This window comes from Paralichthys olivaceus, chromosome 16 (assembly GCF_024713975.1).
Source record: "Paralichthys olivaceus isolate ysfri-2021 chromosome 16, ASM2471397v2, whole genome shotgun sequence".
NCBI classification, from domain to species: domain Eukaryota; kingdom Metazoa; phylum Chordata; class Actinopteri; order Pleuronectiformes; family Paralichthyidae; genus Paralichthys; species Paralichthys olivaceus.
In genome coordinates, this window is record NC_091108.1 from 20,233,403 (window position 1) to 20,705,408 (window position 472,006).

At 40.0% G+C, this 472,006-nt stretch overlaps 19 protein-coding genes, 4 long non-coding RNA genes and 1 other non-coding gene across 45 annotated transcripts; 10 read left to right on the plus strand and 14 right to left on the minus strand.

The window, feature by feature from the left end:
* Positions 1–5,929: 5,929 nt before the first annotated feature.
* On the minus strand, positions 5,930–12,946 carry LOC138405166 (uncharacterized). Of its 4 annotated transcripts, none has more exons than XR_011238847.1 (13): positions 12,339–12,946; positions 11,764–11,835; positions 11,516–11,634; positions 11,308–11,368; positions 11,107–11,201; positions 10,302–10,914; positions 10,123–10,194; positions 9,875–9,993; positions 9,661–9,721; positions 9,460–9,554; positions 8,823–9,291; positions 6,823–8,700; positions 5,930–6,734 (listed from the first exon to the last, which is right to left on the minus strand). XR_011238847.1 is itself a non-coding variant. In XM_069511768.1 (12 exons), exons 1-11 carry the CDS (start codon positions 12,393–12,395, stop codon positions 8,826–8,828), a joined length of 1,830 nt encoding a protein of 609 aa, XP_069367869.1. In that variant the 5' UTR covers positions 12,396–12,946; the 3' UTR covers positions 5,930–8,700; positions 8,823–8,825. The 4 variants fall into 4 exon arrangements, 1 of the variants encoding a protein (XP_069367869.1); XR_011238846.1 differs by having other exon boundaries at positions 5,930–6,691; positions 6,735–8,700; XR_011238848.1 differs by having other exon boundaries at positions 5,930–6,291; positions 6,464–8,700.
* A 43,160-nt stretch (positions 12,947–56,106) lies between these two features.
* On the minus strand, positions 56,107–71,386 carry klhl20 (kelch-like family member 20). 2 transcript variants are annotated; one of them, XM_020109677.2, is made up of 14 exons: positions 71,249–71,386; positions 69,383–69,446; positions 67,801–68,058; positions 67,579–67,687; positions 65,054–65,260; positions 63,640–63,798; positions 63,397–63,491; positions 63,176–63,291; positions 62,864–63,047; positions 62,604–62,747; positions 62,258–62,391; positions 61,429–61,637; positions 61,100–61,206; positions 56,107–60,173 (listed from the first exon to the last, which is right to left on the minus strand). In XM_020109677.2, the coding sequence occupies exons 2-14, from the start codon at positions 69,403–69,405 to the stop codon at positions 60,089–60,091; spliced, it is 1,830 nt and encodes a 609-aa protein (XP_019965236.1). In that variant the 5' UTR covers positions 69,406–69,446; positions 71,249–71,386; the 3' UTR covers positions 56,107–60,088. The 2 variants fall into 2 exon arrangements, with proteins under 2 accessions (XP_019965236.1, XP_069367288.1); XM_069511187.1 differs by lacking the exon at positions 71,249–71,386 and having other exon boundaries at positions 67,801–67,962; positions 68,012–68,058.
* A 2,239-nt stretch (positions 71,387–73,625) lies between these two features.
* Positions 73,626–80,471, minus strand: LOC109641157 (LIM/homeobox protein Lhx8-like). 2 transcript variants are annotated; one of them, XM_069511847.1, is made up of 8 exons: positions 80,196–80,471; positions 78,533–78,691; positions 77,579–77,700; positions 76,920–77,140; positions 76,286–76,389; positions 75,139–75,234; positions 74,449–74,629; positions 73,626–74,229 (listed from the first exon to the last, which is right to left on the minus strand). In XM_069511847.1, the coding sequence occupies exons 1-8, from the start codon at positions 80,223–80,225 to the stop codon at positions 74,153–74,155; spliced, it is 990 nt and encodes a 329-aa protein (XP_069367948.1). In that variant the 5' UTR covers positions 80,226–80,471; the 3' UTR covers positions 73,626–74,152. The 2 variants fall into 2 exon arrangements, with proteins under 2 accessions (XP_069367948.1, XP_019961069.1); XM_020105510.2 differs by lacking the exon at positions 80,196–80,471 and adding an exon at positions 79,021–79,222.
* Positions 80,472–99,726: 19,255 nt separating this feature from the next.
* Positions 99,727–188,742, plus strand: map4l (microtubule associated protein 4 like). 6 transcript variants are annotated; one of them, XM_020105176.2, is made up of 16 exons: positions 99,728–100,081; positions 116,936–117,135; positions 132,446–132,532; positions 135,577–135,816; positions 140,490–141,698; positions 168,807–169,174; positions 170,358–170,537; positions 172,580–172,694; positions 173,884–173,943; positions 174,228–174,475; positions 178,213–178,272; positions 180,677–180,769; positions 183,029–183,110; positions 183,204–183,313; positions 183,503–183,695; positions 184,561–185,857. In XM_020105176.2, exons 1-16 carry the CDS (start codon positions 99,795–99,797, stop codon positions 184,563–184,565), a joined length of 3,537 nt encoding a protein of 1,178 aa, XP_019960735.2. In that variant the 5' UTR covers positions 99,728–99,794; the 3' UTR covers positions 184,566–185,857. The 6 variants fall into 6 exon arrangements, with proteins under 6 accessions (XP_019960744.2, XP_019960735.2, XP_019960753.2 ...); XM_020105185.2 differs by lacking the exon at positions 180,677–180,769 and having other exon boundaries at positions 99,727–100,081; XM_020105194.2 differs by lacking the exon at positions 170,358–170,537.
* Positions 114,778–116,622, minus strand: LOC138405194 (uncharacterized). Its single transcript, XR_011238877.1, has 3 exons — positions 116,455–116,622; positions 115,542–115,701; positions 114,778–115,431 (listed from the first exon to the last, which is right to left on the minus strand). It is a non-coding gene; the product is annotated as an uncharacterized lncRNA (long non-coding RNA).
* A 6,576-nt stretch (positions 188,743–195,318) lies between the features above and the next one.
* LOC109640957 (uncharacterized) lies at positions 195,319–224,961 on the plus strand. 3 transcript variants are annotated; one of them, XR_011238718.1, is made up of 7 exons: positions 195,319–195,454; positions 204,468–204,610; positions 218,451–218,568; positions 221,306–221,488; positions 221,756–221,851; positions 222,149–222,296; positions 224,090–224,961. It is a non-coding gene; the product is annotated as an uncharacterized lncRNA (long non-coding RNA). The 3 variants fall into 3 exon arrangements; XR_011238717.1 differs by having other exon boundaries at positions 218,451–221,488; XR_011238716.1 differs by lacking the exon at positions 221,306–221,488.
* LOC109638373 (myosin-7) lies at positions 197,192–210,385 on the minus strand. Its single transcript, XM_069510956.1, has 39 exons — positions 210,286–210,385; positions 209,982–210,016; positions 208,888–209,096; positions 208,659–208,802; positions 208,188–208,344; positions 208,065–208,092; positions 207,876–207,984; positions 207,689–207,781; positions 207,533–207,596; positions 207,052–207,150; positions 206,854–206,957; positions 206,613–206,751; positions 206,016–206,134; positions 205,773–205,922; positions 205,508–205,678; positions 205,111–205,420; positions 204,894–204,961; positions 204,447–204,652; positions 204,205–204,328; positions 203,862–203,998; positions 203,236–203,491; positions 202,893–203,135; positions 202,626–202,802; positions 202,407–202,552; positions 202,238–202,328; positions 201,721–202,110; positions 201,185–201,311; positions 200,993–201,111; positions 200,715–200,911; positions 200,449–200,632; positions 200,207–200,372; positions 200,005–200,129; positions 199,601–199,909; positions 199,302–199,505; positions 198,915–199,211; positions 198,637–198,741; positions 198,452–198,547; positions 197,792–197,926; positions 197,192–197,303 (listed from the first exon to the last, which is right to left on the minus strand). The coding sequence occupies exons 3-39, from the start codon at positions 209,086–209,088 to the stop codon at positions 197,283–197,285; spliced, it is 5,811 nt and encodes a 1,936-aa protein (XP_069367057.1). The 5' UTR covers positions 209,089–209,096; positions 209,982–210,016; positions 210,286–210,385; the 3' UTR covers positions 197,192–197,282.
* LOC138405059 (uncharacterized) lies at positions 214,473–218,526 on the minus strand. The gene is made up of 3 exons (XR_011238719.1): positions 218,419–218,526; positions 216,410–216,505; positions 214,473–215,681 (listed from the first exon to the last, which is right to left on the minus strand). It is a non-coding gene; the product is annotated as an uncharacterized lncRNA (long non-coding RNA).
* On the minus strand, positions 224,062–239,198 carry LOC109640947 (myosin-6). The gene is made up of 38 exons (XM_020105215.2): positions 239,160–239,198; positions 238,761–238,973; positions 238,449–238,592; positions 238,176–238,332; positions 238,050–238,077; positions 237,653–237,758; positions 236,538–236,630; positions 236,390–236,453; positions 236,194–236,292; positions 235,994–236,097; positions 235,445–235,583; positions 235,241–235,359; positions 234,979–235,128; positions 234,677–234,847; positions 234,282–234,591; positions 234,054–234,130; positions 233,757–233,962; positions 233,555–233,678; positions 233,108–233,244; positions 232,735–232,990; positions 232,371–232,613; positions 232,105–232,281; positions 231,848–231,993; positions 231,649–231,739; positions 231,175–231,564; positions 230,954–231,080; positions 230,696–230,814; positions 230,402–230,598; positions 229,984–230,167; positions 228,962–229,127; positions 228,189–228,313; positions 227,794–228,102; positions 227,499–227,702; positions 227,074–227,370; positions 225,872–225,976; positions 225,565–225,660; positions 225,113–225,247; positions 224,062–224,178 (listed from the first exon to the last, which is right to left on the minus strand). The coding sequence occupies exons 2-38, from the start codon at positions 238,959–238,961 to the stop codon at positions 224,158–224,160; spliced, it is 5,817 nt and encodes a 1,938-aa protein (XP_019960774.2). The 5' UTR covers positions 238,962–238,973; positions 239,160–239,198; the 3' UTR covers positions 224,062–224,157.
* A 4,682-nt stretch (positions 239,199–243,880) lies between these two features.
* LOC109638363 (myosin-7-like) lies at positions 243,881–255,210 on the minus strand. Its single transcript, XM_069510955.1, has 38 exons — positions 255,150–255,210; positions 254,674–254,881; positions 254,086–254,229; positions 253,246–253,402; positions 253,114–253,141; positions 252,899–253,001; positions 252,611–252,703; positions 252,424–252,487; positions 252,207–252,305; positions 251,967–252,070; positions 251,715–251,853; positions 251,520–251,638; positions 251,287–251,436; positions 251,042–251,212; positions 250,642–250,951; positions 250,485–250,564; positions 250,195–250,400; positions 249,984–250,107; positions 249,775–249,911; positions 249,424–249,679; positions 249,104–249,346; positions 248,837–249,013; positions 248,605–248,750; positions 248,440–248,530; positions 247,970–248,359; positions 247,553–247,679; positions 247,368–247,486; positions 247,079–247,275; positions 246,813–246,996; positions 246,459–246,624; positions 246,242–246,366; positions 245,509–245,817; positions 245,222–245,425; positions 244,836–245,132; positions 244,638–244,742; positions 244,439–244,534; positions 244,217–244,351; positions 243,881–244,014 (listed from the first exon to the last, which is right to left on the minus strand). Exons 2-38 carry the CDS (start codon positions 254,872–254,874, stop codon positions 243,994–243,996), a joined length of 5,817 nt encoding a protein of 1,938 aa, XP_069367056.1. The 5' UTR covers positions 254,875–254,881; positions 255,150–255,210; the 3' UTR covers positions 243,881–243,993.
* A 10,857-nt stretch (positions 255,211–266,067) lies between these two features.
* Positions 266,068–270,358, plus strand: fitm1l (fat storage inducing transmembrane protein 1, like). Its single transcript, XM_020109560.2, has 2 exons — positions 266,068–267,388; positions 268,467–270,358. The coding sequence occupies exons 1-2, from the start codon at positions 267,186–267,188 to the stop codon at positions 269,143–269,145; spliced, it is 882 nt and encodes a 293-aa protein (XP_019965119.2). The 5' UTR covers positions 266,068–267,185; the 3' UTR covers positions 269,146–270,358.
* A 56-nt stretch (positions 270,359–270,414) lies between these two features.
* On the minus strand, positions 270,415–276,759 carry trnau1apb (tRNA selenocysteine 1 associated protein 1b). The gene is made up of 9 exons (XM_020109549.2): positions 276,584–276,759; positions 275,542–275,639; positions 274,803–274,902; positions 273,953–274,005; positions 273,711–273,839; positions 273,130–273,246; positions 272,552–272,840; positions 272,185–272,227; positions 270,415–271,893 (listed from the first exon to the last, which is right to left on the minus strand). Exons 1-9 carry the CDS (start codon positions 276,617–276,619, stop codon positions 271,757–271,759), a joined length of 1,002 nt encoding a protein of 333 aa, XP_019965108.1. The 5' UTR covers positions 276,620–276,759; the 3' UTR covers positions 270,415–271,756.
* A 424-nt stretch (positions 276,760–277,183) lies between these two features.
* Positions 277,184–315,076, minus strand: LOC109638359 (voltage-gated inwardly rectifying potassium channel KCNH6-like). Of its 2 annotated transcripts, none has more exons than XM_069510949.1 (21): positions 314,805–315,076; positions 311,662–311,892; positions 303,498–303,662; positions 301,919–302,381; positions 299,997–300,160; positions 298,980–299,059; positions 298,078–298,176; positions 288,428–288,600; positions 286,489–286,627; positions 285,558–285,695; positions 285,222–285,376; positions 284,707–284,948; positions 283,485–283,684; positions 282,639–282,726; positions 281,757–281,921; positions 281,497–281,618; positions 281,334–281,405; positions 280,693–280,774; positions 279,976–280,075; positions 279,520–279,888; positions 277,184–279,293 (listed from the first exon to the last, which is right to left on the minus strand). In XM_069510949.1, the coding sequence occupies exons 1-21, from the start codon at positions 314,878–314,880 to the stop codon at positions 278,963–278,965; spliced, it is 3,654 nt and encodes a 1,217-aa protein (XP_069367050.1). In that variant the 5' UTR covers positions 314,881–315,076; the 3' UTR covers positions 277,184–278,962. The 2 variants fall into 2 exon arrangements, with proteins under 2 accessions (XP_069367050.1, XP_019956870.2); XM_020101311.2 differs by having other exon boundaries at positions 298,078–298,179.
* On the minus strand, positions 301,354–301,425 carry trnaa-cgc (transfer RNA alanine (anticodon CGC)). The gene has a single exon. It is a non-coding gene; the product is annotated as a tRNA-Ala (tRNA).
* A 1,180-nt stretch (positions 315,077–316,256) lies between the features above and the next one.
* Positions 316,257–320,962, plus strand: pdca (phosducin a). 2 transcript variants are annotated; one of them, XM_069511056.1, is made up of 7 exons: positions 316,257–316,432; positions 318,092–318,149; positions 318,424–318,560; positions 318,773–318,992; positions 319,505–319,617; positions 320,426–320,612; positions 320,647–320,962. In XM_069511056.1, coding segments are annotated over exons 2-7 (708 nt in total). In that variant the 5' UTR covers positions 316,257–316,432; positions 318,092–318,100; the 3' UTR covers positions 320,649–320,962. The 2 variants fall into 2 exon arrangements, with proteins under 2 accessions (XP_069367157.1, XP_019962372.1); XM_020106813.2 differs by having other exon boundaries at positions 316,258–316,432; positions 320,426–320,962.
* A 1,813-nt stretch (positions 320,963–322,775) lies between these two features.
* On the plus strand, positions 322,776–336,133 carry kifap3a (kinesin-associated protein 3a). Its single transcript, XM_069510757.1, has 20 exons — positions 322,776–322,935; positions 325,114–325,245; positions 325,446–325,603; positions 325,969–326,030; positions 326,802–326,943; positions 327,234–327,333; positions 327,894–328,018; positions 328,136–328,234; positions 328,712–328,890; positions 329,451–329,613; positions 329,760–329,860; positions 329,956–330,064; positions 330,551–330,663; positions 330,775–330,940; positions 331,307–331,432; positions 331,952–332,050; positions 332,188–332,273; positions 332,421–332,577; positions 333,560–333,644; positions 334,083–336,133. The coding sequence occupies exons 1-20, from the start codon at positions 322,907–322,909 to the stop codon at positions 334,183–334,185; spliced, it is 2,334 nt and encodes a 777-aa protein (XP_069366858.1). The 5' UTR covers positions 322,776–322,906; the 3' UTR covers positions 334,186–336,133.
* LOC109647507 (protein Niban 1-like) lies at positions 336,131–352,201 on the minus strand. The gene is made up of 14 exons (XM_020113321.2): positions 352,062–352,201; positions 349,389–349,519; positions 349,095–349,232; positions 348,727–348,844; positions 347,465–347,626; positions 342,627–342,742; positions 342,441–342,545; positions 341,749–341,911; positions 341,443–341,624; positions 341,163–341,309; positions 340,894–341,004; positions 340,221–340,328; positions 339,978–340,089; positions 336,131–338,578 (listed from the first exon to the last, which is right to left on the minus strand). The coding sequence occupies exons 1-14, from the start codon at positions 352,114–352,116 to the stop codon at positions 337,464–337,466; spliced, it is 2,763 nt and encodes a 920-aa protein (XP_019968880.2). The 5' UTR covers positions 352,117–352,201; the 3' UTR covers positions 336,131–337,463.
* Positions 352,202–352,296: 95 nt separating this feature from the next.
* On the plus strand, positions 352,297–362,432 carry olfml2bb (olfactomedin-like 2Bb). The gene is made up of 9 exons (XM_020100462.2): positions 352,297–353,983; positions 355,076–355,348; positions 355,500–355,607; positions 357,133–357,297; positions 357,636–357,825; positions 357,949–358,443; positions 358,534–358,710; positions 359,220–359,416; positions 360,802–362,432. Exons 1-9 carry the CDS (start codon positions 353,690–353,692, stop codon positions 361,189–361,191), a joined length of 2,289 nt encoding a protein of 762 aa, XP_019956021.2. The 5' UTR covers positions 352,297–353,689; the 3' UTR covers positions 361,192–362,432.
* Positions 362,433–374,844: 12,412 nt separating this feature from the next.
* LOC138405146 (uncharacterized) lies at positions 374,845–376,960 on the plus strand. Its single transcript, XR_011238830.1, has 3 exons — positions 374,845–375,599; positions 375,817–376,300; positions 376,435–376,960. It is a non-coding gene; the product is annotated as an uncharacterized lncRNA (long non-coding RNA).
* A 567-nt stretch (positions 376,961–377,527) lies between these two features.
* Positions 377,528–383,244, minus strand: dusp12 (dual specificity phosphatase 12). Of its 2 annotated transcripts, none has more exons than XM_020105531.2 (8): positions 383,072–383,244; positions 381,883–382,147; positions 380,647–380,760; positions 379,940–380,058; positions 379,751–379,838; positions 379,152–379,243; positions 378,184–378,260; positions 377,528–377,959 (listed from the first exon to the last, which is right to left on the minus strand). In XM_020105531.2, the coding sequence occupies exons 2-8, from the start codon at positions 382,143–382,145 to the stop codon at positions 377,816–377,818; spliced, it is 897 nt and encodes a 298-aa protein (XP_019961090.2). In that variant the 5' UTR covers positions 382,146–382,147; positions 383,072–383,244; the 3' UTR covers positions 377,528–377,815. The 2 variants fall into 2 exon arrangements, with proteins under 2 accessions (XP_019961090.2, XP_019961082.2); XM_020105523.2 differs by having other exon boundaries at positions 378,184–378,263.
* Positions 383,245–384,490: 1,246 nt separating this feature from the next.
* On the minus strand, positions 384,491–412,206 carry LOC109643617 (nucleoprotein TPR-like). 3 transcript variants are annotated; one of them, XM_020108786.2, is made up of 55 exons: positions 411,917–412,206; positions 410,989–411,093; positions 410,701–410,765; positions 409,560–409,650; positions 409,334–409,437; positions 409,026–409,190; positions 408,055–408,147; positions 407,882–407,962; positions 407,673–407,760; positions 407,428–407,565; positions 406,940–407,034; positions 406,012–406,209; positions 405,771–405,878; positions 405,378–405,601; positions 404,098–404,261; positions 403,867–403,991; positions 403,582–403,730; positions 403,241–403,403; positions 402,724–402,858; positions 401,542–401,682; positions 401,212–401,416; positions 400,533–400,732; positions 399,988–400,128; positions 399,083–399,199; positions 398,673–398,876; positions 398,258–398,433; positions 397,917–398,064; positions 397,477–397,614; positions 396,865–396,996; positions 396,643–396,773; positions 396,190–396,400; positions 395,945–396,094; positions 395,271–395,384; positions 394,949–395,053; positions 394,610–394,801; positions 393,932–393,970; positions 393,468–393,644; positions 392,324–392,435; positions 392,011–392,204; positions 391,539–391,609; positions 391,251–391,450; positions 390,890–391,084; positions 390,524–390,654; positions 389,478–389,552; positions 389,074–389,301; positions 388,787–388,985; positions 388,508–388,701; positions 387,847–387,918; positions 387,638–387,729; positions 386,945–387,057; positions 386,621–386,719; positions 386,393–386,534; positions 386,018–386,115; positions 385,340–385,456; positions 384,491–385,171 (listed from the first exon to the last, which is right to left on the minus strand). In XM_020108786.2, exons 1-55 carry the CDS (start codon positions 412,065–412,067, stop codon positions 385,116–385,118), a joined length of 7,551 nt encoding a protein of 2,516 aa, XP_019964345.2. In that variant the 5' UTR covers positions 412,068–412,206; the 3' UTR covers positions 384,491–385,115. The 3 variants fall into 3 exon arrangements, with proteins under 3 accessions (XP_019964345.2, XP_019964359.2, XP_019964353.2); XM_020108800.2 differs by having other exon boundaries at positions 407,440–407,565; positions 411,917–412,205; XM_020108794.2 differs by having other exon boundaries at positions 390,524–390,651; positions 411,917–412,205.
* A 715-nt stretch (positions 412,207–412,921) lies between these two features.
* Positions 412,922–424,819, plus strand: odr4 (odr-4 GPCR localization factor homolog). Of its 5 annotated transcripts, none has more exons than XM_069511629.1 (14): positions 412,922–413,059; positions 413,345–413,448; positions 414,223–414,339; positions 414,690–414,782; positions 415,570–415,676; positions 415,758–415,794; positions 416,210–416,353; positions 416,447–416,542; positions 417,523–417,570; positions 417,897–418,016; positions 418,098–418,209; positions 419,629–419,832; positions 422,240–422,302; positions 424,683–424,819. In XM_069511629.1, exons 2-14 carry the CDS (start codon positions 413,350–413,352, stop codon positions 424,754–424,756), a joined length of 1,314 nt encoding a protein of 437 aa, XP_069367730.1. In that variant the 5' UTR covers positions 412,922–413,059; positions 413,345–413,349; the 3' UTR covers positions 424,757–424,819. The 5 variants fall into 5 exon arrangements, with proteins under 5 accessions (XP_069367730.1, XP_069367731.1, XP_069367728.1 ...); XM_069511630.1 differs by lacking the exon at positions 424,683–424,819 and adding an exon at positions 423,435–423,547; XM_069511631.1 differs by lacking the exon at positions 424,683–424,819 and adding an exon at positions 423,435–423,547 and having other exon boundaries at positions 413,005–413,122.
* Positions 424,683–438,200, plus strand: dpydb (dihydropyrimidine dehydrogenase b). Its single transcript, XM_020111116.2, has 25 exons — positions 424,683–424,933; positions 426,516–426,626; positions 426,734–426,816; positions 427,491–427,578; positions 427,684–427,845; positions 428,222–428,418; positions 428,778–428,859; positions 429,222–429,309; positions 429,600–429,707; positions 429,811–429,980; positions 430,067–430,277; positions 430,446–430,630; positions 431,847–432,062; positions 432,325–432,489; positions 432,570–432,638; positions 432,816–432,899; positions 432,989–433,109; positions 433,262–433,381; positions 434,294–434,436; positions 434,669–434,723; positions 435,126–435,247; positions 435,450–435,599; positions 435,913–435,975; positions 437,391–437,468; positions 437,564–438,200. Exons 1-25 carry the CDS (start codon positions 424,904–424,906, stop codon positions 437,723–437,725), a joined length of 3,063 nt encoding a protein of 1,020 aa, XP_019966675.2. The 5' UTR covers positions 424,683–424,903; the 3' UTR covers positions 437,726–438,200.
* Positions 438,201–439,765: 1,565 nt separating this feature from the next.
* On the plus strand, positions 439,766–458,622 carry LOC109644224 (polypyrimidine tract-binding protein 2-like). Its single transcript, XM_020109572.2, has 17 exons — positions 439,766–439,866; positions 443,470–443,491; positions 443,776–443,827; positions 444,757–444,920; positions 445,989–446,060; positions 446,148–446,219; positions 446,337–446,495; positions 446,875–446,985; positions 447,286–447,454; positions 448,576–448,653; positions 449,464–449,576; positions 452,552–452,585; positions 454,992–455,084; positions 455,428–455,544; positions 456,072–456,171; positions 456,293–456,370; positions 456,629–458,622. Exons 1-17 carry the CDS (start codon positions 439,859–439,861, stop codon positions 456,756–456,758), a joined length of 1,572 nt encoding a protein of 523 aa, XP_019965131.1. The 5' UTR covers positions 439,766–439,858; the 3' UTR covers positions 456,759–458,622.
* Positions 458,623–472,006: the final 13,384 nt, after the last annotated feature.

Genomic DNA, 472,006 nt, shown 5'->3' on the forward strand with positions numbered 1-472,006 from the left:
TTCAAAGGGAAATATTGTACTTTATACTCCCCTATATTGATTTTACAGTTATAGTTGTTACTTACTATTAAGGTGATGAACTTCCCCAATCAATATTATAACAAGCCTCTGCTATAGAACAAACAGCAATGTGTAGTTAGGGTCACATTTCAGATGTTGACAAGTTGTTAATAGCTCCACCGAATATTGATTTCTTTTCCCTCTAAGCTTCGTACATGACTTCGTTACAAGAAATGTTCAAATGATCCAACATCTCATCAAAGACTCAAGAATGAGTCCAAAAGCTGCAAAGCAGAACTTTGTATTTCTTCTTTCCTCTGCCATTAATCATCTCACAAGCCTTCAGATTTATCTGGTGTCCATGTTGATTAAACTTCAACTTTAAACTAGCTGCACCTGCAGCAACTAACACTGTAGCATGCTGCTCACACACTAATGCTTTAGTCAATCAGCTAATGGCGTCATTAGTCAAAGGCACAAAACCAGTACTTTTACTTCTAATACCTAAACTACATTTAACTGGTAATACTTACAGTATACACTATTACTGAAGGAGGGTTTACCATAGTGGATCTTTACTTGTAATTAAGTATTTTTGTACAATTGCTATAGGAACTTTTTGATGAACTTACAGATCTGAATACGTCTTTCACCAGTGCTGAATAGATTTATTAATTACAGTACAATACAGTTTTTCTCCTCTTAATAACAGAAAACCTAACCCAACGAGGATTATGGTCCCCCCCAAAACACATTTTCTGTTGCAAATTAGTTACATAAATCTAATTTGTAGAACATAAGGTTGATTTTGAAGAAAAGAAAAACGAGAGCACACTGCAGAGAGACTTCAATATAAACCTTGTAGTTAAAGAACTAAGTTCACATTCCAGATAAGGTGAGTGTTTTGACAGCCTGTGGGGGTCAACAATGGGTTTGAATAATGCAAGATAAAAAACCTTAACAGCAAATTGTTATTGATTCATCTCCTGTAATTCAACCTCACTGCAACCCACCTCTTGCGCTAACCTGCTCCAAGTTGTTGTTTAACAAACTTTCGTCATTCATTTGTTCTTGTCCCAGTTGGAGAGATATCTGTATCTATCCAAGTGTTTGTTATCAAATGCAGAACGCATGTTGAGTTCACACCGCTGCTCAATGAATTATATACAGTGCAGTCTTCAGGTTCAGGTGTTATTGCTGGCATCACTTTTGTTCTTTGTTTACAACCTGGTCACATCTCTGAAATACCAAAAAGCATAGTCTGCTAATGAAATTTCCCTGTTGTCCACCACTGGATGTGTAATTACTTACTTTCCTATAAGCCAACAAAGTGGCTGTTCAGGCCCCTGAAGTCACCAGAAGGCCCCATTAACCCCTGCATTGTCCAGTGAATTGAATGTCTGACCTGGCAACCTGACGAGTTGCACTCGTTGCTAATGTAGCACTTGCTAATGTTGGCAGGGCAACAAGCAAGGGTCATTGCATTTGTTTAATTCAAAACTAACAACAATGATGTATGTGGCAGCCTGTTGCTGGTACTGGGGCCTTTCCCTCAATGAGGTGAATGATGAAAATGTAATATGAGTATTTGTAATATTAACCACATGATGAATGTTAAGTGCTAAAACACTTGACAGGTGTGGATACTAGCTTGCTTGCCAGCTCCTGACAGTCAGCTTTGCTTTGAGTATTTGAGTGAGAATATTTAATTAGCAATGAAATAACTGTGGGCCATCATATTGATCGAGGTATCATTAACATGCATTACAATTGCATATGGTAGCTCTGAATACTTCACCATCTATCCACTGCCCATGCAGATGACAGGAATGCTGCTTGTTGGTCCAGCTAGATATATTTCAGTTTTCAGTTTCATTCTCACCAAGATATGCTCAGTTTGATCAAATTCAGATGTCAAAATCCTTATACATGCTTGTATAACATCCAGTATCTGCCAATGACTGCAACAAGAGGTCTTCATTTGGTCCAAAACTGTTTTGGCATCAAAGCAAATGTCCTAATATATTCTTGACATATTGTCTCCTCTTCTTATATCATCATTCATGTTTGAGATTGTGCCTGCGTGTGTGTTTTGTACGCATGAGGTCTTGTAGTTTTGTGTTTGCTGGGGTGATTCTGGGAGATGTGCACTTTGACTAAAGTGAAACTGAAGCTAGGTCGACTTGTTGCAGTTTATGAACTCTGGAGACAGACAAGCTGAATGTTGCCCACATAAGTAGAGTGAGCAGGATAGAATGACCCCTGTATGAACCCTCCACACAAACCCAAATCAATAGGCATCTTGCAAATATTTGAATACTTAGATGCATATAAAATGTATAAAATATAAACATGTGTTTCTCACTGGAAGAGAAATCAACCAAATATCCACTGAGGGTAAATCCGCTCTTACAAATTAGTGGAGTAAATATTACACGGTTTGCTTCCTGTCTATACATTTGTCTTTAACCCTTTTAAGAATATATTTTCCCTGTAATCCATCATGATTAGGCTGCTCATTACCTCGCTAGGCTCCCGAGAGTTGTGTACAAGCTTCTACAAAGCTGTTTAAACGGGGGCAGTTGATGTCCCTCATGCATTTAAGAAAAAATGTTTAGTGTCAGAGTCAACTGTAGAAATTAATCTGCAGTGTTTGTTCGGGTAGTCGCCAATGAACAGTACATAACCAATTTAGTGGAAAGTAATAATAATCTGATACGCTTAATTCTGCACTGTATGAAATCTCCCTAACCCTGATCACACCAGAAACCTCACAAAGGTTGTAATTATATTGCAAGTTAGTGTAAAAAACTTCAGGTGCAGGAAAATATTCTCCATCTCTCTAACACACACACATTTAAGCCCATTTTCAACTTCACTTCTCAGCTGTAGCTCGGCTGAACCTGGTCTTCAACCTACCAAAGTTCACTCACACTACTCCCTTCACTGGTTACCAGTGGCTGCACGTATAGGTTTGAAAACATTAGTACTTAAGTACCGTGCTGTGAACAGATTGGGTCTAGTCTAGCGACATGGTCAAACCTTACACCCCAGCCTGTCCGCTCTGTTTCAGCCAATCGGTTGCTGCTCCCTCACTGCGAAGGACACCTTGCCACTCCACAAAAGTCTGAAAACAGTAGAAAGTCGACACATCTCTCTTCACCTTGGATATAAACATTTTTTTAAATTCAGTTTAGTTGCACTTATATGGCACTTACATGGAGCAATTTGTAGATTGGTTTTTTTGAAGCCTAATGTACTTACATGATTCTTGTTGTTCTGGGTTTGTTCCCTCATGGTTGATGCACTTATTGTAGTCGCTTTGGATAAAAGCATCAGCTAAATGCAATTAAATGAATGTAAGCTGTGTCATTTAGTTGCCTTATTGTGAAAGGTTGGTCAGTGAATTTGTGTTTCCTGTCATCATAAGCATATCTGTATTTTAATTGTGGGGGTTAGGGTTAAAAACAGCCAGTGTGACCCGGTGTAATAAACTGTGTTATTGATGGATGGACTCACCTTTCTGTGGAAATAAACCTGCCAAGAGCTATCTGCCCTGTTTGCCTACTTTTTCCTTTATTTCTTTTCTTTTCTGATTCACAGACTTTACGTTTGCTTTCCTGACATATTGAACACCTCTTCTAAACCATTGCTTTTAGGACTAAACCATTTGTTTGTAGGGGTGAGACGGCTGACCTCAGGAAGCTGTCTCACAAGTTTTGGATACAAATTTTATTCAATAAATTGATTATTCAATAGCAAGAAAACATGTCAAAAGGTCAACTTTTTAGCTTTTAAGCTCGACATTTGGAGTGGAAATGTTTGAATTTTCTGTTTTCAGAGAGGGAGGACACCCACTCACCTCTGAAGGCCTCTGTAGTCAGTTAAGAAGCATGAGAATAAACCTTTTCCCTTTAGAGCTTAATATTTGGAGAGGGCTGGAGTTTAAAAGTCATTTTAGTTTCTGTAGCGAGCCTCTGCAAGCTTCATCAGCCTGCCAGGCAACAAGAAGCGGGCAGTGCAGCAGCAGCAGGGGACTGTGCTGGCTGAAACAGCACAGTAAACACTGGGTAAAATACAGCACTGGTATACAGAGACTCCTGTGGAACGATTTGATGTTGATTAAAAAGGACTGATGGACAGAACAAGCACAAGTGGAGCAGCACTGTCAGGAGTTTTCAACAGTCCTTTTTGGAAGTTGTACCTTAGAGGAAGAAGAGATTGTGGAGAACAGAGCGTAAAACTTGTAAACTGGTAGGGTTCTTGATTTTTGTGCACACATGAGTTTTTTTTAAATCCTTCACAAATCTGTTTCTCCTTAAACTTCAGTTTTATTTGTACAGCGCCAAATCATTAAATACATTATCTCAAGGCACTTCACATAGAAGGTCAAGTTTAAAATAATATATAATATAGAGAAACCCAACAGTTCCCACAAAATTAGCAGCATTTTGGCGACTGTGTAAAAAACTAAATCGTTAACAGGAAGATAGATAGATAGATAGACAGAGTACTTTATTCATCCCCGGAGGGAAATTAAGTCGTCATAGCAGCTTGTGTATCGGAACACAACAAAACACAATGCAATAGAACAAAACAAAACATTGAGGTAAAAAGAACAAAAACAGAAACACAAGATGAATAGGCAGACAAGTAGTGCAGTGGCAATATGATGATAATAGTAATGATGATATGATGGTAATGTTATTGTTAGACAGTATACAAGAATAGTAGTACAGTATATATTTATATATATATATAGTATACAATATAACATAATATATATTTATATAGACAGTAATTATACCAATATAATAGCAGTATATAGTAATAATGGCAGCAATAGTATATATAATAATAATAGTAGTAGTAGTAGTGATAATAATAATAATATAATATGTGTGTAAATATGTGTATATAGACTTGTAAATCCGAAGAATATACAGAGAATATACAGAGTATGATATAATATGATATGATATATAATATATAGTAGAATATAAATATAAGTACTTGACTATACAATATACTGGCAGTGTAAGAATACGTGGACTGGATGTGCAAAAGACAATATTATTCTATAAAATGGTCTGTAATATTAAAGTGGTTTAAATTAACACACGTAGTGTAGTGCAGGGTACATGGTGCAAAGGTGACAGGTATGTTAGTGCAGTTCAGTGATGGTGGCTCTGACAGAGGTAGATGAGTTATAGAGTCTTATTGCGGTTGGGAGGAACGATTTCCTGTATCGCTCCTTAGAGCAGCGGGGTTGGATGAGCCTGTGGCTGAAGCTGCTCTTTAGCTTGTCCAGTGTTTTGTGGAGGGGTCGAGAGGGATTGTCCATGATTGCCAGCAGTTTTGCCAGCATCCTGTTCTCCACCACCTCCTCCATGGTGACAAGCTTAGAGCCAACGACCTCACGTTTCCAGTGATGACTGCAGGGATGAAGGGCTTAAACTTTTTTGCACTAGTACTGACATTTGTACTTATTGTTTCATTTGCACTAGTGTATATTATTGTATTTTTAGTTACTCTTATCTTATTTTATGACACTTGCATGTCGAGTTGCTTGAGGTGCCTGAGATTTAAGATTTTCATTGCAAACATGTACGCTGTATCTGTTGTGCAGATGACAATAAACCTTTGAACTTGAACTGTTAGACCCTTTGTCCTGGTTTGGTTTATAGAGTCCCCAGTTGAAATGAAATCTTTCTGCCCTAGCACAGAATGGTACTTCACACAACAGTATATTTACAACTTTGTGATTTACAACTTTACACTTTCCAATTTTAATTGTGAAGAGATAAAAGAAGTTTGGGCTGTCATTACCTGACAATGAATGTGTTGACCAGTAAACTGTAGTAACCAGTTCTAACGACCTCAGACACGAATGCTGGTGGACTCAAATGCACGACTCAAATGCAGGTAGTGAATATAACAAAGGTTTATTTCTAGTCAAAAAGGTGCACGAACAAAAAGCGCTCTCTTGGAGGATCAAAAAGAAACAGAACAAAACGCTTGCAAAACTGCAAATCAAACAAAAGATCATAAACTTGAAAAAGGACACAAACTTATCACAATACACACACACAAATACATATAACCTACATATCACAATACACACACACAATTACATAGAGCCTACATATCAAAATACACACACACAAATACATAGAGCCTACATATCACAATACACACACACAAATACATAGAGCCTACATATCACAATACACACACACAATTACATAGAGCCTACATATCACAATACACACACACACAAATACATAGAACCTACATATCACAATACACACACAGACAAATACATAGAACCTACTTATCACAATACACACACACACACACTCACACAAATACGTAGAACCTACGTATCACAATACACACACACACACACAAATACATAGAACATACATATCACAATACACACACACACACAAATACATAGAACATACATATCACAATACACACACACACACACACACAAATACATAGAACATACATATCACAATACACACACACACTAATACATAGAACATACATATCACAATACACACAAATACATAGAACATACATATCACAATACACACACACACACACAAATACATAGAACGTACATATCACAATACACACACACACACACAGAACCTACATATCACAATACACACACACACAGAACCTATGTATCACAATACACACACACACACACAAATACATAGAACCTACGTATCACAATACACACACACACACACACACACAAATACATAGAACCTACGTATCACAATACACACACACAAAAATACATAGAACCTACATATCACAATACACACACACAAAAATACAAAGAACCTACACATAACAATACACATACACACAAATACGTATAACATACATATCACAATACACACACACACACACACACACACACACACACAAACAAATACATAGAACCTACATATCACAATACACACACACAAATACATAGAACCTACTTATCACAATACACACACACACACATGCCTCCTACATTCAGACATGTGTAGAAAATGTGCTTCCATTCACATGTTGGGTTCAAACCAGTGGTAGGCAGTGTTGTTAGTGATAAGACCACACATTTATAAATACTTAGGTGTGCACCTTGACAACAAACTATGGTCTGGTAATGCAGATGCCCTCTACCGAAGATAACAGAGCAGGCTGAGGTCATCTGATGTCTGTACTGAGATGCTGACACCACTCAGTGGTGGGAAGTTAGAACTTTTTTGCTCTGTTAACTGCAATTATTTTACAAATTTCAATTTCAATTTGTGGATATGGGCAACAATACATTTATGATTTGTAATATGAAATGACAAGAAACTCAATATAATATACAACAAAATTAAAAGGATTTCTTAATCGCACATGAAATAAGTGAAGAAAATAATACAATATAAATACATGCAATAGCACACAACAAACAGTTGTCTCAGGGTGCTGCACAAAAGTCCAAGATCTTAAAAAAGACAAAATCCAACTTGTTCCACACCGAGCAAGCATGAGCAACAGCGGGGAGGAAAAACTCCCAGGTGGAAGAAACCTCCGGCAGAACCGGGCTCGGTGTGGACGGCCTCTGCCAGGACCGGTTGGAGTGAGTGGAGAAAAAACAAATAGGGGAACAAAAGGAAATAAAGGGGGGGGTTGGAGTCACAGTCTCAGGTCATGGGCTTGAAACCAGCCGTGGAATCTCCACGTGGACGTTGGCATGGTCTTCCAAGGGCGCGTTGGTCCCCCCGGGCACTCCTGCCTCCCTCATGGTCTCCCACCCATGGCTCCAGATGGTCCTCAGGTAAGAGTGCTGGAGGTTGCGTGACCCTCCATGTCAGCCCTGCGACAGACCGGCGACCTCCACTAGGTCCATCCCTCATCAGGACCCGAGCCAGGACGGGCTCCGGAGAGCCGCACAACATCGACCAAGGAGGGGAGGAGAAGACCCAAGGAATTAGAGACATGTAATAAGATACAACAAAATAAACAAGGCAGAGAGAGAAGAAGAGAAAAGGTGCTGGTTTCTGGTGCCTGATGGGTGATCCCCCAGCAGTCTAAGCCTATAGCAGCATAACTATGGATGACTATGGCTCAGGGTTGAGCTAAAAGCTTTATCAAAAAGGAAGGTTGTAAGTCTTGCCTTAAATGTAGAGACCATGTCTGCCTCCCTCACTGAGAGTGGGAGCTGGTTCCACAGGAGAGGAGCTTGATAACTAAAAGTTCTACGACCCATTCTACTCTTAGTAACTCTAGGCACTACAAGGAGTCCAGAGTTTAGGGAACGAAGTGGTCTGTGGGGCAGTAAGGGGATATGACTGCGGCTGAGGGGTAGAGTGGTCGTTCTCCAACCAGAAAATCGGAAGCTCAATCCCCAGTCCTCCCATCTGAACCCCAAATTGTCCCATAGAACAACAAAAAGTGTGACTAATAGATGCACTGTATGTATGAATGTGTGTGAATGGGTGAATGGCAAAACTGTAGTGTAAAGCACTTTGAGTGGTCATCAAGACTAGAAAAGCTCTATATAAATACAACCATTTACCATTGATGAGGTCTTTAATGTAGGATGGGGCCTGATTGTTGAGGGCCTTGTAGGTCGGTAGGAAGATTTTGAAATGTATCCTCTGTTGAACAGAGAGCCAGTGAAGGGAAGCTAAGACACTGATGAAAATAATACAATATAAATAAATAAAATAATGTGAAGGATGTCTTATTCGCACAAGTCATATGAACTGGAGGAGTGAAGGAGTGAATGCTGACTCCTGATGAGGCTCCTGCTTTACCTCTTAAGCAAAAGAGATTGGCTCCTTTGTAGAAACCTGTGGCTGAAACAGCTCACAGATGTCCTCTGTTGCGATGGTGGTGATGGACTTTATCAGATCTGATGCAAAGCAGCTGATCTTCTTCATCAGGACGGGGCGACTGAAGCTCTGTGTAACACTGTCCTGGATCGACTGGACCAGTTTGTCCCTGGTGGAGCGGGTGAAGCTGACTTCACGGAGCAGTGAGGGCAGAAGTTTGGAGACCTTGTCCTCAACTGCTCTGGTCAGGCTGACAGCAAGAACACTGAGGTGCTCGGACGGCATGTTCAGGCAGGTGTCTTCAGGAGGCAGCCAGAAGCCCTGAAGTACCTTAGGCACCACCTCCAGCACCACCTCTCGTGGGCCCAGGTGTTTGGCGCTGAGGGGCTGCCGCTGCAGCTCCTTCAGTAAACTGGAGAAGTTCTGAGCCAAACTGATGATGCTGGGATTTCTGTAGGTTACATTCAGTATAAGTTTGTGTTAAAATCACTTCACAACAGCACAGACAAAAAACAACCACTGCAGAGCAACCAGATGAAAAGTATTGGAGGAGCAATGTACACACACACACACACACACACACACAGGTGATAAATGTGTGAAATGTGACTCAACTCACCTGAACTCAGGAGGTATGGTCTTTGGGGACTTGAGGAACTGTCGTGCCTCAAACTCAATGTCCCTCCTCTTCAAACTGTTGCTCACCTCCCAGACCTGAAACAAGGAATGAAGATGTGAGGAGAAGATTGGACCAATTTACAGAAGAAATCAAGAGTTTAGACAAAACCCCTGAGACGTCTTCTCAGGACTGTGTACTCACCAGATTGAGCAGTGGGAGGAACTCAGGGTCTTTGTAGTCCTCCAGCTGAAACTGCCAGAGCCTTCACACAGAGAGAAAACACAGGCTTTATGTTTACTGCTCCTCTTCCTCACACACACACTGGTGTGACATGAGCAGAGTTGAGGTCAAGTGTAGTACTGGACTATGTGTGTGTGTGTGTGTGTGTGTGTGTGTGTGTGTGTTAATAACTTACTGCACTCTCTGCGACGCATTGCTCTCCTCCTCGATCAGGTTCATCATGTCTTCACCAGACACTGATGATGGGAGCTGATTGGTCTCCTGCAGTCTCAGCAGCTCAGTCATAACTGCAGTCTACACAACAGACAATAGGACAAACGTCTTTATATATAAATCTTTGTTTTTATCTATAAATAATGGACACAGTTTATCTTAGTGACTTCATTTTGATGTAGACTGGAAACTCCAGCGGGTCTAACTCACCTGTCCAATGTATGAGATGTTGTGCCAGCAGCACTGCTGGGACATCTCATAAACAGGCATTTGAAATAATTCCTGTAATGAAATAAGAGAATGTCATTCTACAGTTTGTTATTCAGAGTTTACACTACATCTTTAATTGTTTACAGTCCAACTCCAGCGGAAAAAGTGTTCACACAAACCTTGATGGGCTTGTAGATGCCTTTGGTGGCGTCAGATTTCTCTGTTGTTGCACCCTCCAGGACCACAGCAGGCTCAGCAGGAGGAGTCACAGGAGCTGGTGGAGGAGGAGTGAATGCTGACTCCTGATGAGGCTCCTGCTTTACCTCTTCAGCAACACAGTTTGGCTCCTTTGTAGAAATCTGTGGCTGAAACAGCTCACAGATGTTCTTTGTTGCGATGGTGGTGATGGACTTTATCAGATCTGATGCAAAGCAGCTGATCTTCTTCATCAGGACGGGGCGACTGAAGCTCTGTGTAACGCTGTCCTGGATCGACTGGACCAGTTTGTCCCTGATGGAGCGGGTGAAGCTGACTTCACGGAGCAGTGAGGGCAGAAGTTTGGAGACCTTGTCCTCAACTGCTTTGGTCAGGCTGACAGCAAGAACACTGAGGTGCTCGGACGGCATGTTCAGGCAGGTGTCTTCAGGAGGCAGCCAGAAGCCCTGAAGCACCTTAGGCACCACCTCCAGCACCACCTCTCGTGGGCCCAGGTGTTTGGCGGTGAGGGGCTGCCGCTGCAGCTCCTTCAGTAAACTGGAGAATTTCTGAGCCAAACTGATGATGCTGGGATTTCTGTAGGTTACATTCAGTATAAGTTTGTGTTAAAACCACTTCACAACAGCACAGACAAAAAACAACCACTGCAGAGCAACCAGATGAAAAGTATTGGAGGAGCGATGTGTACACACACACACACACACACACACACACACACACACACACACACACACAGCTGATAAATGTGTGAAATGTGACTCAACTCACCTGAACTCAGGAGGTATGGTCTTTGGGGACTTGAGGAACTGTCGTGCCTCAAACTCAATGTCCCTCTTCTTCAGGCTGTTGCTCACCTCCCAGACCTGAAACAAGGAATGAGGATGTGAGGAGAAGATTGGACCAATTTACAGAAGAAATCAAGAGTTTAGGCCAAACTCCTGAGACGTCTTCTCAGGACTGTGTACTCACCAGATTGAGCAGTGGGAGGAACTCAGGGTCTTTGTAGTCCTCCAGCTGAAACTGCCAGAGCCTTCACACAGAGAGAAAACACAAGCTTCATCTTTACTGCTCCTCTTCCTCACACACACAGTGGTGTGACATGAGCAGAGTTGAGGTCAAGTGTAGTACTGGACTGTGTATGTGTGTGTGTGTGTGTGTGTGTGTGTCAGTAACCTACCGCACTCTCAGTGAGGCTTTGCTCTCCTCCTCGATCAGGTTCATCATGTCTTCACCAGACACTGATGATGGGAGCTGATTGGTCTCCTGCAGTCTCAGCAGCTCAGTCATAACTGCAGTCTACACAACAGACAATAGGACAAACGTCTTTATATATAAATCTTTGTTTTTATCTATAAATAATGGACACAGTTTATCTTAGTGACTTCATTCTGATGCAGACTGGTTGCTGCAGTGGGTCTTACTCACCTGGACCTTGTAGGAGATGTTGTGCCAGCAGCACTGCTGGGACATCTCATAAACAGGCATTTGAAATAATTCCTGTAATGAAATAAGAGAATGTCATTCTACAGTTTGTTGTCCTGTTTCACATCTTCTCCCTGCCCCTTGTTTTCGAGGGTTATCTTTCTCCTTCAAACAGAGTTCAGTTCAGTTCAGTAACATTGCTGCTATACGTTGGTTCAATCAAGTGCATAGTGTTGTCAAGGGGGGGGGGGGGGCGACATGAAACTGTGCATGCTAGTATTTATTACGATAATATTCCTAATATCTTAGTTTAATATCGTTTCAATGTATTATGGTCTTTTCTTTCACAACAACCTTAAGAAAATCGCTAGCATGCTAACGCTAGCTACAATCGCTAGCGTTAGCATGCTAGCTAAAATCGCTAGCTAGACCCTCTAAAAAATCGCTAGCATGCGATATTTTAACGGTTGTTGTGAAAAAAGGAGACGAAGGACTGAGAGGTGAAACTGGATGTAGACTTGAAACTACATTTACATGTTTTCAGTCCAACTCCAGCAGAAAACAACGTCCACACAAACCTTGATGGGCTTGTAGATGCCTCGGGTGGCGTCGGAGTTCTCCGATGTTGTCCTCATGTTGTACGTGACGATCCAGAAGCAGCAGACAACGCAGAGTGTCCGACAAAGCGGTGAATCCTGTGACAGAAACAGTCTCAGTGCAGAGACAATCCAGACACAAGGGTTCGTTGCAATCTCAGGACGAGAAGTGACAGAAGCCAGAGTTCTGTACTCACTGACCTCTGCAGATCAAAGGCACTGACGCACTGTTTCCATGAGAACACCCAAACCTTTATGTTTGAATTTTAAAAACAATAACTGTTTCTGTGTGTTCATCAATTAATCAATCAGTTCATTAATTATGCATTTTGTGTTGTGGACTCAATGATATTGTAACAGACTGGTAGTTAATGTTGACTGTTATAATGTGTTGATGGTTTAGTGACAGAGTTTAGTTTAGTTAGAAGGATTATAGTTTAAATAAGTGAGTTTTACAGAATGTCATTGAACATGTCAGTGTTTTTCGCACGTGTCACTGTTGTCAGTTCCAGCAACCAATGGCTGTGGGTTGGGTGAGAGTGAGAGCTTCTCATTGGCTGGGAGACAGGGGTTCGTCCTCAGGTCAATATACATATACACACATATAAACATGTGATATATACATATACATATACATATATACACATATATATAAACATGTAATATATACATATACACACATATATATATATATATACATATACACACATATATAAACATATAATATATACATATACACATATATACACATATATATATACATATATACACATATATAAACATGTAATATATACATATACACACATATATATGTGTGTGTGTATATATATATATATATATATATATATATATATATATATATATATATATATATATATACACACACACACATATGTACATATATTCTATATATAATATATATGTATATATATATGTTTTGTCTTTTCCATCAATATAACAATTCAAACCCAGATAGATTGAAACACTTCAATGTTGTTGGGAAGAAGTGTTCACCCCACATTGCCAAACATAAAACCCAGAAGTACTTATTCTGTTTTACATACACCACACATGTGAAATTGTTGATTCATACATTTTGTATTGTTTTATGAACATTTCAAGAAAACGTTCAGAATGATTACCACTTTTCTGCAGCATAGTGGTTGTTGAGCTAAATCATATTGCTGTATTCATTTGAATAAAATTTTTTTGTTTCATCCAGTCACCTCTCTTTGCAGCAAAACAATATGCATCATTAAATGATCAGGAATGACCTTCAATGGAATCAGAGTTGGTACAATGTTAAGTTTGACTTCAAATGGTGATCATTTACATCTCTAAGCCCAACTGTTTCATCTCTTATTTGTTGCTAATTGCTGCAGATTTAACAGTTGATATAAACAGTTGTATTATAATAGTTTTAAGTTTTTTAGGAAACAACATTTTACAGTGAATCAGTGAATATTGGCTGTTCTCTCAATTTACAGCAGGTGGTGATAGAGTGCATGTGTTGCTCTCACATGTTCCATTTGCAGTGAGGATCCTGTGGACCGTCTTCTTCTCTGACTAATGATTAAAAGCTAAAAAAAGCAACACACTGTGTTAGATTCACATGCCAGTATACCTTACATTTTATTTCTGGGACCCTTGAACACCTGTTCTGTTTTACATATGTTTCTAATGCTGCTTTTCCCCCTCATTTTATAACAATATATATATATATATATATATATATATATATATATATATATATACACTGTATACACTGTTGGACTGGAGAGCTGTAAATATGTAGCAAAATAAATGAACTTCTGCTGCAGGGTAGTCTCAAGTAGAATAGTTTGTATTAGAAATCTACTGTGCATGGAAATGTGTTTGCACGTGTGCACACTCAACCCACCAAGATGAAGCCACATGTTCTGTTAAGAGCAGTCATAACAAAAAACCCAACTATTTATGTCAGTAAGTTGACAAGCATATGCAATTCTGTTATTTAAATTGATGTTTTACTCTTTGTATTGCATATTCACACATTGTGGAGTGTTACACCCCATGATTATGTGGCCCTATGAGGCAAACATGTAAAATGACTGACCACCACTGAAACGAATCAAGATCAGCAGAACCATGGGATTTATTATCCTGAAACGACCCAACGTTAACATCCCATGCTGAGGCCCAGCAGTCCCCACACTGGAGCCCTCCCTTCTGATCCTGACACAGGCCAGGTGCACCTCACTGATGACGGATGGGTTTAATCAGGGTGGAGCTAGAGGAGAGACAAGAGAAAAACAGGGACACAGTACAGGAAACACATACAGCCGTAACATGGAGACTTTATTATCTTCTAATAATCTTCTAATAATCTTCTCCACTATGTGAACCTGGTGTTTCACGTGTGGCACTTGCAGCATTGTCACAGTGCCAAACACCAATAAGTTGATTAGCTGCAGCCTCACAGTCCACGTGCACATCTTCCAGTATTTGTGAGAGGTAAAGGTGACATTTCCTTCACCATTGAATCGTTTCTTCACCCATTTTTGTGGACTGCCCACTCACCAATTAATACAATACACTAGTACTGTCTAATAAACTATGTGCCAGGGATGCAAAGAGGCACATGGAAGTGTTGCTTGGAAGCTACGTTAAGCAATTTAGCCATGATAAAATAGGATAACACTTCACTGTGTGGTGTGTGTGTGTGTATCTTTTAATAAAATGACAGTGAAGAGTTTAGGCCTCCTCTACCTAAAATATTAGTTGAGAACAAAGAACAAAGAAAACAAAAAAAGTATGTGGGCCAAATTGTTGTACTGCACAAATCTTATCTCAGTGGAATATTAGGGTTTTTTTGTATGAAAAGATGAGAAAAGACACCAGTTTGCCAACTTTTTAATAATCTCTCATTCTGTGTCCTTGCTCAACATGGAGTTGCTACGGATACATAATAGCTTTCTCACCAAATGTCAGTTCTGTGTCTGACACTAAAGTTTGTGTTGGTACATCTAAAGAGGAAGCAGATCTGTTCTTGTCTGTGGAGGAACAGAACAGAGACAAGGATTTGTGCTTAATAACGGAAAATGTTCCCATGAAGTTTACAAGTTTTGTGACCAAATTGCAGAAGAGTCTCCAACATGTTTCCTACACCCTCTTAACTATAACTTCCCACGGGCACTTGCTGCTCAGTCGACTGAAGCTTCCAAAGTTGAGCTGGTGTCCTTCAGGCCCACTAAATCCATCTCTACCAAAAATAGGTTTTAAGCTCTTTCTTCACACCTGTCCACATGAAGAACAGCCTTATGGGAGCAAAGTCACTTCTTGTGGGAGCCCCGTGAGGTAAGGCTGCAGCGAGCTCTCCACATCATGGTTTCCTGCTGGATAACCATGATGGGGAATGGATCTGTTAAGTGATATCTAACACGCTATAGTCAGACTTTGAACAAGTTGCTGGAAGGTGAGGCTGAGACACACTTAGCAGTGGAAGGTCTAATGCCCGGTCCTCACTGCCTGCATAAGCAATATGAAGTTTCTGATATGATCACTGTAATTCCGCGAATAAAAGTACAGTTATAAAAATCTAAATGTCAGGACACTACAGTATGAAACTGTGCATCTTCCAGTCCTGCAATAATAATCAAACCCTTGTTAAATTAGAATGGATGATGTTCTGACATATTCAACAGACAGGTATTGGAACTGCGATGAAAGATCATTTTCAATGTCTATTCTGCTGTAAAACACGGGCAGAACACGGAGAAAATAGACGAGACCTTGATTCTCTAGAACAGCCGGCAGTGGGTCATGCTAACCTCACCAGTGGATGGCTTTGAAAATAAGAAAATGTGAGAGTACAACAAGTATCTCTGTATTTCATCAAGAATCTTCATATAATGTAGTTTAAAGCTCAAGAAAACATGTATGCAAAATTAATTAAATTAGGTTTGATCAGGTTTTCTCACACATTTTATAAACATACATTTACAGTTGTAGAACAATTTAAACTTTCTTTTTATATTATTTATCAGATTATTACAAAATCTGATTCCTGAAGGGCCTTTGTCCTTTATTTGTAACAGAGGAAAGAGGTGCACTATGGAAAAAGCTTTGTCATGTCAACAGAAACTATTATTAAACACTAACTTCTTCTTCTCCAAAAAGGAATATGTGTCTGTGTTTTTTTAGGTTGCATTCATTCATCACTTTGTCTTCACTCATTTTCTCCCTGGTAGCCTGAGAGGTAAAGGTGCTGGTGTGTGAGTGTAGGAGATGTAAGTCAGATTGCTTTATCTTTTGAGCTGGTCTCAGTTTTTCAAATTGTTTTTTTTTCAGTTTTACGTCCTCTAGCGGCAAATAAAACCTACCAGGCTGAAACTGTGTCACAGTTTTTTAACAAAAGCAAAGTCAAAGGTCAAAGTCGCAAAACTGCAAATGACTTTGAGATGTAGGACAAGGGCATTCAGTTGTGCTTCCATCCAAACTCCTTCCTCCAGTGTGTGTGTGTGTGTGTGTGTGTGTGTGTGTGTGTTTGTTATCTGGCACTAATGCAGAAAAACAAACTAAGTTCATGACACTCAAAGAGCAGGCTGCAGGCATTAGAATCACTGTTCTGCTTCCTGGAACATGCTGGAATACATCCACCAGTAAACATTCAGTAGCAAACTAACTGTCCTTTCCGACTCACTTGTGATGGACACTGTGCAGCGTCTCTGGCTCAGGCCTCAGTCCAGTGGCTCTGAACGGTGTCCGCCGAGACTCTGATAATAAGGCGAGCAGTTAAATGAATGCAGGGGCCCCTTCCTTCCATGTGGGTTTCCCTGAACTCCCTCTGCCTCCTAATCAACGACAAATTCAACCACACACAACAAATAACGTAGCAAATATTGCCTGTGGCTAATAATTAAAGTTCTGCGAAGGAGTTCCCATGAGCAACCACAAAAAAATGTGTTTCAGATATCACGCTCAAATAGTACTGCAGTGTAGCTAAGGACCAAATCTGTTGCTATAGAGAATGTGGAGAGTGGTGTAACTTCATGTGGTTTTAGCTGCAGGAGGCTCCAGGCATGGAAGTGTCGGTTCACTGGTCCAGATCCGACTTTTGGTACATGTGTGTTGTTACTTATTAAGATTATGGTGAAATGACTAAAATCAATAATCAAAAATTATTATACTAATTCAAGTGAAGTCTTCTTTAGCAAAATATTCAAGTCTGTCACCACACTTCAACACATAAACATAAAATAACACAAAGTAGTTATCGATCCAGATATTTGATTCCATATTAACCACAGATTTCAGATCAGTGCATCCCTGTTCATTGTCAGTCAGTCCACCATTTCCAAACAGAAATATCTCATCAAGTACTGGATGCATGGCCATGACACTTGATGTACCCTTAGTCGATTCCAATTTTAAATGTACAGCCCATATTCACAAATCTCATAGGACTGAAAAGGTGTGACATCCTTTGTCCTTAAAGAGATAGTTCACCCAAAAATTAAATTGCACACTACTACACCAATAGAGGGGTTGGTGAACTGTTTGTCCACAAAACACTTTTGGAGTTTCAGGTCAGTGCCAAACATCGTCATTTGCACCATGTTTATGGTCTAAATGTCCGCTGATATCCTCCTCCTAGTACTGCTAGAGTCATTAGATGATACCACAGGTCTGTTGTTTTTTAGGTTTGAAGACGTGGTTGCCAAATACACCATTTATCTAGTTAAATACACTCAGTTTATTAGGTACACCTCGGAAAAGATGGTCTAATTTAACAGTCCTGCAGTAACTTCCCCTTCATGAAGGTTAAGTTCTTATTGAAAGTATTTCAGAGACATGCTGATTCACCTGTATGATAATTTTGGAGGATGTATTTGGTGATGCTGTTGAATTATACAGTGTTTCTGTTATTTAGCCTAACTTCATTGATATAAAATCAGGTGGACACAATTATACACCTTTCTGTATAACACAATACTAGTCAACAGCATCCATCACAAACTGCAGTCACTGGCAACAACGTTGAATCAACACATCTTTAAAGTGTTTTAATAAAAAACTGAACATTACAGCCACCATGAAGGTAGATTTTATCACAAGGCTGTTTAACCTGCATTAGTTTTAGCTAGAAGTGCATAAGAAAAACTGCCACTGAGAGTATTTCTGCTAAATCACTGGTCACAAGTATTTTCCTAACAAAAATCACTTCTCATTTACGAACATATTAGACCCTGATATCTTTAATACACCAACACAAGACAACAATAAAATGAGAAAGATGTTGCAGCATGTGATAAAAGAGGCTAATCTAAGCCAATGATACTTTTTTCTGGGTTGAGACACTCCCACTGTGCCACACTGCAATATGTTTAATGTGTTTGTGCTTGGGTGGTTTAAAATGCCTATTGGATTTGTGCTTGTTTGAAGGTACTGAAGTAAAATCCCTGACTTTTTCCTTTAACGACACCATTTGGTTGATGTTTTTGGTTCAGTGTAATGTGCACAACTATTTTAATATTTTGTCAAATTTAGTATAGACACTGCATGAGCTCTTCTAAGTAATAGTGGAATTCTCTGTCTGACATTTCCTTCACTGCCATCATCATCCAATACTTTGGTTTATGACCAAATACCTGCAGAACTAATGACATTCACATCAGCCTCTGCTGTTTTTGTATGTTCATCTTCCCTGCTGGGACTGTCCACTTCTAAATCTGTACTCAGCTGCTGCCATCGACACTGCCCTTCAAGAAAGCCATAGAGAACGACTGGGAGCTTCAGGGCTCGCCACGTTCCTTCACGTACCACAGTCAGACAGCCGACTTGCTGCCTGCTGATTAGTTGTTTTTCAATTTAACTGAATTATCTCCAGGTTGTTTTTTTTATTCCTTCTACTACTGTATGATACATGTAGCATGAAAACAATTATCCCAGTACATTAAGTAAAAACACACGTTCCATTTACAGCTTCATAATTTGAGAGATAAATAAATCTTATTGATGAAAATGTGGCCTGCACTCTGATCACCTGGAATGTGTGCAGCCCTCAATACTCAAAATAAGGGGTTAATATATAGATATATAGATACATAGGGTTAGCCTAACCCTAACCCCATATATATAGGGGTCTGCACCTAGCACACATAGAGGGGGGAAATTTTGGCTATTGATCAAACCTTTTTAAACAGGCAAAATGTAAATCATGCCATAAGAACAAGAAGAAACCAAAACTAACTTGATCAAAAGTAAATAAGACATGAACCTTGATTCAGATCGTGGTTCGGACTTTCAGGTGTGAGAACGCCCTTAATGGTGCGTTACTAAGACCTACATAGGTAGGTACATAACGTTTGTACACTATTTCTTCTACCTGACGAATCCACCAAGGTACAGATGCACCTGGCTTTTAAAATAGAGATGGGAGCTGGCAGTTTGATTGGTCAATTGCTTTCTAGGCCAAAAACATGCCTTTACCCACTGTTTTGAACTATGCTTCTGGTGCAGCTGCCTTTTTGTCCAACATTAAATGAGCAAAAGGGAATTTGAACTTGTCCTAAATAGAAAAATGCTCCAGATGTTATCCAGGAGGAAACTACATGAGTGGGTTATTTCTGTCATATCTGACAACATCAGTTGATTGGCTGAGGTCATAGCCAGGTCAGTACCTGTCGAAGCTGGTCAGTCCCCTCGGTCAGAATCACGTTCATCATGATGTGAATGGATGTTGATTATCCTGGTAAAGGTTGTCAGGCCAGCACTGCAAGTGTCAGATAAGTGGTGTCGTAGACCTGCCCCTCTGTTGACAGATGTACACATGTACACACTCGTCTCCTGTATTGACCTAGAGTATTGGGGACTTGGTCCTCCTGTGCTGGGTCATGTACTTCTTACAGTTGTTAGCTTAATCTTTAGGATCGGCAAGCCTCTGTTTCTGTCTCTGTGTCTCTGGGCTTGAAAAACACAGGAATGTGGTATTTGTCGATGATCCAGGGATTCTCAGACACTTCAGCCACGTATGGAATGACAATATTGTTTGTTTTTCCCCTTTTCTTTCTCTGCCCGTCATTGTGTTGTTTTGACAAAAGTCTGGTTTTGAGAGCCTCAAGCTTTTCAGGGGTCCTTGAGGTTTTTGTGGTCCTAACCCCCTGCTTGTGTTCAGAAGGTGGTGAGAGTCATTAGCCAATATTCATCATTGTTTGTTTCCTGTATCTCAATAGGTAATTTGAAGCAGGCTGAGGGGAAGTGCCATTATGCTTGTTGACAAAAAGACCAATATGCATCCCTGTTGTTAAACTGCCAACCCTGCTCCTATAGCATACTGTCGGCATGTGAAAACACTGTCTGGATGAAATAAATCTATGTATTTGCTCATTTATTTACTTCAAAGCAATAAAATGACAATTCCATCAAGGAGAGAAGGAAGGTGACGATAAAACAGAGTTGTAGAATAAGAAATGTCACAGTTATCGTGTCTTGCAACAGTGAAATGTATGCATGGAAGTGTGTGTTTATTATTAAAGTTGAAGCTATGGCTAAACTACAGCATGTTAACACAGTATCAGGGGCATGTTGCCAGGCGAATATTAGCATCTCTCAAAGCACCGGTGTGCTTACAAGTGTTGATCAGGAGGCATCGGTCCAAGTGAGAAGTGATCCCACTGACGACGTGACATCCATCATTTCACAAACACATCGACATTTTTGCACACTGCCTTGGTTCATCATCACTGTCTGTCTTTTATATTGAACTCAAATACTTCACCATCACTTAAAGTGAACTGGAGAAGCTGGAGGACGAGGCATTTTGGAGAAAAAGAGATGAGCAATGAGTTTTGTGCATTTATAGCCCATAACAATATGGCAGTTGACTCTGAGAGAAGGGTGATGGTAAATGCAGTGAGTTTTATTTCTTAACCAATCATTTCAAATGGACAGCAACTGAAGGAGAAGAGCAATAACCCTGGAGTGCAGACCTATTTAACTGTTGGAGATAAAGGTGATAAGGAATGTAAAGAGGAGTATCTCGGTGTAGATTAAATATTAATGACAGAATCTATCAATGTGCCCGAGCAGCATTTGGTACCGATCAAAGCTTCCACAGTGCTGCTGCCTCCTAACAAATGCAGATGCAGAGATAACAATCACCACGCGTGCATTAGCATTCCTTCCTCCACAGTACAAAGAGAAGAATATTATTGTAATGTAGGTTATGATAAAAGATCAACACACTCCTGAAAATACAATGTACATTTAGATGATGCCACGTCTTTTTGTTTTTATATGAAGAGTGGATGAGTGATGAAAAAGGTGTTTCTTGTAGTGATGATCCCTCACAGAATCATCACCCAACTCCACTGTCCACTTGCTGTTTATTGCTGTGGTTCATTCTCACCACGGACTCCAACCTGTTTCCAGCCACAGCAGGCTGTGTCTTTTTGCTTTGATATATACTCGACCCTCCTATAGCACCGAAATGGGAGGCAGATACTGTGGTAGTAAAAAGGAATTGGCAGAGATAAAAAAAAAAAAGAAAGCAAAAACATGTATGCAGGCCTATAATGGACAGGTTTCTTGTTTTTCAGATTTCCATGATCTCCACAAAGCTACTGAGGTGATACCAAAAACAACATAAGACATTTAAATTTTTCATCCATACTATATCTTGAACACAGACTTGACATCGTAGGCTCTAACATCCACTTGGCTGGTCTAACTGGGGGAAGCCTGTCCCTACACCAAGATTCCTCCAGCTCATCCTCTTTTCATCCAATCACTGCCTGACACGCTAACCTTGAGCCAATCAACCTTTTAGTCGATAGAGTTTAAAATGTTCTCTCTCTCTCCGCTGTCATTCAGCTGTCAGCTCAGCACAGCGAGTGAGCCACCTGCACCACCTCAATTCTGGATTCCCGGCCATCTGCTCAAACCATCATCCAGAAGTTCCTCAAAGACTTTCCAAGTCCGTGCTTCGTCCCATTGTCTGGGATCAAGGGGAAGTCTCCTTCAGGTCACAACGTCCTAATGTGTTTAACTTCCTTTCAAGCACCAAAAGACTCTTTCTGTGTTCACGATAAATTATTTTTCACTGTAATTGACTCTTTCTCATTAGTTTTTCTGTAAGCCTCTCCTAATTGAAATAACAGCTGAGATGAGCGGACCTGACGTAGCACCATTCATTCTTGCTTAATTTAACCATTTAAAATGCAAAGCTGAAAGTTTCCTTGAAGAAATTATTTTCATTAATAGAGTGGAAAACAATACAACACTTACTATGAACTTTCAGTGACTGCATATTCATTATTACTGACCATTGTATTTACTGTCATTCAACAGCCCCAGTGGACAAGAAAGCCGCATTTAATTTTAGCACGGTTGACTTGTGGAGGACAGACTGCCATCTTACATTACAAGACACAGGCAGCGTTGGTCCCAGTGGGGGCTGATAAAGTCAGGGTCTCTAGCAACAGAAGGCAGATATGCAAGACACATTTATTTCTTACTTCTTAACTTTGTCAGTTTGATGAAAATGGTGAAATGACCACCGATACAGGCTGATGAAATATAATCCCCTGAATAAAGTGATATTATAATGATCTCTATTCCTCAGGCATCTATTGAGACACTCATGAAGCTCAGAAATCACTGGGCTTTCACATCTTTGCCACAGACTTTACCTTTTTTTTTTTTTCTACCAGCTGCCATGGTGAGGAAAACTCTATTGAAGGGGACCCTTTTCATTCACTGTGCATGAGCGTCAGTCAGAGTAAACATACTCAGAGTCAATTGAACTGAAATAGACGTCACACCTGTTGACCTGCAGGTGCAACTTAAATCACCATGATGAGCCCCTGGCTGCAAATTGCCCTGGGGGGCTTGCACCCACTGATATATGCCTGTACATCTAGTAATTATTCTGTCTTACTTGTTTTTCTCTGCCAAAAAAATGTCCATTCAACAAAATCATAACTCATCAGATGAGTTGCAAATTCCACCCACTTCTCAGATACTATAAAAGGCATTTATGACCCCAAGGTGTGACTGGGGAACCTTTTTTGGGGGGAGTTGGAATGGAGGATGGGTTTCGGACGAGTAGCTGGACACAGAAACAGACAAACACACAAACTGCCTTCCAATTATAGCAGTAGGGTGTGATGCTCTTTAGAAAACTAGCTGGCTAGATGCAGTTTTTTTTCTCTGTGTGGCATTGTTCAGTCCTTAGACACTACACTCCCCTGGTGGTTCTGTTTACAGGGGGGTTTGAAGTTGATGAAGCCAGACAGAGAAGGAGGAGTTACACCATGCATAATCTTATACACTAGGAAGGCATTTGAAAATTTGATGAGGCTTTTTCTTAAATATTATAATTCTTTATAATATGCCTGGATAAAAACTAGGGCCAGCAGTATTTCCAGATGTCTATTTTAAGTGGATAGCAGGCAAATCCTTAGCAGAGTTTAATGTGTTTTCAAACAAAAGCATAGTAGTATGGATGAGGCCTGAGAGGAAGGATTTATAAAGGAATGTGGAAAAACTGAAAATGAGTTGTTAGGCCAGTAGGTCCTAAAGAAGATTACAATCCAAATTGCATTGGGTGTAGTGGGAAGAAGATATTGTTAAAGTGATGAGGGATTTGTTTGTCACCCAGTTATTTAAGTTAGATACCAAAGGAAAACGTATTGAATGATTTGAGGTCAGGTCACCGCCTTCAAGAGAGCATCCTTCACCCCTGAGAAAATGTTGCTTGTTCTTATGTTTCTTCTGAAGAATGTCTTGAAAACATTTTAAGATTTTTCTGTTTCTCTGTAAGCTTTCACAACTCATTTCTAATTTATTTTCGAGGCGTATATAGATCGTCCCAGTTTGTGTTTTTTATGGCTGCTTTAAAACCCTTCTGACATTTTTTTTTTATGGAATACATGTCATTAATCTGTTTTCCTTGAATTTCACAGTTTCACAATGGATTTAGTGGCTGTGTTTTAAGGTAACATGGTCCCTTTTAAACTCTCACAGTGAAAAGCCTAGAAGTAGCTTCAGGCTGAAAACTTCCAACTGATCCCTTGTTAATCCAATATTAATTGCCCTCTGAAATATGCAGCCAAAGTCGCGCTCTGGATTGATGCAAAGTGTGTGCACGGCAGGATGCAGCCAATACATCATGTCAGAAATAAATGTGCTTTATTTTGTAGAAAACAAAGGAGCCGGAGAAAAATACCTGGAGTGGAAAGACAATTCTTTTCAGGCTTCAAGTATGCAGCGTTCCCAAACATTTCCACCCAAACAATTCCATCCACTTCAAACTGTGATGCACTTCATGCACACAAGAGTGAGGGATTTTCACTGCATCTGACATGTTCTTTTAATGACTTTGTCTGGCGCTTTCTTTGAAGTTCAGTGAGTTGGACCACCTTAACCTTGTTACTGAGCATGAGCAGAGAAAAGATTTAAAACGCCAGCCTTTTCAGATGCTGGTGTCCGAAACCAAAAAAACACGAACAACATGACAGGAAGTCAAACACACTCTGACAATTAATTGCAATCTGAAGTGTGGAAATAAATAAAGACAGACAGCATGTGGTATTTTATTCAAATAGAAGAAAGAGAGTGTTTTGTTAAGTAAAGACTATATGTAATGACCTCAGACACGAATGCTGGTGGATTCACACGCACGACTCGGTGACAGTAGTGAATTTAACATTTCTCGATAAAAGGTGCACAAATAAAAGGAACAAAGTAACAAAATAAACAAAACTGTGGATCGATCATAAAGTTGATGAAGAACATAAACTTGGCTTGACAGCAATACTCTCATAAACACTCATGGACAGAACAAGACAAAGTGGCACAGGACAAAGGGAGACGAGGACTATTTATACCTGAGGAAGGGGGAAACAGGTGAAACCAATCAGGGGCGGGGACGTCAATCACCAAGGTGGGAAAAATCACACAAAGGGAGGAAGTCAGGGTCTGAAACGAGAGAAAAGCTGAGTACAAAATAAAACAGGAAGTGCACGATGAGACTAGACATGAGTGAAGTTTAACTTAACAGAGTGATCAGAACACACAAGACTAAACATGAACTAAACACAGGGATGACATAACTTTAAACATGAACATGAATAAACTCTACAATATTGACGAGACATAACACTATAGAGTGTTTGTGGATGTAACCAAATATAATCTCATAAGAACAACAGGGTGAATTCAGGTTATCTTTTTTTTTTTTGCAATTTTGACTCCTGAGACTTATGATATTTGTTTTAAAATTAAGATCATTATATTATACCATTCTGTAATCTTTAAGATGTTTACTGAGCACACCAGAGGAAAGAACAGATATATACATACTCAGAGGAGACATGACACAGCTTTCAGGGTTCTTTGTGCCAAAAAATTTTTAATTGTGCCTGAATTCATGAATTTGATCATCAGGGACAGGTCACTTTCAAATCTGGAATGCTCTCACCTTGCTTTATGCATGCTGAGCTCAATGTTGCCAATTTTTTAAAAATAATTTAAAATAATTAAAGGTCCAGTGTGTAAGATTTAGGTGAAAGGGAACTATTGGCAGAAATCTAATGTAGAATAATCCTCATGATGTTTTCACTAGTTCGTTTCATCTAAATTGTATGAATTGTAGTTTTCTTTACCCCAGAAAAGGCTCTTTATATTTAAATATTTTATATTTACATCGAGGGGGGCGCTCTCTATGGACGCCGCCCTGTTTTTTACATTTGTCCAAACACCTTTTGAGTTTTTATGACAGTTAAAGGCTACCACAGGTTCTTTTTCATGTTTGGAAGGAGAGGGTGAGGTGAGGGGTGTTCAGCTGCAACATGTAATTTCAACACTAGATAACACAATATTCTACACACTGTACCTTTAACTGAGACAATTAATAAGAAAATGTATGTTATTAACATAAATGTCATTGTTTTAACATGTAAAGGCATTTTTTTTATAAAGAACCCTTAAAAGAATCTTAAATAAAGAAACTACAATATTAATTAAAAACAGTCTATTAAAAGTGTGTCACAATTTTTAAAAAATCAATAAAAATTCAATCAACAGCAAGAAACAATAACAATTACAGATTATTAATTTGGTAATTCACCTTCTACTGGGGCGACTCAGGGAACAAACAGCAGATGAAAGATCATCATCATCGATCGGCCCATTGTCTCCTCCACCAGCGGCTGCAGACCACAGGACAGACTCTTTGTGCATCATCTCTGTAGAGAGCTCACTGATTATGTGCTAGTGTGCTAACCAGAGAATCAGTTTAAACAGACAGGGACAGACTGTATTTACCATTAACTCCTCTCTGACGACTGCAGACCATATGCTACAATACATCACAAACACCATTTGATAACAATCAGGAGCATTTTCTTCTTAATGACAGATTTATATTCTTAACATTAATCTTGTGTTTTCTGATAGACACTTGCCCCTCCCCTTTCTGTGACATCACCCCCCATGAAGTCACATGATTTCAGTCATATGATGTCCATGCTAAAAAAGTCCTGTTGACTAGATTTAGTGAGAACAGGAAATAAACTGACTAGAGCTTCACATTACCCAATGTCCCAGATTACCCAAATTTACTCTATGTTACTAAAATGTATGTGAGCCATCATTACTGCAACAGTTCATAGTGTTTATGATTTAATATGCAGACACACATTCATGTTGAACTACAACATGTCTAGTTGGTGGTCACTCACTTTGGGCTTTTGTGTGGAGGAACACAATAAGGAAGGACGTTGAATGGAGGTAAGTGCAGTGTTGAAAGCGCTGGTTGTCAGTTATTGATTACAATAAAATTCACCGCAAACATTAAATCAAGCTGCTCAAGATATAATGGATGGACAAAGGTTTTAAGATCTGGTATTTCACACACTTAATCTTAATCTTAGACATTTACTGAAAGTTCAAACACACACACACACACAGCATGGCTTCAAACACACATTAAACTTGATTCTCTGAATGGCATTATTGGTCAATATTTCATTAATCACCACTCTTGTTAAAAACCTGAATTTCCAACAAATATTTTTGACTATGAGTAGCTAGGGCCCCAGGCTGAGTTGGCAATTTCCAAAATGCTCCTTTTGTGTTTTTATCAGCACAGAGACAGACGTTATATGTGAGTAACTGCTATCTCCTAAACCAGGGGTGGGATGTAACAAAGTACATTTACTTTGTTTCTGTATATTTTATTATTATCGGGCAAAAAGTTTGCTTTGTGGTTGGTATGAAGAAAAGGTGCCATAGGGGCAGCTGTGGCTCAGGACGTAGAGAAGGTCGTCTGTCTCTAGTCCACATTTCGAAGTGTCCTTGGGCAAGATACTGAATCCCCAATTGCCCCTGATGGCTGTTCCGACACTGTGTAAGTGTTGTGTGGTAGAATTAATGCAGTATGTGTGTATGGAAAGGTCAATGGGAATGAACTTTAAAGCGGTTTGAAGGTTCAGTGTGTAGAATTTAGTGAGATCTAGTAGTGAAGTTGCATGTTGCAGCTGAATCTCACCCTCCCATTCCAAACACGAAAGACAACCCACGGAAACCATCACTTGTCAAAAAAAGTGTTTAGTTTGTCCAATTTAGAATAATGTGAAAAACATGGTGGCCTCCATAGAGAGGACTCACTCCAGATGTAAATATAAAGTATTTAAATATAAAGGGGCCAGTCAATGTACGAGTTCTCCATCAACTTTGTTCAAGTTTTTGCAGGAGTAAACAATCCTCATTAAAAATAGCAGCCTTGACATGATTAGCAGTCATGTTGAGGTTGTGTTGACAATGCTTTGTTCAGTTTTGAAAAATCGACCAACCTTGGTCTCACAGCTTTTGCTTCCATTATGTGATTAGAGCTCTTTTTAAACTAAAAGACAAACTGTGTTGACTCTGTTTTTTATCTGAGGCTCTGCTCTTCTTCATCCCTCATGTATCTTCTCTCCATCACACTCATCTCTTCTGCTCTTTCCTCCTGTCCTGCTCATAGGAGGGAATCACTCTGCACATGCCAACAACATGGAAACACACTAACCAGCATCAAAGTATATATGAGCAAATAAACAATGCACTCTTCCATCCCAGAGGGGCTAATTAACCATCAATGCACATTATTCCATATGGACTGACAGTAACACAACACAGCGACACTATTGGATGCCAGCTACGGGCCAATATTCAATGCAGCACCAGCCATCAATCAGTATTATTGCTATTTACTTCTGTATTATGCCTTGCAGTGTAATCAGTGGATTGTGTGCTCAGATAACATCTATCTTCCATAACATCATCCAGCCTCATCCCTTCTACTAATGTGCTCCTGTTGCTCTTTATTTCTCTATTGTGCCCATTTACATTGTCAATCTGTCTTATTTATGATGATTAACATAGAGAAGCTATAACCATGTGTAGAGGTGCAACTTTTGACAATAACATTTGAGAACCACTGAACCTGAAGACTAGCGAGCTAAAGATCCCTCTTTGTCTCCAGCCTGAGCTCTCTCTCTCTCTCACTCTCTCTCTCTCACACACACACACAAAATCTGCACATGCCACATTTTCTGCTACTTGAAAGACATATGGCGGATCAAAAAATCTACTCATGTTTTTGAGCTGCAATGTATTATTTTCAAGGGCTTTACTGTTGCCAGGCAGTCAGACAGACAGAAAGACAGACAGACAGACAGACAGACAGGCAGAGAGACAGACAGTCAGGTACTTGGGAAACACGTGCAGCCATCTCTACATTTCATGCAGGATGATGCCATTTATCTGGAGTGGTGTTTAGCTCAACACAGCAAGCTTACAGTCACTGATCAGTCCCATTACAAGCAAACACTTGCAGGAGCGGCAGGGTTTAAAGCCTCGCTGCAGGTCAACAACTGGCTGATACACCAAACTCTCAGGGAAGTAATGTAGCTGAAAAAGAAACTCTCATCTCACAGCAACATGACGACCCTCTGCAGTCACCACCCACCTGATTTTACTGAATATTTTCCAAAGCACAGAATCAGGTTTCAGCTCCTCTGTGCTGATTAAGATCTACTGTATTTGTCCCCATGGGGAAATTAGTTTTGGACTCAGTGATGCAATTCCACAACAAACTGACAAATGAACAGCTTGGAGGAGCAACCCTCTTGAGTGCAGTAACTGAGCACACACACACACACACACACACACACACACACACACACACACACACACACAACCACACACACACACACACACAGAGTAGCAAGGAAAACTTGCACAGCTCATTACACCTTTGTCACTCTTCTCACTCTGTTGTTAATTTTACATTGTCTATTCATTGTTATTTCAACTGTTTGTTTTCCATCAATCCCTACCTCATCCACTCCCTCCCACAGCCCTCCCTCATTCCTCCTCATTCCTCCACCCTCCTTTCCTCATTCATACTCTCATGCCTTCATCATCTTTCCCTCATTCCTACCCTAATCCCTTCATCCTCTTCTTCCTCACCGCTACTCTCATCCCTTCATCCTCCTTCCGCCATTCCTGCCCTCATCCCTACATCCTGCACACAGTTTAAGTGCCTGATGATTGGACATTTTAAATTATGTTCAGCTAAAAAAGGTTTTAATGTCCTACTATAATAAAGTTATTATGACTATGTACTGTGCACCATAAAGCACTTATAATGCAGCAAATCTTTGATGTGCAAAATATTTTTAAAGGCAAACACTTTGTATTATTGGGGCTTGCACTTTGTAGAATGTCCTTATACTACTAATTGCAGCATTCAGAAAAGCCATAATTTACAAATCAATCATGGTGGACTACCGAAAGTAGTATTCATAGGTGGGAGAGAGTATAGGCCACGTTGTTAGTGTATGTGTTAGGACTAAATGTGAGACACAAGGTAGCTGCATGATCTGAAGTTTAGGTTATGGTCGTACTAAATATTTACAGCCCACTAGACGAGTAGAGATGGATTAAAAATAGTAATGGTGGTTAATATTTGGAGTTTGAGATGCACACTGTGTTTCAGTGTATCGGTAGGATTGACAACAGAGGCAAACAAGCTCAGACAGCAGTCGATCCAAAGCCAAGGATGAGACAGATCGATGAGCAGCGAGGTATGATTCTATAAAGTGAACCACATGTGTGGGTGTTAAAAATGACTGAATCATCAGCGTGTCTCCTTGTAAATACTCAGGTCTGTACAAATGCGCAAGCCCTAATCAGGGATGGTACATGTTCTTTACGAACAGGTAATCTGTTCATTTCCAATATAGGATTATGAAAGTGTGATCAACACAGAAATGAGGAACAGAACTGTGAAAAATGTAGTAGTAACATTGTAGTGTTAAAGAAAATTGCACCACACAGCTTCCCCTCTTCTCTCTTTCCTAAATAGAGTTGTTACTAAAAGAAATGAAGAACAGAAAGTGAAAGTAGAGTGAGAGAGAGTTGTGACACTCTGACAAGTTTGGCTGAGGCTTAATTTGGTCGACTTGAAGTGTGAGAGTTCATATAAGTTGTTGTGTTTGCAAGTTGCTCTTGTCTCCTGTTGGAGGCTGTTGCTGTTTTTCTCTCCCAGCATGAATAATGTAACATCTTCAGGATTGATCAGAACTTGCAGAGAAGAGACAAGAGGGAAGAGTAGGGAGCAAAACCACCCAGCAAGATGTCCAGCAAAGGGCTGTCACTTTTTATTTGAAATTCAAATATTCTTTTCTACATAGAGAAAAGTTCATATTTGAAAATATTCAGTCAGACCTTTTGAAGTAGTCAGCTGTGTGATACAAAAGAGGGCACTCAATTTAATATCTGCCATTCAAAAATAAATAGGCTTAATATGAAAAGATCATACTAAAGACTATCCATAATTTGTTCCTGACAAATTTAAACAGCTGTAATTTCATGACAAACCCCTCTGTAAACCCTCTGGAGACACAGCTCCAGGACTGCAAATGAATGCTCCTTGTGGTGAGATTATTAACTTTCATTACAGAGGTCAAGAACGACCTTTCAGTATAATTGCTCTTTGCAATTGGTAAAAAAATAATCCTGTGACCTAATCATTCTTCATAGGATGATTTTATATTTATAAGGCAGTTTCCTTTATTTTACTGTGTAAACACAACTCCTCACTTAATTGAATTTAGAAAAAGTAATTTCATTTCACCTGTTATTTTTATATTGAAACAACTTGACATTTAAGTAAATAAAACAGTTTTAAGTGAAAGTAACTTGTAGATAATGAGCAGGGGCGATTGGATCAGACTTTAAGGGGTGCTCAGCCCCAGTGAGAATGTGACATGCATACAGTAGCATGAATGTTATGTTTTGTGGGGAGCGGGTAATGGAGTGGGTGGACCCAAAGGTTTCAAATGAAAGTGTCCTTTTATTCTCGAGGCAGGGTATAAATCCAAACAAAATCAACAGTAAACTCAAAATGCTCTTAGGCAAAAACGGGGGAGACACAAGGAAATACTACAGACTTACTGGAAACAACGACAAGTGGTGAAACGACACAGGGACATGGACACAACAACGAACTGACAAAGACAGAGGGAAGCACAAAGACTTAAATACACACTGAACTAATGAGAAACTAGAGACATGTGGCACAGGACAGACAGGTGAACCTGATGAGGGCAGGAAGTCCAGGGGCAAAACACACAAGGAGCAGAGACTACAAAATAAAACAGGAAACAGATGAACACAGAGAAACACTGAGAGGGACACTGAGAGGGACACAGAGTGAAGCACAGAGATTGAGACAGAGTGGGACACAGGAGAGCAAAACTTAAAACACAGTCCATAATAGAAACTCTCTTTTATAAAAGAGGACCGAAGACATGACAATGAACACATAAAGGCCTGTCCACCAAACAGGCTGGGGAAAACAAGAGGGTGATAACTTCCAGATGGACTGTTAGGTCATGTGAAAATCAAGTTTTTAACCTTGTTAACAACTTCCTATGTTGTTTTTATATCATACAAGACATATGATGAGTGAAATGAGCAGTAAAATACCATGGCAAACAAACAGCCCAAATAAATAAACAATGTTTTTTTTGGATGGGTATTTTTTGGATACCAAACAGATTGTGTGGGTACTTCGACAGCTTCAACTGTTTTGGACCTGTGTCCTTATCCCCTAAATCAAAAAAGCCATCTCGAGCCCTCTCTACTTCAGCTTGGTGGCTGGTATGCAGCTCTCTTTCTGTCTCTCCAGTTATCTCTCTGGTCTGCCCTCTCACTCTCTCATCTTTCAGAGATTCCCCGTTGTCTTCTCCTTCTCCGTGAATTTTGAAAATATACAAATAACATATGTTGTTTAAGGGATAGTTCAACCGAAAATAGAAATTCACTTAATACTCACCACTATACCGATAGAGGAATGGGTGAAGTGTTTAAAGCAACAACGTTATCCTCCTCCTAGTTACTGCTGCAGTGACAACATCATTTGAATCTAAAAACATGATGTAAATGTCGGCACTTACAGACACTTGGATGACACCACAGTAGGAATAACACACAAACATATTGTATGGAAATAGAAAGAAATATATACTGGTAGTCTGGAGAAGCCACATTTGATAACAGTATAAAGTGTTAACTAACAAAATTGAGTCCACTGTAATGACTGTGTGGAAAACAATGGCTACAAGATGGATTTTATAACTGTGGTCTTGATTACCTGTCTACTTTCTCACCTGGCTCTTGCTCTACTTGCTCTATTGCTGCTGTGAGTCTCTTTCAAGTCCATCGGGCAGCAGCAAACAGGAATAATATCTACAGGCTAACAAGCACTGAGTCGACTGTCTGACTGAGGTATGTGAAGGAATGTTGCGAGCCCTGAAGCTACCACTCTGTGTCTTTCGCTTTTTTCCAAGGGCAGTGTCGATGGCAGCAGCTGAGTTGAGTACACAGGTTTTTTTAGAGCTGGTTTGTAGAAGTGGACGATCTCAGCAGGGAGCACATGCAGCCAGCAGGTGATCTGTAAGTCTTTATCAGAGGAAATAGCCCAAAGGGAACCCACACAGGGGGAGGAGAGGGGGAGGGAGAAGGGCTTCCTTGTGTCTTTTTCCTTTTTGGAAACCTATTTTTTTTACTTCTTAAACTGATTTCTAGGGACTTTTGTTAAACTCTGGTTAATAATTGTTTCAATACATTGTCCAGTAAACACTTAATTTGTCACACAAAGATTTGTTTTATGTGAAAAATTAAGAAATGGGAACTACAAACCCTTGAATAAATAAATAAAGGTAAAGCTTTGCTTCAAGCTGTGTAATTCCTGATCAGGCCTTGTCATGATGCTGTTATGCAGGCTACATCAAAAAGATATTGCGCTAATGGTATAAGATTCAGTATTAGCACAAACAGTTAAAGGTCCAGTGTGTAAGATTCAGGTGAAAGGGATCTATTGGCTGAGGTTTAATGTAGAATAATCCTCATGATGTTTTCACTAGTTCATTTCATCTAAATTGTATGAATTGTAGTTTTCTTTACCTCAGAAAAGGTCCTTTATATTTAAATACTTTATATTTACATCGAGGGGACCCTCTCTACGGAGGCCACCATGTTTTTTACATTAGTCCAGACTGGACAAACTAAACACCTTTTGAGTTTTTATGACAATTAAAGGCTTCCACAGTTTCTTTTTCATGTTTGGAAGGAGAGGGTGAGGTGAGGGGTGTTCAGCTGCAACATGCAACTTCAACACTAGATAACACAAAATTCTACACACTGTACCTTTAAGAGAATATTATACATCCCAGAAGAAATTGTCAGACAGAGAAAAAGGCGCAATGAGAAATGTGCTTGCGACTTCAGCACCATGGACAGCGTCATGGATTTATCACTACACAGCCCAGTTAGGCTGCTGATGTTTCACAGCCATAGATTCTAACTTGAAGAAACCTCAGCGAGATACAGGATCAATGAGTCAGGCAGACGAGACTTAAATATTCAACTGAACATCCCCTCTGCTCCTGCACTCTCTCTGCTACCATGGTCTGTGTGTCACATTTGTTCAGGTGTGATTCTTAAAATACCTTCATCGTCTCTGCTGCTGCTTTAAACGTGCTGATAACTTGACAAGATCTGCACCCAATGCTACATGAACCAAAGTGAAACCAAACTAGGACCAAAGGTTTGATTTGATCTAATGAGTGTCTACAAACATCCAAACTCGAAAAAAAGAAGCTGCTGGAGAGAAAATCAGAAGAAATGCCCACACTCCAGTTGATGCTCCCACAAACATGATTTCTGGCCATTTCTTATCTTTTGATTGGATTTACAAGACAAATACCTATCTCTGATCACTCTGACCATCTTCCATCACAGAGATCTTCAATCATCGATCTGCACAATCCTACAGGTATTATTTTGTAGTTTATTGTAGTATTTTGAGTGTATTGTGGCAGCCCATCAAAAAAAGCCACTTGAGGGAATTGGAATTTATTTAAAAGGTGCGGTTGTGCAAAAGAGAGAAAATCTTCTTTTTGTGTTTCAGTACTTTATTTAGAAACCTACAAAAATGTTGTCCTGTAGACAAAACGTATATCAACAACCAAGCAGCATCTCCTCAGCTCTAACTTTGTCTGTGTCTGTGTGTGTGTGACTTTGTGTTATCCCTGTTTCTCGTATCGTTATTCAACAACATTTTCAGAATGTTTTCTTCATTCCACACTCAGATTTTTGCAGCATGTTCCCTCAAATCCCTGCCTCTCCCTCTCTCTCAAATAGCCTCCCGCTCGTATGGAAATGAGCTCTGCTCCTGCTCAGAACTGTTTGTCTGCACTCAGATACGCTGTTGCTGCACAAATGTCCCGAGCTTCAGTTGGAGTCGGTCCTCTCAGGCTGGTCCTGTGCGCTCGCACACAAAACTTATTTTTGGGCAGCAACAGTGAGTCTGAGAGCAGACAAACAGCTCTGGGATGGAGCAGAACTAATTTGCACACAAGAGTAAATTGCAACGTGAATTGAATAAATAATGCTCTGAGAATGAAAGACCACGCTCTTTAGATAGGAGGTAGAGTCCATTGTTTGCAAATTCACAGGCATGTTGTCTCAGGTGTGATTCTTATACGTACAGAGATAATTAGTGGGAAGTAATAGCATTAAGTGTATAGATACAGATTAATGGCCTTCATTAAACATTATATTACAGCCTAATGAGACTTAAAACAAAAACACAACACAAACACACACTACACCTTAAGAGTTGAATCCACATCTAGGATGCTTTACAAAAAGTAGCTCAGGGTCAGTTCTAAACCTGCCTGTTAATGGGCTTGTCCTGTGTTGGTCCTCCAGAGATACATTGATCCTAACAGTTCTACAATATAATGTCACTTTTTGTTGTTTGTGTGCTAGACGTTCTTTGCAGAGCTTTTTATAAACAGTCTCTGGTGCAGAGTGAAGTTAGAGAACTTTGTGTTCATCCCACCTGGTTTATTTGCAGTAAAGATTTTATCGTCAATGTTTTTTAATAAAATGAAACTGAATTTGCTTTGCTACTGTTCACGTGTGTGGTTTGTAGAGTTACAGTTACAATGATTTACTGAGCTGCTGAGCAGCATAAGCTATTCCTCAGCTGGTTTGTCCAGGCACATATGACTCTGAGTCTGAGGGGAGGGTGGCGAGCAAGTGGTACCCAGGATGTGAGGGGTTCTTGCCAATGTTGACGGCCCATCTGTGTAGCCAGCACAAGTGGATGTCTCCCAAATCTGCACTTCACCTCAATACACATGCCAAGTGTGAAGCGGATCAGATGAACCGTTTGTGAGATATGCATTCCACATTTGGACAGAAAGACAGACGGATGATGTGGAATTTGATAGTACTGATAGATTGTCTTTAGGATGGAATGGCTTTGATCACACAGGTCCTGAGGACCCTCCTTGTTGTTGATTTCTTCCATTACAGACTGCAAGCTTTCTGAACTCCCTCTGCCTCAGCCCTGGCTCAGCCCAGGCCAGCGCCTTTGTCTTCTCCGTCGCCTTTTCATGCTTTCAGTGAAATTAACTGAGAAAGAATCCAGCCTCTGCTGGCACCTGACTTTGATATTTAAAATAATAACCACTGACCTTGGGACACAGGACCAAAGAGGGGGTCGCTATTGAGATGTGCAGATGAAAGGAACCATGCAGGATTCATATTTATATTACAAACACACACACATATACTGCCTCCCCCTCAGAGCCGAGACAGAAAGGCAGAGCATGGCCTTATTCTCATGCTCTCATCACAGGCATGTGTGGGCTGTCTCCCATTCTATCCAGCTTATCTTGTCTCTGTCCGCTATCTCTAGTCACCATTATTCCTCTTCTAATTTCACATCCTCTCCCGCAGCAGTTCTTTTCACCTCTTCTTTAGTTTTTAGCCATTTAGTGTGTGAATGACAGTGTTTCTGTCATTCAGTTTTTCTTTTCTCAAGGTGAATCGAAATAACAAATTGAGGCTGCAACAAATTATCTCAATTAAATGGCAAATATTCACATCTCTACAGCCTAAGAGTTCTCCAACACTTGACATCCCTCTGCAAGTCAGTGCAGAGACAGGTGGACACAAATACACAGTTATTCAGCCCAGTTTGAGCAAATTGAGTAAAACATTGCTCAAGTTAAGAATCTTTCAACTTTAGTGAAAGGTTTGTTCCAATAATGAGGTTTCATTAACCTGATAGCCTAGACCGCCAGTTAATGTAATAACTTTCATTTAGCCTGGAACTGTGCCATTAGCCATTAGCTGGATCCTGATTGGAAGGCTACTTCAGTTTACTCCCTCAACTACTGTGCGTGAGTGAGTTACATCACAAACCATCATGACGCTCTCGGTTTCATTCAACAATTCTTGGTTTGACGATTCCTTGCGCGACTACACACACCCAAGAGCACGACAACAGACAGGCTTAGAGCAGTCAATGTGGTTTATTTACCGAGAAGCAGAAAAAGAACAGGCGGGGGGGGGTCAAAACCAGGATAACAGTCGGTATAGCAAACAAATCCGAAGGGGCAGGCAAGATGGGAATCCAAAATCCAAAAAGGGTCGTAATCAGGTCGGGAACAGGCAGGCAAGAATTCAGAATATAAACGCGGGATAGCTAGGCAGGAACACACTAGACAATCTGGCAGAGAGTGAATGAAACCGACCGGTAGAAATACACAGATGAACTGATGAGGGAATGAGGAGCAGGGGAGTGTGTGTGGGGAGACTCAGGTGAAGGGAATGAGGTGATTAGTGGCTTGTGACGGTGACTGGATCTGAAATGACAGAGAGACATGATTAGAAACAAGGCATTGGTGGATAGTTGTGACAGTTATTTCCTGCTTTGTCTTTAAATAAATACTACACATTATTTCTGATGTTTTTTGCTCAGTACACCCCATCTAAGGCTCCGTTCATACCTCAGGTGATCCAGTCTTCACACCTGGTATTACAGTGTGGCTCCACATGTCTCCTGTGACCACTTATCAGATCTCGCTTCCTGCTCTGTATGGAAATGCTTGTTTGCAAAAATCAGACAGTTTCTGTTAGACAGAAGAGTCTGTGTGTGTGTGTGTGTGTGTGTGTGTGTGTGTGTGTGTGTGTGTGTGTGTGTGTGTGTGTGAAACACTTAGAAGAGTAAAAATTATGTTGAGTTTGTTATGAAACTGTTGCGGGTCAGAAGACATCAAGCTGAGTAGGCCAGCCATCGTACTGTATGTGGCCCAGGAGGCCTTTTTCTTCAAGCAGACAAAATGTAGTGCTGTCCATGAGAAATAACACCACCACGCCATGCTAAAGATCCAACCTCCACCTACGTGAGTCATGTAGCCACAGAAGACTAAATAAATCCATCACTTTTCCTCACAGACAAAAGGAAACAGAAGAATTTAGAGTGCACAGGCTCATGTGGTAAATACTGCTCTTTCTGTAGGTCTAATTCAGCATCTGGGCTCATGTCAAGTTCAAATATAGCGGGCAGCTAGCAGCTGGCAGACCCCTCAGAAGAGTCAGGGAGAAGGTTGTAAGAGCCTCTGGTGTAAAAGTAGTCAGCAGAGATGAGAGAATAAGGAAAGCAGACAGAAATAACTTTGTAAATGTTAACAGACTATCACGCTGTTCCTTCAATGTACAGTGACAAAGTTAAAGCTTGAGAAAAATCAAAAGAGCAGTAAATTGACTGACAAAATGTCAACTCAGCCTCATAATGGTTTGAATCAACATTTAGTGGGGATCTATTTGTAGGAAGAATCATTATCTGTACCTTAGCTGCTTATCTTTATCGTAAACAAGCAAAGACTTGTGGGTAATTCTTTCATTTGTACTTTTAAAACGTAAAAGAGTCCTCCATCTCTGGCTGTAAGTGAATCACTGAGTGACGACTGGGAGGATGTGATATTGGGTCGGCATGAAAAATGACTGGACCCCATCGTGTAATTTTGGGCATCGGTGCCGAGTTCTCCCCTGTTTCTACTTGACTGCAGATTTTCTTCTAACAAGATCTTTGTCACTTCAGCTCGATCTCTGCTCTCCCCCCCGTTACAACAATCAAAAGTTCAGCATCGAATCTCGACTCGCTCTGGGTGAGGTAAGGTTAGTGCGTGTATCTTGCACCTGCCTGACACCCGCGGTTTAGAGCAGAAGAAAGGTTGTCTGCTCCTGCTGTCAGGCTGCTTTTTTTCCTGTTTCTTAATGAGAACATCTGAGAGAGAGGCACGCACACACACACACACACACACACACACACACACACACACACACACACACTAAGAGAAAGACAGAGGGAAGTGAGAGAGCAAGCATCAATGCATACTCGTAGGCCCAACAGCTGGTATTGTAAAGTATTGCTGCTCAGTTGTCCCGGCAGCCTTGATGCTACCTCAGTAACAAGTCTAGAATAACGAGGTTCTCCACCCCCTAGGCCCAGCTCTCACAAAGTGTGAAAGTTAAAACTTTTTCAAGCCACAGCGAAAGGCTGCATCCATCCATATTTCATTTGAAAATGCAAACCATCTTTGTCCACACAAGCGTCTTGACTACGTAAAAAATTGCAATCCATACTAACATGCCCGGATATGTGTATGAAGTCCCCTCACGTACACTGGGCATGCATGTGCTGGTGTAAACAGGAAGACGTGTGCATGCCACACAGTACTTGTTTGAATAATAGTAGTTATGACAACTGTAATAACGCAGAGAATAACTGCACAACAGCTGTTAACAGCGCTTGTAATTGATCGTTTTCAAACATCTCTGATTCTATATGTTCTGACTATAATGCAGAACTGAAGTTTTTTAACTAAAATGGGGCCAGCAGCGTTTCCAAATTTGTCTGTGTCAGCTGCTCTAAAACAGCAGCAGAGTAGCAGACATGCGTGTTAAAACAAAAACCTAGTGGTGTGGATGTAAAAAAAAAAGCCAAAAGGTCTAGCCGCGGTAAATATGTGTTCTTTACTTACTTTCAGTTGCTCTCTTCTGTCACTGTGGGTTTATTAATTTAATCTACCTCTTCATATTCGTATTTATGAGTTTGACATTCAAAGTAATATGGCCTTTTTGTTTGACAGTTTAATCTCTGGCGAGTGTCGGCTACAGTACGTCTGGCTGATCGGACACAACAAAGCAAAACTGTCGGGAGGGTAATGGGATCACTGTCAGTGCACTGTGGTTAGTTTGGGGAGACTTTGTGCAGGTCTTATGTTCATATTAGTTGTTTGCAGTTTTTTTAGTATACACAATATACACTATATGTGTTACCATCGTGTTAACTAACTCTACTAATATAGCACCTTTCCAAACATGGTTACAAAGAGCTTAACAAGATACAATTTAGGAACCGAAGGCTAACACAAAGGCTAACAAAAGCTTTGTTTTAGTCACCAAACAAAAGACATCAGGAGCTCACCAGACTGTTGCAAACTGTGGGAGCCCTGACAGAAAAGATCAGACCCTGGTCTTGGAATAGTCCGAATGGCTTCATTTGAGGATCTATAGGTCTTGAGCACATGGTGTTGTGGAGCATTGGAATGATTATTAATAAAATAATCTTCTCTGTCTCACTTTTACCCTTTGACACTAAGATTAGAAGATATATGTGTTTTTCTACACGTGGTAATCCAAACCCAGAAAAAGACTGACTCCTCTTCCATTGCCAGAATAGGAGCCTTTTGTTTTTTTCCCTGGTGCGTTCGCTCCTCGCTGTCTTGCCAGGTTTATGCATTCACCCCAGTGTCACATTCCTATTTCCTCCATTCAGAGCCTATAACAACCTGTGCAGTCATGGTCCATTCCCATCGCAAACAAAAGCCAGATGTTACTTTGTTTTTTGACAAGTAGAAAAGGTTTTTTTTTTATGTCATTTTAATGTTATTGTATTCTCGAAAGATTTTTCACACACAATCACTGGAAAAGAAATGTCTGCAAAACAAGTGTCACAGATACAAAGTGTTGAGCTGTCAATTTTTCTCACTTGTCTTCTACCTGTTATTATATCTTAACAACACTATAGAAAAATGTGTATTGATGGATGGTAGAAAACAACTTTATCACATTACAAGGGCCATTACAGTACTCCATCTTCTTTTATAAACTTGACCTTTCTGAGCCTCAATGCATTTCAGGCACTTTATTTGCCCGATTCAGTTCTGTTAACATACTTTTGTTCCAAAGTTTCAGCTAATGGGATTTGTAAAAAAAAGTATTTTAGTGCTTCACCCTAAAATCTTATGGCGTTAGGCCTATTTTTGGATTGTTGGAAATATCATATTGGACGAGCTCTTTAAAGGCGTTGAATAAATCCTCCCCAATTACTTAAACTTCAGACAAGAGCAAAAAATGGTTGCTAATTTGTGAGCCATATTATCTCCAACACTTCTCCAAGGTAGTGGGGCCCCTCTTTGTAATTGCTTGCGAGTATATTGTCATTAATGTGTCGGCCAACATATCTCTCCCCAGGTATGTGATGACATTTCTGTGCTCGTTGGAACTTCCGATCACTCGTGTATTTGTTAAATGTTGTTTTGGCTCATGGACAGGAACATTAAAGAAACACATTAGAAATGAAGTTGAAGATTTTTATTCCTGTACAAAATAGGATTTTTTTAAATGTCCCTCTTGTGTTGTAACAGTGTCTTTATTGTATGTTTCTCAAAATGTCAGTCCTTATAAGAGTTCATTATTGCACACTAAATTTTGTGCATATTATCTTTGGTTGGTGAATCTTAAATAAGGCTGTTTGGGAGCATAGTATATTATTTTGTCAATGTTCTTGTTCTAACCATTCAATATTTGTATTGTTGTCCAGCCTTCCTTCTCCCCTCCTCCCTCTCGTTTTGGCGCTTGTAAATGAAATGATACAACCTTTTATTTTTGCACAGCACCATACTTCACATTGTTAGTAAAAGCAGTGTGTTGGTCTATTTGGTCGAGTGTGTGTGGGGGAAGATCAAAAACTCTGTTATACAGTCAAATTCATTAAATGTTTTCTTGAGGATAACAGCAAAAAAACATTTTCTTCCTCATGTTACTCTCAATGCTGCTCCCTCTCGCTCATTGTTGTTTGAATATATCATGATATTATTCCAGAGTTACTCATTATTCCCAGTTCGGCAAATGAAGCTACACACAAGTTGGAGTAGTCACAGGGTCGATGTTTGACAAACTGCAGGGGCTGGCTCTGCAGTTCATGAACCATCAGAAAGCCACGGGGGAACAATCATACTGGGACAAAATTAACTTCCTAACACCATCAATCAAAATGTAGCCAAAGCTCCTGAGTTCCTGCACAAACTCCTTGGAGCCACAAAAGTGCCTGTAGCTCACTTTTTTAAAATCTATATTCAGTGAGGTGCAGTTTGCTGTTTGACTGTTTAATGAGCCGCAGAGAGTCTGGTGCAGTAGAGTCATTAACCCAATGGCAAAAAATTGACGTGCTCAAAGAGCCATTAGACAGACACATCTGTCCCAAGCCATAACTTGGCTATATGAGTCGAGGCAGCACAGCGGAACCTCTCTCTCCTGGAAGGAGGATTGTGTGAGCTACCTGCATATTGGTGTTGTGCTGGAAAGTTGAGTTAGGTCTATGGCTGACTTTTTAGTTTGGTCCATCCACTAACATGGAGGGGTCAGGGTTCATGAGCAACCAGCCTCCATAGGGCATGGAAGACCCTTGGCTTAACTTTTGGCGAGCCATCATATCATTCATCTTAATATACAAGGTCCCAATTCAGGGGCTGCATTTGAAGACTGATTGCTTCACAGCGGCGAGTCTGCAATGTCCAGTTTCAAAAGCTCCTTCGAAGGTGGCTGCCACATGAGTCCTTTCATCCCAGAAATGAAGGCTCCAACAGGGGAATCCTTCCCGGCCTAACATATCCCAGGATTCCTTGCGCATTGGTGACCATTTTTCAAAGAGGTCATAGCGCCAGCAAGTGATGAGACATCCAACTCTTGGGTATAGCGCTTCAATGTTGCATGTTAAAAAACCAAGGGGCATTAAAACATTTTCATGGTGTCCATCAGCAGCTCTGTCTCTAGGTGAAAGAAAAAAAGCTGACGCCAATCCTGAAATTCCTCTGTAGACCCGACCATCTCATTTCAGTTCGGCCATCGTGGTCTACACTGCGCACAAAGACCCCTGAATTGGGACACAGCTACAGTCTATGGGATGAACTGAAGTAGTAAACATTGCACATGTACTAGATGTCAGGTACAAAGTCTGACCTTACGTCAAAACAGGATCAGCAGCGAGAAGACAAGTCAACAGAGAATAAACCTAAGGACAGAGAGCAAAAAGAAGATACACATAAAAGCAGTGAAAGTCCATGAATACATATCAGTGATAAGTGATACATGACTGCAGCTTTGGTTGAAAGTTTTTTGTTTTGTTTTCAAAGTCTGTTTTTTTATTTATGAATTTAATTTTGACATGTTTGCATGATGAGCTTGATTTAACGCTGTAAGCACAAAGGACAAGAAATCTCTATGAATACTACTGGTTTCAAACCACATTTCTTGATGCATATGTGATTAAAACAATGTAATTTATTTCCGTACGTTTTTACAGAAATAACATGAATGCATCTCTTTTATTGAACATTAAACTGAATTAAGTGGGAGGAAGCACTTGGGATTGAATAAAGGATCACAATGCACAGCCACTTTCAAACAGCATAGAGTCTTCTGATTAATTTTAGATGAATTAAAATTAATGAATTAATTTGAAAATAGGCTTGGGGGTTTGATATCATTTATCCAATCTGAATCTAATATCAAGTTGAATTGAGCTGCTGTTTTTATTCTCTAACCAACAGTAGCCTCTGTAGCCACAAGTGTTTTATGATTAATCCTGTGGAGCTCAGAGACAGAGAAGTGGTTTTCATGTACAGAAAACAAAGCTCATTGGTCTCCTGATTGGAGCGCGGACTGCGTAGTCCTACTCACTGAACTGAAACAAACGGTTTACAGTCCTCATGATCCCCGGCTGCCCAAAGCTGAATAACAAACCACCATACTCTGTTTGGAATTCTTGATATCATTAAAGTTTCCTTGGTGAATAACAATTAAATGTTGGTTTTTATTGACTACAGCTCAACATCAGCCTTGAATGTCCTGCACCTGATTCTGGTAGTTTAAGCCACTGTTCATTACACAGTCATCACTCAGTCACTTCCTGTGGGAGAAACTTGCCACTCACCAAAGTTACAGAGCAGGTGACTTTACAAGTCAGTGTATCATCAAAATGATCTAGAGGAACATTTCTTTCACAGTTGACCTTAGCTGTCCAGTGCATTATTGATACTCTTGTTGACATCCCTAGTAACTTGCACCAATACGTCCAAATGATTTTTCCCATTCACAAACTTTGAGTGAAATGCTCTCACTGTACATAGATGTGACATCTGTTGTCCTAAAATGGCAGCTTCTACATCATTCTGATGGTCCACTGTCCGGCTGTAAACACAACTCCTCACCCCTTTTGCTCTATAACCTCGGCAAGTGAGGACATCCCATGATAAGTGTGTAACTGACTGATAGAGAAGCAGCAAGTTCAAGGATAATGCTGTACTGTAGATCAGTAAAAAAGACTTAGAAGTCATTAAAACTCAGCATTTATCTTTAATATTCAGCCAGGAAACTTTTGAAATATGAAGAATTTTAAACAGAGTCTGGTGTATGTTTTTCAGCGGAAGCACTGGTTCATCTGGGGATCAGTTCAGTGAGTGTGAATACGCGGTTAGAGCTCCACTCAACAAATTGTTAGGTTTTTTTCTCTACATGAAAACCACTTCATGTATCAGACATGGAGCTGAACAGAATTAATGACCACGTGTGGCAGCAGATGCCTCCCGAATAATGCAGGATTTGAAAATCCTAGAACATGATGTGACAGGGAAATACAGTTTATATAGCAAATGTATCCTGTACCATTTTACATTATAATAGACTGTTATAAAAAGACTTAATTAAAAGTTGTACTGCAGTTTTGCTTGTAAACACAAACCCCCGTTTGACCTGGCGTCAGTGCAACAATGTAAAACCTTTGAAAATCAAGGCCTTCGACATAATTGAAAAAACAACACATTCTCAGTTTTGTCTGTCATGTGTAATATTCCAAACAAACCTTTGGACTGTGTGAGATTAAACACATGGGAGCTATCCTCCCGGCGTCAGTGTTTCGTGCTCACAGATGAAAAGTGACTGACCCAAGTCTGCCTCCAATTTGGAGGCAGGCTCGTTCGTATGAACTGCAGATCTGTAGAAAGGGACGTGCTGTGTTGTGTCTCACTTTTAATTAACAGCGTTGTGATGAGGAGGTTTCGTTACACTGTGGTGAACATGGAAGGTTGTTGATGCAGTGGTGCACCGGAGTGTTACAAGTACTGTGAGAAATGAAGTAGTAAAAAGTATGCTGAGAAATTAACAACCCCCTCCTAGTACTTATTGCAAGTATTTAACCTTTAACTACCTCCCTTAATGTCACCCTGTCCCAGATAAGGGTCGCAGCAAATCAAACAGAAGCTGTAACGTATTGTGGAGCAATGCTGCCACCATTTGGTGGTGTAGAGAACAACATTAGAAGAAGTGAAAATACTATAAGTGGAAATCTTCCAGAGGAATGTGCCCCTTCAAAGTTATAAATTGTTAATGCGCCAAGGCAGTAGTGTCCTCTTTGGAGTCAGATCCCTCCCCCAATGGATCCCAAGTTAAACCTGGAGGACGAACGGACATTGTCTCCGTAGCACCTAACTTATTTCCCTTTGATCAACTATTTTTGTCACATGAGAAAAGGTAAGGATCTTATAAAAACGTTTGTTTAACTGGCCTGAAAATAAGAAACACAAGAACAGTGAGATATTAAATCATGTAATCTGAAATAACAGCCTGACAAACTGGGCGAGATCGGGGGTGTGGTTTTGTACCCCAGGGGAGGTCTGATTGCGCACAGGTACTCTTTGTTGGTAAATCGCTGTCTCTCCTTTAACAGCAGTGGGGCCATGTTTCGCTCCCGCACTGTCGCTGATGAAGACAGAAAGGAGCTGTGCTTTAAAAGTATTCAACAACAAAACGTTTGTGTGGAAACTAACGAGTCCCAGTGTGTCATGACGGAACCAACCAGTAGCAGCCTCACCTGTTACAACCGTGCATATTTATCACCTGTTGTTCTTTATGCGTAAATAGAAATGCAATTTTTGGGGGGAAGCCATTTGTGACTCATTTTGTCTCTTTTGTATAAACATTTTTTAAATACTGTGGCAACATTGGAAGAAAAGTGGATAGAGACAAAGAATTTGATCTTGGCTCACTACCTGTATACAAGTAGAAATGATAACATAATAAACCAATACTATGCAAGGCAGAGGGGAACTTTACATAAACAGTGACTGGACGCTATCAAAGTAACCGTGCCCAAGAGTCGAGGGGCTGTATCATTAGTAAACATAAAACTTGACTTGAAACTATCCATAAAAACCACAGTGACCAGGTCAGAACACGATTACAACATTGCGAAAATAATGAAAACACAGCTACGATAGATGTGTTTTCATTAGACCTGGTTTATGCAGTCGATGTTGGTTTAATTTCCTTCATCTGCCGCAGACACCGGAAATTAGCCCATCAACAGAGCTCCGACAAATAAGTTCTTTGGTTAATTAAAGATGTTTTATAATATGTGTTACCTGTTTAGTTGAGTACTTCAATTTTTAATCAAATTCTTTTGATGTTCATGCCTTGCACTTTCCATCAGTATATCTTTATAAAAAGTTGGTCACAGAAGTGTGATAAGCTTATGTTGGGCAGAGAAGGCTCCATGGAGGTGGAGCCTCCATCTCTCGTGGGTGGAAGGTCACATTTGTCGGCCGCATTTCGGAGGAGCCTTCGAATTGGAACAGTCTAGTTGTGCCATTGTGGCCAACAGGTTCTTGAACCAGTTATTTTACTATGCAGAATATATCTGCGTTGTGTTGAAAGTGGGATCAGAAGCTATCATCGTGTTTGGTGACACCCCCTCTGGAAAGGATGACGACAGACTGCACCCACCCACGGCCTGTGTGGGCTGAACCATAAATGCTCTGTGTGAATTATGTGGAAAATAAATCTTGATTTTTATATGAGTGTGTACTTTACAGCTGTCAGTCAATCCATCCTGTCACTTCAGCTGCTTTCTATTGAATTACTCCTGACACTACATGTAGCAATGGCATCCAGCCAGTCACATCTAACTTACGACAGGGTGTGTGTGTGTGTGTGTCTGTGTGTGTGTGTGCTCTTTGTCCTTGAGCCTCTCACGGTGATATTGCTCACATACAGTTTATTTCACATACAGTTTATTTCACACACAGTGTAACGTCACGAAGCACACGTTAATGACATGGCTATGGGGCCAACAGGGGTTTCTGCTCCAGAGAAAAAGTCTGTAGCAGCCTTCAGTAGAAGCTATGTTCCATACAAGTGACAGGGATTCCAGACTGGATGCAAACTGAGCTTTGGAACACCAGGCAAAGCATCAGAGGGATAATTTATTCAGAAAAACCAAACTCTTTTTATTTTATTCATTTGTTTTTGTATTCACGTAAATGAATCCATCACACTGAAAATATGTGAGCTACTGAGGATTACTCTCAAACTGTTTATTTGCTTTCCTTCATTCATTCAGTCATAACCACCATTGTGCCTCTTTTATTTAGAAGAAAAAGGTTATTCATTCAATTCTGTCTTGCAAAGTGGATTGCTGGTAAACAGCGCTTGTAAAAATGTTGATGAGGGAATTTTTTGAAATCCACTTTTCCTGCTCTGTTTACAGAAGAGTACGTTCCTCACGCCTTTCTTCCTCCTGTTTATTCCGTTCAAGTTATAAATGACTGACTGGTGTTAATTATCTTATCTTATTTATCCAGCAGCCAATTCCCCAGTTGTAGTTTTGTAATATTGAATCATATCATTGGAAATTGTGTTTCCTTGTTTTGAGGAAAATGTGATCAGTGTGTATGTCCTACTACAAGATACATTTATCAAAAAACAAAAAACTTTACATTAACGAAGATTAATAACAGAGACGATAAAAACCTGTGGGGCTGCAGATGTTTCCTGTCCCAAACCACAGGGGAAGTGAAAAATGTGCAACCAGAAATGATGATTATGATGATTTTTTGTTGGGCATTAGATGGTCAGATTGATATTATACTCATATCTGTACACTGTTAAAGTATTACTCTATTTGCAGTACTACCGCAAATGACTATGTTATCGCTACACGTAAACTGTGTTTGGAAAGAAATAAGAAGAATAATAAACTCAAAATGAATCACCTTCTTACACATAATAATATAAAAGAAACTTGATCATATAACATATCCAAATGGCCGGTAACATTAACAGAGTGATTGCATTTCTTATTTGACTATCCTCATGTGGTGTTGCTGGCCTCTAATGGGCTTAACATGCCACACCAAAATATTTTGTCCTGTTTCTGTTTCTATAAGTTTTATAAAGTTTTGGCTGAGCTGAATTCCCAGCTGATAGTCATGATTCACCACAGTAGTGCGACTACATGTCAATGTGCTACCAGTACTGTTTATGTTAATATAATGATATATAATATGAAGCCACAACACCCAGATTATCTTTGCACCAGGTAAGCAGAAAGATTGCACAGGGTTTCCAAACTTTTGCATGTGGATGGAAATTCTTAAAATAAAGCTAACGCACGATTATATGATGCAAACTATCAGAACATTGTGAATCAAGCTGCGGTGTAATATCAGCTGCACAAACTGTTTTGTATCGCAACGACTCAACTCAAGAATGAACGGTTACTGCTCATGAAAAGTAAAGTTCACCGATTTCATTTCACCCCTCGTATCTGCGGTGCATGGTGAGTGCAGACGTGATGCCACCAACCGTCCTCCCCATCTCCTGACTTTCAAAGAAAATCTCTTGTGGCAGGGCTAAAGTAAGCAGCATCACAGAGTGTGTTCCAGACCACACGACACAGGAAGTGCTGAAACATTTAAAAACCAGCGAGTAATGTTCTACTGGATCTGACACGTGTGACAAAGGAAATGAAAATGTGGTCCACCTACCTTTGCGTTTCAGCAGCCGAGAGAATTAAATAGGCTTGTTGCACATTTATGAAGATGACAGCCAGACAAGCGAGCTACTGCAAGTAACATCAGTGGAATTTCCAATGACAATGATTTATAAATAGACCGCGTTTCTGTTTGTTTGCCTGACAATGTGTCTGTAATCCTTGGCTAACACAAGTGGGAGCGGCTGATTCAATGTGGCTGTAAATGTCATGTAATCCCTCATGTAAAGTGACAGGGTGCCCTAAAGAATTCTGTCCTTTATTTTCATATCTCTGACTCAAAGGTCCAGTGTGTAAGATTTAGGTGAAAGGGAACTGTTGGCAGAAATTGAATGTAGAATAATCCTCATGATGTTTTCACTAGTTTGTTTCATCTAAATTGTTTGAATTGTAGTTTTTTTTACCCCAGAAAAGGCCCTTTATATTTAAATACTTTATATTTAAATACTTTATATTTACATTGAGGGGACCCTCTCTACAGATCGCCATGTTTATGACAACCGAAGCTACCACAGGTTCTTTTTCATGTTTGGAATGACTGCATCTTGATGACTTGGTAGCTGAATGTGGAATTCTCTGTAGAAACAAGAAATAAACTACTTCATTGTCAAATTTGAATTTTTACTGACCCATGCATGCATCAGCCTGACCTGAGCCTTTGCTCCTGTCACATACACTAAGGCTATTAGAGGGACTTTTCATTGAAACATAAAAATAGATCACTTTGAACCACTCACTCAATATCTGAATCTGCTCATGGTCCGACCATGTTTGCCTTATCACCAGGATCAACAGAGGTGCTGGTACTGCCTTTACCTTGTTAGTTTTGTAACTTTGTATGTTAAGCTGTTTTTGGACAATGACGTGTGGACTTTCCCTTTCACATGTGAACAATGCAGCAGGAGATTCTCCGCTCAGAGACGTTCACAACAACACAGAAATCACCGGAGCATTGGCGTTGGCTCTCACCAAAAGCTCTCTTGACTTCTTTGTCAGTGTCTTCTACATGCATGGCTCCTCTTTTTCACCATGACATATTTCTATTCATTTAGTTTTTAGGTTTTTTTTTCAGTTTTGCATCTGTTGTGCATTAAAAACCAGGAGACATGTAATCTATAAGCGTCCTCAAGCTGTTGTTGAAAGATGGACCATGATGTGAATGATGGTGTTTCACTGCCGTGCAAATTTGAGCCTGTGTCATGATTTTTATTGCAGCCATCTTTGGCACAATGAAGCATCTAAACAGGCAAGTGCTATAAATGTATGTGTTGACGACTCCCCCACAGTTTATAATGCAGCAGTGTGTATTCGGTACAGAGACACATTCTGTGATAACTGCTATGTAGAAGCAATGTCGCTCTCCTCTCTGGTCATGGTTCTATTGAACTGAAGTGCAGTGCTGTGACACATACTCCATAAACATGTCTGTGTTACACATGTGCTCTGGCATTTACAGTCCTGTCTGTCAGTATTGGTGGCAGCTCAAAGAGCTGGAGTGCTGATCCCCCCCCCCCCCCCCCCAGTATTTACACATCAAGTCTCCTCATTCCTCTGTGTGTTACAATGACAGAAATGTGGGAGTAGTATCTGTGAAGCAAGAAATGGATGCAGCCTGTTTTGGATCCACGGCACAAAACTATTGAAAGAAACTAAAATCACATCTCAGCTTGTCCAAAAATATTATATGTGCGCCTACAAAAAAACCTTGATTTAAATAATCACATATATAACCAATAAATTAATGTAATATTGATGTATAAAAAAAGGGAAACTTCTACTAATCTCTTTGGATCAGGACTATATGGAACATTTATTTTGTAAGTATAGGGTTTCAAAATGCTGTCTCTGTATCCCTCTCGTGTTCATATATGGAGTGTCTTATGTCTGAAATTTATGAAAATGTGTAAGTTCTAATTTTAGGCTCATCCAAATTCACTTCAATGCACAGATGAGCTTATTAGGATAAACAGTAGCTTATTATACTTTCAAGTAGGGTTTGTCTTTGCTCTTTAAACAGTCTCAATTCTTGATACATTGCTTGCTTTGTGATTTGACAAAGCCATGTGCTAGAAGTTGCTTTCAGAAGATGTTGTGGCCATTAGACGTTTCTGTTCACCACAGTTGTGAAGAGTGGTTATCTGAGTTACTGTTGCCTTTCTGTCCGCTCCAACCAGTCCAGCCAACGTCCTCTGACATGTCCCATCAATAAGGCGTTCCTGTCGACATTTGTTGGTTCGATTCTGAATAAATCTGTGAAAATCCCAGGAGATCAGCAGTTTTATAAAAAGTCAAACCAACCTTTCTGACACAATCACGTTGTGTCAGTCGTGTAATGTCAAAGTCACAGAGATCACGATTCCTCCCCATTTGGATGTTTGATTAAGTGAAGCTTGTAACCTGTACCTGCATAAAGTTATGCATTAGACTGCCGCCTCACTACAGCCAGCGTCTGCATCGGTTTCCTTCGGGTAATGAGTTAGTTGGAGACTCAATCGACCGTAGGTGTGATGGTTGTTTGTGTCAGTATGTTGGCCCTGTGATACGCTGCTGACCAGTCCAGGGTGTAACCCCACCTCCTTCCCAATATCATCCGGGATTGACTTCAGCCCCTCCTGCTACACTTAAAGGAGGAGATGGATGGATGGATGGATGGATGGATGGATGGATGGGTGGATGGATGGGTGGATGGATGGGTGGATGGATGGGTGGACTGTTTCCCCATTGGCTGATTGAGAATTATAATACTAGAAACATTGCTTGCAAGCGTATGTTTACCAAAGTATGTGTCAATGTAAACAACTTATTACTGGCTCCATTAAAGCAGAATGTGAATTTTTATATGTATAAACAGTGCTTTCAGCTTTTTGTCCTTGCTTTAAGAACCCACATATACATCTGAAAATCTGAAATGTGCCTGTGTTGATGCCTTCTTAAGAGTGCTTGACAAAAACATACAGGCCTTGCAGCTTTAAGATCATGTGCTACAACAGGATGATGGCCGTAACTATGGAAACTCGGAATGAGAATATAATCAAGAATTGTATATTATAGCCAGTGAGGCAACATGAAACGTCTTCTTGTTGTAAGAGGACGCTTTACTCTTCTGACACACATCAGCAGGTGCGTAGCCACAAATCACACAGGCTTTCCTCTGAGCTGTGACAGCATGTGCTTTTAAGTTCTAATGCAGAAGGATTTAAGTGAAAAAATCTGGGAGTCATCTCCTTATTCCCATCTTCCCCTGACATCAAAGTGCTCTGAAGGGAATACTGAGGAGTGATCCACTGCTGTAGAAGGAAAAAACATTGGCAGGCCTATAAAAAATTGATCAGGCTCAGGTGTTTTCCATGATCGTTGTAAATTATATCAATATAGTGAATTAAAAATACAACAAAAGCAATTTAAATATTTCCTCTTTCAAGAATACAAAATAGTATACTTTAAATAATTATGCACTTGGCAGTCAAAACTGAGATAAGTCTTAAGAATAAATGTACAGACATAAATAATCCTATCTCAGGTCCTCATACAAGCAAGAAACGATGAAGTACAAAAAACAAAGAAAACACAGTAAACAGTTTTCATAAAGACAACACAACACTCTTAAGACTCCAGAATATGTACATTATTAAAAACCATAATATTTACTGTGATCCTGACAGCTCACATGGCATAACGTTCAGGCAGATATGATTTGGAGTTGAATATGCAGATGACTTCACTGCTGAACAGAGATGCGTTTTTTAATCTGCTATGTTGTGAGTTCTTTATAACTTCATTTAAGATATAATATATATAATTGTGGCTGTAGACCACTGCACGGGGTTCCCACCACAGCAGCCAGAGACAAACCATTCAGGTTTAAGCATCTTGTATTAAACTTCTAAACAAAACTCTCCAAAATACAAACTTAACGTGTGCAGCTGTTCCATCTACGTGACTCTTGACGCAGCTCCGCCGCTGCCTTTTAAACCTGAGGATCAATCAGCTAACAGCTCTCACCTGGGCTGATTGATCCTCTGTGGTGCAGACCTCCACAATAATAGATCTACTTTTTTCACCTCTATCATTGTTATATGATTTACACACCACACCCTATAATAGTTTTCAACTAGATTCTCATCTCCAGCAGCTTTATTACTGTAAAAACAAAGCAGGAGTCCTGCTGAGAATCATGTTTAATACATTCACTGTGTGTGTGTGTGTGTGTGTGTGTGTGTGTGTGTGTGTGTGTGTGTGTGTGTGGGCATCTCAGTGATTGAGGATCTTTATCATTTGTTTACCAGGGCCAAGGTCTATAATTGCATTACTAATAAAGAATATGCTCCCATATCCTCAGCCATAATGGAAAATAAGTGGTGGAGAGAGCAGAGTAAAGTCTTTTAAAAAGAAATGATTAAACTGGGTTCTGGAGATCAGAATGCATCGAGACGCCTCTGTATGCACAGCACAGGCAAAACATTTCTCGGCACACCGAAAATCCAGCTGGAGTCGCGTTTTGTTTACTTTGCTCAGGTATTTCGAGAGTGCCTCTTCAGAGTAAGACGTCTCCTGACTAGGAAATTATGGTCTATGACAGAAGTTAAGGCTGGTTCCAAACAGAGTCATGTCAGAAATGTCATCTGCTACTCACAGCGCTCTCACTTGAAAAATTCAATCAAAAGTTTGTGTTGATCAAGCTCAGAAGTTTCAGCGAAAACAAAGTCAGAGGGAAGCAATCCCACATTCTGAAGAGACAAAAAGTCATCAGCCAAGGTAATGATTTCTGGGTGTGCAGTATGTGGTGCCATTAGTGTTTATACACCGGAGGTCTGCTCCTTCACTCACCCTACTCAATAAGACGGAGCAGTCATACCACCATTATGGAGGCTTTAACGGAAACGCTGCTCATTCACTCTGAATTGAGTGACCTTATGCATTGATGAACTGCATTGTGGTTCCTTCTGCCTCACTTTGCTTGTGTTGTGTCAATTTTTCAAGCAAGCGAACCAATCAAATTGTGTTCATGCCAATACAGGTCCTGTCTGATATGAGACGTGTCTAGTCTGGAGACAGGAGGCAGTGTTCATCTGGTCGGGTTGATTTTTATTTTTCTTGTTTCCATTAAGCATTGCATGGACCGCTGTCGCAGCATGTAAACCATTTGTGTGTCCAAAGCAAGGGTATTGATTTTGTGGTGTGCCATTTTGTGATGCCATTAGTGCTTATTTATTGATGGTCTGTTCCCTCGCTGCACTTGCAATGGTTATGATGCACATTGAACTTTGGCAAGTAACCAGCCATTAATGCTTTTTTAAATCTCGGGAACTGTGTGCAACAGTATTCTTCTTCTTTTCGCAACGTGCAAAATGCCACACTGGAAAGACAGCGAGGTGAGAGGGCTTCTCAGTATCCGGCACATTGATGATGTCGAACAACAGGGTCAAAATTCTAACTTTGGTGTAAAAGAGTGGAAGTGCCCTGTGTCGCAAAGCAGAGGAACAGCTGGAGTTGGAGCTGAATTTCTGGGTGGCCTAAACTATTGTTTAGGTTTTGGATGTTACTACAGGAAAAAAAGGCTTACTGGACATGCCCCAGATGTAGACTTTATCAACACCTACTGGCCCAGGATTCTTGTGATATCTGCTGCTGCTTGTCCTATCATGGCCACATGGGTGTATGGAAGAGCTGGGATGACAACAGCAGGAGGTGCAACTGCGACAGCCCGCTGTATGACCCGACTAGGTCTGATTAGAACATGAAAGAATGAAAAATAAACCAAGAATTTGATTTGATTTATAACCTTGGATCAAGTGCTACAGAGGTTCTAACACTCCGTCTGAGCTCGGGTCATTGTTGTTAAACTGTTATGGGAGGTTTTTATCTGAACTTTTGCCAGCCGGTCCCTCTGTACTTCCTGCTTTATAGATAAACTAAGTGGAAATGGGGACCAGCCCTGAAAAAAGCTTCTCCTGTCAACTCAGCTGCTTGTTAATTTTGATCCAGACAGGGAGATTATGCTGGTCTCCTATGACACCGCTGCAGTCCTCTCATATGGGAGGATGGTGATGGAAAATCCCCATTTCCTTTACCTCACAGTCTCTGACAGTGGCTGAGAGGGGTTATTCTCAGTGATCTTAGGAAGGTCTGGCTGTTGTGTTCGCTGTCAGACGTTTTCATCAGTATCTCTATGGGCATCTGTTTACCATCTGCACACACCACAAACTTCTGATAAGTTCGCTGTTGCACCCACAGCCTCAGGTGGGAGATGGGCTCTCCTGCTGTCAGCCTAACGGCATATCCGTTTCAGAGCCGGTGAAGACCATGCAAGGATATATCCTGAGCCCATCCCACTGCTAGACATGCCGGCTGCAATTTGTGCCAGGTAAAGGGTTTCCTCTCTTCAGACACTGAGGAACTGAAGCTAAACACATCAAAGTTGGATGTGCCCTGCAGGGTGTGCTCTGCCACCCTGTCATTGTCGTCCCTATTCTGCCGCATGATTCTCATTCCCTTATGTACCACACAGCTCCAAATCATGTGTGGGGTCCTGAGGTTGGAAAATAAAGTGACATCCAGTTTACATGGCCAGACTGACCACAGACCAGATGCAGTTCAGCTGGCAGAGGTGCATCCAGGAGCAGATCCAGTGGTGCACTGGCCCCAGATTAAATCTGATTGGCCTCTGAAGTGCCTCTGTCCTGTCAGTAGTCACATAATAAACAAGCCACTTACTAACAATATAACTGATGATACTTATTTTTTCAAATTGTAGTTCAAGCTTTCTGATGCAAACGGTGTTGGAACCATTTTCAAAATATTTTTAATGACGTGTGGCTTTGCTCAAAGCTACAAAGAAAGGAATGACTTCAATGTGCACCTCACTGAATTGAGGACTGTGCATAGATGGTGGCCATATAATTGACCTCTGTGTAAATGATGGCTCCTTTTGCGTTACATGCCTTATCATTTGACATTGCATGTAAAGCAAAGGGCTGTCAGCTTTGAAATATGCTGTACATGGTTATTGTCTTGCTAAGCCTAGAAAAGAATAGAAGTAGTCAACAAAATGTTTTATGCAATTTTGTTATTAACTACAATAAAACTACATTTATAGAAGTGACAGCATGTCCTTGTCTTATATTTGTCTGTATAATTCTGCAGTACTACAGTAACTCTCTAAGAAGAAGAAAGAACTACACAGTGTTTTGCAGGGAAAAAGTTTTATTCTTGTCATAGTGAACATGATCCAGCTGAGAGATGGCTGCTTTGCTTCATTAGAACTATCACAACCATGTCACGTGTTGGACTCACTGCACAGAGGCTAATCAAAACACGAGATTTAAATATTATAGGCTACTGAGTTTCCATCCATCGCAGACACGTTGCAGCATTAGTGGCTCATGTGAACAGAGAGAAAATCAGACACATTTTGGGCCAAATACAGCCGTGCTGCTTTGTTCTGCAGCGGCTGAATCAATATTTATCAACTGAAAAATGCATCACCACAGATGTAAGAAAATTCTGACCAGAGTTGAAGATGTTACAGGATAAGAAATTAAGTGAATAACTGCCCCCTAACCAGGATGGCTGGGAACAAACTAATGACACGTGAAGCAATAACACTGAGTGTGATTTCCTTGTGATTCTGTGGCAGTGAAGAGGAGAGCAATATACTCGGGAGAGTTTTCAAGAATAAGCATCCACAGTTGGTCAGACTGCATCAAATTCTGTTCAACAACGGATGATTATCTCCGATCTGATGGTCGTTGCACATTCATCACAATCAAATTCCTCATTTTGTCAAGTGAACGTCGACGTATGTGACTGCAAATCATCCCGAAGCATAAATGAGTTAAACGTGTAGGTTTGCATACAACAAATGCATCAGCAGCTGAACAGTGATCCTATGATTAAACCCAACAGAATCTATTTGCCACGTTGCTTAACATTAACACCAGAATGAACCAGTTAACTGTGACTTATTAATGCATAACAACAGCCTGCATCAATGCATTTGTTCCACACACACTTTAAAGTGCAGAGCTATGATGTAGGGTTGCATCAATGAAATAAATTCACTTCACATCAGCACCAGGCCTGAAATGTCAAATCAAAAAGTTATTCTGTCGCTTTAGACTTTTCTCCCTCCCCTCCCGTCTGAAAAGTTGAACACCCTTATAAAACACAACTAAGAAAAAAAAGGTAAAAACTAAAATACATTTCCAATCACAGTGCAATAAATTATGAGATTAACCAAATCCAATCGACCATCTACCCAAACTGTGTGTTTCACATTGATCTGGCCTCTGTCATACAACCAGGGACCACTAAGCTCTCCATCGGTCATATTAGTGCTGCACTTTATCTGTCCTCCAGCAGGTGGCGTCAATGCATCGTGCTGCTTGTGAGGACATTAGAAAAGTTAAATGTGAGACTGTGATTGCAAAACAAAAACGACTTGTCTCCAAACCCCAGGGTTGAATCAGAAATAATATCACAAACTGTAAGTGGCTGTTTTTTTACTGATGCATAAACACAACAGGGATGAATGTCATCTGCTACATTGATCATCGGCTGATATTTTTCTCTCTCGAGTCTCTTTTGAGTGTGTTGCAGGACAGTAGTCGGATTTTGATATTACACGTGTGAAGTATGTAACATTAAACTAATCACACAAACTGGATTTAATTGAACTGTCTGATTCCAACACGTCTCTTTTCTTTGTTACCAAGGCCACTATGGAACTTCATAAGAAAACTCAACTCCTCACATTTCATGTCTTATAAAACTACTCAATTATGAAACACTGCTAGACTATATAATGCTGCCCTATCCAATGTATCAACAGATAACTGAGTCTGACTGTTTCTAGTAACATTTCTGAGCATCAGAAGGTCATTCTATCACAGTTTATCATCAGCATCTTCAGTGGCTGAAAAACTGCTTCACTTGTGACATAAAATATTTACAGGTTCATAACATTTTTCCACGATTTCCACTTTCATTCTTGCATCGTGGACTTCAGCAGCTCCTCCCCTTGTTTTACACATAGACACCATCCTCATCTCAGTAGATCACTGACTCCAGATATAAACGCATCAACAGCTCTAAGTGATTTGATCACCTATGATTACTTTTGTATGGAAAGTTACCTTGTATTTTAAAACAGTGTGTTTCTGTTATATTCATTTTCCAATCCCCAGATCTGATCACTGGCATCAGGGAATCATTTTAAATTAAAAGGATACATCTGGTTATTTTGTGTATTTTTCTTTTCGACAACTTCCACAGAAATTCTGACACCGACAGTTTCTGTATCCCACCAAGAAGGAGAGAGAGAGTGCGTGTGTGTGAGAGCCACGCTGTTGCACTAGTTAGCATATTCATCATGACCATGGAAACACAAGCTGCAGGTTGTTTTAACTCAATCCTGTTCATACAGTCCTGCTGCTGGAAATACCCACTACAGCATAAAATGTAGCTGCTGAAAATTGTCCCAATGCATAATTTCCTCCTGTTGAATGTTTGCTGTAAAATCGTAAGTTTACATATATTTAAAGATCATTTAAGGTTTATTCAAATGAAAGTATATTTGTGACCCGTTTTTTAAAATAATATTGTCAACAGAAATGAATGAACTTGGGATTAGAGCCACAGATAGATTAAAGAATGAAAAGTGTCTTCTCATGGGACTTCTCGATAACAAAACTATATAATATCAGAGGCGTTGGCCTTTTGAGCTTCTAAAACTTCCCAGTTTTTCCACCTCTGAGGTTACCCTGACAACATGATATCAAACACACTGTGACACTGCTAGAACCTCAGTTTGCTTCAAAAAAAGTGATTGTCAGATCGTCCAACATGGTCTACCACCACTTTTACGGTGGCGCAACCCAGGGGACGGCTTTTGTAATTTTCCCAAGTGGACAATCTGAAAAGCACGTCCACTTTAAACTGTGACTGACCAAGTTTGTGTACTTGTCTGTGTGAAAGTGGGCAGGGTTTAAACCTTGAAGCAGAAATGAAATTTAAAGTTAATATGAAAAATATACTTCGTGAAACTTATTTGCACTTTTACTTCACCCTGTCGAGACTGTAAAGCCACACAAAAACTGCATGATGCTGTTATGACCACAGTTGCCATTTAAAAAGGTATAAACCGTTTTCCCTTGGACACAGTGAGACGACCTGGTTCGTTTAAAGTACTGAGGGTTTCAGGATTCTCAGCACTGGAGCCAACAATAAACCGTGAGACATGACTGGATGATAGTGTCTAAGTTCTTTCCACTGAACTGTTTGACGAACAGGCCACATGTTCCTGTAACTACACTCTGACCTACTCAACTGAAATATTTAAATATCAAAAAGGTAACAAACAGCTACAGTAGCCTCCTGTAAAGTGCAGTAGTCCCATTCAGTAACAGTAGCTTTAGGAGAAAATGTTTGAGTAGCAGCGACTTCCTCATACAGATCCTTCCCCTGCAAATAATCTCCCCTGGTGGTGAAGGCAGATGAAATCATTTGATGACAGCTTAAATGCAGAGTGGAACTACCTGACCGTTTCTGTTATTCAATGCTACAGATGAGGCCCAGAGACATCACAGCCACAGTTGAGATGTACGCTTCAAAGCCAAGTAGAGACAGAAGAGAGCAGTGTTGTTTGCAACGTTGTTTCCAGGGAATCATTCAACCTCACAAAGTACAGTCGTCACAAGAATTGGGGGGAGGACACGTGATGGAGGCTCTCGCAGTCTCTCAGTGACCCGATGCTTTTGAACTTCTCAAACATCGGAAACATTAAATATCCTCCCACCAGCAGCGAAGTCAATCAAGTTGAGTTCTTTTCCATTCAAATGTTCCAGGCGAGAGAGGCCTGGAGGATGAAAACCTGGGGAGGTCACAGGAGAAAGAGCATCCTCTCCTTACAGGAAGCTTAACGGTACTTTCAGGTGCCAGTGCACTTCATGGTGACTGAAGACAACCACAGTTTAGGGGGGGTGGGCACTGAACAAGAGTTCAAAAGTCTGTCCCTCTTCCTTCCCCCATGATTTCCTCTCATCCTTGCGTGACTTAAAAAGCGTCTCTTTTGGAGGCACGAGAGTTGGTGAAAAAGAGGCGTCCGCTGCAACATGATGAGAAGTGAGCATGTGAGTGAGGGGGGGGTGGAGGTGGTTTGGTAGTGGTGTTACCATATGTGGGATTCACAATGAGTCATTTTAATGACACCCACTCCTCCACCTAGCCGGCGGTAGTTCATTCCTCCGTACAACCTGGAGAGAGACAAGCAGGAGTGAGGCGGAGAAAACTCATTGATTTTTACTAAATTGGCAGAATGACGAGAAAACAATGTGCTGACAGTTTTCTGCTGCCCTGCAGATAAAGAAATAATATTCGGTCTGATATGAGATTATTTATTTACACTTAAGTTAAGTGGTGGTTGTCTTATTGTTAAGGACAAATGATTTGTTTCATAACAACAGATATTCTTTCTGAATGGGGAGAGAACCAGTGTAACTATCTACGATACGTTGCATTATTGGTTGTTTGTAGCCTCATTGTTGCTAGGCTACCAAGTGTTTTCAGTCTGTCTATAGCGTATCAGCTTTATACATGTTTTGGTATTTCAGTTTAATTTCTCAATGCTACTCTAAAATCTCTGATATGGAGCTAAAACATTTCTCTGGATTGTTTTAGTTTTAAAATTACGTTTTAAAACCAGCACATTTGAGTGCAGATGTATCCTTAGCTTCTAGCACACGCAGAAACCTCGCAAGTGCACCCTGAATGACAAGAATTAAAATGAAACTTGGTAAGACTTAGTTGAAATGGCCAGAATGACTATGACCCAGGGAGAAAATCACACAGCAGGATCACAGCTGTAAAAGATGAACGCTGAAAAGGTCAAGCTGCAGTGAAATCAAGGCCAGTGACAGAGCGATGGTCCTAACTGGAGTTCATCACAGTCACATTTCAATAAGAGCATCAAACTACAGGTTTGCAATTCTTTTGTTTGCTTTTTTTTGCTTTTGATATGACATGGGAAAAATACAAATCGACACAAATTGCCAGCATTTTAGCCTTTTGCAATAAATAAAATTACTTAAATGTGTCATAACTAAACTATATTGATATGTACATTTACAGCTAACAGCTATGATTGCTGCATTGATTCATTTGATTTTATAGTGCCACATACCTCCATGTGTTGGCATCAGGGTCGTAGACTTCTATAGTTTTGAGATACGTCGTCCCATCAAAACCTCCTACTGCCATCAGCTGACCATTGACCACAGCCAAGCCCACCTGCAGGTACAATTACACTTCAGCATCACATTCACATCGAAGCCTTTTTAACTAATCAAATCAGTACTTTAATACACACAATGACTCAACAGATTCAATGTCATTAAACCATCTGTAAGAATAACTGCAGTTTACACTACATTAGTTGATGAAACAAACAAAACTACAGACAACATGTTTCAACTACACAAAATCTCAACACATACACACAGTCTCCCTTACCCCGCTCCGTCTAGAGGTCATGGCCACCACAGGAGACCACTGGTTAGTTCTGGGGTTGTATCGCTCTGCACTGCTCAGCTCCGTGGTATCGTCCCTCCCTCCAACAGAGTAAATCATGTCCTGGTAGACCGCACAGCCTAGGTGCTTCCTCCTGGTCCCCATTGGGGACACGGTGTGCCAGCGGTTCTCTTGAGGGTTGTAACGCTCCACTAAGAGACAAGACAAACACGGAATAATGAGAATCAAAACAAGAGAGTAAGTGTAGAAAGGAAATGAATAGACTGTGAGAGTAAACTGACAGACAGCTGAGTGGGAAACAACAGTGCACAGCAATGCGTTTCAATCACAACAACTTTACACTTTTCTATATCAGCTGTGTTCACTGGTCATTTTATCATTATGAAAAACTACCAAGTGGCAGTAACACACCAATATGTGCAGCCATGTGCCACCAAAGGCAAGGAAGACGATGAATTCAGCTAACATGTATGTATTCAGTGTTAGAACTTAGAATTTTTTTATTGGGAAGGAAATGACCATGACAGGTTTGCTGGACCTCAAGGATACAAAACATGCATTTTGATAAAAAGCAAAAATGCTACATGATAGTAGGATATGCAGCTGATAAAGGCTGAATTAGCAGCGAAACCTCAAAGCAGACACCACTGTCACTCTCAGGATGATGGTCCCATTAGTTCTGTGAGACATCTTTGGTGCATAACTAACATGAACATCACCTCATTAACACCTGTCTTCTAATCTCTTGCCATTAGAGCTGTGACAGTTGAGTGTTTGTAATAGTTAAACTTCTCATAAATAAGTGCAATACCTGTATTTAATGGTGACGTTCCATCCGACCCTCCCACAGCATAAAGAAATCCCCCCAGCACAGCCACAGCTACACCCAGTCGCCTGGTGCTCATGGAAGCCACACGAGTCCATTTGTTTTCCTTAGGATCATATCTGCAGGACAGACACAGATACATCTGTATGTGAAGTGGGTGCTTGTCAAGACTGGTAAGTTGCAGCAGTAACAAATAACCGAATGATGAAGCTTAACGTGCAGAGTGTCAACAAGGCAAAAAGGATGATGGGAAAATTTGGTCTCGTATTTCAACACGGAAACTAATGAAATAATTGAATCCAAGCAAAAACACAAGATTTTTGGATGATACCTTTCCACAATGTTGAGACAGGAAACACCATCCTGCCCACCTACAGCGTACAGATAACCACCGAGGACAGCTACGCCCACACTGGTACGACAAGTACTTGTAGGTGCCACGTCACTGCTCCATTGGTTTGTTTTAGGATCATATCTGGACGACAGGGGTGGAACAGAAAAATAATTTTACTTTATAAAAGTAAGAAATAAAGATCAGAGATAATGAAGACAGAACAGAGGAGAGTGAAAGCTTAAGCGCTCATGCCACACCTCTCCACAGAGTTGAGATACGACGAGCCGTCGTGACCCCCCACCGCATAGAGCAAGTCATCCAGAACACTAACGCCGACTCCGCATCTCCGCTTACTCATCGATGCTACCATTCGCCACTCGTTGGTTTGAGGATCGTAGCGCTCCACGCTGGAAATGGCGTCCCCGCTGCACCAGCCACCAACTACAAGACACGAAGAAAGAGAGTCTATTTCCAGTCTTCCACAGCAGCAGGAGAGTCTACATAATACTATCAATCGACTGAAAAGATTAATATTTCTGTTTTCAATTACTGTGCCTGAAGGAACTGACCTGCAAAAAGGACCTCGCCACAGCGGATGGGTTTCCTTGGTCGTGTTCTGGGCCCCTGCATCAGTGGTCTCTCCTGTGGCAGCAGCAGGTAATTTTTGGCTTCATCAACCAGGTCTCTGAAACAACAGAATCACAAGTATATGATGCACGTGATGTGAGTCAGAAACCACTGTGGCATATTGTCACTGTATTTCATTCCAGGGTCTACAGACAGAACCCACCTGCACTCCTCATCACTCTTAATGAGGGGATCTGAACCCACGGTGCCCACCAGAAACTTGGGACTGAGCAGCGGCAGACGGACATGTTGCAGGACCTGTAAAACACGCGAAATCGCAATCTCTCAAGTTGTTGTAATATTAATAAAATAATAAAATGTAGAGAATGAATGTGTGGCTTGCGCACTAATGACCACACTGGCTGCAGTAGCTGGGGTGGTTTTGTTAGCACTTTGAGAAACAAACCTGGGGCAGCTGCGGTCTGCGTTCCTGGATGCTGTATTTCACCCAGGCCATCACGGCATTGAAAACCTGCTCCTCGCTCCGCACGTTGAGCTCATCGCTGGAAATGATGTCAATCAGCTGGTTTGCTGGCAGAAGCATGAACTCTTCACTTTCCATGACCTACCAAAGAGCAGAGTAAAATACTCAGCCAGCAGCTTTACCACAAGTAGAGGACAGTGAATTTAAACTCTCTACAAATCAAATCAGTAAATTGTATTAAATATATATATGTGATCACATAGTGCCGTAATCATTACACTGCCAATCATATATATCAGTAATACAACTTACTGATGATTTACAATAGACTTCCTCACAAGTCAAATGTGGAATAACACAGTTGTAGCTAATAACATTAATAATGATTGTGACCTATTTAGTTTTGCCAGTGTGCTGGTATTTTGCATGACGGCTCAAAGGGACTCTATTGGCAGTCATTTAATGTAGAATAATCCTCATGATTTGTTTGTTTCATCTAAATTGTATGAACTGTAGTTTCCTTTACCCCAGAAAAAAACCTTTATATTTAAATACTTTATATTTACATCAAGGGGACCCTCTCTACGGAGGCCGCCATGTTTTTTACATTAGTCCAGACTGAACAAACTAAACACCTTTTGAGTTTTTATGACAATTAAAGGCTACCACAGGTTCTTTTTCATGTTTGGAAGGAGAGGGTGAGGTGAGGGGTGTTCAGCTGCAACATGCAAATTCAACACTAGATATCACAAAATTCTACACACTGAACCTTTAAGTACCATTAAAATGTATGTGTGCAGAAAATGCAATGACTCAAAGTGTCCACCAGATGTAGCTGGTGAAATTAGCTGAGCAAATGAGAAAACTGGTTTTCTGTGATTTTTCCCTGCATCTGGCCTGGTTTCTTTCTATTGACTGACAAGTTAGTCTTTTTTTTAAGTTGTTGTGTGATGGATGTCTAGAGCGGAAAATGTAAGATCAAAAATATCAAGGGCTACATGAGGCAAAATGTATAAAAATACAAAGCAGTGCTGAAATGGAGAAATGTCTCCAACTGACAGAACACAGTCACAACAGCAAATGTCTTTGCAAACGTGCACACATTCTGACGCTTGTGATGTGACGATAAAACATAGCTGTACACATGCTATAAGAAACCAGTTGTTCACACGCACAGGATCCATGTAATTGCTATTGTTTCCAGTGGTAACTTAGTTTTTAAGGTATATACCCATGTGCACAAAAAGCTCAGACTCTAATATGTGAAAAAAATCAGAGCATTTCCTTTTACTACACTGTCTAAATGTACCTACATAATCTTTATAGCACAGTGCAACATGTTGTGAATTTTATGGGACTTTGGAGAGTTGTTCTCATACATTTTCAACATTCTTACCTCTTGAAAATTGTGCTGGGTGAACTTGTCTGCAATGCGGAGCAGCTCACGGCAGGAGTGTGTGTCGGCGAAGGCCCTGATGCCCAGACAATTAGAAGGATCTAGCTGCCTCTTTAGGAACTCGCAGCAGGCCTCCTGGATCTCAGCCAGCTGTAGGAGGCAGGCAGCGGGGAGCAGTGTCTGCACGTTCCCCTCCTCTACAGTCACCTAAAGAGCAAGGAGGGCAGGACATCACAGATTCGTTATTTAGATTATCATAGAGCTACAAGTAGGAGGGCGACAGTTGACATGCACACAGCCACCATCTCAGTCACAGAACTCTGCAGCACCTTCTCACTGTCCCCCGAAAGCCTCCTGAAGGCCTCCTCACAGACTTCCTGTTGTATCCTCCACCTGATTGAGGCTTTTAAATTACCTTGTTGTTGGTTTACCTCTAACATCTTATTTAAGATACTCAAAAGTTACTTGTTAGTTGATCCTACTTCCTAAAGATCACATGTCAAGTTATAAATAAAACAGTTCCAACTAAAACAACTGGCTGTATCAGTGGGGATTTCTTGGGCATCATACTTCATTTTTTAATAGGGATTATGCACAGCACATGTGATGTACCAGACATAGATAAAAGCAAATTTGGCATCTGGTCAGAGAGGAAACCGGTGATGCTCAGGTTGCAAACAATAAAAGTCAGTTGCGGTGAATCAGAACCTTTTAAAACTTTTAAAACTAAATTCAGGAAGCAAAACATAGATAAACAATCCCGAAGCAGACATTAAAAAAATAACAAAAATTTCCGACAGGGAAGTAAGCTCAGCATCATTAATATCCCCATTGTTGTGCACAAGACTATAAATAATGTACTAACGTAGTCATAGCCCTGGTCAACTCTGTAAATTAATTCTATATTCAACAGCCGGAAAGAACCTGAACCAAAGTTAAAAGAGGCACAAATGTAGTAGAAACCCTTCTGCAGTAGGGCTACCCGAGCCAAAGACATTACAAAAATCTTTAGAAGACCAGTTCAACCCACCAGATGGCCTGGTTGAATGAATTTAAACATTTGAGCTTTCTGTTACTATTGCAGATTGGAAAAACTCCCTCTCTTTGTTCAAATGCAATCAGCTTCTGAGCGAGTGAAGCTGATCCATATTGAACAAGAGTCTCCAGAAGACATACCCCAGCCACCAACCCACAGCCCAGCAAACCCAAAATATCAAGAGGCCTGATTAATGACATTTGTAAAGTTTAATTAAAAAATATATATTTACTTTCCTGCTTCTGGAAATTAAACCATTGACAATCAAACACACTAGTCACTGCTTGTGGAATAAAAATAAAATGTTGAGTGAGATCTGCAGGCAGCAGCACTTATTTTCACAAACCTTCTTTTTAGCTAGTTTTAGTTTCTGCATGCTTATAAAGCAAATGTTTATGTAATCTAGTGTTGTCACAATACAAAATTTTGGTTTCAATGCCAAGTCATGAATTTCAACACCAATACTTGTTCTATACTTTTCTTAAAAACAAAAAGAGTCCCTCTATCTGAGCCAGTAGCACCAGACACCTGTAGTAAAAGATGGGTTAGATAAATGTATCAGTGCAGAGGGTTTTAATTATTTTGTGAGGCTACCAGTAGTGTGCAGGCTAATCCATGAGCTTCATCATCATGAAATTCCAGACTTAAAATGTAATTTATGCTCATTATTTCCATGCTCAATAAAATTGTAGTTTATCTCTGTTAAGTGTTTCGTTGTTTGTTTGTATTCACACATGTAGGCTATATATAATTTGGATTATTGTGATGATCAAGATATATCATAGCTTGTTAATTTATATAACATAACATTATTATAGATGTACGTGTGACAGCTGCTGCAGTGATAGACTAAAAAACCTGCACGTCTACAGGGAGGCACTGCAGGTTCACCTGCATCGAATGAAAGCAAAGAGCAGCACAGATATACAGCTCTTATTTGATCTCTCACTCCCGGGGCACACCGCCTGGGGAACAGCCGCTGTTCAGCTGTAGACTGTTAGGACACCCTTTTCAAATTAAAAGAACACCAGCGTTCTGTTGACTGAATCCATTCATTTGTTTTTAAAAGAGTTTTATTGTGAAATATTTGCAAGAGCTGAAAATGCACGGCTTCATACTGTGAAGTACTGGTATTTATTTGAGTACACAGGACTACTTTTATACATGAAATACTGTAGTTGTACAAGAAACCTAAGCAAGGCTGTAGTTACATTAAAAGTTATCATTAAGAACTTCAGGTGATGATCTCACACATTTATGGTCATGCCCCGGGCGTCATTCAAGTATCGATACTAATAAATTTGGGTATCGTAACATTTTTAATAGCTGAGTATGGTGATACCTTTCTACTACTGGTATACCGTGCAACACTAATGCAATCCAATCAATATTGTCTTATGGCATTTTGTGAGCATTCATATTCATGCGAGCAAGACAGCATCAATCCCCGATGCCAAACCTTAACAAAACATAATGGAAGTGTTGTTACCTGCGAGGTGTAGGCAAAGTCAATGAGCAGCTCCATGGCCCTTTCATCGATGTCACGGATAACCACCTCAGTCTGCCTGCTCTCTGCCAGCTCTCCAGTAAACATTGCCCTGTGAAGAACATTGAAATAAATCCTGAGATGTAGCTCTCAAATGTACCCCACCTGCAGTGCAATGCTAATTCATTGAGAAATTGATCAATGTCCAGATAGAACTCTGGGTACCTGAAGTAGGGGCTGCATGCAGAGAGGATAACACGATGGGCATAAATCTTCTTGGCCCCCACCACCAGTACTACGTCACAGAGCTCACGGTGTTTCCTCAGCAAGTTGATCACCTCCAGGGTCTGCCGCGGGTGTTTGTCTGAGACGTAGGGCATGCGTGCAGGCTGGGGGACCCCTTCAGGCAGTTTGTTGGGGTCCCCCAGGGTACAGCGGCTGGTGATGTCCATTCCAGTGGCGTCTTGGCGTGCGCTGGTGGCCCTTGACATTAACCAGATGAGCAATTAATCATTGAGTTATATTAAATATATACTCAGGTTTCACTTCCAATCTTGTTGAACCGATCAGGTGAGTTGGTTCTGTCAATTTAACGGTGCAGGGTTCGGAAACATCCTTGATGTTGTGTGGATTACAAACTGCTCTAAATGCAGCAGAGAAAATCATGTGAGGAAAGAATTATAAATTTTTTGTGATGAGATAAAGGAAGAACGGAATGCATTATGTTTTCTCTTGTTGTGACCTGTAGCCAAGCAAAAAAAAAGTGGGTTCTCCTGCAAATGGAAAATGCAAACAGTTTATCTGTCAGCCATATTTAATTTTATTATTGATTAAATCATAATCTAGCACCATATAAAATGTAGGACGTTAAAAGAAGGAAGGTTTTACCTTGCTAAATAAACTTTTTGTTTTATGATGAATGGTTTAAATACAACCTGAGTAAATCAAATGTGCATATAAAAACAACAGCACCATTATGAAAAAAGTATGTGTAAGAACAACACCCATGTAAACACAGTAACATTAACAAATTGAAATAGTACAAGAAACCATCAGGAACTTTACCACAATATACCATGAAACCAGGAATTGTTCATCCCTTATCATGAGCTGAATCATTTTAAACATTTTCTTTAACAAATTCCAATGCCCATATCTCTTTGCCATAATAGTTTACACATTAGATTAGATTCAACTTTATTGTCATTGCACATGTCACAAGTACAAAGCAACAAAATGCATTCCCTGTAGTAGTACCTCTAGTAATACATTTGGTGGAGTTTTTATTTTTTGGTTGTGTACCTGGATTTGGAGTCGAGTTATTTTCTCCTACACAAGTGTTTCTCAGACTATAAATAGAACACTATTTTCTGCTTAACATCATTCCTTCACATAACTGGCCATCAAGCCATTAACCTGTCAGAGGACAGACACTGACCACAGGCTTAAATTAAAAGCGGAGCTGTGGTCAGACCCACCCAGTCCCCTGGGGGTAGGTGGAGGGGGGTCCTTTGTGGAAATGACTAGTCTTCAAGGGGAAACTGTATTGGTCTGTCTTGTACACAAGCTTAAGTGGCACCAACAGGATGGGTGTCAAAGATTCATGTGGGTGTTTAAAATCTTTTATAATTCTGAATACATTTCATGAGTGGGTATTTCTGTTTGGTGTGGTGAGAATGAAGTCTTAAGTTTTGATAAAAAGGATTTCATGTTTAATGGTGGAGAAAGAGTCAGAAACACAGATGTCTCATTCTGTAAAGAATCACACATACACACACATTCCTTCAAACGTCAACACCACACCTACCTGCGCATTGGTTTTGCTTCCATGCACTGAAGAACAATGTTTGGTCTCACACCTTGAAGTTAACCTACAAAAGCCAACAAAACAAATCAGACTTTCTTTGTAGTAGAAATACGTCATCAGAAAAAAGAAGTGGATGTCATTATAATAACATTGTTGACATCTTAAATAAACCAATGCTATTCCTTGCAGTAACTAAAGTGACAAACCTATAATATCCTCAAAGCTTGGATGCTCTGCAATATTTCATGTATCAAACAAAAGCACACCGCTTCTGTTTTGTGGGTCTCTCTCCCATCTTGCCGATGATTCGCAAGGCATCCTGGGAAATTCTCATAGCCCTCGGTTTGAAGTGTATGTCTGAAAAATCTCAGTTTCAAGGGCTGTACAGCAACAATTGGCCCTCCCCCTCTATCCCAACAAGCATCGGGACACACTAACCCTACGTGTGAACGTGCAAAACAGAGGGGAAGGGCTAAGGGGTGACATGAGATTGGGCCTAAATTGCTTGTTTTATTCATGTAGTTTCAGCCAAACCTCTGTCATGCTACCTGATGAAGATGCCCAGTAGCATTTTTTCCTCAAAGAGAACCGCTTCATTCATTTGCCTCCAGTGAGTCATAATTATTTTAAGACACGCCTGTACAATCTATTGTGATCACACACAGTCACTCTGCCTTTGGAAAGTTCATGATTAATGGGTTTTCTGACACTATGTCAAACAGGTGTTTGATCAACTCTTCTGTTTGTTGTGAGAACGTTTCTGTATTTCTGAAACACCTTTCAACACAGTGCACTCTGAAAACAATGACCACAGACCTGGATCTTCATGTTTCCTACACAGACACAAAAACACAATACCCACAACAGGCAAGGTAGCATTGATATATCTTACATGTCATGGAGAGTATGATTTACTACATTCATAGACCCCTGAGAAACAGCTAAAAACAAGTCATACCTCCAAAGATAACAATATATAAATAACAATAGTTATAGATCTGCAGTAAAATGGTCTTTTAAGGATCTTTGGTAAAGCTTCAGAGAAAAAAAAACATGTGAAAAGCCATCCCATAATTAGTTTGTCCAGCCTTACCTGATGTAAACATCAAGTATTTACATATGAAGGGCTAATTCTAGGGGAGAATAAAACAACAATTTCTCCCAATAGAACCCTTTTACCTAAATATTACACACTGAGCCTTTAGTGTTGACATCAGCCTTGTGTCAAAATGTCTCATGATGGCTCCTATCACAGCACATGACCTTAACACACGGCGACTCCTTGTGTTTTATTTGTTTCTATCCAGCTACATTATCCCCATGACTAACAAGTGGCTCTAGATAGACTTGGCATTTGTTGTTAGCAATTCAGCAGATAGACAGATCCCGGGTGCTCACTCTGCCAACCAGTTAGCTTCTTACAATTTCCAATGGCTTGCTACGAATTAGGTTTCACTGAGATTGAACGATCGTTGCAGCAGAAGCTAACTGGTTAAATAAAAGGGACGGAGTGTCAAATGCGCAGACTTAGCAAAAACAGTGAGCTAGCAAAACTAGCTGAGGATTTCGGGGGAATGCTATGTGTAGCTAGCCCCGAGGCACTGGATCCACAGGCGGGTCTATCTCAAACACAACAACAGCCTCATATGGAGTGTACACAAGAGTGTAACACAACGTGAAGCACAGCTTCAGAGGGGCATTTGTTAGCAGAAATGTGCGGGGTGGCCGCTTCAGTCTCAGCCATCAGGTCGCATATAAAAACAGGAATGCTAAGTTAATGTTAACGCTTCACAGAGGTCGGTTGCTAACACAGTTAGCAGAGAGAGCTAGCCGACAGGAAGAAGACACGGTACAGATTGTGTTTACCTTATACTTCCATCCTATCGACACGTTGAAGCCGCTCGGCTAATGTTTACTGTTCTAATGTCGGTTCAACACTGGGGCTCTTCTTCCTCGGTGCTTTGCGCATGCCAAATGCCAAACGCCACTTCCGGACTACGCGTTTTCAAAATAAAGGTGTGGCATGACGTCATTGCACGGTATACCTGCAGACTGTGGATCAGAATTCTTTTATTGTCCCAAAATTGGGAAATTAACAGAGTTGCAGCAGCAAGACAATCAACAAGCATGAAACATGAAGAATATAAAGTTAAGATAAGTTAAAACAAGATACATTACTATATACAAATTGCACTTAGACTTATGCATTGGTGGTACATGATGAGGTTCTGTGTGTGTGTGAGTGAGAGAGAGAGAGAGAGAGGGAGGGAGAGAGTGTGTATGGTGGTCTACTGGGTGCAGTAGAGATGAAAAGACATGAAATATCAGAATTGTGTTGCGTTTGTCTTCACCTGATATATAGATGAACAATTATGCGCAATTAATGCGGAAAACCAGATCATTTACAGGGTTTGTTTCATTTATAGTAAAATACCAAAACAAAGTTGGTTCTAATTGTACTACACACTGAGTCATTCTGTTGGTTGGCTTAGGTACTTCAAGTTGATGCTACTCAAAATAATAGTACATGTACTAACACATTTACACAACTGCTGTACTGTTGTCAGTCTTGTTTTTGTTTACAAAGCTATGCTTAATAAACTACCATTTTATTTATCATCCCTTTTCAAAAGTTAGAAATATGGATCACCACACTTGTTCTCACTTGTTTATGTAAATGCAGGGCACCATTGTAAAAGAGAGCTCTGCTCTCAATTGGTTTATACCCTGTCTAAATAAGGTTATCTATCTATGCCAGGACTAAAATCCCTTCAGGGCTCGGAGTAAAGACTGAGCTGCTGGGGCCCTTACACCAGATTTGCAGGCCCAGTTACTGGATTGTTCTTCAGACTGTGGTCTAGCTTTGCACAAAAATTCAACAAACAACTTCTGCCACAGTTTAACTTATATTGTGCTAAACTATAAAGAGGCCAAAGGATTGACAGCATAACCTACTTTGAGGAGGTAGTCCTGAACAAGAACAATCCCAAAGGTGACCAACAGATCTGTTTGGATCATGAAGCTGCTGCTTGTCTCATTCAAATACACTGCGATGGCTCGTGATCAACAACCTGGAACGACTACCCCATTAAGACTGTCATGTTTTACTCAACTAAGTTCAACCAATTGTTCAAATGTGGGTAAAAGTGAATAAATAAACTGTAATGACCTCTTCACATTCAAAATATATAGACGGTTGAAGACAGTTTACCTTGTGATCCAGCAGAGGGCGCTCATAAACTTCACTATCAGCTTCATCTATAGTGGTATCTTCAGAACCATATCACTTTTTGCACACTTTATTGTCTATCTATCTATATATCTAAATATCTATATTTAGCTGTCAAATGATACTGAACATTTTCAAATAACAAAAAGTGAAAACACATGTTTCTATGGTTTTGCAAAAGACTTTCTTGAATCCAGTAATTTATAAAAGCGGTTCAAAAACCAATTAAAGCTACAAGCTCTGCACAACTGGATTAAGGTTGTTTACCTCATTGATCCTATTCAGTCACATGGGAGTTGTAATAGGCCATGATCTGTCAAGTTGTATTGCCCCTGCCATGTTTTTCATTCAGTTGAATCTAGTTTACTGTGGTGCTCATTTTTTATTCCTAATATATTTGTTTTCATTACCACTACATTGAATTAATGATTTTAAGTTATATTATATGGGGTTAAGTTTAGTTTACTATTGATTAGTTTTGCTAAACTTGGGGATACATTTCTGCATCTCTCAAACCATCTGTTCATTCTCAACCACATTAACACCCAAGTTGTCTGCCTTGCTCCTTCTCTTCTCCCCATCCCCTCTTCACTCAGTCTCTCGGTGCTGGACCATCAATTGTCTTGGGGCCATAGCTTCCATGGCTGTCAGTGCCTCACTACAGACGCCATGGATCTAGATCTTCTAGCTGTGTGAATGATGTGTTGGTTTGGCCTCTTCTGTATTTGTGTAGCCTGACCTCTTTGCAGATTTTCATGGTGGAGAGGTGGTTGTGAGGCTCAGGTCTGGTCTGTTATCTTGTGTATATTAACATAATGTAATCTTGTCCCCATTCTGCTACAAGTTTTTTTAATTCTTCCATGGCATCCTATTTTTTGATATTGGGTGATATTTAAAATGTACCTTGAAAGAAAAGTTGTACATGTGGTGACGTGTGGTCTTTATGTTAAATGCCTGTACGTGTGTTTATCTTGTCAATCAGACAAAGGAATAAGGAAAATGTTTCAGTCAATGTACCTTCTCCAGTGGTTTTAATACACAGTATAACCAAATGCTGTATTTCTAGTAGTCTTTACACAGAGAAACCATCTGATTCACTATTGTAAATGTCACAACTGATATTTTCTCAGTTACATTGAAAAGAAAAGTTATACAGAAAACCAAAGACATTTAATATTTTTTTAAACAAAGTGCCTCATCTCATATTTTTCAAATAAATTAAATTTATAACATATACATCTTAGCTTAAGTTTTACATAAAGTTCCATCCCACAAAACATTTTACTTGGCATGTTCAACTTATTCTCACCTGTGAATCCCTGCGTGAATTAATGCAATTAATCCAGTGACTTAAAAGTCACACATTTGGTTTTTTCAACTGTCAGATTGGACAGTGAAAATAGAACTGTTTCAGAGCTGTTCATTTGCTGGACAGTTAATGAATCAATCCCATCCAATCTTGAGCTTTTTGGTTTAAAAGAAAAATCGAGAATAATGAGTTGCTTCTTCTTCCCATCAGGTCATCATCAGTTTTCAGGAACTCAGGCATGGCTGACTGGTATCTGTAGCAGGGAGTGGGACATGATTGGCTGAAGCAACAACGGATCTGGAGTTTGGACTGGGGAAAAAAAATAAAAATAAAAAACATTTAAAATCACGATTTAACAGCTATTTCCTAAATGCAACAACTACTGAAACAAATGTAACATGCTTTCCCACAAACCGAGTTTAAATTGCCAGCATTAGTTTTACATGGCAACCAGACAAAGGCTTTAGTCTGGGTGCATCTTTTGTGTGACAACTCTTCTTAATAGTTATGTGTGAATGTGTTTCTTACCATCCATGTAAGTCAGTGTAGTGAGGAGCGGCGTGTCTGGGGAAATAAATGTTGTATATTGCAGATCCTCCATCAAAGGTGGTGTCAGTTGACCAGGGGCAAGTGATGTCATCATCGATGAGCAAGCAGGATTTGGGCTGATGTGTTTCTTTTGACGAGCTCGGCAGTTCTGAAACCAAACCTGAAGGATGTTGAATGATTGATAACTGGTCATTAGTTGGTTAAACAATACACCACTTCCCCTCTTTCCACACAAACACATATTACTAAACAATATATGTGTGCATGAGACACCTAAGATTTCCCACTGCTGACAGCTAACAAGTGAAAATCTGATTTCTCCATGGTCATTATGAAGCTTCTCAACACTTTAAATACACATACATAAAAATAAAACCTGGTGGCATTACAATATACAAATTATGAACATTTCTGAAGAATTATTACAAATGTGTAAGTAACTGCAAATAATCCAGCTTTATATAATAATCCTCAAATCGTATTCATTACATAATAAAGGTGTCAGCCCTGTCAGGCACATTGATCGACATTGATTGTAAGGACTTATCCAGTTTGAAAAACTTCACCAGACAAAGCCATTATTCCCCCAACTGCTGAGGTCAGTCAGCCTGTTGAAATAAGTAGATCCCATTAGAGCATCTCTCCTGGAGTTACGAACAGTTGTTTCACCTGAATAACTCTGCGGCTGAGACTCGTCCTCTCGGCCAATTTCTGGAGAGTCTGGGCGTCTGGGTTGTTGTCTTTAGCAAACTGAGTTTGCATTATCTACAGATAGAGATGACAGAGGGGGGTGTGTTTATATGATTCACAATACAGTCACATTTGAGGAGTATTTCAGTTTAGAAGAAAACAGTGCACCAGAGTGCTCAGTCTGCTTTGAAATACATTAGCTGCTAGTAGAGGACAGAAAAATACAGTTAGCTGAATAAGCCTTAACTAGCGCATACATTTGATATAATGGCTAACACTGGTTATTTATACATTAAGTGACCACAGTGTAACAAATATTAATTTAGAGTCATCTAAACTTGACAAATCTAAGTCAGACAATCACTCTCAGTACACACATCTGTGTGCCGGGGTATCCGGGATTAGGTTATTTGTGTCTCCTGTCGGTGTGCGTGCGTACAAACTAACAATGCATTAGTGGTGGTAGTAGTGGGAATATTACTGCGATAGGTGTCTCCAGGTAATACCTTTTGGAGCTAATCGATTAAAAGTCAAGGTCACCAACAATATTATCTGACAAACACATTTTCCAAGTTATCTCAGCAAACAACAGAACTAAAAAGACAATCTAAAGTTTATATTGATAATACAATTGTTCCAAATTATATGATGCTGTATATAAACTTATTTTGATCAACTAATCATTTGTCATCATTTTATAAATTATGCTATGGTGACATCATTATAAAAAGACATAGGTGAAATATAACACAGTTGGCATTGCCTGATTGGAGAATGCACAACATCTGTGTAGAATATACATTGTCCCTCTGATGCTTTTAATTTCCACTCAGTTTCTGACTCTATCACTTCTCGATTTTACTGGACGCTTAAGTTTATATTTGTAATATTAACATATATAATAAAATGATGATTTAATTAGAAAACCACAATTGCCAAACAGTAGAGTGTACAGTAGCATTTGCTCAGGGAAAGGGTTCGTGTAAAGCAAACGTATCATATCATATTATTTATCTCATATTTTGGACACAGGTATTATTCTTGAAAGTCAATTTAAAATATTCAGAAGGAAAAAAGGACTTGGCTGTGCTCCCACACAGACACACACATCCCTATTTGGCAATACCTGCAACTGGTCAACAGTGAAGCTGGTCCTGGCCCTCTTAGCAGGTCTTGGCATGTTACTGGAGTCATCTTTGTCTGCCAACTCATCCTCTGTATTGGGTTGCTCTTTAAGACAAGACACACAACATGTTACCTGGATTGTGACATTTTGTGGGTCTCACTTAAGAGTCCTGTTCCATATCACTTCCTCCTGTTGGCATCTTTCAAGTCTGTAGGTCTACTATAGTGACATCGAAGACATATAGATCCATTGACTTTATATGGTACTATGGAGTCTTCAAATCTCTATTCACGTTCATAGTAGAGAAGATTAGAGAAGACTGCACATGTCTCATATTAGCTGAACACTGAAGAGCAATAAAAGGACACAGAATTACTGGAAATGTCATCATTTTATCTGTGGGGGTTTTGAGATATCCTCACATGAAATTCTGTATTTCATGCATGTTCACACTTTTAACATGAACACCATCTCTATAAGTGACTGGTTAAACTCAGGAGCTCTTATGAGTGGACACTACAGTCATCAGTCGGATAAGAATATTAACAATATGCATGATCTGACAATTTATACTCAGACTTTTTTGAGGGCAATTTAGTGTAATATTTCATGATTTTTTTTTAAGCACCCTTACCATTGTCCTTAGCACGTTTGATATTCTCCATCATAATATCATAGTGTGGCCTGCAGAAGACCCTGTTCTCAAGAAGCCCACATTCCTCTCCAGTGGACAGCTGGCGCTTACAAGAGGTGCAGGAGAAACAGGCCAGGTGGAAGGTGCTGCCCCGGGCCCGACGCACCCAGTCAGTAGAATGGATGTTACGGCCACAACGAGCACAGCGAGTCCCATACTTCCTGAAGAAAAATTAAAGAAGAAAAGAACAGGAATGGTTGGAGTGTGAGGGTGAACAGTCTCATTCATACATTAAAAACCAAGAGAAGCATTAAATGAAATGATGCTTGTATCCTGGGATGCAGTGACCCAATATATTAAAAATCAGACCAGCAGAAGGACACAGTCCTCAGATTCCCCTTTCAGCAGACCTTGTCATACAAAAAATGATTTTCCGTTCTTCTGCTGTATTTTGTCTTTTTGTATTTTGCTGCAGACAACCAATTTTTCTAATATATATGATTGTCTTCTTCTTAATCACAGACCATCTGAAATACATATTTTAACGTGCACTATTTGCACTATTATTCTCCTTGATTATATGATCAGGTATTATAACATTTATTTAATTAGACTTCAAATATTCGCTGGAGATAAAGTATGCTATAGCTGTGACTAACCTGAAGTAGTCGAGTTTGCAGAAGACCTGTTTATCTTTGATGTAGCAGCTCACATGTCGCCCAAGTGATGTTTTACACACACTGCATGAGAGGCAGCGCACATGCCAGCACAAGTTGTTCACCTGAGGGGGGAAAAAAACAAGATTTAAATAATAAAAATGGTTTACAACTGTCATACAATAGTGTTGTCTTGCCCTTTATCTGTATAAAAGAAAATACCACATGTATGCCTCTGTGAAATTTGCTAAATTATGTATATATATCATCTTTCACACACACATGGCATTTTACATTCATTTTGAATACCAAACCTGCTTACATACTCATAACAGCTTGTTTATGCATATATAGGGCTAAGTCTATTTCAATATCTCCTTATGCACAAATACAGTATACATCCTTGTGCAACCTGAGCCACTGCACTGCAAATAACAGGTTAAGATTCCTCTTTATGGTCCCACACACAGCATGCAACATGCAAACATGGGGAAATTTGACCTCTGTATTTAACCCATCCGTGTGAACGGAGCACACACGGAACACACTCCACACAGTGACCACACACGGAACAGGTTAAAGAGAGGTGTTTTGTTGCAAGTTTAACACACACACACACACACACACACGCACGCACGCACACACGCACACACACACACACACACACACAGAGACACACACACACACACTTTTTTCTCTTATTTACCTCATCCTGATTGTCTGGGACTGAAACAACTTGATTATCCCAGCGTGGGATCAACAAAGTTTTCTTATTTTATTAAGAGTTTAGAAAACAACATTTTGTGGCTTGTGTTAATCTCCATGTAGATTAATCAGAACAACTAAAGTAAAGTGGAATAGCAGTAAAGTATAGACAACATGCTTATTTCAGGGCCTCAGCTTTCTCACAGTTAGCTACAATCACAGAGGAGTTACTTGACATGATGTCGGGCTGACCTTGAGCAGGTACCGGTCCACTATCTCCTGGCCGCAGGAGGTGCACAGGGTTTTCCCCTGCAGGGAGGACACGGCGTGGACGGAGGAGGAGGAGGACGAGGAGAGGGAGGACGGAGAGTAGGAGTCCTCCTCGAAGATATCCTCAGGCCCGGAGGAGCCCTGGTTCAAGAGAGGGACCACAATGCGACCACAACCTTCAGACACACTTTTCACACCTGACATCAAATGCAGAGCTTCGTGTCGGTCATGTACCCCGTCAGTAAAAAGCAGACTTTCAACGACATGTACTTTCAAAATGTCTGTAGCTCGTTTAGTGTCGCTTCAACACAGTTACACGCTACACACAGTTCCCTCTGTGGTTACTTGGCGGCACTTTGAAGTGCGCTAAAGCTGACGGAGGCTAAAAGTCTCCACGCTCGGTGTTTTCACTGAACCTCCACAGAACCCACGCGACGGCTCCACGTGGAAACAGAGACAGAAACACGTACTGTGTCGACACAGCCATGTCCGCACAGCAGCTGAGTGAGCGCGGCCTCGGGCCTCCCGTCGTCCCCCGACATGCTGTCACACACTGTCACGCGCAAACTGAACGATGAGCAGGGACGCTGACGTCGCGGTCGTCTCCATGACAACCATGGAAAACAGGGAACTGCTGGGAAACTTCAAAATCATCCAAACTGTTTGAACCCCCCCCCCGCGTCATAGATCCGCGTGAACACAGCCGTGCACTGCTCCGGTTCACTTCTTTCTGATGATGTGTGTGTGTGTGTGTGGGCAGGTAAACGTGCGCGGGCATCGGGGGCGCGGCGGCCTGAACGCGCTCACAGCTGCACCTCATGACGACAGATTGCGTTCACAGCAGCGCACGTGCACATGATGACGAGGACGGGACGGGTGCAGTGAGGCTCGTGCAGGTGTGTGTGTGTGTGTGTGTGTGTGTGTGTGTGTGTGTGTCCATGCTAACAGCAGCTAACCCGACATTTAACAAGCGAACTATAATGTAAATAATAGAAAGCACACATTTAAACAGGATTCACATTTTGAATTTGATTCCCCTGACGCCATTTGCATTATGTTTAGCCAGAGAGGGTCAGCATTAGTTTGCTATGAGCCTGTAATCCACAATAATAGTGATTACTAGCCTGTTCCCTTGTTACTATCACTTTTAAGGCTCAGGCCTATGGTCTCCATCCTGCAGGCCCAACTTCACTAAGACTCTGTGCCTCCTCTCCTCAGCAGGAAATGATATATGCTATGAAATTGCATAAAACTGGTGCTTTTAGAACGGATAGTGTTCTTAAATAAATTGGAAAAAAATAGTTTTCGTGCTTGAATGAAACTAAAAATGTAGCACAGTGCAACTAAACGAAAATAATGAGGAATTCTGTCGTGCAGTTAAATATCAGTGACACGAGGAAATGTATTTTCAAAAGTGCTGTAAAATTAAACAACTCAAGTACGTGCTTTTAAAATGTAAATTAATTAAAAAAGTTCTCCAATCAGAAAGTCTTTGTGTAAAATGTAGGAATTGTGTAAGTGTTTAGAGAATATTACGCGTTCATTCAATGTTGCATGTGAAAATACACACAAAGAAACTAAAGGACATATATTCTAGTAAATAAAATGTTGAAGTTGTTTTCGTCCACATATGCAGCACACTCACCACGCTGTTGGAGATACTGGAGTGAAACATTTTCCCGCAGCCTCCGCTGGCTGCTGCTGCGCATCCCTCTGCAGCCAGATGTTGGAGCGGCACAACAGCCAGATGTGTCTTTGTTAGTCCACCGTGGAGCAGCTCGTCCCACACCTCAGGCTCGCTTCTTGTTCTGAAGAGAGCACCGACCTTTCCATTTTAAGCAGCCCCTGTGCGCCTCCCACCCCGCCGGCCATGGACCCGCCCGCCCCAGGGACAAGTCTGGGTATATATTGTGAGGGGATAATGTGTGGGCCTAATAATGACGAGAGCTAATATGAATATTTAATAACAACAAAAATTATGTATAGTCTTTTCATTACTGCATCGAATAAAAAACATTTCTGGTTCACAAATGAGATATCTGTCCACAAATGTAAACTATAGGCCTATGCGTTTATTGTTATATTCTCCATAGCTTAATAAAACAGAAGCACTTAAAGAAAATCTTTAAAAAGTAATTTTCCTGTGAGGGGCACAAACTCCTGCTTCTCGGTGTTTCTCGTGTTATTTTCCTTTCTTGCCATCAGGGACATTATGAACACAGAACAGGTCATGCTTGGGGAATGATTTGTATTTGTTTAGTCATCCACTCTGTGTGTGCAGCACAGCTAAACCTGTTCATTCTTTGTGTACATACATATTCCAACAACATAGTTTCATGAGCAAATTGGCTGAGGTTTGGTAAAATTCTATTTTTTGGAATGCAAAAAAATGATACACTCCTGCACACTGTCAACATTAAAAACACATTTTCAACATTTTTTGTTTCACCTCCTTGCTTCTTCACCTGTTGGTTAGTAAATGCTGCTATTTTTTGCCATGAAACCTTGAATAATGCTCAATAATCAGCTCTTTCATATTCTCTGAATACATAAGCTATAGGCAAATCCTTGAACTATCCCAGCACCCATGATTTAAGTCTATAAGGACGTGTTCTGGGTGAGTGCTATGTCAGACTGTTAAGTGAAAATGATGGCAAGCCAAAGACCGGGGGTCAAAAAGGCATGAATGAAAACATTCTCAGAGGCCATTTTGTGAATGACAAGTTAAGAGACTGGGTCAGAAATCTCTTGGGTCTTATGTCTGTAATCCAATAGGTCAGTCCCCCCGCCTGTATTTATAAGAAAAGGATTTTTCTGAAATTGTGGCACAGAGTGTGTTTAGGCTCAGAGAGAAAATATAACAGGGTTTCAAATCTTAAACTGAAAGAATTAACAGCATAAATATGTTGTTTTGTATTTAGCTCCAGAACAAAAGACAACAAAAAGAGGATGATGAGCTTCGCTCAAACTGTCGAGCTGCAACATTCTGTTTGAGCGGGGAGGCAGTGATCCCTGTCTTCCCTAACTTTTGAGCAGCGCTTTTAGGATTTTCAGTACTAACCATGTTTTTAAAATGTATTCTGCAAAAACCTACAGCTGCAAATGTAAAACTTTTGCTGATGTGGAGCAAAGCCAAAAGATTTTATGAATCTGTCCAGTGAATTGTAACTGAAACTAAAAATCTTGTTTTTCATTTACATGGAAATGTCAGACTTTTATCAGTCTAGCAGTAAAATACATAATGAATAAATAATACTATACAATAAATAATACAATATTATGCTGAATATTAAAAATAAATTGGATACATAATTTTATATATATATATATATATATATTCTAATAATCAAACCAAAGGGTTAAATTTAAGAATACGCTTTCATCTAACAATATAATCCTACCTGCAGTTAAATTTGTGTAATAGTCACAGTTTGGTTTAGTTTAGGCACAAAAAATATTTAGTTTGTTTTAAGTAACTACTTTCTTGAAGTTACACGACCTTCGTCATCAGGGTTACAATAATAAACTCAGAGTTCTGGTGATGGATACAATAACGGGAAATAAACCTCAGTTTCTGTCTCATGTGACAGTCTTTCTAAATTTGTTGTATCATTGGCCCCACATAATTACAAAAATATTGTCTTGAAACATATTCGATTGAAATTTTAAAAGAACCCCATAACAGTTTTTCAAAGTGCAAGCAAGTATTAAAACTGAAGACTTTATAATTTATATACTTATACTTAATACTTAAATATACTTATACTCAAATTATATATATATATATATTTATATATATATATAATTTTATAGACTTTATAATCTTTATAACAAATATTAAGTGATAATTAAAACTGCTACAAACTGCAATTTCTTCAATTTGATAATCAATTAACGGACTATTTATTGAACCAGAGCACTTTCTATGCTGCTGTGTGTAGTTGCAGCCAATGGGGGCCCAACAAGTTTTGCCCATAGGCCCCCCAGCAGGTTAATGAAGCCATGCTTGTGGCAGACAACTCCACTCCACTTCCTCCTAATCCAGGCTCTTCCCAGAGTTTGAGGGTTTAGGACAACACTCCTCTCAGACAGCATCTGCCCATCCATTCAGATCAACATAGGCAGCTGCCACATCAGCTGATTAACATCATGGCAACAAGAAGTAAAGCTAAATGTGCATTTTGGTTTTTGTTTAAAGCAGTTATATTTTCCTTTAGAAAATAAATGATGGTTAATTGATGGTGCGGCTGGGCAAATAAAAAAAACCCTGACTTCTATTATGGTCTTAAAGTGTTATAGCTTATGGCATAATTGCTGGAGACAGGGGAAATTGTCTGGCTGCCCCATTAATTTAAAACGTCTACAGGTTAAGGAGGTCTTAGAGCTTTGAATATCGTTCATACACTACTCACACCTGCTCCTTTCAGAGAATAGTGGGTCATTTAACTGTCAGCCTGTTAGTGTGCATGAACACTGGTCAAACAATCAGTCACAAGACATCAGACAGGATTAGATTATGTTTGCACCGATCAGATGAAGCAAGAATATACTGTGCACAGCCTGTAAACCTGAAACATTCACTTAGCCGTTCTTTAAAACACTGCTGTGACTCTTGGTGTGAATATTATCTAATAACAGAAATGCAGTGGAGTCTCCCATCTTCTGAACACGTTGGCGAGTTTATCAGCCTGACGTCAGCGTTCGTGAGCAGTGGCAGTGTTTATCCATGGGCTTGGTTTCCCTCTTCAGCCAGAAACAATCCCAGCATACAAACACACTGTTGTTTGTTGCGTAAAACCACACAACAATTTGCTTTTAGTGTGACCACGATATTCTTTGGCTTATCTCATTGCTTGTAATACACAGTACGTGTGTGTGTGTGTGTGTGTGTGTGTTTGTGTGTGTGTGTGTGTGTGTGTGTACGTGTGTAAGTGCATCTAAAACAAATGTCAGGGAGAGTTGCTGGTGAAAGATTGAATGTGTGTTTGTGTGCGTGCAGTTTTTGAATTAAGGAAGAGAATGGGAGACCTTCCATTGCTTGTGTGTGTGTCTGTGTCTTGACAAATATATTGATTGCAAATAATTATCAGGCACTGACATCATATACATTATAGTATGAGGTTAAGTAGATAATGATACCAAGAATTAACCTAAAAAACTAGATTGTACATACAGTATGATAATGTCTATTCTGAAGTCCACTGTAATGTTTCTTCCTTCCATACTAAATAATTCATAATTAAATTCTAAATTTCTGGAAAAAGATTCTGGGACTTCCAGTTAACGGTTATCAAATTGAACTGAGAACAACTGGACCTGATTGTCCATACTTCAGTCATTCAGTTCAGTACTGAATGAGACCTGGAGTTGTCTGCTGGTATTAAATCAAGCTGCACCCTGCGGCAAACAATGGATCCGAATCAACCACTTGTAACTATTTAAAAGCTTTATGAGTCACGTGACCTACTTTGTTTTAAATGGTTCTGCTCTGACCCTTGAAAGGCAAATAGGTACTTTTCACTTTACACTACCTTTAAAAATTACAATTTAAAATTCAAAAAGTAGATTATTTGATGAAAAATGTGTTATATTTAAATAGCTGGTATTTGATAAGATGTTAAGGCACCCAATGTTTCACAAAAACAACAAACAATATTTGTAAAATTGTCCTATACCCCCATTACCTCATCCCCCACCAGATTTATGACCCTTCAGCCAGTGTTTTAATTGTAAAAGAAATCTGTTTAATGCATAAGTATATTGGCCCTGTATGCCTGAATTATGCAAAACACTAATTGTTTCAAGTAAAACTCCACACACCAGAGATGAACTCACAGCTTCAATGCTGTGTCCTTGTAGCTTTACACTTTATTTGATGGCCACTGGTAGCAATCTGAGGTTTGGCTTTAGTCCTTTACATTTTTCAACATTTTTGGTTTGTGAAGCCATGTCTGTTTGTAATAGCTGGTCTCAGGTTGAATACTGTATGTTTAGGACTTTAAAGACCTCTTTGTACAAACATTAATTATTCAATCATAAAAAAAACTAGGATCTGAAAGAAAAGATTGGGAAAAAAACATTACCATATTCTGAATGTAGTTATAAATGTTAAATGTTACTTTGTACATTCCACAACATCATTTTGTCCCAATTGTTAAAATGAAAATATTTGAATAGTGCAACTTTTATTATCTCTTGATCCTTCAACAGTATCCTGTGACCCTCAGGGATGTCCTGACTTCTTGGTTGGAAACCACAGTTCTCCTTTTAATTTTAAATTTTTAAGATGAGTAAATGGCTTTAGAATGTAGAAATCAAAATGTCTGGCTTTTCAACTTATCTCGAAGCGCACATTGTCAATTTACACAACACTAAATAACATTAACGTCTTATTTTGATCTTCTGGAATTCTCTACATGGTAAATCTATTAATGTTATATGTTTATTAACGCCCAATACATTTTCAATAATGAGATAAATCCAATGCTTTTTAGTTTGTCTTCAGCTCTGGATGCTATAAGAATCAAAAGCACAGATCAAAGTCATGTCTGTCAATCTGCTGACAAACTGTTAAAAACCAGAAACTTTGAGTCACGCTTGTTATCAGAGAAATTTCCTCACTCCATCTGCCGCGACACGCACAGCGAGCCGCCACTGTTTTATCAAGTTATATCATAATCACAACAAACCACTTTATGTCTAAAAGTAGACTTCAAAGCTAAAAGAGGGGATAATTTTTGTCTTCATTCCTTCTTTCTTTATTTCTCTCTGTAATCCACCATCTGTACTTTCTTCCTTCTTGCTTTAGCCTTTCAGTTTCCTTCCTCTTCTTTTATATTCTCCCCCTTTTTTTGTCAGTCTCATTCACCCTCTCCACTTACATTTCGCTTTACTTAATTCTCTCCCCCTCTCAGCCCTCGTCCCTATATCTCTCCATCCATCTCTGTCTCCTGCTCTCGCTGACATGTCTCTGTGTTTCCTGTCTTTTGTGAAACCCTCCTCTCTGTCACATCTTGTTTTCCTCATCCTATCCTGTTTTAATCCAGCTCCCACCCCCCACCCCCTTGCACAGCAGAGTCACGCTATTGGAGGAAACGGATGAATAGTAGCTGCTGAGTGACAGGTTATTCTGGGCCGACTGTGGAGGTAAACATGGCGAGGTAATGGAGGTAAACGTCTGGTCTTTTGATTGGGTGGTACACAAACAATGGCATTACGTTTTTTAGTGGGGCAGAAATAGAGTCTTGGGTCTTTCTGCATCAGAGAACTCACCAAAATGATAAGAAGTTTGTCTCTAAACTGCTCTCAAAAATGTGAACGATCTCTTAGCTCATGCTCCAACCTGACTCTGGGTCAGTCGACTGTAACAACATGAATCCACATGGACCAATCTGCTACCTTCAGGTGTGTTTCAGTGGACCTGGCACATCATTCCAATCTTCAAACGACTGAATTTTAAACAAGGGGCACACTGTCCTTACACATAACTAATTCTAAAAGTAAAATGTTTAAGTGCAAACCCCATCACCATCATGCACAAGCATTTAGGCTAAATCCTCACTAGTGCATTTTCGTTTGCATTCAAATGAGAACTCTATGCATTCAAGCAGTTGTATCATTGTAAAATGCAGAATTTAACTGCAAAACAGATGTTAGCAAAGACAACAGGATCCGCATCACTTGTAATTGATTATCCGTGTTGCATTCTACACTGGTAGCAGAGGCTGATGCCCAGGAAGGGGGTCATGTGATGGGAGAATGACAGATCAGTGAGGCGTCGCGACCGAAAATATCTGATCAGCAAGAGGTTGTGAGTGTCTACGTCTTCCAAACCTCTTATTTTCTGCCCAACCTAGACTTTAATGAGGCCCCTGAGTCTTCAAAATAAAGAGTAGTGTGGACATCCGGGATTTAATCCTAGAATTAAAGGGGGCTGTCACAAAATTGTGTTACTGTCTCAGGGGCCCCTTTCTCAGTTCATAGGCCTCAGGCTGGAAATTCATTTTTGAGTAACATAATGAGAATATGCAATGAATAGCATATCTGGCTATTCTTGTTATATCTGTTGTTTAGCCAGAGAGAAAAAAATGGGGGGAAAGGGGGGTCTGCCTCGACCGGTTGGGTTGAGAGGAGAGAAATGGGGAAGAGAGAAGAGATGAGGGGAGAGAGAAGTAGGAACAGTTGTGGAACAGTGACAGTTCTTTGAGACAAACTGACACTTGGGAACTATTTTACTTTGTCATTGTCTATTCGCTCCACAACAAGCATCTGTCACATTTCTCCCTCTGAAAGAAATTTCAGCTTCTTAGATATTGTCTCCCCCTCCCCACAAAACTTGCTTGTGTTACATTGTCTCAGCCACAATGTGAGAGCTGCTTGTTGGGCACCCAAACTCTTCTGTAATTAATTACTGTCTGCAGTTTATCCACGATCCCAGAGGGAATCTTCACATTATTCACATTGGTTTAATTGAGAAGCCAAAGATTATTTAATACATTCTCATTATAAACAGTCACAAGACTTAGTAAGAAATAAAAATAGAGTTCAGAAATTGATCATGTCAGCTTATATCATTGAGAATGAAACTGACATCAATATCCTGCCTCTGTCAGAAGGTGTTAGGCCAAATGGGACAGGCACCCACACAGAGGAAGTGTGTGAGGCCCTGTCAGTCTGGCAGAGTGGAAGACAAGAGAGGAGGGAATGGGACCACTCTGTAATTTATTCACACTGCTGGCCAATATAAACCTAATCCTTAAAGTAGTACTATCTGATCCAGACATGCAACAAGTCTGTTTTCCACACACATATGCATACACACACACACACACATGTTCATTAAACCAGTTTAAGACTCTGTGACATGGAGCATCACCACCCTGCCAGTTATCTGCAGCCTCAGCAGAAATGCAGTTTCATCAGACCAGGCTACACAAGCTCTCGCCCAAGGGCACGGTAGTATCATTAATTCTGGTTGTGGACTTTTACACTTAAAATGATACCATTTTGAGACGAATATGAATGCTGGGGCTTGGATGACACCACACGAGCAGTATGGTAAATAGTAAAATATTATAGTTAAAAATCAATCAAAAGTACTTCAATTGGATTTGGCTGCAACGCTGTTTACCCCTGAGACTACAGAAGTGTTTTGTGGACTCAAACACTTCACCCACCCCTCAATCGACATAGTGCTGAGTAGATAATGAGTTTTTTTTGGTGAACTATCCCTTAAAGGTAAAGGAGCAAAGGTGCCAGACAGAAATGATGCTTGTCACATCTGAAATTCAAACAACCCCAAATCCCTGGGTTCATAGGTTAAAGGATATGAGGGTGAATGTTGGAGAGAGGGATCGAGAGCAGAGGGAGACGTTTATGGTTTCTTGGGGGAAGTAAGGGGAGACCTCTAGACCCTTTCTGAGTGTTTATATAGTGGTGGTAGGATATCCTGCTACATGATGAAATCATTACAGACCTCTGTAGTCTTGGTTACTCTGCTTCTCTCTCGCTCTGTGTGTGTGTGTCTGTGTTCCTGTACTTATATCTTTGTGAGAACCATTTTAAGCATAGACCCTACAGAGTGAGGACATTTTGACCAGTCCTCACTTTTTCAGTAGGCTGTTTGAGGGTGAATGCTTTGGATGGTTAAGGTTGGGTAAGGGGCTAGGGAATATATTATGTTAATAAGTGTCCTCACTAAGCTAGAAGTACAAATGTGTGTGTGTGTGCATGCACCTAGGGTCAGGAGGTCGAAACCCTTTATTGAAGCAAACTGTGAAGTCAGTGAGCCAAACTAGCAGCAGCCTGCAGATCTGAACACAGTTACAACATTTTCAATTCACTTCATTTGCCCAAGTTTGAATTTTGAAGTGTTATTTTTCTTTTGATAGTTTTCTTTTTTTGCTGTTGCCAGCAACCAACAACATGCATAGACCTATGTGTGCTGAGCTGTATAAATGAGGGATGAGGGGATAGATGAATGGATGAACGAATGAATGGATGAATGGATGGATGGATGAATGTACATACTGTATAGCAGCAGGTAGCTTTGCTCTGCCTAGTTCATCTCAAACCAGTTTTGACCCTCATATCATATGATGTAGGTCTTGTCTGTAGATCAAGATCCAAATGTTTGTTCCTTCATTATACTATATACTATTATATTATACTATAAGATATACACACACACACACACAAAATATATGATCTCAAATAGAAGACTTAGAGTATTGCGATGTTTACATTTTTTTAACAAATGGCATCAATAGGGATATAAAATATATTATATATCATATTTATTGAACTGATGTAGTGACTCTGACATTTTAAATGTAAGCTCACATGAAGACAACAGTTACTCTCATGAAGTTTGACCAGTTATTTTCTTGTCCCTGTGTTGTTTGACGAATACAGTTTTTACTTCAAGACACAGATACTCACACACACCACTACTTTGTGTAAGAGTCTGATGTGTTTTATCAAGTGTCACACACAAAAAAGGAAAAAATCATTTCCCGTGTTTGTGTTTTTCTTGCACTGATTCACTTAGATTCTTTGAAGTTACTGTTATAGTGTTCTCTCTTTCTCTCTCTAAAGTGCATGTGGGTGTACATACAATGGCAGACACATTCATACGTTTCCCTGTCCAGACAGAAGGAAATTTTACATTTGTCACGTCCGTCTGCGTGTATGTTTGAAGGAGGTCTCCTTCATTGGCAATTTGCTCTCTGCTCGCATAAAAGCTACGTGAAGAGTGCAGAGATGCTGAAAACGGAGAGCTACAACTTGTCCAACAATGAGCCCTGCATCACCCAGAGGCTTAGTCATACAAACATGGGGTGAAAGAGGAAACCAGAATGAATGGGATGATGAAAGAAAGCTAGACTAAGATGCTGTGAGGCCAGGAATGTCCTGTGTTTATTTTTGTAGAAAGTCTCTGAAAAATGATTTTTTAATACCCCTTATAGAGCCAGACTGATGTTTTGTACCTGATAAATGATTTAAAGTTACTATACAAACTTACTCAAGTACTGTATTGTATGGTTTACTGCGCTTTAGAACAATGTTAAGATCCTGGAACTTTGTTTTTTACCAATTTTTATAACCAGTTGTATTACATTTTTTACCCCACTATACACTTATATATAACAGCTGGAGTTAGTACTTCATTTGCAAATGAAGTATTCACCTAAAACAACAGGTTACGTATGAAAATACTGTGTTTTACAAATAACAGTAATTTAAAATAAATTCCATAAATCATCTCAGAACCTCTATTTTCAACCTGTGACTCTGGGCACTCAACCTCTTCATTGGGAGCCAGTGGACTTTATTGCATAAAATATAAGCACCTAAGTATTTCATCTCACCACTGTCCTGAGGCGACTGAGTACTGTGTTGTGCAAGTCGGGCACTTCATTAATCACATGAAAGAGGATTTTTTTTTTTTGCATATTAGGCCTATTAATGTCTAAATGTCCTCATTTCCTTCTGCAGCTTCAATTAGTAATGGCTGAATCTGTGTTATAACAAGTTGTTCCACTGACAGGGTCAAATACAACATACATCAATGTAGTTGAGATAGTTAGCTGGAAATTATTTATTGGGCATTGATAATTAAACATCAATGTTATGGATGAATACAATTCCTTCCAGTGAGTGTGCGGAAAGCTGCATGATCAAGTTCACCAACAATGTAATAAAGAAAATTTGTTTGCCGAGCAAGCTCATGAAGATGTCAGTTCATCACAGTGTTACTGCTCAATCTCAACACAGAGGCCAAAACTGTCAGAGACTAAGAAACTCAAACTTGTATTTACCTGCACTGATCTTGTTACTTCAAGAAATGTCTGTAAAAAACTTTTTCAAAGAAGTGTAATTGTTTGTGTGTGATCCATGTAATTGGTACTAACAGTTTGGTTTGTAAGTTACTTTGGAAAGTAACGAGGAAGTTGATGTGCTTTTTACTAAATGCAACAGTGATTTTATCACTATTTCAGCATGACATGCAAAACATTTGTAACAACTCCCCCTTTATTAGTAGTAAAACATGAACGAGTTTACATGACTTTGAGTGATTGTATTAAATAATATATGTATAAATAACTATAATAATCTATATGAATAAACATTAAAAATTATCCTACATTACAACATTATAGTGAAGAGTTTTGAAATATTTATTATATAGAGGGACTTAAAAGATCAAAACTGTGTGAAGGTTGCAATACAGAAAACTGTCCACTAGCTGGTGCTGTATATCCATACTATGACTGTGTGCTGTCTCACTGACAGATTGTGTTGTTCTGTTTTTACAGCAGCAACAGGAATGTGATGATTTGAACTCACAAGAAGAACTAGTGGGGCGCTAACGCAAAGCAACACACAACCTTTGCAGATGTTTACCTCAGAATACGTCTATACAAAAGTGTTACTTGGCCTAATGAAGCATAAAATGTGAATACAAATTAGTAATTTAAATTATTGTATAATGGAGATATTTATGGTGATCAATACATTTGTTGTTTTAATGTAGTTACTATAGTTAAATCTATTCAATAACATCTTTGTGACATAAAATAATTGCTTATGTAATACAACTAAACCATGTTTGTTGTTAAATACAATACAAATACAATATACCTGACAATAAAACACAATACGCTCCCTCGCCAACAGATGTCTCTGTAACACTGTGAAGTGTAGATACAGTGTGGAGTAATGGAGCACGAAGGAGAGAGTAACAGGTAGTGTGGTGGAGTGAATTCCTCGGATGATGTATGAGAGCTGTACACAGCGTCGCCTCCCGAGCTTGATGCCATTTCCACCAGAGGCCACTGGTATTACAGTGAACATGGATCACCACAGTGGAGCTACTGCTGACACGACTCCTCAAACCTGAATCAGGATACGTTATTAATCTATTATGGAGGCTTTACATTTATTATTAGAGCCTGGAAAATAAAGTTTCATTTTTCGGACCCCTCAGAACATCGGCACATCAAACTAAAGGAAGATTTCTGTCCGTCTGGGGTTTCTTCAATCAATTCTCGTCCAGTGAGTGGCCGCCATCTTTGAGTTCAACATCCAGCTCCTGTAAAACATTCATGCTGAGTGGTGTGTCCTATAACTAGTGGGTAATCAAATTGACTCAACTATTATGGAGTAAGGAGTTCACTCGTCTCCTGTGCTACAACTCACCAACATCACTAACTGATGATGAAGATCACCCTCTTCTCTTGCTTTCTCATGTTGGTCAGTTTGAACAGAGCCAGAAAACACTTGACAACCACATGCTAGTGATCTACACAAGAGGAGACATATGGTCAGATACAAGGCAACATGAATTTTTCAAGAAATTGCCTGGGCCTGCAGGGACAAGGGCTGTTCTACTCTTTTACGGAACAAGGTATGACATTTGTGAAGGTCATAGCTGCACTTGAAAAGCTCTTTGTTCCTGAAGTCAGTGTGGTAGCATGCTGAGCACATTCAGACAGCAGAGCGGATGAGACTGAGACCCAGTATGTGGCAGATTTGAGGGTCTTTAGACCAGTTTATACTGCAGAATCTACACTGTAGGTATGGTGGTGCCTTGCAAATGTTTTTATTACATGGAGCAAGTGCTAGAAAAATTATGAATCCACATAATCATCTTGAAGAAATCGAATCCTTTCGTCAACCCTTTTGGGGTATATGTCCCTACAAGTCTAACCACACTCAACTGGAATTAATCAGCTTGTTAATGATAATGATAAAGGTTGTAGTAGTTATAATAATAATGATAATTGATAAAAAAAAGCACAGTTTAAAAAACATTCAAGCAAAATAAAAGTGATTAAAAATAGTAGAAGTAAAACAAATAAAAAGAATAGACCTGTATAAAAAAGTAAATGGTGAAAAATAATATAAATAAAATAGAATAAAATTCAATGTCTTTGACGTTTCTCAGTCGTCCTGGTCATGGTGTAATGTGACAAATGTAAAAAACAGGACTTCAAATCCAGTTGACCTGTTTTTGTAGCACTTGGATTATAAAATACAATGATAGTATTTAAAGTAGGCTATGTAAAGACACTTGTGAATCAAAAGGTTTTCAAAACTGCAGTGGATGGAGAATTCCTGATTCCTGTTCAGGCACTTGATTCCAGTAAAATTCCCCAAGATACTCGTCCTCCTTCAGCCTCCTTTGGTTGTTGGTGGTTGTACGCCATCATCAACATGATCTGATTCATTTCAGGAACACTTTTTTTTATGTAATCTCTTAATTTAACAAAATATCTGCAATCTTTGATTCTATTATGATCTTGTACATTTGTGCTTATTGATATCAAGATTGTAAATAAATATTAGGAAAAAATGGATTCATAATTCACTCAGTGCTGTAAGAATGCCATTAACATACATGCTCTAAACATAGATACCACTGAAAGGTGACAGTGTTGTAAACCCACTGAGAGGTACATGGAGTTCTACTGAATCACATACAGAATAAATTGTATAAGCTGTGTATGAAATATCCTCCCTTGTCTTTATAGGGAAGAATCACAAACAACCATCAGGCTCCAGAACATCACAAACTCACATGACCTTTTGTATTTTTACAAGATAGACATGGACATGAGCATCACAGGGGGTGTGTTTTGCTTTTCATTTGTATATGCTGTATCAGTGAAGGCAGAAATGTCAGAAACCAGGGGATAAATGTCAATGGTCAGGAGCAGCACTACCTGCCTCACCCTTCCTTCCTCACCCGTGCCTGACTCTCCTCCGTTCCCCATACCCCCATCTCTCCATCTCTAACCCAGACACCCCCTGTGCAGCTTTGCCCCAAATCCTCCCAGAACCTTAAAACTCTTCTAAATCTGCTTTCTCCCAGCCTTCTCCCTCCCCACCCCCAATTCAGTTCTGCCAGTCATCCACTGCTAACTCTCAATCATTGAATTTCATATAAGCTGTTGGCACTTGCTCATAGAAACAGCACAAGTTCTTTCTCTCATGATTAGAATGAGTTAAATGGATAGAGACTGAGATGAGGAATAGTGTGTTTGCTGCTGCCTGCCTGACAGAGTGAAAGTGTTAAAGTTTGAGTTTTAGTGGTATAGCATGGCATATCCAGAGTATTAGTGTGTCAGTCCCTCGGCTAAGCCTCAGCTCTGCAGGGGTTCTCTCCTTATTTAGGTCATCAGATCTCTCCCAGCAAAAGTCAAAGAGGGGAGTGAGGGAGGAGCAACTTTAGAAGGTGTGTCCACCAGGCATCAATGGACATGTGGACTGATGTGTTCTCTATCGTATAGTTGGTGTAGCAATAGGGAAGATGGCAAGTGGGATTCAGCTGAACACAACTTTCCAATTCCAGTGGACAAAAACAAGATACATTTGACGAGAAAGAGATCCTTGTACAAAATATGTATTTTGTTGGAAAAGGCAGGATAAACCTTACATACCTCTCAACAAAGGTCTGTACCATTATGTGTGCAGAGGTGGTACTCATCTTAACCATCATAACCATAATCAAAATCAAAAATGATTCCGAAAACATATTTCTGAAAACAGAGCTGAATAAGTGAACACTAGATTCACCTTATATTTTGATGATATTGATAGTTATAGTAGTTTTATTTGTATTTATATTCACTCTTAGATGATTCAGAATATTCTCTTTCCCTCACTTGTTGTAGGTCTTGTTTCCCTCCACATATCTGTCAGAGAGAGAGAGAGAGAGAGAGAGAGAGAGAGAGAGAGAGAGATGTTGGATTGAACAGGCGAAGCAGGACAGTGCAAGGCGTCAACTGGGCAATGCCAAGAAATCATAGTGTTGAACACCATTAGAGTCCACAGTTGACATCCATACATCACCTCTCACAGTATGTAATCGCACAACAAATCTAATCTGAATGATGCAAACATGGCCCACTCTTGAACAAACCCACTGAATATTCATTTGAATTCATCACACAATCAAATATTTGGTACTAATACAACTTGTGACATCCGTAGTATTTACAATGATGGTATGAATGCAAGATACCATTATTGACAGTGAGTCTACTCCATCAGTCAATGTTAATTTGAATCAGACATAGATTCATTTTTTCAATGCATGATACATGAAGAGAATTTGTATTCATGTGTATGGTGGTGCTCAATGGCATGGTGCATTGAGCAAGTAAACTGTGATTCAAGGACAGTCATACTACACACATACTAGTACACTTAGAGAATGATATAAAAGAAACTTCTGATTATGTCACTTTCCTTATCTGCCGTCATTTTGTTCAATGGATTCCTTTACATGTCAAACCTGCGTCCTTTGATTGTGTAATCCATCTTGGTGTGTTATACTAATAGTGCCCTCGAGGAGCGAGCCACAGGGGTCTGGGAGGCTCATTACTTTCCAAATCCACATACCTCATCCATGAAAAAAGAGTTGTGTTCTATACTTTGATTGATAACTAAATATCTGCTAATGTAAACATATTCCTACCATCTTTACTCTGTTTTTACAGCTAATTAGCAAATGTCAGCATGCTAAAACTAAGTAAAAGTCATATTGTGAAGGTGGCTAACACGGCTTGTACAAACCCCCTGACAGTTGTCTTTGAGCAACTGGTCCTCTAAAGTCAGGTCTATGTTTGACAGAGTTTGAAACCTTTCCTTCAGGCAAGAGATATAGAGCAGCCTGTTATACATTAAGTTTAATAGAGGTAGAAACTCTGTTGTCCCCCATGCATGACCTGCTCAATTTGTATCTGAACAAATTAAGTTTGGTAACTTCACTAGACCAGATTGTTGTGTTGTGTATGTAATCAGGAACACCCAGAATGAATGTTTGTGCATCTTGCACTTGGACTTAAGGATGAACTGATTAGAATTTGGAGGTCGAAGATCACTCTCACAAAAACCCATGAAAATCGAATAATATTTTCAAATTTTGGCTCAAATTTATACTCAACTGATTAGATTTGTAAAAGTCAAAGGTCCTGGTGACTTCATATGAGTTTTTGAAAACAACTTATCTAGACTGAAACTGCACTGGCTGGCATGGACAACTGCAGTGCATGTTTTTTTGCATTGCACTGGTTTATTATTTGAATGTTGTGGAGCGGTTTTCCACCAGGAATAATAAATGAAGGAACTGATTAAGTTGATAACCCGGTAACTCTTCACCCACCTAACCTCAGCATGTTAGCATTGCATTTATGAGCATGTTAACATATGTCAATCTTAACATTTAGCTTAATGACCCACTGTGCCTTAGCAGTCTCACAGAGCTATGCACATAGCTGTTGACACTACCTTTTTGTGTATGTGTGTATATCTGGTATGTGTGTGGATTTTGTTGGTACTGTGCAAGCAAGTTTAATGACGAGTAAAGAATGAGGTATACATGTTAGAATGTATGCATTTGAATGACAGACTGTAATACTACAGTGTAATGATATCAGTGAGAGCCTTTTTTATGTAATTGTCAGCATCTGAAGTAGAGTGACTAATTAAATTTGAATTCTGTGCCATCTCTTTAGATGTTACTGAGGGGGCAGAGGGAGGACTTCTGGAGAGGGTATAATGACTGGAAGGATGGAAAAGAACGAGATGGAAGAATGATGCACTGAAAGAGAAGAGATGGACAGACTGAGTTTGAGTTAGACAGGAATGGAGATGTGATGATAGAGAGAGAGAGAGAGAGAGAGAGAGAGATGGTGGCGGCACAGTATTATGTAACACTGTGATGAGAATATGGGATGGAAGAAGAGGACAGGGGGGTGATGGGAAGATAAATGGAGGAGTGGACAGGCAGTGAAGCAGCGTGTAAATGAAAAGAAAGCAGCTCTGACTCCTCCTCTGCATGAACCTGATGACGGTAACGTACTTGCAGCCACGCCCTCTGAGTCATCAAGATCCGCTGCTGCAGAGAAACAACTCAGCTTATAGGACAGATGAGATGAACAGCTTACAACAGGTTTATGCTTATTTTCAATCGGGTCAAAGGGTTTGTTTGCATTGTGATTGAACTTTTATTTGATCTGAAAGTCTCCTTAGATTTGAATATGACTTCTTCAAAAGAGACCTGCGCAAGTGAAGAAGAGTTCTCAATCCTCAAATATTCAAATGAGAAAAAATGTAATATTACTAACAAAAAATATTCTTCAGTATTTTTGGTGAAAATAATTTAAAGTGAGCTGACCAAAACTCTATTCAAACAGATGCATTACAATATTAAAGGAGCATCAACCAGTATTTGTATATGAACAGTAGATAATGTAAATGTGTTGCTCGGACATAAATAGACACATAGAGAATGATCACTAAATCTGCAGTTACCCAAAACTCCAGTCTCTTCCAGCTCGTTATTTAGGGGGACACAACTCTGATAAACCCACTGTACTCTGTACCAAGTTAGTGACTATATAACTGGGCAAAGGGGGCTACGGTGTAATGCCATTCATTTTATTTGCACTGGAACTGGGTTGAAGCCCACAGTTGCGTCACAGAGTTGGCACCATCTTAAACATTTTTCATTTTATAAGGAAATATGTCCCATTATCTCAGACTGAGACAACAGAGGCCTAAGATATATCACCAAAGAACCGCCAAAAACAATTAACACACAAAAAACAACACAACACTAAAAATCATACTAAACCAAATCAGATGGTACATATTATAGATTATCAACAGGTCCGACATTGAATAAACAAAGAAAATAATAAATGAATAAATGGATAGTTAAATTGCTTTGTGTAATTCCCTTAGATTATTAGGAAGAAAGGAAAAAAGTGCACCTGGTACTGAACTGCAGCGAGCCATTGTGCTGCCAGTTATATCACAGAGCAGATGGTACAGTTTACAGCAGACTGTATAATTGTGAGTACTTGCGGGTAAAATACTCAAGTCGTCTCGCACAGCCACACCTGTCCCCGCAGCTCTGTGTCATCGCTGGAGAATGGGCTGTAATCCTTATCTCTCTGCTACTGGCATGAACCTATCACAGTCATCTAGGGGGGTGCTAAGCAATCACACTTTATGGTGGGCATCCCTGATGCTTGATCCTGGCACAATCGTCATAACAACGATCAGTTTCCTGCTAAGGACACACAACATAGCTTTCGTGCTATATGTGCCATGCTAGCTGTCCATGCAATACTAATCTACATGGGGAATACACTTCACAAAGAGATGAGCACACACCAGGTTCATGTGTGAGTGCTGTGAGTCCATGGCTACTTCCCTGCAAACAAAACAACAAAAACAGCAAAAACATGATGTTGACTGTGCGATTGTATTCATAATTCAAATCACACTTTGCTGCATTCAGTGTATAGATTGTAGCACAGAGGTTGCTCTTGTTTTTTCTCAAAGCGAAGGGGATTTTGAAAATGTAAGGGGAAGCAGAAGGGGAGGAGAATACTGCCAACCAATGGCAGCTTATACCCACAGTTGTACATATGGCAAATTAGACCAGCCATTGACCGAGACATGATGTGGGAGTAAAATGTCATGCCTTAGATAATTTACACACAAAAAAACAGTATAAACATGCTCAACAGATCAGTCACTGTAATTTACAAAAATAAGGGATGATGCCAGTGTCGATGCAGCAGAATTAATACGTTATGTCCGGCATCCACCTATAACAGCCCCCCACCTGAACTCTCTGACCCAGAGAATCTCCTGCTACGTTGTTCAAAAGTAGAAGGAAAAGTCCAGAGAAAGTCTGGTCCCAATTCATCCAGACATTTTCTGACTAATAGATTATCCTCAGTCAAAGAGCATCCAGCATCAAGTGGATCAGATGGGATGTGTCAAAATGCTGTTGCAAAATACCCTCACAAAAAGACATGCATTCTTATGTTGCGGTTGTATCATGGTTAGTTTGCTTGTTAGGACTGAACATCTGATAAAAAAAAAAAAAAAAACAGAAGCATGGAGAAGATTAATGTTTTAAATATATAAAAAGAGGACATCTGTCATTTCGGCATGTGTATTTGTTTACTGTGTTTTTGTGCTTGTGTGCACACAGTTTGTGATATTTGAGAGATTACAAAACCCCCCACCAAATCAAATGGGAGCCATAATCCCCTATAATCCTATAGAAACCTCTGCCTCTCCAGCAGCCAGTCAGTCATCTGGCTAGCTAGCTTCATCAGAGAGCATCTGAGACATCCGGTCCGACAGCCAGTCAGTCAGGTATCCAGGCCTGTCTTTCTTTTAAATGCTTCAATTCACCATAAAAAGAAATTGTCCAACCATGAATGCGATTGTCAAGAAAATGTACTCACACAAAGTCAAATATCAAGATTTGTTTATTAAGATATACCATCCTCAGCTCTGGGTGGTCCACATGAGATTATTATTCTAACAAATAAACACAAAGCGGGGAAGCAGAAACGTAATTTTATTGGAACAAAAAGTGAATCTGATTATTTATGGAACTTTGATTGTATATTTTTTTTGATTAGGATTATGTATTCTACATTGTCTATGATAAGGGAGGCATTTTAAGATTAGACTAGACAGTAATGATGTTTGTGTAACTGAAGTAACTGTTTGTGATCATGTATGGCTAATAACAATTGATAGTCACATGTGCTGGTCACATCCAGATGAAGATGAATTTAACAACATGGTCAAAAAGAGTCTTGCAATGTGAAGGAAAGTGATTTAAAAAAGATTCCTGCATCCACACTAAAGCACAGGGAGGATGTGGTTCAGGAGGTAGAGTGTGTCGTCCACCAACCAGAGGGTGGTTCCATTCCCAAGTGTCCATGGGCAAGATACTGAATCCCAAAATTGCCCCTAATGGCTTTGTGTGAGTGGATCAAAAACACTTTGAGTGATCAAGACTAGAAAAGTGCTATATACCTACAGAACATTTATCATTGACACAAATGTGTGACAACTATGACAACCTTGTAATGAGTTCCATCCTGGCTCGTGCCTCATTCCTCCTGTGTGAGGCAGATTGGTTCAGCAGATTTGTTTAATAATGACAAAACACAGATGCAAGTGAAAACCTCCTTGGAAGAGGGAACGTTGCTCAAAACAAGAGGTTTGAGTCAGGCGATGGCTTCCTATGGTGCCTGGTGGCAGGTTATGGATGATTGTTTAATAATGACATCAATGACTATGGGTATTCTTGTGTTTAATCATTGTGACGCCCAGTTTTGTGTCACCTGATGTAACTTCCTTGAGTCCATGTTGGAACGGTCCTGATTTGGGCTTGTCATCCCTTGGCTTTGCTAAAATGGATTCCACAAATCGAAAAAAAACAAATAAAGTGAAAACTCTCGTTTTTTTTGTGGTGGCCCGTGAAGGCATCACCAGCTGCCTGCTGCGGATTCCGATTTTTTTTCTTCCCTCGCTTCTGATTGGCTGCGGCGGTGGTCCAGGGGGGCGGGAGCTGTGCGAGTGTGGGCACCAGTCTGCCTGGTTCACAGAGAAAGGTGGAGACATTTCTCACCGTCACACACTCCTGACTGTCACACACACTCTGACACACGCTCAGCCACAGGATCGGGACGCAGCTGAACGGTGAGTACCATTGAAAACCACATCCGTCGTGTGTCATCGCGCGATCGTGGCTGTATCCTCGCGTTGCGCCATCCTGCGCCCCGTGCTTGTGAATGAATGATGAACATCCATGTGGTGTTTGATTGTGTTATCCGGACGGTGCTGCGGGAGAGTACGGGCCTGTGTGTCCACTGCGTGGCGGATGATGGTGCGCGGTGTTTCCCATCTTAATGATGGAGGGAAGTGGGCGTGTGAGGGGTGATGGGAGGAGGAGGAGGAGGAGGGGGAGGGCGGGGGTCTCATGCAGAGCTCCGTGGATCCTTGTCTCTTTGTTATGGTGGTGCCGCAGTCAGGATGGTACCCCCCCCCCCCCCCCCCCTGTACTATCCCTGGGATACAGTAGTTCAAAGATATCTCCATGGCAGCCCTGCATCAGCTCCATGTGCTCACCTCTGACCAGTGATGGCTGCAGTGTGGCCTCATGGCATCTCATGACATTTCACATTTTAATATTAATAATCCTGCATGAGTGACCTGCACTGACCCATGACAGTGACTGGGGCTGATCTACTTGTCTGTGTTTACAGTAGCAGTGCATTTTTGTCGAAGGCAGTCAGGTGCAGCTCCACAGCTACAAGGCCTTTGTTATATAAAGGCTCTTTTTTCTGAAGTTGCACGGCCTATACCCTCCACCAGTTTTGGGAAGATTGTGTTATGTTCTATATAGGGACTAAATCTGCCATTATACAATAATACCCCACCCCCCACTAGCCCACGCTACACACACATTCACACGAGTGCACACAGACACACACGTACAGTGCATCCTCTGTCTCAGTGTGGATTAGTACACATTGTTCCGCCAATGCTCGTCTCTTTCTCTCTGTGGCAGTGTCTGTCGCAAAATGGATCAGTCTTCAGTCTATTTCACAGCTGAAATTGCCTGTGCTGTGACTGAGGAGGACGAATGCACCGAAGATTCTGAAATGTAATATCGAGACATAGGTGTATGGGCATTTTCAATCATCCCCTTTAAATAAAAGCTGGTGCTGAAGTTTGTGTAAACATTGTAGTATCTATCCTATATCCACTTCCCCTGCTCTTCAATGATGATGCAACGCTGAGAAATGTTCAGCCAAGACACATGGCTGCACTGTTACATAAAACAGACACATTCTGTGCTTCAGCTAATACACATTTCCTTCACAGTCAACCTGACATGTTCCGTATATGTTCCGCATCTTGTGGAAGTTTGCAGGTGTAGAGAAGAAGTGTGAATTACATGATGTTTTGTGTTGGCAGGCTCTGTTGCATCCTGCAGAGTTGAAGAGGTCACAGTCATCTTCTCTGACACTCCATGCTTGTGTATCTCTTTTGTTGGTCTTCTGTCTCTCCAGCTCTGCCTACCTGTTGCCTTTTTACTGTCAGTCACATTGTATTTAATCAGGAGATCAAACCTCTCGAGTTTAAGTATTTATCTTTTGACATAACGGCGAGGCAGAATTAGATGTTCAGCGATTCGGTTGAAAATGAAATAAAATTCTGATAACACATGACATAACAGATGATACATACTCGAATATTATTTGTTGTTATTTATTTTTATATATTATTCAGAGTTGGTTTGAATTATTGGCTACTCTCATATGCATGTCAAAGTGGAGACTGAAGTAGTGCATTAATGTTTTTTTCTAACTAAAAGCCGAAGCGCATTAACTGACTGTAACTGAAAATGTTATATTTAGTTCGGACAAGTGTCTGCAACATATTAAGAGTAAAACAGAATAAAACTAATCAATAGGCCTAGATTATTTGATATTATTTACCTTGACTGTAGCAGCTACCACAGTCTAATTTGTCCCAATACAGTTTGACAATGTTTCAGAATTTTCTTACACCACTTTTGCTTCATTGTAGAATGTGTGAAATGCTCCTTGCTCTCTCTCTCTCTCTCTCTCTGTCTCTCTCTCTCTCTCCCCCCCCTGCCAGTGAGAGTGGACTCACTGTTGAAAATATCCATAATGTTTTCACTAACCTAGGCAGGCAGGCAGAACTGGGCATATAATCTGCATAAACTGTGCATCTTCTAATGACTGTCAAGCAGACATGTTGGTGCTAATGAGAGTTCATTAAGGAGCCATAGAAATCCTCCACCATAAACAGGCCATCCTCAACAGCGTGATTGTCTAGTGGTTTCAATTAGAAATGGCAACATGTCCACATGGAGTTTGGTGGAGTTAGTCTAGTGAATTTGATGAGAGACTCACTGCGGAGAAAACCTGCTCAGAGGGTAGTGACATCCCAGGATCTAAAAAAACTATTTGACTGAAGAAGAAAAATCCAGGAGCAACATCCAGTCACATTAGCACCAACCTCCGAAGAAAAAATATATGGGCTAGCTAGATCAAAAGATACAAACCACTCATTAACAGTAAGCATTAGAAGGCCAGATTAGAATTTGCAAAGAAGTACACAAAAGAGCTGCAAAAGCTTTGGAGCAACATTTTCTAGACTGATAAGCTCCTAATGAGCCATACCAAAGTGACAGACAGGACAAAGTGTGGAGAAAGAAATGAACTGCTCATGATCCAGAAGAAACAAGCTCATCTGTGAAGCTCAGTGGAGGTGGTGTCATGGCTGATGTGAAACGGGCTCACTAATCTTTATGGATGATGTAACTCATGATGGCTGCAGCAGAGAGAATCCCCAAGTCTACAGAAACTTTTTCTCTGCCAATTTACAGAGAATTGCCTCCAAACTTCTTCATGCAGCAGGACAATGACCCAAACACTCTGCCAACACAACAAAGGGCTTCATCAGAGGGAAAAAGGGGAATGAACAGAAAGAGGCTGCAGTACAAGGCTGGAAAAGAACTACAAACCAAACAATTATTCCCAGCAAGCTTTTTTCAACCAAGGACTTACTTTAAGACAGTCTCATACAAAAGGTGTTCAAAATAAAATATGAAATTCCGTTTCATATTTATCCTTTGCTCAGTGTACAACAAAAACCAAGGAGTTGGCCTTGATTTCTAAGTCAGTTTGGAAACTACAACCTACAACTGCTAACCACTATTGTTATTATCAATTCATCTTCAACTTGCTCACCAGCCAACAATCCATCATCCCCAACACATTTAATGGATCATAGGATCATATTTATTTTTGAAAGCTGAACTATGTTTAAATTGAACTTAACAAAATCAATCAATCAATCAATCAATAGTTCATTCATTTGGAGAAATCATTTTATTGCCTCACAGAGCGTAAAATGGGGATTTAGTTTCCCAGTAAAATGCGAACTGATTATCACAACATTGTTTTTCTGGGGATCAGCTAGTTGATAATTGAAAATATTCAAGTGCTCCACAGCAGAGATCCTCAGGCAGGCAGCCAGGTTCTCTCCTTGAAGCTGGTTTCAAAGGCCTTTTTAAATTTGAATTTTTTTTGTGCTTTCAAAAGTGGTGCTCTTAGTATTGTTCATCTGACTGAAAATGGGGATAATTATTCTAACGACCACAAGAAGGCTCCAGCTGGAGTTGAGGCTGGCACACTCATACTCTCTTGCCTGTAGACCCATGATCTATTCCTGGTTGTTGTTGTGTGTGTATGTGTGTTGTGAAACATACAGTAGTTAATTGGCCCACATTGAATGCCCCAGTAAAGTTACAGTGAGTGGAGTCCTTCCAGCTTCCTTGATGCTCCTCTGAGTCTGATTTGTGCCAGGAACCAAAGTTTAATAAAAACCCTGCTGTTTACTCACATGGAAACCACCCTCATTTCAGTGAATTATATAGAAAAATCTAATGAATAGATGTGCCCATTTGGCATTCCTCTGTAGAAAGGGGGCATTTGGGGCACACCTCCCGCAAATCTGTGTGTGCCTCTGGACATTTTCTCATCTTTGTCTCCTCTGTCAAGGCTCAACGGACTGCACTCAGATTCCTCTGTAGGGTCTTGATGGCCTTGTACTGAGACAGAGGTAGTGTTTGTCCTTCACTTCCTGGAAATGTTGTAATTTGTCTTGATGGTGGTCCCTGAAGGTGGCCATGTACCTTATATCATCTGGTGAGTCCTTCCAGGCAAAGGCCAGTCTGTTTGCAGCACAAGCCACAGCCCCCATCATTGCGAAGCTTTCTGTAAGCTGCTGCAAAACCCTTTTCACTTGCTCTGAATTTAAATAAAACAATTGAGTCACAAGCATAGGATTCAACAAACAAAAAAATCTCACATGGGCATAAAATAATTATCCATGATAATGGCTAGTTTCTCTAGTATCTCTTCAAGATTATGTTCTAAACAGCTGTCTCAACAGTATCTGCTCTGTCTAGGAAGTGATTGAACATGCCCCTCTTTATCACGGTATATGAGCGAAAGCATAGGCAAGTAGTAAGTTTGGATTTACTCAGTTAGGAAATTATGGGATTATGACATCAAACTAAATAAATCCTAGAAATGCAATGTAGCCTGGACATAGACTCTGGAAGTCAGTAAAAACACGTCTGTATTGTCGACCGTATGCTTGTTATGATTTGTTCAGATTCTCAGATTTCGTTCCGAGGTGACTTGAGCATGTCATCAATGATACCTGTTATCATTCATCTGGTCAATCTTAACATTGGAATCATTTTTTAATGACTTGATGTAAATGTTTAATTTATTTTTTATGGGCATTATCTCAGATATGCTTAAGGTGTTGCTGCATTTTCTACAGTGGAAGCAGTAAATGAGTCCATTAAACTGTTGCATAATTTATCCAAGCTGTTGGCAAATACATTTACTACATTACACACACTTGCCCGCCCGTCCAGACCACATGAATCTGTCCAACGTACATATGTTAGTTGTTAAAAAAAAAGAGAAGCAATAGAAGCAAGGTGCTAAAGCAAAGTGATACTGTAAGTGCTGAGTTTGGAAATGGTAGTCAGATGGAGGTGGTTGTGGTTCTGTAAAGACAAAGCACTGAATCCATTGTCTGACAGTTGTTTGTGTTTTGCAAGGAAGATGCTGAGCAAACAACAGTTATCTGCACAATACACAGCATGAAAGTAGCAGTACCACACATTTGTTTATCATTTGAAATGCTGCTCAACAAAAAAATGCCTAAAACTCCACATTTACGTCTCTTTTCAGACATGAACTCAGGAAATTGTGGGTAGAGCGTGCAGGAGGCAGGGCACATAAATTCAGTTGCAGACATCACATGTTTTTGTTTACAGCACATCAGCACCAGCATTGACCCACATCAGCAAAAGCTCTCGAATCTTGTTGTCTTTCCAATTTGGCATCTTCTCCGGTATCTTCAAAGTACCTCTTTTTCATCCCGAAACATTTGTATTCTTATAGGTTTTTTTTCAGTTTTGCATCTCCTGTATGGTAGAAACATCATCAACAGGCCCACTAGCTTGCTGTAAACAAAATCCTGGTGTATTCTCACATGGGCTCACTCAGACAATATCTTGTTATTATTAGAGTTTTTACTAAGGGGCTGTCAGGAAAACTCTGGACAATGCCTGGAGCAATTAACTGAGCCATTTGCATTTTCACATACTGCCCCTACAGATAATATCAGTCTGTCTGGAAGCAGTCTTTGTGATGCATACAGTCATACCAGCAACATGAATGTAGTAGTCCCTGCAACATATGTCTGAATTAAAAAAAATATATATTTTCAACGGTTCTTTCCATTAGAGAGCAATTGTAAATTTGCGCGATGAAAGAGAGCTATCCCAACCAAGTTAAATTTAACAGCAGTTAAATCTAAATAACTAATGACCTTATGCACTGTAAGTCTACATACCGTAGCCTTGTTCAGTTCGGATACTCAAAGCAAGAAAAAAACTGCATTCAACAAGGAACCACGAGAAAGACATTTAATAACTGTCATACTAAACTGGAATCAGTAGGTACACAAGTATTAACATGTTAAACTTAACAAACATTGTAATCATGCTAACTGTTAATTAAACGATAGCAAGCTACTGTATTCTACAGTGGAGGGTTGAAGCTATGTGCAGCTGAAACTGACTTCATACTTTGACTTCAGTTTGACAATGTAAACTAATTTTGAAAGGCTGATATTGTAGAGCTGTGCTTGGTGAATCAAGTTAGACCAAGGTGGTCAGTGTAATGGGTCGTGGGAGCAGCTACACTGGAATATGCACATCTATGAGGAGCCAAAGTTAGTGTGTTGAAATAGAGTAACGACAAACTGCTGATGCTAAAGACTACGAGCAATGAGCTTCATGGATTATCAGAGATGTTCTAATGCATGCTTGTTGTGATAATGATGATGCCATGATTTCTGATTTAGGGATTGGTGGGATTACATGCAATCCCTCCCAGATTACCAGCCAAGCACTGTAGGCAGGAAGTCAGGCTAGCAGTCATCCAACCAGATATGGTTAACGTTTTTTTCAGGCAGTGAGCCATTCAGAGGCGGTTATCCAACCAGTTATCCAATGAAACAGACACGATAGTCACCTCACTGGCCAACACTGACTGTATAAGTCATTTGTTAAGCACAACATTGATCAGCTATCTCTGCAGGAAATGTGTAGACTCATCCATGAAACCAGCATAAAGATGCTGTATGGAATGTGGAAGTTAAAGTCTTTAATGTTCACAAAACAGTTGTGATGCTGAGTGCTTGTTGCAGAGAGGATGTCCTGAGATAAGAGGATCTGCAGACGACAGATGCACAGCCGGGGAGCAGGATGACCAAAACATATGGATTTGCAAGCAGTAAGATAGACATGGGGGGGAAAGTGAGATTTGGATTTAAACATCGGCTGCTATAGCATTTAGGCAAAAGCATTTTATCTGACGGGATGCATGAGAAAAAAACATCCACACCTCTCACCAACATGAAGGATGGTGAATAACACTACTCTGTTTTCCCACCTGGCTATCATACCTACACTCTCACTTACTATATATTTAGAAAATCCTTAACAAAATGCTCACATACAACAAATACTATTTTCTAACACAATGATACAGTAATGAAACAAGATTCCGAATAAACAGGAGGAACACCGAACAAATAAAAATGATGTGCAACCGGGTATTAGGTACGTTCTCTCTGATTTGGTTATTGTGTCAGTGGTGTTACCCTCTCAGCCTCTATAGAGTGTAACCGTTACTGCACACTCACAACAGCTCTGAGGCTGAGCAGCTACGAGATTAATCATGACCACAAAGCATCTGATTCACAGCAAAACAAATCCATTGAGAACGATCCCTTTCTACCAACTTCCTGCGTGCTTCGTGAATTATGTCTTGTATGTTTTTATTAGTATAGTGTTTCATATACTGTTTAGTTAAGTCACTTGTAAAGTGTTGTGCAATCATAGAAAATAATGGTTGCTCTCTGGTAAATGTATTGTCGGTTTGTTGATTTTGGTGGTTATGGTCAAAATTCCTTAGTAAAAGTGAGCACCACCAATCAGAGATGTCACACTTACACCTGAGGATTCTAGGTAGTGGAGTACTTTCCATGACATTGAATAAAACATATTTTTCATAAAACACTATTGATACCATACAGTATTGTGGCTTCCACTGGAGCAAATAACATTGCTCCACAATCTCTTAACTTGTATACTTCTATATTCAGATAAGGAATGGGATTTTTACTTCCGGAACCATGATGTTGAGCTCTTTGTGCCTATAAATCTTGGACTACAGGGTATACATCTGTTTTAATTAATGTTTTGTCTGGATGTGCCCCTGGAGTCCTGTGAAATCACTCTCTTATGTACACTCCATGCCACCGCTAAGTAGAGCTCAAAGAGAGAGCGATTAGTTGCGGCTCCTAAAATAAAATGTCTCCTTCCTGTATTAGTCTGTGCAGCTGGATATGCTGTCTGTTTATTTACATGGGCACAGTCTTTTAGTGAGTTGGTGCATTTAGTAGATAACAGAGTTGGTGTTATTCACCTGCATTATTTATCTTTTTAAATGACTATTTAAAAAGGGCAGATGTGATGATGGGTGAAATGGGCTGGCCACTCAGAGGAAAGCGAAGCTAGACACTTGGATCCTGATGTTCTATCATATTCTATAATAAGATTTTTTTAATCAAAATTTAAATTATAGCAAATGACAAATTACAAATACTACTTATGTTTTTGATGTGGAAAATCAAACTGACTGATAGAACAGAAGCATCACACTGTCCATGGAATCCCTGGTTGTTGTTTTTCCATTGACAATTAGAACAAAATATTATTCAAACCCACAAATCACAAATGGCATTCAGTAGAGCACCAACCCCATCAGTCCCCTTGAATGAATTAAAGTTGCACCAAATTGTCTGGATTCATAGATATCAGGTAAATATCTGAAGTATGAAAGAAAGTTGTCCAATCATTTCACCAAGTTTTATGGAAATCTGTTGTGTAATTTTTGTGTTATCCTGGTAAACAAACAAAGACACAAAGGGAGAGGGTTGGAAATATAAACTCTTTGAACACAGGTCACTTTTGCAATTCTACTAGAAAAAGAAAAAGGAGAAGGAAAAACTTGGGTCCACAGATTCAGGTTTATATCACAGCACAGTCCAGGCTGCAACATGTAAATAATATTAACACAGGCCCTGTACAGTTTTGAACAGATCTTTTGACAGCTGCAACAAAGAAAATCCTGCTGCACACAGCACAGAAACATTTCTGACATGCCACCAGAGATCCATCGTCACACAGCCACATCGATCAGGCGCAATCAATCAGTGTGGCAATTAATGTAGCACCATGACCCCCCATAAACAAGTCAAATGAGAATTTATCTGGCAGATGTTCAGCCGCATTATAAAATGAGTTGGTGCAAACAGTGTGGTGGTGAACTAGGGTTAATGCTGTACAGTGTCTGTTGGGTGTGGGGAATTGCATCTGGAGAGACAAAATCAGATGCACTGCTGGTTTGATGCTGTGTGTACTGTATGTGCATGAAGTAGGTTGTGTGTAGTGTCAGCAGTAATCCAACCTGCTGCTCATCAGAAACACTGTGTGTGTGTGTGTGTGTGTGTGTGTGTGTGTGTGTGTGTGTGTGTGTGTGTGTGTGTGTGTGTGTGTGTGTGTGTGTGTGTGTGTGTCTGTGTGTGTGTGTGTCTGTGTGCATGTGTCTGAGGAACTGCTGAGTCACCATGACAACTGTCTGGGCAGCCATGACAGTACTTTGTTAGATGCAACAAATCTGAAGGATGCAAAACATAGTTTCAGCCTTAGTTGAGTTGTTTTACTTTTTATCTTCTCATCACACTGAATCCCTCCCCTCAGATTCCAACGTGTGTTGAGGAGGGTTTTTAATAAAACTTAAAAACAAACGTGCAAAGAAGGAAAGGGTAGATGACACTTTCTCCATGAGATCCATATAGGTTCAAACATTTCTCTGAAATCGCTAATGGACTCCCAGATACATTTCAGATGCCCAGGTTGACTAAATTAGGCTTCCCATTTCTCCTCTGCGTGTCTCTGCCTTCCACATCAACACATTCTCTCATTTTCAGTAGTACTTCTCGATGTAACCTCACAGATGAAATTAATATTTAATCTTCTTAAGATGAGGAATAAAACTTGGTGGAATGTCAGGGAAGAATACATAAAATGTAATATCTTGATTAGGGGGTAGATATAGTATTATTCTACCATTATTTTTAATGTTGTTTAACTGATATAATGGGGAGTAATTGATGGATCTTGATGAAAACAATCAGGCATAATTAGAAGACTGATATCTATGAGTGTGTATAATTTGGTGCAGTTGATTACATTTACTATTTGTGGAGGTATGCGCTCTACTGAGTACCACAAATAGTTACATTTCTAATAAAAACCTGCTGTAAAGAAAACGCTCACATTTTTTTTGAAGAATGAGGCTGGTACTACTTTTCTCTTCCTTTCAACATAACATTCAAGACTGTCAGACTTTTTGACTTTGGTCCATCTTGAATTTAAGGGGACTGTTTAGTAGATAAAAGAGTTCCAATTTAGTTCTGTTTACGCTGATCGTGATATACTGTTTTTTTTACTGCTTGTGTTCTGATTCCAAGTCACATTTGATAGACAATGTACATTTTTTGACCAGCTTCAGTTTTATTTCTGTTGCAATCTGCTCAGATTTTAATCTTATGTACAGTTAGTTGTGTGATGATGGAGAAATAATCAATGTTTATGAATGCTTGTGAAAATACAATTGATTTAGGGTCCAATTATTATCTCATGTTATCTCAGTAGTACTTGTTAGTCAAGTCAAATGTATTGTATCAGATTCACAGTGATCATCTCCCTTATCTTAAAGGTCCAGTGTGTAAGATTTAGGTGAAAGGGATCTATTGGTAGAAATTAAATATAAAATAATCCTAATGATGTTTTTACCAGTGTGTTTCATCCAAATTGTAAAAATTGTTGTTTTCTTTATCCTAGAATGGGCCTTTATATTTAAATACTTTATATTTACATCTGGAGTGGGTCCTCTCTATGGAGGCTGCCATGTTTTTTTACAGTAGCCCAGACTGGACAAACACCTTTTGAGTGACAGAATGTAACAACTGTAGGCTACCACAGGTTCTCTGTCATGTTTCGGAGGGGAGGGTGATGTGAGGGGTATTCAGCTGCCACATACAACTTCACCACTTGATGTCACTAAATTCTACACACTGAACCTTTAACTCCTTTTCTTGGCGACAGTTATTTTTGCAGCGTGCCCTGAAGTCTATGTATCTCTTGCACTACATGTGAACCTTCAGTGGGGCTGGAAATGATTACTGAAAGCTGCAGTGTCCTTCAGTCAGGTCAGAACTGTGAGGAAACTGATTTGCTCCTCTGTTCATCAGGCCACATGAATTTATTCTGTGCCACTTTACATAATACATTCCTCATAAAGTCCACCAGTAAAAATATGTCTTGTTGGTTGACACTAAAATATACGTATAGTGTCATAAAGCATGATATATTGTGGCTAGTTGGCAAAATAGCAGGTAATCCATTTCATGATGTGGCAACAAAAGAGATTTATGGTTTTGAAGAGAGTTGATGAAAGCAGGAGGAAGCAGGTTCCCAGGGTCACTAACCCCCCCCATTCACTGCTGTAGCATCATTAACACAACACTCTGCAGATAGATGTTTCTGTGACTCACCACTGAACCAGACTGACCTACGGTTGTAAAGATAACTCGCATCATAATGTGGAGCCACAACAGCTGTTTTCTGTTGAGTTGTGAAAGGATATTGACTTGTGATGTTTTTTTAACAAGATTGTTTTGTTTGTTTTTAATTTTCGTAAAACAGACTGAATCCTGGAAGGAGGATGATGAACGGCTTTTTTTCGTACTACTTTAACAACAGTGACTGTGTGACCAATGAGAATTTGGGCAGATGATAACTATTTGTAGTTTATTTAATATTTAGATTTAAAGGTTCAGTGTGTAAGATTTAGGTGAAAGGGATTTTTGGCAGAAATTGAATATAAAATAATCCTAGTGATGTTTTCACTGGTGTGTTTCATTTAAATTGTATGAATTGTTGTTTTGTTCATGATAGAAGGGGCTCTTTATATCTAAAAACGTTATATTTGCATGTGCCCATTGGTAGCAGGCACACTAGACCTTCATTGTCAAACAACTTGGGTTTAGTAAATAATCAGGGTTTGGGTAAAAATGAACTTTCCAACAATAGGGGCTCAGTATCTTGCCCAAGGGTTCTTCAAAATGCAGACTGAACTACCAACACTCAGGTTAATGGATGACCTGAACTTCACATGTTAATTCTTTCTTTTAGTTTCCATGATAGATCTGACATTTTTACCGGTCCTCATTCAAAAAGCTGTTCAAGGATTAAGACTTGGTTTTAGGGTTCGGGTTAGAATTAGGTTTAGGTTAGGATAAGGGTAGGTTTCTAGCTGGGATGGCTAAAGTTTGGATATCAGGGGCTCGGGATGCATTATGTCAATAAGAGTCCTCACACAGATAGAAGAACAATTTTGTGTGTGTGTGTGTGTGTGTTCTGCGTGATAACTGTCAGTGTTTTGGAGGATGAGATGATTACTCAGAGAGGGAGGGGTTGTGGATGTTGGAGCAGGGGATTGTGGGTACAGAGATAGTCTTTAATCCCTCGGAGTGCAACAGCTGTCCGACGATTCCTCCTCATCACCATCGTTCGCTCTCTCTTTCTGTCTCTCCTTCTCTCTCTCTGTCTCCCTCTTTCTGTCTATCATACACACACACATATACACACTTGGCTTTTTGCTGACCACCAGTTACGCAATGTTTGTGTGTGCCATTCATATTGTAGTTATCATTTCAAGCTCTGCTGATGTTGTGTTCTCTGTGAAAGTACTGCACTAGTTTTACTTTGCCTCTCTGAGCAAGTTCATGCTGACCTGAACTCAGTCAATGGTGCTGCAGTTAAGACATTAATAGTATCATAGTGAGTTGTTGTACTTAATGATTATTTTCATTTGACGCTTATTTTGTAGACATATCGACTAATCAACAAAAATGTCAGAAAAGCTGAAAACCAGTTGCCTCACAGTTTCTTCAAACCCAGGAAGACTCATTAACCTAAGCTTAAATATATTGAGCTTATTGCTGTATTGCTTAAAGAGTTATTTGATAATATTTTACCTTCAATTGACTTTATGAATTGATTAAGTAATAGACTTATTATTCCAACTCCAAACTAAATGCATCATCACTGTCACAATTTCAGTTTTCTATACATGGATGTATTCATATGAGTGTCATTTGAAGGTGTAATTCAGGGTATTTAGCTTAATTTCATAAAAGTCAATCTCATTGAATCTATTCAAATATAATAGTAGTTTAATACAGAGTTCAACAACCAGAGAGTAGAAACAAACACAAAGCACAAATAGTCAATTATTTGCTAGGTTGATGAAACGAGATACAAACTTGTAGTTATTTGTTGTCTGAATGTATGTGGTTTTGGTATTACTCATGTTGTGACGACTTGAATCTGTGTGCACATCAAGCAGACATGTCTTCCCTATGGGGACTAAACATCCACATTAGGTAAATCTTTACATTTGAAGGTGTTCGGAGGTTAGGTCCTAGGTAAGAGCTGGAGTAAGAGTAAGAAAATGAATGCATATCAATGTAGTGTCCTCTGAAGACCAGTTTCCTGAAGGAGGTAACTAATCAGCCCAGTCTGAAGTCTCCAATGCATCACAAAGCTCTTCCTGTTCCTGTATTCATTATCCAGTGTACTATGGGCTTTGCTGAGGTCCATTCTCCATGTGGTTGCTAAAGGACTAAAAGAATCAATAAAAACAAGGTCACAAGTTTCAGCAATATATTCTCCTGTCATCAAAAGTAAATTAAATGGAAAGTAAACCAAAAAATGTCATTGCGAGTAATTGCAGGCCTAATGGGTGAGAGAAAACATGGAGCAGCAGGTCCAGCCTTCTGAATATTGCAGCTTATGAAACCTCTCCAGTGGAGCGATAAATATTGCAGAATAATAGGCCAGGAGGGTAATGGAGGGTAGGAAGCTCCAATTTAGGATTGGTTCATTTTCTTATTGAAAAGATTAAATTATTGAGAGCATTGTGTGTGTGTGTGTGTGTGTGTGTGTGTGTGTGTGTGTGTGTGTGTGTGTGTGTGTGTGTGTGTTCGGTACAGTCACAAGACAATGACAGCTTGTTTGCTTGGAGGGTGGATGGAGGGATAGACACAAACCGCAGAGAGAAAGGAAAGTTTGTTCAGGGGTCATGCTGTCTATGAGATGGGACCAGTTTATGTTTTGTGCTTATGGCATTTGGCAGGAGTAATGGAGTGTAACTCAAACACAAACACTCATTGCAAGTCATTGACAAGTCATTAAGATTATGTCAAGATCAGACATATGAGCAGATTTACTTTTTCACTTTGGCCCAGCAGCTCTTTCAGAAATAACTCCATCACAGCTCCTGTGGCAGAAAGGCTGGGGTATTTGCGTCTGATAAATGTAAATATAGATTCATGTACATCAGTATACAACAGTGTGTGACACTAATTAGAACAATACTGTAGTGAAAGCAATAACTCTCCTTATATTTGATCTCAGAGCAGCATTTAACCCATTAAAGGACCCTCATGCGGCTACAGTATAAGTGTTCTTTTGACAAAGTCTGGAGCTTTGCATTTTCTGTAAATCTATGCATGCATATTTATCTACTATTTCCAGAAATGTCTGTCTGTCACTGTGTCTGTGTCTATATGTGGCCAAAGAATCTCGAGAACCGTTCATGTTATTGGCTTCATACTTCTTGGCCGTATTTTTTAAGGGCCCAAGGAAATGTTATGATGTGCAGATTTGAGAAGTTTGAGATGGTAAATTGAGGCAGTAAAGGGTCCTGGGTAATGTCAATGGAATCAGAAATATTTTAAAAAGACATTTGATGTGTTAACAATCAATTCAGTGGAAGGAGTGCAGAAATGTGAATATACATTTTACTATTACTAAATGAAAAGGTATGTTTCAGTCTGGTCCATAAAATGAAGTAAACAGCTGTACTGTACACTGAGATGTGGTGACAAAATAAATAACTTTGGTTTTGCTCCTCCCTCAGGGATTCTCTTTCTTAGGATTTATCCTAATTTTTTCATCTGGGAAGTTAAAGATAAATATGCAATAGTCAGCCTTCGACTGAAACTACATTAAATGGCATTCCCTCAATTTAAACACAAGGGCATACAGTATAAACCATACATCTAAAAATGTGGACAAGATTGTATTATTTTACAGTACAATTGGTTTTAGCGCATTGGATGCCCAGAGGTTTATTTTGTTTCCAGAACAGTGCTGAACACAGTTGTTTCAGGGGTTTTACCATCAGAGGATATTTCAATCAGATCCAAAAATAATACTTTAGGCTTGACCCTCACTTTTCTCAGAGTAAACCCTGTCAACCCGGTGCTTTCTTTATGGTAGTAAAACTAATCTAATCCCTGAAACGAGTCATAATATGAAATGAAAAATTCCAACCAACTCTTTTGGAACGGCATATTGACTCCTATTTTCAACTACAGTTCAATAGAACTGTATTGAGCTGTTTACATGTTTGCAATATGTAAAACGTACACAAGAAGAAACAGTTATAAGGGTTGGATTGTGGGAATGGATGTGAGGGAGGAGTGGGGAGTGAAGGTAGGAAAGGAAAAACATGGTTATTATTGGAGAAGTATTAGTATGTGTGCTGTTTTTGGCTTCTCCTCTTTTTTCTCATTCAATTCTTTACCCTCACTCATCTTTGTCTCCTCTTTGACCTTTATATTTTTTTGTCTTCTCCATCTACTCTTCCTTTCTGCTATTGTTCTGCTGTTATTTTTCTGTCTTGTTTTCCTCCTACTTGTTTTGTGTGTTTGACAAGCTTCTGAAAAGAGAAACAAATATTCTCGTTCGGCATTCAAACACAAATTCTCTGTCACTGAGCAACAAGCTAGCTGTTATTCTGCAGTGAGAGGATCAGCTGAAGCATTGCACCTGCAGCTGTTGGAGGTCAGGAGGCTGATCTGCTCGTCAGGCGGACTTTCTCTCTTCCTCTAGTCCTCCTCCTTTCTCAGCCATTTTTCATTCTGCTGGTTCCTCTCGTTTTCCACCCCCAGCTTTCATCTGTCTGGCAGCTCCTGTTGCAGACTCACCTCTAGTGCATCATAAAAAGGGTTTTTATCAAACGTATCAAAAGTCTGTTAGGTTATGGAATTATTCTTTTTCTCAGTTCTCAAGAACAGATATTTGTCCCAGCCTCTGCAGGTTATTGGTTAGGTCATATATACTGTACATATAGTACAAATTAGGTTGACTAAGTGTTTGCTGTTGCAGAGATAGTAAAAAGCCAGTTTCATTCTATACAAGTTGATTCAGTCTAGACACAGTCCCCCTCTGCTCCAAGTATTTGCTTTTTAGCTTGTTGTTGCTTCACTGAGATGTTGGACTGTCGCTGTGCAGGGAAACTCCTCTATGCTCACTTTAAATCTCTTTGTTTGTTTGAACCTTCCTTTCTCATCTCACTTCTCCTGCTTCTGAGCCTACATTCACAAATGCTCTTAACTACTATTGAATAAGGATTATTTTTGTAACTTGCATACTGAAAAGAAATGAATTTCACAGAAGAGCATTGTTTTACTGAAGTGAATTAACAGACGCAAGAGAGAGTGAAACACTGGAAACAGAAACTTTATGTATAGTACGGCTGCAGCCACTCTAATATGTTTTCATTTCAAAACACATCACTGTTGCTACGTTTTTGAGCTCCTAAAACCTTTAGTTTAAAACACAGGGTTGAGATTTTAGTTTGGAGGGGCAAAAAAACTGATGTTTGCTTCCTGATTGGGTTTTATCAGTGTCAACTCAACTCAACTACCTGCGGCAAATGCTAAGCATTGTCAATACTTACAGTAACAGTTTCACTTCCGTCATTGGTTCAGGAAAAGAAATCCCTGCCCTTGATTTTCACCATTGTTGCTTCTGATTCTCAGACAATCTTCTTCCTGTTTAACACCAACACACACACACAGTGTGCGTGAATGTAATGTGGTATGTGTTTTCACGTGTGTTACTCTGGACGGAGATTATTTCTGATACGGAACTAAAACGCTCATCTTGATGTTATAACGTATTAGTATGGATGTAGTCTATGATGTCTACTTTGTTCTTGGAGGATTGTTATTATCAGACTGCACCTGCCATCTCTCTGTAAATTGTGTGAAATAGTAATCTGAATTGGGTTTGAAGAAGGTGTGAAGTGGTCAGTCTCACACCAATGACACGTACGGTGAGCCTGTGAAGTGAAGTGGAGTGGGAAAAAAGATAAACCAATAGCAATAAGCCAAGAAGAATGAATGTAATCACACCTGTTTCTCCATTTTTTTCTGCAGTACCAGGACTATGGACCTGACCCTGCGAGATGCTCTAGGTGGGGGTGGAGGTGGGGTTCCAGGCGGGGCCCCTGCCGAGGCCCTGCTGAAGAGGGACTTCATGTCCTCGCTGGAGAAAGAGAGCTACGATGACAAAGTGGCAGAGACAGTCTCCAAGAGTGACTACCGACCCTTACTGGATGGAAAGGACACCAAGAGCGGTATGTCCCCATTAGTGTCTGTTGAAGATTTAAACAGGGAGTGAGGGCTTCTTTAAGATACATTTTTGTCTGTGGAGGAACTACCCTACATGTCCTGGTGCCCCAGTACATCTCTGAGCTCATTTGCCCTCTTTCCATCCCCAGATCTCTTATATCTCAGACCAACAGCTCCTGGCTGTACCTCGGTCGAGGCTAAGGTGTGATCATGCAATTGCCTTAGCCTCCCCAAAGCTATGGAACAGTTTATCTCTTTCAATTAAGTGTTCTCACTCTGCTGAGTCTTTAAAGGCTAGACTGCTTGTTATATATGCCAAAGGCTTTGATTTGTGAACTCATCTTTAGTTTATTGGGAAGCTCTTAGTATTCTTTGATTTTCCTCTTCTTCTTTCATTCGATTGTTGTTTTATTTGCTTTTACTATACTTATTATATTGTTTTTTATCTTATCTTATTTTATTGTGCAGCAATAAATATATAGATATCACTTATCTATATTTAGTAGCTTTCCAAGCAAAGGGCTTGAAGCTGGAGCTAAAACACCCTGTTCAATCGGTGCCTGCCTCTGCCGTCCCCGGAAGTGGCATTCATTCATTATATCTCTATTCCTTTTTCCCAAACTCGGGTTTTTGATTTCTCTTTCAATCACTCTCTGTGCCACTCCTTCCTCTGCTTTGTCAGCCTGCAGTGCTTTAGCATCCTCACCATCACACACATACACTTGTCTCTCGGCCAGTGGCCCAGTCCGGTCCAGTGGGCTAAATGTTGTCTTGCTGTCAGTGTTCGACATACAACAGCCCAGAGCTGTAGCAGCCCAGAGTTTTGCATCAGCTCTAAATGACACTGGTCAACATTTGATCAACATTGGCCATGTTGGTCAAATTCTAATTCGTTAGAAGTCTGACCACATAGATAAGTAATAATCACCTCCTGTGTTAGATGCTAACAGTATTGGTCATTGTGACAAAATAATACCAACGCTTCACTACCATTAATTTCGGAGGCGGGATATTAATCAAGACGGAGTCAAATGGGCGGAGCTCTAAGAATCAACATCAGCAGGGTTATTTTTTCACACTCGAGTAAACTCCCTGCAGTTTTATTTACAATGTATATTAAGAAACCATTACGCGCACTATGTATCACAGTACATAACAAAGGGGAGGAGATGGACATGGTGTGGATATAGATCTGCCCATTTATATGGAGTAAACTAGTTCAGTGTTGTTCATTAAAAACAAAACTGTGTCATTCCCGACACTAAGATCAATTTATTGAAATCACCTTGTATCTCATGTAGATGTCGTACAGCCTCATAACTTACTGCTCTCACATGGTATGAAGGTTAGTGAAGGAGAGCGGATAGCGTCATATAGCTGGATACGATGTTGGTAGATTTGACGTATGTGACACTAAACAAAGGTGACACATCAGACTCAGTTGCATGCAAACCACCAGCTTGTCATAACCTCTCACATAGCGGCTGACATGTCAATGCACAGCTGGTATGATGATGATCACCAATAGCAGGTCACATATACTGCGGCGGTGTGTGTGTGTGTGTGTGTGTGTGTGTGTGTGTGTGTGTGTCCCTTCCTCGGCCTGACTATTTAAAACCCTGGTGACTATTTGGGCCTGTAGGCTGTGTTCCTGTTGATACTGTGGAACAGGCTGTGAGCTGACAGCAGATCTTTTACCACAGGGTTTCTCAGAGGTTTTCATATCACTTCTCCTCAGTCCAGCACACAATACACCACTGACTCACATGAGATGAGATTTTAATCAAGGGGCTAAAGATTGAGCCCCTGGAGGATCCATTTGGAGTCCAGCACTTTCCTTCTTCAACAGTATAGAGGTAATTTGATACTGATGGGTGTCGAGGGGAGGCTGCTCTATGTTGCAATGTACCATCTCTATCATCCATCAGTGTCAATGTCTCCTACATTTGTTGTTATATAGTACCTGCTCAACACAGTGGTTTTTACAGCTCTTTACATTTAAGTGAGCTGATTGTCTTGTACAGGTTGTAAAAGTAGAACTGTGTTCATGTCGGTTTTCAGTTATACAGTGATGAATTAAACATTATGTATTTGTACTGTTTCCAGATCTGGAAACAATGGCTTGTTTCCAGATCCTCATATGATCAGAAAATGAAATAAAGGATGTTACTCTTGAGTTTTGGATTGTAGTTTGTACAAAAGACACTGACCATTGGAGGAGCGTTTTGGGTTTTGGGAGAACAGAGGATGGATAGTTGATTTAGGCTATGATGCTGTTTGTCTCTAAAATGCACAGAGCTGTCACCACTGCCTCACTCATTCCAACTTGACAGAATCCCACTCAGACAGTAAGTTGCTACTTGAGGATGCGCTATTCACAGCTTTTTGTCACACAACATCAATGATTAATATGTTGGAGCAAACACACATTTTGACATGTTGCTTCTGCAGCGCAACAGTAATGGCAACAGTAATATGATGTGACTGCAGGAACCAAGTCCGACAATATAACTCTCATGTCTCTTTACCCACGGATGTGACCTATAGGAGCGCACGTGTTGCACGTGTGCTGGACTTTTGTTGCCAAGGAAACAATTAGTTGGGTTTGTGGAATGGTAATGGTCTGATTTGGTTTAGGCAAGAAATCAATTTGGTTAGTTTCATGACAAGATTGGAGTTTGGGTTAAAATAAGCATTTCCCAAATTTATGTTCTCATGTCATAAGAAATTCACACTTAAGGTTGAAGAAAGATGGCAAATAATAGGAACAATGTTTTCACCTGTGGGAAAGTCACGTGTTTTGACTTACTCCTTTGCTTGTGCCATAAATACTACGACTGCTAGAGGTCTTCTAACATGTGGGTCATAATAAGTTGCTCACACTGGTAGCTTGGTTTTTACAGAACAGTCTCACCGCAGATGAAGCATATTCTATAGTTATCTGAAATTTTGACTCATAGATTGATGATCAGCGTACATCACTACCAGTCATGAGATCTCTAGTCTGAGATGAGTGTCTCCTCATCTCTCTCTGTTTTCTTTTAGTAGCTGTCTCTTTTACTTTCTTCATTCTCTGCCTCTTCCTCTTCTGCTTGTTTCCTCATATTACTTGATTTACTAATGTGTGTTTTCCCTTTCATCTCTGTTTTTGTTGATGTGAAAGCTGTATTGTAATTTGAAGCTGCAGCAGTGAGAAAGGGTTTAAATAAACCTGACTCAAGCTAAAACCTCATCTTTCCTAAACTGCTGCAGCTGCTTTACCACCACCTTGTGGACTGGAGTTGCTTAACCCAATTTACTACCCCAAGAAAAGTTAGGATGAATATAATCAGATTTGTCTTTTGTCCACATTTGTGTGTGGCTAAATGTAAATGAATGAGTAGGAGTAACATCTGGATTTTATCTGCACCTAGAATGATGCGCTCTCATTGCTGTGTGCTCATCCTCTTCTCTCAGTAACAGTCAGCAATGGCCTTACTTTAGTTTTGAGCCTTCACCTTTAATATTTCAGATTCATTTTCTCATAAAGTCTCCTCTATTTATTTATGTGCTTACTGAGCTGTAGCAAGTGCTCTACAGATGTTTTGCTTTGTTTGTTTCCATGCAATGTTGATGACGGGCCTTATACAGCCTGACAGAAACTCCTGCAGACACCACTCAGGCCAGTTGACGATCAGGATTCTATTGAAGAAACCAAAAGTTCCTTGTGATGATGTACTGAGAGTATTCAAAGGGTAAACCCTTATACAGTTGAAACGGTTTATAGTGATCACGTTTGTCCTGGGCCAAATTCATCACTAAGTGGTAGATAACTATAAACAAACTGCGTAGTCCCAGAAACTATGGTAAAGGTAAGGTTAGTTTTTAAGATAAGGACGATATCATTTTACTATTATTGATATCACTGACAGCCTGACTCTGCTGCTCACTTTTCTCTCTTTCTGCCTCTTTCCCTCTTGCTCTGACTTGCGAACACATACACAGGTTGACAACTCTGACCCGCTACAGTTTAAACTTTGATTTTTATGAAAAGATGCTACAATACTAACACTTATTACCACATAATGATCGATACTTTTCATAAATAAGTAAAAACTGTCTTCATAGCTGCGCATTCATTCATACTTCCGCTCGTCCTGACTTCGCCCTCAGACACACAAACAGTGTGATCAGACACGTGTGTAAACTCAGACTGGGTAATAACAACAGACTTTGTAAACTTGGACAAATTATATAGATCCAGAGGAGATGATGGGGCTTGACTTGGTTGGCAGTGAGCAGCGCAAATCATAGTGACACAGAGAGGAGCAGTAAAAAACTGACAGAGCCGGTAAAAAATATTTAACGGTCCAAACGTGTAAAAAGGACCCAAAATGAACACTTTAAGCACAGTACTTCATCACTATAATTATTTGGTTCATCATAGGCAAGGCTTAGTTTATTATGTTGATTTGATGTATATAAAAGGTAGAAATAAAAGGCTTTATGTAACTTCTGTAATGAATAGCATCTTTTATCATTTCTCTTGATTCTCCTGCAGCAGCCTGCTTTACTTCTCCTGTTTTAAGAGAGTAAAGAATTGATGTGAATATTTTCACTGCAGCGATCGTTAAATGTGTGAATGTCCCAGAATTTACTCATTCTAAATTGTCATTTTTGTGATTAAAATATGCAATTTATGTAAAATTTGACCATTTCACCATTCTAAACTTCCTTTGTTCAGGTTTTTTGGAGCCGGATTGAAATCTAACCCACTGTGAGTTCCTGTAGCAGCACAATAGAGGAGGAGTTGCACTGCAGTCTGCTGCTGTGTTTGCTGAGGCATGATAACACATCTCCGCAGTGTGTGCGCATACAGTACGTGTACGTGAGACACAGGGGAGAAATGTGGGCGTGTGTGTGTGCATGTGACCTCCACATAGAAATCTGCAGTAGCACTTGTATGTGTGTATCTGAGGCTCAGTTTGACTGACAGGAGTTATAGTTTATCACAGAGAGACACAGAGAGGCACTGAGGCAAAATTGTAAAGCACAGGTACATCCCTTCACCATGACACACACCAACTCCAACCAGCTATTAACTAGCTGCCTTTATCTACAGGCCATTAGCTGAAAGAGAAATCAGATATTGAGTAATTCATTTTACATAGCTCCACCACCCCACCTCCATGCATCACACTGATATAGATTTGTGTAAATTATTCAGTAGCACAGCTCAAAATAGTGACACAAAGAGGGAGTGTTCCTGCCTTGAGTAAACAGCAAACAGCCTTGATTTAGCCCCGGTTTAAGAGCTAAAAGCGTAAATGGCTTTTTTAGCTTTTAATGTGTGACTTGTAGCATTGTTGCACAATGTGATGGCTGGAGCTTAAGAAGGAAACAACTTATATTTGATGTTGTTCTCACCAACAGAAAAGCTTGGATGTGGGAACATTGAAGAATCATTACAACAATGAGAAGCTGGAGTAAAAACACAAGCAGCCAGACACTGAGACAGGATGCAAACCGATTTCAGTCACATTTGATCTGAAAGTGAATCTCATCCGATCCAAATCATTTTTAATCTCTTATTGAATCTTTTTAGGGTGTTGTGTGGGGAACTTAATACACAACAACAACAGCAACAACAACAATTAAAATTGCATTGAGAATTTGAATTCAATTGTTTTAAAAACACCTAACAATACAACACATATATTATATATATAATATTTAAATTGTAAAACCAAGGTTAAAATCAGGTTAAGATGCAAAGACACCTAACAATACAATACAATACAAACCAAAGATTCATATCTGATTAATTAAGGATAGATGTTATGGATGATGTGTTTTGAGTTGTCATTTGAACAGACCAATAACATACAGAATCTCCAGTTTCCATTTCACTTAGTACATGAACCACCTGGCAGACTGTTGGGCTTTCATCACTTATTCTGTCAAAGCTCTGAAAATTCGATCTGGGTTAGTTTTGTTCCACTGTTGCTGCAATGAAAACATTTGTCCTCCTGATGGGGTTGTGTAAAAACCCAACACAGTAAAATAATGTTCATTCTACTTTACTACTTTAGCCCATATCATCTGAAGAAGCTGCAGATTTTTATGTATGTACTTAAAGTTACCAGAGGGTGACATTTTCATTGCACTGCTACAGAATAGGATGTAACACAGGGCGAGGCGGCACACTCTTCCTTCTCCATTTATCAAAAATAACAAGTGCTTATTTGATTACCCCTTCGATGGAAGTACATTACATTTACTGTAGTGAAAAGTCCGCACTGTCTCTGGAACAGTGAGTCAGCGAATGCTGGAGTGCGTCACCATTATTTTTTAATGTGCAGACGCCTGTCGTGTCACAGGACAAAAAGAAAACCTATAAAGGAAGCAAAGCTGATATGACTGTTTTTAACCTGATAACATTTCTGTTGATCAGTGTTGGGCTGATGGACGATTCCATCGACACGTTGTTCAGCCAACATTGAATCGATCCAAACCGAGCGTGCTGCCATTGTCTAAGTTTACAAAGTTTCTTCCCAGTCTGAGTTTACACGTGTCCGCTGAGTGCGTGTGTCGGTGTGTGTGAGAGAGAGAGGAAGAGAGCGAGCAGAGTCAGGAAGGGTTGAATGAATGTGCAGATATGAAGAAAGATTTTACTCATTTAAGAAAAGTATGGATGGTGATCAGTGTTGATATTGTTGAGTCACGTTTAAACTGTAGTGGGTCAGAGACATCAGCTGGGTCTGTGTGTGTGTGTGAGTGTGTCTGCAAGTAAAATAGGAAACTTTGTTAAACCGACTCCCCCACGATGGCGTCTTCCATTGCGGTGTTAAGTTGATATTGCCCACCCTATTGGCCGTATTGTTCAACCTGAGTCAGACCTGTTGCTGATTCTCCTCTCAGCCCTCTTGACAATGTGGAACCACTTAGCTGAAGGACTCTTTAATACGCACTAGAGGTAAAAGTATAACCCTTAAGGGGCTTGTGTTGGTTAGCAGAGAAAAGCAGTTCTCCCAGAGGTAGCAGTACTTTCCAGTCTGCCAGTCACAGGATTTGCATCATGTTCTCAGCGGCCGTGGGACTGCAGCAGTATTACACAGCGTCTGCAGCTTATTGTGATGTAAAGGATTTTAAGTATTCACCATATGATAGCACACATCTTTTTCTCCCACTTTATTTCATTCATTTATGTTTTATTCCTCTCCTGTGTATATATCCCACCAAACATCACCTTAAAGGGACAGTTCACCCAAAACTAAATATTAACTCATTATCCACTCACCCCTATGTTGGTGGAGGGGTGAGTATGTGTCCACAAAACACTTCTGGAGTTTCAGGGGTAAACAGCATTGCAGCCAACAATTAATGTCAATGATGACCGATTTCTTCAAATGTAAAAAGAAATCAGAAAAAAATATAAAATGTCGCTGATCTTGTTTCGTGAGTATTGTGAGAATTCGTGATAACTGCTGTTACTGGATCACAGCAGACATTTAGGCTAAAAACATGGTGTAAATGAAGCTGTTTCGAGTCAAATGTTTTTTGGGTGAACTATCCCTTTAACAATGATAAATTCAGCTCATGTACACCACCCCCTTTGTCTCTCAGTCCCTGTTCTCCTGTCAAATATGATCGATAGAACACCAAAGTTGTATTAATTGGTCACTGAAAAAAGCATGAAATGTACTTCCTGTTTAGGTGTTGCTTTACAAACCACTGCTCTCTAAAAAAAAGATGAGAAAATAAACAGTAATTGTGATCATTCTTTCTAAAAACTTGGCAGGACCCAGTCTCCAAGTATGAGGCTGAGGTAGACACCGGGTAAGAAAATCTGAAAGTATGACAGACTTTTTTCTGGTTCTGCACGGGTCCACTTTTAAAAGTCTCACCTGTAAACCCCCCCGGACCGTTTAACACACGTCACCCATGATTAAACACACATGCTACATACACAGTCACTCACACAATCTGAGTTATGGCCTCATTGTCCTAACACTGGTGGTAGAGTTTTTAACTAGGTTTAGAATCAATGAATTGTCAATGTGCAGCTGTCGATGTCTTTGCTCCGTGACGACCTGCCTAGCTTGAGGCTATTAAAGGCTAATACTTTTTGGGACTTTGTACAAGCAGCAAAGTTGCTGATAACCACTGGTTATTTTTTCTTGATGTGATGCATTTTGATGTGGTGGCTAGTTGCTGGTTCGTTTTGGGAGTGACACTTATTTGAGCAGAAGTGAAAGAAGGTTTCAGAGGCTTTCACAATGAAATAAATCCTTGTGGCTGACAATAGGCTTCATATAAGCTGATTTAGATGTTAAAAATACTACACAATCTAAAAAACCTGCTTCACATCTTACCGCATTAAGTTTGTTTTTACCCGTACCCATGAGTTTTAGATTAATATATTTATACCCATTACACAACTTTTCTGCAGTGTAACCCAGTTACCTGCAGGAACCTGATCCAGTGCAGAACTCTGGGTCTAAATTTTGTTGACTGGAAGAAAAATTTAGAATATCGCAGCATTTTTTATTTTTTTAATAGAAACACAATCTATAGTTTTTTTTTTAGTACCAACAGTACCTCAGCTAATACACAACAACATTAAACGGTTCATATGTCAGTGAAGTGCAGTGTTCACATTCAACATTTGATTAAAAATAATTTGTATTAGGTTCTTTGTGACTACAGCTCAGAGCTTTCAGTACCTGTCTCTCATCGTGTGTTCCTCTCCTCTCTTCATTTTGTCCCTCTGCCTTTCTCATCCCTCTCTTACTTCTCTGCCCTCACCCCTCTGCTCTTTCTGCATTAAGGGCTTGTCTTTCTCGAGAGTAGGTGACAGCTGGGATGCTGCGGTTTGACACTAACCTCCACTGTCCTTGATATGAAGAGCGAGAGCAAGAAAGACTTGAGCGTTGTTGACAACGTGCAGTCGGCACGCAAATATCAGCTGCATGAATTTCAGGGCACAGAGCAGAAGAGGATGATGGAGTATATTTGTACTATATTTTTGTGGAATATATTCAGGATTTGGAGAGTCTTGCTTAACTCAGACAGGATTTATTTAACCAACCTCTCCAACGTTAACCTGTTAACAGTCACAGTACTCAGACAAATAGATCAACACTGTTCCCAAGTAAATAAATATAATACAAAAGAAGGTCAAAATGAGAAACACTTTCCTCTTCCTCACCCTTTGTCAATATGGTTAAAAATGACAAACAGATCAAATGCCTCGCTGTAAAATAAGGTTGTCTTTCACATCATGTTTTACTTTGTCAGTTAACACCAAACAAAAACTAGTGCAACGTTTCAAGTCAGCTTTTCATGTGGTGTCTCTTGAGGAGGCATAATTAGCCCTTAATTATTCTTAATGTATAAAAATGACGCGGAGGCAGTGTGTTTGTGTCCTTTATTTTGTTTGGGATGATTCGTCTCACTAACTGGTGAGTAGAAACACAATATCCTTAATGAGGAAACCACGAGAACATTAGCAACTTAAGTAGTTCAATGCCATTATGATTACATCTGCATAACCTACCGACTACACCGATATTTGTATTAAAATAGGTCAATTAGTAAGTAGTTTCACTTTGGGTTATGACAAATGGCAGTAACAAACATAGTGAGGATGGAAATAGAAATGATATAGATAGAATATATTGAATCTTAATGATAAAAGTAGAACATTTAGTTTGAAGTGAATAAAGCAGTTTGATACTGACCTTGTTGTCCAACTGTAAGTGGCCTATGAACATGTTTACATACAGTGGCAGCAGATGGACTGCAAACATCTGGAACTGCTGTGAGCCAAAGTGCAACTAGATTCAGTCCTGAATGGTTCACTCCACCATCACGCACTTCAGAAAGCCCCAGACCCCTCCAGAGGCTCCTCACAGCCGGCTGCCTGCCCTCTGACCTTTGTGGAGAAATTAGACCGTCCTCCTCTAAATAAACAAACCACAGACGTCATCTTTGGAAACAGCAGATTAAGACACGTAGTCAGGATTTAATGTCAGATGATTTCCTGTGGTGTTATAATGAAGCAAACAAGGATGTTTGCTGTTTGGATGGAGGTAATGGTGGCTGGATGGACTTTCACACAGGAAACTGTTGTTTGTTTTCATTGTAAAATCAATGTTTTTTTTTACTTTGCAATGCATTAACCACACTAATAAAAGCTATTAGATTTTCTTTTTTTTTCTCTTTGAGGTTACTACCATGATGACAAAGGTCCATCATGGCCTATTATTTAAGTTAGAGTTCTTGTTGGAAGAAATGTGTAAGACAGACTATATCAGCTCCTTTAAAGGTGCACTCCAATTACTAAAAAAAAATTCAATAATGCTCTTCCATACAGTTAGACAAAAAGTCATTTCATTAGAGCCACTCAACTTGGTAAATTCCCATTTTTTAAAACTCTGCGCCTCAATTTTGTAACACAGGCTTTCTGTTTGAAAATTATTGTTTTGATACCCAAGCTGGGAAACCTCCAGACTACCTTACCCTGTATTTGGCATTTTGCCCCAAGGTATTTTTTTTTTTGTTTAATCTTCATAAAAAGGGTTCCTGTACAATTTTTAAATCCTCAGTAATTTCCTAAAGGAGCTGGGCACCGCGATTTTTAGCGAGCTTTACTCAAACATTAGTGCATTTGTTGGGGACTGTAATTATCTGCAGATTAATACACATTAGATGCTCTAGTGCATTTTCACAGCAGCAGGAAGTTGTATGTGGGCTTGATTCTAATACAGTGCCCATGTTCTGTAACAGTGCAGTGCAACCAACTGACTGTTCAGTGAGTTCAGGTATGACATCTCCTGTCAGAGCACATGCTTTATTATCAATCATGGTGTCACAAGCAGAACAAGTACACTTGGTGATGCACTTACTTTTTATCTGTATATGGTAATATATATATATATATATATATATATATATATATATATATATATAACCCAATAACCCAGAATAAAAGAACTGCAGCAGATTCTTGAAGTCGTGCTGTTTTTAACTTGTTGGTTGTGTAGTTGGTCGTGTTTTGCTTCTTCAAATCTGGTTTTCGTTGTGTATTTGTCCGTAACTCAGGGTTTCTTAGAAGAGATTATCAATCTTAACCGGACCTTCCTGGTTATATAAAGATTTAATTAAAAATTATTAACCAAACTACATTCTGTGCTGAAAACCTTTTAAAATATTCTTGATTCATCCATCCGAACTGATCATCCTCTGGAAAGCACATATTTATAAATCCATTTCCTCTCCTATTTAGCTGAACATGATTTAAAAAGGAGGAGCTGAAAAGGGAAGGTCAGCTTTGCATCTTACCAAACAACGCACTGAAATATGCAGAGTAATGATGCACAAGTACAACCAGTCGGTATCTGGCTCAGGATGAGGCCATCACACTGTATTTCTTCAAACTGTGCAGTAGAAGATTCTTTTAAATGTATTTTGATTTTTTTTTTTACTTGTGCAAAGTCTTAAAGAGCCTCCAGCGCAGTCATGCAAAAATGTTATAAAAGTTTAAAAAAAAAATGTGTCTGACCTCGAGACTTGATACTGGCTGCTCTCCTCAGAGCACTGTCTAGGTTCTGACTGCAGGCATGCATACACTCACAGTGTGTGTGTGAGTGTGAGTGTGTGTGTGTGTGTGTGTGTGTGTGTGTGTGTGTGTGTGTGTGTGTGTGTGTGTGTGTGTGTGTGTGTGTGTGTGTGTGTGTGTGCGTGTCTGAGAGACAAAATAAGAGAAGAAAAAGGTAAAAGGATGAGAACAAACTTATTACATGGAATTCACCTCATGCTCCACATGTGTATTATATATTCATTCATTGTCATTGGGGTTCTACAGAGGGGTCCAAAATAAGGTGACTAAGATAATGTCTAGCACCTTCATGCATGGATGTATGTCTCACAACAAAGCTGTCTGTTCTATTCTGTTCTAGAAAAGACCAACTGTCTTTACGAGAGCTGTTTGCATACTGACCTGTTCTGTAATACACAGGCACCATCAGATTATTGGCTATGACTCATCGTTTAGCAAGAGCCTTGAGAGCCACACATTGTTTGAACAACACACATCAGACCAGTGTTGAATTCAATTTCATAATTCATATTTGTTTTTCAATGAAGGAGAGAACATATTTAACATCATGTAAGTCCTGAAAACATGTTTAATATAATAATGAATAATTATTTATATTGAAGTGAAAACTGGGACAATGTGGTAGTTACTGTTAAAAACAGATATTTGTTGGGATTCCAGACACCCAGCTTGAAACTAAGTCAATAATCTATGAAGTGTATGAAGGGCAACACAACACAGTCCCCAGACTGAAGGCACACTGCCCCCAACCCCCCCACAACTACTACAAAGCGCTGGTCCCCTATTCGTTAAATATTTATTAATATTGAATGTATTGCAGACAGACAGACAGACATATTTGGAATTAGTAGGTAGATGTCCTTCAGACAACAGTGTAAACATTCATTTGTGTATCATGTGTAACACAACACATTTACACAAATATGGTCCAACTGAAACTTTTTAAGCTTTTCAGATACTGAAACATGCTGAATGCAAACTTAAAAGCATCAAAACAAAGAATGCAAAGTAGTACTGTAAAGCAGTGGCAGCTGAAGCGTAATCAACGAGGAGGAAAGTACACAGAGAGAGAAAAGAACCCTGTGGCGTTTGGCTCAATATGACTCTGCAGTTAATGCATCTGCTCTTTGTTTGTGTGCACTTGTGTATTTGTTTGTGTGTTTTCAGTTGAACCTTTATAGACCCCAAAATGGACGCATCCATAAATAAACACTTGCCATCACAAACACACACAAACACTAGATCCAGCTTCACATTTAATGCACACGTTTTTAACATTTCATGATATCCACCATTACACTGATATTGTCCAAAAATAGGTTGTTTATATTTACACCGAATTGATAGAAAACAGTTTTTCAGCTGAAGTCAAGACTACTGTATCTCTTTAAAACATATTTTAAAAATAGAAAAGGAATTGTGTTGCATGTGTATATATTTCATTTAATAATATGAGATATACCTCTGTACAAATTCAACCACACTTTCATTGTGGGCCACACTGTCTCTCTCCCCCTGGAGTTTCAGCACCATGGACAGATCCATCACATTGCACTTTATCAAAGTGTTTTTCATAGATGTTATTTCCAATACTGTCTGGATCTGTGTCTGGCACAATGTCAATCCTGTAAATACTTTACTTTATATACAACTTGAGGTTTTTCTGTTTCTATTTTATGCTACTAAATATTTGAGTCTTACTACGTACATTTAAAGAAAATATAGTACTTACTGCTCCAATACATTTATTTCAAAGCTTTGATTGTTCGCTATATATGAAGATTTATAGTTAACATGCTTACATGTGTATTTAATGCACCGTAGAAAGACCCTTCATACATGATATGAAGCAGCTTCACCATAACCAACTGCAAAAACAATGCAGGAAATTATTTAATTTAAAAATCGTGACTTAAAGTCCAGTCACAGCCTATTTCCAGAACTTTCAATCACATCTCAAGCCTTCAACAGTGGGTAGATTTTGCTATTGACATGTAACTGCAATATTTCTATATTACTAAAGTGTCATTAAACACATTCTTGTATATAAGATAAAAAGAAATGTAATGATTAATCCAGTGACTAGACAGTTTAGCTGCGTATCGTTGACATATAGATGTTTGTTTGCCCTTCTATATTATTGATATCAAACTGTGAAGACAGCAACAGCTGAGCCTCAACGTAAGTCTTTGGAGCTAGGATTATTTATAACCATCATATCTTTTTAGTAAGAACCATGGAAATATCACGTTGAAATCCTCAAATGGTGGAAAGAGGAACCTGGGCCTACATAGAAGAATGAACTAGCCGTGGGGAAGCTTGTAGCCGAGGGGCTTCTCCAGGGGAAAGGACAAAAAGCTGAGGAGGAAATGCAAACAAAATATTGTGAGGGGGATGAGAGAGAGACGTGGGTGGGTGCTTTCTGCTATTCTAATTTATGCTTCGTTATATCCTCCCTCTTCTCTGACCTAGAAACCAGACCACATGTAACAACCCTTATATGTGTCTAGGTGTGACTAGAATGTGTTTATTGATAGGCCAGGTGATCCAAGAGGACAGTGAGAGGAGGGGTCAGGCTGTGGTAGATTTCATTTATGTAGCATTTTCACAACATGTAAACTCAATGTGCTAAACATAGATACATGAGCAAAAGATACATTGGCTATATAAATATATGAATATAAGCATGAGTCAAATGCAGAAACTGAATCAATGAAACACCAAGACAACATACATCGAACCACACAGCAGAATAAACACAAAACTACAACACAATCAGGAAGTTCTACCACACACACACACACACACACACACACACACAGTAGCTAATATCTGTGGACACAAAAAAAGGCGGTACAGCAGCAGCACCTCTAATTCATGTTTAATTAAAAAGTTTTAAAAAATAGCATCTGTAGAATCTGAGCCAGGACATCAGTCTTTTACATAATATCACCATTATTACAACTGTTTTCATTTTTCCTTCTCGACTGTTCTGTTTGTTATTTGTGTTAGTCTGATGCCGTGACACCACATATACATCAGTACGTTATCCACATGAAATGTTGGAGCAGCCTGATCAGCAGGCTAGGTTTCTTTTGCTACTGCATTTCTGCACATTTGACTGTTGTGTAATATTAAAGACATATTTTCTTATATTTTTTCTCATATTTATTGTTGATATATACGTGTAAATGCTGGTATGTATCATAAACCAACACTCACACATAAGATTTCTATAAGAAACGTCCACCAACAACAAGTGTGGGAAACTGCAGATGGTGGCATCCTCCTCCTGTGCAACCACAGTGATAGTCCCCTCAGTGACACACTGTGTCTGGTTGCGTCACCATCAAAAGACTTATACACACACACACTCACACTCTCACACTCTCTCACACACACTCTCACAGACACACAGACTGGGGTTGAGAAGCGGGTCCTGATGAAAAAGCAGTTCACAGAGCAGAGTGACACTCACAGATTTAGGTGCAGTTTTCTGTCTGTCTCAGTGTGGGGGGGGCAGAAGACAGGCTGCATCATGCTGCGTGTGTTTTAAACTTCATGAAACCTACGTCTCACATGAAGTTTTTTCAGATATGTTAAACCGTACAGTGTGTTTCATAAATAAACTGGGTAAATATAGAAAATGAAAAAGATAAACAGTTTCTGATGTTATTGGCGATATTGGTGCTAATGCTCTTTATCTCCTTCAGGTCCGGGGATGATGTCATCAATGATGTCATCAGGCGGACACCAAGACCCACCTGGGCAGCCTCCCTTCAGCACTGGCAGCCAGTCTGGTAAGAAGGGGGGGGTAGTTATTATTCACACAGTTTCCCCACTTTACAATAATGATGATCAAGACATATGTATTCATAATAATAATATACATTGTAAAAGTTCCACCTGTAGGTCAATCCTTCAAATGACGATCTTCAGTTGAGACACTTGGACACAGTGTTCAATGTTTTCTTGTACTGTCACATGTAAAAGTTTAAGATGGTCACAAGGACCTGGAACTTTACAGCATTATGCCACAGGTAACGTTTTCTTCTGTTAACTTTGGTTCCTATAACTATGAAACCATAGAGCCCACAACATAAACACAAACTGTACATATACTTTATATGATCAATATAAATGCTCAAACAAGCCAAGAAAATAGATCAGAATCCAACATCTGGCCCTTACTCGCTCATCTAAACAAAAACCAGAGGACCCACGGTGAGAAGAAAATGGCAACTCATCCCTACGGCTTCAGAAGTGTCCGCTATTTTACAAAGTGAATGAAATTCACACTTCTATAAGAGCATTAACACCAATTAATACACACAGCTTGCAAGCATAAGGAGAATGTCAGGACCGCTAACAACCCGATTCTCTGTGTCTCCCGCATGACGGATAAAAAGGCTCAACTGCCAGATCGGCCACATTGTCACCACTCAGCCAATCCAAGCTAGAGTCAGCCCCTATCTAAACAAAGATCCTCACAGGCAAAAAAAACAGGAGGTCTCCCTCTTAGCATACACAGTAAATGGCAACAATAAAGATAAGACTTGGTGGTCACTTTATTAAGATCCTGTTGGATGTTCCCATAGTCTGACGTTGTCTGACCATTTGTTTTTATCTTCTATCCCATAAACTCATTCTGCCTTTTCACTCCCATCATTTCACTTCACCCTTAAAGGCTGCAGATTTATCTACAGACACATGTAGATAAATCTGGACCCTCTGATTTGAGAAGGACTGTGCCAGAGCACAGCACCATTAAACATGGCTAACCACTGTTTACCTTTAATAAATTGCACGAGAATGGCTGCCACAAAGTAACCCTCAAACAACACTGCACACATCACACTGGTGTGTTATGACCCAGTATTCTATTGCACAGCTCATAAATCCTGTGTTATTGCTATGTGCCTCAGATTTGAGTCACAGTGCACTGAGGTTTTACCGCTCCGCACCATCTAGATTGTAGACGACAGCATTAGAGAAGCCATTTGTTGAGTGTGGTCGTTGTGCGTCACTGTGACGAAGTGACCGGGCTTTGAGTAAATTGATTAAATACCACAGTCTTTATTTATATCCCACCTCAGCCAGCCTTTCTGCACTTTGCACTGCTGCACCTACAAGAACTTAAATAGACACCCATGCAGACTGTTCGAACACCCATGTCACCGCTCTCACTTAGAACACCTCCCTCTGTGCCCTCAGAGATCAGCGGAGTCAGAACATGACAAAGAAAAGTAGCACGACTTCTTTTAAAATCCACTTTACCTTTTCACCTTTACTAAGAATGGTTGCATTTTCCCTCCTCTGTCTTTTTATCTAAAGTTACTGCATGCAATCGTTTGGTTTGAATCGGTTTTTAAAACTGGCATAATCTTAAATGTTTTTCCTTTTTTCTTTTTCTTCATTATTAGGGTTGTCTGTCCAACCCATATTTGAAAACAACATTATTAACTGATTAGAATTTGATGGTAAAAGGTCAATGACCTGATAAAACACTTTTTTGGCCAACCGAATAATTCAGCTCGTTATCACCACAAATAACACAAATGTCAGATATTATATTATAATGAAGTTTTGACATTTTATCTCCAATAGGTCAACTTGACTGTGATCGTAATGTAAAAATACTTTTTCATTATTATCATTAGTCAGCACCATAACTCAGGACCAGAAGTGAAGATTCACACCATCATTTCTGAAGCTTGCCTGGTTTGCAGAGTTTTGTTTTGTTGCCATGTGCTCATTAAATCAGTTCATTATACCGAGCTGTTAAATAACATTGAAATTCATTTGATTATGTGTGCGGTGATCACAAAGGAGGGAATCAATACAACCATAAACCTTGATGCAAGTATTTGCTTTGTAGTAACAGTAAACACCTTTTGGTTTTCTACTGTCGATAAACTGTATATGAAGATATGATTTAAAGTATGTGAGGAAAATCAAATACAAAAACCATGAAGTTTAACTTTACTGCAGTAGACTGTGTGATAAGTCTCAGTGGATAAATCTGACAAAACCTTTTACAAATGCAATCATTAACAATTAATTAAGTGTTTAATAATAATTTGAATGACTCTTGACAACAGGATTTGATCACACATTAACACAAAGTGACATCTCTGTCTGTCACTTATCTTCATTCATTTCTAGAATCGCAGTGATATTTTATTAATTATATATTTTTATAAGTAATCCCCCATTTAAATGTTAACACAGACACCACATTTACAGTTCTGACCACTTCTAATTTACACTGACATGTTTGTGAGCTATGTCAACAGTGAGAGACGAGCACCTGAGAGGGTAGACTGATTTGTTGGAAGTTGATAAAGTTGCAAGTTGCTTCAAAAAGTCAACAATTAACACATTCAATGTGTCATTGTGACCCTTTGTTGTGTACATGCCTGATTTTGTGCTACAAAGAGAAAATTGGTAACTCTGAACAGCAGCAATAAGTTTAAGTCAGTGCCGATGTATGTGATTGTAGAATGTTTAAAATGATTCTGACAGGATTTATTACAGTTGGTAGAAAATAGACGATACTACAACTGAGGGGGTGATTGTGAATTAAAAATCTACTGCACTGCCTTAAAACTGATTTATTTTAAGATTTCAAGGAGTACTACAACAAATATCATAATCATTTTTTAATATATATATATATATATATATATTTTTTTTTTTTATATACTTTAATAGAACCAGTCTTGTCATGGTTTTCTTCCATCACAACACATAATACACTAGTACACCAGTAATGGTGTGTACAGTTTCTATAGAGGCAGTTGGGTGTTGATGATGTAACTCTGTGTTTGTCTCCATTCATCAGGCTTCTCTCAGTCTGGGATTGGAGGGATGATGGGGTCCAGCCTGCCACCGTTCCAGACCAGCATGAGCTCCACTTATGGCCAGCCTGGGACCGGTTCAGCTATGGACACCCAGAAAAGTTCCGGCCTGTTCGGAGTTGAGAACAAAACCACCAGTAATACCAGTGGAAGCAGTCCATTTAAGAGCAGTGATCCATTTTCTTCCGGAGGTCCAGGAATCCACACTATGGATTTTTCTGCAGGTATCGAAAAGAGGGTTGATTGCATGCGCCAGGCTGCGTTCACACAGACATCTGACCTGCGTGTAAAAAACGCAGCACTTCTTATCCATTTGAAACGGGGGGAAGTGGGCTGACGCAGAGCAAGGGTCTCAGCAGACAGTTGAACCTGGTTCATTGTTTGCTGCGACACAATCTGCCGTCGTCTGGCACGGTACTGCGATGGCCAGTCACATAAACGTGTTCCTTCAGCCCCATTTTTTTAACACAGGCCAACCAAATGTCTGTCTGAATACGGCCGTGCATTGTGCTGAGCAGCAGAGGAGAGCAGAGTCAGGACAATAAACACCGCATATACTTTTCTCGACAAAAATCTTTAAGTGAAGGTCGGTTAGATTTGTCATTCAGTTACAGAGGAGGGTGGAGCTAAAGCTCTGGCACAAATTGATAAATATAAAATGTGTCAGTCTGGTCATATCTTATATATTTAACTCAATACAACCTAAAATGTTATGTCAATTATTTTAGCTGTGGAAATTAGGCTTGTGTGTGGACGATCAACAGGGGCAAGTGATGATAGTGGGAGTGTAAACGAATAGGAACAGCTTTTACCAGCAGGTGGCAGTCTTTTCTAACTTGTCTCACTTATTAAGATGGAACAGCTCCAGCTTATATGTTGCTGGTTGCCTCGTAGCATTGCTCTCTGTGCACTTTGTTATTCTCTTTATCTGCTGAAACACTGGATCCACAGACAGACAGGATTCAAGCAGCGATGCTTAGAAATGATGCAGTAGCTCCTCGTTCTGAAGAGGAAAACAGCCCGGGTGAAATTTCGAGGAGCCTTTTATCATGAATAGTTAATGTTTATAATATCATCAGCTGTTTGAGTATGCAATAGCTGAGCATCAGCTGGTCTCCATTCAGCAGAAACATACATCTTTAAATAAATCACTTTAACAACAAAGACACCATGTCTTTATCAGTCCTCCTGTGTAACTTGTGCCTGAACGCTGTGCTTCTCTAATAGAGGCTTAAATAGTAATATCAGTTAAATGTAATCAAAATATGACTTGTGTGTTAAGGTTCACATAAAAAAGTCATACAAAATGAATTTAATAACAGGACTCCAGAATCCTCAGCTGAACTTTTCAAAAGACTTTTAATATTTAAGTTTCTCCTCGGACTCATTAAACATTTAGCCAGAGCTTTACTTTATTTTTAGATCTTCTCCCCTCTGGTTTGTCGTCGCACTAAAGATACTCGTGCTTGCTCAAAGGTCGGGTTGTTACGTCACAGTTACGGTTTAAGTTCAGTCTCTGTCGGAGCAGATACGTGATACATCACTGATACGGATGACAATTAGCACAACAGATGTGTAGCCTCAGTAGTGGCTGCTGCAATGGCCGTAATACTCAGTTAGCACAACCTGGCTCTTTATAAATGCTGACACATTCACCGGGGGATGGCCTTGTTTTACGTACCCTGACCCCAACCATTGTATTATCCCTATTAGTGGTGTCACCATAGAAACAAAACAATAAATCCTATTGACTTTAATACACAATCCTTTACAAAAACATACAAAAAACCAACAGTGGCTGCAGACAGTAGTTGCTGCTGTAATGGCCGCCACACGTTTCACTCTTGTTAGAAGGAAACATGTAGATAGTTGGTATAGCTACAAAAATATAATTTACTGCCTCCAGTTAAATGTTCAGGTTATACTGTGAGACAGTGATATAACCCCATGCTGCTACTTTAAATGTTTCTATATTTATAAATCCTGTTAGTTGGATGACAGAGTGACAAGAGAGAGCAAATAATAAGCTTTAGAAAGAGAAAGTAACTCAAAACATATAATACTGTAAATAAGTGAGTGTTGTGGCCCTGGTGTATTTAAATAGATGTGTGAGACTTACAATGTAAAGCTACACTACTTCACACTTTCAGTATTTTTCCCAACCAGCCCTCTGCTCTGTCTGTGTTGCCCCCTCTGTCCTTATGTTTCTGTGTAAATCCCTCTATATTCACCTTCTCCCTCTGCGTGTGCAGGTCCCAGTGGGATTCGGTGAACTATAACCCATCTGCATAAAATGTCAACTTGCTGCTCTTTTTCATACGCGATGTGTGTGAGGCAGCCAGAGCTCCATCATTAATGTTTCTCTGGGCAGTTTTCCAGCCTCCAGATTACTGAGTACTCCCATTAAACACCTCATCACATTAAATATAAATGATAATGCTTTGGCCTTGTATCTCCATTGGGCTGTTTTTAGCTGGGCCGGCATCAACTGTGGGGAGAAAATAGCAACTTCTTTTGTAATGCAGGAAAAGGCGCCAGATTTAGAGGGGAATGCACCTTTTTCTAGATTCCCATTAATATTCAGTGATGACAGATGGACTGAAAGGCAGTCTGGAGATGGGACGATGAAAACTGAGATAGAGAGAAAGTAATTTGGAGAGGAAGAGGACATGATCAGTGGACTAAGATGGGTGTGTTAGGGCAGATCATTTTATTTTCCAGTCTTCCCCTCTACCTGTCTCTTTCTATCTGTCTGTCCATCCCTTGTCTCTCGTTCTCCTTTAGCTGATGAAATGCTTGTCAATAATTAGAATTGTAATAAATATGACTTCAGATCAGAAAGCAACATGAGGAGACAGACAAATGAAGGGATCGTATCAGCGCACGCTGAACATTTTTGTTCAAAAATTGCATGTTTGTCATTTTTGTGTGATTCTGTATTGCATTCGATACACTCAATCAATATGTAGTTTCTGCATGTTACAAAATGATCTGTGTTATTATGACGTTTCAGACCTGCATGCATTCATTGTTAATCATGCTTGCCAGACATTTGAAATACGCTTGATTTATTTACATTCTTAAGGTGCTTGACTATGTGTCTGTTTTGCTCAGTTGTGTGTGATTACTCTGCACCCTGGATGATGATGACGAGGATGATGATGATGATGATGATGATAGATAGATAGATAGATAGATAGATAGATACATGATAGATTTACACAGTGAGTTCTGTTTCTACAAATTTAATATGACCATTTGGCAAATCTGAATTCAGAATAGTTAGTAAATGTGAATTGTAAATTGTAGACCCTGACTCAGATGACCACATCTCAACTGTGGCAGAGCCGAGCAGATAATATAATCTGATACCCAGTGCTGAGCCAGTGTGCTTCTGTAAAGCGGCACCTGTATCTGTCTTCACTTAAACTGATGATGCACTTGTGTTTTTACTGAACCGTAGAACCATTGTCATAATCTGTGTATCACAGGTGAGTTAAACAAGTGACTGGTTAAATGTACAGAATTTATAAAAGCAGGCACCATCACACAGATCACATCTTTGACGATGTTCAAATGGTTGTGCCAAGAGGAACCTAAAAGCAAACAGACAATGGTTACTATGGGTGAACACACTCCATACTATTTGCATAAGCATTGTAGACAATGGTCATCACAAGGGTCATTGCCTATTTGCATGGCAAAATGTGTCATCTGAGTGCAGCACTAACTCATGTTGCAGTACCATACTTCAGACATAAAAGTTCTTGTTAAGTGTGTTGTAGAACAGCACTGCTATTATAGGGCAGCGTTACTAGCAACTACTTGCTGCTACCATAGCCAGTGACAATGTCAGTTGATACAGTGCAGAGGTTGAAAATAGTAATGGAAATACTTCTCGGACACTACTAGAGATCCTCCATCTGGATTTTGCAAGTGTTAATATCCACAACTACCTTGAAAATAATGCTACATCCACACAACTCCACTTAAAGGTACAATGTGTAGAATTTTGTGATATCTAGTGTTGAAGTTGCATGTTGCAGCTGAACACCCCTCACCTCACCCTCTCCTTCCAAACATTAAAAAGAACCTGTGGTAGCTTCAGTTGTCATAAAAACTCAAAAGGTGTTTAGTTTGTTCAGTCTGGACTAATGTAAAAAACATGGCGGCCTCCGTAGAGAGGGTCCCCTCGATGTAAATATAAAGTATTTAAATATAAAGTATTTAAATATAAAGGGGCTTTTCTGAGGTAAAGAAAACTACAATTCATACAATTTAGATGAAACGAACTTGTGAAAACATCATGAGAATTATTCTACATTAAATTCTACATTTTAATCTCTTTCACCTAAATTTTACACACTGGACCTTTAAGGTTTGAAATGCATCACTTCTGCTATGTTTTTGTCTGTCGTTCATAATACTCTGCACTGGCCCTCTAGCTGTAAAGACATTTTCGAGTCCTTGAAACAGAGAAACACTGCTTGCCCCATTTTAGTTTCTGAAAACTCAAAGAGAAACATTTAGAATCAATGACACAGTCACCCCTCCTCTTGAAAACACTTCCCGATTAGGTCCTTCTTGTGTGGGAGTTTAGCCTACTTTGCCTGCATCATGGTTGTCCATGAGATCAAGAAGTATTGTATTATCCCTATTTTATTCAACAAATCTAAAATCGTACAACATTATAAAAAGGGAAAAAAACCTTTACTGCAAACAAGCAATCCATCTGTAGTTAGTTGTAGCACCCACTTTTTGAAATAGCCAACGATTTAGACCAGAAATAAACATGAGCCGTCTATAGTAACCACAGTCTGGTGGCTTTTTGGCAGGTGATTCTCTTGACAGTGTGTGATCGGTTCCTCCTCTTATAAAACCCTCCCCCCCTCGGCAGCTCCTGTCCTCTCTCCCGGCGGCTCAGTAGATGACATCAGTGCCACGTCCTCCACCTCAGAGGAGAGCCCCGAGAGAGCAGGGCCGGGGGGCGAGGATGGCAAGCAGCAGCAGAGACGGCGCAAGAAGAGGAGGAAGGGCCGCGACGCGGTCTACGACTTCCTGGATAGCCAGGAGAAGAACAACGGCCAATCAGAAAAGCATGGGATTCAGGATAAGGACGAACATGAGGCAGAGGATAATGAAGACGAGGAGGAGAACTGGGAGTGGGAGATCAGAGAGAGTGGAGGAGGGGGCAGGGTGAAAGGCAAGAAGAATAAGAGTAGGGCAAGACTTCCAGAGGAGTGGGGAGCGCCACAGCAGCCTGTTTCCCCCCCACCTGCTGCGATCGCTCCCACCTGGGCTACAGCCGCTCACTCTGGTGCATCTGACTTCAAAACTCCAAACTCTAACCCCAGCCCTGTCTTGCCCTCTGCCTGTGTACAAATACCCACAAATTTCACAAACCATTCCCATGCTGGCCTTGTAACAGATTCATCACCACGCTCGTACGAGCCCATGTGTTTAGATGATTTCCCTATGTCTGCGAAAGACGCGCAAAAGGCAAACGAAGAGAAAGCTTCAGCTGGCAAACCTGAAGCTAATATTAGCACAGCAGCTAGTGCAATAACTGCCAAGAGCAGTTTGGCTGGGGACGCTAGCGGTAGTCTAGCGTTAATGACGGGGGACAATCTGAGCCCAGTTTCGCAGACCTTCTCTTTCCTTGATTCAGTCCTCCAGACCCCTCAAGCCTCAACCCCTGACTCGCAAACTACCACCCCCATCACCAACACCCCCACCCTTGCAACCTTGACAAAGTCCGCCCCAAAAGAAACTGCCGTCCCTTCCTCAGAAGCTTTCTCCATTTCCAACAGCTTCAAAGTCCTTACTCCAGCAGCCACCATCCCAGCTGCAGTGGCATCATCTCTCAACGTTGATGCCAAACCTTTCGTCCCTGCAGCTGTCTCCCTCACCTCAGCCACACCCCTTACTTCAGCCCTTCTCTCCTCAGCCCTTCCTACCTCATCATCAGACACTCTCCCCACAAGCTTAGCCACACGTCCTTACTCAGCCACGCTCCCTCCCTCCATCACCCCCGCAGCCCCTCCCTCTCTCCCTGCACACTCAGAGCACCAGGAGTCCTCAACGCCACAGCTCCCCCCACTGGAAGGTTGGTGAACTACAGGGAAGATTATGAATAACATGGGGCTTATTTGAACAAGGGATTGTGTGCTGGGCTAGCAGGAAGCAGCTATTGATATTCTACCTGTGTGCATGGCTCTTTGTCTGTGGATTGAGCATTAGGCCTGCTTGGTGCTTAATCTATTCCTATCTGTAACAACCAAGGTGTGAGAGATAAATGCTGAACAAAACAGCTTCTGATTTTATCACTTTTTGTGATAGTTATGTTTAAAACAGATCGAGACACAGATCTATACATTGTTGCATTAAAAAAAGAAACGTGGAATCTCTGAAAATACATCCAAGAGATTCATCTCAAACTTCTACCAGAGAAACATTGTGTCCAGGTATATCTCTCTTCCTAGCTGCTGGCATGAATATGGGATACAAGCGCTGTGCTGATTGGGCCATGTATTAACAAAACTGCGAGAGAACTGAATAGTCGCTCTCTCTGATTTCCCTCTGCCTGCCTCTGTGTATCTGTGCCCATGATCATAGCAATGTTTCTGCTACTTCACCTGCTGCTTCTTATAGCTCTACCGTCTCTGCTTGCCGCTCTGTCTTCTGTTTTATGTGACTGTCAGAGCCATGTCTAACGTCCCACTTCCTTTTCTCTGTCTATAGAAAAAAACACATAAGTTGGGTCCTCCAATGACAAAGCTAACTTGCTTGTTATGTTAATACACACAATAATAGTTAATAATACTAGTTAAAAGGTACGAGAGTATTTCTCATCAACTGCACAGAGCCAATATAGTGAATGAGGAAATGAAAAAATAAGTGGGTAATTGATTGAGCAATAATGTAAAATGTGTTTTAGGATTATAGGCACAAGTATCACATTTTAGTCTCAATGTCTCTTTGAGGTATTGAGTTTTTTTGTGTGTTTTGATCATTGTTTATATTGTATTCAACTCAAATACATTTTTCTCTGTAAAGAGAAAATAGAAATGTAGAACAATCAAATCAGTGTGCTAATCTGATTCTTTTAGTCTTTTAGTCTGAAAATAAAAATACATTTAGTCAAAAGGCACCAGTCAGCTGTCATGTGGATTGTTAAGCATACTGTCTTTACACCCATTTGGCAGAAGAGTTATAATTTGACCTTCCTTAATATATTCCACCCAATCTCTTAACCTTCATCTGTGAATCCCATCCATCAGTGAGGGACACCACCTGAGTGACCATATTTAGTGTTCATTTCCATGGTTTCCACTAATGAAGGCTGCAACAAGCTCAAGAAGAAATTAAATAATTAGCTGAGTTCGAACTCAGCTAATTATTTAATTTCTTCTAGAGGTTATTTTTAATTTTTTCTAGAGGTTATTTTCCAAAGGTCAAGAATGCATCATCAAGCTCAGAGTCACATTTTTAACCACTCGTGACTTGATTCTGATCTGGTGAAGTTTACAGGTGTAAAGAAAATTATGAATTTGTTCCTGTTTAAAGCACAGTGGAGGTTAGAAATGAAACATGAAATCAACTCCAGATGTGGTGGAGTTTAGAGACTGTGCTTATAATAGTTATGTCAAAAGCACAAATTTGACAGCTACAGCCGACTCTCATGTGTAACAGCCATGTAGTAGCCAACAGTCCGATGATTACTGCCGTAGCCAGCTGCCTGACCTCTGGTACACTGTGAGAAATCTGAGAGGAGCTCAGTCTACTGCCTTTTCCTCCTGGTGATACTGCTTCTGTCCTGAGGTCTCCAGCTACAGCTCACAGTTGTCTAAAAAGAAAAGCTTGATTTTCCAGTGTGATGGTTTGCCTCAGCCCTTTTCAAAGATACAGCCTGACCAGTACTTTGTTAGTGAAATGTGTGAAATAGTACAACTCCTTTAATCACTAAATAGAATCTAACCATGTAGCTGTAGATTTCATATATCTAACAACAAGTGCCTTTAGTCTGACAGCAGCAGTCACTAACAGCGTGCTGTGTTTTACACCGGCCCTTTAGCTGTAAACACAACAAATGTCTACAATATCCTGTAACTTCCAGAAATTCTAATTAGAGTTTGAAAGCAAGTTCATTGTTTAACAAAAGTTCTGACTGAGGCATTGTTAGGGTTCATGTATTTAATTCACTGAAGCTGATTCTAAAGTGACTGAGCACTGTCTTATGTCCTCTCTCCCTCTTTCCCCCTCTCTTCTCTTCCATAATGCCATGATGTCCCCCTGAACACCAGGTAAGACACATTTCTCTTTTTCCCATATTTTATTCTCTTGTGGTGCTTTGCAGTGCATACGCCTGAGACCAAAGCAGCATTACTGTGATTATGTGCTAATTGTTTTGTTTACTGACACATGACTGGGTGGTTTGAGGGCAGTGGATATGGTTTATAGTGTGTTGTTTCTTAATTTAGGTTTCATTGGCATTCAACAAATGATCATCATGTCATCTTCTTTGGGCACAAACTGAATCTCAGTCTCTAACCTGTCCCACATGACCTCTGTTTAAACTTCTGTCTTTGGTGTCTCTCCAAGTTTAGTATGACAATATCCTGGAGGACAGACTTGATCTGCTATACCTACAAAGATGGTGCTGTAGTGTATCACTTGTGGCAACCCTTTAGCTGGTATTAGAGAAGAGTTGGGAAGTTCACATTGAGAGAATACATTTCATCTTAAGAATCTCATTAAATACTTGATTCATATTCTTTGTTATGATGAGTAAAAAGCAGAGTTAGTCGAGTATATTTTTCGCCATATCCAAACATATGATAACACTGTTAACAGACGAGGTGGACGAGTATAAAAATACCAAAGTCAGTGATCCCACTTAAAAATGCAATATTTGCAGGAGAAAAAACAAGTTCTCAGTTTAAATATTTATCTTCTCTCCAACATGTTGAAGTAAGAACTTGAAACATTGAATTTTTTCTTTAAATACGATTCTATAAGGGTTTCACTTGATAAGCAGAGCTGGAACTAGACTTTGTCACACTTCTGCTGCTTTCCTTTGAAATACATTTCCCTATAAAAGACCTCAACTGTCCCAATTATCTGAAATAGTCAGTTCAGTGTAATATCCCCTGTTGGATTTTCAATAAACTAGTCATTGTACTGGAGAACATGCAGAGTTACAGATTGAAAGATTTTATGTCATTTGTCAACTGGTCCAATTTTGTGTGTTTTTCATATTTTCCAATCATAAATGGACCTCTACTATTGCATCTTTATATAAGCAACACATGTACACAAATAATAACATGTGATACATCACATCTGGCTGTATCACACTATATATGATGGGTATGGGTCAGTATCAGTTTAAGTCAGATACAATTACAGCATTTCTAATCTATCCCTATCTCCTTCCACTCAGTGAAGACTGAAATGAATGAAACTATAATTTATGAACTGTTTCATTGCCTTTATGTTATTGAGCTGTTTTATACTATTGTCAGTGGAGAGATGCAGTCTGTGAGTCATTGTATATTCAGTAAATTAGTTCTTAATGCACCATTTAACTGCCACATATACGATTGTGTCTCACTTATCAAACGAAGCAGAAAAAGCAGTGTGTGTTTAAAAAGACACTCTGTGGTCCTTCAGTCACCTCTTTGCTCGCAGTGTGTCTCTGCTGCAGAAGACAGCACCATCCAGCTCAGCCCCTCTGCACATTCACTTAGCACTAATTTCTCCCAGGGTGAGTACGTTGCTCCATAAATGGTCCTCTCTCTCCAAAGATGGAGATTCATTTTGTGTTGGTGTAAACAGAGCAGTCTTCTATTTCCAAGAACAAGTGCTGGTCTGGCAGAGAATCTATTTTTTCACCACCATCTTCAGTCCATAAAGTGGTTTTGTTCTTCTTATTCATAGTGACCTTTAAATGTCGATGCTCTTTGCTATAGCTTGTGTTAATGGCAGCTTCCCTGGGCTTTTAGTTCATCCTATTACACCACAAACCATTCACATTTTACTATTACGATTTAAATGCCTAGCAGAGGTGTGGCACCAACTTCTGAAACATTGGAACCTTTTCACTGATATTCTATAACATGTGCAGACTATCTCGCTAACTAAATGACCTTCATCAGGTATCTGTCAGGCACTGGTGTTTTAATGGTCCTTCAAATGAAAATGTGTGTGTTCTCCTGTTAACCAGTAGTTAATGCTGGTGAAGTTAATAGAGTCTATCACAGACTGGAGGTTGTACAGTTGGACAGTGGCCTCTTTATTAGGAACGTCCATACAATCTAATGCAGTTAAATGCAACATCTCAGTCATAACTTCTACCTTTAGTTAAAATGATCAGTTTTTGTTAACATTCTCTCGAATGTGTAAATTAAGTTTGGTGTTTATTAGTTGAGTCCTGAATAAAGATTTTTGTCCTTTCTATTTCCATGCATTAGAGGGACAGAATATTAGAAGCACTTCTCCATTTTATGTAATCTAGTTCAACATCATTATTAACTCTGAGCTCAGTGATAAACACATTGCTGTCAAAAAGCATATAACAGTCGTCATAAAGTGTTTATTGTACAGCTGGTGCAGCTAATAAAGGTTTCGCTGAGCATGTACTTCTCTGCTCATGAAAACAGTCACTCTGCAAACCTGTGTCACACTGTGTATTCTGGATTTATAAATGCATGGGTTCCACAAAACACATAATACTCAATACAACAATTTGTTGGCAAAAAAATGCCAAAACCTTTTAATCTGATTTGAAGTTTTCATATATTAGAATATAGAAATTTGACTCTCGATAAAAGGGTCTAACGCTAGGGTCTAGCTTTAGTTTTTAGTTGTGTCTGTTCCATGTTTATCTTGTCTGTCCATCTCCCTGTACAGCTCTGACATAAATACAATATTGATGGCTGCAGCTACTGAGTTGCACTCTCACATAATGCAAGTAAAACCTCAGTTTTACCATGTGCACGTGTATGTAGCCTGTAAAATGGAAAAATACGATAGCTGTTTCTATTGTATTCATTTCTAGGCAAAGCATTATCTCTTTTGATCATTGACTGAAATCGCTATCTTTCTTTCTCTTTCTTTTTTCCTATCTCTCACTCTCACACACACACACACACACACACACACACACACACACACACACACACACACTCACACACACACACTGACCTGCTTTTGTCCTTGAAAGCGAGTCAGTGAGATTGAATCAAAGTGATTCCTATAAATTGAGATCCTCACTGGGGACGCACAAGTGTTGTGATTGGCTGTCCAGTCTGGCGGATAGATTATCATGTCGCATTGAGTGTGTATGTCTGTGTCTCTTTTGTGAAGCACTGAAGAGGTTGTTGAGCCTTAGCCCTGCTCGTTGACTCCATCAGGTGTCTCTCTGGAGAATTGCAGCTGTGACCATAAACAACTGCAGAAATGAAAAATGGCTGCTAATGGTGTAGAGAAATAACTGAGCAGCATTCAACAGAGAATCTTCCAGATGAGAAGTGTTTCCAGCTCAGAATCCTGTGTAGTCATATCAAGGTTTTTTCATATAATTATGTTTTCAAGTTTGTTCCCTCTGAGAAAATTGTAGCTTGAAGCCCTTTTTCTGCGATTAAACATGTGTCACTGTTGAATGAGGCTCAAATGATTAGTCATTGTATTAAATTAATCAAAAGACATAGCAGCAACTCAAGTCATTCAAGTTATTTTTCACACAGAAATGCTAATGTCCTATGAAATGGGATCTATTCTCTTCTCGCTATGGTAAATGGTACTACATTTTTTTCCAGACTTTTATGTATTTTTCTTCTTTCTTCCAGTTCAACAGTTGTCTGTGATCATTTCCCATACACTCACATGGAGGAGGCAGGGCTTATGACCTTTACTGCAGCCAGCCACCAGGGGGCAATCAAAATAACTTGGCTTCAGTATGGGGAGCTGTGATGTCATGTTAAAAACAATTTACTGACTAACATGTTAATTTTCTTCTTCCAAATATCTATTTAATGTCAGTATCAGCCTCAACAACCGGTTGTTTGTCAAGCTACATTCAACTCATGATTGTTTTTCCCTCAAGGCAGGCACTGGTTTCCAATCATTTCAGTTTACTTGTTAGGTTTTGTGGAAATGCTTGAACAGAGCACAGAATCAGATTAGACTAGATAATGAATTGATCAGGTGCAGCAGTGTCTCTGTTTGAGGATTTACCGAGGTCCAGCTGGCATTGTTTACGGGTCAGTTTCCAGGCAGAGTCACAGGCAGAGAACCACAATGGAGCATGCAGTGAGCGATTCTGGCTGAGCGTGGCTGGATATTGACTGAGCAGGTAAGTGATGGAAGGGGCAAGTAGCGACAAAGGCCTGTTAGGTTCAGCCCGACAGGCAAGCTATAGCAACAAGAATCATGTAAGCACAGCTTTCAGCCGAAGCAATTCTCACCACAGGTGGAGAGAAGATGTGGTGGAGCCTAATTAGTTGGCTGGTCCTTCAGAAGGGCTGTGGCTTGTGGTCTTGATTGAAAAAAAAAACCAACCCAGTTGTGTTGGAGTGTATTTGGGGAGATCAGGAAACTGGAGCCAATGCTCAGCCGGGAATACACAGAGTCAAGAGCAGGACTGAAACTAGGACAGGCAATGGAGGGAAACTAGCAAGCTGTCCATAAACTTAGATGCACTCAAAATTTGTTTCCACTAAGTAATCTATAACAGTGAATACACTCCCTGAGCACATTTTTAGGAACACCATACTAATACAGGGTAGTCCCTCCACTTCAGGTCACTGAGGTTCAGTGTCATGTTCATGAAACAGACTTGAAACTTTTATTTGTGATATGGAGCATTATCCTGCAGGAAGTAGCCATTAGAAGATGGTAAACAGCCCCAAGTGTGTGAAGAAAACATTCTCTGCACCGTCACACCTCCAGCAGCCTGGACTGTTAACACAAGGCCGGTTGGCTCCAGTGATTCACGCTGTTGACTCCAGATTGTGACTCTCCCATCTGCAGCCTCAGCATAAATATATATTCATCAGACCAGGCTATGTTTTTCAGTCTGCAACTGACAGGAGTGGAACTTGACGTGGTCTCTGCTGCTGTAGGTCATCCACCCCAAGGTTGGATGTGTTGTTCACTACCTCTGCCAAGGAGGTCATGTTTTCATCTGTTTGTTTGTTAGCGTCTCATTAAATATGCCCCTTTCTTTAACATTGAGAGATGGGGCGTTGTTCAGAAGTTTTCTTGAATTCTCCGAGAAAAAAAAACATCAGGCATGTTTGGGGGACTGATGTTTATGATTGTGCGTCATTTGGTGCTGATCCAAAATAATAATCTGGATCTAGTGAATTTGAAAGTGGTTTCACAGTTGCAAAGAGATAATTGAGTCACTGAAGCCTTCGTCAGCTCCAGCTGGTCTGACCATTCTCCACTGACATGTCTCATCAACACAGAGCCGCTGCTCACTTGGTGTTTTCTGAGTAAAAACTGTTCAGACTGTTGTGTGAGAAAATCTCAGGAGATCAGCTTCAAAAATACAGTGGAAACCAGTTAAAGTGATCACGGCTATATTAATCAACCCTTTAGCTGGATCAAAAAGCTTTGGACACAGTCTTTCCTATTCAAATAGTGTTTAAGTAATTATGTTATAGGGATCAGGTAGTCTGCTTACAGTGTTCATTTTGTGTCTTTTTGTATATGTTTGGACGGTAAAAAAATGTTTTTTACAGTTTTATCGGCTCTGTGATCAGTGTGGATATTGGGACATCATTTCAAACAAACGGAGTCGGTTTGTGCGCTAAAGCCGTTAACTTTCCCTCGAGTTCGCCACACAATTGGTTTATAGTAATCAACCGCTTACAATGATTGTCACACTCAATGTCACATTGTTTCCCTGCTGTGATGATTGATGTGAACATTACTCCTCATGGGTATCTGCATGATTTTCCACTACAACATGATGACCGGCTAGATAATTGCACGAATCAGCAGGTGTTCAGATCTGGTCCGAGGGTGTATATCTTGTTTTATTCTGGTCAGATTACCTTATCGTTATGGTGTAATACTCTCTTGCAAAATGTATGTGTTGTGTTCATATGCAGTGAGAGTTTTCAGAAAATCAGAAATCTGAATGACAGCTGCTAAACAGCTTTGACACCACTCTCACCTGGTCTATAACATTTAGTTTATGATCAAAGCCTCAGCAGGATAATGGAAAAACCCATGAGTGGTTCACTTCAATCACTCATCACATTGTTCTCTCCTTACATATTAGAATGCTCTCTCATCATGAAGGCTCATATAATTTCCCTGCATGGGATGGATTTAGAAGGTAGCTTTTCCCTGCATGATGCAGATGCACGGTGGGCTAATGAAATCCTGTTTTACAGCCTCTTTTAAGGCTGAATTTTTCCTCATGAGTGGGCCCGAGATGAGCACGCCAAACTAGAATCTCATTCAAGACACCCTAATGACTGGGTTGAAGGTTGACATCTGTGTTTGCCATCTTTTGCACCATTCCTGTCAGTTCTTTCTATTGTCTCTACCTTATATTTATGGGGAGTCTGGGCCATTTGCTCCCTCTGATCTGTTGCAGCAGGGTTTCTTCCTTCTCCACATAACATCATTTGCAATGTTGAGGCCAAAAGTTATCTGTTGAGACTGATTATTTAGATCTTTAAGTTCATTTTCCTGATTTTAGCTGAATTAGCTCTGGTTCCTGTAATTCAACGCTGTATTCAGTCTTTCAAGCCAAATTCAGACCATGGACAGAGATAAAGAGCAGATTCAAGCCTCTTGAGCAAGAAGTGGGTTAGTGCACAGCTTTTGAAATCATTTTTTCCCACTTGTCCTCTTTTTCTCCTTCCTTTAACCCCAATTTCTTTTTTTAATCTCTGCTCCTACTTCTGTCTGGTTCTTGGTTCTAATTATTTCAGTTAAACTTCCTTTACCTTCTCTTACTTCCACTTTGACTTTTTCCTGCTTTGCTCCTCCTTCCCTCCTCCTTCTCTCCTTTCCTCCCTTCCTCCATCAATCTTCCCTTCATCTGTTGCCCTTCATCATCTCCCATTCTCTGTCTCCCTCATTCCCTTTGTCCAACGCTCCATCTTCTCCCTCCCCTCTCTCCCCTTTCTCCCTGCCCTTTCTCTTCTTATCTTTTTCTCTTTCTCCTTCGTCTAAATGCTTCCTGTTGCCACCATCCATGTCACGTCTTCCCCTCTCGTGCCCAGACTCCCTGTGTCACTGGCATCATAATAATCGCTGCGAGGGGTGGGGTGGTGGGGGGTAGCAACATGGTGATGTGGGTGTTCGTGGGGGAGACGTTGTCAGGGATACATGGGAGGCGGTTGCCGTGGAAACAAAGAGACTCTGCGAGGGAGGGATGGAGGGATAGAAGAGAGGTGGACTGGGTGTGACAGTCAGCGAGGTTGCAGTGTAAAAATAGAAACGCTCTGACAAGAGCCCCCTCCTTCCTCCTTCCTCCGATTGCCACACCTCCACCCCCAACCCATATCCTTCTCTCTCTCTCTCTCTCTCTCTCTCTCTCTCTGTTTGGTCCACTCTCTCTCAGTTTCCTCCATCTCAAGCTGATGTTCAACAATCTGTGACCTTCAAAAGGAGGGCATACAGTAACATCATCATTAATTTGAGCCTCTTAAAAGACTCAATGTGTTGTTCTCCTGCCTTTTAAAGGAACTTGTATTACTTCATTTGCTTCCAAATTGCCAAAGTTTTAGTTTTTACAGATGTTCCAGGGATCAAACCACCTCAAATTTATAATGATTCAATTTTCCAGACCAGATTGGCATTTGAGTATTTCAAGTTACAGGAAAACTCTTGTGTGCATGATGCAACAAAATTGCTCAAATATAAATACAACATTTAAGCTGTTTTCAGACATGAACTGAAGAAACTCCAGAGAATGTCCAGAGGCATTTCTATAATCAACAAAATATTAATTGTATTGGGGCACAAACAGAAACTAATTAAAGCCAGCTACAGAACTCATATGAGAGTGACATGTGAAAGCTACAGAGTCATAATGCTCTAAAGAAGAGGATGTAAATGTGTATCAAAGAATGATTATGTTCTATTAATATAATACATTCATATTTATGCATTTAACTCAGGTTTTTCTCTGCAATTGATGCAGCAGGAAATAGTTTAGTTTGAACTGTGAATAGAATGAGCATGAGAAGTCTGGTACAGGCCGACTGGATGGAGCCAACAAGGCAAACATACTCACTTTATTAGGTTCACCCAGCCAACAATCATACAACAATGCTGCTATAAATCCTCCCTCATTAAAGGGTCTACAGTTAATTTGGTGTTGAAACAAAGGTTGTTTCTTTTTTGTCATTTTGGAGGTTGCAGTGATGTTGAATTGTGAGGGGATCTGATGTATCTATTATTTTGTCCACCTTATTTATATCAATGAGGATAGAATAAATAACAGACATATATCTCTGTATATGGTCAAAAGCACCAGAAACTATCGAATTAGCATCAGTTCAATCAACACTTCTCTAAAACACGTGTAACCTTACTGAGGACTCCCTGAGGGAGGATTTGTCACACAACTACTTGATTACATCACATTCATAATAAATGTAGGTGCACTTAATAAATTACCAAATTGGTGTACATTAATACATTTTGAAAAATTAGGATTGTGATGTTTTTTTATCTTTTCTTATTGAAAATCTAATGAAAACACTCAAATCTACGTTAGTCTGTGGGTCTTCAAACCAACTTCCCTGCTCGGTCACTACTTCACGGCCAGAGGCCCATTCTGTAGTAAGTCCTTAACAAGTCTATATGCTAGCAGCTCCGTCAGGCTCTCCGTAATGTAGACATATGTTAAGTGTGTTCTCCATCTGCACTTTGTTTGATTCGACGAGGATGAAAATCACCATCATCAGGGCCATTGACGGGCCAATCACCCTACAAATATCTACTCGAATTAATGCTGCATGTTGTGATAGGCCTGATCAACAGGATACATGAAAGATTTGAGCTACTGGGATCACTAGGTGGAAATTTAGCGGGTTGCTAGATGTGTTAGGGTTGATTCCCTATAAGTACCATCGATATCCATATCAAATCTTACTGCTTACTGTCACAGTATCAGACTTTGTAAAATGTCCGGTTGTATGTTGACAGAGAATACAGATGTATCAGTCATTGTAAATTGATAATGAAATGAAACTAAATGATAGTTGAGCCGGATCTGGCTTCTGACTTTATTCACCTTCATTTTTAGGCTTCATTTCAGCAAACGCCACAACCTGAAGGACCCTGTGGAAAAAATAACAGAGTGCAGTTTGATCCCACATATTTACGTGTGTCTGGTAAAAGACGAATAGCAATGGGTGGCAGTGTGGAGATATTGAATGGTACTGTACGCCCGGGGAGATATAACTGATGAATCAGACAGCGTAGGTTGGTAACCAGCAGAATTTATAGTCATGGGGAGGTTAAAAATGAAAGATTCTATTATCATTGGAAAGAAAATGAGTAAACCCCCCTGAATGAAAGATGTGTCATCAAACAGTTTTGCATGAAGAGAAAAAAACATGGATTTGGATGTAAAATAATACATTAACAATTAACTCTGGGAAAATGTGCTTTTCATTTCATGGGGCTTCTAATAGGATTGGAGCCATTTACAATGATGAAATTCAACAATTCTGGGATATCATGTGGAAAATGAAGTGGAACATGTGGTAGATGAGCAAACATTTCCACAGGGGTGTGAATCGGACAGAAAATTGACATCTCCCCATGCGGCCGCAGTGAAACTGTCATCAGCGGGAGAATCAGATAAAGGTCACTGCCACAGGCTTTCAGACATAATAATTTAAAAATGAATGAACATACTATGTTGCTTCCCCAGCATATGGATTTTTTTATTGGATTTGATCCACATTTAAATGGTATTTGTATATCAATTTGTGATGGAGAAAAATTAAGTCAGAATTTTGCAAATTAAAGTCAACTGAAAGTTTCAGACTTGCTCTTATCTTGAGCTTCAGTAAAATGGCACAACCTGAGCTGTCATGCATACAGATGTCTCTGCTTTAACCTGAGAACCCATTTCAGTGTTAGCACAAGCAACCTCTGAGCCTGACCTGCCCTTCAACAGAGAGCATACCCGAGTCTTCTTGCATAACACCCATCCTTTCCCAGCCTATTTAATCTAAACAAGTGTTTAATATCTTTACTCCTCGACCCCCCTGGCTCCCTCTACTGCTTTGCAAAATGAGCATTATGCAATAATCCTCATTCATTTTCAGTCATGCTTGACAAGAGGTTTCTGACCGTTTGACACAGGCTGTGGACGTGTTGGGCTTGCAGAGGGGTTGGTCAGAGACGGTCATCTGACATGTGCAGTGGGAAAGAAATCAGTTGCCGTTATTTTTCATCAAGCATTTGTCTAAAATAGAGTTTCAAAGTAGAGGGTAGGACCTAAATCAGTCTGCCTGACATTTGATTCCGTGGTTTCCATGTAGGTTAGAGATCTTAACCACTGTCTACACATTTACTGGCCTTCACTGCTTTATGCACTTGTCAAGATTATTACTCTTTGGCTGGCAAATCTTTTGATGGCTTGCACATAAAAAGAAAAGACTTCTGCCCCATTAAAATTTGTTGTGTGATGCATGGACACGAGAGTAAATGGTCTGTATTTATACAGCACTTTTCTAGTCTTGATGACTACTCAAAGCGCTTTACATTAGAGTTTTTGCTGTTCACACACATTCATACAGTGCATGCATGTGCCACACTTTCTCAGTGGCCTTACTTAGAATTACTTCCTCATGCTTTTAGCAACCAGTAGAATCTTCTGGATTAAAGATGCTGTCAAGACAGAGCTATGAATTCCAGATGGTTGCACTCCTTGAAGTCAACTTGTGCTCTCTGCAGTGTGCATGCTGTTCACAATATGATGCACACAATGTCATGAGGTCACTCTGAAAAACATCATCAGCTGGAATGCTGAGAGTGTGACTGCAAGTTTCATCTTAAAGGTCAAGTGTGTAAGATTTAGATGAAAGGGATCTATTGGCACAAAAAAAGCTAGTGTTTTATCAGAATTGTATGAATTGTTGTTTTCTTTAACCTAGAATGAGCCCTTTATATTGAATTACTTTATATTTACATAGAGGGGGTCCTCTCCACAGAGGCCACCATGTTTTTTACATTAGTCCTGACTGGACAAACTAAACACCTTTTGAGTTTTTATGACAGCTTAAGATGACCACAGGTTCTCTTTCATGTTTGGAAGGGGAGGGTGAGGTGAGGGGCATTCAGCTGCAACATGCAGCTTCACCACTAGATGTCACTAAATTCTACACACTGTACCTTTAAGTTGCTTAATCATGCAGTTTTATAGAGATACAGTCTGAGGCAAAAACATGGAGATAGGAAGGGGCTTAGCCAGTACAGTTGTAATCATCCTAAATGCTACCAGGGGTGGGGCCAAATTAAATCTGGTGTTCCCTGAAGGTTCCCTGGCCTGTTAGTACTCTTAAATAAACGTGTCACTTATGATCAAAACTACCATTAAATATGAAAATTGCAATTTTTTTTATTATACGTTTTTTACTATTACACCATGTGCTTGAAGAAAGAACACAGATATATTCAATGATGTCTGACTTTGCTCAAAGCTATAGAGCTGACAGTAAACAAGGAATGACTTAAATGTGCACGTCACTGAATTAGGAATTGTGCATGGATGTTGGACATAACTGTCTCCTCTGTGCAAATTGTAGCCCCTTTATGGACTCCGATTTAGAAAAATCCTAGAGACCTTAGATAGAAATCCTAGAGACTCTTGCAATGTTCTACAGTATATATGAAATACGGTGTGTGTGGAATTATTACAAACAGAATTATCTTATGCCTTTACAAACAATCCTAATGCACATCAGAGACCATGTGCATCAGTTGGCAAGGCACAGTAAGACAAAGGCATGTGGTGGTGTAGGTATAGAAAAGACCATTGTCAGTTTGACTCAGACCATATTTCTTTATTTCACAACTGAAGTACCTAGTTAACTAGGTAATGTGTTCCTCTGCCCCAGCTTTTGACACAAATGCTTTACAAATGGCTGCCATGCCATAATAATCAGAGTCATAAAGCTTATAATTGACAGTTAGACGGAGCGACAGAGGAGCTTTTTTCAGTTCGGTGCTGTACGCCTGCGGAACTAAAGTGGACAGGCCTTCTGCCTTCTTTACAGCAGATATTTTGATGTGCCACAGCAGCACAGGTGAATAACTGATAACATTAGTGATGACCCAGTTCCATTCCGGTTAGTCATAGTCCTAGTAACCATGTCCATGAGCCAGCATCCACATCACCAGGGCACTTGAAATAGCTCATTTAACTGTAATACAGCCATGATTCATTTTTTATTGGCTACACCAATAACCAATGGTTTAGGCTTTAGTGCTAACTTGATGATAAGTTGTTCTTAGTTTGCGTGTTTGTTATTGGATCATCCCACGAAAGTGCTATTCATACCATACTGTTTGTAAAGATGGACAACACGACTACCCAAAAATTAAAAGCATCTTGATCAACCCCTGGTGGCTGGCAGCAGTATAGGTCATAAACCCTGCCTCCTCCATGTTAGCCTATGGTACATGGGCCAAACGAAAACGCAAAGTTCACGTTAAATATATTTTTTTCAAAGATGTTTTCTTGCATTTTGGGTACTTCCTATTACACTGATGTATGTGTAAGTGTTTATTCTTCCAATAAGTTTGGTTTTAGTTAGTTATTTGATGCTGTAAAACAGGGTGAAACTGTCTGGAAGCAATTTAAAATTGTATGTGTTTTAAAGATTTTGCTCCATGAGGCTTCTTTTAGTTTTGTGATGTTCCTGAACAACGCACCTTCAAAGAAGTAACTCATACAGTATGCAGCCTCTTTGACCCTCTGTTAGCTGCACCATGTTGCCTTTCGAAACCCATATATCAACCCGCTAATTGTATGGCTTTCTCTGTAGCTTCTGCTACTTGGCAATCAGGCCAACATGATTCACCTTTGTATGTCTGTAATGTTTCTATTGTGCCCTTTCTTTACTGTAATGTTGAACTCGTTTCCATGGCGTATATCCCATGATGGAAATTATAGTGCTCCAGTATTCCTACAATTTAAATTTGAGAACATTAAAGCTATTATTTCTTATTATTGTATTATTATTTCAGATTAATACCATCCACTGCTGGCCTTTCAGCAGGTTGAGCCTGCAGCCCACTCTCAGTTTATCTACCAAAAATGAATAAATGAAGTCAGCAGGGGGTTTGTAATCTCTGCTAAAAAAATCATAAAGCACTTGCTGCTTTTATTTGTGCAAAACATAGCGGAGAAATGTCTGTAGCTGCTTTTTTCCCAAAAAATATAGGGAATGCCAAACTTAAAGCAATTTTAAAACATTGGAAATATTTCACCTCTATGATTTGCTGCTTTATGTAATGTAATCCCTCAATGTAATCAGCTTTATAATTGTTTCAGTGAGTGGGTGAAATCAGGACACTGAAAATGTAAAACGCAGTAAAACAAAGATATAAATTAATAAGACACGGGCACAAGGTTCAGGGCACACAGTGTTATTCTATGTCAATGGGTCAATTATAGCCTAAAAATATATATCATTTTTTTCTGTGCTTTGGTATTGGCTGAAATAAGAAAAAGATAAAGTGAGGATGACTACAGTCTTCATGAGATGTCTCACTAATCTCTGCTTGTGTCTCTCACTCTATATCAACCAGTGAGCAGTGGCTGTCATATGGCGTCTGAGTAACTGTGACAGCATTGATCTGTTTTTTCTGTGTGTGTGTGTGTGTGTGTGTGTATGTGTGTGTGTTCATGCGGGTGGATGGGTGTGTGTGTGTGTTAGTTTATATATATGCCACAGAACGTGTTTGTGTGTTGGTGCTTGTGCACATTCGTCACTAGGGCTAGATGCTGAAATCTTGCTTCTGCGAATGAGGGAATATTCCGGGCTGTCATGTGACTATGTGATGTCAGAGAGAGAGAAAGAAAACAGAGAGAGAGAGAGGGAGGGAGAAAGAGAGGGGGGGGGGAGAGCAAGGTGCAATTTAGCCCCACAGCTGATCCATGCAGTGCTCAGAGAGAAGCCGAGACGAACAGACACACACATTCACTCTCACGCATTATTTTTTCTTCGCCTGTAAACACACACACACTTTATGCACATCTGCACAGTTACAAACTCTCAACTCTGAGTCATTACGCTAAGAAAGGAAAGGACTGATCGCTTCCTCTACTTTGCAAGCTCTTAACACTTTGGATACTGAAGACATTTTTGCCTCCTGGACAAGAATAAAAGGACAGTAACTGGAGACAGAAAAGAGCAAGAGACATGAAGAAAAACTGAAGACGGGAAGGAAGATCTAAAACTACAAAAAAGACAAATAAAGAAATAAACAAGAGAAAAAGGGAGAGAGAAACACAAAACCAGAAAGAGAGCAGTAAAAGAGGACCTGACAACATAGCAGGAGAATGTCCTTCCTGTCTGGCTCGCCGTGGCAGCAGCCTGGTGTCATTAACGGTAGCAGCGGGTATGGACAACCTTCCAGTGGGCATCAACGGCAGCTGCAGCATCAACAACAGCAGCAGCAACACAAACCTCCCAATGTCCTCTCTGGTGCCAACATCCCCGCAGTCCTGGCCTCCTCTCCGCTGTCACCTTCCAGCCCAGCTTCTGCCCAGCCCAGTGACTGGCTCTGCCAACCCCAGATGGCAATGGGGGGACAGATTGCTGTGGTCACCACCCAGATGGGGTCCAAACTAACTTCAACTGAAGATAAGGTGACATTAGGGAGATGTAGGACTGAGGGGACAATGGCAGAGGCACCAGCAACTCAGAGTGTCAACATGCCAGCTCTGAAGATAGACGATGAGGTGCCCAGAATGGGGAGACTGAGAGAGGATGGACACACATCAGGAGGAGCAGGGGTAGGAGACTTATTGGGCAGTGCAGGACAAAGCCCCAGCAGCCCCCTGTCTTCCTACTCATCCCCTCCGTCCTCATCACCCTCTCCTTCAATCTCACCTGGAAGGTCATTTCCAGGTTCTGCACTTGACCCTAAACCTATTATAACCCCTAACTATGGACAAAGCAATCTGCAACAAATTAATACAGGCAGCAAAGAGGGATTTTGCATCCAAGGATTTCAAGTAATTTCGCAAGACCAGAGTTTGCCTCCTCCTCCAAAACAAGCCCCGGGGCTTGGGGAGAGAAACACATTGAAGCCTTCCTTCACTGCAGTTACCACTTCAAGTCTAGATGATGACAAGGAATCTGGTAGTGTCTCCACATGTGGAGGCCTTCTTGGAAGTCTGAGTGGAGGTCAAACCATGAAGGCATCTTTAGGGAAGAAAAGTTTTGATACTGCTGGTAGTGCTAGTATAGCTGGTGCAACTGCAGGGCCCACAGCAGGCTTACATCTGGCCTCAGCTAACAGAGTTAATGTTGGTGCTGGGGTGGGTGTTGTAGGGGAGAGTGCTATGGAGAGACAAAACATTGCAATCGATGACCTGTCACAGAATTTAAACAGGGTTGAGGATGGTAGAGTGGGTTTGTGTGCTACATTAAATAAAGAAACAAAAACTAGCCAGGGCAGCGAATTGCCACAGCGGACTACAGTTAGACGCGCGATGTCTGACTGCACACATCTGTCTGTTCCCTTGGTAATGGCTGGAATGTACCCCACCAGTGTTAGAGGCTCACCAGCGATGATGCCTAACGTACCAAATTTTGCCCTGATCGGGTCAACATGCCCGCAGAGAGTGCCATACCCACATGTTGCTGTGCGACGCTCCTTCACTGTCATGGACGGTGCAGAGGCTGCTGCTGCAATGGCGACAATGATGTCATCCCAGCTAATGACATCACCTGTATTGCCGTCATCCCCACCCCCTAAGAGGCACCATGGGAGCTGCGAGACCAACTTTTTACTTGCAGTTCCACCCCCGGCGGGAACGTCTGTTAACAGCAACCAAGAAAGCAAACTTAAAACACTGGGTAAGAGTTTTCTCTTGTGTGCTAGACCTAGCCTAGACCTCGAAACTGCCAACCTGACCCTAAATTTGTTCAACACTTATTTAAGGTATAGTAGGCAAGATAAAAAATTGGGGATTATATCTCGCTACATTTAGGTACTAAGCTACCAAGCTGTATTCATGAAACTCTTTAAAAAAAAAAGAGAGATCAAAGTAGATGAATTAATGGTTGACTGACAAAAATATTCTCTCTTTGATCAACACCAAAAAACTTTGACTATATCACTACCTCACTGATTGGTTGGCGAAACAATACAGCAGTAACAACCTGCACCACACAACTTCCCTTGTCTTGCAAATGAATAGGACATGTTAACTGACAATTTGTTGTCCTTACCAAAGTTGTTTTAACAATCTTCACCAAAACTAACTCTCATAAAAAAAGAGCAGCTCAAGCTAACTGATCCAGGTTCTTCTGGTCTTTAAATGATGTAGCCACCATAGCCATGTGTGATTTTCCCTGGAGGTGCACAGTAGCTACAATGCAGCCATTTAAGCTGTGTGTTGCTGCTTCACCATAACCTCTTAATGTAAATCAAGCTGTAAATCAAGCTTCAAATTTCAACATTTGTTTCTGCTGGTACTTTTGAAATATTCAAGAAAATGAAGGAGGTTGCCACACTGTTATTTTAATGAAATAGGTAACAAGTTATTCTGATGAGACCGTGAGCATGAAAGGTTGAGACAGATGAGAGTGGAAGAGACAGAAGCCTCTCGTTACTGATTATAATGACCAGTGCAAGCAGCACCCAGGCCCTTTACTGACCTTGAAATTTGCTTTGCCCGACCATGTATTTTGGTGCCAAGCTGTGCATGCATTGTGCTCAACTGGGATGTGAGGAGCTAAGAAACAGGTGGCAGGTTTATCCAAAAACAAGCACTGCAAAGTCAGTTGTTGGCGTTGCTTTGCTGAGAAAAATGTGTCGGAAACAAGTCTGTTTCTGAAGCGACGTCACGTCACACCGCTGTTTAATTCAGGCAAACTGATAAAGCAGTCTGTGTGGATTTGTAAATTATTATGACTGATTCTGACAGTGTCTGTTATCCACAGCTGCTTTATAGCTCACGTCTTTATACCTGCATGAAATGCTTCTCCCTCAGTTCACTAAATCCCTGCAGCCATTTGAAGGCAGCAGGAGACTCTTGATAAATGTGCAGTTCCAATTTGAAAAGTGCCACACCACGGAGCACAGTGTCATTAGACACCATCATCCACCTTTATTAATTCTCCCGAAGATGACACTGGGCTTTGACAGAATAACACACACACTCACACACACACACGCTCACACACACACCTCTATGCACTTCAGACTGGTCGGGTGGAACTCAGCCTCAAGAGCTTATTAATCAAATGCGTCATGACCCTTCTGTCCGGCTTTGTTTTCTTTTGTCTTCAGTGGGTTATGTTTTATTCTTGAAATACTGTTTCTGCTTCATATTTACACAGAAAAAATGAGCAACATATTGTGGCGTTGTGTGTTCACATTGTGCTGCCCTTTTATCTCAGAGGCGGAGTCTTCATTTGTGGACCTGTCACACTTCACTTTGATTGGCTCAGCTGTTTGTTGTGAGAGCATTGGTGTGATTGGCTGACAGCATACAGCTGAAAACAAGCTGTGATGTAACATTTGTTGGTTTGAATGTTATCTGAAAATATTCAGGTTTTTTAAGTGCACTCTGAATTTTCGAAATGTTTGCAACATCATCCTGGTATTAAAGCTACAGTGTGTAGAATTTTGTGATATCTAGTGTTGGAATTGCATGTTGCAGCTGAACACCCCTCACCTCACCCTCCCCTTCCAAACATGAAAAAGAAACTGTGGAAGCCTTTAGTCATAAAAACTCAAAAGGTGTTTAGTTTGTTCAGTCTGGACTAATGTAAAAAACATGGCGGCCTCCGTAGAGAGGGTCCCTTCTATGTAAATATAAAGTATTTAAATATAAAGGACCTTTTCTGAGGTAAAGAAAACTACAATTCATACAATTTAGATGAAACAAACTTCATCATGAGGATTATTCTACATTAAATTTCTGCCAATAGATCCCTTTCACCTAAATCTTACACACTGGACCTTTAACTTGCTCAGTACAACTACAAAAATACCTAACCATTTTAAAGGGATAAATATTAAGTCATATTCTGAAATCAAATAAAGATGTTAAAGGTTACAAGTAAGTTTTGCAGCCTTGTATAATGTTTTGCTAGGCTGAAAAAAAAAAATCTCAGCAAACATTGGTTTTTGGATGTCTTCAGTTTGTTTTTCAGGTTTGAAACCTTGTAAATGGTCTGAATATCGCTGCTTGTATGTTGGAAACTTTAGATTTTAAAGGGCAAATCTTTATTTTGAAGTTGGCATATCAGAGTTGAGTATAAAATACTCATTTCAGAGATTTCCCGACACATTTTGTGCTTACAATATTATGTGACCTTTGGCAGCGTTGGCCCACCACCCCTGATATAAAACTCCACAAACTGAAGCACTGGGAGAACAGTGACAAATTTGAAACTCTAACATTTAGGAGAAAAACAAAATTGCATTATTATAAACTCCCAAAGTATCCCCCCCAAAAAATGTAGTTTTTGAATGTGGCATGACATTTATCCCATCATTTTTACCTCTTAATGTCAGTAATTGTAAGCTGTTCTCTAATGAGGCTTCAGCTGCCACCCCTTTAAAAACATGACCTTCTGTGGTTCCTTTTGATTATTGCACTGAGCTTTGCTGTGGCAGGAGTCATGTGAGTGTTGAAAAAGTTGAGATGGTGAAATCACACTGACTTCAGTGAGAAGAAAGATATGCTTGAGTGTTGTTTGACTGCTTTGTTTTTACAAAGTGTACTGACATCAGAAGAAGAAAGTCTTCACTTCCATTAGCTGAAAGGTTAAAGCCCTCTCCTCCTCCATCAAGAGGTTTAATACGGTGAATTGATATAGAGAAAATAGGTTTTGCCAGCTGGTTCAGATCATCACTGTATTTCACTTCATTTTTATAAATGTTGCCCAGATATTATTGCATCTTTGTATTTTATTGTATTCTTTGAAATGACAGTTTGATTTATTCTAGGAAAAAAAATGTTTTCACAAACTGAGGCTGAGAGAAGTAAGAGAGTAAGAAAAGAAAGATGGGGAAGTGAGTGAGGCGAAATGGCAGAGGATTATGGGAGGAGCATCCAAGGGGTTTAGAGCTTGATTGAATGAATGCTGATTTGCACGATAGACTGATTATATGTATCCCTATAACAAAATGAATGAATAATGAACCATCCATAGATGTATTCATTCAATTCCCCTCTCATTGTAATGTCTTCTGTTCATCTCTATTCAGCATATACTCTATGTTTATCTCTCTACGTAGTGATTCATCCACACACGTAAGTGCGGCCGGTTTTTCAGACTGCAGTCGACAGAGGAAAGCTGGGACATTGATTAGACATTGACGCTGTACTCATTCAAATATAGAGCAGCTATTTCTAGCAGCGCATGTGTGAGTGCACACGGGTATGTGTGTGTAGGTGAACAGCTCCGAGTGAATTTTACCGATTTTAAAGGCACACGCCCCCACAGACACAACGACAGCAGACAGCGTGACTGCAACTTAAGGTGTTTTTTTTCATTTAGCACAGAAATAGATCACAGCTGCACAATAACACACAGTCATGCACAAATAAGTACACACAGCTATAACAGGGGCCTCACACAGTGGTAATACACAAACAATTCATCAGGCTCAGCTACTGGCTGTCTTAATTCAACACAGAATCAGATCCCTGTCCTTTTTCTAATTCTGTTTTTATAGATTTGCAATGCAGCTATGAAAGGGATGGCATTTCATGAGAGACAAATTGAAAAATACAATTACAATTAAAATAAACAACTGATTACATTAACTTTTAGCTTGTGGCTCTTTGTGTGTTCGCATCCCTGTGTGGTTGCAGAGGAGTGATGGTGAACAGCTGCACCGTATGACAGTCAGGAGGTTCAAACAGCTGTGGGAGGGACTTTCAACAGTTTGTTTTCAGGCAAACACATTTAATGAAATGAAATTAAAATAATCAGGATTTAATGAGATGTATCAGCAGGAATAGAATACAAGAAATGCAATTGTTTTTATTGGTTTATAACCACCTAAAAATAAGAATTGTTGAGTTTCTGTAACACACTCTAGTATCGGTCCTTCACTGACTTTAACAACGGTGCCTGTGTGAACTAGTTGGCACCAAGGCATACATGAACACATCGAGCTACTTAATATACAACAGTTCCTTGAAAGGTTTGTTGAAGGAATTATTCTTCAGTGTAGAGTTGCTAATTCTCTGAATAATTACAGACACAATGGGATGAATCTCTCTTTACTTCATGCAGCATTTTGAAACTGCCCCTCTTTTTCCAACATTTTCATATTTTTATATACAGTCTATGATTCAGACCGATAATTTAGTGCTTTTTTTCGGCAGCAAGAGTGTTTCTAGTCTCATCTTCTAGCTTTGCTCGATTTGATTGGGTTATTCCCTTCCACTCTTTGGCTGAGCCACTCAAGAACCATAGGCTTATCCCAAAGCCACCCCAGGTTTGTCATGGCTGTTTGCTGCGGGTCAATGTCATGCTGAAAGGCTGAAATGTGCCCTTGTCTCAGGTTGCAGGAAATCTGGTGCACACTACTTCACTTCTCTGTATTTAACTGCATTCATCCTCCACTTAGTTCGGACCAGTCTCCCTGCCCCTGCTGCAGAGAGGCACCCACGCAGCCTGGTGCTGCCACCACCATGCTCCACCATAGGGATGTTAGCCAGGTGATGAGCTAACACATAGAGCTTGAAGTTTGATTCAATTCAACAATACAGAGCGGTCACTGTGCCATAATGGTCTAGGTGATGGAGTGCTGCTGATTGTCCGTCCACCTCTCTCCAATGTCTTGCCTGGTTAAACCAGTACGCCTGGAGGGCTAACTCTATAGGAGGTGGTTATATATGAAGATAGTTTTTCATTACACAGATGCAATTTTCATTTTAATTAAAAATGAGTGATGTCAGAGGTGGTGTTGGTGCCATTCCTGTGTCTGCATGTAGGCTTTTATAATTATTTAGTGATTAATACAACAGTTAAACTCTGCAGCAAAACAAACCTTGCACCAGCTATATGTCCATGTTGGTCATGCTCTGATTTACATGGCAGTCAACTCTTTTTTCTGTTTCTCTCTCTATCTCTCTCTCTCTCTCTCACACACACACACACACACTCTCTCTCTCTCTCTCTCTCTTTCATACCAGCAGCACACACAGCTGGCTGCCAGCAACATGTATTGCAGCGTGGTATTAAAAGGATCATCTGTGCTCTCAGCCAGCAGATTTATTTTGGATGAGTCATATTGGTGGTCTTGCAGGGCGGAGTGACACGGTGATGCAAACTAACTTGTGCAATAAACCTATCGATTTGGTTTAAAATGGTACAATCATATAATATTAAACAGTTTTATTTATAGTTACAGCATTTTTCAATTAAATCTGATGGTAACAGTTTTACTGCCTGCAGGAACATAAGATGACATATCCACGTTGTGCAGCCTCTGTTTTGCTTCCAGCTCACTCAATCCTGGCTCAAACATGCTCCCTTCACATTATCCATTACACAGGTTTTTTAAATACAGTTCCTTGAATCTGATGACACACAAAGGACCCCACCGATTTGGCAAACAAACGTCTGTTTACTGTTGTTGGAGAGTACGACTGTGTATGAGGAACAGGTTGTATAAAGCCCTTTGTGCTCCCACCAAGCTGTCAGCAGTTGAGTTGCATGGGGCTTTGACAAGGAAGAAGAGTGTATGGAATAAAAATGGATATTCTTCAGTTTCAACCATTGTCTGAAAACGCTTTCAATTCCAAAATGCTTAAGATGTTATAGATGTTATGTTTTTAAAATGCTTTGTGGAGGCAGGAGTAGGTTTATTGTACAACTTTTGATTACGTGACATTAGCAGGTGATGGTTGTAGGTCGAGTGATGTGCTGGAGTTTGGTTTCTAGGAGACAGACAGGCAGCTGAGCAAAGCCCCAGTGTTTCCAGTTTCAGAGCAGGTTGTTGTTAAGGGATGCAGGCTCAGCAAACAGGTATTTGTAAATGTGTGAGGAAAACAAATAGTGTGTTCTGAAACTAGAGCGGACAACGATTTAGCTGATTTTTACCAATTAAGGTGAATGAACAATCTGGCAAAGTGTCTCATTGAATGAGTCGAGTATAAATAGAGCAGGATAGTTATGGAGGTAGATGATTGGTTGATTCTATGGTGTCTAGGTGAGGTGGTGGAAGACTCGGATCGAAACCGCCGATCTTCTGGTTAGAGATCTGGTTAGAGACCACGAACTCAAAGGATTGATTTCTGTTTTTACATGCTAAGATGAGAGGATTCTCAAAATATAACAAATATAACATGACAGGCATTTTCTTTGTCATTTAAGGAATTACCGAGCAAGTTTGCTGATTTTTGTCCTTGTTTATTTGTCTGGAGTATAACGTTTTAGCGGTTCTTTTCCTGCTGTGCAAATTAAAATATATAATACTGATGCATATTTAATACGTCAGACAGAAAATCAGACAGAATCTCGGAATCAAGGACATTAAAATTCATGAAACAAGTATGTGCCACTGTGAAGCCCCGTGCAGCAGCTGCAGCAAATCAAGTCTGTTTTAAGGGGTTTATTTTTACTGTTTAGACAAGAGAAATATGCTCTCACAGCAGAGGGCAGAGCTGATGAGTGATGGAAGATTATTCCAATCATGGTCCGATGTCAGGGAGGAAAGTCTAGATTCTTTAGCAGCGTCAGTGAAATCAAGAGACCGACTACAGCATCGCTGTTAATGCTGCGTCATAGTCACAGACATAAAGAAACACTCATTACACGTGAGAACAGCTTTAAAACTACAACAGGAGAAGTATCTCTCACTAATATGGATGAAAAAATATATATAGTCTTACTAACATGTTTTCAGTTGGTGCTGGATCTGTAGTCTTCACCTTCAACCACTGCAATATTACAAAATCTGACATGTTATGTCTTGCCACCACCTGTGTCAAGGCTCATTCACCCGGTCTTTACAGCACAAATATGACGCTTGCTGTGTGAGGTCTGACATGGTGTCATGAGCCTGGGAGTTTGAGCCAAACATCAATCCCCGAGATAAGTTTAGAATTTTAGTTAAATGATGTGAAAATTGCTTGCTTTGCATCTCTAGCAAGATGCTTGCCAATTATTTTGCAGCACAAAGGATTTGTTCACTCACCATCGTACGACAGCAATCTGTTGCCGAGTTAAACAGAAAAATGTCAACATAATTATTATGTGTAATTTATGTATTTATTTATATTTCAGCAATGAAATATAGAATCCATCAGTGAAAAAATCTAATTTCATGGGACTCCTACAACAGGTCTGGACCAGTTGTAAGAAAACTCAAAATGCAGCAAGTTCTTAAAAAATCACTCATACACAAAACTTAAGAACAGACCTTTTAGTACCACTGATTGTTGCATGAGGCCCACTGAACTGATATTTATTGTTAACCCCTGACCTAACCTGTGTCAATGTCAGACATCACAGGAGATACTCATATAGCTGCTGTGGGATAGCTACTTGTATTTAATAAGCTCAGCGGAAATTACTTCATTACAGAGTCTTCATTGCATTAAAAGTTATTGTTTGTTGACATGCCCATTTAAAATGATGAAAAATAGACCAAAGTAAATGAGCACTGCTCTGCTAATGTAGATCTGCAGTGTGATTGCGTTCAATGACAGGAAACGGTCATCTGCACGGTAGCAACCAGTTCATATCAGACGTATGCAGCCAGCATCAGTGAGCTGCCTGACATGCATCATGGCAGCTCCATGGTCATTGTCCTGCTCTTTAATAAAAAGAGCTGAAACAAACTTAGGTTGAATGGTGTCAGGTGCTACCCTGGGGAGAAACAGGAGCTTGGCTGAGGTGTGACAGACTGGTCTTCTTGTTCCTTCGGTGTCTGCTTCAAGAATCTCATTGAGCTTGTCAATGATCTGTAAGAGCCAAAGAGGAGCCACTGTTTCCTGCATGTGAACAGAGAACACTAAAGGATCTTCTGTAATGTTCTGTTCGGGCCTTCATTAACTGGAGTCACAAGAACTGTCAATGTACAAACATTAATGCTTATGTTTTGAGGGGAAATCCTGATGTTCAGAATTTATCTTGTGTGCAGAGAAATTCTGCTTCAGCTGAAGGATATGTTTCATGAAGAAGTGGTTTTGTTGCGGTGCATGGAGAAGTTATACAATTATTTTATGATGAACTCCATGTGTCTAATTGATATCATTAATAAAAATAAAAATAAATAATTGTAATATAATAGAATTAAACCAACAGTGCAGGTAAGCAGCAGGTGATAGTCCTCCCTACTCTGCCTCTGATTGGTTTACCCTGATATTCTTACCTTCCCTGACCAATCATCAATTCTCGTGCCTAAACCTGACAAACACAATCAACCAAAAAGTATTCTTGCGAATCAGAAGCAGAGTAGAAAGGTCATCGTCAAAATGTCCCACGGCTCTCTTTAGAACCACTACAACATCGTCCATTGCATGATAATTTCCATTTTTATCAAATCAAATCTATAAATAAAAAAACTGCAGTTGAAATTTCCACTAACTGGAAAAAACATTTAGTACCTACAAAAGTGACAAAGTAAAAAGGGACCATGATCAATAAAGAGAGTGATAGAGTGAGTTTTTATAGATTTGAATTGCCCTATATCTTTTCCATTGTGGCTTTATCTGCTTGGAATAAATTACTTTGCATGTATTAAACCATTAAAAGACTTCCATTGATAGAAATGGTAAAGGTGTGCTCTATATATCTCTCATCAACTGTGTCAGTAACTAAAATATATGATTATCCTTATTGGTTTATCACATACACTCCAGTGACTCTCAGTTTTATATCAATCACAAATATTGATGTACAGTGACAGCTGTACAATGTGCTACAATCAAGTTACACTTTCTTCTTCTTTTACTACTTTTAATGGTGTTGAAAGAATAACAGTGACAATGACATTCTCTCCCTCACAGTGAAATCTGACAACAAGGACAAGCAGCCGAAGATGGACATCATGGCCACTAAGACAGAGAAGACCGAAGCTTTCGACAAGAAAGAGAAAGAGGAGCAGCAGAAGAAAGACAATGGGCCGGACAAGAACCAGAAGTCTGAGAAGATTCTAAAAGACGAGGAAAAGACAGAGAAGATGAATGTGGAGAAGAACAAGGCCAACGAGAAGGCAGAGAAGGTGGACAAGCCAGAGAAGACCAACAAAGACGAGAAGAAGGAAGAGGAGAAGAAGCTGGCTGAGAAGAAGGAGGAGAAGGGAGGGAAGGGCACAGTCAAGTCCCCAAATAGCAACGGCAGCAAGACCCTGCCAAGCTCAGACAGCAAGAGCAAGGTAGGGCACACACACACGTACTCGTGCAGATTACCCAAACACACTGCTGTCCAAATAAAATAGCTGCATACGGATACGGACACAGCCAGGGGGTCGGGTGGTCACAGAAACAGTCGTGTCACCCAGAGGTCACAGTGTTGAACTCTGCCACAGCCAGAGTGTAACTTATAAACTGTGTGTTCCATCTCTTATCTCTGTCTGAGTATAAGAGAAGAATGTTATTTACACAGTTATAAGGAATGATACGAATACATAACTGAGATTGTACTCACTTTTAGGGCTGGGAGAAATATCATAGGAGTATTTACAATAACAGTAATATTTAAGAAATAAAATATTGACATCATGTTAAATAATACTCATTGTCTGCAAAGCCAAACACACTCATACTCCACAAGTGGGTATTTTTTATAATATTCAGCCAAAAAGAGAAAGAAGACACAATGAAGTATATTGAAGATGTTATTGTAAAGTCCTTTTAAATATGATAATTGTGTCGTGAAAATCTTCACCGGACCCCATTTGAAATCCATTAAGCAATTTGACAAAGATAGTTTTGCAGGATTATTAATATTTCTAATATTCATCAGACTCTTCGATATTACACCCTCTAGAATTAAGTTTCAATTCTTTTTAGTCTTGTAGCATTTGAAAAATAATCCATTTAAAACTGTGATTTAAATCCCAGTTTTTTGCCCTTTTTTATTGAATAATAACATGCGGAGTAAATGCTGCAGGACACAACAGAACTAGCCCATTGAGAATTGCTTATATCACCAAACTTCTAGATCCACATCTATCTTTCAACTTTACTACTGAGTCATGTGGGATGTTTTTGCTGATTCGTGGTGTTTGTGTATGACTGCACAAGACCAGATTTCCACATCTCATTCTACTTTGAGACTGCTGGCCATGTTTTCACATTTCAAACATAAATGCTTCCTTTTACTGCTCATTAGCTTTTTTAAGTGCTCATAAATTGCATAATTTAATGGCTTGTTGTCAGATGGTTGCTGGCTGAGCTGCCATATCATGCTGTCATTGCAATCGGTGATTTCACTTCTGCTTTTTCTTTCTCTACGCACTGGATATCTCCTCTCTATTTTTCCAACTTTTCCTTTCGCTCCCTCCCTCCTCTTCTTTTATTGTTGTTGTGGCTTCCTTTCAATTGCATAATCACCAGCCTGACATGGGTGCAACCAAACCAAACTCCACCAAACCCCGTCCATCCACCCTCTCCACCAATGGCGAGGCCACCTTGACCAAACGCCCCTCCCCCACCCCAGCCTCTACTAATAAAAAAAGCCCTGTACCCAAGGCGACCACACCTAGTGCTGCCAAGCGGCCGCCTACATCTGCCAAGGTGAGTATACTCCATGTAGTATTATTATAAACAGATTGTACATTATGATATAGAGAGAGTAATCTCACTCCTCTGTTGGAGTGATGGGGTCTTCTACAAGAGGCCTGAATGTTTGGGGATTCTCGTACTATGACTGCAGTCCTCTGGACAGACTTCAGATGTTGTACCTGGAAGCTGCTGGAGCTCCTCTCCCAGTTTGGGGGCCACAGCTCCCAATTCCCCGAGTACTACATGGGACCACGTTGGATGTCTACACCTTTTCTAGTTGTTCTTTCTGCTTTCAACTGAATTTGTCACATCTATCAAAACTGCCCTCTTCTGCTCCTTGTCAACCACCACTGTGACTGGTTGGTTTGCTACAACTTTTGTCGGTGTGCTACAGATACACCTGGCGTCTACACTACTCTGGAGTTTTAGAGCCGCTAAAGCAATGCTGGTTCTGTTTGAGTTTGAAAACTTGGGGGCCACATTTTAGTGTGGATGGGCAGAACTGGAGATGTTTGACTACAATGACATAGATAGATAGATAGATAAAGACATAGATAGATACATAGAATACTGATAGGGTCTTTTTGATCACAAGTCACGACGTAGACTTTGCTGATTTGCCTGGCTCCTATCAGATGACCCCATTCCAGAAGAAAGCAATAGGCATTAGCCTCAGTTACCAGTGCAGAAAAAAACATGAATAATCAATTACAAGAATTGCTGATCCTGTTGTCTTTGCTAACAGCTGCTGCAAGTCCTCAGTTTACAATGACACAACGCATGCATTATTAGGTGTGCTAGTATGGACCGGGATTGAAACTGATACAGAGCCAAAATGCTTGTGTGGACAGTGATCGTTTTACAAACAGCGTTTTCATACCTAAGTGGATGGATGTAGCATAAGATGTTTCTGTACACTCTCCTCTCAGCAACTTGTTTATGCCTCTTGGTGTACACTGACCCAGTTTAAACCCTGCTACTGTTTTCTGGAGTGTCTCATGGGTGTCTTTGCAAAGCCGTCACCTTGGGCCCTGTCTGTTTTGCTATAGACCCCACCCCCTAAGGATCTGCTGCTTAGAGCCTTGTCTCTCTTAATGTCAGCCACTTCCTTTATCTGAAAATGATACATCCCTTAGAGTGGCTTAGTCTTCCATAATATTTTCGTTTCCTCCTCATCGCCGTCTGTCCTCCGCTGCCTGAGGCGCTCCCTCACCAGTTCATCCCAGGGGTCCAGCTTCCTCATATATTCATGGATGTGCCTTGTTTTATCCTGCATCTGCCCATCACTAATCCTCAACCTCCTTCTGTGAAACCAAACCCTCCATGCATTACGAGCACTTTGCTGTGCTTACTATTCCAGCTGGGTATCTGATGACTGGTAGAGTGAACATATTGACTGTGGACTTATCATAATGTTCATTGTTTATGTCTTACTCCTTCCATTGAATTGGCTTCTCAGCACTTGTCTCTGAAGGTATTAGGCTGTAGCTAACCTCCTTAAATCTAGGATACCCTAGATACTGTCCTGAATGGCTGCTATCCTACCTTCCAGTGACTCCACCATTCAGCACGGATCACCCTCCCTCTTTTTGCCACACACCAAGTTGAAATAAGATGGAACTTGAACTGTATCTGTTGACCTCAACTCGCATTTAACATAGGATACAGCTTCTTATTGTAAGGATGACCCTTACCCTTATTTTCAGTTATACTTTCAGTGACAATTATGTTCAGGATGCGAGTTGGAACCTGCTGTGCTATATATTGAGGAGGGCATAAAATGAATGTATTTTTATATAAATCTCTTTTGCATCCTATATTTACAAGATCCAATATTGTTTTTCCTCCAACAATATTAAGATCTTAGTCATTCCATCCTCCCTTGCTTTTGTGACGTGTTTGTCTTTGCTATTTTTCATTCTGAACTAATGTCACGGTTGCATGATTGGCCACACAAACCTCTAGTACATGCGGACATAAACATATAAAGACATGGCCATTGACTCTTGAAAATGCATACCTACAGCTAATTTCTGCTCTGTTCTGATTCTTAGACTCCGGACAATGGTACAGCTGATAATCGCCCACCTATTCCAAAGGCCACAACCACACCACGTGCAGCTGCCAATAAGAATGGCTCCTCTGCGACCCCTGCAAGCAAAGCTGCTGGTACGTGCTCACTCACACGCACCGACACAGCGTGTCACATCTCCTTTATTACACCTGCGACTGCCCACCCTCTGTGCCTGACTGCGTGACATGACCACTGTTGTCACAGACAGTATCTCCACTCCGCTTTGGCTGGATCATAGTGTTGCCAATGCAATGTGACCCAAACTCTCTACAGTAGCTGGAAAGATGCAGCCTGCTACCACTCCAGGCAACAAGCAAACTGAATTGCTGCCATATGTTACTCTTTATCAGATTCAAGAGCTGGCTTTTGAAGACAACAGACGGGTATTTTTATCATATCACAAACAGTATCTCACCTCCCTGCGTGAGGGAGCTATGACTCAGTCTGAAGTCTTAGTCAAACAGGCATTTAGCTTTTGTGCTCAACATCCTCAGAGAATATGATTCATTTGTCCAATTCACATTTGTGTTTTGAACTGCAAGGTGCATATATCCTTTTAGGTGCATGAGCAATCTCCATTATTTTTCCAACTGTTTGGACATGCTCTTCTCACACCTCCATAAACAGTCAAATTACTTACTTTTGCTCTGACAGCAAGTAACACATACTTCTTGCTGGAAGCCATTGAATCTCTTATACAATTGACCAATCAGGGAACATAGCGAACACAGAATATGAACTACAGGAATTTGTTAGCCAGGAAATCTTCACCCTCTACGGATTATCAGCCCCTACTGGCCACATTTCTGAAGCTTTTATATGAAGAATTATATAAATTCATTGTTGAGCCACAGGGGGGCACAAGAAGCCATGGCTAACACAGCAAAAGTTGTCTGATACCTGTATCAGACACAGATTGTAGCATTCACTTAGAGTTGTGTTCAGCCCCCAATGACCATAAGCCTATTTTTCAGTTTCATTTTAGAAAGATATCTGACTCTGTAGCTGATAAATGGTCAGTGCTTCTTGTGTTATCCTGCTAACTAAAAAACATACAGGTACACAAACAGAGGAAAACATAACTGCCTTGGTAAAAGTAATGAACATTTGGCAGCCAAGTGGACCAACACTATATCTCATTCTGCAACACATATTTCACAGCCTGAAGGTCAAACATGGTGCTTGTCCACGCACGAGAAACTGTAGCTCTGCCCCCTATGTTTTTGGAAGCATCAGCGTTTCAAGCGAGTGTCATTAAGGTTGTGTACTTTCTTTACTACACAGTCAACAAGAATGAGAAGCCTGAGAGCAAGACGGGAGAGGTCAAGAAACCCAAGACTACAGGTAACTAACAGAGATTGGACACAGAGTGGTAATAATACTACTGAGTAGTAAGACCTTTCCTTCCCTTTTAGTAGTCTGATTTACTCGACTTGTACTTACTTTTATTTACTTTATATGATGCAATTACATTGTCACTTTTAAACCCTTTGAACTCTACATACTAATACAAATTTTCCAAAAGGAATAGACGTTATTGTGACTGACTTTCACGGTTCAGCTTTCAGATTTAAAAAAAATATCACCTAACTTAATCCTGTAACGTTACTTGATAATTTTCTTTGTAGCCCGTCCTCGCCCAGCCTCCAACACCACTCCTGCTACTCCGGCTGCCTCCACCAATGGTGACAATGCCACTCACCGCCGTCGGGTCATCACCAAACCCCCTGTTCCCAAGCAGGTTCCAATGGAGAAGAAGCCGGCAGTGCCCCGTGCTAATCGAACCCCTCGGCCTCTCAATGCGCCGGACCTGAAGAATGTCCGCTCCAAGATTGGCTCCATTGACAACATCAAGTACCAGCCCGGTGGAGGAAAGGTAGGACAACCCAGACAGTGATTAATGATAAATTCAGAATTATGCATAATTCAGCATCATCATCTACAAGATCTGTGAAATTCTGCAGAATTGTTATTTTGTATCAGCAAATGATTTGGCACCAGCTGCTATGTGCTGTACATCATCAATACATCTTTAGGACTTTATAGCTATTAGCTCACTGGTTTACTAAGAATACCATTATTATAGATTTTTAACATTGTAAGTAAATCAAATTAGTGTTTCATGATCATTGTGCTATCGGAAAAATAATCCTGACTACACATTATAACAACACCAGCTGTCCGACAGGTTGTAACAACAGACAGTTTGGTGACAAACCCAATAAAGGAACATTATGAATCCATGGTGCCATGTAGCAATTGACATCCAATCATGCTCTGATTTTAAAATAAGATTGCAAGACTAAAGATCAAAGTGAAGAAGGTTCATTGTTGCAGCATGGATGTCAGGAGCTTTAGTGTGCGTGTAACAGGAACAATGAGAAAAGTCACATCTGCATTCAGATCAATGGGAAATGCTTTAGTGAACAGGGTTGAAGATTTTGGGCAATGTGACCATGATGCCAATCCATTACTGTAATAATATATACAAGGAAAATATATATATTTAACATGGAAGGGAGAACAACTCTTCCTCGGGTGACTGTGAATAATAATAATAATATGAATAATATAGGATATAATGAGACATTTTCTGTAACACCAGTTTGTTGACAGTTGCGTAGAGAGGGATATTATTGTTGGGATGATGTGTATAAATCCCTCATTACAAAGATAAATGCACATCTGAGAGTTTAGTGGTGTACACAGATGTGGAAATAAGTCATCCTTTGCCTTATTGTCGACAAGTGGGCTACACCGGCTGACCGGTTCGAGGTCTGAGTGTTTGGGAAAGACCCAGAACATGCTGTAGAAATTGTTAATTTCGTTTAGCTTTTAAACATCTCTGGATTCCCTAAGAGGTGCTGAAAATGTTGCTTAAGAGAGTGATGTCTGAACCGTAATCTTGAGTAAGAAGCTAAAAATGGATGGAGGTATGGATGAAGCATTTCTGTCCTGATGGGAGTGGTATTTCCATGTTTATAGGACAATTATTACAGTTTTTGACTTTAATGACTGAATAAATAGTTTATTTTCATTGACATACATTTTCAATGTGACAATAAAAACAAATCTCAACCTGAAAAAAAATTACGGGTTTATTACATGTCAGTTTTGTCCAATAGAGAGCAGCATAGACCAACCCATATTATAGTCAACTTGAGGACTTTTTTCAAAAGTTACTTTAAGATGGAGCCATACCTGTCAGTCATTTTATGTCATAGACATGAATAAACAACAAAAGACAAATAGAGACATATAGACAAGATTTGAGGACCAAAACGGCCACAGAATAAAAATGTGTCTACTCCATAGATTAGATTTTAGAACAGGGATAGATGGAGCACGTCTAGTTCCTAAGAGCAACTGGTCACCTTTTCAATTTAGTCGTGACCGTGGGACACACAAGAGAGATTTGTCAGATCCAAGAGTCCTGGGAGCTGAGTCCCAGTAAATAAGATCTTTGATATAAGATGGGGATGAACCATTTGGAGCTTTGAAAGCAATCAGCAGAGTCTTAAATTGAATTCTGGCTCCCGGACGCTGTTCAATGAAATGAACAAGGAGACAGTGAAGACAGGCCGGGAAAGGGTTGATCACTCACACATCTTTTGCAGCTGTGTTTTGGACCTTCTGTGAGCAAGTTAATGAAGCGTGCAGGGAAGGACTAAATATAGGAGATTGCAACAGTCCAGACGTGATGTGATTTTGGTGTGATTGTTTTTTCAGTATCATGGGAAGACAGAGTCTAGATCGAAATCATAATTGTTTTTTTTACAATAGAAATGGTTATCTCTGACATTAGTTTATCATCCTCTATTAAATCAATTTATAAGCTAAGATGCCAAGTATTTATGCTACCATCTGCAGGACAACACTGAATGCGATACATATCTCCAGTTTGCAATTATTGTGGCTCCCAAATAAGAAAAAAAATTATCCACTTTGTTATAAAACACAAAAAGATAATGGCTGTCGTTTAACATGTTTTCCATTTAATGTCAATACAAACAAATGTATATTTTATTTCATTTCAATTTATTTCTTTGTTTCATATTTTATGATAAAGCAATTTAAGATGATAATTTTCCAAAACCAAACACTAAAATTCAAGGTTTTATTTAAAGATTGATATGTGGGTGTGAAAAAGGCTAGAGGTGAATAGAGAGACAAGATCGGGAGACAAAGAGGCATTTTCACCATAACCTAGTAAGATGTCAATGTAGTTATGATCTTCATCAAGCAACCCTGCCGTTGGATTGTAGCAATCACAATTTTAATTTCATATGAAGGTTCTGGGTTCAAACCTGCTGTTTGCATCCCTTCTCCATAATTCCAGGCTCTTTTGTTCCCTCCCACAGTGCAAACACATGCAGGTTTGGTTAACTGGCAATTCCAAATTACCTGTAGGTGTGAATGATCTCAGCATGTCAGCTCTGCGATAGACTGTGTCCCACCTCTTGCCTCCTGACCCTTGTGTCCCCTCAGTGTTTGTGGCAGCCTCTTTGTGGGAAGGGTTTCTCACTTTAGATCACTAACATCACCTGTTCTCCTTTCTAATACAACACATGTCTATCTGTCATCTCCTGTGAGTGTTTAAATATGAAATATCTCATAACTGGAGTATTATGACTGATGCATAAATGCTGTGTGGTTGTTCAAGGTGGTGGTAATTTGAAGACTTTATGTATTTTCTGAATTCATATGTAACATTCAGACATGGAACTATGACAAGAAAAATTGGGTTTTAGAAATGGTCAAATCTTGGCACATCATGGTGGCCTGAATTTATTGTTTCAGCTACTATTTTTTTTTTCTTTAATGCGCTTTCCTTTGGGTTTTTATTCTTCTGTACATTCTGATGCATCTGTCCATGTGTCTGCATGATTTGCATACAAGCTCACTTTGTGTTCTCCTGCATGAGTCATAACTGCGTGTAAGTCTGGAACTGCTTCATCTTGGCTTCAATATGTCGATTTAACAGTTTCATAGAGGCGCAGGTTTAAAATCAAACCTTTAATTTTAATTTTAAGTGAATCCTCGTCTCCTGTGTGTCACATCGCTCCATGTTCCCTTAAACCTCTCCTGCCTGGTCTTACCGGTGGAGCAGGATAAACGTAAACACCCCCACCGCATTTGTGCTCATTCGTTTTCTGCTGATATTTGATTGGCTCTTGCCTCAGACACAGTGGATTTAAAAGGTCTGACTGTAGTTCTGCTCCAGTTTTCTGCCAATCGAACGGTGTCATCATCCATCTCATGCAGTATATTGGACGTGTGTAAAGGTATCTGTTAATCAATCCTGCCATTTGATCGGCCCATGATTAAATCTCACATGTAATTGGTGCTTCTACCATTTATTTAATGTTATTCATACACCCACACATTTGGCTAATGGACTTGGTTCATTTGGCTGCTTTTTGATAAAAATAATTCAATGCTGTCATACACTGAGCTTCCCCTTTTGATTGGCTGTAATAGACCCCACACACTCATCTCCCACCGTTTTACCAGCCCCATATCCCCACCACTCTACCTGCTGTTCCACCCCGTTGTGTTGTGGTATGTGGTTTGCAAGATGGTGTATTGACCAGGGGGTGGTTGTCTCCCCAGGTCTCCTCCACCCAGAACAACAAGACATCAGACCCCTGCACCCCTGCTGCCAAGGCCAGAGTAAGTCCCCACCATCGACACCCTCACAGCTCACACATAGCGTCCAACCTCCTCTCTGCATTCACCACCCACACAGCTCATTGCACATCCACACCCTTACTCTTCTCTGTTAGCAGCACATTTAAACACATGTAAATAGGACTGTCAGATCATACTGAAGTTTGGATTCTGTAAATTATTATTAACAAAAAGTTTTCTTAGACACAGACTGAAGCATTATTACCATAGTCACTATCTTCTGATAAATAATTTAATTATTTGAAAATGATGCATAAAGACTTTGCTCTAAACAAACTACAAATATACATTATACATTACAACTCTCTGCTCTGTAGCGCTACCTTGTACAAAACTCTACAATCTCTCAAAAATGTCATCTCATTTACATTTTCATTTTCGTACCATCTTAACGTTTACATGCACTGAGCATTATATATTGTAAACTACATTCAGACATCGGTTTTCACCAATATCATCAACTACTTTTCTGTATCCATCTTTCCACCTCAGTGGGCACTTATGACCCATTTTTAATCCTCGAACAAAATAGAATTGACTGAGGAGGCAGCCATTGACGTCATTGTATTACAGACGTATTGACTGTACATCCCATTTCCACCAGTCTATGTGTTTTTGCAAGTCACCACTGACACTACTGACCTCATGACTCCTTCCAAAGTGCAACAGTAACAAATGAAGCTGATATCATTTGAAGACAGGACGAAACAGCAAGCAAGTACAAGAGACCGAAAATACACACATCTAAATTCCAAGTGTTGACAAGGACAACAGGAGCTTTTGTGCATTTCCTGTGTGTTAGTTGTAGATGTGTATTCTGCAACTCAGAACCCTATATCACCACAATGACATTACCGCAGTATGTGCACATCCAGGTTTTTAACAGTGTGCACACTACAGTGAAAGAGAGTGTGCATGGACAAACACAGACAGCATCCAGAGAACCAACTAACCAGAGACACCGTGTGTGTCCGTGTCATCTGTTGTTGGAAACTTTCAGTCATTGAAAAGCAGTAAAGAAACCCTATCCTTGAGTCTCACTTAACCTTTGCTTACTTGTCTTGTTGTAATATCGGGAAAGCTACAATTATTATTCCTGGATAAAACTTTCCATCGCTAGTATTAAAAATAGATCTAATGGAAATTTAAGGCCATGAAAACCATTACCTTGCACCAAATGCAGGTTTTTAATTAAATTTGTATGTTTGTACTGTGCCATTAGAGAGGAAAAAATAAGAGAGGAAGAATTCAGCCCTATATACTGGTTACTGCATTTTGTGTGTGTGTGTGTGTGTGTCTGTGTGTGTGTGTGTATTGTGCACACTCACACATTAAGCATATTAGTGCTAACTGCTTTGTGAGTCATCCTTTGCTGGTGCTCCCTGCGTCATCATGCCACTTTCATCTAATAGACGGAGACTAATATAAAAGACAGAGAGGATGGAGGTGTTCAGGTCTGCTGCAGAGGCTTTGACTGCAGGGCTGGGTGGGAGTTAGGGGTTGTGGGAATATGGGACATAGAGTTGTGACAGAGTTCCACATCTTCTGATCCTTCCTAAACTCTGTGTGTTAGGTTTGACTATAGATTGTAAATAAAGATGTACAATGCGTCATTTGCAGCCAGTGTCTGCGAGTCTAGAGAGGTCTTGCCGATACATGACGAGACAGTCTCAGATGTCAATCATGACGTTTTGCCCCATCCATAATGCATTAAATGACTAATTCAAACCAAATTTAAAAATCATGTCTGATACTAACTGAAATGGTAGAAATGATCTTTGAGGAAAACATTTTTGATGTGTACTCAATGTACTCTATGTCCCTTTATTAGTCGCTTGCAGACGCTTCTGTTCACAACAGCATGTGTTAATGCAAAAATCACTTTCTGTCAAGTGTTCAATTATTTTGCATGCGTTGTGCTCTGTCTTGTTTCCAGTGTTTCAGTGTCCTGTGCTTTTTCAGTTTTAGTTGAACCTGTAAATGGAAGCGCTCTGTTGTTATTCAGTCAGCATCCTCTTCTTTTGGTAAACCAACACTGATTCCTTTATGATTCTGTCCCATCAGCTGTGCCTTCATTTTAAACCACAATGTTTTGTTTTATTATTTTTGAACTGGTGAAATTACAGACACTGCTTTCACTGAACTCATGAGCAGGAATTGCAATTTGATTTGAATCACAGAATTTCTTCCATACTTACAGTACAAGGCTGCTCTGTTTTCTGTTAACTTCAGCAGCCAGCTGATCTGCTCTTTCCTGCTGCTCATGACTTTCTTTCTTTCTCTCTCTCTCTCTTTCTTTCTCTCTCTCTTGCTTTCTTTCTATCTCTCTTGCTTTCTTCCTTTCCTTCTTTCTTTCTTGTCTGTGTGTCTGCCTGCTTGTCTTTAGGTTCAGATAGTGCACAAAAAGTTGGACTTCAGCCATGTCACGTCTCGCTGTGGCTCCAAGGACAATATCAAACATGTCCCTGGAGGTGGCAATGTAAGTACTGCTGCAGCTGGAGGCAGACCCTGGTTAGGATGGACACGTCGTATTTTATTCAAATTTATCCTTATTTTGAACGTTGTTGCTCAAAATTGCTTACACTCGATTGGGCTGTATTTACACAGGAACATAGTTCTTCAGCACATATTCACATTTTTTTACTTGACAAGTAGTAAAAGCTAAACAACCACTTTTTTAGACTTTATCCTTTTAGACTTTTAGACTCCTTATTTAAACAATAATGAGAAAATCTGATCATTTCTTATAAGAAATCTAATTTCACTGATTTAGAATCAAAATCCCTTAATCTGTTACCAGCACACAAATCCAGAAAATCTCATTTCAGAGACAATTGAAGTTCAACTTGAACAATGCACAAAGTCTCCTCTTCCCATATCAGACATTGATGTGAAAGGTTGTGATTTAAAAGTAACCAACAATCAGTGCACACTAATTAGCACATGATTGTCTCCCACTGTTTGCATATGGGATTGACTTCACTCAATGTCCCTCTGTCTACCCTTCCAGATGTTGTTCCTGTTTGCTCTATAAACACCTGCTGCACTATCACTGTGTCTTTGGCCTGCTCTCACATTCCCCACTTATTGAACAAAATGCAAAACGTGTATCCTCTGCAGTGACATGATTGACTGTGTTAGTGTGTAAATAGTTACCATGTATTTATGTTTGCTCATGCTACAATATAGAAAGTCATATTTGTGTTGATCCCAAAGAAGCTTTTAAATCCACAGCAGAAAGTGGAGTTATATACTCACAAATAACTAATATATACAGTATATATAAATATCATACTGTATATCTGCCACATACTGCATGTGGGGCAACTGTAATTGGTAAGGCAATACAACGCAAATACAAGGTATTAATTATAGAGAAAAATGGATACTACGAAAAATGTCATAGGAATATAGTAACATGTTCTAAAGTTGCGCCAATGCATTTTCTTTAGTTATTTAAGTCCCTTTTGTTGCATTTCCTTCCACAGAGTATTAGTTTGATAAGGAAATGTTTGGAAGCAGTTGACTTAAGGGATAATTTTAGTTAAATCAGTGTGATATTTAAAATGGTTGCTTATCAAGAGTTTTGATCCAGAAGGAGTGGAAGTTCTTAGTTTTTCTGTTTTTATTCTTGTGATATGGCTTGTTTCTCATTAAATTACAACTTTATTCTTGTAATATTATGAATAATCTTTAATAGTCTCATTCTTAAATGTGGCTCATACTCATAGCTACCTCAGTCTAAAATTTCCTGGTCATAAATTTGGTTCTTCAATGTTTTTTTAACTTGTCATTGAACCTCTAATGTTGCTGATTTCAATCAGGCAATCAGACTTAATGATGGTTTGTTTGCATATAAAAGTTTGCACCTCTGTGGGTCATGGTTGTTTTAAAGTCTTCCTGACTGTCATCAAAGAAATAAATCTGATTGCCAAATCACACACTGTCAGGACGGTCGGGGAGGACGTTCTTTCAGACTCCATTAGTGCCAGCAGCTGTCAGAACACTCAGGAGTTCTCCCCGTGATCCTGGGCACACGCTCTCGTGATGTGACAACGACCTAACAACTACCTGCTCCCTCCCTCCAACTGCTGTCTGTCCTGATTCTACAGCATAAATGGTGCATCATTAACCAGCTGAACAAAACAGAGAGTCACCTTCATTAAGAATAGAACAGGTCAGAGGAGGGAATCAAGCACGGAATGTCATCCTCTCTTTAAATGCCCCAGCTGCATGATCATGGATGACAGGGATCTTCTTAAGTATATACAGTATACATTGAAATATATACAGTATACAGCAGTAGTATGTGTACATTGAAATATATACAATATACAATAGGAGTATATACAGTGTACTTTAAAGTATATACAGTTTACATTGAAATATATACAGTATACACCAGTAATATGTATATGTTGAAGTGTATACTGAATACAATAGGAATATATACAGTATACATTAAATGACATAAAGTATACTGCAGTAGTATATATACATTTAAGTATTTACAGTGTGCAAGTCCTGTATAAATTAAAGCATATACTTTATGAAGAATTAGTATATACAATAAACAGTAGTAGTGTGTGTACATATGTACATAGGTTAAGATAGTATACAGTAGTAGTATTTACAATATACACTGTACATGTACAATTTATAGCAGTTGTATTGTACTATTCCATTGAAAGTGGTGTCTTTATAAAGAGGCTACATTTGAATCTGTTCATCTCTCCAGGTGCAGATCCTGAGTAAGAAGGTTGATGTGAGCAAGGTGACCTCCAAATGTGGCTCTAAGGACAACATCAAATACAAGCCAGGTTCGACTGAACCGTCTGTTCTCTCCTCCTCTGTTCCCCTCCATTTAAACTCTGTCCCATTCTATTCTATTCTGTTGTTCTTTTTTATCCTAGGTGGTGGTGATGTGAAGATTGAGTCCCATAAGCAAAACATTAAGGCTAAGTCTAAGATTGGCTCTCTGGATAATGTGGGCCCCGGCAACGGACAGACCAATGGACACAAGGTCAAACTTAAACTGAATATTATCAGTTAACAGGCCGTGAACGTCTCAGGTTCTGCTGAATCACTGTGCTTTTACTGACCTACGCCACTAGATGGTGTGGTTGCATGAGAGCAGTAAGCTGTAAAAAAAAAACATTGTTCCTTGTGTGCATCTGTGTCCCTGCCCCTGTGTGTCTATATTTTGCTACAGGAGGAGAAAGCAGAGGAGAAGACAACTTCACCCCCAAGTGGTGCTCCAGCAACAGGACCAGCAGGCGTTGCTAAGGCAACAGCACCCGGAGGTGTTGCTAAGGAGAATGGGGCGAAGGAGTCCGCACCTTCTCCTTTCGGGGGGGATGGACTGAGGGAGCCCCTTAGCATAGACAAGCGCATCACTGAGACAAGTAAGTGGAAACACACGTGTGCACACAGCGGCCAATCTGTGATGTCATGAAGTCACTACTGTAATACAAATTTATATAAGATTTAAGAAAAATAAAAGCAAATAAAAGTCTAAGTAAATGTAACTGAATCCCGTTGTTGCAATCATCACACCAATTTGAATGTATATGCACCTTCGAATTTTAGAATCTTGATTTGCAAACTGAAGCATCATGAACAGAGGATCCAGGCACTAGAATAACTATGTTGAGGGGAAACAAATGTAACTTAAAAAGACGATCCCCTGGATCAGTGACTGGTCATGAGGTACGCTCATTTACTGCTCATTCAGGTGTCTGGCTGACAATTGGTCAAGTGAACACATCGCTGCCCCCCAGCCCCCTTTGTTGAACAATGCCCGTCAAAAGAGCCACATGACCACAACGTAAATGAAAACTTATATGACAAGAAGAGGGAAAGGTGTTTGTGTATGCCTGATATCTGCTACATGTGTGAGGGCGTGAGGTGGTCAAAGTAACAGATGCTTTGCCAATAAATGAAATAATGAAGGGCCCTACAGAGTGAAGATCAGGATGTGTTAGGGGATACATTTATCTCTGGCACTACAGCTGGCCTCCAGACTCTCTGAGTTCAGAGAGACACCAGACTTCTGCCACCTGACGCAGTTGCCAAATTCTGCCCTAATTGATGGATGTGCTGTAGTGCTAACACAATCTAAAACATATTTCATGACGGCAATGACAGCCTGTTAAAGACCATCTGGCTGGTTAAATATAAAGCCTGGAAATTTCCCCCTGTCTCTGTATTGCTTTCTCTCCTTTTATCTCCTTCTTCTTTCTTCTTAATCCAGTTTGTTCCCTTCCTCAGATTGAGTCCCAGTGACTTGTAGAGTTTGGTGGGACACGCATGGCCCTTGCCGACCTGCCAATCAACAGGCCAACCTACCAACCACAGCGCAGTCACTTCCCTCTCGCCCCGCCCTTCATCTCGCCCACCGCAGCACCAAACTGAACGATCGCCTCTCAGTGTTTCTCTGGGGTCTGCTTGCCAGCCTCCCGCTACCAACCCTGACCTCTGACCTCTCGACATCCTCGGGTTGACCTTTGGCCTCACCTGTAACAGAGAACAGCACTTGCTGTTTGTCTGTGTTTCTCCTTGTGGGATACCACCAGCTTCTCGACTCATAAAACTCCCCTCTAAGCACTTAGATAACCTCAACACCTAAAAAACCCCTACGCAATAAAACCACCATCGTAGTCAATGCTGTATTAACTATATTGAGCAGGTTTTTCATAGAAGATTTCCATTTATGAATCTAATTCTTATTTAAACATGTGTACTTGTGGCCCAGACACCCTCACAACAGAGTTTTGAGGCTTAACTCTTTCACAATTCAAAACCACTTTTATCCTTCAATGCCAATGTCCCCAGTCCTTATTCATTTAGCTCACACTAACCAGCTGAGGGCTTGCTAGCAGCCAGCAGCACGACGAGACTGTCAAGTCGGCTTAAAATCAACACATTCCAGCCTCCCAGGCAGCCAGCAATTATTTCCAGATCTATATTATCTACAGCTCTGCACGATGTCTGATTATAGATCATTCAGATTTAATCCTACATTACTTCTCTTGGTATTATTGCACCGGTTTATCTCTAAGAGTATAGCATAAGAGTAGAGTAGATACAGAAATGTATATGAAGATGGTCAGTGCAGAAAGTTTTAGGACGTCAGATAATTCCTGTGTTATGTTTTAAAGTATTCATTGGCAGTACTTGTGAGGCACTTTAAAGATACAATAAAGTGAATGAGTTTGTGATAGTCATCAAGGTAGGTGGGCGTAAAGTTATAGGGGGTCATGTGCTTCTGGGTAGCCTTGGCTCAAAGAGGATTTGGCACTGAACACAGTTATTTGATACTGGAGCCAAATATTTTTCTAAGTTAAGATGTGTTTGACCTTGAAGGAGTGAACACTGATTCAAGCTGAAGGAGTGAAACTGAACAAGAGCAGCTAACACTTGATGGCTAGTGTTAGATCTTGCGAGCTGCTGCACCCTTAAGTCAAGTAATGTGATAGCATTGATGCACATGGTATTGTATGTAGCACTTTCCTTGTTGTAGACATTGTGAACCACCTCGCCACAAGCTGCAGTTTAAAGTCCAAAAGACACCACAACTTAAAGTGGTGAAATGTTTTGGCAAAATCACTGAACTTCAGCAGATAATCAGTGGTTTGTCTGTGGGCAAAGTAAAAGCATGCAAATGTTTTTATAATGACTTTTAATTTGACCTGTGAGTCCAAAAGTGGTTTTCATATTTTTTTTCAAAATCTGTTTTTATTTAAGAATCCCCTCCCAGAGTATATACTGACAGAGGAGGGTTAGGCTTTGCAGACACTTGAGATCAGAGGACAGAATAAACTCTTGTGTCTGACGTAGCTCTTGTAATTTCAATGCCTGCCAGGGTCTTAGAGGTTTGTTTGCCAGCTACAGTAGATGTAGCCCCTGTGAGTAGTCCCTGCAACTCCAAGCCTCTAGATCCAGGCTGTGGATGAGTTTTGTTTTGCCACTTTCTGGTGTGACAGGGCTTCAATTCACAGTAACACAATATCTTGAATATTTGTTCATGCAACAAGGCAAAACACTTGGGCTTAACAGAGATACTATTTGGTTATGTCAGCACTGCAGACCTCTTCAGTTTGGATTATTGAAAGTAAAAAAAGCACCTTATATTCAATATTAAATAAAAAAATACTCACTGTGTTACTTACAACCACCCAACTTTAAATAAGCTCATACACTCATATCCCACAAACCTAATGGGCACTGAAATGTTTAGTCTTTTCAGTATGTCCGTATCTGCCACAGTACATGTTACCCTCTGTTCTCCCGCACCATAATATTTTGGTTCCAACACTGTCTGATCTCTCTGACAGCGAGATAGTGATACCAAACCTCCCCCGTATCCTCAGTCCCACTCATAGACATGAACAGAAGTCCCCTATGGAGGGGGGGACCCCAGCAGTCACCCTGAGCTGCGTCTAGTACATATAGCCCTAATGTGGCTATTAGAGACGGACAGACAGACGGACCGCACCCATCCTCTTGCGCATGTGGCACGTCTTGGTCATTCGGTTCATCCCAGTGGGATCAGGTCCTCCCACCAGCCAGTGCGTCTTAGAAACCCACTCTGTGAAACCTGCTAACTTTCTTCACACAAACACACAAATAAGCACAGATTCATCCACAAAAGCACACACGCTTGTTAGTGTGCATACACACACACACAGAAATCAGCACATATACACATATACGGTATGATACACGAACACAAGGCAGCACCCTAAAATAAAAACGGTATGCTGCTCATAAAGACATTTCTCTGTTGTAGAATGAAACCAACTCTTTATTGTGTTTTGGTGGTCTATGCTGATATTGTTAAAACAATGATGAGCTGTGTCGGTGTGTCGTTCCTGCCATAGTCATTGTTGGACGTTTGCATCATAGGCTCACCTTGTGCTGTCTCATTTTTGTCTATTTCCTCCTCTGGTGTTCCACTCTGACATTGTTGACAGTAATACAGTGATCAGGAACACCTCCTGTTACCTGCTCATACATATGAGGGACAGACAGACAGAGAATGACCACAGAGTTTGACAGGTTAGAAGAGCAGCGAGTTTGCTTGCAGGAAGAGCCGTCCATTTAAGGGAATAATGTTACATTCATGGCAAGTCTGACAATTTCTTTTAAGTGATTTACTTATTTATTTATTAGATACTCTCTAGTTGAACTTACTAAAAGCTACTACCAAGCCAATTCATGTTACTACTGCACAGACGTTTCTAGGTATCTGTTTCTTTGGCATATATTTTACCGTAGTGTATATAGATGGACGCAAATTGCTCTTTCTAATGCTGTTTTTTTACACACTAGTTAAGCCTTGTTTGTAATGTATATGATAACACTGGATATACAAAAGACATATTAAAAAAGAGCTATTTACAATTGTTAAATTATTCAACTTCACTGGACGCAGCTCCAAAATGCCATGAATGCAGCAGTATTTCAACGAGGCAAAGAAGGGCCTGCAAATACAGCAGCTGGCACTATCCAGAGGTTTTTCAAGTTGTCTTTCTATTGAACAAGTCAGTCCTTGGCAAATAGAAATCCACAATTTAAATGATTGAACAATTTAAAATAGTCGTAGCACACAAAATCAAATCAATGATTAACGAGAAATAAGCTCCAAGTTTGAGGGAATTCTTTTTGTTGCTGTTTCCACAATCTTCAATGATCTACCATGGAGAAAAGGTGTGAAACACCCTTTTTTTTTTAAATTTTTTAATTAATCTAATAAATAGTTTTGGCATTTTAGATTCCATTAAAACAACACTGTGATGTGACTTTGATTTACAGAACACAAGCGTTGTGATGTGTTACACCATTAAAATTAATCGAAGCAGAAGCGTCTTTAAGGAGAGGGCCCTGTCTATTCACTGTAATTCTATGCATTATGCACTATAGGCCGGGATGGTCTCCACTGAAACTATGAAGGATTGGTGACATGTTTGTGGTGTTTTGCCGTACCTGTCAGATGTGTGAAGTGTTGCTACTGCATCCGTCCTGCAGAGAGTGTTGCTTAGCTTCTGGAACACTGATAGTCTGGCTCTGAGACCAAACAAAGGCTGGCTGAGAAACCTCACATCACCATTTATGGAACTACTGTAGAGTTACTTGCTGTTCTCATTTAAACTAGCTTTGATGGCCACACTTAGTTATTGTGTCTGGAATCGTACAGCTATCAAAACCATATGAGTAATGTACAGTTTCCCCTTAAAGCTCTAAAGTCCTGTGCACTTTGAACACACCCTTGATATACTGAGGCAATGTAAAAGTTGCTCATATTTAATATTGTACTGTTGCTCCAAATCATCGTCATGAGATGCCTAAAAGTAAAACACGTGGATCATATGTAAGAAAAAAAAGGGAAAAAAAGAAAAGAACATAGGGATGAATGCTCTTTGATAGGTGATAGACAGTGGTTTGTGTGTATAGAAGTAGGAAGAAGTTCTAGTCTTAGGGTGTGTTGGAAGCTCAGTGAAAAGTATCATATGATGGAATGAGTTCAAGTTGGATATCATGGGTGACACAATGGTGACCCTTTACTGTATCTTGGTCAGCTTCATGGGTTTTAGTGGTACTTTGGCTATTTGTGTTGTGCTGTTGGTATTGATAGTTCAACACTGAAATCTCCAGTCTGCCATCATGTTGTTCCTCTAACACTGACATAAAGTTAAAGTTTCCATGAAGTCCAGGGAGCTAGGCCACGAGAGGACTGGCATCAAGGTACAGCATCATGAGTGTCATGGTTGAATTCCAGTCCTCTAGCATATGGTATGTTAAGTAATGTTCAAAAGAGAAGATAGCAACTTGCAGCAACTTCATTTGGATGAGTTGCGTTTAAACCTATGAGGTCTCCTTCCTTGTGCCATTGTGTACACAGGAAGTGAGTGAAGCCAGATAGACAGAGGGTTTTGGGTGTTGGTGATGATAAAGAGTGGGATTCAGTTTGAAAATGTATGAATCTACAGTAAAATCAAGAAAAAATCAATATTGATACTAGCACCTCAAAAGTCTCATATATGGGTTGGGCAATACTTCGTAGTGTATGCTAAAGCAGCGGCACATGGATCTATCCAATAGAAGCAAATATCTGGTCCCGAAACATCACTTTTAGATAAGGAAAATGAAACACTAATTGCACTAATTATGTGAGGCGTAAAGTTAATGTTGCATCTTTGTAGCTTGGACAAAAAGGAAATAACCAGATTCACTCAGATATCCATCCACAACAGTTTGATTCTCCTGATGTACTGCACCTCCCACTAGTATGTCAAACTGTCCCTTTTGTGTACATTCAGATTCAGACCCCTTCGCTTTTTTTCACATTCTGTTGTTTTGCATCTTCATGCTAAAATAACTTTTAAATGTGTTTTTTTCCCCATCACTCGCTCAACACCAAATGACAAAGTGAAAACTGGATTTTAAATGTATTAATAATGGAAAATATAATTGGCACATTGACACAAATTTTCACACCCTTTGCTCAATAGCTAAGTCGGAATACCTATAGCATTATGGGGTATTGATTATAGATTGATGAGGTGAAAAATGAATTTTGATCATTTTAGCATAATGCCGTATTATATCAAAATGTGAAAAAAAGGGGGTCTGAATACTTTCTGAATGCACTGTAGTTACAACCATGTTTTTAATCATTCAAGGAGTAACTCAAATAAATGAAAATCTAACAAAAAAAAGAAACGTACTTACAGGGTGGATGTTGACAGATGAGCTTTAATGTCTCTAAAACTGCTTCTGTTAAGATTCATTATGGTATTATTATAAGATTGAAAGCATAAACAAGGAAAAGAGTACTTTTTCTTTTTGTCAGTTTGCCTTTTCCCCCGCCAAGAAAAGGGCTGCTGAAGTTTCAAGAATGTTTAAAAAAAAAAAAAATGTATTAAAAATGCAAGATTATGAATTCATGTATGAGGTATGTCTCTGTTCTGTTTTTGAAGATACAGTAAGTCACAAATAGAAACGCTATTTTCTGGACTCAAATTGGCAGAAAGGGAGCCTGTGTGTGTCATGTACGAAGAAACCCTCACAAGAATCACAGGTTTTAGAATTGGTTAGTGAAGTTCACTGAGACAGAAATCAACTTTACTTTGAAATGCTCTACATGTGACACTGGACACACACTGGTCAGCCCTCTCTTCTGCCCAGCCCCACCTCCAGTTAGACTAACAGTAAAGATACTTAGTCTTTTGGCATGTGGTAGAAAGTAATGTTCTGTATTAGATAGCTCCTGTAGACACCTTGACATACCTACCAACTAAGTGAATTAAGGCACGTTTTGAACCAAATTATCATTAGAAAAAATCTTTGACTATTTTCTTTCCTAAAAGTGTAGTATAAATGCTGAGCAAACATGATTTTAAACTTAAAAGACAGAGTTTATCACTAGACATGTAACTGTGACTTAATACAAGACTGCGTTGGTAGATATGTAACCCAACTGTGTCTCCCACCTACAGAGGCTTGTCAGCATCACAGCACTGAAAAGTAGCTTTCTCTATTTGCAACTTCCAGATATACCAGTCACACCAACATTCCAGCTTAGGAGCGGAAAAATGAATTCTTTGTGTTTACACTCTGCTTTGTAATGTCTAGATGTTGTATTTTGATTGCTTTTATTTGAGTTTTTCTGTACTTATTTCAGTCACATGTTCAAATCTGCCATTGAAAACTGAGGAAATAGGCAAAAACAATCTACTTTTCAGTCCTGTGGAGTGGATCCACTGTAGTGTGCTGTATTATACTGTAGGGCACAACACCATAACCAGAGCATGCAGACAACAACAAACTGCTGGTTGTCAGAGGGATTTGTCCTATTAGATAGAGCTCATCTCCCCCTGCAATTCTGAATATTTGGTATGAAAGAGGTGTTCCTTGTGATTAATTGTTAACCTGTGATGTGAATATTAATCATGAAATAAAAAGATGAGCAAAAGATCAGGTAGTGTCTGGTTGTGTTCATTTTTCCCCGCACATTTTGTTGACACGCTAACCTTTCATGTCGCAGATGACAAGTCTACAGTATATGTAGGACACTGTGGCTGCTCCTGACTGTCCCAATACTCCCTGCAATATCTCAACATTTAAATATGTTCAGTGGAAATGTGAGGGAAACAAGTATTCGAGCACACAGTCAGTTCAGGGGCGCTGGAAAAGTCGCCCATAAAGCAGAGACAAAAAAATTTAAATGAACACCCAAGGATTTTCCCGTCACTGGTACAGCAGAAAGGCATTGCTAGCAGGATGTATAAAGAATGAGTCATAAGATATCCGGTATCGGTATATGGCACCTCCTTTTATTTTGTCTTAATAGTATTTGTTAATAGTACTGTATATGTTTCAGGAATGTGTATTTCGTAATCACTAGTAAACCGACTCAATCTGTAGTCTGATGACGCATACTCTACTTACTATCTGAGCACAAGGGCAACATCTAATAATAATTTACATGATTTATCAATCGGCTGATAATTATTATTTTTGCATATATTATTTTGATTTAGTTTTCCAAGTTTAGTTTTTTAAGTTTGTTAGTGCAGTATGCAGTATAATGTTAGCGATCTGTTTTTGTGTAAAAATGACTGACAGGTTTATTATTGTTTATTGATTAAATAATTACCTACTATTTCACAAAGAACTGGTATCCTGCAGTTTGTGTTAAATCGTAGTGGGATGGTTACTGAAAACTGAGTTTGGCACGGCACAGCCCCACCAAGAATATTTTTCACCAGCCACCACTGGTAATTATAGCTATTGTAATACTTGGCAAAACAAGTTCTCTTTTTACCAGTAATACATCAAAACATAAAGCAGTGTCCCCATGCTCTGAGATTTGTATGCACCTCAACAATACATAGTAAGTTCATATTTTTGTCACATTATTGTTTATCTGTTAAAGCTACAGTGTGTAGAATTTAGTGATATCTAGTGTTGAAGTTGCATGTTGCAGCTGAACACCCCTCACCTCACCCTCTCCTTCCAAACATGAAAAAACCTGTGGTAGCTTCAGTTGTCATAAAAACTCAAAAGGTTTTTAGTTTGTCCAGTCTGGACTAAAGTAAAAAACATGGCGGCCTCTGTAGAGAGGGTCCCCTTGATGTAAATATAAAGTATTTAAATATAAAGGACCTTTTCTGAGGTAAAGAAAACTACAATTCATACAATTTAGATGAAACGAACTAGTGAAAACATCATGAGGATTATTTTACAATTTCTGCCAATAGATCCCTTTCACCTAAATCTTACACACTGGACCTTTATGTTGGACATGAAGCAGAGTGGAAGGTGACCCATGAGGCGCAATCCAGGGTGGGATGACGGCCTGGTTGACCTGCAGGGGGGTCACATAAAAGAAGTCTGTATGACAGCTTTCTTCCACCTGCCCAATATTAAGAAAATTAGAAACATCCTGTCTCAGAAGGATGCTGAGAAACTAGTCCACGCATTTGTTACCTCTTACTGTAATTCTTTATTATCAGGATGTCCCGGGAAATCTGTAAAAAGTCTCTAGTTGGTCCAAAATGCTGCAGCAGGAGTGCTGACAGGAACTAGAAGGAGAGATCATATTACTCCTGTCTTAGCTTCCTTACATTGGCTCCCTGTTAAATTCAGAATATAATTCAAAATCCTGCTCCTCACATATAAAGCCCTTAACAATCAAGCCCCTTCATATATCAAAGAGCTGATAACACCTTATTATCCAGATAGATCACTTCGTTCACAAAACATAGGCTCTCTAGTGGTTCCAAGAGTCTGTAAGAGTAGAGCAGGAGGTAGAGCATTCAGCTACCAGGCTCCTCTCCTGTGGAACCAGCTCCCACTCTGGGTTCAGGAGGCAGACACTGTCCCAGTATTTAAAGTTAAACTTAAAACGTTCCTTTTTGATGAAGCCTATAGTTAGTTCTGGATCAGGTGAGTCCTGAACCATCTTAGTTATTCTGCTATAGGTCTAGACTGCTGGGGGAACTCCCATCATGCACTGAGCACCTCTCCACTTCTCTCTGTCTCTCTGCCCCCACACACTCATTTATTTATTTTAATACATGTCAATGACTATTTCACTTTGTACTCCCATAGTCTCTCTCTCTCTTTTTCTCTCTCATTTCAAATATCTCTGACCCCAGAACCTCAGGACAACAACTTTTACCATTATTGCTATTATTAATTACAATATTTGAGTAATTAATTATTATATGAATTGTGTCTGTTATCAATAATAATGAATAGTCTTTACACTGTTACATTTTAACTAGTCAGATCTGATACCTGATGGTGCTCAAGTGTTCCCGGTCTCTCGCCTCCCCCTCCCCACTATCACTCTCTCTTCTCTCCCCTATTTTCCACCCATCTTTCCTCTCCTCCCTTTTTTTTGCTCACCCTAATCGGTCGAGGCAGATGACCGCCCACATTGAGTCTGGTTCTTGAGGTTTCTCCCTGTTAATGAGGGAGTTTTTCTCTCCACAGTCGCTGCTCATTGTGAGAACTGTTGGGTTTCTCCAAAATAATACGATTTTAAGGTCTTGACCTTCGATGTAAAGTGCCTTGAGATAATGTATATCATGATTTGGCGCTATACAAATAAAATTGAATTGAATCTAACAGTTCACTGGGGTTGCTCGTGTTGGTTCCAATTCCCCCTCCAAGATCTCTAACTAATCCCTTGTAAAAAAAAAAATGCCCAAAATAACTGTTACCTTGTTTTGTAGACATGCAAATGTAAATAGTAGTGAAACAGAATAAACTGACCTGCAGATGTTACACCAGGCCTTTTTATAGTTTGCGTGTTGGAAGTAGTGCACACACCTTTTTTTAACAGTCTATGATGCAGTGTCACATTTAAATTCATCCTACCTGGATTATCTGAATAAAGATTTTATATTCAATATTTACATGAGAATCAAAATTTGGTTATTTACTGTTCACGTGTGGGACTTTCAATAAGTTTGAATGATGTTTTTGTGTAGATAACATTGCAGCTATTTCTTCACTCTCATGCAACTCAGTGTAAAGCATTTCCTCATCAAAACGAACATTTAGCTTTGAGGTCAAATTCACAAAAAGGAACTTATTCTCTGCATATTGTGTTCACATTACTGAGATCAACCGGCCAATCTGTCGTGTCAGTTTGTCTCTGTCTGTCTCAGTCAAAAAAACGAATTCAAAAAAACAGTGAAGAAAAAATTGTTAACCGATTTTACGATTGTTCAAATTATAAATGTTCAATTGTTTAACTTTTTAAATTCAGTATTTTTTGATTTTTCAGTGAAAAAAAGCTTGAAAGAAAGTAGGTATCCTAAATGCATGTTCACTGTGTTAACATTTTATATAACATATCAAGTGATTTCACAAGAGTTGTTATAGGCAGACAAACTATACAACATTACTTTTTGTCATTTCTGCACAATCCTTAAAATCTAAAACTAAACATGTTACTTGAATATTATAATTGCAGATGGAATTTGCAGCAAGGATATAACTAATATGACCAGACATACCTGGTAAAACAGGCCTAATGCTGATTTGAAGAGGCATGGATTTCCATTTCAATTTCAATTTATTGTAGATCTGCCCTTATAACAAAATGCCACACACTAGACAGGCGGTGATACATCAGTCCTTGCTCAGCCTGGGCAACAGCAAGGAGTTCTTTGATTGTCCTCCATGCAGTGGACGTATGTACTGTTGACAGTGTGTTTGCATTTATATCAGGTTTCTGAGCTCCTCCACTCAGCCGTAATCTATTCCAGGCGCGAGTGGAGCAGTCAGCTCACCATCAGAGGTCCCATTCCCAGCTGTCCACAGACCTTGTACCTCTGACTTATGCAATCACGTATGCACACAAGAGAAGATGTGAGGACCCTTTTCCCTCTTAAGTCTGAAATCTGAGCCAACTCTGCTTTTAGATGAGGATGCTATTGTTAGAATACTTATTATTTACTGATGGTCACTTGAGGAGGTGCTAAGTTTTGGACCCTGCCTCCATATGTCCTTCTCTTGTCTTGCTATTTCTCCTGGCCTCCATTCAGACAATGAAGTAGGTAGTGGTTGGTGTGTTTGCTCTCAGATTTTGCAGGTTCCTACAGATTGAAAGGTTGTTCAGCTGATTGCGCAACAAGACACAAAGGTAGGGTTTGACTTACATGTTGTTCATTATGTGGAATCATTTTGCAACATATAATCTGCAATTTATGCACATAAAATATGAATTATTTACTGTTTTTTGTGAAATCTTGTAGCACTATGTGCAACATGAAACAGAGTGAAATACCTTTGGTCAGAGTTCCCTCAACATTTCATATTTGTCTTTTCTTTTCTAACAATCATTGGCAGAGAATTGTTGCTTCAAATTGAGAATAGTATTTATTGTGTGCTGTAACATGTTAATAGGTCAGTAATGAGATAATTATCTATGTATAAAGATGTCATGATTATATGGTAACGTTTGAATCACAATATGGATATATTCCATAATTACTCTGTTCGTGGACAGACAGAGCACACGGATCTTTATATTTAGCAGCCTACTCATTTGGCCAGCTCTGTGAACCATGTGATACATGTCACCTACGTCCTTGGGTAAACTATGGCGGTGGTTTACAGATCATTTTGAGTACATTTATTTCCCCACTTCTGACTGATACACAGACACAGATGGACTGAAGCACAATGGGCGCAGGTCTGTCATGTCCACAGCATTCACAGAATCCACCCCTCTTTGCCAATGTCTCTTCAAAGTAAAACCACAATATTCGTTTTGATGCTGAAATGCGTTATACTGATCAGCATTAGAGAACTTTTATTTTGAAAAGTTGTGAACTTGGGTCTGAAGATTGTGTCGTTTGCTTAACAGACCTCTTAAAAACCTGACATGCAAAATATTATTAGCAGTTAAGTAATTCATCATTACTTATATAGTATAAACCACACAAGTCAAAAGTAATAAGCAAATTATGTTCCATTTTAGGAAAAATATTGACTATAAAATCTTCATTGCAGATAAAACAGGCATGAGAAACTCAAAGTTATGAACTCTCTACTCTGCACCTTACACTGTTTATAAAATACTCTATGATAGTATATAATAGTAGGTTTGTTTGAGGGGGACTCACTAATGGCTAGGAATAATTCTGAAGTAACTCTGAAGCATCACCACAGGCAAAGCAAACAGGCAACTTTAGAACGGGCTCTGCACTAGTTACACTAAGAGAGCATCTTAATACTTTGCTGACCTCTAGTGTTTTAAAATAGAGGTCTCTATACATCAGTCCTGTGATAGACTGTAAACAGGCTCTTGGTAAACATCTATTGTTATAAGTCCATCTCCTACAACTGTCACAGGATAAGTGATAGCCTGTAATGGATATATCGAGGACATTTTATTTATTTACCATTTGCACAGACAAACAAGCTGTTTGTTTGATAAAAAATGCTACTTTCTTATATTTGTGTATAGATATGTGATATCCTGCTAGTTTAATTAGAAGGTGTATTTTACGTTCTTAATTTATTTCATGTACATGATTGCTAGATAGATGCTAAATTTAACTAAATGTCTGTCCGTAATCATATAGTGCTTTCTAGTCTTTATGATCACTCAAAGTGTTTTATAGTAGATGTGTCATTCACAAACATTCATACAGTGCATCTATGTTTCCCTATCACACATTTTTCATACAGTGCTGGCAATTGGGGTAAATTCAGGCTTCAGTATCTTGCCCAAGGACACTTCGGCAAGCGTAATGGAGATAGAAGTGCCGACCTTCTAGTTAAAGGACAAACTGCTCCACCTCCTGAGCCACAGCCACCCCAACTGTACTGTTAGTGATTTATGGCAAAGCTACTAAAAAAATACAAGACACAGTTTGAGATGCAGATTCATTTATTCTACTGAACAATCAACATGCTTAGGGAGACACCAGATGCCTCAGATACTAGGATCCAGTCCATGAGCTTTACTCCCCTTCATGTCCTTTCTAAATCAAGAGACAGAAAAAAACACAACAATTAGACAATCAAACAGATCTTCCTGTTGATTATGAGATTTGTCAAAAAAAGAAGAATAAGAGAAGCCATTATGCATGTTGATCTTCTACATTTGTATATACTGCACTATTTTGCTGGTGTTTTCTATAATTTTCCGACTGTCTCAAACAATTGACATGGTATTTTCCATGATCCCATTCTTCTGCTGGCAAGAAGACATTGTAAAAGACATACATGTTTGTAAAGGGATGGGACAAATGCATTGACAATGACAAAGAAATAAAAAAATGTATGTACGTATGTATGAATGTTCTGTATGTATCTATGTGTGTGTGTGTGTGTGTGTGTGTGTGTGTGTGTGTGTGTGTGTGTATGTGTGAGAGTGTAGATATATTATTACATATGTTTTTGATATTTTAATTATGATATGTCATAAGATAGATGGCAACAACGTTATTAGGAAAAAAATTGAACAGACCTTTGACCCCACATCGCGGCTCTTAGCACGCAGCTTGTTGACCTGAGATTCAGCGATGTCAGCTCTCTCTTCAGCTTCATCCAGCTCATGTTGAATCTTGCGGAACTTGGTTAGATGGTTGTTGGCCTGTTCCTCCTAAAAGAAAGACAGACAACATCCTCGTCAGTGACTGTATTTTTGTAATGATAATGTTGGCTCTGTAATGAAACCACCTAAGACCACTTGGAATATAACATATATATTTGTCTACAAATCTATATATGGATGACAAGAAAACTCCTTTTATGGAGTAATTACATCAAGGCTTAATGTTAAGGTCTACAAAATAGCCTTTACTTCTGGCAATTGTTGAGCTGTCATCCTCCAACCAGAAGGTTGGCGGTTTGATCCCAGTCTTCCCCATCTGCATGCCGAAGTGTCTTTAGGCAAGATACTGAACCCTGAATTGCCCCTCATATAAAAAAAGTGTGTGTGAATGTGGTAAATGGCAAAACTGTACTGTAAAGTGCTTTGAGTGGTCATCAAGACTTGAAAGCACTATATAAACACATAACATTTACTGTAATGAAGAGCAATGGTTTTGATGATACACACACATGCAGTGGACTTGGATAGGTGTCTTTACTTTATGACATTGTGTAAAATATGAAGATTACTTACAGCCTCTTCTGAAGCTCTCTTGTAGGATTTCACCTTCAGCTGAAGTTTATCCACCAGATCTTGCAGACGGGCAAGATTCTTGCGATCCTCTTCTGTCTGAAAACGATGAAGAGCAAAACCATTTATTCTTGGACAGAATTTCTATTCTCAGTGTTCCACAATTCTGTAAATGGACTGAAACTTACCTGATAGGTCAAGTCTTTGATTCGTCTTTCATATTTTCGTATCCCCTTGACAGAATCACTTGACTTTCTTTGTTCAGCCTCCAGTTCATTCTCTAGTTCTTTGATCTGACAACGGAAAGGACATGAAGATTTAGTTACCATATAAGGGTTGGATATATTTTTGAATAAACTTCTTTAAGATGAGGAAAAGATCTACTTCTAAGATAAGCAGTATTGGTTTTTAATTTTTAAAATTAGTGAATACATTTTTTGATTTCTTAGAAATGATTGACACTCACCCTGGCCTCGAGCTTCTGCACCTGCTTCTTGCCTCCCTTCAAGGCGATCTGTTCAGCTTCATCCAGACGGTGCTGCAGGTCTTTGATGGTTTGCTCCATGTTCTTCTTCATACGCTCCAGGTGAGCGCTGGTGTCCTGCTCTTTCTTCAGCTCCTCTGCCATCATGGCTGCATCAGTAATGGCCTTCTTAGCCTTCTCCTCTGCATTTCTGGACTCCTGCACTGCGTCTTCCACTTCAGTTTGAAGCTGGGAACTATCGGCCTCCAGCTTCTTCTTCTGGTTGAGCAGACTAGTGTTCTGGTTGAATATAAAATGTTATAATAGAAATCTTGAGTATGTTGACAGTAATAAAAAAGAACTGTGCCAGGTGCAACCTGTGTATTTTACCTGTGAGTGCAGGAGCTGCACCCTCTCACTAACATCCAGCAGCTCTTGCTCAGCAAGTTTGCGACCTCTTTCAGTTTGCTCCAGAGCAGCTCTCAGCTCTTCCACTTCAGCCTGAAGCAGGTTATTGCGTCTCTCTACAATCGCAATGTTTTCCTTCATATCTTCAGTGATTCTCAGAGAGTCATCAAGCTGGAGCTGAGCATCCTGGAATGCATAACATTTAAGTGTAAAGCAATTTAATTAAAGTGAAAATACAATCAAATGAATCAATAGTGTACTTTTTGTCTTCACATATTTACCTTAAGATGTGAATGCACAGCCTTGAGTTGCTTCTGGGCCTCAGCTGCCTGCCTGTTGGCCTGGCTGAGCTGGATCTCCATCTCATTAAGGTCTCCCTCCATCTTCTTCTTCAGACGCATGGCCTCATTCCTGCTGCGAGTCTCTGCCTCAAGAGAGCTCTGCAGGGTGTCCACAATTCTCTGTTGGTTTCTCTTTGCCTGCTCCAACTCTTCGTCTTTCTCCCCCAGCTTGCGCTCAATATCAGCTTTCACCTGATTGAACTCAAGCTGGGCTCTGAGTATCTTACCCTCCTCATGCTCCAATGTGGCCTAGAAAAACAAACAAGATGTTACAATTCATTTCGCAGATGTTACTTGTTGTGGACACATAAAGATCTTTAAGAGTCCAAAAAGGCTCAACATACCTCTGCTTCCTCCAGAGCTGTTTGTATCTCTGCCTTCTCTTGTTCCAACTGTTTGCGAATCTTCTCAAGCTCATGAATACTCTTTCCACCCTCACCAATTTGTTCAGTGAGGTCGGATATTTCCTCTACAAAACAAAACATAAGATTGTCAGTTGTTCAGTCAATAGAACAAATAGAAGTGTAAGATGGTGTTAAGTCTTACCCTGCAGATTCTTGTTCTCTCTCTTCATGGTCTCCAAATGTTCAAGAGATTCTTCATAGGAGTTCTTCAGTTTGAAGAGCTCAGTGCTCAGAGACCTGGCTTCCTTCTGAGAGCTCTCCAGCTCTGTTTGAGACTCCTCATACTTCTGCTTCCATTCTGCTAAGACCTAAAAATGTTTATGTGTCATTATTTTCAAATTCATCAACAGAAATTTAAATGACCGTGTGAATTTTGAATTCTACCTTGTCAAAGTTTCTTTGCTTCTTGTCCAGAACAGCAGCAGCAGCATTAGATCTCTCCACATCCACCATGAGATCTTCAATCTCATTCTGCAGTCTGTGCTTGGTCTTCTCCAGAGAGGAACATTTAGCATTGACTGCCTCAACAGCCTCCTCAGCATCCTGCAGACGCTGAGCCAGCTTTTTTCTGAAGGACAACAGAATTCATTCAGGCTTAGTTGCTTTTAAACTTTGCTGAACTGTTGGAAGTAGAAATATATTTGACTCACTTGGCCTCCTCCAGCTCCTCGGTCCTCTGGATGGCATCAGTTTCGTACTTAGTTCTCCACTGAGCCACCTCAGAGTTGGCCTTGGACATGCCGCGCTGCAGTTCAGCCTTGGCCTCCTGCTCCTCCTCATACTGCTCTCTGAGCAGGTCACAGTCGTGACGAGAGGACTGCACTGCGTGGGCTAATGCATTCTTGGCCTGAAATAAACCATAAATTAATTCTTCACATATACCAACACTCAGTCTGCACTCAGTGAGGTCTTAGATATCATTTCCAACCTTAATTTCTTCCTCCAGTTGTCTTTTAAGGTCTTCAACTTGCTGAGTGTAGGATTGTTTTCCTCTGGTGAGCTGAGACACCAGTGAATCTTTTTCCTCAAGCAGCCTTGTAAGTTCACCTAATTTTGATACAAGGATAAAATCAATACTTTATACCATCCTTCCAAAACATCGATTAAGTCAAATGTATACCATTCTCAGTTTGAAGCTTTGTTTTCTGCATGGTGAAGTCATTGATGGTGCGCTGTCCTTCTTCTGACTTTGTTCTGTATTCATTCATCTGGTCTTCCAGGGACCTGCACATTTTCTCCAAATTATTCTGAAAACAAAGAAGACAAATAATGCATGAGGGACAAACACTGTCTTTTATGGACACCATCCATCATTGCAAAATCTGCTCATCTTGTTAGGTTTGCAAGTGTCACTGGAGCTAATTTATTGTGACATTGAATTAAAGGCTGGGTATGTCCTCGACAGATCACCAGTGAATCACAGGGCTAACATACTAAGACAAACTTTATCCATGCACAAACTCACATCGAATGTCAATTTAAAGTCTCTAAATAACCCAATCTGCACGTCTATGAACTGTTGGCGAACACCAGAGTCCCTTTGGAAAAGCCACTGAGACATGGGGGGGCATAAGAACTCCACACAGATAGACTCCATTCAAACAAAGAACCTTCTTGCTATGATGTGACAGTGCTAAGCATTTAAAGGTACTCTACCTTAGCCTTCACAACATGTTCCATATTGGACACCACATCATCCAGCTCCAGTCTGAGCTCACTCTTCTCCTTCTCCAGTTTCTGCTTGACTCTCTGCAGGTTGTCTATCTGCTCTCCCAGGTCAGCAACACTGTCAGCTTGTTTCTTCCTGAGTGTGGCAGCGGTGGCTTCATGCTGCAGAGTGGCCTCTTCAAGGTCTCTGCGCAGTTTCTGGAACTCAGCCTCCCTCTTCTTGTTCATCTCAATCTGGGCAGATGTTGCTCCACCGGCCTCCTCCAGCCTCTCACTGATCTCCTCCAGCTCTCTGGCCAAGTCTGCTCTCTGCTTCTCCACCTTGGCTCGGGCAGCTCGCTCTGCCTCAAGCTCTTCCTCCAACTCTTCAATACGGGCCTAGTCAAATTACAATCAAATTGAACTCTTGCATGAATTTTTATTTGATATATATAAGTTTTGGTCTCAAAATGTCAAATTTATGCAGTAGTTTACTCAGCTTTCTTTATCCTGTCAAATATATTACCTGCAACTCCTTTAGTTTTTTGTGGAGCTGAGCACTCATCACCTGTTCGTCCTCTATTTTGCCATTGAGCACACTGATTTCAAAGTCTTTCCTGTAGAAAAAAAAATGTAACTGTATTAGCTGACAAATAGTTTGAAAAGTCTTTTAAAAGTTTCCCATTTTATATTACTTTTTCAGCCTCTCTTCAAGTTGCTGTTTGTCATTTTCCAGGTCCATGAGACTCTCTTGAGCTAACTTCAGGTCTCCTTCAAGCTTACGCTTTGCTCTCTCAAGATCCATCCGGACTTTCTTCTCTTGTTCTAGAGATCCTTCGAGCTGTAGGTGATAAAAATATCTTAATTTAAATATTCTTTATCATTAATTTAAGATCCACCAGATCAATTCTTACATCATCCACTTGCTGCTCCAGCTTGGCCTTGGCCTTGGTCAGAGTGTTGACTTTGTCCTCTTCACTCTGCAGGTCATCCAGTGTTTGCTGATGAGCCTCCTGTAGGGCTTTCTTTTCCTTGGTCAGCTTGGCAATGATCTCATCCAGAGCGGCCATTTCCTCAACCAGGTTCTTTACCTATAACCAGGAGACATTTTCTTCAAGGACTTCATCAAAGTTCAAATGTGGGACACAGAGTCATTTTGTTGTAATTAGTGTTTGTAGTACCTTGTTCTCGGTGGCATGCTTCTCTTTCTCCACTTTTGCCAGAGTTAACTCTAAGTCATCGATGTCCTTCTTTAACTCAGAGCACTCGTCCTCCAGCTTCCTCTTTTTGGCCGTCAGTTCAGCATTCATCTCCTCCTCATCCTCCAGCCTCTCTGTCAGCTCTTTGGCCTTTGCTTCCATTTGGATTTTGTTTTTGATCAGCCCCTCACATCTTTCTTCAGCATCGCACAGATTATCTTGCTCCTGTTATATTTAAAAAAGCAAAGCTTTACATCATACATCAGATTTACATAATCCCATTAATTTTAAATTGCTTCTTGATGCTCAAAGATTTTAAACATACAGACTGGACTTGGAGCTGCAGGTCATTCTTCTCTTGGAGAAGAGAGACCATCTTTTCCTCAAGTTCCTTCCTGCGGGCTTCAGATTTTGCATAAGCCTCTTTCAGTTTGGTGAACTCTTCCTTCATGTTGGCCATCTCCTTCTCATTCTCTGCGGACTTCAACAGAGGCTTGATTTTGAAGAACAACTTCATCCAGGGCCAATTCTTGACCCCCATGAAGGCACGGATGTTCCATTGGATCACGAGCAGCGCATCCCTGCCGATAATAAATAAGCATTGTTGTTATTGTTCTCCAAACGAGGAAAACCCAGTGCTAACCTGACAAAGTGTAGTCTCTACATCAATAAATCTGTGCCTTTGACAGTGCTGTCCTTTTTTGATGTCTATTGCAATGGTTTGAGTTTGTTCGATGGAAAAGATTTGTAAATGAAGATAATGTGTTTTGGTGGGGGATTTGGTTTCCCTTTTTTAAGGTTGCTAAGTGTTCTTGGTGGAGCTTTACCATATCAGAATTGTTGGGAAGGAAAGCAAGATATGCTGTGTAGATTGTATAATCTCAATCCGAGATAATGATTTGTGATCTTTAAACTTGACTGACCAAGTGTGGCCAATCTGTGAGCAGTTACCTGCGTTCAACAATCTTCTGGAATTCAATTCTTGCAAGAAGGCCTCTTGAGCGGGACTGAATACCAGTGATGATCAGTGATAGTCGGTCATCGCGCATCTCCTCCAGCTGACCCAGCAGTCCAGCTTTGAAGAACACCTTTTTCAGAGAGGAAGATTCAACATGAAAATATTTGAACTGATTACTGACAGTAAAAGCTTTGGCCAACACTTTATAGATATAAAAAATGTGGAAATGAAATTTTAATAAATACAGTATTATTGCTCTATCTAGATAGATATTGAGCAATAACATATCTGTTATGCAAAATGCATTTACTCTTAATCAGCATTGAACATACTGACCTTGGTGTGCCCCAGTCTGTACTGGCTGTGGTCAATAGTAAGAGAACCCAACAGTTTCTCTGCAGCCTTCTTGTTATCAATGAACTGTCCCTCAGGAATGGCATTAGGGTTCAAAATACGATATCTTTGAAACAAATAGAATTTATACAATTTTACTCATGTCAGTAATGAAATTTTGATTGCATAACAAGTCTCACAAGACTCTTTTCATTGGTATTTGTGTATGTTGCTAACATCCAAACCTCTGTTTGAAATCTCCGTAGAGGATTCTGTTGGGGAAACCCTTTCTGCAGATCCTGATGCCTTCCAGCACACCGTTACAGCGCAGCTGGTGCATCACCAGGGGATTCTCCATGGCCCCAGGAGTCTTGGTCTCATTGGGGATGATGCAGCGTACAAAGTGGGGGTGAGTAGACCTCAAGTTGGTCATCAGCTTGTTCAGGTTCTCCTGTAAGATTTTGTTGCAACAATTTCATTGAATAGGTGTCATAGCCATTCAAAAGTAAGTTTTACACAGTGCTATGTTAGGGATAGTCTAAAACTGTGTAACTGTAGACATCTCTTTCTTATATGCTATTTAACAATAGTCTTGCTCCTGCATATAGTACAATGTGTGCATAACCATGCTGTATCAAGATCAGAGCAGTAACAATTGTTTGAAGATGTGAAATGAAAGAAAAACAATTTACCCTGTGCAAAGCAGATACAGTCTGGAAGGATGAACCTTTCTTCTTGCTACCTTTGCCTTTTTCCGGAGCTAAATGAAATCACCCAGTAAATCGATTCATCAGTAAAATGTACAGTTATTGAATCCATATTATGATTTTAGCCTTTGTATTGTTTGTTTGATTACGTTAAGTTTTAATCAATTTAGATGAATATATATATATAAGTGTTTTAACGTACTTGAATCAGCTCCTGCATACCCAGCAAAAAGGATGGATAATAGTTTAAGGTTAGACTTCTGGTACAATCCAACAACAGTCTCATTCAGGGGATCCTTGTTCTTCACCAGCCAGTTATTGATGTTGTAATCAACAGTTCCAGCGTAGTGAACCAGGGAGAAATGGGCCTCTGGTTTTCCTTTGACGATTCTGGGCTTCTGGAAGTTGCTAGATTTCCCCAGATGGTTGTCATAGAGCTTAGCTTTAAAGGTGGCATCAGAAGCTTTAGGGAACATGCACTCCTCTTCAAGGATGGACATGATACCCATGGGCTGAGGAGACAAAATATGAGTTGTTTGAATAAATAAACCTTTTTTTTTATTATTCATGTCTTTACGTCTAATAGCCTGGTGTCTCACCTTCTCAATGAGGTCAATACAGGCCTGCAAGTCCATACCAAAATCAATGAAGGTCCATTCAATGCCCTCTTTCTTGTACTCTTCCTGCTCCAGCACGAACATGTGGTGGTTGAAAAACTGTTGCAGTTTTTCATTGGTGAAGTTGATGCACAGCTGCTCAAATGTGTTGTACTGTAACAACATTGATAGTTAGCATTACCTCAGGTGAGAGAACACAAAAACTGTTGGTATAGTTCATCAGCGTTGGTTTCCATTTCAAACTCACATCAAAGATTTCAAATCCAGCAATGTCTAACACACCAATGAAATACTGGCGGGGCTGTTTTGTTTCCAAGGATTGGTTGATCCTCACCACCATCCACAGAAACATCTTTTCATACACTGACTTGGACAGCGCACCAACGGCATAGGACACCTTGGGAAAATAAATTAAGAATTTCTTTAAAATTAAACTTATGATTACTACATGTATGAAACTATCCTCAAAAGGTCCCCTTCTACTCTTTACCTGGGCGACATTTTGTCCCTTGGTGACCCACTCATTTCCTACTTTAACCCTCGGATGGCAGAGACCTTTGATGAGGTCGGCAGAGTTCAGGCCCATAAGATATGCGACTTTGTCAGCAACTGAGAAAATGAAGACAGGTAATCAAGTCATACAGCTTTACCTCTTAAACCAGACATTGAACATGTGTTCTATGCAATCCTGTCTCCTTGAAATTAAAACCAACAGAAAATACACTTTTTAGCAAATGTAATTGTGACTGAATCCAGTTTTCTATGGAAATAATGAGGATTTGTTGTTGATTAATCATTAATGTATTTGGCATGCATTCATCATGAACATACCAGTTCAATGGTGGAATTTGTTTTCTGCCAAAAAAACCATCTTTCATGCAGCAGAAATAAACACCACTTGTTAGTTCAGCTTGCTTTCAACACAATGTTTACATTGTAAGCTTGATTAGTGCTTTAAACCAGCTTTTTTTGACACAAATGAAAAAATGGCAAATGTCAAAGCCATCAATGCCAAAGTATGATGATAATAATAATCGTTGTTGATTTCATACACATCTATGTATAACACTATGACAGATCCTCTTACCCTCAGTGCCATCAGCCTCAGCCTGCTCCTCTCGCTGCTTTTGCTTGAACTTCATGTTGCCATAGTGCATAATGGCACCAGTCAGCTTGTAAATACTGTTCTTCTCTTCTTGAGTGAAGCCCAGCACATCAAAAGCGTCCTAATTGAGATTTTTTAAATTTCATTCTGGTATCCCCTTATTGGTATTGTTTAAAATTGTTGTTGACAAATCACTGTTTACTGTTGTGAATCAAAAACTCACATCAGTGGCCATCAGTTCTTCAGAATCACTGATAGATGCTACTGTTGTCTCTCCTTGGGAGATGAAGGCGTAGTCATAGGGGTTGTTGGTGATGAGCAACATTTCTAAAAAGATGTTTGACAAGATAATAAATATTTATTTACGATAAAATGTGTGATGCAGTAACAACCATGTATCACTTTTGTGTGGAACACTTACCCAGAAGTTCAGGTTTTTGCTGTGACAAGATCTGATAGAAAATATGGTAGTCCCTCTCAGCTTTGAGCTGGAAGGTCACACGAGACTTTTCCAGAAGGTCTGTAAGTGTAAAATATGTTGTGTTGTGTTAGGTTTGTAGGGTTTTACACAAATTCTCTGAAACATACTGCTTAGAGAGGCAACAATTTGACTGGCTATGGTTTAATACATTTTTAGATCATCATTTAGTTTTACATGGACAGAACATTGGCTGTGTCGTTACCATGTAATAGGCTGAAATCTCATTTGAATCAGAGTGTACATTGTTTTTTCTTACAATGTGTAACATGTGTAACATACATGTTAGCCCTGTCATAGACTGGAATCCTGTCCGTGGTGTATTCTCTCCCCCACATGCAGTGATTGGCTTCAGCCCCACATTACAGTTATAAGGACAGGAGGTTTAAAAAATGGATGTATGGACACATTTACTTTTACTCACAAGTCTCAATGTCGGCAGAGGCAAGCTTTCCTCTGTTGTCAAAATGAATTCTGATGAATTTACCCTAAGAGGAAAAGTAGTGCTCATTAATATTTAAATGTTAATGTTCAATTGATTATAATACACTAAATTCACTGCAGTCAAATAGACACTCACAAATCTAGAGGAGTTGTCGTTCCTGATGGTCTTGGCATTACCAAAGGCCTCCAGAGCTGGATTAGCCTGGATGATTTGATCCTCCAAGGTACCCTGAATTTGTTCAACAGGGGCAAGACTTAAGGTTTACTGCCAACTGATCAATATTTTAGTAGTTTACTATTAAGATATAGTGATGAAGTACAACCTTCTTCTCAGCAGCTAGATCTTTCTTCCCACTTGGTGCAGCTGCGATGCTGGCAAAGTACTGAATGACACGTTTGGTGTTTACAGTCTTTCCAGCACCAGATTCTCCACTAATGAGAGGAGAAAGGTTTTGAACCAAGACCGATTTTTATCTTATTCATTGAGGAGATATTTGTTGGCTGATACTTACGTGATAAGGACTGACTGGTTTTCTCTGTCTGTCAGCAAAAGAAATGATCAAAATATCAGGTAAAGTACCACAATGTCAGAACTAAATATTTAAAGACGCTGATGGACAATTCAGATAACGTACCTGACAGCATGTACTGGTAGGCATTGTCAGAGATGGAGAAGATATGAGGAGGAGCTTCACTCCTCTTCTTTCCTCTGTAGGCATTAACTACTTCTTTGTTGTAGACTGGCAGCCACTTGTAGGGGTTGACAGTCACACAGAACAGCCCAGAGTAGGTCTATGAGAATAAGATAAAATAAGATAAGATAAGACAATTCTTCATTAGTCTTACATCGAGGACATTTGACATGTTACAGTAGCAAGGAACAAAGTCAATAATAGGCATCAGTAATGTGATAATAAGTAAACATGCAATACTTATTAAATGCAATAAAAAGTAACACATGCAAACAGTGTTTTTACAGTGTGAAAAATGTATACAATGAAATGGATTACACATAAGTCATCAAATTGTACAGACATCATGGTTGTAGTGTAGTGGTTTCAGATGATGCAATAACTTATATAGTTATAACAATGGTGCAGTCTTACATAGATCATCCATGCTGCGTAACGCTCTTTGAGGTTGAACAGCACAGCGGGCTCATGGAGGAAGGTGAACATCGCCATGTCTTCAATTTTATCGAACTTTGGCGGGTTCTGAGGGTGAACATCGCACTCCTTCACCGTGACAGTCTGCAGAAAGAGATAACACACTTTAAAACAAAGGTCCAGACTTGTATTAGTATGCATTTGAACTGAACTGATACGATGTAACTACCTTTCCATATTCAGTCTGAGCAGTGACTTTGTCACCATCACGACTGGTGATGGAAGCCTTGACGTACTCAACCTCAGGGTCAGGAACGAAGCACTCTTTCTTCATGTCAAATATTCGAGTCTGGGCCTCCAGCCGCTCCTTATCCGACTTTCTCAGAAAAGAAGAAGCAATCCCAAATTCTGCCATGAGAGCGTCCCCCATTTTTCACCCTATTGAAAATATCACTCAATCAATCAATGAAATTGTATTTGTATAGCCCATATTCACAAATTATAATTTGTCTCATAGGGCTAAACAAGGGGCGATATCCTCTGTCCTCAACAAGAGTAAGTATACTACCAAAAAAAAAAAAAAACTATCAACAGGGAAAAAACATAGAAAGAGAGCCACATGGGAGGGATCCCTCTCCCAGGAAGGACAGAGTGTAACAGAGAACATCAACAAAATTACAATATTTACAACATTGATTAGGATAAATAATTTGTAACATAGTGGAAAGTAAATGAATTGAAAAGTTATTGTAAGTAATGGAAGAGTATGTTGTGTGCTGTGAAAAATAATCCAAGATCAGATGCCACCACTATCAAGAGCCACCACCACCATCCAAGATTCACAAAACAATATAAAAAATGTAATAGTCAAGGCCTGTGATTTTCTTTGAACATCTATGTATGACCCAACGATAATTCATTAAAGACCCAAGAAAATCACAATGTTCAAGACCAATTTATACAAAACAGACATAATGGCACCATGAAAATATACAAACACACTGTCTTTATCACAATACAAGAAATAGTTATAGTCATATTCCTGTTATTGTAAGCAAGTAACCTTTTATATGTTCTCCTTTTGATATGAATATAGAATGAAGTAAGCTGAAATAGATGGGGGTTTATTTTTTATATGAGTTAAAACAGAATATCCCAGGTCTTCTGTTATGTCACACTATAATGGCAAACAAAATGTCTGAAAAAGGGATTAATCTGCATGTTTGCAACACAAAAGCAGGATGATTTTAAAATGATTGGATTAATTATTGTTGTATTGCATCATAAAGAAAAATGTGACATGAGTGTAGCTGTGGATCTTACCCGATGTGTTTCCAACCAGGAATTTAGGATCTGTGCTATTTGTTTAGCATAGACAGAAGCAGAACAAATGTCGTATTAAGTCATTATTTAATAAAGATGAATCAAGTATAACTTATGAAAAAAAATCAATCATAAAACTTCTCACCAAATGTATCATAAACCCCCTCCCCCAACTCAATTGGCACAACAAACTATCTAAATATAGTTGAGAGTAACTTGACCCAGACCGACACCTAAACAAACACTATACAAAATGTTCACTCACATCAAACAGCACTTCCTCACTCAAGTGGGTTTGTCTTACCTTTAACCGTCAACCTGTGTCAAGTGAAATGATGGATCCAGTAGCTGACACTGGGTGTCCTCTCCATTAATAAAGGTTGTAAGTGAACCAAATAAGGGGATGAATATCAAAGAAATGGCATCCAGGTTGCCTTTCACAAAAAGCATTCTCCAAATTGGGGAGAGCCCAGTGCTGCTATTTGTTGCTCTAACCTTGTGAACAAGGCCAGACTGGACAATGACAAAAAAGGGGGAGGCAGGAGGCGAGAGAGCTGGGAGGCTATGGTCAATCAATTCATTCTCTTCCGCCTAAGTAACATAAAGTAATTTTGGAATTACAATAAACCTAATGACAAATGGTATAGATTCAATTAATGAACGTAATTACAGTAAACAAGTTTGTAGGTTTGTTTATTGTATAACATAAAATAAGCAATAACACAATACAATAAACTGACTAGAAATTTCCTTGTCCACTATGGTTATTCTTAATCTGTGCAGGTTTTTCATTGACTATCTTTATAATGTAACTAAATAAAGTCGGCTACTGGACAAGGACGATTTATGGGGCATCAAACATCCCAACCTCTAAAGTTCAACAATCATCTGACCAGTGATAGGGTGTGAAATACATTTCAAGAGGGAGAATAAAGAGCTGCAGCTGTCTGTAAGGCAAGACAGGGCCAAGGTCACAGCTGTGAAATCTCTTTTGTCATCACTCATCACTGGTAACAATAAGGTCTATACCCTTAGTCTGACACTGGTCACATGGCAGAGTTTTCCTTGTCTTTGTATCAACACAGTCTTGCTCAGGTTCATACAGTTTTACATAAAAAATAAGTTACTTGACATAAAGGACTCAACACTTGTCAGTGACCTGCTGGAGCCAGGAAAAAACTTTTACACCTAAATAATAATTAAGTTCAACAATTCTCTCTGATTTTGAAGTCAAACAATAATTCATTCGACGGGTAGTAAGACAGTTCAATTAGATAAACTGCTAATGTGGTTTGAATGTCCGTAGCTCAGTCCATGAAAAGACATATACGTAGGTGGTTGGATGTGGAAGGGAGCAATCCTTTGTAGAGAGTAGCCAACAATTTGCTAAAGGTATGTACATGTATGGCTAATAGTACATAAAATGCCATAGTGGAAGTAAAGTTGAAAAATATTGGGTGAAACTAAAACTCTATCACAGAAAGGCAGCCATTAATGGGTACCATTGATTAGTAATAACAGAACCGTGAGTCCATTTATCCAATTAACATTTGAATTAGTTATTAGCATTGATTTATAATTGAGTATTTATTACAGCTGTGGGATAATACATGTATATCTTTTTTGGAACTGAGGTGCCATATGTGGTATTTATACTGTAACATGTGCTGTGTATTTGTGAAAGTCTATAAAGTTTAGATAATTTGTAAATATATCCTTGCAACACAGCATTATCATCATTGAGCTCGGTACACAATTCTTTTTATGTTGCAATTGTTTTGCTTTAACTCCTCTTGAAGTCAGTGTTAATGGCACAAGCAATTGCTATAATAGTGACACCATTGTCACTTAGATTGGTTTCCTTGCCTTGGTATCTTTCCCCTCGTAGTGGAGATAACTAGAGTAACTATGGAAACTTGGCAAAAGAAAAAAGCTGCTTTCACACATGCACTGAACTTGGCAGATCTCCTGTATTTTCCGCAGAGGACGTACATGTGTGAATGTAAATTTCTGAGTAAGAGGCTCCGCAATTTCTGTGGATTTTCTCCACCTGACCTCCTAGTATGAAGTCTGTAGAAATTCATAAGAATTCGATGTGAGGGGGTTGATGATGCTTCTAACACGCAACAAATGCAAAAAGGAAGAAGAACAGAAAGGAAGAAGAAAGACAGGTGTCTGTGTGTTTTAAAGAAAATGACGTGATCTCTGCAGTCGAGATTATACGTTACTTCCTGCTCCACCTCTCGCCTGAATAATGCAGCTCTATGCAGAGAACCTCCTGTTGGGTTGTATATGTGTTAAAAAGCAAATTGAGGGGAAAGTCCATAGTCAGTTCTTTGAATTTTACCTGCAGGTCTTGTCTGCTATAGATCAAGCTTGTCAAAGGAATAATAAAGGGGAAGCTGGACAGTGAAAGAGATTAACTTAGTGTTTAGCTTTGCCTTTTTCATAGAATTCATTGCAGTGACTGGTTTGTGTGAAGCAATAGACCTTAGAAAGCAATAGAGCAGCCATTTTGACATGAAATAGAAAGTACACGTGATTCAAATCAATTATGGCTCTGAACCTATTGAACATCACTGATACAGTAACACCTGTTTATCTACTGTTGCATGTCAAAAGTGCCACTGAGAAAAAATGATTCTCCTCAAACTACAGGATGTTATTATTCCACATATGTTTCAATTCAATTGTTGCGCAAACATATTTATTCTTTCGTCTTTAGAAAAAGGAAGGGATTTATTTCATGTCCTGTGTTATTGGTAGTTCCATATGCTTTGCTGTCCTGCACTGTGTGTCTTGTCTGCTGTTTGCAATCTGAGTACAGTACCTTACACCATCATTAAACAACCATCAAGTTAAGGATGACAAAAGCTAGATGTTCACATCCAAGGTTATGCAGATGATGCTTTCTATATATGCAGTATATGCAGCATCATAGTCACAAAAGTGAAGTAGTGGCTTTGCCTCCAAATATTTAAAATTGTTTTGCGGTGTACAATTACAAGTACCTGTATGTGTTGCTGTATTGTCTTTACTGGTTATAACCAAAACATTTCTACATTTGCTGCTAACTTTATTTGTTGTTAAAGAAATATAATCAAAAATACCAAAAAAAAATTACCAGTTCAACTACATTTCCATATAAATCGTGTTTTCAAAAGCAGGATATATATATATGTATATATGTAGACCTAGCCTATATGTATACAATTTTAGAAAAGTAAGAAACCACATCCAATCCATGTGTCACGTTGTGCATTGAAACAAATTCATATTGTTGTGACCTGTGCTATAGACTTCTACCCAGAAGATAGCTGATGCGACTGCTCCTGTTGACATGGCATTGTTTTCTTCTCTCTATCCTTGAGGACAAAGATAACTTGTGAAATTCCTGCTGGGTGCCTTTGGGGCTTGCTGGTACGAGAGCTAGGGGACAGCTTGTGACGTGGATGGTCAGGACAGGTTTTTATTTTTTCATTGACCAGCAGCGACAGGTGATAAGCACATAAGAAACCACTGCTGTATGTATATACTGTGCAATGTTGGATACTATATCATTTATAAATCAAAATAAGCAAATAACTGCACATAACTCAACTTTCATACTGTGAATGACAATGAGTTAGCTGCCAAGGATAACAGCATCCAGTAGCTTTCTGAAAGATGTAATATGATTCTCTTGGTCCGACAGAGAATTTATGCAAGTGTATTGGATCAATCTGCTACAAATTGCATCCCATAAACTGTGTTGGCCAGTTATAAAACTTTGACCCCAGCTGTCTTCTTCTGTCGATCACATCTCATCCCACAAGGGATGTTCCTGCTTGCATCCTTCCTAGAAGTCTCATCTTCTTTACTTATCCCTCAGACTATTCCAGGATCTAGCAGACCATCCATTAAAGGTCTCATTCCCAGCTGTCTACAGTCCTTGTGTCTTTGACTTTTACAGTCACATGAATGCACAAGGGAAAGTGTGAGGCACCTTGCCTCACTTAAGTTTGAAACTGGAGCCATCAAAGCTATTGTTAGCATTTGTTCCCTTGTTCTTGTGAAGGTCACTTCTAAGGGGGTGTTGAGTTTTGGCAGATGCTTACAGGAGTTGATGGGTCTCTTGCCTCGTCTTCTCTCCACTCATTCAGACTATGGACCTCTTTGTGGACTCATATCTCTTGTCTTCTGATGAGGCAATGATCAGGATATGGCAAAATAATAGAAAGGTACTGTTGACCATTTAAAGCTATTGTCTATTTTTTCTAATCCTTTGGAAAACATAGATTTTGAAAGGTTTAGATATTTATTTTTGCCATTAAATACTTTAACATCAATATCCTGTTTTGACTGTACTCTAAAATACACAGTGTCCAGATTATCTGCTGCAGGCATCTGTCTTAATTCTATGTTCCAAATGGCCCTCCCTCATCTGGCTTTATATGTCAATACTTACTACAGAAAAGTGACCTCCACAACTGATATGAAGGTTAGTGGCTTTAACATTCCTTCTATAGATCTTCAGACATTAGATATTTATGTAAAAGAAGTGGATGCCCTATGATGCCCATATTTCTGTTGAAATACAACTTGTTGAAGGGGTAGAAGGCTGTTTCAATTCTTGCTACCATACATGACAATAATACAATAGGGGATGCAAGATTGATAATTAGTGAGGTTCTTGTTTTATTATGTTGTAGATATCATGATAGGTGTTCAACACTTTAAGTGTTCAAACTTCTGTCAAAATATGAGTCACAATTTTTCAGGATGCTTTAATATTGTTTCCCAACTCTCTCTCCAATAATAATACACAAAAAAAATATTATTATGCTAAAGAACTGCAAATCAAATTGGAATGTGCTGCACTAGAGACTAGACATTAGTCTCATAAGTAATTTGTTAGGTGGCTTCTAAATTCTAAAAAACATCATTGCACTTTAATTCCCAAGAATGTATTATAGTAAGCATGATAGGGGTTAGGATAGGTTGTCAGTGTGTAACCAAACTGAAATGGGATGTGTGAGTGCCCTCTGCTGATCATGTAAATGAATGACATTTCAACATGAGGTGGAAAAACTTAAAAGACTAAAACTCTATCTATGGTTTATAACAAATAGAATAATTTATGTTTTCCCTTACAGAGAATTAGTTTGCAGCAAAAATATCATTGTGTAAAAAGTTTACAAAAGAACCCATATAATAAACTAGCCTGGGTGAACATGGTATTACACTGTCTTCAGTCAAGTAGACATTTTATTTCATATACATTTTATTTCAAGCAACGAGAGACAATACACCCATGTTTATTTGCATTATTTTTATTAATTTACTTTTTTGGCAGTAATAAGAATTCATATATGAATTATTGGGTCTTATTTTATTTAGTTGATGAGAAAATGATCAGTCAATATTGAAATTCAACTGAATTCTATAAAAGGACTAAAAGATGTCCTGAGACAAATTTAGTCTCTGACAAAATAGATTTGGAATGGAAATATGATCCATAAATACATATTATTGTTATTATTATTAGTGTATTTATACATTTATTTCCAATGGGAAAATATTTATTTCTTTAAGTCATCTCTCATTTTTAATTTAAGTCATTTTCAGTCAAGTTTTGCACATATGAAAACACAAAAACATGCCTAGGGAGACATCATTACACAAGCAACAAGTGCCTCAAGTCTTTTCCTCGAGTCCTTTCTGAAACAAAAGAAAGAAAATGTGAGGTTAACCAGTACCTCAATTAGGAACAGTTCATCACTAAGATTACTGTTATTATTGTTTCTTGATATGTTTACTGTACTACTGTTTTCAGGAAATACAATAATCATTTTCTTGTTAAAATCAATTAAGTCGATCCATCCATGCATCCATCCATCCATTGATAAACAGTAAAAGGGACAAGGCACTAAAACTGAAATGTCCCTGGTGATATGGTAGATTCTAAAGTCTAATACATGGTGTTACTCTATGAACAGTATCTGTATACTTCTGACTTCGCGGAATTACTCATTGTCAATAGTGAGTCCTCCTTATACAGTTCTACAATATACTGTTGCCCTGAAAAAAGCTCAGCAATGTCCGAGTCATTTCAATTTGTTGACAAATGATCTCAGTGATCTGGTGGAGATTTTGACCTGCAGTTTGACACAGTTTATCCGAGGACGTAGACATGTTCAACTAAGTCCACAGACTGAAGGCATGCTGCACCGCCACCACTGAATGACACGGAGCGCAGGTCACCAATGAATTCAAATTTTATTAATATTAAATTACCATGTTTAAATCGCACAAAAATAGACCCTGACCTTTCTCAGGCAATTTACAGCACACATGCCAAATGTGAGACCGATAGGTTGAATGGTTTGCGAGATATGTCTTCAACAGATAAACAGCTGTTTGTGGAATTAGAAGGTATATATACTTACAGCCTCTTCTGCTGCCTTTTTGTAGGATTTGACCTTTAGCTGCAGCTTGTCCACAAAATCTTGAAGACCTGTTCAATTTTTACGGTCTTCTTCAGTCTAAATTATACAAGATAAAATGAAAAAAAGTACATCTTTATATGTTTTTTTTACTGTGAGTATAATTCTAATTGCATAAACAGGCTTTCATATAGATTGATTATTACCTGATAACTAAGCTCCTTTATACGTCCTTATTTTTACTCTTACTCTCTTCACAGCATCACAGGACTTTTTCTTTTCAGTTTCCACCTCATTCTAACTTACAGGGGGTAGAATGTTATCAAAACAAAAGTCAGCCGATGCCCCCCTACATCACAGTGAGCACATAGTTATTTTATATATTATTCTAGCTGCCAAAAATCCAAATTATACTCACCCTGTTCTCGGGCTTCTGCACCTGCTACTTGCCTCCCTTCATTGCGAGCTGTTCAGCTATGACTATGATGGCACCTGATTGTGATGGTGGATCCTGATTGTGGGGGCAGCTGATAGTGGACTATGATTACACCAAGATATACATTATGTCTACTTGTCTACTCTATACTCTACCATTACTGACTAAAAATCCCCAATTTATTTACCTTCCATATTGATACAAACTGTTTATTCTAACCAATGCTGTAAATATATATTTTTCTGATGTTCTGCATTACAAGTGGCATCTATTGCACTTCTGTCTGTCCTGGGAGAGGGATCCCTCACATGTGGCTCCCTCTGAGGCTTCTGCTTTCTTTTTCCTCTGTTAAAAGGTTTTTTTCAGTGGATCAAAATACTTGGCATTTTTATATATAAAACACAATTTCAGTAGTTCAGGCAGTCAACTCGAGCTGCACTGCTCCAATCATGTGACATACATCATGTGACATACCTCACTCTCCACAATCATCTATAACACACACACACCTTATTAGGTGGTCTATTTAAGCAGAAGGAATTCCTATCACTCCCTTTGTCAGTATTCTGGAGTTTCTTCAGCCCCTCCACCACCCCAGCATCCACCTGTAGCCTCTGATGGTGGTTATAAGTATTTGCTCATCAGTGATCACTACCATCATATCTATGTCATCATATCTGGGGGAGTGATCAAGTTGGAACCTAGATGCCAAACTCTAACCTGTTCTACTGTTATAATAAACATTTGAATCTGACTAAAATGTATTACTGGCTGCCTAATCAAAAGAAACACCTGAACTGAAAAGTGGAAAAACACAACAAATACAGTGCATAATTGTTAGCATGTTTCTAGATCTCAAACCAGTTGAAGGAGACTTGTAAATGAGACTTGGATCTCTATTTTCCTTCAGACACAATGCCTGCAGTCACAGGGCCAAGGTAGCTTTTATGCAATTATGAATTTATTACTGTAACCTGGCTGCAGATTAGACATTACTTTTCATAAACTAATGTTTGAGTCATTATTTAGTGGCATTTTATCCTTCCATGTTGAATCCACTGCATAGGTAAGATGTGAGTCGGCCATATCTGCGGGCCCTTTATGTCATAGCATGCAACAGAGGTTGATGTACCTACAAATTACAGACCACAACTGTGTCCACTTGGTTGCATGTCTCATCACCCACACAAAACTCAGCCCCCTTTGCCTCTATCACTTCAGTGGTTACACACAGGTAAATGTTGTTCACCACTTATTTACTCCAACTTATCATGTTTAGCTCAGTTTTTGTCTCCATATTTTGATGTACACACACACCACCTCCAACTATGCATATTGGCGGTATAGAGTATAAATGCTCACAATGACACAGATACTGGTTTCTCTGTAGGACTGATGACGAGTCTACAGCAATTGAGTCTGTATTCCTACCACTTATAATGTTTCTTGCCTCATATGGTCACTTGAATAAAAAATAAATGTATTTCAGGCCCATTTGTATAACAGCACATTGCAGGCATGCAATGGCTCTTTCATTGTCTGCTTTTTGCTTCAAATTAGTCATCCATCTATATACCTGACAGACACCTCTGTTTGAAATCTCCGTAGAGGATCCTGTTGGTGAAACCCTTTCTGCAGATCCTGATGCCTTCCTCCTCACCAGGGGATTCTCCATGGCCCCAGGAGTCTTGGTCTCATTGGGGATGATGCAGCGTACAAAGTGGCGGTGAGTAGACCTCAAGTTGGTCATCAGCTTGTTCAGGTTCTCCTGTAAGTGCAGGAAATTACCATTACCATTTACAAAAATAAGCAGCATAATATTATGTATCATGTACGGTCCTAAACTGAAGATATTTTAATTTATCTAATCGATTTTTACCCCATCTAAGGCTGATACAGTCTGGAAAGATGAACCTGTCTTCTTGCTACCACCTTTACCCTTCCCACCAGATTCCTGAGCTAAATAAAACTTTCATCATTAGACTTTTAAATGAAGACATGTTTTAGATGCTGGGATGACAAACAGTAGTAACAGTAGTTGAAACAATTCAAGAGGGGTGTCATCTTCAAAGATTTTTCACACTGCACAATAACCATTAATAAAACTAAGTCAAGTTACTTAGTTGGTGAGTCATCAAACTACATTTGATATAGATGTATTGTTTTCAAGCTCTCATAAAAGATTTCAAATCCAGCAATGTCCACACCAGAAGTACGGACGAGGCTGTTTGGTGTCCAGGGAGTGGTTCATTCTTATTATCATCCACAGAAACATCTTCTCATACATTGCATTAGACAATGCCCCAACAGCACAATTCACCTAACAAGACACTGCTTTGAACCTTTCTGGACTTTTTCGAAATTAAACTAAAAATCATACTCTCTCACCTGGGCGACATTTTGTCCCTTTGGATCCTTTCAGGATCTATGGAAAGATTGCATTGATTCATCAAAGTCATCACCTTGCCTGTCACAAGTCACATGTCTCTTACCCTCAGTGCCATCAGCCTCGGCCTGCTCCTCTGGCTGCTTCTGCTTAAACTTCATGTTACCACGATGCATTATGGCTCCAGTCAGCTTGTACACACTGTTCTTTTCTTCTTGAGTGAATCACAGTACATAAATGCTTTCTGATTGAGATAATGCAAGATAAAAATCTCATTCCGGGCTTTGTAAACGCTGATTTATAAATTTAGATTTTACTAGGGCGGAAAGACACATCAGTGGCCATCAGCTCTTCAGAATCATTGATGGATGCTACTGTTGTCTCTACTTGGGAGATGAAGGCGTAGTCGTAGGGGTTATTGGTGATGAGCAACATGTCTAATAAGAATATATACAAATATCTGGATGACAGGTGAATCTACCTTAGGAAGGGTAGATTTTGAAAGAGATTTTACTCACAACTTTCAAAATCAGCAGAGGTACGCTTTCCACGATTGTCCAAATGAATTCTGATACATTTTACCAAAAAGGACAGAGAAATGTTTTTCAGTGAAATTGATTCAGTCACTTCACAGATCAATTTTTGCAGTCACACAGAAACTCACTAATCTAGAGGAGTTGTTGTTCCTGATGGTTTTATTTTTGCATAAGTGGTGTCAGAATGTGTTATCTGACATAAAGGTCTTTCCTCAAATAAATAAACTGAAATAATATTTGCAGTGGTTCATTATTCATATACTATAGTGAGGTCATTAAGTTAACTGAGACACAGATCAAACAAATGCTTTAACAAAAAATATTGTGAGCGAGAGATTATAAAAAAAAAAATCTGAAACCTGCACAAATTTCAGTCTGGACTGAAATTGCAGGACCATATTCATGATTAAAGATATTTCAAACAGAGTCAAAGTGGCATTTACCTTGTGTGGTTTGGACTGTAAAGGAGACCAGTATCACTCGGGGTCTCACTATTCAACCCATTATTCCACTGATGCTACCATCAAATCACCATGTATTTCCACAAACAAATTATATCACATAAAAACCTTCACCAAAACCAAATGACAAAAAGGCATATTTTTGAAAACCTATTAGGTTAAAAGTGCCACAGTTTGATCCCACACATCAATATTAATGTTTGCTTACCTTTGACTCTCAACCTATAATCAAGAGAAGTGATCAGCCCCGTCACTGACAGCCGCCCTCTCTCTGTTAATAAGGGTTGTTTATCCAACAAAAATGGGATGAAATCTGGGAGAAAGATTAAAAAGCCTTAGCCAAATTGGGCAGGATGCACTGTTGCTATTTGTTGCTCTCACCTTGTGATAAACACAGAGAGGACATTGCAAAGGGAGGAGAGGGCACGAGGTGGGGATCGGGGACAGGCTGATATCAAATGTCTCCAATTTTATTCATATAAATAATAACACGTCATTGTATGTATATTTTTTATTAGCTAAGGTCTTTATATAGTCATTATTTGACATGTCATAGTTTGGTTTCTATTTCTTAAAATTAAATTTGATTTGGTATTTCTCTCTTACTTTTAAAGGCCAACTCTAATAACTTTAAAACCACTGCCCTGGGGTATAAAATCCAGGTTTTTATGTTCTTAATGTTCTATATTGTGATTTAGGTAAGATGAAGATGAGCTGTGCTTAGTTACCTGGCTGGGTTAAAACTTTGATAGCCAAAAAAAGTTGAAATCATAAAAGCTGAGGGCAGGGCGTCAAAATGTTCCATTTGAATGTGATGTCAAAGAGTGATGATGCTTTCTCTCACGGTAACAGCACCAGTTGATTCCCTATGTTAAATCCCAAACAAAGGGTGAATGACTCAGTGAGTCTATTTCACTTTCAATACTTCACTTTTGAGAACAGTGCTGAAGAAAAAGATAAAGTTCACTTAAGGCTCCTCATGTCAAGTGGTGGTCAGGGGGTCATAAAGTGTCACAGCTGTTGCCAAGTGAGAGCTAAGTTCAAGGACTTTGAATTATCACTCACCACTGTTCTCTGTAGGTCTATCCCCTTTGTCTCATGCCGTCCTCGTGGCACTAGTCCCTTTCCTTTGGCCTTGAGAACAAAGATAACCCTGTGAAATTCTTGCCTGGATTTTTCCTCTCTGATGGACAAGGGCAGGCAGCGTTTGAGGGCGCTGCATTGGCTGAACAATGTGATATCGTGATGAAAGAAAGCTAACAGGTGCAGTATACATAGGAACCTGCCTTAATTTAAAGCCTCATCATTATTAAAGTTGTATTCCTTCTTCAAAAAATATTTCCCTTTGTTCCCTCCTAGTGGATTGAGTCCATGATGCACATTTACTGAGTCCCGGGTTTGATGAATAAATATAATAATCCTTTTTTGTTTCATTTTGTAAAATGAGAATGAAGTCTGGGCCTGAGCAATGTTCCATTGGACCTTACTCAGAATTTGCTTTGACATTGTTGGACTCATTCTCATTCTCAGCTGTCTTAATCCCTGTGGAAATCTCCATCTCTTTGTGTCGCCTTCCTGGCTGTCATGTCGTCCTGACACACTGACTCCCAGCCACACTCCTCTAAGGTGAGGCCAGTATTTGACAGCTAAGCTCTTGACTGGAACTGACAAATGGTGTCACCTTGATATGTTATTGTTGGGGGTGTGGTGCTGTCTGCTATTTCATCCTAAAGCATTTCCAAAACGTCAGGCACCTGAATGTTAAGCCGTTGACACAGAGCCTAATGCAAAAATATCAGATATTAAAGTGATGATCTCAAAAAGAAACAATGCTATGACTTTGATAGTTTTGTTTGTATTAGAAAGTGGAAGATGAAGAAATAGAGTACGCCATTTATTTATCATCTTATAATCTCCCTACAGATACCTTAAACCTCTGAAGGACAGCGGTGTGTGAGATCAAGGTCAGTGTTTGGGTGTTAGACAAAGTCGAGCTCCGATCCACCCTTCACTTTGTTCCTTCTGACGGTGTAAGACGATGTGAATCTGTCCGCCCCTGTGCTGCTGTGAGGTAAGCTCGTCACTGATTTCTTTAACATTAACCTGAGCAAACTGTTTAACTGAATGTCAGTACCGCAGGACAATATGGTTTAAATCACAATAGGAATATTAACATATTTTTTTACGATATTAATGAGTGAAAAATAGTGGCCAAGGACACATATTGTGTATTAATGAAAACTAACTTGATTTTTAAAACCAATACTTCAGTAAATAATAATGTTTATTTTAACTACACTTGCTATGAATCACTCCATTGGACAGGAGAGATTAACTAATGCAATGTCAGTGAATCAAAACCTCCCCCAAATTGAACCAAATATGATGAAACAGAGGAGGAGAATAGTGTTTCCTAAAGTTACTTGCTTAGTGAAAATCGAAAAATCTAAGTAAATGTTTAGAAGCTCAATTTACCCACAGATAGACATCACATTCTTGGCTTCCACAGCTCTGTATAGATTTACTGTTCCTCTACGACAGCTAGAGCAGATGAGTTGTTTCTTTTTGGAAACTCTTCTTTTTGACAATAGAGATTAGAAGACGTGGATTAAGATATGTAATGCATTGATGATAAAAGAGTGGATGAAATGATGTTTGCAGCTGGGTTTCCATTATATGGAATATTTTTAGAAACAAATGTCAGCATTAAAATATGGAAACACTTTTATCAAGAAAATTGCACTTCTGAGAGAATTCTGAAACAAGCTACTGTGTATTGGAAACTAGTCAAAAAGATGATTTACTGGGTGTTTAATCTTATATTGCAACATATAAGATGGATTTGTATACACTTTCAGCACAAGGGGGTAGGATTCTCCCACTTAACCCCAGCAGCCCTCTTCTTCAATACATGACTGTGACTCTCATTCAAAGTAAATAAGTTAGTTACATATAAGTTATATGCATGTGTGTGTGTGTGTGTGCATATATATATTTATATAAATATATATAAATTTGTATTCTCTTTTAATTTTTTACACTTGAAACAGCACAAACCAGGAACAACTGAACATCTGTCTACAGCTTGCAAGAGAGCCGGCAGCCATATTGATGGTTGTAGTCTTGGTTGTGCTAACAATTGGTTTAAATGAAAATCCCTAAACTCTACCAATTGTGGTGTTTTTATTTATTCTTTAAAGGTCCAGTGTGTAAGATTTAGGTGAAATGATCTCTTGGCAGAAATTTAATGTAGAATAATTCTCATGATGTTTTCAAAAGTTTGTTTCATCTAAATTGTGCAAATTATATTTTCCTTTACCCCAGAAAAGGCCTTTTATATTTAAATACTCTATATTTACAAGGGGGGGGGACCCTCTCTACATGTTTTTTACATTAGTCCAGACTGGACAAACTAAACACCTTTTGAGTTTTTATGACAACTCAAGGTACCACAGGTTCTTTTTCATGTTTGGAAGTGGAGGGGGAGGTGAGGGGTGTTCAGCTCACACACTACACACTGTACCTTTAAAGTACAAGTATATTTGCAATAAATCCATTCTTACTTATTTAATGGATATAAAGTAAAAATTTAAGAATTGCAATTGCAATTATGTTCAAAAAAGGTGAATATTCAGACAATGCAGAAAAAAGAACAAGACTTGATTGTCTTGATTGTTAAAATTTGAAAAACACGAAAACACGTCATACTGGCTTTGTGCCTGAAGGCAATTTGAGCACTTTCCCTATGCATTATAAGACAGGGTGTACCTTCTGTGTCTTGTACGATATGGAGCATTCATTATTTCTGTTTGGAACAAATGAGGACTCTGCAAAAATTGAAATACACTTTGCTTTATTCTACAGTTACTTTGGAGACAAAGGGGACTACAGCACAGCAGATCCCAAAGCTCTTAAGTGGCCATCAGTGAGTTTCACTCCTCATCCAGCCCTTTCTGTGATGAAGAATGAACAGAGAATAGACAAAGACATGGATTATATACAGAAGACCAACAAGTTTCAACAAGGGTAACATAAGAGAATACACCACGACTACATTTTTGATCTTGAAACATTGTAGCTTATTGTCTTAGACACAAAACATTTCTAACACTAATCTTGAATTTGTAGAATTGTAAAGAAGACAGTGTTTGACTAATATTATTATTATCATGTATTAAAAATCACATAAAAGCTGAAAAGCCAAGCTAATCTTCAGTAAGTGTCAAGCCATTTGTTTTTGTTTGTTTGTCTAATTTGTAACTGAAAGAGATGATTCCAAGTCTGCATTTTGTTTAATAAGAGATTCATCTTTTAAATAGAAGCTTAACAAAAATGCAGCTGTGTGTCCATGAAAGCTAATGCTAGCTAACAATAATTGTAGACTCAATGGGGGGCATATTGTATATTAGCAAAAACTAACCACAAGATCATCCATCATTCAAAGCTTTGTTTGGTATCTTTATTTGGACCTATTCATTTGTTAACATTGATTTGATTGGATTAATACGCTGTTACTGCTTTAACAATTAAATCTGTCTGATGATATTATAGTTAACATACAAATTTAAGTTGCTCTGCATTTATTTCTCTTTTGGATCTTGTCAGGTCACTAACAAAAAACTAACATTATCATGGTGCCTCTCCTGTGACAAAAAATAATAGCACTGCTAACCTATTAAAGTAGACTAATACAATCTACCAACAAAACATCCAAATAAAATCGATTTGTACGACGACTGGTTTGATTTATTTACTTGCAATAAAAAAGATCAATAGTTCTATCATTCATACATCATGAATAAAACATTTTTTTGTATCGGAGGCAGGATGTTTATGTTTATGTAGAGTGTTGTATAGAGGAGAATAGAGAATAGAGGAGCTTCTTACCTTTGAGCCCACGTCACGGCTCTTGGCACGCAGCTTGTTGACCTGCGACTCAGCGATGTCAGCTCGCTCTTCGGCCTCATCCAGCTCATGCTGCAGTTTACGGAACTTGGTCAGATGAGTATTGGCCTGCTCCTCCTACAAGATTCAAGAAAAATGAAGAGCACAACATCATACAACTACAAGAGGTGATGGACTTCTGTCATCAAGTCAAAGGGTAAACGGCTACATATAGAAATAACTACAGTCTCTTTTAACAGCATTGGTTTAACAAGTCACAGCGGAAGCTGAAATGTTTCCTGTCAGAAATTAATTGTGTATTCATTATCATTATAGCATCTACAAATAGATTTGATAAAATATATATAATATAAACAGGCATTGAACTGCAACTCAAGCTTATAGACCCTGAGCAAACAGTGTAAATGAGAGACAGCTTTTCAGTGCACACTCACAGCCTCCTCAGCAGATCTCTTGTAGGCTTTGACTTTCAGCTGCAGTTTGTCGACCAGATCCTGTAGACGCGCAACATTCTTGCGGTCTTCGTCAGTCTGGATAAATCAAGGGAATAGGAGAAAAACTCACAAATTCAGCAAGGAGCATCACAACCATTCTAATTTCACGCTGCTTTACGAGACATATCACTTTGCACACGTATATGAGCTGGTAAGAAGACAACCATAGAGTATGTGTGGGATGGCTGAAACTATGCAACCTGTTGCTGTGTGCATATAGGTTGTGACATGGGTAAACATTACTGACCTGGTATGTGAGCTCCTTGATACGTCTTTCATATTTACGGATTCCCTTTATAGCTTCGCTGCTCTTCTTCTGCTCTGACTCCACCTCAGTCTCCAGCTCCCTCACCTGAAAACATCAAAACATTCATTGAAACTTCTATTATATATATCCCGAGAGAATAGCCAGTGAACTCTTCAGAACTACAGAACTTTTCAGCCAATCTTGGCTTATTGTTTTGGGTTTTAAACCCAACCAGAGACTGACAGAGACACATTTGTACCCAGATATAAAAATGTAATAGCATTGTAATGTTGTTCGAAGTTTGCTGGATGAGCAGGTGCGCTGTTGTTACAGCTCAGTGCATAAATTCAAACATCAGACATCACATGATTGTTGGTCTCAAACAGGCTGGTTTGTGTCTGAAATTGCTAATCCCCTGAGACTGTCATAAACAACTGATTTTTTTTAAGGATGGAGTCAAAAACAAAAAAAATCAATTGAAACTTCTGTGAGTAAAATCTTGTTGATGAGACAGATTAGAGGAGAATGTTTTTTTAACCACGCCTGTGGTGAACAGAATATAATCTTCTAATTAATAAAATCCAACCTTGAAATGGATGGTCTACAACAGCAGCGTCAGATCCCACTCCTGTCAGCCAAAGTGTCCAGTGGACAAAAGCTCACCATAACTGGACACCAATGGTGTTCATCCATTTAACTATCTTCTTATAGTCACTTGCAGCAGGATAACGATCCATGTCGAGCTCAAAGTCTCAATCTAGTCTCATTAAAACGTTAGTGAGCTACGTGAACTTCAGTTACCTCCTTGTCTACCAGATGTGGGTCAACTTCTCTGCACCACCTTTTCATTTCATGGCACAACCAATGATAACCCCCCACCTGGACCAGCAACCACACAATGCTGCCGGTCTGTTTGTTCAAGGGATACACCAAAGTTTTTTCATCTCCATTTCATTATAATAGATGTTTGTCTGCCCAATTGTTGAGCTGCCCAGCAGTAAAACTACCAGTTCTCCCAATGGCCAGTCTGCCCTTAGATGTGATTCCAGTAGAACCTTTGGGATGCCTTTAACAATGATGCTGTTTTAAGAGCAAAAGTATTAGTTTGGTGCTCCGAACAAAGTCCTCAGGAAGTGTGTTAACCGTAACCCAACAGATGTAATTATGGAAATGTGTGGTATGTCCTTGAAAATTCCTCTTACCCTGGCCTCGAGCTTCTGCACCTGCTTCTTGCCTCCCTTCAAGGCGATCTGTTCAGCTTCATCCAGACGGTGCTGCAGGTCTTTGATGGTTTGCTCCATGTTCTTCTTCATACGCTCCAGGTGAGCGCTGGTGTCCTGCTCTTTCTTCAGCTCCTCTGCCATCATGGCTGCATCAGTAATGGCCTTCTTAGCCTTCTCCTCTGCGTTTCTACACTCCTGCACTGCTTCCTCCACTTCAGTTTGAAGCTGGGAGGCATCAATCTCAAGTTTCTTCTTCTGGTTTATCAGGCCAGTGTTCTATATATTTTTGAGATATGAGGAAAAGGTTGATAACAACACTTTAGAAACAGTTATACTTTAAAGTATATATACATTTAAAGAAATCGGTGATTCAATTGAAATAATTGCAATAAATGAAGTTTTACCTGTGAGTGCAGTAGCTGCACCCTCTCACTAACATCCAGCAGCTCTTGCTCAGCAAGTTTACGACTTCTCTCAGTTTGCTCCAGAGCAGCTCGCAGTTCCTCCAGTTCAGCCTGAAGCAGGTTGTTGCGTCTCTCAACAATGGCAATGTTCTCTTTGAGATCATCATTGGCCCGAACAGACTCGTTCAGCTGAATTTGGCAATCCTGAATTGGATGACATCAATCACATTCAGGTTATATCTAGTTTGAACTTAGAATATCTTGAGAAAAATGTTACCTTTTTTCCCTAGTTTACCTTCAAATGTGCATGAACAGATTTGAGTTGCTTCTGGGCCTCAGCTGCCTGCCTGTTGGCCTGGCTGAGCTGGATCTCCATCTCATTGAGGTCTCCCTCCATCTTCTTCTTCAGACGCATGGCCTCATTCCTGCTGCGACACTCAGCTTCAAGGGAGCTCTGCAGGGTGTCAATGGTCCTCTGCAGGTTCCTCTTGCTCTGTTCCATCTCCTCATCTTTCTCAACTAGTTTGCGTTCGATTTCGGCTTTAATTTGATTGAACTCTAACTGGGCTCTGAGAATCTTACCCTCTTCATGCTCAAGGGAGGCCTGGTGGACAGGAGGGTGTAGAGAGGTTTAAAATGCAGCAGACAGTTAAATTATAAAATCTATTACTCAATGAAGAAGTCCTGTACCTCAGCTTCCTCGAGAGCAGACTGGATCTCATTCTTCTCCTGTTCCAGTTGTTTCCGCAATTTCTCCAATTCGTGGATGTTCTTACCACCCTCACCAAGTTGCTCAGTGAGGTCAGATATCTCCTCTGTGGGATGTCAGATAGTTTGGATAAGATGGCCTCAAAAAAATAATAATTCTAAAAATGCCTTTCTGATTGTCTGTCTTCATGTGGAACATATTTCTTGTGAACTGTTCATCTAATCAACTTGACCTATCTGTTGTGAATTGCTGGAGTAAGTGCAGTGCTGACTTTGGTGCAATTTGGACACGTGCTACCTTCAGTGTTAAAATTTTAATTAACAGGCGACCAGAGCTCAGTAGCAGTAAGTTGGTGCGGGGCAGTTTGCTAACAGTCCACAAATCGAACATATGGCAGTCACAGGTGATGATTTCTGCCATGGCAGCAACATTAATAGAATCATTTCCTATTCGGCAATTTGTCATCAAAGTAAAAGCACAACATTTGCTTTGTTGTTGCAAAGCTTTATATCAAGCTGAAGCATGGAGCTTTTATTTTGAAAAGTTGTGAACTTAGGTCTGAAGATTTTGTTGGTTGCTCAATAGATCTCTGAAATAGCCGACATGCAATGTAATGTAAATGTGATGTATAACAAAATAACACTATTTAAGTAAATAATTCCAATTGACATATATGAACCACACATGTGAACAGTAATGAAGCTGATGTACTGCTTCCATAAACCTGGACAACAATCCTAGTAGTTGATCTTACCCTGCAGATTCTTGTTCTCTCTCTTCATGGTCTCCAGATGATCAATAGACTCCTCATAGGAGTTCTTCAGTTTGAAAAGCTCAGTGCTCAGAGACCTGGCTTCTTTCTGAGAGCTCTCCAGTTCACACTGAGACTCCTCATACTTCTGCTTCCATTCAGACAGGACCTAGAGTCAATAGAAACACTATCAGTAAATTCACACGTCCCAGATCAATGGAGGAAGGACTACATGCTTGGAAATGCAGCTTCTATGACAGACCTGGGCTTTGTACAGTACAGTTGTTTTGTCTGGCCCACAAGGTCAAAGAAAAATCACAACATACTGGTTTACTTATGAAAAATCAAATGAGTTACCTAAATTGTCTTTTATTTTAAAATGCTTGGGATTCTTCTTGTCACAGTTGAATGACCCAAGTGATGTTTGTCACAGCGTCATCTGCTGAGGCGTCTGAGGCTGGTGGTACAACTTTTTTTTCGTAATTTTGTCTGTTTAATGTAGTTGATGGAAATAAAAACTGGAATCACCTCCTACAAAGGAGCACTTTAATCTTGTAGTAAGAACGTAGATGCCTACCCCTGTTCTAAGAGAATATATAAAGTTCACAGTAAGCCTGAACAAATTTGCTCAGCAGGTTATATAGTTGTTCTACTGGATGGAGAGTAATTCTCTGTTCTTAAATTGGCTGTGCATGTTTTGCAGGTAGCATGAATTTATGTTTGTTTAAAATGTAGACAGGTATTGTTTGGCAATTTGTCTCAGCATATGCCTCCACTAGGGGCACATAAACTCTAAACAATGTGGCTTTAACAAGTCTTTTGGCAATGAACAGCTGCTTCAGTCAAGTTGTCTAATAACATTTTACTGGGCACCTCCTAAATATGTGTGTGTGAATGTAAAACAGAGCACTACCAAAAATTGGCAGGTAAAAAGGTCAAAATCAATCACTTTGCCAGTTCAACTGGTTTGGAGGCTACAACACCAATATTACTTTTGGGACTTACAAATAGCTATCGCACTTTACCTTGTCAAAGTTTCTTTGCTTCTTGTCCAGAGCAGCAGCAGCAGCATTAGATCTCTCCACATCCACCATGAGATCTTCAATCTCATTCTGCAGTCTGTGCTTGGTCTTCTCCAGAGAGGAACATTTAGCATTGACTGCCTCAACAGCCTCCTCAGCATCCTGCAGACGCTGAGCCAGCTTCTTCCTTCAGAAACCCATCATCCAAATCATTTAATGTACCTGCAGTTGTGACTGTTTGACAGCTAAATTGTTATAAATTCAACCACTATGACTGGCTGCTCAATCATCTAACAGACAAACTTTTTGTTCGTCTTATATTTTAGTAGGAAAATAACACAAACAAAAAGCTGACCTGCTAGACGAAGTAAAATGTGTCTTTAGGAATTACAGGTTAATTACTGAGTTTAAACTTTCTTACTTGGCCTCCTCCAGCTCCTCGGTCCTCTGGATGGCATCAGTTTCGTACTTAGTTCTCCACTGAGCCACCTCAGAGTTGGCCTTGGACATGCCGCGCTGCAGTTCAGCCTTGGCCTCCTGCTCCTCCTCATACTGCTCTCTGAGCAGGTCACAGTCGTGACGAGAGGACTGCACTGCGTGGGCCAGAGCGCTCTTTGCCTGTTGGAACGAAATCATATGAAAGAGTTACGCTGTGATATATATCAAATAGAAATGCCTGTTCACTGCTGCAGTGTGGAATAAAATTTCATTTCACCTTGGTCTCCTCTTCCAGTTGTCTCTTTAAGTCTTCAACCTGTTGAGTGTAGGACATTTTTCCTCTTGTCAGCTGAGACACCAGGGAATCCTTCTCCTCCAGTTGCCTTAAGAGTTCACCTAGTATTTTGGAAAATGCATAATGTTATTGTCCCAGGAACCCTTCTTGTAAGTTTTGATAAAGATTTATATCTGTTTTTAAAAGATTGAAAAATGTATACATTGAAATTGTAGTCAATCATATATATCAAATAAGTACCATTTTCTGTTTGGAGCTTAGCTTTTTGCAGATTGAAATCATTGATCCAGCGTTGAGCTTCTTCAAACTTGGCCTTGTATTCATTCATCTGATCCTCCATGGTCCTGCTGGTTTTCTCTAGGTTTGTCTAAAATTAAATAAATCACATCAAAAGAGGGGTGATCAAAATAAAAAAAAACACTGTACACTATATCTCTGAATTCTTTTTCAAGGTAGCTTACCTTTGTTTTCACAATATGTTCCATATTGGACACCACATCATCCAGCTCCAGTCTGAGCTCACTCTTCTCCTTCTCCAGTTTCTGCTTGACTCTCTGCAGGTTGTCTATCTGCTCTCCCAGGTCAGCAACACTGTCAGCTTGTTTCTTCCTGAGTGTGGCAGCGGTGGCTTCATGCTGCAGAGTGGCCTCTTCAAGGTCTCTGCGCAGTTTCTGCAACTCAGCCTCCCTCTTCTTGTTCATCTCAATCTGGGCAGATGTTGCTCCACCGGCCTCCTCCAGCCTCTCACTGATCTCCTCCAGCTCTCTGGCCAAGTCTGCTCTCTGCTTCTCCACCTTGGCTCGGGCAGCTCGCTCTGCCTCAAGCTCTTCCTCCAGCTCTTCAATACGGGCCTGTTGAGCCAGAATAATATCACTCTTTTAGTCACTCTTATTGCTGACTCTATCGTGGACAGTAACATGTAAGTTATACATTACCTGAAGCTCTTTCAGTTTCTTTTGAAGCTGAATAGCAATGGCCTGCTCATCCTCTATTTTATTACTCAGCTGACTGAGTTCAAAATCTTTCCTGTGGTTAAATTTGAAATAGTAAAAGTAAGAACAATTGTATATCCATATCAATATGACTGTATCCGTATTGCACATACAACCATACAGATATTAACAGAATAATTACTTTTTCATATGTTCTTCAAGTTGCTGCTTGTCATTCTCCAGGTCCATCAGGCTCTCCTGGGTCAACTTCAAGTCACCCTCCAGCTTACGCTTTGCTCTTTCAAGATCCATTCGTACTTTCTTCTCTTGTTCCAGGGAACCTTCAAGCTGGATTGTATCATTAGAGAAGATCACATTTGTCCTCAACATGCATTGGAGAGAGAATGATCTTTCTTAACATTCTAAAAGAAAAAGGACAACATGTGTTAAAATTCTTACATCATCCACTTGCTGCTCCAGCTTGGCCTTGGCCTTGGTCAGAGTGTTGACTTTGTCCTCTTCACTCTGCAGGTCATCTAGTGTTTGCTGATGAGCCTCCTGTAGGGCTTTCTTTTCCTTGGTCAGCTTGGCAATGATCTCATCCAGAGCGGCCATTTCCTCAACCAGGTTCTTTACCTATGGATTTTTAAAAAAAAGTTAAGACATGCCATGTCCTTATGCTGTTAATATTAAGTCAAATGGAAATGGCCAATTATTTGCCATACCTTGTTCTCGGTGGCATGCTTCTCTTTCTCCACTTTTGCCAGAGTTAACTCTAAGTCATCGATGTCCTTCTTTAACTCAGAGCACTCGTCCTCTAACTTCCGCTTCTTTGCTGTAAGTTCAGCGTTCATCTCCTCCTCATCCTCCAGCCTCTCTGTCAGCTCTTTGGCCTTTGCTTCCATTTGGATTTTGTGTTTGATCAGCCCCTCACACCTTTCTTCAGCATCTGCAAGATTATCTTGCTCCTGAAATTAAAGTGTTGTTAAACTGACAAATTCTAAACAAATGATGATTTGCAAGACAGATGATTGATGATACTGTGCAGTTTAATTATGACATTAAATCATCAGAAATCCTGTGACTTACAGCCTGGACTTGAAGCTGCAGGTCATTCTTCTCTTGGAGAAGTGAAACCATTTTTTCCTCTAGTTCCTTCCTACGAGCTTCAGACTTTGCATAAGCCTCTTTCAGCTTCAGGAATTCTTCCTTCATGTTGGCCATCTCCTTTTCTGCCTCAGCAGATCTCAACAGAGGTTTAATTTTGAAGAACAGCTTCATCCAAGGCCAATTCTTGACCCCCATGAAGGATCGGACATTCCACTGGATCACCAATAGAGCATCTCTGTCCAAGATCAAGCAAAGTCATTACTACCAATTAATATAAAGCACAATTATTCATCATGAATAAGCATTACAATTAGCTTGGTTTTAGTTATTTTAAAAGCCAGATTCCTCTAACCTCCTCTCAACAATCTTCTGGAATTCCAATCTTGCCAGCAGACCTCTTGATCTAGCTTGGATACCAGTGATAATGAGAGACAAACGGTCATCCCTCATTTCCTCCAGTGTCCCCAGAAGACCAGCCTTGAAGAACACCTTAAGGAAAAGTATGTATAAGCATGTAAATATTCAACAAATGTTGGTAAAGGCTTATTTTGTCTGGTGTGACCAGTAACTTGGAGTGGTTAATATTAACTCTAACATCTAAGAATGGTGAACACTGCGGTGTAAATGTTGATTTAGTGACTTAATGACTCTATTGTCATTATGTTACTGCAGTTGTCACTTGTTAACTGTTCAGCAAAAGTTATATCTTCTTGCTTTACAGTTGCCTCCCTGTAAGGTTGGCCTTTGGTTAGACCATATAACATAGAGTTCAAGCTTTGGTTTTTCCTTTTTTGATTACCTTTGTGTGTCCAAACTTGTATTGATTGTGATCTATATCGAGAGAACCAAGGAGTTTCTCAGCTCCCTTCCTGCTGTCAATGAACTGGCCGTCAGGGATGGCAGCAGGGTTCAGGATACGGTATCTTGACAATCACAAAATATTTTAATTTATATCTTGTTTTGTAATTACACAGTGAAAAGTAGGACAAATGAGGTAATACCTCTGTTTGAAATCTCCGTAGAGGATTCTGTTGGGGAAACCCTTTCTGCAGATCCTGATGCCTTCCAGCACACCGTTACAACGCAGCTGGTGCATCACCAGGGGATTCTCCATGGCCCCAGGAGTCTTGGTCTCATTGGGGATGATGCAGCGTACAAAGTGGGGGTGAGTAGACCTCAAGTTGGTCATCAGCTTGTTCAGGTTCTCCTGTGGAGGTAATACAATAATTTATGCAAAACAAAGCCTCTGTCACTGATTTCCACATGAAGTACCTATTATATGATTTGTCTTTACTAACCCTGTGCAATGCAGACACAGTTTGGAAGGATGAACCCTTCTTCTTGCTTCCTCCTTTGCCACTTTTTCCACCTTCACCTAATAAACCAATAGCATTCACAATTTCATTAGATTATATTAACTGACAGGCACAAATATTACAAGCTTGTTTTTCTCACAAATAATTTTTTTTTTTTAAATGCTGACATTTTCAGTGGAGGTTAATAAAGTAAATTTAGTTTCTTCCCACCTGTCTCAGTCCCAGCATAATTTACAAAGAGGAAAGAAAGCAGCTTGAGAGTGGACTTCTGGTACAATCCAACAACAGTCTCATTCAGAGGATCTTTGTTCTTCACCAGCCAGTTGTTGATATTGTAATCAACAGTTCCAGCGTAGTGCATCAGGGCAAAATGGGCCTCTGGTTTTCCTTTGACAACTCTTGGTTTTTGGAAGTTGCCAGATTTCCCCAGATGGTTGTCATAGAGCTTAGCTTTAAAGGTGGCATCAGAAGCTTTAGGGAACATGCACTCCTCTTCAAGGATGGACATGATACCCATGGGCTGAGGAGACAAAATATGAGTTGTTTGAATAAATAAACCTTTTTTTTTTATTCATGTCTTTCCATCTAATAGCCTGGTGTCTCACCTTCTCAATGAGGTCAATACAGGCCTGCAAGTCCATACCAAAATCAATGAAAGTCCATTCAATGCCCTCTTTCTTGTACTCTTCCTGCTCCAGCACGAACATGTGGTGGTTGAAAAACTGTTGCAGTTTTTCATTGGTGAAGTTGATGCACAGCTGCTCAAATGTGTTGTACTGTAATGAGGACAATATATGATTTAGTCATAGTCATTTTAATTCCATTGCTACTTACATTCAATTTTAAAAAATATGTTATATTGTGCCTTTATAAAATAGGTTGTTCACATATTACAGAATAAGCTTACATCGAAGATTTCAAATCCAGCAATGTCCAATACACCAATAAAGTACTGACGAGGCTGCTTGGTGTCCAAGGAATGGTTGATCCTCACCACCATCCACAGAAACATCTTTTCATACACTGACTTTGACAATGCACCGATAGCATAGTTCACCTAAAAAAGAGATTTACAACAGTTTAGAGTTAGTTTTGTACAATAATGATGTCTCCTTCCTCTTTCACAGTTCTTTGGATATCTTACTCTACATCCAGCTATTCATTCCTACCTGCTGGACATTTTGTCCCTTGGTGACCCATTCATTTCCGACTTTGACTCTGGGGTGACAGAGGCCTTTGATGAGGTCAGCAGAGTTCAGGCCCATCAGATATGCAACTTTGTCAGCATCTGAGGAAACAAGTTAACTATTAAATCCTGAAATGTTGCATAATCCCTTTTATCATCTTTCAGGGATGCAGAGAGCTTCACTAACCTTCTGTGCCATCAGCCTCTGCCTGCTCTTCACGCTGCTTGTTCTTGAACTTCATGTTACCATGGTGCATGATTGCCCCAATCATCTTATAAATACCATTCTTCTCTTCTTGAGTGAAGCCCAGCACATCAAACGCATCCTTAATCAAGAGCAGGGGGTATTATATTAATATCTCTTGAATGAACAATGAATATCTTTCATTTTTTCAGGGTATGTAGTGGACTGACAAGAGATATGTGGGGGATAAGATAGTATGTGCTCGCTGAGCCAACAGGATCGCACCCACATTAAATCATATTCTCATCAGAAATCTAATCCTGTCTATTAAAATCATCTTTGCTCTCATGTAGCGCTATAAGGACATTAGGTTTGATACTGTCATACCAAACAGATGCCCATGTGGAACACCAGGGCAATATCAATAGATCTTATCTAGCTTTTTTAACAACTGTCAATCATAAACCATTAGTTTTAAGCAAACTCTACTTAGCCACGATGAGTTACTTGGGAGTGGGTGTCCTGGACAAAGACTGGAGCATCCCTACTCACATCAGTGGCCATCAACTCTTCTGCATCGTTGATGGAGGCTACAGTCGTTTCTCCTTGGGAGATGAAGGCGTAGTCATAGGGGTTGTTGGTGATGAGCAACATCTCTGAAAGGCAAAACAGAACGCTGAGTCCAACCTTACAGAAACGTTGTCCCAGCATGTCAAATGGTACAGGTCCAAAAATCAGTTGTTTTTATTTACCCAGCAACTCGGGTTTCTTCTGAGACAGAATCTGATAGAAGATGTGATAGTCTCTCTCAGCCTTAAGCTGAAAGGTGACACGGGATTTTTCCAGCAGATCTGTTAAACATAATTTCATTATGGAGCTCAATGTCTAGGTGATCACTATCATTATGAGTCCAAATCAGAGGAAAGGATTAAAAAATGTAATACTCACATGTCTCAATATCAGCTGAGGCCAGCTTTCCACTGGCAGCAAAGTGAATTCGGATAAATTTGCCCTGGAATTTATGACCAGAAAATAAAGTTAGAATAGAAGAAGCACAAGGTTTTGCTATTTCATTACAATAAAGAAAGAAACTTACAAATCTGGAAGAGTTGTCATTTCTGATAGTCTTGGCATTACCAAAGGCCTCTAAAGCTGGATTAGCCTGGATGATTTGATCTTCCAGAGTACCCTAATAGGGTAGAGGTGGGGAATATTTGTTCAAATACATGAAACACGTAAGAAAATGATATAGTATACTATTCAAGGTGCTGTATGTACATTCTTTCTTACACCAAAAATGATTTCTTGCAAGTGATGGTTATGGTCGCTGAGTGGCCGTGATGGTTGCCAAAAGCTTCCATCCATTTTTACATTTACAATACAAGAGGTTGTGCACCTTTTGAGCAGCATTACTTCTGCTTGATGGTTAGCGTGCTAATGAAAGCAGAAGCAAACAAGGGATAGAACTAGAATCGAAAAAAATAACGTGTTGGTTCTCACGACTGAGAGAGACAGCTCTTGGTGAGTTAAACAATCAAGTTTGATGCTGAACTGGAAACATTTCTACTTGATTAGTGAGCTGTTAACTCAGCAGAGAAAGCAGCATGACAGAATCGTTTAGATCGCATTAAAAATTATCAATTGCAAACTCACCCCCATCTCTGGCATAGCCTATGCAAAACCTCAGCATAGAGGTCTAAAAATACTACAGGACTCTACGCACCCTGCCAACCCCCTCTTAATAAAGACTCTCAGGGAAAAGACTTCCTGTCTCAACAGAACTTACTGCAGAACCATCAAATGACTAAATGGTTCCTCAATACTGCATCAGCACTCTACTAAAGCAACCCATAACTTCCACTGAATTTTATTGTATTTTGTATTTTAGTGTATTTTCAAGCAAAAGACAACCTATTCTATTTTGCACTGGTTTTTACTGTATTTTAATTTATTCTGTATGTATTCTGCATTTTACATCCACGATGTGTGTTGGGCTTTTATGGGGTGGTATGTCTTTTCTTGTTATGTTGTATGCTGTGATTGTTGTCTTGTCGTGGGCACACTGAGGCAAATTCCAAACAAATGAGTTGTGCGGCAATAAAGATGTGAATCTTGAATCTTGTTAATGCAGACATTGGCTATGTGGTGAAAGCTCAAACATACATACAGCACCTTCAAATTTTCTATTTTCTGTAAATTCAGAATAAAAACCTTTTTCTCAGAGCCTGCGTCTTTCTTCCCACCTCCAGCTGCAATGCTGGCAAAGTACTGAATGACTCTCTTGGTGTTTACAGTCTTCCCAGCACCAGATTCTCCACTGTAGACACAAATGTAGTTGTTTAACTAATGTGAAGCAAAATTCATATGGGAACTATCAAGCTGAAGTTCAACAATCAACAAAAATGCAGATAAGTTACACTAAATACTGATACATTGCTTTCATCAGCATAAATGAACATTTCTTTGTTTTTCATAGCCGATCCAACTGTTATTATCCATTATCAAATGAATAACAAATAATATTACATGAAAGCTTCAGGATTTCATTTATCACAGTATGATATAATTCTCAATTGTGCTTTAACAAAGTCATGAAAACATAACTCACGTGATGAGAATTGACTGATTTTCTCTGTCTGAAAGGGAGAAGACAGAAAAATGTTGATTCTAGAATTTCTTCCACTTTTTCTTCCTCTTTTCTTTGCCTGACCGCGTGATAGCTGAAGGTACTTACCAGTGAGCATGTACTGGTAGGCGTTGTCAGAGATGGAGAAGATATGAGGAGGAGCTTCAGTCCTCTTCTTTCCTCTGTAGGCAACTACCACTTCCTGGTTGTAGACTGGCAGCCACTTGTAGGGGTTGACAGTCACACAGAACAGCCCAGAGTAGGTCTATAAGAATAAAAGAGAGAGAGAGTCATTGAATGATATACGACTGTAGTTGTGTACAATCGGTAAGGGATACACTCTATACCCATTAAATGTTGTTTTTAAAGCTTCCAACTCACATAGATCATCCATGCTGCGTAACGCTCTTTGAGGTTGAACAGCACAGCGGGCTCATGAAGGAAGGTGAACATCGCCATGTCTTCAATTTTATCGAACTTTGGCGGGTTCTGAGGGTGAACATCGCACTCCTTCACCGTGACAGTCTGAAAAGAGACACAATCAGTATTAAGGCACAGAGAAAATAAAGTGCCTCTTCTGTTGTTTCTCTGCCACATGAACAAAGGATGACTGGACCTCAGTCATCTCTTTCATTACATTGTGTCTCAACTAGAGAACCTGTTTCATCCAGGGCAGCTGATTAGTTTACTGACCTTCCCTCTCTCAGTCTGAGCAGTGACTTTGTCTCCCTCACGACTGGTGATGGAAGCCTTCACATACTCCTCATCAGTATCAGGGACAAAGCATTCTTTCTTCATGTCGAAGGGACGAGTCTGGGCCTCTAGACGCTCCCTATCTGACTTCCTTAGGTAAGAAGCTGCTGCCCCAAACTCTTTCATGGCAGCGTCCCCCATTTTTCACTTTGTCTGCAAGAAAATAATGACAATTGCAGCTTTAGCATAAAAGGAATTATTTGTATGATTTATATACCACTATAGAGCTTTTTATCCCTTCATTTATTGTATAACTTTGTTGTGTTTTATATATTTCTCTCCTTAATACAATTAACTGTATTTAAATCAAACACATTTTCATTTTTCAGATTCTCTTACCTTACAAATCCTGACTTAGAGGACTGATGTGTAATGGTCCTGAGGGAAAAAAAGGAAACCAATGAGACCAAAGGTTTAGCATTAGAGTATGATGGTTGATCGTGAGCCATTGTTCTCGCATCTTACCTTTAGATAGAATGGTGACCTATGGGGGTTTCACCAGGAGTTGTCTTTATAGACAAAGCCCCACTGCCAAATATGGAGGGGCGTTTCACGGCCCAGGAATGTTATTGTGTCTGAGTTTGGTTAGGGGTACAAGAAGGGAGGGGGTTAATGAGTGGCGGAGAGTAATATAGAAATCAGCGGGTTAATGTCTTATCAGTATCAGGGCTGGTCTCCTGGCGAGGCCATATTAGGAGTTCCATGCAGTGCTGTGATTAATCATAGGTATCCTTAAGCAGACAGAGGACCACAATGAAATCTTTAAATAGACCAAAGGAGGAACTCCTTTCTCCACATCCCTCAAGTGAACTCCTGATACCACATGTTGTTCAACAAAAGAGAAGCATCCTAACTTAAAGGACAGGCCACACTGATACTGACCAAAAAATGTTAATGATGGTGATGGTATGACTTAAATAGATGTTGTAAATATGATGCTCAGCATATAAATACTATTACTTTTACTTTACATTAAGCTCTAACTTTTCACTTCAAGGGTTTTTGTGTAATCATTATTTTATTCTTGTCCGGCAGGTCAGTCAAACGTGATTTACAATTGCTGATAATTGTAATAACCGATCTAAATGTGGAAAAAACTGCAACAAAATCATAGTTATAATAAACAGATATGGCTAAGAGCCAAAGATATGGCTATTAAAGCCATAGAGAAAATCTCTTAACTTGGTGTTTGTAAATCAGATTTGTTTTACATAATTGCTAAAATAATCTAAATCACCACAGTACATTATCATACAATATATTAATGTGCTTACAAAAGGGGATATGTTAAATTATGATGAGTTGTCAAAAAAATCAGAAGACATATCAATGCATCCTTGAGCAGTATTGAAAATCAAAACGATAATTTAACATTTTCTTACCTAGCATCACATAAATGTAAACTGCTTGTATTGTTATCTAAACACAAATGAAGGCAAGAAATGTCTGGGGAGATATTTTAGAGAGGCATGTGATTCATGTTTAGGTCAGAGGGCTCAGACACAGTGAGGTCTAGCAACATACTGCTTTTGGTTATCATAGGGTGGACTTTGCAGTAACATAAACAGCCATCAGATACCAAGAGGGGTGGTCTAAATAAAGAACATTAGTCTGTGAGATTAACCAGGCGACAAGTGCGAGGCAACACAGACCGAGGTCTGCCACAGGTGACATGCTTGAGATTTACTGAAAGGGAGTAATGATGACACACAATAGGCTGTACCACCATGATATAATCCAATGCGATGCCAAGGTCACTGTGGAAGCCTTCTCCCATTATCAGGCAGCGACTAGCAAAAGATGGCCCCTCAGTTACAATGCTGTTGACATGGCATTGTGTCTTTGAGGACAAAGATAACTGTGTGAAATTCCTGCTGAGAAGCCTGCACTGATTGAGGAGAACAGCCACAAGTGCCATTTTTTTCTGCATCAGGGTCAGCTGTTGCAGATGATTGCCGGCCTCACACTGCATTCTGTCTCATATAAAGTCACTCATAAGGATGGGTCTATTCCACTGTTCATCATAAATGTTCCATGATGAAAGTCCATAGTTATGTGATGTTTGTGGCTGCTCCGTCAACGGATGATGTCACATAACATTTAATAATCTATAATGTATAAAACTTAAACAACATGCTTTGTAATAGTATAGCAACTACAATACAACAGTGAGCATAGTTTCTTCAAAGGTTAAGAGATAGAAGGAGGGTCAACAGCTGCTGACAAGTGCTGAGATTATTTCCACTCTGATAACAGTTACTGACAGCCAGTGTCAAGGCACCAAAAGGAAGTGAGAGATTCCATGCACCCCTTAAAGAGTGAAGATAACACTGACCTTATAGGTCAAATGCCTTCTCAATAAAGGAAACATAAGTTAAATGCTTTGTTTATGTCGCAACAAACACTCACTGTTACCACATACTGTATATTTGATTTAAAGGTCCAGTGTGTATGTTTTTGGTGAAAGGGAGTTAGTGGCAGAAATATAATATAAAATAATCCTCTTGATGTTTTCACTAGTTCGTTTCATCTAATTTGTATGAATTGTAGTTTTCTTTACCCCAGAAAAGGCCCTTTATATTGAAATACTTTATATTCACATCAAGGGGACCCTCTCTACGGAGGCTGCCATGTTTTTTACATTAGTCCAGACTGAACAAACTAAACACCTTTTGAATTTTAATGACAATTAAAGGCTACCACAGCTTATTTTTCATGTTTGGAAGGAGAGGGTGAGGTGAGGGGTGTTCAGCTGCAACATGCAACTTCAACACTAGATATCACAAAATTCTACACACTGTACCTTTAATACATAGACAACTACTGTATATTGGATTCTTAGAGACTAGTACGTATGGTAACTTAAAAAGGTTTGACCTGTTTGTGTTAAGGTCATTGTTACTGTTATAGTCACTAACTTGTTGCTGACACAGTATATGCAGTTATGTTCTGTACATCATCACAGTGCAGCAGTACAAGGCTTAAAATAACTGCTAATGTAATCATCATTTCCAAGTGAGAGGGTCAAGGGGTTGGTTCAAATATGTTGTCAGCACTGGATAAGGATCCTCATAATGTCCCACACCTGCATACAGGAAGATCTTAACAAATTCCCATTTTGCAAGTTAAATTTGTAAACTGTACAAATATCTTTTTTAGCATTCAATGAAAAGTGGCCATTGCTGTGGTGCGTATGCATCAAATATGAGTTTGCATCATCTTCCCTGAATTTCAATTTTTACCTCCACCAAGTGGGTTATGTTTTCACTTCTGTCTACTTATTTTCTGGTTGGTTGGTTTATAAGCAAGATTACAAAAAAACTACTGGAAGGATTCACACTTAGACTTTAATGTCCTCTGGGGGAATTTAGTTTTCACTGTGCAATCAACACAAAAGGATACATTTCAGCTAAGGCAACCGGCCAACATCACATGCAACATAACTTTTTTACAAACAAGTTCCATTCACCGTGGCGGTTTATTTAGTCCTGCAATGGAAGAGGTTACAAAGCTTCTACTAAATCTGTCCCTTCTCCATTTAAGTGTGTTGTACCTCCATCAGGATGGCAGTAATGTGAAATTTCCACAAAAACTTGGATGCGGAAGGATGCAGTATGTGTCAGGGAGGAACCTGTTCCTTGATTAATTTTTTTAACATTGCACAGGAGGTTCTCCTGAGAATAATGAGAATAATAACGGATTGACAGATTGTGTGTGCTATTTGGTGCAGCTTGATTAAATTTAAGGCCCTTAGTGTCAACTATTTAGATAAAAAGTTGATACTATTATCAGTGGTGACCAACTAGCTATTAACTAAATCTCTACAAGTCTACAAGTTAACTCCTGAAATAAGACTATAAGCATCATACACCATGTGATCTAATTATAAAGATAGTGAGGTGCTCCATCTCTGGTCAGTCATTTTATTAATTCAAGCCTGAGCTCAGATGTCCTGTTAATCCTTCTGATAATCCTCAACACATTCTGTGCTCTACATGCTGCACCTCTTTATGGGCAGGTGTGAATGTATTTTCATTAGCTCACAGATACCTGCTTGTCTGCTCAGGGAGTTAAAGACATACCATGTAATAAGAGGAGATAATGATTTAAAGCCTTAAATCATTATCTTATAGTCTTCAGCAGCAGCAGCAATGACTGAAGCCTTACTATTCCTGCAAACTATTTATGATACCACAATGTTACTTTTTATTGCATTGCCTAAAATAATAAAACCAAAAATAAAGTAAGTAACTGTAAATTATGTATTACATTATGCACTTTGCAAACAATGTCATGCAAATTGCAGTAACTCACTGAAAATATGTTTTGTGGTATTAAACTGTAAAAACAGTGCATCTAAAAAAATGTTTAATTATATCTACACTGATCATCCATGATATTAAACAATAGTAAAACTAGTGTGTGAACATTTATCTTATGTTTGTTTGTTATTATATATAGCAGTATATTTGTTTCTGATTCTCAGAAAACATCCAGAGCCCTTTGGAGGAGCAGGTAGCCTTCAATGGGATTCACTGTTCAGCTGAGAGATTATGTGCAGTATTATGTTAGTCCTGAGTATAAGTACTGGTTTGTCTTTGACCTTGAGGCCCAGGGTCCTGGAACGTCTGAAACCCTATTTTAAGAACAAGAGATTTGTTTTTATCTCTCTCGGGTTCAGCCACAACCTCGACTTTTTAGTTTTTAGGTTCACTGACGCCACATGTAATGTGTCCCTGTGTTTTCCCGTCTGCAACATAAGTTAGCATAAACCTTTTGCTCAGTCTCATTCCACTTATGTCCTTATGGAAATTGAAAGTAATGGTTTCTCCAGTTTCAATGCTATATTTACTTAATTATATGTGTAACTACAAATTGTAATATTTGTAATCCAAATTTGGAAAAGATATCTTCTTTGTTGATACTGACAATAACATATCTGCCTATCCTTTAGGTGCAACAGGAGGTTGCCAGCACATCAGTATCACATATTACAATATTTCCTTTATAATGTCCCATGAAAGCATTCGTTCTCAAAAAAAGAAGAAGGATGAACAGAATGATTTGCAACAGCTTGAAGAAATTTTATTAAGCACTACAGTTGGTGAATAGTGGTAGTTGAGGGGATCTACAATACACAGCAGGACAAAGTATCTCTGAAGGCTCCAAAGGTTCACTCCTCATCGAAGCCTTTCTGTTGCAGCCATTTAAGTTGGAAGAGGGAGAAGAAGAGAAACAGCTGTTAGGTCTTTGGATTAGTGCTGCTTTAGTACCACAAAGCAATATATCTATTGTGCTGATAACTGAATAGCAGAGTAGCATACATGTAGCCAATAGAGGGCAGCGTGTGTCAGGGTCGGATAATGTGCACCTGCTACAAAATGCATGCTTCAAACCTTTGAGCCCACGTCACGGCTCTTGGCACGTAGCTTGTTGACCTGGGACTCAGCGATGTCAGCTCGCTCTTCCACCTCATCCAGGTCATGCTGCAATTTGCGGAACTTGCCAAGGTGGACATTTGCCTGTTCCTCCTGTTTTGTCAAATTAAACAAATTGCATTAGTTGAACTAATTGTAGAGTGGTATAAGGGTAAAGGCACCACATATTTCCACACTTACAGCCTCCTCTGCAGATCTCTTGTAAGCTTTGACTTTCAGCTGCAGCTTGTCCACTAGATCTTGGAGTCTGGCAATATTCTTGCGGTCCTCATCAGTCTATGCAAACAAGTTACAAATTTATTTCCTGAAAAAGATATTTCAACCACACAAACATATGTATGAAGGAAAGTGAAGGAACCCTAGTGTACATGCTACAAACCTGATAGGTAAGTTCCTTCATGCGGCGTTCATATTTACGGATACCCTTCACAGCTTCACTGCTTTTTTTCTGCTCCATTTCCACCTCATTTTCCAGCTCCTTCATCTGTCCAGGGATTAGAATTTTCAAGTAATATTCTCAGTAACTTCTTCATAATCATTGCCTACCAAAGCTAACAAATGTAACAAAAAGTCTCACCCTGGCCTCGAGCTTCTGCATCTGCTTCTTGCCTCCCTTCAAGGCGATCTGTTCAGCTTCATCCAGACGGTGCTGCAGGTCTTTGATGGTTTGCTCCATGTTCTTCTTCATACGCTCCAGGTGAGCGCTGGTGTCCTGCTCTTTCTTCAGCTCCTCTGCCATCATGGCTGCATCAGTAATGGCCTTCTTAGCCTTCTCCTCTGCATTTCTGGACTCCTGCACTGCGTCTTCCACTTCAGTTTGAAGCTGGGAACTATCGGCCTCCAGCTTCTTCTTCTGGTTGAGCAGACTAGTGTTCTGGTTGAATATAAAATGTTATAATAGAAATCTTGAGTAGGTTGACAGTAATAAGAAGGACTGTGCCAGGTACAACCTGTGTATTTTACCTGTGAGTGCAGGAGCTGCACCCTCTCACTAACATCCAGCAGCTCTTGCTCAGCAAGTTTGCGACCTCTTTCAGTTTGCTCCAGAGCAGCTCTCAGCTCTTCCACTTCAGCCTGAAGCAGGTTATTGCGTCTCTCTACAATGGCAATGTTTTCCTTCATATCTTCATTGAGTCTCAGAGAGTCATCAAGCTGGAGCTGAGCATCCTGTAAAGTTTTCAAAGCATCCAGTTACAAAATTACCGGATGACGACGGGAACAAAAATTAAAAGCTCAGTTTCCTTTTTTACCTTCAAATGTGCATGAACAGATTTGAGTTGCTTCTGGGCCTCAGATGCCTGCCTGTTGGCCTGGCTTAGCTGGATCTCCATCTCATTGAGGTCTCCCTCCATCTTCTTCTTCAGACGCATGGCCTCATTCCTGCTGCGAGTCTCTGCCTCCAGAGAACTCTGCAGGGTGTCAACGGCCCTCTGTAGGTTCCTCTTGCTCTGTTCCATCTCCTCATCTTTCTCAGTGAGTTTACGCTCCATGTCCGCCTTGATCTGGTTGAACTCAAGCTGGGCTCTCAGAATCTTGCCCTCCTCATGCTCAAGAGAACACTAAGACAGACATCAGGAGTAACTGCTGTAAAACTGACCCACAAATGAAATCCTAATTTTGCAACTGTGCATGTTCTGTACACTTGCAGAGCACTTTGTCAGGAACACTTGATTTTTCCTGCAATCATTCGACCCAACCTGCCTTATGTCAGCAATCCAGGCTGCTGGTCATGAAGTAGTGTTGGGTGGACTGTTTTCTTGAAACGTTTTGGCCCTCAATACTAATCAATCATGCTTTGAATTTCACAGTGTATCTGGGTATTGCTGTTGACCGTATTCATCCCTTTATGGCCACAGAAGTTTACCTTCTAATAGTTACTTCCTGGTGGTTATCCAGTATTAGAATGGTGTTCCTTATAATGTGCTCAGTGAGAGACCATATGTCGGTGAGAAACTATCTGTGGATTTGAGGTTCAAGTCTTACCTCCGCTTCTTCGAGGGCAGAGTGAATCTCACTCTTTTCTTGCTCTAGCTGCTTACGAACCTTCTCCAACTCATGAATAGTTTTTCCTCCCTCACCAAGTTGCTCAGTGAGGTCTGAAATTTCCTCTGTGTATGGAAAAAGTTGTGTTTTGTTGGTATTTTTTGACATCTGCAAATTATATGGATTGCCTGCTAAGACACATTGACTGATACGTTACCCTGCAGATTCTTGTTCTCTCTTTTCATGGTCTCCAGATGATCAATAGACTCCTCATAGGAGTTCTTCAGTTTGAAGAGCTCAGTGCTCAGAGACCTGGCTTCTTTCTGAGAGCTCTCCAGTTCACACTGAGACTCCTCATACTTCTGCTTCCACTCAGACAGGACCTAGACATTGAGATACAAGTTGTACAATTTTTGGTTTAAATCCCCAAACTGAGCTGCGTTTGAAAAAACAAGTACAATTACATGTACTATCAAAAGGCTGTGTATCCATTAGATATTTATGAGATTGTCCAACAATGTACAGCATTACCATTCCATTTTTTGGGGTGGTCATAAAAAAATACTGATACCTTGTCAAAGTTTCTTTGCTTCTTGTCCAGAACAGCAGCAGCAGCATTAGATCTCTCCACATCCACCATGAGATCTTCAATCTCATTCTGCAGTCTGTGCTTGGTCTTCTCCAGAGAGGAACATTTAGCATTGACTGCCTCAACAGCCTCCTCAGCATCCTGCAGACGCTGAGCCAGCTTTTTTCTGAAGGACAACAGAATTGATTCAGGCTTAGTTGCTTTTAAACTTTGCTGAACTGTTGGAAGTAGAAATATATTTGACTCACTTGGCCTCCTCCAGCTCCTCGGTCCTCTGGATGGCATCAGTTTCGTACTTAGTTCTCCACTGAGCCACCTCAGAGTTGGCCTTGGACATGCCGCGCTGCAGTTCAGCCTTGGCCTCCTGCTCCTCCTCATACTGCTCTCTGAGCAGGTCACAGTCGTGACGAGAGGACTGCACTGCGTGGGCTAATGCATTCTTGGCCTGGATTAATTAAGAAAATGTGGGTGTTCATTAAACTATTTTTGAATCTCAAAAATGAATTGACACATATTGTTAAATAGTAAATCCCAAACCTTTATTTCCTCCTCTAGTTGTCTTTTCAAATCTTCAAGTTGTTGATTATAGGAATTCTTTCCTCGTGTCAGCTGAGAAATAAGAGATACTCTCTCCTCCAGCTGTCTTGATAGCTCATCTAGAAAGGCAAACAATTCAGAGTAACATTTTTTTAACATTCAAATGAAAAGAGCATAATACAAACCAGTTTCAGCTTGAAGCTTCGCTCTGTGGGTGGTGGAGTCGTTGAGGGATCGCTGGTATTCATCACACTTGTTTCTGTATTCATTCATTTGATCCTCCATGGTTCTGCTGGTCTTCTCCAAGATAGTCTTTAAATAAATATACATTTTACATGACCAAATTAAGCATAGCAATGCAGAAGGAAGTTATGCATATATTAACCCATTTTAGTTATTTGCAAAGTGGAGCCGTAACTGAATACAGGAAACTTCCTCACGGATGCCACCCTCTATTCGTTTTATGGAGAGCAACAATTAAATTCAAATTTAATAAAGACTGATTGATATTGTCTCACATTGATTGAAAAATGTTCATCTAAAAAACACTAGTTTACCAGTTGGCTGTAGAAATTTGCATTGTGCACCTTAAGCATATGTACCTTAGACTTAACTACATGTTCCATACTGGACACCACATCATCCAGCTCCAGTCTGAGCTCACTCTTCTCCTTCTCCAGTTTCTGCTTGACTCTCTGCAGGTTGTCTATCTGCTCTCCCAGGTCAGCAACACTGTCAGCTTGTTTCTTCCTGAGTGAGGCAGCGGTGGCTTCATGCTGCAGAGTGGCCTCTTCAAGGTCTCTGCGCAGTTTCTGGAACTCAGCCTCCCTCTTCTTGTTCATCTCAATCTGGACAGATGTTGCTCCACCGGCCTCCTCCAGCCTCTCACTGATCTCCTCCAGCTCTCTGGCCAAGTCTGCTCTCTGCTTCTCCACCCTGGCTCGGGCAGCTCGCTCTGCCTCAAGCTCTTCCTCCAGCTCTTCAACACGAGCCTTAGTCACAACAACATGTTTAAGTGTAGCAACATTGTGAAAAATTGTACACACTTATTTAACACTGTTATACTTGTTACCTGCAGCTCTTTGAGCTTCTTCTGCAGTTGAAGGATTATGGCCAGGTCATCTTCTATTTTGCCATTCAGCTGAATGATTTCAAAGTCTTTCCTACAAAATTGTGTTTAGTTAGTGTTTGTTTCATAAAACAAGTGATAAAGAATAATCAGAGTGAAAACTTTTACTTTTTCAGTCGTTCCTCCAACTGCTGCTTGTCATTTTCTAGATCCATAACAGTCTCCAGAGTCAGCTTCAAGTCTCCCTCCAGCTTTCTCTTTGCTCTCTCAAGGTCCATTCGAATTTTCTTCTCTTGTTCAAGAGACCCTTCAAGCTTAATTTGACATCATTGCAACATTTGTGAGTTTAATTGTCAATACTTAATATATCATCTACATGGTATAAGATATTATTTCTTACATCATCCACTTGCTGCTCCAGCTTGGCCTTGGCCTTGGTCAGAGTGTTGACTTTGTCTTCTTCACTCTGCAGGTCATCCAGTGTTTGCTGATGAGCCTCCTGTAGGGCTTTCTTTTCCTTGGTCAGCTTGGCAATGATCTCATCCAGAGCAGCCATTTCCTCAACCAGGTTCTTTACCTATAACCAGGAGACATTTTCTTCAAGGACTTCATCACAGTTCAAATGTGGGACACAGACTAATTTTATTGTCATTAGTGTTTGTAGTACCTTGTTCTCGGTGGCATGCTTCTCTTTCTCCACTTTTGCCAGAGTTAACTCTAAGTCATCGATGTCCTTCTTTAACTCAGAGCACTCGTCCTCCAGCTTCCTCTTTTTGGCCGTCAGTTCAGCGTTCATCTCCTCCTCATCCTCCAGCCTCTCTGTCAGCTCTTTGGCCTTTGATTCCATTTGGATTTTGTTTTTGATCAGCCCCTCACATCTTTCTTCAGCATCGCACAGATTATCTTGCTCCTGTCAAACATTTAGTCTCATTAGCACATGCTTTAATGACAAGTTAAAGGAAAATGTCACTTAAGTGCTGTTGTTACCGCTTGAACTTGTAGCTGCAGGTCATTCTTCTCTTGGAGAAGTGAAACCATTTTTTCCTCTAGTTCCTTCCTACGAGCTTCAGACTTTGCATAAGCCTCTTTCAGCTTCAGGAATTCTTCCTTCATGTTGGCCATCTCCTTTTCTGCCTCAGCAGATCTCAACAGAGGTTTAATTTTGAAGAACAGCTTCATCCAAGGCCAATTCTTGACCCCCATGAAGGATCGGACATTCCACTGGATCACCAATAGAGCATCCCTGGAAGATTATTTTTTTCAATAAAATAGAAGCTTTATTTAAATCAATAGATCAAAAAGCAATAATTGTTGAATGAACCAATATGATCTTGATACCTGCGTTCCACTATCTTCTGAAACTCAATACGAGACAAAAGCCCACGGGATCTGGCTTGAATAGCAGTGATGATTTTGGAGAGACGCTCATCTCTCATTTCTTCAAGCAGACCCAGTAATCCAGCCTTAAAGAACACCTAAAGACGACAATATGTATTAGACTTTTTATAATTCTCTCAATCTACTAGACTGTGTATCTCAGATAATACCTTTGTGTGTCCAAACTTGTATTGATTGTGATCAATATCCAAGGATCCAAGGAGTTTCTCTGCTCCCTTCCTGCTGTCAATGAACTGACCCTCAGGGATGGCAACAGGATTCAGGATGCGGTATCTGGAAAATGTATAAGAAAAAATATCTTGGAGCATAATCTTTGTGGGTTTTTTCTTCATGCCATATGTGACTTTAATGAGGTAATACCTCTGTTTGAAATCTCCGTAGAGGATTCTGTTGGGGAAACCCTTTCTGCAGATCCTGATGCCTTCCAGCACACCGTTACAACGCAGCTGGTGCATCACCAGGGGATTCTCCATGGCCCCAGGAGTCTTGGTCTCATTGGGGATGATGCAGCGTACAAAGTGGGGGTGGGTAGACCTCAAGTTGGTCATCAGCTTGTTCAGGTTCTCCTGTAATATAGTAAAGCAATAGTTTACATATGCTGGTTCACTCTCATATACAAAATAGCATATCAATAGCATGTCATACAATACCCTATGAAGAGCAGACACAGTCTGAAATGATGATCCCTTCTTTTTCTTCTCTTTTTTACCTTCAGTACCTTCACCCGTAACTGTACAGAAAAAGTGTGACTTTAACTATTATAAAAAACTGTTGGACCATCAAAAGTTTAAATTCACACCATTGTACCTGAATCACTCCCAGCATAATTTGCAAAAAGGACAGGGAGCAGCTTGAGAGTGGACTTCTGGTACAATCCAACGACAGTCTCATTCAGAGGATCTTTGTTCTTCACCAGCCAGTTGTTGATATTATAATCAACAGTTCCAGCGTAGTGCATCAGGGCAAAATGGGCCTCTGGTTTTCCTTTGACAACTCTGGGCTTCTGGAAGTTTGCAGATTTCCCCAGATGGTTGTCATAGAGCTTAGCTTTAAAGGTGGCATCAGAAGCTTTAGGGAACATGCACTCCTCTTCAAGGATGGACATGATACCCATGGGCTGAGGAGACAAAATATGAGTTGTTTGAATAAATAAACCTTTTTTGTTTTATTTATTCATGTCTTTACGTCTAATAGCCTGGTGTCTCACCTTCTCAATGAGGTCAATACAGGCCTGCAAGTCCATACCAAAATCAATGAAAGTCCATTCAATGCCCTCTTTCTTGTACTCTTCCTGCTCCAGCACGAACATGTGGTGGTTGAAAAACTGTTGCAGTTTTTCATTGGTGAAGTTGATGCACAGCTGCTCAAACGTGTTGTACTGGGAAGGGGAAAAATAATTGTTATCATTCCATTCATAAAAAAACAGGGCTGGGTTGATTGTATATTACTCACATCAAAGATCTCAAATCCAGCAATGTCCAGCACACCAATGAAGTACTGGCGAGGCTGCTTGGTCTCCAGTGACTGGTTGATTCTAATTACCATCCACAGGAACATCCTTTCATAAACAGCTTTGGATAGAGCTCCAACAGCATAGTTGACCTGTAGAACAGGAAATGTATCTAACCCCATCCTACAAAATAAAGGGATAACAAGGTTTGAAGCCGGCTTCCATGAGTTCTTACCTGGGCGACATTTTGTCCCTTGGTGACCCACTCATTTCCTACTTTGACTCTGGGGTGACAGAGACCTTTGATGAGGTCGGCAGAGTTCAGACCCATCAGATAAGCTGATTTGTCAGCATCTGAGGAAAGACAGGGAAAGTTGTGAAAGTCTGTGAGTTGGTTCTGAGCCAACCTGGCAGACAGAGCCTTTCTTACCCTCAGTGCCATCAGCGTCGGCCTGCTCCTCTCTCTGCCTCTGCTTGAACTTCATGTTGCCGTAATGCATGATGGCACCAGTCAGTTTATAAACAGAGTTCTTTTCCTCTTGAGTGAAACCCAACACATCAAAAGCATTCTGTGGAGGAGCACACAATAATTCCTTAAATCATTTCTGTCTCAATAGGGTTTTTTATTGTGATTATATCACAATGACCAAATGTGCTGTATATGTATCACAATGAGCCTGACATCTGTTGCCATCAGTTCCTCCGCATCATCAATAGAGGCCACTTGGGTTTCCCCCTGAGAGATGAAGGCATAGTCGTAGGGATTGTTTGTGATCAGCAGCATCTCTGTATGACATAAAACAGAGGGTGAGCAAAGGTCAGACAAATGGAAACACAGCTAGAATATGAAGGCGATGGCATCCATAGGTATTACTTTTAATCTTATCGTTTTTTTCCCCCATGAGCATGGCTCTGTACTAACCCAAGAGTTCAGGCTTCTTGTTGGAGAGAATCTGGTAGAAAATGTGGTAATCTCTCTCAGCCCTGAGCTGGAAGGTCACACGAGACTTCTCCAGAAGGTCTGACAATAGACAAATATAAGAGAGATGCTTTGAGTTAAATTGACTGCATCAAAAAACACCAATAGTCTTTGTAGAAAAAATTGTACTTTGATAAGGATTTTTTTTTTTTGTTCTTACATGTTTCGATATCAGCGGAGGCTAACTTTCCCCTGGTGTCAAAATGAATTCTGATGAATTTACCCTGAAAGGATAAAGTGTGTATCAATAAATATATCTTGATATCTGCTTATGTTGCTGATTGTGTTTTTATGGGAACTGAATACATAATATTGACAATACAATCACAAAATGATCAGACACTCACAAATCTAGAGGAGTTGTCATTCCTGATGGTTTTTGCGTTACCAAAGGCCTCCAGAGCTGGATTAGCCTGGATGATTTGATCCTCCAGGGTACCCTGACACAGAGGGAAATTGTGTATGTTCAATCTGTCATTACTTACACATAGAGACTGTAGCTGCCTCTAATGTCACCGAGTGATATTTGTCTGGTTTGTGAAAGATTGAAGAGCCTCTGCAACTACAAATAGAGTAATTACAGTGTAAGTGGTAATAAAAACAGGAATGCACAACCATCAGAGGTAATTATTCACCTTGTCTTTGGCAATCTCCTTCTTACTGCCTCCAGCTGCAATGCTTGCAAAATACTGGATGACTCTCTTCGTGTTGACAGTCTTTCCTGCACCAGATTCTCCACTACAAATGCAAAGTGAATAACCAATACAGTGGCACAATGTAGAATTATTATTATTATGTAGAGTTATTTCAGAGCATATAGTGTTACAGTATAGAGTTTTTAAGTGCTTACGTAATCAGAATTGACTGGTTCTCACGATCTACAAACACAAGAGTACAACTTTGTCAGTGTCAGGTTTGATTATGTTTAAATGTAATGAATGTTACTCAAAAAAGCATATAACATAGTCTTATCAGTTTGTACCTGACAGCATGTACTGGTAGGCGTTGTCAGAGATGGAGAAGATATGAGGAGGAGCTTCACTCCTCTTCTTTCCTCTGTAGGCAATAACCACTTCCTGGTTGTAGACTGGCAGCCACTTGTAGGGGTTGACAGTCACACAGAACAGCCCAGAGTAGGTCTGACAAAAACAGTCATTTTAACATCATCACCATTTTGGCATCAGTTCTTTACCTTTTTTTGGACTAAACCTTTATACCTTTAAACCCTTTACCTCTAAACTTTAGAAAGCTTTGATTTTCCTCCGCTCTCCAACCCCCAAAGGAAGTTCTACTTTATGTCCTGTCCATTATTTTTATTTATAATATATAGTCAGTGAAACAATATTCATCTAAAACATGCTGTGGCAGCGGGGTGTGATTAGGGCGCCAACTTCTGGACGACAGGGAGGAGTGGCACGGCCGGTGATCGGACAGCTGTGCAGAATCAGGTAATCAGGCAATCAATAAGAGAATGCTGGTAACCTGGTTCTGGTCTCTTGCAGTAGGCTGGGGTTCTGAAGCCGGAGCAGACGCCCGTACGTGTGTGGATCCTGAGACCCAAGTGGATGTGAAAAGGCTCGATATAGGAAGTGGATGTGTTCGCCTGGGAAGGCTTGTCAAAAATAATAAAAGACTTTGTGAAAACACCATTCTCTCCTCCTGTATTTTCCCGGAGTGGGCCGAGTACTCCCACACATGCACAAATAAAAGTTTCTGTGAGTGTGAAATAAATGTTTTATCACATTTACACTTTAGTAGTTTGGGCACCAAGCTTAGAGTAGCACACAGTAGAGTTTAATGTTTACCGGCTTGTTCTACTCACATAGATCATCCATGCTGCATAACGCTCTTTGAGGTTAAACAGCACGGCTGGTTCGTGGAGGAAGGTCAGCATGGCCATGTCCTCGATCTTGTCAAACTTTGGAGGATTCTGTTGCAGAATCTGAGAGTCCTTGACAATCACAGTCTGAGGAGAAGATGCAGTTTTCTGATTAATATGTGACTGTCAAACAATTTTCACATAGAAATGCTGTTCTAATGAGTGAGACATTCAGGCAACATTATTACTGTCAGCATTGCGAGTGTAGCATTACAAATCATGCCATACATTGCGATACCTCGATTCATCACTCAGTTGCTCAGTGTAGAGACGAGAGACACTTTAATTGCAGCTTCACACAGGGTCTCACTTTAAATCCCATTCACACTCACTCTGTGATTGACAGTTGAAATCACATAGATTTACACCAAGATTCACACTTGCTCCCAGACATGGATTCATACTCAAACATCGATCTTACATAACCTTCATCTCTACAGATTCAAAAGCTTTGTCCATGGTTTCAAGTATGATAAAGCAAATGATGTGTTGTCAATATTAAAAACTGAATGCCAAAATATAACCACTGACCTTCCCATTCTGGGTCTCCACAGTGACCTTGTCTCCATCTCGGCTGGTGATGGTTGCCTTCACAAACTCTTCCACTTGATCTGGGACAAAGCATTCCTTCTTTATGTCGAAGATACGCGTGGAGGCCTCCATACGCTCCCTATCCGACTTCCTCAGGTACGAGGCTGCGGCCCCAAACACAGACATCTCTGCATCCCCCATGACTGCACTAAAGTACACACAGTCAGCAGAGAAGATGAGGGCTTCATCCTGTCTCTATCGGACACCATCAAATCTGTAATGTCATATTGTCCAACTACTGGTTTAAAGGATCTAATTATGTTCTCTTTTTTTCAATTCCTCGACATTTGAATTTTTACCTGAAGAATCTTTAAAGATCCAAAAGATCGTATGTGCATAAATTGAACTACCGAACAAAAAAATCATATTTCGTCAGTCTCTCGAATATGAAATCCTGAGGAGACAAAATGTTTTACCTATGGGTTCAACTCAGATGAGAGGTGAGCTCAGGCTTTAGAGAATCTACCAGTGTACCACCTGCACAGAGAAATATAAGTACGACATTAGTAGCTGACGCACATCAACATGAGTAGAAATAACAGATGTCATTTAAAAATTATTTGTCCAACTTAGTTAGGACAAATGTTTAAGTATAACTAGCAAAGGCATATTTTGTTAAATGTCAATTCTGCATTACTCATCACCTCTATTCCTTTAAATTAGATCATTCTGAAAAAAGTTTACCTTTAGTTCAGGCAATAGAAAGACAAATTGTGAAAAACAGCATCTGTGAATACAAATACAATTATTTATTTAGACTTACAGCAGTCAGGTGAGGAAGAAGAAGCAGCTACTGACCTGCAGGGCAGCACAGATCAAATATATAACCCTAGATAACCCTGCCTTACAAGGCCAAGGGCACCACCCTGACCTGATAACTAACACACACATACACAAACACACACATGAACAGGTACACGACTACCACACATGCCATTAAACCCTCACACACACACACACACTGGTAATCACCATCACTTTCATCTCTTGTGACAGGCCTCTCTGGCTCTCATGATGTCTGGCCGCCCTCTCTGCTTGTTTGTATCCAAATAATGTGACTTTTCGGGAGCAGAGCCAGGAACATTTCTCCAGCATAACTGGCCTGTGACTCACTCAAGCATAAACTCTCTATCTCTAATTCTACCAAACTTTTTTTTATCATCTCATGTGCTAAATTCTTTTACCAAGTGACGACTGATCGTGGACAGAAATCAGATTCCAGTTCTCGCCTGTGAGGAGGAGCAAACACGAGCATGTCATAATAAGAGAGGTATTTCGTTTTTTATTGGTACCAAGGCCAAAAATATGAATCCAAGTTTAATTTTTATCAAGTGCACATTCATTTTAAATGTAGGCGTTAATCTGGTGACTGCTCACTTATCACAACAGTACGTGTTGTCTGTGCAACTGTTGTTAGGGTAAGGAAAATATTTTGGAATGAAAAAAGAATCTCATGCAGCCTTAAACAGCAGGTTTGTTAATAGGAAACAATGGGAGAAACCACTGTCATCTTCTATTTCAGTATACAGTAAGTGGTCACAGAATGTTGAAAGAAAAAAAATCAATGTGACAAAATGTGTTGTTTCCAGATCCAATTTTTTTAATATCTCCATTTTCTTTGACATCAAACACAACTTGAGTCAACCTCTGAAGCTACGATGTATCATACATCCAACTGATGACAGGGATTCACGTTTAATGTCATTTTCTGCCCTTAGTCATCTTGTGGCTCAGGAGGGAGAGTGGGTTGTCCACTAGGTAGCGGTTCAATCCCAGTGTCCCCCATTCCATATGACTGTGGAAGTTAAGCCATTTGCTAACTGATGTTTTTGTTGTTTTATACTGTAGCTTGTTTTTTATGATTTTCTGTCCTTATGTTGTCACTTGTTTATTGATAATAATTGTCCACCAAAGTGAACAGTATAGTTCTATTCTATTAATTGTGCACTCAGCCCAGCTATGTTGAGCAGATGGGGGTTTCATAAAATCCCCAAGCACATTTCATCACGTGGAATGGGGGAGACTGGGAATGTACCGCAGGCCTGCTGGTCAGTGGATGACCCCACTACCTCCAGACCCACTGCCACTTTTATTTTAAACAATGGTCATTTGATGATAATGACATAAGTAATTCCTGATAAAAAGATAAATTCAGGTAGGATGCTCTTTTCTATGCTTGGTGGCAAACAGCTGCATCCATCCCATGTCACTGGTCTGATTTGCTATTCTATTTAAAGGCCCTCAGCTGCTTTAGTCATGCTCCTTCTGTAGGTCCCAAGAACGGTCTGGATTTCTCAGTAATCTCCCACAGCGGGGGTTATTTGAAATGTCCCTTAGATATCAAACTCTATTCCATAATACTATTATGCATTAGTGCAATGCTGCAGCAAAACCACATCTTCATGATAATATTTGGATTTATTTGCACCATCTATTCTGTCTGTAGTTGTGGCAGATCTTCCTGTCACCAGGTGCGAATTGGTTTCCAGATCACTCCTTCCTTATTGAGAGCAGGGATGAGTGGTTGAGTGTTAACCTGTGAATTAACACTTGTCTCCACCAGGCTTTAGATGTGCTGTACATACAGTGTGGGCTGTTCAAGCTGCATGTGTTTGACATCCTGTCAACGACCACTGCTAATAATTCAGTGACACCTCTGTCATGACCTCATGCATGAAGCCCTAGGGACCGATGAAATACAGCTGACGCACATGTACGGACATACTTCACAGAAATGAACACTGATGAAATGTTCAGTTGGTTGGCTTCACACAGCGACATTGTTGTTAGATACAGTAACACCGAAGTGACCACAACTTCAAGGTTAAATGACCTCAGACATCTTTGGTGAAAACTGTAGAAGTCTACTGTCTCTACAGGCTCATAATTTAGATTCATGAGGGTTTTTCTTCATTAAAACAATGATACTAATAGTATAATAGTGATAAAAGCAGAAACGATAAATGGTCTGTATTTATATATAAGTTATATAGTGCTTTATTGTCTTGATGACAACTCAACGTGCTTTACAGTACAGTTTTACATTCACCCATTGATGCACACATTCATACAGTGCATCAGCCATCAGAGGCAATTTGGGGTTCAGTGTTTTGCTCAAGGACACTTCAGCACACAGAATAAGAGGGAGTGTCTCAACCAGTTAGAAAGGAAGAATATTTGTGTGTTTATATTTGCCAAGTTAGTTTTTATTGTGCAGTAAACACAAGTCATGGGGTGACTTGATCTTGATGCTTGATCCAGTTTTCAATGGTTTTCATGTTGGATCAAGTGAAGAGCACAGGACTCTCTTAATCCTCCGGTTAGCTTCAAATTTACATCTTTCATCTTCAGGGTCAATTTGAGCAGAGCAAAAATACATTTGCATAGATAGCGCTATACATAATTTCAAATAAACAAAAAAACATCTGTACAGATTAGCCATTTTTCTTATCTCACTGAAATTGATTGCAGACTTTTTTTTTCATTGACAGGTCGACTGCTGCGTCCGACTGCAGGCTCCCTGCCCCCCATCCTGCAGCACCAGCAGAAGTCAAACTTAATTTTTCATTCTTTTTCTTTCATTTCAGTTTTGCATAGTTTACACAGACACATTTTCCTTGTGGGCTATTTTATACCCTTCCCTTTTATTTATTTCCTCACACAAAGTGAATATTTTTACTTCAAGGCCTTGACTCAGGACAGACAATTCTCCACAAGTCAAGTGATCAAGCTAACATGGGAAATCCTCCCATCTAAATGTCTTCAAAATAAATTATGTCTATCCCATAACTTAATTCTGGCCAATAGTGGATGTAGGGCCTATCACAGAACCTTAGCCCATACTTCCTTATGGTCTTACATTAGTGTGGACTAACTGCATTAATAAGCTGTTTTTAGAGTGTAGAGCCAGAACAGTTTCATCCGTCTTTATTCTCATTTCATGTCAGTAACTCATACTCACCCTCCTCTCATTACGGATGCAGCCACCTCCTCCTGCCCTGCTGTAACCCCAGTGTTATCTCCCCTCAACCTCATTCTCCCACAAGTCTGTTGTTTATTCACCAGCCACCTTCCCTCAGTTACTAACAAACTGTCTATTGTGCATTTACAATATCTTCCCTGACTTCCATTACCACCTGCTAGTGAATAAACATGACAGAGACAAGCCTAAAGCCATTTTCAATCATGTCATGTGGAGGATATTGGGTCCACACTTTCTCCACAGTTTTCCTTGTTTACAGCACATCAACACCAGCATCGTCTCTTATCACCACAAACTCTCTTGACTTCCTCATCAGTGTCTTCTACATGTATGGCTCCACTTAAGATATTTGTTTTCTTTTTGTCATTTAAATGTTTGCATCTGTCACGCCATCAATCCCATTCCCTCGCGGTGGATTCTGCGGGGGAACTTTTTGTGTTCTCACATCGGCTCCTCTGGACTTTCTGCAGTTCTTCTCCAAGGGAATCTCATTTGGACATTTGCGTTCACACGTACATCCTCCAGAGAGACTCAGGAGGATCTCCTGAGTTCAGTTCAGTTCTTCTGTTAAGTGGAATAGAATGAATTGTGTTAGTTTCACGTTGCTACTTTTTTGCAATGCTTTAAAGAGGTAAAATCCCAGTAGAATACTAATATATATTTCTCAGTTTATTCAGGCAGGTATACTGAAAACAACATGAGGAGGCACGTTTTCTTAACACTGACACTTTCTACTTTGTTATTAAAGTGCTCTAGTTAGGATTCTTTTGTGTAGCATGGTGTGTGTTTCTTGTCCCTGTTTAAGGTCACACATATTACACACCCACCCACTCACAACTACAGTATGAATGTTCACAACAGTGTTGGCCCTTTGCGGAGGCTAGCATGAATTGGCATTTATTCTTTAAAAATAGCAACTGTGAGTTTGTCAAGTGAGACACATCAGGTCCTCTTCAGGGTTGCTGTTCAGTATCTTGCCCATGGACACTTCAGCACATGGAGTGGGGGAAACTGTGATAGGCCTGCCAAAATTTCTGGTTGAGGGTCTGTTTGGTTTGTTCAAGTCTGTTCGTAGTTTAGAATGAGCCGCACAGTGATGAAAAAGGTCAATCATTCATACAGCTTGAAACATTCAGCTAAACTGGCTGAGATACTAAGACAAAAAGAGTTTGGGGTCCAGTTATCACAAGACCACATTCTGACAGAGACCAGTGAGCAAGCTCATCGCTAAGAAGCTAGAAGGAGAATTTGTGTAATATAATTCGAAATGATTCCAGTTTGTCTCAAACATCCATCAATTAGTATTACTGATAAGGGATGGTATGAGAAAAAAAGAAAAGAAAATACGAGACACAAAGAAATGAAACAACAGGCACCCCAAAGACAACCGAACTTGCCATTTGTGTGCATTAGATCACTGCTGAGTTTGATATGAAGGTTGAGCTGTTTTGGCTAGACCGAGCAATAACTATCATCACTACCACCTGACATCAGACGGCTTGCCGAAGAGAAGCAGTTCCATCCTTCAGAGAGGTCAGGGTGATACTGTATGGTTTCAATAATTTAGTGTGGCCCTCCAAAGAATGTTATAATGATTGTACTGAATAATATTTGAGCTCTGTGTTTTTGGCTGAGATGGCAAAGAGTCACAGAAAATTCAAAAGTGAAAATCCTTCAAGCCCCCCTGTGATGCACTGAAAGAGGAGGCAAAAATGAGTGTCTCCACCCAGATGTTGTGTCTCCGTCAATGCCGATCGGAGCTGGAGCCAATAAACACCCTTGACCGCTGAAGAGTCATTTGAGCTGGGGACTATTGCCAGTGATTCTTTCACACTGGAGACAAAAGCCAGATGTTAGTGGGTGTATGTGTTTTCTTTATCTAGTGTGAAAGACACATTAGAGTGTTCCAGTCCACTCCTCGACTGCTCTTTTCATTGAAAGCTGCACTCACCATGGTTCTCTCATCGTTTTGGTATTAGGCATGTATGCAGTTTATTAATACTTTGAGTGTGGTGGATAATAATAAACCTTTTGTTTAATACCTTCCCTGGACCCACTGATCCCCGCTGCACAAAGTCAGACCTTACAAACAGTGTTTGAGGTTGGTCACAACTACAATTTGAGCTGAGTCATGCGGCAACATTATCAAGGGAAAAACACAGACACAAAAGGTTTTACAATACAATTGATACTGAATACTTGTGTGGCATGTGACTAATATTACAGCTTTAGCCACAAAGGTGTTCCTATGAACCAGCATGTTTTAAGGGGGGTATGACTTTTAAATACCTGGGGCTATTGACTTTCAATTGTACGGGATAGAGCAGCCATTCCACCATAAAATCTGTAATGTGTGCTGTAATCCACATTAACCCACCCATTCTACAACTGACATGCAGCTTACCAGAGCCAAACATATCCACATCCTTTTTGGATCTGTTCATTGGAATGTTTTCAGCAGCAGGACGGGGCAGAGCAGATTGGACAGGCAGCTGTTTGTGTCATCTGTCAGTGTTTTAGGGCGGATTAGAGGTGAGATGCTACAGCTGACAGCTCCCCTGGCTGCCTGGACGCCACACAGATACCAGGCCCTTTAATGGATCTAAACCCCGTGCCAGCACATGGAGACGTGAGTATGTGGTACTATCTGCTTAATTCAATAATAAAATCACCTATTGAAATGGAGTTCATTTAAATTAGGGGGGAGAAAATAGAAAGAAGCACAGGACGTCCGAGAATTGGTGCTCCAGCTGCACAGTAGCACAAAAAACTGTATTTGAGTGTCGACAGGAGTCCTTCACAATAGAGCTGTGAGTGGAGAGTTCATTTGAACTTGAAGACACAATGCAACTTATTTTGACTAACAGCATCAAAATGTGTGGAGGTCAAGTCTCAGATTCCCTAAGGCAGAGCAAGTTCAAGAGTAATGTTGAATTGTGCATCAGAGACTTAGAAGTATTTTAAAAGTAGGAGTAGAAGTTTTAAAAGTTAAGATTGTTGTCATCTCTTTATGATTTGTTGTTCATAACGATGTGGTGTAAGTGTTTATGTCCAATACTCAACAAGGAACATTTTGAAATATGAAGAATTCTAAACAGCTCCGCTCAACATATGTATAGTCTTTTGTATTTTATCTACATGAAAAAGACTTGAAAACGACATTCTAACACAGAGCCCATCAGCATGAATCACCACATGTAGCTGCAGAGGGCGCTGTTGCTTAGTTATTGTTCATTGCTTACATGTCAGAGCAGTCACTGAGATCAGTCCTACCATTGAAATAATTTAATTTGATGTATCTGCTCATACAGTATGATTGATCAACAAAATAACAAGAGTAATGATTATGGTCCAAGTCAGCATGAAATGCACTGCATCAAATCAATTGTGCAGTTTTGTGCTCAGAACCAAACAGCTTCCACATGAAGTTATGGCCACATTGACATGTCTGACATATAGTTGCATTTAGTTAAGCCCAGTAGAAAAATGTCAACAAGATCTGTCTTTTACAAAACAGAACAGTTAGCAATAAACCGGAAACAGGCACAATAAAAGCAGGAATGCTTTTGTAAATTGATATAGACCAATTAGTCAGTCAACACTTGGAGCACATCACATTGATGTTGTCGTGAGCAGGACCTTTAAGAGTGTGTATATACAGTAAGTGTGTGTGTGCGTGCATGCAAATGTGTTTGTGTGTGTGTTCTGTGGGGTTAGATATTTCAGTGTTTTTCTCAGACACCCACACAAGATAGAGTTCAGCATATCTCTCGTTATGCTTTTCTATTACACTCTGACAGGTTGTGTTATGTGTGTATTACTGAAAAGCTCAGTCAGAGTACATTGTTGAATGTTGGGTGTGTAACTTAGCTGTACTCTGCTCTCAGGGAATCATATGGAACTTCTCTCTGATGCCTGCAGATGTCAGCAAAAGTATATCATACATAACACAGTACATAACAGTTTGTAATGGATAAGATGATGTTGCAGTTGCACCAAAGACTGATCAAGTAGAGCCATCTTATTTGGATGTAAAGATATATACTCAGGGTTCTTACATATAATACAAATTAATTTCAGGAAATTATCAAACTATAAGTTTTCCATGTTGTCCTATTTCCATAACATAGTCAGACCTATATTGCAACCATAGGTCACAATAATTAGCCTCTTACCAGTGCACTGAAAATGTATGTATGTGATAAAGTGACATTTCACATTTTGCATCTTCAGCTGACCTGCTGTGAACTGACTAATATAATCATGTTCACACGAGCAATTATCTGAAAATAAGCAATTAAAGAAACTACTTTCTAGAAATAGGAAAGTAACTAAGTTACCTGCAAGTCACCTTCCTGCTGACATTAGACAGTCTGACTTTACTGTTTATTATTTTATTTTTTTAGGCCATGTTTCAATTGCCTCAGTGGGTGGAATTCAACCCTGGGACTAATTTATTTGATTATATAATTATAAATAACTTAACTCTATGAGGTTTTTAACTCATGTTCAGTCAAAGCTCTTTGAGATTAGCTGATGTAGTCCTTTACCGGCACCATTTCATCATGTTCATTACAACAGATTTTAAACTGGTGATTTATCGAATGATCCCTTAATTTTTCATCTTTCCACACATTTATGAGGCCCTAAACATGCTCCAAAACTCCAACATCTTTGCACACTCGTCTGATCTGGCAATAAATTATTCAATTCTATGGGACCTGCACATGGTGAAATGGTTCAGTTGCATCATCTGTTTAAGAAAAAACAGACCCCCTGGGTTGTTGACTTGGCTATAGATGTGTCATATTTAGGAGAGACATCTATTAGGCAGAGACTTTAAAAAAGCTTCTCGGAGCCATAACCTAAACCCAACAGGAAGTCCTGCATTTTAAATGTTTTCTTGCAATTTTCTGAAAAATGTATCCAAAGGTATTAATCTGATCAATCTGTCTAATCTTAAAATGCTGATAATGTAAAAGTGTTGAAAGAAATGTTATTTTGATGAAACATTATGAAATTCAATAATATCAGCGAAGACTTAAAGAACGTCTCTGGGGTTCATGACTGAAATCCCACAGGAAGTCAACAATTTAGCATTTTGTGTAAAAAAATACCTTTATAAAATATAGGGTCATGTACTTCTGCCTTCCAGCAGAGAACAGTGTGTGTGTGTGTGTGTGTGTGTGTGTGTGTGTGTGTGTGTGTGTGTGTGTGTGTGTGTGTGTGTGCGCGCGACTATCTATAGTTATGAGTGCCAGATTTGGTTCTATACCGTCATTGTGAGGACATTTTGGCTGGTCCTCACAGATTAAATCGGCTTTTTGAGGGTTAAGACTTGGTTTTAGAATTAGGTTAGGGTAAGGGAGTTAGTTGTGATGGTTAAGGTTAGGGTGAGGGTGAGGGGCTAGGGAATGTATCTATTTGAAGCATCTTTTTCTCCAACTTTATGAGCACCATTTACATGCACATGATTCATTCACACAACAGTCAGCTCCTTTAAGTGCTGCTTGCTCAAATTATACAATTATTTAGTTAGTGACCTTATTATGACTTCATTCATATTTTATCTATTCATGTTAAGGATATTTAGGACGTGTGCAATAATACTAATACCTAGATTTGAATATTTAAACAATGTATCATATAGACATATTTATTCATGTGATGTAGTATCATCCGTTCATAAAAACATTTAATTCAATCATAAAATCTAAAAGTGAGTCAACCCTTTTTAAAGCAGAATTAATTTTCTTTAAATTCTGGAAAAAGAGACACAACATGGTGGACCATGCCTCAGCTGGTGGTTTGTCAGTACAGGCCACTTCCACAGAAACCCTGTGCATCTGAAAGAAAGAAAAGAAATGTGTTCAGTGCTGATTGAAGCAGGCTTAAATCATATTAACCCAACACATGTCATGGTTCAATCAAGTATTGAAAATGTACAACCCCAAATCAGACAAAGTTGGGACGGCATGTTACATTTAAAATCAATAGATGTCTCTGGAAAAGATGACATCTTGAAGGCAGCATGTGCTGCTCCAAAATCTCTCTGAACTTTTCAGCAGTAATGGGGCCATCACAGAAGTGTAAGTTACCTTTGCAAAGGGCACACCCCCATACCATGACAGACCCTGGAGTCTGGACTTGCTGCTGATGAACAGTCTGGATGGTCCTTTTCATTTTTAGTCCGGAGCACACAACGTCTATTTCTTTCAAAAATGACCTGAATTACTGACTCGTCTGATAATTCATCCCAGATGCCTTTGAGCCCAGAAGAGTCGATGGTGCTTCTGGACATGGTTAACATAAAGCTTCCTTTAGGCACAGTAAAGTTTTAATGCATGTGTTGATGTAACTACGTATTTTAGTGCTTGACAAATGTTTGCAGAGGGTAATCCTGATAGTTATATCGCTTATAGATGAATGACGGCTCTTGCTGCTGTGCCGTCTGAGGGCTCAGAGAGCACGGTTAGTCAGCTAAGGCTTGTGCTCTTGCCCTTCACGCACTGAAAATCCTCCAGATTCCTTGAATCTTTTAATAATGTTATGCACTGTAGAGGATGAAATATCCAAATCACCTCCTATCTTTCTTTGAGGAACTCTGTTTTTAAACATTTCAATAATTTTCTCACACATTTGTTGGCAAACTGGCGATCCTCGGCCCATCTTTGCTCCGAAAGGACTAGGCCTTTCCTGGATGCTGCTGTTGTACCAAATCATGATTACATTCATCTGTTGGCTTCACCTATTTCAAATCACTTCATTTTTTTAATCATTCTACCTCATTATCAGCCCTAAATTGCCCCCGTCCCAACTTCTTTTTGGAATGTGTTGAGGCCTGAAAGGCAGGAATGGATGTATATTTACATTTAAAATGTAGTTGACCAGACGTAACATAAAACATCTTTATGTTCACACTCAAATGAAATACAAGTCAAATTAAATGTAGAAATCACTGCTGTCTTTTTTTATTTGCATTTTCCATACTGTCCCAACTTTTTCTGAGTTGGGGTTGTAAATACATTACATATTACATGATGTGTGTGAGGGTGAGTTTGAATTGAAAGTTGAATTGAAAGAAATTAAAGGTTTTTTTTTTTCAGGAGGAACTTTGTGAGTTCAAGGTGATTGTGACTCGATATCAGTCGGTCAGAGAGAGAGAACATGACTGTGTGTGTATGTGTGTGTGTGTGTGTGTGTGTGTGTATGTGTTTGTGTCACCATTCACTGATTGACAGGGACAGACTGTGGCAGCAGCTGACTCTCAGCTTGGATACAGTACAAAGGTCACTGCTATTAATACACACGAACAAGGATACAAACACACACACACACACACACACACACACACAGTGACACGCTGCATTTAATAACTAATAATACATGAATGTTGACACTTTTAATGTACGACTTTCATGTCATCAGTGTCACTGCTGCTCAGCTCACTCTGCCTCCATCTCATGAATTAAGATTAAATGAAGCAGATGACCTGCGATACACGTATTAGCACCAAGGAATCAGTGTCACCGGAGTAATGTGACAACTTAAAGGTCCTGGAGACATAGAGAACAGAAAAAGTATTTTTATCTGTGTGTGTGTGTGTGAAAGAGAGAGAGGGAGGGCGTCAGTGATCTGGAGCAAAGACGCTACTGTTACTGTGTTGAACGGGGGGGATTTTTCTGAATCTACAAGTGCTGGACAAACTGTATTCCACACAATGATGGAAATGTCATGTCTGAAGAAATGACAGGCTGATAAGGATAGCTGCACAAGAGGAGAGCAGGAAGGAGACACAGGAGAACCTGGTGCACAAGGTCAGAAAAGACTGATGTTTGACTCGCCTCTCTGCAGCTCTACAGAAAGCGAAGGCGGGGGGGCAGTAATAAGGATTGGAGAGCAGCGGCGTGGTTGAAGACATCATGAGCGTGAAAACCGATAAACTGAGAGCTGCACACCACCAGTAGATTGTAGTGAGTGTAGTAAACACTGAGTCAGCAGAAGTGCCTTGAAGAGTTTCAAAGTTGGCATCCACAGTGTGTACTTACACATGTATTTCAGTCTGTGGAATGCTGCTGGACACCTGTCATTCGATTCACGTTGCTGAGCACAGCTCCACTCATGGCAGCTCGCTGTGTCACACCACGGGCTCGCTGCTGATTTCACTACAAAGCCAGCAGCTGAGAAATGCTCCGGGATCTGGATTCATCCTCCAAATCATAAGTAATGCATCAATGGACCTTATCAGCAATCTTTGAAAAACAGTCTGTTTGATCAATTCCAACCAGACTTCTGGGATTATTCCAATCTGCAGCAGTGATCAACATTCACAAGTGTGTTACATGCATTCTAGTCGGGATTACAGCCTTATCACATGACAGCGTGCATGCTGTTACTTCTGAGGTGGAGAATCCACACAAACACACTCCTGCGTTCAGAGGCCGGCGGCAGGTGATTTTCATGATTTAAGATGAGAGTTTGGTTGTGGGCAGAGATGTTTCTGAACACGGTGCTGGTGGTCCTGACGGACCTGACGGCCCGGCTCCTTGGTAACACAATGTTCCGGCAGCACTTCCACCTGCTGCTGTCTGCGGTGGTGATGTTCGGTCCTGCACTGAGCCTTTGGGTCTCCCAGCACAGCGTCTTTGCCAAGAGGAGCCACTTTCTGTACAGGTGAGAACGCTTCCTGTGCACTCTCTGCTCACATGTCCAGTCTGGACCAATGGCATCATTGTGTCACTGGATTTCATCCGCTTGCATGTTTGTGTCACTGTTCTCAGAAAACCTACTAAAAGAAAATGACCTTTGGTATTTGAAGACAGAGTTTTCACAGTCTAATCTGATGTATAGCTCCTGTTTAACTCATGACATTAGACAATAACAGACAATTTTCAGTCATTTTTTTTCTTTAGAATAATCTAAACCACATCGTTTCAATGATCCGGTCTCTACTGCGTGTTTGCTCCAACTCCTGACTCTCGTCAACTGCATCTCAATTCCATACTACGTCTTAAATCTGGATCTCTGTATAATAGCCGTTTCATTCCAGCATCTGTAGAATTTGGGAGAAATGCCATTAGTAGTTTTATGAATAGAACAAAATTGTTCATTTTATTTTAAAGCAAACCTGTAAATATAGTAAAACCAGAAAAAGTGATAATCTTGCTCCTCTTATTTTTTTCCCAGAAATGTATAACTTTATACTTATACTGTTTTTGCTGTTAGTTTCCTACAGTATTTCAGAAATTAATCTGCTTATATTACATGAGACAAACACTGATGGCCATCTTCAATAAGGCTGTTTTTTTTCAATGCAGTTTTTTTAACATTTATTTAAAAAATAGAGTTTTCTTTTGCCACTTGACTGCAGCAGAACAAGGTATCACAGTATCATCTGTATCACAATATCACAGTTGCAGAGTAGTCAAAGAGCAACATAGATTACATTATTATTATTATTACACACAAAACTTGGCTCTTCGGCTGCAAAATGCTCCACAACTGTACATTCACCAGCTGGTCTGCTCATGTAAATTCAAAATGTATGCTGACTTATTAAGGGGTAGATATGTGAAATGGCCCTGCCATCTTTTACATTTGTATTAAGGACACACATTTGGCAGTTGATTTGGCAGTGATGTTTAAGTGCTGTGACAAAATATAATTCATTCCTTCCATCACTTCCTCCATCTCCTTCTCTTTCAACTTTACTTCTAAAAACCCTCTCCGTCTTCCTCTCCCTTCTCTCCAGGGTGTTCCTGAGCTCCGGCTGGGGCTGGACCTGCATCTTTGTGGGTTCCTTCGTCTTCCTCCTCTCCTTCTCCATCCGTCGCTCCCTTGGCCTCTCCATCCGTCACCTCTCCAGGCTCGGGGTGGCTGGTGGCCTGTGGCTCATTTTTTGCAAACTCCTGAACCATCTGGAGAATGCCACAGGAAGCTGCTATGAACCTTTACTCAGTGGCCCAGAGGTGACAAGCGGCCAGCCTGTGTTGGTGTTAAGAGAGGGGGAGAGCAGGTTTGAGTGCCTCAGAGCTGGGCTGCTGTGGAGAGGATATGAGGTTTCAGAGGACGTCTTCCTCCTCTGTCTGTGCTGCCTGCTGCTGGCAGAGGAAACGGCCGTGTTCGGTCCTTATCTAAGTTTGGGAGGAATCTCAGATGCTCCTCTGAGGATCCTCTTCCTCTTCTGTGTTCTCTTGCTGGGGCTCTGGATCTTTCTGCTTCTCTGTCTCTTAGCTTACTTTCCCCAGTTCCCCACCCAGCTGCTGGGGGGCGCTCTAGGCTGTCTGAGCTGGAGGGGACTGTATCAGGGTTGGTATCGCCAGGGGCCCAGCTGGTACTGTCCCGGGAGGCCTGGACAGGGACTGCTCAACACCAAGACTGGAGGTACTGAGGATCAGGACGCACAACTGAGCCACGATCACTGTGATTAACTGTGAGAGAAGCGAAGATCTTGAAACAGACTCAAACATCTGCACAATGATGAATTTAACACGTGGATAAGGATGGTTGTCTGAAACCTGTATGTTTGTATCTGTTGCCCTCAAATAGGAATCACCAAATGGACTGAGTGGACTTTCAAAATTGTATGAGTTTCTTTTTCTTCTTTCTAATACATGTTTTGTCATCAGTCAGTCACAATAGACAGATTGAGCGAGCCTCAAAAAGACAACATACAGGTTGAAGATGTTAAAAACCAACAGATCTCTGCATCACAAATGAAAGGTTAATTTCATGAACAAGATATGACTGTTGGTTTGGTTGACAGATAATGTCAGACCTCCACATGGTTTTCTATTCATGTCTTATTTGATAAGACTCAGACTACCAGAACATGCAGACACTAAATGAACTCTCTGAGGAGAGAACTGCAGCAGAGTTCCTAAAAAAGGTGAAGAATGGATGTCAAGATCATAGCTAAAAAGTGGACTGATAATATAATTTACTCACTGTAGAACCCTTTACCAAGGTGCTAAAGCTGCAGCATGTCTCATGTTACATACCTAAATAAGGCTTTAATAATTCTTATATTCAGATAATACACAAATATCATTATTTCTGCAACAGATCCTCCTGATTCCTCTGCACCAGACATTAAACGACTAAGGACATTTTGATAGTGATGTAGGTGTGTATCACTGTCTTTGCATGTGTGGGAAACAGAGTAAATGTGGAGGTTTACAGACAGTTCCTTGGATTCTGAGAGCTGCCGCGTGAATTGTGGAACCTGTCTGCCTTTCTAATACCTCCAGTCACTTAGTTGGACTGACCACCAGACGTCAATATGCCACGGCAATGTGTCTAAATACTTTTGTAAATGGATAAATTGTCAGTTTGTAGTTTTTAATACATTAGCAAATAATTCCAAAAATAACTTTTGACTCTGGGTAGGTGAAACCAAATTGCATACACTCATAGATATCAGTCTGCTATATATTCCTGTGATTCCATCTACGATACATGCATTATTCCCTGGAAAATTGTCAAAACATCCAAAAAAAAAACAAGTGTAAAAGATGAATCTGCACCCTGATCAGCACCAAAATGTATTGGGTTCTTCCTTCCTTTCTCCGCTGTTTAGTAGATTGTGTAATGCTGCTAAATAAGAAACTCCTTGGCAGGGGTAATAAAATGTGTAAAATGTAATAGGCCTGCATACTCTGAAGTCTATGTACTGAATAAATACAGTTCACCTCAAGAGAAACACTTAAGTCTTTACTTCTCTAGAAAAGTAGACAGAAGACAATTTCCTCTTACATTTGTTTTTGTTTTTCTTTCATAGAATGTATTCACAGAAAAAACATACAAAACATCTGCTACATCAAATCAACTGTCTACCTCGCAAAATCATGACACAGAAGTTTTAGGAGGTTGTACCATTCATCTGTAAAGTCAGTTCCTTTTCTGGAAAACAGTCATAAATTATACTTCGGTTTGATATCTGTTGGGTAAACTGAATATAAACATGTGTCAATGTTTTCCGCAATACAACTCAGATAATGTTCATTAATTCAGAATTTTTTTAACAAACCCAGGACAGTTCCTTCATTAAAAACAAAGCATACTGACTCTTAAAATCTATTGTAGTTCATGGCAAATGACAAAGGTATAGTTTTCATTTCATTTCTTCAAAAGAAGATCTCTACCTAAAGAGCTTGGGCCATATTCACTGAGCTTAGTTAACATCTGCTGGTGAGACCATTTCCACATGGAGCCACAAACAATAGGTGACAAGTTGCATTTATTCCTCTGTGACATTAAATGGTGATATGATCTGCTTTTAAAAATGCACCAAACTCTGTATAATCTCCTGCATGTTTCAGTTGGGGCTGCATGTGGCCTCTGCACAATCTCTGGAGTTTTTCCTGCCAGGCCCCTAGTAAAACCTTGGAGTGAGTGGGTGCCTTGATGACACTTTCTAACACATAAAGGACGCAAAAAATTTAAAATAAAATTTAAATATCTCAGGAGGAAGAAGTGATTTCATACATGTAGAAGATACCAATTTGGAAAGATTGAGCTTTTCGGTATACAGGCCAACGCCAATGTTTAGGACCTGTAAACAAACCATGTTGGTTCTGAACACGTCTGGCCAGATAATCTCCGCTTCTGCATTCTGTTATGTGAAAAGCAAACTCCAGAGTATGTCCAGCTCCTATTGTCAAGACACGTTCCAGAGTTCATGTGTGAAAGCGGCTAGATTGACACACAGTGTTCAGTTTACCTTACTGCAGCTACTGTGGCAGTCCACAGCAGAGAGGGCAACGCCAGCACTTCATCCCTACACTAATAAATTCATACCAAATGGTGTGGACCACGCAGTAACCTCTCTGATTAGTGAGCCACCTTCTGTACATTACCAACATGGTAAACATTAAAATCCACTGAAGGTGTACGCACTTTAAGGATCTGAAGAGGAACAAGTAAATCTCAGTGAACTAAAGTGGCCTTTATAAGGCGTCAGTGTCGCTTTAGATATAGGGGAGTAGAAAAAGAAATGTATTCAAGGGTTTGGGAGAATCCAAATATAAAATAAAGACGTTATCAAGGAAGGGAGGTGACGGTGGACTCAACAGAGTCCAGAGTTTCCCAGTGACAGTTCATCATGGCGTCGTAGAGCTCCTCGCTGCGCTGCATGAAGTCTTTGTTCCACTGGTCCACGTCACAGGCAGAGGTGGGCTCTGTCAAACATCCACAGACAATAATTTGAACATATCCTCAGTGTTCAAAATCAAAGCAATGACAAATACTGTAAAACTGTAACTTAACAGCTGTCTCACATTGTCCTAAATCACAATATAAAATGAAATGATGAGATCATGTTATGTTTAATATGCAAATGTTTCACTTGTTCCAAATAAAACCTGGTTAGTAAAAATAGAAAATGTGCTATGATCAACTTATTAACATATTCCTGAGTTTTCTTTGGTGGCATTAGACCAGATCGGACTGGTGGGAGGAAATTGTCTCACCTTCTGCATTATCCTCCTCTAAATCCTCAGTCTCCTCGTGGGTCTGCAGGGGACACATGAAACACCGACAGTTATAATAAACATTAACATGCTGAAGAACGACCACTAAAGAACTGAGGGTTTTTGAAAGCAGGCAAACGTGCCTTCCTACGAGTAAATCAGCAAATCACCATGTATTTCAATCAGTTTTGCAAATAACAACATTGTGGAGACATGTCTGAAAACAGCTAAGCTAACATGCGACAGGATTTAAATAAGACCATTTGAAGCAGTTGCAAGGTTTCTTCCATTAGCAGAAGCTAGCAGTTTTAAAATGCTAAAAATGCTAATATTCCAACCTAGTGTGGGTGTGTATGAGTTCCCTCACCTCTACTGCTCCTGACGTGTCTGTGGACGTGGGTGGCATCCCAATAGGAGGCGGCGGCATCATTTGACCTGGTGGAGGGTATCCATAGGGCCCATAGTTGTAGTTGTAGCCACTGTTGTATCCGCTGTTATAGCCACTGTTGTTATAGCCACCGTACTGATCGTAGCCCCCCCACTGAGGGTAGTAACCCCCCTGACCGCTTTGGCTGCCGTAGTAATTGGACTGCGACTGGTTGTAGTTGCTGTGGTAATTCTGGCCCTGGCCCCCGTGGTAGCTGCTCATCTTCTGGCTGTAAAATAAGAAATTTGAAAAAGTGTTTTAACTCAATGTGCATTACTGAGTGAAAGAGAACATTTTACCCACTTGCAGCTAAATCTAAATCATTGTGTAAAAAGTAAAGTGTGTCAATACTTTCTGGAGCCTCTGCGTGTATGACTTTAGCATATTTTTTGTAAAGAATGTCTGGCTGTGATGGTACGAATGATCCCTCAAAAATGAAGGTGCAGCTTTTTCATGGAGAGGATGTTCAGTTGTATATATTTTGCTATATCCATTATGTTTCTTTGTCAGCAACTTACCTCTTTGCCACAGCAATACTGAGTCTGAGCGGCTTTCCACCGAGCATTGTTCCCTGGCACTCCTCAATCGCCTTCTTCTGCTCGCCCTCCTCCCCAAACTTGACGAAACCGTAACCTCTGCAAGTCAAACAACAATTACACCTCCATTCCACACCAACACGCATTACATGCTTGGCATCAAATAGCCACTTATAATGAGAAACAGAATATAATGGGTATTATTATGGTAGAACTGAAACTTGTTGTTTTACTTTTAACATGAGGTAGCATCACTTGAATTGTGAGTTGCTCTTGCTTAGCCTATATGGGGAAAACAATAGTTTTAGCATAAGACCGCAGGAAAACATATCTTCAGGCTGTTTTGAAATAGATGCAGATGTTGTAGTGGTCAAAGTCCACAGCACTGCCATCCAAATGACCACAACACTAATAAAACCAGGAAATACTTCATGATATTGCATATTTCTTACAAAAAATAATCAGAACACAATATCATATATGACATCGACTATAAAAATACCATCTAATCTCACACAGTACTCTTAACATTGCTACCAGTCCACCCCAGTGAGTCAACATACCTGGAGTATCCGTACTGGTCGGTGACGACTTTGGCTCCTTTGCAGGAAGGATACTTCTTAAAAACTTGGTGCAGCTGGAAGTCGTCCACTTCAGAGGCCAAGTCGCCTACAAACACTGAAAACTCTGGCCTGATAGGAAATAATTTTTTTTATACAACATATAACTTGACCTCAAATTTAGACTCAAATACTATTGTCTGTTTACAAAAGTGTGTATTGAAAGAATGTCAATCAGATCTTACCCTGCCTCTGGCCGTTTCCCGTAGGTGGCATAGTTTAGCTTAAACTTCCGGGGCTGCACATGGGGAGAGAAGACAAATGCACTGAGCAGAGCTCAAACTCCAAAGACGTGTACTATAGCACTGATATTGCTGGAAATAGAGAATGGAGTTATTATGGTTGTTGTTATTTGGGTTTACATACCTCCACCACCCAGACCAGCCTTTAGCCCATTCCTCAGTTAGTTCCTACCAGAGACTCTATTCACCAGCTTCAAACAAAGTACATTCATGTACAAGCAGCCTTTTAGCCACCTTCAGCAGCCGGTACAGGCTGGTGGACAGGGGAGTCCAGTAGCTTGGCCCAGCTCAGAGGGCCAACAGCATTTCAAATTCAGCAGCAAGCAACTAAAGCTCACAACGTTACACGTCACTTAAGAGTTACAAAGTGGTTTCTTTTGTTTTATATTACCAGACGCTGAAGGAGATTTTTGGTCACTGCAGCAAATCAATAGTACAAATTCACTCTAGTGTCTTTAACTGGTGCTGGTACAGCACAATAGTGAAAACAAAAGAAACACAGATGGCAAATGGAATAGATCTGGTTCATTTATAGTTGATATATTAAACATTTAATCCTGTCGAGTTTCTTACTTAAAAAAGTAGGACCAAGACTAGTTGAGCTCCACTATCCACAGTCACATCGACAATTAAAAATTGTTTTATAACATTAGTCTAATACTGGGAAAAAAGAAAGGTAATATTGAATCGTCAATAATATTTATATATTTGTGTAGAAACAATATTTATGTAATGCAGTAAAGATCCATTTAGATATGATTCATAATTTTTGCAATTACACCAGAGAACTTACCGGATTTGATCCTGGAACCAGTTTTCCATTAAGTCTTTGAACGCAGCGGTCAACACTTGCCTCATCTGCCAGCTCCACAAAGCAGTATCCTGCAGAACCACTGCACAGGAAGATAGAAATTTCAAAGGCCCCGTACACAACTGGTATTAACATGTGGTTTTTGTGATCCAATCACAGGAGGACAGCTTTAAATACAGGTGTGAACGCACCCAGAAAAGATCTGAATCCAATTAAGCCAGACCACATTCAGAGGTTGTCTGGCCCACATGTGCTGAAGTATTTTAGCAGTGTGTCCTTGGCCACATACGAAGGACTGTAAACTAACTCGAAACAAAATTGTACGTTCTTAACTAACACAAATGACGTTTGTGTATATTTGCATGTAGAGTGGGGGAAGGGAGATCAGATCACAAATGGTCACAGGCAACACATTTAGGACGCATTTTAGTGTTGGGTGTGGACACACGTACTTAACGCTGGCCACATGTGATTGGATCTCTCAGGATGGATGGATGTAAAGAAAACCTGAAATGTGACCTTTGTGCAGTGGACAGAACTATGTACCAGATATACAGCTTGGTCACTTAATGGTTTATGGTCAGTAGATTAGTCTTATGCCAACAGTTAGCTGCTTACAGTAGACCCACATACCAGCACATCTAATAACACAATCATTGTGTGTGTTGGTGTCTTTTAGATGGACAGTGATGTAAAGCATGAGGTGCTCTGTATAACCTACCCTGTTGTCCTGTGAGTGATGATCTTGACTCCAAATGGCGACTCTCCCATGGCACTAAAGGCCTGCTTGATGAAGTTCTCATCCATGTATGGGTCCAACTAAACACACATGCAAACACATTATACACATGTCACATTAACTCTAAACCAATATTGATAATAGTATATGACTGTGTACATGACTTTACAATAAAAAAATTAAATAACAAAAAAAAGGTTTTTGGTGACAGCAAAGGATCATCTTACTTGCACCGTTAGCTTTAATATTTCCTTACAGCAGATGTGTTCTGGTGTAGTCAACAACTGAGTGCATTGTCCAAACATACCTATTAACAGGGTCATGTATACAACATGTATATACACTATGTGTATACAACATTTGCTGCACAGAGATGTCTTGCTGTAATCCAGGTCCAATCTCATATTATGTTGTGTTACTTTTAGATCTTGTTGCTTAGTTTAATAGTTTTCTTTTACAGCATCATGAACACCAGGAAGAGGATCACGTTTAAAGGGCTCTAAAGCCATCACTGCCTGTTTGAGTCAGGGGCTCAACTGAGGATCTGCATGTCAGCTACTTTAGTTTGAGGAAAATATGTCTCGAGAGGAATCTCAGAATCAAAAATATGAAACTGGAAATAACCACAAGCTATTTTCTATCAGCTCAGACACAAACCGCCACCAGACTGGACCAGAGACATTTCTACAATAAAGGATTTCCAGAAAATGCTAACGAACTCGTTCTTCTGGTACACTGAGCTGCAACATCAACTTTGAATATTAGCTCAACTCAAGGTGTTTGGCTAAAGCTTCCTACGAGGTGGAGAGCTTCACGGGGAACAAATGCGTGTCTGGTGACTTATGTGACAAAATGTCACAACTGTGTGTTGGTAAAACATTTCAACACAGCGTAGTCTTAACCTATCCCGACTGGTGTCAAGTATCCAGGCTAACTTTATGTAACCGCGCTAGCATCCAGCGCGCGTGGCTAAGCTAAAGTAAGCTAACGTCCCCACACAGACAATAACAGAGCTCAAACTTACGTCCCCCATCCACAGGCTCGTCTGTCTGTTGAACATCGTCGCGTCTGGAGCGGTGGTGATCGATCGGTTGATTGGTTGATGTTTGAAGGAGGAAAACAAAGACGAGTGTTTACAGCTTTCTCTTCACGTTGAGCTAAACACAGGAGTTCACGGCTTCCGGTGCAAACTAACACTTCCGGTTGGGATCTGCAGGTTTTCGCACCATCTCAAATTGCCACAAAGTCCACAAAATCACTAGAGAGACATTGCACAAAAGTTGTTTTGTTGTTTCTCCGTTGTTGGATAAATATTAAGACATTACATTTCTGCCTCACCTATAAAATCAAAAAGATTCGTTCTGTGTTTGCTGCATTCAGAGCATGCATGTAGAACACATACAGGAGTTAATGAAAACTACCTGCAGACCCTCTACCATGGCACGTGGCTCTGAATACATCACAGTGATGGCACCACTAAATTACACAGGCTTTTCTGTTGTTAAATGACATCATGGCAGCTTTGTTTCATTGTCATTTTCCAGTCAATGCAAATAAGCAACACAAATAACAACTACTGCTAAAATACAGTGAACATATGGAGACATAATGATGGAGAGCTGTTACCTGGTCTACTTACTCTTTATTAGACAGTTTGTTGTCAATAAAACCACAATATTTACAGTCCAGAGAGCTAACCACCACTGCATAAACTGCTGACTCCACTTTTATTATTATAGTAATTAATAACTGGTGCTTCTACCATTAATAACATTACATATCATACCCATTAATATCTCACTTTCTATTTTCAAGCCCGACCCCCCTTCTCTCCCGTTTTCCACCTAACCCTCCTCTCTCCTCCACTTCTTTCCTCCATCTAAGCAGATGGCCGTCCACACTGAGTTAGATTCTGCTCAAGGTTTCTTCCAGTTAATGAGGGAGTTTGTTCTTTCCACAGTCATCAAGTGCTTCCTCCTTGTGGGAACTGTTTCTCTATAATTTTAACATCTTGACCCTACTGGGTGAATGCCTTGAGTTAATGTGTGTTGTAAACAAATAAAATTGAATTGTAGGATTTGACTTCCATTGCAGATATTTGCAGTAATAGGAGACAAGAGGAACAACATAATTTATTCCCCAATAAAATGGATTGTATCTATTTAGTGCTTGTCCAGTCTTCCAGTCTTTTCCACATGTTTTCCACTCATCAGATTATCACCTCCATTCTCAGGGGACTGGAGCTAGTATATATAGGTGTCTGAAAACCACATAAGGATTTTATTACAAAGACAGATTCAGCACACTCCATAGCCAGTATGATGAGCGATGAGCATATACTATTTCTATTGACTTTGCATGCATTCACGCTGCATCTAGATGTATTACATCTGAGTAGTAAAGTAATAAGAGTTCTTGTTGGAGTTGATTAACCTTGATGTCCCTATAGAATGTCAGAATGGAATTGTCTAATTTGCATAAACTTGATTGCTGAATTACATTGGTCTCATCTGATCATTTATTAACTACTTTCGTAAAACCCTGGGATATGCGCCAATTTTTATTCAAGCTGAATGTTGAAGTGAGGTCAACGTTCACAGTTGGTTGGCAGAGCACATGAAGGAGGACCCAGATGCGGACCCAGACCAGGCAGGCAGGATTGGCTCTGATGGTAGGGTGGCAAAACTGCTCTAGAGTGTGGCAGGGATGTTGCAGGCAGAGCTGTTCTGGAGGGCGGCAACAAAGACAGGACACTTCTGAAGAGCAAAGGATACTGGGAATCAGAGCAGGCTGCAGGACAGGCAGACGCTAGAGCAAGGATATGTGGCTAAGGAGGCCATATAGGGATCATGTGGGTCCCTGGCTGACCACTGCTCTTGGTCACATGGGCAGTGGAGAAGACTAAGGTCTTTGAGAGACACTCCTTATTCTTCTGGGAGCGCTGACACAAAAATTCACTCTAAAAATGGGTGAGTCAGGAAGATGACTGTTGGTCTTTAAGTGCAGGATCAGGCAAGAAGCTAGCGTTATCAGTATGGTGGCGACTAAGCTCAGGTACAGACTGGAAGCTTGCAGGCCCAATGTTACCCATGAAGAAGGTTTGGCTGAAGATACAGTCTGGGCTCCTGTTCAGATGCCAGCCCTTTATATAAGAGCAGGTGAATCTGTTGAACAACAGGCAGGTTTGGAGGTTGCAGGGTCTTATCTGTCTACAACCAAATTCTTCTGTAAGAGTTCAGACATTTGATTTGTGAGGTTTACAGCATCTGTGAGACAGAAGGGTGAGACGGGGGTAAGGATGACAGATGCACACTGACACACCTATCTGGGTAAGGACAAGGGAGGACGTTTTGAGGATTAGGTGGAGAGATGGATGTGTAAAACAGGGGAAGAAAAATGGTGACTAATATGAGGACGTGTGAAGGGGTGAGGTATGGATGTAAGGCGGTGACGATGTGAGAGGGAGCACAGTGGAACCACAATTGACGGAATCTGATTCTGTAAGTTCCGGCAGGACTCGATCTTGGTTTTCATTTGGCCTGTTTGGTGACTCGTCGTTGGGGAAGACAGGGATTGGGGCTCCAGATGGGGAGGTAACAGTGGGGGACAGGGTGGGGGAGGACGGCGGGTTCGGAGACTGCGTCAGGGTGCTGTAGGAAGGTGGGATTACTGGTGTCTGCCTCTGGAGCAGCTGCATAATGGTCCTGATGTCTGCTGACATACAAGACTCCAACCTGGAAAACACACATCCAAACAAACAGAAGCAGATGAGTTTATAAAGATATTATTTGTTAACCAGTCTGTTCTGCAGCTGAGTTACTTTAGATGTGAGTTATCCAAACCTTTGTACCAGCGTTGAAGCTGTTATAACTATAACTTGATAGTTCTGTACTAAGCTTGAAATCTGACATGCATGTAAAGTCACCACTGTTACTGATAAAGAGCACAGTTAAGACCCACCTGGTTATCTGTTGCTGCAGAGCATCTAACCTGTTGTCCAGCTCCACCCTCTGCCTCCCAGAGATGATGGCTGTGGGAGGAGGAGGAGAAGGAGGAGGAGGAGGGCTGGAGGGACAGTGGGAGGGGAAGGAGGGCAGGTAAGGGCGCTGTTGAGGGGGAGGCTGAGGAGGCGGTGAGGGGAGGCTGTGGGAGCAGGGCACTTCCTGGTACGTGTGTTCCTCTCGACTCTCCGAGCTCCAGAACGTAAAGATGCTGGACACTCCTGGAAACGCGTCAGTCTCTCTGCACCTGGTGGTGACGGACATCTGTGCAGGACTGGTCACATCTAACTCCTCCACTTCATCCTCACTGGAGAACACGGAGCCGTATCTACAGAAGCAGTCAGAAGTTGTTTTGTAAAACGGATTGGTACAAAACAAGAGCTGATAAGAAAGCTATGTTTCATATATATCTCACAGTGTATGTTTATGATCATGGCCGTCGCACTGCTCCAAGTTACTCAGTTTTCTTCTACATCCGAAGGCAGATTTCTGTGTCTTTGCTGAGATGGTGACACCTGACGGATACAAACACTCAGTGTGAGTTCACAACCCGAAGAAATCTGCAACATTTAGAGAAACTTAACTTTGTCAAGGACAAAATCTTCAGTCAGACACTGGGTGGTGGATGAGAGGTGGCACCTGCATGACCATCCTTTGCCTTTAGACCAGCACCAATTCTCTCGTGCAATCTTTTTTTGTCAACAATGTTTTATTTTATTTTACACAGGCGTTCACAAGAATGCAGTACGTATCTCAATATCTTTTTATTTTCAATTAAAAAATAAATCCATTAGCATAAAGTCATAAATAAGTTAAGATACAATACAAACGATATTAATCATAAACAGAATATATTCAGTTACAACATAATCCTAATCTTTTTCATCTTTTCTAAATGTTAAATCGACAACTCATATACATATAATAATGTGTACTGTATTTAATTTTATATCTGTGATTGATATCGGCATTTAGAATTTTCCATACCATAAGTGATTATAGTTATACATTTAAATTATGGGTCACATTTTTTGCAAGATATGCTGCCTTAAAATGTATCGTTGTGATTCCATCCACCCTATCTATCTGTTTATCTGTCCTGATGAGCTGTTTAGTGATAGTGAAGCGTTACCTGAGAGTTTCCTCTGTGGACGGCTGAAGCCCTCACAGTCTGAGTCGTCTCCACTCAGAAGGCCTACAGCTTCACTAAGCACCTGCACACAGAGAGGAGGGGTAAACAGGAGGATTCATTTACATTTGATTTATTCCATCCATTCATTACATTACATAAGATTTTTGTTTAACTATTTAAAGGTTCAATGTGTAGAATTTAGTGACATCCAGAGGTGAAGTTGCATGTTGCAGCAGAATACTCCTCATTTCACCCTCCCCTTCCCAACATGACAGAAAACATGTTGTGAACTTCAGTTGACATGAAAACTCAAAAGGTTTTAGTTTGTCATAGCGGCCTCCACAGAGATGACCCCCCCCCCATTCAATTCATACAATTTAGATGAAACACACAGTGAAAACATCACAGACATCCACAATTAATTAATGAAAACAAAAATACTGTATGTGCCTTCCGTTTTTTAAATAGTAACATATACTTTAAATTCTTCAATTTAAATACTCACATCAAGATTCAAGTTACTTTTGACTTTTTATTATTTCAGACATCTCAATTTGAATAATGATTTGTATCATTTTGTTATTTATCACAGTTTCCACCTGGTCACAGTAAACAGAGGAGCTGTAAAATATGTAACATACGTCTCTGAGATTGAAGGTGATCTCCAAGTTGGACCAGAAATATTCACAAAACTCAGGATACATGTCGAGGACCTGAAAACACAAAGAACATGAAAAATAGACACCAAATGTCACAAAGAACTTAGGCTACGGTGTTCCTCATATATATACACATATATGTTACCTCCAATATATCCTCTCTGTTAATCTTGTGCAGGTCACAGTAGGTCAGAGCTCTGACATCAGCACTGGATTTTCCTGGCAGAGCATCCACATTGATGGACTCCCCAAAGATATCATTCTTACCTGGACGCGGAGAAATCATGGTTATTACATGAACATGTTCTTTTATTGATAAATAGGAGGCGCAGTGGCTCTTCTCCTGTCTTAATTAGGCCATTTAATGCAGCTACTGGCAGTTACCTGGCTCATACAAGCACCTACCCAATATAGCCACCACCACGTCTCCTTTGAGGATCTCTATCGACCCTCTGGAGATGAAGTACAGATCTGAGATCAGGTCGCCAGCATGGACCAGGGTGTCACCAGGAGGAGCGTGGGTGGTCTTAAACCTCATGGCCAGGGCCCTCAGACAGCCCTTAGTGGATCCTATGCACCAAAACAAACACAACAGGTTGGTCATTTCCTGATTTTCTATGCAGTATTTTGAATATAGTGTGTGGCAAAGCTGCAACCTCAAAATTCTGTTTCCAATTACTCATAATTCAATCATTAGGTCTACATGTACAGAACATTTTTGTTATCATGTCTTTTTGGTCGCACCTGGAAGTTCTTACTCAAATCCTTCATACATGTATACAACCTATGTACAATGTCACCATCCTGATTCTGTAAATTTAAAACTATGTCGCTGTTTTCTGTATAGAAGATATTGATCACATGACATTGTGTCCTTTAAGACAGATCCCTCCTTTGTTGCACTTCCTTCTTCCATTTTTCTTTCTTGTGCAATCAAGCCTCTGAGGACAGAGCGTAATGCAAGACAGATTGTAAATCCCCACATGCAATATTTGTTGCTTGCGATATTGTCTGATAGACTTGACGATATCTCTGATGAATCATCTCCGATGCATTAACACCGAAACAGCATTTTGAGGTTGTAGCAGGTCGAGAGAAAGCAAATACTTGCAACTACTTTGATCAATAAAGTGCATACTTTTTTTGATGTAAAATCCAATTCTGAAGGGTAAGTAAGACTTTTTGGGAATAAAAAACACAATTTAAGTGAATAAGAAATGGCATAACAGTTGATCAAAGTTGTATTCATTGAGTTTTCATGTGTGATTAACACTAAAAAAGTGTTACCTTTGAAAGCTTTACAGTTCTGCAGCAGTGACCTGTTGAGGTGGAGACAAATATCTGCCTGGAGACACTCTGGGAACCCTTTTAATACCTGGAGCATTTTTTTTAGAGATGGAGGACACAAAGAGAGGACACACACACTTAATAATCTTACAGGTGTGTTTTCAATATTCTTGGATGAAATTGATTTTGATCATTTGTTTTAGTGATTGTAGTTTTGTAGTTTACAGCTGAAACAACAGAGTGAGCCTTTTTTATGGTAACTAGCTGGTGAAAATATTTACAATAAAACTCATCTTTCAGGCTCCGTTTGAAAAAAGGTCTTAACATGAAGCATCAGCCAGTGGCAGCAGCTCACCGGGGAGCACCATTCATTTCACTGGTGTCAAACTGGTGTAAGACTGTAACCACTGAGTTGTTATTCACTGATTTCAAGAATCACGCTGCCCTTAACCTTTGACAACCAAATCCTAATCAGGTCATCCAAGTGAATATTTGTGTCACATGTGATACCCGATATATGGAGTTCAAAACAATGCATGGCTATGTGACCTTGACCTTTTGTATTTTAGTGTTCATCACCATTACAAGGCAAAAGTTTTTTTTTAGGTCACTGTGAATCTCTGACCTTTGACCACCAAAAGCTAATCAGTTCGTCCTTGAGTCAAAGTGAATATTTGTAGCAAATATGAAAAAATTCCCTCAGGGCATTCTTGCGATATTATGTTCATGAGAATGGGATGGACGCACAGATAACTTGAACATATAATGCCTCTGGCCAGAGGCTATCGCCGGCCAAAACCCAAGACGCGGAACACCTGACAAAGTTTTAGATCAATGAACACTCACAGCATTCATATCTATTCCATTAGTGTAAGACCAGGCATGTTGGAAGTACTCCTCAAGCCGCTGCCTTAGGGGGTTAGGGATCTGGTGGAAACGGATGAACTCTCGAACCCTCATCATCTGGGCATGGTAGCGGGCCGTACCAGAGTAAAGCCGCTGGATAATGGCTGACACATTCCCAAAAATACTGGCATACATCAGAGCTGCGGAAGAGACAGAGAGTTTATTTCATTTAAACAACGAGTTTAGTCATCTAGAACAGTGTCTCCCAAACTAGCCTGTTAGATCGATGTTAGTCTGTGTGCATTTAAAAAAAAAAATTGAACAAGAACGGCATCAGAACTAAAAGGCAACAATACATCACTTTTTTAACCTTGGTCTAGAAACTGAACTGAAAATCTTACAGACCTAAACCAAGATGAAATTAGTCGTGGAGTCTCTTTGGAAAAATGCTGTCAGGTGTGACAGACATTAATAATCTAAAACATACATGTCAAAGGTTCAGTGTGTGTGTGTTCAATGTGACATCTAGTGGTGAAAGTGCATATTGCAGCTGAATACTCTTCACCTCACCCTCTCCTTCCAAACATGAAAGAGAACCTGTGGTAGCTTCAGTTGTCATAAAAACTGAAAAGGTGTTTAGTTTGTCCAGTCTGGGCTACTGACAAAAAAACATGGCAGCCTCCGTAGAGAGGACCCGCTCCCCATATAAAGTATTTCAATATAAAGTGGCCGTTTAGGCTAAAGAAAATTAAATTTCTGCCAACAGATCCCTTTCACCTAAATGTTGCCTTTTAATTGTGTTTGCAAGTGATGAAGACCAAACTTTTTGCTGACTCCAATTTTTTGTTTCTATTTGGGGTGATGGTCACGTGAATTATGGAAATGGGAAATTATTTTTACGATCATCTGAATACACCATCAGGAATAACACTGAAGCCGTGTTTGCATGAGAGATGAACACAAGTTGTAATGTGTGTAATGTCACTTATTTGTGACCATAATGTAATCCTCACTATAGAAAATGCCTCACATTGCAAATGTCATAGAGAAAACTTTGGGAACCAAATGACCATGGTTGTAGAGACAGTCAGGGAAATATTGTTTATCGTAAATGACGAGTGTGACCTGTGCACAAAGGCATGGCTTCGTACCGCACAGAGACCTAAAGACATAACAATCAGGAAAAATCACTTAAGTGGGAAACTCCCTTCACAGAACTCACCGCCGATGAGCATGACACAGATGGAGAAGATCTTCTCAGAGTTGGTGTTTGGGGAGACGTTCCCGAAGCCCACACTGGTGAGACTACTGAAGGTGAAGTACAGAGCCGTGACATACTTGTCTCTAATGGACGGCCCCGACGCCATGATGGAGTCATTGTAAGGTTTCCCCAGCTGTTCGCCAAGATTGTCCAACCAGCCTATCCCAGCTGAGGTTGACCGCTCCACATTTCCTATGGCGTACCTAGGGTAAGAAGACAAAGTCTAATTTCTCTACAACAGATTCAAGATTCAAGAAATTTTGCTAACAGGCTAGAAAATTATTTTTTTCACAATCAAGAACAGAAAAGTCTCTCTGCAGGTCATTTGTAATGGGACAACATTGTTTAGCTTTTTTTAATCTATTTTTTATTATTGTATGAAAGAAACAAGGATGAACTGTTTATTTCACTGTTCTGTGTGATATGCAGTAGGCTGTGGTTGTCAGTCACACCCTCGACAGGATATAGTAATGTACCAGATGCAGGCCAGCCAGTGGGCGATGAGGGCAAAGGTGCACATGAGGAGGAAGAGGACAGCTGCACCGTACTCAGAGTACCGATCCAACTTCCTGGCTACACGAACCAGTCGCAGTAACCGAGCTGTCTTCAGTAAACCAATCAGTGTGGTGGTCTGTTGAGGAGAAAGAGAGAGCAGATGTATTTTATTTTATTCATAATTTAACACTCTGGCCTCTAATTGTTCTTTTCTTTCAGATTCCTCTTCCTTACTCAATGTTTCCCTGACACTCCTTCCTCCCGACTATGCCGGTTTTTACCCGACCCCACATTTTCTTTCCCTCCCATCACCTTACCTCACCCTCTCCACCTCCCCTGGCTGCCTCCTCTCCTGAGCGGTAGATGAGGAGGTCGAAGGGAATGGCTGCCACCATGTCGATAAGGAACCAGCCCTTGAAGTAGTAGACAGCAATCCGAGAGGACTGGCTCACCACCTGACGAGACACAACACATCAGCCAGGTTTAAAATCCTACAATCATGCCAAATAATTAAAACAATGATACAAAATCTATAGTTTGTGATTTTTTGATATTGTGGTACAATTTTGCCTTGTGAAATGTTAAGTGTTTCTGATATTTGTCCAAATCAAAATAACCATTCTAAAGTAGACAAACAAAAGAACTCTGAAAGTAAAATGGGTTTCATAAAGTTGTTTAGGTCCTGGTTCAACAATGGTCTTTCTAAGAATGAATTCTTATTCAGCATATTAGTAACATGCGAGTGCATGTTAAGTAATTAATGAAAAAACTCATGAAACCCCCTTGTTACGCCCTGTGTGTGTATGTGTGTGTGTTTTATGTGTGTGTGTACGTGTGTGTGTGTGAAGTCAGTAAATTTTAATTAATTTAATGAAAGTTTACTCAGATTAACCCAATGCTCATCATCACATTATATAAATAAGATTACAACACAAAACCATTGCATTGCCTGATTGATATATTATAAACAGTGTGTGCACAGAGTCAGTATTTATACTCTGATGCTTTCATTGATCTTTGAACCACAGCAGTGAAAAACAAAAATATATCACTGTGAGCTACAGTTACAATCTGACATCCTCCTATTGATTTCTCTTGTTGGCTCCACAGCTAATAGCTCTCTGCTGCATGCTCTGTTTAAATGAGTCAGTAAGTCAGTTGCTCAGTAGACTGGTAAATTAGTTGTCAGTCAGCAGTGCTGTTAATTAGACAGTTAATCAGTCAGTCAGACAATGTAGGTCACTTCACCTCGTCATTGGAGTTAACATATGTGGTCCTGAAGTTGATGATGATGTCCACGATGAACATGATGTCCACAATAAGATCCACCACGTTGAGGGGGGAACAGGAGTAACCGCAGGTCTGCATGGCTGCTTCTTCCTGGTCACTGGAAAAAAAGACAACAATGAATTAAACACAAAGCACAAGGGTGAAAGTGCAAATTATTTTGGCTGCTTCATGATTCTGTCCATGCTGTGAGCCTTTGTGCAGAAGTGAGAGATTTTTAATTTAGCTTTTGGATTATAGACTTCCCCACCTAAAATTACTTTCACCTCTTTCTGTTGTGAGCTGTGTTTTAGTCAGCGTCCTTCTCTCAGTTCATCTCGTCAGTATTCTTTGAGCTTACCAGCATTTCTCCTGGCGTTTGTTCCTTGTGAGTGCATGTCCAAGCTGTCCAAGAGTTTTTGACCTTGGCTTTTGCCTCTATGTTTTGGACTCCTCTGCCTGCTCTGACTAAATTCCAGTGAACCACCCCTGGAAGTGATGTCCTCGTGTGAAGTCAACATTTATGACCCACCTGTTATCAGTTTTGAGAGACTTCAAGATTGATCTGAAGGATGAACGGACATCTTTATTGAACTGCATGCAGTTAGATTCATCTTCCAAGTCAAAACCACTTTTGCCGATCAAATTCCTCAACATGTTATACTGTTGTCACATGTATTATGAACAATATTTCTAAATCATTCGTTTGTGAAATTAAGCTCTTGCATAATAAATTGAGCGGCACGGGGGGGGTGAACTAAGATAGTATTGGGATGTGGGCCACTTAAGGCAATGACCTGGCACTTCAGGCCCTTGTCTGGGATGGAGCTAATGGATGTAAGCTCACTTGGTAAATAGCAAATGTGGCCTGAATGTGCCAAAAAAATATCTGGGCCATTTTTAGCAAACGTGGTGCTCTAGGCAAAGTGTAGTGTGGATGTGAACCTTAAGTGGTCCATGTGGTGTATATGGCCCCAAACAGTACAAAACAAATTTGGGCCACCTTTGGCTCCTTTGGTTGACATGTGGTATTGCTATGGCTTTCTTGTGGCAAACAGGCTGGATGACTGTGGCACTTGGGCCCAAATCTGGCTCAAAACAAAGTTGTTATGTGGGAAACACCTGCTCAAATCATGTGGTCTAATAAGGAATAGAATATCAAGTTACAATAATCTCCAATATAAAATACTAACAAGTGGACATGCAAACTGTTCTTTGAGCCTTGTGAGGTCAGAAATCGAATTCATCCTGTGGGTTGGCAGAGGAAAAAGAGATAAAGAGATCAAAACGGTGGCCCTGAGAGCTCAACTCAACTTCTTGAAAGCATATTTGCTCTGCTCAGCTTTCTAGGAAATGTGTGGAAATGTCTTTGTTGTTAATTTCTCCCCACATATCAAGCACACATGTAAGCCAGCATCGCTGGCAGTGAAAGCAAAATAATTAGTCCATGCAGAATTAAACATTTCCCCAGAGAGTTTTCTTCTGTTTGGATTGTTTAGCTTATGGAGGGAAGGGGTCCAGGCAGTAGAATATATTTTCTTTTTTCAGTGTCACAGCATCACCTCAAGTGCCAAGGTAAGAAGTGTTCCCTTTAAAAGATGATCCACTGCGCAATACAAAATTAATGAAATAAAAATGAAACATTATTTATTGCCATGTTATTTTTTTGTCAAAGCCACACGGAGCTATTGGAAAGGGGCTGAGGAGCTGCATCCCGAGCTGTGGGTTGCAGGCCCCCACCATACATCAATCTGCAGATCAGTCATGTTTTGTCAGCAGAAGTTCACATGCTAATTGTTTGAGTTTGTTTGTCAGTTCTGCTCTAGCAGCAGTTCAGGGGACAGCAGGGTAAACTTTACATCACCATCATAAACTAGTGTCAGTCAGAAGACAGTCAGTGTTGTGTAAATGTCCCACTCACCTCAGTAGAAATGTAGCCGAGTAAGGGGTGAAAATTGCTGTGTAAATCACTAAGAGCAGAATCACCCAGTCCCACACAGCTTTGAATGGACTGTAGTGAAGGATGGTCCACTTGTGGATCCTGGGAGTCTGCAGTTTATACTCTGGCAACACATCAGCCCCCAGAGACAGGACCTAGAGGAGAGAGAGAAGGAGTCTGTTCAACATTTTCTTTTAATCCAGATCTATAGTGACTTTAAATGTGGTTTTATATAAATCTTATAAAGATGGCGGTGCACATAGATGCAGCGGCTCAGTGCTCCCCTAAACATTACACAAGGAGTTCTTAGGGACCTTCATCACTGAGGACATCATATGGTCAGCCAATTCCACTGATAAAAAGGCTCAAGAAAAACAACCTGTCTGCAGAGCTGCTCAAGGCCTTTCATCACTGTTCTACCCCCAGAACACGCTGCCTCTGCAGAGCCAGCAACATCCTGAAAGATGAAACTCAGACCTCTCATCAGTTCTTTTTGCTGCTGCCTATTGGACGCCACTACAGGGCCTTTAAAAAAAAACAATTTTTTCCCACAAGCCATTATTGAACTGCAAAAACTCTCCCCCCATGCTGCCAGCTCCTCTGCATCATCATAATATCTCAGGACAAACTTGGAGACTATTTATTATGGAGCGAAATCCACTGGTCGTGTGTGTGTATGCATCGTTTTTTAGGTGCTGCACATGAAATTGTGTTGTACAAATTTGTGCAATGACAATACAACTTTTTTAATTTAATCTAATTTATAAGGGGACTTTTGTGCCTTAGTGGAGGTATGTATGCACTCTGCCAAGTTTGTTCATGTCACCATAAATGGACTGTGGAGTGGCACACTGCTGATCTGTAGGCAACTGACAGGAAGCAACACTTCCTGTCACCAGTAGATACACAATTAAATATTTTTCTTTTAAGGCCAAGCTCAGAGGCAACCCACTGATCTACATAGGAGGCTTTTAAAATGTATATCGGCTCACACACACGGACTTGATAGAACAGATACACTAGGTGCTTTCACACATGCAATGAACCCCGGAGATCTTCTGGACATTATCCGGAGGGGCTGTGCAAAAGTAAATAAAGGAGAGAGAGCCTTTGGTCCCATCGTAAAAAGTTAATCCTCTGCAGGATTCACCACAGCCAGTGGGTCGCTAAAGACATTTCTAACATGTCACAGACACAAAATTAAAGAAAACAAATATTTCTGGATGAAATAGCGGTGTCATACACGAAGAAGACACAGACAAAGAAGTCAGGAGAGTTTTTGGTGATAAGAGCTGAAAACATGCGATCTCCACATAATAACTTGTGTTTCCTGTAGTGTTGTTGTGTACACACAGTTACACACAGTTGACACAGCCAACAGAGGCAATTTGGGGATCAGTATCTTGCCCAAGGACACACAAACACACACACATGCATGTAAACCCCGGGGAAGGAGCGGTGTAATTAATCAGCGACAGATTTAAACTCCTTTGGGATCCACTCCTACACAACAGCAGCAACAAAGCCAAGCAGTCAAGGGCAGTCAGGGGTCTGACTATAGACACCTTGATGGATGGAGGACTGGGTTGTAGAGATGATGAAAGAGATTTCTCCCAAAACATCTTCAAAATTAATTTTAAAAGGCCTGTTTTATATTTACAGAGTAGTCCATGTTACAGATAAGGGATCCTTCCTGCAGTGATAGTATTAAAGTACCATCTTAGACAGCTTTGGTTTCATTTGAATACTTCTCTCCATCAGTACTGATAACAGTACACAGTTTACTGTTCACTGACAGTGCATTCAGATAACTGGAATGTCACTACAAAGTAAATAATAATAATTAATCTACCAATAATAATAACTGAGTTCCCCTGTTTCCTGTCCTCTCTATCTTCCTACCACGATGTAGATTTCAGTTATAAATATGGTCTGATGTTAATAAAAGCTAAGGTACTGTAGTTTTCCTTTAAACAGTTATTAAATTGGCAGTGTGGATATTTTTTGTCTCCCCCTTCTGGCAGCAAGAGCAGTTAGACAAACACTGTCAATGTGTTTATGACCCTGGAGTGTGTCAGAAGTCGATCCATCATCCCAGTAATTAACATTAAGTAAATGTAATCACAGCCTGCTCCAAATATCAATACAAAGAGCACTAAAGTAAATCCATGTCCTCCTTCTTCTCTCTTCTCTCCAATAAGGAAAAGCCACACCATCACTGGTAATCTATGCTTGTCCTTGTCATTGGTCTCTTTCTTCTTCAAACTCTTTCCTCTGAATTTGTGTTCTCTTTTAACTGTGGATCATCACAAATGTTTCTATGATGAAAAGAAGTACAGCAGTAGAAAGCAGTAATGCACCTTAAAGTTGGTTTCCACCCACCAATAAACAGAACAAAGAAGAAGAAGGGGATGTTTCTTAGTCTTCCTCTGATGTGTCTTTCTACCAAGCATTTTGGTGCGTAGGTGTGTGTCTCTCTGCAATTACACTGCTGAAACACTAGTGGGCGTGGAGCTGAAACGCTAGTTTCTATGCTACTGTGTTGAGTTTTTTCCAGTTTCTGATCCACTTATTTACACATTCTCTGGTGTCTCTGTTTTACTTCAGAACAATGTTGAGTGTTACTAAGAGGATCATGTTGGAGTTGGAGCTGATATATGTTATAGAGCAATTACTTTTGTTAAAGAACTGCAGCGAAGAATGACATCATCTGTGTTCATTCCTTCATCTCATTTAAAAAATGGCGGCGAAGCAGGAGATTCAGGAAATATTGTCTGCCCGAAATGTGATCTTGCTACCAAGCAGACCAATCACAGCTCTTGCGTCGGCTTTTTTGGGGGAGGTGCACGTCAGGGTACAGAGTAGGGTTCTGCATAGGGTAACATCTATGAGTAGGCTTCAACAAAGAAGCATGAATAGACTTGAATATACAAATACTTGACAAATAAAATAAAAAAATAAACATCTTTTTTAGTTAGCAAAGATGTTATTGCATTGTTTGAATTCTTTGTCCAAGACTTAAAATGATGTTCTTTTTATTCTCATATTTAACTGTTACTGTTCACACATTCACACGTTCTCCCAGTGACTGTTCTCTTGGTACTCCAGCTTCCTCCTACAGTCCAAAGACATGGAGATCTAGGTCAATGAGGACTTCAAACTTACTGTATCCAATGTGAGTGTGTCAGACCTGATGGATGGACTTGATAAACATCTGTAACTGCGACACACACACACACACACCCACCCACACACACACCCACACACACACACACACACACACACACACACACACACACACACACACACACAGCTCCACTCACCTCATGAGCTACTATAGAAGAGATGCTGACAGCCCTCTTCACTCTGGTGTTTCCATGTTCGCTGCCCACACCAGACGGGTCGTCCTGAGACACACTACTGTCCTGAGCACTCACTGAAGACATGGCTGACGACAACACAACTGTAATTCAACCTGTCCGTCCTCTCACCTGTGTGTCTGGCTTTCTTCTTCTTCTCTCGCTTGGTCTCAGATGCTGGTGTTTGAATTTTGGGTTTTCGACTTGGCTTATTTTTCTTTCTTCTCTACCTTCTTCATGGTCTTTTTTCTCTGTCCTTCTCCATCACAGTTACCCTTTTCCCCTTTTCTTCTCCTCTTTTAGTTCCTGTCTTTCCATTTCTCTCCAACTTCATCTGTAAGTTTGTTACGCTCTTGACTTACTTCTTGTCTAAAGCCATGTGGAGCTTCACATATCCTTCACCTCATATCTACCAGGGTCAGCTGAAGTTATAGTCCTAGATAGATAGATTTCAGAAAGATCTTTAGCCTCTGTAGGAGAAATTGGAACATGCACAGTTCAGGTAGAAATGCTTGATCTCACTTCCTGAGGTGAAGTTCAAGCTGAGAAAAACAGACATCCTGTGTGTGGAGCCTAAATAAAAACGACAGAGATGTCATCAGTAAATCCATATTAGAAGAGTGGAAGTTGCAGGAAAAACTCTTCCAGTAGCAGAAGTAAAAGTTGTCCTCTGCATCTCCTCTATCTTTCCGTTTTTCCCTGGATACACGAGACGGTTTTATGACCTGTAGACAGAAAAATCTCCTTGTTTGTCCCATCTCCCATTATCTCCATCACTATGCCCGGGCTTCAGCACTGGTCCACCTCAGCACCACTGGTCCCACACACTGATCCATCCTTCCTCTCTTATCCAATCACCCCTTCTCTCTCCTCCCCTCTTTGACTCCCTCCTTTATTTTTTCTCTCCTCCCTCCTCCCCCCTCCGTTCCTCTCCATCATGTACAATGATGTATTTGCATTCTGTAAGACAAGGGACACACAGGCTGTTCAGTGTTTACGGGGGTAGACACCACTTTAGGTCTCACTTAGAGTTGATTTTTAAAGGCCATTGCTCAGGATGATGTGGTTGAGATATAAATATCAGGTTTGATGTCAAACATTGGGTGTAATTGACTGCGTGAATTCATCAGGCTTAATGATGCTGCTAAAAGAAAGGTTCAGGGCTTACCAACCTGTTCATCCTGAGGGGACCATGAATGTCTGCTAAATATTTTATATCATCCCATCAAATAGTTGTCAAGAGCTTCAAAGCTTAGAACTACAAATGTAAACCATATGGTATAAAAAGATCAGGCATCAACAAATCTCGTTTTAATTGTTTGGGAATATTTGAACAATATTGTGCCAATCCATCAAGTACTGAAATATTTCATTGGAAAAAAGAAAAGGTGGATCCAATAACACTGACCTAGAGCCACAGTGCTAATAGGGCAAAACAAATATTTTAAATAAGCAAACTATTACATATATATATATATTATATAAGTTATTTGTCGTGTCTGTTTGCGTCCCTATATTATCTGTGTATTACAGTCCAATGAGGTATAAACAGATATGATCTCTTTTCATTTCCAGCTGGTTCTTTTAAGGCTACCACTGACAAGCTTGACCAGGAGGTAGCCACACATTTGCAGGTACTCAGACCCAAAGGTTGGAGGCAACAAGGGCAAAAACCATCATTCGCTGTATGATGGTGTCAGTTGTATTCAACAGAATGCACAGCACTGCCAGAGCCACTGTCATAATGTGTGAACCTTTATCCATCCATAATTAAAAAGTCATTATTTAAAGTCTCCAATTAATCCAATCTGCATGTTTTTGGACTGTGGGAGGAAGCACAGTGCCCAGAGGGTGAGGTTTCTTTTAGCGCACACTGAAAATGCACATGCACACATGTAACAGATAAATATATATATATAAATATAACAAACTACATGGGTTAAATATGTGCACACAGTTAGGTTGTTCTGTCAATTTTGCTGAATTTTGTTTATTTATTTTGTTTTTTGGTCTTTATTACCAGTTGGACTGCACCATGTTCCTCATAATCATGGGTAGGGACATTGTTTTGTTACTTAGATTTTTAGTGGTTAATTTTTTGACAAATGTGTTTTGATATTAATGTTGTTTTTTAAGTTAATATTAGGTAGCAAGTTAATATTATAAATTGATTCCCCTTTGTGTTTAGTGGCCTGATCAGCCACTATATGCCCCCCCCCCCCCCCCCCCCCCCCCCATTTTGTAAGGTCAGTTTGTCCTGTTGACCTATGTAAAAAAAAAGATGTTGTATTAAAGTATTGGTTTTGAAAGTTTTCCTGTGTGAGTATATAAATTATCGCAGTTCTCCATCCATTATCTGCACCACCTATTCTTTTAGAGTCATAGGGGAGGGGTGGATCTAACCAATCCCAGCTGACATTGGCTGACAGGTGTGGTATGTCCTGGAGTTGCCAGCACATCACTGGTTTGAATACAAGCCCTCACACATCTACAGCCAATTTAGAGTCTCCATATAACTACTGGTACAATAAAAAAAGTTTCACGCAGACACAGGTAGAACATGCAAACTCCACACAGAAAGAACATTGAAACCAAACTGAGGTGACGGTGCTCAAAATCAAAAGGAAATGATCACCATGTATAAATCTTCCTCTCCCCTCCTCCTTTTCTAGCCCCTGTCTCTCTGTCTGTTATCGGCTACAATCCTCTTCCTCCCCCTTATCGGTTATTCTTTCTCTCCATCCATCGGTGCTCTTCTTCTCTCCTCTCTCTCTCATCCCCTGAGGTCCTGCTGAAGGACCACTGGACTGATGTCACCTTTCCACAAATAAACATGGGCCCACCTCCGTAAAACCCCCTCCTCCTCCAGCTCACTTTTTCACTGCCGTCCCCGCCTCTGTTTCCCTCTCCTAAACACCAAGACAGAGGAAACTGGAAATGCTGTCAATGTGAATACAGCACCTTTGTGTGTCTGGGCCCCATGAATCAAATGTTTACCATTCACAGTAAAACACAAGGTTTGTATTCTCAGCAGCAACCACACTGGAGAGCTTTTTCCAAAGGTTATGTTGACACTTAAAAAATACCACCTCAAGAATCTAATACTATAGGCTGACACAGATCCAGACAGCGACCTTTACAGTGGATGCAGAGATGTAAAAATCTGAATCCACCTTTTACTTTTTTTTTACCATCAACAGACTGATCAGATAAAAACTTCTCAACTACAGGACAGCTAAAGCATTTTTATGTATGGCACATCCGGCCTACGTTCGCTCAATTCATTGAATTAATTTACAGTTAGATGATGATGTGGATGCTGGTTTCTAATATTACTCAGAATTAACACAGACTGTTGAGTTTCTTTTGTTTAGTTGTATTGAGTTATATCAATTAGCTCTGGAGCAAGAAACAAATTAAAGTAACATATGCAACGTGTGTGGTCAGACCACCTGTTTATTCATCCAGCTATGACTTTGTTATCATATAAGGATATATAGAGAGAGGAAATGATGTTGTTGGCTGTTGTTTGTTGGTTAATGTTAAAAAAGTCCTAAAATTACAAGAATAATATTTATAGGTATATATGTATTGTAGTTGATTTATATGAATATAGTCCAGAACTAAACACTTCAACTTCCGAAAAATAGGCAATTTCTTCAAAGTCTGTTGTTACTTCTTCAGAGTAAACAGTTTCTTGCACAATCTTTTGGCCTGATAATGTAATAGAATTACATTTTTTATTATATACAACTTTTTCTTGTAATATTATGACTTTATTCTTAACATAGTAGTACTAATACTCCGTCCTGTGAGACGTAACTTGTACTTCCCCGAAAAAAGTTATGACCCAAGGCATAACACACAACACTATGATGTATTAGTGCATCATAAATAAGACTGGGTCTCAGATCTGCTCATATAACCTGGGTTACAGTTGTGATATTTAGTGTGTCTGACAGTGATGGTAAATTGAAGTGACGTGTAAATGAACAGGTATTTTTGGAAAACATCCACTGCAGTGCCTCAAGCTTCGATGAGCCCTCCTAATTATAACTAACAATAGCCTATCCAATCAATGCATATGCACACACACACACACACACACACACACACACACACACACACACAGGAACAGTGTTGAGGGCAGCCACCTGCTCTGTTTCCACCATTAAGTCATTATCTCTGACCTTGTTCCCTCTCTCTCTGATAGGGATAGGAAGAGAACAGATATCATGAAGGCTCAAACCATTAACAATCAATTAGACAGTCCCAGAGTCATGACAGCTCAGTGCATTTCCCCCAGATTAAACTGCAGAGACATTTCTCAAGGATTATCAGATGACATTCTTGTGTGATTAGGAAGATAACACAACACATGAGGAAGGAAGGGTCTAAACACTGATGAGCTCACTCATGGTCCCTCTGTTGGGAATATGCGGTGCAGTTGATCAGTTACGATTTAAGTGAAATAAGTGAAATATATTAAGAATATAGTAAGGCTACTTTTACTACTTTTCACCATACCACAAGCAATCAGTGTGGCATCAGATATCCAGTTGTCCCACAGGACATTAAAGATGTCATCCAAATGCTCCTGGCCATGGCAAATTAAATATGGTCATCAGTGGGTGACCCCTCATTAATCATGTGGACAAGAATGTGGCCCACAGCACAAACGACTCCAGTGTAAGTCTGGGCCTGTGTACTGAAATAACTGAGAGAGTGGGGGACAGTGAGGGAGACGCTGTCCCTTTACACCAGAAGTAAAGCTGGAACGTACAGTAAAGAACACGTGACAGTCTGACTCCAATTATCAAACTCTTTCAAACAACCTCTCGTGGCGACTCCTGCACCTCCCTGTCAGTTTGACCTGTGTGTTGTGTGTAAGTGTTGTGCGTAACTGTGGGCACCTGGGCCCAGTGTCCACGGTCTGTTAAGTGTGGCCTTCTCTCTTTCTCCTTCTCTGCGGGCACCCAGTTGTTTATCAATCAATTAATCAAATTGTATTTGTATAGCTCATATTCACAAATCACAAATTGTCTCATAGGGCTTAACAAGGTCGGACATCCTCTGTCTTTAACCCTTAAAGGTATAGTGAAGTAGAATTTCGTGATATCTAGTGTTCCTTCCAAACATGAAAAAGAACCTGTGGTAGCTTCAGTTGTCATAAAAACTCAATAGATGTTTAGTTTGTCCAGTCGGGACCAATGTAAAAAACATGGCGGTAGTATTTAAATATAAAGGGCCTTTTCTGAGGTAAAGAAAACTACAATTCATACAATTTAGAAGAAATGAACTAGTGAAAACATCATGAGGATTATTCTACATTCAATTTCTGCCAATAGTTCCCTTTCACCTAAATCTTACATGCACCTTTCATCACTCACACACCCTCCACCACTGATTCTACAGATGTTATTTTTTATTCTGTCTTTAGTTAACCTTAATAAATATACTTTTAACATTTACAGTAACAGTGGTGTGTGTCCCGTTTTCCTGCCATTTCACTGGTGTGCTTCATATTGTTCAAATCAACACAAAATATACACACTATCGGTTGTATAAAACTGTGTACAATTTAAATGCATCAGTCATTAACAAACAATCTACAGTTTCACTAAGATAGCATTAACTCTCATCTTGTATTTGATTGATGGATAAAACAGTTTCCCATGTTGTCTTCTACATCATCACAGTAATTTGTGTCAGCTCTAAAACCTGTTTATACTGCATATTATAGAGCGGTCGTCCTCTAACCAGATGGTCAGTTGTTTGAGCTCAAATTGTCCTTGTCCACAAGCACCTAACTACTCTGTCCCTCAAATACTCTACCAAAGACCGTCGATCGTTATTCCTCTGAAATCCCCTTACTGGAACATATGAGGGATTGGCTCCTAAAATAAGAAGGATACATTACAATACAATACGTTACCTAATTACTTAAATAAGTTACACCCAGACCATAGATCAGATTCACCCATGTTAAGTCGTGTTCTCTGCTCATTATAATTCAACAGAGTAAAAAAGTGTCCACCAAAAATTATCCAAAATATTTTGGTTTCTAACACCAAAATCCTCCCAACAAAAAGAAAAGGAACTGATAACATCCCCACTGACATTTTGGAAAAACAATTTCTTCACTGTACACATGCATGTCTGCCGGTAACTCAGAACTATGAAAAAAGCAGCAACACCTTCGACAGGTGCACACAAAGCTTGTTCACTCAGTTTGGGAAAAGAAACATGAGAGTAATCGCGTCACCTACTAACCTGAGTGACTTTCTCAGTGACATGGTGCGTTCTGTCGATCAGTTTGCAAGGAGGTCTGATTTCACCAGGAGGTAAGTGAGCCAGAGGGCTCTGCGTCATCTGCTGCACACACACACACACACACACACACACACACACACACAGAGAGAGATTAAGATAAATGTGCAATGAGTGACAACCCTGACCCTAATGAAAAGAGGATAACTCAAAACTACAAGTCACCTACAATTAACTGTCAACCACACATTTTAGACAATAGGGCCTTTTGGTTGATGGTCACTGATGCAATATAAATCTGTGTAATGATTAAATGTATGTAGAAAATTAAACATTATTGACAGTAATTCAGATATTTATTCATTTATTTAGTTTGTTGCACCATATGTTCAGCAAATTTTAACATTTTCTTTTTTGCAGGATTGACATAACCTCTAAAGCTGCAGGGATACATTTGTATTTTTACAGGGCATATATGTGCACTGGTAGTGTGTGTGTGTGTGTGTGTGTGTGTGTGTGTGTGTGTGTGTGTGTGTGTGTGTGTGTGTGTGTGTGTGTGTGTGTGTATGTGTGTGTGTGTGTGTGTGTGTGTGTGCTCTTGTACAGCTATCTTTGTAGGACCACTTTGAGCCTACAATCTACAAAATGAGGACATTTTGAGAATGTGAGGACTTTTTGGCCGTTCGTCACTTTCTGATCCAGATTCAATGGACGGTTTGGGAGTCTAGACTTGGTTTTAGGGTTAGGATTAGAATTAGGTTTGGGTTTGGGTTAGGGTTAGTGTTAGGCATTTAGTTGTGATGGTTATGGTTAAGGGCTCGGGAATGCAATATGCCAATGCGCCAATGAGTGTCCTCACTAAGATAGAAGTACAAACAAATGTGTGTGTGTGTTTGTATCCCTACCTGACTGCTGGTTCGGCAAGGTAAATCAGTGTCTGATGTCCCAACAGGCCCACTGGTCTTTCTGTTGGTTACCATACGAGCTACAGGAGAGATGAGGAGACTATTGATTTATTTAGTCTGACAATGAACCACATCCTCCTCCCCTGCAAAAACAATTATGACTTATTCATGTTTTTCTCTTTCTGCTTGTCATATATATATATATATATATATACATGCATAAACAAACGCATCTGCATTTGCATGTATCAATATCAATGTTTTTCATTTCAAAAGACAAATTATAATTTCTATTCAGTCCAGTTTTTACAGGTCCAGAACAAGCTGTAATGGTCTTAAAGCTTTTTTCTGATTACATCACATCAGCAGGAGTCATCCAGACAACACAGTAAGGTTAGGCTTACAGAGAATCCCAGAGAGACTGTTCATACTAACTGAACAGAACAACCAGAAACATGAAACATGAAAAACTGTGTGGAACATTTTTAAGAAAGTGCATGAAGTCAAAAACTGTACATTTAATAATTCTTAAGTCTGTGGTCTATTCACAGTTGTTGTTTCTTCACCCTCTCTGTCCTAAAACCACCACTGTGCACATCATAATGTAAATGTTTGAGCTAGTGCCCTCTGCTGCCTGAATTAAGGTACACAGTGCAGGTAAACATGAGACAGTTACACATCTCCCTTTCTAAAGAGGGCAATTGCAGTTATCCTCTAAAATTAAACTATTTTGTTTAAGAAAATTGCACGAAGCATTGATGGTAATTATACCCTTTTTAACTTCTCACAATAAGTAAGTAAATATTCATGAACTTGCAAGTAAAAGGGCAAATGTAATTATAAACGTTAAAAGATTATGTGTTGTGCTTTTTATGGTAGATTCAAATGTATTTATGCACTTATTTTGTTCTGCACAATATGTTTTATATATTTGTTGAAATTTAAATGAGTTTACTTTGACCACATGTTGATTTTTATTAATGAATCTTCTTTTGAAATACTGGGTTGAATACTCACCCGTACAGCTGTTCCTCAGCTGCAGCCTCTTCTCCCAGTAACTCTCCCCACTCTTGATATCGTCCACTGAGGAGGAATGTTTTAATTTCCCACAGCTGCTGTCTAAGCTACTGGACGGAGGGTGAACGCCATCTTCACCCTGGCCTCTCCTTCTCTGCGCTCTCCTACAGGCAGACACGTACAACTGTAAAATCACTGTCAGACCTCAAAGGATGTCAAACGTACAAAACATGAGTGTCTGTTTGTGACCTGTTACAGTTAGACCCACTTTCATTTTTATTTCATCTCTAGCCGTCATATATCCCTACCATGATCCATACCCAGCCAACAGCCATGCATATTTTAAAAATAAGAAAGACAAACAATGCACAATAAGTGAGGGGAAGAATGTGGATCACTGCTATATGTCACAAATTCATTTTGTTTATCATTAGTACAAGATTATGCTCATTATTTATTATTAAGTGAAGTACTGCCATATCATGAGACAACCTGTTTAACTTTAAATGTATTGACTATATAACTGACTGTAACCCATTAATGAAATAGTCTTTTCTGTAATTCAGTTTCACACTGATGGCTCCATACTTAGCTTAACTGTTGGTCCCTTTTCACAACCCATGAAATACAGAATGAACTATTATTGCAAATAATAGTCCTTACCCCCCGTTCCAAAATCAACATTTTTTTTCCTATTAACAATAAATAAAAGAAACAAATACATGTTAACAAAGACATTTTGCATGATGAGACCAAGAATCATTTTGGGTTTTGCTGCACATATAGAGTTGGATTCAACTTTCAAGCTCTTTCATTAATCTCATTTCAGCAGCAGCAGGCAGACGTTTCTATTGAAAGAGTTTTGACATAAATGCTGAACAAATGTTAATTAAAGTTAGTGTGAACTAAAGACAGGCAGATGGTTTTCTCAGGAGCTGGTGGAGATTGCATTTGGTATATAAACATTTCATTATATATATTTAAAACACAATATAATGTAGCTGAACGCAGATATAAATGTTTATTCATGTATTTGCCAACAACTGTAGCTTCCTGAGTGCTGCCATGTGTAGACTCAGTTGTATTAATATAATTAAAGTGCCTTTATTGAAAATTCTTTTTACACTCATTTTTCATTTTATACATGCAGTTTAACCCACAATCCCACACAGAGGGCTCAAAGACATGCAAATTTTGGAGAGAGGTGGTAGAGTGATGGGCAGCCCCAGGAGAAGCGCCCTGAGAGCAATTGCTCAAGGGCACCTCAGCAGTGCCCAGGAGGTGAACTGACTCCTCTCCAGCTACCAGTGCTCCTTCCATACTTATGGAAGTATGGAAGGAGCTGACCCCAAAGAAATGGAGATGCTGGGGATTGAACCCAGGACCTCATACATGCGAAGCACGCGCTCTACCACTGAGCTACATCCCCATTTATATAGTTCTTTTCTAGTCTTGATGACCACGCAAAAGCACTTTGTAGTACAGTTTTGCCATTCACCCATTCACACACACATTCACACAGCCGTCAGGGTCAATTTGGGGGGTGGGGGGTCAGTATCTTGCCTAAGGACACTTTGGCATGCAGAGTGGGGGAGACTGGGATCAAATGCTGACCTTCTGGCTGGAGTGAAACTCGCTCTACCTCCTGAACCACAGCCATATAAAGGATATTTTACATTGATATATACTGTTTCTAAAAGTTTATTTATTACAATCTCAGTATGATGCATCTAACACAACAGATTTTACAGAATTACCACACTGTAGTTGTATGCCTCCGGCCAACCAGTGAATGTTTATACAAAATGTTAAAAAAATTCCCTCAAGGAGTTCCACAGATAACACACTGACAAGGTAAAACATGCTTTGGGAGGTCACACTGACCCTGACCTTGCACAGAGACATAAAAAAGAAAAGATTACCTTGGTGCAGCATGAGAAGGGTTAAGGGGCAGGGCCAGTGATGGGGGTGCTGTGGTTGGAGATGGGGGCAGACCAGTGTGAAGTACTCTCCTCCCTCCATCTCCTCCTCCTGTTCTTGTGTCCACCATAAAAACATCAGCATCACCTCCTTCTCTTCTCTTTCTGTCTCCCTCACTACTTCGCCTGGGTGCCTCCAAGCCATCCCTCACTCCTCCTCTCCCTGCTCCTCTTATTTGTTCCTCCTCCTTCTCCTCCACGTCTTCTTTATCCCACAGAATTAATTCAGCTTTGGCCTCCTCCAGCTGCTGCCTCTCAGAGAGGGGCAGCAGTTTGCCCAGGGCCACAGACTCATGGCCGAGGGGAGGGAGGTCCGCACGAGGAGAACCAAGCTCTGTGTCCTGGGACAGGACGCCTGAATTGGAGCTGAGGGAGCGGAGGAGAAGGTGCAGACGCTGCCGCCAATCTGTTTGGAGAACAAGAGGAAGACGATGATGGTTCAGTTAGTTTTAGAATATAACTCTACAATGGTTTGTTGCTATAAAGGAGCTCTAACACCTCGACAGGTGGTCAGCACAGAGTACAGGCCTGTAACACCATAGGCAAAGTTCATATCCTGTCTTTTCCATCGTGATGTCAAGAGAGTCAGGGGTAATCTTGCTTTTCTGATGATCTTACTGATTTTGTCTCTAGCTTCTACAGTGATGCACCCCCCCACTGTCTCAATGGACAACAAAATACCTATAGGACTGTACTGTATTGTAAATCAAGAATTAACTCTTTGGTCTCCCCAACATTCAATATTAAAACATTTGTATCACCAGCTGTCAAAATAGTTCACCTCTCTCCTTTAGGACTACGCCTATGGGCCACAGTATAAAGTATGAATAAAAAGGGAGATAAAACCATGCCCTGAGGTGCTCCTTTTGGAGTTAATATAGTTTTTACTAAAACTCATTCATTTGGGGTGGTAGAATTGTGTTAAAAGCAATAGAAAAAAAACTCATTCTAACTTAGCCAGCAGCTGTTTCAAAGTGTCTGTAAAGGAATGTCATTGTCAATGTCAAAATGATATTTCATTCAAAACATATTGGCTGTTCCAAGTTGGTCAAATGTAAACTTAACATCTTTGAGACAGTGTTGCTCATTGTGTGGGAAATGTATTTGTTTAAGAACTTGCAACATAAACTTTTTATGATAATAATATAATTATATGTGCAGGTCTTATTGATGTCCTGTCTCGTGTCCGATTGACAAAACTGACAGGATATTCTAATCGACTGCAAAGATACTAGTTAGACTATTTTTATGTCAGAGTCAGTAGAAGAACATCCACAGCAAGGCCACTGGCAGACATGAAAAAGATTTGACTGAGTTATTACTGTGAGGGGGAGATCATTTAGATGCTGAATGCTGAAAGGATAACATATTGGAGATGTCACAACCAGATTTCCAAAGCTGATACCAGAAAAGCAGAAAAGCAGGAGGAAATCTGCTTATTTTTAAAAAAACTCAAGAGTGTGTCTGTCATCGTTCATAACTCAGTGTGTATGAATTCACTGAGCGTGTGGATGAAACGTACCCACAGTCAGCCAGGGGATGTGCAGCACTCTGTTGAGCTCTCTGGCCGGGGAGCTGTTGGCTGGTCTGGAGTCAGTGGGAAGCTCAAAGTTGAGGATGAACATGATGACCAGGCCATCTTCATTCTTCAATGGAACCACATCTATTTCACAGTTGAAACACACTCCTGCAGGGGGAGGGAGACACCGAGAAGAGAGGAGTTACAACTAAGTAAATAAAAGAAAATTAAATGTAATTCTGAAAATGTGCACTAGATGGTGACACCTGGCAGAAAATTTGTGAAAATTACTGACAGTGCATACAAAACAATTTTTATCTCAAGTCTTAAACTCTCTCTAAAGCCTGTTATCTTGTCAAATCAATGAACCTATTCACATTTAATCTCATTCATAAAATTGGGCGAGGAGTCCTTAAACTGTTGACAACAAAGACTGTAGTGGTGCGTTGCCTGAGGGGTTGATGACAGTGGAGCAGGGCAGAGTGAGTTGAATCTAATCAGTTTTTTATTACGACATATTAAGACGTTTCAGAGAAAATAATACAGAATGTATCTTTACAGTTCACTGCCCTGTGAGAGACAGCAGTGAATTCAACCTCCCTCACAAATCCACTCAGGCTTCTTCAGGCTATGTGACCTTTGGGCCTTTTCAAGAGACAGACTCTAAATTTCAGAGATAATAATCTTGAAAATTCACACTTTAAACTGTAACATCTCAGAGGCCACCATGGAAAGTGGGAGAGCGTGAGAAAATATGTGTAGTTTAGTTGTTATTGATTCGGTTCACTACTATTGTAGTCCACAGAAAGAGAGGGGGAAAAGCTATTTTATTTTTCATCCATGGTTGGTACAGCTTTCTTGATTCTTCTGAGCTCCACCTGTATGAGATAAATATCATTCTGAAAAGAATGGCTTTTTAAAGGTTGAAATATGCAGTTTGACGATTTGAAATCAAGGGTTTAGCAGGATTGAAACGATTGAAGATGATGGAAGTTTTGAAACCTTGCCTACTGCTTAATTTGGTAAAAATCCAATCTATGCACATCAACATTATTTTGTATTTGAGTTTTCCTTCTTCAAACTGTAACTCTCTTTTTACAGTGTTTCACTAGCATATTTTCAGACTTTAAAACAAGTGAAAAATGATGATCAGAGAACTGGCACGTAAATTGAGCCAAAAAATCTGGGAAGGGAAAATCTTTATTTTGAAACGTTGCCGACTCACACCTGCTCTCCTGTCTGTTATTTCAGGGTTGAGTCAACAAAAACCCCTTTTAAGAGATTTGCCAACACATTTGCGAGCTTGTGAATCACATGATTTTCGGGACTGTGTCCCACAGCTCTGATCTGAAACTCTTGCTGTTGAAAATAGTTTTTTTTCTCTTTGGACAGGACAATAAGAGGGAAAAAATTAAAAATAGTTTTTTTAATTTAGCATTTCAAGAATAAAGTCTAAATGTTGAGGAAAAATGTCAAATCTTTTAGATAATAGTTTTTGGACTGTATTAAACTAATTTTACTGCACATCATTGTCTCTCCAAAATTCCTTGTGGCAACTGGTAAAATAGTTTTTCTCATTCAGTTGTAGAAACAAGCAAGTTATTTATCTTTTACAGGTAAACACAGTGTGGTAATCAGGGAACCCTGAGGGTCGAGGCAGACAGACGTCCACCCTGAGCCTGGTTCTATGAGAGGTTTCTCTCTGTTAAAAGGAATATGGTATTGAAAGGTCTCGACCTCACTATGTAAAGTGATTTGTGATAATATATGTAGGTATTCTTCACTATACAGATAAAATTGAATTGAACCAAATACTTCTTCATTCTTCCAACTTGAAGCTAGCTTTGGATTCAGTGATGACACCATATCAGGCCAGTGAGCGAATCTGGAACTTAATCTAATATTTCTTCATTCTGATTGACTTTTGTTTATCATAGCACTGTGCTGAGAGAATTAACTTGATTTGCTATGTTATTCATTTAAGTATGTGAGTATACTTAATGGAAACTAGAAACTGTGTGTGTGCGTGTGTATGTGTGTGGATATTATTTGTGTGTGAAGGACAGAGACAGGAGAGGGGGTTGGTGATGGGGCTAAATTGACAACCAGGATGGATTATGTGGCTACATTCTAACCTATTCTACCTTAATATTATATTCTACCAGACATAACAATGACAGACCATCTGTTTCAGAGCACGCACACGCACACACACACACACACACACACACACACACACACACACACACAAACACAAACACATACTACAGTTACTACAGTTATTTAAGCATTTACTTGTAAACCCATAATACCGCAAGAGTTTCACCTCTTTCCTGAAATACGATGATGAGGACTTACAATTGCAAAGAAATAAGACAACTCCAAATTTTGTTGAAAAGTTCATAAACTCAAACATAAACATGAGCCTTCCAAACATGAAAGAGAACCTGTGGTAAACTTCACTCGTCATAAAAACTCAAAAGGTGTTTAGTTTGTCCAGTCTGTAAAAAACATGGCAGCCTCCGTAGAGAGGACCTGTTCCTGATGTAAATATAAAGTATTTAAATTTCAAGGTCCCATTCTATGGTTAAGAAAACAGTAATTTGTACAATTTAGATGAAACATACTAGTGAAAAGATAACAAGAATAATTTTATATTATTTATATTTATATTCAATTTCTATCAATAGATCCCTTTCATCTAAATTTTACACACTTCACCTTTAAATGTTTAAACTAGAAAAGACATGTTCTGCCACCTTATTTATTTTTACAGTGTATCCCTTTAAAAGACATGTTCTATCGTAGTAAGAAGTGAAATCATGCAAGGAGACAATTTCTGTGACTAACAAGCAGATAGTGAAACACTCTGTGTCGGGTGGAAGATGCAACCCCACATTAGTATCTAAGAGGGTCGGTACAGCTCATGAGCTTCAATATCAGGTTATAGGATTATCATGTTGAAACCTGCCTAGCTATTTTGTAATTGTTTGTGTGTGTGTGTGTGTGTGTGTGTGTGTGTGTGTGTGTGTGTGTGTGTGTGTGTGTCGAGGTCAGAGTGAAAGTCAGAGATAGTCTTTAGGGACAATGAGAGCAATAGGATCATAGGTTTCATTAGAGAATAAGTACCATGTCAGCCAAAAGAAATGATTAACTAGCGGATTAAAGATTAACGGAAAGCGCCAAAAGATTATTCAGTTCAAAGACGCACACACTGACACACACACACACACACGCATTCTGATTCTCACTCAGCCTCTACTACACCCTTCCTGTCTGACATTATACCTCCCTTCTTCCTCCTCCAATTTCCTTCTTACCGTTTTGTATCTCTGCATATTTATAGATGGATCAGATTGTGGATACTCCTGTTCCTCAGCTTTATTTCTTTATTTAACATTTAAGGTGAAAGTACAAAGTTACAACTTTTCTGTAACTTGGATCATTTTCAGTGTGTCTCATTCATTATGCATTATGAGAGAGATACTGTGTGTATTTCAGAGTCCAACAATAGCTCTATTGGGGGTAGACACATTTTATTTCTCATATTATCAGAAGATTCAGTGGTTTTATGAAGCCCACTTCAGTTTAAGCCCACTTTTTTATATTTCAAATGGCTAAAACTGCCAGTTGTGCACATCAATTTACTCTTAATAATCCATGATGACATATTCTAGAAAAAAACTAATTTATTAGGGGTATCCTGTTCACTTTATTTTCCTTGAGATTGGGGTGGCACCAGGGTATACAGTGGTTGGTGCTGTCACCTCACAGCAACAAGGTTGTTTTTATGAACCTTCTGACTTCTGTTGGGAGTTTGCATGTTCTACTCATGTCAGAGTCAAAAGACTCTAAATTTCCATTTGTGTGGATGTTTGCTTGTTCCTTTGAATTTCAGCCCTACGATTCGCTGGCAGCAGGTTCAGGGTATATATTCCACCTCTCTTTCAAAGTCAGCTGGGATTTGCATCAACCTCCCCATGACCTTCAAAAGATTAACAGTATAGAAAATGGACAATGTCATGAAGTTGAATTGATTAAGCATTGGGAGCATGAGGTCAAACAATTCATACTGCAGGTTAAGACAAGATTAGTCCAAGAAACAAACTCTATGTGGACCTGTGGCTGGGCGTAAAGCTATTGTGTACAACTCATTCTAAAGATTCAACTGCTCCCAGCCGCACAGTGGCCTCAATAATTGTGAAATTAATGATGTTTGGAACCATTAGGACTCTTCTTCAGAGTCAGGCCAAACTGAGTAACAAGGAAACCAGGGGCTTGGTTAAGCAGGTGACCAACAGTTGCTCTCACAAAACTGCATGGACTTCAGTTTGTCCATGCAGCATCAACAAGGCTCAGTGAGTTTTCTTCTTCGTAGCTGACAGCTTGCTCACCACAAAACGTGGTTGGAAACATAGACTGTATATAAAACTCCTCCATAGAGCATTCATTTCATCCAAGAGCATTAGTCAATACATGTTTCCAGCTGTAACACACTTATTTTTGGATGGATGGATTGACCTTCATATTTTTTTGTCAGACATACAGGCAGGAGATGCACCCAGAAAAAAAGGGAATTGCAGTAATGAGAGTTTTTGTATTTCTGAGTTTCGATTTTTGTTTTTATGAATTGTCACATGGCCCATTTTAGTGCCTGGACATCCCCACCTCTGGTTTGGGGTGTTACCTGTGCAGCATTATAATAAACATTTTAAGTAGTTCTTAATGACATGAGGAACAGTCGTATTATTTAATAATCATGCCTAAAAGTTCCATTAAACAAACAAAATGCAAATTCTGCTATTGATTTAAAGAAATTGTAATAACCTGGATAGTGTTAGTAGTAACCAATTAATTAATCTAAAGGAGAGAGATGACAGATGTAACTCTGTGGCATCCAGCTCTGCAAAGAAGTAGAGAAACAAACAATCTTAAAATAGTTGGTAAACTGTCAGCATAACTTAAGTGACTAGTATAAATCCGTACACGTCAGGTATTCATTTCCTCAGATGGATGCTGCAGCCACGATCAGTGAAACCACAGAGGACAGAAAAAGAATCAAATAATAAGAACATCAACTGGGAGTGGAAAAATCAATATATTTAAATATTCACATTACAATTCCTTCTAAAATATCACTTTCCTCTTGTTCTGCTACAGTGAACTCTGCAATGTAATTAATGGAGGGGAGGATGCTGTGAAGGTCACTGCTAATCCCCCTACAATCACCATGTAACCACTGTGTGTGTGTGGGTGTGTGTGTGTTTATCATAGCTTATATGAATTTCAATTTAAAGCCTGTCAGTGTTTGCAGACACTTGGATATTTGGATACCTGAGTTATTTTAATATTCATGCTCCATAAAGTTTTTATTCTTGTGATACCCTGCAGACAATACTGTATGTCTGTTAAAACAGAAATGTCTTTGTTGCTATACAGCACTTTTCCTAGCCATGATGTTTTAATGAACTCGTTTTTGGGCCTTACATACAGTATATATTAATACTATTTAAACAGTTTTTCACAGGCCAGTAGTTGGTGAGAAAGTCTACTTATGTCAAATATGACAAATGTACATTTATAAAGTACCTTTCTTATCTTACTGGATTGAATTGCCACATTCAGTCATCTGTGCAATGCCTATATATAGTCTGGGATTCAGTGTCTGCCCAAGGATACTCCATCATGGTGGAACCAGGTTTTCAACAACCTTCTGATCGTAATTCACCTGAGGCACAACCCCCCACCAGTTAAAAACATTCTGCATGCATATTTGAGCTTAGTTTGAGAATGTTTTTTTTTTACTTCTGGTTTGAATTAATTGACCCTAAAATCCCAAACTGTTTCTGGCTATGGAACCAATCATATTGGGCGAAACAGACACAGTGGCATTGCATTCTGATTAAGTGGTGTGACTATCTACATTCGCAACATGCAATTGCTACTGCTAGCCAAATGTAAATAATGTGTGTCACAAACATCAGCATTTGCTTCCCATACTCTCAGTTTTATATGTAAACATGAGTTCACATAAAAAAAAGGGTTTATAAAAACCTGCATTTAAGGAGGAAAAAAATATTGAAAAAAATCTCAGCGACCTTAAATACTTTTTACACGTGAGTGAGAGACAAATGAAGACAAATAGCAAATTGTTGTTTTGCTTAATATCTGTGTTAGTGTGGACAAGGCCTCAGTGTTAGCGAGCTATCACCTAGTGTTACTGTAGTTACAGTAGTAGTTTATTTTATGAAAGCTAATAAAAACACAGAAACATGTCAGTGATATAAAGATAGCATGATCACATTCGGCAGCTATAGCAGGTGTCAGGTGGTGGCTGCTAAACTCGGACATCACGGAAAAATGTATTGACCATAAATCATTGCAACGGTTCTACTGTTGTATGAGATCAGCTTATTGGGACAGTTATTAAAGAAAAGAGAAAATAAACCTGGACTTTTGTTTTGAAGGAAGCATTTTAACATAACTTCATTTTACTCATATAAATCAGTGTCTTCAGTGTTGTTTGTAATAACCTGCGCTGAGTTAACAATGGCACATCTCTAAAATCCTCGATACACACTTCTAACCATGCCAATCAGCCTGATTGCATTTACATTCAGCTAATCATAAACATTATTGAATACGATGGAGTCAGAGGCGCTGAGGGAACTAATATGCTCAGCAGAAATCCTACTCAGTTAAACTAGAAGTGCTGTGTCAGCTTCCTGAATCGCTCCTGAACCAGAGATCATTCTGCTCTGCCGTATAGCATCAGTATATTAAAGTTATCTACCCTCTGACCTCCTCGTCCTCAGGCTAAAACAATAAGTCCAGGAATTGTTGAAAAAACTTGCATGGGAGCTGCTAAAATGACAGATTAAATTTTAATAGAATCTACAATATTCTACTGTAGCAGAGACACAGAGGGAACTGAGAAACTACACCACAACACTCTGCAGACAACTTCTGTCTGTAAATGTGGTTTCTCCTCTATTTATTTTTCCGTCATGTACAAACAAGCAAATCATTCATAACCAATGACTTTGGCATCATCGGAAGCTAATTACGTGTAATCGAATCATTACTTAGAACAGCATTCATTTGTTATCCTTCCTCCTCTAAGTCATTACTCTCTACTTTCATGTCCACATGAACACAATCACAGTCAAATCACACACAGTCACTTGCAACAGTGTTAAGCTGCTTTCAGACAAGCACTGAACTCCGCAAATTCCTCCTTATTTTCTACGGAGGAGGTGCATGTCTGTCTCTGCCTGCCCGACTAGAATTAAGTCTGTAGAAATTCAGGAGAATGAGGTGAGAATGATCCCCTGCTTGATTCACAGGGAGCGAGTTGTGGAGTTGATGACGCCTCTAACACGCCACACACACAAAAAAGAAACAGAAAACAAATATTTCCCAGTGAAAAAGTTATGACACACACCAACGAAGATGTCTAGAGAGTTTGTGGTGATAAGAGCCGACACTGGTCTCTGCAGTTAAAATTAATACACCACTTCCTGTCCTTGCCTGCTGCACCTGGCTGCTCCACTTCTCAGCTGAATATTGCGGAGGATTTGTTGCTTTTGTGAACGCGTGCAGAGAACCTCCCTCTGCATTAAGCATGTAAAGTCTGTATCAAATTCTCCTGACTTTACCCGCAGGTCATGTCTGAAAACAACCTTGGTCAGTACGCATCATTGCACCATATAAGTACACCTATTAGATCATGATTGAACTTAGTAAAGGTTAGAGTAGTGTTGTTACATTGAGTTTCGTTTGTTACATTGATTTGATTCATCAACGAAGATTCATGTACAAAAACATAAAGACAAAAGATCTATACTGTAGGATTTAGCTGCAAACCTGTAGGCAGGTAGTAGAATCTGGATGTACAGTGTAAAGTGTTGAACAACACAGTCTATGGATGTAATATAAATGTAGTCACCATATAGGCTCCTGTTTCTATTTGTTAAGAAACACCCCCATACAGAGACATACAACCATCCAGGGTCACATTCACTCCTCTTCCTGAAACTGTAAATGTGACCTTCAGTAATTGAGCTGCAGAAAGTCCACAGAGCTGCTCGACTCAGTACGCAGAACCCCCAACTGGAGAATCAGTTGTCGTTGCCATTGTGAAAATCAGATTTGAGCGGGATCATACCTTCTTTAGTGTAGAGTGAAATCTCCACCTTCCTCTCCTCTGCTCCCAGCAGAGCTTTAGCCATCTGGGCCACCGCTGGTCTCCTGGTGTGAGGTCCGTACAGGAAGCTGCAGGTGCAGGACTTCTGCATCACCTCACCCCGGGTATAACCACACATCCCACAGAAGGCGTCATTACAGAATATAATGGCACAGTTCTCCACCTGTGCATTGGCGATGATAAACTTTCTATCTGTAGGGGAAAAGGAAATGAAAGAGTTGTGAGCAAAGAATGTTAAGTACTCTCGCTATCGATTGAGCCAATTAGCCTTTAGAGACAACTACAACAAACTATTGATTCATTTTTCTAGAGGATTCAGACAAACCTGTGCTAATACTAAAACTTCTGAGGAGGACAGATCAGATGTGGAATCATCAGCAGGTGATTTTAAATAGAAAAAGACAAAAACTTTTTCTAACAGAAAAAGCTCTCACGATTTATGTGTGTGAGATATTGCGAAAACTACATGGAGGGGCCTTTGGGAGACGATGCTAACCGAGGAGCCATGTTTCTCAGACAACGAGGTATAAATCATGTCCTTGTGAACCTCCTAGATGTTGTGTACATTATGTTTGTCCTCCTCGTGTCCTCTGCCGTGTGTGAAAGAGGATTCTCAGCACAGAGGAGGAATAAATCTGCTGTCAGAGGGTCTGAGGGTCCCTGCACCAGTCTTGAGGGACCGTCGCTGTGAGGAGTTGATACCACCCTCAAAGGATGAGCAGTGTAGATAGTGGATGAATGGATGGAGTATAGTACTAAGGACACTGCGCAGCTGTGATTCAGTTAAAGAGCAAGAACGCCCAAGTATTCACAGAGGCTATCAGGGGGATGGGCTTTAAAGGGAGCTACTTGTTGTGTCGTAACACTAATGCACTGACCATACAACAAAAATATTATTTGCTTCTATTTTACAAACAAGTACAATTTAACTCAAGTATTATACAGTTCACTTTTTCCTTTAGAATGATCTTATTCCTGTAAATTATCTATTCATTACCAAAACATTTATCAGTGATACAGTTAAGATGGAGAAAATATGAATGTGATGCTTTGCATGTTGATTTCAGTGGTGTTCCCATACTTGGATTAGTTTATAGATTAGATACAACTGTATTGTCATTGCACATAGTACAAGAACAGCGAAATGCAGTTTAACATCTAACCAGAAGGTTCAAATAGTAGATTAAGGTGCTGCTGAGGCAATATGCACAGGTGAAAGTATGTGCTGTATATTGTATATAAGCATGAAAAAACACAGATGATAAAGAGCAGTAAGGTAAATTATTTACAGATATTGTAAAGAGTATATGAGAGTACATTGAGTACATACAGATGCAGTGAGAAGAGTATTAAATATGAGATAAATTGTTTTGCGTGATTGAGAAATAACAGATAACAGGCAGTGGTCATGTAAGAGTAGTGTTATGGAATTTTCAGAGACTGTCTCTTCTCATTGACACGCAGTGCAGCTGTCTGTCATGTTTTAGAAAGTGCGAGAGCTTGGCCAAGGTTCAAGGCTTCACTCCCTAGACACCACAGATATGAGACTGTGTAAGCAGGCAATACTGTCTCCATAACTAGAAAATACATTTACTTGTTTAGGAACTAGCAGGCCAATAGACTAAATGATGTATAGGGGTTTAAAGTGTGACCACAGGAGATGAGACTTCAAAATATGAGAGAGCATCATGCACAGTTGTTGTATTGATGGATTCTGATTTTCTCCTTGGCCAAGCTTCAATAAATATTTCAGCATCCCAGGGCTCCTGAACACTTTCTTCACTGATGAGTTGACCATTGACCAGAAGATTTCAACAGGTAGGGGGGGTAATGAGTTAATAACATGTACAAAACAGGTGTAGGGGGTCTGACAGCTGAGTTAGGTAGGTGTGATATAATAAATATGTGCAGAGAAGCAGTGTGAGGAACATGAATATGAAAGGGAGTGGGCTAGTGCTGGGTTATAGAGTTCAGCATAGCGATGGTGTTGTGGAAGGAAGTGTTCCTGAGTCTGCTGGTGCAGGACCTGAAGCTCCAGTACCGCCTCTCTGATGGACGGAGGGTAAACAGTGCATGGTTCAAGTGTGAGGAGTCCCTGGTAATGCTGCAAGCCCACAGCAGGCACCTGATCCAGTGGAGGACTGTGACGGCTGGGAGCTCAACACCGATGATTTTTTGAAGATAACCTCATTTGTTGTTGTCAGTCTGGATTTTGACCACATGACAACAATGAGACTGCACAAGTTTTAAACGACAATGAATCGTGCAGGAATTTTAGAATTAGGAATTATAACTGGAACCTCGGAGACACGTTGACTAAAAGAACCTGCTCGAAACACCAAGTGGGTTTGGAGTTTCTGACGCTGTGTTAAACTGGTTTAACTCAGTTCAATTAGATTTGAATATGGCCAAATCACAGAATTACTTTATTTTCTCAAGGCACCTTACATAAGGTTAAATAACCTTACAACAGTACAGAGAACCCCGAAACTCCTCACAAGAGCTAACACTCAACCTCTAGCAGAACCTGAGTTAATGTGGGCGGACAAATCATATTTTTCTTTTTGGCCGCAAAAAGGGAAAGAAAAAAATAAACCAGACAGCAGCTGCTCATCAAGAGTCACTAACACCAAGCAAGTGGAGCGCACCACACTGCACTGGCTCCCTGCGTGTCAAAGGACAGATTATAAAAATGCTACGATCTGTTCAGAGCACTGAACGTTCTTGGGTGTAAATACATCATTGATTTACTTGATCTTTATAAAAACAAAACAACTTTTTTCATTCTTTAAATCTTTAACAATTTCATTCCCCTGCTTTTGCTTTGAATTCAAACTTTTGAATGCAATGTCCACCTATGTAATGCAATTTAATGGCTGTGTAATACACTTGTATATGAGAGAGGCTAAATAAAGTTGTTTTACTGTAAGTTTGTTCTCTCTGGATTCTCTTACACATTCTAATGAAATCAAAAAGGCTAAGGCAGGTTTTGATTTGCTTGGTAGATCTTAACTTCAGTAAATAAGCTAACTGTCTTGCTCAAACACGTGTTTGTTGGTTGTTCCTGTTGTACTTGTGATGTCTAACTACTTGAGGTTACTCACTCTGTCCCTCGAACTTGCGGATGATGGTATCCACGAAGGTGTTCTGCGGAGCCACGTGGCCTCGTCTCACCGGCATGGTTCAGGTTCGAGTTCGGACCCGGTTGTGAAGTTTCCTCCGGATCTGATTGGCTGATTGAAATTAGAGCTGTTCTTTCTCCGGACACGATGTTCCTTTGTCGGATGAGCAAAATGTTTGTTGCTGAGTTCGGCTTGTTTGGTTTGTGTGTCCGCATCCTCTCCTCCACCGTTTCTCTCTCTCTCTCTCTCTCTCTCTCTCCTCTCATGCTCCCTCCATCCTGTCAGCACAGACCCGCCCACAGGTATTGTTTACAGTAAACAAATAAGGCATGAATTCAGGAAACTGTTTATAATACAGACCAACGTGAAAAATAAGATCTTGTAATTATCAATATTTTGTATTCCTGCAATTATCTTTCAATTGCCATCAAAAAAGATATGGAGGGACAATTCTTTTTCTATGCACTCTCCATTTGTGCATCTTTTTTATCTCATCTTCTCTACCTCCTACAATAAAAATCATAGTACTTCAAGTACAAGATTACTGAATTTACTGTGGGTGCCAAGCTGTTATTGGTATTTTATCTCTAATGTTATTATTATTCCACTATTTTCATGCTGTGTTTTAAAAATGTAATTTAAGTTGAAAATCCAAGAGAGGAAAATGTAAATTATACATGAAATAAAAATGTAAATGCATGTAAATTATATATTGATCATTCATAGGAGGGTTAGTGTGTTATTTGAAGTGTGGTGTTCATGAGGTTCTTTGATAACTCGTGTGAAAAACTTCTGTGTGCAGGACAGCTCCTTCTTATTTCAGTCAAACAGTGACACCTCCAGGATCAATTTTGTAACGGCAGCACGTATGCTGGAAAAGGCAATGGATAAAAAAATATATATGTGTGTTAAACAAATCATTTTATAAGAATATATCAGTTTCTATTATGAACCTTGTTAATTGATGATTCATTAATGTTCTATAGCTGTTTAAGATTCGTCTGAGTCTTGACATGATGGGGTTAAACCAGTTTGTTTAATGTTTTTTAATCTGTGGCTGACAATTAAAAAAATGTGAATATGAAATATAATTAAAATGTAAGAAAAATCAAGATGAAATATCAAATCATTCTCATTCTTCAAGTGTGTGTTGAAAACTAAAATCACTTGTAGCCTACAAACACATTTAGAGTACATGAGGTATGTAGCTGGAGCCAAGAGGTGATGAGTTTAAAGAATGGTGTGGTCATGTTTTAGTTGCCATCAGTTATGTTTGTATATTTGAAAATGTGTTCTCTAACTTGGACCTTGCCGTCATCATTCCATAGCACTGAGCTTGGCATTATAACTAATCATATTAGATACAGTATCAGTGATGACGAAGAATGACAGTGAAGATAAAGCTTACCCCTCATCTCTCTCCCCTCCCTTTTCTAATCTTGTTTTCATATGTGGACACACAACCCAGTGAATGTCTGCACTCATAGAAGATAACGAATAGATGCAACAGACGTAGCTTGGACAAAATACTTCCGTGAGAAATCAGCTGAGCATAAAAAGCCGACCACTTCTCAATCAGGACACAAAGGCAACGACCTCTGTGTGTTGTGGTAAGTACCATGCAGATAAATGTACAGCACGTCTTGTAATGTGTTGTCTGGAGCTGCAGATATGGTTTGTCCAGACTCAAGGGCTCCTGTGAGAGTTTATTGTATGTGTGACTACTAAACCAGTCACGAACAATTTATCTGCAACAAATTCATATTGAAGTATTTTCTGTGTTTAATTATTGTTGTAGTACTACTTTACTGTCTTTTTTTCCATAGCTATTTCTTCCAATAGTGATATTACATTTACAGTATATGTGCATACCTGATTGTTGTTCAAATAATTTGCTAATATGCATATGCATAGTGGTGCATGTACTTACTTGCTTACTTACTTTTACTTTTCAAGTCACGTTATAGTGTATTTAAAACCATTGAACTGTAGGGTTAAAATCTGAACTGCATTTGAACAAATGCATTCAGTTTGATTCAATTCTAATGTATGAGTATGGCGCCAAATCGGAACATACATTATCTCAAAGCCCGTTGCATGATAAAGTATAAAGGACCAGAGAGGTGATGTATATATTGCTTGCGCTTCATATACCCCAATCAGGCAATGCTAACTTTTACATTGCAATAAATATTTTTGAACTGTAAATGATGTCATGATCTGTCACATATATCAAATGGTGGAGAAGACTTTTATGATCAATGTAAATTTGAGATTGTCTCTTCACTAAGGTTATTTGCTGTGAACATGTTTTTCAAACCATATTTCTCTTGACCTTGACGTCTGAGTCAAAACTTCTTGTAGATTTAGAAACTTGCAAGTAATCCCACCACATTTGTTGGCAGTCTGTCCTTGACTGGTTCAATTATTTTGCACACACACACACACGCACACAAACACACACACACACACACAGGTGCAAAAACAATGCCCTGCTTCCAACTAAGCTGGTGCACAATGTAATTAGTTCCCCGAGGCTGACGTAGTGTTGATTAGTGCAGCTCAGCTGTATCAGCATTAAAGCTTCCTGGGGACAAGCCTTTACTCCTTAACACTGGAACATCGGAACTGCTTACATTTATTCAAAATTATCAAGCGAAGTCTTCAACCCACATTTTAGTAGCCTCGACAACCCAAATGTGATACGATGCTGTAGAAGCACCCTCAAGACCATAGTTTGTAAAATGAGAGAGAAACACTCTCTCCCTTTTCTCGTTGTCACTAGAGGTTATTCATAAATTCATTCATTCATTTTCAGGATGACAATAATAAAATAAAACTTGATAAAAAGGAATTATAGTCAAAGCTTTCAAATAAATGTGACATCACACACACGCACACATACTGGTGTGTGTCAGACTCCTAATCTCTCCATAATCTGATAAATAAACATCAGCCTGGCTCACAGTAAGTGGTTGTGACAACTGTACGGATCCATGCATACAGTGAACTAGTGTCATTCAGATGAGATTGAAGATTGTACAATATAAGATGCATGCCTGTAGGACAGTTACGTACTGTATATGCTGGGATTAAGTGAAAACATCGGTGAACTCTCAAACACTGTCAGATGCAGTTTGGTAAAGAAGCAGCACTGAGGTCATAAACCTCAGCACTGAGAGTTAGGATGTAGCATGGCTTTCACCCAGCGCATCCCCTCATGTTCTGCATGTATGTGACTGGTTAGGGGATTTGTTTGTGTGTTGCAGGCTGCTAGGATGTCTGGCCCTGCCCTGGAAGAAGAGGACTTGCCTGCCAATCACACAGGTCAGAGACAAACTATCAGAGGGATGAGGTAGACATCAATTTATGAAATGGAAGTGAAGTCTAACTTACTGTATGTTTCAGACCTTTTGGTTAGACAGCACACAAGATTTTAACTCAAGCCAGGTGAAATTATAATTACATCATAAATCTGTGAAAAGTTTAATTGAGGTGTTAACCAATGTGCTTTTGATGGTTTTTCTACCTTTAATGCTGTATATTATATTTTATATATGTCTATTAAGGTGCGTTTGGTCATTTCTTTGTGTGCTTGCAGGTCCTAAAGGTGTAATTAATGACTGGCGGAGGTTTAAGTTGGACAGTGTGGACCAAACCGTCCCTCACAACAAGAGAGAGCTGCTGAGACAAATGTCCAGCCCTAGAGAGGATGATAAGGACAGAGTCAACAGAAAGGTGGATAGAAATACTCAGAGAGACTTACACATACTATTTATATTTGTATATTTATACAGTATATAGTTCATCAAGTTCATGACAAGTTGTACTTGCTCAGATATATTCCACCAAAAACAAAAAGGTTCAGAGGAAACACTTGGATGGTGCCTTGTTTGTAATTTATCTTAACATCATAAAGGTGCAGCAGTGACATTTTTCCTCACCTGTAGATGAGCGTTCAGGAGTACGAGATGATCCAGGACGAGGACGAGCGCTGCCTGAAACGCTACAGGAAGAATTGTATGCAGGAAATGCACGAGCGCTTGAGCTTCGGCCCGAGGTTTGAAGAAGTGCACGAGCTTGAGAGTGGGGAAGCCTTCCTGGAGGTCATAGAGCAGGAACATCGGCTGACCCTGGTGGTAGTTCATGTCTACCAGCATGGTGTCAAAGGTTCGTTTTGTTAAATCATGTTGATCTGATCTCATTAAATATTGCAACTACAGTGTTAAACTACAAATGTTTTACAGGGGCTCCCTGTTTATTTCAGGATAGATTGAAAAAATGTATTACTTTTAAGGCTCTTCATGGCCTGTCCCCAGGTTCTATTCCTGATCTTTTAATTCCCTTTATGTGCAGCTTGCGATCTTGGGGAAAGGGTCTTCTGTCACTTCCTGAATCTAGGCTGAAAACTAGGGGGGAACTGAGCATCAGGGCCTCAATACTGAGGAAATAAGTCAGTCTGAGACAGTGTCTTCTTTTAAGTCTTGGCTAAAAACAAACTATTTTTGGAAAGCATATTCCCTGGATTTTCTTGGGGAGCTGGGCTATTATTGGTCTTTTATTTCCTATTATTATGTAGATCATTCCTTCCGTACTTCTTTCTGAATTTTAACCATTTGTTTTCTTGTCTCATTATGAGTTTGTTCACTACAATGTTGGCTGCTCATGGTTTCTGTTGTCAGGCTGTGAACAGATGAACTCGTGTCTGGACTGTCTGGCGTTGGAGTACTCCAGTGTTAAATTCTGTCGTATTGATGCTGTGGCCACAGGTGCTGCTGAGCGCTTCTCATCTGAGGTCAGTATACTCTACCAGTTTGACTCCACTGATGTAGACTGCAGGTGTAAGCTTGCCATTACAGGGGCCTATCTCCCTCAGCATCCTCCTCCCTTTCCACCTTCTGTCTATTGCCATTTCTAAGAACTGAAGTCGAAAAGGTTTTGACAAAGATTAAAAACAATTTATAAAACAAATACAAACAAGTGAAAGTGTTTTTCCCTCTATTGTAAAATGAAAATGACTGCAGCCAGACCATTTTCCTTCGCAAGACTGAGGTAACTAATATTATTGATAATATCTGAGACTAATAATCATCTGAATCACGGTAAGTGGAGACATTGAGCTTTAGTGAGATGAAGAACTGTGAGGTAAAAAAGAGGGAAATTGGTAAACAAAAAGTAAAACCAGAAACAAAAGGGCTTGGGTGTTAATTGTCATTCCAAGAACTAAAGAACCAAAAGATCAGAGCCAGGATTAAACCAATGATAGAGTGTGGGAAGACTACATATGTCCACAAAATTAATATTACTCTCATCAGGTCTTCCAGCCTCATTTTACTGACTTTATCAATATTTTATCAATATCTGGCCTGAAACCTTTTATAAGCAATACAAATTCCATCAGTTTGTCAATCAACACATTCATTAAATCAATCAAAAGTTCAAATATTTAATACAGAGTTTATTTTTAGCTGACAACAACTTGATACTGAAAAATGTAATCACAGTATAATTCAGAGATGCTGAGTACTGATTCAAACCAGTCTCACTTCAAAACGATCAGCCTGAATTCCGCTGAATCCTGATTCCTGTTGATGTCCCTTCAGGTTCTCCCTGCCCTGCTGCTGTACAAGGCAGGTGAGTTACTGGGTAATTTCCTGGCTGTTACCAAACACCTCAACGAGGAGTTCTTTGCAACGGAAGTGGAGGCGTTTCTCAATCAATATGGCCTCCTACCTGAGAAGGACATCGCAGCGTGTGCTGATGATGAGGACGATGGAGGGGACGTGGACTAGAGGGAGAGGGAAAGAATTAAGAGGGAAGAGAAAAGAATAATTACTGAGAAAGCAGGGGAGAGAGGGGGGGATTGTTGTGAAGTCAAGTGGATACAGAGGAAGAGGAAACAGGAAGAAGGGAAGAGAGCTGAAGAAAGGAATTGTGGGAGAAAGTAGAGGAAGACAGTGGCACACAAACACTAGTGAAGAAAGCATTTATATTGCATTACAGGCAAATACACACATAATGGCAAACATCCACCAGCACACACTGAATGTGGATTGTAACTAGAAGTGGTTAGGTGAACATTACTGAAATACTGCTTGTCAGTCATATCACAGCTCTGATTAAAGATCACTTGACCAAAATGCTCTCAGTGTCTATCCGTCTGTGTAGCACTATAAAGGTTAAACTACAGAACTGTCACTCCTCGTCTTATGATATGATATTGTTTCTATTTCAGTTAAGTCAACATTTTTTCAGCCGCTCAGTTCTATCTGTATTTTATCACAATTTACCACAATAATGCACAATGTTTGTGGAGTTATAATGTAATCATGGAGGAAACTTGAGGACATTTTTCCACGAGGTTCTGATGAACTGACGTCCAAACTTGTGCCAGTGTGTAACAACATCTATATCAACCAGATTTCCTCAGCTCAGATCTGTCATACGATACTTCAGAGGTAGGTAATCATCTCTCATTGTACAAATGACACACAGCAAGACTGACATCAATAAGCCAACTATTTTATCTATTCCTAAAACTCTGTAAGATTGAAAAGAACAGGATCATCAGATGCTGATCTTACAAAGATATTAATCATATTGTGTAGATAACACTCTCTAGATACAATAGCAGTGTGTAAGGCCAATTTCCAACATAACTCCTCTATTTGGCAATTAATCAATTAATTAATTACAGGATGAGAATTAAATAAGTTGATGTGTGCTGTTATAAACTGAGGTGTTGAAGATAAAAAAAAACAAGATAAAAGAAAACAGAAGTAATGGTGACTTCAAAGCTTTATGCTATTTTTAATCAATACTAAGGAAAATTGGATAATTGGAGGTTTATCAAAAAGATAAGGGATGAAAGCAGTGAGTGCAGGTAAGGCCAGAGGAGGAGGAGGAGGAAGAGGTATCTCCTGCAGCAGCACATGAAAACCAGAGGAAGGATCTCTAGCTCTCTTTTCTGGTTCAGTGCTTCTCAAACATTTTTATCTCAAGTCGTACTTTTTATATATGATAAAGCATTTTAATGTAAATCATCATAACTAAGACAGATTCTAAGGCACACTAGTGCACGACCGGGTCAGTTGGGTGTTGGTTGACGCATGTTGACTGATTCCCCTTTTATGAGCAGGACAGGAGGGAGGAGAGAAGAACAGAACAAGAGGAGAGAGCAGAGAGATGAGCTGTGCGACAGACGAATGAGACACCCAATGATACAGGAGACTGAGGAGAGTCAGGCAGTCAGATCATACAAAGAGTCAACCCAGTTTGTCATTGTTCTCTTTTTGCAGTTTAAAATGAGCCCTCTTTATCATAGAGGCAGAAGCTAGCAAACCAGGGTTGGTCAATATAAAAGATTTGAACAAAGCATTGGCAACATACAATACAGCATATGACTACTTTATTATGTCAAGGCTCTTTTTGATAGTGTTTCACTCTTTCTGCTGAAAATAAACACAATAATTAAGTTGAATGATAACTCAGATTGTACAAGCATGTTGTGAAGACACATGGCACACTTTTATTATTATATTAATTTTATTCTGAAGAAGAAACTTGAAAAAGTGGACTCTTAGGTGGAAATATAAAAGACGATGTTGCACCTTATTAAATCATATGAGACAAACTCTGAATATGGCACAAATAAAATGTGACTGATTGGTCTGTTACTGCTGCACAGACTTAATATCTAATGTTTACTGAGCTGGACTCAGAGCAAGATGACCAGCCTGGTGATTATTTCCTGAGTTTAGCCTGTAAGGCAACTAATGCCTCTCAGTGGGCCACACAATTTAAACGGTGTTAGTTTGTATGTGTTTAGGTGTCATCAAGAAGTATGGTTGACATCATAATCCCAATGTAACACCAATCTTTGAAAAAAAATAAGGCGAGATGTTACCCAGCAAGAAGAAATAGTGCCTGACAGTCACCACCGAAGGAGAACTCCACCGCGCGGGGAGGAGCTCCTCCATGTTTGTGGTCCCGGTCTGATATCAACAGAGGAGCAGCGGGTCACACCCGGACTTTTATCGTGATCTGATCCTGATTCTTGAGATTTGAAGAGAAAATCTGAAAAGATGCAGGATGACGCGCGCTACCTCAAACGGTGGGACCTACCCGAGCTAACGCGGCTGTTCATTTACATCATGTATTTGGGGCAGAGAGACAGTAGCTAGCTAATATTATTGCTATTATATTATTGTTAGCATACGTCAAACCATAAATAGAAGAGGCATCTGGACGAGAGCAAGAAGAGAATGGTTTTGAATATGCGTTTTAACCATAGACTGTATATAAAGATACCCCCGGTGTGCGGGGAGAGCTTCTCTGTGCGTCAAAGAAGCTCTCACCAAACCCTGGTCAAACTTCTGGCAATTTTAAAGTTTTCATGCTCTCCAGGAACCGACAATTCAAAGGGAAACTGTTTTTTATGATTTTGTAAATTGCTTTTATCCACTAGTCAATTCGGCAATGCTGTAATGGTGTAACCTCACAGATTTGGGGGGAAAGTATCACACCTTTCTACCTTGATCGTGTCTACCCAACTGTCAGTAGAAGACAACGCTAACCAATGCAGAGCAAAGAGCTATCTGTGATTTTGTGCAGGAAATCAACCTGTAGTCCCGTGGTGAAGATTCACATTGAGCCGACTTCACCACAAAACCATAACAAATCAAAACATATCTGTGTCACATCTCAGTTTAGCTGTATTTGTTCTGGAATACACAACTTAAATTAAACCTGCAGAATGTTAATGGGGGTTCTGCACTGCATTTCCTTAATGAAGGAGGGGGCTGGGATAACCTAGCTAGGAAGGAAGTGTGAAACGATGAGCACTGATCTGAAAAGCTAAGTAGCTTAGCTGGTGTAGAACTAGCTTAGATTGTGTTGGTCCACGCTGTGAGTTGAGCTAAATGAGCCTTTAGGTTAGACAGAGCGTCAATGAAAACATATGTTAGCCTGTTAGCACAGCCAGCATACAGTCAACGCACGTCGCTGTCTGGGCGTGTCTGTCTGTGTATTGTTGCTGTTCTGGTGCCTGGATATAAGGTGAACGACAGAGGTAATGATTTATTTGTCAGTGACATCGGACCTGAACACCACAGTGTATAGTATTAGATCTAATTGTGTTTCTATGTTGTGGATAATTCCATCTTCCGTTATCAACACCTACTTCTCGTCGCGCGACACGTCTCGCGGTGTTTGCGGTCGCAGATGAAACTGATTGAGTATTTTCTCTCATCTGAAATGAATCATTAGTTTACTGGAAGAAAAGTAGAGCCTCCAATGTGCTGTCTCATTTTCACTATGTTTTCTATTCTTTTTATCGAGAACTGCTTGATAAAAAGATTTTGTAAATATGGATGATGATGTGATATGATGATATTGAATTAGCTGATTACTGAAATATAAATGAAGTAGTTATCTGAAGAAAAGCTATAGTGAATACTCTATATATATACACATATATTTGTGTGTGTGTGTACTAGGAGTGATCCAGTTGATGCTCTCGTGTCATAATTCATTCGTCTCAAACGAATCCCATAAAATGAAATGGAAACATGGCACAGAAGAGAAGGTCACACTGCTGAGCTTCAAGTCTCTATCAATCAACAAAACAATTCCAAATGAATACAAGTCACATCAGTGACACATCATTAGAGCAGCCTGTACTGATGTAGAAACAAAGAGGATTCGGTTACATGAGGTTTGATGCTGTTTCTAAAGCAAAGGGGTCCAGGACTGCAACAGTCACTGATGAGGTGATCTTACACTGGCAGGTGATGTAAAACATGGACATACAGGACAGTGACCTGCATAATAACCGAGGTAGCTCTCAGACTGAGTTTTCTAACAACCGACAGACCGTAGAAGACCAAATATGCAAACAGAAATACAAAAAATCTAAAACAAAACCTCTGTCATTTGTCAAGACATGGCGGTGATAGTGATGATACTTTTTTATGTAATTCATTTTGAGATCATATTTTAATCCCAGTTTATTCCTGTAAAGAAAAGCAGTTTGTCCACGACTTGTGTGACATGTCTGGACCACTTGTGAATTTTACTCCAAACAAAGTGAATTCATTCAAAGTTACAACCTCTTAAATCCCTTGTATTTACTATATAAAAGCGCTCAGTTCTTGCATGAGATCCACTGCTTCATTCTACTCATTAGTTGTGGACTCCACAGATTTGGAATTAGCATTATTATTCAAATGACAAATGAGTTTACGAAGTTACAGAATAATTTACTAAACTGTCTGTTTATTTTCACCCAAAGCAAAGTGACTGCGGGCAGTCTAGATGTTCATCCCACGGAGAAGGCCCTCGTGGTCCACTATGAGGTGGAGGCGTCAATACTGGGGGAAAGTGGAGGTCATATGCTGGGCGAACGCAAGGAGGGACAAAAAATGTGAGTGTACGGTTCTTTTCTGCACACAGCTGCCATCCACACCCTCCTGGATTATTTCTCTATATCTTCTTTCTTTTCTTTGACTAAAATTGTAATTTAACTTTTATTTAGCCTGTACTCTTGTTCAACGCTAAAAAAGAGGATGAGGTCATTCAGCTTGATTTGTCACCCATCTCTTTGTCTGCTCTTTCTCCCTCCAGCATCCGTGTGAAGAGTCTGTCTCCCAGTACAGATGTAGGAGCTTTGGCCAAGAAAGTGGTGGAGGAGTGCAAGCTCATCCCTTCCTCCCGTTTGCCCCAGGTGGAGCAGCTCCTCTACTACCTGCAGAACAGGAAATCTTCCCCAGTGGATGGAAAAGGTGAGTCATGTCACCAGTGTGGTAGACATGCTACATTTCAAACACGAAACATGTAGACATACCCACATTTTCTCCATCACAAAAATATATCATACACACTTAATGGCTTTATTGCACTCATCTAGTATGGAATCCTTTTCATGCTGTATGTGAAGCTTTACCGATGGGCTCAACAAACATCGATCACTGATGTAAGCTTTGTGTAATGAGCCACACAAAACATCACATCATATAAATGCAAATTTCTGGAGAGTTAAAGAATTGTTCAGCCATAAAGCTGCTGTTTGAACACACAAGATGTTTCACTTCTAGATGTTTAATCTAATGGAAAAGTTTGCCGGGTGTTTGTGTTTCTTGGTCACCAGTGGAGAAGAGAGAAAAAAGAAGTGTGAAACCCAGAGAGTTGACACCGTTTGAAGGAATGGAGGTAACATGGCTGACACTTATAATGTTTATGTGTCTTGTTCCCTTGTAGTCATTTCAGCTGTATCTCATAGAGCATTTGCAAAATGTTATCCTGTATTTTTCCTGAAGCTCTCTACCTCCGGATACAAGCGTACATAGATTTGACAAGCTTTTTATTTTATTTTCTGAATGCACCTCAGTCATCGAAAGCACTCTTGTATGGATGCTTGCATTTATAATAAGACGTGGGTTAGGGTTGTCATGCCATAAAACTAACCTGCGTACTGTGCTGCCTGATCTTCATTAGCATCACTCTGTTGGGGCCATAAACTATATAAAGCCAAAATATCCCTGATTCGAACTCTGCTATCTTGTGCTGGTGAAGTCATGTAAACCGGCCGATATATATACTGATATCTAGTGAGTCTTAGCTGTTATCAAACCAGACTTTAGCCTAATAATGGACACTTGAGCATACAACAATGTGATAGGAACTATCTAAAATGGCACAGGCAGAGTTTATGACCCATACTGCATTCAGCCAACAGGAGGCAGTTAATATGATTTGGGTTCTGTCATGTCATGAATCTGTAAATGCAGTGTATGTTGGGGGCGTACACTTGATTTGCAGCAGCACCAAATTGTTTTTCAGTAATCTATGATTTTACACTTTTGTTTATTCTAATTGAAAGTACAACTGGTAGTGTAGATCTCATGTTTTCTAGTTATTTTAATTAAAAAGTTTCTTCATGTTTTGTTCTCAGTCATCAACAGTTTGTGTTTGTCTCTGCAGTTAGATGAGGAAGCCAGTATAACCAAAGTGGATGAGTATGTGGAGCTGCTCTATGAAGGCGTCCCAGAGAAGATCAGAGGCTCTGCTCTCATTCTGCAGCTCGCCCGCAACCCTGAAAACCTGGAGGAGCTGCTACAAAACGGTGCAGTTTCACTGTTCTTGTTTCCTTTAATTGTTAACCTAATGTTTGCTGCCTACACCTACAAGTATGTTGATGTAAAACCTTCTAGTGAAGCAAACATCAGGTAACCAAGTGGTGCCAGTGATGGTCCCTGTCTCTAGTGGATACAGCATAAAATCCACTACATTCAAATAAGTGTCTTTATAAGATGTATTCTTTTTGAACATACTGTAGCTGGTGCCACAGTTGGTTGTAATTTTACCTGTAAGTCATGTGACTTGATGTGCAAAGATGCTCGTGTCTGTGTGCAGAGGCAGTTCTCGGGGCTCTGGCCAGAGTACTGAGGGAGGACTGGAAACAGAGTGGGGAGCTGGCCACCATCATCATCTACATCTTCTTCTGCTTCTCCAGGTAACACACACACCCACTCCTCTGGTGTGTTAGTGTAGCTGTTTTCACACTTAACCTCTGGGTAAAATCCAGAGAATAGGCTATGGACTTTACCCACAATTTACCTTTCACACATGCACAACACAGCGGGAGGTTTTCTGCACAGACACAACAGCATCAAATCCTCCACATTATTCAGGTGGAGTAGCTGGGTGCAACAGACAGAGGACGTATTAACTCCGTATGACACGGCTTTTACGCCGGGAGATATTTGTTTTCTTTTGTTTGGTTTTTCATTTTTGCATCTGTCGCATTTTGGGAGCAACATCATGCAGTGAATCCAGCGGGGGATCCCCTGCTGTGTTCACACATCGACTTCTCCTATATTTCTATGGACATTATACTGGGAGGTCAGGTGGATCAAGTCCACAGAAACTACGGAGCGTCTCACTCACTCTCCTCCAGAGAAAATACTCAGGAGCTGCAGAGACCAGTGTATGTTTGAAACCAGTGTTAGTGTTAAGTGTTGCTGTTTCAGCTTCAGCCTCTTACTGTTGTGTCTCTCCTCTACTGTTCTCCAGTTTCTCCCAGTTTCATGGAGTGGTGAGTCATTATAAAGTTGGTGCATTGTGTATGAGCGTGGTGGAACATGAGCTGAAGAGACATGACGTGTGGTGTGAGGAGCTACGCAAGAAAAACAAGGCTTATATCCTTTAATGTGCCGTTATTCCCCCTGGCCCTTTCCTTTGTCAGTTATTGTGTATGTCTAATCTTAATGTGATTTATTTTGTGTGTGCGTATGATATTCCTTAACACTACATACGTGAGTCAGCACCGGAGAATGGTTCCCTAAGAAGAGACCAAGACAAAGCTCTGAGGAAGTACCAGGGGCTTCGGGCTAAACAGGAGCAGCTGCTCAGAGGTAAGTAAGCCTTCTAACTCTGTGACAGACAAACTGTACAGGAGCAATGACTTGCTGTGAGGTGAACTCAGATTTGATGCATCACTTCAATCCAAATGAAAGGAATCAGAGGGGAGATACATACACTGTGCAATGTACACTATCTTTACCGCCCATATTTGTCAATTTGCATTTCAGAGCTAAATCATTTCCATTATTATTTTCAGAGGATTCACAGCAGCATTTCTTCATAGTAATGCTTTACAAGCCTAAGAACTATTATATATGATAACATTACTATTTGAATAGCCTCATGAAAGGTAACGCACATATTTAATTAAAAACATAAATCGATAACCTGAGATTTAGCATTGCTTTAAATTAAACCAAGGAATGATTTGCGTTACTACAAGAAATACATTATCTCCAATCTTCTCTTGCACCCTGTTCCTGATTGTTCCCCTCTCTCTCTCTCTCTCTGATTTCACTTTCCCTCAGTGTCTCTTTACCTCCTGTTGAACCTCGCTGAGGACACGAGAACGGAGCTGAAAATGAGGAATAAGAACATTGTTGGTCTGTTGGTCAAAGTTCTTGATCGGGATGATGAGGAGCTGCTGGTCCTGGTGGTTTCATTCCTGAAAAAACTGTCCATCTTTTTGGAGAACAAAAATGACATGGTGAGACACAGATTAAATTCGATTCATGGTGCGAGGAGGGACAAAGGAAGAACCTCAAATATCTTTTTATGTATTCAGTCTCACAGAGATATTGAGAAATTTCCCAATATATCCCTGCAAGCAATGGGTCCAACCAGAATCCACTTGTTCTGTGATTCTCTTAATAACTGCATTAATTCCACAAGATGTTGGAAACCTTCCTCTGAGATTCTGCTTCATGTATACATTACTGCATCACATTATTTCTACAGATTTGTCAGTTGCACATTCATGCTGCCAATCTCCTGTCACAAAGGTTCTACTGGATTCAGATCTGATCTCAGGAGATCAGACTCAGATTCAGAAATACTCAAATCAGCCCATCTGACAACAACAATCAAGCCACAGTCAAAGCCACTGAGATCACATTTTTTTCTCCGCTCTGATGTTTGATGTGAGCATTCCCTGAAGCTCCTGACCTGATGGTTTGCCTGTCTCTCCTTTATTGCTTAAAGCTCACTTACTGTAGAAGTCTGGGTCTGGTTGCTTTCTAGTGAGATTTGTTTCTGTGTGACTTGCAGGCTGAGGTGGACACTGTAGAGCGACTGGCTCGTCTGGTTCCCTGTGACCATGAAGATCTGTTAAACCTGACTCTGCGCCTGCTGCTCAACCTCTCCTTTGACTCTGGGCTCCGAGCCAAGATGGTTGAAGTTGGACTTTTGCCTAAACTGACTGGCTTGTTGGGTAGCTAATAAAACACTATACAATATATACTGTCGATATTACAAGTCAAGTCAACTGCAGAACTTTACTTTTTTTCTCCATCTCTGTTTGGGAATTGTATCAATCTTTGATTAATACCCAGTCATCTTATTTCTGTCTTTGTGCAGGTGATGAGAACAATCGTCAAGTAGTGATGCGTATCCTCTATCACATCAGCATGGATGACCGCTTCAAGGGCATGTTTGTTTACACTGACTGTATACCTCAGGTATGACAGCAGCCACTGAGAATCATTTCAAACAAATACAAATGAACCGTTGACTTGATCTTTGAAAGGTGTGACGTTTGTGCATCTGTGTGTAGCTCATGCAGATGCTGTTTGAGGGCAGTGAGGAGGACATTGAAGCCGAGCTCATCTCCATCTGCATCAACCTGGCTGCAAACAAGAGGAACGCTCAACTTACATGTGAAGGTAGATTTAAATTTGCTGCATTGAGTCATTTATCTTGATATTTAAAGAAGGTACCAAGAATGAAGGAGACCAGCTGTTTTTATATTAGAAGGTGGGCCTCCACCTCCTCTTAATAGTCACAGAGGAGGCCGAGTGAATACATTAGTTCCCAAAACGAGATCATATCAGCTTAAATGTGTGTGATTCGGATAAAGAATTAGTGCAGTTTTGGGGAATTTGACAGTTTTTCAAGGAGTCAATTGCCTTTTCTTTTAGCAAAGTTTAACGTAAAAGAGGTATAAAAGCCTTATGGCAGATTTTAATGTATCTGGTGTCTGAACTCGACACTGCATTATCCTCCCAGACTGCACCAGCTGATCCTAAATTCTAGTGTCTGGGCTGTAGCTTTAACAGCTTCTGGCTTACTTTGAGAGTTGTGTTTGTTACAGTCCTGTTTAGTTTCTGGGTTTCTGGGTTGTGATGGTCTCTGTTTTTCTCTGTCTGTAGGAAATGGGCTGAAGATGCTGATGAAGAAAGCTCTGAAGACAAAAGACTGTCTGCTGATGAAGATGATCAGAAACATCTCACAACACGATGGACAAACCAAACCAATGTTCATAGTCAGTTACAAATCCTGATTTTGAAAATACAGTATCACTGTTAGTGGTAGTCGTGTTATCAGTAGAAGTTTTTTGTTTCCCGTGATTAGTCTCCTCTTTAATCACTGTCAGGACTATGTGGGTGACCTGGCAGCAGAGATCCGTGCAGAGGAAGAGGAGGAGTGGGTTCTTGAGTGTCTTGGCACACTGGCCAACCTCACCATCCCTGACCTGGACTGGGAGTTGGTGCTGAAGGAGTACAACCTGGTACCTTACCTCAAAGACAGACTCAAACCAGGTAGCAACACATCTTAGAGAATACAGTTCCAAATGTATGTGCACTCCCTGAGCAAGTCACACATTTCACTGATTTTTGAAAGTGAAAAGAAGTAAATACAACCCCTGTATCAAATAAATAGATTATATGAAAGCCCTGAAAGCTTTCAGTTAAAACTGCACGTGTGCTGCATGTTAGCTGCAGGAAGGTTGAGTTGACACAGGTGCTGCAAGCGTAAAGAATGCAAACCACATCTGGATTAGCCAGAGGTGGGTTTTTCTCTGAGTTGTGGAAAAGCCTCAACTTAATACTTTGATTTTTCTTCACCTTGTTTTCTTCTGTATCAGTCTAAACCACCAACATGTGTGATGTGTATGCATGTTTCAGGCTCAGCAGAGGATGACCTCATACTAGAGGTGGTGATTATGATTGGAACGGTTTCCATGGATGATGCCTGTGCCGCCATGTTGGCTAAATCTGGCATTATTCCTGCCCTTATCGAGCTACTCAATGGTAACTTACTAACACACGGACAGACACATTTACATGTTTCACCTTTGAGAAGTTAACGTAGTCTTAATTAATTTCCTAGTAACTTGACCTAATCTTAACCATAGCCACTCACACAGCTTTTTACCAGTTGGACATGTCAAATACAATAGATTGGTTTTTACTCTCAGCTGCAACAGGCAATTTCAACACTAGATATCACAAGATTCTACACACTGTACCTTTAAAGAACAATGTTCAATGCAGGACTTTTACTTCTAACAGACTACAGGTGGGGGACAGTGTAGTATTGGGACTTTTACTTCTAACAGACTACAGGTAACAGGGTGGTATCAGTACTTTTTCTTTTAAGTACCTACGTGAAAAGTAGGAATCATAATAAATAATAATAATAATTTGAAATACAAGGAATCTAAAAATCTCATAGAGTTTCAGCTTTTCTTATGATGAGTATTAAATGTAAGTGATATCATAATTGGTGAAGTGAAGAGTATCATAACCTGCTCTCTGTCTTATATGTAGCCCAACAGGAGGACGACGAGTTTGTGTGTCAGATTGTCTACGTCTTCTATCAGATGGTTTTCCACCAAGCCACACGAGACGTAATCATCAAAGACACCCGTATCCTTCCCACAATACATTCTAATCGACATGTAGAGATGAATGGGGACACTGACTGTTAAATCTTTCACACACACACACACACACACACCATTCCTCAGAAGGTTTCTGTGTTTTTCCTTTAACCCTCGCTCTAGAGGCTCCCGCCTACCTGATAGACCTGATGCATGACAAGAACGCTGAGATTAGAAAAGTGTGTGACAACACCCTCGATATTATTGCTGTAAGTAAAAAAAGCACATTGCGGATGCAGTGTAGCAGCTAATGGTAACAGCACATCATTTCTTTAATATGATACAGAAACAAACATTCGTGTGTGTGTGTGTGTGTGTGTGTGTGTGTGTGTGTGTGTGTTTTCCTCATGTTCTAGGAGTACGATGAGGAGTGGGGGAGGAAGATCCAGTCAGAGAAGTTTCGTTTCCATAACAACCAATGGTTGGAGATGGTCGAGAGTCGTCAGGCTGATGAGTCAGAAACATATCTCTACGATAACGACAATGACAGGACCGATCTCTTCTATAGTGCAGGTACATTGAACCCAGGACAATGCATTACACTGCAAAATATGACTGCAAAAATGTATTGTCATGGTTTTAGTCACAGTAGCTGCAGATCATTGCGCTGCTTTCACTACATTTGTTTTTTAAGCATATATTTATAGCATGGATGAGGCCATAGGAGGATCTGTCACTCTCCTCTATACTCTTTACTGTATAGCGGTTGTTAAAGGCCCTGTTCCATGGCGTTAAGACACAGCGAGGACGCATTTTAGATTTGATCACTCAGAGGTGATTTGGGACACGTCTCCACATTCTTTTACCAATTTGAACGTGAATGTGTCCTGGGTAACAAATAAACAGCCTACTCAGCTGATGTCCACAAACACATTTACAACTGACCTATTTTCATAGTCAGAATGGTTAAAAACAACATCATGTGGTCTTTGTGAACAAAAATGATGTACTTGCTTATTTGCATATAGAGGGGGAGGGGGAATCCAATCACATAATGTCACTGAAGACACTTTCAGGATGCATTTTAATGCCCGATGTAAAATGATGAACTTTGAGCTTTTAACTTGACTTGCCAGAGTCCTTAGAATCAGCTGTCTTCAGGAGCACAGGCAGCTGCTGACCATAAATGTCCAGAAGCACAACAACTACTATGCTTTCAGTCAAGCATGATAGTTTTCATAATCACCAGATGACGATGAAAGAAATACTGTGTTTACTTATGACTCATTTATTCACCGACACTGAATCTTAAGGTTCCATAAGGACTGACTGACTTTTGTTTAGGTTACCACTGAATCAAATCTGCCACATTGAGTTGATTTAGTGTACAGCGATAACTCATTGAGTGACAATGGAAACTATTACACAAAGTTTTGACTGTAGCGACATTCTCAAAAGATGAATCCTATAAAAACAAGGCCTTCTATGAAGTGCAATCACAATGTGTAACACCTGAGAGCATATGTGCATTTTATCTTCATGTGTTTGTGTTAAGATGGAATAACTCCAGCAGATGGCTGCGTCAGCCCAGATTTCTTCAGTGACCTGCAGGCTCAGAACGGAGACTCACACCTCACAGAGTGAGTTACTGTTACTGTGTTATAGAAACATGAACTGTAATGAAAACAATAGTACAAAGTGCTTTAACATTTTTTCCCCCAAACACAAAGCAATCAGAAGAGAATGTGGTCAACAATCCAATTGGAAAGGATTATTATACATCAGTTCTAAAGAGCAAAATACTACACATCAATTATCTGGTAATATTAGGATTTTAAAACAACAGACACTCAACACACTTTGAAACTGTTTTTGAAAGCGATTATGGTGACAGGCATCAAGACCAAAATGTCTGATGCTTACACTTTTAAATGTGAGTATCTGGGTTCAACTCAACCAAACACACACACACACACACACACACTTAGGCTCCTGAGGAAGATGTTATTTAAACTAAGTCACAGTCCCTCATGTGGAAGTTAATATTCTGTGTTAATTGAACTGGTTTTGTTCTCCAGAGCCGACAGAGATATCTTCGACCAGACCAGTTCGTCACCTGGACGACCAGCCACTGCGTACGGCTTTAGACCTGACGAGCAGCCCTTCTATCAGTACACATAAACACACACACACACACACACACAGACGCCTTTGAACACATAAGGACATCCTGGCATGTTACTCATCCACAATCTGCACATCCACATCATTAGAATGACAATAAAATATTACAAGATACTGATCCCTACTATGATCGTGTAGATAGATGATGATCTCATTGATTGGAGGTGTTCAGAGTGATTATAGCCCAACTTTCCCATTCATGTATCACATTATTATTCATAGTAGTAGCAATAAATTAAAGTCGGCATAGTTTCACTCGGACTGGACTGTGTGTAGCTGCCTCGCTGATACATGAGACAGAGCGGAGGAAACAAGATATACAAAAAGAACAAATCAGTTTCTGCTTGATTTGATTTTTTGTGTTTGTAAATGTTTGTCAAAACTGCAAGTGAATGGACGGTCAATGTGATAGAGCGAGATATGAGCCATAAACACATAAATAACAGCTTCTATGATGTGCCTCTGCAGCTCTAACGGAGTAAGAGAGATGAATTTTGGTCAGTAAATAGTCCTAATTATTTATTCAATCCCGATAATCAACCAAGTTGTAGTGGGAACCAGATAGATCTTTTAAATTACTTTGGCATCAAAACCGGAATATGGTGACAGTCTTAGTGTGAATTCATTTTTTTTTCAAGTAATCAGAAATATTAGAAGCTCGAGTAGTTCTGTAGAGGCCTGTTTATAACACTGACAGGGACCAACACTGCAGGTTATATTATTATTTAATAACCTGCAGTTCCACACAGTAATAACCCGTTTCATTCATTCACCACAACAACAGAACAAACATCAAGTTAATGTTAAATCTTCCTCGCTGGCCACTGTCATTTTATGATGAGTTTTTTGTTGCTCAGCAAATACTTTAAAGAATGTGAACAAACTTTATTTTCCAGATAATCTATGTTGATAAGTTTTGCACGTGTTTTGTTTATGATGATTGTGTTGCCTCCTCAAACCTACTGAAAAAACAGTCAGATACTTTCTCACCATGGTTCAAGGGTTTGAGATCCAGCAGACTCTGTATAACACTGTTAACATCTTTAGCTACACAGTCATTTTATTAACATGCACTAAAATGTACATAACTGTGTTTTTTAATGTCACTGTAAACTGGGCACATTATTGGTGGTGATCCTTACATCTTGGGTTGCTTTAACATTTGAAAGCAGAACCGAGACACTGTACCAGGGTCTGTTTATGTGAGATGGTCTGAAGGTGTGATTGCACATTTTGTTGAAATACTGGAAACTTCCATTTCAGTGGGCCAGCTCTCGTTTTCTTAACGACTGTTTAAACAGAGAAAAGGCACCAGACTGATTGATGACTGGTCTGAATTTTCAATAGTGCATTGATTGTAGTAGCATGTGCCGTGTTTAGTATGTTAGGTTAACCATTCTGACATTTCATATATTTACTGTACCTATTTCCCTGTTTTAACAGCAGTGAGTGCAGGATATTTGTTGTTGAGTGAATGTTGTGTCAACAGTCTTATTGGTAGGGTGTTTATGGCTGTTTTCAGTTTTGCCAGAAGCTCCTGCAGAAGTTACTGTCTCACAGTGTCATTGTTTACGTGTGTTGTTAGAGCCGTAGAGCTTTAATACAAGAAAATGATGGGACTCAGCATAATTACACACTAAACTACATAAATCTTAATGAAGAGGAGAGCTGTACATTCTGTTAAGTCCTGGACAGTGATAATTTACAACATACTGTTATTACCTTTAGGCATATTTGCACATATAGTTATATTTTGATGCATGGTTATAGTTTTTTTTATCATAAGTTATTGTGACTCTACAGTATGCACACTATATTATTGTGTTTTTATATTTGATTGTATTGCTACTTAACAAGACACTGTAAAAAGGAGTATGTACTGGACTATAGATATTCTTCATCGTCATTGTCGTTCTTCTTTCAAATAAAAACACACCTCATATGATATTTGACTGTTTTTATATCACACTGTGTTCACACTTACATCCTCGATATCATGGGTACCCCTGCTCAGCTTTCTTGAAAACAAGTGCATTTGATTTTGTCAGATAAAATGATTAAGTCTTGGAAAGTTATGGATGTATTACCTTGTGTGACATCATAGCTTGGAAGGGTTTCTCCAGATTATTAACTTTTGGAGCTGATCGAATAGGGTGTGAAAAGCATTTAATATGGTTCGACATACAATCTGAAGCTTATATTGATCAGAAAATGATTCCTTATTTCCCATTATTCCTCATTATCATGCAGAAGTTTAAAAATATTTTTTCCAGGTATCTGCATTCTAGAAGACTATTCAAACAATTTAAAGCAAATATGGATAGAAAAACTGATATATGATCATGTGGTGGGAATGATGTCATGATGTCATCACTATGAAGTCAGAATATGATGTCATATAGTATAGTAATGATTTTGGTTTGTAACCAAAAGTCACCACTTGTGATGAACCTGCTGATAATTATCACTGACTCAGTGTCAGGTAGCTGTTTTGGTTTTATGGCCTTTAGTACCTAGTTTTGGTTCAGTTTCAGTTCTGATGAACCCAGAGTACAGGACCTGACCAGACAGAGTTGGTGGCACTAAATAAAACACAACTAAAAGGAGACTGGATGTTGACTGAGATTCATCAAATAAGACTCCAATGACAATTTCATAAAGTGATCGTACATCAGTGTGGCCAAACAATGAAAGAAAGCATCTTCAACAACATGATGCTGACAGCATCGTTCTTAGTTTGAGTCATTTGACTGTGAGTAGAAAAGAAATAAACAAATGAACAGCAGAAATAAAAATAAGTTCCAGCTTTTTGTTTAGCAAAGATTTTTAAATTCTTGTATTAAAATGTAACACAATTAAATGGAATAGGTTTAACTTTTGTCAATGGCTGGATATAAAGATGGAGGCTAGTACGGCTCCCAAAAGTGAAGCCAAAACATCTTGTACGACCCCTGGTGGCTGGCTGAACCCCATCTCTTCTATGTGAGCAGTCGGGACATGTACCAAACCAAAAGTAAAAGCATGTGACAATTTTTTTTCCAAAGATGGTTTCTGTCATTTTTGGTAGTTCTTATCATTAGGTTGTTTTTTTTAATATAATTTGAAGCCACAATAATGGAGTAAGAAATGTGATTGATAGGTGAGATGATCGTGATTGGTCGAGCTTTGAGGGGGCCGGCTTCACACCACCATCGGACACCAAGATAGTTTGGCTTCATTTTTGTAAAGTAGGTGGAAGTGGAGACACGTCCACGTTTGTCCTGGTCATGTGACTGTCAGGGTGCGTTGTTGTTGGGACAGGGGCCGACGACCGTCTCCACTTCAGTGATCTCTGTCACAAGCTCTCTTATAAGAGCCACGCTGTCCAATGGCGGCTCAGCAGAACTCTCTGCCTGCAATTCCATTGGCTGAGGGCTTTGGCGCGGCTCTTCTTCCACTTCCTGTTCCTGCACTGTGTTTCCTGTGCTTTCTTCTCTCTCCTCTGCGTCCCCCTCATCAATTTTCTCAAGCTCGCTACCTTTGTCTTCATCACCTACTCTCCCTTCAGTCTTCTCTTCTTCTTCTTCTGCCTCTTTTTGTTTCTCCTCTCTCACCCTCTCCTCCTCCCAGCTGTCCTTGATGTCTCCCGTCAGGTACACAGCTCTGTCAGTAGTCTGCTGCTCCATTGTTACAGAAGGTGCGTCGGCGTTGCAACTGATGGCCTCGTTTAGTGTCTCAAGGCTGATAATCGTCGGACTGTCTGTGGAAAATGGTTGCGGTGGTGAAGGGCAGCAGGGCTGTGTGACCAAAGCATCCTCTGGTGTTTGGTCTGAGGAGGCAGAACTCTCAAGTGTTGCAGACTGATCGCTTTGAGCACATTCAGCCGGGACATCTGTGGACTGCAGCGAGGACACTGAGGACTCAGGAGAGTCTGGGGTGGGATTAGTGGCTTCTGGGTTAATAGAGTGGTCAGGTGTTCCAGAGTCAGCTGTGGTCGAATCCACCATCGATGGTGCGTTGGTTCCAGGTTGAAGATCTTGATGGATTTCTTCTGGGTGAGAAACCTCCTCGTCTGAAGGTTCATCAAACTGTTGTGTCACAACAATCATTGGAGATAAAGGCAAAGTGCTCAGGTCAGATCTTTGAATGGAGCTGGGATCAGATTCGGCTGCAGTATTAAGTTCTGCATCAGTCTGAGGGTGAGCTGTGGTCTGAGCCTCCTCCTCCACCGCAGGAGCAGACTCTGTATCTGCACTGGGCCCAGGTGAATAAACATCTCGAGGGTAATTGGCTGGGTCGTCTGGTGCAGAGCAAGGAGCCGTCTGTCCCAACAGACTGTACTGACTGATGGCCAGATCCGACATGTCCAGTAAGAGATTGTTGCTGTTCTTACTGGCAGCATCCTTCACCACTGAGGAGAAGAAACATAAAAATGTCAAGTTTACAAATATAATGAACATGTACCTGATCAGAGTGACGTAGAATCATTTCACAGCTACTGCTGAGGTCACCAGAGTCATGTACCCATTGCTGTTTCAGGTCATTCAAAGGTTTTTCTAGAAATACATTGTGTTAGAATTCTTACATATAATTGTTTGAGACCAATAAGATGTATTTAAATGGCATTACATTATATTATTGGCAAGATGGGGAGACTTTTGAAATGGTACGTAAAGAGACAGGGTCTAAAAACTTATATGAATTATATTTTATTTCATATTGAATGAAAATAGAAAATGAGTGCAAACTCAAAGAGGAACACATCTGATAGAGTCTTCATATAAACTGAACCAGAGAAGTTTTGTTCATGTCTTTAGTATTTCTATTATTTTTTTATTCCTACCAAATATAAAATCGGTGAAGTTGTACTCTCCTATTGTCAGTGCAACACCTCTGTGATGATAATGATATAATCCATCTAAGACTGCGCCACAGATGGCAGCCTCTGTGCTTCTGTATAAAGTAATTCTCTATTTATTTACTGTATTTGTATACAGTATATATTATTTATTTCACTTCCACACTGTGTTGGTCCTTATTGTTCAGACTATCCTACTTTCTTTGCATGTACTATTATACAGTACAGTCCGGAGCATCCACCACTATGAGTATTTTTTTTTATGAATAACAAGGATTAGGACATTTCTTCAGGACTTAGGCAAATATATTCAGGTAGGTGCTTTAAATAATACCGAAAATAAGATGGAATAAACAACCCAACGGTAAAAACAATACCAACATATTAGGAACAAAGAGGAATAGCCCCAACAATAAAAAACAATTGAATAATAAAAACACAGATAAGACATGTTGGCAAACACACATTGTGCTAAAATGAACAAAAGGCTCTTTTTAAAAGATATGTTCTGTATTTATATAGCGATTTGTATAGACATGTTTTAAGAAGTAGTCTGAGATTAATGTAAAACTAGAGACAAATTCCTTGTATGTGTGCACAAAGCCATTTTTAAATCTGATATAATATCACCCCAAATCAATAAAGTACATCTATCTATTCCACCAATGCATCGCTTACACTGGCTCTATTTTTGTGTGTTTACTTACTGACACACAAAAAGATGGACACACATACTACAATCAACAAACACAACAGAACTCATTACATTGCTGCGGCTTGTTGAGTTGATAGCAACACACGGACACAATGTAGAGACTACAGACATGTTTAAGGTGCGGTGACTTTAATTGTTTATTATAAAGGTTTGACTGCAGATAAAACTGATTGGATTAAGATTAAAATGAATTCAAATGCGTATTGTATGCACGCATGCTATTGAGTGTGTGTTTACCTGTTTCTATCTCCGTGCTGAGCATGTTTCTCAGAACATCCTCGTGGACATTATGAATCAGGATGAAGCTGCTGTAGTCAGAGAAGATGTACTGCTCAAACTGCTGCAACTCCTGCACACACAAAACACATTTTAAGATCCGTGTACTCAAAGTGCTGAAATGAGACACGGTGAGACACAGTGAGACACAGTGAGACACAGTGAGACACGGTGAGACAGACTGCAGCTGTGTATTCCACCTACAGTTTTCCACTTGGTGTCCATGCTCCTGGTGAGAGCAGGCAGAGTGATCTCCAGCAGAGCCTCCTGATAGAGCTTCCTCTGGACAACTCGGCTGTCGTAGTCCAGCTGCTGCTCACACACACACACACACACACACACACACACATACACACACACACACACACATCACTTTTGGACACTGCTTTAATTCAGCTTAAATTCAGTCAGGCAGACTTTCCCTCAATCTATCACAGTTCTCTCACCCTCTCTCTGATTATTAATGTGCTGATTGTAGGCATTTCTAAATGGCCAATCAGATTTTGGCACAATCTCTTCTCTTTAAAATGTATTTTGTAAACATAAAGCCATTTTTGCTCTCACAAAAAAAAAATTATATTACGTACAAACGCAATCCATACAGGTACAGATTGTGTGTGAGGGCTTGTAGCTGTTGTTAAGACATTCTGTACAGCTCACATTACTGCAAAGGGCTGATAATCACATACATGTTAGACTCTTACTTCATTTGAATTTCATATTTTCCATTCATTTAAATCTTTTAAATTCAAATTTAAAAAAAAGTTCTCAATAAAAATTCTTTATAGATTTTGAAGTCATGCATTATTATGCCTAAAAGTGTTTTGCAGCAAATTTCATAGGACAACATTTAATATTCTGGGATGTAACTCTCTACCTTCAGCACTCTTTCTTTAGCTCTCTTCATCTTGACAGGAATTTCAGAAGGCTGCAGTCTGGCCGATGATTGGAGGAACAGCTCTAAGGTGTACACAGCACTGTCCAGCAGCTGGAACAAACACACAATAAACTCCATATTTCTCTGTAACACAAACCCGATGCTTTCACCTTCTACTGTCCAGTGTTCTTCAAAGGCTGAACGGAGCAGTTTGATGAAGCACGTGAGTTTGGTGAAGTGCTGGTGGAAATGTCTGCGGCCGTTCATACCTGCTCCATTTCCAGATGTGCAGAGTGGGCCAGCCTCTGTGTGTTGCTCAATCCAAACCGCTGTTTTAAGTCAGCAAGCGTCTCTGTGAGGTTCTTCACCTGCCCGTAGCACTGATCCAGACTGATGGAGCGCAGAGAGAACAAGGCCTGGACACACGCACACACACACAACTCAGACTCTGCATTTAGAGTGATTTCAGCTGAAGTTAACACAAATAAAATCAGCTGGGAAACTGAATCACTGACTCTGAAAACTTAAAGACACAAAGTTCTCTCTCACCTTCTCGGTGTCCTCTGTTCCTCCTTTTGTGTGTGTTAAGGCAGAGTCCATCTGTGTGTGCAGTGTGTTTTGCATCCCGTGAATCCCTGCACTTATGTTCTCTGTAAGTACTTCAAGGATGGAGGACATGTAGGGTGCCACAGATGCGTTGTACACTTTCTCTGCTTCTTCATGTATACACACTGGAACACACACACACACACACACACACACACACACACACACACACACACACTTGCTCTATGAGTCTTACTACATTTTCTATGTATGTTTAAACGTTAGGGGTTAAAGGTCAGATTGCCGTACCTCTGACTTTCTGCTCCAGGAAGGACAGAGAAGATATTATCTGGTCCAGGTTGGATCTGATCAGCGCTTGATTGACAGATGCTGTCTGACGACACTCCTCCCTCAGAACCTCCATACTCGCTGTTAGCTGTTCCAGCACCAACGTGTAGGTTGCATGCACTGTCTAAAAAGGTAAAAACAGCAAAACATGTGCTGCACTCACTGTGTCTCGAGTTTGGTTGAATAAACTTTATCAACCATTGAGTGTTTATTATTTAGGAAATAGTTAGAATAAGAACTTTGAGAATAGAGTCTGAATTATTTTTTGGCCACTTGGGGGCAACATAACAAGCGGTAGATAGAATAACTTTTAAAGTTTTATTATAGAATCTTGTGGATTGTAAACAGGTTTTCTTCTGAAGTACTTCATAGCAGAGAAATTGTTTCTTGAAATCATAAAACCTGCAGAAACAATAAATCCAACACTATCTCTATGGCTAGCGACCATTAGATTTAAAGGACAAAAAGCTTTTTGAAAGAATAGTGTCTTTAAATGTTGCAAGCAAGACACCCTCATTTACTGTTGGCTGCCTTTAAGGGCTGTCAGACAGTTGATAGTTGAGTGGAACTACATTAAGTACAAGTGTGCAACATGACTGACAGCAAACTGTGCTTTTACAGGACCCAAGCTAGAGGATACCAGTTTGACTCACTGCCAACCACTGTCGTATCCTCTCAGTCTTCTTGCCCTTCACTCTTGACTGGAGCTGACTCTGCAACCAGGGCAACACTTCCTCCATCACCTGGGAGGCCAGAACCTACGAGAACACAGTTGATTGAGCAAGTAGAAAATCAATGTGTGTGTGTGTGTGTCTGTGTGTGTGCGTGCGTTCACTGACCTCCTCCTCTGTTCCGATCAGCATTTCCCAGGAATCATAGCATCCTTTGTCCTGTCGGTAGAGTCGGAGCGCTCGCATGTGTGCCTCTCTCTCATAGGAGGACTCACACCAGGGGTCTGGAGGAAGACAGGAAGTGAGTAATTATGACTTTAGAGGATCATGTTCGTGGATCGTGGTGGTAGCTGATTGTGGATTATGATTATAACAATGTTCTCCCTTCACGTTTCATGAAAGCTCATGAAAGGGCCGGGACGTGTGCTCTCTCTGCGACATGCACATGTGGAAGGAAGTACCAGAACAGAGTTGTACCTCCAAATATAACTTGGAATTTGCCATTATTGAAATAAAATTCATTTTGACAAAAGTGGTCCTAATTCAATTCAATTAAATTTTATTTATATAGCACCAATTCATAATTTACATTATCTCAAGGCACTTTACATTTAAAGGTCAAGACCTTAAAACAATATTAACATAGAGAAACCCAACAGTTCCCACAATGAGCAAGCACAGGCGACTGTGGAGAGGAAAAACTCCCTCTAAATTGAACTGACTAACTAACTGTACTGTGTGCGGATGCAAATCTTATTCTCTTGTGCCACATATATCTATTTGTGTACAAAACCACCACAATGCCACACAGTTACACTTGGTGAAACTTGATTCACTTTCTTTATACCAATCCCATGTATACCAGCCTTTAAAGCTAAACAACAATGTGTATTCTGCTTTTTTCCTTGGCGTGCCTCTTAATTGTGTCATTTGTAGTCAAGTTCCCCTTAATGCCTCTTTGTTTTCTTTTCCAACTGAACTGACAGAATACATTTGAGGAACAGAAAGCTCCCGCAATGCTGACCACACTTCCCTTTATCAGCATTATTATTTATTACACAAATGTAGCTTAGCACTGACATCACTGACATGTGTTCAGATGCTCCATCAGGAATCCAGTCAACCATTTGTCAATAACATGCTTACTTTCATCTGAATTAGTCCAAATAGTGGGGATCAATGCTATAAATAGTGCTCCTTAAATGACAGAAACATATTGTCTCCAAAGTATTCTATAACTTGGATTAAAAGATTTGAATTTTATTTTATTGAGTAATATAAAACAAGGCTGGTCAACACTGGTTTCCTGTTTTTCATCGACACTAGAGAGAGCCATCATCAGCCATATCACAACTGTTTCAGCCTCCTTGCACTGGCTGCCTGTTTATTTTAGGATTGATTGTTTAATTACTTTTATAGCCAGGCATGGGCTGGCCCCGCCCTACAAAGCACTGTGTTACTTGAATGAAAAAGTGCTATTGAAAAAAGGTATTATCATTATAAGTCATTTAACCCAAAGAATTGAATAATAGGATTAATAAGGCTGATCTTATTAATACGATTAATAAGGTCAACACTTTTTGCTGCCGCCACCAACAGTCACTGCTGGCTTTCTGTGTGTTGCTTTCTGTTGTTATGGTGACTGTGCAGATGTGACATCCCATATTTTTACAAGCTTGTGACATGAAGTAAAAGGGTGACTTTTGTGTCATATGCCAGCTAACCACACAGGAAATCTGCAGTAATATTTTTATCTGTTGCCAGAGCAACCACGACCACAAGTGACACACTGAAATAAAGAGCAGACTGCAGCAGTTCAATATTCGACACCTTCACCCCTACATTATGACAGAAATCAATTTGTCATGTTTGAATCTTTAAAAGCCTCACACATTCTTACCAGAGGGATGATGGTTATGATTTAAATATCATTTTGGCCCTTACAAATACTGTGGAGGGATCATTTTGACAAGATATCATACAAGGCATTCAGTGTTGAGCACCATTAGTTAATGTTAAATAAAGAAATCTTAAAAACACTTGTGTTAAAAATGAAAGTAAACCCTCTGAAGGTTATTTCTAAATCTGTATCCGTGCAAAGCAACCTGAGACTTGTGTCTCATTAATATACACTCACCAGCCACTTTATTAGGCACACTGTTCAATTGCTTGTTAACACAAATAGCTAATCAGCCAATGACATGGCAGCAACTCAATGCATTTAGGCATCTAGATGTGGTGAAGACGACTTGCTGAAGTTCAAACCGAGCATCAGAATGGGGAAGAAAGGGGACTTTGAATGTGGCATGGTTGTTGGTGCTAGATGGGCTGGTCTAAGTATTTCAAAAACTGCTGATCTACTGGGATTTTCACTCACAACTCTCTCAAATAACCACTCGTTACAACCAAGGTATGTAGAATACCATCTCTGAACACACAACACGTCAAAGCTTGAAGCAGATGGGCTACAGCAGCAGAAGACCACACCGGGTGCCACTCCTGTCAGCTAAGAACAGGAAACTGAGGCTACAATTCACACAGGTTCACCAAAATTGGACAATAGAAGATTGGAAAAACGTTGCCTGGTCTGATGAGTGTCAATTTCAGCTGCGACATTCAGATGGTAGGGTCACAATTTGGCGTATTAATTATTCTTAATTCAGATAAGGCCATGGTTAGGGAATTTTTTGTTTGTTCAGTGATGTTGGCAGATTCTTTTTTTTTTTTTTTACATCTATATTGTCCCAACTATTGGCATAAAATCTGTCTTGATGTTGGGAAAGCGGCTCAATGATGCGAAATTTTTTAAAAAGCAGACAATTCCTCTCAAAAGCATTCAAACGAAAGTAACAAGCCTGTTTTGAAAAAGTAAGGAATCGAAAGTACTGATATTTGTGTTAAAATGTAGGGAGTAAAAGTAAAAAGTTGACAGAAAAATAAACACTCAAGTAAAGTACAGATACCTACAAAACTACTTAAGTGTGAAGTATTTGTACTTCTTCCCACCTCTGCTCTATTGGAACTATGTTCTCTTATTTTCCTGTACACTCTCTCCTACAGAGACTCCATCGAGCTTAATCACTGATCCCAAAGGAAGAGGTGAGGAGGCCACTGGAAGAAAGAGAGGAGGTATCTGTAATCATTGAGAATATTATCCTCGGTGGTTCTCTGGTGGATGACGAGGTGGATGAGATCTGTATGTAAGGTAGCTCCTGTTTTATATTTTGGGATGCTCCTCTAACATGTTTCACTGAGAGGTGAGAGCTGGCTTCAACTGGACAAGACCAACATCTTCTGCGGATTTCCTCTTACAGGTGTTTTTAGAAATGCCAACAAAAGTAAATGCAAAGGTGGTTGGATTTGCATATACTGAACATAAACAAACTTTGGTGGTGTAAGTTAATTGAAAAGAGGAGAGATCTGTAATCTCAATGTGGAAATGGGTTTTATTTAGCAGAATGTGGTGGCAGAACATGTATAAACTAGAGCAGCAACACCCTAACATCAATAAGATGTGTTCGATAAGAGAATATCCAGGATCATTGCCATGTTAATGAATTCCCTATCAGACTTCTTGTCCCAAACTCTGATCATGTTGTGTATTTAATTTATAAAACTAAAAAGGTATTAGGTCGGGGGAGTCAGGATATGGTCCCCTGACAGTAAGGAAGAGCTTAAGGCACAATTTAATTGAACTGTTTTGAATTTTTTGAATTTTTCATAATAGTTCCCTAGATTAAACTAGAGACATGTTTATTTTCTGTGTATAAATTGACAAATATTGAATTGAATGTGGCTAAAGATAAATGAATGAGATAAATATTACCAACACCAAGGGAATACTGTTTTAAAATAAAGACTTTGTCGATGGAAAACTGGTTGAAAAGACTGAAAAGGAAACTCAGAGAGACCAAACACAATGCGGAGGAGATTAAAGTCAATAAACCACAGTGCATATATATATACAGCAAGAGTTTAGAAGAGTTCAGGAATCACTGGCAGACTTTTGAAACTCTCTTTTCAAGCAGCTCCTGACGACGACAGTATGTCCTCACATTTTTTCTGTTTGACACCTACTTCTGCCCTGAGGCTGAGAAGGACAGTGAGCGTCCGCCCGTTTAAACGTAAGAAGATCTCTTTGATACATCAGTCTATACTGTCTGATGCAAAATGCATTTCATATCTAAGCTGACATTCCATTCATATTGTCTCAGTAATTGAGAAGAGAGAGATGAAACTGTAGTTGGTATGAATTCTTTAGCACAAAGCCACCGTCAAAATATGTTTTGACACGCTGTGCAGGAAAACCTGTTGTATAATGCTACATTTGTTCTACCAAAATGTAAATGGTGTAGCAATATTTCATGATTGACAATTTGTAAGAAATAATTCAGCCCTTCAATGAAACCATAATTTGTTTGTCTTCATATACAGATTAAGCACACAAGTATTGAGCTTGGGGTGTCAGAAGGGGATTTAATTGTTGGACGGAGTTGAACTAAAAAGGTTTTTCTCTGTTTTTCTCTGCTTCTTGTTATGGCACAATGAACTTTTCACAATTTTCAGATTCCCATGAGTCAGCTGCTTTCAAGATTTCACCATTACACAACCGGACCTGTGAAAAAACCCACGAGCAGAAAACAGACATCTCACCCTATTAGGTCTTGTGTGTTTTGCTTCTTGGTTTTACCTTTGTAATAAAACCATAAAATGAAACAAATAATTAAACACGATGGTTATGCAGTTAAATTTAAGTGGAAGTTGATCCTTCTTTGAAAAGTTTGAAGAAATTAGTCATCTTATTTCACATTTTCAGCTGTATCTTGGGTGGGGGGGATTTACCATCAAGAACAACCCAGCATTTCAAGTTTAGCAGCTTTCCCGTGTTACCATGTTAAATTAATTTAGTTTAATAATTTAATCCTATTCTGATTGGACTGCAAACACAGAGACAGCACAGAGAGTAGAACTAGACCACAGAGACAGCGACCATATGACTGTTTTACCTAGGTTGCGGTGTCTAATGCTGGTCTTGAGCGCAGACAGGAAGCGATCTCGTTCTTCTTCCTCCCGAAAGAGGAAGCAGGCGTGGCCTGTGTAGGGCAGGTGCAGATACACAGCAATCACATCTGTAGATGACACCACTGAAGAAGAATCCTCCTTCGCTCCTAAACAGAAAGCAGTGAGGTGTGTGAGGGCTTGACTCTATTTCCTCAGGTCCCATACATAGGTTTATGTGCAACAGTAAAAGCATGTGAGGTTTATGTTAAACATGCACAGCAACGCATGACTCTTAGACATTATTTTAATGATGTCATATCTTCTCAACAAGCCCTATAAGACAAAGATAACTGATCTTCCAAAACAACCCATGTGCAGCTTCTATTTATATGTTCAACTTCAAGGAATAAACAAACAGGTTAAGTTAGGGGAAAGATACCATCACGGGAAAAAAAGCATTTCAGTCTCTGGGACCTTTGAAACATAGGATGTTTTGATCTACACCCTCACACTTGGCCTGACTTTGGATGGTCAGTCTTACCCTTCTCTAGAATCACATAATAATTTTGTGATGATGTGAAATGAGATCACAAGTTTCTAAAAGGCTACAAAGATTACCCATGTGTCTCCCGTGACTCAAAACACATGAGAGTTCTTCTACAAGACATGAAACTGACAAGAGGGTTTGGTTTCATCATTGACCTAAAATAGACATGTCATGGTCATTGTGTGGCGTCACCTCACTATAATTCGAGCGTACAAATACCAGTCATAGATGCTAATTTTAGGTGTATTATAAAAGCCAGAAGTAGTACTAAATGAAGAACTGTTGGGGAGCCAAAAAAGCCGGCTCTTATTATTTCAACTGCATACATTGTGGAAAGAATAGGATAGGATATATGTGCAACCACGTAAATTGAATGGAGACAACAACATACAGTGAAGGAATAATACTTCGAATAAGACTACATCAACAAATAGTTTTTAACCTTTCAGTGGACTATTTTAGGAACAGGAGCCTGTTGCTATAGGTTCTGTATAAAAGATAATCGTCCTGTGACAAAATGCTCCAGAGCTTCCTCCTCATGCTCTGCTCTGTAGTGATCTCCAGAGAGTCAGGAGTCAGGCCAATGACAGATCATGGCCTCTTGATCAGCGTATTGATCCTGTTCACCATCCTCAGTGCAGATCATTCAGGTTGATAAAAAAGCTGTGTTAACACAGAATTTAGTTAAATACTTAGGTATATAGAAATACATAATATTACCATTGAGTATTCCAGCACACATTTTCGCCAGATGAGCTATGGACTCCTGCTCTGAGGTCAGCACACTGCCCCCTGTCGGCTGGAGGACCAATTTAGGGGCGCATCCACGATCGAAAGACTACAGGTGGAAACACAGAGACAGCACAGTAATAATGACATGTTTTGAGACATTACATGTGTGATAATATACTTGTATGCGTGTTAACATATACACATGAAGAGGTGCATACATATGTGTACGTAATCCATCGTACTGTACTAGCCTACTGATAATGAATGTGGCAGTGACAGTAATCTTACACCTGAACAATATCCAGTGTCAAACAATGGGAGACATACATTTTGAATGTCTGTGAAAAGTGTGTTACCTCCTTGTTTTCATGTATCTCCACTTTGTAGTCTCTTCTCAGGACGGCATACCTCTCCCTGAATTTCTTTCCCTGCTCATCCCAGCAGGAGAACTTCACATTACCTTGGTACAGCACCTCCTCTGTATCATACTTTGGCTACACACACACACACACACACACACACACACACATATATATATTTAATTTTGATCATTTTATACAAAATGTGCAAGGAATTTACAGCTGCATCCAACATGAATATGTCATCAACCCGAGTCGACTGATGATCTGATTGGCAGATGCAACTCCTACCCTCTGAGTAAGCAACAGGCCTCTTCCCTCTTTCTTAGGCTCCACCTCCTGGTGTATGTGTCCAACATAGGCAGAAGAGTACTGCTGACGGTAAAACACACTGAAGCCCTGGAACGTACTGTCAGTAATTCCTGGATACACACAAACACATACATAAACACATTTAGAAGGAATATTGTCATTATATACATATCTCTACTCGCCTGGCCCCTTTAAAAAGTACAACTCCTTATCCATGTTAATGGATGGAAGATGGACTAGAACAAATGACATATACATTTTCTCAAAGATTGTTTATGTGATTTTAAGATCATTCTTATCATAGCCTAATTATCTATGCCCACGTGCTAATGTCTCCAGTACGTTTGGTTTTAAATAGTTATTTGATGCTATAAAAATGTAGTGAATGATTGACAGCTGTGACTGACTTGGTCAAACATGTGTATTGATGGGACCGCGGAACTACAGCTCCATCCCCTAAATGCTACTGACTCTGCACAAGGTGGCGACGTTCATATTCAGGATATTTTAAGCTAAAGTGGAGACGTATCATCCATTTTTTTTTTTTACAGTTTACGGTGGTGGAGGACACAACTCTAATCGAATGCTAATGTTGCTTCCTTCATGAAAACTTTTTCATTCAGGATTAGCTAGAATTAGGCTATCCTGTGAGGCAAAATATGTGTAAGGTAGTTGCTCTCATATAATAAATCAAAACAGGCAGCAGTCCCACTGTTGCATCTCTGCTCTGAGCACAGTAACATGGGAGGGACAGGGGTGAGGGAGGAGTGACACTGAGAGAAGTTTATTGATTAGCTCACACACATGTTGTGTGAATTAACTCTCAGATCACATAGGAAAATCAAATCAGTAAATTAGTAAAAGTCTGTATTGTGATCATGACTCTTTTTCTAGGAGCAATTCAGTATCTTGCCCAAGGACACTTTGGCATATGGAATGGAGAAGAGACTGGGATCGAACCGCTGCTCTGCTGGTTAGAAGACGGCCCGCTCTATCCCTTGATTCCCAGCCAATTGTACAATAAAGGTACAATAAAAGGTTTAGATTAAAAATACATAATGCAGTGTGATCTTCAGTTTAATTGTTGTGTGCACTCAGTTCTTCATTCTGGTTTTGTAAATCACTTTGTAACAGTTGCTATATAGATACATTTTATTATTATTGTTGAAGCTCTATTATAGACATTATTTTTTTATCTGTTATTGCAAAATTCACTTACTTTATTATTATTTAAACTTATTTAGTATTTAAATTGTGCACAGACAAAGAGACAGATTACTGTACTCTCCTGATTAGAGGCACTTGATGTGTTTGGGTGTGGATCAGTCAAAATCTGTTCTTTAACATCCGTTTACAGAGCGTGGACATTATCATGTGTTCTTTGGATCAGCCTGAAGCCCCAACTTCATCTTTACACACACACACACACACACACACACACAAACACACAAACACACACAAGACAACCCGTAATAATGTAATAGTTGGAAATGGCTGTAATTACCTTCTAGTTTGCTGTGGAGATTAGTGACAGGATGTAACTGTACTGATAACATGTATAGGAATGCACGCATGGAAATGAGCAAAGACACTCTCACAGCGTAGTTTTTTGTTTCATTTGTTTTAAAGTCAAATTTCATTTGAAGTGTACATTATCATCCCAGATGCGCAAAAAGATACAACACATTTTGGATTGTAAATTACAAATTTCCTTTTAATGGTATCATCCCATTTAGATGCTGGTGGCCTGTTATTTACAAGCACTGTAAATATATGTCCCCATGTTGGTTTGTTACAAAGCCCCCTCCCCCTGCATAATTTCCTGTCTTCCTCTTCTCATGAAGAGTCAAACCCAACACTGCTACCACGCACAGTTTTCAAAATGACATTTTTGTATCACAAAACATATATATGTAGTATATACACGACTTGATAGGACTAATAGAAATGAGGTTGAAGTGCGTGATTATTTCATTTGAGATTTAGATCCAGAGCAGACACACATAAACCAACCTAAACAACTGACATCAACCTTTCAGCACAATCACTTTTAATACAATAAAAAATTTAAAAAGTCTGATTACAAATAAAAACTGAGGGTAGTAAGTAGAGTGCATTCCTCCACAAAAGACCAACAGTCGCCTTATGAAACCACATCTAGATTCAAGATTTTTATTTACGTCTTTACCAAATTGCACAAACTCATAAATATAAGTCTCCGGTCAGTATCATGCCTGTTTTTTTAATGATAAGAATTACTCTCTGAAAAATCAAGGGAAATGTTTATAATCATCCTGTCACGCAAAGATAAAGATAGTGAAAACAATTCCAGGATACACCCCCTTATGCGGGTCTGCACCAAAATTATAATGGGGTCTCTCCTGACCAATACCACATCCTCACACCACGTTACTTCTTTAATAGCTTGAAGTATCACTGCTGCCTGCTACGGTTACTTAATAGCATCTCTCCCCAAAGCCCAACAGCTTCTGTTATTTCTCTTAAATGACATGTCTCTGCTTCTTCCTCTCATTTTATTCACTTTACTCTCTGTGGAAAATCCATTCAAACTTGAATGCTCTAACCAAGACACGTGCAAAACTGCAGATTGTGCAGAAGAATGCTGAAAAAGTAGTGATCTCTTAGTTTTACCTTTAATGTGGCTGATTTTGGCCTCATCCAACATGCCAGAAGAAGATGCTCCCATTGTGACTCTGCTCCCCTTGATGTCAAATGTCTCTGTCGAAAAATAAATTCAGTTATGTGACTGTGCATACACAGGATGTGAGATGCATGACAACCAGACGAGATGCTCTTATGTGTCAGCTCATTTCCTGCTGTGCGAGTCTCCACGTGCTGAGCTGGGGCGGGACGGTGGAAACATATAGGTGAAGTTTGTCACAGCTCAGTTTCTGTCATCGTCACACGAAACACACAGTCTCACAGCCTTGCTCGTAGGGCCATCTGCTGGCCGACACTGAGATGGAAAAGCATGTGGGATTCTTCAGTAATACAGAATATATACATATGTATTATTTATTCCCCTTTAGTTTTTTCATGCTTGTGTCAAACTTGAAGGATCTCCACCAAACAGAACACACACACACAGGTTTGTGCCACTATCCTTATTAGGACTTTGCAATGACTTATCTTATTTGTGGACAGTTAAACCAAAACCTTATCCATATCAATGACCAGTTCAGTCTTATCTGAAACTTAACCTAACCACAATTCACATCTCACCCCAACCCTAACCAGTCCCTTAGAAATGAAGTTTTACCTCATCAGGACCAGACCTTGGTTATTTGAGGTCTACTGGTCCTCATAAGGTCAGTGATTCTTCCATCCCAGTGGAGGTGGTGGGACTGAGGAGGATGATGGTGAAGCTGTCTTCTCTGATGGACAAACAGTCCTATCCCCTGCAGGACACCATCTGGGCAGCTCCTTCAGCGACAGAGGTGTTGCAGGTTGTTCCTTCCTTCAGAAGTAAGACTGTACAAGCAGCTCTTCTCCCAGTAGACCACACTCACCTATGGGCTGCACTTTAACTCTCTAACTCTAATTGTGCAATATTCTTTTTCTGTCTGTGCAATTCAATGGTTTATGTGCAATCCATTCCAATGTGCATTCAAACATACATATATTCTCTGACTGTGCACATTCTGTTTATACTGTATATACTGGTTATTATCCCATCAATATTTTTCTAGATTTTTTTATTTCCTTACATTGATAAATATATTATTAGTGTACTGATGTTAATGTTTGACTGCCCTTGCTGCTGCAACATAGCAAATGTTCCCATTGTAGGACTAATAAAGAATAATCTTATCTTATTTGGTCTTGTCTTATCCTATCTTATTTTATCTTACTGAATAACTGAGCAGATTTCAGACTGCAGCCACTTCTGCAACTTTCAGCTGCTTTTCTCCTTTTTCAGTCTAAACCACATCTATAAATCCTCCTTTAATGGCCACATGGATTCTTTCCCCAGGTCCAGTCCAGTACAGTTTATGATCCCTGACTGTGACCCTCTCCTCACTCTCCTCAGCTCAGTGTGCCGCTCACAGTGACGCCTGTATTTACCGGTGGTTTGGAGGCGGGTCTGCTCCATTGTCCTCTGCTGTTTGGATCCATTCACTGTGTACCAGGCTGGTACAGACCGGTGGACTGAAGTTCCTCAGCTCTGCTTTGGGTGAAGCCTCGTGGAGCTGCTGATCTGCCTGACAGACACTTGGGACTACTTTCCTCTCGCAGTGCCGCTCACTGCTGCAGGAGACATGTGGCACCGCCTGTCTCTGCTGCTCTTGTGTTGTGCTCTGACCGGACTTGATGCTCTGGAGGCGGACAGGAGCGATAAGATGCCTCCGACCCACGCTCCGGTGGCGGGTCAGCAAGCGGAGCAGGGCGCTGCTCCCTCCGCGGCGGCCATAACGGAGCCGGGTCCCCGAGAGGGACAGCAGCGGCCCCCGGGGAGAGACGCTCCGGCTGCGGGTGCAGAGGGGAGAGTGGAGCGGCCCACCGCCGAGCCTCTGGAGGATGAGCTGGACAACCAGGAGAACATCATCAGCCAGGTCAGTCACATGTGTCCCTGGAGACATGTCAACTTCATTCAGAAAACTCAAACTTTGTTCAACAAATCCACTTCAAACTGGTAGAGAGACACCAATCTGAACAGACTAATCCAATGTGTCAAAATGATTTTATTCACATGATCATCCTTGTTAGTAAGGTGTGTTAATCAGTTGTAAACATGTATAGATAATCAATTGATTTCGTTTTCTCAATGTGTTTCATATGAGAAAATGTATTTTACACATCCCCCAACAAATGGTGCCTGTTGGCCTATTACAGTGGTTGTACCTGGAGGAGGTGGATGCATGACCCAAATAAAACCGTGCTTTTACTGAAGTGATTGAAAATATCAAATAGGCAGAAGTTGAGTTTAATTCCCTCCCTCTTCCAACACCTCATTAGATCTCAAGTCTTGTGTAACAGGTCACTCCTCAGTGGTGAGCCCATTTGGAGCAAAGAAATAGTTCCATTCTTTTCATTCAGCAAAAAAAACAAAAAACTTCATGAGAATACAAAGCACTTGTTCTTTTTTTGGGACACGAATCTCTAATCTCTCATTTCCTGTATGAAAAGTGATTGTGTTGGGTAGACACAGCACTTTTTACTCTGTCATTTAAACACAGCCCAAAACCCCACAGTTTGTCAGTTCAGCTTAAATGATGTGGTAAATCAGGCCCAGATCTTGTGTGTGTGTGTGTGTGTGTGTGTGTGTGTGTGTGTGTGTGTGTGTGTGTGTGTGTGTGTGTGTGTGTGTGTGGACCATGGTAACAGTTTGCATCCCTCTGGCGGTCAGTTATATAATATCCTCCAAACTGTAAGAGCTCCAAACCAAAAGGGCCTGTTTGTAAACGCCTGTGTCTTTCTTCTTCCCAAGCAGCTCACCACCGCTGCAGCTGCACATCATCACTCATGATGCTACCCCTCCTTCCTTTAGCTCTCATTCACAAGGTTATAGCTAATATACAGCATAAAAGAATTCATAGCATTGAGTCCACATTCATATTTATCATCTCTTCGAAGTTTCCTCCCATCTGACTGAGTTGAAAAGTTTTTAGAGAGAAAGAATTACAAACTCTGTCCCTCTCTTCCAGTTGCTGGGTGATTACGACAAAGTAAAGACTCTGTCATCAGGCTCCGACTGTGTGTGCCGCTGCATTGTTCGACCAATGAAGCGCTCTGACTGCAGCCGTATCCCTGACAGTGGCGCAACATCGCCGCCCCAGGATTTTTACACTGTGGAGACGGTTACCAAGGGAACAGACTGCAAGAAGTGTGTGTGCATGGCGCCGCCTTCAGCTGTCAACCCCTGTGAGGGAGAGTACAGGTTTAAAAAACTGCAGGAGGCCAGCAAGGATGACATTAAGGTAGAAACATGTTTGATGTTGAAATCTACTCCAGAGGTCAAACAATCTCCTGAAGTAGTTCAGAGTTTGAACATTAGTTGAAGATCTTGTTAACAATCACATCCAAGTTGATCTTCTCTCTTCTTTTTTCTTGCATCGTCTGTCTGTTAAGCTGGCAACTATCATGGACTTGTTGGAGGGCTCTCTGTATGGAATGGACTTGTTAAAGCTCCACTCTGTCACCACCAAACTGCTGACCAAGATGGACAACATGGAAAAAGTGAGGACACACACACACACACTTGCACAATACACCAATCTATGAAGGCTGTAATTTCCACTGGGTGTGTGTGTGACTTGTCCCCCTCACTGTGCAAACATTCAGTTTGATTTTCTTTCTAAATTCGTCTGAAAATCGTTACTGCTGGTGAATGGGCTGTTTGCTTGGCCTGTGTTAATGCTCTGGAGCTGCATTAGAATGAATCTGTGTCATTAGTGAGTCCTCATTAAACAGTTCTACAATATACACTTTTTTTTGTTTATTTGCAGGAAGCTGTGTGCAGAGCTTTTTGTAAACAGTCTATGCTGCAGAGTGACATTTGAAAACTTTGTGTTCATCCTACCTGGTATATCTGCAATTACGATTTTACAGTCATGTTTTTCTTGAAAGAAAACTTCCACTACTTTGCTTTACTTCATGTATTTGGTTTGTACATGCTTTACTGAACTAGTACTATCTTTTCATAATATGAATTTTCACAATCTTCAGACCCAAGTTCACAACATTTTCAAAACAAAAGCTCTGTAACTCAGATCTATATGAAGCATTACGGCAAAAGGAGCGTTGTGCTTTTACTTCTAAGATAGCCTGTCAAAGAGGAAGTAATTATATGAAAGTTGCATGAGTTCACCCGTGAATGTCTGTGTCATTCCAATATGGTTAAAGAAAAATAATTAAATCCTCATAATTATCAGACGATCCAGATATCGTGGGCCGCAGCCCACATATCTTGTGTTCCATAGACAGAAAGATGTTTGGGGAATTAATAAGTCGATAGCAGCTCTGAGTAAAAAAAAAATGGATGGAGTAATCCACGTTAACAATATGTAATATAATTAGTAGCATTCATGTATTTCTTTTTTGATTGAAGACCCCAAGATGCCATTGAATCCCCATGTTTGTCTTTTTGCATTGTGTTAAATTTCCAGAATGATTCATTTGAAGATGACTGTCTTGCACAAAGGGAATATCACTCCTTTGAGTTTAACCTTTCTTCATCTATCATCTCGATCTCTCTCCCTTCATTTCCTGTAGTCACTCTACTGTTTGTTTTCTGGTGAAACATTTTCTTTTTACAAAAAGGTCTGATCTCCATATTGAAAATAATTACAGGTAGAGAAAGTTTCTCCATAATTTACTGTGGCTTGAATTGGATTTCATACTTCTGCCATTGTCATATGAGGCACACGTCCCATTTAGAATGAGGTAACACAGAAACCAGGCCCTAAGACCCATAGTTTCCAACTTATATAAACTGTTTGTATTCTAATGGACTGGCTGGGTTTTCTTTAGAAGTATTGTTATACGAATCGTGCTGTCTGTCCAAATGTTATATTTGCATTTTTCGAGTAGTTCCTAAAACACTCCCTGTGCCCATTCGCTCATTTACTGGAATGTAGATTTGCTTGCAGACAATCAATGCTTTAAGTTAAGAAAACAACAGTAGCTGAATTTAGATTGGGCTTTTAAAGGTAACTGTAGGTTTAATGTATGCTCTTAATGTCATCCTGTGTTTGCACTCCAGGCTTTCGCACGTAACTTTACAGAGCGAGCCAGAGAGAAAGAACGTGCAAAGGACAGAGCAAAAGAGAAGGAGAAAGAGAAGAAGGCCCAGCAGAAGAAAAAGAAAATGAATGATCTGAGTCATGCAGGACAGAAGAATCGAGCTCCTGCCTCCACTAACAAACAGGTATTAAATATTACACATATAATCTATTGCACCTCCCTGAGGTTTATGTGTTTTTCCCCTGTTAAAGGTTTTTTCTTCACACTAGTCGAAGGGTAAGGACATTAGGACAGAGGATGTTGCACCTTATACAGATTATTAAGACATATTAGGCAAATTATGGTTTGTGAATATGGGCTGTAAGAATAACAATTTTATTTTATGTGATATCATTATTTGAAAATGTGTGTCTTAACAGATATATATGTTGGGTTTTTTTCAAATCTGTATTCCAAAAGAAATTACCTGCAAAAAATACCAAAATTGTAATAAATGTATGAATGTTGCTTGTGCTGTTGCAGAAGAATAATGAAGTTCAGCTGAAGAAAAACCAACAGCAAGATCAACTGGAACAACAAGAGCCAACCAGCAACAAGACAGCAAGTCAAAAGCCAGTCAAAGAGAAGAACAGCATGGTTGTCAAGGGCATGACCTTCTATAAGGCAGAAGAAGAGATATATAAGACGAATGAGAGAGGGAGAGCAAAGAATTGTAAGTCTGGTGCATCTCTAATGATTGACATGGTAACAACTATTACAGTGACTTGATAGCTGAAGTAAAAAAATGTTAAATGTTAAAAATGCCCTGTCTTATATCATTTTCCTCCTCTCACAGCGACTCTGACTGCACATACTCCATGGGACTTCCTGATTTCTGACCAGCTCCCATCTGACAGGACTTTCCCCATCCAGGATCCAGGACCTGAACCCACTGTGAGCACAGAACCAGGCGGCAAGGACGCATCGACGAGAGTAAGCAGTCCAGCCTCAACCCAGCGACCAACCGATCACCCCACTACCGCCAAACAAACCACCACCACAGCCAAACCAGCCCCCACCACCAGAAAAACAACAACTGCAGTAACCACTGGCACAGCTCCCAACCCAACAACAACAACCAAACTGACAACAACGTCCCTACAAACTACGACTGCTACAACTACTACTCAGGCTACCACATCTCTCATCCAGCACAGCACCTCAGCTTCAAATCCCAGTACAAGTCCACCTGTTGATGCGCCTCCCATGGCAGAGCCTCAGCGCGGACCCAAAAGTCGACTCAGCTGGACTGAGAGCCCTAAGGACCAGCCAAAGACCACCAAGAAGCCTGGTAGGGACACATTTACTGCACTAGTTTATCAGCTAGTGAGTGCATATTGAGATCCTGTGATATTCTTGATTTATGCACTTGTTCTTGCAGGAATGTGTAAGGACACAGTAGCCAGCCTCTCTGATCCGGTACAGCACAACTCTTACGGCCTAAGTGACGGGGCCTGGATGAGAGATGCCCGCGGCCATGGCAACGTCATCTACCTAACCAGCGGGCTCTATGGAAACAACCTGCAAGAGTTCAGAGACATGGAAACCTTCAAATCAGGTTGTTTGTGTGTGTGTGTAGAAGTTAAATTATTCTAACTGTTGAATGAATAATTTGTAATGCCTCTGTGTGTTGTAGTTCTTTGTTCACGTCTGTTACTAGCGCGTCGTAATAAAACTTGGAACTGATGGTTGGTTAGAATTAATAACAGTACATTCTACTTGGCTGTGGTAAAGACTATGGATACCTACTGTGTCTGCCTGTAGTTTGCGAGATAACGTAGAGTTTTGAGATTTATTCTCTATTCCTCTACGTCACCTTACATTAATTTATTGGAAAGCCTTAGTCCTTGTGGGACTCAGCTACAGTTTCTATCATACTTGACATAGGTCTTAAATTTCAATCATAACTGTAATAAAAAGCCTGAAATTTAACTTGATGAAAACTGATGTATTTGCATTCTGTTGGTTGCAGCTCTGTTTGGATCCAGGTTGTGCTTTGTTTCACTGGTTTGTTGTCACGTGTAAGTCTGACCACCTACATGTGATCTGCTTGTTTATCCTGCCCAGGTCAGGCGAGTAATTCATACAAGCTGCCCTATAGCTTCACCGGCACGGGCCACGTCGTGTTTAATGGGGCTTTCTACTACAACCGTGCGTTCAGCAGGGATGTCATCAGATACGACCTGAGGCACCGATATGTCGCAGCCTGGGCCACGCTGCACGATGCGATACTGGAGGAGCAAGCTCACAGAACGCAAACTGAAGTAAGGCTTATGGCATACTTGGTGGTGATTGTGATGTAACCCCACAGGAGACACTGCATGATGATTTACTCGAAGAATCCACACTCAGGACACCTTCAAGGGCCTCAAAAGGTCAGAGAGGGGAACAAAAGCACTACACATCACCGTGGGGGTCAAAAGTCAGATTGTGAGGAATAGTTGTTTTTGTAGTTTTACTAGTTAGTGGTTTTACTAGTTTCCTTACTCCAATGAAAGTGAGAAAGAATCTTAAAAGGATTACTTCAACATTTTGGGAATTTATCTGCTTTGTTTCTGAGAGTGAGATGGGAGGATCAACACCACCATTCTGCATTAAGTACACACAGTTCTATAGTTTCTGCTATAGGTGGAGATGGTTATCTAATCTAAATTATTGGATGAGTACTGTCATCCTTTAATATTCTGGCTCCAGGCACAATCAATTTAGTGGTGAGTGAGGTGGAACAGACGGGCATGGACTCAAGTGTTTCCAATCCATTATTTTTATTGTGAGTATGAGGCCTGCCAGGTCTCTTTGTTCAGGAAGAGTGAACCAGGTGAGCTGGCTTCCTGTATTCAGTCTGTGGGTGGAGCCAAAGGAAGCTGTCAGCCATGCAGGTAAGGGAAGGAGGGGAAGAAAGACGGAATGTTGCACAAGTTAGCTGAGCCTTAAGATTTGAAGCAAGGAGGAAACAGCTTGCTCCGTCCAAAAGTCAGCAGAAGTAATAAATAATTTTGAATCTCCAAACATTTTGGCAGAGTGACACACTCTGTAACTTGGTGAGCCCAGCTTTTAATATCAGTCTGTGTGCAGCTGCAGACAGCTAACTACATCTATGTGTAACTATGATAAACACTGTTATTGTCATGAATGATGTTGCCCAGAGGAAGGTGGGTTTTTGTTGTTGTGTGCTTTGTCTGACTAAACCTAGCCAACTCCAGGCTTAGAAATAAGCCATGGAAATAATAATACTAAATAAATAATTATCTCTCTCGTAGTAGTATAAAGAAATGTTCCCAAAATTGAATATACTGTAGTGGTTTTAAAGCTGAATTCTTGTATTTTTCAACCTGGCTCCCATGTTTATAAATGTGGGTGTGTAAATGGATGGTACAAAAACTTTCAAATTGAGCCTTTCATGGATGAAAAGCAGCACTTTTCGTGGACATTATGTGGACTGTCACAGGTTGCCCCATAAGATGACAATGTATCCACTGCTGTTTTGTTGTGGCTTCAGGCAGAGGAAATCTATTGGACCATCGCAAAAGTTTTTGTTCTTTCCACATTTATAAACACAGAGTCCAAGCTAAAAAACACCAGAATTCCCCTTTAAGGATCTTTTGTTTATGGCTTGAAGGTGTTAAACATGTGGCTCTCTTTTTCCCAGGTGGAGTTTGCTGTGGATGAGTCCGGCCTGTGGTTACTCTACCCTGCTCTGGACACAGAGGGCTTTCACCAGGAAGTAATCCTGCTAACCCACCTCCATCCCCGCGACCTTCAGCCAATGAGGAGCTTCCGCACAGGTCTTCGGCGTGGTCTCTACGGGAACAGCTTCCTGGTTTGCGGTGTGCTCTATGCTGTGAACAGTATGGAGCACCGCTACGCCAACGTGACGTATGCCTTCGACACGCACACCCTCACACACACCGTGCCGAGCCTCTCGTTCACGAACATGCACGCGCACACCTCACAGCTGGCTTACTGCCCATTGGACAAGAAACTGTACGCCTGGGATGATGGACATCAGATGATTTATGATGTCATCTTTGCTTATTAGCACAATGAATGGACACAAGATGGAGGAAGTGATGGCAACGGTGATGGTCAACAGAAGGATGGATGAGTTCAAAACAAAGCTGAGGACAGAAGATTAGCTGAACAGATCAATGTTTATTCGTGGATCAGTCTAAGTGAATGTATTTTAGTATCGACCTCAACTGCTGCTCTACCACACACACCAAAGTCAGCATTGACCAGCCAGGGCTCCATTTACCATGATCTCTCTCCAGGTTGAGGCGGTTTTCAGTGTACGCTCTTAAATTTCCGTAGCAGCACTAAAGAGCTTCTAAGCATCAGTTGTGTGAAAACGAAGCATAATGTGCAGTGCAAAATACAGCATTCAGCTTGTTGCCCTTTGTAATTCATGTTACTGTATAGAAGTTTAGGAAAGTATATTCTGATTGATGTAGCTGCTGTTTGAGCCAGATGTTATCTAACTTAAATGAAAACTAAAATAAAGCAGCAGTGAGTCGTGTTGATATGAAGCAGACAGATGTACCTTCAGGAATGTGTCCTTTCAGCCAGGAGAGATGTTGAGAAAGAAGAGGTAGAGGAGGACATAAGCTCAATAATTTAAGGGAATTGTTAGTGCTTGTGTTTTTGTATAATTTAGTTTTCTAATCTAACCACTATTGCTCATTGTACATGAAACATAAGCAACAATAGCATATAGACGTAAAAATTAACAAAAATGTAAATAAATCATGATGGTTTGTTTTCTCCTGCAGATGCTCTTAGCCTCTCACAAATGAGTTTGAGGTTCCTGTTGATATATGATCCCCTCTAAAAACATTGTCAGTTACGACGCCTTTGGGAAATATAGTTTGTAAGACTTATTTTATTATCACCTTATTCTCAAGATGCCCCCAGAGCAGAACTCACAATATTATACTTGTGCATATATGATCTTCGGGTAATGACAGAAGATACGGACACAAGATCTCTTCAGGTTCAGTGTATCAATGAGTCTATACTGTATGTTTTTATAATGAATGTCTGCTTAACGTGTTGCCTATTTACCGTCACTCCTGTCAGATAATGTTCCTGAGCTTTAGGACAGCTGGGAATGGAAGCTCTTAACCCTGTTGCTGTAAGTGCTTCATCATTGAAGTTCAGTCCTTGAAAATGAATTTCACACTCACACATGCTCCACATGGAGTTCCCAAGACAAGGTTGATTTCAACTGCTGTACTACAAGTTAGACTTTTCGGTTAATTTATAATAAAATGTTAAAACCAATCTTTTTCCATCTCTTTTTCCCTTTCATGCTGTTTCTGTCCCACTCCCCCGTCCGTCTTGTGCAGCTTGCTGTGGACATTACTTCTGGGGTTGATTTAGTTTTCCTGGAAACAGCAGAGGCACTGGAATAATCCCAGAGTGGAAAATAAGACCCAGCTCTGACTGAATACTCAGGACACACACCAGACCTTCTGCATGTTTAAGGGCCTTGAATAGATTCAGATAGAGCCATGGGCTGGTGTGCAAAAACAACTGCATCTCAAATAACCTTTGTATTTCATTCCAAGTTGGTGTGGTTTGGTTCAGTTCTAATAAACCCAAAACACCAACTGTAATCATCAAAATGAGGACAATAGCATGTTTTCAGAGCTTGTGAGCAAATATGGAGTTAACAAGGAGTCCAGTCATCCGTGCAGCTTCTGACACATGGTGTCTGGTGGGTTGGAGGTTGGGGGTTGAGGGGTTGGGGGTGGGTGACCACCAAGCAGGATGCAGAGCAGAAAGATGCCCATTCATGTCAACCATACTCAAAAAGACCCACTGAGTCGTATGAATGTATGTTTGTGTTCTCTGTTTTCAAACCACTTCATCTAAATGTCTGAAAGCATGAGGACCACACACACACACGCACACACACACACACAAACAAACACACACGCACATACGCAGGCACGCACACTGTATAATGTCTGGTTTAAAGGTAGCAGTGGTATCTGATCTGCATATGCATTCTTGAATTCCAGTGAACTAAAAACCTGTACCAAGAAAGAAAAAGAAAGGAAGAAAGAAAGAGAAGATTGAGGAGGGTGTTTATCGTGGAGATCATGGGCCTTTGGTTCATTAATAGTCTCACTCACAGGTCATTTGTATATAACTATAGCTGAGAAAGTGGAAATCGCTGAAAAGGGGAAAGAAAGAAAGAAAGAAAAGAAAGGTTCATATAAGGGGAAGAAGGCAACAAGTCCTCCAACCTGAATGACCACAAACAACCCTCAGAACTGTCTCCTGAAATAGGGCAGCAGGCAGACCAGAATTTTATTATCATGATTAAAGGATTAAGACGAGGCTATTTATTAGGTTTAGGCATGAAGGGTTAAGTTTAGAGGGCCTTTGTTGTCATGGCTACTAAACTAAACATGTGGTTAGGGTTGTGGAAAGGTCATGTTTAGTAAAACAACAATGCCCTGGTTTCAAGTGGTAAATGAACAGCGGTGTCCTCCGTCACAGTTCTGTGTTTTGTTGACTCATCCATCCACCACAACCTCCTCCTGACACTGACTTACTCCCTGGGTCCCATAATAATTACTATGGCCACTAAAAATACCTCACCGAAACAAAGTTATGATATGCTGCATCGATGGTTGTCTGGTTTTTAGGGGAGGAAAGTCTAAGAAAAGGAGAGAAAATGAGAAGGAGGCGTGAAGGTTAAATGTCAGCGGTCACAGAAAAGATGGAAGAGTGAGGAACAAAACAGGATCGTGCAATTTGAATTTAAAGTGAGTTTTTTCGTAAGTGAGATGTATTTTAAATCCTGCTGCAGATTTTCAGAGTGCTGGTCTGGTGCAGGAGGCTGAGGCAGACGAGGGTGATATAACAGTTGAGGTATGATGGAATAAAAATCGTAGATGGTTTTCCTTTATTGATTTTTCGGTGGAATGTGCAATGTAGACTTTCCTTGGAACTGTGCAACTGTGTAATCTTGACCTACGAGTGAAAAAAGAAAGGAAACACACGTGTCAGTTGATCCCTCCCAATTTGATTTTCAGATTGCATCATTATAATAGAACACAGATGTAAATTGATATAACTGATGATTAAAGTGTCTACAACAGATGTTCCACAAAAGTTAAATATTCCAAGACGCAGAGTAAGGTTATTGTTAATACGTGTTGCTATTGCTTCTTAGCCAATGTTAGCATTCATAGCAATTTATTTACAGAAATGTTGCAAGTTCAGCATCAGACGATATTGTTTTACTCCCCAAGACCTGTCTCTATGGCAATGGCAACGTTTGCTTATATTTCTATCTCTTCTTTGCTTCTACTGCAGTTTGCTCAGAAACTCCTAACAAAGGCGGCTCTTGGCAAGCAATTTATCAATCAATTAATCAGTTGTGGAAAATCTGCTGCTCAATGGTCAACTCATCAGTGAAGAAAGCGTTCAGGAGCCCTTTGACGTCTTATGCTGAAATATTTATTGAAGCTTGGCCATGGAGAAAATCAGAATTCATCTATACAACATCTGTGCATGATGCTCTCTCTTATTCTGAAGTCTCATCTCCTGTGGTCACACTTTAAACTCCTACACATCATTTAGTCTATTGGTCTGCTAGTTCCAAACAAGTAAATGTATTTTCAAGTTCGCAAGACAGTATTGCCTGCTTAGTCTCATGTCTATGGTGTCTAGGGAGTGAAGCCTTTGACCTTCGCCAAGCTCTCGCACTTCCCACGGACAAGAGACAAGAGACAGTCTACTATGCTAGACTGTCGCAGCTTCACCCCGACCTCTTCCAACACTTTGTCCAACATAACAGAAGTGTAAGATCTTTGCCTTGAATTTCTGGACTGTTTCAGGTCTGTGAGGGAACTGAGTCAATGAAAGCTGTGTGTTTCTGCCCATTAACAAGAACTGGTGTTAAGTGTTGCCTATCTTACATGAGAGTGAGACAAACTGTTCTTGCACTGGTATAAAACAAAGAAGTGTCTGCTTGCCGTTCCTAGTTTTTAGACTCCCTGTCTATTGTTGGTCTTGACAGATGAAAATGTGAGGAGAAATAATGGCATCAAGAGATCACGGTGGTTTGAATATTGTGGTTACATTTACAACATCCAGGGACTCAGCTTTAGCTTCCTACCAAACCTTCTGTGACAGTAGACAGGAAATACTAGAAAGCAGAGGAGACATGAATGGTGAGAAGGTGGGTGGAGAGAGGAGGAAAGCAGTGGAAAATAGTGGAGGAAGTGGAGAAGTATGAGATGAGAGGAAAAGGAGAAGGAGACAGGAGAGTGAGCTAATGTGTCCCGAAGCCATAAGAACATCTGGTTTGTTACTCTGAGTTTCTCAGACAGACAGAAAGAAATACAACTGAAGTATTGATAGACAAAAATATTGTTGTGGTTGTTACAAAATGATGGCGGCAACACAAAAATAATACATTTGTTTAGTTAATAGAGAAACTGTGATGAATTGGACAGAAACGAATTTCAATAGTTGAAGGTTAGAAGATGTTTAACTAAGATTCAGTGATGCAATATGGAAAATCCCTTTGTTTGCCAAGTCTGCCTGCAGCCAGAATCTTAGGATGCTGTGAGAAATAGAAAGACTAATTCTGGAGAGTTGAAAAAGAGTGCTTGCATGAATCTCCAAATGTTGCAGTTGTGACAGACTCCTGCAGTTTGCTGCCAAAAAACTCTTTCACTCTTTGGGGAAAAGACCGAGACCACAATTAGTGAAAATCACCTTTCCAGTAAGTCCAGTCACACCAGCGGACTTCTCCCAAGTGCTTACTGAGCAGAAATCCTTACTATTTGTCCTTTGAGGACAGATATGAGAAACCGCAGAGTCACAGGGCTGAGGGTTTTAAAGTGACTCACATCCTCCATTATGTCACTCCGTCGCTCTCCTACTGTTGTTCCTGCAACTCTTCATTGGCTCAGTATACAGGAAGCATAAAAATACTTGTAGTCTGGTGCAGACAATGAGAATATTTGCAGTTTTAAATGAAATATCTGCTTTGTAATGCCGCCGCTGAGCAGTCCAGACTGAAGCCTTGAAATCTGATCTGTCTGGACAAAGACAGGAAACAAGGGCAGAGAGAAGGTTGTAACAGGCAACAATGGTGCACAGGCAGAGTATTGAACCATAGACGTAAATATGTGATATGTGCCTCAACTGCCAGACCCCGACTTCCAGTGGATCTAATTTATTCCTAACACAAATCAAACCCCAGCCTAAGATTATTTTCTGTAACCTGCTGATTGTGTGCAGGAAATTGAGAACTATAACTTCATCAAAAAAACACTTATAAACACAGACCACTTAACATTTAATCAGTGTGCAGAAGTTTATTAATGAACAGTGTGACACAAATTGTCTTTAAAGTTGCTGAGGCATCAGACAAAAGATAGTCACAGAATAAAAGCTGAAGTCAGATATTTAGATTCATACATATACAGTCCCTCTGGAGAAAATCCTGGAGAGTTCAGTGCACGTCTGAAAGCAGCCTGGAGTTTACATTTGATCCTACAGGCTGTTTTGATCAGCACATAACGACACTAAGACTGCCTTTTTTCACTCATTAAGCATTAAACTCAGAGTTTATATCAATGGCAGATAGGGGGACTTTTATTAATGCCTTTGTGTGATCAACAAATACTTACTAAAAGTCTTTAGAATGCTAGAGTTTCAGCAAAAAACAGCAGAAAACAATGCATTGCACCAATTTAGGCTTCCATTCACTGGCTCCATCAGAATACAGGGCTCCTGTGTGTGTGTTCAAAGATATCAGCAGGCTGCACGGCCTTTTCCAATCCTGCTCTTGTCCTCTGGAACAACCTCCCTGCTGACATCACGCTGTCTGACTCTGTTGAAGCTTAAACCCTCAAACTCATCTTTCATTTAGTGGTTTGATCATTTCAGGCCTGGTATCAGTTATCATTCTCCCACTGGCAGCTCTGTCACTGTCTCCGTGAATCCATTAAACCTATTACATATAGCATAGTCCATGTCGTTCTCATGACAAGATCACTGTAAACCCTCTCTGTTAACCCCTCTGTCCAGGATGTGTGCCTCTGTGTGTGTGTGTGTGTGTGTGTGTGTGTGTGTGTGTGTGTGTGTGCTTTGGTTCCAGATGTTTTGAATCTAGATCTTCATCCTTCAGAAGTCCCAGACTCCTCCTCTTGCCCTCTGTGAATTAGTTTCCTCCTACCAGATGTGTCCTCTTTGCAAAGTTTCCTGATGCACCCAAACAAAATCACGCCTAAAACGATGACTTTTTTCACACTAACTCAAAATGATAGAAAACACTTTATTTAATATGACCCGTTACACAAAGTTGCAATAGCCAAAATTGTACATGATCGGTTACAGGACTGGCAGTATTTAAGTTATGTGAATTAATTACACTGTATAATTCAGAAAATACTACTGCTGTCTGCAGAAACAATTAAGACAGCACCGTATTAATATAACTCCAATGCTTCAAACTGTCAGGCTTCTGTAACAATGATTGATAATGTGAACCTCACACAAATCTTAAAGAGGGTTGAATGGTTTCAGTCTGCGAAGCTGACACGTCCTGCAGTGTTGTGAGGTCTGTGCGCTAGAAAAGGTTATGGAAAAAAGAGGAGGGAAAGAAAGATGCCAGAGCAGCAAGAGAAATTCATCTACGTTACCAACTTAGCACCTCGTCACTACAAACATCAGAACAGTTAATATGGTCATTAGAGGAAACATTCAGGCATTGTGACAAAAAAATATTGAGTGTTTTCTATTTCCAGCAGCATCTGACATCTGTATCACTCCACTTAAGTTTTATTACTGCAATAATTCAATGTCAACTTTATTAGCTGACACACAACTACAGAGATTCAGAGCACTGGCCAATTGACATGCCTCCGTGACTGCAAACACAACCATTCATTTAAATCAAAGACATTTTGGCCAAAGCATCTTCTTTTAAAGCACTTAACCAAAGATTTTTATAAGTCCTGCTCTTCTTTTGATGCTCCTGCAGACCAGGAGAGAGGAGGATGATACTTTTATAGACAGGTTGAAGTAAGTGGAGACAGAACAAACAAAGGAGTTCTCAGCAGACGCGCTTGGTCTGGTGGAAGATTATTTTCTTTTAAGCCATTTTAAATGAAAAGTTATAACAATAATATAATATAATATAATAATAGTCACAGAATGGCAGTAGAAGTATTGTTTTCTCAGATATTCTACATTATCTAGATGAAAGATAAATATATTAGATTCATATTTACTAACAGGCAGATAGGACACACTATCGATAATGTCTTACTGCCTCTAACTCCAGTTGATTCCTATAGAGCCAAAGTTCACACATCAAATTCTAACCAATGGCAGGCTAATCCTTTTTATCCATCAATTATTTATATATCACTTTTCCTTTTAAGGTTGCGTCAGGAGCTGGAGCCAATTCAGTCTGACATCTGGTTGGAGGCGGAATACACCTGACATTAAAAAAAGATAAGGACAGGCTTATGTCCAAAAAGTGATTCACAGGTTGTTTGATTGACGACTTTGACCTTTGACCCTGTTTCTGTGTCTTCAGACTGGTGGAGGAAGCCGGAGTGCTGGTAGAACATCACCACAAACATAGGGGGGAGTGTATGCAAGAGGAGGGGGGTTATTGAACTTTTATTGTCTCTTTGTGGCCCCCCCCCTGAGATCTATCACCACTGCACAGTACACACTCCAGATGAGGGGACAGATCCAGTATGTTTAGGAGACTGATATCCTAGTGTGTATAATTTGGTGCAAATCCAAATAAAAATCTGGATGTGGTGAATTTAAATGTGGTTGCATGAGCGGACTGTTGGTGGAGATATGTGCTCTACTGAGGGACACTCTAGTTTACATTGGAACAGACAATAAAACAATATAATAAACCAAATACAGGGAGGATTGCATCCTCCTTGGTTATGTCACTGCTGTCTCATGAGAGATTGATACGTGCTTCGTGACTTCTGGAAATATCTTGTACAACTCATCAGCTCTGTCATCCTCAAAGTCTGAGATAAAAGTGAATCCACCCAAACACTACTTTTAGACACCCAGGCATCCAGCTGCTCTTCCTGTGTGATCGGGGGGAGTCAACAAAACTCCCCAATGTTGCCTGAGGAAGAGAGATCCACCATGGATCACAGGAAACCTTGAGAGATGAAGAAGAGGGCCTATGCCGATGTTTTGTTGTCTCTATGCAACAGAAGGCCAGAAAACAAAGAGAGGAAAGAATCAAGCTCTCCGGAGAGAACCTCTGAGGACACTCGGCAGAGGAATAAAGAGGCCCTTCAAGGAAATTGCTGAGGACATTGAAGGTCCTCAAGAGAGCCCCTCCAAGAGGACAAGGATGAGCACCGATGAAGAGGGGATAGCGGTTGAGACACCTCGCACCGCTGCAGAGGATCCTTCACCTGTGGTCCAAGTCCCTCACCGGAGGAGGAAATGGAACCTTCCCTTTTCAAATGCGACTATTTCGTTTTTGTTTACTCTAAAGAAAAACAGGTTAACTGAAAAGAATTCACTGCAGAATTCACAGTAAATCACAGAATACCATTGGCAGGTTTTACAAAAATTATTGAGTTTTTATAGAGAATAACAATCGATTCTAATTTAGTTGACAACATTTCTTGTCTTCTATTGACAGACGTTTCCTGTCCTTGAAGAGGAGGCCACACAGACTAAAGACGACAAAAACATCTGGATCATTGGATCAAGTTATATTGACCGCTGACAAAAAGCTGCCTGTGAGAGTTTCTGCAAGAATTTTGGACTGAATGCCAAAGTCAAATGGTTCAGCAAAGGAGGCATGCGCTGGAGTGGTGTCCTTCCCTGTTTCTACAGCGAGTTGTCCCCGAAGTGTCCCCCTGACATTTTGGTCGTCCACGCCAGCGGAAACGATCTGGGACGCGTCCCTGCCAGGCAACATGTAGCTGCTATAATAAAGGGCCTGATTCAGCTCCACATAGACTTCCCTGCAATGACAATTATATTTTCCTGCATTAACGAGAGGCAAGCGTGGCGCTATGGGAAGCCGGGCCAAATCAACCATGACAGGAAGACAGTGAACACACTGATAGAAGGGGCTGCTGACAAGTTTGGTGGGGAAGTCGTCCATCATCCTCTCCTGAGGTTCTTCAGCAAAAAAAATGTATTTACCAGACAGAGTGCACTTTACCCAGAAACAGAATCTTTCTGCAGGACATCCATGGTGTCCTGAAGAAGATCCTTCACAAAAAATAACTTGACTCCTTCCTTCAGATTCCTTATATTATTAATTAACCTGATCGCAGCAGTAGGATGGTGATGACAGCATATGGTCATCCCAGACTGAAGGCAGTGTTAGAGGAAAATGGCTGCACTGTGAATGGGGTGAATTGTATTTAATTATTATATCTTAATATAAAAGGTAAAAAGACTGTATTTATATAGAGCTTTACCAGTTTTATCGACCATGAAAAGAGCTTTACAGTACACGTCACATTCATCCATTCACACACACATTCCTGCAGCACTTTCTCTGTCACACACCACACAACTGTCGCCTCAGCCATCAGGGGCAATTAAACCCAAAGGCACTTCAGTATGCAGACTGGAGGAGCAATGGATGAAACCAGTGACCTTCTGGTTATATTTGTGACTTCTTCATTTTTACTGAAAGGACTTTGTAACTTTACAACCTGCTGTCCTTTCTGAGCCATCAGTCGCCATCATGAATAAATCACCTAATTGTTCATTTTTCCTCACCTATGGATTGGAAGTCCCCTCTGTATCTTTCCTACACTCCGCCAGACAAATCCTCTCAAAACTTGTTTTGCCATCTACTAGATAATACTATCTATATGCATATAAGTAAAAGGGAAAAGCATTCACATCGACACTGATATCAAACAATATTTCAAGTTATGCAGGTAGAGAAAAGAAAGTGCGTGTGAAGAAATAAAACATTTCCTGCTGCTTGATGCAACAGTTTTCAAGTGGGGATGCTTTGCCTTCATCTCTCTCACACACAAACACACCAGTACATCTGACGCCAACAGCAGTGTCTGCAAAGTTGAGAGGAGGAGGGTGAAGGAGAGTACACGGTAAATCTGGTCTGTATTTATGAAGCCCTCTTAATTATAATGCAGTTTTTACCATTCACCCATTCACACACATTCATACAGTGCATCTATGTGCAGCACTTTCTCAATTTGGGGTTCAGAACCATCACCAAGAGCACTTAGACTGGAATTGAACCAACAACCGTCTGGTTAGAGGATCAGCCGCTCTTAGTAGTTGTGTCCAATGACCATAAGCATTCAAATCAACAGTGACATCATCAAGCACCTTCTGCGAGGGACGTCATGTCCTACACACACACAAACACACACACACACACACACACACACTTATTCAATCCACTTTTTCCACCTCTTTTACATGACTCTCTGTTTTTGTTGCTGGTCACGTGTATTGCCTCCTCTCTCTGCACTAAATTTCCAGTGTGTGCTCTCCAGTTTTCCAGACGTCACTTTGGATGGCGACAGCTGAGATACAGTGGAACAGCCTCCCTCATGTCGCTGACTGCAACATTCCAAAGATGCTGCGCATGAAATATGGTCCAAAGCAAAAGCATCTATGTAGTGGAGGATCAGGACTGGAAATAAACCTGCAAACAGCAGATGCCACAAACGATATTTGATGGGTTATACAGATGAATAACTTAATACATGATTCATCGAAACAACAATAATACCAACTGTTCCTATTGTCAAATCACATTTTCCAGGACCATTAAAACTCTCCACTCAAAGCCAGGATGAGGACAAACAAACAAATCTGTAAACACTATTCATAAAATCCAACATAACATATGTAGAGTTTTATAAATATAAATAACTCATTCTTACTTTATTAGTGTGATAAGTGTGATCATTGCAAAAATAAAAATATTTAAAATCTTAAATAGTTGCCTTAACCACAACTGCTGCATCTTCTATCAGATCTGTTCACATTTCCCTTGTTTATCTCGATGCTGCCTGCATCTCTTTCACATTAAAAGCCCTCTGGCCTTACTTTGCTGAAAGGTTTTGCCTCAAGCTGCTGTAAAAGATGATAATCTGAGCTGAGATGCCATCTTGTGGAACACAAATGATATTAGACTGCTGCTTCCAGCTGTGGTGTCCTTTTAAAAACTGCTGTAACTTCCCTCCATTTATCAAGTGAAAACCACACAGTGTATTCCAGCGCATAAGATTGATTCAACATTAGAAAACATGAATAGCCTTGAATTCACTTGATTACTCAGTGAAAATATGAGTATTAATCCTTCTGACTGCTTCATGTCAGTTTATCTGAGCCACAGTCACACTAAATACTGTAATTTGAAGAATTGTAACGAAGGGAACTTCCTTACTAGTAACTGTAAGCGTATGTCTCGTAAATATTGCACAAATGGGGATTTGTATTTATTGCACTTTAAACAAATATTTTAACTATGCACACAAATAACTCCACTTCACCCTTACATAACAGTATTGGCACTTTATTCGCAGAATTTGCAAATTTTTCTAAAAAGTCATTATTTATTGTAGTGTTTGTGACTTGTGTGTGAAATAGTTTGACTAGTGACTGAGCTGATGTCTTGCAGGTGCTGCAGCATGTGGTCGGGTCCGGAGTTCGATTAAGTATCCGATTAGTATAACGCTAGTTATAAAAACTAAGATTCCTAATTGATGAAGCAAAGTTAAATGTGTGTGCGTCTGTGTATATTTGTGTGCCAGTTTAGTTGCTGCTTGGATCACCTTTTGATGCTGTTATTTTGTGTCCTTGCTGCTATAAAAAATAATACATGTTCACATATATGATATACCTTACTATCATTTCATGCTCATTTTCTACTGCAACATCCAGCTGCTGAGGGTCATTTCAACAAGGATATAACCTGTGTGTTAATGCTCTGCCTGTCAGAAAGTTGAGTCCAGAACAAATAATCTCTTTTGTGTGATCTTCGTGTTGGACCCAGTTCTTCTCTCAGCCTGGATCTGGATCAAACTACACCGTCATGGGATGGAGCTAGAATTTTCTGTGTTTTAGCCATTCCTGAAATATTTGTTAAATAGTAATTTATTCTTCGACATGCTTGATCAATGTGATGTATTTCCACATAAGCATGTTTTCACCTTAGTGGAGATACAAGGCAACCAAACACGAAGGTAAATCTGTCTGCAGGCATATGAGCTTTGCGCTCCCTTTATAATTACAACAGGTCCTGAGTTTAATCATGACTTTTCAGACAAATTGTATATTTCATGTTTTAATTCACAGTGTTCACAGTTTTGGAAAAAGTTAATAGGGAACATTTCAAAATGTATAAATTAATAAAAAAAAGACTATTTAAAACATAAATGAAGTTGTTGACAGTCCAGTTCAGTCTCCTCACTTAAGTCTTTAGTTTGTCAGAATCCACCTTTAATCTGTGGCTTTCTGACGGGCAAGATCCACCCTCTTTCCCTTATTTGAGCAGGTTTTGTCAACTGGCACCTCCTCTTCGTCCCTCTTCCTCTTCTTGTGTGAATGATCCTGGCTGGAGTTGAAGGGGGCAGCTTCTGGCCTGTTGTCTATGGTAAGGTCTCTCACCCCTTTTAACAGCTCATAGTTTTCATGCCTCTTTCTCTGGCCCTTTAGTGGGCCCGTTCGGCCACTTTCTCCTTTTCCACTGACTCCCAGTCGTGCATTCCTTCTGACCTTTGCTTGGGACTTGTCTGGTCTGTGATGAGGACAAGCAAATAGTTCAACTCTCGATCTTAAAGCAGTGGTTTGACATTTTTAAAAATGTACATCCTAAAATGCACTTGGCTGCAGCTCCATAGGTAATGAGAGTTTTATCATTCTTTCCATCTAACCCTAACCCAAACAACAAGAATATTTACCAAAATATTAAACTATTCTTCTACAATATAAAATGATCAAAACAGGGAGATATTTCAAACACTCACCTGTTGCCACACTCTGCATTCACTTTTATTGTTCTCTTCCCAATGATGCTGAAGGTCTGCAAGAAGGAGTGCTTCTTATTGCTCATCCCAGCAGGGTTGCCCTCCTTGGCTGGACCATTCAGGGATATTAGCAGGATCACCTGGTCACCATGTTCTCCATTGTCAGAGCTCTGATCCTGGTGGATATCCATCACATCCTTACACGATTTCATGCTGGAAGACAAATGAAAGGGCTGAGCCAAACACCTTAATCTCCTCCACCTTAAATATTGCTCTCAACCTTTTACTCTCTCCAACACTGTAATTATTGTAATAACATACTTAATCTGCTTAATTCAACAACTGTCAGGTGGAAAATATTCAATTTACCTGGGAGTTGATACAGGGAAGGTGATGTCCATTTGGGTAAGAAGTCTACTTGTTAATCTCTGTAATCAGGCAAAAATGTGTAGCCAAGTGCTCCTCACAATAGGTTAACGGTAGTGAAGTGATGAGGCTTTATGCGTGTCTTTATAGCTCCTCATATGGCATTGTTGTCAAACTAGATCAAAGCAAACCTTTGATACCTTTGATCAACTACATGTCTTTTATGTATTTTATGTAAATCTTGGTCAACCATCATGATTTAAACAGTAGATGGCAGTAATGCACCTTGACGTTGTTTGCCACCCACCAATAAAATAAACAAAGAAGAAACAGAGGAGGATCATGATATGTTACAGAAACACTAACACAAGGCTCCACATATATTCAGCCTGTGTTAGGGGTCTAATCAAAGTGATTTTCAGTCAGTCTGGAAAATCTGCTAAACTAAGTGTGTTTTATCTCTTTATACAGTGAAGGCAGCACTTCTAAAATACACATTTAGTTTCCACTTTATGAGGTACAGCTCAGAGACCTGCAGTTTAATATAGTGGTTGTGCAGTCAACCCGAACCTTCATGAAGGTTATTACGTTCAATTGTTAATGAAACTGTTTCAAAAAGCTGTTGATGAATCTAATGCCTAAGTTCAACTTCAGGGATGTCTCAAGAACATCAAGGCCTGGAGGACCCAGAACTTTTACTTCTAAATTCAGACAAAACTGACGTCATAGTAATTGACCCTAAACACCTCAGAGAAGCACTGTCTGACCCATAGACTGTATATAAAAAATGGACATAGAGTCCGGCTCCAGAACAATAAACCTATCCTGAAGTCCATAAAAGTGTAATACCGCAGAGATGCAGCAGGGGTTGGCTCCAAAAATCTCTGGCTCCATAGACATTCAAAAAACGTCAATTTCTCCCATGAAATACTCTATCGTTATTAATGATATATTAGTATTAAAAAAGCTGTAGATTTAGGGGCGTGTCTGTTTGATTGACACACAGACTCCAAGATGATTGACAGGCAGCAGCTTAGACGGGTCAGACTAGAGAAAGATTCACCAGAGGAAAAAAACAGTATGTTTTTTACATTCGATTTCTATGATTACATTCAGTTTTATGATTTCTCCTGGGCTGAGGTTGTTGAATTCCTTGGTGCCAGTGTCTTTATTTCTACTTTAATCTGATGATTTAATTCTGATGTGCTAATGTCTGTTACCAACGAATTCATTCATCCTTTTTCTATTTCTCTCTTTGCTTTTGTATGTTTTTTTTACCTCCATAAATCTACCAGAGGCTGACGGACTGAAGCTTTAGTTGATTACTCTCAATGATTGATTTGAATAAAACCAAATGATGCTGAAAAATGAGTCCATGCATTTGTTACCTCTAGACTAGATTACTGTAATTCTTTATTATCAGGATGCCCCAGGAAATCTGTAAAAAGTCTCCAGTTGGTCCAAAATGCTGCAGCATGACAGGAACTAGAAGGAGAGATCATATCACTCCTGTCTTATCTTCTCTACATTGGCTCCCTGTTAAATTCAGAATAGATTTCAAGATCATGCTCCTCACATTTAAAGCCCTTAACAATCACGCCCCTTCATATATCAAGGAGTTGATAACACCTTATTATCCAAGTAGATCACTTCGTTCCCAAAACACAGGCTCTATAGTGGTTCCAAGAGTCTGTAAGAGTAGAACAGGAGGTAGAACATTTAGCTATCAGGCTCCTCTCCTGTGGAACCAGCTCCCACTCTGGGTTAGTTCTAGATCAGGTGAGTCCTGAACCATCTTAGTTATGCTGCTATAGGTCTAGACTGTCAATTATCTCTCTCTCTGTCTCTCTACTCCCACATTTATTTATTTTATTACATGCCAACTCTTTCTCTCTGTCCCTCTCTTTTTGCAGGTATCACTGAGTCCAGAGCGGCAGGATTCAGACAAAAACAATATCATTACTATTATATGAATTTTTGTTGCTATCATTAATAACCTTACACTCTTATTGTTTTCATTATAACTAGTCAGAGCTGAAACCTGATGGTGCACAACTGTTACTGGTCGCTCTCTCTTCTCTCCCCTCTTTTCCACCCATCTCCCCTCTCTTCCCCGTTTTTCTCTGCTCACCCCAACTGTTTCTCCACAGTCGCCAAAGTGCTGCTCATTGTGGGAACTGATCTATAATGTTCAGGTCTTGACCTTCTATGTAAAGTGAGATAATGTATATTATGATTTGGCGCTATACAAATAAAATTGAATTCAAATTGATTCACTCTTATGATCATTTTCGTAATTTGTGCTGCTGTTGAACTGTATTTCATTTTATTACAGTTCATTCCTATTTATATCAGTGAGGGTGGGAGAAGTGAAACACTGCTCAGTGTAATGACACACAAACACCTGCTGAAATATCCAGTTCTTCTCTCAGCCTGGATCTGAATTGTCTGTGTTGTAGCCATTTCTGAAATATTTGGGTAAATAGAAATACATTGATTATTCGACATGCTTGATTTATTAAGAATATGCATTTTCACATTTACATTGCAGCTTGGGGCTGGACTGGGACCCTTTTGGACTTAAGTCCCAATTGGCTGATGGTTAATGTGCTGTCTGTGCTTGTTTAGTTAGTTTTTTTAAGCTACAGAGCGGAGAGCACACTCGTCATGGACAGTGCTCATATTCACACCACGATCTTTGAGTATATTAATACACATTCTGTTTGTATACTGTGTTACCAGAAGAAAGTTTCAGTAAAGCTACCATAACATTCTTGTTTATGTGAATATATAAATAAATCTAAAATAAACTCCAGGGAGGAAAAACTAATACACGCTAATGACGTGTTAACGGACTCATTAATATTTAAAAGAGAGCTGATGATTGCGGGACCTTTGTGAAACACCCCTACAAACACACACACACAATTAAATATTGAGCAATATACATAAATGTTTGCAACACTGCAGATGAATTTACTCAGTAAAAGAATCAGATCAGTCTTCTGATATTTACAGATGTTTTTATTTCAATGTGTGTGCAGCAAAACATTCACATGTCATACCAACACATTTTTAAATTTTTTTATTGAAAAAAAAGTTAAGGTTAAAGAAAGTGCCCTTGAAAATTTGTTGTACAAAACTTCACACAACTGGAATTTACAGATTGTATTAAATCACTGTATTTTTCTGGCTGCAGAGCCTGCAGTCATTTGTGTAGGTGTGAGTTTGATCGTCTTCTAGTATGTGGGACCGGTTTGAGTTGTATACTTTGGCAGTGAGGAGATTTTATTTTTATATCTGTATGTTCAGCTGTCGGATCTCGTCCACTCTGTTGCGGTGCAGCTGGAAGGCGGGAGTGACCCAGCGGCCACACGAACACTGATCCCCACACCAGCTGAAAGAGCCCAGCTTAGAGCTGCACTTAGGACACAACAGCTATACACACAGATACACAGGGAGAGAGGAGAGAAGACACAAACTCAGTACAGATCACAAAACCGTGTGTGTGTGTGTGTGTGTGAGTGAGTGAGTGAGTGAGTGAGTGAGTGAGTGAGTGAGTGAGTGAGTGAGTGAGTGAGTGAGTGAGTGAGTGTGTGTGTGTGTGTGTGTGTGTGTGTGTGTGTGTGTGTGTGTGTGTGTGCGTGTGTGTTGTGAATTACCTGTCCATCCATCACGCCAAGTAAAGCTTGCTCCATCCATTGCACTGGTTCAATGAAGTAAGATGTACACTGGACGCCTTCTAGACAACACATTTGCCATTCTCAAGTGAAAAACTGACTTACATTGATTTGCAATATTATTTATCAAATATTATTATTATATTTAATATTTTGACAGTTCGGACTCTGCTCAGGTTGACATCCACTTCGTAAACATTTCTGTCAGTTGGTATTTTAACATGCACACTAGTCTGTATGAATTATCATGTTAAGAATATGAACATAATCTAATTATTCATCACGCCGTATGACTCCAACATTTTCCAGGTGTTCTTTTGAGCAGCAGTGTCTCTGATGCCTCCACATGAGACACTGTTGTTTCTTTCTGAGGCTACGAGCACACACACTACTGTTTGTTTCCTTCTAGAGGAGGGTGAAGTGAAGGGAGCGTGATGTATCAGGAAAGAATACATCATGATCGATTAGACGCAATCAGGAAGCAAAGTTCTGTGTCATCTGATGAAAGTGTCTTGCAACTCTAGTTACTGAGCTACTGCCAAATTCATTAGACTTCCCACAGCTCCCTCTGGAACAACAGCACTAGTACATCAGCACATGTAAACAGACCTTTCATGTTATTAGTGTTTGTTAACTCTCAATGTCTGCTGCAAAAAAGACAAAGAGAAAGGCCACAGGAACTTTTTTTCTAGAAGGTTCATTGTTGCCATGGATTCAGTGAGTCACGCTTTGGATCTAAAAAAAGTTGACCCATGGATGTTTATTTGCAATGGAAATATTATAATATTTACTACACACTGAACACAAAAATGTGTGCATCGTGTTTGTGTGTTCAGATGTGACGTCACAGCCACTGCTGCTGCTTGGTTTTCAGACCACCACCATGCTCCTGTCCCTTTCACCTCGTGCTGTCTGTCGACCTCTGTGTGTATCATCGTGTATTATCTTACCAGTGAAGTTACTGAACTTCTTGTGAGCAAAGGCTGACGCTCCTTCTCCTACTGGGTGACTGAGAATACTGGAGCCACGGAACAGAGTTCGTCTGCAGAGGAGAGATGAAGTCTGGTTGTGCATTTCCCCAAAATGTTCAGTTACTGCTTTAAACACATTGCAGTGTTGTTACAGCTCTAATTTGTCCCACCACAGTTTCATAATGAACCAATTTTTTTTTTACATTTCTTATAATGACATTAAAAGATTTCCAAGAATGTGCTGTCGGGCAGACCTCATAGTTTCATCTGCAGCTGTGGCATAAATGTGGTTCTCTCTCTGACGTGAAAACTCTTTCACTCTTTAGTCTTTGAGCCTCCGTTACAGCCATAGATTGAAACAAAATGATTTCTAAAGCAGCTTATTTGTAAAATAAATGCAATTCTTTGCAGACAGCAATTATTGTTACCATCATACATACAGGAAGAAAATGACAAATACAGTAAAGTTTCCTATAGGAAGGTCCCTTAAGGTCTTTAAATTTTTCTATACAACATGAATCACCTCCATTATAAAACCGCCCCACATTCAGCCACTGTATAAAATTTGCACCTGTCACCTGCATTTCCTGCAGCGATAGGACACTTCAGAGGAGCTGGAGTGGGCAGGGTCAACAGCAAACAGCTCCCTGGGAATCTGCTGCAACTCTAAACACACATACACAAACACAGAGAGTTGGAAAATATTGCAAATGTCCAATAATCAAAGAATCAAATGAAAGAAACATGTCTGTAATGTGTGTGTTTACCAGGGTACTTCTCAGTGATCTTCTTCAGTCTGTATTGTTTGTACAGAGGACTGGAGGCGTCCACTTCACCCTTCATGGCCTCATAAAGATACAACTGCTCCTCAAAACCACTGTTGACCCTGAAACACATCAGCAGCTGTCAAACTCCCCATCTGCCTGTCCCACCTTTCTGTCAATTCTCTAAAAACTCACTTCACCTAAATTCTTTTATCACTTAAAGGTTGAAAGTGAATAAACCCAGAACAGACAACAGAGAAACTTTCAGGCGACATCCACACCATTACGTTCCACAGTTTTAGCCAGTGTATACAGGAAGCAGTGGTTGCCCAGTTACAGAAAATACTACAAATAAATAACAGTAATGGTAAAAAGTAAGAGCATGAGTAAGAGCATTTTTTCCCTTGGACCAACAACAAAGTGGAACTGCTACTGAAAGCAAGTGTTAAAAATGCTTTGCGTCCACCTCTGGTAGTCGAGTTGTGACTGACACTCAAAGCAAATGTGGGTAACTGCATCGTTTCCTAATCAGTCTCAGTTACAACCCATTTCAACTGAAATTCAACACCAGTTTTCAGAGAGGAAAATTCCAGAGTGGATGACAGACATAAGTGTAGCGACAGTGATGGGTAAAACTAAAATGTAGCAGTGTGGAAGTAGCCTCAGTGATTTTAGCTAATAAACGTGCGGACGCACAGAAACACACTTACTGTACATCCTGTTTGACACTCTTCAGTCTGTGGTAGGCCTCTATGAAGCCCAGCTGGTATCTCTTCATTAGATAAGCAGTCACAATGGTGGCACTGCGACTTCGACCGGCCTGACTGAGACACACACACACACACACACACACGATAATTGATCATTTCACGATTTCTGTTCGTGTGCACACTGGACAATGGTAAATAATAAATGGTCTGTATTTATATAGCGCTTTTCTAGTCTTGATGACCACTCAAAGTGCTATTCTCTCTCACACACACACACACACACACACACACACACACACACACACACACACAGAACTTTGTGTCACCTCCCCTCAGACAAAGTTTGGGAAAAGGCATCTCCTCACCCCCGCAACTAGAGAACCAAATATTGTTTGACATAACTTGAGACTTCACAAAATATCGGCAATATCTTACCTTAATAACCTTTGCACATTTCACACTGCGGTTTTTAAGTTTAATACCAGTTTCTGTTTTTCATCTTGCCATATCCTTTTAGTGTTTTATCATTTAAGTTTTTTAGGGCAGATGCAATATTCAACTCACTTTTATTCTGCATTATTATTGTTACTGTTGTTTGTTGCAAAATCTACTGTTCTGCAGCACTATAGCCCAAAATAAATTTCCCTATGGGACAATAAAGTTTGATTTGATATTTAAAAAGCGTTTGTCTGAGGGTCTTTTTCAATCTCTGACCCTGACAAACAGTGAAGATTCCCCAAACTAATGTATCTCTGAACTATGTCTTTAACCAGATCACACACATTCAGTCAGCTCTATACCTATCTTCTTCTTGTAACTGACACCAATTAGTGATAGATATTGTATTATTATTTCACTTCCATTCACTGAGCATCACCGGAGGCCAACCTGCTACTTTGAAAACCTCTGCCATACAGCATGGCTTTCATATTTATCAAACTAACTGAATATAGAGGTTCTAATTCCCACAGCAGCTACAACATAAAAAAGCTGCCTACACATCTCTGCATCAGTATTCAAATCTAATAATGGACACAGCAGATATTATACTACATGACTGCTTTTATTATTGATATTTTAAGTACATTTAGCTGACAATACTTCTGACATGTTTTACGGATATTTGGCAAATACACAAAAAACTCTGGCTAGAAATACATTAAAGAATACAAGAGGCATGATGCAAAAAAACAACAGAGCCAAACTCAGGGCTTCCCGTTGACCTCTGACCCTTACCAGTGAACAATGACAGCCCCACCTCCAACCACAGCCTCCTGAATGAACAGGTAGCAGTCGTCCAGGTGACTCAGGAGGTCAGAGGTCGCCTCATCTAAGACGTTGATCCATTTCATGCAGAAGGCACCATCAGCGGGAAGCTGAGGGGTGGGGTCGACAGAGTCCACAGACAGGACATGAGTGACAGCGGCATCAGCCAGTGCCTGCCTGTCATTGAGATCGGCCGCGGTGCCAATGTACAGACCGGGGTCCACCAGGATCATGACTGCAAAGAGAGACACAGAGAGCTCACATCTGTCTGTTCGTACCAGGAGAAAACCAGAGGATTTTTTAAATAGATTCCTTATGATTGTGTTTTCATAAATAGGACCACTGACAGCTCGTATTTATCTAAAAGGCAGGAAACAACAAACTTGAGAAAAAAATTGTCAAGTTTTCTTCATACTTATTCGTTGTTGTTTCATTGTGTGATTGTGTTTCAACGCTTTAAAATATTTTTCCCCCTAAAATGTGGAAGTTACAGATTGAAAGAGAAAAATCTAAACTATCATTTTTTTTCTATTAGTACTGGGGAATTTAAAGAAACTAAAAATATTGTTGGTGCTTAGTTTCCTTCATTTTGCATCCACTGACGAATGTTATTAGATATATATGTTTTCATTCTTCTTCTCTCTCTCTAGTTATACAGCACATTACGTACAGAGAGATAAATACAAGGTGCTGTACAGGGACATTTAAAACAACAGAGACACACACAAAAAAAAAATTAAATCCAAAAGCACAGATTAAAACAATTTTCAAGCAAAATAAAGATTGACAAAGTAGAATAAAAGAGACAAAGAGGTAAAGAAAATAAAAACAGTAGCATAATACAAATAAAACAGATAGAAATGTTCCCTGTATGCCCTCCTCTGTCACATGTTTTATCTTTGTATGAATACAAGTATTGTAAGTATTTAATTGTACTATTAAACATGTAGATCTACCTACTCTTATGTTATTCTACCTACTCTTATGTTATTCCCACATACACGTGCTGCGGTAGGAACCGCTCACACCAACAGTGAGTAATAATAATGACAGTGACAATAAGAACGATAAGAACATTAGCTGAACTCCAGTTAGCACTGCTACTGAACACACTGCTGTTTGTCCTTAAGCCTAGTTAGGGTAACGCTAGTTAGCTCACCTCGTTAGCTTAGCTTAGCCTCTCGGTTGTTTAGGCTCTTCCTGTGAAAGCTATTCTAGTGACTAAAGACTAATAAACTGTGAACTAGTGATATACTGCTACATTAAAAAAAATAAAAGTAGACTTCTGTCACTGTTGCACTGGGTTCGTCTTGTAAAAGGTTCGACCGGAAACAAAACCATGCGGACGTCAGTTCCCCCCAAATATAAGTTTCCCTCATTACCAGTGTTACAGCATATTATGCAGCTGCATATATATAATATATTATGTTATATATATATATATATATATATATATATATATATAAGAATGTCATACAGTGCATAAAGCAGCAGCTGCACAGTGGTGAATGAGGAGGAAGAGTATGATGACAGACCCTGATGTTTGTGTTGTCATTGACCTTTGGCCAGATGTTTCCTTCCAGATGTGTTCTTTTACCACCGTAACTAAGTGTAACTATGCATTTCTATCTGTTATAGTTAAAAAAGTTCCCTCTGATGGGAATGTGATTTTGAGTGCCATTTTCAATGCAAAATGAACAAAAGCTTTAAAGCTTAAATTTCATTTTTTTCATATTAGTCCTGTACACGTGCCTGATGTTTTTTCATCAAGAGTCGTTAATTATTCTCGGAGAAATCAACGAAAATGTTGAAAAATCCTGAATCCACCCCCTGATCCAGATCTGCACTAACATTTGAATGGCTTTTTTCCTTACTCATACGACATCCTTGTTTTGTGGTGATCCGTCGACTAGTTTATACATAATCCTGCAAATAGACAAATAAAGAGACCGAAAGATAACCTCCTTGACGTCTGTAGTTATCTCTGACTGCTATCATACAAATCTTTGAAAAAAGCCTGAAATATGTTCGAAAATAAAATAGATATTTTAAATAAAAAACTACATCATGCACTTTAATATTGTGAAATAGATATTTCACATAAAGTTCCTAATTAACCTGAAAATCTAGTTCTAAGGTTTGAATTAATAAGAACAGACTTTGAAAACAAGCTTCAGTTTTAAAGCTACTGGGTTAAAGTTAAGTTGCAATTTTTGCTTGTACACTTAGATCCCAGATGTGCATCTTTTTGTAACCAAACACAATAATCATCCTTAAATCACCATCCAGCTGTTAAAAACTCACACATTGGGCCAAAATACTCGGAACTTTATTTGTCATCAACAGCTCCAATACGTCTTCACAACAGAAAATAACTGTTTACCTCCCTTCCATTAAATCCTACACGTTGACATAGGCTGTTATGAGATATTTGCTTCATCTCTGAGTGGTCATACTGTTTTGGTTCATTAGTGCAAGAAGTAACTTCTACTGGAAAATAAACATTTTACAAGTTGTCTTCCCTCCTGTGTTGAGGGAAAAATTCATTCATTTCGTGAGGAAAAACAGATGATGGGTAGAGTTTGTTCAGGTTTTATTGTCCAAGTCTATGGAAAAAGTGTATTTGATTCTTATGTGTAGGGTTTAAATCCAGGGTTTTTTTCATTACAGAGCTCTCCATCAATTTATTTAAATTTCCAATTGAACAATTTCCCAAAAACCAAGCAAACATCTTAAAGATATTTTTTGGTCTAAGAACCAAGAGAATTAATTAACAAAAGTATAAACTGATAAAAGCAGCAAATCCTCACATTCTTTCATGTCTAATGACTTGAACCAGTATTACTCAATATTCAACTTTATTATTTAAACAAGTGTATTAACAGCCCTGATAGAACAAATGCAGGAAGTAACATCAGAAGACAAAAGCTGCGTTAATGAATACACATAAAAACTATATCAAAAATATCAAAACACAATTAAAAACTCAGGATTTCTCTAACAATATGACCTCGTATCAGAGAATCACATACACACATACAAAGCTGTCATGTCTAGTACTAGTGTGATCGCTGATTCTGACACAAGATTTCTTAATGTAGCAAATGATTTAAGATCAACAAAAAATAATAAATCTTGAAATTAGGCTTCTTTTCATTTCCTCATCGAATGAGATGACTGAGGCATTACTGCTGACATCATCATTAGGCGATGCCTCCTCTGCCCATGGCTCCTCCCCTTCCTCCCCGAGAGTAAGTCCCTGTGAAGAAACAGAAGAAAACAGTTAATAAATGGAGAAGAGCGATTTAATTTCACATTATTTCTACTCATGATATCAGTCCTGCAATGTCTGTAACAACGTCATCACACTGAGTGACTCCAGTCTAATCTGTTAGCTCTGTCGCCCAGGACTGCTTGAGTGTGTTACCTCTGCGGCTGAGTAACATCCTGGCTTCTCCCCTCCCTCCTCTGGTTCCTCTGCCCGACAGGCTGCTGATCAGGGATTGGCTGCTCATCATGCGCCGCTGAGTAACACTGCTGTTGTCTGCGAACAAAGCCGGACATGAGAGATGAGACTGGATATGACACAAGCATGAGCAAGACAAACTGTAGATAAGAACATAGTAAAGGTTTTTCAACATAACAGCAGGAAAGTGTAAGAGCGTCAGCAAGGTGCAGAAATGTGTTGCGAGATCCCTGCATATGGAAAGACTTCCTGAAGAAACCTAAAAGGATGATGAAGTCTAAGATAATTTCACATCTTATGTATAATAGTTAGATAATAGGCTACTTTTGCGTTATATAATAAACTGGATAACAGTAACGTTTTACTACTTCCTGAAGTTTTATGGGTAAAATGATTGATTAAGAAATTATCCAGATTAACTGATGATGAAAAGGATTATTAGTAATGGCTCCTTTTCAGTCAAGTCCATGAGAACTTTGAGACTAAAGGAAACAGGGTAGAGTTTGAAAAAGGCAACACAGTCCTGTGACCATGGCCACGGAAGATTATTTCCCAAGCAGGAAGAGATTGATAGAGCTTTAAAAAAGTTATTAAAGTGGTTGATTTTTAAATTTAGAGGCAGGACACTGAAGAATTTACCGGGGTCTTGGCTGGTAGATGGCAGTGATGCATCATCACTCTGCTGCCCTGTTGACTCCACGTCTGTCTGGCTTTCCAAAGACGACTCAATACCAGGTCTAAAGACAACAAACAAACAAGATTAGATGAGACTCCCTCCTGAAAAAGAATCATTGTCTGGAACCAAACGTTCAGAATTCAGTTTGACAGCACTAAATATTTGACCTGTAATCCACCTGACCATGAGAATATTTTTTTTCTTTTACTTTCGCAAACAGTGATCTCACAGACCTTTGTCACATTGTTTCTAGACATTTTTTCTGATAAATTCTATAACGTCAGTCTCAATGGTTTAATAAAGTACATCTCTGGCCTGACTGCTCACACGTTACTCACCCCTCGGCTTCTTGCTCCACGAACACCTCATCTACATCATCTGCAGTGGAAGCCATCCCCGTGGAGGCTGTCACCATGGGAACAGACTGCGAAGCCATGTTGTCACCGCTGTCTGAAGGCAGCGACTCGGTGAAGACTGTCACTGAGAGTCAGGGAACATGATGTAGCATCTATATTTGAAACTGATTATGTAGAACTGTAATATTGTAAAGAGTGTGTGTGTCGTACCTGGTGCAGCCACTTGTAAAGGCGTGGTAGGGACACTCCTTCCTCCTCCATCTTCATCATGAGCAGCCAGGAACAGAGGAGACTCATACATCCCCAAACCTACAACAAAGCAGTGAGTGTTAGAAAAATTAAAACACAAAAAAGTAGATCAGGTGGTACTATGTAAGTGACTGTGTGTGTGAGTGTGTGTTTGTGAGTGTGTGTGTGTGTGTGTGTCTGTGTGTGTGAGTGTGTGAGTGTGTGAGTGTGTGTGTGTGTGTGTGTGTGTGTGTGTGTGTGTGTGTGTGTGTGTGTGTGTGTGTGTGTGTGTGTGTGAGCGCGTACCTCCTTGAGAGGCCAGTTGTCCGAGGTCAGAGTGTGACGCTGATGCCTGAGGCAGCAGGTCTTCCGGAGGACCAAATCTAAACCTGGTAGAGAGACCAGCTACCTGAGGGGAACTGAGGAGATAAACAGGAGACAGAGGGGTGGTGACACAAAGCTTGCTTGCATGTTCTGTGTGTGTGTGTGTGTGTGTGTGTGTGTGTGTGTGTGTGTGTGTGTGTGTGTGTGTGTGTGTGTGTGTGTGTGTGTGTGTGAATTGCGCTTTGAGTGGTCATCAAGACTTGAAAAGTGCTATATAAATACGGACCATTTTATTATTCACCATTGTCCAGTGTACACACAGAAATCGTGAAATGATCATATATTGTGTTCAATATAGTACCTTGTTATGTCTGTATTTTTTTTTCTTATTCTTTGGACTGCTGAAGTATTTAATGTATATATTATCAACAAAACATTTTGGATGTATGAAGCTATAAAAACTAGATGGGTGTCACTTTGCTCTTTTTGAAAATGAAGGGATTCTAGGATTTATAATCAGTAAAAACATATAATGCAGGTTGTTGGATTCCTGCTGAGTTAACCATTGTAAACATTCTCATCTGACATTGTAGGTCTTCAGCGATCATTAGATGTTTAGGTGTTATGTATTTTACTGTGCAGTCTGAATAATCACACACTCTGTGTGGATCTTACTGTATAGCCTCAGCAAAGCCATCAGTGCGGTGTGGGACCACCAGAGTGGGAGTACTGGGAACCATTCTGTCGTCATCATCAAAGAAATGTTGCTGCAACAATATAAACACAAAGTGTCAGCTTCAATATTTATTTGGTACAACAATGTAATAAAAAAGATAAACATAATCAATTTCATTAAATTCCTGAGCCTACAGAGGATTTCTTACCGTACTGCTGATTCCAGGGGTGAGTTGAAGTCCACGTCCTACTGATGTTCTACGCAGCTGAGAGGACTGTCTCTGAAAAATGAAGACACAGCATCGTTATCAAATTTTCTACAACTTATTGAAGACATGCTTTTTTCAGAGCAATGACCCAGACTACATGTTTATATTTATTTTATTTTAGGATGTAAATAAATCCAAAAGTTGACTTCATTTGTGATCTTGATTAAATATAGTTTGTTACTGGCCCGACACACCCACTTAAGCCTCTGCCTCTCACTCTATCACAGCACAAAAAAAGGTGTGGGGAGATTTTTTAGTCCACTGCCACTAAACCCCCTCCCTGTCCTCATACATTAAAATGTGTTTTCACTTTTACCACCTGCTACCATATTTTGCTGTTATTTACTCTGATGATCACAGTGTGTTCAGTACACTCTGTACTACAAACACTGAGACACACTTAAATTTGAGAGAAAAATATATTTTGTTTAGTGAGTGTCACCCACTAAACAAACTTTTGTTAACTTGTTTAGTGTGTTATAGTGCTATATTAATATAGTTATAGTTATAATAATTATTATTATATCACGTCTGTTTGTGCTGTAGCATCAAGAAATGTAATTATGTGTATTTAGATCAAACTATGCGTGCTCGTGTGTACCTGTGTGTGTGGGGGTCCCAGCTCTGGAGCCGGCGGTTGGATGTAAAGCCTTGGTGGGAGGGAGTGTGTGGGCCTACGGGGGTGTGGCAAACGGGGTGTGAGGGAGGAGGGTGAGGGTATAGAGGAGGAGATTGGGGGGAGGTGTACAGGTTCTCTGAGGTCAGACTCTGATGTGGCGCTGCTGCTGCCTTCACCTGGAAGATAACAAGAGACTCACATAAGCTTACTTCAAAATTAAGGAAGATAAAAATAAATCCACAAACTACAGGTGGCGCTCACTGCTCTGCGGCGGCTCAGAGGCATGCTGGGAGTCTGACGACGCTCCACACACATCCTCCTCAGCATTGGTGGCTTCTGATGGATCTTCCTCCTCTCCCTCATCTTCAGCCCCGCTCCTGTCATTACTCTCATCTCCTCCCCTCATCTCACCGTCACCAGCATCATCCTCATCTTCATCATCGTCCTCTTCCTCCTTATACTGAGGCAGCCACAGAATGCTTGGTTATTTACTACTGACAGTGGATCAAGATGAAAACATTTTGGCAAGTAAGTAAACAGGGCAGCACCTCATCTCCTTCCTCTTCCTCCTCTTCTTCCTCTTCCTCTTCGTCCTCCTGCTTCTCCTCCCCCTCTTTGCTCTCTCGGCTCTCACTGTCCGTGTCGATCACAATGACATCTCGGATTATAGTGGAGCCCTGAGAGGACATTTGGTAAGAGGGGACAGACTGGGACACGCCTTCTTCCTCAATGTCCTCCTCATCTTCAGCTAGAACAGGGAAACTCTCTGGAAGCTCCTGCACAACAAATAAACACCCATCATTAAGTTCTTTAAAACACTGTACGTAGTATTAAAACTCATCATCATTACAGTGTTTTTGAGGATCCACGTCAAAGTCTACATTAAACAGTACATTCCTCTCTCAACAGTGCAATGGAAAACAGTGTATTTGTTGATCCATTAGTGTCTGACCTGACTGTCATCTGGTGAATCCTGTTGTTCCCCCTCATCTCTCAGTTCTCCTTCCATCTCCTCATCACCTTCCATCTGAAACACAAAACGTTACACAGCTGTAATTCAACATGTAGCAATAAATCAAATAAATGATAAAAACAGTGATGATTGCTAAACAAACTGTTAAAAAAAGCAGCCACAAGTCCAAACAACTCTGTAGAGCTCTGTGATAAAAATGTGGCTCGTGGGTCAAAGCTTGGTTCAGTGGAGAACAGTTGTATCAATAATTGTGAAATGGAAGAAGGTTGAAACCACAAGGCCTCTTCTTTGAAATAACTTTCACAAACTGAGTAACTGGGTAAGAACAGCCCTGGTGAACCTGCCTGAGGCACAGCCATCATTGTGGAACTCCATCAGTCAGGCCTGTTGAAGTCATACCTATCTCCTGTTGTCTATTTATTGTGACCTTATGAACTACTGTATATCTGATTGATGAAGGCTCTCAGTTTTGCTGTGTGTATTCAAATGTGGAGTAATGTGTGAGACATAATTATATGTATAGTGCACTGGTAAATATGGATTTAAATTAAAACTTTCTAAAATGACTATCTGGTAAAGACTATTTTTCCCCAGCTTCTGTCCTCTCAGCTCCCCCAGAACTGTGCATCTGACAGGAGAGCTGGCAGACAGGGATAGAGGTCCAAGTGGACATTTATGTTAAGATTGAGCACAGCTTACCTTCAATAGAAATCATGGGTTTCTATTTTTAGCATGTGTCAACCTAATATCACACCAGGAGAATGTTTGTGGTGAAGAACTTCTGTGTATTTAGTAGTAGTCAGTTGTTTCCGAGAGCAGCCAATCGGAGTCCTTTTTATTGATTTGCTTATCGTAATTTTTACAATGTTTTAGTTATAGTTGCAGTGAAAAATGAGAGAGAGAGAAAGGATGCATCAGAACATATAAAGAGTTGACAACCTGCAAGCTATCAGCCTTCAACATGAATGAAGAAGGTTTTGAGAATGCAAGTCAGTTGACTTTCCCCTTTTTGAATTTGTGTTTACCTCAAGTACTATTGATGGTTTTAGTCGTAGTTTTTTAGTGGTCGGTGATGTGTGGGAAATCTCTGGTCCTCTCTCCATATCTTCCTCCTCCTGCTCCTCCTCCTCCTCCTCTCTGGCACGCTTCGAGCCTGCTTTGGTCACACCAAACACACATACACAGAGGATAAAACCAGGATTCGGTTAGCGCAGTGTATATATGTAGTTGATATCAAGTCAGCCAGATACACAACTTTGCCTTCGACGTTCACTCGGACAGTACATTCAGCGGGAGGCAGAAAAGCCACATACCAGTTTAGATTTCAACTATTTAAAATTTTTAATGCAGTGACTTTTGGTCTGGTGGGTTTTGGATACGGTTCTGCTCACCTGCACCAATCAGAGAAGAGGACGTGGATGGCCGCTCTGTGTCCATGCTGGACGCTGCGTCCTGACTGGCTGCCTGCTGCTGGGTGGGCTGGACAAAAGCTGTGGCTTGTAAGCTGGTTGGCTGAGATATGGAGGTGGGTGCACTCACCAGACTGGAGGTGGTGGAGTGTACAGAGACTCCTGTACTAATTAGCACTATATAGAAAAACAATACAGTCTGTCACATCACACACGTAATTTCCCAACTGATATTGTTTTTTATCGAGACTGTGTATTTCATCTTGTTCTGTAAAGCACTTTGTAACTTTGTTTGAAAAGTGCTGTGCAAATAAAGTTATACTTCATCTAGTCTTGCTCTCACCCTCTTGACTGTCAGTTTGTGTGGTTGGCATGACGGTGGCGGTAGGTGTCGGGATTGGGATGGTTGCCGGGGTAACCATAGGCCGGATACTGGCACGGGGTGTGGACTTGCTACCAGGGGAGGGGCTGGGCTTGTTGCTAGGAGATGGAGTACTTGGGGTTGGGCGGATGTTAGCAGTGGGAGGATCAGACAGGCTAGAGCTGATGGAGAAACAGTAAAGTTAATATCACAATTGATTTTTTGTGTTTGTTCAATACAATAATAATATAATGTCTCTCCATTAGTTACCCTCCTCTGTCTTGGGCTGGACTCTTCAAAGATATCTGCCTCTGGTCTGTAGATCTCGGCTGATCAACCACCTAAGTACAGATACAAGAAGGTAATTCAATGAAAAACACCCACAACACCGATATGACACAGACGACTAATTCGAATGACTACTCATCAGCACCATGCATTTAAAAAAATTACAACTGTGACAACAACTGTGACCACAACGACTTTCCCTTTCATATTCGCGCTTGAGGCATGGTGACTGTGAAGTCTTCTTTAACGATAGGTGTCACCACTGAGAAAAAATATAATCTCACCACTGGAAAAAGCCACAGAAGAAGAAACAGTTTTGGCGCTGGCTTGTTTCCTCTAGGAGCACTGCTTGGGTTTGTGTGTTCTTATTTGCCTTATTTTGACGGAGTTAAGTGGCCTCACAGCATGGACATTCATCCCCATCATGTCTACAGGCACACAGTGATGCATGTACCTTAGCGCCACTCTGGTCCTGTGGTTCCTCTCTGGGCTCAGAGTGTGTCTGTGTCTCCTTCAGTTCTCTCAGCTCTCTGTCCAGGCGAAGAATTCGTCCTTCGTACTGAGACTTGAGGGCGTTTACTCTCCCCTCCAACTCCTCCTTATTCTGTTTCAGTTCTTCTGTCTCCTTACTTAGCTGCTCTTTTGCACCTAAAGGTAGATGCACAGGAAACAAATCCAGTGGAACAGATTAGGTTCTTTGTACTAATTTGTTGTCTGCATGTTTTCCATTCAAAGTCAATAACTGTGCAAGTGCAGGTGAAACTGACTGATGAGCTGGCTGATTTTGGTCTTAGCTCCCATGAATGCCTTCTTGGTCTTTTCTTCTTTATCAGAAATCTGCTGTTTCAGCTGCTCCTCTCTTTTCTTACACTCCAAAAGCTGTAAATAAGCAGGAAATAAAAACAACATTGTCAGTGCTGCTATTAAAGTGCTTTCGAAGTGGTGAACAACATTATCAGGGCTTGATACGGCAAAAATACATTAGGGTCTTTATTTATTCAATTTGTTTATTAGTTTGTCAGAGACTATGGATACACACGAAGCCTTATTGGTCTGTTGTTTTCTATCAGTAAACTGGTTTACAAATTACTTGTCAGCAAAACTTTATATGTCAAGTTTGCTCCTTCCTCTTTGTGTTGCAGGGTGTATCCGAGGGTTCAGTACTAAAGAAATATATTTTTTAATTTGTTATTTATTAATTTTGTTAGTCATGTAATCAACTCATCAAGTTTACACATGTCTTGTATATGTTTCTTGGACCTTAATTGGATATTGTGTACATTCATTATGAGATGGTTGGCTTAGTTGGACTATATTGTATTTATTTTTGATGTTACTGTGGTAACAATATTTTACTGTTCTTCTTTTCACCAAATACAGATTTCTTTCGTTTCATCGTTAAGGTGAAGAAACTCCTTGTATTTAGATTTAATCCATTTTATTTTTCCACCATCTTAACTTCAATCTGCTTCAAAATCCAGAGCCATAAATCACTTGGCTTCTATCTTAGTTAAAGGTGCAGTGTGACAGATTTAGGTGAAAGGGATCTATTGGCAGAAATTCAAAGTAATGTTTTCAGATCATCTAAATTGTATGAATTGTTTTATTTACACTAGAATGGGCCCTTTATTTTTAAAGACTTTATGTTTACATTGGGAATGGGTTCTCTCTACGGAGGCCGCCATGTTTTATACAGTAGACCAAACTTTTTATGACAACTGAAGCTACCACAGGTTCTCTTTCATGTTAGGAATGGGAGGGTGAGGTGAGGGGTGTTCAGCTGCAACATGCAACTTCACCACTAGATCTCACTAATTTCAACAAACTGAACCTTTAATGTTAATGAAGTCAAATTAAATCCACAATCTCTTTAGCAGATAAAAATGAGTACAAGATCATTTTTAAAAGAACCTCTTGTCTGAGTTTGGCAACCTCCTCTTGTTGAGCCTGGTTAGTGTCACCAGCTGCGTTAGCATCACTGGCCTGGGAACTCTTGGCCTGTGTGGCTTGACTCGCTTCATTGGCCTGGTTAGCTTCATTCAGCTGCTCCTGCAGACGCTTGATGTCTGATTCACGCTCAGCAATGGTCTGGTAAAAAGAGAATGAGGGGAAGATAGAGGAGTAGGAAGAAATATGGAGAAAATGGATTAAGAGGGAAAAGTACAGATTGTATAAATATTCTATATGAATAGCAATGTTAAACTATTAAGTCAGCCATTTCATATACATCCACATTACTCAAAGCCTTGTACCTAATAAATAAAGAGTTGCCCAAGTTCTTATTAACAAATGATCATACATCACACCACAGTGGATTATTATAATTATTTGCTCATTCTAGCTAAAACAAACAAAAGGTTTAAGTTTTTCCCAACCTTCTGCAGACTGTCCAGCTGTCCTTGGAGCTCAGTCGCCTGGTTAGAGGTGAGCACAAGTTTAAACATTACACTGTATAAAATATATTTAAAACTTTAGATATGAAACATGGAAAACATTTGACCTAATCAGCGTGTTGCCATACCATTGTAAGCATTTAGCATATAAGGTCACAGAGCAGTTAACAAGGCTTTAGTGTTGTTTTTAATGAGGAAGTATTTGATACACAAAACATACAAAATTGCATCAGTAATTAAGTGGCTGTTAAAGAAACTCAATTTATAAACAACTGTCTACTGTGGTTTTCTTCCTCCCAAAATCTGAAGATGCCAAAACAAATACATCTAACATTGCTGAAAACTTGGCCTTGAATCAAAGTCTTTCTTTAAGACGTTAAATTTCATGTTTAAAAAAAAGTACATCAAAAACATCTTTCGCTTTTATTCATTGAGAGTTTAATCTTTAAAATCTAAACAATATTAACCAAACAACAAACTACTGTCCGATTCACACAACATATTTTTTTTCTAGTTGAGTTGCAAATAAAAAATGGTAAAACTGATTATGATAAACCCAAAACAGGAAACAGGAAAAATGCGTTCTCTTCATCACACAAAGTTAAAGTCTTATTGACAAAATACGTTTTAGGGTTATTACAGAGACGGAGTGGTTCTCACCTTGCCCTCTGCTTGGGTTAGAGTGTTCTTGAGATTGCTGACTTCCTGGTTGTGGCTGTGTTGATTGGTTTGATGAGTCTGTTGTAGCTCTTTCTGACCAGAGAGGCTCTGCTGGAGTGCTTCTTTCACCTGCTGGAGCTCCCTCTGACGGGCCTGAGCTTGAGTTTGAGCTGATTTTAACTGGTTTTGTACCTGTGATTTTAAAAGACAGTAAGGCTTATTATTACTGGGTGTTTTACTTTTAGTTCTGGAGTTACAGGCATTCATGTCAACAAGAATCAACAATAAAAGTGTGTATAATTTTACAAGATGCAATCACAAGATGGCTATGCTGCTCACCTGCTGGCTGTGGGTCTTGGCTTGTTGAAGCTCTTTCTGACTCTGGGTCAGCTGGTTCTGATTCTGCTGCAGTTGAGACTGGGTCTGCGACAACTGGGACTGCACCTATAAAAGCGGTGACAAAAATAATTCCAGTCTTTTTTAATTTATAAATCTCAGAAAGTGACTTGACTTGAAAAGCTACCTAATACCTAATTCCTTATTCCCCATGTGCTCTCAGTCAGTCTCTATTTTTCTATTTTCAAGTAAAGCTTCTCCACTGGTGTCAAGATACACTAAACAACGTATCGGTCACAACTTGACAAAATCAAATAGACAGTACCTGTGTGAGTTGGTTCTGGATCTTTGTCGTCTGGTTTTGAACCTCCTGGGACTTTTCCTTGGTCTTCTGGTTTTCCTTCTGTGCCTCCTCCAGCTCTTGCAGGGCCTTGTGGGTCTGGAGACACAAAGTGTTTTTTGGACTTAACCTATACTCTGGTTTAAACTTTAAAGAACTGAAGCCATGTATGTATGTATGTATGTATGTATGTATGTAAGCAAACCACAGAAATAAATTTTTTTTCGATGTAAAATACTATATTTTGGCTTTGCATATTTAACAATTTTATGAGCACATTAACTAAAACACCAACTAATGGGTACATTAATGTCAGTCTGCTAGTTGGATCATTTAAAACCTTTGTTAATCTGTGTCAGATCATAAGTACAGTATCTATTGTTTTTTGCATGCCATGATTTTACCATTTTTCTCTCACGACTTATCTTAGAACTGAATTATAAAATGGCCTTGATTGTATTTTAACAAGGAAATTGCATTATTTGATGGATGTGGGCGCTGTGAAGTAGGTTTTATGTTGATAAAAAAAAAAATGAAACTGTGACATCACGTAAAACCATATAACACCGGTAACAATGACTACCGATACATCTGCAAAAAAAAAAGACCAGCGTGCTCTATAATTCTATGTTAGGCTAAAAAGGTTTATTGCTGCTTACCTCTTCCTGTTTCTTCTGCACATCTTCTTTCAGTGTTTTTAGCTCCTCTCTGGCCTTGTTGAGCTCCTCCTGGGCTTTAGCCAGCTCCTGCTGCACCTCTTGACTAGGAGCTGCCTCGCTCCCTGCTTTAGATGCTGTTTCTGCAACCAGCTGGAACACACAAGTGGAAAGAATTTCAGTTTTCTTATTCAAGTCCATTCTCATTTGGCTGTTTACTAGAGCCTTGATCCAAATCATAGTCCAACCTTGTCATGCTGGATTTTGAGCTCATCATACTGCATCTTGTAGCGTCGTCCGATCTTCTTCACCTGGGTTATGGTTTTGTTCTTCTCCAGGATCTCATTTTTTTTTGTTTCCGCTTCTTTCTTCAGACTTTCTTTCTCTGATATCTGTTGGGCCATAGAGTCTCTGAGGCCTTGCAGCTGAGACTGAGCTGAGTTACTGCTGGCACTGGATCTGATTCCCACATAATACTTAGGGTTAGGTTACACCTTAGGATGCATTTGTAAAGGCTTTTCACATTCCCACAATCCACGTATCAATGTACTTCCAGAGCTATTCCTATACATTTTCGAGTTATTGTGACAACCAGATAAATTTCGCTGTAAGTCATGCAGTTCAAAATAGGTGAATGGTGATTGGTTCCCCTTTATTATCAAAAGCTTTAGGTTGGATCTGGGCTAATGTGTATGTTTCACCTGGCCAGTTCAGTCTTCAGCTTGGCCATCTCTTCAGCGAGCTGTGCGATGCGTCTCTGCTGAGCTTCTCTCTCATTGGTCAGTTTTTGTTTCTCCTCCACATCTCCATCTTTCCGTTGGCTGGCCAGCAGCTGCAGAGGGACACGCAGTCAAGTGTAAGTCAAACAGTTTCACAACACACAAAGACACACACACAGACAGGCAGACACACACACAAGTTACCTGTGCTTTGGCCTTCCAGTGTTTGAGGTCTTCTTCCAGAAGCCTCTTATCAGCCTGCAAGGAGCCATTTTTTTTTGACAGCAGAGACATAGAGTTGTGCAGTGGACTGATGTCTGACTGCAGCTTTGTCACCTGACAGACAGAAAAGAGAGATTCTGTGAAAGCAGCTGCAGTTTGCCTCACTGGCAGAGGTGGTGGTGTGTAGATAAGCATGGATACAAGACAGAACAACTTTCAGATGCGTGATGTATAACATTTTAACTTGTTGACAACCGTGTTATTACAATAAGGTTGTTTTAATGAGCAACCATCTTCTAATTGAGCCATCTTGATTAACTATAGCCGTGTAAATAATGACACGAAAAGCAACAGTTTATGGTCACCTGCTGCAGATTACAGGGACTTTTGTGACTCAGGATCTTGTAGTGACTCTAGAGATGGTATCTACAGAAACTGAATAAAAGACTATGCATTGATCTAAGCTCTTAGTTTGTGTTTAAGAAATATAACTATCTATAAAGGTATGACACCAAAAAAAGTCAACTGAACACTGTCTGAATTCTACTTTAGGGACACAGAACAAACCATGACATGCAACAACATGGATCATACTTTAGCCTGTGCTTGTTGCAGCTCCTGTTGCAGCTTGTCTCTGTTCATTTTCAGCATCTTGTTGCTTTCTTGTAGAGCACTGATAGTGTTCATCTTCTTCAGTTGCTCTTCTTGCTGGACCAGAGTCTTAGCTGTAGCCTGAGGACCAAAAGCAGACCAATTATAATCCACAATATTTCCTCCTTTACAGCTTAAAACAGGGACAGTTTCTCTATAGTCACGCAGTGAATAGTGGAAAGATTGACATAAATGTAAAGATTATGACTATAACCTTTGTCTTACTTAACAAGGTTGTAAACTTCTGTATACAAGATGAGAAAGTCCTCTAAACTTTAAACAAGCCCAACAAATTCCAGGTACATCAGGTGTCAGATGCCACATCTTAATTTCCCTTTCACACTTCCTCGGGTCCTCTATCCCTCCATCCTTTCATTCCCTACCTGCATTTTCTGCCTCTCAGCATTCAGGGTGTCTTGTAGCTCCTTTAGTTCTCTGTCTTGGTGTTCCACTCGCTGTTTGTAACGAAGAGTTTCTCCCTCCGACACCTCACATCGAGCCACAGCTATCTGTTTCTCCTGCCGCACAAACCTACATGACAAGCACAAGTTTTAACTCAGTCCCACATACGTCATTGAATAGAAGCTGTAATGATCCCAATGGAGAGTAAGGGTTTTGTTATTTTGCCTTCATTTTTGCAAAGTTCCATGATATTTGGGTCAACAATCTCAAGCCCTTTGGTGTTAATGAGAACACACAGTCGCTTGTGGTGTTGCAGTATCACCTGAGTATTTCTAGAATCTGTTCAGTGGTCTTTCCTTCCTCATTAAATGACAGGTCAAGCTGGTGCTGCTGCTGCTGCTGGCGACTCCTGGAGGCCATGTCATCCATCTGCTGGTGCAAGAGAGCATTCTGCTTCCCTAGCTCCTCACAGCGCCGACTCTGATTAGACAGGTCCTCCTGAAGAACAGTCAGAGGTTAGAATAAGAATTCGATTACAAACAAAATTTTCTAAATTATGAATGTTCTTATATTAATCCCATTCACTAACAGAATTTATAAAGAACTTGTTTTAATTAAAAAGGTTTAAGTCTATACAATTGAATTTACTGGATATGGTTGATTAATAGCATTGTGATTGGACGCAGGGATGTCTGTACATCTTTTTTTGCTCCACTCTCTTGGGTTCGTCCACATACCTTCAGCTGTTTCTCCAGTGTGTTCCATGCAGCAGTTTTCTCCTGCAGGAGGGAGGATGTCTTGTTTATTTGCTCCTCTAACTCCCTCTTCTGTGCCATGTCTTGTTGAACTTTTTTCTTGAGCTCCTGCAGAGCCTCCACATCAGCAGCATGAAGCATCAACTCCCGCTCATACTTAGACTGCGCCTCACTAGCAAGCTTAGTCTGAGAGAAGGACAGAGGACAGCTGAGTTAGAGAGAGAGTCAAGGTCAGTGAGAAGAGATCTGTAATGAAAAAAAAGAGTGTGTTTGATTTGTAAATGTTAACACAGCCTTGTCAAGTATGATGCACTGTTAAAAACTAAGGTCAGGTGTGTGTGTGTGTGTGTGTGTGTGTGTGTGTGTGTGTGTGTGTGTGTGTGTTCATAAACCTGCAGCAGACTCTCTTGTGTGGCCTTCTGCTCCAGTGTCAGAGAAGCAGCTGCTCTCTCCAGCGCCTCCTGCTGTTCTGTCTGACTGGTCTTCAGACTGCGCTGCAGCTCACACACCTGGACAAGACAGCACGGAATAAATCTATAAACACTCTCGCCCTGTACACACCTGGTACTTCCGATCACAAGCGGACAGCTCAAAGTACAGGTGTGATACAATCACGTAAGAGCATTTTTGAAGGTGGTATGGGCCATGTGTCCACATTCTTTGAGCAGTGGGACTGCGAATGCGTCCATGTTCACATATGAAGGACAGCCTACTCAGCTGATGCCCTCTGAACCCGCTACAGTCTCACTATGAACTGAATCCATTTTTACTCATATCTGTGCCCATACAGTGATTTGTTTGAGGCCATCGACAAAACACCAACACTGACCACGACACCATGACTGATACTTTTCTTAAATTGGTGAAATCTTGCAGCTGCTCGAGAATCATTCAGCACCTCCTTACTCCTCTCTCTCTCAACACAGACACAAACAAAAAGGGACATCAGACACATTTCTTAACAGAGAATGGCTCAAAACTATATTGTTTGGTCTTAGCTAACACAAATGACGTATGTGTAAATATGCGTGTAGAGCGTGGAATTGAGTTCTGATAGGAAGATGCATTTTACTAGAATTGTCCATATCTAAACATATTAAAATATTGATTGTAGTGGCTTTCAATGTATCTCTCCAGAATTTTTTTTAATGCTAAATGAACATCTAGGTGTGGTATTTCGGTGAGGCCGGGGTAGTTAAGTCAAAATGAACATTTGTAAAAGAAAGTGACAACATAATATACAGTCTAAATTCACAAAGATTCATAAGGACATTTGTGAGTGTGTGAACAGGCGTACTTCTTTCTCCACCGCATCCACAGCTTTCCTCCCCTCATCCTGCTCCCGCTGCTTCATCTTCTCCACCTCTACAATCCTCTTCTCCAGCTGCTTCTGCACCTCCTCCGACTCCTTCAGTCGCATCTCCAGGGGGGAGCGGGACTGAAGAGGTGAGAAAAATCAGTTTACACAGGGAATCTGCAGATCTTTTTGAAATGTAATGCTCTTTAAAGTTCTTGTTTGGGTAACTGCCTGGTGCACACTACTGTCAGCTGCAGTATCGATGACTTAGTTGAATATGTCACATTTAATTGACTGTGAATACTGAAGTTTATTGATAATCTCAACTAAACTAAGGCAGACATTGGGATTTTACATATAAAATAAACCCTTTAGTTCCATGCAATTTCATATGAATCAAGGCATCAGCTCAAAATACTTTTCATCCTAAAAATTCCAAGTCTTTTGACAGTTTGTAGCAAAATATTTAAAAATAAAATAAAAGCTTTTTTTGAGAATGGCACTCTGATGTGTGTGGACAGGTGTCTATTAGTGGCAGTTCCTACCTCCTTTTCCTTCTTCAGACTGTCTTCCAGGGTCAGTACCACAGCTCTGTACTGCTCCACAGTAGTATTGGCGTTCTTCAGCTGCTCTGCCAGTTCACTGTTCTGTTCCTCAGCAGTACGGAGAAGACCTTTCACCTCTGCAATCTCTTGCTCGGATTGGCTGGGAGGCTGCTGGGAGGCTGCTGGAGCTTGAGGGCGTACTAAGAGTTAACAGTGAGAAAAGAAACATTTAAAATTAAGGCTATTAATACTCATAGTCATAGTAACTATCTATACATTTTCTGTTATTTAAAATGATAAATAATTGTTCAATTCAACAAATTACAAATATAATTTAGAATAATAGTAATTAATATTAATGTCTCTCCCTGCTGCCCTTTTGTTAAGTATTGTGGTCATAGTAAGATAGGACATGGGGTATGCGGTAATATGTATATATAGGTCAAAGTGACGGGGCGGCAGGTGGATATGATGATACGGGGGAATCTTTTGAATGCAAGATTGTTGAATTACTTTATTAATTCTAGCTGATCTTCAATTTTTGTGGGCACAAAGGAATAAATGCATTGTGATGCAACATAACTGAGATCAGACTGATCCCTGTCAAAGGACAGCTGCTGAAGTTTGGTTAAAAAAAAGAGAGTATTGATTGTCAACATTTTGTCAAGCAGCTGTTCACCTCTCAGTGGAGCTCTGAGGGGTGCAGCTCGGGTAGCTGTGGTGGTGGTGTTGCTGGAGCTGGTAACAGCCTCAGAGGATGAAGCAGAAGCCAGCTGTGCTTTCAGTGCTGCCACCTGCTGTTCAGAGCTCCGCAACAACTCCCTGGTTCTCTGCTGCAGGATGTTCTGGGTCTCAAGCTGCTTCTTGGCTTCTAACAGCTGAGCCTGCAGGAGGCAGAGGTGACAGAGGAAAAAGAGTTATGACAAGACAGACTGCATGCAGTGTCAAACAGCACTTATTTGGCTGTATATATAAATACTCAAGCAGTAAACATATTTACTCTACATACATCCATAGTGCGTCCGAGGGAATGTCTCTGTGCGACTTCCTGGTCCATCCTGCTCTTCATGGAAACCAGCTCTGCCTCCAGATGCTCGATCTTGTTGTTCAGTCGCTGGCGGGTCTCTGTCTCTGTTCGCTCCATAGTCAACTGGACAAATGCGAAGGCAGGCAAAATGTGAGGAATCATGAGAAAAATATGAATTAAAGGCTCATCTGGTGTGATAACTTCTAAGGGTAATAAAATGAGCCACTCTCTTAGCTGTATCAATGTGGATACAATGAGACAACACCTTTGAACGTGGGAGAATTTTAGTTATTGATAGATATGAGTGTATCTGCGATATAAAGAGTTGATGATAAATAGAAACTTCATGACACTTTCTGCCAGTGAAAATTTTAATTGATAATTACTGTAATGCTACTGAATTTGAGCAGGACTCTGGCTGTTATGATTTTGCCTCATAATAACAATAATTAATACTTAATTTGTATGGCACATTTCAATGGTAAAGTGCTTTTTAAATAATACACAAAACAATATGAAACTCAAACAATCTGAAAAATTATAATAATAAAGATACAGATCATAAAAGAAGAAAAAGTGTATATGATATTTCTCTTGTTTTATAAGGGGGAAAAGTGAGATTTAATCGACTGAGAGTAAAAAGACTGTCAGTATGGGCTGATGAATTTTACCTCTTAGCTCTACCACTTGGCCCTACCCCTTTGTTTTGTGCATGGCCGTGAAAGGGTAGTGTTGTCCCATTTCTCAAAAAATTGCCAAGCCTCAATTTTTACAAACTTCCTTGCTCATATTATATTTTCACAGTGGTACAGGTGTTTCTATGGACAGGACTCATGTTACATGGAAAAAGCAGATGTAGACACACTGACTGTGCATTAATCAATAGATCAATCTGTCCCATCTGTTCTGCAAAGTGGTCAGATTTGCCGCTATTATAATTTTGGTTGATAGTGGTTGTTAATATAATAATGTTAGTTGATATTGTCTGTAATAATGTTGGTTGTCTGCTGATGACGTAGAGAGTGGTGTCCCAACTCCTAGTGGAAGATTTTCTAACCCTACCCCTCTGTTTGGAAGGTACACCACCCAGAAAGGAGCACTTTCATATCTAGGGGTATAATTAAGGGTTAGTAACTGGGACAGGTCCTATGAGTGTATATGTACCTGTATAGTCTTGAGGTTGGTGAGCAGTAGGTTCTGGTTACGTTGCTCAGCCACTATGGCTTCCTTCTCTCGACTCAGTCGACTCTCTGCTTGTCTTAACATGTCTCTCTCTTTGGTCACGTTCGCTACGCGCACCTACAAAAACAGAAAGGGTTGTGAACGAATAGGAAAAAAACAAACTAACATAAAAATGACAGACTGCCTGCTCACAGTGAAAGAAGCATACACGTTTGGGCAGTGGGTTTTCAGAAATATATATATATGCGAAACAAATTTCCATCATATACATTCGGGGAAAAACTGCTAAAGCCAAGTTCACATTATACGACTTGCAAAACCGTATATTCCCGCAAACATTGTGAATTCTGTCCCATCTTGAATTACTGCAAACGTGATTAACATACACTCATACAGTATGATTTCACATTTCACCTCTATTGAATCCAGCAGACTCAATATATTTTTGTTTTGTCCTGCAATCTTTGCCTTTGTTCTTCCCGTTACATAACTTCCTCACCTCTTCCAGTGCCAGTTTTTCATTAGCCTCCCGCAGATCCTGGGTCATTGTGTGGATGATATGCTCGTGTCGTTGGGCTGTAGCAGACATTTTTTGGTTCCTGTCCTGAAGGGCAGAGATCTCTCTGCGGTAAGCTGATACAGTCTCCTGGAGAATCTCATACCTGACAACAAGGACACATAAAATAGGCACACACAGTAAAAATGATTTCATGAGGGAGATACAGCAGCAGTGGGTGGTAGTTAGCATAAGAAAGCATTCCTGAACAAAAAGACAACAAGGCAGAATCGAACACACAACACAAGGATGAGCCACAGTATCACAAGATTTATTTAACACACCTCTTGTTGCTGAACTCCAGTTGAGAAGTCAGCTTGGCGTGACTGGAGCTGAGTTCTGTTATCTGTCTCTGCAGTCTGTCGTTTGTTTCATTCAGCATCCTGTCGTTCTCTGCCTTCTCTTTTTTATACAGACTGAAGGCATCGTTGAGCTGGAAGTGTGCAAATAAACACTCAATCACAACAGCTTTATACATTTCCTTTTTTTAACTTTTAAAGGCTTTCCCCCTTTTTCATAGCAAAGATGATGAGATATGCAGCTTGGAGTCTGTGTGTGTATGAATGTACCTGTTTTAAAGCAGCTTTAGCCTGAGTACTCTGTGCTGCCTCGACAGCAGCAGCTCGTTGTGGAGTAGAGCGAGTTCCTGGGGCTGAAGGACGAACATGTGCGGGCTGGGGTGAAGACTCAAGACCTGTAGACACACATTGAAATGGTGTCTCATTCTGTGAAGGACTTTGGCCAAACTGTTCACCGAAGTTCACGATAGAGGCTCATTTATGTGAGAATTTCATTGTAACCTTGAGGAGGCAGGCTAAAGCCAGTGCTGTGAGTCAACAGGGCCTTGTACATGTCTCTCTGTCTGGCGTTGGAGTCGGCCAGCTGTTTCTGCTGGTTCCTCTGCTCTTTCAGCTGCTCCACCTCCTTCTGGAGTTTATCCACACTGGCCTCCAATTCAGACACACTGTGTAGAACCATAGAAATAGAGCTTATGTCTAAAACACATTTTCATACACCTTAGGTATTCTTGATCTATTATACAAATAAAATGGTGTGGGAGTTTGTGTACATGTGGAGGATGAAAAGTATGAAGATGTTAAAACAAACCTGTGACAGTAGAATTTGTAGTGGTAGAAAATAGTCACATGAGTATCAGTTGATTTACACTTCACTCAAAGTTATAAGTTCTGTGCTCTCTCATCTTTGCACCAAATACGCTATCTCAGTGAACATGAAGGAATGGTGACTTCTTTATCCGTGGAGCCTGTGACCTCATTGGTCAATAAAACCAGTTATTCTCCTTTGAGTTTTAATGGTGGTTGGCGAATTGATCAATTATACAGTATGCTTTCACCCCTGAGTGTGTGCGTATGCATACTTGAGAAATCCAGATATTAATTATTAAAAAAATATATCACATATAAAGCTTTACTAACTCTGAGTTAGAGGCAGGACTGGATCAGCTGACCTCTCACTTCTTTGATGAAATATAAATAATCCTTAATTTATATTTAACCCTTTATAACTGGGTTACAATGATCTATCTGTCAGGGCACCGAGGCTCTGGAACTCCCTGCTGGACGAGTTTAGGCTCGCAAACTCAATACCGATCTTTAAATCACTGATCAAAATGTATTTTTTACAGGATAGCATTTCCAACTTGCGACTTGTAATTACTTCCATTACAATAATCAGACTTATACAGTTCATGTATGATGTTCTTGAGCTCTCTTTCCCCCCCTCCTGTCGCCACCACCCCATCTCTCTCTAATCTACTCCCTCATTTATACAGATGATGAGGATGAAAGGGCATCAATTTCATGGTTATTTAATACTATGGTCAATGCATGGTCAAAATTTTGTTGTTGTTATCTTTTTTTATATTATATATATTATATATTTTTAATATACTATGCATTTAGTTAAAAGGCAAATTTAGGTAAGAACATATTGATGAATTCCAGATTCGTGGGTCAAATACTTGTTAGCACTGCTTAAACACAGATTTGTGCGTACACGCTGTTTGTATACACAGCACAGTACTGAATAAGTAAGACTGGCTGAACCAACAACTTCTTACCGTGCTGAAGTCACACGGCTCTGCTGTCTTTCCTTTTCCTGCTCCAGCTCCCTCAGCCTTCCCAGCAGGCTCTGGTTCTGCTTTTGCATCTCCTCAACACTGCGGAAAGACACCTGGCGTGGGCTTATGCCTTCAGAAGTGCTGGAAATGTCGGCGGAGCTGCTGTCATTCTTGATCACCCGATTACCCTTGGCTTCCTCAAGCTCCGCCAGAAGAACACACACCTTGCACAGGGATAGATTAATGAATGATAATAATATATAGATAATAATTTACTTTTATTCTACTTTTTATCATCATATCATATCAACCCCTTTTCACATAATGGTTAAGAAAACTTGATCAGATGGAGATGATTAAATGCAATGTATAGTTCGATGTACTGGTGTTTACCTGTGTAGATGTGTCATCTAATTGTCTCTCTACCCTCAGTTTTTCTCTCTCCAACGCCTCACAGCGCTGCTTGGTCTCTTCTTTCTCTTTTTGCAAACCATGGATTTCCTGATTAAAAGGTGGTACACAACATGCAAGTGTTACATAAGAGAACAAGTTTGGGTGAATACATGTATTGCAAAAAAGTCCAAAATAAATTCATAGTGGAGACACAAACAGAGAAACGTATATTATCACACACCATTCGAGCCTGTTCCAGTTTGTTGCACAGGGAAGCCATGGACCTTTGCATGCTCTCATACTCCTGTCTCTGACGTTTCAGTACAGGCGCTTTGGACTCCACTTCCTGGATGATCTCATCCAGCACTCGGCTCACTCTCCTGGTCTCCTGTTTCTCAAGCTGAAGCTGCGTCTGACACTCTGCATAGGCATTATACAGCTAAACGCAAAAACAGAGGACGAAGGGTTAACAATGTCTGTGCTGATCTGTAAAAGGCAAAATGATGCATTAGGTAGACTACAGTTACTTTAGTTGATCGTGAAGGACATGTGCAGGATGTTGAACAACATATTTTACACTTTAAAACCTGTTCCCCTAAACTTTAAATCTATGGTGTTGAATGTGTCTTGTGGAGTTTTGTTGGAAACAAAAAACACATTATTGTTTCTTACTAAAATACAAATTTAGCTTTGTGAATATTTGAAGAGAAAGTTATTTTACTGGCATATCATTTTAATCCATCTATATTTTCTGGTCCCTTTTCCTTTCGAGACCTGACTTTTTATTTCTGGTTTTATTCACTTTCACACCTCTGCTGTAGTATTATATTTTTTTTGGGCTTTGTGAGGCACTTATCGAAAAAAATCCATAGGGCTACTAAAGATTAAAAAGTACTCTCCACACTTTATAGTTGGAGATGAACAATAAGTCAATAATATAATTTGACTTTTAGTAATATAGTAACTTGTGTAACTTAAATTACTAATATTTATTGCAAATTAACAGTTGGTTAATAAGTGTTATTGTTTCCTGTATTGTATAACAGTAAAATGTGGTTCCTTGCACTGAACATATACTGCTATATATCATAATCTTGACAATATTCATATTGACATTGTGAACTTAATATGAACCATATCAGTGATGTAATTAATCCCAATCTACTCACGTCAAAGAATTTCATGCCAGGCTTTACAATCGCAGCAATGGCAGCTGCTGACGGACACATGTGGTCCAGCTGCTCCTCAGTCAGAGAGGGAACACCTAGAGCCCAACACACATAATCTTAAACAAAGGTGGTAGGGACAAACAACAAAGTCATCTCCACACAGCAGAAAGCCTCAATACATCGAGGTATGAAACTAATCTAAAATATGGTAAAACATTACGATTATGACGTCAACTAAAGATAATCAGGAGACACGATTAGTGGGGAAACCTAGTGTGTGTGTGTGTGTGTGTGTGTGTGTATGTGTGTGTGTAAGGAGTTACTTTGGAGATGATTTTGTTCTGTGGCTACTAGGGTTGGGTGATATGCTAAAATATTCCAATCAGTCATTGTCAGCCCAACAACTGTCGATTGACCATATACAACAACAATTCCAGCGTGTGTGAGAGAGAGAGAGAGAGAGAGGAAGAGAGTGAGCGAGGTCTTACAGCAGTGTTTACCAGAAGCCTTCACTGTGGCATTTTCCAGCTCTTTTTCCATTTTCTTGATTTTTTCCCTCAGCTCTGCCTCAAGTCGTGTCTTCAGTTCTGCTCCTTCAAACACCTTCTTCTCCAGAGTCTTATTGACTGCAAAGACAACATACCCAGGAAAAAAACGGGACAAATCACTCCTTGATATTAAATGGACATGCACATATTTAACATATTTGGGAGACAAAAACCAAGAGTCTTACCCTCCCCGGTTTCTTTAACAACTTTGCTGAGCTCTTCCACAGCTCTGTTAAGTTCTTGGTTTTTTGTCTCCATATCTGTTGCTGCCCCCTATAGGGAGAACCAGAAGTGTCACATGACAGTACACTGGAAAGATTCTGCCTCATACTAAAATGTCCTGTTTTACTTTTAGAAAATATATTTAATTATGCAACACTGCAGTGACTCCCACCTTGTACAGTGAAGACAACTTGACATGAGCATTGAGCTCATTGCGGTATTTCTCCTCCATGGCACTCTGCTCATCTTTAGCCTGAAGAGACACACGTAGACCATATTCTCAACAAACAACATGAAATAACATGAACTTCCTGGGTGGAGAAAACACTGCTACATTTACTTTACCTGTTTGAGTTTGTTGTTGAGGTCATCAGCTCTTTTACTTTGGCTCTCACTGGTTTGCTTCAGAGACATGAGCTGACTTTCCAGTGCGGTCACCTGTTAAAGAGAAACGCTATTACAGATGATATCAGCTGGATAAGATATCATGTCTGTTTAGTTTTTTATTCGAGAGTAAGTGTAAATGGTTCCCAAAAATAGTATTGAAACAGAACCCACAGAAGAACACAGAAGCAGATTAGACATGATACTGTGCTGAATGTTCTGTGTATGTCGTGGTAACTTGTTGTAAGTGGTTCACTTTGGCCTGAATGATTTGTTAAATGTCAGCTTTGTGGAAATTTGGTTTTTAACTACATGCAAAAAAAGATCTAATTAAAAGTTAGGTGGAGAGTAACTGGTTATATGATCCACCTTGAGTAATGACAGTCCCGTAAAATGTCATGTTATTAATTAGTCTATACAGACCCCCTGTTGTGACTCAGGATGGTGAGCCAACACTTGCTATCTCACTGTGAATGCACACACCAGTATCTAGCCATATTAAAGCTATAAAAGGATGACAAATGTTTTGGCAAATTTGTTTTTACAGAAATCAAAAACTGAAATTTCTCATTTTAGTATTTCGATCAGCTGCTTTGGTGCATCTTGTTTGCTTTACCTATCCTTGAGTTGTGAGAATTACTTTCCAAAGTGAGTATAAATCAATCATGTTTTTTAAGCCACTAAAGGTTCTATAGAGCTGCATGCTGATATATGGAAGGATGATGGTAAATCTGTATTTACATTGTTACTCAAAGCGCTCAAGTGGCAAGTGAATGGGGGATCAAACAGCCGACCTTCTGGCTAGTGGACAATCTGCTCTACCTCCTAAGGCAGTAGCAGCATGCAGGTCAGTAGGATCTGAGGTAAATGAGAGCTGCAGCTGCTTAGTTTATGAATTTTCACTCTGGATGTGTATTGTTATTGTGCGTTACCTGCTCCTTGGTGTTCTTCAGACTACTCTGAAGCTCTAGTATCTCTTTGCCTTTGTCTCTGTTGGTGTTGAGCAGTTCTTCGGTCTTGGTCTTCAGCTCTGCAGTTGACCACTCAATTTTCTTCTCCAGTAATTCTTTCTCCTGCTCCATACGCTTCTCCCGATGCTGCAACACACAACATTGGTGAGACTTTTTTTTACAATCTAAGATTTTATGTAGGGGTAATTGGAGAAAACTGCATTTTAAGCTGAGTCCCATGTGAACTTTAATACAGGACTGTGGTGGTTTCAGTGATATCCTTTATGTACCTGTACCGACGTCTCAGATGATTGTATATCATCCAGTTTCAACTGCAGCTCCATCCTCACTTTGTTTGTCTCAGTCAGCTTCTCGTTTAGACGATTCACATCGTCTGCAAAACACACACATGTTCACACACATAGTTCACAAAAATTTACTAAAATGCCTGAAGAGAAAATGTGTTTTTATGTAAATATATCATTTTTTGAGTGTGTGGGGGTCCAGATATCTTACGTGTAAGGTTCTCCACCTCCTGTGTTCTCTTCTCCAGCAACCTCGCCAGCTCCCTCTTCTCTGCCTCAATCTCATACTTGGTCTTTGTTTGCTGTAGCCACACAGACACACACATTTTAGTTCTAAGATTTTTGTTAAACTGAAATCTCTCATTTGTGTATTAAGTGTTAAGACCCATTACTGTCAGTTACTATCTCACTATAAAAACAAAGTTGACAGAATTTGTGGGAAAGGTGTTAATTTTGGTTTCCTGCATCATACAACACTGCCTACATTTCAGAACAGCTATCAACAGGTCATTTGGTGGGAAAAATGAAAATATTATAGGTATTTGTTCATCATTTCCTCTTTAAACATACAAAAATGCCACAAGACAGATTATTTGAGTTTAGAATATAAAATGCCACTAATCCAAACCATTCACTGAAATCATTAAATTACCTTTCTTCACTCCCAACATCCCAATTCTGTTTTAGACAAACTTTTACTTTTACTCTACTCACTAATTTAAAAATGTTATAAAGTTCAACATGTACACATTTATTTATTAATAACAAAAGTTATTTTCGAGACAAAGGTCTGTGCAAAGTGGTCAAGAGAAAAATGTTAAACTAGTACTTTGAAGTGATGTATTCCATAAGCACCATCACAGCCAAAAAAAACAGGGTTCATTTTGGTTCCTCTCTACGGAGGCCGCTATGTTTTTTACAGTAGCCCAGACCGGACAATTAAACACCTTTTGAGTTTTTATGACTACTACCACAAGATTCTCCTTCATGCTTGAAAGGGGAGGGTGAGGTGAGGGGTATTCAGCTGCAACATGCAACTTCACCACTTGATCACCCTAAATCCTACACACTAAACCTTTAATGAATGCATTTGCAGGTTAACATGATGTAAGCATTATATTGACTTATTTGTTTTATATTTTATCTTATTGCATTTTCTAAATATGCTTGTAGTTAGATTTGTCAGTATTTTGTCTTGTCTTTATGTGACTGGATTAACTGTTTGTGCACTTTCGATTCTCCTGCTCGCCTTGATCTGCCCCTTGGATGAACAATTAAGTTTTGAATAGAAGTGAACTGAATACAACAGAACATCACTGACACTTTCTGGTGAGGTGTTGGCATATGTTTACCTGCTGTGGTGTTTTATCCTGAAAGGTCTCTCCCTCTATTCCTTTCAGAGTACTCAACTCTTCATCTGTACAGGAGAAACATTGAGTCAGTCAGACACAGAAGAAAAAGGAGAGAGCACAAGTCTAAGTTTGTTAAACTTTATGGTTAGAGATTAAATGAAAACAAGAAGATAACATTGCTCTCCCTTTGAATGTCCTACATTGGGTTTGACAATAAATGGCACAGACATTCAATCAAATTGGAAAAAAGATTTAAGGTTTGTAAATCATATGCGTGTGATAACTCACTGAGTTTTTTATTTTCCTCCTTCAGGGTCTGCAAGTCTCTGGTGGCTGACAGGATCTGTTCCTGGCTCTCCAACAGTCTCTTCTCGATGTCAAAGTACTGCTGCTCTGTAGGTGTGGAGGACATTAAATGGGAATACATGAGTATGCAGAATATAAATTAAGCTTAACACTGTTTCTAACTACTGTCCATTGAAAGACCACAATTTGCAAAGAGTTGCAGAATTAAGTGGTGCAGGCAGCTGTGGTTCAGGAGATACAGTGGGCCATCCACTAACCAAGGGGGCGGCAGTTCAATATCAGTCTCCACCCTTCCATGTGCCTAAGTGTCCTTGGGCAAGACACTGAATCCCATATGGTCCCTGACAGTTTTGCTGGCAGTGAATTAGTGATGTGTGAAGTGCTGCACATATATATATGCACTGTATGAATCAGTTTTGTAAACTGGCACTTCTATTTCATATATGACACTGACAAACATTTAATACACATTCAGATCTCATCTAGAGGCAGCTGCAGGCTGTGAATGGTTAGTAATGTTTCTCCTCAGCCAAACCAGGGGAAGTGTGCTGTGATACATAACGGAGCACAGATTACACTGACCACGTTTCAGTCAGAACTCGTAACTGTGAACCCATGAGAGCTGCTTGTGTTGAAGAACCATTCAACCAGACTTTATTGTTAGCACATATAAAAACACCAACACACAAGTCGGTAGTGTTTTGAATGAAATGTGAAATTCAAAAACAGTCGGCATAACTCTCTTTCCCCAGTTAGCACAACATCATGGCTAAAGTTAGCCGCCTACTATTAGCTCTGAGAAACACAAAACAACATGTATGAGCTTAGACAAGAACTTCCAGTCAGTTTGCAGTTTGTAGTTTATGCTGCTGTTGAGTAAACTCTTTTTTTAAAAAGCACAGCCACCCACCACTGTCTGCTTTGAAGCGCTCGTGCAGCGTCTTCAGCGCCTCGTTAGCATTCTGCAGCTCCGTCACAAACTTCTCCAGCTTGTTCTGGGCGCCTTTCGGGAGTTTGTTTAGCTCCGTCCGCTCCAGGACCTGCAGCAGCACGGCCGCCATCTCCACCTGTGGCCCCGACGAACCCAACAGAGAACCGACACCAAACTCCGGTGGAATAAACGCGGTGCTGTGTCTGTCCTGTCCCCGATTACCCGGTGACAACGCGCGAGCGTCAAGCTGCTCGAACAGGAAGACCGGATGTGCGCTCCAAGCTTTTCAAAATAAGTGTATCTGTCTTCTGCTCCAGATCACCACTGATATTCAATCATTTTGTGTTGAACTTCCATTTCCGAAAATAACGACAAACAAAAAGCCAATATAACCTCTCAAAATTTGGGGGGAAATAAATAAATATATAATAACAATTACACCATATATTGATGTAAACATCTTGATACAACCTTTTTCTCTACTTTCTGTCTGCAGGCATTTCTATTTTTGTTTTTATTGTCTTGCTTGATAAGTCTGATCATGTTATAATCACAAAATATCAATGTGATGTTTTATTATTATTATAAGACGTCTGTGTTGTTCCATTCACTGTGTATGCAATTTTCAATAAAAAGAAGTTTCAAGTGAAAGTCAGAACGAATCGCTATACATTGACAGGTTTCTGCTGTAAACGGTACTGTATTTAAATATATATTAAATCTAAAGTTTGAATAACAGGAAGTTTCACCACAGAAAGAAGTGCACGGCTTGTAAATCTCTTTGAAACGTAATGTGAAATGCTACTCTTTTTATTTTCAGCACGTTCATTTAGTTGCTGTTAAAAGTTAGCATGCTTAAGCACAAGTGCAATACAGGGAGTGTCTGGAATCAATACGTAGTTTTAGTGTTTTCCATTAGAAGTTTTATCTTGATATAAAATGAACAGTGCTTCGTTCGATCCTTGTCCAACTTGACTAGTTTGCCTTAACCTTAACTACGACAGAGACGTGCGACGGAAATACGTCACAGCGCAAAGCATCCTGGTACATTGTGTTTTGCCTGCTCTGCTGACGAACCACCGCTGTCAAAGTTGTCTTCTCTCTCTCATTGAATCCACTGAGGTATTTCCTCCCGTTCTTAAAGAGCAGACCTGTGGGGCTGCTCTGGATTGCTGCTCTCCTCATGTGTGTGTATTAGTGATGTCAGCTAGCTACAGGAGCAGCCTGCCTGGAACCGAGCCAAAGCTTTAACTGCTCTTTGCTTTTCACTCAGTCAGAAACCGTGTTGTTGTAGATAACAGGAACTATGAAGTTCTTGTCAACTCTCATTCAACCATCATCTAGCTGATTGCTGTTGTGTGACTTTGTGACAAACCAACACAGTGACATCTTTCCTCACCCTCTCAGGCAGAATGGGTCGTGGTTATCTTGTAGAAGATGCTGTGGAGAGATATCTGTCTGAACTGTGTGGACAGCCAGCTGGTCCACACACAGGACTGCTCATTGGACAGGTACGTGTTCAACCGTGCGACATTCACAGATACATGTGTCTACGCACTGTCTGTCATCAGTCAAACACATTTTGGTCGAAGTGTGACTGCGAAATACAGGACGTCAATCAATCAGATTGTATTTATGTAGCCCACATTCATAAAGTACAATTTCCCTTATAGTGCTTAACAAGGTGCAACATCTTCTGCCCTTAACCCTTAACAAGAAAGAATGATAAACTACCAAAAAACCTTTTAACAGGGAGAAAAACATAGAAGCTTCAGTTACATGTGAGGGATCCATCTCCCAGGACAGACAGAAGTGCAATAGATGCTTTGTGTAACAACCTTCATGAGAAAAGACAGTGTCTACCATAAATGGAGAGGTGTATCAAGTGGGTATATTGTATATTTTGACAATCTAGTTGTAATTCTAATCTAACTTCAGCTGCCATTATGATGTGACTGCTCCGGTGATCCTGGATCTGCTAAGATAAAGCTCAATACCACACAAGCAGTCTATACTGTGTCTGCTCAAAGTGTAGACTGGCTAATATCATATACATGTTTATCTAAAAAAAAAGTAATTATCATGGAAACACTTTTATTTTGTTCATAAAGTGAAACTTTCATATATCCTAGATTTGTTACACGTGAAGTGAAGTATTTCAACCCATTTATGTTTTGATTTCAATGATTACAACTTACATCTCATGAAAATATTAAACCTGGAGTTAGCAATTCCATAAAGCTTGTCAGTAGACAGAATTTCATGCAAATTGCTGAATATTTCAGAGCTCAGCCCAAAGGGATTTTGTCGTCATGGCGACTCGTACACCTCATAAGCAGGAGTCTGCTGTAGCGTCTGGAGACTTCCTGGACAAGGAGTGGGTTACTGAGCACGCCCGACAGGTGGGTAAAGTTCTAACCTAACACACAACCATGTGGTCTTGTGTATTGAAGTGTTTTTTATTAATCGTGCATCCAGAATAGTTTTTTTAGAGCACACTTTATATGTTTTGTTGATGCAGTGAGCTAATACAGTCAAGGGATGATCGTAAATACGAAAAATGAGTAGTTGTAAAATACATGTATAACTCTGTGCAATAACTCCATATTAGAATTAAATATATGGAACTATTTTCCAAGAGAGGATAAATATGGTTGACAGAAGAGTTCTGGTGTTGTTATCGGTGTCTGTAGACATTTAAACCACGTGTGTCACCTGTAGTATGCATTTGCTACTGGTTTAATCTTTTTAGGTGTCCAGGATGCTGCCTGGAGGCCTGTGTGTATTGGGAGTCTTCATTATCACTGAGAGTGATAGCAAGGACACGCTAACCACACTCCGACAGGTGAGTTTCACTTAAACACAACCGCACCTGTGGCTTGCGTGTTTGTAATCAACGGTTACAACAAGTCCCTGTCGTCTGTTGAGTCCAGAGGCTTGTGTCCTGAATGATTTCCTGTTCATTCTTCTCGTCCGTCCCCTGTCCCACTCTGCTCACCTCAGTCTGCAACAAAACTGTTCCACACTTGTTGTTTTCTCCAAGCTACTCATTATTATATTCTCAGTGTACATTTTCTTTGGAAAAAGTTACAAGTGTTACTAACTAGTCTGCAGCATATTTCTGATTTGGGAAAAACTTGATTTCAGCATGTGAATGCATGACGACCGGGAAGCGTTTCACAGATCCCTCAAACAATTTCCAATTATTTTATGACTTTGTTTTTATTAATATTCTAAAATCAACTCACTAGAACAGAAGCCAGCAGTGAAGTGTATTTTATTATATTGAATTTATTTATCATAATATTTGCATTTAGGCTGACTAAGTTTCAAGTGTCTGCTTGATTTTGATAGCTTACTAAAATCAGCTCAATCCATTGGGCCCCTAGGAATAAAAGAAATTACAGCAACGCTTGCCTAAATTGGTAAATTGGTGTCAGTTGTGTAAATATACAGAACCACTGGTATGTTGCTTTTATGCTGCATTATTAGTTTTTGGCCAGTAAGGGACAGAAAAACATCAAAATCAGCTGACAGGCACAAAGCTGTCACTTATCCCTTGCTCACAAAATTGCTCTGACTCTTTATCTATCTTATCCCTGTGTATGTGTGCGTGTATTGTCTGTGTGCAGCTGGTGTTTGCTGTTGAGAACCTGATCTCCTCAGAGCATCTGTGGACCCCTGAAGATGATGACGTCACAGACTGTGTCACACTTCACGTCAATCCCAAAACTAGAAAGTATCCTTTAGCACAGTCTTCTCACTGGATCCTGTAGCTACCAGACACTGTTTGTAAATATTCTTTAACCCCACATGTAAGGACCGTCTGCAGAACTTTTGATGTCAAAGATCCCAAGGTCAGATTTTAACTTTCATTTTTCACAAAAGCAGCATATGACATATTACCCCTATACTTTAAATAGTTAATGTCTAAGCTCTTTGAGTTCAGAATGGAGCTGAGGAGAAATGTCACTGATCTACCCACAGCAAAGACGAAAGTTTAAATGTTTATTTAATGAATAATCAACCCTTTCACAGAAACTCTCCAAAGATCCATTCTGATCATTCTGAATGGCTTCAAGATTTCCCATCTGTGTAGTTTGAGTTCTGCTGAGGACAAATCACTTGACTCAGATTAAAGATTCAAATTTGTGACTCAACTTTTAGTTGTTTTTACTGACCCAAGTCCCAACTTAGACATTACATTCAGATTTAGTCATGATGATCCCAGTGTGGTGTCATCAGTTATATAACTATCGTTCTCTGTTCCAGAGCATGGCCAAGCCTGCAGACTGGAAGTACCAGTCAGGTGTATGTTCCTCCTGGTCCATGGTGTCGTGTTGTCTAAATGTGGACATGTTGCTACCTCTGCCAAACGACAGAACTGGCACAGAAAACATGGATGTTTGTGTTAAGGTAAAGCATGCACGCACCACACAAGCACAATCACACATTAATGCCTTTTTAGGATTTTCTGGGGAACTGTTCTCAGGTCTGTATTTGTTGCAGGAGGGACTGAAGGCGTGGGCGGACAAGATTAAGACTGGCTTCTGTCTGTTTGATGGAAAAAAGCTACCTGAGGATACAGAGCTTACAGCAGGACAGGTTGTATCAATAAAAAAACACATAAAACTGCATGAAGTAATATATCGAGCTCGTATCTATCCAAGGACGGCTGCGAACAAAAAAAAGTTCTTGCTCAAGGGCACTTTGGCAACAATGGTTGCATTCAAATATATTATTTATGTCATTTTTATTTCTGGACTGATTATAGAGCTGCAACAATCAAAGATAACACAGCAATGGCCCAGCAAACAAATACTGAAAAGTTGTAAAGAAAGTGCTCATGTACATTTGTCACACAAATGCAGTAATTCTACAAGAGAAAGAATAACTTTTTTGTCCTCAAAACTTACGCATCTACAACTCAGACCGACCTTTAGTTTAGTTAAGTTTACTTAAAAAAAAATACAATAAAATCAATTTGAAAATTAATGAATATGAATTAACATAGATTAAGATTTCATTTCATCTGCAGAAACATGCTTGTCTTACCATACCCTACTCTACTCTAAATCATCTAAAAGAAATAAAAGATACAACTCCACTCTCCCCCTAATGTCCATCTGTCCACTACATCGCTGTAGTCTTCTTGCATGCTTTAACGTGTTTTCCATTCCTCTTGTTTTCTGTTCTTCTCATAAAGGATGTCATTGTTTGTCTTTTTTTGTAAACTGAGTTTTTTGTTTTGTTTGATTCTTCCCTATATTATTATTATTATTATTATTATTATTATTTGAATTGCTTCTGCAGACCCAATTTAACAAGGCAGAGTTGGGTCCTAATCTTGATGTCACAACTGGTTTGAGAAATATTTGAGGAAAACATATCAGTGACATGTGACAATGTCCCCATCAAAAAACATTGTTAAGATGCCTTTGAGCAGGGCAGTTAGACAGTAGTTAGAAAGAGAGATACTAAGAGTAGGGCCTCTAAGTTATTTTTCTACACACAATATACAATCTGTGCTTTTTCTGCTGTTAGAATTTTACCAATGTTTTGATGTGTCTGACATTTCACTACAGAAAAGGAATGTGAGACAGAAGTGGTCAGCTCAGCTGCTCATCACACCGGTAAGACAACACAAGATGCTTCATTCATACTGTCAGCTTCTTTACTCTCACTGGCCCTAATCAGTCCACAGCTCAAAGTTTTGTGTTGGCCATCACACTAGTAAGAGACACACAGAAATACAATCATCTAGGGTGTTTCTCAAGACCTTTACATGCAAACCACTTTTAAATATACGAGAATATTTCTATTTAATTGTTTCGTATATTGTTCTCTGTAAAATCACTGCTGATTTAGAGTGGGTGAATTAAGCGATGGTGGCTGAAATGAAGTTTACCATTGTGCATGATGTTAATAAAGGAAGATTGTGACTTCCTGTGTGTGTTAGGGTGAACGGAGGCAAACAGATGTGATCCAACAGTGTGGAGGCAGCATGTCAGTCAGGGGAACAATCCACAGCAGAGCGTATCTACACAACAATAAACCAAAGGCCAAGCTGGCTGAAAAGGTAAAGTGTTAATACATCAGATAGTATCAAATGTAGATGAAACATTCATCCTTAACATTATGAAATATTTCTCATGCACAGCTGCTCAAGAGAGATGTGATTTCTACGGTGAGCACAAGGGTTCAAATGCTCCTGGAGGAGCTGCTGACATCAGAGGAGGAGAGCAAGAGCAGCAGAGACACACAACTGACTGGTACACACACACACACACACACACACACACACACACAGACACACAAATCAGAGAGTTAAAGTAGAAGAGTTTCCTACAACATGGCTCATAAGGAGAAACAACGTGAAGAGGTTTTGGCTAAAAATAAGTTACTTTATTATATTTATCATTATATTTACTTTATAATTTATTTATTGAGATCACATTCACTGGTGCAAACAAACAAATGAGGTAAACTGAAAAAAGGAAACAGGGTTCAATGAGACAAATATAACCCAAATAGGACTCTAGAAAACCAGAGTTAATTATTTCAAATTATATTTCTAATTAAGGACACCTAAAATGAAAGTAAAACCTACCTGACTATACTATTTTAATAAAAAACAAAAGTTTCTCTGTGTAAATGAGGTCACTTTTTTATCTGTATCCTTTAGAGGATAGCCATCGGAGTTAATCACAAACATTTACAAACATAAACCTGTGTCGATCTGCAAAAGACACCCTGGCGAGCTGAGATAAAACAGCCTCCCCGATTGTCAGGCTGAACAAACTCTTAATATTTGCCCATACTCCAATTATTTCTTGTAGATGGGAGGGCAGGACAGCAGCCACTCCAATCAGGATCCTGGGGTTAGGCAGGAAAAGGGAACACATGGGGCCACACTTCGAGCAGTTAGAGCCAATCATGTACAGGGGTTCCTATATCCTGTTCAGCATAATCTCAAACTCTACAGAGAAATGTTTAGACAGGAGGGGTTAGGCATTGTTGATCATTTCAGAAAAGGGTTTTGCTGCCACAGCCTCGTTACGTCAAGCATCTTATAGTGTGTAACGTTAGCCAATGTTAAATAAAATATTGTTATAAAACTTACATTACAGAGTCATGGCAAAGACTTTCTGAGTGTTGGTCAAACATGAGCACACATTTGCCTTCCCTCTTATAGAGCATCAGCTCTTCATCGTCATGGATTCCGCAATATGTATCCCAGAACTTTCCTCTGAGATTTAGCTCCATGTTGCCATGACTGCGTCACATCACATCTAGTCAGTATCCTTTAGCTTATGATTAGCAACTTCACAGGTCAAATATTTAACTAAATTGAGCTCTGAGAAAAGTGAACAGGGCAGCACAACTCAATAAACTGACAGAAGCAAACATATTTTACTCATTTTCACTGAACAGAATTTTTTTCTGACCACACCTTAAGTCAAGTCACCTGTTAAATCAACTAACCCTCACTGTTGCTTCTGAAACAGTTTAGAAACAAATGGAAACTCAATTAACTATTTTCTTTTAATTGCCACTTGTGGCAACTTATATATTGATAACCATAATAACATACGCAGCAAATGTTGAAACTTAATCCATCTCATAATTTTCCTAAATATCTACTAAATTTTAAACCTCGTCTCCTCTCTCTCACTGTGTCTCTCTTTCAGAGCAATTCTGCCTCCCTCGGCGTATCTTCTGTCCTGTAAAAGCGACTGGGCTGGTGTGTGTTTGTGACTACCAGTTCAGTGACGAGGGCCTGTGTGAGATGACTGACCGGCTGAAGGAGATGCTGGACATTGATGCAGCTGAGGAAGACTTAGACACCAGGCAGGAGATGACTGCCGAACTCAGCGAGAGCAATATTAAAGCAGGTCAGGAAAGTTGTTTACCATGGGCTTTATGTGCTGTTCCGTGTTGGGGACACAAGGGGGCAGTAGGCTGTCGTCCCTGTTCTCTTATCTTTCCTTCTTTCTTCTCTCTTTCCTGTGTTTTATTATCTTTCATTAGTGCCTGTATCTGTGTTGTTTTCACCTGCATGTATCCGCTCCATTGCCTGAATCACCCCAATACCTCTCTCTATAGCATGCTTGCCCTCCCGCTTGCCACTTGTGTCTTTTGCTTTGGAATGTTTTATGTTAGCTTCCACCTCATCACAGCAGGCTTCTTCAAAGATGCCGTTTCTTGGCCATCATAATTTTCCTGATGTCCGTTCATGCCATTTCTTCTTGCAGTTTTGGATCTGTTTTCTGTGATCTGGGTGATGTTTGATTTACAACTCCATTGGTGTTGACATTCCTCCTCCCTTAGTTACTCTTGCTCCCATGTATCCGTGTCCCGCACTGATAGCTAGTGATCCCTTTTTTCCGACTTCTCGTCTAAATCTTTAGTTTCATTTTTTTTAACCTGTGATGCCTGATGATTATTTTGATGATTATTTTTTATCATTTATTACTATAATTATAATTATTATTATTATTGTTTTTCTTGTGTTTTCAAACCTGTGGAGTTTTAATGATGCATGCAGATGCTGTTTCCCGGTGAAGCCTTCATGGGACAATGATGAGACACAGTCGCAGATGTATTGTTATTTGATTTTGTTCAGTAATGCCGAACCCTTCTTGTAGTCCAAGTGCTACATTTAGAGAGATTTTTGATACTGCTTCAGGATTGTTGCACAAATGTCCCAGCAATGGAGTCAATATTAAAAAAATGTCCTTGTAAATCCTTGTAATTAACCCAATGTATGTTACTGTTAACATTGTTGACTTGTCTTTCTGTTATTTTATTGTGAAATATTTGCTCATTTTAGGGTCAGACAATCTGATTTCCGTTTTTGTCAGTAAAGTTCCGGTAGAGACGCAGACTTCGTGTTAAGAACGATCTGTCCACAACGATACGAAACGATTAAAAGCAGCTCAACTGAGGAACAAGAGGGAAAGATAGGTGTTTTAGCGACCCTGCGAAGAGGCACAAGGTTTGTATCTGTTGTCAAAGAGTAATGCTAAGATGCAGTCTTGTGTATCAAGTCGATGACTCGTGCTACTAACTTGCTTTCGTTTCTCGTTGAACGCAATCGGTATTAGTTTAAGAGGTAAACCTAATTTAACTGTGAAGAAACACCGCTGACGTGTTGAGGATCCTCCGTGTGGGTCTTTATATCCAGCTCTTACGGTGTTGCTTTGGAGAACTCCAATAAACCTAAGAAAACTTCGAGTCTTGACCTACTTTCTGGAGATATGTCGCAATCAAGTGTCCACTTTTTAACAGCCCACGGGACGCGACCACGCCAGCGGACGTTAGCATTCCCTACGGTCCACGATGTCAGTAAACTCGAGTCGAAATAAATATCACATCTGCTCACCGAGCAGCTGTAGATCACAGAGGGAACTCGGTGTTTTCACTGTTTGTTTCTACCGTGCGTCAACAAAGTCACTGACCAGCTACTCTTATCTTTCTGTTTTCACTTTCTGTTCCTCCCATTCAGTGCTTCACTTTGTTCAGAGGCTTGTGTTGTTAACCAAACTTAACCCCCAAATACAAAGCATGCAATCCTCCAACATGCAATACACACACTCAGTAGAAACTCGTCCATTCTCTCCGCACCTTGGTGTTCATCGTATCATGCACGAGGATCATGCATCAGATATGTTCTGCATTACACTTTTACCCTGCCAGTGGTTTTTAAGTGTTAGATGGGTTTTGTGTTGAAATCAATTTGTTTCAGTAGTTTTAACTAGGTTCCATTAGAGAAAAGACTTTCTGATTTTCCTCACCTTGGCTGAATTCCGCATTCAGACACAATCAGGACATTGCAGAAAAATTAAAAAATCAACAAAACCCTTGGCCGAGATACACGTGATAACTGTGTAGCTGTTGTTTTTTCCCAGTCTGTCAGTCCAGGTAACAGAGTAGATGTGATCTACAGCCCGACAGACGGGTCATGATTCTCAGAATTGTTCAACTCAAAGTCCAAAAACAGTAAACCTGAAGCTCTCAAAATGGAACAATTCCACTACTGAACAGTTAGGTGTTTGTAAAGTTCAGGCAGATAATAGAACAAGTCGTATGTTCATAATTTAACATCACTCCTCTTCTGTAGTGGTAGTGCACTACTAAACAGTCTTTTTATACCGTTACCTTTTCAATATAGATTAAATGATTTTACTGACAAAAAGCATGTAAAGGTCGGTTCATTATTTAAGTCAGTTTTTCATCGATATGATTTATTGAGATATTGCTTTACTGTAGTTAATGCAATTGTGCTTAATGTGTTTCCAGAGGCCACTGAGAAAACTGCTAAAGCCCAAGAAGTGCCTGAGCCCAAGAGAAACAACTTCACAGGTAAAACCCTTTGTACTGAGGAAATTCACCTGTTTCCTGCTGCATCTGTCTTCACCACCCTGACTAGTATGAAAAGAAAAGTTTTATAACATCACAGTAAAAGCAAAGAAAAACAAATGTCTGCCACCGTCAAATACTGGTCACTTATAGTTCTGCTATTTGTTGTCACTGTAACTGTGAAGTCAAGTGTGGAAAAAATGGTTCAGGCTATACAAATGAAAAACCATAATGAATGTTAGAATTACAGTGGGTTCTCATTAGCATACACTAGTCTGATGTAATTATTAGGGATCGATCTGTCAAAATGTTTTATAATTACATCCACATTAATAAAAACAGTTACACTTTTTAGAAATTTGTTACAGACAGGGGCAGGTTCAGAATCTTAAGTTAACACTCACACCCTCACTCTTGGAAATGTTTACAACCTTTACTATTCTAATTTGAGGTCATTTGCTAATATATCACCATGAATTGCCGCTGCACCAGAGCATCATCACACTGATGTGTTCAAGCTGTTATTCTGATTATGTGGGAGACATGGAATTACCTTTAAATCTGTGCATCACTGTTTCCTTTCCAACTTAATGTTTATGTGCTATTCTTGAAATGCATTATCATGCAGGTGATTGTTTATCATGCAAAGATATGAAGTTACCAGTTTAAACATGAAATACAATGAAAAATAAAAGTAATCATCCACCTCTGGGTGGATTCCTCATGTCGAGCTGTGTCCGTCGTGGATAAGTGTGATGGTCACAGTTGTTTCAGAGTAAGTAATCCAGTGATATGATAGTCTGAGAGTGCATTTTTTTAAACACCACTCCCTCTGGTCCATGTTCATCTTCATCCAGCTGTTGTGTACTTTGTGTGGCTGCACATACATAAACCAAAATAGTTGGAGCACTTCAAGATGCACACAGACCAGGCACCCAAGACCTTCCGTCCTCCTTTTATTTAGTCTTTTCTCTCACCTTTTTGAATCTTTCACATCTGTGTAGTTGTTTTACACCTTTTCACAGTTCTTCTGTTTCTCTTTTTAACCATTTGATTTTTCACAAGGCATGTGAGGAAGAGTTAAGCACAAGTTTGTACACTCACTGTCATGAAACTTCTCTTCTGTGTTGTCCAGGTGTTGCCATAGCTACTGCCGCCGCTGTACTTGCCGCTGCTGCCTCAATGCTCTATCTCAATGATGTTTGACATGTATAAACAGCCACCAAAATAAAGTGCATTTGTTCCTAACAAGTGTTTGCTGGTTCTATTGGAAAAGGAGCAAGAAATGGTAGTAATAACAACAGTTCCCTCTGTAGGTATAGCGACAAATGCTGCTTGTAGATGGACATTTCGATGTAGTGTTAAACATGGAGTGTTAAACATGGAGTGTCAAATTGTAATCAGTACCCTGGGTGTTGAATAGATTTTATTAAAGATTGCTGTAGTAACAGGCAGCTGTACGTGTGACATCACTGTTGAGTGTGGTTAAAGGTGCAAGAGAGCCCCAAAAATGTCAGAATGGTTTGACATGGGCAGCCAGAGAGGGCACGAAGTCACTTCTTTAAGTTTGCTGTCAAGTTACACTTGAAGCCTTAAAAACTGCAGCATCTGTTCCAGAGGCTTGATTATTATATACAAATTTCACATGAGCACATTAACTTAAATCCTAGACTGACTTAGATAAATGCAGAAGATGGGCTGAAGAACCTTAATCCCCAGCTGTAGCAAAAATTGAACTGAAGGTTGGACAAGAGGAAGTGAGAGAGAGCCATAAAAGACAAGTGCAGATAGAGAGGTTAGACATAGATCAGATATGATGTATGATCGGATATGAGAGCACTAGAGTGACAGACTCAATAAAATTTTGATTGTTTTTTTCTGTTGCCATTTACCTGCAGTTGTAAATTTACATCTGGTATAGTGGGTATAACAGTTGTAACCAATTAACAAATCAGCCTCTGTCCAGGCCTTCTGGTGCTTTCTCTAATAATTGTTCAGTGCTTCTTCTACGTGCCAACAAGGCAAGAAACTCACACATTAACCAGGGGGTGCGGATGGTTCTTCCCCTCTCTCTTATTTGCGAACTGCATGCCACGGGTTAACAACATGTCTGTTAACAGTCTTGTCCTAATTTAACTTTTGTCTGGTTTGTCCTTGAGACAGACAGGAATGAGTTAAACAGGGAATTATGTATATGTAAGAAAAACATAGGCATGCAGGGCTCCACTCCCCTCACAGGAGGTGGACTTTGGACCCGGCAGTTTTTACTGGTTTGATTTATCCAATGCTCAGCTGCAAAACATGCCCCATGCCCAGCTCTGCTGAACTTTAACCCCCTCGGAGAGTGATAACAGCTCTGTTTGCTGGTCAACCTTATCCACAGGTCTCTCAGTGAAAAGACAATTTGGTTTGGTGGCTTTAAGTGGTCACCCTATCATCGAACGTCTCTGTTTGTAAGAGAAACGGGCTGGATAAGAGCTCGTGCATTGTTCCAATTGGGAGCAGAGCAGTCCCGGACAGTGCTTCGGACCTCTAATCCTGAGACCATCAAGAATCTCCTGAAGATCACTTGAGAGCTTCCCTCTCAAGTTGGACAGAAGCATCATGTTGAGTAAAGACCTTCCAGACATTGAGGTAAAGGATTGAATGAATGTTTTATCTTTTTCCTCAGCAGGAGTCTCCATTTGTCTGTCTTCACAAATATACCATGTATCTACATGTCATGATTTCAGAACAGATTTACAATAAGAACACAGATTTATGCTTTAAATTATTTAATGATTGTGTTTGGTGACAGAGTAACTGTTGTATTACTTTACCGCCAGGTAAAGAAGAAGTTTAGTGCACCTGCTGAAATACCAAACCATTACGGAGTACTATAAATCAGTTGATAAGAAAATTCAAATCACCTTTACTAGTCCTCAAAGCATTTTTTTAAAGTAAAAAGAGGATTTTTACTTTTCAGTTTAGGGATTAGCCTCCACCACTATGGACAGAACACTAATCCAAGAAGGACTTCTGCACAATTTAAGTTACCAACTACCAGGAGATGTAAGCAGCAAATGTTAGGGACATAACCTTAGTTGTCATCAAGTGTTTTTACCTTGAGAGCTTGAGGGTATGCTGAGGCTAAAGGTAAATCTGACTGGCTTGTATGGCAGTACAATGAAAGCCATGTGGCCCGCTCAGTAGATCAGACATCATTACCTTTATGCCTTTTTAAACTGAAAACTGTCCCTCCCAGAACATAGGACAAGATCGGGAGAATATCCCTTGGATGTTCCACCTTGTTAATTAAGTCCTACCACCATTCCATGTAAGCATATATTAGTGACCACGGACGTTAGGGACATATCTTCAGTTGTGTACCTTAGCGTCATCAGGCGTTAACATGCACACAGGTCTGAGTGCCACTTTAACGTGTTACAGCAATGAGACGATTAAAATGATAAACGTCATGTTAAGCGGTTTATGAACCTGTGACTTATGGTCTTTTGTAACAAGCCACGTGTTTTGTGCCATGTGTAAGAAGCTGTAGATCAGTAACGTACGGTCTGAGTGAAGGTATGCAAGTGTAGAGATGTGGAAATAGTTTCAACACATGTTATGAAAGTCTGCATTCATACATGTATGTTTAGAAAACAAGGTTTTGTATGTGTAGAGGAAATTATAAGAACCCGACAAAATATGATGCTATACCTCTTAATTCTGTGATGTGAAACCATCAAGAAACCTGTTACTAAACCGGTAGACTGGATTTGGATATTGATTTCTTGATAAGACATTAGGGAGTACCTGCTGTGACAGGTTGTAAGTACAGGACTCATGGTTAATAGTTTCTTCATTTCTTCTGTTACATATACATCCGACATGGTCACATAACGTCAGTGCATTGACCCTCCTCATTATCTTATCATTTTGACCCCAACCATCCAAACAAGCAAGCTCTCTAAAATGTTCCATGGTATCTGTGTTTTTGCCTGGAGATCTCCATATGTAAAGACAGATAACAGCAGTGGCTCATTAGTAACAGGTTAAGATCAATGTTTCAATGCAAAGTTTCCAATAACAAGCCACAGCTCTAAAAGATACAATTTATTTAACTAGATCCATGGAAATGCACAGATCTTGACAAAAAGTTAGCGGTGGTCCTTGGAGTAGTTGTTGATTGGCGCCTAAAGTTATGTGTTAATCTATTTTACATAATTTCTTACAGAGCATCCTGGCTCTGAATCCCAGGGTGAAGACTCACGCTCCGATCATTTCTACAGCAAACAAGAAGAAAGAAAAGAAACACTGGAAAAGAAACCCTGAAAGAAACTGTGACGTAAGATATAGCACACACATGCTTAGACACGATATAGTAAATAGCATTTTCTCTCTTTTTTACCCAGTTCTTCATTGTTGTTTTTCCTCCTCTCTTCTTTCTCTCAGTCTTGTGTAAAGTTGGAGAACAACTTTGATGATATCAAACACACAACACTGAGCGAGCGCGGAGCTCTACGAGAGGCATCAAGGTGAGCATGAATTATACTATTATTTGTAACATAATTATACAATGTCAACTGAATTGGTATTGGACATGTAGTGAAACATTGTGTTGACGATGGCTTCGGAGGGAGGGGCTGTCACAAAGTTGGGTTCAACATCGGGGTGACTGTCAGCCATCACTGATGGACAATTGCGTTGTCAACTCAACCTTATTACCTTCTACAGGCAAAGAAAGTACGATTGGGTTTTTTAGCCATGCAGCAGCCTTCCATACCTCAACAACTCGGCTGATAGATAAAATGCCATTACATTTTACACTGATTCATTTGTAGTGGTTCCAGAGAATGATGATTCCACATCATATGTCTTTTTCTGTTGGTTCTGTTGTATCATCATAAAATAAATGTCAAACTATCAGACTTTCTCTCCTGACACCTCTTACACTCAAAAATATCTAACCAGCACATACTGGGACTTCTTCACATGAGCTCCTATACTTTGTTTTATTGAACAGGTTTAGAATGTATTACTTAGTTTAAGGTCTCCTACTGTACTGACGCTTTCATGTTGTCACTTTTGAAAGTTGCTTTGGATGTGCATTTGCATTTATAGTTGTTGCTTCCTTTTCTGAATTGAAACAACATTTTTTAATCCCAGCAACTTTGTTAAGCTGTCCAATAAAAGTAAAATATGTGTTTAGGTGTCTAAAATGCGTCGATGCTCCCTGTCAGAAGAGTTGCCCGACTAATCTGGACATCAAGTCATTTATTACAAGCATCTCTAATAAGGTAGTAAAATAAACTCATACACGGTTGCCTACATGAATGATGCTTGCAAAAATGTATCCAATAATGAAAGAATAATAATGAACATGTTAATCGTGTGTGTACCAGAACTATTATGGCGCAGCTCGGGTCATCCTATCCGACAACCCCCTGGGTTTGACCTGTGGAATGGTTTGTCCCACATCAGATCTCTGCGTAGGAGGCTGTAACCTGTATGCCTCTGAGGAAGGCCCTATCAACATCGGGGGGTTACAGCAGTTTGCCATTGAGGTACAAAATATGTGATTAACAGTTTCTGGGATTTTACAACTAAATTACACAGTATGTGTATCTGGTTATGTTTTTAACACCCAAAAACGTCTGTCTCATCTACACATCGGACTTGTCTCTCTCGTTAATTATTTGCCCTTGGCTCACAGTTTAAGAATTATGTAGAAGACATACAAACAAAAACTTTAAAGCAATACTATACAATTTTCTAACTTTAAATAGCAGCTTTTTTTCTTGCCAGTGCTGACTACAGTGGCCACTGTTCACTCCACATTACAGTGTTTTAAGTCAGCCATGACATGAATGCAGTGTATTAAAGAGATTGACAAGGGAATTACTTGTATACATTAAATGTATGTGTGTAATTTTTTCCCAGGTGTTCAGTAAGATGGGCATCCCTCAGATCAGGAATCCTGATCTCCCACCACCTGATCAGATGCCAAAGTCTTACTACAGCCCCATTGCTCTGATTGGCTGTGGCCCAGCATCAATCAGCTGTGCTACCTTCCTGGCCCGTCTGGGATATAATAATATTACTATATTTGAGAGACAGAAATACATTGGAGGGCTGAGGTAACGTATAATTATCTGTCTATGGTGTATCTAAACAGATTATACTTAACACGAAATTATACAAAGCAGGAGTTACAATACAGTAAATTAACCACAATTTAAAAAATCAACAATACTAAAATAATAGCAAATTATTAGTGGATTAATTAGGGAGTGTTGAATCAAAGCGGGGTAACAGAAACAAGTACTGAATCCTGGCCTGCAAGAAATAATCAATCCCATTAATGAGAGAGACACATATACGTATTGTTGTTGAGGCTTTGCAGATTGGCTTTATGAATTTACATGGTAGAATATCTAGAAGAGAGACAAGTAAAACATTCAAATATTTAAAAATATATATTTGCTCTTCCGTGCAGCACAGCAGAAATCCCCCAGTTCCGGCTCCCCTATGAGGTTGTCCAGTTTGAAGTAGATCTGATGAAAGATCTGGGAGTCAAGGTATGAAGTGTCACACATTGTTCTGAAATGGTGAAGCAGTGTTTATAAATAGTGAAATATTATGATGCAATAATTATTATCAAGTCATCTGTAGGTTGCTTAACTTTAAAAATTGCACTTTCTTATATTTCTTGATGATTAATAGTGATAATGGCCTCAGTATATAAAGAAGAACAAGCAGGAAACAAACTAAAGATGTGATAGAAAAATCACTTAGATTTGCTTATATTGTGATAAAATGAAAAAAAAACTGTTGTGTTAAATGTATTAAATATTAGCAATAAGACAGAATCACTGTATCAAGATCTATCTGACAATTTGCACGCTCACAGTTGTTAAAATGTGTGTGTGTATGTTTACAGGTGGTGTGTGAGAAGGGTCTTGGTGTGAACGGAATGACTCTGACGTCCCTAAAGAAGGAAGGATTTAAAGCTGTCTTTATTGGCATTGGTGTGTGCCACTGGCAAAACTAGCTTAGCATTTAGCTTCATTGATACGCATCAAGAAGTTTATCCTTTGAACATACATAGTAAATCTATGTGTGCACTCTCAGCTGTTGTGCAAGTACAGTTTATTAAATTCAACAAATGTATGTTAGCCCTTCACCTTGTAAAATTGTAAAAAGTTGTAATGAACTATTTTAACTTTTAGACAGCTCCCCTTAACAATTTCACTTGGTCTGTTACAAAACCCATTTTCTTCCAATATGTTGTATACATCTGTGTATGTGTTTTTTTCAGGCCTCCCTCAGGCCAACAGAGCTGCAATCTTTAAGGATTTGACCATGGATCAGGGCTTCTTCACCTCCAAAGACTTTCTGCCTTTGGTAGCTTTAGCAAGCAAGAAAGGTAAGTCAAACTTGAAACAACTAAATCCCTTAGAAAGCCAGTCAGATAGAGGCTGTTGACTGTGTGTTTCTGTTTGTCTCTGCCTCTGTCTCCCTCTGTCTAGGGATGTGCCAGTGTCGTTCCTCTCTGCCGGAGTTAAAGGGCGTAGTGATCGTTTTGGGTGCTGGAGACACTGCGTTTGACTGCGCTACCTCCGCCCTTCGCTGCGGAGCCAGGAGAGTGTACGTCTGCTTCAGGAAGGGATTCACCAACATCAGGGCTGTTCCTGAAGAGGTATGACTGTGAGATGGACAGATCTATAAACAGATGGATACATGGAGAATAATAAATGTATTTGTTCTTTTTTTCCTATCGTTCAGATGGAGTTGGCAAGGGAAGAGCAGTGTGAGTTCCTGCCTTTCCTCTCTCCTCGTGAAGTCTTCATGAAGAATGGACGGGTTGCCGGGTTACAGTTCTGTCGCACCGAACAGAACGAGGAAGGGGATTGGCTGGAAGATGAGGAACAGGTTGTCAGGCTAAAGGCAGATTACATCATTAGTGCCTTTGGTTCCATGTTGAATGAGCAGCAAGGTAATGAACCAATAAAGTGACTAATACACCAACTGACTGATTAGATGTCCGAGATAGTATATATTTTTATTGTTACATATGAGATACTGAGTCATGGAGCTTTTCAGATTTGTTGAAGGTGTTTCCAACATGCTATGTTAATCTAATCTGTATTTGGATTGCTTAAAGTGACTGACGCCATGGCTCCTGTGAAGATGACCCGCTGGGGCACTCCAGAGGTGAACACAGACACCATGCAGACCAGTGAGCCCTGGGTGTTTGCGGGCGGAGACATTGCTGGTTTGGCAAACACCTCAGTGGAATCAGTTAACGATGGCAAGCAGGCCTCATGGCACATTCACAGATACATACAGGTACTGCACAAGTGGAGATTTTCTCTATGTCAAATATTTAAAATCCTTAAAGCTGTAATATGCAGGTTCTGGAGATTAAGCATGAAACGAGAAACAAAGACTCCTCCCACCTTTCCCTCTTCCTGCTCTGCTACGCTTCAACCTGCACCCTTGTCTATCTCAGCTATAATACAGGAATCAGGGCTGTCAGTTCATATCGTCATAGTGCCACATTTTAGCCGCCATTATAAGTTTGAAGCATTGGTGAGATAAGGCCTGTAGATAAATTCAAGTTTATTTGTATTGCACAAAATAACACAATATGCATTCATCAAGATCTTACAATAACATAGAGAAACCCGACAGTTCCCACAGCAAGCAAACATTTGACAACTGTGGAGAGAAAAACAGGAAAACAGGAGGAAACATCTGGCAGAATCACACCTAGCGGGCAGCCATTTGCCTCAGCCGGTTGGGGTAAGCAGAGAAAAATGGGAAAGAGATGAGTGGTGGATAGAAAAGAGGGATTAGAGACCAGGAACTGTTGTATAACCATCATATTTAAGCTCTGTCTGATTGGTTAAAAGGGTGAGGCTCACTTTAGAAATGAATAGAATATCTTTTCACTTCTGCCTGGCTGTTCAATGAGTCTGGGTCAGTGAAGCCTTGGACCACACCTCTTCACATTAAGATATATTTTATACATTTTGGTATGTGTGGCTCAAGAGGTAGAGGAGATTGGTCACCAATCAGAGAGTTAGTGGTTTGATCCCCAACTCCTCCAGTCCTGTCCTTGGGCTAGACACTGAACTCCAATTCCCACTGATGGCTGTGGTAGCAGCATGTGAATGGGAAGTATGATGGAGTATCACAATATATAGAAGAGCTGTATGAATGTGAACTGTGGTGTTTAGTCCTTTGAGAGGTCATTAAGACTGGAAAAGTGCTACATAAATGCAGTCCATTAACCATTTAAAATTGTTCATGGTTATGTTTTCATGTTGGAGGAACCTTTTTAATAGAATCATTGTTCTCCAAACCCTATTTTTCCTTTCTTTTCTATCTCAGGTCATGAGTGTAATTTTGTTCAGCTTATTTTTTTCTTAAACTCTAAGTACTACCATGATCATGAATAATGGGATGTGACATTTGAAGTGTTCACATCACACCTAACAAGATAATATGTAATATTTAATGTTGATTTAAAAAGCTGCCCTTCACTCCCTCCCTCCTGTAGTCCCAGCATGAAAAGATAGTGGACCCAGTCCCAAAGCTGCCATTGTTCTACACTGCTATAGATGAGGTGGACATCAGTGTGGAGGTTTGTGGAATAAAGTTTCCTAACCCATTTGGCCTGGCCTCCGCTCCTCCCACCACCAGCACGGCCATGATCAGAAGAGCTTTTGAACAAGGATGGGGTTTCGCTCTGACCAAGACTTTTGGACTGGACAAGGTACAAATACACCATGATCACACGGTTTGGAAGTACACAGATAGTATGTTTCGTTGTTTAGTTTTATTTTAACACAAATTGATGTTATGAAATACCCTATAGGAGATGTGTTAGATTTCTCCATCACCACCAGCAAAAGAACATGGATCACCCACGTCCATATGCTCAATTTCAGTTTATCCACTTTAGGTATTTTGAAGAGGCCTGTAAATGCTTGTCAAAGAGCGTTTTACATCATTGTACTAAACCTGTGTCTCTGCAGGACCTGGTGACCAACGTGTCTCCTCGTATCGTGCGTGGCACCACTTCAGGTCATATGTTCGGACCAGGCCAGGGCTCCTTCCTCAACATTGAGCTCATCAGTGAGAAGACAGCAGCCTACTGGTGTCAGTCAGTGGCTGAGCTGAAGAAGGACTTCCCCGACAATGTCAGTAACATCACATTTGCTGTTGTTGCCTGGGAAGTGTTGAGCATTTGAAAATGAATCTGTCCCTGTCTCTCTGTTAGGTGGTGATCTCCAGTATAATGTGCAGTTACAACAAGGAAGACTGGACAGAACTAACTAAGATGGCAGTGGTGAGACCAACAGCTATCCAAAAATATAATATCACTCATAGAGCACACAGGGTATAATTATGGTGTAATTACACAGTGCATCAAATGTTTCAAGTTTGTAGAAATATATATATATATATATATATATACATATATATATATATGTTTATACTTTTTATATATATATTTTATGTTTAGGATTCAGGAGCAGATGCACTGGAGCTGAATCTGTCCTGTCCTCACGGGATGGGAGAGAGAGGGATGGGACTGGCCTGTGGACAGGTGTGGGCACGCACACACACACACGCACATGCACATGCACATATACATACAATTGTACAGCCTGTGTTTTTATGTGTGTTTTTCATTAGGACCCGGTGCTTGTGCGTAACATCTGTCGCTGGGTGCGTGCAGCCTCGTCCATTCCGTTCTTTGCCAAACTGACACCAAACGTGACTAACGTTGTTGACATTGCCAAAGCTGCTCATGAAGGTAAACACACCTCACCACACTTGCACCCTTCTATTTCTTCCCTCTATGCCATTTCTGCTATTTCTTTTATTGCATATTAAATCATTTTAATCTAAGTATGTAAAGAGTCTTGCACACATGTTGACTGTTGTTACTGTTGTGTCATTTCGTAGGCGGAGCAGATGGAGTCACTGCCACCAACACAGTGTCAGGTATGATGGGACTGAAGGCAGATGGCTCGCCTTGGCCAAGTGTTGGAGTGGGAAAACGCACCACGTATGGAGGCGTGTCGGGTAAGACACACAAAAAAACCCCACAAACATACATACAATCCCTTGAAATTGTTAGTAGCATACATCACTACTGTAAAAGTACAAATCTTAATAGAGCACTGCCAATAAACCTAAAGGAAGACTGGAAAAGGAAAGAGTAAAAAGGAATGATCAAAATGAAAGCAGCAGAGTTTAAGATGTATTGACTTTTACTTCTTAATGTGGGTTGAGCTTGTAAATCTCCAATATTGAGCATCTTGCATCAGAGCCGCTCTGCCTGGTAAACAGCCATGTTTACAATTTTGTAACACCGGCTTTCTGTTACATATTTGTGGTCATGCAGAGAATAACCCAATTGATCCTCAAGGCTCAGTCTAGAGCCACAACACTCTTTATGTGTTTACAAATGTTTGTCCTTACTCTTGTTGAGGGTTAAGAACAGAGGATGTCACACCTTGTGAAGCCCTATGTGATAAATTGTGATATGTGAATATGGGCTGTACAAATAAAATGTAATTGATTGAATTACATTTAATGTAAAGTAACACATGTACATATGGATTGATGACAAGTAAATACACAGTACACACTAGACCCACACCTTCACTTAGTGGCTGCAGGTTAAAAGCACCATGAAGGAGGAGTTTCTGATTGTTTCACCATGTACTGATTGAATATTACTTTGACTCAAACTTGAGATAGTTACCCATTAAAAAAACATCATTGCTCAGTTTCCAGATTTCACCAAAATGTTGAAATTAATTGAAACCTCAGGTTGAGGGAATTCCCGGTTGACCTTTGGGATTCATAGGTGACATGAACAGAAGCAGTAGTACTGGATTTCAGATTATCCTGACACATCATGTTCATACTGCACTACTCCCCCAAGGGGTGATTCTCCCAAACACTGAGCACTTTTCATATTGTGTGCAGGAAACGCCATCAGACCCATTGCTCTCAGAGCGGTATCAGCAATCAGCAGAGCAATCCCTGGTTTCCCTGTTTTGGCCACTGGGGGCATTGACTCAGCAGAGACTGGATTACAGTTTCTCCACGCTGGAGCGTCAGTGTTACAGGTGATATGTTACTGCTTTGATGGTACAGTGCACTGAGCCAGTGTTCATTATTAAATATATGATGTCAGTCAGTATCAATATGAGGCTATTTATTAAAGTAAAGCAAAAAATTCTTGATATACAGAGAGTTAATATTGTTTGTCAGTATTACAATATTGCAATAAAATGTATTATATATATACGTGTGTTTCTTGTTAATACACGTCTGTCTCCCTGTGTCTCATTACAACAGGTGTGCAGCGCAGTTCAGAACCAGGATTTCACAGTTATTGAGGATTACTGCGTAGGTATGTAACTGTGTACACTGTATTTCATTCTTGGTGAAAAAACATCAAGCTTACACATCATATTTAACCCAAAAGCAAAACATTAACAAATTTTTTTTTTTTTAACATAGTCCTGCAAGGAAAACATATTTTAATGCACTGGTCCTATAGTTTTTGAAAAATCCCTTTATTTTTTATTGATGAGCAATAAATCTAGCAGAGTGCTGTAAATAATGCTACTCACTCTTCTCAGAGCTTTTATAACATCTTCCTCACACCCAGGTCTGAAGATGTATACACACACTGATTGCCCTCAATCCTCCTGAACTAACCAGCAGCCTGAAAATGTTCTGGTGTATGTGTGAGATATGTAAGATATGTTCACGATATGATGATGGCAACACTGTAATTGTATGAATCCAGGTCTGAAGACCTTGTTGTACCTCAAGAGCCTGGAGCTGAAGGACTGGGACGGCCAGTCTCCTCCAACAGAGAGACACCAGAAAGGAAAACCAGTTCCCAGACTGGAAGAGCTGGTTGGACAGGTATCGCTACTTACTCCTAATGTTTCTATTTATGTAATTATACTTTTATTATATTATTTTAACCACTACTGTAAAGAAGTAGTTAATAGGTTGTTTGGTCCTGAATATGCCTGCAAGAAGAGACACCACCCATCTATTTAGTTAAATCTAATCTGTCCTCTAAACAGTTGATTGTTGCGTGTTTGCGTTTGTGTGTGTATAGAGCCTCCCCAGCTTTGGTCCATACCTCCAGAAGAGGACAGAAGCCCTTGCTAAGTACAAGAAACAGCTCAGAGAATCTGTGAAAACTGATGTCATAGAAACCAACGTCACTCGGGTTGACCAACCCAAAAGACCCGTCCCTGCTGTCAAGGTGGCTTTGGTTTTTTTGAAGCTAATGTACTTACATGATTCTTGCTGTTCTGGGTTTGTACCCTCATGGTTGATGCACTTCTTGGAAGTTGCATCAGCTAAATGAAATGCAATGTAATATAAAAGGTGCAACATACACACATACATACATACAGTATACATACACACACAAACACACATTCATCATATTAATCTAAATGCTTTTTTCTGTGATATATGTTTCTAAGCGAGTATGCATTTGTGCTTTGTGTGTGCTGTGTATGTGTGTGTGTGTGTGTGTGTGTGTTTGTGTGTGATAATGGCTGTGTTTGTAGGATGTGATAGCCAGAGCGTTGCGCTACATTGGAGCATACCAGGATCTTAGCAACACAGAGCAGGTATGACTGTTTTTCTCACATCTTATGGCTTTTTTATGTTCTTAGGATTAAAAAGGTGCATCTGATGTGACTGTCGTCATTAAAATTAACTGAAGGGATAGATTTCTATTCTTACATTCTTGACAGAAGAAGATAGAAATGTGTGAGTTTTGATGCACAGTAGTAATCATCTTTAGCATTGACCATATATAAAGATGGACATTTATAAAGATGGACAACATGATGGCTCCCAAAAGTGAAATCAAATAATTTGGATCCCCTCCTGGTGGCTTGTGGCAGGATAGATCATAAACTCTGCCTCCTTCATGTTAGTGGATGAGACATGGACCAAACTAAAAAGTCAGAATACATGTTGAATAAATCTCCATCAAATGTGTTTTATGTCATTATATGTAATTGTCACACTAGTGTGTTCAAATGTCTGGTTTCAGTTAACTTTGAGATGCTTTAAAAACAGGGTGACACGTTATGATTGAGAGCTGAGACTGACTTGTGATTTGTTGAGCACATGTATCAGCAGGACCTCAACACCGCACCTTCACTTTGCAGACTCTGCCTCCAAATTATGTCATCAGTATAAGATGCCAGCACCTGTATCCAGGATATTTTGGCTTCATTATTGTACAGTGGGAGAAAGTGGAGAAACATCGTCCACGTCAGTGATCTATCGTCCCACAGTAAAGGCAGCCTCTACCAGAGATAGGTCTTTCTAATATAAGGTTGCAAAATAAATTGGTTGTGTAAAAACTGACAGATAAAGTTGGCAAGTCAAAATGTTTTTCAAGCATCTTTTATATTTACACTCAAATGAAGTCTAACTTAAATAAAGTTTATTTAAAGAAGATGACCACAGTGTGAGCAATTTTAACAAAAACAGAAAGGCAGCAAAGCCTTATTATGTCTTTGTGATGCAATGTTCAGTTTTATATCAGAGCACAATGTTACTGCTACAGTTTTAGCCACGATATGTAGAATACTTCTCCAGTTATATTAATAGAGGCTCTCTACACTGTATCCTTGGTGTTTTGGCTGCGGTCACGAGGGAACTTGGACCACTGAACTGCTCAAATTGTAGAAATGGCAGAAAATAAACCAATTGTTCGAAAGCTTGATTATTGATAATTCAGTCAGATAATCAGTTGTCCTAACCACCTACACTGCACATCAAATCAAAGTCTAATTTTGTGGTTAAAACTGGGCAAAATCTGAACAGTGGCAGTTTTTGTTAAGTTTAAGAATCTGTTCTTATAATAAACATTTTGGGTAAATAAGAAGGATGTTCATTTCAGACCACTGCATCTAAATATTATCATATGTTGGTGAGAGACACGAAGTACTAAATATATATATTTTATATTAAGATAATAATAATGACTGTAAACGATCCTAACCCTGACCCTCATCTGTATTCTCAGGTCCAGGCTCTGATTGACGAAGAAATGTGTATCAACTGTGGCAAATGTTACATGACCTGCAATGACTCTGGATACCAGGTATGTGTGTCTGCCTGTCATATGAGGATTGTAGTCTCTCCTTCTGCTTGTTTAAGGCTGCCTAATTCCTGTAACACCCATTTTCTCCCATACAGGCCATAACGTTTCATCCAGAAACCCACTTTCCGTTGGTGACTGACAGCTGTACGGGCTGCACTCTGTGCCTCAGCGTCTGTCCAATCATAGACTGCATCAAGATGATTGACAGGACAACACCCTATCATCCTAAGAGGGGCGTACCCATCAGTGCCATCTAAGAGAAATCAAAACTTTATATGGGCTAAGTAATTTTCTGTTTGAGACATTGTTTCCTGTTAATCTGATTTATCATTGGATGATGTAAAGTGATCGAAAAATGACATCCAATATGAGTATCATCTTGAGAGAGAGAGAGAGAGAGAGTGGGGGTTTATTGGAAAATTTTATTTTAGTAGTTCTAGCTAGGTAGAAAGAGGCAAACATTTTCAAGTTAAATAGTCATCATAGAGACATCGAAATTATTTTTTCAATAATATAACTGTAGTTCTGATTTAGATTGCTTTAATTGTAATTCTTGCTTTGTTGGTATCCTTCTGTCCTTTGTGTTGGTTGTGATGATGGCCTATTTCAAATGAAATTACCTTTCACCGTATATGAAGTGTATTGATGTAATCGGAAATGCATCTTTAATACAGTATAGTCTGTGATTTAAATAAAGGTTTTTTGACGCAGCAAACCATCTGCGCAGAGGAACACAAGCCAATATGATTCTTCTAGAAATCAGACACAAACAGGAAAAACCGACTAACCGAACTTATATGGACCATGTGTTATAAAGGGGTTGGAGGATTGGCAGTAATCTAAAGGTCAGAAAAGAACCCACAACCAAAGGTCTTTATGAGGATTCCAGAGGGAAGGTGCCTGTTCTTCTTCCTCCTCCTCTGAAACCATCTCGCTCATTTACATGTGTCATTAATATTCATGACTGAACATTTTTACAGATGAAAACTACAAAAAACACTGAGCGGACTGCTTGTGTTGCTTAAGTAAAGAAGAGAGGGGAAAATACATTTAATTATTCACAATGTAACATAATAATGAGGTGCATCAATAATCAGGGAAATATTTAACATTGTCAGGATATTTTTTCCTAATTAATACATCAGAAGGATTAGTTTTTATTTCCAATCATCACAGAATCTCTTCATTTTAGTCTGAGCTCCAGTGACAGAATAAAAGTGTAAAAGCATCAACACTGTGAGGATTAGATCATCGTTCAAATGAAATTATGCTTTAAGTGTTGTCATATATTTATTTATTGCAATAAACTCAGTCACTATTTGCTGGATGCTCTGTTTTAAAACTAGAAACTCTGGAAGATTAACGTGGTTCCACAAATCTAAAGAAAATCAATTGCTTTATATTATGAGTTACTTAAATATAAACTCTTAAAGTAATGGCTTCAGATGCCTCACGAGTTTGAGCCTTTGGAAATGCTGACTTACTGAGCCAAAATAATCTTGATACACTAGCTGATAAAAGATATCCAGATCTCTGTTTAAATGGAGGTTCCATTGTATAAAATGAATTTTAAAAAGTAAGAATTGTAAGAACCTATGATCCAGGCCTTACAGTAGCTGATCATTTTTGTGATTTTGTTTCCACATGTTCTTCATTTTGTTGACTGATGTTCTTCATCAATCTTTTGGCAGTGCGTTCTGAGACATTCAGATTGTCTGGAACAAAAATTGGATCAGCTTAGATTAGCACTTTACCCATTTCCACAATTAACGTTTTTCCTCATGGATTTGCAGTTTAACATTTATTGTTAGTCATTAAAGTAAAACTATTAGAGTTATTGTAGGTGCAATATAAATAATATGCATAGCATACATACCTCTTACAGTCAAACTGCCATTATTCTATGACATAGTTTTTGAAAGCACAAACAGGATGCACACACACACACACACACCCACAGATGCACTTTGCTCTACATTACTGTGCCTTCATAATGCAGTCTTAAATATGTGTATCACCAGATCATCTATTGTTAATGCACAGGCTAGTACCCGTGAACATGTACGAGTTTTGGGGGGGGGGAGATCCCATGTGGGCCATTAACAATGGAAAGACTTGAACTGGTTACAGAGATGGTTCGAGCATTTAGGATCATCAATAATCACTCTTGGAATATCATACATTCGAACTAATTGAATGAACAGGGAGTATGAAGAAGAGGACACGTGAAGCTTGCCCTCCTAGACAGTAGGTGGCGGTAATACATCTGACGTCACTGTTGGTTCCCAGCAGCCGGCACCAGTCGAGAAGAAGAAGAACGCCCATTTTGCTCGCACTGTACATCGAGGAGGGCTGAAATATTATCAGACAGAAGAGGACAAAGAGCTGCAATGGACGGGTAACTGTGTTCACCTCACCAGTACAGCCTCTCTGCGCACCGCGCTGCTCTGTGCGTGTGGCAGACACACAACGAGCCGTCTGCCGCACTCACTTTAGCATGTGCTAACTGTTAGCTCAGGCGCGAATCTCGATACTGACGTTAGCGACCGAACAATACCGAGCCCCCACCAAGAAACGTGGTGGGTCATTGTTGGGTTGCTCCCGGGGACGTTTGCATGTACCGATGAGCATGACTCATCCTACACATAATTTAGATTTATAAGTTCCGGCAGTGTAAGAGATGGCAAAACATTGTGATACGGGTAGCACAGTATCACCTTCTGTTGTCCGTATAATGAATGCTAACGTGAGTTAACGCTGCTGCCGGTGAGAGTAATATGTATTCATTCTGCGCTTGAAACACTGCCACAGTTTGACCAATTATTGATTCTACGACTATCTACCAGCCCGATGTGTTATAAATAAACCACATTGTGTCCGAGGCGGTTTGTGCACCTGTCAGTTCGTAAAGATCCTTTGTTTGGAGCAGATGTGGGTTTGCACGCAACCTGCGAATGTTGTTTACAGCGTTGGTTCGGTAATCTGCAGAGAGCAGCCACAGCATGTGAGGTTAGAACACGTGAGATACATGAACATGATTCAAATATTGAGCAATACATTTTGCTGTTACTGTATATAATATCAGTTCTCCCGTTTGTGAGGATGTTTAAAGCAGGTGAGCTCCATTGTGGTGTTTGATGGGAGCGATGCGCATTGGAAGCCAGCTGATGAGAGAATGCTACTTTGTGTATTTGCCACAGGGTGTTATTGGTTGTGTTTAGGATTAATGTTGTTGCAAAGAAATGTGAAATTGTATCCAGTCAACATAGTTAGGTCATAGTTTTGTCTCCGGGACTTCTCTTTTTCTTTTTTCTGTTTATGATCATGATAAATGTGCAAATGCTCCAGGGTCAGCTGCTCTTCTGTAGGATCTGTGCAAGATGTGAATCTTCCGACCTGTTGTTTTTTTTGCAGTGTTAGCCATACCAGTGTCTTTTCGTTTTTGCAATGGCTGTTTTTGCACTACTGTAAGATATGGCAAGGACATATGCCAGCAATGTCTGCAGTTGATGCCGTGTCCTTTGCACATATCAGCAAACCAGCAAAAGGCCTCAAGCTATACATATCAAGTTACATTTACAATCCTGCATGTGAGTAATGTTGGTTGTAATGACTGCCCAGTGAACATGCGTGCATACTTTCATGTGCACAGAGAGGGCTTGTGTGCCTTCCTGCTGAGAACTGTTGTGCCATCCTGCACAGAAAAAGTGGTATCTACCAATGTTATGCTGAATTCTGCCTGCCTGCTGAGGATGGTTGAGTTGTTTTGACAGGCCACTGATGTGGTGAGTGAGAACATCAACAACAGGGCAAGAGGCTCTGCACACAGCTCCACAAAGAAGATGAAGAATTGTTTTATCATTATTTGGTTGTGGTGGACAATAGTGGGCTGCCACAGTCTATATAATTATTGGGAAGCAGTGCACATTAAAGTTGCTCCCCATTAAGGAAGTAGCTTTTCTTTGAGGGCCCACTAGTTGACTGCTGTTGATGCAGTTCAGGTTGTCACACTGCTCCCCTATCATGATACTCCATCAGGTCTACTTCTAGCAAACTACAGACTTAATCCCTTTGCATGCACGTTTAATTGTTGAACATCTGCTACTTAAGGTCTATTCAGGTGTGGGACGTGTACACAAAACCAAGTGTGCTACTAGGGATCAAACTTCTTTTGAACATTGGCATCAACCCAGACGTGCTTCCTCACGCTTTGTGAAAGTAAGCCATGTTAGACAGGTCTGGACAACAGCTGGCTAATAGGATATTGCCAGGGATCAATCAAATGACAGTAATGAAAAGAGGCCTTCAAATGAAACAGATGCCCACCAGGACTTCTGCCAGATAAGGAGGTTTAACTTACTGGTTTGTAATCCTCCCTGATTATCCATGATTTGGACTCAGCACCAGTTGGCGTTGTCTTTGGCTCTAGAAAATCATCAATTTGGCAATGTAGTTAGAAACTCCAATGTGAGGAGCTATGTCGACTACCTACACCTTAAAATGCAAAGTGGCAAACTGCAGCTAAAGCCACAGCACGCCTCTTACTGGTGCAAGGACAGCTAATGATTACATTTGGTGTATGCAGAGAATGACAATCTGATACACAACATCTACAAAGGCAGCGACACGATTAATGTGCTTAAAGAAAGAGCAGACCATTTCCTATCATCCCCATTTTCCTGGAATATCTGTGATGAAAGAACGCCTGTCATTACTTGACAGCGTCGTTTTTTGGAGCAATGAGATGCACAACAGATAAAAATCATAATCAGGACATTTTATTTTCATTTTTGGTAACCTTTAATAAAATTCAAAATGAACACATTAAATTTAAAATACAGATATGTCAATGTTGACACGTAAAAATCACAAAAACATAAATGGCATATAGTTCATGCTCCTATGGACATTCGTATTTTGAAACAGAAGATCAAGACACAGTTGTGAGATATTCTGTGAACCAATATAACAGATGTAGATAGATATTTCAAAATGTGTCCTTTAGCACGCAATTTTTATTTTAACATGAAATAATCTTTTGATTATCTTCCTTAGTACTTGTGATTGTCAGATCACAATTTCCTTAAGTGATTTTGTTTTTCATTCACCTTACTCAGACTTTCAGATCAGGTTTAAACACAGCTGTAGCCATGGTAAGAATGGCATTGGTTCTGCCGTATCAAACCATTTTAAACCAAACTTGTCGACAGAGGGTGTGTTACAGGTTACTTGGTGACTCAAGTGCTCTATGGGAATAAAGCCAGGAATGCAAATTGGTGTTTCAGGCTCAACAGGAGCAGGTCTGGTCTGACTGTCGGTGATCACTTGGGTGTCTCAAACTCTGGGTTTAGGGAGTTGGTTGGGGAAAGTTAACTGTCAGTACTGCAAATGTCAAGTTATTTTCCAGAACAGTACCTGAAGTCAGCAGTAACGATATCAGAGTTCTGTTGTCACTTCCAAGAGTTCCTTGCAGGATTTGACTGAGAGTGTATCAGACCAATAGAAGAACATTTGTCCACAGTGGGTGTTGATCAGAGGAAAAGGGGTTTATGAAGTGATACATGTTGTGATTTTGGATGCAAATCACATTTCTTTGCATTTTACATTTGAGCTGTTTGCTGTTATCCTTTTGAAAGGTGGTGATTCTGTGTTAAGGTTTGTGTTGATTGGTTTGCGACTTTATATTTTCTCTACAATTTTAATGCAGTAATTGAGGATAAAACCAGGAGGATGCAGATATGAGTTAAATCAATATCAATGTTTAGAAATATTTCAGACATTGCTGAATTCTTGAATCAAACCTGTTAAATGGCTGTATGCACTTCTACGTATGTAAAGAGCCAGTCATCTAAAAAAATAAGCATTTGAACACCTGCATTGTTTTTTTTTTATTTAAACCTTGGTTGAATAGAAGTAATATGACACACTTTCATCCAGGTTTTACTCTTACCATTTTCCTTCTCTTTCTTTTTTCATCTCAATGTATTCTTTCCATTGGCAGAGATGTCGCGGTTGGTGTGAAGGCAAGTTTTCCAATTTTATTTGACTAATTTTACATGAACACATGCATTTGCTTTGTCTGCATTATATTGTTTAACCATGGACTGGATGTACAGTTGATGGCAGGTCTAAATAATTCATATCAAGTGTAAAGTTAGAAGAAAGACAGCCCACTAAAAAGATAATATAGGATATTAACCACAATATCATTAAGCTAAAAGTAAAATGATTGGCTTAATTTATAATTGTGTCTTTTATTTGTTATGGTGAGAAATAACTGTTTGTTTGTTTTCACTTAACTTTGCAGAGAGGCTCAGATGAGCTCAACATGTATGGTAGCAGTCCCAGCTCTATGACCGGTAAGATCCACCTTAACGCTGATGGGAGTGGAAAACACAAACCGCATTATTTGAAGCAATAATCCACAATATCTTTAAGTAGGAAGAGTGATCATGGGAACACTTGAAACAGAGCAGCTTTGGACATGTTAGACAACTTAAGTGCATTATTTGTCTTTAACCTTGTGTGGGTGGATGACATGCCAAAACAGACCAGGGACCTGAAAAACCAGAATATTATAACAACAAGCCTTGGACTAATTCAGTGCTAGTATTCTATGGTGCATATTTACCTTGGCTTCATTGGACTTCATGTTTTAGGTAACATGGCTCTAATCAGAAATTTATTGTCAACCCTGTTCATACCTGGCATTTACATTTGTCTCTGAAGGCAAGTAGAGGTGGGAACACACCCAAGACACATTAAAGAAGCATTCCCAGGGCCCCAGAGTGCGAAGTGCGAGTCGTGTCACTTCCTCCTCTCCTCTCCTCTCCTCTCCTCTCCTCTCCTCTCCTCTCCTCTCCTCTCCTCTCCTCTGCGGAGTTTGCACTCACACACAGGCCCTGGGCCGCTGCATCAGGATCAGAGCAGAATCACCGATTGCTTTGTACCGAATCTCCTGTCTGGGTGTCCTCGCTCCTGCTGACCTGCACTCACTTGACTATTTAACAGTAAACACCAACACACATCACAAGTTATTAGGATCTGAACAGAACTGTCTCTAAAAGCAGCAGCAATGCATTTGGTCTTTGCAAACAGCAACGATCACATGTTTATAGAGCAGGGAAGTGCGATCCAAGCATTCTGATGCCATGTGTGAACTGCTTTACTTAGACTGATCCACTTGTCCTTAGATCCCCCAAAGACACATGTTAATGCCATGTGTGATCAGAGCTAAGTCAAAGACTATGCTGAGTTTTGTTTTTTGTCTTTGTGTGTCCATATTCAGCGAATGGCAGTGACAGTAAGAAACAGCGCTTAGATGAATCACCTCCCTCCAGAGTTCTCCACATCAGGAAACTTCCCAGTGAAGTGTCAGAGACTGAAGTCATTGCTTTGGGGCTCCCCTTTGGAAAGGTCACCAACATTCTGATGCTCAAGGGGAAAAACCAGGTACACTATAGCAAATGTCTAGACTGTCTGCCAATCATTTGATGTGAAAATGCAGTACTCAAAACAGTGTTGAATTTTTGACTCAATAATATTCTCTAGATGTGGGGAAATTAATTGTTTTTTTTCAATGCATCGCGATGCAGACGCGGACGACTCTGCATCGATGCAGACACAGAACATAATCGATTCATGTCTTTCGCCATGTTCATTGTTTTAGCAATGTCCTGCCGCTGCATAATTAAAATCACCGCTGCTTCAGGATCAGGACAAATGAACATTAAAGGTCCGGTTGTCTTTTACTGTGTCAGAGTCTCCTGTCTGAGTGTCCTCCCTCCACTCTCCTGCTGACCTGCGCTCATTTTACACTCAAACAATCAGAAGTTATTAGGATCTGAACAGTGCTGACGTTTACTTTGTGTTTGTCGATTCGCATTTAGAGTTTATGAGGCACTCAGCCAGGACATCGCTGTTAAAGTGACCGGAGCAATCTGGATTCATGATCTAACACTATCGATTAACAACAAAATACATGTGGTTATCAGTTTTTGTGAGTGACAGAGATGGGCAGACATACAAATGCACACAGGCTACACACAGAAGAGAAGTTTTTCCAGCAGATTATCACACAACTTCTTTGTTGCAGAATAAGTGACACCCCGCTTATCTAGGAACATAAATAATAATTCAGCAGGTTTTTATAAAGATCAACTCGCTGTAAGTGATTTGAAAAGAGCAGAGGAGCAGAGTCTCTTGTTGACCAGCGGTTTAATGCACCGAGATGCTGCCAAGGGGGGCCAGGCATTTCTGATTTGAAATCTTTATTTTGTAAATGAACGCACTTTACCACAAGGCTAGTGAAGATGCACACCTCAAGTAGTCACACAATGATTTAGTAAATCATGTATAGAAATACAATTTTCTCATAGAATCGTAGCCCTCTGAATCGAAACGTAAGGTGCCTTGAGATTCCCACCCCTAATATCCTCCTTTCCTGAAGAAGATTAGCCAGTAATGCCTAACTGTCCTGGAGCTGATTCATTCATTGAAACTTTTGCTGTGTTTTTCCAGGCGTTTCTCGAGTTGGGTACAGAGGAAGCAGCCATTACTATGGTGAACTACTACACAGCTGTCACACCACAGGTCTGAATCATCCTCAATTCATGTTGAACTTTATTCTTATTTTATGTGTTTATTGCAAGGGATACTAACTGGTCTCACTGTATTTAGGTCAGGAACACGTCTGTCTTCATCCAGTACTCCAACCATAAGGAGCTGAAAACAGATTCCGCTCTAAACCAGGTATACAAACATACAGAGACATGTGGACAATGTGTTTCTACCAAACCAGAAGGTTAGACTTAATCAAGATTTGATGTCTTTTCCTCATCGTGTCCATATTTGTGTTATTCCACCCAGAGGGCTCAGGCAGTACTGCAGGCAGTGACAGCGGTTCAGGATGGGAGTTCTCCATCTTCTGACCCAGGAGTTCTGGACCTAGCTCCACCCCCCAGCCCTGTCCTGCGAATTATTATTGACAACATGTTTTATCCTGTGACTCTGGACGTTCTCCAACAGGTAAAACCTGAACACTTAACTTAAATCTACTAGTCAGATTGATGATTTGATCTTCTTTGGTACAAAAACATCATCATTGAAGCAAAACAGAAAGGGGAAAGGGGAGAAAGGAAATGAGATTTGTTTTTAGGCCTGCTCCACAAAAGTTGATTCTTAAGGTGACGAGATCCTGAGTTGAGTCAAATCGCTGCAATTTGGTTAAGCGTCATCACCGTAGTCAGCAATGCAGCATGGTAGGATGGGTGATAGATATGGAGGGTAGCAGACCGTCCAACAGAGTGAGACAAGGCACTATGTTTATTATCTTATGTTGCTTATTTTTGGGTGTAGGTTTGATTTTATGTACAAACTGTTTGATTGATTAATGTGACTCTTGCAGATCTTCAGCAAATTTGGCACCGTGATGAAGATTATAACCTTCACCAAGAACAACCAGTTTCAGGCTCTTCTTCAGTTCAGTGACCCAGTCAATGCACAACAAGCAAAACTGGTAGGATCCTACTTATGAAAATTAAAGTTATGTTTTTTCTTCTTTTTTTTTTGCATTACATTATTATGAGTTCTGAGCTTTTAACAATGTGCTTATGTGTGTGCATGTAAGAGGGCAGGCTTTCACACTCCCATTGTCCTTCATTTCCCTTAGTGCAAGCAGCTTTTACAATTCACCTCCTTTCTGATTTACAACATGTGATTTACATCTTCTGTCTAATATTAACTTCCTTAATATCAGTGTTGACCTAAAATACTTTATCAGTCATTATGATTCCCTCTGTCTCCTTCACTTACACAGTCTTTGGATGGACAGAACATCTACAATTCATGTTGCACTCTGCGGATAGACTTCAGTAAACTGGTCAACCTCAATGTGAAATACAACAATGATAAGAGTCGAGATTACACCAGACCAGACCTTCCTACTGGAGATGGAGAGACATCCAACAAGGATCATTCTCTCTTGGGTAAATATACGTGTTGACCTGTTTACATTACACAATTTCATATCTCCCCACAGGGTATCAATAATACTTTACAGTTACATCTGTGTCCCTGCACATCTGCACATTTTTTCCCTTTAAAAGCTATAAACAGCATTAAATGTGATCCATCTGCATGTTTATCAACTCTCTCTAAAACGTCAAACTTACACACAAAATAATATTTATAGAGTGATGAATGTTATTATTTTTCCTGTTTCAGTTTCTGTGTAATGCTGTATCTTATTATTATTCAGGGTGACAGGCTGATTGGATTCCTAGATGCTACCAGCTAATTTTGCACTCTGAGCTAACTGGCAGGTTTCCAGTTTCCACATATCAGCCTCACATTAATTGTGTGATATGTGACCTTAAACCATGGATTTCATCAATTGAGAAATCCTCCATTTCTTAAATCTAGGTCACCTTTGTAATGTATATTGTTTATATTCCAAAGGCTCCAAAAGAGGAAATCCAAACAGTCAGACACTGCATTGTGCAGGCCTCTCATAGGCCACTCCATTTATGGGGACTTTCCACATGGCTTCTGCTGGTGGTGATGTGTTTACTGACAAACTGTTTCTGTAGCAAATGGTCAAAAGCAACATCATCTGTTGTAGGAGTTAGGTTTAATGGGAATTTAAAATATGCTAAGAGAGATAATTAAGTGGATGGTGTAGATGGTTTTGATACAACAGTTTCATAGCCGAATGCAAATTCTATGTAATCTTTATTGTGCTTCATTGCTTTGAAGTACATACACTGTGATTTATTTTTAACTACAACAGACTTCCACCTTTAACTGAAACAGAAATAGTTGTGGCCCTACTCTCTTCAGTGAAGTCCTCTGGTTGTGCAAGTTGTTTTCACTTCATCTCAGTGAAAGTTTTACTTTTAGAAATATCCTTGTACTTCATGGCTTAGGTTATGTTCTGACATGCAGTGTGAATTTCGTGACCTTATATACATAAGTGTGTGCCTTTTCTAAACTATCTCTAACTGGTTGTGTACAGTACAATTCTCGGCCCATCTCAATGATAAATCAAGCAAAGTGGATGCAATGGACCTCAAGGTGTAATTTAACTCAAGTTTTTATTGTCTGGTAGGTACCCCATCTGGAGCCCTAGCTTCCTACTCGAGTGGAGGAGGTTACTCATCTTCTCTCTCCCTCTCACAGGGTGGAGGTACCAATCATTTCATTTTTCAAAATGTTGTTGTCTCTGCTGTTTTCTGTCCTGCTGCTGTCTCTTGTGTGCTGGGGGTTGTCTGAATGTACCAGGGCCATAGTGGTTTGTTGATATTACAGCTTTATCAAAGTATCATGCAAATACTGGACTGTAATTAGTCATTCAATGTCATTCCATGACATTTACATATCAGTCATTCTTACATTTTATAGATAAGATAAGGTATATTAAGATATTTTGATTACAAATTAAAGAAAGAATCTTTAATATCACACTTACTCCTCCTCCTTTGGCGGTTGCAGAATTATAATTATCTGTTGATTTTACTTGAAGTGAATACTGGTCAAATGAGATGGTTAGATATTAGTAGTTTTTTTATTTATATCATTGTATCAACTAACCAAGCATTCGAAACAAATCGCATTTCCCCCCACAGTGACATGCAAGCTCATTGCTCTGAAACCTTATCAGCTTCTTGTCTGAGATTCAGGTTTGAATTAAAGTGGGAGAGTGCATTATCCACATAGTTGCGGTAGACAGGAATGAGAACAGAGTTCGCAAACGTCATGCTCTGATTAGACTGAATGTCTCCTACAATACACTGAACATTATGCACATTACTGAAATTACTGAAGCAGCTATACTGACCATTCCTTCCCCCTAGAATTCTGCATTGCTAGCAATTGCAACTTCTCCAGTTTACCTGTAGACATGAATGTATCTTTGCATGAAACTGCGTTTGTTTTAGCGCTCTTGCAGTTAACTTCAACTCTCTGATCTGTTTCTTGTCTTGTGTTTTCCTAAAAGGAGCCATCAGCCCTCTGAGTGCTGCAGCCGCGGCAGCAGCAGCTGCGGGTCGCGTTGCTCTCTCTGGGTCCGGAGTGTCAGGAGTCCTGTTGGCATCCAACTTAAATGACGAGGTAAACTAACCATAAATATAATTTGTCTGTGAATGAGCATTCCAAAGCTCTTCTTTAAGTAACTCCTTACAGCTATTGAACAAACAGTGATAGTGTGACCATGTTTAAGATGGATTAAAGCTACACTGTGACTGTGGATATAGAATAATACTGAAATCATAAAAAGGGGTTACCAAGTACAGCCTTAATAGGGAGCCCAGACCTGCACAATAATGTAAAAATTTGTATTTTTAATTTCACTAAATATAAAGATACAGCACATTAAAATTTGGATAAATGATAGTTTTTAGTACCTGTTCATTAGAGGACTAAGTAAGTGTTTACTTCTTTTCAAAAATCAACAAAATATTTCAGAACATTGGCCCAGTGGCCAAACCTTTACATATAACTGTGATGTTATGGTGGCTTTTGGTTTCTCTTGTTAGTTTTCTGTTTATGCTCTAATTGAATTGCAACCTACTCTGTCATCTTTATCTCTAACAGTACTGTACCCATTTCTGTATGTTCCATCTCTCTATTTGAGCACTTCTCTCTTTCTCCGTACCTCTCACACCCCTGAGGAGAGGGGTTCCATATTGCAGTGGTGGTTTTAAACGTTGTCCCCCTTCTGCTAGAGTCTTGTTGCTGCAGGTTTAACCTGAATGTCATGGGAACATCATACATATCTCTCTGATGATCCATCAGCTTGGTAGCAGCAGTCCTCTATACATCACTCAATACAAGGTTAGGTATTGGCTAGGTATTGGTTAAGTTTATGTTCACATTCTAGGTATTGGTTAAGTGTGGTGAGAGTTGAATCCCAAAGTAAACGTCAACAATCTGATATTTTTTTTATCATAGAAAATCTTAATAAATCTACTTCTCAGACTCATTTTACAGATTGAGCCATTAAAATGTGCTATATTCAGTTTTGAAAGTTAAAAAACCTTTTTTAGCTGTTAAACAGCTTGTCGGAAACTGCAGCTATTGACAGTTGTCCTTGTTCTGCAGCCTAGGAGTTAAAAAAACGTATAGATGGACTTTTAGAATAAAATCACAGCGATAGCAGAATGCAGACATTTGTAAGTTTGGCCTCTTGAGTTGAAGTGATTGGCTTTCAGTCCAGGTTACCATATGCACAACTCAGCATGTGATCATATGACTTCAACTAAATATGTGGGGAGAGTTGTGATTCAGGTCGTGAATCATGATTCTGTTAAAAAAGATTGGTTTTCATTAACTTTTTCTTCCTCTCAGCTGTGACCTTAGATCGAGAGACTTGCATCTGTGGCACATTTGAATGATTTTCATACAGAACCCTACTCAAGGTCACACAGCATTAGAAACCTGAAGAAAACACAGACTAATCTCTCTCTAATTCCAGTTTGACGGTGCTGACTAAGACCAAGACCCAAGTGAAACTATTCTATAAAATATCTGGTACTGATGATCATGGTCTCAGCACAGCTGCCACTTAGCTCGACATGAGAAAATGGTTGAGTCCATGTGTAGTGTGGCAGTGGTCATAGAAATACTTCATATTTCATGTTTTGCAGAACCTTTTGCCTCAACGTCTCTAGGTTGAAATGGAACACATTTACTTCGTAGCTTTTTCACCTTCACACTTATGTCAAGAATCTTGGAGGTCCTGGTATTTTGGATTTTTTATGAAAAACAAACTGAAAGTCATGTGTCAGCAAAATGTACTGATTATGAATGATCCATTCCAAGATTATTACTTTATGCCACAATGAAAGGTCTCACGGGATGTTTGACCTCCTGCTAAGGACAAATTAATTTGTTCGATTTATCTCTTCATCCATTGTTAAGATTTGAAAAGTTTGGAAAAGTTTTTAAGAAGTTAATTTTCCATTAAGGCAATCAAATTGCAGTTGTATTGTTTATGTCCATTGACAGTTCCTGCCAACAGTTACCTCCAGATACAAGTGATCAAGCATCTGTCAATTTAGGCAGATGGTGGTCATGGTGACTGACTTCACATTCCTATGCAATATATCAAGAGTGACGGAGGGAGTTTTCATACATCAGGCTCAGATGCTCAGCAGTCATAAGGATGTCCTCAGAATTTAGTGAATCACAGGTCAAGGTCAAAGTGATTTGGAACTTGCTGACACATTTTCAGATAAATATTACATAGGATACAGTGACGGATGACATTTTATATCCGTAAGGTCAACAGCAGTGCAACTGTGAGATCATAATTGTCTGCAAAAACACGTTTCTGGCCATTATTTAACACAATAACTCAGGAACAGAAGGGAGCTTGTGGCCATGTTTCCTGCAGCTTGACTGGCTGGCGTGAGAAGTGCATCCGCGAGGCGGTAACTCCAGATTCCTGATGTCTTCATCCATCCATCCATTCTTTGATGTGTTATTTTCTACCTTCCTCTCATCCTTTTATTTTCCTCACTGATAAATGCATCCAGCAGGGAGTGTGTTTGAGTGTGTGTGCGCATCTGTGCATGTATGTTAACAAAACTGGAAGGTGTGTGTATGTGTGTGCGCGTGTCGAAACAATGCAGCAATCATTCAGACTCCGTTGATGTCCCACTGATGCTGTTTACTGACCTCTGCTTTGGTTTTGTCCTCCTTTCCTCCTCTCTCCCTCCCCCACCTGATCCCCTTCCTTTACTCATTTTCTCTCCATTTTACCCTCCATATATCTTTAAATACTCTACACCCCCCAATGTATATATACACCACAATTTACTGAAATTTCTTTCATCTCCATTTCCTTTCCTCCCTCTTCACTTTTCTCATTCTGGTCTAACCTGACTTTGGCTTTGCTGTTATGACCCACTCTCCAAATCCCCCCAATATTCTCCATCTTTGCTCCACTCCTCATCATCTCGGAAACCACCACCTCCCCCCTTGTCCAACGCTGGGCGGTCTGATCTCTACCTTCGTCTCTCCTTCTTCCTCCTCCTCTGCTCCTCCTCTTCCTGTCCTCTGCTCTGCGGTCTCTCTCTCTAAAGATGGTCACGCCTCAAAGTCTCTTTACCCTCTTCGGTATGTTCAACCTCTACTATTCTATCTGTATATCTCTCTCTGTTAATCCAATTTTGTTCACTTTCTTCAGTGATGTCGTGGACACGCTTGTTCCTCTGTATCTCTGTGTCTCCAAGCCTCCCTCGATCATATTGTACATTACAGAGTTAAATCTGCTTCTGTCTACTTTTAAAACAGCGAGTGTGAGAGATAATGTGTTTGCTCAGCTTTACACTTAACTGATGGAAACAAATACACCAAAATCATTTATGTGTTGTTGAATCCCATAAAAGCTAAATCAAATTCACGGTTACTATGTTGCTTCCAATCATTATTCCATCACATACTGTATTTCTTGAGGTGCAACTTTGTTTAGATTGGATTCGGAGCCTCTACTTTGGGCATTTTGTAAATTTGCCCACGCTTTAATATTAAAGGCTTGTCATAGCTCTGGAAATCTTGTGCTATACTTTCTTCAGTTCCCTTTTCTTAAAGAATCTGATGAGAATTTGCTGTGAAACCTCCACATCTAGACTTAGGCTACATCCATGCTACTACGTTTTAGTTTGAAAACAGCATTTTCAAACTAAAACAATCCCTGTTCACAAAAGTCTTTTGGCTCTTTATCACTGTTAGTCCCTGACTCCCATCCATACTAACACACCTGAAAACACATATCACTCGCGTACACTGGGCATGTGCGTGCCAGTGTAAACAGAAAAGAATGCACCTGCAGATTGCTTGGAATAATGGCTTCTTTCCTACAAGTGTCATTGTAAATACAGACTTTGATGCACAACAGCTGTTCGCAAAGACAAGAGGGTCAACAACCGTTATAATTGATTATCCATGTTGAATTCTATGCTGGTAGCCGAGGCTGATGCCGGTTGTTTTCCTCCGGTTCATGTGATAGGAGCCTGAAGAATCAGTGAAGGCTACTTCGTGACCGAAAAGACCCAAACAGCGAGCGGTTGTGAGTGTCTATGTCATCGTTTCCAAACATCTCCGTTTCTGGCCGTCCAAACTAAAACTGGGCCAGCAGCGTTTCCAAACTTCTTCTTTTAAGTGTCTCTTAAACTCCAGATTTGTGTGGATGGCGGGTGTATCTATAGCACAGTTAATGCAATCAAAACAAAAGTAGTATGGATGTAGCATTAGACCGGTTAGGGACTGAGTGCCAAGTCTGCACCTTAACAGCTGCCTCACAATAAATGCTGCTGTCATATATTTTTATATTTAACAGCCACATCATTGGCAAAAAAACAGAATTAATTCAAGTACAGACAAAAATTGGATTGAATCTGTTAAATCAAGGAGGAGGAGGAAGAAGTAGTAGTAGAAGAAGAAAGGGTTGGTTCTGATAGTGGTTATTAAAAATTCAATCTGTTACCTGTTTGTGAAATGCTAGATTAACTAAACTCTGACGCAAACAAACCTCTTATTGAACATTCTATCTCTCATTGCTCAATAATCAATGAAATCTTAAATTATAGTTTCTCATTTTAATTTTAATTCAAGTCTCTCAATTTGAACACAGATTATTAGAGAGTCAGTGGATGATACAGGATTTTCAAATAATTGATTCACTATTTGCTTCACTAATAACTACTAGTATCTATTAATGTGTAGAACACTGGAGCCTCCACCCTGCCAATAACACAAGGATTGTTTTTAGCGTTTATGTTCTCACCACATTAATGGTTAAGTTGATCACAAAAATCACTTGCACTGACAAAGAATGACTCAAGACTTAAAGTCCTCTGCATTTCTTCCTTTCCTTTTGCCTCCTTCTCTAGATGTAAATTGAGTGCAATCATACTTCACCTTTGTGTTGCTCTACTACAGTTTGCAGTGAGGATTGCTTGGCACTCAGTCACATAAATAAAAACGTATCACAGGGCTTTCATGAGACAGTCATTCAGCACAGCAATATTTACATATTTACGAAAGGCCTTAAAAGAACATTATTTTTATGGTCTTTGTTGAATTACTGTACATGTTTCCTCATGCAGTATGATTTGTCTTAGGTTAGTACATAGGTTTAGTGAAAGATGCCCTTGCTCCTATAGTAGTTTCACATCATCTAATCAAACTGGATATCCTCATCAAACAGCTTCAGGCGTGTGTCAGTGGTAAAGCTGAGGTGTTTGTCTTTTCTCACCAATCAGACAACTTGGTTACACAGAAGAGTTGAATGAGTTTCTAGTGGAAGTCAAATCGGAAGAGTCCATCTTTTCCTTTCATTTGTCTTTCTGGCACTAACTTTTTTCCTTCCATCCTTCACACCTCTCCTTTTTTTTTTATCTTCGTCGGCTACATCTCTCCTGCTCTGTCTGTTCTGTCCTCTTCCTCGCCTTTGCTCTACCCTGCTCTCTCTTGCTCGCTCTCTCCCTCTCTCGGTCTGCCTCTCTCTCTCTCTACCTTCAGGTGTCTATGGCGATGTGCAGAGGGTGAAGATCCTCTACAACAAAAAGGACAGTGCTCTGATCCAGCTGTCAGATGGCAACCAGGCTCAGCTGGGTGAGTTATGGATGAGAATGTTTCATATCTGTTACTGCTATTTATTTTTTTCTTTCCCCAAATCAGAAGTGGTTGTTCATGTCCCGATGACGTCACTTGCAGGTCCCCGTTATGTAGATAAATGTTAACGGTGTCTGCTCAGTTTAACCATATTGGCTTATGTGGACATTGAGACATCATGTTGGATGATGGGCTCAACATCATGATGGCTTCAGCCACACACACACACACCCTGTTTCATGGATGAGATATGATAAATCAACCTGGGGCACTGTATCAGCAAATACAGTCTGGCTTTTCGACTTCTTACCTTCTCGTATTTATCTTTTTCTCTCATCTGTAGCTATGAGCCATTTGAATGGTCAGAAGGTGTTTGGTAAAGTGATGAGAGTGACACTGTCAAAACATCAGACTGTGGCTTTACCCAGAGAAGGACTGGATGATCAACTACTAACTAAAGGTGAGAGTACTGAAAGTACAACTTTACCAGAGTTATGGACTAAACCATTAAAACATGACAAAGGATTAGAGGTGTACGGAGCCCCTGAACTGCAGAAGCCTCTTAGATGAGTTAAATTAAACATTTCACTTAATCACTTAATGTAGCCTCGCACTCCCTCCCTCGATCTTCATTAGAATGAATCAAGTCATAAAATGGCGACATCAATATTTTCCTGTGTGCCTTTTGCCGTTGGTGACCCCATTGTTTACAGTTTCGAGCATGTCACAGGCCGGCCTCGCCCCCCACTCGCTCACACAGAGACTAACAGATAATCAAGCAGAGATGAGAGAATGCTTACACTGGTTTTTCTCACCCCAAGTTTGTTCTATCTTGTTTGGGTTAAAGCAGCAATAATATACAGTTCTAAGGCCTAGGTTGAAGTAACAATAACAGAATATTAATCATATACCACCAATAACTATAATATTTCACATTTATATGTATATTATATGCTATTATGGCTGTATATTTTTTTCCTTTGACAGATTTCTCTGGCTCTCCACTCCATCGCTTTAAGAAGCCAGGATCCAAGAACTTCCAGAATATCTTTCCTCCCTCCGCAACACTTCATCTCTCCAACATCCGGTATTTTAACAGTACACATATTCCTCAAATTACTTTTCTCACACTCAATACTGCACCAGTCTATTTGATTTCATGCTGCTTTGCTTCAGTACCATAAGCAGTTTGTGTTTTGAATGCTCAGGGATGGTGTTGGAGAGGAGGATCTTCGTCTTCTGTTCTCAAACAGTGGAGGAACTGTAAAGGCCTTCAAGTTCTTCCAGTAAGAAACAGTTCAGTTTCATGTCAAGCTGGTTAAGACACAAAAAATATGTTTTTATACTGGCATTTTTTATTTTTAGAATGTAAAAGAGATGATCTATGGAACCACATTTGTAATATCCCTCCTATTCTCCTTTGAATTCTATGTATAAGATAATTGCCTCGTTATGTTCTAGATTGACCTGAATAGAAACTAAACAGAGCCATGCTCACAGACTTCACAAAATTCAGCTGTTTGTCTTTGCTCTTTCTTCACCAGGGACCGTAAGATGGCCTTGATCCAGATGTCGTCAGTTGAGGAGGCGATCCAAGCACTGATGGATCTTCACAACTATGACATGGGAGGGAATCACCATCTAAAAGTTTCCTTTTCAAAGTCCACCATCTAACTTTCACACCCAACTTCTTCAGCTCAAGATCCATGACGAGTGAGGAAGTCCCCACTGTTTTTCCTCTTATTCATTGATTCTGTTACTTCTGCACTGTCCCTAAACCTTAAATCAAGTACTGCAATATCACCAATCATGTGAAATCAAAGTTTCAGTTCAAATACTCCAAATTCCTCAAAGTAAACTCTTGACCAATGGAAGCAGCATTTACCCGTGGCCCATACGCAATTTGTAAAATGTCCAAATCCCTGCTTTCCCCCTCACAGCATCTTAAAGTGCAGCTTCTGAGGATCGTGATCTGCAGAGGTTTAACTTTTTACCTGGTTGTGTTGTAGACATGTACTTTTGGGTGTGTCCGTACATTGTGACATCACTGATGGGTGTGGCTACAGGTACTGCAGAGCGTGCTTCAGACCACACCCAGCAGTGAGCAGAGTGTTGGTGTGAAACCTGTCAACGTGACATGAATGAGCTTCGAGTTCTGTCATCAATGATTCTTCTTCTGTACATTTTTTAATGACCCGAACCTTTTCTGTTAGCAGGCTAGCACCAGTTTTAACCCCACCATACTGTGGTCCAGTCACTCTATACATCTTTTTGTGGTAGTTGCTCCAACACAAACCTCTTACATAATTAATGCAGTCATTAATTATTCAAGTCCTCTTCTCCTTTCATTCGTTTGAAGATGTTTGTTTCACAGAGTGGTTTCTGACACACATCCTCATTGTGCTTATTCATTACTCCAAACCTGAAATGAATCATTTTAAAATGCATCAAGTCTAAAGGAGGAGATGGTATTTTCACTGAAGTGGGATTCACACTATCCTCTCATCTCCTCTTCTACAATCTTCTATATCTACAATCACTTCAATGATTTCCAGACATCACTGAAATTTGAGGACGCTGAAACCCATAAATCCTCAAATCAAATAGAAATTATGTATTTAGTGCAATTTCCAATTTGAGTAAGGATATTTTGTGACTGTAAACAATCACTCTGAAGCCATTTATGTATGATGCCTTTTTGATTTAAAGCAGAAGGTTCGTTGTAGCTGTTCTATTGGGATGTTTAGACGCATTCTGGAAAGTTTGATGCTTGTTGAGGACAATTGGGTGTTTCCCAAATTTTCTTTACAAAATAACTTGGAATGTATTGACATTAACACTAACAGTAATGACTCAAAGGTGGAGCTGAAATTTTCTAAATCCTATCCCTCTCTTTTTAAAACCATAGCTGTGAGTGCCCTCTTTCTCTCTCTCTCTCTTTCTCACACACACACGCATACCCAGATGATGCGTGTTCATGCTTTCTGTTTAGATATGAGGTTCAGGTCTTGGTCTCTGATTTTGGAAGGAGACCTGTTAGGACCAAAGTACATGCGCCTTTAGTCTGTGGTCTGATTTTACTGTCGATTCTTTTGTGTCTTCAAACAATGAATTTTACCGACAATGTTTGTTTAACCTTGGTTGTAAACCTGAAGAAGCAGATTATTTTATTTTATAAATAGAACCTCCTCTTCCCAGTCAGACAACATGAGCTTATTTATCATGCAGAGATGCACAGCAATCTGAGGTCGTCTCCAGTGTTTCTAATTTTTTACTCATCTGTGGTTCTTTCTTGCAGCTGCAGTTTATTTTTGGATTGATTTCATTTTTTTCTTGAAGGGGGTTGTTTTCATTTCTTCACCTCAGTTTTTATTATGTTCATTTTTGTCATTAGATTTCAGATCAGCACAAATTAAAAACATCTTTTCTACCAAGGAGGCAAAGTAAAATTGTGTTTGTGTTGTTTATAGTAGCTTCAGACCTCTGCTCTCATCTGTCTCACTGTCAACCTGTCAATAAACTTCTCTCACTCTGTTCAGTTCTGTCTCTCTGCTCTCACTTCTTTCTCTTCACTCCCTCCTCCCAGCTCTTCTGTTCTTTCTACGCTACTGCCGAGACATGATCCAGTGTGAGCAGTGTGTCCGCGCCATGGGGACTCTACACTCCTTTACTCGTCTATACTCTTTTAACTTATGGAGTGTGTTCAGCACTAATTAGTCTAGGTCCTGTTGTAAGTAAATGTTGTACATTAAGTGGCAGCTGTGGCTCAGGAGATAGAACTGGTCATACACTAATCAGAAGGTCAGAGGTTTGATCCTAGTAGCTTCCATATTGTGATCAAGAAAGATTTAGATGTACAAACGTATGAATGTGTGGGTGAAAGGCAAAAGTGTAAAGGGCTTTGAGAGGCCATCAGACTAGAAAAGGGCTATTTAAATACCATTAACATGATTATAAATGAAACTGTAATTTCAGACTTTTTAAAACTTGGTTTTGTATAAAGGCAACTGATCCATGAAATGTTGAAGTGTTGCTGACTAAACGTATCTAACTCCTGTCGGAGAAGAACAGAAATGTGAGGCTGCAGCGACAGACTCATCAACACTGGACAGTTGAAGACTGGAACACGTAGCCTGGTCTGATGAATGTAGATCTCTGCTGAGGCTGCAGATGGTAGAGTCACAGGCTGCTGGAGCTGTGTTGGTGTAGACAATGTTTTCTTCACACACTTTGGTCTCAAACTGGTTACGTGTGAATCCAGTAGTTTTGTGATGTGGTACAACAGCAGATTGTCTGAATCCCTGGACCAGCATGAAGAACCTCCCTCCACACCCACAGGTAAAGTGACCTTCAGCAAGGCACATAACCCTCTAACTTCTCTCTGAGTGGCCATCTGTCTGTACGAGTATATTTCACTGTCATGTTTTTTTTCACTAACCAGTTACATGCACTAATATGATTACTCTAAACCAGACCCCCTTAATTGCAGGTACACAGGACGGTTCCTTTCCCATGATGCTGGTTTATATAAAAAGCCATTCTGCTCACACACAGGATTATGCTCCATCACATTGTCATTCATTAATCAGAGCTTCGCAGAGCAGCTTTATTCTAAAGATAAAACTGTATCGAGCGAAACAACACCAAGTGAAACCTTTGCTCTCTTCTGTCAGTCTTACTTTGATGTCTTTATCAAATCATCACTAATGAAGGTCTTATTATGGCACAGTGAGTACTCACAGAGGAGAACAGTAACTATAGACAAACTTCTGAATAATTGCATCTTTGAGGGGTGATCTGGTCGAGCTGCTGTGGCCTTAGCAGCTGCACGGCCTGGTTTGTAATCTGTGATCAGCTGCACAAACAGTCAGCAAACACAGCTCCACTTGCACACGAGGACCGTCGGGATGGGGAGTTCACACTGTGGAGTCACCGCAGAAGACTTCACAGATTTAAACAAACTCAGTTGAGTGCATACCTCCCCCAAGGCCCAACATTCCTCTTATGAGACCAGTTAAATTCACCAGATCCAGGTTTTTATTTGGATCTGTACACACTCAAATATCAGTCCCATTCTGGATCGGCTAATCTGGCCCCCCTCTCCACAAGATTTCATGGAAATCGGTCGAGTAGTATTTGCAGAATCTGCTAACTAACAAACATTAAAACAAATAAATGCAGACAAAAACAAAACCTGCTGGAGGTAAAGCTGATATAAGCATTCAGTGGATTCTGTTTTTCCACCAGGGGCCTTGAGGGGTTGTCCATCTGTCCCGTTCTCATGAATGCTATATCTCGAGGACACCTCGAGGGAGCTTCTTCAAATCCGGTACAAATATTCCACTTTGAGTCAAAGATAAACTGATAAGATTTTGATGGTCAAAGGTCAAGGTGATGTCACCTGACATTGCTGTTAATGCCATACATCAGGAATGCTCAAAGGGAATTATCATTACATCAGGAATGTATAAACATTCAGTTGGCAATAAGGATGAACTGATTAGTGTTTGATGGTCAAAGGTCACTGTGACCTCACAAAACACATTTTGGCCTCTTGACCGTGATATCTCAGGAATCACCTCGAGGGAATTCTTTCAAATTAGGCATTGATTCCAGTGGTCAAAGGTAAAGTTCACCGTGACCTTATATGAATCTCATAAACAAATGTATGTAGATGCACTGTTTGGCAGAGGCATACAACAGCGTTGCAGCCTTTCTTTATCTGAATGGTGCAGTTTGTTATTTGCTGCTTTTTTACAGACTCTATTTACCTTTGCAGGCTGTTCATCAGCTGCGTGTGTTTGTGGAGTCGCTCAGTCTTTCTCCCTGCAGGTATATGGTTTGTTGTTTGGCTTTGTTCATTACACTTCAGGTTCCATATGTGCAGTACCAGCTGCTAACTGTTTTTCAGACTTCACATTGCCTTTTTTTATAAATCAATCTTCAGTTTAAAAAAACCATGTGGTCCACTCCTCTGTTCTCCTGGTTGTCATACATTAGGGTGGATAAAGGGGGAGTTTTGTGGTACAGGGTTGGCCCAGTTGGGTGTAATAGATGGTGGGGGTTTGTAACCCGTCCAATAATCCAACCTGTACAACCCTCCCAGTTATAGATACAGTGCAGCACCAACACAACTTTTACTATTCGTATTATCTGGCATTGCTGATGTTTATATTATTCTTTTTTTATTTTCTATGGTATATCAAGAGGAATAAATAATAATTTAGGCAAGTTTTTCACCCTGCCATTTGACCTGAACCCAAAATTAAGCCTTTATAAAAAGATCGAATGTCAACCAGTGAGTTGACAAATGTAATTAGTGGAATGACCCTTTTAATGCAAAATGTTGGCATTCGATGCAGGTCCTCTGTAATCCACCAGAGGTCAGTGTGAGCTTAACCCTGCAGCCAGCACCAGTCTGTCAGCAGCCTGCATGGTGGGAGACAATAATCAGAGAAGGAAAAAAAGTTAGAAAAATCTCTCAATTAAGCCCCTAGCTACAGAAAACACTGCAGCTGCATCACAGGAATAAAACAACTCAAATATATGACAATATAATCTGCTCGTTTGTCTGTGTTATCAGTAAAGTCAATCCCCCTGTATGTTTCATAACCAGGTCCTTATTTCATGGCCCAGCACACACACACACACACACACACACACACACACACACACACACACACACACAATGTTTACAGGGAGAATACAGGGGGATAGAATTACACAGTTTAGGATGAGATCATCAGCTGTAGCCTCTGATACTGCTTTAACCCAGGTGATGAGACAGGACCTGAATGAGCACACACACACTCACACACACTCACACAATAACCCGTCTGTCTCCCTGTGTTTACATAACTATAATATTCAAATATTAATAGACTTTCACATACATGAAACTTCTTTCCCAACCTTCATTCATGTCACTGTGACACACTTATCTCAATCTGAGCTTTTTCAGAGCTTTGATCTACATCTCGTGGTCTCAGGTCAGTTGAATTATTTAGTCTTTACAGAAAGTTTCGCTGGTCCAATATAGTTCAATGCCCACAGCTTTCATAGTAGTTCCAGCAAAACCTATTGACAGAACATGTCTGCAGTTTATTCAGAATAAAATGGATGAAGTATCTGTGAAGTAATCCTTTATTCTCCTCCTGTTTTTGCATTTGATCAACTTCTCCCTCTCCCTCTCCTCCTGGCGTTGACTGTGGTCTCCTGCAGTTTTATGTATGATCCTCCTGAAACGGAAGCACCTCTCCGATCACTCACACCCCAGGTGACAATCTACACGGACGCAAAACAGAGAAACTAAAGCATAAAACCTTCAACTAATATAACATCAACCCAAGTATATGTATATTAACAAAGCGGTTATCAAGCAGAACATTCACTCTGGAAACGTCATGGAGACAATGTGTCTTAATAGGTAATGACATGTCCGGGGGTCTACACATGCTAATATTGACATGATAGTGAATGGTGACATCTTTTTGTGTTGAAAGAAAGAAAGAAAGAAAGAAACTGTGAGAGGAAGGAAGGACATTAGTGCTCATACTGATCCATATAACCTCCCAGCTGACCAATAACATGCAGCCTCCCTGATGACCTCAGAGCCCCTCCCTTGTGTTCAGTGATGCAGATGATCCATGCTGTGGTTGATCTGCTCACCCCCTCCCCCAACATACCTCCATTGTCCTCACACAGTCCTTGGTGGCGTGGGGGAGGGGAGAGTGGGAGGGAGGTGAGGAGGGGGAGGGGAGAGGCGGTGGGTTGGGGGGTGTTAGGTCAGGAGGAGAGCAGGAGGCGCAGTGCTTGCCAACACACACTCACACTGAAGAGGGTATAACAAGGATCCATAACCTGCAGTGACATCAGTGTTTGTGATGATGTCATACTGTCTCCTAACACACAGCTCCATTATAAACAAAGAGTGGACGACACGCGTCCGTCATGTTGATTGAGGAAGTAAAAAGCTGAGACTGTGGTGCTGTCTGATGGAGAAGCTGCTTCTCTTCCTGCAGATGTGTTTGAGTCAGTCGCATCCATAACTGTGACATCACAGATCGTGTGGTCAGAAGCCGCACAAAGCAAAGGTCAGTATCTCCAAACCATAACCATGACTCCGTCCATCTCAACTAGAATAAACAACAACCGGACCCCAGCTCTTACCTCAACCCTGACCTAACGGGCTGGAGACAGTGCGGAGGCTCTCACTCCTCCAGAGAGCGTGAGGACATGTGTGGAAGCAGCTTCACTGTTCATTCACACCAGAGGGTCGCAAATTTCCAGAGTCGTGAGGTTCCTGTGCTCTGAAGTTGGAATGGGAGAAAATGGGATGTGATTTGTTTAAGAACACTATGACACCTCTTTCCAGTGTGTACGTTATAATGAGGAGCAAAGAAAAAGGATCAGGTGTGGCAGGTATATAAATAATTTCAAGCATAAATCATAAAAACTGTCTGTGTTGGCTAAAAAGTCTGGTGTTAGTTGCTTTAGACAAAAGTGTAACATTTGAAAAGCTCACTTTAAAAGGTATGTGGAGCTGATATTAAAATGATGCTCATTAGTTCATAAGTCATTACGTCAGCAACTCAGTAACTCTTGTTCCAATATTCTCGCCCACTTTCAGAGTTTTCTTTCCCAACCTGATGTGGCGTTCACAAGAAATCTTCCAGTCGGGGAACTAATGAATCAAACCCGACTGTTATCTTTCAACCAGTCCTCTGAAGAAGTGAGGACGTCACAAGGCCAGTTCATGGTCTCTGCAGGTCCTGGACATAAATGTGCTTATGTTCATAATAAAATCAAGGTTATACGTACAAGGACATGTTCACAGCTGCACAGTAAAGATGAGAGTGACGGGTGCAGGGAGCAAAGCGTACATGCAAAAAAGTGTTTACTCATGTGGAACATTCACAGCAGCATAGATGTGCTGCTTCCCAGAACTTACAGTGTAGGTTTAAGGAATATTTGAGGAATTAAAACACAGAAGTTTTTAACTCCTATGAAGATTGCTCCCACCTTTCTTCTGCGGACACTCAAAACACAAGCACACCTTTTCTGAGTCGGACTCCAATTTAACTCTGATCTTATCTATTTTGTACATTTCTGCAGAGAAGCTGAATTTAGACAGGCGATGTTTCTGGGCACCTCAAAAAGGTTCACAGCACCGTCCTGCTGTGATGACAGACGGTTTTTCTGGCTGAGAAAAATAACCTGCACGCTTCTAAATAATAAACTTGACCGGACTCCTGGTGGCTTTTAAATAGTAAATATATTGGATTTGGTTTGTGTTTGGTTTCATTTAACTGACACACACACACACACACACACACACACACACACACACACACACACACACACACACACACAGCAAGCTCATCTGACCTTGTATCTTTCTTCTGGACTTCAGCCTGTTGGAATTGGAGCCACTATTTTATGTAGGAAGACAGACAAGTGCTACAGTTTCAGTCAAGAGGGCGGGTTGTCCCCTTACCAGAAGGTCGGTGGTCTGATCCCTGGCTCCTCCAGTCTGCATTCAGAAGTGTCCTTGGACAAGATACTGATACTGAACCCTTAGTGACTGTGCCAACAGTGTATGGTGTGTGATAGAAAAGGCTGTGTATAGAAGCGCTATATGAATGTGTGTGTGTGTGGATGGGGGAATGTGTCTTGCCCTTTTAAACTCTTTGATTGGTTGATGAGACTGCAGTGCATAGAAATACATTTACCAGTCCATGTGACATTAGGAGGTTGGGGGGCAGACTGCAGGTGATCAGAGAGCCTGTCAGGTTTATAGGAAGTGTGGTTTTAGCTTAGCTCATATGTCCAGACAGGGAAATCTTCACAGTACAGACTGATGTCAGATTGATCGCATGGACTATCTCCCTCCTCCACTGTATTAGTCACAAGTTGCCTTTCTCTAAATTCATAAATCATAAAGATCGAATCATCGACAAAGCAGCTGAACACTTAGTAAAATATATTTTGAGGGCATCACAGTTACATCCTCATGAGGTCACATGCACAGGACACAGGACAAAACATAAAGATGGTCCCAGTTAATGCATCACCCTAGAAACTAGTAACTTTATAAATATCAGTTGAAGCCATATTGATAAATTATTCGATTCTTCAGCAAATGTGGATATGACTACCATTAATGAAGCTTGTCCACATGAGTATACTGTCTATGTTGCTCAGGTCGCTAAACTAGACAAGTTATATACAAATCAGCTCATGTATTGAAACCATCTCATTAGCTATAAGTGGTTTTGTCCAGGAAAACAGACTTTTTATTCTTTCTGATGAGATTTTAATTGTTTGTGATGTCATCATCAAATAAGGCCTGTGATCGTAGCTCCTATAGTTTCACTCACTTTGTGTGTGGACCCTCTGGCTGCAGTCAATGTCCTGTGAGATACTTCTTTCTGATCTGACTGTCTCTACTGCCACCTTTGAAACATCAGGTCAGTTTCTTATTAAATGTGAAGTGATGCCGGCCTGTCCTCATACATGCTGATGTATTTATCACTCGCCAAAGAGGTCCATTAACTTTTACTGGCTCTTGGTGAGAGATTGCTGCTGTTTCTGGCTCCTCTCACTGAAGAGACGGTTGATGATCGTACCAGTGACTTAGGCACGAAAAGTAGACGACATGTTGGTTTACTGTGGAAACATATGGAAATGAGCACAGACACAACAACCAGACTGTTCAACGGTTCGACCTTCTACAGTAACTCAGATAACCTCTCTTTACAGCTGTGGAGAGCAAAAGAATGTCCAGCAAATCGAGCCTTGAGGCGAAGTCTGGAGTCCGCAGGGTATTTCCCTCCAAAGTTCCCTGCTTACATCACACTCCCTGATTCTAGTGAAACATAAAACTCATATTTTTTCCTAAACTTACATTTAGTTGCTTTTTATTTGATGGGTTTAGAGTCCATGAATCTATAGAAGATTTAGTCTGTGTGGTTCTATCACTGTAAACTTCTCTCTAACCCTGTTGTTGGTTTGTTTGTTCTCCCTAACGCATAAGAGTGTCCAGGGGCTGTCTTCATAAAGCTTCTCAGTACACAGAGTCACTACTTTGACGACATTTTTAGAATATAAATTTAGCTTAGAATTTACCCTTTCAAACTGCTAATGATTAAGATTACTTAAACGGTATCTCATCCATTAAATGTGGGGTTTGTAATTTATTTCTGAAACACATTTTTATCTTATTTGTTGAAAACCTCTTCAAGTCATTAAAGAGAAGTGCCCTTGGCGGGACTGTAATCAACACAATTTAATTAGGTCCAAATGAAATGATTGCCTTGAGTACCTGTCTGTCAGTAACCGACCTGCCAGTCTGTGCTCTCAATGCACATGATCCAGTCTTCAGCTGGAGACACCACTGAAGCAGAGACAATAGCCAGAGGTAAGCCAGTGAGTCACAGATGGGAGGAGGGGGTGGGATGTATGGCAAACACACATTCAACAACACTGTGGCCTGCTCCTGTTCCAGGATTACCAACCGTAGCTTTAACAGAGCACCTGAGGTGAAGCTGCTGGGGGTAGGGAGGAACACTTAAAGGAGCATGTTTGAAAATATGACCCCAGCTCCTCATCCTGCCTGATCATGCTCTATATATTCTCTCAATCTATAATGAAACTGTCCTGAGAGTTCATTCTGTAAATCTATGACACTTCTTCACCTGGCATCTATTGCATGGCTCCTCACAGACGGATCTCTCCTCTGTTGGTCCCCCTGAGTTTTCCTGATTTCTTTGCCCTGTTAAAGGGTTTTTCATACGGAGTGTCTCCTTATCTGACTGAAGGTGTTGTAATGCTGCACAGACTGTAAAGCCCCCTGGGGCACATTTGTGATATTGGTTTATATACCATTGACTAATCAAGTGTCATCTTATATGTGTGGAGCAGCACAATAATAAAAACTGCTTCCATGTGCAGGGAACAGGATGTAGCCATGATGGAGTTTGGAGTCACATTTAATGATTTCCTCTTTTGTGATCTATATTCAAAAGGCCTCTGGTGGAATCATATGTGAAGATCTACTGTATATCTCCAGCTGTCCAGCCCTCCATCCACCTGTCTGTCCACTCGTCTCTCCATCATCCCTCTCCCAGTCAGCCAATCGATACCTGATGTCAGGATGAGGTAAGTGATGACTTCAGAGTCATTAAGTGATATGATAGGCTTACATAGTGCCATCAGCAGCTACTTCTGGAAATGGATGGACCAAGGCACCGGGGTCGTATTTCACTGGACTCGAATGTACGCACACACACACACACACACACACACACACACACACAGATACAGTGAGGATCTCGTATCTCCTGCCATAGAAATTGATTTTTCCCCTGCAGACCACACAGGGCTGATTCATATCTCCACTGATTTAGAAGAGATGAACTGAAAGGGATGAAACGAGATCAGGCCCAGGAATGAATTAAAAATGAATCAAATAAATCTGTTCAACACACACAGAAACAATTACACATTCATGTATATAAGACAGTCACCTGCGTCTTGAACTTTGAACCTGGAATGATTTATGATACGTGCGACTTCAGGGAGCTTCGGTAAAAAAACGGTGCTAATGTAGCCGTTGACAGGAGAGCACTCAGCCGTCTCCGCTGTTAACTGATTTGGCCGCTCATCTTACCAGAGTGTTACTGGAAATTCTCAGCTGAGGAGAATCAGGACAGAAAACTCATAAAGTGGATCAAATGAGAACTCAGAGCAGGACAAGAGGCCTGTTGTTTGAAACACAAGCCCACATCTCCATACATCCACGTTATACTGTGGGAACATCACATCTGACATTACACTGGCATCCACACATTTAATGAGGCTGTTCTCCACTTTAATAAGCTACTGCAGCTTAAAGGGCCATTCCACATGTTTCCGTTGTGTTGTAGCCTGTTTACCACACATGATGATAGTAAGTACGTAGCGTCACTTCAAGGATTACAATGTTCGATCGGTTCACATTATTTCAATTTGTCCAGCGCTCTGGTTCCTGATCAAATCACTGTAAAACCCCCAACAGTCATCAGTTGTACTCAGTTGTGTTTACTGCTCATCAGCAGATGTTAAAGTCAGCGTGGAAAAGTGGCCAAGAGCAGGATACGCAAAAGGGGCAACCGATACATCCCACCCCCTCCCATTAGCCCTCTCGTCACAGCTACGCCCAACTAGAAGCCGACTTTTCCGCGACTTTTTAATGGCCATCGGGATGTGAAGAAGATTTCAACAAATAAGATTAAAAGTGTTTTAGAAAGAACTAACCAACCTTAACTCTAACTCAACTTAAAGGTACAGTGAGTAGGATTTAGTGACATCTAGTGTTGCATATTGCATATTGCCCCTCACCTCACTCTCCCCCATAGCAAAATCACCTGGATCGCCCCCTGGTGGCTGGCTGCAGTAAAGGTCATAAACATGTTAGCAGATGGGACATGGGTCAAACCAAAAATTAAAGATACAAGTTAAAAAAATGTTTCTTAAAGATGATTTCTGTCATTTCAGGTAGTTCCCATCACACTGATGCATATTCAAGAGTTAATTGTATTTAAAAGCTTGGTTTTAATAGTGACGTGATAAAAGATTGTGATTATGATTGACAGCAGAGAACGACTCAAGTATGTGTGTCGGTGGGACCATGATATTGCAGCTACACACCAGATCACTACTGTCAGGACTTCGATTGCAAATCATATAAAGAAATCGTATCGCAGCATCAGTTTATAGGATATTTGGGCTCCATTTTTGCAGAATGCAAAGAAGTGAGGATACATCTATCTTACTTTACTGTCCATTAAAACAATAATGAGCAAAAGTCCACAGAACTGCAGCTCCCCTCCCTGCTTGACAAACCACAGACACCGTCATAAGGACACGTCCACGAAAAATGGCAGAAAGAATCGATTAAACGGCTGCAGTCAAGCTAGCTTCCGCGGTCTACTGTTGCCACAAGGGGGCAGTAAGATACAAGATGAATGTAAATAGGCGACATCGGATCATTGATGGGACAGAACTGTTCTGTGATCAGATGTAAGGAGAGATCTCGCCCACTGTTTTTCTAATTGGTCTCTATATTTAGCTTTAACAGGTCGTCTTGTCTTGCAGGCCCTGACGACACGCCACTGGGTTGAATGCCATTATTGTGTGTGTGTGTGTGTGTGTGTGTGTGTGTGTGTGTGTGTGTTTGCAGTTGATGCACTGGCTCTCAGTATCACATTTCTACCATTTGTCTCCCCTGGAAACGAAAGAGAGAGAGACTGAAAACCCCAGAGCAAACAGGAGGACATCTGGACATGTCTCCCTCTCTCCTCCTCCTCCCTTTTCTTCTCTGTCCTCCCTCTTTTATTCTCCACTCCTCTGCCCTCACAACCCCTCTGTCCGCCTCCTCTCCGCTCCTCCTGCTGCATGCTCTCTTCACTTGTGTCTCCTCCCTTTTTATCCTACCCTCCCCTCTCTCTGTGTCACTCTCTGGGGGCTATCAATCACAGTTGCTGTGACGGTGGCCGGGCTGTAGGTGGTCATGCCAACGGCAGATGGCTCTTTATCGCTGGAGCCCTGGCCTCTCCATGACAACCGCAGAGAGCAGGAAGTGACACATCCAGCAGAGTGGAGAGAGATTCATCTGGACAGGAGACACGCGTGCACCCACGCGCGCGCGCGCGCGCGCGCACGCACACATGCACGCACACGCACACACACACACACACACACACACACACACAGAGCAACAGACATGAAAGGTTGAGGGAGAGAGGGAAATCGACAGAGCTTCCAGGGTATATCTTTTGAAGTTTTTTTATTAAATGTGATTTTACTTTACTTGATGTTAATTAAGTTATCGTATTGGAAATGTTGTGCCTCTTGTGTTTTCTCTCATTTTAAAACATTTCACTACTTTAGTGTTCAATTTAGACATAAACCTAAACCTACATATTCAAATGATCAGTCTCCGCTCTGAGAAATACAGTTTGTATCGTAGCAAAGACTCCAAACTGTGATTTCTGTATTTCAGCCTCTCTACAGTCCGGCTGCTGGGTGAATTGTGATGAGGAAGCAGTTACAACAGTAACTGCTGCAGGTGGAGCTAGAGTGAACTAAAACAAAAGCTTAGTAACCACTGGTTCAATCCTTCACAGTGTTTAATATAACACACTTCCCTTCATACGAAACTAAAACTGTCAAACGTAGGTAGTGAAGTAGAAGTTACATTATTTCCAAAACAATACTTGAGTAAACGTACTAAGGTACTTTTGACCACTGGTATCATATCTTATTATACGATGAAGGGATGCAGAAAAAGAACCCGACAGTAATTCAAATTTCATTTAAAGTAAAGTTATGTTTCCTGTCCACTTTGACAACAGACCAGGAGGAGGCTCAGTAACTACTGGTGGTCACTTATGTCTATTAGATGTTTTACAACTTTTGCTTAGTGAGGTTACACTGATTGATTCTGATTTTTACCTCTGGCACCTGATGGCTGATCCATTAGTGTGTGAATGGAATGTATGAGTGGAGAGGTGATATGTATAGATGCACTGAATTAATGTGTCCATGAATGGATGAATGTGACTCATAGTGTCAGGGTCTCTGAGTGGTTACATCTTAAAGTGAGGACATTGGGCTGGATGATAAAACCAGTAATTATAGATACAAATAATTCACACCAGTCAATGTCAATAATTATCAGGATGAATGTGACATCATTATTTCTTTTGAGTTTAAAGACACATTTTTGCTCCTGGGTGAAGGTCTTGATTTTAAACTCTTCTTTGTGAGCAGAGAATCACAAACACTCAGTAAACAGCAAAACCTTTTCTAAATTTCAGTTATGTGTTATACCTCCTCAATGTGATAATACACAGTACATTAGTATTATATTAATATATTTTCTTACATTACAATTGATGAAATTGATCATTATTGATGTAGTTTTATTACCCAGCCCTATGAATAAATGGTTTAAGGTTAGTGTAAGGTTAGGTTCAGCTCTAGGGTAATAGTTAAGGTCAGACTAAGTCTCCAGGAAATACATGTGTCCATCATGTCCCTCTGAAGTCATGAAGACAAGACTGATATGTTTTCAATTAGTGGCACAGAGAAATTAGATCATATAGGTTTTTGCTACACACACTATACTTTGTTTTATTTTTATTGCACAGTACCTTTAACATTGCACCTCCATAGATTCTCTCACAAGAGACACAGTATAAAAACTGAGTGGTCAGAATAGAAGCCGGAGAGGCCCAGATGGTCACTAATGTAGGTCAAGCTCCGTTCTACAATTTCCATAAAGAAACTCCATGATGTCTTTCATTAGATCTGTTCTGCTCCCTGATTTCTCAAATGTCTGTCTGGACTATCCATTAAAACCCTTACACCCCTCCTGGATGATCCTAATGTTATATATGTATATACACACATACATTTACATTGTACATATTTTTGTATCTTTTATAGTTCTTTGTGTTTATATTGTTTTAATTATTTATTCCTGTTACTGAGTGTTTATTTCACTGTTCCCGTTTTGCTGCTGTAACCCCTTATCTGTGTATCTGTATGACTGAGTGGTTCTCCTTGTGATGCCTAAACAGAGTTCCATGTTTAATCAGAGGCTTGCCCGTTTAATGTGATTCTTCTGATCCACATCTAGATCTTTGCGGATCTCGATTGTCATCACCATCATGTAGAGTTTGTTGAACAATAAGACTGGATAATTACTAATCTGGGCAAATCCATGACAAGTGATCTGGCAGAGCACAGCCTGGCAACACAGTGAACAGTGATGTGGATACAGACAGAGCTGTGATGCCCACGGAGATCCTTCAGAAACAAAGCCAGGCTTTGTCCCAACATATCACAGTGTGACGTGGATCAGCATATAGAATCCA

What these genes read in the sequence shown, in the direction of transcription:
- LOC138405166 (XM_069511768.1), bottom strand. Translation starts at nt 12,395, where the DNA reads ATGAGGACAACATCGGAGAACTCCGACGCCACCCGAGGCATCTACAAG. An exon ending in GCATCTACAAGCCCATCAAG is followed by an intron (nt 11,836 to 12,338) that starts GTTTGTGTGGAC and finishes ATTTCATTACAG; the next exon opens with GAATTATTTCAAATGCCTGT. An exon ending in AAAGCCTCACTGAGAGTGCG is followed by an intron (nt 11,369 to 11,515) that starts GTAGGTTACTGA and finishes CTCTGTGTGAAG; the next exon opens with GCTCTGGCAGTTTCAGCTGG.
- klhl20 (XM_020109677.2), bottom strand. Translation starts at nt 69,405, where the DNA reads ATGGAAGCAAAACCAATGCGCAG. An exon ending in TATCTCAACTCTGTGGAGAG is followed by an intron (nt 62,748 to 62,863) that starts GTGTGGCATGAG and finishes CCTGTCGTCCAG; the next exon opens with ATATGATCCTAAAACAAACC. An exon ending in AACGTCACCATTAAATACAG is followed by an intron (nt 61,638 to 62,257) that starts GTATTGCACTTA and finishes CTTGTCTCTTAG; the next exon opens with TGGAGCGTTACAACCCTCAA.
- LOC109641157 (XM_020105510.2), bottom strand. Translation starts at nt 79,092, where the DNA reads ATGTCGGGGGACGACGGGAGGCCCGAGGCCGCGCTCACTCAGCTGCTG. An exon ending in GACATGGCTGTGTCGACACA is followed by an intron (nt 78,692 to 79,020) that starts GTACGTGTTTCT and finishes CTCTTGAACCAG; the next exon opens with GGCTCCTCCGGGCCTGAGGA. An exon ending in TCACTGTTGACCAGTTGCAG is followed by an intron (nt 75,235 to 76,285) that starts GTATTGCCAAAT and finishes CTCTATCTGTAG; the next exon opens with ATAATGCAAACTCAGTTTGC.
- map4l (XM_020105176.2), top strand. Translation starts at nt 99,795, where the DNA reads ATGGATTCCACAAATCGAAAAAAAACAAATAAAGTGAAAACTCTCGTT. An exon ending in TGGAAAGGACACCAAGAGCG is followed by an intron (nt 117,136 to 132,445) that starts GTATGTCCCCAT and finishes TATCTCCTTCAG; the next exon opens with GTCCGGGGATGATGTCATCA. An exon ending in ACAGCTCCCCCCACTGGAAG is followed by an intron (nt 141,699 to 168,806) that starts GTTGGTGAACTA and finishes TCTCCCTCACAG; the next exon opens with TGAAATCTGACAACAAGGAC.
- LOC109638373 (XM_069510956.1), bottom strand. Translation starts at nt 209,088, where the DNA reads ATGGGGGACGCTCTCATGGCAGAATTTGGGATTGCTTCTTCTTTTCTG. An exon ending in GCAAAAACCTGAACTTCTGG is followed by an intron (nt 206,958 to 207,051) that starts GTAAGTGTTCCA and finishes ACATCTTTTTAG; the next exon opens with AAATGTTGCTCATCACCAAC. An exon ending in ACAGACTGGGGCACACCAAG is followed by an intron (nt 203,999 to 204,204) that starts GTCAGTATGTTC and finishes TCTCTGAAAAAG; the next exon opens with GTGTTCTTCAAAGCTGGACT.
- LOC109640947 (XM_020105215.2), bottom strand. Translation starts at nt 238,961, where the DNA reads ATGGGGGACGCTGCCATGAAAGAGTTTGGGGCAGCAGCTTCTTACCTA. An exon ending in CTACCAGTACATGCTCACTG is followed by an intron (nt 238,078 to 238,175) that starts GTAAGTACCTTC and finishes TCTCCCTTTCAG; the next exon opens with ACAGAGAAAATCAGTCAATT. An exon ending in AGCATGCCACCGAGAACAAG is followed by an intron (nt 232,282 to 232,370) that starts GTATGGCAAATA and finishes AAAAATCCATAG; the next exon opens with GTAAAGAACCTGGTTGAGGA.
- LOC109638363 (XM_069510955.1), bottom strand. Translation starts at nt 254,874, where the DNA reads ATGGGGGATGCAGAGATGTCTGTGTTTGGGGCCGCAGCCTCGTACCTG. An exon ending in CAAGAAGCCTGAACTCTTGG is followed by an intron (nt 252,071 to 252,206) that starts GTTAGTACAGAG and finishes TATGTCATACAG; the next exon opens with AGATGCTGCTGATCACAAAC. An exon ending in AGCATGCCACCGAGAACAAG is followed by an intron (nt 249,014 to 249,103) that starts GTACTACAAACA and finishes TCCTGGTTATAG; the next exon opens with GTAAAGAACCTGGTTGAGGA.
- fitm1l (XM_020109560.2), top strand. Translation starts at nt 267,186, where the DNA reads ATGAGAGTTTGGTTGTGGGCAGAGATGTTTCTGAACACGGTGCTGGTG. An exon ending in AGGAGCCACTTTCTGTACAG is followed by an intron (nt 267,389 to 268,466) that starts GTGAGAACGCTT and finishes CCTTCTCTCCAG; the next exon opens with GGTGTTCCTGAGCTCCGGCT.
- trnau1apb (XM_020109549.2), bottom strand. Translation starts at nt 276,619, where the DNA reads ATGTTCAACAGACAGACGAGCCTGTGGATGGGGGAC. An exon ending in TGGTTCCAGGATCAAATCCG is followed by an intron (nt 274,006 to 274,802) that starts GTAAGTTCTCTG and finishes CCCCATGTGCAG; the next exon opens with CCCCGGAAGTTTAAGCTAAA. An exon ending in ACACGTCAGGAGCAGTAGAG is followed by an intron (nt 272,228 to 272,551) that starts GTGAGGGAACTC and finishes TGTCCCCTGCAG; the next exon opens with ACCCACGAGGAGACTGAGGA.
- LOC109638359 (XM_020101311.2), bottom strand. Translation starts at nt 314,880, where the DNA reads ATGCCGGTGAGACGAGGCCACGTGGCTCCGCAGAACACCTTCGTGGAT. An exon ending in TCGGCTACATTTCTACTGAG is followed by an intron (nt 286,628 to 288,427) that starts GTGAGTGGGACA and finishes CTTTTTTTCCAG; the next exon opens with TGACCAGGAAGAAGCAGCCA. An exon ending in CTGCAGCAACAGATAACCAG is followed by an intron (nt 279,294 to 279,519) that starts GTGGGTCTTAAC and finishes TGTGTTTTCCAG; the next exon opens with GTTGGAGTCTTGTATGTCAG.
- pdca (XM_069511056.1), top strand. Translation starts at nt 318,101, where the DNA reads ATGTCTGGCCCTGCCCTGGAAGAAGAGGACTTGCCTGCCAATCACACA. An exon ending in AGGACAGAGTCAACAGAAAG is followed by an intron (nt 318,561 to 318,772) that starts GTGGATAGAAAT and finishes CCTCACCTGTAG; the next exon opens with ATGAGCGTTCAGGAGTACGA. An exon ending in CTGAGCGCTTCTCATCTGAG is followed by an intron (nt 319,618 to 320,425) that starts GTCAGTATACTC and finishes ATGTCCCTTCAG; the next exon opens with GTTCTCCCTGCCCTGCTGCT.
- kifap3a (XM_069510757.1), top strand. Translation starts at nt 322,907, where the DNA reads ATGCAGGATGACGCGCGCTACCTCAAACG. An exon ending in GACGCGCGCTACCTCAAACG is followed by an intron (nt 322,936 to 325,113) that starts GTGGGACCTACC and finishes TTTCACCCAAAG; the next exon opens with CAAAGTGACTGCGGGCAGTC. An exon ending in GGAGGAGCTGCTACAAAACG is followed by an intron (nt 326,944 to 327,233) that starts GTGCAGTTTCAC and finishes GTCTGTGTGCAG; the next exon opens with AGGCAGTTCTCGGGGCTCTG.
- LOC109647507 (XM_020113321.2), bottom strand. Translation starts at nt 352,116, where the DNA reads ATGGGAGCATCTTCTTCTGGCATGTTGGATGAGGCCAAAATCAGCCAC. An exon ending in GAACAGAGGACACCGAGAAG is followed by an intron (nt 341,310 to 341,442) that starts GTGAGAGAGAAC and finishes GCGTGTGTCCAG; the next exon opens with GCCTTGTTCTCTCTGCGCTC. An exon ending in CACATCTGGAAATGGAGCAG is followed by an intron (nt 341,005 to 341,162) that starts GTATGAACGGCC and finishes TGTTTGTTCCAG; the next exon opens with CTGCTGGACAGTGCTGTGTA.
- olfml2bb (XM_020100462.2), top strand. Translation starts at nt 353,690, where the DNA reads ATGTGGCACCGCCTGTCTCTGCTGCTCTTGTGTTGTGCTCTGACCGGA. An exon ending in AAAGACCACCAAGAAGCCTG is followed by an intron (nt 358,444 to 358,533) that starts GTAGGGACACAT and finishes TTGTTCTTGCAG; the next exon opens with GAATGTGTAAGGACACAGTA. An exon ending in CTCACAGAACGCAAACTGAA is followed by an intron (nt 359,417 to 360,801) that starts GTAAGGCTTATG and finishes TCTTTTTCCCAG; the next exon opens with GTGGAGTTTGCTGTGGATGA.
- dusp12 (XM_020105523.2), bottom strand. Translation starts at nt 382,145, where the DNA reads ATGATCCTGGTGGACCCCGGTCTGTACATTGGCACCGCGGCCGATCTC. An exon ending in GGGGCTGTCATTGTTCACTG is followed by an intron (nt 380,761 to 381,882) that starts GTAAGGGTCAGA and finishes TGTGTGTCTCAG; the next exon opens with TCAGGCCGGTCGAAGTCGCA. An exon ending in GAAGTTCAGTAACTTCACTG is followed by an intron (nt 378,264 to 379,151) that starts GTAAGATAATAC and finishes TGTGTTGTCTAG; the next exon opens with AAGGCGTCCAGTGTACATCT.
- LOC109643617 (XM_020108786.2), bottom strand. Translation starts at nt 412,067, where the DNA reads ATGGCGGCCGTGCTGCTGCAGGTCCTGGAGCGGACGGAGCTAAACAAA. An exon ending in CTGAGAGGCAGAAAATGCAG is followed by an intron (nt 397,615 to 397,916) that starts GTAGGGAATGAA and finishes TTTGGTCCTCAG; the next exon opens with GCTACAGCTAAGACTCTGGT. An exon ending in TAACCCAAGCAGAGGGCAAG is followed by an intron (nt 393,971 to 394,609) that starts GTGAGAACCACT and finishes ACCTCTAACCAG; the next exon opens with GCGACTGAGCTCCAAGGACA.
- odr4 (XM_069511627.1), top strand. Translation starts at nt 413,350, where the DNA reads ATGGGTCGTGGTTATCTTGTAGAAGATGCTGTGGAGAGATATCTGTCT. An exon ending in CAGAGCTTACAGCAGGACAG is followed by an intron (nt 416,543 to 417,522) that starts GTTGTATCAATA and finishes ATTTCACTACAG; the next exon opens with AAAAGGAATGTGAGACAGAA. An exon ending in CAGAGACACACAACTGACTG is followed by an intron (nt 418,210 to 419,628) that starts GTACACACACAC and finishes TCTCTCTTTCAG; the next exon opens with AGCAATTCTGCCTCCCTCGG.
- dpydb (XM_020111116.2), top strand. Translation starts at nt 424,904, where the DNA reads ATGTTGAGTAAAGACCTTCCAGACATTGAG. An exon ending in ACCCTGAAAGAAACTGTGAC is followed by an intron (nt 426,627 to 426,733) that starts GTAAGATATAGC and finishes TCTTTCTCTCAG; the next exon opens with TCTTGTGTAAAGTTGGAGAA. An exon ending in GCAATGACTCTGGATACCAG is followed by an intron (nt 437,469 to 437,563) that starts GTATGTGTGTCT and finishes TCTCCCATACAG; the next exon opens with GCCATAACGTTTCATCCAGA.
- LOC109644224 (XM_020109572.2), top strand. An exon ending in TGGCAACCAGGCTCAGCTGG is followed by an intron (nt 455,085 to 455,427) that starts GTGAGTTATGGA and finishes TCTCATCTGTAG; the next exon opens with CTATGAGCCATTTGAATGGT. An exon ending in CTTCATCTCTCCAACATCCG is followed by an intron (nt 456,172 to 456,292) that starts GTATTTTAACAG and finishes TTGAATGCTCAG; the next exon opens with GGATGGTGTTGGAGAGGAGG.